This window comes from Cheilinus undulatus, linkage group 22 (assembly GCF_018320785.1).
Source record: "Cheilinus undulatus linkage group 22, ASM1832078v1, whole genome shotgun sequence".
NCBI classification, from domain to species: Eukaryota; Metazoa; Chordata; class Actinopteri; order Labriformes; family Labridae; genus Cheilinus; species Cheilinus undulatus.
In genome coordinates, this window is record NC_054886.1 from 26,410,040 (window position 1) to 26,986,755 (window position 576,716).

Sequence of the window (576,716 nt, forward strand, 5' to 3'; positions counted from 1 at the left end):
GTGCACAGGTGTCAAACTCAGGGCCCAGGGGCCAAATCCGGCCCACAAGATCATATCATATTTTTATTATAACTGGCCCACCAGTATGGGGTCTGCAGATTTCCTCCAGTATAATAATGTAAACTTCAACTTGATTATTTAAAATCCTTGTTAAGCCATAAAAATCTGAAAAAGTAAAGCGTAAGAAAACATTTTTTTTTTCCTGTTTTTAGTATTGTGTTCTGATCTTTTGTACTAATAAATTGGATTTTTTTTTGTCAGATTTGAGCCTTTAAACTTAACATTTTGACTTTGTTGAATTTCTAAATGATTTATCATCAGTGCTGTTTTTTTTAGATACTTTATTACTGGTGAAAATGAGGTTAACAGTTTATGGTTAAATGTTGACCCTGTGAGGCCCCCAGGTAAGACCTGAATCCTGAATCCATCCCCTGCTGTTATTGAGTTTGACACCCCTGGTCTAGTGTCCCGATGTCTCCTCTTAGTGGTAATATTCAGTACTACAGCACACCTCATCACTTACATCAGGGCTTTTTAATGACAAACTCAGCTGGGCCAAATTTTAAAATCAAGAAATGTAGACGGGCCAGACATGTTTGGCACCCAGTAAGCAACTGGTAATGTCAAATTCGTACCAGTACAGATGAATTTGATTAAATATATGCAATTTTTATTCATAGTCTCCTTTTTAAATTTGGCAACATGAAAAAGCACATCAAACAGTGCATAAAAACACAACAGAGCTGTACTTGAACATAACCTGAGGCAGTAGAAATGTTATTTTCACTTGAATGAAAATAAAATAAACAATGAAAAAATAAAATTCTGTTAATAATTTTGGTAACATCTTACCTTGGGGCTACTTTTGACTGTGTCGCTAGCCATGCTTCAAAACAACGCAGTGCATTGTAGGTAGACTGTTACTAGGCAACCTGGATTGTTGTATTCACTGTCTGACATACTGGGGGAATTTATGAAAACTTGAGAAACTGGTTGCCCTCTAAACCTCTGGCATGACCACAGGTTGGGCCACTTGGGGGTTGGTTCTGGGCTGCCGGGCTGCTAATTGAAATGGCCTGACTTGCATGCTTTAAAATGCACACATTAACTAACTTTGCATGGGGTCCATCTGAGCCAGTGACTTAATAAATGCTTGCAGGACAGTCTTTCCTTTACTGAGAAGTATACCGCCATCAGTAAGGTGTTTGTTGATTTAATCATCTGTTAAGCAGTGTAGCCATTATTGAATACTGAGGGTGCAGTTTTGTCCATTGTGACCTCTTTCCTGAGTCCAGCAGTGTTTTGCATTCAGCACATAGAAGCAGCCTGAGTGAAACCAAACTCTGCCAAGGGTCCCGGCAGCAAAAGTCCCAGTAAATCACCCTTTACCTTCCTCTGCCAGCAAGCCCCAGAACCCGATCACTCTGCTCCTCTTCATCATACAAGAGCATTCTTCCACCTGTCCCTGTTTGTTCTTTCCTCTCTGAGTCCTTAGATGACTTTTTCAGTAACCACATCTTTATTTGAGCCAAGTTGAGCCTCAGATCAATAAAAGAGGCTTGTGCAAGGGAGCGAGGAAAAAAAGGGAGAAACTCGACCGAGTGGAATTCCAAGTAGGCTAAAAAGTGCTGCTTTCAGGTTTAGGGATATCATGTGAGTCTGCAGTTTGCATCGGAGGAAACGAATTAGCTTTCTTTACAGTGGAGCCAGAACATTTGCAGTCATTCCCAGAACGCAAGCAGCTGATTGGGTTTCTAGGGAAGAGGAAGCCATCACACAGGCACTTGAATTGTGCTTTATCAGCAGAATCCTTCTGAATTAATCCTGGCAGGGCTTTTCTACTCTTAAACTGGTTTTTATTAAGGTCAGATAAAACATTTTTTTACACTTGTACATTGGAGAAAAATGTTGCTAACCCACCCTAATAAATCTGGATCAAATTAAGCTTTCTTTCAGATTTTTATAATTCGCCTGAGTGTTAAAATTAATAAAATTCAAACATTTCTTCTGTCTACTTTTTTTTTGTGTTTCAAGTGAAATCGATATTTTTGCTTCAGTTGGACAATGACTATTATTGGCATCCAGCCACCTCTGGAAAAAACACCATTTGATAGTTGTGCATGATAGGATAGGAAAGTTTTCGATTTATCCACAACCCCAATTCCAAAAACATTGGGACACCATACCAAATGTAAATACAAACAATGCAATAACTGTCAAATCTTATAAACCCATATTGTAGCCACAATAGAACAGAAACAACATGTCGGATGTTGAAACTGAGACATTTTATCATTTAATGAAAAATATTAGCTCAGTTTGAATTTGATGTCAGCAACAGATCTCAAAAAAGTAGGGACAGGGCTGTGTTTACCATTGTGTAGCATCCCCTCTTTTAACAACAGTCTTTGTCTTTATGAAATATGCAAGGCTTTACCTAAAACAGATATTTTAAACCTCTATCTACTTTTCAGCATTGATGGTGCCTTTCCAGGTGTGTAATCTGCCCACACCATAGATACTAATGCAACCCCATACCATCAGACACGCAGGCTGTTGAACTGCGCTGATAACAAGCTTGGATGGTCCCTTTCCTCTCATGGTCTCCAAAATGTATTTAAACTTTTTAAAAAAGATCTATTCTTGGGCTTTTTTTGCCTTTATCAGAGAGAGATAGGCCAGCGGATAGAGCTGGAAATAGGGATGAGAGAGCAACCTGTGCCCCAGAATTTCAGATTTAGATTAATGTGACCACAGAACAGTTTTCCATTGTTCCTCAATCCATTTTAAATGAGCTTTGGCCCAGAGAAGATGGCAAAGTTTCTGGATCGTGCTCACACGTGGCTTCTTCTTTGCATGATACAGCTTCATCTTGTGGATTGATCAAACTGTGTTGACGGACAAGGATTTCTGAAGCTTTTGATATTATTTTCTGTAGATGGTTGGATATTCAGTCTTAACAATTTAAACTTAGTGGAACATTTTTCTTCAATTGTCCCCTAAGTTTTGGACACATTTTTTTTTAGATTGGTAAACCTCTGTCCATCTTTATTTCTGAGATGCTCTGCCTCTGTAAAATGATCCTTTTATACCCAGTCATGTTACAGACTTGTTGGCTCTTCACCTTATTAGTTGTAAAATGCTCCTCCAGCTGCTTTTAATTAGCACCACTTACTTTGCCAGCCTTTTGCTGCCGTCCCTACTTTTTTGAGTTGCTGCCATCAGATTCAAAATGAGCTTATAGGTTTCATAACATGGTAAGATAACTCAGTTTCAACATTTGATATGTTATGTTCTTTTGTAAATAATATACGGATTGGTGAGGTTTGCAAATCATTGCATTCTGTTTTTATTTACATTTTACACAGCGCCCCAGCTTCTTTGGAATTGAAATTGTATTTTGATTACAGCCACCAGAGTGGTTCTCTGAGCCTCTTGGGTCCCATTTACCAAGCTGAGGCCCAGCACAACCATAAGGGTATTTGGCTCTTACTGTCTTTATGCTAAGCTAACCTGCTTTATCATCAAACCCAGAAACATTAAATTATTATCATTCTGCTTGATAACCTTTCAGTAAAAAGGAAATGAGCATAATTTCTTGAATGTGGTGCTTTTGTATTTCATTAAGACAATATTCCAGAGCAGAAGCAAGATATTACAGAGTAGAGAAAATCATTTTGTACAGCAGAGCAGATCAAACAGCTGGCTGACATCTGGTGAAAGAGTCTTGGCAGCCCAGAAGGTGGAGTTGACTTGAATCCACCCCCACCCACACAGACCTCAACATTTCCTGAGCTTTACACCATGACATCCACTTGGGAACATTTAAAATTTAAAACTCTGTGATGATAAAGCAAACAGAACCAAAAGCAGATAGTTAAAAAACAATATGGAAGTTCAACAACACAAAGGCGTCAGGCTTTCGCTCTTTATTTGTAGAAGGATATTTGCAGATCAGTCTCTCTGTCTGGCAACATATCACTCATTAAGAATAATTCAGTGTGTACAGATATGGTAATGGACCGTCATCTGAATAATTTTCAATCAAGTCCCAAAATATTTACCCAACCTTTGTCAAGTTTTTGTAAGGAAAAGGTTTTGTGGCTTTGACAGGGAATTGTTCTCACTCACACATTGTTATATGACAACCGGGGTGTAAAATCTCACCTTTTTCCCTCCGTACATTCATGTAAAAATGAGACAACACAACTAAAACTCTTTGGAGACATGTCAAAAGAAGGCATACAGTGAAAAAAATGAAGCACTTACAGTTTCCTGATGTATCAACAGAAGATAAACTGCAAAATAAAAAGGCATGGGATAAATAAAAAAATAGAGACAGATGTAGCAGTGATGATACTAGTCAGTTAAATATGAGGGTCAAAAAGTGTGAAATACAGGCCAAATTATGTGGAAAACAAAGATTGATGCATTTAATTGCACACAATCAAATCTGCTCCTAGTCATCGTATATATGTCAAAATGATGAGAAATTCTGATCTATTAACCATCAAGTGTACAGTAGCTTGATGTTACCGACAAATGCTTTATTTAGCCTGCACTAATCCTCTAAGAATATCTAGTTTGTGTTATTTATATAAACCAGTTTCATGATTTTACCATCCCTTTTACCAGTCTTTACCAAGACTTTTTCTTCTTTTGTCATTTGTAGAAACACTGGTATTTGCCCAAAATCTAGGGCAAAATTGTAAAACGGTTAATGTGATTAGAAAACCAGTCCTGTTCAAAGATTTTATTGACATAACCAAACCGGGGTTGTAAGGAGAAGCTCTGCATTTACATGCTGCTTGGATGTTCCCAGTTTCCAAGTTGGTAAGCTCTTATGTTTCAGGTGTTTTCACAAACTTGTGCCCTTAATGTAGAAACAACAGAGTGCTGCAGTAATGAGTCCTGAAATCCGCAAATGTGAGAGGGATCTGGCTACAGACGGTAGATCTCAGACATCCCCTTTTTCAGATCACTACAGTGAGATGCCGTATCGGAAGGGGCGTAATGTCCCAGCACTATATTTATACTTTTTTTTTAGTTCTACTTTATTCATAGGTGAAGTCTGGCTGTTACATTTATGAAATAAACACACTGCAAACATTACAGACTAAGCAACATTTCATAAATGAAACAGAGAAAAGGTCTGATGTCTAATTGAGGGTTAAATTGTATGTGGACCCGTTTTAAAAGTAGTTATGCTAGCTTTAGCTAAAGCTAGCATGGCTTCCATAACTACGTAGTTAAACATTACTATGTAAGCCAATGTAGCTATGTTAGCTTTAGCTAAGCCAACAAAGCTAAAGTGATGACATGACTACTTCTTAAGCAGGTCTACCTTTAACAAAGATGGCATAATCTAACGTAGCTTTGTTTGCTTTAGCTATGCTAGTTATGTAGCTATGTTACGTAGCATACGTAACTAACATAGCTTCGTAAGCTCAGGCTTAGCTACTAGAGCTGCATTAGTGTTTTCAAGAGGGACCACCTTTTTCCTAAAAACAGACTGTTGACTCAGCTTCATTAAGAGTTTTGTAATCCGGTTTTGCAGGTTATTTTACTGATTTTAACTCTTGGCATTCTGACCCTTACCTCAACTCTAACTCTATCCCTAAATGGAAGTTTAATCTGATTTTATTTTGAAAGTTTTAGCATGCATCCATCCTACAGAGGTGGCGTCTCACTGTATAAGTCTGCAAGGGAGGGCTTCAAAGATCTTCAGTCTGCAGCCAAACTGTCTTAGTAATTGTTAGCATTTTAGCAATTCTGGTTCCACTGTCTCGAAGTCTTTGGGATTTTTTAATGAATTTTCGTTCACGTGCCCAAACTAAGTTCTGTGGTAAACTCAAGCTTAAGAGATAAGCAATAGCTCTAGTTTTATGTCTCAAAAGGCAATTGCTAACAAGTGACTAACTAGGACTAGGGGTCCTATAAGTTTGCACGGGACATTGAATGGATTCATGCAAAACGTGTACACTCATCTATTAGAAAAACAATGTCAGACTTACAACTGAGAGGGCCATGACCACTGACTTAATCAGGTTGAACTAAGAAGGTCTTTTCCAGAAGAGTTAAGACTGTGAAATAAAAGTTTGAAGCTTAGAGATGGTTACTCTGAAGTTGGTCGACAATGATGCAGTTTCCTTGAAGCCTAATATTAGCTTTTCACTTCCATCAATAACAGAGATTAAGTAGCGAAGATTATCTTAATGAATGTCAAACTTTTTTTTCCCACAGAGCACGTATACAGCAATATTCCCAAAACGCATGGAAAAACCCCAAAGGCTTTCTGCCATTGGAACCTTTGCGATGCTAACTTCCTGTTTGGCCAACAAAAACATTTCATTCCTGCTGCACTCTATATGATTTCTCAGTACTCCATGTTTCAACCTTATACAATAATAAAGTAACATGTAAGCAAAGAATTAATCAGCTAAAATTCTGTGTAAATGATGCCAGGCTAATTAGCTCTGCAGGTCATCTATGACCTTGCGTGTTGTTTTGACTTGCAGAGGCGTTAATGTAAACTTTCCCAGTTGAGGACTAACTTTATGATAATATTTCAGTACCTCATAAATGCAAGGTAAACCATTTCATGTGAAGGCCAAACCCAAACAGCCAGTACGTTTACATGCACATTTAAATGGTTCTAGCTCAGTTAGGCCACTAGTGTCCTTGTCTCAGTATAAAAACACCAGGGGATAATCAGTTTTACCAAACTATGCCCAACTCTAATAGAATGTGGCTATACCCCCTCTTCAGTGAGTGAATATCAGACGGTCTTCTGATTAACCTTGCTAATGTGTTGGCATGCAGCAAACTGGTTGAATAATGGAATGAGGAAAACGTGGACAACTGTACAGCTCTGAATTGACCATGAGGTGGATTGGTGCAGCACCAACAGTGATGCAGGCGTGTACTAGATTGCTGTGGTGACGAGTAAGCTGAGCCAAAAGGCAAAGCTTTCAATTTCCTCTGATATGTGGACGAAGATGGATGTGTCTTTGCTTTACTTTTGGTAAAAATGTGATTCCTCAAGCATATGGTTTATTCCAAAGACAGCTGGCAATAGCTCAGGCTACTTTGGAGAAAAGTTTGAGTAGTATCACAATAAATCAACCTTTGTAACTGCATGTAAACGCACTTACTGATGCCAAGATTGTTTTGCCTTGCCTTTAGTTGGAGATTAATAGTTGTAAACAATAAATGGAAGGCCATGAGCAAACAAAATTGTGATGAGATATTACACTTGCACACTCATTCAATAAAGGCATGAAAACCACTTCCTCAAAATTAATTGTAACCTTGATCCTCTATCTCTATTGGCTCAATTCAATGCCTGCCAGTTGGACTTTCTATGCATGGTTATATAGTCCATAGGCGTGCATTTTGGGTTGTGTAGATCTCTTAAAGAGTCCATGGTATGGTCCTTCTTCACTTAAGAAATAATCTCCGGCTTGTGTCGTATCCTTCAAATGTCCCAAATTAGGCTCCAGAGACAGGGTGGGCTTGGCTGTTAAGGTGCTTTCTAACTCCAGCATTAGTCCATCTCATACTGTTAAGCTGTACACGTTTTCTCTTTCTTACTGAGACATTTTTTAAATGGTTGGGTGATGATTTTTGTAAAAGTGTAATATTTAGCAGAATGATAGTGGATATACCCATCTGGCCAATGTCATCGAGCTCACTGGAGGCCTAAATCACCCCAACAATATGTTCTCTGGAAACAAAATCACAGTTCTGCAAAGGGAATCGTTCCCTCCCATCAGGACCTCCAGGACTTCTCCATTGAGCTCTGATGGTGCAATGTGGAGCAAAATGACAGCTCATGAGAAACACAACTCTTGTTAAGAAGGAAGGCTGAACCTAAAGGTACTGATGATATGTGCTAGGAAAAGGTTGGACACCAATGTAAAAGTGAACATTTTGTATGTAATTGCATATAAGAGGAGAGGACAAAGTTTAGTAGAGAGAAGAGAGGTGAAGGAAGAGATGGGGGGGGTGAAAGATCAAACAAGTCTGTAGTATTGGTGAAGAACCAAAACTTGGATCCTCTTTCTAAGGCCTTTCTCAGACTTTCAGGGAGGGGTTTTAGTAAGGAGTCCAAACCAAAGCTAAAAGAACTGAATCATGGGATCCCTCACACACGCTGATGAGCATCTGTGATCGTTCCTCTCTGAGAAATCAAAGGAATACAGAAATGGGTGCAATCCTTTAGTGATCCGTCTAGATGTTTAGTCCAATGTCTATCTGCCGTTCACTGAATTCATCAATCACCCTCTCATATATCCAGTCTGAAGAAGGAACAACAGAAGGGTACTGACAGTTCAGTCAGAGGGCTGATGCCCAAGTCCGTCAGCCACTTCACTCTGAATCCTTCTTGGATCCCTCCTCTTTTCACCTTCAGTCCCAAAACTCTTCCCAGATCAACATAGACAACGGCGGTCACTCTTGGTTACTTCCTCTGAAGAGTGAACCACATTGGGGACAAACCCACTTTTCACGCCTTCCCAGCCCTCCTGGATTGTTATATCACCAGACCGCACCAGGGCAAAGATGTCTCTGGTCAGCTCAGTGAAGGCATGCTCAACGTTGATGGCGTCGCGGGCCGACGTCTCCACATAGCGCATCCCGTAGGCCCCTGCCAACTTCTCTGCTTCCTGGCGAGTTACCTGGAAGATCAAATGGAATATAATGACACTGTCAAATATGGGAACCAGGCAGCTGAGATCTAGTAGATGTTCCAAGGCCTTTATCCAGAACAACAGACTACAATAAGGGCCTAACGGGATGATAATTTGCCAGCTCAAGTCTAAATCATTAGTTGTACTACTAAGCCTTTTGTGCTTGGTGTGGTTGCTTGCCACAAAGATGGAAAATATACCGTAGGTTTTTATAGCTCTGAACCTACACAGAAGCCCACACATGTAGCCTGTCTTGTACCCCCTTAAAATGCAACTACATGCAAAGAGAGTCAAACTCGACACACCAGCACACGCAACCTTTTTACCCTTGATATTATCCAGAGACCACTGGTGGTTTTTCAGCCCTTTGGACATTTACAGCACAACCAGGGACTCATGGCTACCCTACTACCCATCCAGACAGTACCCTAGGCCATGCTATGTCCCATATCCACCCCTTACTCCGCCCCAAAGGTGTGGACATTGCTATTTCTTGAATAAGATTAGTTTCCCATGTCCTGGTAATATGCAAGGACATCAAGAGCATGACCTGGATTGTGTCAGTCCTCCTTCCTGCATGATGGTGCCCTCAGGTGGGCTTTTGTGATACATGCATGGCAACTTATGCAGATGACTGTAGCTAGCTAGAAATGTCGTTGCTGATTAGCTTTTCGATGTAGTATTTCAGAGCAACACAGACATGCCAATGTACAAGTATGTAGTGTTCATGATGCTCTTAATTCTATTTGACTGCATTGGTAAGTCTGAGGCTACCAGGTAGTCAAGTCAGAGGCAGTCTTCTGCACATTGCTTTAAATATAAGGCTCAGGAACAAGACCACTTGCCTTTGAAGAGTCTTGATGCCACTGGTTGTGTCTGAATCTTAGTAATGCTGAATTATTTCCTTTCCAAACACATTATAGTTATGCATCCAGTCAAAGTTTGTTGGACTGAAGAAGACAGTGGCCCTGAGTCAGGGACTGGAAATGTCTTTTGTACATTTCTACACAAGTCAGTGGTGCATCCAAGCATCACAAGTGATCTCCATCCAATACTTCCTGGGTAAGCAAAGCATGGAACCTCAAACAGAGACCTTTGTTGTCTAGGATGGGGGCAGAATTAAAGCTAAGAGCCTTTATCTAGAGAATTCGGTAATGACTTAGAAGATGACAGGCATTGACAAATGTGAATGCCTTGATTATAATAACAAAAAGTGCAGTAATTTAATGCCTCTTGCAATTTTAAGATGTGTCTTACTGGGCTTGTAAATTAGCATCCCTGTCCATAATTAGTAGATGATGGTGAATGGATCGAGTTGAGAATGACACTAAGAGAGGAAACCTTAATTCTCTGACATATACATGTGTATGAGTGTTTTGCACTGTCATCCTGCAATGTCTAAATTTCAGTGGAGATATTTTTGCTTACTGCCTGCCAGCAGTGTCAAGAGAATTAAACAAAGAATGAAGACTTGCCTCTGATCCAAGTGTGTGCTGATCTAAATGCGAACAAGAGTTTATTTTTAATACTGCAGTCTTTGCTCAATAGTACATTGCATAACACTGAAAATGCCACTGTCTTAACTCAACAAAGCCTTGAGAATATTCTCGGGTGCACTTCTTCATTCATATTGATATTGTACCCACCTGGCGCTGTGCCTCCAGGTCACACTTGTGGCCCACCAATAGGAAGACAATGCTATGTGGCTGGACATGACTGCGGGCTTCTTCCAGCCAGTCATGGACGTTCTGGAAGGAGCGGCGGTTGGTGATGTCAAACAGAAGGAGACCGCCTACTGAGTTGCGGTAGTATGCCCTGGTGATGGACCTGCAGAGGTTACAAATTAGGACAGTTGTTAAGGCTAAGGTCATCATCCATTGAAGCGGGCAATCAGAAGATTAAATATCTGAGGCCTGCTAGCATTGTCCCAATTCATGGGTAGCATCCTTGGAGGGACACAGTTTTTGCAGCCTGCATAGGCTGATCAGGCCAGTGTGAAATGAAGCTGTCTGGCCTTTTACAGATTCCCCATTTGTGTCACCAGTAGTCCTTACTCTTAACCTTTTGTTTCTAAGCTATCAACCAACAGCTAACCCCATAGTTGTTTGAACAAAACCAATAGCTACTCTAAGACTGTAATCCTCAGCCACTTGAAAGCCTACCAGTTCACTTAAAATAGCATGCAGTAAATGTGTGTCATGAAGTATGCATTAGATGGATCCTTTAATATGTCGAATAAAGAGGACCCATTTGTTGGGGGCATTTGAAGGGGGTTACCGGTGCTTTCCTTGCACTAGTAAGGCCTAACCAGTCTTCAAACGCACCCCAAAGTCTGGCTAAAACTTCACAATCTACACAATCATCAGCCCTACGTATCTATGCATTGGTATATCCACATGGATCTGAAATGCTTCGGCCAAACCCTACTCGCTAGTATTATTTTTATGCCAGTTTCTGGCCCTGTGACCACATTTCCTACAGGAAACCAATGCAACTCAAACAGAGTGCATCATGATGGAGTTGGCGTGGATAAATGTTAAGCAGCAGTTGTTTATACTGTATCTATTGCAAAGAAAACAAGAGATGGAAATGGAAATGGAACTGAATTGGCTGAGGGCTGCAGACCGCCCACCTCAGACGCCTGCTCTGCAGACCATTGCGGTTATGAAACCACCACTGTCAGGATGGAAATACACGCAAAACTTCTAAGATAAAATAGAATTAACTGTCCAGTTAGGATTAGGGGAAGGGCTAGGACAAGCTAAAAGTTAGAAACTTGACCTGCAAAACCTAGTTACAAAAAAATAGCTTATGTAGCTAAAGCTAACTTGCTAGGGCTTACCAAGCTATGTTAGCTTTAGCTATTTTTGCTTAAGCTAATGTTGCTAAAGCTAAATCCAACAGTGCTTCGCTGACTTACCTAGTAAAGTTAGCTATGTGGCTACCATAGCTACGTTAGCTTTGCTACACAGCTTGAGCAAGCAAAGCCACCATTCAGGTAACGACTTATAAAACAGGAAATATGCACTTTAGGCAAATTACACTTCCATCCTGACAGTGGGGGTGCATCTCACAGCAGTGAGATGTCTGAGGGCTGCTCTATGTAGTCAGATCCCTCTCAGATTTTATGCACTGAGACATAAATAAGTAAAGGCATGCCTGACAATTTTGGCAAGTAGATTTGACAAGTTGTATTGGCATCAGTAGCCATCTTTTTGTGCCGGAGTACGCACACTATGCCTGTAGATACTACTCAGATTCTGGCAGTCACTCTGTGCTACCCAGTGGACTAACCACAGGGTGACGGATGCAGTCTGTGATGCTTAGATACATTTTTGAGAAGTTGGCTACATCCATAGGCCTCTACTTGGGTTCAGGGGCTATAGGCACCTGCAGTGTATGCTACATCAGGGTTAAACATGCAGCCCCTTAATGGAGATACAGCTGCTTTGTCCCATCATTTCCACTTATCCTTTCTCTTAGTTATTGTGTCCACCCTAACAGCATTATATCTTCCCACTTCTTGCAACGGCTTCTCTTAGCTTAGCCCGTCAATTATTTTATTCCTCATTAGCTTTGAAAGTAGTACAACTGTATCACAAAGTTAGGTTTTAATTGCCAGTGTTTGCAACTTACAGAAGAGACTTGCACAGATGAATGCATTACTTAAACCTTTGCTCTTGGCTTGTGGTGTCTATAAAAGACATTTATCTCTGCTCTAGTTTAACAATGCCAAAAGATAAGACTTTTTCAGGCAAAAGGGTGATAAGACGTGATAAAACCAGAGGGGAAAGCTTATCAGAGGAAAAAATAGATGACAGGAGGTGCAAAGAAGTAAAGAAACAGACGTGATGAAGGTGTAAGCTGGTGATTAGAGGGGGAAGATGTTCTACATAGTTTAGTAGAAAGAACTATGGATCATTTTGGAGTACATTTTACAATGCAAAATGCAAAATGCACAACAAAACTAGTTTAAAGAACTGATCTTTTTTGTGTAATCTTATCTTAACTTGATTACAAACTCAAGATTAACCTTTAATATTTATTATCAGTTGAGCTGAAGCTAGAACTGTGACGTTTTTCATTTTCCAAATCTCTCCCTGCAGCCCGACTGGGAGGAGAAGCGCTGCTAGATTTTGACAAGCTGTGACAACCTACACGCACACATTCACACACCAACCCCCTTGTGATGCATCTATCTTCCCACAGCATCCTCACAGAGGGAACGTCAGCACAAATATAATGAGGAGGAAAATTACAGACTGGAGGTAGAGACGGAAACTGAGACGTGTCATGAAAGAAGAAGGAGGGAGGATTAGTCGACAGAGAGGGGGATACAGTAAAGAGAGGAGGAGGAGGAGGAGGGAAAACTCAGAACCAGAGAGTGATTCATTTGATTAGACAGAGAGACATGTATTTGTATTCAGGTAGGGATACAAACATGAGACAACAGAGGCTGAGGTGGGTTCGGCATCATCAGCAGAATAGACGAGATACTGAGGATGAAGGGGATTAGCGTTAAATGGGAGGCTGTCCACTCATTTGTGGGAGCAGGGAAAGGATTTAACAAATTAAGTAGATGGACACAAAATCCCAAAATATGTAAAACAGTCTGAGTGTATTTGAAATCCTTTTTAAATGGGCACGAGTCAACATGGCTATCTGTTCTTCCAAAAACATAGTTTAATTACTTGAATTCAGCTTGACAGCTCTTTTCTAGTTGACTCACTACTCTAGCCGTCCCTCACTATCTGACCCCCAAACGGACATCCTGGATCACGTGACTACGTCACCATTTCAACCCAAAGCTCTTTATCAGTGCGAGTCCTTATCAGTTCTTTTCTGCTGATTGGTGGAAAGACAATTGGCTTTCTGTTTTTCACAGAAGTTGATCCACCTTATTCCTGGGACCACTGCTGTAAATCTGAATATGGGTGAAACTTCTGGTGCTAAAGTGGAAGTACATAATCACATGTATTCTAGTGCAGCGGCTAGCGATAGATGCTAACAAAGAAAGACAGTTGTTTCGATAGAAATTAACCTGGAATTAGTAAATATTGATATATTTTTGTAATCAAATGTTCACACTGTTTGTATTGTAACCTATAAATAAGTAAACAAGGAGGATACCACATTATTCCTGGGGAGTCTACTGCTATGAATGTGGGAGGAACTTCCAGTACAGTAGCAATATTAGCAAAACGCTATTCTTCCAAGGGCTTACTAAAGTGATTCAGAGTCAACAGTGGTTGATCTGAAATAAATATTTGCTGCAATAAATACTGCTTGATTTTTGTTAAATCAATAAAGTTATTTTAACTGAAACTTTTTTAATTATATTTTCTGTAATGCTCAGTACCTGTTGCTTCATTCATGGTACTAATTACATGACAAAGTTACATATATGTCTTTAATAACAGCGTTTTAAACATGCTGTTCACTGTTTAAATAGATTTGGGATGCAATTCTTCCAATATCAATATATCATTAATTCAAAACTTAACATTTCCCAAACTGAAGAGCATACAACTTAAGTCATGGATAGTTTTATCAATATAATTCCCACATTTTAAGAGGGATTAGTTGGTGGAACCAGAATTTCAGCAACTCCACTAACTAGAAATGTCATCTGAAGGTGGTGTCCAAACTCCTTTAACAAAACGTGATTGTCTATTACTATACTGATACGAAGCTAATAAAGTTAGCTAAATATGCTTGTCTAAATTATTTAAGGTAATGTCGTACTTTGTACTCTTTAGTAGGGGGCGGAGAAATAATAATATTATCCCGTTATTATGTCCAAATTGCTCAAATAATAAACACGTTTCACATCTTGTTTCTATTCAAAGTCCCATTTAGATGGAAAGGACCGGAAGTTGCGCCCATATTTCACGCAAAGGATCATGGGGGCTAGGAATTAGGTGGATAAGTCGAGTACATTTTGAGTCAAAAATGTCATGATTCCATCTCTTTTATCTGTTTTGTATTTTTTATTGTCCTCTCATTTGTCTGAACTGATGAGAACAGTCAAATATAACTCTGATTTTGCTAAAGCTTTGCACTGCCTGGTGTTCGCCAGTTGAACAATACCTCTCACAATGCATCATGGGATACAATGTGTCCATTATATACAGCATAACAATCATCACTTATTATTCAAACAGAACTACAAATCAAAAAATCTGTCAAATAAGAGTACTGTATACTGGGTCATGGATAATTTTTGAAATAAGGCGCTGATTTCAGATGATTAATTCAAAGTCTGACAGACATAAACACAATGAAGACCTTACTGGTGAACATCTTGTGCTGTTAATAAGAAATTAAACCCAAGGTGAAGTCTCACTCTGCTCTGCCAGCATCAACAGACTCATAAACTCTCAGTGTAAAGAGAATTATTTCTTTTCAAAATGGCCCCTTGACTCTGTGTTTAAAGACGGTTTCAGATTTGTCCTTCGAGCCTTGAAGGGACGTGCCACGGTTGCCATGGAGACACCGATGGTGCTGACAGGTGAGATTAGTCTCCTTCTGTCAAGATGATGTGTGGAGGCGAGTGTGTAAGCATGTGTGAAAGATGCTTCTCTGTCTGTGAGATGTACGTCACGCCGTCATTAATAGCCACATTTACACACTGATAAGGGGATATTTAAATTAAAGATGTTTAACTTTTAAATTACGTCTTCTTCAAGGTCAACGCTCAAGTCAGATGTGAGTTCAGTCCACTTAAATTCACACTGATCAAATGAGGCAGACTTTGATGTCTATGATTTGGGGATTCTGGCTTTTTTTACTGATCTGGATCATTAAAAACTCTCAGAAACTAGAGCTGGCTAATCTCTTTTACATTTAAGAGTCAGCTTATTTGTGACCAGCACATCACTGGAGGCCAGGTGTACTCTGATCCAGTCCTGGGTCACTAATGTGGAACCATCTAAAGACATGTTTTATGCAAGGCTTTAATTTGCATTTTACATCAATATTTATTGTTTTGACTTCACTGAAGGATCTTCAAACATCCTCTAAAGCTACTCAAGGGTTCTTAGTGTTTTATAGACACACTGTATTTTACTGCAGTCAATTTATGGTTGTGTTCTCTTACATAAGGATTGAAAACTGGTGAATAACAATCATTGCTCTGCCAATTTGGCACCAATTTCGGTGAAAGTTGAGTAAAAACAAGGTCATACTGAAGTGGTATCTATGGAACACTGTTAAGACTTGCTATCTTCTAAGATAATAGAGTAACCACTCTTACAGGCCCTGCAGCGACAGTGTACATGTGAATGTCATAGGACGAAAAAGTCACATCATAAAAGAGCAAAGTCCACTTAGACAGAAGGTCGTCATGTTCAGATGGGAAAAAAACAAAAAGGAACGTGTCCATGTCAACTGTGAAAGTGAAAGAAATCATCAACATGAACACTCATAAAGACATTTTCTTATGTAAGAAACAAAACTGACCTTGCATCAGCATTATTTTAACCCTGAACCACAATCTTTTCCCAAACTTGAGTGAGCAGATCTCCTGAGAAGACCCACCAAACCCAAACGTGTCATATTTTCTTATTTGTAATTAGTGTCATTTCTATATAAAAAGTTACAAAATGTGAAGAAACAAGAAGAGATAAAACAGAATGGTGTTCTTGCTGCCCTGCTCGCATTCCTAATATCCTTTCCCTGGTGCTGCCATGTTTGTTGTACTTTCTCCTGCTGTATGACCTCACTGGACAAACAATTGATTTTATTTTTCCATTATCATAGCCTTCAGTTCATATTAGCAATTAATTTTTAAAAATCGATACTTGGTGGAAGAGATGATACGATATATCACCAGACAAAATATTGTGATGCTATACTATATCAATTTTTTATCCCACCCCTAATATTTAATACATTACTACTAGGTAAATACTTCCTTAACATACCATATTTCTGAGTTATTACTTTTAAAATTCCAACTTATCACAAGGTAATTACCACCATGTTCTTGAGAAATTACGAGATAATGACACCTAATTATATAAAAACATAATGTTACCGGGCAGATGTGGTCATGTGTCAAACTCTGATCTGTTTTTTAATGGTTGAACATGAAAATCTTGGGTTTAGTCGGAGTGTTACACCAAAAAAGTGATGGTATTGATCGTCAGCTAGGTTATTTAAAAATCCAAATTTTTTTCACAATTGGAGCATCTATGTTATACCATTATGTTCCATTTGCATCTATGATGAGGGAACAGGTAGATAATGCAACCCTAAAAAGAGAGAAGAGAACTAGTAACAGCCTTGGTGCTTATCTACAAGTGTTAATTCAGAGACACCATCATTTATGTGTTTCTACTACAGAAAGTCACATTTTCCTTTCATAGACATGCCACATTTTCCACCTTCTCCAAGTTTAAAATCCTTTTTGCAACATTTCAAGTTTTTTTTTTTTTAATTTGCAGGGTTTCTAGTAGATTTTTGAAGCAAAAATTGAAAAGCAAGTAAAACTGGTGGATGGAAACCCTCCTACGGTGTTGATAAACTGTCTGTTGATGTCAGGGTGAAGGTCACATTGGTCACATGAAGGTGACCTCTCAGTTTATATCCAAGTCTTAAATTTGCATTAATGTTTCAGACACACAAAAGCTTGAAAGAGCTTGACATAACTAAGAGAAAGTTTTCCTTCCTCTGGCAGAATCATGTGAATTTTAGCTGTTTACTTGTAGAAACAACCCTGCAGTCGTTTACCGTGCTTTTACCCTCCTCATTTGAGTAACTGCTCTTGTTTTCTTTCGTACAGGTAAACAAATCAGTCATCAGGTAGTAGTTCGAGTTTAGGAAGCTGCAGGCGGTCCGAAAGCTCTAAGAATGCCTTAACATGAAGAGAGATTTATGCATCTTAAAGGCTCAAGGAAGGTAAGTATGAAACACTGCAGTGCCACTGGTAATCATGGGAAGGATGTTAACCAGTGTTGACCAGTTCAAGCAAAACACAAGGAGAGAAAATGGAAATGTAGGTATGAGATGTGCATGGATGTCAGATCTGTACCCGTGGAAAGCCCTGTTTTATGTTGTTAAATTATTTATTGTACGTCTCTTAAGTGACATTTTACTGGAGTGTCGGTAAAAGAAGGCAAACTGTGCAGAGTTTAACCCCTATTCGTCTGAGGCTCCCTCTGATCTTTCATTTTCTTCCTGCTTTATTGCTCTATTTGAGAAATCTTGCTCTGCCTCCCTCCATGAGCTCTGAACTGCGTTTCCTAGAAATGATGCATCAGTAAAGCAGTAAACTGTCATAGCCTTAACTCACATCCTCATATTTTCTGCTGAATTCCATTTTCTCAGATTGAATGCAGAACATTATTGTGTGCAATTATAAAACCACACTCCTACTTCCAAACATTCTCTTTCTTTTTGACTCTAGATGAAAACATTAGGGCTCAACATGGTCATTGTAAGTCAAAATAAAAATGTTTCCTTTAATATGTTTGGTATGAAAGGCTGCGGATTTTACCAAAAAAAGCTGAGTTTAACTTGAATTGCAGTTTTTTATTACTGTGTGATACTGCTATCTCATCACAACACTGCTTAAACATAGCTTAATATTACTTTTAATTGCCTCACAATGGTGTAACAAAGCAGAGGTCTCCAAACTTTGCCATACCAGGAACCTCCAAGCAGCATGAGCCGCTAGCAGGAACCCCCCCGCTAAATTACCTACATAACTTTAACATTAAGATGGCAAATACTAACTTTTCTGAGAAAAAAAGTCAGAATTCTGACTTATTTGTTTTGTTGAGAGAATCATTTTCAAAATTATGAGAAAAAAAGAATTATCAGGAAATAAAAAAATATTCTTATATATTAATCTTGTAATTCTTACTCAGAATTCTGAATTTAATGTCAGAATTCTGACTTTAATCTATGAATTCTGACTTTAATTTTCAAAATTATGACTTTTATCTAATGATTCTTTTTTTTGTCTCTAAATTTTCATTTTAATCACAGAATTCTGACTTTGATCTTTGGGATTCCAACTTTAATCTCAGGATTCTGCACTGAATCTTCAGAATTATGACTTGAATCTTCAGATTCTTTCTGTCTTTAAATTTTTGATTTAATCACAGAATTCTGATTTTAGTTTTTAGAATTCTGACTTTAATCTTTGAAATTCTGACTTAAATCTCAAAATTCTTGATTCAATCTCGGGATTTTTACTTTAGTCTCTGAATTCTGACTTGGATCTCTGAATCCGGGCTTAAATCTTTGAAATTCACACTTTAATCTCCGAATTCTGACATTCATTTTAGAGATTCTGATAGTAATCTCAGAATTTTGACTTTAATCTTTAAAATTCTGACTTCAATTTTTAAAATTCTGACTTTAATCTCAGAATTCTGACTTGGATCTTCATAATTATAAATTTAATCCTCAGAGTCGTTCTCCTTGTTTCTAAATTTTCATTGTAATTTCAGAATTCTGATTTTAATTTTTAGAATCCTGACTTTTATCTATGAAATTCTGATTTCAGTCTTAGAATTCTGACATTAATTTTCAGAATTCTGACTTTCATCTTCAAAGTCTTTCTTTTTGTCTCTAGATTTTTATTTTAATCACAGAATTCTGATTTTAGTTTTTAGAATTCTGATTTTGATCTTTACAATTCTGACTTTAATCTCAGATTCTTTCTTTTTGTCCCGAAATTTTCATTTCATTCATGGAATTCCGATTTTAATGTTTAGAAACCTGACTTAAATCTTTGAAATTCACACTTTAATCTCCGAATTCTGACATTCATTTTAGAGATTCTGATTGTAATCTCAGAATTTTGACTTTAATCTTTAAAATTCTGACTTTATTCTCAGAATTCTTACTTGAATCTTCAGATTTATAAATTTAATCTTCAGATTCTTTCTTTTTGTCTCTAAATTTTCATTTTAATTTCAGAATTCTCATTTAAATTTTTACAATCCTGACTTTAATCTTTGAAATTCTGATTTTAATCCCAGGATTCTGACTTTAATTTTCAGAATTATGACTTTAATCTTCAGATTCTTTCTTTTTGTCTATAAATTTTAATTTTAATCACAGAATTCTGACTCTAATCTTTGAGTTTTTTACTTTAATCTCAAAATTCTGATGTCAATCTCGGGAGTCTGACTTTAATCTTTGAAATTCTAACTTCAATCTCAAAATTCTGAATTCAGTTTTAGGATTGATCATTTTTGTCTCTGAAGTCTGACTTTGATCTCTTAATCTCATCTTAAATCTTTGAAATTCACACTTTAATATCCAAATTCTGACTTTAATTTTAGAAATTTTGATTTTAATCTCAGTATTTTGACTTAAGTTTTCAGAATTCTGACTTTAATCTCTGAATCCTGTTTGCCCCCAGAATAAAAAAAGAGGTGCCACACATTTTTTTAATTACTGTTTATTCCCCCTGTAAATTTCTACCTTATTAACAACAAAAGAGATACAGTAAACATCTCTTTAAACTAAAAGCCTTGAGGTCTTTCAGCTTATTCACAACATTCATTTTGTCTTTGGTGTGTGTGTAATTTATTTTTGGTTAAAATATCTGACATAGGAAATGAACCTATCGCCACTCACAGATATATTATCTTGTGTTTTGTGCCCTACTGACATAATTGTAAAGGCTCGATGTTTTCCATAAATGAACTGTGACCTCTCAGACATTCAGGTAAAGTTTAACAGGCTTTATTTTTTTGTCTGCTCAAACACCACACGCTGACGATAGCATACAAACCTACTTACTGCTAACACCTGTCCGTGCTTACCTGAAGCGCTCCTGACCCGCCGTGTCCCAGATCTGCAGCTTGATCCTCTTCCCGGGCTCGATCTCCACCAGCCGGGAGAAGAAGTCCACGCCGACGGTGGGGTCCGACACCTGGGCGAAGCGACCCTCCGTGAACCGCCGGATCAGACACGACTTCCCCACCGTGGAGTCCCCGATGACGATCAGCCGGAACTGATAGAGCCAGATCGCCTCCATGACTGCGGCTGTGCCCGTCTGTCGCTCGCGCTGCTGTGGCCGACTGTCGTCTGTGTGCGCGTGCGCGTCAAACAGAAACAGAAAGTCGATTAAAAAGTACAGTGATCTTTAAAACAGTCTAAATATGTCATCAACCTTTTATGTCGAGTAGAGTCGCCAAATAAAATGATTAAAATTCATAAAACTTAATTGCTTTTTTTTTATTGCGCTCCTTGTCCAAGGATTACGGTAAAATTCTACCGTAAATAATAGGACACGAACAAACACGTGGCTTTAAAGCTTTTAATATGTTGTTTAACAGTGATTTATCGACATGTATATGAATCTTTCCTCCTCAATTACCGGATGAAAGTTTTATTTCACCCTTTACAATAGCTTTATTCAATTGAAATTGTCTATTCTTAGTTTTAATTGTACTTTTACTATGATTTGGTGCTGCTACTACTCATGAATTACACCTTAGAGGATGAATGAAAGATGATCTCTTGTTATATTTCCCTAATTTTCAAAAATATAATATTTAATGAGCTGGTGGTATTTCTGAAAGGACAGATTCTATTCCATATATGATTATCAAACAGTCACAAATCATCGGAACAATGTTCTTGTCAATGACAATTCGTCTTATTTATGGCAGTTTTTACCACTGAAGATTATACGGAGGCCAACAAATGCAAACATACTGTAATGGTTCAAAAAAAAAAAAAATCTAGGAAAAAAATGTGCAAAAAATAAATGCTATTTAAGCAAAATATAATAGCTTTATTATTATTTTTTCTGTGTTGATGCCTTCAATATTTCAAGAATGCAGCTGTTGTTTTTGGTTCACAGAAATGGTCACAACAAATTAAGTAGATGTTGAAGGACACAGGTCAAAGGTCAAGGCCACTGGGCCTTATGTTCATCCCTTGCTTGTAAATGCAGTATCACAAAAACAATACGTGATTTTCTTCAAACTTGGCACAAAAGTCCACTCTGACTCAAGGAAGAAATTGATTGTGGGAGTCTCTGGTCAAAGGTCATTGGGACTAGTTTTCATCCCAAGTTTGTTAATGCAATATCCAGAGAAAGCTGTCAAAGATTTTCTCAAAATTTAGGGACAAATCAACTCTGACTCCAGGATGGATTTAGGAGATTTGGAGGTCACAGGTCAAGCTTACTGTCACCTCCTGTCGTATATTTCAAGCTACACTGAAGGATTGTGGTCAAATTTGGCACTGACCTACAGATTTTGAAGGTAAAGGTGACTATGACCCCTGATGCTGTGAGGCTGTAAAACCTTCTACTTTGGTACTCCTTCTTAACTCTTCTCCGTACTTTTTAATCAGCGTGCTTTAAGTCTAGTTATTTATGCTTCGGATTGCTGGAAGCATCTCTGATTTGTTTCTTCTTTGCTGCAGTACCCCTCTACTTTGAATACAGTAGACAGCTTCTCTAATTTATGGTTATTTCCTCCTTATATCGACACTGAAACCTTGGGCTATACCATTAGATCCCTCCACTCTTGAATTTGAGCACTAAATAATACCTTTAATCTTATATTTTAGCACTCTTCCTTCATGAATCACACTGAGGAGCCATGTTGGACCATATTTATAATATGAACAGGACAAACAGCCAGTGATTCAGTTATTAAAATATAACCTTTATTTGGCTCTCTGCCCACACATCTCCCCCTGAGGCCCCCTGAAACACACATAACTATGCTTCATTGTATTCAGTGCGTGATTTAATTAAAACCACGAGATATATGAGAAAATCCTCTTATGCTTTTCTCGTCACTTGATGGCGTCAATTGATGTTTTAATAAGCCAGCTTTCTGGATTATTGCCTGTCGTCTAATGCCCTTTTTGATACCAGGCTCTGGTATTTGACTGTGTGACCCTGCTGGCTTGTTGATATATTTGGATCACAGTCGCATTTCAAGGCGTTCTTCCAGGACAAGATTCTGGAAAGATGTCAGAGTGACCTAATTTTAGACATCTTTCACTAAGATACAGTTCTGAGTTTAAACGTATGAGTATTTGTGCATTAAATAAACCTAAATCATTTGTAAAACAGATCAAATGTGTGTCTATTGATCTATGAACACTAGTTTAATACTCAAATATAGCATGTTATGTCATAGCCTTATATCATCTGATTAAGTTAACAATCTAAATGGGTCATTCTACATACAACTTCATTTCATAGAACTAAAACTTTATTATAATTAAAGTGGCTACTACCACAATTCCAGAAAAGTTGGAACACTGTGTAAGATGTAAAGAAAAACAAAGCAGTGATTTGGAGTACAACATTAAAAACAACATTTTTAGCTCATTTTGAATTGTATGCTAGCAACATATCTCAAAATAGTAGGGACAGGGCCATGTTTACTATCGTGTAGCAGCCCCTCGTCTTTTAACAACAGTCTGTAAACATCCGGGAAGTGAGGAGATCAGTTTCTGTCATTTTGGGAGAGGAATGTTGTCCCATTCATGTCTAGAGTAGGATTCTAGCTGCTCAACAGTCTTGAGTCTTCTCTGCCAGGTTTGCCATCTTATGATGCTCTAAATGTTTTCTACTGGCGAAAGGTCTGGACTGCAGGCAGGCCACTTCAGGACCAGGACTCTTCTGACTGTGAAGCCATGCTGTTGTGACCAAGGTTATAATAGTTTTGGATCATTAGTTTTTATTTTTATTTAGTTTTTTCCTTTTGCTTTAGATTTCAGTTTATTTTGTATTCGTTTTTCCTGTTGGTTTCTTAGTTTAGTTTAGTTTTGATTTTGAAAAAATGCTTAGTTTTAGTTTAGTTTTTATTAGTTTTCGTGTTAGTTTTAGTTTTTTAAGCAATATAAGACACCTGTCAAGGGCCAGACCCAAAAGGGCTCCTCACTTCTTATTTTTTAAATTCAATTTTAATGTTTGTATTAGGGCTGTCAAAATTAACGCGTTAATGCGAATTAATCCATCATCATGATTAATCTGATTAAAAATTTTAATGCAATTAACCCATCTACAGCGCAGATTGACTCAAAATCCCTGGAACGTCTCTTGCAACGCATTTCGGCCAGTAGGGCTACCGTCGGGCATGCCGCCGCGCATGCACAATTGTGCTGTTGATCCGGTAGTGACCAACCAACTCAATATGGAAGACGCTAAGCAGCACATTGCAGCACACTGGCCCTCTCGATGGGAAATTTGAGGCCAATAAAAACCCAAGACAGAGCAGTCGACCGACATAAAGTATTATACACATTCTGCAGGAAGGAGTTTATTTTTCACCGAAGCACTTCCACCTTAAAATACCACATTAACACAAAGCATATGTTAATCGGGGATTCTGCTAGCACTATGGCTAATGCGTCGCCAAGCTTTCAAAATGAAATGAGATTAATATATGATATTTAATCATGATTAATCGAAATTAATCCACAGCAACCCTGTGATTAATCTGAATTAAATTTTAATCGTTTGACAGCACTAGTTTGTAAACAACTCAAGACCTAAAAATTTACCATTGAGTGAAGTCTTCTGCAATCAAATCAGGCCACTTTACTCTGTCTGGGCCTGGGTGTTCATGTCAGACAGTCTGCTGCTGACAAAGACTAAACTAAGGAGATTTTGTCTCTTATTTTATTTCAATTTAGTTAGTTTTGTCCACACAGAATTTAGTTTTAGTTTTTTTTTGTTTTTCTCATAAAGCTTAGTTTTTATTTAGTTTCAGTGAACTAAAATGATTTTTACCTTTTAGTTTTAGTTTTTTAGTTCGTTTTACTTAACTATAATAACCTTGGTTGTGACAGCTGCAGTATGTAATTTAGGATTGCAAGGCCTTCCTTGAAAGAGACGTTTTCTTCATGGAAGCATATGTTGCTCTAAAACCTCTATTTTTAGCAGTGATAGCACCTTTCCAGCTGCCATAGGTACTAATGCAACCCCATATGAGCAGAGATGCAGGTTTATGAACTGTGCACTTGGGCTGAGTGTTTTGCAGAAATAATCAAGACGCAATTTCTTTTCCAATATTGTCATTGCAATTTCATATGCAATTATTTTTTAGCTCCTCACCTCATGTATCATTCTACAAACACAAGAAAAACATCATTTTCTTTTTATAACCAGCATAATAATAGATAATTACACTAGGGATGAATGATTTTGAAAAAAATATCTATTGAAATTATTTTGGCTCATATTGCAAATTTTATATCAATTGCTACACTGAAGGGGACGGTCATTCTTGTCTTGATTAGGACAACCATACAAAAACAAGACAGAAAAGTAGGATTTTTGTAAACTACTCTCAAAGTCACTTGAATGTTGGCACAATGTGTAGAGCATAACATCTCTGCTGCAAAAAAAAAGTATTTTGACACATTTTGGTTTAAAGAAATATTTTTAAAAATGCTAGATGATCTCTCTCCTCTTTAGTCAGCAGTACACAGCGTCAGTGGTTGCCAAAAAGAAATTTCAAATTTTGACCACAGAACAGTTTTCCATTATGCATCAGCCCATTTTAAACGCACACATATGGCTTCTTCTCTGCATGAAACAACTTAAACTTCGTTTGTGGATGGTGAACTGTGTTGACAGATAATTTCTGGAAGTGTAGTATGGGTGAGTACCGGAAACTGGTACCATGTCAGTACCGGTACCAACATACTCGATACCTACTCGACCAAATTACAACACAGATATCTATACTTCATTTTGATACCCTGCCACCCAATGAGGGGCAAGAAATATGCTATTGACTTTGTGCAATCTATGTTTTAAGTTATACTGGTTTCTTTTTCTGATCCCATGTTTGACTGGCACCTTATAAAAATATGCCTGCAAATTATTTATGATACCCAGACAGCTTTTATTCTACTGCTGAGTTTCAACACACATTTTCCCTCGTAAAACTATTGATTGAGGCACCGTTAGGCACTGGCACCATATAAAAAGTATCAATTTAGCATCGGTGTTGGAAAAACCCCAAAAGATACCCAACTCTTATTTTCACACTGAATAATCCATTTTCTTCTCATCTTGTGCCGGGTCATGGTGGCAGCAGGCTAAACAAGTCAACCCAGACTAGCAACATTTTCCAGCTCCTCCTGGGGGATTACGAGGCATTCCCAGGCTAGATGGGATATATAATCCCTCCACTGAGTCTTATGTGTACCCTGGGGTCTTCTCCGTCGGATGAGCCCAGAAGACCTCCACAGGGAGGTCATGTTACTGACCTGTTGCCACCTAACCCAACTAATGGCAAAATGTTACTCTAGTTTTTCATCAGAATCACTTACTTTTCCAGCCTTTTGTTGCCATAGGAGGTTATGTGATCAGGTGAGTTTGTTAGTTAGTTAGTTTGTTAGCAACATAACTCAAGTTATAGATGGATTTTGATGAAATTTTCAGGAAATGTCAGAAATGGCATAAGGAAGAACTGATTTGATTTTGGGACTGATCCAGATCACCGTCTGGATCCAGGAATTTTTTTCAGGATTCTGTACTATTGGGAGATAGGGCTAATAGCGGAGGTCTGCGCTGTTACCACTTCAACCCAGGAGATGGCAGACATGAGTAACTTCAATCCCAGCAGCATTTTTGGGTGTGTTTCTATTTAAAGTTTTGGAGTTTATAGAGTTTAACAGACGAGTTGGAGCGTAACCGAGAGAAATACAGCAAATTGTAGCGAGAATACTCACAATGCTGGGAGGAATAGAGGAATATTCACCTTCTGCCATGACTTCCAGTCGTCCAGTGAGACCATGGGTGAGACTGTGAGTGCATCTGTTGGCACCGGCAGGCAATGCTTCCACCATGACAGTCCACCTGTAGTGAAGACAACGCTTTGCCTCACTGTGTTTCCGTCCCACCGGGGAGGGAGTGATCGGCGAATGCCGTGGTGGGGGCACATGGGGACGGATCCAGGAATTTTTTAAAGGATTCTTCACTATTGGGAGATTGGGCTAATGGCGGAGGTCAGCACTCTCCGAGTGCTTTTGTAGTTTCAGATGTGTTGCTGCCTTCAAATTCAAAATGAGCTAATACTTTTTATGAAATGGTAAAATTTCTCAGTTTCAACATCTGATATGTTATGCCGTTGTGAATTAAATATGGGGTTATGAGATGAGTAGATAGTTTTATTCTGTTTTTATTTACATTTTCTAAAATTGAGGATCCACACAGAAATAACTGATTGCTTTAGTAGCTCATACACAGGCATCACTATTGATTTAGGACTGTTTTGTAAGTATTTAAAATGCAGGAGCTTTTAACCCATGTATAAAACATTTATTTTCTCATCACTGAGTCGAACCCAAGGTCTCTGCCTCAAAGCTGTTCCCTATACAGCACCTTATATTTCCCTCTACAACAGCTGTTTGTGACCAGGCCTCTAGGCAGACAGAGAGCCTCCCATCAGCCCCTCCGTGTGTCAGTGGAGTCAGGTTGCGTAGCTCTCTCGCTATGCAAACATTAGTGGCTGAATCCCTGGTGAATAGCCGCCTTATGGGCTCTCACACCGGATGTGTTTTAGGGCATTTTAAAAGTCCGACCCGACACTGAACGCATCACACGTCCAGTATTTACATCTGTACTAAGTCACGTCTCTCATTTAAGAAATAAAGCAGCACTTTTTATTAGTTTTAGTTTCTCATCATTGTTGTGTTTGAGTTTAGTTAGCTTCTAATTTGAGCTTTTTATCGCATTAATGTCGAAAAGTAATGAGTTTCCTCAATATCCCTACGTTTAAACGGTTGTTTTTGAGTTTTTATGCTAATTAGATAATCTTAGAGACTAATTAAGATCCTGATAGACGTTTTAAAGCAGGAGTAGTGTTTTCAGCTAGCTATTAATAGACCAGAGCACATCATGACTGTAATATAGGTGGATTCGTCCCTCTGTTAAGCTTATTGACATGCTAAAAAAGCAAAAACACTGTCTGTAGTAATAAAAATAACATCTTACTTGGAGCAGGACTCTAGTTTAGGCCAGAAAGGTTGCTTGTTCCCTTGTACCGTTCAGGACCAGGCTGATGTGGGCTCCATGGCACCGACGAGTCTGTCTGGATCGATCCTCAGGACGCACAGAAAAGAAAAAACACAACTGAAACTGTGACAACGCCTCCGGGACTCGATGTTTGTCTTGAAAACACAGGCTGCTGTGTACAGTGTAGGCCCTGGAGTTCAGGGCTGTTTCCTTGTTAATGTCAGGCCCGATGGAGAGCGCAGAGAAAAACGCATCCAGAGCAGGTGCGCTGTAGAAATAGCGGATCTTACGGTTTCAGTTGGAGCCACGGACAAAGCACACACGAGCCTCTTCTCTCGGTTTCCGTTTCGAGCAGCTTGGGTGCTTATAAAGGCAGAATTAACGCTGTCAGAGGGGAATCCCGCGGTATCATGTCTGTGTTTGCTCTGTGTTTTTGGGCTTTCTCTGCTGATGAAATGGCAGCAGTAGCAGCAGCATCATATAGCCTGACTCATCCCGCATCAGTACCACTACCGTAAAGGACCGAGTAGAGGCGCAGCACACAAGGAAAAACACCGTGGACAAACGTAAACAGACAAAGTAGGAAAAATAATTCAAAAACTGCCTCATAAAAGAAACGTTAACATAACTGCAAAGGTTTGGCTTCTTTTGATACGTATGTCGACGTAAAACTACCTTAAAAGGGTGTAATTTTGTGGACAAAATTAAAGCCTGGATATTTTCCGTGTATTTGCGGAAATACGTGCCGACTTGCATACACAGACGCTTGTTAATTTAAGAATACGGAACAACAGTAACGTTTTTGATACTGGAGAGTTTGTTCGTCTTGTTTTAGCTCGTCATGCTTCACGGTTAACAGTACAACACGGGGAAGCAGCACAATCACTGCGCCAGGGGGCTATGTGCAAGAGCTCTACTGCGCAGGAGCGGAAGTGGACGTACAGCAAGATGGGAGGTGTAGTTTTGTGCTGTTCTAGCGAGTTAGCTAGGTAGCTAGATAGAATCCACAATGGGCAAACAAAAGAGGCCATGCTAAATATAATTATGGACCACATCAGCCTGACAGTATTACGTTGACTAGGAAACTTAATTTGAGGAGTTTATTTCTTGTCCAACCAGTCATTTTAATTTTGAGATATTTCAGCTGTCTTTTAAGTCTCTAGTTTCTGAATATATTCTAAATAGGGCTAAAGGTGTTACATATTAATAAAAATGTCAATAAAGAATAAACCAATTATTTACTTAAAAAAACAATGTAAAATGCTGAAATATCATCAACTTTCAATTACAGTCATGAGAATAGTTAGCCCACTTCTTTCAGTGGTTTTCCTAGGGTATCCCTAAACATCAGGGCTTAGCTCTGTCCACATTTAGATTGGACTCATCCATGTCCATAAGCTGTAAGAGCAGTAATGATATCAACAACACTGAAAGAAACAAAAATGACAAGATAAACAATATCAAAGATGACCCCCCCCAAAACAAACAAACAAACAAACAATTATATCAAAATAAACAGCATTACAATGGCCAAAACAAACAAACAAACAAAAAAACATTAAGAGCATGACCAACAATAGCGACATCTACAACAATCAACAACAGTTACACCAAATCAACAAAAACAGCAAGGATAAGAGGAAAAATAAAATACAGACGTAAAAATTAAAAATACTTTTCCCAAAAGAGTTTTTACAGTTAATTCAAAGTGTTTTGGTATAAATATCCTTATACCCTTCTACAACATTTTGAGGTATTTCGTGTTGAAACACAGTACTATAATGCTGTGGTGCTTTTAAGTATCCTACAAGTTCTGACTTTATCCTACATTGCTGCATATAACACATCTGTCATCACTAAACAGCTCCAGAAGAGGCAAAAAGTCAGTCCAAAAACTCAATTTTTAGAAGCTATCCAATGTGAAACTGACAAGATATGAGACAACTGAAACCCACTCCTAGACAAATGCACAGATCTTATTCAACTTTATAATCTGTGCTTTGCTATTTGAAGTTGTAGCTGAACTGCCACTGACCTAAACAAAACCTGCATGCCCTACTCTTAATGTCTCACTGTCAGATGTATCTCTCTGCTGCCACCTGCTGGGTGGTGGTGAGTAATGCTTCTCAGGCACATATTTCCAGCACCCAGAGAAGCTCCTTTTTGTAAGCAAATGTGCATGTGAAACTTTTCACCAAAGTTATTAGATGCCTTTCAAGGATGACTGGGCCACTTTAAAATAACTCACCTTTTTAGTATTAAAGTTAGTGAGACCAATCCAATGAAGGCTAAGATACGCTTGGTAACTGAACATGCTTAAATGGCTTGTTATTGAGAAACCGCCGATCATTGTAAAGAGGTTTGGGGTGGCTTATCAGATTTCAAGGGGTCCTCTCTCTGGCTCCCACTAGATCTACTGGTCAGGATGAGAATGATACTACATTCAGCAGAGACTGGTGGCCCATCTTCACATAACCCTTTAAAGCCTGATACCTCAAATAATTGCCAGAAAATTATATTTTTTTGGAAATGTGGAAATGTGGAAATGAGATGTTTATTTAACTGAAATCCAGAAAAAAGAAATAAGGCCATACAATTTCACATATACATTTTTTGTTCCACATTTGATACATTAGGAATTGTTTGAAACTGATTATCCACTGGGGGGCATTTTTATCATTTATATAATTGTATACATTTTTTTTTTAGGAAATTGTTAAACATTTTGATTAGATAGAGGTATCAAAAAAATTGCAAATAAAATATGATACAATTGGTTTTAAAGGGATAAAGACATAAAAAAGAGCAAACCATATAAAGCTGCTGAGCTTTGTAAAATTATTGGTGCTTGAAGCTGATTATTGCAAAGTGTTTTGTCCCATTATGCTTTACCAAACAGCACATGTGCAGACACTTAAATACTAAAGGAGACAGCATGTAAGACTCAAAACAGAAAGAAAAAGACACAGGGAGACTGTGATGTGTTCTTCAGAGTCACTGCAGACAGGAACTGCTCTAGATAATGGCTCAAATTCCCAAAAGTGTAATGACTTTTTTTTGGTAAAAATGTGAGTATTTTGGGGAGCAGGTTGCCTAGTGGTTTAAGGCACTTCCCAGGTACGCGGGTGGCCTGGGTTCGAATCTAGCCAGAGGCCCCTTACCGCAAGTCTCTCCCCCACTCTTGACCCTGTCTCTGACTCTATCCACTGTCCTCCTTTATTTAATAAAGGCACAAAAATGCCCAAAAATAAATCTTAAAAAAGTGAACATTTTGAAGAATTTTTGTCACAAAATGTATTTTTTAAATAGTTTTGTACCTAAAGAGATGGAAGAACAAGTCTGTGCAAAAATAATTGGTCATTAATATTAACAATAAATAAAAATCTTTGAGTTTGCATTTCTTTTTTTCTCTTCTTTTTATAGTCCCATAACTTTTATAAAATTCAAGTGGCATTGAAGAAGCAAGCATATTCTTAAACACCAAGTTGTCCTGAAGAAAAGGCTGCATAGAGCTTGACACAGAGTTGATGTTTCACAAGCTTTTTTAGACAGTAAGTCTAGGCAGAAAAAAAATTGTTACAAAAACAGCACAGGGCTCAGAGGGTTAATATGGGCTGTGGTTCATTTTATTTTACAACTTGCTGCAGGCCAATTAAAATAGATATCAAAGACCAGATTTGGTCTGCAGGCCATAGTTTAGATGCTCTTGTATTATTTTAGACTCACTTTGATAACTTATATTCTGATAAGTGTTTCTCCTTGAGGAGGAGGGCTGTTATGTCCCAGTATGCTCACATGTCCTCATTAGCATACATAATTCTAAAAAAAAAGTCCTCAGAAGTCGGTAATGTCTACGCACGCACACACACACACAGCCAGTGGGCGTGGCCATCCTGACAGCACGGACTGCTGACAGCTTCAACACCAACACGCTGCTAGTCCTGTGTGAGAGGTTGCCATCCGACCAGAGAGCTAGAGATGTGCACACAAACCGCAGGCTAAACAGATAACACGGTTTTTCTTCTTCTTTTAATCTTCCGCGACTTTTAAAGAGGCAAGTTCTTGTTTTTACCTCCACTACGACGCATCGACAGGAGTTTTAATTGAATTTGAAGCGACTGTTTCTGCTTTTTAAGGTATGAAACGCAAATATTGACTTTTTAAATGACACTTCGGAGTTATCCTCGGGTCAAGGCGTGTGTTTAATCAGTTTCTTTTGGTCAACGTAGCTTTCAAACGCATTTTTCTGTCTATAAGTTACGTCTTTTTTATGTTTTCGTCAGCTTAAGAGTCAAATTTTAGCTTTCTGCCTCCTTCCATGACTTCAGACCGACTGCCACTAGCCAAACCCTCCGTATGTTGCAGCTCTTCCTCATGTGAACCCATAATTGGAGACCTCACTGTTGTGCTCGCGCTCTCGTCCGGAGCAGTGAATGATGCAGCACGAGCGCCTGCTCAAAGTTTTGGTCATCGGCGACCTCGGAGTCGGTAAAACGTCCATCATAAAGCGCTACGTGCACCAGGTGTTCTCCCAGCATTACCGAGCCACCATCGGGGTCGACTTCGCCCTCAAAGTGCTCAACTGGGATCACAAGACGGTGGTGAGGCTGCAGCTGTGGGACATCGCCGGTGAGTCAGAGAAGGAGTGACTCTGTTTGGAAATGTCTCTGTATCCCTAAATAGAGTATTTAAGAGCCAGAAACCACATGCGTGTAGTCAGTGGCTTGTATTTATACTGTATTTGCATAGTCAAATAAGAGGGTGAGGCACAGTGAAGCTAACCGTCTGTCAAAGGTAATAATTTACTTAAAACTTCCACATAAATGTGTAGTTCACTTTCCCTAGACTGGATTTAAGTTTTTAAAAACCTTATGTCCTGGTTAAGTCTTTTGCAAAATACCAAAAATGACAGCTTAAACCTACAGCCATTCATTTTTCTTAAATATTCCCAACTCCAAACTAAATCCAGGAAAACTCTTGCACAACTCTCTGAATTGCACAAATATATTCACAATATTTAAGGTATCAATGCTGCAGAAGAACTACCAAAGCCATAATTGTGTTGGCAACATTACAGGTACCAATACTGTAACTGATCTGATAGTTTCAAAATCTACAAAAGCTTAAAAAATGCAGTTAAACGAATACACTCTGTCTAAATTGCACAGTTGTGTTGGCAGCATTACAGGTACTAATGATGTCAAAAACTACCACCGTTTAACAAACCCTGATCCATTTCATAAAGGCATGCTGAAGATGGGTGAGAGCATCAAAATGGTGCAGTAAAATGCATACATACAGTCTAAATTGCACAACTATGTTGGCAACATTACAGGTACCAATACTGTAAATGATTTGATAGTTTTAAAATCTACCAAAGCTTAAACAACTCTCATCTTTTTCATAAAGGCACTTTGAAGAGGGATGAAAGCATCAAAATAATGCGATTAAATGCATACATACTGTCTAAATTGCACAATTGTGTTGGTAAAGGTTCAGGAACCTAACTTTTTTCTGACCAACCGTATTTGAAAGTACCAAATACCAAAACATTTAACCTAAATCTTTTTTGTGAGAAAGACATGTTGCAGTGCAGGAAAATACCTTAATGAGTTTAACACAAGTTGCAGGCAAACTCCTACATGTCTTAATTGCACAATTATGTAGCCAGTGATTCAGAACATTTAGTTGATAAATGGTATTCAAAAGTTCCACTAGAAAAAAAATTGATATTTACATAAGAAAGCTGTGCTGTGAAAGGATGACTGTTAAACATGCAGAAATATGTTGACAACACTTTATGGAGATGTTATGGAGAGGAAGAAATTTTTAAGAATGCACAAATACATTGACGATTTCACAAATATGTTGGCTACGTTTTGGATATCAAAATTTTAATTGATCAATAGAAACAGGAAGTAAAAGAGCACCAAAAAAGGTTATCTGCTTCATAATAAAGACGTTCTGGAAAGGAACAAATCCATTGGAAAAAATTGCACAAATTCATTGACAATTGCACAAATATGTTGGCAACATTTTGATACCAAAATTTGCATTGCTCATTTGAATCAGGGTGTACCAAAGTCTTGAAAAACATTGTAAGCTTTATAATAAGGAAGTTCTGGAGAGGAACAAATCCATTAAAAAATTGCACAAATACATTGATTATTGCATAAATGTGTTGGCAATGTTTTGGATATCAGAACTTTTATTAATCAGTAGAATCAGCATGTACCAAAGTCTTAAAAAAACTTAATACCCTTTACAAGAAAGATGTTACCAAGAGGAACAAATCCATTGGAAAAAATTGCACAAAAACATTGTCAACATTTCTAAGTATTTGTGCAGTGTGTAGGACTAAGCCTTCAGTGTGTGATGTTCAGGAAGAAGAAATGACCAAATATTGAGAGCAGAGAATATTTTTCTCTGTATTATTGAAACAGGTATCAAAATCATTTGTGTTTTTTACTAGTATCACCCTAAAGTTTAAAATTCTGGTTTCATGGCGAACATACTTCAAACCTGTGAGAATATACATGGTAGGAAAGTACACATACAGGGTATTTTTATTTACTTTTACTATTTTATTTGACAGTTTACTTCTACACTTCTACATTTTAGAGGTAAATACTGTTTTATTCAAGCAGATTGGTCTGACTACACATTTTCCTACCACCACCTGTCTAGGCAGTTAATACCATAAATGGTGCGTTTTCTGATAAGCTAAAGAATTAAATATTCTTTTATGTGTTGAGAAAATTCTCCTCCTTCTTAGGCCAAATAAACTGTTTAAAACCCAGCTTGGATTAGCTAAAAAATGCAAAGTCACAAAGCTGAACACAGGGCTGTTTCTGTTTCTGATCTCACAGAAAGAGAATTTCTGAGATACTGTGTGGTTCACACAGGACAGGAACAATACAAATGTGTGATTTGACCGGCCACAGTGCACTGTTGAAGGTTAAACTACCCGGTATAAAGTATGTTAAATGTATCTGAAATGTAGATATCTGCTGCAGCTACAGTAGTCAAAATTTAAAAAAAAAAAAAAGTATGAGACCATTTGAACCCTACGAGGCAAAAATGGTCTCCTACACTGCCAATTTTCCTTTTCTCCATCCTTTGTTGTTATTTGATCCACATTTTAAAAGCCTGATTATTAAAAAACAAAGAGCCATTTAAAAGCCAAACTTTCTGGGCTCAAACAAAGTCACATAAACATACAGCCTCCAACATTTTGACTCTTAAATTTAGAATTTAAGTATAGAATTTTTAGTTAAAATGAGTTCTCAGATAGTTTAGACTAAGTCATAAATGTTTGTCTGATGCTAGAATGCTAACTGTTGAGTAAACTGGCTAAAAGGCTCAGAGTTGAACATCTACACTTTTGTCAGTTGTCTCATCTTGCTGACATGTCCAACAATGATGTTGCACATTTTAAGTGTTGAGAAAATGTGGTTAACCTTTGTCTCTTCACAGAAATGCTACCGCTCCAGAACTTCCCATTCATTTCACAAAGAAGAGCTTGTTGTGTTCTGCTTCTATAGCCCATCAAGCCAATCTGATAGCATTTAATTTGATGTTCTTTTGGAGACATGTCCTTCTTTCTTCTCTGCACGCTCTGTAATTTATCATCTGTTGCTGAGCCTTTGTGTGTAATTTAAATATGACAGCTGATATGAGCTGTCATTTACATGAAGACATCTGCTGAGGCTGTCAGCCAGATGGACTGTTAACCAGTATCCAGTGATGATTTCAGTGGAGTCTGAGCCCACGAGTCTGTCTCATGCATACAAACACTAAGCAGATAATCATTATTGCTCTGTCAGATTGGTAATTGCATCACTGTTTAGTGTGAGTGAGTGAACGCTTATCTAGATTGAAGGAGCAGCCTTTCTGCTATTGGTTAAGGCTTTCTTAGCAGAGATAATATAAGAGCCCAGGAGGATGTTCGTGCAGAATTATTCAAAGGAAGTTATTTTATCACGTGCATGTGTCACGATAGAAAAAAAAAAAGGAAATATAATTAGAGCGTTTGCAAAATTTGGTATCGTTCTATAGCAGCACACACTTGCCCGATTTACGCCAAATTCAAATGAAATTGTTGCATCAGAAAATATTAATCTTTCACTTACTTAGAATTAACAAGATAGTAATCCCAACATTACAAGATTCTTTTCGAATATGAAAATAGTGCTGTTTTTCCAAATTTTGATGTTCATTTTGAAACAAGATAGATCGTGGCTCAGTAGGTCAAGTTGGCCGTCTCACAGCCTGAAGGTTGTGGGTTTGAGCCCCAGCTCCTGCAGTCACAAGTTGATGTGTCCCTAGGCAATACACTTAACCTCAGTTTGCTCCCTAGCCTTTTTGAATACTCCCTACAGCTATTAAAGCAACTGCAAAACAACTGAGGCTGAAATAATTTAACCCTTTAAAGCCTGAAAACACAAATTATAAAAACTATTATTTGTAATTTCCCCTTGCAGGACTAATAAAGCAATATCTTATTGTATCTTATCTTATAGCCATAAAATTCTCAGTTTTTGGAACTGAGATTAGCCTAACTTTCTACTGAAATTTAAAAAAATCAAAATTTCCATAAAATGTAACATATTTTTTGTATCTCATTTGATACATTAGGTGTTTCTGGTAACTGATAATCCACTTAAGGGCATTTTTATCATTTATTGGATTGTATTCAGAAGTTTTTTTAGTAAGTTATTGATCATATTGATTAGATACAGGTATCATAAAAGTATGTCTCAAAAATGATACAACAGGCTTTAAGGGGTTAATCAGGAATGACTTTGTGTATCCATTTTTCAGAAATCCACCTGTCAGCCATTATTAGCAAATATAATGCATGCTAAACCGCACGTATTTATCAGTCCATTCTTTCTTGATAAAACTGCTGTCTTCTGTGGAAACAGGCTTTTTGGGTCCAACTGCAAGTTTCCAGCTTGGGTTTTTTCACTTACCACTGCACAGCAAGGTTGTAATAGTTTTGAATTTTTCATTAGCTTTCATTTTTATTTCGTTTTCATTTTCTGTGTTTGATATCAGTTTAGTTTTTATTAGTTTTGACTGCTGGTTTGTTCGTTTAGTTTTTATTTTGCAACAATGCTTCGTTTTAGTGTAGTTTTAATTATTTTCAGTTAGTTTTAGGTTTTTTGGGGGGTACATGATATGGCTGAGTAAACATCATACATTTTTACAAACATATTCTAACAGGCTACTCTTCACTTATCATTTTATTCATTTAAAGAAGGTGTTTGAATACAACTCCAGGCGTAAAACTACCACTTTGTGAAGTCTTAACCAATCAAATCAGCCAATTTTACACTCTCTAGGCTCGGGTGTAGGTGCCACTCAGTATGGTTGTGTCAAAGACTAAAACTGAGGATATTTTGTCTCTATTTTTATTTTAGTTTAGTTTTGTAAACGCACTATACAGTTTTAGTTAATTTTCATTCTTTTGGTAAAGCTTATTTTTTATTTTGTTTCAGTTAACTAAAATTATTTTTGAATTTTAGTTTTAGCTATTTAGTTAGTTTTAGTTAACTATAATAACCTTGCACCGCATATTAGCATCGAACCCAGTCATAAGTAGATAACATGACAGCCACAGAAATATGCAAATGAAATATCCCAGTCGCCCCCTTGTGGCTGGCAGCATTATAGGGACTGGTCTCACTGTTAGAGATCCAAAAAATTCATTTGAAAGAAAATAAAGTATTAAAAAAAAAAGGTTAACTAGACCATTTATAAAATTTCTTTAGTTTATTTGAAAGTTAATTTTTTTTAAAATAAAATCAAAACATCAAAATGCCATTTTTGATTTGAAAAAAGAAAACAATATACAGTTATCTCTTCAACTAAAGTAAATTTAACCCTAAATGGTGTTTTTTGGTTTGGTTTGGAGAGCTGAAAGCTTTTAAGACAGCCAGTCAGGTAAGCACACAAGTTGACTATCTTATTTAAAAATAAATAAAGAAAGTCTGAACATATAAACCCAAGTAGGAACATTATAGCAGGTCTTTCTCCCTGCATGCAGAGATAACTCCAGTGTTGCATTATGCCCAATCATGGCTCTGTTACCTATAACCAGTGAACCTACTTATCTGTAAAATGCTCTCAAGCATTTCACAACTTTACCCATGTTTTTGTAATCCTATCCTACCTTTGTTGGAATATATTTTAGGGATTTAATTCAGAATGTGTTTATATTTTAAAACAATATTTTGAGTTTGAACATTACATTTCTTGTGTTTTTGTTTTATTCTATTCAGTATAGGTTGATTAGTTTTAAATCACTATATTCTGTTTTTATTCAAATTTTAAAGTGTCCCAACCTTGTTTGTAATTAGGGTTTGTAAATAAATTGACATATATTGTATGCATGTAAAGAGTGAGACAATTCCATTTTTTAATGTTAATGCTATTAAGGTCAGTAGTCAAAAAATGTGTTTAACTTTTGCAAGAATAAGGCTGAATGTGCTCAGCATTATAATACCCGTGTTTTAAGTTTAGCCAGAGGATTATTCTAGGCTAATGCAGTGGGTTATGAAAACCACAAACCCAAACTAATGCAAGACTTTCATTGGGAAGTTGGCCATTTGAGTCTTTTTTATTTAATGTTATGAAAATGTATTTTAGCTAAACTACTCTTTACTTCCCTGCCCCAGTTAGATTAGCACAGTGTCCAGGTAAAGAATATACTTCAGTGTTTATTGATAAAAACAGCTGTTCTGTACTTCAAAATTATGTTCTCACTGAATTATGTCTAAGATCTCCTCTCTAAATTTATAGAAGGACAATTAAGCATAGCTAGAAGGAAAGTGTTTTCCACCTAGCAACAGCAGAGAGGAAATTCTGATAGGTTGATTAACTACTCTCTTTCAATTTACCTTTTAAATGCCAAAACTGACCAAATCAGGCATGTATTGGATATATTTATTTGGGCTGTAGTCAACCAAAGAAAAACTTGGCCGGCTAAAATCGCACCAGATCATCAAGTAATCGATTGGTTGTGGGACGGACCAAAAACAAACAAACAAATAAATAAATGAGTGAATAAAACCTTCATGTTATATCTACATCAAACTTATCACTGAAAATATAGTCAGTGCATTTAGGTGGTAATTAAAATTCAAAATGAACCCAAAATTAACTTAAAAATCTTACATTTTTTGCAGTATAACCACCTTATGTTGTAATTAAATAATAATCCTTTTTAACAAAATGTTGCCACACAGCTGACTTTTTCGACATGTTGTCAATTAACGAGAAACGGAGAATAAACGTGCTTCACAGGGTTTGGTGGGAGGGTCCTAGTGACGTTGTTTTGACTTTTTGGGTATTTAACCTGTAATTAATTACCCTTAAAGGCACAAGTAAATTATATTTGAATAGTTACATTCATAGTTTTTTTTTTTATTGTAAATTATATTTTGTAAAACTAGATAACAGAAAAAATAAAAACACATGACATCTCCCTTCTCACCCCTGCCAAAAAAAAAACATGGATTCTTCCAATTAAAGTAGCATGTGCGATTGTTTGACCAATTGGATTTGGCCGAACATGAGGTCCTCGTCCAAATAATCGACCAATCGACTTGAGGCTGTCAGCCCTAATATTTATTTATTTATTAATTATGCATTTTGCATGTAATCATTGTCAATTAATGAATGATTATGGCTGGGCCATTAATCGAAAATGAGATTAAATTATAAAGCAGACAGTGCAATAGTTTTTTTTAACTTTTATGTTTCAAAATTACCAGTTTAATACAGTTTCTTTGCAGCAGAAATGTAATGTTCTACACAATATGCCAACATTTAACTGTCTTTTAAAAAATCATTAAAATCCTACTTTTCTTTTTTTACTGTGTATTTTCTTTAATCACAATGAGAATGACAGAAATAATAGTCCCCTTCAAAATAGCACGAGCCAAGAAAATCACGATTAGATATTTTTCAGAATCGTTAACCCCAAGTTTAATTGATCTGATGCTGTGCTGGTTATAAAATAGAATGGTTTTTGTTGTGTTTGTTTAGTAATATGTAAATCATCGCTATTCCAATATTGGGGAAAAATATTGCAATTTGATTTTTATCCCAAATTGTTCAGCCCTACAAATGATAAAATTACAACAAGTGACTTCTCTTTTTTTAAACACTTAGGACCCGATTGAAAACCGAGAGGGTCCAGACAGGTTCCCTTTGTTATACTATGTGTGTTGTTTAAATGCGTACTGCCATTTTTCAAGCAAAACACCTGTAAAACTTGATTTTTGTGTTTCAGAAGGATGGTATCAGTTCCATTATTCAGAAAACTGTCGTTAAACTTTTGTTTTTAGGACTCAGCCATCAGAGTGTGATGTAGTGACAGCATAAAGTGTTATGACTGTTTCTTTGTCCTAAACAGACAAAGCTGATCCACAGACAGAGTCGACTGTCAGTCTACTCGTATTTGTGTTGTGGGGGATTTCTGTATCAGTGCTTGTCTTGCTGTGAGGGTCATGTGCGCTCTATGTGTATCACATCCACTGATTCACCACTATATTAAGATCATGTGGAGGAAGTTAGCCGTCAGGATAGAGGCGTATTCATGTTTTCAGTTTAACCCAATCGTGTACCTACTTGTTTGAAACAAAATGTTTCTGCACGTACACAAAAGTTGGAACAGACTCTGCTCTTCTTGAGCAAGATGCTGATGGTGGAGTTGCAGAAGTTTGTCAGATAATCAATATGTTTGTTGACAGGTATCTAGAAGCATTTTGCAAACAAAAATGCAGTTTTTTCCTGACCTTCATCTTTAGAGTGTGATGCTTTTTGGGTCAGAATTAGCTGCATCATAAAGGAAACAAACAGCTGATTATTTGGTTTAATTTTTAAAGACAAACAGTGCTACAGAGCTGTTTACGAACCCAAATTCCTAAAAAGTTGGGACATTGTGTAAAATGCGTGCATTTACAGTACTATGATTTGCAAATCCTATTCAAGTGATTTCAGCACAGAAACAAGATACTTAATGTTCAAACTGATAGATGTTAATGTTTGATGGAAATATGCACACATTCTTGATTAGATACAGTACTTTCCAAAAAAGTTGGGACAGGAACAAGAAAAGGACTTGGAAAGTTTTTGAATGCCTGATAAACACCTTGAACAATTCACAGGCAAATTTTTAACCAGTTATAGCACCAAGATTTGGCATAAATGAGCTCATCTGAAAGGCTTCGTCATTCACAAGCAGTGAAATACTTATGAAGTCAGTGTCTTCAGTCCCCAGACACTTAAAATAGTCTTATTTGAAGAGAAGGGGATGTAACAGTGGTAAATATGATCCTGTCCCAGCTTTATTGGAACATGTTTCAGGCATCAGTTTCATAATTCCAACATTGAACCAAAAAGTTGATCTGTTTCAGCATTAGCTAAATATCTTGCCTTTGAACTTCATTCAGTTAAATAAAGATTTGCACATTACATTTTTTGTTTGTTTGTTTAATTCACATTCTACACAATGTCCCAACTTTTTTGGAATTTAAAATCAAGAAATAAAAAAATGATGGATTAATTTATATCTATTTCGGTTTCATATAAAAAGTTAGAAGTTTCTTTGTTTCTAAGTTTGATTGTTATGATATTCAGCTTTGAACTGGAAAAACTCAAGGTTTCTAATTACTGTAGTTACAGTGTCTATAAAAAAGTATTCACCCCCTTTGGTGTTTTACTCTACTTATTTTATAAATCAATCATGGTCAATATAATCTGGCTTTTTTTGGCAAAAACAAAAAACTTTTTTAATGTCAACAGATTTCCACAAAGTAATATCAATTAAATGAAAATATGTAATGTAAAAAAAAGTGACTGCATAAATATTGACCCCCTTTAAAATGACTGACATAATTCAGCAGAGCCGACTGGTGCTCGTAGTCTTACAATTACTGAAATGAGGATCATTCCCAGTGAATGCGTCTCAGGCAATTGTGGTAAAAGACACCTGTGTCAGAAAGGTCCAGTCACTGATTTATCAATATTCCTGGCTACCATTACACCATGAGGACTAAAGAACACTCCAAGCAAATTAGAAAAAAAGCTTAGTCAAGGGAAGAAGTCAAGGGATGGATTAAAAAAAAAAATTACAAGGCACTCAACATCCCCTGAAGTTCAGTTAAAATTATCATCAAGAAATGGAAGGAATACGGCACGGGTAAATCTGTCTAGATCAGGCCGTCCTCTCAAACTGAGTGACCATGCGAGAAGGAGACTAGTGAGAGAGGCCACCAAGACATCATGTGGGGATTATTCTCATCAGCTAGCCCAGGAAGGCTTGTAAAGGTAGAGGGTAAAATGAATGCAGCAAAATATAGTAAAATCTTGGAGGACAATCTTATTCAGTCTGCAAGAGAACTGTGGATTGGGAGAAGATTTATTTCCCAGCAAGACAATGACCAAAAGCATACAGCTAAAGCTACACAGATGTGGTTTCTAGATGACGAGGTGAATGTTCTGGACTAATATTACAGTGTCCAGATGTGACTCAATGATGTGATTGCAGCCAAAGGTGCATCTACTAAATACTGACTAGAAGGGGGTGAATATTTTTGCAGTCACACATTTTACATTGCATATTTCTGACATTAAAGATGTTTTTTTGTATGTCTTTTATTGTAAGAAAAAAAAGCCAAATTGAATTAACACTGTACATCTTTGAGACTGCGCTAATTCTGTTGTCTTCTTTATTTTCTTTTCCACAGGTCAGGAACGTTACGGGAACATGACCCGCGTTTACTACAGAGAGGCGGTGGGGGCTCTGGTCGTCTTCGACATGACACGGCTGTCCACGTTTCAGGCCATCCTCAAGTGGAAAGGAGACCTGGACTCAAAGGTTAATGTGATGAAGCAGCTAAAGTTGCTCTGTGATCATATGTTGAACATTTTTCCTCCCTGTATCTTTTGTACTTCTGCTGTAGTTGTCTGAGTTTCATTGTGAATTTCACCATGACACAGTAAAGTGAACTTGTGTTCGAGCTAGTGTTAATTCCCTTCTCTAGTTGTTTTTAAGAGTTGGTATTTATCATATTGTGAGTAAGCCTGTGGATCTTGTGCATGGTTTCTACAAAGAAAACTTCCCTTCAGCTACCACAGAAGACATGCAATGAAATCAATTTCAGTGTCCCATTTCAGAGAGCAGACTGTGACTAAAATAAATATGTATGTTCTGGTTCTTCTAGGTTGCCCTCAGTAATGGAAGGTCGGTCCCAGCTGTTCTTTTGGCCAACAAGTGTGACCAGCGGCGTCACGGTTTGTGCCCGAAGCTGCCCAAACTGGAAAACTTCTCCAGAGAGTACGGATTTGTCGGCTGGTACGAAACCTCTGCAAAGGTGAGACAAGACTGTCCTCCAGGTCCTCGCCTCATCAGATGCAAATACTTTCAAAATGTTTGCTTTTAGGGTGACAGTTTAGCTCAGCTGGTAGAGCAGAGGTCCAAAGCGGGGGCTAAAGTCCCAGATGCACTGGCTGTAGGCTTGATCCTGGCGCTGTTTGGTGTATGTCTTTCTTGCTCTCTCTGCACAAATTTCCTTCAACTATTCTATAAAAGAAAGACAAAAAGTCCCAAAAATAATCCAAATGAAAGTTTTCTTTCAGTCTATCTGTGCTCATTTCTCCTTTTTTAGTTCTGTTTGGACTGATGGCCAGCATTTATCCTGGCCTTCTGTCTCACTCTCTTCATCTTTAATTCCTACTGATTTTATATCTTTATTGCCCAGATTTCACTCTCTCTCTTTCTTGTTTGTCTCGTTTTCTCTCTAGAATTGGCACCCCCTTTTTTCACAACTTCACTCCTTGTATTTGTCATGAAGAATAAATAAAATCAATTTTTTTGTTTACTTAAATTTACTTGTTTCTGACTGAAGTGTCCTAGCTTAAAACAGCATCATATTGATGACATTTCTAACCTTATTTAGCGGCCAAAACTAGCAACTGTTAACAGCTTATTCGCATGAAGCCTTGTGCCTGAGAGAAGATAAAGCACAGACAAAAGACGCATTGTCTCTCATTTGTTCTATCTGGCTGATTGAATTTTCTTTTACCTCCTTAGTCAATAGATCTTTATCTGAAGGTGCAACGATAGCAGCTAAGTCTGAGTGTAGAAGAACCTTTGTGCTGTATCTGTGACCTCTTGTCCCTGCTTTCGTTCCCCTTTTTAACCTCTGATCACTTTTTGATCCTCCTTCTACAGAAACCACATGAAGAAGTGAAAGAGATGAACCTTTAATTTACACACCACCTTACCCCATAGGCGTGATTTTATTGTTTTAAGTATTAATCATTTATCATAATTCACTGAAATGTAGCTTCATGTGATTGGACAATCTCTTTCACTTCTACTGAGGGTTTTAGCCTCCTTTCAGTTCTTTCTTTGTTTCACTACCGTCATTGTTTTGTTTTATTTCAGAAACACACTTTTTTTGGACCTTTTTACAGTTTGAAATCCATTTAAAGTGAATTTAAAACTTAGTGTCTTAACCTCCTGAGACCTGAGCTTTTTTGGAATACTAGCTATATTTTCTCCCTTTATTTGGAATAAGTAGGACCTGATTAGTTTAAAAGCTCAGCCTTGTCTTTCAACGGGATTTAAGTTTGACCAAAAATAAATTCCAATGTTAACACAGATTCACAGAAATGTCCTAAAATTTCTATGAAAAATTCTTGAACACTTTTTTTGAAGATTCCCACAAAAAATACCCCAAAACTTCTTCAAATACATTGTTTCAGCAAACTTTATCATATTGCCTGAATTTTAATAAAATTTTCCCCCAAAATCCTATTGAAATTCCTAAAAAATGTCAAACAATATCCCAAACTCTCAAAGCAAATTCCCCAAAACATACCAATATATTCCCAAAGTTTTCATAAAAAATGATGGAAAATTCCCCCAAAAATATTCAAAAAATCCATGAAATTCCAATAATCTTTTTTATTTATTTATTTGTTTGTTTGTAAAGGGACCATGTACAATAAAAAACAAAAATGTTTCCATTTGATGCATTGTACCAGAGTTAGCTTCAAGCTAATTTACATCTGCAGTCCCTTGGCAGGTCACAATTAAAACATCAGTTATAAAACATCACAGCTTTAAGAAATTTCAAAGGATACCCCACAACCTGATTCCATATCAAATTCCCCAAATTAAAAAATAAATTTCCCAAGTTTCCATGAGCATACCTAAAAATTCTGATGCATTTTTAAAGAAAAAAGAATCAAATAAAATTCCCTAAAAATCACAAATACATTTCCCAAATTAACACAAAATGACTTCAATTTTTAGAAAAGAATCCCCTAAACATAAAAATCCTTTTTCATGCAAATACTCTAATTTTTTACAGCAAAATAAATGCTAACGAAACTCTCTGAAATACACAAACATTTTCTAAAAAATTCTCGAAAATTTCCAAGATATAATCATAAAAACATCAATGAAAATCCTGAAAAATTGCATAGTAAATTCTCTACTAAATGATTTACTTAAATGTCAAAGGACAGTCTAGACAGCTGCTTTGGAATTTTTTCTCAGATTTAGGATGAGAACAAGAGCTCAAATCAGAGTTGTCTTTATCATGAGTTTATTAAAAAATATCATTCTTGCAAGAAGAGAAGTCTCACAAACAACACGTCAACAGACAGCTGCAGGGAGAGGTCCGCCACATGCGGAGTGATTCCCTTTTTTGTAGCATACTGTACAGGGGTGGATGCTGTTGCATAATTGCAAATCATCATCAGACAAAAATATCTGCATACAAAGTACAAACACAGCATTTCGTAGGCTAAGTGGCACTTGAATGGGTACTGACCTTTGCTGACACCATTTCTGCATACTACACTACTTTCAAAAGTAAGACCATAAGAGTACATGTGTGAAAACAAATCAGCACAAGTTATCTTTATGTCATTCCTTTTCCTGTCATGAACCAGCCTAAAGTGTGAGTGGTTTCTTATCTGATAACTGATCTGTCACACCTTGGAAGTTTCTGTGTCAGCGAAGCATCCCCTAAATGTTCAATGTCAGCAAAGCATCATGTGTACAACAAATGAGCATGAATAAAAAATGACTTTTCCAATACACAGCTTTCTCAAAAATTCTAATTATAGAATTTCTTTCCATGTTGGAGAAGGGCCAGAATGTGATGTCCTCATATGTGCACACAGGGTCTTGGGAGGTTAACACACTAGATATGTTGGAATAAGGTGGCTGTAAACATGTGAAAACACTGAAATTTGTACTTAGACCTTTATAAATTCCTTCACCTTTTTCCTGGCTTGGTTTTATCTGAGCAGGGCAAATATATATATGAGCCCATGACATCACCTGCCCCTTTGGGGAATTACCCCGCCCTGTAACACTACGATATAAAATTACCAAGCAATTAATCTCAGTACAGTCTGTTGTTAGTGAATGTCACTGTCTTCATTGTAAGTTAACAGCCAGCTATATGCTGTGTTTCTGTTCATTGTGAGGTAAATTTCTAAAATCTGTCAGTGAAGTTGGTCTACAGATCATCTAAAGTATTATGCATTTGTTCCAGAAAACAGTAAATTTAATCCGCAAATTACACAGCTGCGCTCTAGCCAGAGCTCACTGTAAGGTTAGGGGGCAGGCTAATTACTGGAGTGCTTAGCTACAGTATTTTTCACTTAAACCAGATGCAGCAGGAACAAACATCTTACCTGCTGAAGGTGTGTTTTAATCCATGTTTCATACGTCTTTGGTCCTGGATGACTAAAGAAGCTGACTGTGGCTTTATCTCTCTCAAAGCAGCCTCAATCCCTCATGTCTGTTAGCATCATGATGCTAAAGTTTAGTAAAGTATCCAGTGATATACATGGTCTATTTCTGCCAAGTATGACACAATAAAAACCTCCAATGCTAATCATCATTGAAGTCTTTTATTTTGAAGAGCAACATCAGTAAATGGAGTGTTTTCAGCAGCAACTTCACAGCAAAAACGTCTCACAAACAGGAGAGAGAGACATTACTTAACATAACTCTTACCCTCTGTCTCTCTAGGACAACACCAACATTGATGCCGCCATCACCTGCCTGGTCAAAAACATCATGTCTGTAGAGGAGGAGAGAGAATCGAAAGATGCCTCCGCCCCTGGCGCCACCAGAACTGAGGCTGAAGGCAATGTTCTGGTTCTGCCGCGGTTCGAGTACAACACGAGGGAGAAAGGACTCAGCGGCTGTTCAGGCTGCTCATCACATAAACACAGAGACGGAGACGTGTGAGATGAGGACAAACGTGTCTGAACTTAGAGAGTGGATGACGATGAAGCAGCAATGTCGGATCAGTCTGTCGTCCTCATTAATATCTTTCTTTAGAGAAATTGCTGGAACGTAGAGAAAGTTTAATCTAAAACAAGATTTGAAGTTGTTTTGTTTTCTTTGCAAGGGTTTTTATGAAGCATTAATTATAAAATCTGTCTTTTTGAAACCACAATCATGTCTGAATCGATTGCCTAGTTAAAAAACTTTTGAAAGAAGTTGGCACAAAAAGTAAAATGTATCTGAAAGCAAGGTGCCTTCTTTTAATTAAGATAGAACATTTTGTCACAGCAGAGCAGACACAACCAGACAGACGAGTGTCCTGTTGTATTATGCATAAAACTGAACCCAGTCTTTGCTTGTGAACAAATTTCAAAAGCTACTTGTTAAATTATTTTCCATTCATAAAACTGTACTTTTAACCCTGGCTTTTTCTTTTCTCTGTTATTTTGAAGGTCATCTGTTGTGGTTTTGATGCTTTAGTGATAAAAAAAAAAAGCTGCACAAAAGAAGTAATCGCTTCAAAAGCAAAAAACAGCAATTTTAAGCCAAACTATGCATCTTTACCCCTCTCGATTAGCTTCTTATGAGATTATGATTTATTATTTGGAGCAAAGTGTTAAATGTGTGGAAGTCGAACCACAGAATGGAACAAACAGAATTGAAAGAATACTCCTGATTTATTTTGTTTAACTGTGATAACGACTTATAGTGTAAAAACAACACTCCTATGCATGCATGTAAACAAGATTCAATTGAAAGAAATGGAAGTGATAAGACACGTGTAACCTGGCACGCCACTCATAGACAGCGTTTGAGAAAGGGTAGAGGCTTAAAAAAAAAAATCTCGGAGGGTGACTGATGAACTTTCTGTCTGTCACATCTTTACAGGCCAATCAGATTCAAGTTTAGAGACCTATCCACACAGACTCAGCACTGTAATTGCAGCATCTACTAAACACTGACTTGAAGGGGGTGAATGTTTATGCAATCATTTATTTTACCTTGTATTTTCTCATTTAAAACATTTAATCTTGTCTTAAACAGGTTTACTTTTCAGCCTCTTTGTTCGTTGAAATGGTGATTAAATGTTGGATTGAATGTCCGTGAAGAAAATCTATCTATTTTCATCCATTGTGCTTTGATTCTTTTCTCTGTTCACAGCATGTCTGCTCTCACTGCTGTTTTTCTGTAGTTAAAAGCTCAAAATCGAACACTAATTATAAGGAAAATTCGTATATGTTCAACCCAGACGTCTTGTTCCCTGTATTTTCCGTTCTGCTTGACGGACAAAGCCCTATAATTTCCCACCCGTGTTAATGTTCCCTTTCACTCTGCTACAGGACACGTAATGATACTGCCTCGCTGTTGGTTATTTCCTTATTTTTTTTCCATCACTTGGCTTCATTTATGAAGCAGTCTGAAAGGAATCCACTTAAGTGAGCTGTGGATGCCCTAATAGAAAAAGATGTGAAAAGAGTTTTTCTTTGAAAGAACTGCAGCAACCAACACCCATACGTTCATGTCGTCTACAATATGGTATCAAAATGTCAAGGCTGGAAAGACGGACCTACACTAAGATGAGAAAAAAAGCACTTCTTTATATGAAAAGGTTCTGTCCTCATGCTGTTTGTGGACAGATAATGCAAAAAAAAAATATTGAAGATTTTCCTGCAATTCCTCCACTCATTTTCTATCAATTTGTACTGCCATCGGACCTTAAGTTTAGCAATGTTAGCGTTACCACTTTAGGTGGTATCTGTCAGCATTGCTCTGCCTTTTACTTGGTTTTCTCAGTGACGGACTGCCATTAACGTTGCTATAGAAGCTAATTTTTACTTTGGTTAAAGAGGGAAAACAGAAGCAGAATGCTATTCAGTTTTGACTAGCATATAAGCTATACGCTAGTTAGCTTAATTCTGCTAAATACAAACCAAAGTGTTCTTTTTGCAAACCAACCTCGATTAGCTTCTACAGTTTTATGAAAATTTGTTGCAGTTTATTATTTGGTGCTTTGGTTGTACATCCTAGTTTGTTGTGTCAATGCTATAACATAATTGAATTTTCCGTTAGCTTTGGGTGGTCAGCACTGATTTAGCCTTTCCAGATGTGTAAGCTGTCCATGCCATAGGCACTAATGCAACCCCATCCCATCAGAGAAGCAGGCTGGATGGTCCATCTCCTCTTTAGTCTGCAGGTCACAACGCCCATGGTTTCCAAAGAGAATTTAAAATTTTGATTCATGTGACCACAGAACAGTTTTCTATTTTGCCTCAGTCCATTTTAAATGGGCTTTGAGCAAGAGAAGATGGAAGCGTTTCTGGATGGCTTCTTATTTGCATTTTTGGATGGCACAGTGGACTGTGTCGACAGAAAAGGATTTCAGTGATTGCAGTGATTTCCAGTAAAGAATCAAGCCTGTTTTAATGCAGTGCAGCCTGAGGGCCTGAAGATCATCAGCGTCCAATACTGACCCTACTAATTGTCTCTTGTGCACAGGTTTCTACAGTCTCTGAATCTTTTGTTGATAGTATGGACTATTGATGGTTGGTTATGTTCTTAGATGTAGTTTTTTGCAGATTATTGAACCTTTGCTCATTCCTTACTTCTGAGAAACTCTGTAAATTGCTCCTTTTATGCTCAGTCATGTAACCAACCATTGCAAAGTAAATGCTCCTAAAGCTGTTTTTCATTATGACCACAAATGTCTTTTGTTGCTCTGTCCCTACTTTTTCGGTATGTGTTGCTGCCATCAAATTCAAAGAGAGGTAATATTTTTTAAGAAATGGTAAAATGTCTCAGTTTCAACATCTGATATGTTGTTATATGGTGAATTCAATATGGTTTATGAGATTTTCAAATCATTGCATCCTAGTTTTATTTACACGTTTATACAGTGTCCCAACTTTTTTGGAATTGCAATTGTGTGTATATATACAGTGTTTAACAAATTTATTAGACCACCCTAACCCTAACCAAAGTAAGTTTTATGCCACAGCTGCCCTAAATTAACAGCATTGGTAATTACCAAAATCATTTTTATGTTTCTGCAATGGTTAATACACCAATATGTAGAAGCTCTTCAACCCATATGATATTTTTAATGCTAAAATATAATAATTATTGTTATCTATGAATTTTCAAATTTACTGATTTACAGAAAAACTGAAAAAATAGTAAAGCACATTAATATTTCTTGATTAATATATCAAATTATAGTTATTTACTTGCATTCCTGAACAGAAAAAAATTAGTTTTAGTGGTTGAATGTTATGCTTGATTAATTTCTGACTTCTCAGAGAAGCCCAGTGAGCCGGCTCAAATTTGGGTGAACTCAGTTTGAAATTCCTCATTCCTGTTCAAAATGGTAAAACGAGGAGAGTTCACTGAAAATGAAAGAGTCCACATTAAAGCACATCATGATGCTGGATGGTCTTTGAGACAAATATGACAGGTGGTCTAATAAATTTGTTAGTCACTGTATATCTGTATATTTACAGTGCCTAACAAATTTATTCGTTAAGCAGCTCTCGACATTTTACCATTTTGAACAGGAATGAGGAATTTCAAACTGAGTTCACCCAAATTTGAGCCGGCTCGCTGGGCTTCTCTGAGAAGTCAGAAATTAATCAAGCATAACATTCAACCACTTGCACCAGGAATGCAAGTAAATAACTATAATTTGACATATCAATCAAGAAATATTAATGTGCTTTACTATTTTTTCAGTTTTTTTGTAAATCAGTAAATTCGAAAATTCACGGATAACAATAATAATTATATTTTAGCATTAAAAATATCATTTGGGTTGAAGAGCTTCTACATATTGGTGTATTAACCATTGCAGAAACATAAATATGATTTTGGTAATTACCAATGCTGTTAATTTAGGGCAGCTGTGGCATAAACCTTACTTTGGTTAGGGTTAGGGTGGTCTAATAAATTTGTTAAGCACTGTATATGTCAAGATGAATTGAGTCAAAGGCAATTAATTAAGGTGTACGATTACTGCACTAATGTTTTCAGCATGATTAATCGCATGCTTTATTCTACTTTTCACCACACCGTGGTTAAGGTGCTCCATCTTTTCTTTCATTTTCAGTCCATTGCAAGTTCCTTTTTCCTTGTTGAAGTTTAAGTTTAAATCTTCTATCTACCTCTAAAGAAGGTCTGTACCCAAACAGGAAGTCAATTACCCTTAGTTTAAGTAAGGAAATATCTGTAATCTGTAAAAAAATGCAAAATCTTGGCATTTTTAAATGCAATAAAAAGGGTGCAATTAATAGTGGTTAACTGATGAAATTCTGAGTTAATTATGATTTAAAAAGTTATATATATATATGTCAATACACAATGAGATGCAAATACTTGTTATATCTCATTTTGCTTTTAGAGACAGAGTGCTGTCTAAACCACTAGAGGGCGTACAAAGCTTTGCTATTATTAAAGAGTGAAGAGTGGTCAACAACACAGAGGTGATATTTTAAAAGTGTAATGTTTGATAAAGTCGCCATCATTTCTCCCTGCTGCATCCTCCTCCTCCTCCTCCTCCTGTTCGCCTCATCTCTCAGTCTCCTCTCTGCTGTGGCTGCAGCTTCTCTCTCTGAGATCTCCTATTTTTGGACAATCACAACTGATGCGAGAATAAACTGAACATCTCCTGATGATGGAGGCGGGCGAGGGGCTGTCATCTGTACAAGCACAAGAGTGTTTGTGAAGTCCTCCAGACCGAAACACTGAAGCCATCTCTGTAACCTGCACACAGCATAGATTGTTTATTCTACAGTGCTCTTGAGGAGGAGGAGAAGATTGATTTTTGTGGTGCTTTTGTCCAGACACCTGTTGCATCAGAGGACCACAACCATTTTGTTCCACTAAAAGGTAAAAGACAAGTTAATATTACTTTTAACTTTAATCTAAATTCCTTCTTGTTTGCATTTCTTCTTTCATTCCCATGATTGAGCTACAATCTATCATGACTTTTCACATTGCTATTATCTCAGCTTCATATATGTTCTTTTTTGTATTAATGACTTAGATTTTATTTTTAGTGCAAAATGTTGAATGCAGATTTTTTTCAATGGTTTGAATAATATTAGTTTCTAATTGGACAGCATACTCTGTCCATGTGTTTTAAGAATCCTCCTAGTGGCATCAATAGATGGATTTTTAATCTTCTTGCTACTCATTTGCATATCAAAAGTACCCCAGGGTGCCTCAATCATTCCCTTTTGTCTGATATATTCTTGAGTGTTTATGAGCATGATAATTTATCTCCCAATAGAATTTGAATGTTATGTTATGCATGTTTCTTTAGTAAAATAAATCTATGTTGTGTGACGAGGTGGGTTTTGCTCTTGAAAACATTTCTAAAGTAATTTCCAAACAATTATTTGTGGATTTCCTGTATCTCTACAGTGAAATCAGTCCTTGAAGAAGATGACTGCTGCTGCTAGGATCCTCATCAGTCTGTTTCTGATGCTGCACTTCAGCAGAGGTGAGTAGAATCAGTCAGTTTGCTCTTCAGATAACTTGTCAGCGGTCTGTATTTCCATCACTGCTTTTATCTATTTATTAAGTTTAGCACCATAAAATGCATTGCAGTGTGCTCCAAAATAGTTGGGACATAGCAAGGAAAAGACAGGGAAAGGAGTAGAATGCTCAAGGAACACCTGGAACATTCCACAAGAACAGTACTATAAGAACCTTTTGACCTAAAAGAATCACAAAAAACTCTTTGATTTAAAAGTGAAAAAAAAGTCTACAAAGTAATGTCAATTGCAGTTTCTTTGCAAAACTGCTCAAGCTCTGTCAGGTTGCACAGGGATCAGGCGTGAACAGCTCTTTTCAAGTCCAGCCACAATTTGTTGGATTGACCTCTAATTTTTGACTCGGCCACTCCAGAACATTCCCCTTGTTGTCTTTAAACCATTTCTGTGTAGCTTTCGCCAAGTTGAAGTTCTCTTGAAAATGAATAAGATTGTCCTCCAAGATTTTAGCTATTTTTGCTGCATTCATTTTACCCTCTACCTTTACAAGCCTTCCAGGACCGGCTGCCGAGAAGCATCCTGACAGCATGATGCTGCCACCACCATGCTTGGGGTTGGCCAAAAAAAGCATCTTGTTTGATGGCCAGAAAGTACCATTTTGGTCTCATCAGACCAAAGAACTTTCTTCCACTTGACAACGATTGCTTTTGGCTAACTCTTGCGGAGATTTAATATGAGTCTTCGTAATGGGACACTTCTCTCTGAAATCACTGGAGACTGGAGCCACTACTATTGCCAAGCACCTCTTTTGGCCCGGAGTTTACTAAAAGGTCTGTGAAGGCACAATTAATACTGGGGGGCACATACAGGTTTAGGAGCAACATAACCTCCCATCCAGACAGCATCCTTTTCAGTTGATGTCACACTGTGAACAACATTGTCCTCATGTCCCAACTTTTTTGGAATGTGTTGCAGGCATCCAATTCAGAATGTGTGTTTGTTTCCAAAAATAAGATAAAACAAAGTTACCAGTTTGAACATTTATATTTGGTGCAGTTAAGAATATATTGCAGTGTGTCTCTGCTGTCTTTAGTAGAGTGTAGGTTCAAACGCAAATCACTGTATTCTGTGTTTATTCTTACAAACATCCCATCTTTTTTTGAACCGGGCCTTTTAGTTACCATGACACAAAGATGCACCATTTCCAAATAAAACAGAAATTGAATAGGATCACAAAAAGATACTTCTCTTATCTATTTCAAAGTTTTCTCATAATGATGTTATACAGTTCATAGCAGGAAAGTGAGCTCAGGTCACAATAGGCTTATTCATTTTTACTGTTATTATGTTTCCCAGAACACAAACCAACAGAAAGAGCTTAGGTCAAGAGAGATGTCGTCTTTAACTGTGATTATAATTATATCACTGTTTGAGGAAGGTCTCTTTCCCTGCCAGCTGCAGGAAAATTACCGCTTCATTGTTACTAATCATCATCATTATCATAATGGACAGCTGCTTTAAACTTCATTAGGGTCTTTATTTGCCCGTTTATTAGAATACACTCGCTGTAGTTCACCATGCAAAAAAAAAAAAGGAAAAAAAGAAAAAAAAAAACCTTTGATGTTCAGTAAAAACCTCTTTAGTCCGTCTTTACATTTATGCTCCTTTTTTAAGTCCAAAAAGAAAGAAAATGGTTGCATGCAGAAATGTTTAACTAGCTTAACTTGCACCTAGCTGAAAATGTTGTAGGCTATACTTGTTACTGTTTGCTTGCTAACATTATTGTCAGCCACACAGTATTATAGTTATTGGCAGGTAAATTTCAAAAATAGCTTGGGCACTGTGTCCAATGTAAATAAAAACTGAAGATAATGATTTGTTAATTTCATAATACCGTATTTTATTCAAAATGGAACATAAACATACCAGATTAGGAATTGGGGTTGTATTTAGGCCTGTCTTATACTAGCACGTATGAGCTTTTACTGGATCACATTATCAATTGCTAGCTAACCTTTGTCTTATGTTGGTTTACATTTATCTTTAGCTAGCTAACATTACAGTTTACTGAATCACATTATCAGTTGTTAGCTAACCTTTGTCATAAGTTGGTTTATGTTTATCTTTAGCTAGCCAACATTACATTTTACTAAATGAGATTAATGATAGCAAGCTAACCTTTGTCGTAAATTGGTTTATGTTATTCTTTGGCTAGCCAACATTGCAGTTTACTGGGTAAAAGAATTGCTAGCTAAGCTTTGTCTTAAGTTGGTATTCATTTATATTTAAGTAGCTTAAGAAGAATTTTTTTTGTTAGCTTTTTTATAATTTTAGTCAGTTAAATGTAATGCTCGATAGCTAAATATAAGCTAGTTTATAATTCTGGCGAGGAAAGTGTAATGACCAGATAAACATAGCCCAAAAATTAGCTAGCAACTGATGACTTAAGACAGTAAACTTTACTGGTATCTAAGTTAAGATAAATGGTAGCTTATGACAATGTTAGCCTGTGGACTGTAATAAAGGCCAGAAAATGATACAACATAATGTAACATGATAGTTGATAGCCATACAGCTTGTATTTGTCACAATAAAGACAAGATAAAGTTTTAACTGGGGTTAAAATTAAAGTAAAACGTATGGGGTATGTTGATCTTGTCTATAGGCCACAACCCAGATTTTTGCAAAGAGATTTAACAATCACAAAGCAATCTTTTAACAAATTAGGTTAAGTAAAAAGTAAACAAAACAACTGCTTAACGTCATTGACTCAAATCAGTATTTGGACTTTAATGTTTTGTTTGGTACATTTGAAATTATTACAGAGATTTCTGTATAAAAATGTGATTTTAGATAAAAGCCTGTCCATACTATAATATCCACCACACCTTTTAAAGCCAGATCCAGACATTTCCATGGCTTTCACAGGGCAGGAAACGATCCTGGACTTTCATGAGCAAATAACAGGTTGAAGCTTAGTGATTTAAAATCAGTAACAGAAGAGACTTTTTCACTGCGTAGGATACTTTGGGAAAAAATATCTAAAAAAATGAAGGTTATGTATGATTTTATTTTGCAGTTTGAATATAAAGCAAACTACAGCACCAGATTAGAACAAGGACCAATTGTCTGAGGACAAATGTAAAAACAAGTATCAAACATCTGTGTCTGCATTTCATCAAAATGTGACTGCCAAAATATTTTTCTAGAATTGGTCTGTCAAGTGGATGGGTTTCTGAACCAAAGCCAGCAGTTCCATTTTATGTGTTGTAGTGTGAAATAGGAAAATGGAGACAAGAGTGCTTAGCATGTCCACATGTGATGGTCATTTCATAACACCAATAAGCCGTGCATGGCCCTGCATGCAATTCCATTAAGAAACCAATCTTCTGTCATCTATGACTGGCCGTAAGAGCTTATTTAGAGTGGCGAATCACGTATGACTGGAGCTGGATGAACTGGTGTGAAGATCATAGAGCAAAAATGAGCCCTCTTGACCAGCTGCTTTCTCATTCTGTCTGTGCAATATTTTTTTGTGTTGGGCTAGTGTCAAGCACTCTTTACATATATGGACTGGGGCTGCCTGTGTTTGGACCCTTTGAATTTAAATTAGTCATAATAAGACCACAGGAATCACGGCCTTTGTTGAATGAAACAACCCAATGCAAATGTCTTGTTCTCTTGTTTCTTTGTGTGCAAAATTAGTCTGTTGGTAACTGTGGTTTGGATTAAAACAATCCCATAATAGAAATTTAACAGCACCGCGTTCCAAATCATGCCAATGACATTTTTCTCTAATTTTTTTGATGCAAATGAAAGAAGAATTTTCAAGTAGTCAACTGCAAGAGCATAATTCAAATTTTATTGAACAAACCTCCCAATGATAACTTTTTTTTTCCAAAAATAAAAAACTCAAAATGCACTGTTCCACATTATTCTGCACGACAGAGTTTCAAAAAAATGTATAGGTTGTAAAGAACTGAAAATAGTCATTCGTTGGATTTGCAGCATTAGATTTGAGTGAGTTTCTGGTCAGGGGAGGATGGGGGCCACACCATGAGTTTCTCTCCTTTTATGCCCATAGCAGCCAATGACACTGAGGTAATCTTTGCAGCATGAGATGGTGCATTGTCATGCATGAAGATTATTTTGCTACAGAAGGCACGGTTCTTCTTTTTGTACCATGGAAGAAAGTGGCCAGTCAGAAACTCTATTTTGCTGAGGTCATTTTCACAGCTTAAGGGACTCTAAAGGGGCCTACCAGCTCTCTCCACATGATTCAGGCCCAGAACATGACTCCGCCACCTCCTTGCTGATGTCACAGCCTTGTTGGGACATGGTGACCATCCACCAACCATCCACTACTCCTCCATCTGGACTATCCAGGGTTGCACGGCACTCATCAGTAAACAAGACTGTTTGAAAATGAGTCTTCATGTATTTCTGGGCCGCCTTCAACCATTTCTAGTTGTGAGCATTGGTTAGGGGTGGCTGAATAGTAGATTAATGCACGAGTGTAAGCCTCCAGAGGATCCTACACCTTGAGGTTCGTGGGACTCCAGAGGCACCAGCAGCTTCAAATACCTGCTTGCTGCTTTGCAATGACATTTTAGCAACTGCTCTCTTTATCTGATGAATTTGTCTGTCAGAAACCTTCCTCACTATGCCTTTATCTGCATTCATCTGTGCTCTGAATCAGCCACAAATTTCTTCACAGTACGATGATCACGCTTAAGTTTTCATAAAACATCTAATGTTTTCATACCTTGTCCAAGACATTGCTCTGTTTGAGGCTTTTTGGCAGCAGAGAGATCCTTTTTCTTTCTCTTATTGCTGAAACCTGTGGCCAACTTAATAATGTGGAATGTCCTTTTTAAGTAGTTTTCCTGTAATTGGACTCACCTGACAAAATAATTATCACAGGTGTCTGAGATTGATTTCAGTGATCCAGAGAGCCCTGAGACACAATACCATCCATAAGTTTAATTGACAAAAAAAAGGTTGAATGTTTATGACACTACAACCCAATTTACATAATAATTGCGGTGTAGATGGATTGGAAAGATGAAGATATTCATAGTCGCCCAGGATGAATTGTATGTTCTACATCTGTTCCGTCTTGCCCAGCCATCAAATCTACGCTTTCCCTTGTCCTTTGTTTTAGAAAAACCAGAGCCCTAGTCTCTAGACTCTATTCTTAATCCCACTCCCACTGGATTTCAGACCATTACTACCCGCTCCAGCAGCGCGTGCCATCCACTCCAGTCTGCACCTGCTACAGGTGTGTAAAAGCTTGCCCACATCCCACATGGATACCAACAATCCATGTTAAATATTCACACTAATAAGGGTGCTGATGGCCTAGTGGTTGGGTGTCGAGCTATATGGAGACTAATCTTCTAACCAGACAGCACAGGTTCGTTCACCACTCTCTCTCCCTTATTTCCTTCACTAAAATTGTCCTGTCCTTTCAGAAAATAAAGACAACTAATTTCTAAATACAGTAACTGGGGATAAAATTGTTCCAATTTTTGTGGTTTCCAGTGAATGAATCTTATTGACTTTTTTTTTGTACACACCACAGTCAGTAATTGTAATATTTTCTGTCTGATTTTTCCCCATTTGTTCCTCTAGCTCAGAAATCCAGCGATGACACCAGCCACACCTTCATCATACTGTTCAGTGTGAGTCCCCAGTCCATCGCCAGCCTCCTACTGCTCGGTCTGACTGTCATCTTTTCAGGAGGCATTTACCTGTGGGTCCTCAGGTACATCTGCATCGGCTGCTGCCAGCCCATCCCGGTTGGCACTGAATCAGAAGCTCTGGCGGCGATAGTGTGAAGCAATCAGCACCCTCCTGAGCTGGTTGAATCATTACTTGCTCTTGTGGTAGGCACGAAGTCACACCTGAAGTTTCTCTGTCTGAAAGGGTAAAATGACTCCCTTTGTGCCTGTGAATTGAATGGGTTATAAAAAGAGACTGGATCTGAGGCAAGAACTTACACGTTAGGGTACAGAGTCTGACAGATGTTCTCTTGTAACTATGAGACTTTTTCACTTTGTTCAATAAAGATGTAGATTCTACATTTTCACAAGTGACTGAAACTTGTACTTATGTGAAACGTATGAAGTCCTGTAAATATGTATTTGATGTGTGATTACAGACATTTGTTCTGCTGTAAATGGCCCCTACAAGTCTTGGTCTTGTGTCAAAGTTGAGAGCCGTAGCAAATTCTAAAAATAAAATAAAATATGGCCAACATTACATGAGGCTATTACTTAACTGTACCTTTAATCTTTAGCAATTATTGGCTATTATCCTTGTCAGCCATTATTTGAAAAGCTGAAGGCTACTCAACTATGGGTCTAGTTCCAAGCTATATCAGAATTATTGAGCCCTTATGAGCCAATCAGGTTCCGGAGACCTGATTCACGCTGCTTGACTTTATATTCCAGTGACGGCGGTCACAAAGAAGGAGACTGTAGGGAGGGACGTCAGGGTTTTCAGCGTTGCCTAGTTCTTCAGTAGCGACCATTGGCATCTGGTTGCAACCCTGAAACTGCAGCCGAGATGCCCCAAGAGACTGACTCTGGTTGAACCAGAATGGATGTCAGTCTCCCTGGAAAGCCAGATGTCACAGAGTCTCTCTGAGCAGACTTTAGGTCTGGTACCCTGGCTGCTGCCTGTGAAAATATCCTGAGGTTTTAGTGGAGGAAGGGGGGCCTCATTTCTGAGGAAACTGTTGATGTCATTGAGGCAAGTTGCAGGACTAGACTGGATGAAAAAAGCAGCTTGGAGTCTCAGAGTGGTTTAACTCCTGGTTACGGCTTAGTAATAGAAATGTCAAAGTAATATGTACCGACCTTTTTACACATCATTGATTTCCAAGTCATACAGCGGTGGAATTGTTTCCTGATCTCTAGAAAGTTTGTGTCATAAAACTGCTACGCACTTCCATCAGCTCTCATAGTCATGAAGCTAATTTTTACTCCATTTATGCTGCACTGTTACCATCTTCATCATTAGATGCTTTATGCCAGTGGTTCTCAACTGGTGGGTCAGGATCCAAAAGTGGGTTGCTAAGCTCTTTCAAGTAGGTCCTGAAATGTGTGCCAGGGAAAAAATTCAGCAAAAAATCTATTAGGGCACATACGTGCATCTATTCTAAAGGTTTTCCTATGACGAGTAAATTTCAGTGTTATTTGAACTTACATGGGTATGTTTTTCCCTGGATATTGATGAAATTCCTTGTGAAATTACCAAATTTCCATGCCGTTTTGGGAAAATGGGGTAAAATTAAATGCATGCACCGCATTTATTTCTGTAATGATGTTCTTTAAAAATATGTTTATTTTGGCCTGGCTCTTTGATTGGTTGTATTTTACTCCATTTAGGGTCCAAACTGCTAATTTCTTTATTAGATATATTTGGGTGGTTGAAAATTGAAAAAAAAAAAAATGGGTTGCAATTTCTCTTAAGGTGGTGGTGGTGGGTCTTGATGTCTGACCAGTTGAGAACCACTGCTTAATGCAAAAAGGCCAATTTGCAAGGAAAAGGGTGTTTTTCCCCAAAATACCTACATAATGGCTCAGCATCTCTGCACGCCAGTGCGTATGTGCAGTAATAGGCAAACAACACAAGCAGGGGAGCATTAAAGCTGTGCCTTCTGACTTATTTACAAAGTTTTAGAGCATTCACTTTTTTTTTGGAGTGAGTTTAACTCAAGTGTAACGTCATTACAAGCTCAGACATCAGACTGCTGAGGTAAATGGAACACAGCAGGTCCTTGAATGATGACTCAGCGCAACATTTTGGGATTTTATAGAAAATCTGTACATATTTATTATAGTTTCATGGCACCAGATTCAAACCAGTACACTCAAAAAGTCTTCTTAGACATATCAAGGACAATTGGAGCAACCTTTTGGCATGCAAATCGAGACAGACAGACACACTGCCAATTTCAGTGGTAAGATAGTGGTGATCAGTTTGAACATCAAGTATCTTTTCTTTAGGCTGTGTTCAGTTCAATATATATATTGAAAAGGTGTTGCAAATCACTGTGTTTTGATTATTAATATTTTACACAATGTTCCTACTTTTTCAGAATGTACATTACTTTTCTTTTACAGCAGGAGAGATCATTAAGGACGATTATATCATGAAGACAGCTCTACATTTGAGTGGGTTTCAACATAAAGGACTGAAGCAACAAGAACATGACAGCCTAGCATTTCTGGGAACTACAAGCACACAAGGTTATCTTTGCTTCTTTGTTTCAGTCTGAAATATGGGAACTCTGCTCCAAGCCTCTCTTTCTATTCCACATAAAGCCTCCATAACCTGCTGAAGGACTCTATGTACTGTCAGATCTGTCTTTGAATAAACCTGAAGACATCGTATCTCATAAGGTGAGTCACATTGAGTCTATGTTCATAATGGACAGAGCGTCTCTGTAAAGCACAGGCATCAATTTGCATCCTAATGGACCTAATCAGAATTTATCAGTCCCATAATTCAACAGCTTGCTATCTTTTAAAAGCCTGATGAATAAATAATTGATCTGAGAGAATCTTGAAGACCTCACAGCAGCATCAGCATTTCACATATTAGCTTGAATTTATGCCCATGTCCGCACAGATACACAAGAGTTTAATGATTGAAGGATACTTCTGAAAGCTGTGGAGCACAACATTAAATCAGGAACTTCTTGGAGCGCCAAATGCTGACAGCTTGTGTTGATTTTCTCTGTTTTACACATTTAAAGCCTGGACGGATCTGGAATCTTAAAGAAGCACTTGACGGTTGCCTTGTTTTTGGAATCATTACTAAACCTCATTTGATAGTGGATGTTAAAGTTGTTAGGCTTTGGTTTTAAAAGGCAAAGATTAATCAGTGAAGCTGCTAAAAATGCTCTCAAAGTCAACATTTAAAACTAAACTAAATTAAAATCAGTGTTACAGTTCAACCAGGAATCGTATTAACTAGTGATTTTAGCTAAGTGATCTGCAGAAGTTTGTCATTTTTCATTGAATACATACACTATAAGGACAAAAGTATGCAGACTCCATTTGTGATACTAAATGGGTCGTTCTGAAGACCTCATTGACTTCAAGCGCTGTGCTGTGATGGATGCCACCTTTGCAAAAAGACGGTTTTTGACATTTCATCCCTGCTGGATATTCCAGAGTCAACTGTAAGTGAAACGATTAAAAAGTGGAAGCGTTTAGGAACAACAGCAACTCAGCCATGCAGCAGAAGACTGTTCAATGACTGCATTAATGTAGCACAAAAACTGTAAGGCAGGAGCTTCATGAATGGTTTTAAGTTTTTATTAGTTTTGACTGCTGATTTGTTAGTTTAGTTTAATTTTGCAAAAATGTTTTGTTTTGGTTTAGTCTTTATTTTAGTTTTTTAAGGATAGATGTCAGGGCTGATTGATCATAACACATTTTTAAAAAACATATTAAAGCAGGCAAATCTTCACTTACCATTTAATTAACCTAATGATGATGTTTAAATACAACTCCAGACATAAAACTACCACTATGGGAAGTCTTAACCAATCAGATCGGGCAATTTTACACTCCCAAGACTTGTGTGTTGGTGCCAGTCAGTTAGTTGTGTCAAAGACTAAAACCAAGCATATTTTGTCTCCATTTTTATTTTAGTTACTTTTGTAAGTGCAATATACAGTTTGAGTTGGTTTTGTTTTTTTAGGTAAAGCTTGGTTTTGATTTAGTTTCAGTTAACTAAAATGATTTTTGAATTTTAGTTAACTATAACAACCTTGGTCGTGACTGGGTATGGGAAAAAAAGAGGCTAAAGTCCTGAGGTTCTTATTGGACATGCATTGATACTTTTTTATTTTACCGTTTTACTGTGAAGTTGGGTAAATTTAAATGTTTGATCAATATTCAACAAATTTATGTCATTTTCTTGCAACCAACGGCTACTTTCCTCATGAAAAGGAAATAATTTTTCAAGATCTCTGGAAAACTGGCAAAAATTGACACATTAAAAATTGAAAATTTGTCATTTTTGTCCCTTCTCTTTTTTATTTCAGGTGTTTTGGTCCAATCATGCTCCAAACTGCAATATATTCAGTTAACTAATCATATGTTGTTGAAAATTTTTGGAAACTTGTGTCGCAATCTGTCAGAAGACAGACTGGTGGGTCCTGAGGCCGGACCAGCTGAGAACCACTGGTGTAAAGTACACTGATACTGGACTGTGTAGCGGTGGAAACGGGTTGCTGTTGTTCCTAAATGCTTCCACTTTCTACTAATATAACTTATAGCTGACTATGGAATATCCAGCAGGAATGTAGTTGATTTTTAGACTGAAACACCTGAATACTGTAATTTGCAGGTGTGGCCAAATACTTTTGTCTATATAGTGTATGTCATGAGAAAACTCTATTTGAATTGTGGTCATCTTCAATCAGTGCATCTTCCACAGTTACCTCCACCAAATCAATACCATATTTTACTATCCAAGTCAATATAAGTGGACATTTTCATTATTACATAGGCCTTTGGTGCCTTATTCTATTTTCTAACTAGTTTATTATAGAAGGATGTATTTAAATCTCCTCCATCCCTCAACAATAATCAGAGTTTAATGCCTCTGGTCTCCAAGAAATCCTGTGAATCCACTCAACGTATATCTTCCAGTTGAATTTTAACCCTCTTGGGCTCAAAGTGCCACAATTAGAAGTCCAGAAAATCAGGAGGGAGACTGCAGCTTTAATCTCCATAAAATGAGAAGGATGGGTCTCATAAAAACCATGAACAGCTGGATTACCACAATGTCAAAGATCCAAAGACCTTAAGAATTCCCATAAATCAGGGATTAACATTTTTGTCCATTATTTGGAACTATATTCAGTCTATTTTTATCCCTTAATTTATGTTAATGCATCTGGTATTTAGTGTAACTGTTCAACAACCCCTGTATGCATAGGCCTGTATGTTTTCAACCACACTACAAACTTACAGGAAGTAAATGTTAAACCTGCACAAAATTACGTCTTTCAATCAGAGGTGGAGCAATCAAGATATTAACACAACACTCACACGTCATCACTTTTAAAGAGTATGGTGCCTTTAAAGTTATCTTTCATTCATATGGAGAACTGATATCAAACACACCTCTCTATAGGAGGCATCACAGATGACAATGTATATCAGAGCAAAAGCCCAGGTTTGGGAGTGCTCACTGTTATTCTCCATGCATCCACCAGAGGCCCTCAGACTTCCCACTGTGTTGGTTCATACTTCACCATGTTCAATGTTTGTGTGCACTAAAGTCAACCTCTTCCTTTTCTTGAATTTTCTTAAAGGACAAAGATATGGACAAAATAAGATGTAGAACTGAATAATTAGGGGCTGTAGATCAGCAGCTTGATTCCTTCAATAAGAAGTATTTGTCTCTATATTTGGCTTTTCATTGGAAAATACTTAATAAAATGCCCCATATTGTGCCCCAACAGTGGACAAAACATGATAGTGTGCCCTCCTCGTGCCCTACCAGAGGACAGAACATGATACAGTGCCCTCCTGATGCCCTACCAGTGGACAAAACATGATACAGTGCCCTCCTAGTGCCCTACAAATGGGCCAAACATGGTACAGTGCCATCCTGGTACCCTACCAGAGGATAAAACATGATACAGTGTCCCCCTGGTCCCTACCAGTGGGAAAAACATAATACAGTGCCCTCCTGGTGCCTTACAATTGGATAAGATATGACAAAGTGCCCTCCTGGTGTCTTCCAAAGGGATAAGATATGATAAAGTGCCGTCCTGGTGCCTAACAAGTGGACAAGATATGATAAAGTGCCCTAGTGGTACCCTACCAGTTGGCAAAACATGATAAAGTGCTCTCCTGGTGCCCTGTGAGTGGGCAAAAAAATGATAAAGTGCCCTCCCTGAACCCTACCAGTGGAAAAAAGGTTATATGGTGCCCTCCTGGTACCTGACAAGTGGAAAAAATGTGATAAAGTGCCCTCCTGGTACCCTATCATTAGATGAAACGTGATAAAGTGCTCTCCTGGTACCCTTCCAGTTCACAAAAGGTGATATAGTGCCCTCCTGGTACCCTATCATTTGATGAAACGTGATAAAGTGCCCTCCTGGTACCCTACCATTAGATGAAGCATGATAAAGTGCCCTCCTGGTACCCTACCATTGGATGAAATGGGGTAATGTGCTCTCCTGGTACCCTATCATTTGATGAAACGTGATAAAGTGCCCTCCTGGTACCCTACCATTAGATGAAATGTGATAATGTGCCCTCCTGCTACCCTTCCAGTGAACAAAAGGTGATAAAGTGCCCTCCTGGTACCCTACCATTAGATGAAACGTGATAAAGTGCTCTCCTGGTACCCTCCTAGTGAACAAACAGTGATAAAGTGCCCTCCTGGTACCCTTCCAGTGAACAAATGGTGATAAAGTGCCCTCCTGGTACCCTACCATTAAATAAAACATGATAAAGTGCCCTCCTGGTACCCTACCAGTGGACAAAAGGTGATATAGTGCCGTCCTGGTGCCCTACCAGTGGACAAAAGGTGATAAAGTGCCCTCCTGGTACCCTACCATTAGATGAAACAACACAACATAAAGTGCTGACAAAATGTGTCTGAGTGCACAATATGTGATACAGATACATTGTACATAGACAATTAATAGCAGCCATCACATGCAAGTATCAGAGTGTTTTTCAGCAAACTTGCAACACTTGTCCTTAGAAGAGCTTTTACAATGGTAAAAAGTTAAAACAGTTGATTTAAAAAAGGGGAAAGTCAAACTGGGTGCAACACAAAACAGAAAACACGTTAAGCAGTGGCAGTGTGTAGAAGATCAGACATGAGTGCAGCTCTGTTGCTGAATTTACCAGGATTTAGTCGCTCTCTGGTGGTGAGGTTTGTAATAAGTTTCAGCTGATCAGGTAGAGTTCCAGGATTTGATTCCTGTTACAGAAAAGCTTTCTGAATGAATGATGCTTTGCACAATAAAATGACGCAGTTTCTATTTGAAGCTGCTCTGGTGGAGCTGCTGCAGCTCTCTTGTCTATTTATGAATGTGCATAAAGACGGAGAAGCAAGTCCATTCAAGCATTCTGTCCATTTAGCCTCATTCAAGAACAAGACCCTGAGATAATTGAAGTCCTTCACCTGAGGCTGAGTCCCTCCCCACCCAGAGGGTAAAATCCATTGTTTTCCAGCAGAGGACCATGGCCTCAGATTTGGAGGTGCTTGTTCTCATACCACTCAGCTGCAAGCCGCCCCAGTGCCTGCTTGAGGTCTCTCCTACCCCCAACTGCACCTTGGGATCCTGTCTGCGAAAATCACTAACAAGATGGGACACAAGGGGCAGCCCTGTCTCCTCCAATCTTGGAGGAGACAGGGCTGCCCCTCCTTCCTGGAGGGAATGTGCCAGCAGTCCAGGGACCCCATATTCCCACCGTGCTCCCCTCATGCCCCCCCAAGGGGCACGATCGTAAGCCCCCCCAAGTCTATAAAACAGATGTAGACTTGATGGGCAAATTCCCATGCTTCCTCAAGGAGCCCTGCAAGATTAAAGAGCTGGTCCATTGTCCCACAACCATAGCCGGATCCTTCTTGTTCCTCCCATATTGGAGGTTCAACAGTTGTCTCAAACTGGAACATTTCCAGCTATTCTACCATTTATTTATGTCAACTTTTTGTTGGCCACCACATACAGCTGGTGCCCTTATCATTTTGTCCTTGGTCCTCAAAAATCCCAACTCCACCACAGGTGGCATGACAGCATCCCTAGCAGTAGGGCCAAAACGTTTAGCGTTTCCCCTGCATGTGGTGCATAGACCTCTGAAGAGCCAAATGGAAAATCTACCCATATTTGGCATTTGGTCCCGTTCATTTTGGATTTGGGGTGGAACATAATAAATACCGCTGCTCCATGAGTCGATCCCTTCTGCCCAGATTGTGGCTCCAAATGCAAAAACAGAGATATTTTGGCTTCAGTTTTGTAGAATGACAGAAATTAAGCTCATTTTAAGGAAACTTTCCAGGCAGAAAACTTTGATTTAATAACAGTGAAATACATCTAGGGACTCCTGAAAGCTCTTATTTTATCTCAGCTCGGCCCATTGATTATACCCGTGGTAATCACGGTGAAAAACCCTCCTCCCTGACATCTTACAGCACATTTACACATTATGTGTGAACTGTGAACACCTTTGGGTCCTCGCTCCTCCGTCTTCGTCTCCCTGTGAGCTGACCCTGTCTGCGCTCGCTGTGCTGTAATGGATTTATTCCTATCTCTCCTAGCACACTGGCCCTGGGTGAAGCAGCAGCTCATCCCTGTGATTGACAGCTGCTGATGGGACCGGGAGGCTGTTGCCAGGGGCTACCGGTAAGGGGGCTCCCCGCATTCTTGCTGTTGCCATGGAAATAGGGAGTTTGCACGGTCAGCCTGCAGATGGCAACACTGCACTCCGAGTCAGACAGTCAGGAGGGAGGGAAAGGTGAAACGAGTACACGGGCAGGAAAATCAGCGTTTGCAGAGTGCTGGTGTGATTTCAGGGTCTGCACGAGATCACGAGTGTCCTTTGGGTGCTACCGTCTGTCTGTTACAAGCCAGTCGGCTTGATGCTCTAGAGTCCCTCAGATTGACTGTCTGCTGTTCTTTGTTCTGCTCTGCATCAATTCTTGCTCATTTTTTCATGATGGGAAAAACCGATTTTTCATTTTTGCTTCCTTTTCATGAGAATTGGAGAGAAAATACACCAAAAATGCACTATAATCACAGTCTTTTCTTCTGAAAAGCAGTTGATTCAGTCCATCGCCACAGCTGTTTCCACACATGAAGGCTGTTTTTTGTCCTCAGCACATCTTGGCGATGACACAATGCATAAAAAAATGTGAACTGATCTCTCTTTGGTGGTCTGCAGCTCTAACCACTTCCATCCACTGTGGCTGCATGTCTTATTTCCCCTCTTTTTCTAGTCTGTGTTTGGTTTGTATCGTTAAATATGGCAGAAATAAGCAAGAAGACTGAGTCAGATAAACACAGCAAAGCTAACAGTTTCCTCTACTCCAGTCACATGCACATGTGAACATTTAATCTCCTCTTGCTGCTTCGGCGTCTTCCTGACAGTCACCTCATGTCATCAGAAATGAACACTTTTTTATGGCCTGTACATGGATGCCCTAGGCTGTGTTTGCTGCATGTTGCAGACTCATACAGGTCAGCTCAGGATGTTAGTGATGTTATTAGAAAGTGGAAGCGTTTAGGAGCAACAGCAGATGCATCATACTCATACATTACAGCCTGGTACACTTCATACAGACACTGATGGGCAACTCTACAATCGTATCCATCACAACATAATGGAGTTTCTTCTCTCCTGTCTGGAAGGAGCAGAGAGGTCACTAAAGGTCAAACGTGGCTGAAAATTCCAGGAAAGCACCTGCATGTGTCTCTGCTGCTTTTCAGGTCAGTGTGTGGTATTTCTCACCCAGGCAGGAAATACTGCACACTTCAGCGAGCTCTCTGAAGCTGAAAGTTACTGTCTGACAGTCTGACCTGCATGCTAGGGCTGGGAAAGATGGAGCCAAAATCACATCTTTACATTTCTTTCTGGAAAGAAATCACACAAGGTTGCAATGATTCTAAATATTCTGGGTTTTTATTTGTTTATTCTTGGTCATTACTTTTTTTCTGGAATTTTACATACCTCGGTATTATGATGTCTTTTCAACTTGACATGTTTTTTGCGTATGTAATGTGTCAACCAGGATAATTATGAAATTGGGGTTATGTTTTCATGGGTTTTTCTGTTGTTGGGGTTTTGTCCTTCCTGTTGTGTTCTTTCCTTGTGTTTTGATGCTTTGCCTTAATTGTAACTTTGTTTAATGTTAAAGCACTTTGTAAACCTCTGTTTTTTAAAGGTGCTATACAAATAAAGTTATTATTAATGATGCTAGAATTATAAACATTGATATGATTCTTGTTTAAATCAAATGATATCAATACATGTTTAATGCCACAGTAGTTAAACAGAAGTTCTAAAAGACCATGATTAATTTGTTGTTGGTAAAATGTTCAGAAATCAAAATTTTCTTAAAAAGATGCCTCAAGAAAACAAAATCTCCACTTTTTCTGCAGAGGAGAGAGGTAAACCCTAAATAACCCAATTATGGGTTAGGCTGCCTATAAGGAGGATAAAGGGGAGAGCTCTCTGGGGCCCTGCCAAGTCAAAACACAATTACCTTTGTTTAGGTAATAAAAATGTGGATGGCACAATGAGCTAAACCAAAGAAATGTCAGGATTCCAGAAAGTGAAGTAGAAGAAACTGAGACAACATAAGTTAAATTTGAAAAACTCTCAAATGATGCAGTGGCCAACAAATGGCAAAAATGGGTTTAATAAAAAAGAAAAATGTGGCAAAATGTGGTTTAAAGTGGCAAAGAAGGCGGAAAATGGTTGATAAGTGGCAGAATGTGGTGGAAAGAGTTGTAAAGAAGGGGTTAAATGGTAGCAAAAATAAGGGCAAACAACGACACAAACTGACTGAATGTGGTAACAAAAGTGGCAAAAATTGGTCAAAACAAATGGCAAAAAAATGGGCAAAAAGTAACACAAACAGATTCAAAGTGGTAAAAATGGGAGAAAAGCTGCTAACACGTGTTAGGATGTGAAATGCAGCCAACAAAGTGGGAAAGAGAGAAGCAAGAGCAGCTAGAAATGGTTAAGAATTGGCAAAAAGTGGCAAAAAGGTGTTGAAAAATTGGCAAAATGCAACAAATAAATTCAAAAAAAGGATGAAAAGCTTCAAAAATGGGTTGGGATGGGACATGAGCAAAAAAAGTGGTTAAAAAAAGCAAAGGAAGACAGTATTAGTTTGACATTGGTGAAAAAAGTTGAAAATTGATTAAAACGTCCAAAAGTGTCAAATGGGTCAATTACAGAAAACATGGGTTAAACGGGGCAAAAAGGAGTGGCAAAAAGCGGCTTAAATGGATAGAAGGTGGCAGAAAGTGGCACAAATGGGTGAAAAAACTGCAAAAATAGTTTAAAGGGGTAGCAAAAAGGGGCAAAAAACATGAAAAATTGATTTCAAGTGGCAAAAATGGGTTGACAGTGGCAAAAGCAAGTGGCATAAAACTGGACAAAAGGCAGCAAAATTTAATTAGAAGTGGCAAAAGTTGGGAAAAAGGTGCAAAATTGGGCTGATATGTGAATTGTGTACAAAAAGTGACAAAGAAATGGGCAAAAGCAGACAGAATTGGTTAAAAATCGGCCAAAGAAAGATTTAAAAAATTGATTAAATCTGTCTCATAACATGTCAAAAGTTTACATAATGGAAAAATGGGTTAAAAATGGAAAAAATAAAGTTGCAAAAAATGTCAAAAGCAGCTAAAATAAATCAAGGGTGGCAGAAAGTGGCAAAAAAAGGAGTTAAAAGAAGCAAAAAGAACTGGCAAGAAATTGGCATTAAGCACCAAAGTTTGATTCAGAAAGCTGCAGTGATTGGTTAAAAAGAGCAGGAGAAAGGGGGGAAAATAGACAAATGGATTTTAAGTGGCAAAAAGATGACAAATATGAGTGACAAAGGCAAATAGTGGCAGTTTGAAATGCCCAAACATACCAGAACTTGGTTAAAAACAACAAGAAATGGGTGAAAAGGGGTTTCAAGTTGCAAAAACATCATAAATTAGCTTAAAGTTGCAAAAATGTGTCTAAAATGGGTTATAGGTTGCAAAAGGTGGTGAAAACGGTTTAAAAGTGGTGAAAATGTGGTGAAAGTTTGTTTTAATGGCAAATGGGTGGGAAAGGTACTGAAAAGGTCTTAATATATATATCGTAATATATCGTAATATTGGACTATCTCAACATCAGACTCAATAATAGCTGGACATGTTGTCCAGCTCCAAAATGAGAGCCAGGATGCTAGCATCAATGCTACTGGTCCAGCACACACACACATAAATACCTCACAACTTTAGGGGGGGCATTCTTTGGGTTTTTCAGCAGCCCAGCCACTTCCATGGGCATGCCTGAGTATGGGTGTCTAGGAAGTAGTATCAACATGGTATCATGTATTTTCATAGCAGTTCATTCAGCAATGTATTCAACAATGACCAGACAAGCTACATCCTTATATCCTTATTACTACAGCTCATCTGAACACATGTAGATCTATCTCTCTCTATAGAGCCACTGTCTTTGTCTCATAGCCACTATCTGTCCTCACGTGCTCCTACTCCCAGGTTATGTCGTGGTAAAATCAGGTTTGTCAGTATGAAGCTCTATTGCATCATGGCAGCACACATCTGTAATCAATGTGAGCCACTTCAGATGTCTGGGAACAGCATCTTTTATGTAATAACATCCCGTCCCGGTGTGAAATACAGTCCTGCCTCTCCATATATATTTGATTTACTCAGCTCTCAGATCCACCGTGATGCCCGCGCGACCGTGCACGGAGCAGCGCGAGCGTTTCCCCGCTGTTTTTTCAGCACACCGTGTTCCACATAGTCTGGAGTCAAACAAGGACACGGCGTCTGAGGAATCATTTCATACCACCTTAAATTTGGATTACAGCGGCGCGGCACGAGCTTGAATAAAAACAGAACGTGGAGATTTACGTCGGTTTGTTGTTTTAGTGAAGAGAAAACGCATTTATGATGTGGAAAGTACGTGAAATGTGACACTTTTGTTCCACAAATTCCGCTACAATTTGAGCCGGTACACCTTAAAAACTACTCTCACTCCTCAGGTCTTATCCAATGGACTAGGAATGCGTTCAAGAGCTGTCGGAGACATTACAGTTGTCTCTATAGAGTACACAATTCTAAAAAAAAAAAAAAAAAAAAAAAAAACAATCACAAAAAGCATCATATTTTAATTTTACTGTCCTATTTATAAAAAAGCTTGTTTCAAGGAAAAAATAAACATGTGATTTTCCACTGCTAACAAGTTAAGAAATAATATAAAATAAGATATATCTTATCTTAGAAAGCCCACAGTTGCTATACTACCTCCACTAATTTGTAGTTGCCAGTGGAAAAAAATCAATTTTAATATTACGAGCATGTACAGCATGTTTTACTTTTTAAAATTTATAACCTGAATATTAACCACTCACATCAAAGCAAGAGAAAATAAATTTGATTTAATTCAGTACAATATATCCCTTTTTAAGAAACGTAAACCTGTTTTCTTAAAACAGAACTACCTGTTTATTGGTAATGTTAACATGGATGGGCACACTGATTAGATTAGAAACCATCAGGAGAGTAATGTCAGACTTTAGCTCTAAGCCATGATGTGCACAAACGTGAGTATGCAAGAAGAAAAAGTAGAGGAAAATGAGACAATTTTAATGGAAAAGAATTAAATAATTGTGAAAAGAGGCAAAAAATGGCTAAGAAGTGGCAAAAAATAGATTGAGTGGCAAAAAGGAGTGGTAAAAAGTGGCAAAAATTAACTCAAATTGGCAAAAGGCAGCAAAATAGATTAAAAGTGGCACAAAAAGTGGAAATAATGGGTTAAAAGTGCCAAAAAGTAATGGCAAAAATTAGGGGGAAAGCAGCAAACATGAGTTATAGTGGCAAAAAGGGCAAAAGGCTGCAAAATGGGTTAAAAGTGGCAACAGTAGGGCAAAAAGTTGTACAAATGAATTTAAAGTGGAAAAAAGGCAGTAAGCACTGGTGAAATAACTTTAAAAATTGGTAAAAGTGACAAAAAGCTAGCAGCACAGATTGATTCAACGTTATAAAAATGAAAGAAAAACTGCAAAAATAACTTAAATGTGGCAAAGACAAGGGCAGAAATGACACGGGTTAAAAGAGGCATATAGGTGGGCAAAAATTGGTAAAATATGTCAAAAGAAGTAGTTGCAAAAATGGGAGAAAAGGTGCAAAAACTGGATAAAAGTGGCCAAAAGATGGGCAAAAAGAGGCACAAATTGATTTGAAGTGGCAAAAAAGAGACAAAATTGGGGGAAAAGTTGCAAAATGGGTCCAACAAGTGGCAACGAAAGGACCTAAAGTGGCATTTATGGTTTAAAGTGGCAAAAAGTTGCTACAAGAAGTGGTAAAAAAGGGTAACACATGGCATAAATGAGTTTAAAGCGGCAACAAGAGGTGGCAAAAATTGGTGGAAAAAATGGTCTTTAATTTTTGTTAAATACAGCAAAATCGTACCAAGAGAATATAGTGTCACTGTTAATGTATTTGTTTAAACCCTTTATATTTTAAGGCATTTCAACCCAAATGTTTAACATAATTTCCATCATTATTGTTAGTTTATAGAACATGGTTTAGTTTAGTTGTGGTCTATATTGAACATACAAAGTAGAAAGAATTAAAGAGCAGGTTTAGAGGATTCAAAATCAGCAACATAACATACATGAAAAACAGAAGCAAAGCGAAACGTCAAACTACATAGAAACAACCCAAAATGATCAAAATTAAATAGAAAACCAAAGAACTGTGCAGCGATGGTAAGGAGGTTTCTAGCATGCGAAATTCCGAGTCTCCCATGGGTCCCTGAAGGCGGCACAGTTGTGAGATCAGCTGATTTTTTACGCTGCCATTTTGTCCGGCAGAGAAGCAACCAGCCAGTCAGTCCGTAAAGAGAAACCACTGGCGAGACTTTTTTTTTAGACAGCAGCACCGGACGGGACTGTCTGTCAATAAAAAAAACACAACAGCGAGCCGGTAATGTGGCTCCCGCAACCGGAGTACAGCACCTAGTGAACCGGAGCACCGTGAAAGGAAACAACAGAGCTTCGGGAGCTGTCATTTTGAACTTAACGGCTCCGCCGGCTCGTGCGCTTCAGTGACAGACTTCACGGCACGCGCCCGCCCGCTCGCTCTCTCTCTCTCTCTCGGTCGGCAGTTGAGCTAACCCCGCTAGCTTTCCGGCTAACACCCAGCAGCTTCTCGCGTCTTTTTCTCACGGGGGGAAACTACACCTGTCCGGGCTGTCATCTTCACAGTGTCATCGTTTTACCTCCAAACAATGTGCTGCTCCATTCTGAATGACTTTTTACACCCTTGGGTGGGTTTAAAATACACTTTTCCAGGCGAATTCCAGTGATAGCTCAAACGAGCTAACAAGTTGACGTGGAGGAGGAAGGAGATTCTGCAAGCTGTGATTTCATACGGATTACTTTTTTGTTATTGCCTGCCTCGAGTTGGAACTAAAATAACAAAAACCGTCCAGGTTACACACAAACCAGCCAGTTAGCTATGTTTATGTGTGGCCAGAAAGTAATTTCCAGTGTTTACAACTTCAACAGCGGGACTCTTTCCTGGTTTGAGTGCTGCAACGGAAACATTAGCTAACACAAACTAGCTCGGATTAGTGTTGTGTTTGTTTACTAGATAGATAGAATTGCCAAACTACAACTACTTATCAGCTGTTGATTCCTGCACCTTTTACCACCAGAATACACTGCACAGGTTTTCTACGCACCTGGGGGACTTACAAAAACCTCTTGTCAGTGCAGTCACGTTGAGTTGATCCATTGATCGGATCGTTATTGTGCTATTTTAGCTGATTAAAGCAGAAAAAGAAGCAGAGATGTCGGGCCAATCTATCACGGATCGGATCGCAGCAGCTCAGCACAGCATGACCGGGTCTGCGATCAGCAAGGCTGTGTGCAAAGCCACCACACATGAAGTGAGCGGACCCAAGAAGAAACACCTTGACTGTGAGTGTTTGCTGTTTTTATTGAAGCTGTGGTGTTGTCAGACAGGCAGCTGCAGGGCTTCAGAGAGCAGACAGACCGGTTTGAGGCACATTCCTTCACCTGACAGGCAGAGAGCCCTTTAAGAAGACATTGTGAGGCTGTGTAAGCATGTACAGCATGTTATCTGGAGGTCTGGTGATGCATAGGGCTGGGCAACAGATCCAGTTCACCAGTTATACTGATGTACTTTCACAGATATTATAGGATAAGATGGTATTATGTTGATAAAAAACAATTTCAGCCCAAAAAGACTGACACTAATATGCTTATTGGTGAAAAAATGGGATAAAAGTGGAATCAAACTGTCAAAAACGAGTTACAAGCAGCATATGGGTAAGAGTGGCAAATAAGGCAAAAAGCTAGCAGCACAGATGGATTCAATGTTATAAAAATGGAAAGAAAAACTGCAAAAAAAATTTAATGTGGCAAAGACAAGGGCAGAAATGACATGGGTTAAAAGAGGCATATAAGTGGGCAAAAATTGGTAAAATATGTCAAAAGAAGTAGTTGCAAAAATGGGAGAAAAGGTGTAAAAACTGGTTCAAAGTGGCCAAAAGATTGGCAGAAAGAGGCACAAATTGATTTGAAGTGGCAAAAAAATAGACAAAATTGGGGAAAAGCTGCAAAATGGGTCAAACAAGTGGCAACGAAAGAGCCTAAAGTGGCATAAATGAGTTTAAAGCGGCAACAAGAGGTGGCAAAATTTGGTCTTTAATTTTTGGTAAACACAGCAAAATTGTACCAAGAGAATACAGTGCCACTTTTCATGTATTTGTTTAAACAAATACATTAAATCAACAAATACATTATTTATGTTGATAAAAAAATCAATACAAGCCAAAAAGACAGACAGTAATATGCTTATTGGCCAAAAAATATTCAATTTGGAATGCTCAGAATGAATAAGGATGTATCATTTTAATTAGTTTAGTAGCATTTATATTTTTATTATAAACCAAATGACACAACAGTTTAATCCTATTAGGATGTTTGCAAAAATAATCTAATTGCATTTTTTTCCCCCCAATTATTGCGATCGTGATTTGATTTGCGATTATTCTTGGGTTAATTTTATGTTTTTTTTTCCTGACAAATACAAGCAATAAATAATTCCATAAATAAGACCATGTGTATTGAAAACAATGAAATCATTTCCGAGACAATTAATCCAAAGTAGCATGAATCTGAATATGGGGGTGCAACAAGCTTTAAGCTATAAAGGAGGCAGCTGGGGTGGAGGAGGTGAGGCTAACTACCAGCTGATCACAGCTGGGGTATGACTTTCATCAGTTTTAGATAGAATCCGCTAACTATTTTCGCTCATATTGCAAATGTGATGTCATTTGGTTATCATCACTCATTTTGATGAAGAAAAAAACATACATAAACACACAAAAGGAAGATTTTTCAAACCATTCTGAAAAATTGACACTTGAATGCTTGCATAATGTGCATAGAATTTCTGCCGCTGCAAAAAAAGATTTATTAAACTGGTATTTTGACACAATTCAAGTTTAAAAAATATTGCAACTTCTACGATCTGAAAATTGCAGCAGGCCATATTGCGACTAATCTAATTTGCGATTATTTGTCCAGCCCTAGATACCATGATAATGAAAAATGTTAAACCAGGACCACTTTGTCATAAACACATAGAATTTGTGGTTATAGATATTTGTCGTTATCAGCAGCTATTAATTTGCACTTATTGCTGTAAAGGAGGAGCTGGGGTGGAGGAGGGTTGCAAAAAGCAGCTTGCAGAGGGAAGTGTGGCCGGACTAGAGTAGCCTTGTCCACGGAACCTATTTATTTTTGTTTGATTTTGACAAAGTTTTCTTTAAACACAGCATCGAAGAATATAGGCTATGCCAGGCATGCAAGTGGGGCTGTAACGCTGCCATGGAAATGCACCAGAAACAGAGAAGAAGATGATGGAGCAAGCACACATTAACTTTTCTTTTACCCAGAACTTTTTTTCTGGCTGCCCTTCTGGTTGCGCTCTGTGGTGGATATAAGAACATGTGGTGTATGCTGTATGCCATGACCATTTGTTGATCACGGTGGTGGTAGAGGAACGGAAGATTTTGCTGTCAGCTCAGTAGCTTTTGCAGCAAGAACACAATCATGTCATCTGCCATTATTAATGTTGGCTGGGCTTGTGCATGGGGGTTAAGTGGGCTATGACATACTCTTTTTAGGAAAGAAGCCTTTGGTTGTACACACAGAGACAAAACAGGTTTTGCATACAGATTTGTTCACTCTGGGACCTGGTTTCAAAAAGTAGGGTTTTGAGGCTTCCAAAATGCTAGTTCAGTGTGGATGGAACACTAATTCAAAGCTTTTGCTGATACTCCTAAGCCGGTTTCAGTGTGGATGGCCCCCTAGGTATGGGAGCATGAGTGCGATTAGCCAATAGCATGCTTGGAGTGAGTCAGGTGGCCGTCAGCTGATCTCAGTTGTATGGCACAGCTTGACTCCATGGTCTGCCTTATTTAACGCTATACGCTCTATATGTCAGTTATTGATATGAGCATATTGCTGTTAATATGTGCTGTTGTTGCTGTTCAGGGTCCTTTGCCCTTCCACGAGCGTACTTGGAAAGCATCAAGCAGGAGCAGCATACATTCCAGCCTTTCCTGTGCCTACAAGGAAAGCCAGAGGCAGGAAGAGAAGCAGCTATAAAAACAGAGCACAGCAGGCATCAGCAATGACCAAATTACACTGACTAAGTCAGAAGCAGGAAAAAGGAGGAGCTGGGGTGGAGGAGGACTGCAAAAAGCAGCTTGCAGCAGAAGCAGCAAAGCGCAGCAGGTTAAATATGGCAGTGCTTGACTGTGGCCTGTCTGTACTAATGCTGTATGCTTGATAGCACCTGGAAACCCAATACTGGGCAATTTATTGTTTTCAAATGATCAAATCGTAGGCAAACTTCTGGATCTGTCTACGTTGCACAAATCTATTGTGCAGTTCTACCCACTTTCCCAAATTCCCAATTTATACAATCTAGACAGTTTCTAGGAATTTGGGTACAGTTTTCGATTATTAAAACATTAAATTGCCCCTTATTGGGTGTCTAGGACTTACGTTTTGGGGGTTTTAGGGTGGTAAAGAAATGTGCCTGAAGATCAAAAAGTTTCTGTTCTTTTTTAATAAAACTTATTGAAATAATGGAATATGAACATTTTGTAATACATGATATTTGAAAGTACAGAGGAAAATCTGGCAACCATTTTATATGGAAATGTTGCCAATGCTTTTACGCCTAGTATATTTCAGACAGTGTGTAAGAGTTTGCCTGTATTTTTTAGATACCATAAAATCCAGTGTAAAAGGTGCACTGTTGAAAAGGTTATTTCAGGGCTTTTTGCCTTTTACGGATAAGACGGCTGAAAAACAGAAAAGACATTTGGAGAGACCATGCATCGAGGACCCTGGTCTCAGCGTACGGGCACCTGCTCTACTAAATAAACCAAACCAGTGCCCACTGGCTGCAGTTGTAATCCATATTTTTTCATCTTAACGATGGCTGCGTTTTATATGGCGGAGCAACTCATATACTAGTATGAAGTGCTGAGACGTGCCGTCATTACAATTAGTGCGTGTGGCGGCCCCTGTCACATGCTGCATGAGACCTAACACTATTTAACAGGAATTGAAGTGGCTGCTAAACTGCCCAGAATGCGCAAATAACAACACAGATCAAACCCCCAGGGTTTTGGTGCCACTTTTTAACTGCTTTTCTTCCTCATTAAGGAAAATGGAAGTCTACTGTTAGTGTTACTGTTTCTATTGAGTACTGTTTTACTGGAAACACTCCTCAGTAAGGACAAAAAGTGACAGGGGGAAAAAAAAACTAAAAAACAAAAACTAAACTAAGACTAACAAAATAGATCTGTGATGACCAAAACTGACAAACACCAAGTTTAGTTTTCATCAAGATGGCTAAAATTAGACTAAAATGTAATGTTGTTCTTGTCGGACATTCAAAATCCGTGATATTTCTCCACTGTGGGTAAATCTGTCAAAAAACAATGTAGCTGTAGCTATTCTGCCTCTCCACTGTAGAAAGGAGGGATACTGGGTTTGGCAGGATGTAATGACTTGGTATCAGATTTGTGCAAGAAAATAAATGCTTGGACTAAAAGTGAAGACTAAAATGTGAGGACTTTTTATGGACTAAAACTAGACTAAGACTTGAAAGGATAGAAATGACTAAAATGTGACTAAAACTAAAATGCATTTCATTTAAATACTAAAACCAAGACTAAAATTAAAAATAGATGCCAAAATTAACACTGTGGGGGTGGCGTATGCAGGGAGCCTATCCCAGCTGTCATTGGGCAAGAGGCGGGGCACACCGTAGACTGGTCGCCAGTCAATCGCAGGGCTGACATATAGAGACAGGCAACCAGGCAAGCTCACAATCACACCTACAGCCAATTTTAGAGTCACCAGTTAACCTAACGAGCATGTTTTTGGTGGTGGGAGGAAGCTGAAGTACCTGGAGAAAACCCACAGGGAGAACGTGCAAACTGCACAGAAAGGCCCTGACCAGGAAGCAAATCGGGAACCTTCTTGCTGAGAGGCAACAGCGCTAACCCCTGTTTTATCAACCATTTAAATATATTCTAAGATTTGACAATAGTTATTGTCAAAATTTTAAATGAAATAGTATGTGGTCTGTTTTTGTCTTTAAACACTGCTGACAAATTAGATGAGTTTTTGGACATTTTTGGACACAAAGACCAAATGACTGTTTTATTTATCATGAGATTAAGTGGCAGATTAATTTCAGCTCTAATCAGCTGAATATGACAGGAACTCTTATTTCTCATGTTCCCTTAAAGCCTCAGACATTTAAACCGTAGTTCCCCAACTTGACTACATATGTCACACATTGATAGAGAATCACAAAACACTATATCACAAGGTGAAACCACAAACTGCATTTCGACAAGTCGTGACTTCCACTAAAAACATCTTGTTTCAGGGCCTGGCAAGCTCCTGTTGTGCAGACTTCACACGCTCACAGATAAAAAAGTGACAGAAAGCCGGTTTTTCATCAGAACTGCATCAGGACCACGACCAGGACATACTGTGCTCACCTTATTTTCAAAGAGACACAAAAACAGAGCTATACACCCAGGAAAAACACAAATCTCATTCCATGGTGGCTTTTATTTTGTTGGGAGAACCTCTCACAACAAATTCACAAAGATAATCACGTCAGCAAAAGAAAATACTCCCAGTATCCGAGTCTTTGATGGTATTTCTTTTGGCAGTTGAGTCCTGCTTGTCATTTAGCATTTTGCTTTAAAGAGATTAAATCCTTTAAATTGCCAGCTCAGCCGGCTGACTTTAAACTGAGTCATGTTGAAGGTGTTGGTGATGCAAGAGGGAAAACACAAAAGACAGAATGAGTAATATGATTCTTTTAAAACATACAAGTCTATTAAGGCTATGTGCGTAACCAGACTGTGTCAGATGGGACAAAACGTGCCGCTCCTCTATTTCTGGGAATCAGCCTTTTGTCAGTGCGGGATGCACTTATGATCGATGCTTTGGGCTCAGCTGCCTTGCATCCGTCAGCTCCCCCTCACTCACAACACTCAGCTGCTGACGTTCAGCTAAAGTCATGTATTGTCTCAGATCCTTTTGTGAACTTGGACAGACCTTTGCAACCAATACACCACGTCGAGCTTAATCATTGTTGGGTATTGATTTCTCAGTGGGAGCGACGACCTCTGTGCCACGGGGGGGAACAGTAGGTGAGTGGCGCATTGCATGACTATCCTGTTATTTGTTCCGTTTGATGATTCCCCCATACAGGTAAGATCCGGTGTCGTCAGGCTGTCAGGCGCATTGTGTGGTGGGTATTGTTATAAAGAAGCCGGCAGAAAGGAATAAAAGCAGGTTATAGGTGAGCTCGTCATTCAGTCAGGCAGGTAGTCAATTTGTGAGTCGGTTAGCGGGCCGGGGAGGCTGGCAGGCAGCGTGTCCGATCATTACTCAGTCAACTAGCCAGCCAGCTCATCCAAACATCCCAGCGGAATAATGAACACAGGCAGCCAGGTGAGGGAGTCTGCCAGTAATTCAGTCCACCTTATTCTTTCTGAACAATCAAATCACACAGTCACACCACATCGAAGACATGTAGATGCACCAAGGAAGCGTGGAGGAAGTCCATGTGGTCATTTCACAGCCAGGTGTGGATGCATTTACAGTGAAGGAAATGAGCCATGCAGAGCTGCAGCAGTGCACATTCCTGATGCAAATTTAGAGAAGATAGTCAAAACTAGTTCCTGACTGATATGGATTCTTTTGGCAGATACCAATTGAGATGGGAAAACATGACACAGCAGCAATATGGGGGCAGATATTTTATGTAGACTGAAATTGGACATTTTATGTTGATCGTGCTCTGATATAACCAGCAGGGATATTATTTGACTGGCCAATATTCCTTCATTGATAAATGTACCTTGTGGTTTATTAGAATTCAAATGGAATAGAAGACTTGGTACAAACTGCTCTGCTAAAAGTTTGAACATGAACATCTCTGGAGTTGCATGGAGTATACGGGCAGTGATTTTCAAATATTTGGACACAAACCGTGAGCATTAATGCATTTATTATGATGTAATTACACTTGATAGTAAGTGCTTTATTTTTTTTATTTGGATGGTTTATTTTCCCTTTTGGCACACTGTAGTAAGCCACTGCAACGTCTCCCTGCAGTCACAGTAATGCATAATAACTCCACCACTATTTCTTAGCGTCTCATTTCACAATAAAAAAACAGTGGACAGCTCAGTCAGTACTCGCATGCACCCTGTGCTATCAAAAATGTACCTTTTTAATGTTCCCTTATGTCTTTTACAATCCATAATAAGTTCCTTTTTCCATGATTAAGTTCTTGCCATAATTTTTGCTATACCCTGTCTTAATTTCTTTCAAAATAAAAGCAGGCCTATATCCAAACAGGAAGCCAGTTACCCTTAGTTTAAACTAGCAACCCTAACCCCCCCACCAAAAATGACACAAGATGTTTAAATGCAGAATAGTAGAGTTTCTAAAGAGCCCTAAAGCTGGGGTTTTTGTTTTGTTTTCATCAGATTATTTTCCCATGTCCTTGGTAATGTACAAAGACATCCAAAGCATGACCTGGGTTGTGACAATCCTCCTTCCCACCTGATGGGGCCCTCAGGTGGGCATACTTGCCTCACTTTAGCCTCAAATTTCTGCCCAAACATGCCTTAAACTTCTGCACAGTACTGTATATATATTTTTGAAGACATATGTAATAAAATTATAATATATATTTAATAAAAATAATGTTTTTAATATACATATGTTATTTTAAAGATATGTTTTGGGGCTCATTATGCCTTTATTTGATAGAGGAGGCTAGCTGACAGAGTCAGAAACAAGAATAAGAGAGTAGAAGAGGGACATGCCTCCACAGGTCATAACCACTACGCCTTCTGTGCCCCCAATACTGAAATCTTTTCCAGTATTTTTACCAGTACCTGGTTGTGATGCTGCACCACTGCTACACAGTGGCTGCAGACCATCACTGTCACACACCACCACTGTCATGAAAGAAATACATGCAAAAACAGACATAAAACTGAAATACACTCCAGTTTGGGTTAGGCCAGGTTAGGTTTAGAGTAAGGGGTATGGTAGGGTGGGTAAGGAACGGCCTGAAAGCTGTAAAACTTGTAATTTTTATTTAAAACTATAAGCCTGTAAAAGTAACATGCCTGACCTGCAAAATCTGATTATAAAACATTTAATACAGCCACGCTAGCTAAAGTCAGTAACTTTTGGTACAATAGCTAACATAGTGAATGCTAACAAAGCTAAAACAAGCTGGTGTTTGCATGATTTCTTTTAATAGGGCAAATATCTTGTACCGGCCTATTACGTCACCTCCGTCCTTACAGGGTTGATGTCTCACATTGGTGGTTCGCAAGAAGGGGGGCGTCTGAGAGCGGCAGTCTGCAGCCAGAACCCTCTACATGTGAAAACTGTCTGTAACTAACATTACATAACTAAAGAACAACCGAGTTAATAAAAACCTAACTGCTTCATGATCTTTTCACTTGATATCTAAATTGTCTATCTTCCTTAGTATTTCCAGGGGAAATTGACTACATCATGAGGTAGAAGTAGTGGGAAACAATGCTAACTGATAGCCCACAAATGGATTTTCTGTTATGCGTTAGCATAAAGCTAACAAAGTCAGATGAGTATCCTGATCCATATCTTCGCATCTTCTAAGTTTCTTTCAAGAGAGTGTTTGTCCTTGAAATGTACATCCCTCACATTCATCCTCCACTGCAGGAATCATATCAGACGACCTGGCTTTAGAAAAGTTTAACCCTGTCCCCAAGTCGAGTGCAGATAAAACTTGTAGGCCTTTTAATATCTCTGCCTATTGTTTTCTGTTATGCCAAGATTTTTTTAACCCAGATTTCGCTTCTTTTTATTAGACAGAAGTGACATAAGACGATCTTTGAGATCAGTGACTTCTGTCTAGTGTGTACCTCGAGGAATTTTTCCTAAGGTTGTTTGAGGCCTGGAGGGATAGTTCTGGAAGAGAGAAGCTTCACAATGTGGAACTTAGATTTTATTTTCAGAGCTGTAAAAAGTAATCAGCATCCCAGAGAGTCTTATCATCTTAAAGACGTGTTAAGATATTTATATGGGCTTGAACCAATGTTGAAATTCACATTTTTTCCTCGCACCGCTCTGCCAAGTTCACCAAGAGTCTCATGTTTTTGATACAGTTGGTCTGTCAACAGATGACTTCTTGCCCTGTTTTCATGAACCTTGTTTGAAGCGAGTAGCATGAGCCAGCGGGAGCTATTCAAGCCACGGTGTGGATCCTGATTTGACCCATGAACAAAGAGTAGCATTGATATGATTGCAACATCAGTGTTTATGGTAAAGATGAACCTAACCTACCTAACACTGCTGAAGCAGATGCCCTGATGTAGAAGAAATGCACCTTTTCCTGAGTTTGTAAGAGTGCATTGGAGAATATCTGTACTCAAAAACTTCCCTCTTAATTGTAACAAGGTTTTGAAATCTGCAAAGTTTCCTAATAACTGCCACGGTTAACAGCTGTTTGAGCCTAAATGTGTGTATTTAGACAAATATGATAAAAAGGAAGTGAAAGTTGCCTACCAAGAAACTTTTTCAAATGCAAGCAGAAGCCAGAGCCAAACTACGGTTCATACTGGCACAAAGTGGATAATACATCTGGAAACAAGATGCTACAGGTTTGAATAGGATCTAGGATGGCAAGAGGGCATTTGGCAGCAGCTGAGAGCCAGATAGCTAATGTGTGAGTCAGTTAACAAGTCCACTGTGGAGCGAATTCAACGCCTGCAGAGCCGTTTAACAATATTAACAGAGAAAACCTAAAGATGCTAGATATTAAACGGTTGGATTGTGTTGCTGTTTTGACATAAATACACACATTTTCTCTCACTTTCCTCTTGGCACAGTTTCACCACAAGCAGCTGTGACTGTCTGACAGCAAGCTGTAAATGATCTCACCGGCATATTTGCATCCAGACCCAATAACCGAATAACCCTGGGAGAGGCCTTTCAGCGATGCCGGCCAGCAGTGAGTGTGCGAGGGTTCGGAGGTCCGCTGTTAGCTCGAGCAGCCGTGACATTCACGCACCGCTGGCGAAAAATAAGTGCCGTTTTAAAGCCATTTAGTGTCACGATTGGGACTGTCCACCTCAATTAACCCTGGCTTTCAGAGTCGGCGGCAAATATGACGAGTCCTTCCCATCAGCTCTGAAAAGCTCCTCTATTTATGGAAATTAGCACCATAAAAATCAATGAGGGATGGTTCGAATGTGTTGAAAATGCCTCTATGTGCTCGCTGTCTTCAGGTTGTCAAGGTGAGAGTTATCATGTGTTTAATCCAGCCTTTCATAAGCAGCTAAATGATTGCCATGGCAAACACACTGCACGCTCTGGAGGCCACTTCTTTCCACTTTGGCATCATTGAAACACTCATTGTTTCACAATCTCACAGCTGTTAGAGAAGTTGTGACATTTTAACTGAAGTCTTGTTCCCCTGATTCACTAGCACTCTGTTGTCATGGCAGCAAACCAGCCAATTGGCTTGTGTTAAATGGTCTTTTTTGATGGAGGAAGGTTAATGGTGAATTGGGCAGTAATGTTTATGCAGTTGAACTTGGTGTCTGTGGAGTATTTCTTATAAATAGAGAATGAATCCCTAACGAAGCTCTTCAAGGATCCAGGTTATGAAATCTAATGTGAGTCATCTTGAAATATTGACTTTTTAAACAAACAGTTACAGTCCAAGAGATTCTGAATAATGCTTTCATCAGGTTGTTAAAGCAGAGGATCTCTCTAATGCAGGGGTGTCAAACTCAAGGCCCAGGGGCCAAATCCTGCCCCTGGTGCAGTCATACCCATCCCACTTGATCATATCATATTTTTATTATAACTGGCCCACCAGTATGAGGTCTCATATTTGATGGTTAATGATAATGATTTTAAATTTTGTCTCAGTTTTACTATTTCAACTCTAACTTTGACTTTTATCTATTCTGACTCTTAAAACTAATGGGTTTGACTTTTATCTCATGTTTTGACCTTTATTAACTCCTAACTTTGACTTTTATCTTGTTTTTTAACCTTTAAAACTCATAATTTTAAATTTAATTTTTATATTTTGACTCTTAAAACTAATGAATTTGAAAATTTAATCTCATATTTTGACATTTTAAACTCAGGATTATGACATTTATCTCATATTTTGAGTGTTAAATATCATGATTTTGATTTTGATTTTTATCTCAGTTTTGCTGACCATTTAAACTCCTAAATTTAATAATTTCATCTTTTAACCTTTAAAACTCATAATTTTTATTTTTATTTCATATTTTGACTTTTAAAACTAATGAATTTGAAAATTTAATCTCATATTTTGACATTTTAAACTCACGATTTGATATGTATTGCATATTTTGACTGTTAAGTATGATTTTCATATCTCATTTTTTAACTTTTAAAATTCATAATTTTTAATTTTATATCATATTTTGTCAATACTTTGACTTTTATCTCATATTCTGACCTTTAAAACTCATGAATTTGACTTTAATCTTGTGTTTTGACCTTTTTTAACTCCTAACTAAATTTTAATTTATATTTTGACTTTTAAAACTCATAAATTTGAAAATTGAATCTCATATTTTGACGTTTTAAACTCATGATTTTGGTATTTATCTCATATTTTGACTGTTAAATATTATGATTTTGATTTTTATCTCAGTTTTGCTGACCATTTCAGCTCCTAAATTTCATTTTCATCTCATTTTTAACCTTTAAAATTCATGATTTTTAATTTTATTTCATATTTTGACTGTTAAAAATCATGGTTTCAGTTTTCTATCTCATGTTTTGCCTTTTAAAAACATAATTTTGACTTTGAATTTAATTTTTTCACCTTTTAAACTTATAAGTTTGACTTTTTATCTCAGATTTTGAGTTTTTAACTTATCATGCTGACCTTTTAATCTCAAATTCATTTAGGTTGACACTCAGTGGTTAGATATTGACCCTGTTAGGCCCTCAGGTTAGACCCCTGAGTTTGACACCCCTGCTCTAATGTCATAGTCCTCCTATTCCTCTTTAACAGCCTGCCCACTCTTTACAATCCCGTACTCATAGACCCCTGGAAGACTTTGTTCTCTTGCCAGTACTCAGATTTACCACAAAGGATGTCAGAATTTCTCCAGTACTTAACCTCGTTGAAGCAATTAACACCTTGGCGTCACATGAGGAGCAGGTGACAGTCATTGCAGCCACATAACCGGAGGTGTGAATAACTGACACAAGTAGCAGACGGTGGTCTAATTTTAGCGTCGTTCAAGGATGGTTAAGCCAACCTGTTGCACTGTCAATGGCCTTCTTCACGCCTCCACTGAAGCATCCTTCAGACAATCTGTCTCCTTCTCAAAATTGGTCCTTTATTGTCTTCAGAAGAGTGAGTAAGAGGATTAGACTGGAAGAGAAATCACATTGGTTTGGTGATTCAGGGAGCAAAAAACCCGAACAAGAAAATCTATTTTTGCTTTAACTTATCTCAACTGATGTAGAGATAGATGAGTGAGAAATATGTCCTTTCAAGAAAAATGAACCAAAGTAAGAATGTTGAAAAAGCTGTGATGGCAAACTTTATGGTAAAAAAGCCAATAGACATTCATGGAGGTGTTTGAATGCTTTAGAAGAATATTTTCTTGGTGTTTGAAAGCATCCAAACTACCTCCCTCAAGATGTTTTAGGCGTCTGAATAAAAGAGGCTATGTCTGATTACCTTGAGACTTTCTTTAACCAAATACCAACACTCTAATCCAATCTGTGTTTTGGGATAAACCAGGGGAAGTTTGGAGGGTGGCAAAATATGAATATTATCTTATATATTTTTGATACTTGATCAAGGAGAGATTACCCAGAAACGTGTGTGGGTGTAGCTCCTTTTGAGTGAATATTTCATTCTATTGCTATAATTTAAAAACAACCTTTTAGTCTCATAAAACAGTGTGATAGTTTAGGAAAGCCAGGGCTAACATAGAGGAACACTCACATTCACACCTACGGCCAATTTAGAGTCACAGATCAACCTAACGAGCATATTTTTGGTGGTGGGAGGAAGCCGGAGTACCCGGAGAGAACCCACGTATGCATGGGGAGAACATGCAAACTCGGCAAAGAAAGGCCCTGGCCGGGAAGCAGACCAGGGGCTTTCTTGCTGTGGGCCAACAGCGCTAACCCCTGCACCACTGTGCAGCCCCAAACCAAGACCACGTAAGTCTTAAAGGCTGCTCTGCTGTAAACATTAGTCTGTTGCAGACAAATAGTCATGTGTGTATGTTTTCCGGATTGTAGGGTGCTAAGGATTCATCAGGAGCCTGGGGCTGGAGATAGTGGGAGGGTGGGTAGTGTCAGGCTCAACAGTTTTACTTATGTCTAGGTCTTCTCGATCCTGATGTTATGTCAGCAGACCGCCGGTGGTTTTCAGGCCCTTGGGACATTCAGAGCATGACTAGGGGCTTGTGGCAACCCTACGACCTACCCAGACAGTACCCTAGGCCAGTGGTTCTCAAATGGTGTGGCAAGGCACACTAGAGTGCCTTAAGGCAAGTCTGGGTGTGCCATGGGAATTTTTTACATTACTACAACAACTTTATGGCAAGTACTGTAACCAGGCCTGCCCACAGATCTGGCTGGACCCCTGAAAACCCCCAGAGAATGGGACCTCCCCAGCTGGGATTTATTGATGATAGTGGTGCTAGCATCCTGGCTAACAGTTACCTCAATAAGAGCTAAAAAGCATGGCAAACTATTATTGGGTTGAAATTGGTGATGAAATTATTTACCATCCTAGTTTTAACCAAGTTAACCATTTTCGCCACTTCTTTTGACAACGTAAACCATTTTGCATTTTTTTGGACCCATTTTTGCCACTTTTTTGGAACTTTTAGCCACATTTAACCCATATTGGCTACCTTTTTTGTCCCTTTTTGCCCACTTTTGCTATTGTGTGGCCATTTTTGGAATTATTTCCATCACCTTTAACCCCTTTTTACCACTTTTTAGCAACTTTAACCCTTTTTTTTGGCCACTTTTCTGCCACTTGTGATCCATTTTGCCACCTTTTTGACACTTTCAACCCATTTTTGCCACACTTGAGCCAATTTTTGCCCACTTTTGCCTTTGTTTGACCACCTTTTTGCCCAATTTTGCCATGTTATTATCACTTTTATTCTGTTTTTTCCACCTTTTTACAACATTTGACCTTATGAGGCCACTTATAACCTATTTTTGTCACTCTTTTGACACTTGCAACAAGTTTTTGCCAATTTTAAGTCATTGTTTGGCTTTTTTTTTTTTTTTTTTAACTAATTTTCGCCCATTTTGGACTTTGTTTTGCCACTTTTTGCCCAATTTTGCCATGTTCTTTTAATCACTTTTAACCCATTTTGCCACCTTTTGCCCACTATTTCCATTTCCATGATCCCACAGTTGGCTGGGCTCCAGAAAGCTCTCCCTTTATCCCCCCTTATTGGCCACCTTGACTGTAACATTATTTAAAAAGTCTATTTTGTATCGATTTAAATATGGTGTGCCTTGAGATTTTGGCTTAACCTTAGGTGTGCCTTGGGCAGAAAAAGTTTGAAAACCCCTGCCCTTGGCCTTGCTTACTTGCCACATCCACCCCTGACTCCTTTTCCCATGCCTCTTGTAATATGCAAGGACATCCAGAGCACAACCTGGGTTGCGTCAATCCACCTCTCAGCCTGATGTTGCCCTCAGGCAGGGTTATTCGCCGTAACATGCCCTACTGTAACCTCAATTTTTGGCCAAAACATGCCTAAAACTTGCAGCAGCTCTTGCGGAATCAACGGAAACAATGAGAAATGGCAAAGTCTGATGGGAAATGAATCACGAGTTTCCTAGAAGAATTTCTGCATATGAGAAACATTGAACTTATCTTCCTGATTCTGTATAATTTAAAGGTTTTCATCAGAAAGTCTTGGCTCTGACTTCTCAGAGAACAGGAACAAGTAGAAAGAGAATTTCCCAGTAGGAAACACCAAAGATTACCAAAAATATGTCTTTAGTGTCTCTAATGGGCTTTTGTAGAGTTGCATCTGTGTTGAGTCATTGCATTGAAGCGTCTTGTTGCCAGGGACCATTTGGCACGTATTTCAAGCTGTTGCTTAGACACATTGTCAATGGGATAAACTTCTGAACCACTTAGATTTCACTAGAGTCAAAATCACATCTGAGTTGAGGCGATTTCAGTATGAATTTACTTTCTAACTCTTTTAGTGTTTTTATTCTTGGCTGCAGATTCCTTGTTAAAAGGCTGTCTGATCTCAAAGGAAGATGTGTATCTGAATAATGGTTGAAACAAAGTCGTGCACGTACTAAGGTTGTAAAAGTTCTGATATATTTCCGGCACACACAGCATATTTTAATATGATATTTGAGGTTGCTACAATCATAAAAATCTGGCAAGTATGACAACCCAAGCAGGAAGTATTGCTAAAATACAGCTGAATGTGTTTTCACAATCAAAACCCTCACTCTCCACCCCACATCATCACATTAAAATATCCTAGATTCCCTTAGGTCCCTGTTATATCAATGACCTTCACAAACAGCATACAGACATGGCAGCTTGGTTGGTGTCTAGACCAGGGTTTGTCAACCTTTTCAGCCCGTGACCCCCAAAATAAGGTGCCAAGAGCCGGGGACCCCCACTGTACCTGAAGGTGGCTAAACACAGCCATGAACATGTGCGGTGCAGACAGGGTCGCCCATGGGGTGGGGTGGGGGGGTGGGGGGGGGGGGGGTGGGGGGGGGGTGTTAAAGGGGAGAACTTTCTGGGGCCCAACCAAACTAGGGGTCAGCGAAATCCATATTTTATATTTACCCTGAATAATAACCACTCTTATCAAAGAAACAAATATCTTTTTATTCATTTGTGTAGTAAGTAGTCATCTTAAAAATATAAACCCATTTCCTTAAAACAGAATTAAAATTGGATAATAATGGAAAAAAAATGGTGGACAATGTGGTGAAATTGGATTTTAAAAGTAGCAGAAATGGTTTATAAGTGTAAAAAAATATGCAAAAGTGGCAAAAAAAATGACCAAAAATGGGTTAAAGTGGCTAAAATGGGCATATAAAGTGGTGAAAGAGGATTAAAAAGTGGCTGAAATGGCATTTAAGTGGCAAAAAATGGTGTAAATTTGGTAAAATAGGATGAAAAACTGCTCTGAACTGGCTTAGAAGTGTTTACTGAGGCAGAAATTGGCTGAGATGGGTTAAACTGGCAGAAACAGTCATATTAAACAGTGAAATGTGCTTAAAAAGGGCATAAAACTGGTAAAGTGGGGTCAATAATGGGTCAACAGAGCTAACAACAGAGAGAAAGTGGCAAGAATTGGTTTAGAAGTGGCAAAAACAGGCAGAAAAAAGTGGTGGAAAGGGTTTAAAATTGACCAAAATTTGGCAAAATTGCTGTAAGTGGCAACAGTGTAATTTAAAAAATATTCTTAAGCTACTTTCACACTGCCTGTCTTTTTTCCGTGTCTGTTACAACTTCATTCCGCAACGCCGTTCTGCATGAAAGCGACCGTTCCACAATGGGGGGTCGATCTCGCCCCACCTCTGATCCGGATAGAGAGGTAGTATCAGAGCCGTAACAGACTTTCTTAAAGTTAAGTTAAGTTTAAGACTTTCGAGTCTTAAAGGACATTGCGGCATTCCACAACAGCAAGTGTGCGCTGCTGTCTCCGTAAACGGGAGATTTAAAAACCAGCGCGGTTTAATTGAGCGGCATTTAATTGGAGAAAACAACAGGGGATAAAACAAAGAATAATGTGGATTAACTGGAGAGACTGCGAGGTCAGAGAGCTGATCACACTCTGTACAGGAGAGGAGAGAGCAGACACATCTCTGCTCACAGCAGCATCTGAAAAGTTCCATGATGTGTTCAAGCGAGCTCGGTACTCTGAAGTTTCTGACCTCCAACGTAAATATGTGCGCTGTGACACAGCTTAAAGACGGACCTCCAACTCAGAAACATGGAGGAAAAAAGTCTATTGGATCTAATCGATCAAAACGAATGTTCATGTTATTTTCTCCGTATTTCATTTAGAAATGCAGGCAGTGGCTGCCATCTGATTACGGGACGCCAGGGTGTGTGTAAGCTCCAGTGTGCACGACTCTGTTACACCTTTGTGTGAATTGCTTGTTGCGGAACAGAGACAGGCATTCATTTTCGCCTTTATTGCAGAATCTCTGTGTAAAAACGGCTTTAGTTTCTTTAAGACCCCCAATGGGGTCCCGACCCCAAGGTTGAGAGCAACTGGTCTAGACGGTAAAGCTGCTGCAAGCAAGAGGAGAGAGCAGCAGTGCTGTAACTAAAGTGATGGGGGTTCACCATTTTGGCTACTCATGACTTACAGTTTTGTTGCGCTGGAAGAAGTGCCTTCATGTCTGGGAACCAGTCATTGTCGCTGGTTGTCAATTAAAATGCATTATGGGAGTCTGGTTACAGATCACCAAAAATGAAAAGTGGTCAGATGACTAGAAAATTGTATAGCAGTGCAAACTCAACAGCTCTTCTGCTGTTGCCACAGAACAGTTATCCTCCTCATCCATAACAGCAACCATGGTAAGAACATGCTTTGTTCTGAGTCTGTAATTGTGCTAATCCAGGATAAAAGCTAGCCAGCTAACTTAACAAGCACACAGTGTCCCATTATGGCAATTCTTTTTGTTTTTTTTTATTCTATATCTGGACCTTTTAAGTGTTGCTCTCAGGTGGACAAACTCTCTAACCTTTTGTGTTGTTTCCCCTCCCTGGTCGAACACATTCATACCTCGGTGATGCCTTCTTAACAGGCGTCTGAGCTCTTGGCAGACTCTCCTGTTATTGAGGTCACTTTCAGGCTTTTCTTCCCAGTAGCAGCTGAGCGTCTGTTCGTTTAACACAACACGCCACATCGTTTTTACCAGCTGGCTGAGCTGCAGGCCCACACGTCCCTTTAACACCAGGTCGTGTCGAGCCATTTTTAGCCAAACCTTAAAAGTAGGTTACACTTCCATGACAAATTGATGTGGCGCTGGAGTCGTCCTCTACGCTAACACTCAGGACGGTCCCTGTCTGGGCTGCTGTGTTTGTGTGTCTGTGGGTTAGTTTTGTGGACTCTGTGTACAGTAGGTTATTGAGCTCAGCTTTATGTGGTCTCTCTCAGAGCCCGTTTAAACTTTGCAGCTTTGTGTCAGCTTGTGGGTCACCTTGACAGATCTGCTCATTGTGCAGCTCTGCTGGTGTGTTAGACTGCTATGAACACATGCAGACATAATGACTAAGCTTTTAACAGTAATGCATTCCTTCTAACTGCTAAAATGAATGACCTTAATATGAAAAGTATCTAAATAAAGTGTAAGCTTAAGTTTAAATGACAGTTTTTTTGTCGTTCTGTTTTCAGCCATAACCACTGAACTGCTAAACTTCCTCATTACCATGATGTCTCTGTGAATATATCTGCCGTTACTAAACAGGTGTTGAAATAACATAAAAGAACATTGACGTCCCGTGGGATTTGGCACTATCGAGGGCTGGAAATTCAATTCTTTCATCATCAGCCGCTGCGGAAGCTCTTTTAGCCCGACACCTCTTAAATCTATGTAGAACACCTTCCTACAGTAAACACTGAGTCACAATACCTGACTGTGGAAATGTGTCTTATTATGTAACGGTGATACTTGGCTGTTCTTAAAGCCTCTAAAATTTTGGTGTTAGAAATTTCTATATTATAGTCTTAATAGAAGGAACCCTGCATGTTAAGATGTCCACATTATTGGGTTAACATCTGTATCTCTTCTGCTACATGTACTTAAACAAATGCTGCATATCTTCATTATGAGAAAAACCTGCTGGGTGTCAGGAAGTTGGGGACAGCCAGGAGGAAGAATTGGGAACAGAGGAAAGTTGGCACTTCAACCTCCTGAGACCCTGCATACAAATAACAGGACAGTACATGTCGGCTTTTCTACAACACAGTCATAAATTCTGCAAATAAATAAATAATAAAATACATTTTTTGTGATTCTGAAGAGAAATTTTGGTGGGATTTGCCTTTAAATTTTTGGGGAACATGCTTGACAATTCAAGGAATTTTCATGAGAATTTATTTTTAACTTTGCAGGAAATGTTTCTGAATTTTCATTGAGATTTGAGGAAGTGAGTTTGTTTTTTGGGGGGAATTTGTTTGGAACATTTATTCATAATTTTCTATGAATTTTGGGTCTTAATTGTACAGTTTTGTGACCCTGAGAAGATATTTTGGTTGGAATTTGCTTTTAAATTTAGAGGAACATGCTTGAAAGTTCTTAGAAGTTTTCATGGGAATTTTTTTGGATTTCAAAAGGAATTTTAGGGGGATTTTCCTTCGGAAGTCTTCTTAAATGTTCATAGAAATTTTATGGAATTTGTTTGGGGGAATTTGTTTCGAATTTTTTTACATGATTTGTGAATTCTTGGGATCTGATCAGAAATTTGGGAGTGGAATTTTCTTTGAAATTTTGAAAAACGTACTTGAAAATTCTTAGGAATATTTGTATGAATTTATTTGCAATTTGGGATGATTTAATTAGTGCTTTTTCATGATTATCCATGAATTCTTGGGTCTTTAGTGTAGATATTTATGAATCTGATCGTAAATTTGGGGGTGAAATTTTCTTTAAAATTTTGGGGAAAATACTTGAAAATTCTTAGGAATTTATTTTTTTCTTATGGGGACTTGATGGGAATTTTCGGGGGGGAATTTCCTCCAAAATTCTTCAAGAATTTTTTATGAAAATTGTAGGAAATCAGTTTGAAAATTTGGAGGAGTTTGTCCAGAACTTTTTCACATTTTTCCATGAATTTTGGGAGACTTTATTTGCGTGTTTTTGTGAATCTGATGATAAATTGGGGGTGGAATTTGTTTTTAAATTTTAAGGAACATGCTTGAAAATTCTTAGGAATTTTTGTGTGAATTTTTTTGTAATTTGGGGGAATTTGAGTGGGAGCATTTGAGGGAATGTCATTTAACATTTTCATGAATTTTCATGAAAATTCTGGGAAATTGGTTTGAATGTTTGGAGGAATTTGTTCAGAACTTTTTAATATATTCCATGAATTTCTAGACTTTTTTGTACACTTTTGTGAATCTTAACAGAGTTTGGATGGAATATACTTTTAATTTTTGGGGAACATGTTTGAAAAAGTTAATTTTTAAGGGATCTTATTTTATTTGTGGGGGTAATTAGATAGGTCTGTTATCCTCAAATGCAGACATAATTTTTTGTTGAAAACTTCTTCCTGCTCAAAGACTGGGCCGAGGTTTTATACTTATCAGGTCACACCCTAGTGAGGCCCTACGCCTCACTAGGAATGAATGGAAATGGAGGAAAGTTAGTCAAGCTAGTTGCAGAGACGTATACTAAGCCTAGAGGCTAACTGTTACCTTGTTTTGTCTTAAACGTGCTTTTCATGAAAATGCTGATTTACTTTGAACCACATAAACCTTGTGGGTTTGGCGACTGAGGTCAGGAATGAGCTGGTTCTTTGAAACTCATATACAACAGTAGCTGGCTCCTGTTCGAAAGCCAGTTACTTTCTTTGATTTTTTTTTTATTTAATCCACATTTAAAAAGCCAAACTAGCACCACAGAAGAGCCGTTTAAGAGCCAAACCTCTGGCTCTTATTACTGAGCTGAGCCAAATGATCTAGATCTCTAAAATGAAAAAAATCTCCAACAAGTGAGGCTGGATAGACATCAGCTGTGGAAACACAAGCAAGACCAGGGTTGAACAGTGCTGAACCAGACTGGATTGTTGGTGGAAATGGACCGTATCATGTGAACACTGCTGGTAAAACCTTCTCCCCCTTCCTTGTAGTTTTCATTTTTCTGCCCTTATGTCACTCAGCCCCTGTGTAATCATTGCACATGTTGAGTGATTTATGGCTAAATACCACTAAAGATGGAATTCAGGGTATTGAAAAGGTTGAAAGATCCACACGGTGCAGCTAACTTCCTGTTATTTGTGCTCCATTGATGCCAGCTCTGATAGCGCGTCTGCAGGGTGTAGCCGTTTTAGCAGCATGGAGGGACGCCTGTGTCTTAAGTGATTGTAGGTGAGCTTAATGCTATCTAAACAGAGCGGGACAGCCCCTCCCTGGCTGCAGAGCCCAGATAGGCCCGGTTTAGACTAGCAGGCAGGAAAACGGCTGACTGCTGACTGTCTGGGTACGTCTGTTTTAAGTGAAGCCCCAGGGAATGTGAGCACTGAGTGTGTGAGACTGTGTGTGTGTGGGAAGAGGGGAGACTGCAGTGGTTTCTCTGCCTCTTTTAATAGTGCTTCAATCTCAAACATGCTATACGGTACATAGGCGGTGAATATTTAATACCCACGGCTCTCTCAAGGAGTGATTGATTGAACAAATATCACAGCACAGCTCATATAGAGACACATTCAGACACATCTAGTATGAACACATCAGGCTGTAGAACACAAAGACTAGCTGCTTTTATTAAAACTCTTCTTACATAATTGATCTAGATGATATTTGTCACATTAGTCATCATGTAACTGCCAGAAATTGCTTATGCAGTTAGCTCACTGTTGCATTATTTTACACATTGCTCACCTAATGGAAACCATTTACTCTCTGTGCTAAAAGAGTAGCCATTCTTCTGTGATCTCTCTGATTAGGAGGCTAGAATGCAGTTTTTTTTTCTTAAATTACTCTTATTCAACTATTTCTATGCTAACAGTGCATTAGCTTTGGAAAATCATTATCTAAAATCACACTAGATTTTCTGCTTTAACTGTAATTAACTATACAACAACTAAAGCTGCTGTCATACTTGTTAAAGAGGCTATTTTGCATGGACATGACTATGATCTTCCTTGAGATTTGCTTGATTTTCAGTGTGCCTTGGGTTAAATACATGTAAGGCTAACTTATTAGGCATGTAGGGCACTAAGGATTCTTCAAGGGGCCCAGTGTGCCACAACTCATGGCTGGAGAGGTGTCAGCCTGAGTCATACTTGATGGCATCTATTTTGTCTACCCCTTGGTAATACACCCAGGGGCTTCCGGGAGTTTTCGGGCCCTTTGGGCATCCATAGCATGACCAGGGGCTCATTACAACCCTTCATCCCACCTAGACGGTACCCTAAACCAGTGGTTTTCAAACTTTTCAGCCTGCGACCCCCAAAATGAAGGTGCCAGAGACCAGGGACCCACACTGTACCTGAGGGTGGCGGAACACAGCCATTCACATTCAAGAACAGTCACGTGCAGACAAGGCCGGTCTATTAGGGGGAAATATGGGAGAGGTTTCTGAGGCCCAGCCAAACTGAGGGCCAGCAAAATCATGGTCCATTGTTAAGTTAAGCTGTGGTATTTTATATTTAACCTGAATTATAACCACTCTGATGAAATAAACCAATTTTAACCCTTTGGGCGCCAGAATTTTTTCAAGAAAATATTCAATTTTGATATCAAGATTTCGAAAGGCAGTAGCTTGAAAGTGGTTAGAGTGGGGGAGACAAGATATACTGTAAATGAGAAAAATCTTCAGTATGACCCAAAGTTTGTGATGGGAGTAAATTCACTCATCTTATTTGCATATTCTGGCGTCACCAGGCGGCCTCCACTGCCATTGGCTGAATGTTTTCTCCCAAGGCTTCTACCCTGCATTTGCCACATCTCTGGGAGTAAATTCACTCATCTTATTTGCATATTCTGACGTCACCAGGCTGGCTCTACCACCACTGGCTGTGTGTTTTCTACCATGGCTACTACCCTATGCTTCTACCATGACTTTTCCTCCACGGTGTTTCTGATTCACAATCTCCGTCAATATTTGCAGTGTTTCGATCGTGTTTTGACACCCCCCAAGATACCCCCACCACATCCCCACGTTACCCCACCACGGCATTCGCCGATTACTCTGACCCCAGTGGGTGGAAGGCACAGTGAGGCAAAGTGTCTGAACTGTTATAACGCATGGAGTGCCTGTTGGTGCCAACAGATGCACCGTCAGTCTCACTCATGGTCTCACAGGAGCACAGAAAGTCATGTCAGAGGGTGAATATTTCTCTATTCCTCCCAGCATTGTGAGTATTCTCGCTAGAATTTTCTCTCTTTCTCTCTGTTTTGCTCCGACTCGTCTAATCAAGCAGGTGCACATCTATCAAACTCTATAAACTCCAAAACTTTTAATACAAAACAGACCCAAAAATGCTGCTGGGAATGAAGGTACTCATGTCTGCCATCTCCTGGTGTAAAGTAGTAACAACATTAAGCACCACATTTGCTGATAGAGCCTGTTTAATTTAGCAGTGTTGCTTGTCGCAATTTCGCGACTTTGGCCCTTGGCCTTAAAGGGTTAATTCATTTGTGTGGTAAATAGCCCTCTTAAAAATATAAATCCTTTTGTTAAAACAGAATTAAAATATGTTAAAAATTGCTAAAATTGGTTAATAATGGCAAAAAATGGTGGTAAAGATGGTGAAATTGGATTCCAAAAGTAGCAGAAATGGGTTAGAAATGCTAAAATTGGATAAAAGTGGCAAAAAATTACCAAAAGAAATGCAAAAATTGGTTGAAGTGGTGAAATGGGCACTTACCACTTAATAGTGGTTAAAGGGATTTAAAAACTGGCTGTAATGGCAAAAATAGATGAAAATTGGTGAAATGGGATGAAAATGAATATAAACTGGCAAAAAATGGGCTAGCATAGGCAGAAATTGTCTAAAACTGGAAAAATGGGCTTTTCAAATCATGAAATGTGGCTTAAAAAGTGGTTAAAGGGGTTAATAGTGGCAATAATATGTCAGCAGAACCAACAATAAGCAGAGAGTGGCAAGATTTTTTTAGAAGTGGCAAAAACAGGCAGAAAAAGTGGTGGAAAGGGTTTAAAATTGACAAAAAATGGTTTTTAACTTGCAAAAATATGTTAAAATTGGCAGAATTGGTGGAAAAAAAGAGATGAAAACTGGTGAAAAGTGGCAACAGTGTAATTTAAAAAAATGTAAGGCATCTGGAGACCCCCTCTCAGTGACTTGGGACCCGAACCCCAACGTTGAGAACCCCTGCCCTAAGCCATACTTACCTGTGACATCCACTTCTTATTCCACCCTAAAAGTGTAGTCTTTGTCATGTTATATACACATAATTTTCCCATGCTTCTGGTACAATGCAAGGACATCCAGAGCACAACCAGGATTGTGTCAATCCTCCCCGCCTAATAGTTCCCTCAGTCAGCTTATCGCCTCATCAACGCCCTACTCCAGTCTTATTTTTTGGCCTAATCATGCCCTCAAGTTCTTCACTGTACCACATATATTTTATAATAAAGTGACACTAAGACGTGCTCTGTTTTAGCTAAAACCTGATTTATACTTGTGCTTTCTATAGATTCATGTAGCCTTGAATCTTGCATGTAACCTCCACAAAAATGTGAGTACGCACTTAAACGTCAGAGACTGAAGATTCCTGTGATTGGTCCATTGGGTAGTGTCATGTGACTGCCAGTCTTTCCATAATGTCTGCTGGCATATTATGTGTCCACTGGTGTAAAAGCAAAAAGTGGCTGCAGACAGCTACCAATTTTTTCAAATCTACTCCCCGACATCCAAAATAGGTGTGTTTCCTCATCCATGTCTCTCAGTGGCTGAACGAGCAAAATGGTCCCCTGTCCTCTGCCTTAGCTGTTCCAGCAGTCCATCTCCCCCAACGTCTCCTCTCTTTTATTCTTTGCAAAAATTAACTGCTGCTCAGTATCCATCAGCTCCAACATAACTCACCCAGTTTCAGTTCAGCCATTGTTTCCTGAATACAAACAAGCAGAGAGCCTGTCAAACTTACAATATGACAAGCAAAGCAATCAGACTGCAGACTAGTGTTTTGGCGGAGTAATACAGAACATTCCAGGCACTCCAAATGTACCATTTGCCAGCCTTTGTTCTTTGAAAGCCCCCTTTTCTGTCTCTAACAAAACAGGAGCCCCCTCCCAGGCCCTTCAAGTAAAAAAGTGATACTTTACTTAATCAAAAGTTAACATGAATTTTAATTACTTTCTTTGATAAAATCCCAACAGACTAGGCCTATAGGTACTCTCTCTTGCTAAAAGGTCTTTGCATAACCTACCGTGTGTTAACATACACTATATGGACAAAAGTATTTTGCCGCCTGATCATCAAACTAACAGGAAATGAAATGAAAATGCATTTTCATACATGCACTTTAATATGGAGTTGCAGCTTCTACTCTTCTTGGAAGGCGTTCCATAAGATTTTGGAGTGTGTCTGTGGGAATTTGTGCTGTTTCATTCTGTGGGATCAGGCACTTGTTGAACAAGAAAGCCTGCCTCTCTGTTCCACTTTATTGCAAAGGTGCTCAATGGGATTGAGGCCCAGGCAAGTCAAATTCCTCCACACCAGACCCATCAAATCATGTTTTTATAGTCTTTGCTTTGTGCACTGGGGCACAGTCATGCTGAAATAGAGAAGGGCCTTCCCAAAACTGTTGCCACAAAGTTGGAAGTGTAGCATTGTCCAAAATGTTGTGGTTCTGCTGAGGCATTAAGAGATAAGAAGCTCAGCCCAAATCCTGAAAAACAGTCCCATACCATTATCCCTCCTCCACCAAGCCTCACAGCTGATGTCCAGTGCAGTCAGGAAAGTAAAGTTCAAACCCAGACGCTCACATCTGACTGCCAAAAACAGAAGCGTGATTTGTCGCTCTGCAAAACATGTTGGACTTGGTGATGTGGTGCTTGCACGATGCTGCTCAGCCATGGAAACCCATCCCTTGAAGTTCCCGCTGCACAGGTTTTATGCTTGCATAATGCAAGTGGATGTTCAGAACACTGGAATCAGCAGTGCATTGGCAACCTTTACACACACCATAAGCAGTTGTTGACCCCACTCTGTGATTTTATGTGGTCTTCTGCTTCATGGCTGAGTTGCTGTTATTCCTGAACGCTTCCACTTTCTAATAATATCACTTAAAGTGACCTTTGCCTCCCTCAGGGGTCCCGGACCATAATGGTGTAGCTTTGACATAGGTTCAAGAATAAACCAGGCCTAACAAGAGAAGCTTATGGAGATAACACCATCGCCTCGTATAAATAGTTTTGTTACATTGATACAAATAGCCATATTTTTTTCCCTGTGTTCCCTTTTCAGTTGCTGATGAGCTAAGATCCTGTGAAATGATTCTACATAATAATAGCAGCAGAGCTTCCCATGTTAAGCATGGGATCTGAGCAAAATGGCCTCTATATGAATAATCGTTGTTGGGCACATCTTCAGCATACCACACCCTACTCGTTTCATCAGTTCTGGCACTTAATGCACAGAAAAAGATGAGTGTGCACTTTTACAGAGGTCCCTGCTTCATGTATAACTGAATTATGAATGTTTCCAACAAGTCAATATTGATGAGCAAGTGGCACGATACCTGCTGCTGTAGAGTCACCAAGAAACCTAAGATTCCAGCTGCAAAAATGAGTACTTTTATATTTAATAACCTTCTATAGTATAAACTTGAAGGCTTTGCAGTTGAGACAGCAAGTGACACAGTTTGACTGTACTGTTAAGTTGTGTGGAATCGTTACATCTGTGGACCATATTAGGCCCTAACTGTGGGGGATGATCCAAACAGATCAGGGATCAAGCACTATCCGTTTTACCACTAATGCATCCTATTTATTTATCCAAGGAATCTCGTGGAGTCGTTTCAGTTAGATTCCCTCTGAAGGAAACCCTCGCTGTCCTCTCTCCTACATCAAAGGTTCTCAACCTTTTCAGCTCGCGACCCCCAAAATAAAGGTGCCAGAGACCGGGGAAGATAGTTGAACACAGCCATGCACGATCAAGAATAGTCATGTGCAGACAAGGCCACTCATAAGGAGGGAGCTTTCTGGGATCCATTCAAACTTGGGGCTAGGGCTGGGCAATTATGGCAAAAATCAAAATCACGATTAATTGAACTTTTTACCTCGATTATGATTAATGAACGATTATTCCACCCCCAAACTCTGACTCTGTTTGTATAATTTTAAAACAGACAACTGAAATGAACAGGCACAGATTAACAATTTATGTGTATTTATTGAAAAATTTGAAATGAAAACACACATCAGCTAAAATGAAAATGTTTTTCGTAAAAAGTCAAAGTTCTCCAAGAAAAGGGGAAAAAAATTGAAATAATTGACATGGCAGGGTTTTTTTTGTCAGTTAGAGGCTCTAAATGTCGGTTTCAATTATTTTTCGAGTAATTGCCCAGCTCTACTTGGGGCCCATGTTTAAGTTAAGTTGTGATATCCATACATTGAACCAGAATCATAATCACTCTTACCAAAGCAACAAATATCCCAAATGTCTTTACTTATTCATCTGTGCCTTAGTATCTTGTTCTTAAAAATGTTAACCCATTTTCTTAAAAACAGAATTAAAGTGGGTACAAAAAATAGCTAAAATGGGTAAAAAAAATGGAAAAAAAATGGTGGAAAAAGTGGGGAAATGGCAAAAATGGTTTAACTGAGGGAGAAGAATATGCGCAATTTGGCAGAAATGGGTTAAACTGGCAAAAATCGGCCTCACACATAGTGAAATGTGGTTAAAAAGGGGCAAAATGGGCGTCAAAAGTAGTAAAAAGAGGTTAACGGTGCTAAAATTAGATCAACAGAAGCAACAATAGGCAACAATTGACAAAAAACATGTAAACAGTGTGTTAAAATGAGTTAAAATTGGTGGGAAAAAGGTGATAAAACTGCTTAAGATCAGGTAAAATTGGTGTAAAGTGGCTAAAAGGGGTCCAAATTATGCAACAATTGATGAAAAGTTGTCAATGATAGTGGACAAATTGGGTAGGGAAAGTGGCTAAAAAGTGGCAAAAATAGATATTTTCAAAATAAAACCCCATAACAGTTTGACACGCTTATCAGCTCCCAAACGAGGGAACAGTTATTAATGATGCTAGCACCAAAGCTCTGATAAAACATTTTTATTTAACTAATTTCATGCTTATATTTCCATTAAATGGCTAAAATATACAGTTTGATATTATTCTAAAAATGTTCTCTATTTTATCAAGGCATCTGGCGACCCCCTCTCAGTGTCTTGGGACCCCCAGCATTGAGAACCACTGTCCTACATGAGATGCTGTGAAATACAGAGTGGTTTCTACACTCATTTAGCGCATTAAGAATTGTTAGTACATGGTTTTAAAAAGTCTTTGTTGGTGTTAGTGTGTTTGGGAACATTCAGTGCTTCTGTTCCCGTCCCGTTTCTGATGTCTGGTTATTTTTAGCTGTGTGATCTCTGCGGAGCCTTTGGCTGAGTTCAACCGCTTGTTTTTCTCTCCTACCTGTGTGAGTGTACGTCTGCCTGCTTCTGTCTGTTGGTGTCACTCTCTTTTTCTGACAGAAACGCGTAGACAGCCCCCCCCACCACCACCACCATCACCACCACCCTGAAGGCGTTTGCACAGACTCACACTCTCAGAGAGGAACATGCAGAGACTTCAATCCTATTCAGTTGACAAGATTTGCCGAATCCCCCCATGAAAACATCCCGGTTGGAGTCTGTGTGTCCCTTATTCTGTCTATCCCTCTTTCTGTGTGTGACTAAGAGAAATAGAGACTGTAAGAAGAAGGGGAATTTGCTCTTATTTAAGAGCTCAAGGGGAGAATTAAAGCTATGGAACCAGAGCTGCTCTATTAATAGACAAACTTCTGGTGACACTTTGTCTTAGAGTCTCTGCCTTCCTTTCATTCTCTACCCCCTCTCCTCTTTTCCACATCATCTCTTCACTTCTTTTTTCTTGGTTTGATACCAGTGCTCTCTTCTTTTTCTTTTTCAATTTAAAATCTATCCATCTCACCGTTCAGAATCATCCTTTTCTACCGTGAAAGGTCGCATAAGGTTGCTACCGAAACAGCACTTCTGAGCTCCATGTGGAGGAAAGAATAGGCTTTTTCAAGCCGTTTTCACATATTCCTGAAATCTTTTTATGTTGCTTGTTCACGCATGCACCTCACAGCAGGAGACCATCATTTTTTGGAAGAGAGGAGGGGTCTCGGGAGGCAGGAAATGATGTAAAGAATGATGCAGAGGTGGCGCATGAAGCAGAAGAGTGTACTATAATAAGAACGTTTCCCTTAATGTCACTGCTTCCTGTCTGATGCGTTCACCAACTCAAGTTTCAATCCATGCACAGTTATCACGCTGGTTGCCATATATAAGCATCACCCCCATTCAAAGTAGCTACATTTGAAATTCCCTCTCGTCTGTCTCTACTGTTTGGATGTAAACCAACATAGTCACAATTTTCACTGTTTTCTGGCTGTTTCCTTCAGTTTCAACTTGTTTGCATCCATGAGTCTACAGACTTCGAAGGACGTTGCAGGGGACCTCTCTATTTTTATTTATACAAGCTGACAACAATGGCTCATTGTTGCGTCTAAGCTATAATACTCCCTCTGGCCACAAGATGGGGCTGTATCTCTGGATAAAGGCAAGGCAAATTAATTTGTATAGCACATTTCAGCAACAAGGTAAAGTGCTTCACACAGGACATTAAAAATCAATGACAAAGGGAAAAAGAAACACAATGGAAACATTTTCAATGAAACATGTAAAAAGTGATAAAAACAGTGACCAAAACCCACAAAAGATAAAGACCCGGGTTCCTCTCTGTTTTTTTTTTTTTTCTATATGTCAGAAACAACCTTGGTCCGTAGACTGGATTCTGTCCCAGATAGTTTCACATTTCTGGCCAATCCCTCTATATAAACGCCAGAAACAACCTCCATCTTTAAAAAAGACATTTGTTTCATTGATAAGAGTGGCGATTTTTTTCAAGTTGAATATAAAATATGGATATCACAGCTTAACTTTACAATAGACTGTGATTTTGTTGAACTCCATGGGCCCCCAGTTTGTCTGGGCCCCAAAAAGCTATTCCCTTATAGATGCCCTTGTCTCCACATGACTATTCTTGTGCATAGCTGTGTTCAACCACCTCCAGGTACAGCGGGGGTCTCTGGCACCTTATTTTGGGGGTTACGAGCTGAAAAGGTTGAGAACCCCTGGCGTAGAGGAAGCTGAACCGGGAAGGAAAAGCGTTCAGTTTGCGGGTTGATCTACGCTCCAACCTTTACCTAAAGCAATGAGATTTGGGTAGTGACTGAAAGAATGGGATTGTGGTTAGAAGCAGTTGAAAGATTTCTCCGGAGGGTGGCTGGGCTCAGTCTTAGAGACAGGGTTAGGAGCTCGGACATCAAGAGGGAGCTTGCAGTAGAACAGCAGTGCCTTTGCATTGAAAGGAGTTAGCTGAGGTGGTCCAGGCATCTGATCAGATGCCCACTGGCAAACTCCGCTTTGGTCTTCCAGGCATGCCCAACTGGGAGGAGAGCTCAGGGCAGATTCAGAACCTGCTGGAGGGATTCCATATACCCTCAGGGTAGGGAATGCTGTGGGATCCCCCAGGAGGAGTTAGAAAATGTTGCCCAAAGGAACATCCCCATATCTCCACATAAAATGCCAAAACTTGACTCAAAAACAGCTGTGTATTTACCTCTTCTGTTTCTGACAAACAAAACCTTTTAGCTTTTCATAGCTCTTCTTTTTTAAGTATTTAACTTTTGACACATTTTTCTGTTTCTGTTGTCAGCCAAGCGACAGTTAAACAGCATAAAACAGTAATTTGGCACAGCTCATAAATGCTGCCTGTGGACCATGAAACGGTGCATTTGCTGGTCAATCAAAACCTTTTTAAAGCTTAAAAAGTCATCTCAAAAACGATGCATCATCATCCTAAGGTATGAGAATAAAATGATTTGTTTTGGCTCTTAAATGCTACCTGTTGGAGTTAGTGCTGTGCTGCGGCACCGAGACAGTCCATCAAATCACTGCTATCTCTCTGAAGTTACCCGACGGCATAAACATAAATACAGATGAATTGTAAACCTCCTTTGTGTCTTGGATATATTGGCAGCAAAGTGAGCGATCATAGAGAGAAAAGGATGTGACAGAGAGGGAGGGAAACGCGTACTAAAAGCTTTCTTTGCTCTGTCAACACTACAAAACATGACATGTGGTTTCACATTCACTTTTAGGGTATTTACAATGAGAAGTGCTAAAATAAAGCTGACTTAGTGTGATTATAAAGTGAGAAAAGAAAAGAAAAGATGTTTTTCATTTGGCAGGCTTATAATTCTTCACACCTCTTCGTCAAGGATTTTGGAGGAGAAGAAAAGGAGGAGGGAGGGGTGGATGGGGAATCCTCTTTTCAGGCAAGCCCTGTCTGCAGTCCCTAACACGGCGACAGACAGAAGAGAGACGGAGATTACGAGTAACACGCCAGACAAGGTGCTGATACTGCCGAGTGTTAATCTTCAACAGATTGGGACTCCTGTAGCCTTCTGTGCTACTCTATTAGCGTTTACGTCACCCAGTTATTCTGCACCTGGGCAGATTATGAATGAAGGTCGTTTGTCCCTGCAGCAGTACCTGCTCAATCATTAGCCTTATTACTTCTTTATAATCCCAGCGGAGTTAGTGGCGCTTTTGAGCAGTTGCTGTATGTGACAGTTGCAGCTGTGTGAATTGAGCTGTTGCGGCTTGAATCAGGCTGGCATACGGCGTTGCCAAGTAAAGTCTCCAACAGCTGGTTTCAGAACGCAGGGCATGTCATGTGTTTCAACAGCCAATCAGAGAGGAAGGAAGCTGGTCATGCCAACTGCAAATAAACAAACTGCCCTGATTTTCCGTGCAAAGCAATCAGTAATGTAGAGAAAATAAACAAAACATGACAAATCTTCTCAAGCCAGTGACATGCACTAGTCGAGCTGGACCATCCAAATTTTAAGTGGACTGACGAGGCATTTCAAGCCAGTTCACCTTTACAAAGTACCTAGAAAAGCCAGTCGTTTGATAAGAAACATTTAATGGAAATTTATATGGGAATGTTTGGGAATTTGATTTTGGGTTTTGTTAATTTTCAGTGTATATGACTGAAATGTCTGGGGGAATTCACTAAGAAATTAGAAGGTATTTTTATGGAAATTTGGGGTATTTGTTAATGTGTGGAAATTTTGGGAGAGAATTTTTTGTTGGATGGCCTTTGAAATTTTCAAGAATATCATGGAAATTTCAGGGAGTATGGCTGGAATATTTTTGGGGGTTTGCTAAGAAATTTGAAGGTATTTTTATGGAAATTTGAGGAATTTAGTTCAATGGGTTGGAATTTTGGGTGGCAATATTTTCAAGGTTTTTCTTTGAAATTTTCAACAATTTCATGAAAACTGTTTGGTTGTTTGAGGGAATATCTCCTTTTTCATGAAAATCTTTTAAATCTTTTAGGGGAAAGTTATTACATGGAAATTCAATAAAATGTAAATATTTGGGTTATGTGAAAGTTTCAAGAATTTCTTCAAAATTATTTGGGAATATGACTGGGATGTTTGGGGGGAAATCCCAAAGAAGTATCAATGGTGTTTTTATGGAAATTTGGAGAATTCATTTGTTAATATTTGGGAATTTGGGGTGGGATTTTTTGTGGGGTGTCCTTTACATTAAAAAAAAAAAAAAAACGTAATTTGTTTTTGGATTTTCCCATCATTTTCATGATTTTTTTGGGAATGTGTTGATAATTTTGAAAGCACTGGATTTAAAAAAAAAAAAAAAAAAGAATATCGCGCTTAACATTTGAGTGAATTCACTTGAAATTTTTAAGGAATTTAAATGGAATTTTAAAAAAATATTTAATTGGAATATTAAGGCTTTATGAAAAACTTGCCCCACTCAGGTCTCAGGAGATTAAATCACCCATGAATGGCTCCAAATTCAGAATCATCCTGTTTCATGTTTTTTTTTTTCTTTTTTTTTTTCATTTACAAAAGCAGAGTTGCAACTGTAGCAGGTAACTCACAAGCTACAAGACAGGCATGTAAAGCAGCAGAGAAAACTGAAGCATGAAGATTTTTTGCTCTGGAAACAATACATCACCTCCTCCAGTTGCAGCGGTGTGAACTGACAGGCAAGTTGCAGAGCGGCCCGTTGCAACAATTGCAAGTTTCAACATTACAGATCTTTGGTCTAACGTGGGCTTTAGTGCCGTCATTCTTCAACTTGACATACTACAGTCCCTGTTTTTGAGCTGAGAAATGAATGACTGAATCTTAGTCATAAGCAGAAGTGTTGCTCTGTAGTGTGTGTAGCTTGATTCTGCTTGATTCATAAGACAAGTGCAGGAGAGGAATAATTCCATCAAATATTGCAAGCAGACTCCTCTAAACTTTCTAAATTGCACAAAAATCTTGGCAGCAGTTTGGTAGAAAAAATTTGGAACATTTTTGTGGAATGTAGACAGTGCGGTGGAGCTTTCCTGTAACTTCTACTAATAAGTCACATGAAAATGCCTGGTGTTGAACTGGTGCTGAAGACTTTTATTTTGGCATCCATGGTCTGAAAACGGATCTCATTATCTTTGGGTTTATCCTAGTTTAATACCAAAGTTTGGAATTATTCTGAATTGACAACTGTACATTGGATTAAACAAAAAAATCCCAGAACAATCATGGAAGATTTATTTTTATGTTATCTTATGTTTACATTTTTTTTGTTAATTTTGAGCATCAGGTTTTTAGGTGTCTAGAGCTTTTTGATAGTGTTTTAGTATCAATATGATACTTGTTTTTTTTTTGGGATCAACCAATGCCCAGTTCCAATGCTGTACCTGTTTTTGTTTTTTTTAAGATATGTCTCCCTTAGTTGAAGATTTTGGGATCAATTTTTTTATTGAAAAGGTTAAAACCAGCTTGACTATAATGTAGCAAATGAAGTCTATAACTCTTCTAAAGAAGTGATCAACCATTGAAGGTGCTTTCTTCTCTGTTTCTTCTCTGAACAGCAACATTCAATGATAACATGGCAGCATTGTTTGTCCCTTTAACATCTTTTAACACTAAACTCTGTCTACATCCTGTCTCCACATTCTAAGATATGGAGATGTAAAGCCTTTGAGATTATTCCAGATAGATAATCTACTAAGGCGTCTCTCCAGGAATTTAAACTATGCGAGCTTGACCTTCCTTTGGTGGTCTCTGAAGGGCCTGAACTGAGGAGAGACTGAACAGTGTGGAGCTGACAGACACGATCTGATACCAGACTTGGGTTTTAAAACACGTCAAGAGGGGATTGAGGAGCTGATCATAGGACTTTACTCAAGGGTTAATCCACCTCTCTGCAGGGGGCTGATTGAGTCAACTGGATCAAATTTTGGTGAGACTTGATCTTAAGTCCTCTTACAAGAACTAAGTGGATTATATCTTTTTAAATCAGCTGTAAATGTGTTAATGCAGTTGGACACAAGTTTTTGGAACTAAAACCCTTATTTCTATCAATATGTCACCAATTCAAAGTGACAAACTTAGAGAGAATTCATCATTTAGGATTCCCCTGCTCATAAACACTCTTAGAATTGGTGTCCTAGAATTTCAGATAAAGATGCAGCATGTTGGTTGGTATATCTTTTGTTTCTTATTATTTGGAACAAATTGATGGAGCCTCGCAAATGCCACATACTTGTTTGGCCTGCCTTAAGTTGACATTTTGGACATGGCCTGTTGGTATTTTGGAACCAAAAGTGACCAAATTGGTGGATTAAGTTGCTCTTGGAACCAAACCCAATTGGCCTTACGAGAAATTTCAGCTTTTTCAAGTTGACCTTTAATTTTGATGCTCTTGGATAATCCGATTATTTCTAATACACTTTATCTGAGAGTCGATAAGATCAGCTCAAGAATAAAATAGGCATTACTTTTCTGAACAAGCACCTGAAATATTATTTTGCCACTGCACCAGTGATTGCCAGGCCTGAAGACATCATGTTTTGGGCTATTTATCTGTATGCACACATGCATGTCTGAGCCATTCTTAAATGAAATACCTGAAGAATGCCTCAAGAGATTTTCTTACATCTCTGAGCAAATGTCCACTCAAACTCCATGTTTAACTAGTTATATTTTGGATGACAAAGTTTAAAGGTCAAGGACACTGTGCCTCATGTTCATTCCATTCTTTTGACGTGATACCTCAATAATTCTTCAAGGGATTGTCTTTTCAACCTGAACAAATGTCCACTCTGACTCTAGGATTAACTCATTGTAATTTGGAGGACATGGTTCAAAACATAAAATCATTGGGCCTCATGTTCATCCCTTGCTTGTGACACGACATCTCTAGAACGCTTTGTGGGATTTTGTCAAACGTTGCACAAATGTCTACCGGGAATGCTAGATTATTAAATTATGTTTTGGGGGCTAGAGCACAAAGGTCAGGCAATTGGGCCTCATGCTCATCCCTTGCTTGTGACACAACATCTCGAGAATGCTTTGAAGGATTTCTGTCAAGATTTGCACAAATATCCATCTGACAAAAGGATATAGATAAGATCTAGGGGTCATTGATCAAGATCATTGGGCCTCATGCTCATCCCTTGTTTTTGAAGCGATATCTGAAGAACACTTAGTTTAGGTAAAGGTTGCTTTATGTGTGGATTTTTTGTCAAACTTTGCAGCAAGTTCGCTCTGACTAAAGGATGAACTGACTAGATTTTGCGGTCAAAGGCCAAAGATATTAGGCCTAATGTTCAGCCCTTGCTTGTGACATGATAACTGTCAAATTCATCAAGGTAATTTCTTCCAAACCTGCACAAATGTCCAGCTCAACTCAGTGATGAACAGATAAGATTTTGGAGAGAAAAAGTCTAGGATAAAAGGCCTGATGTTCATCCCTTTCTTGCGATTTTGTATGAATGTTTTGTGGGCAATTTGTCAAACTTTGCACTAATTTTCACTCTGACTCAAGGTTGAACTGACTAGATTTTGGAGGTCAAAAGCCAAGGATATTAGGCCTCATGTTCATACCTGGCTTCTGGTGCAATAGCTCCGAAATTTTTCAAGGGAATTTCCACTAAATCTGCGAAAATGTTGAGTCATACTCAAGGATGAAGAGATCAGATTTTGGAGATTAAAGGCCTAGTATATAAGGCCTTAGGTTCATCCCTTGTTTGTGACAAAATGTCTTGAAAAAAGGCCCATCCTACTCAAAGATGAACTGTTAAGATTTAGATGAAGATCACTGGGCCTCATGTTCATCCCTTGCTTTTGAAGCAATATCTCAAGGAAACTTTGTGAGCCCTTTGTCAAACTTTGCACAAATGTACTCTCTTATACCTGGATTTTTCTTATTATGTTGTGGAGGATATAGTACAAAGGTCAGGCCAGACTCAAGGGTGAACTGCACAATGATAGCACAATGTCAAGGGGACCTCCCGCCTAGTGAGCAGAGTATTTCAAGATTGCATTGAGGGTTTTCCAAGGTTTATTGGAGAGTATAAAGCTACACAATTAATGGAATAGTATTAGGGTTTGATACCTCACAGAGGCACAGAACCACCAATTTTGGTTCACTTTTTTATCCTCAAATTTGATTTTGCCAGTATGTTATGAAACTTTGTCTACAGGGACTTAAGTGGCAGAAAACAAATAACACTAAAAGACTATGATATTCTTCATCAGTTGTACCAACAAGAGCACTGTAACTACAGTTCAATTCGTAACGTGCCCCATAGTATCAGCCTTTTTGAACTGGATTCTTGAGCCATTTTTAGCACTTTTGTGTCATGTTATAGCGTAGCGGTGGATCCCTTGTGGCTAAAATGGATTAACTAAAGTAGAGGGAGAGCAGAGGGAGAGAGGGAGAAGCTTTACTGTGTTAATCAGAAGAGAAAAGGGGACAGGGACATGAAATCAGCGAGTTAATGTTTTATTAGAAACACTTGAAACTGGATAAAAATGGAAAATTTAATGTTTAAAGGTTGTTGATGTGAGATAGACAACAAAACAGATTCGGGAATAGAAGATGAAGAAAGAGTTGAGATGGAAAGAAAAGCAGAAGGTCGTGGGTAATGTGTTCGATGCCTGGAAGTGCATGGATATGGACGACTTCAAGGATGCAGAGACGGGAGGAAAGTGCAGATAGACGGTAACCAGCTGGGCCAGATGTGATCTGTCTCCTCCTTCTGCCCTTCTTGAGCTTGATCTGACCACCTGCTTACCTTCACAAAGATACCGTTCAGAAGTTCTGAATAAATACCTTCAATAACATATCAACCATTACAGAGAATATTGGACAATTTCTCTTGAATTGTTTCAGGAAAGTCCCTCTGTACCAGGAGCCCACTGGACTATTGTGGTCAAACCAAAAGCCAAAGAGGTCAACAGATGACTGCTAACAATGGACCTCAGATCACAGAGGAACAGAGATGCTCCCTGTTAAGAATGAGATCACATCTACTCGGCATTCAGACGATATACAGACACGGAAAACTAGAAGTTAGAGAAGAGAAGGCTAGTAGAAAAATAGAGACACAAATGAATACAGACAGTGCAGACACATTTCAATTCAGAATACTTTATTCGTCCTTCAAGGGGCATTTCAAGGCAAGCAAGTCTGCAAACGGAATTGTAAGCAGACAATTCGGTGAAACATGTCTGAAAAATACAACATGACAATGTCAGAAAGGGTGTAAACACACAAAGATTAGCTTGCAAATAATATTCAACACCAAAAATGCATATTTCAAACGGAGAGTCCAAAGTGCCAATGCATATCATTCTAAACACAAGAAAAGCTCTGCATTTTTGCATTTTATACTGACATCTGAAACAAAACAGACCACTAAGAAAAGGCACAATCACAAGATAATCTGAATCCAACATGGCCAAGTGCAATATCCCAGAAGCTGTAACTTTTAATAAAGACGAAATGTGTCATTACAATGAAATGAAATGAAATGTTCTGACTATGCATTTTTCTCTCCAATTGTAATAAAACATTTTTGCCTGGTATTAACCCCAACAATGTCACAATATCATGGTTGTTATTAGTTTGTTCAGTGACGATGGAAATTGGGATGCAAAATGTAGTTATACTTGCTTATCATGAAGCATATTGCAATTACAGAAAATAATTTGAGTTTTTGACATTGTTGTTTGACCTACTCAGAAACATTACGCTCATTTGTTACATTTCTCAGCTTTTTTGGCTCAGTGGCTGGATATAGTCTTGAGTGGGATAAAATTAAAAACCACAAAATCTCTGCAAGAAATACCAATCAAAGTTAAGTTTGGAATGATAGGATAAGATGTTACAATACCACATAATACAACATGATACAATTTAGTGGGATATATGATATAACATGATATCACAACAAAATACAATATGATAGATTAAAAAAATAAAACAACAAGATATATGGTACAACATAACGTTACATTAAGATACAAAATGATATAAAAAAGAGCAGATACTATACAGTGTAATGATAACAATATGATAGAATACAATACAATATGGTACCATACAACATGATGCAACACAATACGATACATTATACAGTTCAACAGGATACAACGCTTAACACAATACAACACAATGTGATATTATACAATACGATATGATATGACATGATACAATACTGTACAACCCAAAACAATACGGCACAATACAAAACAAAAGGAACTGATATAATATAACACTACTTAACATGATACAACACAATACATAATACGATATAGTACATCAAGATGTGATACTATAGGATACATCATACAATACAGCACAATTCAACACAATATATCGCTTTATACTGCACAGTACAATATAACATATGAGACAACTGGATAGCTCGATAGCTGGATAGCTCAGTGGTTTACATTGTTAACCGTCGCATGGGAGGTTGGGGGTTCAAATTCCAGTCAGCACAGGTGTCCACTGTGAGCCCTTGGGCAAGGCTCTTGATGCCAGGAGCACCTGTCCCAGATGTAAGTTGCTTTGGATAAAAGCATCTTCTAAATGACATTGTAACATTGTAACAATACAATACAGTACAACATTATATGTTAAGTACAATTTAATAAGATACAATATGATTACGAGATGAAATACTACATGATACGATACGAAATGATGTGATACTTTACAATACAGTATCATACAATACTGCACAGTACAATACAATATGATTCTATACAATGTCACGATACAACACAAATACACAATATGATACGGTACGACATGATACGATAAAGTACAATTTAGCAACAGTGTTAATTTTGTTGACTTAAACTAACAAATGTATGTCGACAGCCTTTTTCTCCATGATAAAAACTAGACTGACTAGCCAAAGATAGATTTTTGAAGAATAAAACTGATTAGTTTTCCTCAAGATGACTTAAACTAGACTAAAATGTAATGTAGTTTTCATCTGACATTAAAAATCCATGATTTTTTCTCCACTGTGGGTAAATCTGTCAAAATAACAATGCATCTGTAGCTATTCTGCCTCTCAGCTGTAGAAAGCAGGGACCCCAGGTTTGGCAGGATGTGTAGAACGCTACCATGATTTGGTACCGGATTAAGGCAGGGGAATAAATGCTTGAACTAAATGTTAAGACTAAAATGTGAGGACTTTTTAAGGACTAAAACTAGACTAAAATGTTTTGGAATTTTTTCGTCGACTAAAAATACAACAAAGCTAAGAAAAGTAGAAATGACTAAAATGTGACTTAAACTTAAAACCATGTAATCAAAAGACTACGACAAAAAATAAAAATAGCTGTCAAAATTAACATTGTTTAGCACAAAACGATATGATGCAGTTCTACACACTAGGGGTGGGTAAAAATATCGATTAATCGATGCATCGCAATATTTCCCCCCCTCAATTCAAAATATCGATTCAGCAAATCCTCTGAATCGATTCACCTCCTGGCCAGTGGGGGTCACTGTGCGTGTGATTCGCATTGTATGGACGGATGCCGCACTCGACCAAACAACAACCAACCATAACCATGTTATGTGAGGTTTATCACAATTTCCAAGAGGAAAGAAATATTATTAAAGTTTACATGCACTTTACTTTTTCACTGTTTATACAGAACTGGCATGTTTTTTACTTTTGTACTCCTTATGCACAAATAAGTTATTATTGTGCACATTTTTATTTTTAGATGTTTTATTGCTAAAAAAATTTGAGGTGACCTACCACATATGTTCACATGGGCATGAAAATTATTATTCAGAATTGTCAACAGGTCATTTGTGTATTTCTACTTCTTACTGAATCAACATCAAAGCATTTAAATCAATATTGAATCAATATCGAATTGAATCGCAACCTAAAGAATTGAAATCGAATTGAACCGTGAGGTTCTTAGCAATACCCAGCCCTACTACACACATAACATATACGATACTATACATTCAACAATATAAAATTTAGCATGATACAATACTATACAATACAACATGATACAATAAGATACAATTTAACACCATATGATATGATGGTGTATGATACAATACAACAGGAAAAAATACAACATGATATGGTATTGCACAATAAGATACAACGCAACATGGTAAGATACCACAAGATACAACACAATACGATACGATACGGCACAAAGAGATACAATCTCTTGTCCCCACGGGTAAATCTGTGTTTGCCTCAAATCCTTCACACATTTAGACAAATTGGTAGTAACATAAAATTACATTGAATAATTTACATGATGGCAGAGACTAACCAATGAAAACTAATACAACTGCAACTGAATCTAGTGGAAATAAGTTTAGCATAAAGTCTCAAACAAAAACAGGGGGAAACACCACTTTGACGGATGTGTTTGTATACAGAGAAGCTTTCATGTATTGCCTTCGGAAAGAGCCATTCTCATAATTTTTTTAATGCTAGGCTAACCTGCTACTAGCCATAGCTTCATATTTATTAAACAGGGCTGTGTATGGTGTCAACGTACGCTCATACTCTGAGCAAATTAGCGTGTTTACGCAAAACCTGATGATGTCTTTAGAGTTCTAACCACACTTCAAAATGTTAGGACAGCACAGCTGCCAATACTCAACATTTCGTATGTAAAGTTTCAGAGTTAGAAATGGGCTCTGACTTAAAAAAGGGGGTAAATGACCTTCAAAATGATGGTGTATCAGGTACAATTTGTCATGCTGTTACAGTAATAGGGGTTCTGAGTGGTAGTAGTGGTGTGCCTTGAGGCAGGTGTACCGTGGGAATTTGTACCTCCATTTGTTTTAGCCCAATTCTGCTGTGTCATATGTTAAAAGAGGCTATTTGCATAGATATGAATATGGTGTGCCTTGAGATTTTGGCTCGGTCTCCGGAGTGCTTTGGGTAGAATAAAACACCAAAGAAAGGTTTGATACATAACGTCAACCTTCATCTGAGCTCTTCCAAAGTTGTGTCTATCTGTCTTTAATGCTGAGGTACTTTTTGATATTATTAATCATCAGCAAAAGAGATTGTGTTGTTTGAAAAAAACAAAACAAAAAAAAACATGGTTTAGAAAAGTATTACTGAGGAATTGACAGTTTTGAAGATTACAGAATTGCCATTAACCTCACTGTAAAGCAGTCTTCTTGATCTGCTTCATCTATGGCTACAAAAGCCGTGCATAAGGGGACTTGTCATTTGTCTTTGCCAAGCTGTACTGCCTTCAGCCTTCAGTGAAAAAGATAATTATATCCCTCTAGTCAGCACCTTTATACTGAGCTTTAAGAACATATTTGTAGTTGAGGTAGACTTTGACATTGAGGTGCATTTTCTCTGCAGTCTGTTGTTTAACTATAATGTATGTGTCGGCGTCAATTAGCTGGATTCTTTGCACAGCTGTTGTGCAGGTAATTGCCTGCAGGACGTCAGCTTGTCAGTCAGAGCCTTGTAGATTCAACGATGCAATTTCTTTGCCATATCTGGACAGAATAATGGCTCAAGGTTAGCCTTAAGAAAGGAAATAAACAACTCTCAGACCCGTCTCTGCAGCAGACCACGCCAGTAACAGGAAGGCGGATGAAAACAAGGCGAGGGAGCTTATCGAGCCATGTGTGGATCCTTGCAAATTGTCTGTATGAAGAGCCTCTCATGTCTCTCACGTCACATTATCATTTGATAAGTTTTTATCTGGGTTCGCTCCTGCTCCATTCCACCTATCTCGCTTTTTTTCTTTCACCCTCTTTACCTCTCCGTTCTCTTCCTGTATCCCTCTCTTTACCCTCCTTTTTTATCTGTGCCATATGTTTGACTTGCCTGCCTTGCCTTCCCCCCTTTTTCTCTTCTTGCTCTGGGATCAGTGGCATCTAATGCTTTCCACTCTGCTTGATTAAGTCAGTGCATGTACCCTCTTTACATTATCACCCTCACACACAAGCGTCCCAGCAGACCTAATCAGTCCTTCTCTTAGTTCTCTCTCTCTCACACCACTCCAGACCTAATGAAAAAACATGAGCTCTGTGGAAAAGAAGCAGAGATGGACAGACGGAGGAGAGATAGAGAGATACATAGAGAGAAAAGGTAGCCTCGGAAATAAAGAAGAATATGTGGACTGATTGAAAACACAGTAGAAGCAATTAATTCAATAACAAAGCCACCAGTGGCTTCAATCTCTGCCTCCATTTTACATATAGTTAGGACTACAGTATATACCTTATTAGGTAGTAACCTTGCCAGTACTGGGTTGGACCCCCTTGCCTTAATTCTTTGTGGCGTAGTTTCAACAAGGCGTTTGGTTCATACTGACATGATAGCATCACACAGTTATTGCAGATTTGTCGGCAGCATATCCATGATGGGATCTGGTCCTGTGGAGGCCACTATGGACATAAAGGGATGGACATGGTCTCAGGTAGGCTGTGGTGTTTAAACGATGCTCAATTGGTACAAAAGGTCCCAAAGTGTGCCAAGAAAATATCCCCTACACCATTAAACCACCACCAGCCTGAACTGTTGATACAAGGCATCATGCTTTCTTGCTGCCAAATTTTCACCCTACCATCTAAAAGTTGCAGCTGAAATCCACTCATCAGACCTGGCAACATTTTTCCAGTCTTCTATTGTCAAATTCGGTAAGCCCGTGTGAATTGTGGCCTCTGTTTCCTGTTCTTAGCTGACAGGAGTGTCTTCTCGCTGTAGTCTGCTTCAAGGTTTGACCTGCTGATCGTTTGAAAACAATCGAAACTCTGTGACTGTTGGGTGGTCATTAGGAAAACTTTGTGACTGTTGGGTGGTCATTCAAAAAATTCTGACTGTTGGTTGGTCATTAGAAAAACTCTGTGGCTGTTGGTTGGTTTTTGGAAAAACTCTGTGACTGTTGGTTGGTCATTGGGAAAACTCTGTGACTGTCGGTCATTAGAGAAACTCTGTGACTGTTGGTTTGTCATTAGAGTAACTGTGACTGTTGGATGATCATCAGAGAAACTCTGTGACTGTTGGATGATCATCAGAGAAACTCTGTGACTGTTTGGTGGTCATTAGTGAAACTCTGTGACTATTAGGTGATCATTAGAGAAACTCTGTGACTGTTGGGTGATCATTAGAGAAACTCTGTGACTGTGGGCAATCAATGGAGAAACTCTGACTGTTTGGTGATCATTAAAGAAATGGTGATCGTTGGGTGGTGTTTAGAGAAACTCTATGACTGTTGGGTGGTCTTTAGATAAACTCTATGCCTGTTGGGTGGGGCTTAGAGACACTTTGTGACTGTTATATGAGCATTAGAGATACGGTGACTGTTGGGTGGTCTTTTGAGAAACTCTGTGACTGTTCAGTGATCTTTAGTGAAACTCTGTGACTGTTGGATGGTCTTTTGATAAACTCTATGCCTGTTGGAGGGGGCTTAGAGACACTTTGTGATTGTTGGGTGATCATTAGAATAACTTTGTGACTGTTCGGTGGTCATTAGAGAAACACTGAGACTGTTGGTTGGCCCCTAGTGAAACTCTGACTGTTGGGTGGTCATTAGAGAAACTCTGTGACTGTTGGGTGGACTTACAGAAACTCTGTGACTGTTGGGTGGTCTTTAGAGAAACTTTGTAACTGTTGGGTGGTCATTAGAAAAATGGTGTCTTTTGGGTGGTCTTTAGAGAAAATCTGACTGTTCGGTCGTCATTAAGAAATGGGGACCGTTGAGTGGTCTTTAGAGAAACTCTGTGACTGCTGGGTGGACTTAGAGAAACTCTGTGACTGTTGGGTGGTCTTTAAAGAAACTTTGTTACTGTTGGGTGGTCATTAGAAAAATGGTGTCTGTTGAGTGGTCTTTAGAGAAACTCTGTGATTGCTGGGTGGTCTTTAGAGAAACTTTGTAACTGTTGGGTGGTCATTAGAAAAATGGTGTCTGTTGAGTGGTCTTTAGAGAAACTCTGTGACTGCTGGGTGGTCTTTAGAGAAACTCTGTGATTGTTGGAAGTTCATTAGAGAAACTCTGTGACTGTTGGGTGGTCTTTAGAGAAACTGTTACTGTTCGGTGGGTACTGATACTTTTTCAGAATACTTTTTGTTTAATAAAGGTATTTGATTTTTAAAAAATGAGCTAATGTTATGTCATGAGTCGCAGCTCTGTTGACAAATGTTGGAGTATTCTCAACTGAGTTGGTAAAGCAGAAGAGGAAAGGTGGGAGAAAAAGTTTAGATTTGGAATAGTATCTTGCTTTTTAGTGTCTGCTTCAAATGGACTCCAGAATGGATTCTGATGTGGACTGTACCATTCTTACGGATCTTAGATGGTTTATAAATGCAGGAAATGTGCACAGAAAAAGCATGCCGTGACTTCTTTTACTAGCCTGCACTGGACTTGCTTTAAAGATCACCAGCAGAATATGACAGTGTTTATCATAGAATATTTTGACTTCAGTTCTATACATGGGAAGGAAACAGAGATATGCTGTCCATATGAATATACAGTCAAAGAATGATAATCTTTACCGTCCCTTTTAGGATTTTTTCTTGGGCTTTGATGCCGCTTACATTTAGCTGCCTTCATAGTAAATCAGCAGCATTTGAGGCTTTATCAAAGGATTTCCAACCCTGCTGTTTAGATTTGATGAACTCAATTTGAGATATTTACTTTTTCTTATCAGTTCTAGCATGCAGAGATGTAATAAGGATGGGGAGAAAGAAGAGTTGTAAGGAGACAAATGAGGTGAGGCTAACACTTTGCTATTAAAAAGCCTCAGTCAACATGCTGATGCATTCATAAAAGCTGGAACATTTCCCAACAGGCGAGAAATGCTGTGATTTATCTTGGTGCCACTCAGCGTGCTGAAAACTGCGATTCAGAAGCACTCAGTTAGCAGCTAAACGTGCCTCCGCTCAGCTGTCGTTCACACCACTAAATGGATGTGCTGTGCTGTAATGCACCTTGTGTATTACATTACTCTACACTCATTTGTATCGACTGAACAGCCTTGTATGTTTGTGTGCTGTGTTGTTAGAGGAATAAAGGGGAGAGGTGCCATGTTGGGGGGGCTGTTTGTGTGTCTAAGAGATAAAATGTGTAAAAGAAAGAGCCAACACCAGCTTTATTGAATGTGCGTGAGCTCGTACGAGCACACAGGCCTGATTATGATGATGAAGTCTCCCCACGGGACTCTCCCTGCTACACTTCTCCTGTAAGTCTAATGAGAAGCTGTTTCCGTAGTTACCAGGTGTGAGAGCCGGCAGCCCATAATGTCCTGTGGTGAGGAACAAAGGATGAAGAGAGGAGGTGGATGAAGGTTGGAAGTGAAGGAGGGGAAAGGGGGAGAAATGAAACAAACAGAAAAATAAAATGTGCTTTGAATGATCGATGCTGCTCTGTGTGCATCTGTATTGATGTTTGAGCTACCTGTTGTGAAGAAGACGCTGCATCTTTTTAATAAGCTTTGGGACCTGAACCACTTCAGATCAATCTCAGCCCAAGTGGAGGGAACAGAGGACGAGCTGTTTGGATCTTCTCACAGCATATCAGGAACTTTGTAATGAATTGGACGAGAAACAGATGAGAGAAGATTTTTATGCATTTGATGTATTGTTTGCTGACTTCTTTGAAAGATCTGTGTTCCCCAACTGCAGGGGAATTTGTTCTCATTCATTCTGTAATGCATTTGTGAGGTCAGGCCCTGATGTTGGACAAGAACTCCTGGCTCACAATCTCTGTTCAAGTTCATCCTAAAGGTGCTCGATGGGGTTAAGGTCAGGCCTCTCTGCAGGCCAGTCAAGTTATTCCACACTGAACTCATCAAACCATGTCTTTATAGTTCTTGATTTGTGCACTAGAACACAGTCATGTTGGAATAGAAAAGGGCCTTCCTAAAAATGTTGCCACACAGTTGGAGGCAAAGTATTTTTTAAAGTATTAAGATTGTCCTTCTCTGGAGATAAGAGGTCTAGCCCAACCCTGAAAAGCAGCCCCATACCATTATCCCTCAATGCACAACATATGACTGTTAGGTGGCCATTATAGTGACTCTGTGACTGTTGAGTGGCCTTTAGAGTGGCTCTGAGACTGTTGTGTGGTCATTAGAGTGACTATGACTGTTGAGTGGTCATCAGAGTGACTCTGTGACTCTTGAGTGGTCGTTAGAGTGACTCTGCGACTGTTGAGTGGTTTTAAGAGTGACTCTGTGACTGTTGATAGGTTTTTAGAGTGACTCTGTAACTGATGAGTGGTTGTTAGAGTGACTCTGTGACTGTTGAGTGGTTGTTAGAGTAACTGTGACTGTTGAGTGGTCGTTAGAGTGAGTCTGTGACTGTTGAGTGGTCGTTAGAGTTAGTCTGTGACTGTTGAGTGGTCGTTAGAGTGACTCTGTGATTGTTGAGTGGTTGCTACAGTCACTCTGACTGTTGAGTGGTTGTTAGAGTCATAGCCTGTGGAAAGAAATTGAAGGGCAGAGTGTAAACAGTTGTGTCCGGGATGTGTTGTGTCTGCAACAATGTTACTCTCCCATCTCCTCACCTTGGACTGGTAAAAGTCATGGATGTCTGGTAGGTCAGTGTAGAAAGACAGGTTGAACTCCCTGTCTCAGGAAGTCCAACCTTTGCTGATCCTTTTTCTGGACTGGCCACATTTGTGTGCTGGCTGGTTTTATGTATTTACACCTCATCCCTCTGTAGAAATAAGTTTATGTTTGTATTTTTTCATTACAAAGTCACAATGCCAACTACTGGCCTGGAGTGCAAACTACAGCAATTTTAGACATTTTCTAAAAAAGAAAACTAAAGGTACAAATTTAAGGGTCACTTTAGTAACAATAAAAACTCCTAATTTATTTTCCTCTTGAAACAAAGCTCTGCACAGTTCAGCCACTTGAGGGCAAACAATCCATCCTGTTACAGTGGACATAGCTAAAGATTTATGCTTCTTTACTCCTGCACATCACAACATAACAACATCTTTGTAAGCTCTCCTTATCTGGAGTTTCTCAGGCTTCTGTTTTTTATGCCTGAAGGTCCGATATTTTCTGCAGGTTCAGTGAGTGAATGACACCTGAACTTCTGCTGGAAAAAAAAAAACAGAGCAGAGCAGCAGTGGAGGAGGTTATAAAAAAGTTCCTGCAGCTTAGAGGCTGTCCTTCACACTTTATTTCAATTCAGCTGAAGAGCGTGTTTGTCTGTCCTTGGTGTGTCTGTGCTTCTGCATTTCTCGCCTCTGTGTGAGGAAAGTAATTTGGCGTTGTTGTCGATCAGGGTTATCAAACCTTTTAAGAGCTTCTCTCCTCACTGCTGGCTCTTTTCTGCTTTTGTGTAACTCTTTGTGTCTTTTTTTTCCATCCAGATCTGATTCACTGCACCAATGAGATGAACGTGAACATTCCCCAGCTGGCTGACACGCTGTTCGAGCGCACGGCCAACTCCAGCTGGGTGGTGGTCTTCAAAGCCCTGATCACCACCCACCACCTCATGATGTATGGCAACGAGGTAGGGAGGCTAAACACACGCCAGAAAAACACACATTTACACTCAGAAACAGCCTCCAGGGCAGTCAATGAGGCTGCATCAATAAGTCTGTGTCGCCCACATGTTCATAAATACAAACATACAAGCACATTTGGATCATTTATTCATGCTCCTATCAGCGTTAGGATCAACAGCGCAGGGAGGAAAATGTACACATTGGACACACGGAGTGAATAATGGAAAAAGCTGCAGAGTGCAGAGAAATTAATTAGCTCAAGATGGGGGACAAGGATAGAAGCAAATGAATAATCAAATAAATTAACTTCATGAAGAAAAAGACAAGCTTGAAAGAGTATCATGCTCCCTCCTCTGTGGATTCAAAGACTTTCAAACAAAATAATTATGGATTAAAATTCAAACGATCGCCGCCATGTTTTAGAAAACTTTCTGGATTTTATTAATTGTGATTTCAACCAGACGTTGCTCTGGTTTTCGCACGAAGACGACAGATCAAACCTCACATCAGCAAAATGTTTCCATTTATATTCAGCAGTGTGCTGCAGCTTTGAAATGGAGAGGAGAGATTAAGTCAGATGGAGTCAGAGTTTCATTTATTCCAGCTTTATTAATTTATAATTAGAAAGAAAGAGTGTGCTCTGCTCTTCAAGGAAAGTGTTGAAGAACTCCTTCTCTTTGAGAAAGAACTGATAAAACAGAGAGTTTAACACATGGAATATACCACCGCTGGGGGGAAATTACCCCCCTTGGTGTCTTTGTGTTTGAAAGATATGAAGATGCCTTTTTGGATGCCTTCTGACCATTTGTGCTGTGAAAGTGGACAAGATTTGACAAATTGCCTTTTTTTGGTGCCATGCAAGCAGGGTCCAAAACTATCACTCGCCACTCGCCAATTATGGGTAGACTTTGTCTCTGGCTGGTAAATTTTTAAGACCACTCGCCACTCTGGCGAGTTATGTTTTTTACCAGTGAAAAATTCATTTTTTTGTTACTGGAGAACGATGCTGGTATCGGCTGGTTTCCTGGCAGAGTAATGTGTATTTCAGGCCGAGACGATCTTTGGTCACGTAAGTGCATCAGTCATGACATCATTCACAGCGCGCCGAGGTGGATAGCTGGTTGTTACTGTACCCATACCTCCTTGTATGTAGAAGAAGAAGTAGTAAGAAAAAAGAGGAATAAGAAGAAGTAGGAAAAAAGGATCATGTGGCGATGCTGGCCAGGTATTGCAGAGCCTCCTGCAAGAAAACAAAAAACTAAACCAAAAGAACCTGCTGAAGCTCAGATTTTAACGATGGGTGACCAAAAGAGGGAGGTTGACGTTGCTGCTGCTGCTCCCGCCGTCACCGCCACCGCTGCCACCCAGTCTCATCCACCGGCAGCCAGTGGTCAGACATTCATGATTATATAGGGCTGTTCAGTCTGGTCGAGCTAAAATCTTATGTCTCAACTGCCCAAAGGAGACTGAAGTCAGTGATTTAGGTAAAATTCCTTACTGAAAGATTCTTTTTGCACTGTAGTAAGAATACTACAGAATTTATTAACCCAAATATTACAATTAACTTTTGAAACAGTTATTCATTTTTTTAGCATGCATTATTGCTAGTATTAGTGCATACTATTAAAATATTGATTGAGACTACAAGACCCAAATGACATGTAGAATAATACTGATAGCAAATTACAACACTTAAAAGCAATTTTTATTTGGTTGGCTGGTAAAATATTTGCCTGGCTGGTAAAAAACTTCACTTACCAGCCAGCCTGGCTGGTAAGCTAAAAAGTTAGTTTTGGACCCTGCATGCAAGTGGACAAAAATTGAAAAAAAAAGCTCTTTTAAGTGCCATGTACTTGTTCAAACTTTGACAAAATGCCCTCTAAGGTGCCTGTAAGTGGACAAAATTTGATATGACCTCTGAGACCCTCTCAGACTGTGGGCCACTAACTACAAGACTAGAATACGATTCCTTTTGAGATTATTTCCCATCATGCATCTGGTGGAAATTCAAGTCAACAAATTTTGGGCAGAGAACAAGATGTAGGAGGATATAGAGATTACATGTAAATTAATACATCTTATAATCTGATGTTTTAAAATCATTTACTTCAAGTAGAAATGAAATAAAGTACAACGCCAAAGCAACTTTGAATTTTACTGCAGCAACCGAGGAACTATTCCAGAAAAACTTACGACTAAAAGTACTGTATGAAAACTTGAGTGGTCTCACCATAGAAACAAACTGATCAGGCTTTTACTTTGAAAATCCCAGTTGAGGTTTACTGTACCTGTCATGTCAGCCTGGAATGAACTGACAGACAAGACACACAGGTGCAGAGATCTGACTGCAACTCTGAACAGAAAAGTTCAACCTCTTGAGTTCTGATTGAACATTCAGCAGCTCTAGATTGATCTTCGTTCATGTTTTAAAAAATGAAGTGATTTAATGTGCTCACGCACAACCCTGGCTCCTGTTGGTTGTGGATGATGGTCACGTCACTAAATGACACAATTTGCATCTGACCAGACTTAAAGACTTATGACAATATCAAACATGTTTGATATTGTCGTAACACCACTGAAGAAAGACTGGCTTAAAACAGCTAAAAACGAATCTTATGAATTTGTTAGTGACTTTGAATCAGAGGAAAAGTCGAAATTAGCCGTATCTGACAAACACCCTCTGTCAAATGTGGACAGAATGCTAATTCACAAAATGCCCTCTTTGAAGCTCAATAAATAGTCAAATATGACACGGTGCCTTTTTTGGTGCCCTGTAAGCAGACACAACTTGACAAAATGCCCATTTTAATGCCATTATTATGGACAGAATTTGACAAAATGCCCTCTTTTAAGTGCCATGTACTTGTGCAAAATTTGACGAAATGCCTTCTATGGTGGCTGTAAGTGGACAAATTTGACAAAATGCAGTACAAGTCAAACTTAGACAAAAACTTCTTTGGTGCCATGAAAGTAGACAAAATTTCAACAAGCACTTTCTAAGTGGTACAAATTGGACAAGATGCCAATTTTGATGCCATGAATTGGAAAAAATTTGACAAATTGCCTTCTTTGGTGCCATGAAAGTGGACAGAATTTGACAAATACCCTTTTTGGTGCCCTGTTAGTGGACAAAATTGGATATAACCTCTTAGGTGCCCTGAAAGTGGGCAAATCTGTCAAAAAAAAACATCTTTGGAGCTCTGTAAGTGGTCAAATTTTGACGAAATGCTATACAAGTTAAACTTAGACAAGAGCCTTCTTTGGTACCGTGCAAGTGGACAGAATTTGACAAGATGTCTTCTTTGTAGCTTGGTAAATTGACAAGATTTAACAAGGTGCCTTTTTGGTGCCATGTAAGCAGACAAAACTTGACAAAATGCCCTCTTTGGTGCCATGCAAGTGGACAAAATTTGACAAAACACCATCTATGTGGACAAAAATCTGACACAAGGCCCTCTTTGAAGCTCTGCAAGTTTTCTCCATTTGTGGATAATGGCTCTAACTGTAGTTCGCTGAATCCAGAAGCCTTAGAAATTTCGCTGTAACCCTGTCTAGACTGACAGATGTCAGTGACTGTTAAATTCCTTGCCTGCTACACTTGGTCAGACAGGTTCTTTTTAAGGGATTTGTGATTTATTTCATGATCTGAGACATTTAAGTGTGACAAATACGCAGAAACACTTTTTCACTGCAGTGAGTTGTGTTGCTCATGTGTATATATATTATACATATGTTGTTGCTAACAGGATTCTTGGATGCAAAGACTGATAAAGTATACCTTGTCCACAAACCCACTCACAGCAATCAAACAACATCCGCCACACCCTTCGTCACATTCCTGTCTGACTCCTGTAAAAAGCGAAGCGTTGCTTCCTTGTTTAGTTGAGATCAGCTCTATGGACATTATGTAACACTTCCTCCTGCTGGTTCCTTGTTTATTACGTTAATCTAAACTTCCTCAGAAAAGAGGAAGACTTGGGTGTGAGATCTTTGTGTTACAGCGCACGAGAAAAACTTCCAAAATCCACTGACACCCAAAAAAAGCAGCGTGGCTGATTTCACTGCAGCAGAGATCGTATTTTTAGGTGAGGAGAATTAGTCAAAATTAGACGTTATGTTGGCGGTGTAGGTGCATACCAAGAGATGAGCTGGCTCTTTTAGTAATAAGGCTCTTACATAAGCTCAGACCTCACATGCAGTTCAAAGGGACATCAGGTCATCAGATGATAGATCGCTAAATGTTTTCTGAAGCTGTGGAAAATCCCGCAACACTTTTTGATGAAGCCAAACATGCTAAGTAGGTCAGTACAGAGAGCAAGAAGTGGTTCAGAGGTATTCCCAGGATGTGTGCTGATTTATCTCTGAGTTTTTGATGTTTCAAGTGACTAAATAATGACTGCAGCGTTACGTTCATATACTATTTCTGCCTGGATGCTGTGCCAGCTCTACTTCTGGTAATAGATAATGAAAATCTCCATGAAAGTTGTAATTTCAAGACTACATTTGTATGGAAAAATGAAAGGGAGTATGGAAATACACAACCCCTGTTCCCCCAAATGTGGGTGCTTTGTAAAATGTGAATAAATGACGGGACCATGATAACCACTGTGAAGCATCCCTGGGAAGCGAGGAGACCAGTTGCCAGAGTTCTGGGGGAGAAATGTTGTCCCATTCTTTTCTTATGTAGGATTCTAGCTGCTCAACAGTCAAACGGTCTTCTGAGTTTTTGTTTTATGATGTACCAAGTGCTTTTCTACTGGTGAAAGGTTTGGCAGGCCAGTTCCCCATCTGGACCCTTTTACTGTGAAGCCAAGCTGTTGTGATAGATGAAGGATGTGGTTTAGCATTGGATTGCTGAAATACACAAGGCCTTCATTGAAAGAGACGTCGTCTGGATGGGAACATATGTTGCTCTAAAGCCTCTCTCTTTTTTTCAGTATGACTGCCTGTGTGTCTATACCATCAGAGATGTGGGCTTTTGGACTGGACATCAGTGGTTTCTAACCTGACACACCAGATGGATGTGCTTCACACATCCATCTGGGAAACCTTCCATAGCCAGTATTTCGGAAAGGGCAGAGCCTTTGAAAAAAACTCGGAGGGTGATTGGATGAACGTTCTGTCTGTCAAATCTTTATGGGCCAATCAGAGCAACAAAACACGTGACGTCGTCGCCAATACCGAGGTGCACCGCTACCAAGGAGTAAACTCCATAGGGAACGGCATAACGCGACCCATGGCGACTGCTGACATGTCAGTTAAAGACCTTTTTCGTCTTTGAAAAGAAAACGCCTCAATGCTGTTCTCAATGCTGTCGTCAAGTTCTGATAAAACTTATGCTATGGCAGCATCCACGCTAATCTCTTCCGCCATAATTGCACCGGCCTCTTGTCGCTGCTTGCTTACGTCACGACTCTGCTGCACCTGAAACTACTGCCCCTCGTCGCTGATTGGTCCTGTCACTTTCTAACCGGGCCCAAACTGTTCAGATGGGAGCTCTGCAAGATGGATTCACCAGTTGGAACACGGAAACTGGCGTATTGATCTGCTTTGCAAAGTTAAGGGGTTTCCAAGAATTATTTCAAATTTTGATTCATCTGACCACAGAACAGTTTTCAGCATTGATAATGCCTTTCCAGACGTGGGAGTGGCCCATGACAAAGGCAATAATACAACCCCATACCCTCAGAGATGTAGGCTTATGAATTGTGGCCCGATAAGCTGGATGGTCACCCTCCTCTTAAGTCCGCAGGAAACCGCGTCCATGATCTCCATGAAAAATTTCAATCTTTGATTCATGTGACCACAGAACAGTTCTCCATTTTCAAGGAGCTTTGGCCCAGAGAAGATGGCAGCGTTTCTCAATTGTCTTCACATATGGCATCTTCTTTGCATTATTCAGCTTTAACTTGCATTTGTGCATGGCAAAGCAAACTGTGTTGACAGATAATGATATCTGAATGTGTTCCTGAGGCCATGTAGTGATTTTCATTACAGACTCATTCCTGTTTTTTAATGCAGTGCTGCCTGAGGGCCAAGGATCACCAGCAGCCGTTATCGGCCTTCAGTCTTGTCCCTTGCTCAGAGATTTCTCCAGATTCTCTGAATCTATTAATAAAATGTTGTACTGTAGATAGTGGGATATTCAATGTCTTCACTATCTGAAATTGAGGAACATTTTTCTGAAACTGTTCCAGAATTATTTGGCACAGTTTCTTGCAGATTTGTAAATCTCTGCACATCTTTACCCTCTAAAGTGCTCCTTTTGTGTCCATTCATGTTACCAACCTGTTGCCAGTTAACCTAATAAGGTACAAAAAGCTCCTCCAGCTGTTTCCCATTAGTATCACTTGCTTTTCCAGCTTTTTGTTGCCCTGTCCTGACATTTTTGAAATATTTACATACATTTTATGAGATTTGCAAATCATTGCATTGTTTTTAATTACATTATACACAGCGACCCAGCTTTTTTGTTTTGTTTTGGCTTTCTTAAAGAAATGCATTTTTCCATTATTTGAGTGACTTTTATAATTTGAACGCCTTTAATCCGTTTTGAAATATTTTTATTAATGTGCTAAGCAGCATCTTTTGTGTTATGCAATTGAAAACAGAAGCAATTAAAGCCTGTTGTTGTATTGTTTTTCCCACAATGCCCGTAGCAAGCAATAAGTCAGGGATGTAAAATGTGAGCGGTGCTACACGCTGTAATCTTGTTCCCTTAAATTAATAACAAAGCGTCCTAAGCTGGTTATATTAAAGCTGCTGATAACACAAGTACAACAGACATTTATGCAGTGATTTATTGTCAATATGCTTCCGTTTGCAGGTTGTTAATTGCCGAAGCTACCCTTTTGATTTACAGTAATTTAAAAGCCTACAGTACATTACCGCACTGTGCTCTGCTTTAGCCTCACTGTGAGAGTCTCCAGGCGCTGCTAGTGTGCACTCATCAGCCCACATTCATCAGGCCTGTCAGGGCGGCGGTGCTGACTGAGGCTCGGCGGCCAGGTGTCCCCGCTCCCTTGCGGCCGTCCCATCCATTACAGTCAGGGGCTGAGAGAAAGCTGGCCGTAAAATTAGGAAGCACAGACCCGCAGAATTGGGGTCAATAGACTGTACATTCCTGTTCAGATCAACACGCTGACCGCTGCCAGCTCGGCCTGAACGCCGACAATGGCCATGTAGAAAGACAGCGCTGATAAATCTGTGCATTTACTGTTAAAAGAAGGCTCCGCTCGACATTAATTTAATTCGCAGAATTCCTGATAATGCTATGATGGATATAAGCATTAACAGAGGTGATGCAGACACCTTATTTATGTCACTCTCTGTTTAAGATACCAGCAAACGACTGATATACTGAAGGCTTTCTGCTGAAATGTTGTTTTCTCAGGTCACCCTGCCTTAAAGAGCCACTAAGCCTGATATAATTTCATTTGTTTACGTTTCAGTGACTGTTTCAGTCTGCCAAGGACTCTGAGCTGAGCTTTCAGAGGCTTTTCTACGCTGATAAGAAGAAGCTCATCTGGGAAAGCTGGGTGCTTATTTCTAAATAAACTGACATATTCATGTCCCATTAAAATCCTGAAGTTAACTCTGTTTGAAATAGGCTTTAATGACTTATACAGGATGTTTAAAAGAAAGAAGAGAAAGGGGGGTAATGAGAAACAAGAAGGAAACAGAAGAAAAGAGTGGATAGGAGGGCTAAGGAAAGAAAGATGGTAGGAAAACAAGAGGAGGACAAGGAGACACTAGGATTAAAACATTATTAATAAAATAAGGAAAAGTGAGGGAAAACATAGAAGAACATGAAAAGGACAACGTAAAAGAGGAGGGAAGCAATTTTTACCCCCGCCAAGGAGGTTATGTGATTGACAGGGTTTGTTTGTTTGTTTGTTAGCAACATAACTCAAAAAGTTGTGGTCGGATTTTTAAGAAATTTTCAGGAAATATCAGAAATGGCATAAGGAAGAACTGATTAGATTTTGGGAGGGGTCTGGATCACTGTCTGGATCCAGGAATTTTTTAAAAGATTCTCTACTATTGGGAGATAGGGCTAATGGCGGAGGTCTACACTGTTACCACTTTACACCAGGACATGGTGGACATGAGTAACTTCAATCCCAGCAGCATTTTTGGGTGTGTTTCTATTGAAAGTTTTGGAGTTTATAGAGTTTGAAAGACGCACGCCCGGTCGAGGAGACGAGTCAGAGCGTAACAGAGAGAAAGACAGCGAACTGTAGGGAGAATACTCACAATGCTGAGAGGAATAGAGGGATATTCACCCTCTGCCATGACTTCCAGTCGTCCAGTGAGACCATGGGTGAACTTTGCAATAGGGATGCTACTGATGACAGAATCTGGACATTCCATCGGCTTTGCGAGGTTAATGTAACCGAGCCTTAAAACACTCATTCTACGTCGATATACTACATGTATATACGTCGAGACACTACATGTCCAGTCTGTTAATTCACATTGCAATTTGGCATTGCAGGACATTGGAAAGGCAGGCTCAGCCAATCAGAGAAGTCGCTGTGACATTCTTGCATCGTGGGTGATGTGGTGCAATATCATACAAGCTTTTGTCTTTACATAACTATCCATATTAATGGGCAAATATATGAAAGCAACATTGCCCCCTCCTGATGGGGTAGTGAGTCTTTGCCCCAAGTGAAGGAGTTCAAGTATCTTGAGGTCCTGTTCATGAATGATGGTAGAAAGGAGCGTGTGATCTCTATTTACCGGTCGATCTACCTCCCAACCCTCACCTATGGTTATGGACTCTGGGTATACCCAAAAGAATGAGATCGCAGATACAAGTGGTGGAAATGAGTTTTCTCTGGATGGTGGCTGGGCTCAGCCTCAGAGACAGGGTATTGACAGGAGTAGGGCTGCTGCTCCTTCGCATCGAAAGGAGCCAGTTGAGGTGGTTCGGGTATCTGATCAGGATTCCTCCTGGTCACCTCACTGTGGAAGTATCCTGGGCAAGTCCGTCTGGGAGGAGAGCTCGGGGAAGACCCAGAACGCGCTGGAGGGATTGCATATCCTGTCTGGTCTGGGAATGCCTCAGGATCCCCCAAGAAGGAATTGGAAAGTATTACTTGGGAAAGGGACGTCTCAATGGACTTGCTTAGCCTGCTACCCGCTCGATGGATGGATGGATGGATGATGGATGGATAGCATGGATAGCACCTAGCTCTTTCCATGATGCTCTAAAGGTATTTTTTGAAAATTCCAGGGTTGATGCTCCTCATTTGAAACTCTTGTGTTCAGTTAACCTTTATATTTGGTCCTTTTTGATAGTAAAGTTATCCCATGCTTTAAATTGGAATACAGGAGAAGGTATATTGAGTTTTTATTTCTCCTTGTCCCTTAGTTGCCATATTTTTTGAACAGACTGTGATCACGATTGGAGTTATGCCTCATGAACAGTCGAAAGGCCAGTATTGATACTCATTCACTTCTTCACCTCTGCTTTTTTCCTCCTTGGCAAGAAACAACCCTGGCTCCCTCCCTGATGATGCACTGAATCTTACAGACGATCAAGACTCTGTCAATAACTTTGATCAGGATTTTACATGTCAAAGAAACCCCACTGCAGTGTCGGTGAATACTTCCTTCTTCTGGCTGTTTGTTCGAGACAGTGATCAAAGAGCGGATCTGACTGTAACGGATTAAAACACGTCAGATTTGGCTATCTACAAGGAAGGATATTATTAGTCCTCTCTTTGTCTTATCATTCATCAGCTTCTCCTTCCAAGTGCCTGAATGACAGGCTGATACGGACCACAAACAATCCATCAGTAAACACCAAACAATGGCTGAGGAGAGCCATTTTCCACCCCCAGCCTCCTGCTCCCACAGGAGAGCTCGCAGCGCTCGGCCTCTCCTGGGAGTCTGGATGCTTTGACCACCTCAGACATGAACAAGGTTAAAGGGAGATAAAGAAGAAGTGATGAATAGGAAGAAACAAAGGTCAGTTCGTTCATAAAACTGAGAGAATATGGGGGAAGATGTCACAAATGACCATGAAAGAAATGCATTTTCCTGTAATTGAGGGCACATGAAAGTCAAAGTTATTTTAAAATCAATGTCTGAATGTAGAGAAGCACTTCTTAAACACATAATCCACCTCAGTTAGTTTTCTTTAAGGGCTTTTTTGAATCTCAAAGACTGATTTATCTTTTTTGTAATGTGATATTTGATTGTAATGCCTTATTTGGTTTCCAGTGAAACTACTATAAAACATAACTCTAAAATAAAACAAGATGTTAAATGATATTTTCCCAGCTGGCACTAAGAACTGAGTATTCTTAATCCATCATATCGAGTAACTTTTTTAATTTCACATAAAACCCCATTACTCAGTACTAAAGGCATGTTTTTCCGCGCATCCAGAGAGGATTTAATTATAATGTTAAACATTACACAGATGCTAAGTTGCTAAATTGTTTGAAAAAACTCAACAAGCCCAAAATTCTCAAATACCAAGCAGACAATTTCCAGAAAAATGCCTCCAGTAAAAAGAACCAGCTGTCAAAAGTCGACTCACTCACACCAGAGAGGAACTAGACAACTCTTTGTACCACCACAATTTACAGCGCTAGATGCTTTTTTGTGGTTGTTCTTATAATCAGTGCTTTGAGCTGAATGCTAAAGGCTAAACATCTGTATGACAGCATGCTAACATTGAGATGTTTAGCAGGTGTTTTGCTGACATACGCATGAGGACAAAATTATAAAATATGAGCCCCCCCGATGAAAATTTCAGTTTTTCTCAAGTATATCCCAAGTGCTTAAGACAGCTTTTTCAAACATTCTAGTTTTATTTTGGATGCTTACATTATTTTACTTTGCACACAGAAATAACAATACTCCATAAAAACCAAAAACTACCAGGATCAAAATTATTAGCCCCCTTTAGAAGTGAACTTTTAGTCGAGCCATAGCAAAAATCAGTGTTGGTCAATGATGTGCTTTGACTTTGCAATTCTCAAAGCTTGTAAAATCAAGTTAAAACCAAGTGTTAGTCCCCAGTTTACACACAGAATAAAAGCCTCAGAAAGCATTTGAGCTTCCACTTGAGAAGGCACCTCAGCAAAACCAAAAGAAATCAGTTTAGACTTGAGAAAAAGAATTGCTGATGCTCACAAAGCAGGATCATTTCCAAGAGTCAAGGACTGGAGTGAGAAGTATAATCAAGAAATTCAACATGAGCCACACAGTCCAGACCAAGTCTGGCAGAGGTAGGAGGAGAAAGATTTCAAAGACCGTGGAAAGAAAACTAGTGAGAAATGTGTCGAAAGACCTCAGATGCTAGAGAATGACTTAGCCAAGTCAGGAACTGTAGTCTCAAAGAAGACCATCACTAGAGCCCTGCACAGGAATGGACTGCTAGGTACAGACCAAGGCCCCGTCCATATGGAGACAAAAACATTTTGTTTTGAAAAAGTTTTCTGTAAAGACGGGATAGTTTCAGGAAATATCCGTGTAAGCACAGAACCACTGAAAACAACAGAAAACACTGTAGTGCATATGCCAAGCCTGTATGTGGCGCTGTAACGCTGCCACAGAAATGCACCAAACGAGATCAGAAGATCACAGAAAACTCACGCAAACTTTCTTCTAGTTGCCCTTTGGTTGTTCTCTGCGTTGGATGTAAGAACATATGGTGTATGCCAATCTCGGTGGCGGTAAAGTAGCATCAGATTTTGCTGTAAAAGCCAAAACAAGCTCAGTAGCTCCTGCAGGGCGAACGCAACCCTGTAACCACCATTGTTGTTTTGACCAGACCCACGCAGGCGTCTCAAGAGAGCTACGCTATGTGTGACATAATCGTTTCAAGAAAGATGTGGTTGGCCGTCCACGCGGAGACGAAACGATAGTTGTTTATGGATTTATGCACTCTGGGATCCAGTTTCAAAAAGCATCATTTACAGTCACCCAAAATGCCGTATCGTTGTGGATGAAAATGCCAATACGACAAAAACTTTTGCGTATACTCCTGAATTCGTCTCTGTGTGGACGGGGCCCAAGAAAACCTCTTGCAGAAGAGACACAGTCAAGCCAGACTGAAGTCGTCAAGGACAACCTGGAGAAGGATTATGAAAACTGGAAGTGTGTCCTTCAGTCAAATAAAACTAAACTAGAGCTCTTTGGCACAGATATTTTGCTTTTGTTTGGAGAAAGAAGGGAGAGGCAGGTCAACCAAAGAAACATGTGAAACAGTGAAACATGGTGGTGGGAGGATTATGATGAGGCGATGCTTCAGAACTTTGTCAAGGTTGAAGGACCATGAAGAAAGAAGGATATGTGGAGAGTTTGAAAGAAAACCTGGAGCAGTCAGCAACAAGACTGGGTCTAAGTCGTCGCTGTGTCTACCAACGTGACAAACGACCCGAAACATACGTCACTCCTGGTGAAGAACTACCTTCAGAGGACCAAAGTGAGCGTTATTGAGTGGCCTGCACAAAGCCTGACTTAAATCACATTGAAAATCTGTGAGGTGTCCTGAAGACAAAGGTCCATGCCAGAAGGCCATCAGATCTGGAGGGGCTTGAGAGATTTGCCGAGACTTGTTGAAAACTACAACAAACGACTGCAGGCTGTTATCCAGCAAAAAAGAGACACTAATGAATATCAGCACCAGGGGGGCTAATAATTTAGACCCTGTAGTTTTTGGTTATTGTGGAATATTTTCATTTCTGTGTGTGAAGTAAACAAAATGTCAGCATCCAAAATAAAACTAGGACGTTTGAAAAAACTGCGTTAAAAATTGTTTGCTTTGTTTAACAGCACTTGAGAAATACGTTTCAAACAATGAAATTTTCATAGGGGTCTCATAATTTTGTCCTAATGTGTGTCAGTGTGAAGTTGTATTTGTTCATCTGACTTCTCAAAAGATTTAAATGCCAACCATAATAATAAAGTGGAAGGTTTTGACTATTTTTTTCAGTTTTTCAAATGACTAATATTGTATAACCCTTCTTCTTATAAAATATTCACTTACAACTGGATCATAGCAGAAAATCAAACCCTGGCAATGCTTTTGTATTGACGTTTATTTTACGCTTAAAAGACTTTGTTGAGAGCCTGCAGTTTTCCTAGTGTACTGTGGCTTCTAAAAATGTCATAGCCAAGATTTGCCAGACTACCAGGAACAGTAAAACACGTCACTTTCAAACCCTTTTTAGGGTTTGTTTTCAAGGACGTCAAGTCCTTGTGAAATACCACACATCATGCTTTCTACTTCAAAACAGGATCGTTGTAAGTGTCAGCAGGGGGAAATTACTGTCTGATTGATCGCGCCAAAGTACATGAGGAGTAGAGAGAGGCGGCAAAGTGAGAACTGGGTTCAAACGGAGCATGGAGTTCTTTAGAGGAATGGGAGAAATGAGGAACGGGGAGAGAAAGGAGACGGTGCAGAAGTCATTAAGGACACAAGAGGAGACTGGGACGGTCTGGCCAGGACACCGTTGAAAGTGCTGATGATGGCTTTCCTTGTTCTCTGTGTGCATGTGTGTGAGATACAGGGCAATTTGCACGCCAGTGTTAGTTTCCCCCCCCCCCCCCCCCGACATCGTCCCAGATAGTGAACGAACGGCCCATTTGTTTCAAATGACGTCACCAAAGCACTCTCATCACTTCACTCCCTCGCCTTCTCCCCGGACAGCAAGGACACAGACAGAGGCAGAGCAGCGAAGATGCGTTAATGTTCGAAATATGTCACAAAATGACGAAATTTAGCTGTAGAAAGACGGTATAAAAACAAAACTGAAGGAAAAAGAAGAAAGGAGCGTTAGGAGAAAAAGACAAAAGAGGGGCGTAAATGTGCTGACTCAAGCAGCGCTGTGTCAGAGGGAGCAGGGACAGGGTGGATGTTATTTGTGTGGATGTGTATGTGAGGTCACCCTGACTTTAATAGGGGTCACTTGTGATAATCTGTAGCGCCTGGATGCACACAAAGTCACCACATGTGCTTCCTATCAGCTGCTACTGAGGCGAACATTAAGATGATTAGTGTAGAAGTAGATTGTAAGGCTTGAACTGTTTGTGAGCTAGTATCTGTGTTTTTTAATGGGATTTTAGCATATAACTCGTACAGTTAAAGCAGTAATATATAACCTCTTATCATAAATCCCCAACTTTTCACTGCTGTATAACAGTATTAAACTTTTGTCATCCTCTTCTTATGTTCTGCTGTCTTCAGTGGTAAATAAACTCATGCTTAAGTAACTTACCCTCATTTATGTCATGAGCGCCACAGTGAGGAGACAGGAAGTGGTGACACGGTTAGTTTAGTTTGTGTGGAGGTTGAAAGTCTTTTTTTAACCTCCTGAGACCACAGCTTTTGTTTGGAAAGCATTTTCAGTTTTTCTCATTTATTCGGGATTGGTAGGAGCAGATAAGTAAAGGCATCAGCCTTGTCTCTGAGAAGGAATGTCCTGGGAAATTCCCTTTCCAAAAACCCAAACAAGCTTCCTAAAATTTCAGAGAAATTACCTAAAAATTCTCTGAAAATGTTAACAAATATTTGAAAAATATCCCACAATTAGTACCCAAAATGTATTTAAATTGTCCTGAAATCTTTTGGTAAAACTAAATCATAAAGCCTTGACATTTAAAAAAAAAAAAAAAAAAAAACATTCCCTCCAAAATGTATGTTTATTACTAAAAATTTCCAAGCCAGCCCCCCCTTGAATATCTTAGCAAATTCCAAAAAACACCCAGAAAAATACAAAACAAAATGAAACAACATGCAAATGCCTGAAAATTCCTGAAAATTTCAAAGGACATCCCTGCCCCACCACTACCACCAGATTCTAAATAAAAAAAATGTAAAAAAAAAATGTACAAATATATTTACCAAATTCCATGGAAATGACGGAAGATCCCCCCAAACATCCAAACAAATTTTCTTGAAATTGGTGAAAATTTCAACGAATTTTTTTCAAAACTAATTCCCATCAAAATGCCCCCCAAAAATTAAAGTAAATAAATTTCCCCAAATATTCCAATGAAACTCTCCAAAATATACAAACATATCCCTGAAATTTCCATCAAAATACATGATAAATTCCCAGCAAATTCCCCAGAATATCCAAACAGCAAATTATCCCAGCATTTCAGGTAAATTACTCAAACTTCAATCGCCATTCTGAACAATTCTTTTTTATGTTGTAACAGTGCCAAAATGTGATATCCTCATACGAGCATACAGGGTTAAGCGAATATACTGACATTTAGCAACAAATATATGTTGCATATACAGTATATTGTTTCATGAATTTATCACACAAATCAGAATGAAGATATGAGGTTTTAATGTTTTTCACATCCCTACTTTGCAGTGATAAACACAGTATCATGTAGAAAGCTGGGCAGTGTTTAGAAACCCCACTGGAAAATAAGAATCCCTCAAAATGTTCCCCTTTGGCAATTTTTTTTTGAAAATCAATATGAAATGCATGAATTTAGCACATTTGCTGTAATTTTACTCCATAGACCTCAACAGTAAGCGCCTACTGTATATTTGTAATTTAGAAGTGACCGTTAACAGAGGTCCCTGTTTGGCTGGTTCAGCTTTCAAGTCCCCACTTTGTATTGTTGTCAAGTACTGCATGTGTGACTGTGATACAGAAGATTATCGCTGAAATCCAAACCTCCTATAAGCAAAATTAAAACTCCAGTGTGACCCTCGACGAGCGGACACACTCTCTGCACACTTCCCCTCCGCCACCTCAGGCAGATAAACAAGTTTTTTCAACTCAAGTAAATTGGCTGCATCTGTGTGATCGATAGATGAAAGCAGTGAGTATCTGGCAGTCCTACCTACAGGGCCCAGCAGACTCAACCAGCCAGAAACTCACAGGGACCAACCAGCTCAATATTCCCCAAGTAAGAGATGCTGGCATCTGTTTCAATTACTTTGTTTTGTCTTTAGTAATGATTTAAAGTATCTGCTGATCTTAGTTGTACACAACCCCCCACCCAGTTGTAGCCTTGCAACTGTAATATAAAAACAATTTTCTGGCGTCTTTGCCTGTTGCATCATTGGCACAGTGCTTCAGCAAAAGCATTATTAAATTAATGAGTATTTATTTTTATTTTGAGCCGTTTTCAAACCAAAACTGTAAGGAGTGGATCAAAAATCCAAGCGGCTAACCATGCATTTAAACATTGTCTAACTGACTAGTCTAAAGAGTAAAAAATGCGCAGAAAACAGTCAAATTCATCACAAGGTTTCTTTGTCAGTGGCCTGCTATGCTGAGTAGTGTGGGTAAAGTTAGCAGTTCGCTCCACCAGTTTTTGTCCTCTTTGCAGATTAAATTTCTGGCTACTCATCACTTCAGCTGAGTGGTCATGATCGATTTAAACCTCAACAACTTACATACAACGTTATTTCCATTTTTTAGAACAAAATACTGCTGTACTGCGCTGTTCCAACTGCTACAGCGAAATGGTGGGGAAAGCTTAGACAGGAAGTCAGCTGCAATTAAATGAAGCTGCAGCAGCTACTATTGGCGGAGGATTCATTCAGATTTAAAAGAGTATCTGACCAGAAATTCATGCTTTTTTTTTTTTAAAGAAATGATCGGTTATTTGTTCAACCAACCATAAATTTTGTGCCGGCTAATTTGATATCCAAATTAGCAGCTTAAGGTTTTGCTTTAAAATTTGGTTAGCATTGCTGAAATTTAGGGTGGGCCATGTTGTGTATGGGCAGCCTTGCTGGCAGCTGGATGTCCACAGCTATTTCCTGCCAAAATTCCTCATGATTGCAGGCCTGCCTAAAGAAATGACTGAGTCTCCTGAAAAGCCCAGTGAGTCGACCCTCCACAGAATGTCAGACAATGATGTTGGATCAGTAGCATTGGAGCTAGCCTCCTGGCTAACAGTTTCCTTTTGGAGCTGAATAGCATAGTAAAAACTTGCTATAGAGTCTTCCTCATTCTTTTCAGGTCTCTATGATAGCTTTGAAGTCTGGCATTACTAACCAAAGGATTTAGTTCAATAGTTGCTCACATCATACAAAATAAAGTCCCATTCTAGTGAAATTGACGCATTGCACTTTGGCACTCCACTCCATTGTTCTATTCCCTGTGTGGCAGGGAGCGGCTAGCTGAGTGTTTTCCTGAAGAAAACAGCTGTTTTGTCAATCTCAGCTGCCCTAGTAGCAGCTCTATTTGAAGGCGCAGGAAAAAGAAATGGCGCCATCTTTTGTTCAAGGTGTAGAGAGGACAAGAGCCTCAGCTGTCGGTTAAATACCACTGCACCTATTCCTTTTTGCGACAACCCGGTGAGGTGGAGAGATCCCCAAGCAGGCTTTTGGCTCTGGTGTCAACCACCCGGCCATGCAGCGGCAGGTGGGGAGTTCGACCGTTGACGCACTGCTGTCGATGTGTTAATTAAAGTGTGTGAAATGACGTGACACTCTGGTCCGACATCGGCGTGTTTTGGACTTTAGAGTTTGTACAGTTGCATTCAGGAAAAAAAGCCCTGAAGCAGGAACCGGCTTGGAGAATGGCAGTAGTATGACCTAAAACAAAAATGCCGATCATAACAATTGGCCTTCCACCCACACTGTATACTGCACTACAAACACTACTCAAGTTAGCTGAAATGGCACCCAACTAAGTCGGTTGTTCAACCCAAGAATTGGGTCAAAATGGGCCTGGAATCACACGCTGAATGGCTGGCTTAAAGAGTAGCAAGGTTTCCCTACAGAGCTAATCCATCTTATATTCTATTTTTATCTGCACGTGATTTTTATTCCTCCTGTATGCTCCTCTATTTTGTATTCCGGATGGAGTTTTGTGCAGACTGTGTTTTGTGTAGCTAATTCAGTCCATTTTCATCATCACATTTATTATGCGTCTTCATATCTAGCTCATCTGTGGGAGGACGGTGTCTGACAGTGTTTAAAGGGCAAACTTTACTGTAGCTTCAAATGTTGCATGAAATTGACGGAGCCCACGTTTCCCTTCCCTCTTAAATCATCCAGCCATGCCTGGCACACACTGAATATTTCTCGTCTTCTATTGTTTTGGCTGTTATGAAGTGATCTGTTCTTACTGCGTCTCCTCTAATGTTTGCTCCCTGGTTGCTCACTTTCTCCTGAAAGCCTGTGAGAAGTCGTTTTACTCCTTTCACAACTTTCTCCTCAAGTGCCAGGTTTAATTAGTCGTACTGTAATTAGCTGGCAGCTCCAACCCCTTTATACAATGACTTTTTAACAGTTACAATTAGCTGTTTCACTGCATCTTTTCTCATGCGTAAAGTGATGGAGAAAAACAAATGTCATACAGCTCCTGACTGCAGGGACAAATCCTCCTCAGTTTGGTTAAATAAGATAATGGAAGTTATGTTGTGTTGTCTTGCTCCTATTTTTACAACCGTGGTAAAAATGGCCTTTGACAAACAGCTTCTCTTCTTTAAGAAATCAATGTGCTGCTTAAGGGAAAAGACTCGGTGGTGTATCACAATAGTGATCGGACTAATTCAATTGGAGAATCAGACAGAAAGAGGCAGAAACACTACCCAGCTTCAGTAGAACAAATTCAGCACTCTTCCTCTTGAACTAGGACAGATCAGTGCATCATAGTAGAGCAGCATTTGAAAGTGAACTGATTTCAGATGCTGAATGTTTTATCATGTTTCTACAAAGTACAAGCTTCAGTTTTAGCAGCGCACAGCAGATGATTTAACGTTCAGTGAAGAGATGCTTATTCCCTAAATGCTCTTTGAGTGTCAGAGTGAACTGCTCGGATAAAGTTTTTATGGATACAGACTTTCCTCTTTTTATTTTGATCAAGAACCAGATATTTAAAATGTTTTCTTTTGCACTGTCCATTTAAGGAAGCATTCTTTACTTTTAGTCACTAGACATTGTCTTAACATTATTTCTAACAAAATTCCCTTTTTCCAAAGAACATTTTTGATTTATTTTTTGTCTTCATATTCAACCCATCATTTCAGTTTTACAGCCAAACTCTCCAAAATTAGTTTGTGTTTCAGAAAATACAGATTTCATTTTGTCTTTGTCATTTATTTTTCCCCAGCATTTGTGGCCATATCAGTTCTGAGACATCAGTGTCAACCCACCTATCAGGAATGAGTATGTGAGGATATACTGCCAGATTAATTTTTTTGAGCACAGACCTAATAGCTGCAGTTGAATAGATAATTTCAAGCCTATTGTTATTATATGGACCCATTTAAATGGTGGTTTAATGTTTTATTCATTAATTAAAAGACTTTAGGACTGTGTTTGATCATGAAAATGACCAGCAAATCAGCCAACTGGACCCTGTTGTATTTATGTGTTATTTTTCCATAAGAAGAGTCACTAATTTGGGAGCTTTAACATGCTCCAAACACACCAAACTTAGAAAATTGTTAAGTTTAATGAGTTTTGCAAATGAGAGACAGGGGACTCAGTAAGAGGTATATGAATGAAAATTTTTACACTTATGAATCATGATTAGAAGAAAAAAAAAGTCTCTTGGGACCGTCCTCTAAAATGTACAGGAAGCACACTACAAACAGTTGAATGACAAATTTTGACATTTTTTTGCCAATTCACAACTTTTATATTTTACCAAACTAGTCTGAGGGATTTCATCCAATGGACTCCAGAATTTTTTTGCCCATACAAGACAACCTGGAGATCTAAATTTATGAAAACTGTGAGTTTTCGCTTTAGGGTGGGGCCAGGACTGGAGCCCAAACTTAAACTACTTTTTTCTACATTTTTTGCAGTGAAGATACACCAATAATGCCTTATAACTTGTTAGTGCTTATGTCAGTCATCACGAAACTTAACAGGTATGATCACCCATTTATCCTGAATACAATAATACATCAATATCATTACTTTGTCACAGCACCCCCTTCTGGTATCTGAACATTCCTGCCTCTGAATTTTTAAATTTTCCATTTAAATATTCAGCCCCTTCACACCATTCAACCTAGGCTTATGATTTTTGGTCTGCATTTGGGTCATCATAAGACCTACAAAAAAGCCTCTTGGACCCATGCCCAAATCCCAACAGGAAGTCCATAAGCTTCATCTGTATTTCAAAATACGGCACTTTTGATGCCAAATGACATTAACTTGTTACAACTTAAGTATACAATATTCTGTGACCTTCTGCTCTTTCTTTGAAGACAACGGTATCACACTGAACATGCTCACATGCAAATAACTCATAATAGCGCCCCTTACTGGCGATGGGAAGTGGCACAGTTGGGCCATTTCTTCATTCATCTTATTGTGCTTAACCTATGGAGCTCTGAATTTGAAAGAAAGGCCTCAGTAGTGCTGCGTGTTACCCCAGTTCATCTTTTAATGTATTGTATTCCGTTCTATTTTACTCTTGTAGTCATAAGGCCAAAAGTGCTATGTTACTGATAACAATGCTGGATGATGATGTGCGACACTATGTGACTCTTTGCACTTGTCAAATTTGTACCAGCCAGAGGATCATTATGTTGAAGGGAGGAAACCATACCAATACCCACACCACATTCGTGTGTCTGTGTGTTTTGTGATGACTCATGTTGCTCAGCATCATTGACCTCGCAGAAACACTCATCCACCAGCAAGACACAAGTGCTCCCCTGGGAACAGGAGCCTACACACTATTAGCCTTGTCACCTTGTAGCCTCGTACACTGGGGCATTGCTGGAGCAGGATATGCACACGCCAAACCCTTCAAAAGTCCACATATTTCTTTAATCCTATCGCTCTGAGCTCACACCTTGCATCTGTCGGTGACTCTTTCACACTCAGATTCAGGAGCTAAATAGTCGATTATGTAAGAGGAGGAGAAAGACTCCAGCGGAGGAGGCGAGGAGGAGAAGGAGAAGAATCCCAGTCTGCCGAAGGAGAGCAGTGCTAACGTCTCCGTATGCCATGATACCCCGTGCGTGTTTCATGTGTGTTTCTGTGCTTGCATAAGAGCTGCTTTCATTCACCACCGCCCGATCACGACTCATTCTTCTCGTGTGAGTCATCACCTTTCAGTGGAACTCGATTTGCAGTCAGTTCTGACGATTTTGTGCATGTGTGTTTGAAGGGGAAAAGTAAAGCGGAGTGCTGCAGCCAAAAATAAATTCCCATGTGGATTTCCTGGCCCCTGTTTGGAGATGAAACAGCCTAACTGAAACGCTTTGATTCCCTGTAAACATTACGTTCAATATGTTGAGACTGTAAGAAACAGTTGTTTTTTTCACCGGAGGACTGAGGTGAAGTGTCCTTGAGAAGTAAAGTGAATTTCTAACAGCTCTGTCAATAATTCCTGCGCTGCTGAGTCTTGGTTGCTCATTGGCTCGGCGTACACGTTGGCAGATCCAAAGAGGGCCGAGCGGGAACTGATTCAGATACCATGTAATGTGACGTCAGTAAGCTGCACATAGCACACTCATGTTTACCAACCAGGCTGGGCTGTGAGTTTTTTAATACCAAAGGGAGGAGAGATGAAAAAGATCTAAAGTCAGAGAGTTCAGCTTCCCCCGAGCAGATTACGCACTTCTCTTTAAAAGGCAGTTATGTTTTCAGCCTCGTGTTCCCATCTATTACTTCCCTTTTATAACACCTTACATTTACATACACTTATTCGCCATTAAATATTGATCTTTTGCATGCATATCATAGCATATTGGCTCTGCTTAAGTCATTAGAGGTGTAGAATATATAAGGCTGTAAATGAGGGAGAAATTAAAGTTTTTCCTCCTTTTTGATATAAAAACTGCTTGTTTATACTAAAATATGAAGTTTTTATATGAATTAGGTTGTAAATTTGCTCTGATCTGCTTTGAAGTGTTTCCATTTTTTCCTTCTCTCTCTTGCTCGCCCCCCCTCCCCTCTCTCTCTCTCCCTCCCTTGCGGTGAACCATCACTTTAAACTCTGTGATTTGGCCGTGTGGAGTTCAACCATAGAATACAGCAGATAGAGGCAGAAGTTTGTAAATCACAGCCACGTAAGCATGGCTGCTCATAAGGAAGGACAAAGGGGAGAGCTTTCTGCAAAATTACAGTCCATCCTAAAGTTTAGCTGTGATGATTTTTTATTTTTAACCTGAATAATAACTACTTATCAAAGCAACAACGAACATAAATTTAATTCATTTATGCTCTAGTACAATAAAGCTTTTTTTTTTTTAATATAAACCCATTTCCTTAAAACATAACTGCCTATTTATTGGTGATGTTAACACTTTGCACACTGAACTAAATGATTAGGAAAGTAATGTCGGACTTCATTGAAAGGCCATAATATGCACAGATGCCAAACCACCTGAAAACTTAGTAGAAGAAACTGAGACATCTCTTTTTTGGGAAAGAACAAAATAACAAAAGATTGGGTCAAAAGTGGCAAATATGAGAAAAAAGTGGCAAAAACAATAAAAAGATGTCTGTAACATGGAAAAATTGGTTTACAGTGGCACAAATGGGCAAAAGGGCATGGAAAAGTGGACAAAATGAGCAAAATGAAGTTGCAGAAATGGACATAAAGTGGCAAAAAATGGATAGTAAACAGCAAAAATAGGCAAAAATGGCAAAACTGACAAAAATTTGCAAGAAAGTTGCAAAAGTGGGTAAAAATGTAATAATGGGTCAATAGTGGCAAACATGGGCAAATAGTGGCATAAAACGTTTCATTAATGTGCAAAAAGTGCCCAAAAAAGGGTGAAAAATGGCAGAAATTGGCTTAATTTGCAAAAAGTGGCAAAAAAGAATATCGTAGCAATTGGCGAAAGACTGGCAAAAAATGGCAAAACTGACAAAAATGTGCAAGAAGTTGCAAAATTTGGTAAAAAAATGTAATAATGGGTCAAAAGTGGCAAACAATGGCAAAAAATGGCAAAAAGGCAGAAATTGACTTAATGTGCAAAAAGTGTCAGAAAAAAGAATATTGTAACAATTGGCAAAAATGGCAAAAAATTGCAAAACTAACAAAAATGAGCAAGAAGTTGCTAGAGTGGGTAAAAAAATGTAATAATGGGTCAATAGTGGCAAACATGGGCAAATGGTGGCGTAAAAAGTTTCGTAAATGGGCTTGAAGTGCCCAAAAAAGGGTCAAAAAAGGGCAGATATGGCTTAATTTGCAAAAAGTGGCAAAAAAGAATATCGTAGCAATTGGCAAAAATGGCAAAACTGACAAAAATGTGAGAGAAAGTTGGAAAAATGGGTAAGAAAATGGGTAAAAAAAAAGGTGTAATGGGGTCAAAACTGGCACAAACATAACAAACATCTGAAATGCAGGTAAATGGGTAAAAAGTGGCACAAATGGGCAAAAAAGTAGAAAAATAGGCCAAAATGAGCAAAATGGGCCAAAAATGGCAGAGTGGAAAAACAGAATGATAAAGTGCAAAACTGGACAGAAAATGCAGAAATGGACAAAAGGGGCAAAAACATTACAATGTGGCAAAAAAAATTGCGTAAAGTTGCAAAAAATGGGCAATAAAGGGCAAAATTGGGCAAAAATGTTGATAAAGGGCAAAAAGTGGCAAAAAGAAGTTTCCCATTGTTGGCCCTAAGATACAGGGGAAGTCTCAGAATGATGGCATTTTAGGACTTTACTGAAAATCTGCCATGTAGATACAATACAATACAATACAATACAATACAATACAAGAACTTTATTTATTCCTGAAGGTAAATTTGCTAATAATAATAATAGATGAATAACACAATAATGAACATATTAATGAACATAATAGATGAAAATTGGAGCAACAGTCTGGTGTGCAAATCAACACAGACAGATATTCTGCCAATTACAAAATTAAGATTTCTCTCATCCTCATTTATGTTCAAGTATCACCAATTTACAGATAAGGTTCAGTCTTTGCCTAGCCAATGAAAGGTTGACATCATGCTGTCAAAGCATGTAGAGTAGCGTCATTTTGAAATAAGAGCTACCGTGTGAAGACCTTTGGAGACAGAAAGCACCCATTGTTATCTCGATATTTAAACAAATATTGTGTCTTGTCTAACTTTAGTCGCTTTCACACATGAGCTGTAACCCTGAGCTTATCTAGACGTTACCCAAAGGAATGCAAATGTCCTTATCAGCTGGACCAGACATTAAAAAAACACTTAAACCTGCCTGCTTCCTCGTACAAAGTCAATAATGTCTAGTTAAGCTGAAGTGTGAACACACAGAAGGCCAGGTCTTAATAAATTTAAAAACGTGTTGCTCCCAAAGGTGTTGTTTAGCGTTGAGGTCAGAGCTCGCTACAGACGAGTCAAGCTCTGTCACATTAAAGTGGAAAAGCATTTCCCCGAACGGCTGCACCAAAGTTGGAAGTGTGCGACTATTTGGGAAAAAAAAAACCTCAGGATATAGAGAGTTAGTGGGTGTAAAAGTTGAATTTGTCATGACAGTGACAGTCATCCAGAGCAGAAATATCCGCCTTTATGATATCATACACCGCTGTGCAGAGCTGCAGCGTCAGATAAGCTTTAAAAACGCAGGGATCTGTTAGAGGGGATTTTCTGGATTGTGAGTTTTAAGCTCACCTGGGCCTGTAATGTTTCCAGTTTAGGGATCCAAATAACAAGTTTGACTGTGATACAATACAGCTTTGTGCTTTAAATAGCTTAAAGATTTCACCAAGTCTACCAGAATAGCTTACTTTAGACATAATACAGTTAATTGAGTGAATTTTTTATGTGAAAACTAAGAGCAGCAGGTTGCTGCAGTGTCAGGTGCTGTTTCATTTACATCTAATGGCAGGTTCATTCAATTTCCTGCACAGTTAGTAGTCATCTTTATGTTTTTTTCAAATCAACTGATCCACTTTGAGTTACCAAATTTTCAAAAAAGTAAAACAAAATTGTCCATCTCATTTCCTAAAGCTTCAAGTGTTGTCTCAAACATCTTTGTCTTCGAAGACAGGATTCAAATCCCAGGCTCTTAATTAGGCATGTTTACTGACAAAAAAGCAGATAATCCTTGTATTTTTGAAGCTTTAGGGCCTGTGCCCACAACTAACAAGTGTAAAAACCTGAGTTTCAGAGCGCTTCTCTCATGCTTTTTATTGCTAGGTTACAAAAGCTGACTCCCACTTTCTTCTGAAGTATCTGTAACATTTTTAAATTGCTCCATGTTCTTAATATTTCAATGAAATATCACCAAGAAAACAATGTACAAAAGCTGAAAAAAGCTGGAATGTTACCCTTAAAGGGCACATATTACCCCAAAATCACTTTTTCTGGTTTTTCTAACAACAATTTGTGCCCCTGTCCTGTCCACAATCCCCTCAAGTACCAAAAAAATCCATTCCCTCCTCCCCTCATGATGTCATGTGGGGAGTAAACACCCCCCCCCCCCCCCAGGTTTGGTTGGCCCCCTCACTTTGGAAGAAAGTTCCACCTTCATGTTTTTAACTTTGGATAAAAGCATCGGTAACATTATAACATCAGTAGTGCCACATCCGTTTTCTGAGAGGGGTGTGGTCAGGGGCGGGGTCAGACAGATCAGTAACATTTAAAGCCACAGAAACAGCTCGTTCTGAGCAGGGCTGAAACAGAGGGGTTTTTAGACATGCAAAACACCACAGAACACCTACGAGAACTGCTGTCACAAGAATCCATGAACTGTATGACAGCTAAAAAGGCAACTGAAGTGGAGCAGCTGGCCCGAGCTTCATTTATTACACTGACGAGAGACCACTGGACGTCAGTCAGCAACTTCAGCTACCTCGGGGTAACAGCACATCATTCATTTTACAGCAGAAGTTATTTTGTACCTGATGTGTTTGTCTGCTGGGCTCGTTTGCAGTTTATAAATATTGTTGATCAGTGAATTAAGACACTCTGATTTACAAACCACAAATAAGTTTAAAAACTAGTTTGTTTAATATTTCTTCATTTTAACCAAAAATACAACTAAATGGTAGTGTTTTAAACATTAATTTATAAATAATAATAATAAAAATACATTTTTTAGTAAAAAGCACTTTCAAAGTGCTGTACATAAAGTTAAAATAATGAAAATAAACACCTGATAATCAGAATGTTTAAAAATCTAAAAAGTACTAAAACTAAAGAAATGCTTCGTGAAGTGATTAACTTAATTCATTTTTTTAATCAACTGACAGCACTAGTTTTTACCCTTTTCCAATCTTTCCCTTGTTTATCTAGCTGACATATGAGATGTAGCTGGTTTTGGGGGTCCCCTAGAGTGAGAAAGGTTTCCTGTGTAATGTTTTCTATTGCATTCAGTCAAGTCTAGAGTTAGAAATCCTGCTAGACTGGCTACGTATACATGAGAGCTTTAATTTCCCTTTAATTCAGAATTAAAATTAAATCCTCTTTAAAAAGATTAAAAGTGACGTTGTCAACACCTAATTCCGAATGAAAATGACCTTTCCAAATTAAACTTCTATCCGAAGTAAGTGGCTGGTTTATTCTGATTTTAAATCCGAATTGAATAATTCCTCGGTCATGTATGCGTTCATTCCGCTTTAAATTAATTCCGGTCATTCTGGGCAAGCTCGTTCCCTTGTCCTGTCGCAATGACGCACATATTCCGTGCTAGTGGGCACATATTCCAGGGTGGCCGCCTGAAGCGAGCGTTGGACTCGAGACGAGACTATTTATTTAATAAGAGCCTTAGCAGATATGGATATAATGAAAAGAGTGGATGGACGGAAGCAGACGGAGTTTTTTTTTTCCGGTAGACGTAAATACGTCACGTCTGCCCCCTGTCCAATCAGAACCCTTTCCAACCCCCAGACTTAAGCGGAATTGAATAAAGGCGATTAAATGTGTTTTCCATGTAAACTTCTATTCGGAATTACTATTTCCATGTAAACACAAAGGAGAATACTTTAAATCCGAATTATTTAATTCTGAATAATTAATTCCGAATTAAAAAACATCATTTAACTGTGGCCATCGGAACGACTGATTGGCTCTCAGCCTAAAGGTGATAGTTGTGAAGTACAGACCCACAGCCCTGGAGTTGTGCCTTGCTAGTTTTACTTAATGGTATACCACCCATCTCTTTAAATGTAGCAGTATAACCTAATGAGGGAGAAAAGCGGTAAAAAAGTAGATACAGCATCCTCGTCTGCATCACTGTCTATGAATGCACACTTTCAGCAGTGAAGCTGCCACTTAAAATAAAAAAAAGGAAATTTATGGAGTCTTCTTTGTCACTAATGGCGGTGCATGTGTCAGCATTCCTGGTGTATTGATTCCAGCCCATTTTTTAAAGTGCACTGAACACACCCAGTTTTAAGCAATTTCTTGTAAATAAGCCTATGTCATGGTACTTTGCAGCTCCCCCTCTGAGCTTTTTCATATTTATGCTCTTACACTGTGGTTTAAAAGTTTAATTTTCTTCCTTTAAGGTTTTAAATGAGCATAAACGTGGTCGATAAGGCTCTGTCTGGAGCTGAAGTGGTAGCTTGAACCATTTAAATAGAGCCTCCAAAAAATTGATGGACATTAATGGAACATTCTGGGTCATGTGAAGGGTCTTAACCTTATTTTAGCATTCCTGAGAGATTCTAGTTTTTCTTCATGTTTCTTCTTTCTCAGTCTGGCTCTCATGTACGGTTCAAATAAGGGTCTTCACGTTCTGCTCATCATCGTCAGAGCTCTGGCTTTGACCTCCCTTCTACATAACCTGACTTCATAAGAGTCCTGATGCTCGGTTACTACAGAAACCACCAACTTGTGCACTTTGAGCGAAAGACGTGGAAGGAAGGAGGAGGAGGAACTGAGGATAAGAAGGAGGAAGAGCCCAGAAGAAAGCTGGCAGCTCCTATGTATAGCCGTGTTTCTCTGTGAGGCAGGGAGTAGCCAAGATCTAAACGTATCAATAATACATGAGGTTGTTCTCCGATATGCTAACATGAATTATTTGACGAGCCGAGCCGACCTGCTTCTCTCTCCATCTCTGAACATCTTCTCCTCCACATTTTGTTCAAAATCTGAATCTCCTCTCAGAACAGGGTCTCTTTCTTGGAGTTGCTTCGGCGAATAATGTGGCGCTCAGCGGGTTTCTGAGCCTCCTTCTCTGCGCTGAGTGCGTCTGCCCCTTTGGAGATTTTCTCTTTTTAACTATATCCATGCATTTTGTGTGGGTTCCCTCTGCCTTTGCCTTTTATTTTTAAGGCGGAGAGAGAAAAAGTGAGCTCGTCAGAAGGACTTTTGATGAGGAAGAGAGCAGTCGGCACACAAGGAGAGGCACACAACGGGCTCATGAATAGTGTGAGCTCTCTCTGTTGCCATGTCTCCCTCATTGTCTCCTTTTATCTGTAGCCATCATGACTTAAGTCTTAACCTGGGTTCGTTTTAACTCGGGGGGGAGGGATGCTTAAGCCTTCACGTTATTCTCAGTCTGCAAAACTGAAGGGCTTTGCCCTAAAATCTCAAACTCTCTGTCAAAATATGTCAATTCTGCTTTACATATTACCACTTTGTCTGCCATTTCTTGGGAATTTTCACTGATTTTCAACCTTACATGTCGCTATGAGAAATATCTTCTAGTAAGTATCACCTGGACTGAGAGAAGTATGTTATTTTCCTTTGATAAGCAGTCTCTGCTGTACCCACAAAACCACACCACCAACAGTAGAAATGACATCCCAAATCTAAGTTAGGAGCATTTGTTATCCAGGGATGTTCTTCAAAGTGTTTGGGTTGATACAGACATAGAGTCATGCTTTTAAAGCCAGAATAATATTTTGAAATAAAAAAGGTATAAAGAAGATGAGTGGCTATAACTCCTGGCTGGAGAGCTTGGACCAAAAAAGCATACATGGAAGCTTCAGTTGCAATGCTTTTGGATGCAGTATGAGGTTGAACATTGTCTTCTGCTGAAATATGCAAGAGATGCAGTCTGGATGGGAGCATATGTCCCTCTGAAACCTCTGTCTACTTTTCAGCATTGATCGTGTCTTTCCACCAGCTGCCCACGCCATAGGCACTAATGCAACCCCACACCATCAGTAGTGTTGGGGATTATTTGGGGTTTTCTGATATTGGTGCTGAATCGATACTTTTTAAATGGCACCGGTGCCAAAATCACCAAAATCTAATCAATTCTTCCCTGTCCCATCCCGATATTTCCTGAAAGTTTGGTGAAGATTCAACTTTCTGTTCTCGAGTTATCTTGTACACTTACAAACAAAGAAACAAACAAAGATACGGAACCCTCTACGTACCCCCCTACCGATTTCATCGGCGTGGGTAATTATGCTGATAAATATCTTATAAAGATGCCAATACAACATAAAAGTAAAGCGACTGGTGTTAGGCTACTTCTTTATGTAAGAGGCTTGTACGAAATTCATACGTTACTGCATCAGAGAAAAGCAATAAAGTAAATATCTTTGCCTCACAGCATAATTGCCTAAGTCATATTTTAAGGTTTTCAGAAAACAAATAGAAACAAATATTTTGGCAAACACAGGAATTAACAATGGTAAGTTCTACTACATGTGTGAAAATGTTTCTTCGAAAGAAATAACACAACACAGACTATGTAGCAAATAAAAGTGACTTAATCATTAATAGATGGCTTAGGCATAGTGATGGTGGACTGTAAGAAGCACTGATTGGCTGAGGATATATGCAATAAGACAATGGAGCACTGCAGAGGTTAGCATTTTAGCATTTCTGGTTCCCTCGTCTGAAAGTCTATGGTATTTTTGACTGAGTTTCAGTTAAATGAAATCAGGTCTGTGGTGAACACAAGCTCAAAAGAATTTAACGTTCTACCCTACAACATTAAATACATCTGAAAAACGCCCCACCTTTGAGTTGTGTATCTTTTCACGTCTTAATAAAAGCAGTTGCTAAAGGACAGCTAACAAGGACTACAGTGTTTATCAGGACCATATAAGTTATCACCCCTAGCCTGGTAACTGAGCCTGCTGCTCACTCTGTTGTAGTCCAATATGCATGACATTACATTACATTTTTACTCTCATCAGTTATATTTACGAACCAGATATGATGCTCACATTGTTGATTATGAAGATTATCTTCATGAACAAAACGTGTAAGTTTCATAAACTTTTTTTAACACAGATCCTGTTTTCCAAAAACCCACGGAAAAATCCCATTGACTCGCCGCTGAGGGAACTCATGTAACACTAACCTCTGGCTACAAGATAACTGCTCCACTCTGTAATATGTCAGCTAGTGTGGCTATATCCACATGAAATGTTTTGTGCCTTTCTTGCAGAAGGTTGTGTTGGGTTGACAGGGTTCTGAAACAATAGGTACTAAATGTTGCAATACGGTTAGATGCATAGATTTTGTTTCTGGCCATCAACTGTGTGCTCATAACAAGCTGGATGGCCCACCTCCTCTTCAGTCTGCAGGACACAGCATCTGCAATTTACTAAAAGAATTTCAACTTTTGGCTCATTTGACCACAGAACAGTTTTCCATGTTGCCTCAGTCCATTTTAAATGAGCTTTGGCCCAGAGAATAAGGTGGTGGTGTTTCCTGGCTTCTGCTTTGCATGATACAGCTTTGACTTGGATTTGTGGATGGCACAGCCGACTGTGTTGACAGACAATGATTTCCTGAGCATTTGCAGTGATTTCCAGTACAGAATCTTGCCTGTTTTTAATTCAGTGCCACCTTAAGGCTCAAGGATCCAATATTGACCTTTGGCCTTGTACCTCACAGAGATTTCCCCAGATTCTCTGAATCTTTTGATGATATTTTGTACCGTGGAGGGTGGGATGTTCAAAGTCTTTGCAATTTTATGTTGAGGAACATTTCTTTGAAATTGGTCAGCCGTTTGTAGATGCAGCTTTTCACAGATTGGTGAACCTCTGCCCATCTTTACTTCTTAGAGACTCTGCCACTCTAAAATGCTCCTTTTATACCCAGTCATGTTGCTAACCTGTTGCCAATTAACCTTAATTAGCTGCAAAATGCTCTTCCGGCAGCCTTTAGTTCCCTCATCCCTACTTTTGCTTTTTTTTTTTTTTTTTTACAGTTTACACAGCGACCCAACTTTTTTGGAATTGAGCTTGTAGATCAGTGAATGATGAAGTCAGTGCAATGTTTTGAATTGTGCTTGGTCAACTGTAAACTTAAGATTTTGACAGGGATTAAACTGTGAACTCTAAACATCATGTTTCTAAGATTCTGGCTAGCTAAATGCAACCTCCACTACATCCCTCCCTGACCTTCTTTGACCTGTTCTTAGACGAAACCTTCACCCTGAACTCTAGATGTGTAATGGTCTAAAAACTCCTGACTCTTGGATCAGTTATTAATCTTTTCAGGACTAATTTTGTGTCCACAGATGGGAGCTGAATCCCCTCCTGAGACGGGTGAACAAAGTTTAGTCCCCACAGTGTGAGCATGCACACACAAAAAAGGAAGAGAACAAAATCAAATTCTTCATGCCTTTTTAAACAGTCCCAGAGCCTTTGGAAACGAGTCATTGCAGCTGAATCCAACACACATGCCCGCAAGCATATTTGTGATCCCAAACACACACATTCTTCGATGCTCCAACCAGCCAGGAAGAGCTGGTTCTGTGCCAGATTGAGAAATTGGCAAGCTTGCAAATCTCAGATCATTTTAAGTCAGTTGGACAAGGACCGCCTTAACTTTAAGATGCTTTTGGGAAGCCCGAGGCCTGAGTTTCCAAAACTATGGACAGTGGCCAGGAGTTGTTCCTCTGCAGACTGTTCTTCAGCGATGTGGAGAAGAAGAGATAGCAAAGATGTTCCCCAGGGAGCAAAAGCAAGTTCAGGAGCAGCGTCAAGAGAAGTAGTCTAGATTAAGTCTCAAGGTTTTACAGTCCAAAGTTCAAGTAAGGTCTGGTCTCCCTAATGGTTTCTCCTGGCAACAGTATTTGTTGATCTTTTTTCTGTGCGCATGAATATTATCCAAGTCAGTAACAGGAAGCATACCGAGGAAACCCAATCCTGACTGATGTGCAGTTATTTTAAAATCAGCAACAAACCAAAACAAATAAATTTCCTTCAGTTCTTTTTGATGCATTTTAGATCCTTTTAGAAATACTTCAACACAAAGTGTCCCAATCCAACCTTTGCAATAGATGAGGAGGATGAGGAGCATTCATCTACAAACACCTGGAATAGACATTGATAAAGGTTTCTGACAGTGATAACTACGAACCTATTTTACTTACTGACACTAAACCAGAACATTTAATATAATGTTCAGTATTTATCATTTTTAGAAGACTGCTTCAGCACATGTTTGTTTAAAACTCTCCTGAGTCTCTCAGGTGTTTTTCCTTCTTCACAGATGGTATTTGCAAAGCAGGTAGGCACATTACATAACAGTTTAGTTTGCACTGTTAGTCATAAACACACCCACTGTATTTCACTTTTGTTGCATCTGTGGTGCTCATTAGTCAATCACAGTTGTGCATAGGATCACACAAAAATATTTTTATCCCTCCAAGTCTCATTGTTCACTTCAATGTCACTGCCTCTGTAGTTTTAAGTTTCATTCCTCTCCTGCTGAGGTACAATATACTGCCAAAAGTATTCGCTCACCTGCCTTGACTCGCATATGAACTCAAGTGACATCCCATTCTTAATCCATAGGGTTTAATATGATGTCGGCCGACCCTTTGCAGTTATAACAGCTTCAACTCTTCTGGGAAGGCTTTCCACAAGGTTTAGGAGTGTGCTCTAATTCATCCCAAAGGTGTTCTGTCGGGTTGAGGTCAGGACTATGTGCAGGCCAGTCATGTTCAGCCACACCAGACTCTCTCATCCATGTCTTTATGGACCTTGCTTTGTGCACTGGTGCACAGTCATGTTGGAACAGGAAGGGGCCATCCCCAAACTGTTCCCACAAAGTTGGGAGCATGGAATTGGGCCAAGCCCAGCTCCTGAAAAACAACCCCACACCATAATCCCCCCTCAATCAAACTTTACACTTGGCACAATGCAGTCAGACAAGTACCGTTCTCCTGGCAATCGCCAAACCCAGACTCGTCCATCAGATTGCCAGATGGAGAAGTGTGATTCGTCACTTACACCACTGCATCCGATGCTTTGCATTGCACTTGGTGATGTATGGTTTGGATGCAGCTGCCTGGCTATGGAAACCCATTCCATGAAGCTCTCTACACACTGTTCTTGAGCTAATCTGAAGGCCACATGAAGTTTGGAGGTCTGTAGCAATTGACTCTGCATAAAGTTGGTGACCTCTGCGCACTATGCGCCTCAGCATCTGCTAACCCTGCTCAATCATTTTACGTGGCCTACCACTTGGTGGCTGAGTTGCTGTCGTTCCCAATCACTTCCACTTTGTTATAATACCACTGACAGTTGACCGTGGAATATCTAGAGCGAGGAAAATTCACCACTGGACTTGTTGCACAGGTGGCATCCTATCACAGTACCACGCTGGAATTCACTGAGCTCCTGAGAGCGACCCATTCTTTCACAAATGTTTGTAGAAACAGTCCGCATGCCTAGGTACTTAATTTTATATGCCTGTGGCCATGGAAGTGATTGGAAAACCAGATTTCAATTATTGGGTGAGTGAATACTTTTGGCAATATAGTGTATGTCAACCAGTGTTAATTTTGACAGCACTTTTTAATTTAGTTTTAGTTATAGTCTTTTGCCCAAAAATCTTTTTTTTTTTCATGTGCACTTGTTTATTTTAGTTACTGTCTTGTTTTCGTCAGGGGAAAAATGGCTATTAATGAAAACAATAACGAAAATAATTAGTCAACAAAATCAACACTGATGTCCACCTAGTAATGACCACACCCTTTTTCTAATGTAAAATAAATGCAGTCAAGCAAAATAATAACAACAGATTTTTATTGTGAAGATTTTTTCAATGGCCAAAAGCAGCGATGTTCCCAGGCTTTTGTTTTCTTATCCAGCTGAACGCGCATTTGAACTGTGTTTGACTGGCTCCTCTAAAGTGGAGTAAATGCTCATAAAACAGTCAAATTCATGACTGTGTCATTGTGTCAGTGAGTTTATGATATGAGGCTGGTTTGCCAAGTAGAGTGTGGCTAAAGTTAGCAGCTAGCTCCATCAGCCCTGGTTCCTCTTTATAGATTAATTCCACTCTTAATGTGGTTACTCATCACTTTGGTTGACTATACATGAGTATAACCCTACATACAACTTTATTTTCATTTTCTTGTTCAAAATACTCCCATCCTGGGTTGTTACTACGACATGCTAAGTATTGACTTCTTCTGCTGAGGCGACAGTGGCTACTAGTAATGGAGGGCGTTTGACAGAGAGCATCAGGCCCATTTTTAAAACAAAATGGCTGTCTGACTTTGAAATGATAATAAGAGACAGATTTAGGATCTGTTAGGTCATACTGCTATAGAAACATGTTCATATAACAAAGAAAGGAGTCAGAGAGTCAGTAAATAACAAGGATGCCATGAGTCATCACATTTTGGCCACTTTATATTTGATCCAATTAGCATTTTCCAGAGTCATAATTTCTTATATTGTCCTGCCAATCCTCTGCTTCATCCCAGAGGTTAATTAATTCTTTTCTTAATGCTTCCTCTTGCCAATTGTTTTCCCTCACCGGTTCTGTGCAGGCTGCTCATAAAGAGTCTTAATAAATGACTGGAAACAGACCAGCAGGAGGGTAAGTTAATTTTGAAACACGGACGGCTCCAGCCTGAAGTGAGGAAAGTCGTCAGAGTTAAACTACCTAAAGCAGCAGGTGTAGCAGTAGGGATACATCCACTCATTCCTCCATCCTGCTGCTGTTTTAGAGCAATGATCTGAATCCCAACAGCACTGAAGTTGCTGTGTTTTATTGTAACCTCTCTGCAAGATGTTAAACACAACCAAATGACAAAGAGACATTTTTTAAGAATGCAAGATTATGGTTTAGTCGCCAAAGTGTCAGAACGTCTTGGTAGATTTGTTTAAGTGTTTGAGTCATAGCAGAGAAAACCGTGGGCTGTGTTTTAATAGACTTAAAATCATGTCAGTGATGAATCAGATAATTCCATGTTATTAGCTGTTGGCTAATGAGAACAAGCTATTAACATCAGTCAGACAGGATTCATATGTTTTATTAGATCAGTTTAATCTTTCATTAGTTTTTTAAATAAAGGCGGGTGGCCTTTCTAAAGGTTCAAGGCATTTTTATGGAACTTACTGGAGTGGATTTAGACATGGCTATCTCTGTCAGTTATGGCTTTTTCACTCAGGCACACAACTCCTGAAAATGGTTGCAAACATCCGACAGTTGAATTTTATACCCTGACTGCATTTCTTTTGAAGTGGGGAAATTTCTCCCTGCGAGTGACATGTAAAGAGCAACTCAGGAAAATTACAGGGGCAGATTGTCCTGAAAGAAGGGTTCAGTTAGATTCTAGACATGTCCATCCACCATGGTTATGCTTAACTATAATATATCTCTGTACTGACTGGATGAATCGGCATACAATGTTCAGATAATTCACGTTTCCCACAGGATACATCTCTAAGACCTTGGCCATTTTCTGACTTGTTCTTTTGGCCCCAACCAAGCCGATCAATGCTTTTTCCTAATTAATTATACATCTAAATATATCCTGGAAATTACACAAAATATTGTTCAAATGATCCCCAGAGGATAAATCTTAAAGACCCTGGTGGTCCTCTAGATTTTCTTCCTTGGCCCCCCAGGAGCTCAATGCTTCAACTTAACGTTTTTCATATCAACATCTGCTTAATGAATGACCACAATGTGTTGTTCATCAACTGGATTGGTTGGCATACGAAGTTGTTGATACAATTCAGGCCCCCCAGAGGATACATCTGAAAGAAGTGACTTGTCTTATTGGCTCAAACCTAGCAGGATAGTTTTTTTTTTTTTTTTTACTAACTTCTGTACTTAGAAATATGAAGACATGGCACAAAGTATTGTCCAATTATTCCTTTTCCTCAGAGGATAAACCATAAATACCTTAGTGGTTCACTAACTTTTCATTGGGCTTCTATCAGCTCATTGCTTTTCATTAATTGCTTTGACATATCTTAACACTTCCTGGATACATCGGCACACTAGGTTCCTTCAAATGATTCATGTTCCCCAGAGCAGTGGTTCCCAACCTTTTCACCCCGCGACCCCCAAAATAAAGGTGCCAGAGACCGGGGACCCCCACTGTACCTGAAGGTGGTTGAACACAGCCTTGCACATTCTAGAATAGTCATGTGGAGACAAGGCAGTCCACTGGGGGGAAAATGGGGGCGCTTTCTTGGGCCCAGCCAACCTGGGGGCCAGTAAAATCATGGTCAATTGTAAAATTAAGCTGTGGTATTTTTTATTTAACCTGAATAATAACCACTCTTATCAAAGACACATTTAATCTCATTTTTGTAGTAAGTAGCCCTTTCAAAAGTGATCCTTTTGTTAAAAACTGAATTAAAAAGGTTAAAAATGGCAAAAAATGGTGGGAAAGGTGGTAAAATTGGATTGTAAAAGTAGCAGCAATGGGTTAGAAATGCCAAAAGTTGGATAAAAGTGGCAAAAAAAACCAAAAATGCTATAAATGGGTTAAAGCAGCAAAAAGGGCACATTAAGTGGTTAAAAGGGATTCAAAAGTGACTGAAATGGTGTTAAAGTGGCAAAAATAGGTGGAAAATTTAGTGAAATGGGATAAAAATTGATATAAACCGGAAAAAAAGGGTTAGCTGACGCAGAAAAAGTCATATGGTACATCAGGTTATGAAATGTGGCTTGAAAAGTGGTACAAAGGGGTTAATAGTGGCAATAATGTGTCAACAGAACCAACAATAGGCAGAGAGTTGCAGGATCTGCTTTAGAAGTGGGAAAAAACAGGCAGAAAAAAGTGGCTGAAATGGTTTAAAAATGACAAAAAATGGGTTTAAAGTTGCAAAAATGTGTTAAAATTTGTCAAATTTGTGGGAAAAAGTGATGAAAATGGGTTATAATTGGTAAAATTAGTGTAAAGTGGCAACGGTGTAATTCAGCAATGTTCTTAGTTTTTTTTAAGGCATCTGGAGACCCCCAATGAGGTCCTGACCCCAGCTTTGAGAACCCCTGCCCCAGAGGATAAATCCCTTAAGACTCTCCTTGGCCCAAACACGCTGCTCCAATCAAGCTTGGAAATACATTTGTTTATAACTTTATTTCTCAATAACTGACAAACCAAATGGCAAAAAAATCTGCAGAAATTTGTGTTCCCCAGAGGATGACCCTTGAGACTTTGGTGGTCCCCTCACATATCCTCTTAGCACCAACCTAGCAAGCCAAAGTCTTTTAATAGTCTGGGATCTTACAAAGAAACTGCAACCATTCATGGTTCCCTGAGGTTAATGCTTAAGAATTACTCTAGCATGATTAGCAAAAATTATATTAAATCCCCAAAAGATTCCAATTTGTTTGTCCTTTTCATGATGGGATTATTTTTGTGTTATGAAGTTGTCGAGTCAATGCCATCTAATTACTTGGTTAGAGACCAAAACTTGAAGGAATATGAGAAATCACAGAGCTTATTCATGACCTGTCATCCAGTTTTCTATAATGCAAATACAGAAGCACATAAATCATCTCTACCACGGCTCATGAAAGGTGGGCCTATGAAGTTACCTTAGGCAAATGAATAATGACATGACATGTATATGAATGATAAAACTCTTGACTCATGGCCACATTGTGTTGTCAAATGCTGTACTTTGGAAACATTTTAATTGTGACAATCAGAGTTGAAAAGCCACTAAATTCATCCAGGAAATATATCTTACCATTAATCCCTATGAATGTACTGATAACCTTTGGTGAGGGGATTTTTGGGCTGAAATGGTTTAGCTAAGTAAGATTTTTTTTTTGTTACATCTGAGCAGCCAGAATTTTCAACTAGAATGAAAATCAAACTGGCAAACCTCAGGGTGAAAACTAACCTGAAGGCTTATCTCATAAGAATCTAAAATCTAAAGAGAATTGTGGACTTTCATTTGAAACTTTATCTGCAAAGTTTTGCCGGTGAAAATCTGATATTCAGATATGAAAATAAGTAAAGATATGTTTATATATTTATTTTTGACCTAACTGCTATAAAAGTTTCATCTGATTGAAGTTCTAATTTTATTTTCTTGTCTTTTTTATCTCAGCGTTTCATCCAGTACCTGGCCTCCAGAAACACTCTGTTCAACCTGAACAACTTCCTGGATAAAGGAGCTCTGCAAGGTAAAAAAAATAAAACACGTATTCCCACAAAGGTCTTGAAAACAATTCAAAAGCTTCATTGATTTCTTGATTATACAGAAACAAGAAAAAAATCTAACAGAACATCACTGAGCACTTCAAACATTCTGCTGCGTTTTATAGCACAGAGAGAGTACATTCATAACAGTGTCAGATGACATAAAACCCAGTGTACTTCCCTCCGTGCGACTCTGTCCCGTCCTCTCCCCCTCAGGTTATGACATGTCAACCTTCATCAGACGATACAGCCGTTACCTGAATGAGAAGGCCATGTCCTACAGACTGGTGGCTGTGGATTTCACCAAGATGAAGAGGGGGTAAGGGAGAGCACACACACTATATGACAACTCCAATCATCATTTCACACTCATCTTCTCACGCAACACTAGGTGGGTGTTTGACTTTTTGAACTAGAGACAGAAATGGATGTATCTCTTATGCTGATGATGCCTTACTGTATCTATCGAAGCGTGTATTAAAGGCGATCTTGTGTGTGGAAAATGAAAGAGTCTTTCAGATTTGAAAAACAGACTGATGGGGATTTCTGTGATCTTAGGTCCTAGTCTTTATCATGGACTAGTTAGCTGCTGCCTTCTGCTACACCACAAATGCTATTTTTATTATATTTTTTGTTTTTATTTCCCAAAGCCTAAAAAATCATCAATTCTTTGCATTTGCTTATGTCTGTGGTATCAAATGGCAATTTCCATTATTGGGAAATACATGATTGCACAGTACAAACAGGCATTCTATCTGTGTTATAGTGGTATCACAGCAAGAATTGATTGCTACAACATCTGAAAAACTGATGTTATTTTAAAAAAATGTTATTTGAAGTAATTTTATTTAAATCAATTTTATCTGACTTTGAGACATGATCTATCTATATTTATATACAGTATTATGCAGAACTTTTGGCCATGTCTGGGCCAAAAATTGAGGCTGAAGTAAGGCATGTAAAGGCGAGTAAGCCCACCTGAAGGCACCATTGGGTGGGACGGAGGATTAACACAACCCCCGTCATGCTCTGGATGTCCTTGCATATTGACATCAGCATGTGAAGGTAATCTGTTGAAAAAATAACAAAGTCCACACCTTTAGGACACAGTAAGGAGTCGATGTGGCGAGTAAGCATGACCTAGAGTACCGCCCGGGTGAATGGGAGGGTTACCACAAGCCCACAGTCGCGCTCTGCTTTTCCCCCATGCAAGGGCCCTAAGAACATCGGTGGTGCCCTTCTTAGGTCGTTTCCACCAAGCGGTCCGGCTCAGTTCAGTGCGGAATGGCACGCATTTTTTTGCGTTTGCATAGAGCAAAAGTTGGAAAGGGTCCCAAAAACCGACCCGTACCATCCCACTTTTCGGCACTCTTCCATAGGGGTGCCAGTCTTACCTATCCGTACCAAAAAGGTGGAGCTACACACACAACAATAGGGGCTGCATTGACGTCACTTCAGCGCACGACTCAGCTGCTTGCCTCCAGGCTTCAAAACACGGAAGTTTGCGCTGTGAGGAGCGGGCAAAACAACGGGAAAAAAAAACGGAGTAATATCTGCCTAAATGGGAAATATTTGGACTAGATGGAGATCCAAACTGTTTCCTAGTCTATGGATATTGGTATCTGGCCACAAATTAAGTTTCCTGAGGTTTATCTGGACCTGATTTTAAGAAGACAAAGCAGAGCCCAAAGGCTCACATCAGCCTGATCCATCCACGATGGATGTGAAACTAAATTAATGCTTAAGTTTTGTGAATACAAAGCCTTTAAACTGTTTATTCTCTTCTATATCTAGTTATTAATCTACTTCTTACTTAAGGTAACCTGTGAAAACATCGCTCTGTGGTTGTTGAACGTGCTTGTAAAACTTAAGGCTGCAGACTATTTTACAACAAGATCAGTGCACCCTGAATTTCTGACTTAATCTAGCTTGATTTTAACACCAGCTGAACTTTTCCTTTATTTTCAATGCATCAAATTCTCACAGTACAGCTCTAAACTTTAATTTTTTGTCCTATAAAGTGTTCTAGACTAGATATATTCACATATAAACGTACCGTTATAACTCAAACGTCTCTGTACACGTATTCCATAAGCTGAGGATCTGTACTGACAGCGGTTAACATCATTAAAATGTAGTTAGTTTTTTTAAAAAAAGCACTTTCAGCTGAAATAAAGCTGTTTACTGCTTATTCCCTACTGATTTCTGTCACTCACCCTTTCTATAACTCTGTGGCTGGAACAGCTGACTCACGCTGACTGTGACTTCAAATGCACAGCCTTTACAGCCCACCCACCAAGCGAGGGTAGGGGTGTCTGTGGAAATGCAAACTATTTTGGGGTTTATCGTACCAAACCATACCAAACCGAACTGAATCAAATTGGTATTACCGGAGGTGAAAAGGCCTAGACAAAAGAGATGCCGCTGAGCTTGACCTTGGCTGCTGAGGCACATGTGTTTCCACATGTGTTGAGTTTGACTCAACACATGTAAAACAAAATCAAGAAAACATGATTTTATTATTCTGGTTTCTGCGGGACAATCAAAGTTGGACCACAGGCCACATTTGGCCCCCTTGACGTCGTTTGGACACCCCTGACATATACCGTCTAAGAACATACATAATGCTTGTCAGAAAAACAATTTGTTAGCACAGTATCTAAGTAAAGACTGCAGCTGTATTCAAACTCTACAAGCCCTACATCCCCTAAACAAAAATATGCTGATGACTGTATTATTTTCCATAATGACACATGCTTTGGTAAAGTTTTATTGCAGTAAACTAACATTTTTGGTAGACTTATGCATGCAGCTATTCCTTATAGTGTTAAGGTATGATTTAATCCTAAAAGAAGAATGTTTTATAGAAAGGACAGAAGCTGCATTAATTCTGAAGGTTATGTTGGATGTATTCTTCATATCTTATAAGTCTGACAGTGGTGCAGCATCAATAACTCCTCTGTTATACGTCTCCTGCTGAGGGGACTCATTATTCTTTTCAAAAGTTTCTCTTTCAGTCGCCGTATGTTGCTCAATGTTTACCTCCACTAACTGGGGAATTTTGCATGACTGAGGAAACTTTAGTATGCAAAACATAAGTTTTTCTTTTTATTGTATTGTATTTTTCTCTGTTTTTGTGTAAATTATCCTGAAAATTTGCATAACAAGACGTCTGTTGCAAATGTGTCTGCGTCTCTGTGTTGTCACAGGATTGACGGTGTGATGCGCACCATGAACACAGAGAAGCTGATCAAGACGCTGCCCATCATTCAGAACCAGCTGGATGCTCTGCTGGATTTCCAGGTACTGTGTGTGTTCTGTTTATGCATGCCTGTCGAAGCTGTCGATTCACTTTCCAATCAAAATGTAAATAGAAACAACAGTTTAGAAGGCTTTGAAAACTCCACTGATGGAGTTTAAGACGCACATAATGACGACAGATTTCAGGTTTTAGTATTTGAGAGTTTGTGTGTACGTGGAGGGGAAAAGGAATTGGGTGGGGATTTGCAGAAGTCGGAGGGCGAATTGTGGTTTGTGCCAGCGAGCTTCAAAGAGCGATAAAAATGGACGGTGAAGTTTCTCATTGGAATGCATACGCAGATGTGTGTGTTTGTGTGAGTCCATCCTTATTTCCACTTAAACTAGACCGAAACTTTCTCTTTGTGTGTGAGAGGGTTCAATTCAAAGGAAAGGGCTGAAGAAAGATATTTTCATTTTTTTACAAAAAGGTTTTGAAAGCTGTGAAAAGAGATGTCTCCTTACCTTCTCCCTCTCTCCCTCTCTCTCTGGTAGAAAAACGTTTGTGGACCACCAAGGTCTTTAAGAGCTAAGGAGGCTGTCTGAGCTATGCTTTGTTAAAATTGTAGTTGCTGAGATGCATTAAAGGATAAGTAGGAGACTGGAGCTGTATTATGAGGCTAAATTGAAAAGTTTAGGCACCACCAAAGTCACCAAGATTCAACATCAGGGGACAATGAATGCCTGAACTGTTTGTATGGATTCATCAATGAATGCTCACATAATGCTGAGAAGAAATGTTTACGGACCATCAAAGTCTCAGGATTCACCCTCTGGGGAGCAAGACTGTCCCCTCAGAATTTGTGCTAATTCCTATATAGCAGTGGTTCTCAACCTTGGGGTCGTGACCCCCATGGGGGTCGCGAGACACTGAGAGGAGGTCTCCAGTTGCCCTAAAAAACTATGAATATTTTTAAAATTACACCGTTGCCACTTTACACCAATTTTGTCAAAATTTGTACCCCATTCCATCAATTTTTCCCAACAGTATTAACACATTTTTACCATTTAACACCTGTTTTTGTCAGTTTTAAACCTTTTCCACCACTTTTTACCTGTTTTGCTACTTCTAAATCAATTCTTGCCACTTAAGCTTAATGTTGCCTCTGTTGACCCATTATTGATACTATTAACCCCTTTAAACCACTTTTTGCACCCAGTTTTTCCCATTTTAACCACATTTCCCCATTTGATATGCCCATTTTTGCTTGTTTAACCAATTTCTCCCAATCTGCCTATTTTTTCTTTCTCAGTTAACCCTCGTTTGCCAGTTTATATTCACTTTACATCCCATTTCACCAAATTTTCATCCTTTTTTGCAAATTTAAAGCCATTTCAGCCGCATTTTAACTCATTTTTACCACTATTTCCGCCCACTTTTGCCACTTCAACCCATTTAAACCTTTTTGCCATTTCTATCTAATATTTGCCACTTATTTACTTTTGAAATCCAACTTCACCACTTTTTCCACCTTTTTTTCCATTATTAACCCATTTTAATCCTTTTTTTTTTGACAAAAGGGATTCACATTTTTAAGAAGGCTTCTTCCTACACAAATGATTAAAAAAAGAGATTTGTTTCTTTGAGAAGAGTGTTTTTTCAGGTTAAATACGAAATATCACAGCTTAACTTTACAATGGATCATAATTTTGTTGACCTCCATGGGCCCCCAGTTTGGCTGAGTGCCAGAAACCTCTCCCATTTATCCCCCTTCATGGACGGCCTTGTCTGCACATGACTATTCTTAAACGTGCATGGTTGTATTCAACCACCTTCAGGTACAGTGGGGGTCCCTGGTTTCTGGCACCTTTATTTTGGGGGTCGCAGGCTGAGAAGTCTGAGAACCACTGCTCTACAGGATGTTAAAAAATGTAATAGCATTAGCAAAAACATTTCCTGCTTGCTTGGCACCAAAAAGTGAGGGAGCAACCAGTCTTAAGGATGTATCGTCTTGAGAACATGAACTACCAGAACAACATTTCGTTGCCATTCATCAGGAACGTGTTAAGATATATTAAATGGAAAGTGAAAAATATTGAGATGCTATGGCCCTAGGTGGTCATGATAAGGGACCAATAAAGGCTTTAGGATTCAGCCTCTGGGGAACATGATTTGTGCCAATTGATATTGATTATCCTCTGGGGAGAATGATCAAGGTCTGGAAGATTTATCCTCTGAGGAAAATGAATAATCTGGCATTTCAAGTCAATTCATCACATACATGCTGAGATGATATTTTTTAGGTTAAACAAAGACACCATCCTGATTTGTTGATGCTAAGGTTAGTAAGTCTGAAAACCACCAAGGTCTTACACATTCATCCTCTGGGGAACTTGAATAACCCTGACATTTGAGTTATTCTAGGGTGAAGGAGGACTCAAGGACTTTTGTCAGTTGATTCTCGCTGTTAAAAGTAAAGTTTCTCTCTGTTTTTCTCTCTCTCCATGACTCTACCTCGTTTGACCCACTCTCCTCCCCTGTTCCCTGCTCTAACCTGCGCTTCCTCATTCCACCTTGCTTTACCCCACGCTATCACACTCTGCCTTACTCTTCCCTGCTTTTCCTCAATCTACCTCGCTCTACCCCTATCTACCTCACTCTACTCTGTCTTACCTCACTCTGCCCCACTTAATCCCGCTGTACCTTGCTCTGCCTCATCTACTTTGTTCAACCCTACTCTCAATCTCCCAAACTCTTCCCTGCTTTTCCTTGATCTAATTCACTCTACCTTGTTTTATTTGACTCTACCTCCCTCTACTCAACTGTACCCTGCTCCACCACTCCCTAACTCACTTAACATCCCTCTACCCCAATCTGCCCTGCTCTACTTAACACTACCTCTCTTTACCTTCCGCTACCTCTCTCTACCCTGCTCTTCCCTTCACTATCTTACTCTACCTCATTCAACATTCCTCTACTACTCTCTACCTCCCTTAACCTCCTTCTCCCCACCCTATTCTGATCTACTAAACACTACCTCCCCTTACCTGCCTCTTACTCCCTCTACCCCACTGTCCCCTGCTCTACCACACTCTGCCTTGGTCTACTAAACACCTCCTCCCTTTACCTGTCTCTCCCTTACTCTATCCCACTTTACCCTGCTCAACCAAACTATACCTTGCTTTTACTTCCTCTACCCCACTCTACCTTCCTCTACTCCGCTTTAACCTGCTCTAACACTCTTTACCCCCTTTATCATTCTGTACCACTCTTTACCTTGCCTAACCTTACCTTACCTCACTCTGCCTTTGCTCTACCAAATACTACATCCCTTGACTTACCTCTACCTCCCTCTGCCCCACTTTGTCTCACGTTAACTCACTCTACTTTCCCAATCTACTCTGCTCTACTGCTCTACTTTGCTTAACCTCTATCTACCTCGCATTAACTTGTTCTATCCCACTCTACATTCCTCTACCCCACACTACCCTGTTCTGTGACACTCTACCTCCCTTTACCTGCCTCTACCTCACTCTGCCTTGCTCTACTAAACACTACCTCCTGTTACCGGCCTTAACCTCCTTCTACCCTACTCTACCCTGCTCTACAACACTCTACCTTGCTTAACTTCCCTCCACCTCTACCCTGCTCTATCTAATCTTATCTTACCCCACTCATTCAATCCTTTTATACCTTGCTCTTTCCTAATCTACCTTGTTCTGTTTCATCTACCTCACTTTACCTCCCTCTACCCCATTGTTTCATCAACCCTACTCTGCTCTTATTTACTTTACCTCCCTATACCCCCCTCTTTCATCTTCCCTACTCTACTCTATCTTACTTTACCTCACTCTACTTTGCTCTGCCACACTCTACCTCACTTTACCTCCCTCTACTCCACTGTTTCATCTTCCCTACTCTGCTCTGTCTTACTTTACCTCACTCTACCTTGCTCTACCACACTCTACCTCACCTTACCTCTCTCTACCCCACTGTTTCATCTTCTCTACTCTACTCTATCTTGCTCTACCTCACTCTACCTTGCTCTGCCACACTCTACCTTACTTAACCTCCCTCTACCCCGCTCAACCCTACTGTACCTTGGCCAACCCCACTCTTCCCACCCTGTTCTGCCCTACTCTGCCTTGCTCTACCTCTCTCTCCAGGCCAACCCTAACGAGCTGACCAACGGAGTGATCAACTCTGCCTTCATGCTGCTCTTCAAAGACTCCATCAGGCTGTTTGCTGCTTACAATGAGGGGGTCATCAACCTTCTGGGTAACACACATACAGCACACAGACCAACAAATGCAGACATGCACAGATGCACACTCTCTTTCCTCTCCTGCTCTCTCTCCTGCATGTGTCAAAAACGATGAGGTGTAAGTATAGCTACAGCTTGTTCTGTGTGCACAAACACACACACAGTCAGGTCTGAGAGAGAGATGTAAACAGGAACACACACAACACTCCCAGCATATGTGCTCACAGTCTGGTTGTCACGGCAGCAGAGAGGGTTTCGACAGGCTGTCATGTAGCTGCTAAGTGCTTCTGTTTGTCTCCACTCAATCATGCACTGATGGCTCCTGCCTCCCTTCTCTCCCTTATCCTTCTTTCCTTTCCCTTTCAAATCAGTTTTTCTTTTCTTATTTCTACCTGCCTTCTGTCTCTCCACAGAGAAATACTTCGACATGAAGAAGAACCAGTGCAAAGACGCTCTGGATATCTACAAGAAATTTCTTTACAGGATGACCAAGCTGTCTGAGTTCCTCAAAGTGGCTGAGGTATATACACCCGCAGATAACACAAACCAACTGAAAGCATAGAACTGTGCCCTATATTAGGAATTATAGCCCTAATTCCAAAAAAGTTGGGGCACCGTGTAAAATGTGAATAAAAACAAAAAGTTTAAAAATCTCATACACACACATTTTATTCACAATAGAACACACACATCAGATTTTAACATTTCATGAAAAATGTTAGCTCATGCTGAATGTGATGGCAGCAGCACATCTCAAAAAAGTAGGGTCGAGGCAACAAAAGGCTCGAAAAGTAAGCAGTATTAATGAGCATATTGCAACTAATCTGGTTAACTGACAACAGGTCAGAACAAATCACAGCATGAGCTCACGAACACTTACAGAAATCACTGTCTGTCAACACAGTTCATCCACAAAGGCAAGTTAAAGCTGTATAATGGAAAGAAGAAGCCGTATGTGAACACAATCTAGAAATGCTGCCACCTTTGGGCCAAAGCTCTTTTACAATGGGCTGAGGCAAAATGGAAAACCTTTCCATGGTCAGAAGAATCAAAATTTGAAATTCTTTTCAGAAACCAAGGACGCTGTATCCTGTAAACTACAGAGGACCATCCAGCTTGTTATCCTAGCTCAGTTCTAGAGTCTGCATCTCTTATGGTATGGGGTTGCATTCATGCTTATGGCGTGGGCAGCTTACACATCTGCAAAGGCACTGTCAATGCTGACAAGTATATGAAGGTTTTAGAGCAACATATGCTCCCATCCACACAACATTTTCTCAGGGAAGGCCTTGGATATTTCAGCAAGACAATCCTAAATCACATACCACATCCATCACAACAGCTTGGCTTCACAGTAGGAGAATCAGGGTGTTGGACTGGCCTTCCTGCAGCCCAGTTGTTCACCAACAGAAAATATCACAAAACAAAAACGCAAGCAAACCCAGGACTGTTGAGCAGCTGGAATCCTACATTAGACAAGAATGGGACAACATTCCTCTCCCAAAACTTCAGCAACTGGTCTCTTCACTTCCCAGATGTTACAGACTGTTGTTGAAAGAAGAGGGGATGCTACACAAGGGCCCTGTTCTTACTTTTTTGATATGTGTGGCAGCCATCAAATTCAAAATGATTTATGAAATGGTGAAATGTCTCTGTTTCAGCATCTGCTATCTCTTTTGTCTTATTGTAAATGAAATATGGGTGTATGAGATTTGAAATCCTGCATTCTGTTTTCATTTACATTTTACACAGTGCCCCAACTTTTTTGGAATCAGTGTCATAGCTAATTTAAAGGTCTAATTTGAATTTTCCCCAAGGTTTTTAATTTTTAGGAAGAGAAAGTTACCCTTTTTTTTTCTCTCAAACTTTCCCGTCTTGACCACATCCCCTTAACGGCCACATTTAACCGGGACTTCCCTTTAAAGTCAGATTGAACTGCACAGATTTAGACACAGTTTTACCTGATTACATTGTGGCAGCCATTGTCAAACATCAGACCAGAATATGAATATCTGGAATGATCAACGCTCTTGCAGTTGGACACAATCACCAATGCATCCAGGATGTCCCACAGTGCTTGTTATCACAAGACTTAGGCTGTTATGTGGGTTTATATTGTGGTGAAGCTTCACCTCTAATACCCAAATCTGCTTACACCAGCAAAAACACTACTTGTACTGCTTTATTTCCCATGTTAAGACTGAATCCTTCCACACATAGCAACTCTATCGCACACATGTGACTTCCCCATTTGCTCCACATTTGCTCTGCACACATTTACATGCGCATACGTACAGACACACACGCCCAGAATAACCCTTAAGATGGAGGATGTGGTTAGGCGCTCCGTTAAGTCCCTCTCCCTCCACTCCCTGCACTCCACCATCTAATCCTTCGTCCTCCTCGCTCTCCTCCTGACAAAGATGGATACTAGTGAGGCTCTCTTACCCAGTGCCCACACATCATCCCTCTTTTCTCTCTCCTCTTGTGCCCTCTTCTTTCCCTTTGCGTTTTTTTTTTCAGTAGGTTTGAAGCAGTCAGAATCAGCTACTGTAGTTTTTCATTTTCTTTGCTTTAATGTACATGGAAATAAAACCGTCTTTTATCTTTTATAATTAGGTTTAAGAAGCTCCCTTGACCATGAAGTGTGTTTTTTTTCAGACATGATTAAAAACAAAAGTGCTTAATTAAAAAAGAGACCCATTCAATGAAGAAACTGCTAATGAGCTGCTCATCTTGATCATGTCAAGGTTTGCTGATCTGGAATCAGTTTCCCAGTGTTGTATCTTTCCGCTTTAGAGGATCAGGCTGTCTGATACAGTTTTAAGAACATCAATATTTAAAAATCCTCCCTGAAAGCACTCAAAGCATTTGTAGGTGGTGGTTAGGGCATTTTGGGTAAAAGACATAAAGAGGAAAGGAGTCTGTTTCCTTCTATAGGACCATGATGGGACTTTGTCTTGGAAAAATGCGTGAAAACAAATGGCAACATTTTTATCACTATGTTTTATTATATTATTATAAAATTTGGCAATTAAAAACATAATTAAGAAATTACATTATGTTTGGACATGACTGCAATAATGTATTTGGAAATGCAACCCTAATTCCAAAAAAGCTGGGACATTGTAAGTAAAAAAGCAGAAAGCAATGATGTGATTTTATTCACAATAGAACATACACAACATAATCCATGTTGAAACTGAGACATTTTACCATTACATGAAAAATATCAGCTCATTTTGAATTTGATGACAGCAACTGGAGACCATTTGCTGGGGAGGAATGTTGTCCCATTCTCGTCTGATGTTGGGATTCTAGCAACTCAACTGTCCTGGGTCTTCTTTGCTGGATTTTTCTTTGTTATGATGCTACATATGTTTTCTATCGGTGAAAGATCTGGACTTCAGACAGGACAGTTCAACACCCAGACTCTTCTACTGTGAAGCCATGATGTTGTGATGGATATGATATGTGGTTTGATATTGTCTATATATAATATTGCTGAAATATGCAAGGTCTACCCTGTTTGGGGGCACACAGGACACATCGTCCTTGATTTCCAAAAAGAATTTCAAAATCTGATTCTTCTGACCACAGAACAGTTTTCCATTTTGCCTCTTTCCATTGTAAAAGAGCTTTGGCCCACTCAGAGAAGATGGCAGCATTTCTGTATCATGTTCATATCAAGCTTCTTCTTTTCATGATACAGCTTCAACATGCATGTGTGCATGGCACAGTGAACTGTGTTGACAGTGATTTCTGGAAGTCTTCCTGAGCCCATGCAGGGATGTCCTGCACAGACTTATGCCTGTTTTAATGCAGTGCTATCTGAGGGCCAAAGCTCTTGTCAAGCCTTTCCCCTGCACACAGAGATTTCTCCAGATTCTTTTAACCCTTTAAAGCCTATTGTATCATATTTGATACACACTTTAATGAAACCTCTATCTAATCAATCTGACCTACATTCACCTTTTGTATGCAATCTAATAAATGATAAAAATGACCACCAGTGGACTATCAATTACCAGAAACCCCGACTGAGGTGTGTCAAACTCAGTCCCAGCAGGGGCCAGTATCTGGATTTACAGTAGGTCTAACCTGAGGGCCGAACAGGGTCAACATTTAACCAAAAACTGTCAACCTTATTTTCACCAGTGATGAATTATGGCAAAGTAAAAAACAACTTGATGATAAAGAATATTTGGATTTAAAAAATTCAAAATGATAAGTTTAAAGGCTCAAAATCTGAGGTAAAAAGGCAAACCTATTAGTTCAAAAGGTCAAAACAAAAAAATTAAGAAAAATAGAATAGAAAAAATAATATACAAGGCAGAAACAGAGACTGAAAGTCAAATCATGAATGTAAAAGGTCAAAATATGAGACAAAATTCACAGCTGTAAATTTAAAAGGTGAAATATGAGGATATGAAATTAAAATTTGTGATTTTAAAAGGCCAAAATATGAGATAAAATTCAAAATCATGAGTTTTAAAGCTCAAAATATGAGGTAAAACTAATATTTGTGAATTTAAAATGTAAAATATGAGATGAAATTAAAAACTGTGAGTTTAAAAGGCCAACGTTTGAGGGGAAAAAATCAAAATCATGACTTAGAAGGTCACAGTATGACACAAAAGGCCAAAATTATGCTTTGAAAAGGTCAAAATATGAAATAAAAATTCAAAATCCTGAATTTAAGTTGTAATTGTAAGATGCAAAAATGAAAATCGGAAATGAAAACACGAATTAATTTTATCTAATTGTTACTCTTGATTCTAAATTTGATGACATAAGGATATTTTGAATCTCAAGGTTTAGTTCACATTTTTATACTGGAGTAAATCTGCAGACCTCATACTGGGAGGCCAGTTATAGTTAAAATATGATCTGATCTTGCGGGCCAGGTATAATTGTACCACTGGCCAGATTTGGCCCCTGGGCCTTGAGTTTGACACCCCTGCCGTAATGCATCAAATAATAAAAAAAAAAAATGTTTATGTGAAATGTAATGGCAATCTTTCTTCTTTAGATTTTTATAGAAGGTTAAATAAACATCTCAGTTCCAAAAGATAGAATTTTCTGGCTTATAATTTTATACTGAGTAACTTTTTCTGAAATTATTCCACATTTTATAGATGCAGTTTTTGCAGATTGTTGAACCTCTGCCCATCTCTACTTCTGAGAGACTCTGCCTCTGTAAAATGCTCCTTTCATACCCAGTCATGTTACTGACCTGTTGCCAGTTAACCTTATCAGTTGCAAAATGCTCCTCCAGCTGTTTTTTTATGTAGCACCACTTACTTTTCCAGCATTCTGGTGCCCTGTCCTAAACTTTTTTTGGTGCAACTATCAAATTCAAAATGAGCTTATGTTATAAATGAAATGGTAAAAAGTCTCCGTTTCAACATCTAAAATGTTATGGGATTTACAGATGAGTTTTATTTGCTTTGCAAACCATTGCATTCTGTTTTTATTTACATTTCACACAGCGGTCCAACTTTTTTGGATTTGGGGTTGTATGGGGTTGTTTTCTTAGATATAAAGTCCCATGTCGTCCTCTTGAAGGATTCAGTACTCTATAATTTTACTGTATAAGCTGTGTATGCTGAGTTTGTGTTACATGGTACTAAAGGTAAGAAGCTCTGATACATATGACTTTTCACCACCCACTGATCTGCCCACAGATTGATGGCTAGAATTTGAACTCCTACAGACTTAACATGTGATACATTTTTGAATGATTTTCATATTCAGCTCTTTTTTTATGTCCACTTTGGTCAGATATTTCAAATAAGACAAATTCAGCTCAAAACTGGAGCTGGAAATTTTTAAGAGCAGTGGTAAACTCTGAACAAATCTTATTTATCTTGTCTGCAGATAAATCTTAAAGCTGTTAAACCTCTTGATTATGGAAATGTCCAGGACTTTCTGTTCTGTATCTGTGTCCCGAGAGTCAACGAGTGTCTGAGTTGGATAAATCTGGACGTAGCCGTCCTCTTATAAATGTGTTCATGTGTTCATTATTCATCAGTCGTCCATGCCTGCTCTCTCATTGGTCAGACATATTTTTCACTGTCCAATCACTGTCAGGATTGGCGGCTTCATGAGCCAATCCACATGTCAAAAACTTTTCTTTGTTTATTTCTGTTGTCGTTTATGTTGACACTGCCACTGCATGAAGTAATGATCCCCTGTTTTGTTTTCTTTTTCTCATCTTTGACCTTCCCTCTTCCTCTTATTTTTTTATTTCCCTCCTCTCCATTATATCCCACCTTTTCCTCCCTCTATTTCTTTTGTTGATTTGTTCGTTTTTGACGACAGCAAGTTGGAATAGATCAGGGTGACATCCCAGATCTCTCACAGGTCAGTGTACATCTCACCTTCCACTTCTCTCTTTTTCAGTTTCCTTTTCTCACCTCCTTTTCTACCGTCTCAGCGTCTTCTCTGGCTTCCTTTCAACTCTACATGTGGTTTCTTTCACTCACACCTTATTTCACCTCTACATATACCTGTTCTCCCTCTCTTTAACTCGTTCTCTCTTACTCTCGCTGCATTTCTTTCAAACATCCATCTTGTCTCACCTGATTTGAGTCAAAGCAGCGCTCCTCTGGTTTGATTGATTTCCTGCTTTCTCTTTCACTTCTAAATGCTCCTTAAAGATCCGACCACAGGCTCAGGTGTTTATTTGGCCTGCTTAAGCATCACATGGATTTAAAACCTTCAAAAGCGAAACAGTCAGACCTTGTTTCTTTCCAAAAAATAATGGTAATTGCTTCAACAAAGGGCTTAAAAACAAGACAGCATGGCTTTGAGGGAACAGACTCCAAGATTTCTGTTTTTAATCATCAAGGATAAAGCTGCTTTTGTCTCTTATTTTAAATTGAGAAGAATCCCTTCCAGCATGGTTTCATCCTCCCTCTTAATGGTTTTGGGGAGGAACTAAGACAGGTTGTAGATATCTGTGGTTTCAGAGCCACATATGAAGTTACAGAGATTTTAAACAAACAGTATTTCAACCATAACCTTAAACTGATATCTGTTTGTTTTACCCTCTTTTCATCCTTCATTTGAAGGAGGATGGGCAGGAGTGACTGATGTCCTTCTGTAGTCAGGCTAATGGCAGTGATTTAAAAAAATATATACTGTAAAACAACGGTGAACATACAGTCATGGACGAAAATATTGGCACCTCTGGAATTTTTCCAGAAAATACACCATTTCTCCCAGAAATTGTTTCAATTACAAATGTTAATGGTATACATGTGTTTATTGCCTTTATGTGCATTGGAACAACACAAAAAATCAGAAGAAAAAAGACAAAATTGACATAATTTTACACAAAACTCAAGTAACGCCAAGTAAATAAAAAATGAAAAATCACTCTCTCCCTCTTAAAGCCCTTTTAGGACATTGGATATATTTAGATATATTAAACATTAAAGAAAAATAACTTTTTTATTTTTTTTGGGGGGGGGGGGGTCCTTAACTCCAGTCCTCGTCGAAATAGTTGAAATAAGTTATTCTACTGGCCTACAGTCACTGATATATCCTATCAGTTGAAACAAGGTCATTATCTCCCACAATGCCTCTCCGCAAACTTTGAAAAATGGCAAAATTTGGTGGCATTTTTTTGGTGTGCAAATATTTTTACCTCTGAATGACAGAATTGCAGAGGAAATGGTAGGATTTCTTATTTCTGAATTGCAGTGGCAGTAGAATGAAAATAAGTAGTTTTAATTGTAGTCAATGAGGCCTAAAAGGGCTTTAGGAGGGAGAGTGTGAGTTTTTTGTCAACACAGTGTGGATAATGAAATTTCAAAAATGCAATAAAAATGAACATCTTTGTCAAATATCATCATCTTAGCATGATTACTGCCAAAGTAAGAGCAAAAAAGTACAATCAAAAAGTCCTAAAAGGGCTCTAGGAGGGCCTGAGGGTCAAATGAACACAGGCTATTATTGTAAACTTTTAGAAGAAGACAAAGAAATCCTGACAAAACTATAGAATTTTAATCCAGGCGTGCACTGATTATGTAGCTTTAAAAGATAAAACATGAGATACATTTCCATTGCTATTTGGTTCATGCCCTTTCTGATACAAGCTAGACGCTCCGTTTTTGATTACTCCATAATTAGCACATGATCTCAAGAGAGTGATAAATAATGTGAAGAAATCTGTCTTTTGTTTTCTCATGATACGAACATTATTAAACCCTTTATCAGGAGAAAACAAGCGTTGCTGCTGAGAGATAAAAAATAATTACCTCATGATCTCGGGGTTATGGAGTTAAAAAATAATTGCCTGCACTGCCCTTCTTCACTCATGCTCAAGTTGACAAAAAATAAAAAGATAAACAGATGATGAAAAAACAGGAGACACAAAAAAGCATGGGTATAAATCGTGAGGGTTGCTGTGGTTGAAAATGTTCTGTTTTCTGTTACTTTTACCAACTTTTTACCAGATGTTGACCTTAATCAAGGGGAATCAAGCTTCACTTATTGAGAACTGAATTTTAATAGCCCCTGCTTTTCCTTAGCATCCAGAAAATCAGTCTATTCATATGAGCTCTGTTTGAAGGAGAATGGGGACAAGTTACCACTCGAAAGTCACATTACTACAAGACTAGCAAGGAAATAGTCAAATATGAAGAAAACTTAGAAACAAATGGAAAGCAAACATTTCAACAACCAGATTACGTGAGCTTTAATTTCTCCAGGAAGTTGGCTGAAACACCTTTGAGTAAAATGGAATTCAGGTAATTGTACATACAAAGCAGACAGTGACAAAACCAGCCAACAAAATGATGCATTTCCATTTATGCTACCAGCTCGACTCGCTAAAACACACTGTTCGCATGTAAAGATGAAGACGGGATTCAAGTGATGCTGAGACAACCACTCCAGCAAATAGCCTGCGCCCATGATCTCAAAGCATGGCTGCTTGTCACTGTGTCAGAGCTGGAGAGTCAGAAGTCTGAGAATAAATTTACATTGTTTCTCTGTGATAACGCTTTCAATAACCTGTAGGCCACTGTGCCTGGTAGGTTAGGCAGAGGCACCCCACACTGAACAAAAACAGCATTTCCTCTTGTCCTGCAGTTACCGTGACATCCTCTCACGGAAGAAAAAGAAATGGAAATAATAAATGCATAGTATTGAAAACTTGATTTGAATTTTTTACTCTGTAAGGTACTGAAGGCAGCCTCAGAAGTACGAGCCCTGTGTTTTTATGGAACTCCAGGTGAGAAGTGTTGTTGAAGGGTGGGACAGTGACTGAGCCCCACATTTATAACCTTGCAAAGCAGATGGATCAGCCAGTCTCCATATCTGTCATCAGGCAAATCTGGAAAAGTTCCAGTCTACAACACTTGAGCCAAACCGAAAACAGTTTGACCAATCAGTGTCCTTTGAGGAGCGCAAAGCAGTATCTATGGGCTAGTTATAAGCTGATAGCAATGGCTGCTGCTACTGAAGCAATTATCTTGGATGTAGCTATAGTACATCGGCAGTTTCTGTATGAAATAAAGAGCAAAAAATAATCTTAAACTTTCTACAACAGAAAAGATGTTTTTGCTTTTCACCTGGTCTGCTTCGGCATGAGTTGGTGAGAGTTTTAGGGGGGAAGTTTGCTATCATGCTATTAGCTCAGATGTAGCCAAAGCAGCAGTTTTGTCAGAATGGGCCAACAGTTCTGTATTTCAACAACAGCAAAGAGCTACACTGAAAGCCTTTCACGACGGAAAAGATGTTTTACTTCTTTTCCTGGCCTGCTATGGCATGAGTTTTCCATCATTACCGGTGGGGGTTTGCCGTTCTATCCAGTGGCTGCTGCTAGCTATTAGCTTGGATGTAGTTACAGTAGAGCGGCAGATAAACCAGACCTCAACCACATTTCTTTATTAAAATTAGATCATAGAGCCACACCCAAAGCTTGTCTTGGAAGGTGAGATGTGTTTGCACGTCTCCCGACTGGTTTCGACATGACTTTTACTCACTAAGAAGCTCTGCTGTTCACACACTACAGCAGCATTAGCCTGTAGAGCCCAGGTTACTTCCTCATTTTGTCTTGTTGTTCTGATTGGCCCATTATGAATGTGACAGAACATTCATCCTATCACCTTTGGAGAATTATTGAAAAGTCCTGCCCTTCCCAAACACTTTCTATGGGAGCTTTCCCAGATGAATGTCAAACCATGCGGTTATGGAAAAGTCTATGTGGTGTGTTAGGTAACAATATTAAGCCCCACCCCCCAAAAAACCTAGCTCTGAAACTGGTGAAAGTCCATAAATGAGTCACAAGTTGTTCTGAGTCTTCACCTTTACAGCAACTTTTCCACCATATTTTGTGTGTTTAGGGAGTCATTTCCAATTTTGCTTTACAGGGAATATAAAACTAATTGTGAGATAAAATAGGACATGGGTTAATCAGCATGACAAGAACTCACTTTTAAGCCAGAAACCATGTTTGAGAAAAATGTATGTGCTTTGTATCTTGAATTTAAACCTCTACCCGAGTCCCATCTGTTAACATGGAGTAGGTGGAGCTTATGATTAAACCTGCAGCCAGTAGGTAGGGGGATTCTTGAAATGTTTTGGCTTAACTTTTCAGAGCAGTCATGTCACAGTCTACGTGCTGGAAAAGTTTCTGGTTGCTACAACTAAACTTGATGTACTCCTTCTCACTCTCATATTAAAACTTACCACTTTGGGGATTTTCTGCCTCAAGAAATGTACAAAGATCTCCCACACATGGACACAACTGCAGTGTTTTCCAGCCTGGATGGCTGGTGCTCATGCATTTCTAGAAATCATTACAGAAAGTGAGGCTAGAAGTTAACGGCGTGTGGATCGACTGTGTGGGTGTTGAACTCGTAGTAAAACTGAATGTGGTCGTTAAACAGACCTTTTCTCTTTTCCCTCGTCTGTCGCAGAAAACAAAAGGATCTTACATTGTAGGTGGTGGGTTGCATACTGTACTGATACCCCCCTTCCCTCCAGCCCCCCCCCCCCGCATGAACATCACATACACTGAATGTATGATGTGAGTGTTCAGCCTCACACACTAACACCTCATACACTCAGAGGCATGCTCTTGTTTTCTCCTTCCCTGTGTGGAGCGACAGGGTGTTGACTGAGTACAATATGAGTGTGCTGGCCTCAGGTGGCTTGCTTGTAGCTCTCACACACACAAATCTGCACACACACACAGAACTCTGGCACGACAAGCAAAAGGCCATGAAACCTCATGAATAGAAAATGAGCCTCACCCCTCTGTTTCCATTTGCATGAAGAAATCCCTGCACCAGGTTTCCAATGGCTCGTTTAGATTTCTCCCTCCTCCTTAGATGTTGTTTATTTCATGTTTGTCATGCCCAACATCATTGCTTCAACATGCATGGAGGTGCTTTGATGATAAATAACCCCAGCGTTATTAGCAGGAAAGGAAACATGAGAGGGGAGAAAGGGGAATCTCTCAGGAAGGGCGATGCCTCAAAAAATTAACCAATGATGTGAAAGTGAAGCGTGTGATGTCAGAGAGATGCTGTGATTGGAAATTTCATACAAGATGTGACAGTGCAAATACATAACTACCACTCTCTTTACAAAGAGAGCAAGTCTAGACTACACTCTTTGTTAAACAGACCCAGTTCCCAAAAAAGTTGGTTCTGTCTGAACCATTTGGGCCTGGTTAGCAAGTGACAGGACCAATCAGCGTTGATGGGCAGTACTTTCGGGTGTAGCGGAGTCGTGACGTAAGCAAGCAGCAACAAGAGGCCAGTTTAATTATGGCGGAAGACATTACGTGGATGCTGCTAAAGCACCAGTTTTATCAGAACTTGACGACATTTCATGGTTAAAAGAAAAACAAAGAACAGCATTGAGTTGTTTTCTTTTCAAAAAAGACAAAAGTCGTGTACTGACCTGTCTACAGCCGCCATGGTTCACGTTATGCAGTTCTCTATGGAGTTTACCCCTTAGGTAGGGACGCACCTTGATAGCGGCTACGTCACGTGTTTTGTTGCTTTGATTGGCCCGTAAAGATCTGACAGACAGAACGTTCATCCAATCATCCTCTGATTTTTTTTTTTTTTTTTTTAATCTCTGCACTTTCAAAAACACTGTGTATGACAGATTTACAAGATGGATGTGTGAAACAAATCCATGTGGCGTGTCAGGCTATATTTTATTCACAATAGAACAGAAACAACATATCAGATATTGAAATGGAAATTTTTTACCATTTTATGGAAAATAATAACCCATTTTCTCATTTTATGGTTTCTGTCCAAAAACAAAAACGAGTAGGGCTGGCTGCTTTCTTGATTTCCATTCTCTCAAAAAAATGTTTACTCTGGTACCCCGACCTTTCTCCCGGTTTTTGAATCTGGTTTTGACCAGGAAATGGATTTGCCAGAAAACGACCGAGATGCAGCCTCTGGTAAGATGGAAATGCATGCTAAAACTTTCAAAATAAAATTGGATTAAACTTTCTGGTAAGGTTAGAGTGTTAACCACTGATCTAGTTTGGTGATAGGGCATAGGAGCATTAGTCCCAATCTACCAATGATGTGTCTTTGGTGGAAATTAGCTGATAATGAATGGTTTACACTATACACTATATTGCCAAAAGTATTCGCTCATCTGCCTTGACTCGCATATGAAGTGTCATCCCATTCTTAATCCATAAGGTTTAATATGACATCGGTCCACCCTTTGCAGCTTTAACAGCTTCAACTCTTCTAGTAAGGCTTTCCACAAGGTTTAGGAGTGTGTTTATGGGAATTTTTGACCATTCTTCCAGAAGCTCATTTGTGAGGTCACACACTGATGTTGGACGAGAAGGCCTGGCTCTCAGTCTCCACTCTAATTCATCCCAAAGATGTTTTCTATCGGGATGAGGTCAGGACTCTGTGCAGGCCAGCCAAGTTGATCCACACCAAACTCTCTTATCCATGTTTTTATGGATCTTGCTTTGTGCACTGGTGCACAGTCATGTTGGAACAGGAAGGGGCCATCCCCAAACTGTTCCCGCAGAGTTGGGAGCATGGAATTGTCCAAAATCTCTTGGTATGCTGAAGCATTCAGAGTTCCTTTCACTGGAACTAAGGGGCCAAGCCCAGCTCCTGAAAAACAACCCCACACCATAATCCCCCCCTCCACCAAACTTTACACTTGGCACAATGCAGTCAGACAAGTACCGTTCTCCTGGCAACCGCCAAACCCAGACTGGTCCATCAGATTTCCAGATGGAGAAGCGTGATTTGTCACTCCAGAGAACGCGTCTCCACTGCTCTAGAGTCCAGTGGCTGCGTGCTCTACACCACTGCATCCGACTCTTTGCATTGCACTTGGAGATGTATGGCTTGAATGCAGCTGCTCGGCCATGGAAACCCATTCCATGAAGCTCTCTACGCACTGTTCTTGAGCTAATCTGAAGGCCACATGAAGTTTGGAGGTCTGTAGCGATTGACTCTGCAGAAAGTTGGTGACCTCTGCACACTATGCGCCTCAGCATCTGCTGACCCCGCTCTGTCATTTTGCGTGGCCTACTACTTGGTGGCTGAGTTGCTGTCGCTCCAATCGCTTCCACTTTGTTATAATACCACTGACAGTTGACTATAGCGAGGAAATTTCACCACTGGACTTGTTGCACAGGTGGCATCCTATCACAGTACCACGCTGGAATTCACTGAGCTCCTGAGAGCGACCCATTCTTTCACAAATAATTGTAGAAACAGTCTGCATGCCTAGGTACTTGTTTTTATACACCTGTTACCATGGAAGTGATTGGAACACCTGATTTCAATTATTTGGATGGGTGAGTGAATACTTGTGGCAATATAGTGTATATCTTTAGTTGAAACCTGGTCTAAAAATTGAAATGAAACATGAGTCAAAGATAAAACATAAGACTTGCACAGGATGATATAGCAGTTCAGTGTGGTTATGAGCTAGATAAAATGATAAAAATGTTGGTTACAGTTTGTAGATGGCCTAGCATTAGCCACTAGCTAGCTAACTGTCCCGCTAGTAGTCAACAGGAGGGGGTGTCTGAGAACTGTGGTCCACAGTCAGACCGTCTTGAAGTTTGCTGTTGCCTAAAGGGGCTTTAACTTTGTTAGTTTCTTGTCATTGGGTTCAAATATTGGACAAAAATTTCAGGCTTTTTGGTTACCGTGGTCAGCCAGTAGCAAAGCTATTGGCAGGGTTAAATTGGCAAAACTCATGTTTCAGTTTTCTTCATTTCTGCCTTGGCAAAGAGAAGCCTATCTCCAAACCTCCTCGGATGCAGCATGGTACACTAAGTTTGAGAAAATACAGTGAAGAGACGACAGAAAGTGCTGTTGAATTTGTGTGTCAGAGCAAATATCGACTCTGCATACACAAAGACTTCTTTTCACCCGCCGAGACCCGCCAACAGCTCTAGCTGGACTCTTTCTCTGTTTCTTTAACAACCAGGCAACAGTTTGGCGAGAAGCCGCCGTCTAGCCGAGTGCTAATGACTCCGAAGCCAAAAAAATTCCTCAGTGTGCATGTGCGAGTCTGTGTTTGTGTGCATGTCTGCAGCCTTCCTGACAGCACACTTTGCATTCTTGTGGACGGAGAGGCAGACATGACGTTGTCATATTTTCTCAGTGGAAGAATTTCTCCTCCTCAGCCAGAAGAACTATTCTTTTCTGTGCACATTAAACTGAAAGAGCTCTATTGCTTGTCTGCTTAATAATGCAGCCGTCTTGTGTTGTTTTATCTCCTTGTCTGTGGTTTTTTGGAGCATTAATGAGGCACTTAAAGAGCACTTGATGACACTGAGTTGTGTATTGTGAGCTGAACTTGAATCTGCAGCTGTTTTCTGCAGTAGCGTAGCAACAATCCCCGGTTAACCTGCTCGCTTACGTGTTCTCCAGAAGCGGTTCAGCTCGAGTTTAATGCAGCTGTCGTCTTACAACAAAGAGCATTTTAGAGACTCCAACGTTTATCTGGACAAGTCATTAAGAAAATGTAAAAAGATTAAAGTATAATCTCAATCCCCTTGTGGAGAGATTTGGTTAAAAACTGAAGCGGTGACATCTTTTTGTGCGGGTGTGACAGGCCGAGCTCCACTGCCAGATAAGAAAGACAAAAAGCTTAAATGCGGGGAAGGATTTAAAGAGAAATGGAGAAATTATCGCCCTCTGCTCATGCAAAGTTAGGGGAAGAAGTGTCATAACCTCTCCTGCGTTCTCCACCTTTTCCCCCTGCTCTTTGTCTCTCAGCCTCCTCCTTTGTTCTCTCTCTCTCCTTTGAGTCTCCTGCTAACCGTGCGAGTGTTTGCTGCATGTTGCCATGGCTATTCTTGGAGCCTGATGCACTCTGTTACCTTCCTGTGAGACCGACTAACTCTGGGTGCTGCTGTATGAGTGTAACTTTCTGCGTGGGCGGGTCTTTTTGTGCATATGAGAGACAGAAAGTGAGCTGATGGCTGAATTTCTTTGAATTTCAGGCCCCCAGCAGCCTCCTGGAGGCTTTGGAGCAGCATTTGGCCTCACTGGAGGGCAAAAAGACCAAGGAATTAAACGCAGACACCAGGTTAGACATCCTTACTCCCCGCGTGTCCTCTCTTAACCTTTCACACCATCAGATTCCTCAGAGAATAATGAAAAGAGTTTCCCATGTTTTGCAGGGCATCCACCCTGTCCAGCGCCGTCTCGTCCCTCTCTTCTACCGGCATGTCGTTCACCCGCGTGGACGAGAAGGAGAAGCAGCAGGCCCTGGAGGAGGAGCAGGCCAGACTGCAGGCTCTTAAGGTAACAGATTTTTTGTGCTTTTGTACCAAATCACCTCTGACTCAGGGGGGTCAGACTCAGTGCTGTGGCAGCAGAAACGCCAGCTGCAGCAGCAGCAGGTCGAGCAGCTACAGCTTTCACCCTTTTCACTCACCGCAGCTGCTTCAAAAGTCCCAAAATCTCACAGCATTTTCCTTCATGTGCAGCAGGTATGAGCTATATTTAGATGCAACCCTTTTAACGTTCCGATTATTCAATTTAATCAGGCATTAAATTACCCCAATTGCTTTTTATACCTGATTTCTTAATCGATGTTCAGCTCATCATGTAGATCTGATTGTGTGATCATTCACAGAGCAAAGAAGAGGAATATTCAGCCAGCTGGATGCTCTTCCTTTCTCACTGTAGGGGTAACATTTAGCAATGCCACCTTGTACTGTTGCTGGCTTAAGCTGGATGTTAAATGAAAGGAAAAACATCCCCTACCATGTCAAAGGGTCCTCCTTCAGAACATCGTAGTAAATGTTTTGCACAATTGCAATGCCTTTTTAAAGTCAACATCACTTACCTTAGTTGGACAGCATTCTGCTCTATTTCCAGGAAACGTTTGGTCTGACCTGAGACCAGAGCCAAATGGAACATACCAGTATCAGATTGAATGGGTGCCAAGTAAACTCTCTTTTTTGTAACCACAAATGAAAATATTTGCCTGGTTCAGAAGTTTCAGTAATAATTTATACAGCCCCCCCTTTAAAAACAAGGATTACAAAGAGCTTTGACATTCTTACAAGAGCTAAAGAAAACCCAGCAGATTGAAGAAGCCAAACAGCAAAAGAACCAAAACAACATGAGAACCCTTTGGCATAACCCAACTAGAAAAGGAACCCAATGCACATGAGGACCAAACTCTAAAAAGAAAGCAACCAGACTAAGAACCCTGCCAACATAAAACCTAAACAACACAAGCAGCGCTGGACTGGGAGGAAATTTGGCCCTGGTATCTTTTGGTGCAAACTAACCCTCTACCTTGGGCGAACACGACATAACTACACTCTTTTCTTATGCCCTTTATCAGATCAAGCAGATCAGCAACTCAGCTACTAGAGAACTGAGAAGTAAATGTCACAGACTAATAAAATGATGTGTATTGTCTTTTTCACTGACTCCCTAGATGTCAGATGTGAACATGGTGGATATAAACACATAGAAATAAACTAAGATCAAATCATGCCAGCCCCAAAGTGCATCGCCCTACTGGGAAAACACCCAGTATGCCAGATTACCAGTCCAACCCTGGACACAAGACCCTATCAACAGGCACACCCAGCAAACACGAGTACCCAACTAACAGAAGAACCCTAAAAACCATAAACCACACACATCAACTCAACAAGCAATAGAACAAAACTAACCAATAAAATAACCTAAACAAAAAAGAACCAAATCAACAAAAAGCACCCAAAACAACAGAAATACCACTAAAGTTGATTATCCAACAAACAAAATAACTTGACCCAAAAGTGAACCTTAAAAAAACAGAGCCAAAAATAAAATAATACGCCATCCAATGAGAGAACCAAACCTATGAAAGAACCCCCAAAAAACCCAGAGATACCACTTAACTTGATTATCCAACAGACAAAATAACTTGATACCAAAAAAGGGGGAGAGGGTTACTCTAGCCAAATACAATGAATAAACCTGTTTAATTTACCCATTAAATGTTATTCCATGCAATCTTGTCTCTCGCAATATGGTGTTGATGTAAAGCCCACTGGCCAATGTGGCGTTTACGTGTCTATGAAAGGCGCCATAATAAAGACAGAGCCCAAACAACATAGTAACCCAACCAGTGAAAAAAACCAAACAATTGGAGTCATAGCAACAAAATAACCCAAAACAATAAAATCCAACTAAAATTAGAATCTGAACGATAAAAGAGCCCGACTAACAGAAGAACCTAAACAAATATCAACCTACCAAAATAAGAACCTAGAGAACGCAAATAACGACCGGTACAAGCTACTGAGTAGCAAAAGAACCAAACAAGTGAAAAAGCCATCCAAAATCACACGACCACAAAGAACCCAACCAACAAAAGAACCTAAACATGTAAAAACCCTTAAAACCCATCCAAGTTAGGAACCTAAACAGCATAAAAGTCCAAACATAAGAACCAATACAACAAAAGAGCATGGTCTACATAAGGACCAAAACTGCATGGCTCAAAGTAGCAGGTTAACGTGACAGCACAGTGATATGAATCAAAACTGTGGGGACAAAAATATTTATGAATTTTTTTTACAGATCAGATCTTGTGAGGCTTGTAAACAAGCTAAAAAGCGTAAAATCAGTGAAATCCCTCTTTATGTGTTCTTTCTCCAGACTGAATCTCCACATACTCGGTGTAGTAGAGACAAAAATATACAGAATTAAAGAAGATTTTCCCCCAGTAACACAGTGTTTATCCCTGTCTGACTTCTATCTTTGTGTAACTTCATGACCGTGTAAATATTGTCTCTCTGTGTGTTTTTGTTAGCTCTGTGAGAGAACAGAGAGCTTCTGAGATCCGGAGTCTAAACTTCTTGTTTGTGTTGGAAACAAAGCAAATAAACCAGATTCCAATTTTAACTTTGAACATTTTTATGATGATTGGTCTCTGAATCATCGTGAGCTTTTTATAAACAGACCCATAACTTTATTTTATTGTATGAAGAAGCCCTGTTGTACAGAAAACACAGGATTTCCTATGAATACATTTGATTTGGATAAAGATGAAGGATTTGATGTTACCAAAAGGTCTCTTGTAATTCCTGCGTCTATTTTGCATTATTAGTGATTTTCTCCCGCCCTTATTTAAATGTTTTGTTTGTGTGTCCTTTAATATTTTTGATTTTGTTATGGTGCAGCCTGATGCTACATTTGCTTAAATTCATTTCTATTCTCAGTAATCTACACTCAGTACCCCATGCTGCAAGATTCTGTTAGATTCAAGCCCATAACATGACTGTGTTTGCAGAGCATCATGATTCAAATCTTCTTAACTATGTACCACTTGAGCCCTAATAAAAGGCAGAAATAATCCATATAAAGCAGACAAAAACGTATATTCTGCTCCCCGTTTGTGCTGTAAAATTCCAACTTCCTCAGCTGGTGGATTTCAGTACAACTTTTCCTGTTTATGAGTCTTGAGCCGCGCCTGGCGATAAAGGCCGGGAGTCTCGCAGCGATAGAAAAGTCAAGTGTAAAATGTGTTGACATTTCTTGCTCGACCCCCTGGAGTCGTGCCTTACAGCGAGCTGTAATTGAGTCTGTCCTGAATCTGTGTGTGAGTGCGTGTTTAACAGAAAAGACCCAGTCTGTCGTTTTGTGTTGCCTCTATTTTTGTTGTGTATTTAGAAGTACTATGTGTATTTCCTGACAGATTAAGTGCTGACTGGGTGTGTTTGTGCGTGCGCGGTTGATTGGATTTTAGCGCCCTGTTTACTCTGTGCCCTTGGTTGCTCTGTTCCTGCCGGGGTCCACTGATTACCTCGGGCTTTTATTTTGAAGATAGAGCGAGTGAGATCATAACACAGAGAGAGAGAGACGGGGTGAGCAGGGGTCACTCTGATACTCGGCTACAGCTGTCTGAGACCTCTGCGGTCCATATGGACTCTCGTATGAAGGAAACACACTCAGCTACTGTCCAGCTGGAGCAGCAACCCAAACAACAACAGCAGCTCCCGTTTGTTCCCCTCTACGCCGATAGAATACGAATGAAGAGGATCCACTACTGCAGGAGATTCTGTTTATTTATCTGCTCAAAGGGAAAATAGCCCTAAAGGTTGAAGATGGTGTGTCAGCATAAAAGAACAGGGTTATTTCCATGACTCCTGAGCTGGGTTAAATTGTGCTGTTCCAATACGATGCAAAAAACTCAAATGTTATCGTACATACTAATTCAGATATAGACATCTCAATCCAAGACATTTTTCTTGCCTGCATTTTTACTCAGTACAAGCAATGCAGGCTTATTTTTTGCTTGCAATATCTTTGATAAAACATCTCTACATAACTTGTCCAATTGATGTAGCTTACCATAAGTGTACTGAGATATTCATGACAAAAAGGTAGACAAAAACAGTTGTCAAGATTTGAGTTTTTGTGCTAATGCCAATCTCAACATGTCTCCAAATTGCCTCAAAGTAAAGAAATACCAAACTCTTTTTAAAAGAATGGATAAATTTAGCTATTGTGCTCAATCCAGCATGTTTACATTGACATGTATCACAGATATTGTGATTAATACCTCATATATTGGCAGTGCTAGCCGTGTCCCAATTCAGGGTTGCATCGTTTGGGTTGTGCATGTCCTAATCAAATAAATGAATGAATGAATTGAAAAAACAATGTAAAGAGAAGAAATAAGACCACCGTAAGTTGCAAGCAAATACAACTAACTGACTTGGCCAGCAATGCTTGCAATGTTAGTTGTGTCCAAATTCAGGTTTTGCATCCTTCAAATTATGCTTGTGCTAATCAAATAAATGAATTAATAAAATATAAAGAGAGAGTGAATAAGAATGCCATAGGTTGCAATCAAATCCAGCTAACTGACTTGCAACAGTACATATGTTGAAAATGCTTGCAATGTTAGTTGTGTCCCAATTCTGTATTTGCATCCTTCAGATTATGCTTGTTCTGATCAAATAAATGAACAAATAAACAAAAATGTAGAGAAAATAAATAGGACCACCATAAGTGGCAAGCAAATCCAACTAACTGACCTGCCCAACAATGTTTGCAATGTTAGTTGTGTCCCAATTCAGGGTTTGCATCCTTCAGATTATGCTTGTCCTAATCAAATAAATGAATGAATAAATTGAAATGTAGTGGGAGTAAATATGACCACAATAAGTTGCAAGTAAATCCAGTTAACTGACTTGCAACAGTATATTTATTGGCAATGCTTGCAGTGCTAGTTGTGTCCCAATTCAGGATTTGCATCCTTCAGATTATGCTTGTCCTAATCAAATAAATTAATGAATAAAAAATAAAGAGAGAATGAATAAGACCACTATAAGTTGCAATCAAATCCAGCTAACTGACTTGCAACAGTACATATGTGGGAAATGCTTGCAAAGCTAGTTGTGTCCCAGTTCAGGGTTTGCGTCCTTCAGATTATGCTTTTCCTGATCAAATAAATGAACAAATAAACAAAAATGTAGAGAGAATAAATAAGATCACCATAAGTTGCAAGCAAATCCAGCTAACTGACTTGCAAAAGTACATTTATCAACAACGCTCGCAGTGTTGGTTGTGTCCCAATTCAGGATTTGCATCCTTTGGATTTAGCATGTCCTAATCAAATAAATAAATGAATACTTTTTAAAAAATGGAAAGATAATAAATAAGACCATCATAAGTTGCAAGCCAATCCTGCTAACTGACTTGCAAGTACATTTATTGGTGATGCTTACAATGCTAGGTGTGTCCCAATTCAGGGTTTGCATCTTTCAGCTTGCTTCAAATTGTGGTTTCTGTGAGATCTCGTCTCTGTGGAATCCTCAATTTGAAAGTGTTACTAAAGGATGGTGTGTGGCCTTGTGGTCTGGCTGAGCCTTCTACTGTCTCAAAATTATTTAAGATATGGCCAGGCTTTATTAGGTAGTTGCTGCAAGCCTGCAACCCATGGACATCATCATGCCAGATCTTAATATATGAACTGATAAATAAATTAAAACGTCAGCCTCTCCTATACAGCCTTAAATGCAGGATCAGGTATTCACTTGTGTTTATGTATTCAGACAACATAATTTCCCCCTTGTATTAATTAACTTGTGTCGCTGGAGATAAATCTTTCTAATCCATCACCTGGGATAAAAATAGAAAGAGCAGAAGGCCATGTAATTTCTAAGATCTCTAATTAATACAGCATAATTGTAGCATGTTTTTTTAACCTGTGCTCTGTTTGTCGAGGTTCCTTCTTGTCATGTCATTGAGGAAGTAATGTTGAAGCGTTCAGAATTAAACTGAGCTAAATCAAAGCTCCGTACAGCCAGATTAAAATAAACCAGTACTCATTCATAGAGCACAATTTTACACCACGCTACTGTAAACAGATATTTATAACAACACTGGTGTAGTGTCATTGAGTTCAGGTGTTACAAACAGAAAAGGGAATAAAACCACAATATTAGAGCATGTTTAGAATGAAGATGTCCTTGGGACTGTATAAATAAATCCACAAAGGCTCTGAGAGAAGCAGCATCTCCATTCCCACTGCGACTATCCATACAGCACATCTACATCTTCTGTTGTGCTGTAAATTGCTTTCCTTGTCTGCCAAACACCAACATTCAGCTGTAATTTCCCTCAACATGCTCCCGCATGATAAAACGCACACACATTGATCCCAGAGGAGATATCAGGTCAATGCAGCGGCAACAATAAGGAGAACCAGTGGGAAATAATAGATAAAAGCAACAGCAATAAGCAATAATAACAGCAATGATGGAGAAAAAATCAATCTATGAATCAAGTGGCATTTTAGAGGAATGAGGCTGAACATGTTACATAAACCACACATGTTCTTTCTACTACAGTCAGTCATTGGAATTTTACGATTTACACTTCATATTAAAATATGTTGTCACAAGGTATCATCTGAAGCTACGGAGTGATTGGAAGCTGTTGACAGATTTCCCAGCATGCATCACACTGACCCTGCAGCAAAATGTTCAAATTCATGCAAGAAATGAGAGTCTGGAGGAGGATGGAGATTTTTACTGCTGTAAATGTGTAGGAGCAGCTTCAAAGTAAAGGAGTGTTGATCTTCTATCAGCAGGTGAAATAACTTATGGAGGTTGCACAGGTGGGCTTCTCACCTGGGAATAGGTCTGTGAATGATGATTTATGGAACATTCTTTTAATCTACCAAATCTGTTGGATGAATAGTTGTTTGTTGGTCTTTGAAGTGGAGGAAACGGTAGTCATCGACCCAATGTGATTTTTACCAGTCATGAATGGCAAAGAAAGAGTCGAGAGTTTCAGAAGAAACAAGCACAAAAAACACAAAAGCAAAGGGTTAATCTTTTTTAAACTGCTTGAGCATTTAAAGGAGAGCAGGTAATTTTAAATTTAAGAATAAATCACATTAGAATCCACCACTATCAAGTTAGATTGGATATTTATGCAAAAGCAAAGTATGAACATGAGGCCCAATTTCTTTGACTTTTGCCCTCCAAAATCTTGTCAGTTAATCTTTCAGTCTGAATGGACAGTTCTGCAAAGTTTAAAGTCAATGCCTCAAGTGTTTTTGAGATGCCCCTTTCACAAGCAAAGGATGAACATAAGGCCCATTGACTTTGAGATATGCCCTGCAACCTTTGAGTTGAGGCAGAGTGGACATTTGTGCAAAGTTTAAAAAAATATGTCAAAGTGCTCTTGGATTTACAAGTAAACCAGCCAGGTATGAACACAAGGCCCATTCAAATTGACCAAGTACCTTTAAGATAAAAACAGCGTATTATTGAGTTTGGAAATAATCCTTAAAAGTGCTTTTGAAATATTGCTTTCACAAGCAAGTACTGAATATGAGGCCCTCTGACCTTGACATTTATTTTACAAACTTTAAAATCTCATCAGCTCATTCTTGAATCAAATGGACATTTTTGGAAAATTGGACAAAAATACCTTCCTGGGACACGGCCTTCACGAGCAGTGAATGAGCATTAGGCCCAATGCTCTCAACAACTGGTCTCCAAAATCTAATCAGCGTATCCTTGTGTAGGAGAGGACATTTTTAGAAAAGCTTGAAGAAAGCATTCTTGAGATGACATCTAAAGCCCTGACTGTCACTGGAATGGAGGCATAAAATCAAAGCTCTTATGTAAATGTGGTTGAAACCTCTGAATGGCCTGTTTAAAAACCAAACAAAAGTATGAGCATTATACGAGGCATTAAAACATGTTTAACTGTTGCAGCTAAAGCAGCATCAGGACTCTACCACTGATAGCAGCAAAGATTTGCTGGTTTCTCTAAAGGACAGCACAAATCCACAGAGTCTTTTATTGTCATTAAAACCATTATCATTAGTTTTTAAACACTTTCACTTAATGGTCTGTCATTAAATCGTGATTCCCGAGTCCCATACCAGCAGGCCACCCTGGCAGAAAAAAACAAGCAATTAACTGTTTTTAGAAGTTCACTTGGATGAAGGCCTGATTTTAATTCTCTATTCTAAAGCCAATAGCCCTTTAGATATCAGCAACAGAACAGATATTAAACTTTTCTATTCATGTTTTTACTGTAATGACTCAACTCTTGGCATGTGTGCTGTTAGATTGTTGGCAGGCACGAAAACAGAAGGACTCCAAGTACACAAAGTTAGAGGAGGACAGCTGTATGAATATTCTGGGTGTTTCCTCTGAATCACTGTGCACACCTTAAAGTTAAATTTACTGTATGTGCGTGAGAATGTCTTTGTTTACCTTCAGGATTTGAGTTCACTGGAAACTAAACTCTTACTCATTTCCAAAGGGAAGTGACTGTTTAACAGTATCTTCCTGGTCACATGATGTTTACTTTCTGTTTTGCATGTGTTGTAGGACCAGCGGCTTAAGGAGATCAGCATGCAGACTCCGCCCTCTGCCTCCCCCAGCAGCCAGTCGATAGGCAGCGCCAACAACAACCACATCACACCAACACCAGAGCTGTTCACCGCCGCGCTGTCCACCAACAGGTATGCACGGAAAACATACACACCTCAGTGTAAAGTTCGACTCCGTGTACATTTTAACAAGTCATCATCTCATAACCCAGAATTCTTCAGCCATCACCAACTAGTTAGCTATTTTGTCAGGAGCCCAATAAATCCAATAAATTGTATATTAGGATGGACAGAGCAACAGCTATCCAGGAGTAAAGCCAAAATATTTAGAGCTTTGGCTGTTTTTCTCTTTGTTTTTATTAATCATTATTTATTCTTCATCAATATAATTTGGCTTTTTGCCCCTGTGCAACCTGACAGAGCTTGAGTAGTTTTGTCAAGAAGAATGGAGTAAAATTCCAGAGTCCAGATGTGTAAGCCTGACTGAGACCCATCCACACAAACTCAGTGCTGTGATTGCAGCGTCTATGAAATACTTTCTTGAAGGGGTTGAATATTAATGCAGTCACTTATTTTACCTCACATATTTTTATTTAATTGGCATTACAATGCAGAAATCTGTTTCCACTTTGACATTACAGAGGTGTTTTTGTAATTTTAGGGGGGGAAAAGCCAAATTATATTGATTTAAAGATCCAAGATGGTGAAGGCACTGTAAACAAGCACAGTGAACAAGTACAGCATTTTAAATGAGCTGTCAAGTTTTTAGGTACAGCAATGCATACTCACACACAGTTTCTAAATGTGCCTTTGTTCTATCTTTCCATAGCATCACACTTTAGCTTAGAAGTTTACTTTTTTATCCATTTGGATTAATTGATCATCAGTGTATTTAATATTAGCATTTTCTTACAAGATGCAGGTAAATGCAAAGTACATTTAAAAAAAAATGTAGAAAATTATGTTGATTTTTCATAGAGAATTTGTAAATGTCCAACATTAATTCTGAGCCATTTACAATATAAACCCCTCACAAAAAGAACAATTTACTAGTGTTACATAGAGCTGAATTATGCAGGAAAATGGAGGAATAAAAAAAGGCTAAAATCAATACGATAAATTGCATAGTTGAGCTTGGTTGCATATACTTTCTCTCCAGTGAGTCTCTCATGCATGCCAGGACTATCTGGAGTTTCCCCAGGAGTGGCTGGCTTTGCCAAGAACTCTTTACAGGGAGTTTTCAGAATGTGAAAACATGAAATGGCCATTTTTAGGTACATGAAGGGGAAAAATTAAAGATATTGAAAGGTTATGACTTGAGGTAAAAGTTAAAATGCTCATATTTATTCCACAAACCTTTACTTTTAAATGTGCTGTAAGTACAGTTTATATGTACTGATTTGCCGTTAATAAAAGACGTCATAGCATCACATCCTCCGCTGATCGTAACTGGAAAAGTGAGACAATTCATCCTCCTAATCAGCCCTGAATCTCTCCTCAACATGCATACCGTGTAACACGCTCTGAATTTACTGCTCCTAACTGTTTTATTACTCAGTGGAAGTTTTTACGGCTCTTCAGAGAGCGAGGATTCATCTTTATCTGCCACAATCGAACAGTTTTAACGGCGACTTTCACTATTTGGATGAGATTGATTAAATATTAAAGCTCCATCTCTGTCTGTCAATTCCATCCTTCTCTTTTGTTTCCCTTCACCGCTCTCTGATTTTCCACTTTATTCATCCTCTATCTTTGTCTTTCCTCTTGCGTACTTTTAATATCTTATTTCTCCTTCTTGTATCTCTCTCTCTCTCTTTGGCTTCTCAGTGTGCCCAATCTGAACAGTGACCTGTTTGATCTTCAGCCGGCCTTCATCCCCGCTGTGCAGAGCACTCCTTCAATCTCCACCGCCAACAGTGCCTGGGGAGGTATGCTACCTACACTCACATTTACACAGTCACACCTACATTAAACCCATATGACAGTAGCAGAATGGACAGAGAAGTGCAGATAAGGCTCCTACCTCCAAGCACAGGCAGATAAAACACACAGAAATTAATCAAACTCTGAGCAGTATCTCCTTTAGCCAGTCATTCATGCAGCTGTTTGTCCATTCGTCGACCCATCATCCTATTTTTATGTGTAACCATCCATCCTTCCACAATCATTTCATCCCTTTTCTATTAAAAAATGGTGTTGCATGATCCTGCAGTGTGTCTTATGTGTAGAGACGTTAAACAGAAAATGGAAGCAGGTGTTTTATTGTAAATACACTGTGTTATGTAATAACAACAAATCTAGTCTGTTCACACTCCAGTCCCCAGAAATGTCAGCAGAGATTCACCCAGCGTTTTTTTGTTTTCTTGTTTGTCAGGGTGGATGAAAATCTCCTTGCAGCAGAAATGCTGAGCAACAACTCCACTGAAACTTTGAAAAATATGATATTTCAGCCCAGACTGAGCCAGCTGAATCCAAAATGTGGAAAAAAGGATGCATCTAAAAGTAGTGTTAGCTTAAAGTATTACAGCCTTTGTGACAGAGGATTAAGAGAAAAGAGTCACAGCTACTTCTTAGCTTAAATTTCTGCGTCTTAAGCTATCAGTGGCTCTGACGCCGGAGCGCCGATAACTATCCTCTTTTCTTTTCTTCCACTGCAGCAGACAGCCAAGGCTCAAAAGTATTAAATGTCCATTCACGTGAAAGAAGCAACAGAGTAGTATGACATTTCAGGGGAAAATAACGTCATTCACAATCTGGCTGGGAGTTAATGAAGGTAAAACTCTCAGGTCTGCCTGTTCAATGTGCAGCTAAAGCTAGCAGCTGATTAGTTAGCAAAGCAGAAAGACTGGAGAAAGAGAAAAGTTAACCTGCGTCTACTAAATACCAACAGAATTCACCTACCAGCACTTCAAATCACCAGTCAAAAGGCATCAAGTGCTATCATCGTGATATTGTAAAAATACTCTTGTTCTAAATGAAATCATTGTGAGAACAACTTAAAATTTCGCCAAAAAATCATGACCACGATTCACGGTCAAACTTTTAAGGAAAATTCAACTTTCATGGCCAGTTAGTCGCAGGGCTGACATATCGAATCAGTCAACCTAACGAGCATGTCTTTGGTGGTGGGAGGAACCCATACCTGCATGAGAATACACTTGATCTCTGCACAGAAACACCCTGAGAAGGAAGCAAACCAGGAACCTTCTTGCTGGAGGACAACAGCACTAATCCCCCGTCGCCATGCAGACCCTAGGAGAATTCAGCCATCACTAAAATGACTCAGAATTTAACCAAATAGTCATGACTACAGATCTGTCGACAAATTTAAGTAAAATCAGCCATTGCAGATGACAAAGACCAAAAAACAGGACCACAGACCTGTCACCAAATATGAGCGAAATCTACCATCATGGAAACGACTCCAAATTTTGCCAAATACTCATGACTGCTGACCTGTCACCAAGTTTGAGTAAAGTCAAGCATTATGAGAACAACTTAAATTTTCGCCAGAAAATCATGATCACGATTTGTTGTCAAATTTTGAGGGAGAATCCCACCATCGTAGAATTGAGTGGAAAAAATTATCCAAAAAGTTATGGTCGCAGACCTGTTGCCAAATATGAGCAAAATCTGTTTTTATGAAATGACCTAAAATTTTGCTAAAAAAAAATCATTACAGCTGACCTGTCACCAAACATGAGCAAAGATCAACCATTATGGATATGACTCATAAAATTTCCCAGAAAGTCATGACCTTGCATGTGTCACCAAATTTGAGCAAAAGCAACCATTGCTCTGTCGACTCAAATTTTGCCAAATAATCATGACTGCATACCTGTCGCCAAATTTCAGCAAAGTTAACCATTGCGAGACCAACTCAAAATTTTGCCAAAAAATCATGACCACAATTCACTGTCAAATTTTGAGGGAGAATTCAACCTTTATGGAATTGACAAAAAAAAAAAAACGGCCAAAAAGTTATGACCGTGGACCTGCCACCAAATTGGAGCGAAAAATTGACCATCTTAGAAACGATTCAAAATCATGACTGTGGACATGTAGTCAAATTTAAGTGAAATCTACCATCATGGATATGACTCAAAATGTCGCCAAAAACCATGGCAGTGGACCTGTCGCCAAATTTGAGTAAAGTCAGCCATTGCTTGAACAACTTCAAATTTTGCCAAAAAATCATGACCCCGATTTGTTGTCAAATTTTGTGATAGATCAACCACTGCACTAGCATCTCAAATTTGGCCAAATAGTCATGACTGCCGACCTCTCGCCAAATTTTGAGCAAAGTCACCCATTGCGAGACCAACTCAAAATTTTGCCAGAAAATCATGACCACTATTCACTTTCAAATTTTGAGGGAGAATTCAACCTTCATGGAATTGACCCAAAACAAAACGGCCAAAAAGTTATAACTGTGGACCTGTCACCAAATTTGAGCAAAGTCAGCCATTGCTTGAACAACTTAACATTTCGCCAAAAAATCATGACCCCGATGTGTTGTCAAATTTTGTGATAGATCAACCACTGTGCTAGTGACTCAAAATTTGGCTGAATTGTCATGATTGCTGACCAGTTGCCAAATTTGGGCAAAATCGAGCGTTGCAGGAACATTTGAAAATTTTGCCAGAAAATCATGACTGCGGATCGGTAACCAGATTTTCAGGATGAAATCAACCATCACAGAAACGGCTCATAATTTCCTTGAGTTTGTCACAAATAATGAATTTAGAGCTTTTGGAAAATGTTGACTTTGGTATGACTTTGACTTCATGTAAAGGGCCCAAAAGAGGAATTATCATATAACAGATTATAACGTAAGCCCTGTTTGTTATTTTTGACCAGTTGCCAAGCAATCAGCAAACTTAGACAAATGACTGTATCTTTCTAATAATTTGTTAGACACATAAGCTTGGCAGTACTGCTAACCATTGGTTTTTATGCTTTGATTTTACTACTATCAAACAAATGAGACAAAACAGCTACATTAATTGACTCAACAAGAGTCTGTACCTTTTGGACATTGCCAAACTAGCATTTTTCTGTCTTTGTGCTAAGCTAAGCTAACCAGTTGCTATGTAAGGCTTTATATTTGGCAAATTGGTGTCAAATATCCCATAACAATCAGAATAAAAATATGTTCAAGCAGTTATTTACTCATTAAAAATAAATAAAGGGCAAATTACCCCCAGAAAGTTGAAGAATTAAGATGAAAACTGTACTCTTAACAGTGCACCATATTTGTATTAAATCTGTCATATCTCTAGTTCGTTCTAATAAATCTGTTATGTTTCCTGGAAGGTTAGCTGTACCAGATACATATTTATTCATAGGCGTTGTGGTGTGCCGGCTCTCTTGTGTTTCTTGTCGAGCAGTCTTGTTCTGTGGACTCCACAAAGACAGCCGCTCTCTGAGGCTTCAAACTCTAATCCCCAGCAGGGATGTGGATGAAGAAGGAAAAACAAAAGGTGTATCGGTGGATTTCCTGGTGCGCGGGCTTAACACTCCTCTGAAAGCTTCGACATTCCCCACAGCCTGAACACAATCCCACGTTACTCAGCAACAACAATGGCAGCATGCCGGAGACTGTAATGTCCGTGTTCTTAATCTAATGGGATTAGTTCAGTTGGAGGTGTTGGAATCCTAACTGGAGCAGCCTTAATCACAATCTGATGTTTAAATCTTGAGATATTGTAAAGCTTCAGCAGTCCTACATACAGTCTAAAAAGCATTGTTAATGGGTTATATATCTAACTGCATCCCTCAGGATTGGAGAGCCAGCCTCTGCAGCAGACCACCCCTGCCATGACTGTAGATTTCGATGCTGTGTTTGGGAATAAGACAACGCCAAGTAACAACGGCACACAGCCCTCAGCCGGTAAAGCCCGCCTCTGTCTGACTGTCCTGACAGAGACTGAAACTAAAAACCTTTTGGCTTTGCTGGCAGCTCAAGCGTAGCATTTTACTAACCTTCTGACTTGATCTAAAAACTTGTGGTTTTTCCTGCCAATCAGGGATGCTTCTAGCTTTTTTCACAGAGCCAATTGTTTGAAATGTTGTGAATAATGCACTGTAAGGAGCTGAATGTGTTCGGGGATGTTTCTCTAACTTAATCCTGTCGATGTGTTCTGCTTTGCCTTGAGATAAGACTCGAAGGGTTTGGCTCTAGTGTGCTACCTGGCTCTGGTTTTGGACACATAAAACTTCCTTTTATTTACAGTCTCAAGTCCTGCAACAGCAGCAAGTTCACAACCCTGAGAAGTTTGGAGAAGTTCATGTAAATAACTTTTCAATGAAAAAAAAACATTTTATCCAAGAATATAAAGCCCCTCAAAAGTTGCTCTAGAATTTTTGATATTTAACGTTTATTTTTCTCGCATAAGCCGTGGTTTTGACCAGCAGTCATCAGTCTGAGCTGCTCTGATGTCACAGTGTAATAGTGATTTTTATATTAAGTTAGGTCTGATCTCAGAATTACATCAAAATAACCTCGAGTCTAACCATGTTTTAGGTTTACATCATGCACATATGGTAGGAGTATACAGCCTAAACTCTCTAGTGTGCCCTCTAGTGGTGTCCTCCATGTGTCGCACTAGTCATAGAACACTTGGCTGCAAAAGAGGCACAAAAAAAAGGGATGGAAAGGTTTTAAAAGTGGCTTGAAAGTTGCATAAATGGCCATAAAGGTGGTGAAATGGGGTTTAAAAGTTGCAAAAATTGGTTATCAGAAGCAAAAACCTGGCAGGAAGGTGCCAAAATGGGCTAAGAGCGACAAATCCCCACTCAAACCATGGTGAAAAGGGTTTCAAGTGGCAAAAAATGATTAAAAGTGGTAGACATGGGTTTAAAGTGGCAACAATAGGGGTAAAAAGTGGTCAACAGATGCCACATTAGACAGAAGGCTGTAAATCAGTTTAAAAAGTTTTAGAACTGGCTAGATAAGGTGGTAGAAAGGGTTTAAAAGTGGTAAAATTGCTTAAAAGATGCAGAATTGGCCAGGAAGGTTGTGATGTAGGGTTTAAAAAGTGGCAAAAATGAGTGAAAAATGGCAAAATGGTTGAACAGAGGCAATAAATTGGCAGACAGTGGCCAAAATAAATTGAAAGTGGCAAAAATGGGCAGAAAACACATTGTGGAAAGGGGCTACAAGTGGCAAAAATGGACTAAAAGTGGCAGAAAAAGCAGAAAAACATGCTGAAAAGGTGTTAAAAGTGACAACTGGGTTAAAAAGTGGTGATAGGGGTTAAAAGTGGCATTAATTTGTCAACAGAGGCAAAAGAAAGATGGCAAAATGGGTTAAAAGCTGTAGAACTGGGTGTAGAAGGGGTTAAATGGGATTAAAAAATAGCAAAAATGAACACTCCTGAAACAGCTAATAAAGATACATCTCAAACAAGAGGAATAACATGAACATTTTTATTTTTTGCTGTGATTTAATTCAAAAAGCGAAACTTACCTATTTTCTGGGAACATCTCATTCAAAGTGAAATACTTGAAGATTTATTTGTGTTAATGTTGATGATTACAGCTTACAGCTCACAAAAATATACATCTCAAAATATCCCCAAACATAAGTCCAAGCAAAAAAAATTTAAAATCCAGAAATGTTGACCTTCTGGACAATAATGCTTATGTATGCACTCAGGACTTGGTCGATGCTCCTTTTACAAGAATTACTGGATCAGTGTGACGTAGCATGGAGGCGATCAGTCCATGGCACCGCTGGGGTGTTGTGAAGCCCGGGTTGTTGAGTCTGGTGTCTCTCAGAGTCTGGGACAAATGAAATCCATCATCTCCAAACAAAACTGAGCAATGGTCCAGTTCTTTTCCTCCTTAGCCCAGGTGAGACACTGATGACATCTGTGGTTCAGGATTGGTTTGACACTAAGTGTACAAAACTTGTAGCCCATTTCCTGGACCCGTCTGTGTGTGGTGGCTCTTGATCCACTGACTCCAGTCAGTCCACTCCTCATGAAGCTCCACTAAGTTCTTGAATCTGCTTAGTTTGGCAAACTTCTGAAGGCCAAGCTCATCCCTGTTGCTTGTGCTCCTTTTCTTATGACATTTTTACCGTCTAGTTGACTCTCCATGATTATTCTTGATACAGCCTCTGAGAACAGCCGGCCTATCAGCAGTGACCTTCTGTGGCTTACCCTGCTTGTGGACTGTGTCAGTTATTGTCTCCTAGAGAAGTGTGAAGTCAGCAGTCTTCCCCATGATTGCGGTTGTGTGTACTTGAACCAGAGTGAGAGAAATAACTGACAAGATCTGTGACTTCTCTTCAATATTCTCATATTTTGAGACAGTGGATTTTTGAGTTTTTTGAGCTGTAAACATCAAGATTCAAACTGAATAATTTGGTGAATAATTCAGAATGAACACATGCTTTTTTCTGAAAATGAGAAGTCCCTGAAATGTTGCTTTAAAATTGTAAGTATTCAGCAGAAGCTGTTTTCGTGTTTTGAAGGAGTTCAGTTAAAAAACAAACTCTACAAATGTCCTTCAGGAGCAATCCTGGCCCTTCTGAAAGCCTAACTGGATCCATTTCTTCCTATTTAAAGTGAAATCTTCATTCTTTTTAAATCAGTGTGCTTTAAGCTGTTTTGGAAGGACAGCTTACATTTTGTTAAATTAATTTTTACCCATCTAACCCATGACAAGAGTATTATGGAGTAAACAAACAGCCATTAATAAACAATGTGAAAATAATACTATTATTAATCAGAGTAAAGCTCTAATAAGCTTTAATTTTTCAAAAATGGTAAATAACCCACAGACTTCCGACATCTTCACATTGTTAGTCCAGCAACTTTTAACAAGTAATATTATCTATTTAAAGGTGTCCATTAGATAGGAATAGGAATTCAGGGCTTTCTTAGTTTCATTTTTCCTTAATTAAGACAAAAGTTAATAAGTTTAAGGCCACATTTTCCTTCATTTCCATCCTTTTTTCCATTTTTCACATCAATTTGCTCCATATATTCTTTAATCTTCAGCCAAAATCTCCAAATCCAGTGGAAAAAATAAGTCTTAGACATCTGAAATGTAATAGAGAGTGTCTAGGAAGCAGCTCTTTTGTGCACTTCTGCCTCTCTTGTTGTGGTTTTGCTGCCTGTTCTGCTAACAGCTTTAGACTGATGGCTTAAGTGTTGCAGGTCTGGGACTTTTGGCTCCGAGCCCTCTTATTAGCTTACTTTTCTTTTAACCTCTCAGCAGCTGACACAATCAATCTCGGCGCTTCTCAACCCTTTCGGGTCCCGAGACACTCCTGCAAAGCATATAATTTTAAGGCACGGCGAGTTATCGACAGCTCCAGAGGCGCAGCAGATAAGAGCGTCTACCTGCGAAGGTCATCTGAAGACTATTTTTATCATAAAGGGAGGAGACGGTTCAGAGAGGAGAGCAGGTTTAAACTGCAGGAGCTCACAGGAAGTTAGACTTTTGGAACTTTGGCGTTTTGAAATTTAACTTTTAAATCCTCTAAAGGAAGAGTCAAACCAACTGTCAGTTCATCCTAGTAATACACATCTCCCTTGTAGCCATTTATAACTCTCTTAGTGCTCCACTGGTACCAAGAAACAATTAAAAAACCATCTCGGAGCTGGGCTGTTGATTTGAGTAACATGTATCTCCTTAATGATAAACATGGGCACTATTTTATTTTTAGATATAACTCCCAACACACTCTAGCAGGGAAACTCTCATCTGCCAGCTCTTGTTTTATCTGCTCTGACAGCCCATCACTCCTAATACTCACTGAGATGGATCCAATGAATGGACTAAGCAGCTCCTCTGAGGCTTTTTTAACAACCAAGATAAACTGGTTGATCTGGATCCATTGTAACATCATTAAAAAGCTACCTGGACCACATTTCATTTGAATGCAAATAGGCAGCACTGACTTCCAAATATTATCAGGCCAAGTTTCTGTATTGTATTGAAGTGGACGTGATAGAAATTCAATGTTATAACCAGCCACTTATCCTAGATGCTACGCCTTATTAGATCTAGTTCAAACCAGGAGCATCTACAGCAGTGTTACTCAACCCCGCTCAGCCAAAGAGCCAAACTGTTGAAAAATACCTTTGCAAGAGCCACAATCGAAGTGGTCAAAAGTGGCAAAAAAAATGGCTTAAGTAGCATTAAAAATAAATTAAAGGTGGCAAAAATGGTCAAAAAAAGCAAAACTGTGAAAAGGGAAGAAAATGGGGAGAAAAAGTTGAAGAAGTGTCAAAAAATAGCAAAAATGAGTGAGAAGTGACCAAAAAAAATGAGTTACATGTGGCAAAAATGGTCCAAAAGTGGCAAAAATGTGGCAAAAAAATGGGTGGAAATTGACTAAAACAGACAACGAGCAGTCAAGAGTGGCAAAAATGGGCAAAAAAAATAGGAAACAAGTCGTATCTAATGGCAAAAGGTAGCTTAAATGGGTGAAAAGTGATGAAAAAGGGCAAAAATTTGATAAAAGTGGTAAAAGAAGTGGAAAAATGAGCAAAAAAAATAGGAAACAAGTGGTATTTAATAGCAAAACGTAGTTTAAATGGGCGAAAAGTGGTGAAAAGGGCAAAAATGGAAAAAAGTGGAAAAAATAAGTTGAAAAATGAGCAAAAAAATAGGAAACAAGTGGTATTTAATAGCAAAACGTAGCTTAAATGGGTAAAAGTGACAAAAATGGGGGAAAAAATGGATAAAAGTGGCAAAAATTGGAAAAAAAAGTTTCACAAAGAAGTGGCAAAAATGGGCAAAAAAATAGGAAACAGGTAATATTTAATGGCAAAATGTAGCTCTAATGGGTGAAAAGTGGCAAAAATTGTGAAAAAGGGCAACAAAGTTTTCCTCTAAGGTTATGTGGGAGAATTATATTTAAAATTAAGACATAAAAGAGCCACAAATAATCACAAAAGAGCCACATTGGCTCCAGAGCCACATGTTGAGTATCACTGATCAGTAAAGTGCCTTTAGAAATTATTCACTCCCTTCGGTGCCCTTCTATTAATCTTAAATATCAGTCATGGTCAATATGATTTGGCTTTTTTGACCAAAAAGAAAAATACACCTATGTCTGGAAGGTCCAGTCACTGGTTAATCTGTATTCCTTGCTACCATTACACCCTGAGGACAAAAGAACACTCCAAGCAACACAGAGAAAAGCTTGTTGAAAAGTATAAGTCAGGGGATTTATATACAAAAAAATCCAAGGCACTGAACTTCCCCCAGAGTTCAGTTGAATCCATCATCAAGAAATGGAAGGAATACGGCACACATGTAAATCTGGCTAGATCAGGCCGTCCTCACAGACTGAGTGAGAGAGTCCACCAAGACACCTAAGACTACTCTGAAGGAGTTCCAAGCTTCAGTAGCTCAGATGGTAGAGGCTCTGCATACGACGACTGTTGTCCTGGTTCTTCACCAGTCTAAGCTTTATGGGAGAGTGGCAAAGAGAAAGCTACTGTTGAAGAAAACTCAGATTAAACCTGGACTAGAGCTGCCAAAAGGCATGTGGGAGACTCCATGGTCAAAGTTCTTAGGCCTAATGAGACCAAAACAGTGCTTTTTAGCCATCAAATAAGATGCTATGTACACCATCCCCACTATGAAGCACAGTGGTGGCAGCATCATACTGTGGGGAGGCTTCTCAGCAGAGAACTACGGTTTGGGAGAAAATGTATGTTCCAGTGAGACAATGAGCTGAAGCATACAGCGAAAGCTACACAGAAATGGTTTAAAGACGACAAGGCGAAGTTCTGTAGTGGGCGAGTCAAGCCAATTTGCCAACTTGCTTGAGCAGTTTTGCAAAGAAAAATGGAGCAAAATTGCAGCATCCAGATGTGCAAGCCTGATTGAGACCTATCCACACAGACTCAGTGCTGTGATTGCAGCCAAAGGTGACTCTACTAAATACTGACTTGAAGGGGGTGAATATTTTGGCAGTCACTTTACTTTTCAAAATAAGCCTTATTATATTGACCATGATTGATTTTTGAAAGCAATAAACAGGAAAAATATCCAAGGATTTTGGAGCTGTGGGGAACATTTTCTATTTACAAGTCTTAACAGCTGTAGCCCATTTAAATGCTAAATTATTTTTGCAGTTACTGGTAGAAATTGGCCTGAAAGCGATTGCTCTGGAAAGTTATCCCTGGATCTAGCACTACTATCAATATGATGGCTCTTTTTTCCATAGTGCAGTCATTCTTTTGCCACTTTTCAGGGTCGATAGTTATTGTTACTTCCACATCATAAGTACCTATCAATCAGGATGATCAGCCAGGTGTTTCCACACTAACAGCTCCTTTAAGCTCTTTGGTATGGCAGCTATCACTCTGCTTTGAAATGCTCTAGTATTCAGTGATGTATTTCTGTCACTCTATCATCCTCACATAGATTATTAGTCCTATTTGTTCAGCTGTATCATTTCTTCCTCAAACATTTGTCAGATAGTGTAAATGTTGAAGGAGTTAGGGCACAGATTATGTTCAGGGCTCGCTGGTTTCCCGCCTTAATCTCATTTAACCCTGACGATGTCTTCTGCTCCGCTCTGAGATAACAGTTGGAGGCTCTGGTGTGCCGCCTGGCTCCGGCTTCGGACGCACAAACTTCCATCTATTAATAGTTCCTCTGTGTGGAAGCTGCCACTACAACTACCAGCACACCATCTGGGCTACTGGCAGCCTCTCACTGAAATCTCTGTGTATGCGTCCACATGTGCCTTCATATCTGTTAGTGTTTGTGTCTGTGCTAGTCTGTTCTCACCTCGTCTGTCATTGTACCTCCGTCCCATCTGTCTGCTTCTGTTCGTCTGTTTTTGTTTGTTGTTGTTCACACCGTTCCCACCTCCTCCTCCTCCTCCTCCCTGCGTTTCTTCCATCCCTCTCTGTGTATCTGCCTCATCGTCTCCCCATCACACTTCACAAGGCAAGAATCACCCAGGCAACTCCTTTCCATCTGCTCTCCTCCTCCTCTCTCTCCTCCTTCATCTTTCTCCTCGACAGTTTTTAATCTTTATCTGATTTTTTACTTGTCTTTTAAGCCATATCTCGCTCTGTTTGTTCTTTGATGAACAGGGAGTTTAAAGGCAGTTTCTCCTTTTTAAATCAAGATTTGTTTCTTTAGGCAGAGCACAATTAATATTCATAGTGACACAGCTTCTGCTTCTGTGGTTTTTTTTATTTCCCATCATGGATTTTTGCTTTTCTTTTTAAAAGTCATTGCAATTACAGTACTTTTGCCGCTTTTTTCTCCACTGGTACATGATTTTATTTTCCTGTTTTATACAGATAGAAAGTCTCAGCCGTCATTTTAGCCTAGTTTTGAGAATATTTTCATCCCATGTGCTAACATGTGATCATTATCTCCTATGAAGATTCATTTATGGATGCAAGCCGCACATTTTTAATGATTTTTAAAGAGTAACTTCACCCTCAGGCCATTTTTTCAAATTAAAACCTACACTATAAGGACAAAGGCATTGGGCCACCGGTGAATAAAGTCAGGCACCATCCATGCAGCTTCCATTTGCAAACATTTGTGGAGGAGGGATAATGCTATGAGGCTGTTTTTCAGGGTTTGGTTTAGGCCCCTTATCTCCAGTGAAGACCAGTCTTAATGCTTCAGCATGCAAAGACATTTTGGACAACTTCAAACTTTGTGGCAACAGTATGGCGATGGCCATTTTTATTCCAACAGGACTGCGAGCAAAAGCAAGGACTGTAAAGACATGGTTTGATGAGTTTGGTATGGAAGAACTTGACTGTCCTGCACAGAGCCCTGACCTCAACCCGATCGAGCACCTTCAGGATGAACTGCAACAGGGATTGCACGACAGGCCTTCTCATCCAACATCAGTATCCGACTTCATAAATGCTCTACAGAATGAATGAGCCAACATAAAAATGCAAGGCTGTGGTGTACTTTTTTGTTTTATTTTTACACCAGTGTTGGGAAAGGCTAATTAGTGAGTATGTGCCGCTGTGAACAACATCAGGAGTGTCAATGGTGATGCCCGAATCACTGATCTGGACTTTCCTGGTGATGTCCTCGCGTGGGCTCCTAACTTGCTGAGTGAGGAGGCTGAATGCACGTCTCCTGGGCCAAAACAAAGATTTAGGCTTTTGGGTATGCCTTAGATAGTGTGTTTGTGGACGGTGAGAGCATTGAAGTTGTAGAGCAGTTCACCTACCTTGGCAGCTCAACCGTAGACTTTGACTCGCACATAGGGCAATGGGTTCACTAAGCAAGACAGTGTGGCGTTCCCGGTATCTAGTCAGTCTTTCAGTCCTTCCGATGCCCAGTCAGACAGTGACTGATGGTCAGAGGCACTTTCTGGACTCCTTTGTGACAACTTCTTCGATACATTTTAAGGCATCATTGGCAAGATTATATGTCTAATGCTGACGTGCTCAGGACAGCAGAGATTGGAAGGGTTAGCTGCTTGATATGGGAATTGCAGCTACATTATCACGGGCACCTGGCACACTTTTGAAGGCCTGATCCAGCTCACTGCATAGTGGGTGCCCAGGACCCAGTGGGCTGGACAAGGCACCGAAGGGTACTGCATTCAGCACTGAAGGATACCTGTAGAGATGGGGCATGGGCTTTGGCCATAAGGAGGCCAGAGAAGGACCAAGGCAGTATATGCTCCCATTCCTGACCCAACCTGAAAAACAATAAATCCTTCTACCACCTCAAAGGTTAGTGGGGGTCCCCAGTATCTGGCACTATTATTTTTGGCTAAAAAGCTTGTGAACACCTTTTCTTAGGAACCATCCACCATGTATTACACATTTAAATAATCTGTAGTTAAAAAAAAATACCATTATCTTAAGTGTTACAGCCAGTTATGGAAGTTTAGTGGGCTACAGCAGGCTCCACCAATGAGAGACCTCGATGGGATTTCTTGGATTGTAGGTAGTGTAGTTCAATTCCCAATGATCACAACTAAATATGCCATCTTGTTCCTTCTACAGGATCATCTACCAATGTTTGACTCATCTAGCTTGGTGAAAGTCTACCTTAGATGGTTTTGGCATTATCGCTAATACGCAAATTGGCAAAAGCTTGCAAAAGGGCATGTCTTATCCCTGTCACCTCTCAGCCCTGTCCTTTCTGAAATTCGATGGTAGATGCACCTCAGCTGAGACGCTGGGGTTTTATATCATCTTTAATGTCAGTTTTCAGTGTTTTATTTCTCTGCTAGCAATTAACCTTCTTCTCTGTCAACACATGAAAGGAAAACTTCACCCATGAGCTCCTTTCTGACATGTAAATTGGTTAGTCATCTGTCTAAATCAGCATCTAAATGGCGTAATTGCTTTTTTGGCCATTATCGAGGCTGGTACTGTGTGGTTAAACCCAGCATAAGCGTCCCAAATGCTGCATTAAAGGGGACATATTATGCAAAAATCACTTTTTCAGGCTTTTCTAAAAAAGTCACCTTAAAGCTCCTGCAAGGAACTTTTGGGTTTGGATTCTTGGAGCCCTCCTGTGGACAGAGTGATATTGCTTTGTGCATGTGTAAGCATTATTTTTAACAAGAAAAACATTTTTTGTTAGTCTTTCATTGAGATTTTTGCTGAGGAAATTGTAAGCTAAAGCCTTTTTCATATTCAGCCTGGAACCTACCCCGCGGCATGAGTTTGAGGCGTTAAAATACCACGATAGAAATACCCAACCTTCATGCTAACTGTCTTGTTTGCTTTTGTAGGTCATATAGAGTCGTCAGTGTTGATTTCAGTGTTTTTCATAACCAGCTGAAAATGCCTCGCAGGAGCTTTAAGCATTACATGAAGCCAGCATATTTCTCTGTCTGAAAAAGGCTTTAGGTAATCCAACCTTTTTCAACCTGTGTCTCATTTAGCAGAAACTAACAGATTTCTCCCTTTCAGTCTGTTTTGGAGTTGAACCGTCGACATGGATTTCCTCTCTTCCTTCCCTTTGATCTTAAATTTTATTGACTGTCAAATCCTCTCCTGAAACACCTAAGCTAACACTGATAGCGTTATCCTCCCTGCTCAATACAACTCTCAGCGCTCGCTCCGTCTCCTCCTCCAACTCCCTATTCCCTCCTTCCCTGTTTTCTTCTCCCCTTCCTCTGTGTGTGTGATCTACTGAGGGAGCTTGTTCCACTGTTTTCCCCTCCCCCTTCCCTCGTTTTATCTTCTCCTTTCTTCTATCGCTCTCTTGATTCTGTTTAATTCACTGGGATTTACTGACACGCCGGGTTAAGAAACAAAAAATCACCCACATCGTTAGCTTGTTTTATCGCAGCAACACCAGTAAAGAAAAACAGACAATAGAGGAGGAATTAGAGTCAGGAGAATTACAAAGATAGTGGACAAAATTTGCCTCTCTTGTTAGCTTTCTTTTTCCTCCTCTTTCTGTCTGCTTCTTCTTCTCCTCTGGCTCGTTTTTTTTCCCCTCTCATCTGCTTTGCTAGCAGGAAAAGTGTTTTCTGAATCTCTTGTGTCAGCACCGCTGTCAGACCTACACACCGCTTCCTAACTAAATATTATTCCTCCCTCTTTTTTCCCACCATCAGCTGCTTCTTTCTTTTTTCTTTTTGCCTTTTCTCCTCCTCCTCCTCCTCCTCCTCCTCCTTTTTTTTCAGAAACGCTGCATGCTGAAAGCACTTGTCTTACATTCACATTTTCTGCTCCATCTTCTGGTTTTCAGTCTTTGTTCTACATTTTATTTTTACTGCTTGTCTCCATGTTTTGATATTTTTTCTAACAATTACTGGATGAAATAATAAAACAATAATCCAAGATGTCTAACATGTAGAGATCTTAACCTTCTGATGCCCTTATTTATCTTTTTTTTTTGTTTGTTTTGTTTTAATCTTGATGATTACAGCTCACAAAAACCCACTATCTCAAAATGTTAAAATATTGGGCAGAAAAAAGTCAAATTTGCAAAAGTTTCCTGAGCTTCATTCGCTCACTCTAGTTCAGTACACACAACCACAATCATGGGGAAGACTGCTGACTTGACAAATATCTAGAGGATAATCATTGAGCATTCACAAGGAGGGTAAGCCACAGAGGGTCACTGCTGATGGGCCGGCTGTTCTCAGAGGCTGTATCAGGAATATTCATGGAAAGTTGATGAGAAGGGAAAAGTGTGGTAAGAAAAGGAGCACAGAAGCCTTCAGAGGATTGTCAAACAAGGCAGTTTCAAGAACACGCGGGTGTGTCCAGGAAATGGGCTACAAGTGTCATGTTCCTAGTGTGGAGTCAATCCTGAACCATGAATGTTATAAGCTTCTCACCTGGGCGAAGGAGAAAAAGAACTGGACCATTGCTCAAAGTCCTGTTTTCAGATTAAGATAAAGGGAAATCAAGGTCCCAGAGTCTGGAGGAAGACTGGAGACGTACAGAATCCAAGGTGTCCCAAGCCCAGTGTTTTCAGTTTCCACAGTCAGTGATGGTTTGGGGTGTCATGTCATCTGCTGCTGTTGGCCCACTGTGCTTTATCAAGTCCAGAGTCAACACTGTTAGTTGGAGAGGTTTTTGACTACTTCATGCTTCCATCTGCTGAGAAGCTTTGTGGAGATACTGATTTCCTTTTCCAGCAGGACTTGCCACCTGTCCACAGTGAAACCAGAACTACCAGAAACTGGTTTACTGACTATGGTGGTATTGTGTTTGACTGGCCAGTCAAATGGTCTGACCGGAACCCCATAGAGAATCTCTGGGAAAATGTCAAGAGGAAGATGAGAGTCACCAGACTTAGCTGTCCCAGCTGTGCCATGGACTGGTCTCCTCCATGCCACGTTGCATGGATGCAGTAATTTGTGCAAAAGGAGCTTCAGCTAAGTCCTGAGTGCATAAATGAGCATAAGGTCAACATTTCTGTATTATATATCCTTTTTTGGACTACTCCTTATTATATTCCTACATTTTTAGCAATTGGTGGAATATTTCCTACATTTTTTTCTCGATGACCAATCAAGCTAAAGTCCCTGTTAGTAAGGCTTTCTCCTTCCACTCAGGCAAGATAACACAGGACTAGGTTTGTGCTGTTCAAAGTAAAAGCCTGGATTACCTGATGGGCGTAAGAATTAGAAATATCTGGCTTTCAAAACAGTTTTAAATATTTGAGGTAGACAGCCAAACTGTGCTGTATTGTGGGTTAGACATTTCACTGCAAGCATACCTCTTAAAGTTGTTGAGAAAAAAAAATTCCTTGGAACCTTTTCAAGTATTTGTTGTGTTTCTTCCCATCTTTGCCAGATATACAGAGTTATTAACACAGAACAGGCTCACCTCCAGGTCTCCAGCAGCAGTGTAGCGCTGAGCCATTAGCAGAATGAACGCTGACACAGGAAGTTGTCAACACAAGCACTTTCATATAAAAAAAACCATGGGAAATGACTATCACTGGCACCTACAGCGACCACGGACGAACACTGTCAGCTTTCACACACACACGTTTAAAACCAATCACTGCTGGGAGTTTGAGAGTGTATACATGGGAGCGCCCAGCCAATAAATCAATCATCTGTAGAACAAGTGCTGCGAGCTACTGAGTCAGGGATTATAGTCTGCTGCTGATAGAATGGGGCTGCTGTATGACAGTAATAAAAAAAAACTACATGGAGTGTATCCGCTTTAAGCAGGAGGAGGTAAATGCCAAAAATAGAGCTGGAATAATTTAATTAGCAATAAGGCCAGCAGAGAAATTAAGGTTCACATTAAGAATGCATGACTCAGCAATATTCCCAGATCAAAAAGTTCAGGGCTGTTTGATGGAAATGGTCAAATTGAGAGAAGTTTGGAAAATTATGGAGAAAGTTTAGTCAGCTTTCATTAAAATTAGATTAAATACCTTTTCACGCTTAATTTAAATTTACTTATTTAACTTTAATCACTTTAGTTTCAAAAGATGGTCACCAGCAAGCGGCTAACAAGGACTCCAAATTTGACGGGAACAGTGAACGTCATTACATCACTGACTTCAAGTTTGAATTCTTCTACTTTCTTCCTTTTCTCTGCCTGCATACTAACCATTCTGTGTTCATTTCTGTCCATGGTATGTTACCGGCTCTCTTACCACAAACAGTTCTGCAGTCTTCTTTTTCAGCTCATGTTTAAGTTTGTTTCTCCATCAGGTTTCGATGCTCTTGGCGACCTGTTGAAGCCTACGATTCCCACACACTCTGCGCCTCCTCCTCCTCAAATGGCCATCCATCCTGGAGGAAAGCTGCTAGCCAATGACCTCGACTCCTCTCTGGCCAACCTCGTGGGCAGTGAGTATCAAGATACACACAAGTACATACAGCCAAAAGTGTGAAGAAAACATTAGTTGAAGTATCTGTAAAGCTGGATGAAAATATGTGCCATTTATCATGTTTATTGCCTGGGTTTGAATGTATTGATATTCCCATTTTGACATGTTTCTTTTTTTATGAATTTGTTTGACAAATACAAACAAAGACTGTTGCATAAATCCACATTCAAATGATGTTTTCCCTAACAGTTGAAGCTCTTGCATGGCACTTCACGCTTATTAGGGCTTGAGCACCAACCTCGCCCCGCCACAAAGTTTGGGCTACATGCATGAAAATCAGTACACATGTGCATCATGTCCAGACAAACCAAAAACTCATTTACTGTCTGTTAACAATACATACAGAAAGTGAGATAATACAGAGTAAAGGTCAAAATTTGTCATTTTTGGATATTTTACAGGTCTTACATTTTAAAGAGCTCCACCTAGTTATTTTATCTGATCAACTCCAGAATTGTTTGGATGATTAAAGACTAGATGGAGATCTAAAGCTGTACAAACTGTAAGTTTTCGCCATAAGGCAGAGCCGCAGTTGGGCCCTAAACTTTGAATTATTATATTTTTCTTGAAAATGTATTTAAAAAATCAGCCCACCCTGAACATTTAGCCTAGCTGTATGATTTTTGGTCAGCATATGGATCCTCAAGAGACCTGCAAAAAAGCCTCTTGGAACCATACCAAAATCCCAACAGGAAGTCCACCAGCTCAATCTCAGTTTCAAAATAAGACATTTTTAATGGTACCTAATGACTTTAACCTGTTGTAACTTTTGTATACATTATTCTTCTTAACTTATTAAGCTTAGATTTTGTCCTCAATGATGGTCTGCAAAACTGACATGTTTCATTTATGGACACCTCACGGGCAATGGCGAGCATTCAAGTATCTCGCCAGTTTCACAGGAAGTTGGCCTAACTCTCATATGGAACATCTGATTTCATTCAAAATTCACATGTTTGCTAAAGGTCTGCCCATCTTTATTTTCAAAGGTTAATTATATGGTTTTGCTGCAGCGCCACCTACTGTAAGAAACCAATAACAGCTCTAACATAGAGTCCAATCTTCTTTGAATTTGACATGATAAATTTCAATCCTGCCCGATCATATCTACTTATTAGAATCTGGCTTTATCATAGTATTGACAGCCATTACTACCTCATATCCAAAGTGTAACATCCTCATTCCTTTGGGTTAAATTGCATTCTTGGGAGGATTACTTCTGTCTCTGCTGTGCTGGAGCACAGTGCATGGTTTACTAACACCCAGCAGTGGCGTCACACCCACGGTTGCAACACACAGGGACATGCACAGGGGTCCAAGAGCCCTCCAGGGCTGCCTGCAGCCCTAGTTTTTCTCTTTTTTCACTTTTTTCTAATGTAGATGTCAGTAAAAATACAACCAGCCTGTTTGTGATCTGCTTCTGTTGCAATAGCTTTCAAAAGTTTGATTAAAACAGTTAAAAATATGCACAAATATTATGTAAGAAAACAAAGAATAATCAAAATGAGAAGGCTACAACGCCTGCTTTTCTGCCTTCTATGCAGCCTCATTTTCTCTTTCTGTCCCTCCTCAGATCTGCAGTTTGGTGGGACTCCAGCCAAGAAGTAAGTGTCTTGAGTTGTGATGATACCTTGTTGTGTTAGCAGTCTGGGCTGGGCAATTTATCCTACAGCAAAACAAATATGCCTCCCTGCCAGCAGCCATACCTACAGCCAGCCAACGCACTTTTAACTGTTAGGAGTCAAAACCCAATTAATTATCAAGTACTGAATATTTCTTTACTGCTCAGGTTTGTGAGAAAGGCCCCCCTCTGAGTGTTATGGGCAAGAGGAACATTTTTCTACAGTACTTTGAGTTTGTTGGTCTTTAAAATTCATGATGCTCCTCACAGAGAATATAAAAAATACAAGAAGGTTGAAAAGAAAGAAGAGTCTTCAAGTGAAAAAGCAAATCTTCTGTGTCCATTTCTTCCAAGACATGATTTTGTTATTGTCTGAGAAATATATTCTAGGTTTGGAAACCAAAAAATGCAGGAAAAAGCCTGACACAGTGCTTGTTTTGTTGCTCTGCTCATCCACATCCAGGCCAGAGATGCAGTGGAACCAGCCTGGGGAGAAGAAGCTGACAGGGGGCCAGAATTGGCAGAATAAGACCATGTCGACCACACAGTGGGGCCCCGCGCCCATGGCCCCGCAGCCCATGCCTGTACCACATGTGGTAAGGACTTAGCCAGACAGGAGCAGCAGCATGAGGATATTTCCAAAAACCATCCTCAGGGTGTCTTAAAATCATAGAGGACAGTCCTGTTGAGTCAAGGTTTTAGGGCTTACTCCATCCATTCTTTCAGTAATAAAAATGTTAAGTGACAATATTAATAGCTGTCTAAAACAAAGCATGGGAGATCAAGAAACACAAGTGGTCATTCATCAGAGCTCTACATTACTTCCCAATATAGTAAAATAATCCTGGTAAACATTCAGTTTTCAGTGTTTGCTGTCGGATTTTGTTGTTTTCTTTCTCATATGCAATTCTGTCGTGTAAAAAAACCTAATTACTTATCCAAAAAATTAAAAAAAAAAAAAAAAACAATCCTGAAATAATTTAAATGTTGTTAAATAGTAGAATTATTTTTAATTAGAATCCATTAAGGTGTCTGCAAGCCTTGGAAATATCTTCAAAATTGTGCAATGAGCAAAAGTATGCCATGTAGATTTTTAAAACTCAAATTCAAAGGCAGTCTAAGCAGAAACATGATTTCTAAATGAAGAGAGACCTATACCACTCCTATGTTTATCTATTTAATTAAGTCCAGATTGTTGGCTTACATTATAGAATAAAAACAGAAATGAGGACAGCTTATGGCTATGAATTAAATTTACAAAACCCGCAGACCAGCACCTCTACAGCTAAATAATTCATATTTCACATCTCATCTTCTTAATTATTAATCAGATAGAAAGTTCTGTATTTAAGCAAGAAATAAAGATTGGACTGTTCCTGAGTACACCTGGGTTTAACTGAGTTAATGTAGCATAAGATTGTCAACTGGCAGGGCTAGGACAATTTTCATGAGAGTGTTTATGGGTCTAAAGTTGACTTAATGGGATTTATGTTGTGGTTTAACAAACTCAGGTGCTACAACACTGACAAGGCTATCTTTTAAAGTCATGGCAGATAGAAAGTTTCAAGTGCACAATAGAAACAGGATTGTATTTCAGAATCACAAGCAAGTTTTGCATGTGCACCATGCAGTATATAAAACAACAACAATAATAATACATACATCTTTTTATTTATTGTTTTTTTTTTAATTTAAAGATCATTGTTTTGATTATATCTTTTATTGGAAGTTATTTATTAATGTATTAATTTAATTTAAAAATATATTATTGATTGATTTGTTATTTTTATTTGTTATTCTATTAGGTATTTTATTTTATTAAAATAAAATAAAAATTATTATTTTTTTATCATGTATCAATTATTTTAATGTTCATGTTATTATGTGTCAATTAAATATATAATTATATCAATTTTTTCTATCATAGCTAATTCTGTTGAATGGTACCAATAACTATTTGATCCCTAGTTTTATTTTTTTTATGTATTTATTCTTATAATCTTCATATGTTAGTATGTTATTGATATAATCTCATTTTTATAGATATTTTATTGTAACTAGTATGACTATCTTATTTATACCAGGAACTATTTTGTTACTTTATTTGTTTGTTTGTTTTTTTTGTTTTGTAAATGCACGTCAAGTTTAAGTTAGTTATCATTTCTTAAAGCTTTGATTTTTTTATCTTTTTATTTCAGTTTTCTAACATTATTTTTCATTTGAACATAAATTAGTATTAGGTAACTATATTAACCTTGCGAAGGACCCCTTGAAATAAGATGCAGCATCTCAACGGGTGATTTTTTGATCAATTTCAGATTCTGCTCTGTTTCATAGAACAGACTTTTTGTTTCGTTTTCTTTTTAGTTTGATGGTTTTTCATCTCTGTGAGATGGGGACATCAAGAAACTCATCTAATTTCTCATGCACACGCAGTACTTTCTCATGTGCACAGAAAACTTTTTCAAAAGATCTTTAGAAATTACCTTCGCATGGGAAAAGCAGCTATGCTACTGCAAGGAAAGGGGTTCAGAAAACATTTGCATTTACCCATTATCACGGAAAAACAGTGAAATAAAATGTATGGATGCTTGTCCACAACCCGCTGAATATGGCTCTGCAGCATCTTTTGGGTCTAGACCCACCAGTTGAGAACTACTGGCCTAAGGTGCTGTTCAGACAGGAAGTAGGGCTGCCCTAAGACGCTGGCTGTGCAAGGGCCTGAAAACCACCAGGCGTATTACCAGGGGTGAAAGGCCGAGTTTGACTTTATTTCCCCCCTCCAGCCTGCGGTTGCGGCACATGAGTCCCAACATGCTGCGCATAACTGCATCATGTTAGCAAAATCAACAGGAAGTAGGTCTTTAGCATTGAGCTGAATGGGGACTAATCTTCATCTACCATGCTTCTGTCAAAGAAGCATTTCTCCTGCTGTGCATGTACACTGGGACGAGGGCAGTGGTCCAGTTTATTTGGCTAATTGAGCTATAACTTAAAAGTGGATATCAACGTACTGACTGATGACTTTTTGGTGCACAACAGAACCTTTTTTTAACAGTCCATGTCCCCTTAAGATCTCCATTTTCCTCCTAAACTTAATATTCTCTCAGGGAGAGAATACCATAAAAGTTTGGAAACCAGCAGCTTAGCATAAAACTAAAAATGCTACTAAACCTACATGAGAGTGGTATCAATCCTCACATCTAAAGTTTCCATTAGAAACTGGACATGTGCATGCAGGTGTTTGGTTTGTATCAAATATATCCTGATGAAAAAAAGACATTTATCCAAATAAAACTTGCAGACATCTTGCTCAAACTAAATCTGGGTAGTCAGATCACGACTGATGCCGTCTGTGCATGTGGATGTTTTTTTGTTTCGCCGTGTTTATAACAGAAGAATAAAGCGGGACGTGAGCGTATTGACTGGCGGAGGATTTCTGCTGCCTGTGCATGCTGTTTGTGAGTGTTTTTGTGTGCATTTGTTGTGTATGTGCTGATCTTGGCAGCTCCTGATTGTCCTCCTGATCTCTGGACAGCGTTTTCTGGCTGACGAGGACAAACTGTCACTAACCCTCCGCTTCCTCTCTTCCTCCCCCTATCCCCCAAATCTCTCTCTTTTCCTTTTTTTTTTCTCTTTCGCTCTCCTGTTGCTCCTCTTCTCCTCTTTCCTCCTGTTTCGCCTGGCTGTCATCCCTTTTTTCTTTCCTTTCCTGTCTCTCCCTCCTCGTTGCATCTGTTTTTGCACTGTCATGCACTCATTTTCCTCCACTTCTTCCTTTTTATCTGTATTTTTTGTGTCTTTTTTTGCGTTGTCATCTGCTCATCCTGTTTTTGCTCCACTGCCTTGACATCTGACCATCCGTTTTTTGACCCTTCATTCCTTTTCTTCTCTTGTATTATTTCCTCGGTCGTCTATATTTGCTTGTTTTGGATTTCTTACTTTTCTTTTTCTCATACTTCTACCTCACCTTTCCATTTTATCTATTCCTCCTTGTCTTTCTTTACCTAACTTTCTTCTCCTGCATCCCTTTACCTTCTCCTCGTCTTCACCTCGTCTTACTTTCTTTTGCTTCCTTCTTTCATCATCTCCTCATTTTCTCGAATTCCCTCTTCTTCCCTCACTTTGTCACTTTCTCTCTCTCTCTTCTCTCTCCTGTCTTTCTCCATCTTTTTCTGTCTTTTGTCTTTTTTCCTCGTTGCATCCTGATGCAGAATGGAATGTTCTATACTAGTTATGTAAGTACTTTATCCCTGTTTAGTAAAACTAACAAGCTTCTCCTCTGTCTTTCTCTGTCGTCTCTTTCTCACTCCTTTTCCTGCTTTCTTTCTTTCTTTCTTGACTTTTTTTCTTACCCAAATTTTCTGAAATAACCCCTCAACTCTGTCCTCTGGCTGATGATCTGTGCGGGTGATGTAAGCACAAACTAAACTGTGAGATAGCAGGAAGTCACAGCTGGATTTGACTTTTCTACTCTTGACACTCCTTCAGGTTTAGTGTTAGTTTTTTCTACATCTTCCCCCAGGAGTCTGCGAATATTTTGGACTTTCCTTACAATCAGTTTTTTCTTTTTTAATTGGTTGAAAAAGTAGCTTTCCTAATAACAAGAAAGATCAGCTATGATCTGATCCAATCTGGGACAATCTCATTCCATAAAAGTTGGGACAATGTTTAAAATATGAATAAAATGGAATACAGTGATTTACAAATCCTTAGAGCCTAGATTCAGTGGGATGCAGCACAAGGGATAGATTTTTAATATTCAAAACTATTATTTTCTGTTTTGAAAATACAAAAACATTTTGATTATGATGCCTGCAACACATTCCACAATAGTTGGAACAGTGGCTTGTTTACCACTGTGTTACATCAGCTTTTCCTCTGACAACACTGTAAGTGTCTGGGGACCGAAGACACAAATTGTTTGAGTATTGAAAGTAAGAATTGTTTCCCGGTTGCTTGTACTTCTAAAGTTGCTTAGCAGTGCTAGGATTTCGTTGTTGTATTTTGCACTTGCCAATGCACCACACATTTTCAGTAGGAAGCAAGTCTGGACTGCATTCAGAGTCTGAAATAAGCAGCGATGTCAATGAAAAACAACAAATCTAAATATTTATAGTACCTTCATAGATGTGCTAGTGACCCATGCCACAGGCACTAGTACACCCCAACACTATCACAGATGTGCTAGCGACCCATGTTATAGGCACTATTACACCCCAACACTATCACAGATGTGCTAGTGACCCATGTTATAGGCACTATTAGATCCCAACACTATCACAGATGTTTTAGTGACCCATGTTATAGGCACTATTACACCCCAACACTATCACAGATGTGCTAGTGATCCATGTTATAGGCACTATTACACCCCAACACTATCACAGATGTGCTAGTGATCCATGTTATAGGCACTATTACACCCCAACACTATTACAGATGTGCTAGTGATCCATGTTATAGGCACTATTACACCCCAACACTATCACAGATGTGCTAGTGACCCATGTTATAGGCACTATTAGATCCCAACACTATCACAGATGTTTTAGTGACCCATGTTATAGGCACTATTACACCCCAACACTATCACAGATGTGCTAGTGATCCATGTTATAGGCACTATTACACCCCAACACTATTACAGATGTGCTAGTGATCCATGTTATAGGCACTATTACACCCCAACACTATCACAGATGTGCTAGTGACCCATGTTATAGGCACTATTAGATCCCAACACTATCACAGATGTTTTAGTGACCCATGTTATAGGCACTATTACACCCCAACACATCACAGATGTGCTAGTGACAAATGTTATGGGCACTATTAGAACCCAACACTATCACAGATGTTTTAGTGACCCATGTTATAGGCACTATTACACCCCAACACTATCACAGATGTGCTAGTGATCCATGTTATAGGCACTATTAGATCCCAACACTATCACAGATGTTTTAGTGACCCATGTTATAGGCACTATTACACCCCAACACATCACAGATGTGCTAGTGACCCATGCCAAAGACTATTATACACCCCAACACCATCACAGATGTGCTAGTGACCCATGCCACAGGCACTAATACACCATCACGGATGTGCTAGTGACCCATGCCACAGGCACTAATACACCCCAACACTATCACAGATGTGCTAGTGACCCATGCCACAGGCACTAATACACCCCAACACTATCACAGATGTGCTATTGACTCATGCCACAGGCACTAATACACCCCAACACTATCACAGATGTGCTAGCGACCCATGTTATAGGCACTTAAACACCCCACACCATTACAGATTTTGGCATTTGTAGTTTTTGATAACAACCTGTTTTGTCCTTTTGCTTTTTATCACAGAGGACTGTAATGCCATTAGTCCCTCAAACAACCTGAATTATGGACTCTTCAGACCACAACACACTTTTCTACTATAGGTCATTCTCTATCAGATGAGCTCAGGCCCAAAGAAGTTGGTGGCACTTCTAGGTGCTGTTGATAAATGGCTTTGACTTTGCATGGAAGAGTCCTAAGGAACATTTATAGATACAGTAACTGGCAGTGGGTTTCTGAAGTGTTCCTGAGCCAAGGTTGTAATGTCCATCACAGAATGAACAAATACAAGCGTAACATCCATCTGGGCAGGCTTCAGTTTCAACCTTTGAAAACTGACTTTGCTTAGTTGTAGAAAATGCAAAAACCAAATACAAAGTTCTAGTTTGAGGAACAAAGTAATGTGATTGAGACAGAGCCAATGGAGCTGAGATTTCTTATTTATTTTTCTGTGAGTCTGCATCAAAGTTTTCTTCTGTTTCACCTTTTTAAAAGTTGTACCGGCTCATTAAAACTAAGCATCTCCTGTGGATTCTTCTGTGCCGTTGACCTCCATGTGTGTCCAAAAAATCATGAAACGTGCTCATTAAGAGCGACCCTAGGTTTTTCTCTGGGTGACAAGTTTCTCGCCTCTCATACGGCTCTCTCTCTTCTGGTTCAAAATTTTATACAAGAGCTGCAATATATTTATTTTTAGCTTTCATTAATTTACACTACAGATTTTGTTGTTTTAAAACAGGTGGTATCAGAAAATATCCAAAATTTTGACAGCATTTGCATGAAAATAACAGGTTTCAGATTAGTAGTGTTTGGTCAAAAGACAAGAAGATGCACAGAAATAGAACATAATCACTGGTTGAGTGTTTTTATAAGATTTGTTGCAGTGAAAATAAGTTTTCAGCATCTAATGTTCTGAGTCAAGTATTAAAGACTTCAGCTTAAACATCACACTCAGAGACATTTATTTGTCTTCATTTTTTCACCCTTGTCCCTGACATAGAAATTGCTTTTGGGATTTAATTTTTCAGCACAATAACAAAATATAAAGTCATTGTTCAGTCAACAAAACAAACCAAATATGCCTTTAGTACGAGTCAAAAGTCAAATACTGTTTGGTCAGCAATGAAGTGAACTCTGCTTTTAGCAAGACAAGCAAACACAAAAAGCCACAGCTTAGAGAGGGAAATATTATAGCAACTGTTTCTTTTTGTCCCTGAGAAGAAACACATTAACTCTCACAGACATATCTCTTTGGGTCTGCTGTGTTCTTCATGTCTTGGGAAGCATAACTGCATAAATAAAAAAAAAAAAGGAATTCAGTTAAAGAATTTCAATCTGAAAGTTCAAGCAGCAGATGTCCCTCATAAAAGCAAATCAAGGTACACAGTAGGATAGAAGGCCTTTATTTTACATGGCGAAATACAACCCTAATTCCAAAAAAGTTGGGACAGAGCTATGTTTACCATGGAGCATCCCCTCTTCTTTTGACAACAATATGAAGATGAGGAGTCCAGTTGTTGGAGTTTTGGGAGAGGAATGTTGCCCCATTCTTATCTGATGAAGGATTCTAGCTGCTCAACAGTCCTGGGTCTTATGTGGCGCCAAATGTTTTCTATTGTTGAAAGGTCTGGACTGCAGGCAGGTTCGGACTCTTCATTCAGACCTTTATTAGGACGTTGAGGTTTCCAATGCCGTCTAGATTGCAAGCACATTAAAACCAAAGCACAACTTGGGACATCAAATGAAAACAATGTTTTATCAAGTTCAAACTTTTATTGCCCAAGGCACACCTTAGGTTAAAGCCAAAATCTCATGTACTGTCCTCACTATGAGTAGCCAATGTTCAAAGCTAGACAGTCAGCTAACAACTTGAAATCCTCCAAGAATTGCAAGGCATAACTTTTCTTGTCATTTATTGAAGAATTTGTATCCTTTTATGCTTTCTTTTTGTAAAACTGCAATAAAGAAATTACAAATTGCATTAAGAAAAATAAACAGAAAATTAGGCACAGCCAAAACCATAATTAGCAAACTCAAAATGTTATGTCATGCTGCTAGCTTACAGCTAAAACTCCACCAACTAGAAATATACCGTCGAAAATACAAAGCACAAACTGAAATATTACCCTCTGCCTCTATCCCTAACACAAAACATAAACAACACCATACTTACGGACAAATAGTGTCCAAGGCAACAATGCAAAGACAGTCCTGCAGGAGAGAGATCAACTGCCGTCTGCTCTCCAAGGCTCACACATGGCATTTTTTATTAACATATGGTAACTATTTTAGCCAGGAGGGGGCAGTGTAAAAACAAAACTTAACTGGCTTTACAAAGGGCAGGACATCTCAAGACACACCATATTCATATCAATACAAAATAGACTTTTTAAATACAACAGTCTAGGTGGCCCATTAGGGGGGATAAAGGGGGTTGGTGTCTGGGGCCCAGCCAACTGAGGGTGGCAGAAGTTGGCAAAAGGTACCTGAAAGGTGGCAAAAACTGTTTAAAGTGATGATAAAACATGGCAAAATTGGGCAACAAGTAGCAAGACAAAGTCAAAAATGGTTAACAATTTGCATAAGGGGCCAAAAAATGGGTTTAAAGTGGCAAAAGTAAGTAAGTAAGTAAAGTTTATTTATATAGCACTTTTCACAGACAGCAGTCACAAAGTGCTTTACACAGACAAAACATACAGCGAATAGAAGTGATGATTTTGAGATCACCACATGACCTAATAGTCATCGCAACAATAGAACAACACAGTAAAACAGTTCACATTACATTAAAGAAAAATCAGTTTAAAAGTGAATTTAAAAATGGGCAGAATTGGGCAAAAAAGTGTCCAAACAAAGGCAAAGTGAGTGAAAATTAGCAAGAAGGCGGCAAAAATGGGTTGATAGTGTCAAAAAGGTGGCAAAATAGGTCGCAAGTGGCAGGAAAGTGGCAAAAAAGGGTTTTTTTGTGGGTTAAAGTTGCTAAAAGGTTTTAAAAAGTGATGAAAAAATTGACAAGAAATGTCCAAATAATAGCAAAAGTAGGCAAAAACTGGCAAAAAGTAGCAAAAATGGGTTAAATGTGGCAAAAAGTTCCAAAAAAGTAACAAAATGGGTCAAAAATATTTAGAATAAATTTGCAAAATGGCCAAAAAGCAGCAAAAATTGTTTAAGATGTCAAAATAAGTGGCAAAATGGGTAGAAAATTGGTTAACTTGGTTAAAAGTAGCATGAATGATAATAATTTCAACACCAGTTTCAGCTCAATAATAGCTTGCTTAATGAGGTAACTGTTAGCCAGGATGCTACTGATCCAACACACATACACTGATATTATCAATAAATCACAGCTGGGGAGGGTCCATTCACTGGGGGTTTTTTCAGGGCACAGCCAGATCCCCAAGGCACACCTAGACTTGCCTCAACCTTGCCACACCATTTGAGAACCACTGCTGTAGTGTACTGAGACTTCCTACAGGTGGCAGTGTAACCCCAATAAAAGGAGCATAAAATTCATCCTTTCACAGCAGGCGTTTACTTCCTTTGTTTAAGTTGATAAGCTTTTGGGCTGATAATTGAAGATGCTGCATTTCAGTTCAATTTCATCTACAATGCACTCTCTGTCTGACAGTTCAGTGATCCATGACACAGACTGCCTCTCTCAGCCACTGACACCAGATTGGATCTGTAGCTGGAAGCATTAGATTCGTTTTACCAGCCCAGTATTTATAATGAAAATCTGCAGATTCAGATCATTTTCCTATGAATCCGAGCACCTGTGCTCCATACACAATGTCACACTGAAAATAAGCCGTAGCAGCATGCAGCAGTGATGTATTAGACATCACAGGTAGCAGAGCTGTCGTGCATCAGGAATGATAAGTACAACATCTGATATTCTCGCCAGAAGGGCAAGGCTGCAACGCTCTGCACACGAGTGATACTTAAAATGCCAGCCAGAAACCCTGCAAAGATGTTTCACTTATTTAACCTTTACCGCAGCATGCAGGTCGCAGACGGATCAGACTTTACAGCAGAGAGAGGAGCGTCAACGGCGAGGGGGATAGCAAAAGTTCAGGCCAGATTACAGATGTAAGGGTAAGGCAGAAACATGAATACACAGACAGGGAGGGGAGGAGGCACCTGAGAGACAGAAAGAGAAGAAATATTGAGCAAAAGAGGCAGACGGATGAGTGTAAAACATGATGTATCGATGGCAGACAGCTGTGCTGAAAGACAGATGGACAAAAATGACGACAACGAAGAAGAAGCAGTGCGTTAAAACCCTCACCTGCTCAGACTGTCATCCTTTAAACATAAAATAAAGCAACACCCAGCTGTCATTTCTGCACAAACAAACTCAGGGACAGATGTTTGTTAAATTAAGTGAGGTTCAGGTGCAGATAAGAGTCAAATCGATATATCTTTAATCAGGATTTTAAAAAAACCTTTAAGTCAACAAATCCTGCTCTAAGCCGAGTCTTTTGGCTCTGATTGGATTTTTTTCTCCCCTTTCTGGCAGCAGATCAGACCTGGTACAAAAACAAATCAGGCTGATCAATGATTATGATCACTTTGCACAGCCTGATCCCTGGAGGCAGGCATTAAAAGATGATGTCCGATCAATCACATCAACCACCTCCAGAGATAAGTTTACCTGATTTAACCATGAGCTTTAAGAATGCTGGCTGTCAGTCGCTTCCTTTCTGCTTTTTAAAAAAAACATCCTTAAAGCTGAACTTTTCCACTTCTTACAGTGGACTTGTTTGGGCATTAAAATCTCACCTAGCAACAGAACCTTTACATTAAATGAGATTGGGCTGCACACGTCGAGGACAAAGGCCTCTGCACATGGTGGGTGTAGAATAGCCACTAGTCTACTGGAAGACTACGAAGTTTATAATGCATTAAAAACCAAGTTTATTCTTCAGCAACAGTGTCACATGTAAAGAAAAGCTGTAAAACCATTTATTGATCACTTGTCTCAACCAAACTTTTTTTATTTTATCAAGTTTATGAGTTGAATGTAAGAAAAAAATACAACGGTGTTAGGAAAGCTAGGGAGTAAGGATTTTTTATAAAAACTTCTGTTTTATAAGTTGGAAGTGTTGTATTGCAGTAAATGTAGATAAGAGTCTTGATGTTGAGGTTTTATAACTGTTAAGACTTAGGGTGGAGGCAGAGGCATGATGCAAATCCTCAGTCAGGACTGAAAAACTCTGCAGCTCATTCCAATCTGATAACAAAGACTAGATTTTCTTTTGTGACGCTAACTCATCCAGATTACTTCATTTTCTTGTATTTAGTGCAGTCAAAGGTGAAAAAATCTGCAGTGAAATTCTGTGTGAATTGAACTTTGTTTAAACTTGGCAGCACATGCTGAAGATTTAACATTTGACCCTGGTTTTAACCATCCAGGGTCCTCCCAGGAAAACTCACACTTAGGACCCTTGGGACCCAAACAGGTCCTTGTAGAAAAAAAATATGCCATAAAAATCACACAAATTAATATTTTTTTTTTTCCAAAATCAAAGCTTAGATCTTTAAAACAGCTTAATAAAACCCATCAGGTTTTTATTTATTTTGGATTTTTTTTAAATATATTTTCATGCCATTTTTGTCAGAATGGCAGCCCCTGGTTTAACAAGAAAAACACAAAATATAAATTATGAATTGTAGAGTTGAATGTTTGAGGGGTGCGGGTTATTAGAGCCTTGTATATGTCAATTAATTACATCAACATTGATTTTGTTGCATTATTAATTTTTGATTAAGACAGATTTTTATCAAAGACTCACATTTAGGACCCTTGGGCCCCAAATGGGCCCCTGCAGAAATGCTATAAAATCATATATATATATATATATATATATATATATACGTTTTTCCACTGTCAAATCTTAAATCTTTAATCAGCTTTAGCCCTAATCAGAACTATGAAGTTTACCTAGAACAAGAACATTAACATAAACCTTTTTGAATGAACATATGAATAAATTAGGGTTGTTAACCTTGTGATTAATCTGCCATTCTGCGATCTGCAAAAATATTTACTATTAAAAAATAAAAAGTGGCTAAAAGGGCCCATTTGGGTCCCAGGGTCCCTGAAGGTGATAGCTGTCGGGACCGTGGATTGACACAACCCTGGTCATGCTCTGGATGTCCTTGCATATTATCAGGGGCATGTTGTGAAAATAACTAAGTCCACACCTATAGTGCTGATTAAAGTATTGTCTAGTGCAGTGGTTCTCAACTGGTCTAGCCTCAGGACCCTCCAGTGTCTTTAAAGAAAAATCTCGACCCAAATGATCAAGAATTCTCAACAACTCCTATTTATTTAATGGAAAAAGTTGCAGGTTGAATTCAGATTAAAGAAAAAGCATAGCTGAAAAAGAGATGGGACAAAACTGACATTTTCACACAATTTTTGCAAACTTTCCAGAGATCTTGTGGAGTTACCACGTTATCACAGGGAAGTTAGCTCTGTTTTCACAGGAAAAGGAGATAAATGAGTTCAAATATTAAGAAAACGTTTATTATATCCATAATCACAACAAAAGAGTAAAATGTCCACTATGAACTTCAGTACTTCATAGACCTTTGCCAGGATTTTTCTCCAGGCCTAATGTTCTGTCCATGTGGGGAGTAGGTTTGCCAGACGCCCCTGGTCTTTCTGCGGACGTCCCAAGGGTCCACATATGTTCTCAGGGTGTATCACCAGAGGTGAAAAGGCCCAGACAAAAGAAATGTCATTGAGCTTGACCTTGGCTGCCAAGCGACACACGTCTACACGTGTTGACCTTGACTCGGGCCGCCTCCTGTCCCCTCTCCAGCCCTAGGTAGTGGCACAACATGATCAACAGCAAGAGATAACCATGAGGCCTTGTGAACTTGACCTTTGACCCACTAATCTAATCAGTACATTCTTGGGTCGAGTGGACATTTCTGTAAAATTTGAAGAAAAACCGCCAAAGCAATTTGGAGACATTGCTTTCACAAATGAGTGATGACTATGAGGCCAGATGACGTGGACGTTTATGTTCTCTTTGATCTGATAGTTTTTCCGTGAGTCAGAGTTGACATTTCTGCAAAATTTGAAGAAAATCCCTGAAAGGGTTTTTGGCATATCATATTCACAAGCATTAGAAGAACATGAAGCTTTTGACCTTGACCCTTTAAGCTATGATGTGTTCCATCAAACTTGTGCTTTCATGAGGTGTTGTTTTACTCTCTACATCTTAGAACCATGTGTTGTATTCATCAAAAAAAGGATCTACACACTAATGGGGCTTAAACCTTTGTATAATACTGCACCTTTAGACTCTTAAATCACCAGTTTAACCTGTTATGTATTTAAAGAATTGATTAATGCGTCATTAAATGGAGAGCAATTAAAGAATAATTCTAGTGTTTTATTTTTCACCCTTGGAAGGTTAAACTTCGTTTTGTACTGCCTGATTAGTGTAATTAATCTTTTTACATAAGACCGCTGAGGTAATTCATGGTTTCACACAGTTAATTACCACCTTTAATGGAAATATTGAACCTTTTTATTTTACGGCACTGTTACTGTAGCTGTAAAACAGCTGGAGAAACTCAGGCCGAGCAGAAGTACGTTTAATACTTCTGCAGTGACTGAGGCATTAAGATGCCTTGGTTGTCTCATTTACGATGAAGGATTAGGTCTGTGAAGGCAGCAGTATGTTTCTGAAAGCTGTTTTTAATGGCTTTTTGAACACAGTGTTTAAAACACACTGTTGACACTGCTGCTGAAGTTGTTCAGCCATGGAAACCTTTTTCAAGAGCTCCTGATGTTCGTTTAGTGAGATGACGTGGCTTTAAAAGAAAGTTTTTCATACTACGGTATGATGCAATTAAGTGGCAACATGGTGTTGAAACATGGAGCCAGTGTATAGACGCTGCAGTTCCTCTGGTGTCCACTTGGGGCTGGCTGCAAAAGTGAGTCAACCCCTTTAAGGTCCAATATTAAAATGCCATTTTCACAGCAGAAATACAGACACTTACAGCCTGCTAAAAAAGATAATTTTGGTACAACCTGCTCATTTATTTATTGGTCCTCAATGTAGTGTTTTTTGTAATTCATCCAGTTTGTTTTTATGAAGGAAAAGGTAGGGATGTAGGCGACCAGTTCTATAGTCATTTAAACAACAACAACAAAAAAATCTGATTAACAAATTGGTCAAAGGCAGGATTTTTTTTCGAAATAGTGAGACATGGGCTCATTTTCAAAATGATAAATGCTGGTAGAAAGTGTAATCTGGTTTGCTAAGTGTGGCTAATGTTAGCAATGCTAGCATTATCAGTATTTTGTCCTCCTTGTGGGTTAGCATTCTTATGCTAAATATGCTAAATCTTTTGCTTCAGATCATATGCCAGATTAGCCTGGCACAGCCTTCATACATGCTCAGTTTTATAGACCAAAATAGCGCCAGATACACTGCTCCTATGCTCTTCATTCACTGTGCTTGTTTACATCCCAGTTAAGCCAGAAGATAAGGCCACAACCCTGGCTAGTGGTCGGTCGCTGCATTTTAGCTAGGACGTAATAAATTATATGCATTAAGGGCCAAAATAGAGATGTTAGTAATGCTTTTAAATAAATAGTAATTCTTGTTTTGGTGGGCTGTAGGTATTTGTACAAACATACATAATTATATAATTATATTCAGTCAGGACCACTTTGTCAGGAAACATACAGTGCTTAACAAATTTGTTAGACCACCACCCAAAGTAAGGTTTATGCTACAGCTGCCCAATTACCAAAATCATTTTTTTTATATTTCTGCAATGGTTAATACACCAATGTTTAGACACTCTTTAACCCAAATGATATTTTTAATACTAAAAAATAATTATTATTGTTATCCATGAATTTTCAAATTTACTGATTTACAAAAAAACTGAAAAAATAGTAAAGCACTTTATTATGTATTGATTAATATGTCAAATTATAGTTATTTTCCTGCATTCCTGAACAGAAAAATTAGTTTTAGTGGTTGAATGTTATGCTTGATTAATTTCTGACTTCTCAGAGAAGCCCAGTGAGCCAGCTCAAATTTGGGTATAAAAAGGTGAATTCACTTTGAAATTCCTCATTCCTGTTCAAAATGGTAAAACGTGGAGAGCTCACTGAAAATGAAAGAGTCCACATTAAAGCATGATGCTGGATGGTCTCTGAGACGAATAGGTGGTCTAATAAATTTGTTAAGCACTGTACATGATTTTCAGTTATAGTTTTTTCTTTATAAGCAGTTATAAGTTTGCACTTGATGCTGTTATTCATATGTGGCCGTTCTGGGATTCCCCCTGTCCTTCCATGAGTCCACTCTGACACTATTCAGCCTTTCCTGTGCTTACAAGGAAAACCTGAGGCAGGAAGAGAAGCAGCTAAAAAACGAGAGCAGATCAGGCCTTAATGACAAAAGAATGACACTAATACAGTCGGAAGCTGAATAAAGGAGGAGCTGGGGTGGAGGACGGTTACAAAAAGTGTCCTACAGAGGGAGCAATATAATGTAGCTGAGCAAGAGCAGTTTAAATATGGCAGCATGAGTGCAATTCACCTATAGCGTGCTTTGAAGCAAATCTACCTGCTGTCAGCCAATGAGGGCTTGCGTGAGATCAGTTGATCTCAAATATATGGCAGTGTTTAATTCTGCGGCCTGCCTGAATTAACTTTATACTAGTATACTTGATTTACCGTAAAGTATGCCTTGAAATTTTGACTTGACTTAAGGTGTGCCTTGGGCAAACAAAGGTTGAAAACCTCTGTTTTAGTTGACTAAACATGGGCATCCCTTGCAGAGAGTTATGCCGTTATCTGTGTAATTAGTGGCTTGGCTGGTGGCAGGTGGAATAGTTGTAAATGTTTATCTGTTGGTACATCATCAGCTCTTACATGCTTGTTTTCAGATTGATTGAAAGTGAGGTGAGGACAGCGTTGGGCTTTATATCTTCAGATACCAATGCTTGATGTCACTGAAACTACATCCATGATTTAAAGTACTTTGTGCTTCTTAATGTATTTAGTATGGCTCTGGGAGGCTGAACTTTCTACAACATGGTCTGTAATTATTTGGGTGGCAACATTTTTCTTAGTATTTTGCTTCTATTCAGCAGAATAATGGAACAATTACAGAACTGCAGACCTTTGGCTCTGAAGAAATAATGCTTTTACCATCTTTGAATTTAAACCATTTTATTCAGAGTACATCCTCTACCAAGGGCTCAAGAATATTTGAGTAAACAAACATAATTACAATTATTTCAGTAATTATTGGTACATGGAAGAAAGTCAATGAAAGCCTAGACTCACTAGAATCAGAGTTTCCTCCCTGGAGATGCTTTGGCAGGCTTTTACTGCAGCAACTACTAGATCTTTTTTTTTTTAATATCCATTAGCTGTGGTAGATAGAAGCAAAATGCATAAAGTTGTGCTGCTCACAGACCTGACTGCCTGATGTAGCTCAGCATTTTGTTTTGCTTCCTCTATTTCAAATAAAAGAGTAAAAGTTGAGTGGAACAGATCTACTGCCACAGGTGTTAAAAATCAAGCTCCTAGCCATGCAGTCTCCATTTGCTAACATTTGTGATACTAAATGGGTCATCATGAAAAGCTCAGGGACTCCAAACAGGGTACTGTGATGGATGCTACCTTTGCAATAAGAGGATGCTTGAATTTCATTCCTGCTGGATATTCCTCAGTCAACTGTAAGTGATATTACTGGAAAGTGGAAGCATTTAGGAACAACAGCAACAAAAGGAAGATCATGTAAAATCTCACAGCTGGGTCAACAACAGCTAAGGCGCATGCCTGACTGCACTGTACCAACTGTAAAGTTTGGTGGAGGAGGGATAATGTATGGGGCTGATTTTCAGGGTTTGATTTAGGCCCCTTATCTCCAGTGAAGGCCAAGACAAAGACATTTTGGGCAATGCTTTGCTTCCAACTTTGTGGCAACAGTTCTGGGAAGGCTCTTTTCTATTCCAACATAACTGTGCCCCAGTGCACAAAGCAAGAACTATAAAAACCTGGTTTGATGAGTTCAGTGTGGAAGAACTTGAGCCCTGACCTTAACCTCATGGAGCACCTTTGGGATGAATGAGCCAGGCGTTCTCATCCAACGTCAGAGCCTGACCTCATCAATGCTCTACAGAATAAATGGGCACAAATTCCCACAGAAACTCTCAAAAATCTTGTGGAAAGACTTCCAAGACTGTGGTTCATCCCACAGCGCCAGTTCTGCTTACCAAAAGTGGCCCACTAGGCAGCTCGCATTCCACGCTATTATACGTAGCTGCAGACAGGGGCCAACTCTAAATCAAAGTACATGTATTTGAATACAATGTCATACAGCGCCTGTAGGTGTCCTGGTCAGGTGGCTAAATACTTTTGGTCATATGATGTATCTTAAGCTATGTGTTGCATGGGAATGGGGATTTACTCTGTTTTACAGTTTTAAAAACCTGAGAAAGGGTATGATTTAAGCTTTTTAGGGCTGCTACTGAATCTGGCGGATCCTTTAACTTAACGTCATATCCGTAGCTCAAGAAGGTCTCTTAAGTCAATTGAGAGTAAAGCCGGGCGGTAACTACCCTGAAAACTGCCTTCCTGCCAGAGGAGTCCCCCGAAATACCGAGCGTTTTTTAAAGCGGCTGCTGCCGCCGCAGTACAAGGCAGCAATGACGTAGAGGTGCTTCGGTGAACATCACAGCAGAGCCCGCCCACAAGTCCATCACAACCCCCTCCCCAAAAACACGTAGAGTACCTCACAATCCCTGTATATTAACATGTATAATGTACTATAAAACAAAGGGAAAAATACGGTTCCGTCATCAGAATAATTACCCCTAGAAAATACGTTTCAGTGGTTGGTTCCACAATTTTTCTTCTGGTTGTCTTTGTATGACAGTAGAGCCGTATTGTAGAGCTCAGGATATTCCGACACCAATGCTATGAGCTCCTCCATTGTTTGCTTTTACCCTCAAAGCCTCTCCCTCCTTCGATGTGATTGGCTGTTGCCAGGTGGCTGCCGCCAGAAAGTTCAACATGCTGAACTCCGAGCGGCAAGGCAAAAGCTGTGTGCGTTCACATGGGCAGCAACCGCTTCTGGGCCCTACCAACACAGTTAAAACCGCCCTTCCCTCATTAAAATGACTGGAGGCGGTGAGTTGCCACGCGGCAGTCTGTAACCGACTTAAGACCCCCAAACTTTGTTGCAAGTCTGGTTAGTTAAAGATAGTAATCAAGTGTTGAAATTGACATTTAAACCAACAGGACAAAAGCGTGGGGTTGACTTTATGGCTACAGTATGATGTGCTTGTTAGAATGACTGTTACATGACAGTTAACAAACATAATTCATGTGTAATTTCAAGAAAACTGAGGCTTTAGTGAATGGCCTGAATAAAACATTTGTTTGAAGGAGAAACTGATGTGTTTTCAAATGTAGTTGTTTGTCAAATAGAGAAGTAGTGATCATTTTGTTGAAAAGGACTCAGATGATTGAGGATATTCAGTCAACATCAGTGTGGAAATGAAAAATCCATCCCCATCCCTTCATCAGGATAAAGTCTAGTGATACTGGTCCATGCTTCTGTTTGACTAAAAACCTGGATCTGTTACAGATGCTCGCTGTTGTGGAAGAATGTCCCTTGCGCCGTCCCCTTTTCTAATCTTGTAAACTGATTTTCCTGTGGGACGTTCACTGACACCACACTGTGATCCAGCACTAACGCCTCTCTCTCATAAATTACCGACATGTCGAGGAGAAGTGCGCTGTTTTCCTTTGAGGAGGATGTGCGTGGGCTGTAAACGACGGCAACAAATTGCCCGTCACATTGAATTTGAAGCCCATCAGGCGGAGTGGATTTGATTTGTGGAGTGAGCAGGGCAGGTCTGAACACCGTCCTACTGAGCCTCCTCTTTTTTTTTTTAAAGGCGCTGTAATGATCGCTCCCAGCGGGACTCCGCTAAGTACCTCTGCTGCATGCTGGGCTGCTGAGCTACTAATGTGCACACACTTTATCAGCATTAAATGTATTCTCTTTGCACGTACATTACACCCTGTGTGTGCTTTATTTATCATGGTCTGAGTCAGACATGACTAATGGAGACAGATGAGTTGTTTGTCAGAAGAAAGAGAGGAAAATTGTCTGATTTTCTGGTACTTACTGAAGTGTTTTACACAGAGGGGTCCACTGTAGCTTTTTACATTTACATGCTGATATAAAATGTTGAACACAGATGTGTTTTCTTTCTGTTTTAAGGTTGTGTTTTCATTTTTATTTCAGGCTCCAGCTCCCATGGCTTTCCCCATGACCACACCGCAAGTGCCTGTGTATGGAATGGTAAGTGCAAAAATAACATGTGCATACAGTCATTCACATTACTCATGCATCAGAATAAGAATTGAGTTTATAATCGAGGTTCTAGTGCAAGGGCAATTTCCTGAATGAGTACATGCTGTGTGCAGCTGTCAACAGAAGCTATAAAGCCTGGTGAGGGCAGGAGTACTGCTCATGAGGCTGACAGCAGAGGGGAAGAAGCTGTTCTTGTGGCAAAGGTTTTGGTCCTGATGGACCTCGGCCTCCTGCCCTATTCTGTACATGCAGTAGATTTTCTTCTCAGCAACTTTGAAGTATCATACGAATGATGCAAGTAAAATTAAGTCAATCAACAGTTCCTTCCAAAAGTCAGCGTTGTGCAGTCTGGAGCTAATCATGCCCTCTCTTGTTAATGCTAGTGTTTCCTCAGCAAGAGCTGTTTTCCAGAATCCATAAATTCCACATACTCAGTGTCCACAGAGTTGCATACGCACCGTGGTTTTGCTCTGACAGGTGGCGCTTGCCCTCAACCATTTCTGAGCAGCTGGAGATGGGAGATTACAAGATTGTGGAAGAATGTAGCATAGCATTACACCATGCATCATCATACGCCCAGCCGTGATCATCTGACAGACAGCTGATCCTAATTAGCGTTTCCCAGCTCCCACTCCCAATCACAGCTCTTTCTCTCAACACAGTAGTGTGTTTAAATATGTCTTCCTTGTCATTAATCCCTGCTTGCATTCATGCTGATGCACCATTAACCTCCTCCACCCCAGCCTCCTCCTTTATAGCATAAAGCTTGATGCACCCTCAATTTCAAAGTCAAAGCAAGCGGCTTGACTAACCCAGGGAGCATCTTCTGAGCAAAGCATTCTCCACCAAGTAAATTTGTATATCAGTTTTGCAATGAAATGGTTAAATATATGACTAGAGTGTTCCTGACTAAAGTACAATTTCATGTTGAACTTGCAAGGTCTCACGGAAACAAGTCAGTCCAACTTGAAAGTTGCATGCAGACAACAGATTACTTTGCCTTTCCAAGGTTGGTTTTGCTGTTCACTGTGATGTTATTCTGATTTTTTTACTTTTACCATAGGTGCATACATTACAAAATTAAAAAGTCTGCATTTTCTAGAAAGGCTGGGTCAAATCAAACCACCTCAAAAATTAACTTATCTCATCCATGATGTCGTATTACCTCCATGAACCTCCATGGCCAGTGACCTGCAGCTTGTGCCCCCTGTTGGGATGTAATGTTGATATAGTGTTGCATTTACAATCAGGAGTCAGTGCATTGTTTCGTATCTTGAAATTGACTGGATCTATTGTAAGGTTTGGTTCCTGTTTAGGATGTGCTCTACATGACATGTTTCAGTAGCGGGCCTTGCTGATCTCCAGCAGAGTTAAGTGGTGCATCTGGCACATGCTGTGGGATTGCAAAGATTGGTTTGAAAGGGAACGATTTGCTCAAAAGTGGGTGGAATTTGAGAGGAACGGTAACTCTTCTCTGCTCAGCTCAAGATATATGCCAGATTTATTTTCAGTGGAGCATCCCAGGCTACCAATAAGGGGGGAGAAGGAGAGCTTTTCAATGCCCAGCCAAACTAGGGGCCCATGGAGGTCCACAAAACTATGGTCAGTTGTAAAGTCAAGCAGTAATAACCACATTTTCTGGGTTAAAAATTGCAAAAATGGTCAAAAAGTGGCATAAATAGGAAAAATAGGCTCAAATGTGCAAAAAGTGGCAAAAAGCTAAAGTAGGCAATAAGATGTTGCAGAAGGGGGGGGGGGCAAAAATGGTAAACAAAAAAGTGACAGAACTGGTGAAAAAGGGCTGAAACGGAGTAAAAGTTCTAAAAAAAATAACAAATAGTGGCTGAAAAGCAGCTACAACGGGTAAAAAATTGACAACAACTGGCAAAAACAGGCAAAAATGCTACAAGGCAGCTAAAGCGGGTAAAAAGCCGCAAAAAAGATGTTGCACAAACAGGATAACAGTGGCAGAAAAGCAGCAAAAAGTGGCAAGAAAGGCAGTTAAGGTAGGCAAAATGTGCAAAAATGGGCAAAAACTGGTTAAGAAAGGGGCTGGGTTAAGTAGCATTTGTCAAGCTGAGCAGACCGAATGGACCCAGACAGGAAGTCAGAAACCTCCAGGGCATGTGGCCAGTTCCAAATAAAATACCATATACATGCTTCTGGTTCCATTTCCCATTATTTTATCAGTTTTATGCCATAACAGCTATCAAATGAGACTAAAATCAGCCTAGGAAGGCAAAGTAATCTGTTGCTTGTATGTTAATCTCTTTATTGCCATCTGATCCAGGCTCTCTGAGATGTGCTGCGCTTTACTGAGTTCCACTTTGCACCACTGTCACTCTAGAAAGAACATGCACTGTCAGACAGAGCAAAACCGGAGCACAGACTGAGCCTGGCACACACAGATCCTGTGGGTTTTATGGGTTGGACTCTACCTCAGTCTTTGTATCTCATGCTGAGTCTGACAGTCACTGTCATTGCTGAATCAAAATGAAAGAGGCAAATTTTCTTTGTCTTTCAGCTCTGTCTGATGTTGCAGCATTAATTATTATGAAATGGTATACACTAGTTCCAACTTACTTCCAGCATCCTCTTTCTGCAGTTTATTCTGTTTTAATCTTTTCTTTATTTGTGAAAAGAGAAAATGTGACAAATGAGACTAGAAGCTTTTTATGGTTCTTTAGTGATTCATGCCCCTTTGTCTTTCGCTGTGTTGTGAGTTATGTTTGAGTGACAAAACACTATCAGAAGTTAATTCTTATATTTAAGAAAACTAAAACTCTTTCAGTTTAGCTTGTTCTAACACAAATTGTACTGAATCTGTGACTTTTTTTAATTGATCTACCCCTTTGTTTTTCTCTACCTACCAATTAACTCCCAAAGTTTTCTGTCTCTTACCTCCTTTGTTGTCTCGTTTCTGCACCGCTGATTTCTCTCCCTTTTTTGTCCCATTGTCCTCTGTTTTAATCTTGTTTTGTTTTTTGGTCCAGTTTCCTCAGTCTCATCTTTTCTCTGTTCCAGGTCCCTCCCCAGATGGGTCAGATGGGTGGGGTACCAGTGATGGCTCCTCAGCCAATGATGTACAACCAGCCTGTTCTCAGACCCACCAACCCCTTCGCACCCATGCCCGGAGCCCAGGTCAGTGATGGTTGGATTTGTGACTCTGTACACTAGGGGTGTAACGGTTCTCAGAGTTTTAGTGTACATCTCCTGATTGGAAAAACCAGACAACAAAAAGCCAAAAAAATGTCTTCACCCCAGAGCATTTCTCGTATTCATGATTTAGCCCATGTGTGGTCACGTAGTTGATGAAGACCAGTGGTGTGTAGGAGTTATTCATGCTAAATCACCGCTCCTGTGAGCCAGTAACAGAAGCTGGGCTCCTCTATTACCATATGTCTGCAGGTAGCCTTGAATATACATTAGCATTGGTAATGTCTTCAACCTCTTTTACATCCAGAGGCTTTTGAAAAACGGCACTGAGAAGTTCAGCAGAGGAAAGGGAAGCCAGCTGGTCTGGTGGCTCCACCGTTGCCTTTATTGTTGTTTACTAGCAGTTATGAGCATTACAGCCACCAGGATTGGGTTGTGAGCCAAGCCTGTTGGCTTCCTCAGCTTGGGACCTCCAGCAGACGCTGGGACAGTTTGCAGCTAAACTCGAAGTGGTGAGGCTCAATATGTCTAAGTTTGAGGCCGCAGTTCTCTGCCGGAAAATGGTGAATACCTGCCTCTGGGTGGAGAGTGAGTCTCTGCCTCAGGTGAAGGAGTTCAAGTATCCCAGGGCCTCTCAGGGAGACCGATGGATTGGTCAGCATCAGTGGTACTGCTGGCGTTGGAACAGTCTACTGTGGTGGCAAAGGAGCTAAGCCAGATTAAACGGTTGATCTACCTCTCAACCGTAACCTATGGTTGAGATCTCTGTGTAATGACCGAAAGAATGGGATAGCATATACAAGCGGGCAAAAATGCGAAATGGGAAAGATCCAGAATGCACTGGAGGGATTGAATAACCCGTCTGGTCTGGGAACGCCTCGATATTCCCCAAAAAGAGTTGGAAAGTGTTGCTGGGGAGAAGGAAGGCTTGGTCGACTTGTGTTGTGGTGACAACGGGGCTGAGCCGGAAGGCAAAGCTTTCAATTTACTGGTTGATCTACTTCCCAACCCTCACCTATGGTGGTGATCGCTGGGTAATGATCAAAAGAATGAGACTGCAGATACAAGCTGCCAAAAGTGAGTTTCCTCCCGACGGTAGCTAGGCTCAACCTTAGACTAGAGCCGCTGCTCCTTTGCATCGAAAGGAGGCAGTTGAGGTGGTTTGGGCATCTGATCAGGATGACTCCTGGGCGCCTCTCTTTGGAGGTCTTCTGGGCTCATCCAACTGGGAGGAGACCTCAGGAGATCGAGAATGTTTTGCCAGAGAGAAGGAAGTCTGGGTTGACTCGCTCAGCCTGCTGCCACTGCGACCGGGCCTAGGTTAAGCAGAAGAAAATAAATGGATTGGAGCTGGATATCATCATTTGCCCTTTCTTTGCTCAAACCATAGACTGTAGAGAATAGTCACACTTGTTTGACTGCCTGCACTGAATAGCAAAATCCAAACCATGACTGCTCTGGACAAATAAAAACCGTTGTGTCCCTATCATAAGCACAAAACAGCACTTTTACAACGGACAAGTTAATGAAGTAGTAATTATACCCTTAATTTGTGGGGTTTGTGTTGGTTACATGGTTGAGCAAGAAGTTCCTGGTGTGAATCCAGGAAGGACTCTTTGGTTCTCTCCAGGGATTCATGCTTCCCTTAACAGACCAAAGACATGCTCGTTTGGTTAATGTGGCTCTAAATTGCCCGCAGATGTGAGTGAGAGCATGAGTGCTCTCTGTATGTCAGCCCTGTTATTGACTGGCAACCAATGCAGCGTTTTCTGCCTCTTGCCCAGTGACAGCTGGGATCTGCTACAGCCCCTACAACCCTTGAAGGGATAAGCGTTAGATAGATAATGGATGAATGGACCCTTAATTTGGACACTTTCTGATGTATTGCTCTACAATTTTGTTTTGTGATCCATTTAAACAGTTTATCCCACACTGAGCATCATCACTAGTTGCATGTTTTTAACACCCATTTTGCAGAGTGAAATTAGTCACTGGTTATGGCTGCTTCCTATGAACTTATTTTTTAAAAAGTACTTGTCAAACCCAAATGGGTTGCTTCATATTCCAAAGCTTGAAAAATTGGATAGTACACTTTTAAATTGACTTTATATTTTGGAAATTGAAGCAGAGCCCCTTTAAAATCACCCAAAAGATCAACAACATGTCAAGAAATAAAGTTCAAAAAGCCATTTATAAACATACACTTCCTAAAAGACAACTAGAGTATGGATATCCAATAGATCTAAATGTGTGTGGGGCTCCTGGGGATGTTAAAATATTCAGTTATGGATGAAAAAGACAAGAGAAATGTTTGAAATCGTGCTTTTTATATTACATCGTTTAGCTCACAGCAGTTCTACTACCCTGTTTAAGTGTATCTAAATTCATGTTGGTACCCAAACATGGTGCCAAACTCATTTAAATGCATTGGTAACATGATGAAAATAACAATTTCTCAACTTCTTCTTTCCCTGTCTTCTGTTTATTCAGATGCAGTTTATGTAATCCAGTCAGGGGGGGAAGCAGAGTGCCAAAAGCGACAAACAAACAGAAGAAGAAGAAAACACACAAGAGGAACGATTGGATGGATGGCGGAATGATTTGATCAAACTAAAACGACTAAAGAGACAGACAAGATAACCAACCAACACCAAAAACAGTGGAAAGAAGAGGAGAAGAAGACCGAAAAGAGGGGTAGAGGGTGGCGAAGATGTCATTCGAACTGGTCATTGTCTGAAACAACTTCTTGCATACAGTGGCGTGGTGTGAGTGTTGCTTTTTTCTGTTTACTAAGTGTTTTAAAAACCTATCGATGGAGTAACGATTCAGAAGAGTGAATACAGATGAGAGAGAAAGATAGAAGGAAAGAAAGAGAAGGAAAGAGGGGATTGATAATCCTACCTCTGGTTTAGCTTGTAAGAGTTTTGCTGCAGAATTAGCTTTATTTCAAACTGGTGCTATTTTGTCCCTTTTGGCTTACCGTATGCCTACAACAGGAAATCGGGAGCACAAACGAGGGGGCAAGTGTTTGTTAAATGTGTGAAAGTGTGAGTGTAATGTATGAAAATGCGAAGCAGTTGTTTCAGACAACCAGCCTCCCCTTCGTTTGCCACCTGCGTCCAGGATTGTCCAATCAACGAGAGATTGATTCTTCTGAGTGTGTTTCCCGTGATTTTCCGCTCTTTTGGGATATCTTTGTATTTTTAAATCTGTTTTTCTTCTGCGGCCTCTCCTGAATGTTATTGGGGCTTGTACAGCAATTTGTTAAACCATTTGTTGACAGTAGTTGAGCGTTTCTTGTTAAGGGTTTAAGTCTTTGTTACTCATATTGTGTTGATCTCTTCTCCAGAAGCTACAAATACACACAGGGGGAAACAGGGAAATGCTAACAATGCGCTAGCATATGTTTAAAACAGCTTCAGACAAAGATTTGGGATGTTTTTTGTAAAAATCTGGTCATAAAAGAAAGCAGTAAAAATCATCTATGTATGTTGGATTTGTAATGCAGTGACTGCTACTATGGCTAGCTGGTCAATAGTCGCTGTTAAACTAGCCAGCTAAGGACATGCTTGTGCTAGTCAGTCACATTTCCTATCTTTATACTTTGCTTTTATTGTGAGGCATTTTCTTCCCAAGATTGTACATTTAAAGTGTTATTTAAAGGCGGGAAGAAAACAGCTTTATCTAGCTAGTGTTCTAACTAGCATGCTAAGGAAGATGTTCATTAGCTTGATTGCTAACTGGACTCATTCAAAAACATACTTTTTCCTACAAACTATTTCTCTTTTATTACACATTTTATACCCCCAAAGAGTAAAGTTAAATAAAACTGGAGGGTGAAACAAAGCTATTAAGATAGCTTTGTCCAGTTTAATCTTCTCTGTCCAACCAAGAGTTTAGCATGATCAGGACAGCTCTGCTTTGGGTCAAAGCCCATCACAACACCAACAAAAGTTGCATTAACAAAAACAATTTGCTTACATTTACTTTTCCCCAGCACAAATATCAAGTCTTACAATGAAACTAGCTTACTGAACATGGTAAACACAACCCCATTCAAAGGGACCAGTAGAACTTGGATTGGACATTGTACAAGTTACTACAGAGTTATTAAAATGAAAGAAGAAACCTGCTTAAGCTAGCTGAGGTTCTAACACATAAGCTTAATGAGATATTTGCTAGTTTGGTCATCAAGAGGACTAAAGCTTCACACAGTTTATTCAAAAAGACTTTAAATAGGTTTTCATTCTGAAGATGAGACTTAAATAAAACTTGATAGTGCATCAAAGTTAGAAGGTTAGCTTCCATTATTTTGTTGATGGCAATAACCCATCATAATGATAACTACAGCTGGGCTTAAATTAAAAAAAAAACTACCTTGCTTCATTTTGCCCCAGTAGGCATATCATCTGTTACAATGAAATAAGCTTGTTTAACCCTCTTCAACACTGGTGTGTAAAGGGTTTAAGAGGATCCTGGACAAGCCCCCAATTGTGGAGCCAGTTCATGACACCATATGGTCAGACATTCCTCAAAGTAGAGGTTAAATGGGAGATTCTTTGTCCTACTATTGAGCCTGATATTTGTTGGATTGTAAATTTAAGTTACTTACAATTTATGACAAGGTGGGGAGATAACTCCTTAGGCTAGCTACTATTCTAACTAGCAAGCTACATAGGATGCCTGTTAGCTTGGTCTCTGACAGGTTCATGCAGTTCATGAAAAAATTGTAGTTTACTTCAAATTTTGAGTAGTTTACACTCGTATAGTAAGAGCTAAATAAAGCTGATGGTGTATCAAAGCTAGTAAGCCAGCTTTCACCATTCTAAGCTTAGGTTCAGATCCCGGACGAGCCCCCAATTATCAGTTGCCTCAGGCCAGTTTGGGACTGAAGTCACTTTTCCAAACTTTATTTTATACTTATTTATCTTGACATTTTTGGCTCCAATTCCTCAAAGCAGAGGGTGAATGGAAGAATTTTTTGTCATGCTATGGACCTTGGCATTTTCTTCAATTGTAAATTTAAATAAGCAAGGAAGCTAAGGTAGCTACTATTCTAACAAGTAAGCTACATAGGATGTTTGTCTGCTTGGTTGCTCATAGGAGAATAGGTTAAAACAGTTCCTTCAGAAGTACTTAATTTTAGCAGTTTATGCTCTAAATACAAAAGCTGGCTAAGCCTCCATTGGGATTTCTCTGTCCCAAATCATAAACAGTTGTTGGCTTTCTTTTTGTCGAATGATCAGGTCATTATAAAGAAAACAAAAGTTAACTTCCCGAGAAAAGTACGGACTAGATCCACTTAACCCATGCAGGCAAATCAACTACCAGTCTACCTTTCAACACTGGTATGGGGGAAAATTTAGTCAAACATAATTTGACATTTAGTTTCATTGGCATTTTTGGCTCTGAAGAGGGTTAGTAGAGGATTTCCTGTTAAGCTACAAGCCAGCAGGGTTTTTTATAAGTGTAATTAGCCCGTTGGCAGCCTGTTAGCCCCTGGTTGACCCTGTGTGTATCTGTTCTTCATGTCCTCATCAGCTCACCAATCAGATTCAGACGTCTTTGGTTTCTAAATTAAGAGCTTTTTCATCAGGTCTATCCTTTTAGCAGGTCCACATTATGTGCCAATGATTGATGACAACAGCACTGAGTGAGTGATTAAAAAGTTACTGAATCAAGTTGAATTCACTTTAAATTGCACTGAATCAAAGAGAGTGGCTTTAAGTGCTATCTGTCTGCACGGAGAGCCAAATGACTCTGAACTTTTGGCATCACCCTCGCTCCGTTGGTTACAGGTTAATTTAGGGATCATATTTGACTCATTTAAGAGGTCAGGGCCATTCCTCAGCCAAAGCATCCGTCGCCATGAGTTGACTGTTGGGAATATGTGTGCATATGCATTTTTATTGTGTGTTCACATGTGCTAACACATTCATGTGTTTGTTTTCCATTGAGGGCTATTTTCTTAGGGTCAAATTGTGTCACATCTCGAGCCAAATATGAGCCAACGAGTTTGACACAAAAAAAAACGTGCTTGTTTGTTTTTGTAAAAAATCAAATTTTGTTGCAAAATGCACATGCAAAAATTTTGCACTGAAGTGACTATCCTGCCGTAATCGAGCTCTGTTGCCAGTTTTTCTGGCGTGGAAAAAGTTTAGAAAGAGATTTGAAGTTTGTAGAAATTATCTGAGTTTTTACAATAAGACGTTTGTCTAATCTACCAGCCACTGTGGCAGGTAACTAAAACTTATTTTCCTGCCATTCTCTAACAACTTGAAACTTTTTGTAGTCCCAACCCTGATCCCCGTCCAGTGTCTCTAACCCAGTCATTGATAGCCCCACTGAAATCTTTAGAATCTCGCCTCTCAGCTCTGTCTAGTTGGTCTATCTCTAGGATGCTTTTTAGCCTGCTTCGTCACTGTTTGATATGTGTAGATATGTAAAAAAATAGTACTACTAACCAGTTTCTGTCTAGATTGTCTGCACTCACCCATCACCGTCACAGTTGGATAGATATTGCTCGTAGACGCTTCTTGTTGCAGTCTTGTGTTAGCCTAGCCTTTTGTCATAGTATCCTCCTGCAGTAGGTCCCCCGCCTCGTCCTCACCTCTGCCAGCGTCTCGTAACTAAAGCTCTAGTATCTCTTGGTGTCTCTGTCTTTTAGCTTTAGATGAAATCTTTCAGAGGCTTTTGGGCTCAGGCTTCGTGGTTCGCTTTCTTCTCGCTGTTCGCATCCCTCCAGTGTCTGGTAGATGAGCTCCTCCACCCCCCCCCCCCAACGTCATCGGCCATTTTCATGTCTCGTTATGATGTCAGCAGCCGATGAACTGTCTCTGATTGGACTGTTGAGCCTAGACGGCAAATTAGATAGCTTGGAAATTCAGGTTTTTTGTTGCGTAAGGTAGACTGTTCGCAACATAAAAATGGATCCAAGGAGAATTAGCAACATGCTAACTTCAGTGAAGACTTTTTGTATATGAATACAACATTTTAAGGGTTTTCAGAGTCCAGAGTAGTGTGCAAATGGGCAAAGTTTTTATGCCAATAAATGCCCATGAGGAGCACAAATTGCAAAATCCTGGGTCCAACTCTTGGTTATCAACTGATGTCAGTCAAACTTTTTAAATCTCTTTAAATAATCGTCTGCATACAAGTGCATCTAACAGTGTGGACACAAGTTATCGTCGAGCTCTAGTTGGACTGTAAATGGCAACCATTGCACGAAACAGGAAGAACTGGCCTGGGAATCTGGAAACCTTGGTATCCAGAGACCTAATAGAGGTTCAGAGATTGGCTAAATGCTAATGCATTTAGATTTAAGTAGCTACCTGATTGTTTGCTTACTCAACCGGCAACTTTGACTCAACCAGCCCTTGTTCAATGATATTTTTGTACAATTTATCAGGCTGTAACAGCATTGAAAATAGCAAGAGAACCAGTTATTGTGGTTAAGCTCTGGAAACTGATGGTGAGGAATCAAATGGGTTAGCATTGTTACTCAAGTCAAGTCAATCTACTAAAAACCTTGACCTGGTCTGTGATTGTAATAGTTATGAATTCTCAAGGCTGTTTACACCTCTCATTTCCATTTCTGGGTGGTCTGATTACAAGTGGTAAGCCTGAAGTATTTTGCTGATATATCAGCAAATATATGGATCTGCCAATGTCTAGAAGCATGGAATCTGAGAGCTCATTCAGAAATCAGTCATTAAACTGATACCTGACCCTCATCTGGTATCTCCAACCATGGCCACGGAAGCAAAGTTGTCTTAAAGACACATAGAGATCCAGCAGCTCAGACCACATGTGGAGGTGGTCTGGTATCCATTCATCCACAGTGGTTTGTCAGTGTAAACATCCATACGTCCTGGGCAGTATTAAGGTTTCGACTTCCTCCTCAATTTAGAGACAATGCTGTCTCCCACTGGGTGTCAACGATCGTCCAGATCACCCTGGATGGACGCTAACGAAAGGTGTAACCAGCCTCAGAAAGTTGTGATGTCCTATCAAGGGTTTTATTGGACCCCCTTCGCCCTTGAAGTCCACCTCTGCAAGGCCTCAAACTTAAGTTTAATTTTGGATCCTTTCAACCTGGAGACTTGGTAGCCATTTAAGAGGCCGGCAGTCATTCCCTGAACAAGTCAGGTTCAGGATTGGGTGGAACCTGGTTTGGGAATGAGATTTGTGGTGCTTTTCCATTTGTGGTACCAGCTGGACTGTACTCAGTTTTGGTATCAGTATATACTATTAGTACCTTCTCAGTGTAGGCGGAGTGGTCACAGCATGGCTGCTTGAACCTGCCATGATGTTCGTACAACAATGGAGGGGGTAGAGTACCTGGTTCTTGGTCTGCTGCTTCTTGTCACAGTAAGGAGACAAGTTTCAGTCCAGAGACGGTTACAAGCAGTGAGACAAAATATTTTCTGAAAGTTCAGGTGCATTTGGGAAGTCAAACAGCCATATAAAGCTAACGACAAGGGGTTTGATTCCCCTATCAGACATCCCAATGGTGTTTTAGTCTGACCTTACAGTGGTCGACAGTGTCTTGGTGTTACATTTTAGTACCAGCTCAGCTCAGAACCTTGCCAGAGGTGACACCAAAAAGTATGAAGTATTCTCGCCAATGGAAAATTAACAAAAAAGTTGATTGGAGACAAGTCGAGCCACAACCACAGAGTGGAGAAGCACCATATGTTAAAAAATCAGAGATTTACTTTGACCAACATTTGTTCCATATTAGAAAGACTCAAGTACCAAGACACTATGAATCAAAGGTTCAGCTTTGAACCCTGGAGTCAGGGGGACACGTTGGTTGAAAGTTTTTTGAGTCCAGTAAAAAATTTGTCGAAAAAGACCTTTTCTGTTTGATCAACTCCCTTTAACAGCGTTGATGTCAACAAGAGCTCTATCTTGATACCCATTCCTCAGAATCATCCTCTCTAGGTCTTGAAACTCATCTACCTTTTTGCTTTTGGATCCTCAAACTATTCCTCTAATGGGCGCGCTGCGATTTGGCACAAAAATGAGCCCTAATTATGGCTCTTTATTTTCGGGGACAGCTGTCTCACCATGTCTAATCTTGTGTGATGAATCGGCACTTCAGAAAGAGACGCCATCATCACGGGCACTGATCCAGAATCAGATCATGGTCATCCTTGTTCTCTGAAACAATGAATCATATCAGGTCGTCGCTGCAGATCTGATCATTCCTGATGTTTGTAATTACCTCCTCAGAATACAAAAACGTGTCGGCTTTGGTGTGAAGGGCGGTGAAGGTGGCGCCAGGATGCTTTTTCTTACCTGAAATCAAACGCTGCTTTTTCTTCCTTCGGTTTCTTTTTAAAGTTTCTCTGCATGGAATCCCGTCCCGCCTGTTACGAGTTTTTCTTTGTCTTTATATCCAAAGTGATTTCAAAATGGTCAAATTTTGGATAGAGAGAGGCTGCTGTGGTTTCTGTGGCGTCCCATAACCGTTACTGGCTGGTGTCCTCGTGTCTTTAGCATTGATGTAACAGCCGGTGACTATTACAGCTTTATTTTGTTACACTTTGTCTCCAGGGAGGGTTTATTCGCCGAGCATGCAGGCCTTTTTTTTTTTTTTGGCGACTCCCTTTCCCTCAAATTCTCTTTCTCTTATTTACATCTGGGAATTTCCCACTACAACCACTGTTTTTCTCCTTCTTTGGGACAAAACCTTTAAAAGCTGCTACCACTTCTCTCTGCATTGTTGTAGCATGGATCTCGGTGGAGACGGATACACGGATTAACCTTGATGTCATATTAAAATGTTCTCTGCTAAGGCCAAGTGTATCAAACATTAAGAGAGAGCTCCTCTCTCTCTTTCTGGGGTCGGTGAGTGCATGGTTGTAACGTTGTCGATGTTCCTCGTCCTGTTTTTTCGCATGACAGTGATGGTGATGATGAAGTTAAATTCTCTCCTCTTGTTGTTTTGAAACGTCTGGACGAGGCGAAGGCCAAACTTTTCTCCACCACCGTCCACGACAGCCGGTTCATCCGTCTTTGGGCTGAATCTGACAGATGTTTGTACCGCCGATTAATGAGCCACTGTAGCAAAAACAGAGCGCCAAACTTTTTTTGTGTGTGTAACCTCTCCCAAAGATGTCACATTTGTTACATGCAGCACAGATTTGTCCTTCACTGTTCTGGCGCCATCTGCTGGTGGTTTTGTGCGATTGCAGTGAAACTCAAAGATGAATTTAGAGTCTAACAAACTAAAAGAGAGGCTGTTTAACGGATAAATCCTGTTTTGTCGGTGTGTTGAATCAAAGATTCTCTCGTGCACGTTCTGTTTTTTCTACATCTTTGTGTTTTTTGGTAAGAACCCTCGGATTGCTGCCTCACTATTCTGTATATAAAGAAACTCACACCTCACACAGAGCTTAAAGACATACTCTCATTACCTGCAACCGCTTTATTTTGCATTTATTTTTCTGAACATGAAAGACATAGCGTTCTTACAGCAGTATATAGGTATGATTACTCTCAGTGGGGACGGCCCAATCAGACAGGATGCCGATATCGAGGGCTGCACACCTCCCTGTACATCAGGATCAGCCATCAATGATGCCAAATGTACACCTTTGAATCCGTCTCTCTTCTCTTCTCTGTCTCCTCCCCCCAATTTCTCTTTGTACATTTTATTTTCTATTTATTTAAAGCAGAATTATATGGATTGTATCGAGCATGGAAAGGCAAACAAATGTTACAGTCGTCAAACAAATCACAGGCTTTTATTTTACAGCAGTATATTTGTTTATTCTAGGGATCTGTTTTCTCTCTCTCTCTTTTTTTGGAAGAAATAAAAAGTCATTTTCCATTCCTAAACAAGTGTTTGGTTTTCATTCCTCACTCAGAGCTGTGAAGAAAGTTTTGAGATCCTTCGAAATGGACTTTAAAGTCTGACATGATAAAATCTCAAGGCCTTTAAATGTCAAACAGTTCATCCTCTGGTTTTTAATTGCAGCGCTGGAGGCATCCAGGACATGTTTTTCACATTTTGAAACATCAAATATTTTTTATTTCACTAAATCAAAAAAAAATGCCTGATGATTGGCAGTCTTCTTTAAATCATGAATTAATTTACATCAGTCATTTAACTGTGGTCTCATTTAAATATTTACCCATGAGGAAAACAAATGGGCCTTTATTTACTCCTCAAATGGCATTAAAAGGCCATAAATTTAAAATCTGACCGCATAAGAACTAAAAATGCATCAAAACTGATCTTGTTGCTACTCTTTGGCCGAACAAAGACTGCGTTTTAAAGGAAATCCCCCTGCTCCTGAATATTTATCAGAGATATTCCAGTACCATTTTTTCCTTCCCAATACCGAGTACTGATCTGATACCGGTGTGAGCTTCCTGGACTGACTGTGCAGACTAGCAAATCATTTTAGACCTATTTTTGACTCAGAGCATGGCTCAACAAATAGAATCATAATGTACTGCATCTCTGTGACCCTAAAGCTGTTTTTCTGCTGATTATTGAGTGTTATTGCTAAATATTATAATAAGAACTAGATCAAAATTGCAATTTCAGCTGAAATTGCGTGGGGATGCTGAGAGCTTAATTGTGGAAGAACTGCTGAAAAAAGCCAAAAGCACAAAAATAGCTGAAAATAGTATAACAAGCATAAAATAGCATAAAAGTAGCTAAAAATTGCATTCAGTAGCTCAAAAAAGGATAAAATAGCTGAAAGTAGCCTATAAAAAACTGAAAATAGCCTAAAAATAGCTGAAAGTAGCCTAAAAATAGCTGAAAATAGCTATATTTTAAAAAATTTTAAAAGTTAGAGTTAAGAAAAGTCATAGCAGTCGAATGACGAAGAAACTGAATTTTTTAAAGTTGAAATGGTGACGATACGACAAAGTATGAAAGAGGAGATAGCCAGCGCTGAAGAATAATAGTAAACAAAATGGCCGACGCAAATATCAATAGTCTGATATTTGCTGTGTGTTACTGGTGTGGATTTAATCATTACAGTCCGCAAAAGTCACAGGAGCTCCAGGCGCACGGAAAATTAGCATGGGATTTAGAGGCATCGATAGCATCAACGGGAGGGAAGAACGGCTAGCTTCAAGTGGAAAAACAAGTAAGGGGCAACAATTTGTGATTTAAAAGTGATTAAACTTTTGATAAAGTGTGTCACTTCTTGTCGTGTTTGACAGCGCCGGTTTGGAAAGCATTTTAACAACCACATTCAGAGAAAACGTCACGTAGCCGCCGTTCTCTGCTGCTGCACTGGCTGCTTTGGTTCTTCTTCGCTGCTCTGAAAACGGTAGCTTGTTACGTGCCTGCAGTGTTTTCTGGCAGCAAAGAAGAATTGATTTATGGTTTGTAGCACTAACATTTAGCATGGCTAAATGAAGCAAAATATAAAGCTAAACCAAACATTATTGGATCAGTTCATGAACTCGTGTACTCACCAATATCAGTACCTGCATTTTGAGAGGTACCGGACGTATTTTAGATACTGGTGTCAGAACATGAACAACTCTAATATTTATGATTTTGAAAACTTTGTTATTCTTTTATAAAACAGTCACACCATGTAATCAGACTTGTGTTTAACCAGTGAAATACTGAAAGCTAGTTGAATTTTGGTAGTTTTTTTTTTTTTTTTTTTTAATTCAGGACTGAAGTAAGCGAATTATGTAACGTCCTTTTTAAAATAAATTAACCGAGCTTAAAGAAGGATAACAGCGATGCATCATTCGGTACATGGCTGATGAGTGAAGCTGTCAGGATGCATAGGGACACCTCAGCTCCATATGAACTCAGCACACAAAGTAAAGAATTTAATATTTATGAATATATTTATACATATTCATTTCTGTTTTGTAACAATTATCTTTGCCAATACCATTGGTACGCCTGTTTGTTCCCCTTTTAAATGATGCCACATTTGCACCATAAAAAAAAAAATGCAAATGTGGCACCATTTAAACAGGAAATAAACAGGCTTACCAACAGTCTACAATGCCGTGAAAAAGTATTTGCCCCCTCTCTGATTCCTGATGCTTTTGCATATTTATCACACTTAAATGTTTTGGATCATCAAAACAATTTTTATATTTCACAAAGACAACCCAAGTAAATACAAAATGCAGTGTCTGAATTATAATTAAATTTTTTTAAGGGGTTAAAAAATCTAAACCTATCTGACCTTATGTGAAAAAGTAATTGCCCTCTTGTTAAATCATGAGTTAACTGTGATTAACCACAGCTCTTGGAAAGCTGAGTTCAGTTTCACTGGCCACACCCAGGTCTGATTTATTGAATTAAGCAATCACTTAAATAGAAGCTGTCAGACAAAGTGAAGTAGGCTACAAGATCTCAAAAAAACACATCATGCCACGATCCAGTCTGGTATGTACGTAAAGGGAGTATAAATGGGCCTTAAGAAAGACGCTGGGCAAAAATGGCATCATGGGAGAGTTACAAGGCCAAAACTACTGCTGACAAAAAAGAGCACAAAGGCTCGTCTCACATTTGCCAAGAAACATCTTTATGATCCCCAAGACTTTTGGAAAAATATTCTGTGGACTGATGAGACAAAAGTTGAACTTTTAGGAAGGTGTGTGGCTCGTTACATCTGTCGTAAAAAATAACACATTGTTTTGATGATCCGAAACATTTAGGTGTGATAAAAGGGGTAAATACTTTTTCAAGGCACTGTATATGTTTATGTTAGACTGCTGTGTCTTGTGGAGCTAGCTAAAACTCCCTCTTAAAACCTTACTTTACATATTTTCCCAAACTTTGAACAAACCAATAAAAAGGTGGATAAAAAGTTTAGTTAAATTAGTGAGTGGTCAAATAAGCGTTAGATTTAATCAGCATGAAATGATGCACTAATTTCTCTCAGTATCGATACCTAAACAGCATTTATGTGGCTCTGCTTCTCTCCCCTTTAGCCATCAGTTGTTAAACAAGCTTTAAAAGCACAGAGGTGAATTATTCAGCATGTAGAAAAAGGTGTTTTTAACAAATTGGGTTTTTGCTCTCAAATATTTTTCATCCTGGACACAAAGACAAATTACTGCTCAACGCCTGCAGGTGGTTCAACAATGAATTATTCACTGAAGACAAAACGCTGCTGTTTGTCAGACAAGGTGCAATTTGAGTGATATATTTTATACCAAGAGCTTTTTAGTCAAGAAAAAGCCCTGAAATACAATCAAATCCATCAGCTCCTGGTGACTTTGAGAGATTTTTGATGTGATTGTGGAACGAATGAACACAAACAGTTTCATTATTCAGAGCTCAGCAGGAGTCTGGAGGTAGGAGCCGGCTCTAAAGTCCCTCGTTGGAAGAACCCTCAGGGTTTGTAGGTAGAAAACATACAAAGAGCGAGGCTTGAGGTCAACAAGTTACAACAAGGAGGAATATTTAGATACACCGCAGTATGTAGAGACAATAAAACAATGGAAAGACATGTAAACAGAAATTAAGAGCTTGAAATGATTGTATGCTTTACTTTGATAAAGCTTTCTCACCATTATAGGGAATATAGGACGGTTAGATCATCACTGTGTTCAGTAAACATGTGAGAGATATCTGTCTGAATCACTCTTTACAAAAACCTGAGTAGGATTAGGATTGGTTTCACATCAGGAGGCCAGATCCCAGTACACCTGAGCGTAGGGTTTGCTTTATTTGCTGATGTGAACGCAGCCGTGCTCGAGTACGGAGTATTTATTAGAGAGAAGAGTTTTAAGGGCAAATCTAAACATCTCCAGTCTCTTTCAATAAAACCCCATCATAATTATTTAGCATGAGGACCACTTCATCCTTAAGCTCACAGTAGATGTGGAAGTAGAAACTGTGTTGTCATCGGCGTCTAAAATTAATTTGATGAAAGTTAAATTAGAATTATAAAAACCTGCCGTTTCACTGAATCCTCTGAAATGTATTCAAATACATGTGCTTACTGTAAGTATTTTGATTTTTACAACCAAAAAAAAAAAAAAAAACCCTACTGGCTGTATAAAAGCTGCCCTCCTGTTGACTATGTCAATGAATGCAGCACCGCTTTTGGCTGTAAAAAAAAAAAAAAAAAAAAAAAAAAAAAAAAAGTTAAAAGTGGCAAAAGTGTGGTGAAAATAGGTTGAAAATGGTATAAGAGGCTTAAAGTGGTGAAAAAAATGACAAAAAAAATGCTAATGGGAATATAAAAGTGGTAAAGATGGGTTTAAAACCAGCATAACATGGCAAAAATGTGTTCTAAGTGGCAACAAGTGTCAAAAATTAATCAAAAGAGGCAGAAAAAGACAAAAAAAATTTGGTGAGAATGGGAAAATGGTAGAAAAAATTTGAAAGTAGCAGTGAAGATAGCGAAAATGGGTTAAAAGTGGCAAAAACTGGCACAAATGTGTTCAACTGGGTTACATGTGGCAAATATGGTTGAAGATTCTTTAAAAATTGGTTAAAAGTGGCAAAATGGGTCAAAAGTGCTAGAAAAAAATGTTAAACTAGGTTTAAAAAAGTTGAAAGAAATGATAAAAACTGTTTTAAAGTGATGAAAAATGAGTTAAAATGGCAAAAAGTTTCAAGAATGGGTTAAAAGTGGCAAAAGGGAAAATGGTTTAAACGTCGTGGAAAGTGGCATGAAGTGGCAAAATGGTAAAGTAGCAATGAATTGTAAAACTTGGTCAAAAGTGACAACAGTGGGTTAAAAGTTGTGAAAATCAGTTAAAACTGGTAAAAATGTTGAATAGATAGGTTGAAAGTAAAAGTGAAAATGGATTTAAAGTTGCAAAAAAGTAGCACAAATGTGCTGAAAGTGGGGAAATTAAAAGTTAAAAAAGGTCAGTTAGTGGCAACAATGGGTTAAAAGCGTCAAAAAGGTAGTGAAACTGAGTTAAATGGAGCAAAAAGGTTTGTAAAGGTGATGAAAAATGTTTTAAAGTGGCATGGATAAATATTTCTAACATCAGAACCCAACAATGGCTTCACACACTTTTCAGGTCCACAATGAGGGAACCGTTAGCCGGGATGCTAGCACCAAAGCTACTGATCACAGCTGGGGCGGGCCCACTCTCTGGGTCTGCTGATTCTGTGGGCTGACCTGGCTGGCTAAATAAATGAAAACATGTCAAGCCTCCCTTTATTGGGCCAAAATGTTTTTTTTTATTCTGCACCCAAAGTAAACATTTTGGAACCCATCTGGCGCCATAAAATCTGGATTCCAAGTGTTTTTAAGAGCATCTTGGCTAAATATCTGACAGGTTTTAAACAAAAATTAAAACACCTCAGGGTTTAGCCAAACTTCTGCCTTCTTCCCTCCAGGAAAATCAACATTTTATCAACAATTTGGCAGCATAAAAATTTTCATTCAAAGGTCCTTTTTAAGCATCCTGGATAAAAATTAAACAGCTGTAACAAAGACTAAAGGGCTGGACAAATAAACCCATGTGACTGAAGTGGATCCAAGGATATAAATATCAGAAATCCAGAGGATGTTGATCTCTGCCTTATAAAAGCATCTTTATTACGCTGTAAAACCATACAGACGTTATGATTCAAAGAGATTTTTTCCACTGAAATATCAACATTTTAGTGCCAATTCTGAATTTGAAGGTTCCTTTTATTTTGTAGCTTCTTTGCTAAATATGTGAAAAAGATGAAAACTGCTTATCCTGGGCACATTTATCCCAAATAAAAATTGATATAAATTATAAAATGTGTAATAAAAGTCGATCTGATGTGAGAAACTGACAGATTTCAGAAGTTTCCGGTGCTCTGCGGTCACTGCAGGCCGGCCGGCGTGACAGCCGACGCTCAGCAGGGGGAATGTCGACCCCCCACCTCCAGATAAGTCCTGACAGCTGTAAACTGAGCGGAGGAGGACGAGGAGAGGAGGGAGGTGAGGGGCTATTTTTATCTTTCATTCAGCCAGGCCCAAAGCGCAGAAAGAAACCCTCTCTCTGTTTCTGGATCTCTCCTTCCTGCACGGCTGAAGAAACTTCTGGAGGTCTGAGCTGAGCTTAAAGGCCGGGAGGGACCACCAGACCTTTAGAGGAACAATTCAAACCAAAAAGTCAAGAAGAAATCAGAGAAATCCAGGAGGCCGACATGGCTCTGCTCTGCTACAACAGAGGCTGTGGACTCAAGTATGATGCTGACAAGAACAAGGACGGTAGGACCTGAGTTTAAAACTTTAAATGAAAGTCATCAAGACAGTTTGGCTCAAATGGTGCAATCATGATGTTCTCAGCCTCAGTGGAAGTCAGTTTTTCTCAGATTTGACACAGTTTGATTTGCTTTAATTCACTTAGGGTTTAGTTTATCCAGCTTTCCTTAATCATGTTTTTTTTAAAAAAGCACTTTAAAGCCTATAAAGTAAAAAAAACATCATTTTAAGCTTAAACCAGGCATATTTTCTCCAGAAGATTGCAGCCTTTCTCTTAGATGAGGTTCAGTTTATCAATTTTTGATATGAAGCACTATTTTTCTCTGAAAATGCATCACTTACAAGCTAGATTATACGGCATTGTCCTTTTATTTCAAAAGTAAAGTGCACTTTTGTGCAAGCTTCACAATAAAAAAGATGCTTTCAGCCACCATATACAGATATAGTGTGAGATCATGCTTTTATTTTGAAGGATTACTCCTGTCATCAGGATTTTCTGCTCCTATCTTGTGGAAATTGTGAATTTTTGCTTTAAACCCGCTGAATTATCCCTGAAAGAAGCTGTAGATTTGCTATAAGTAAGTCTGGGTGTCTCTAACAAACATCTGATGTTGAAGAGGATGTTTTTGTGGCGAGAATGCTTGCTATCTGAGTTAGCTTAGCTTAGCTTAGCATGCATAGTGGGCCATGTGTTCACAGCTACCTTCCTGGAAGTCGGCTTCCTTTTATGGGACTCTGTGACGACTGAACAGCTGGTCTCCCCCCCTCTGACTCTGACTGTGTCTCCGTTAATGTCTGTCTTTATCCTCCAAAGATTCCTGCGTCTTCCATCCAGGTGTCCCCATCTTCCATGACGCTCTGAAGGTAATGGTTAGAAAAGAAGTAAATAAAGAAGCAAAAAAACACTTTTATTGAGCTTATAGAGGGAAATCATTTGTCTGTGTGCGTTTGTTTCAGGGATGGTCCTGCTGTAAGAAAAGGACGACAGACTTCTCTGAGTTTCTCTCCATCAAGGTAACAAGAGCTCCTCTGAATCTCTGATTTCTTATTAGTCTTAAAACTCTGATTTCATGCTTATAGAGTCTGGAGCGTTGTAGCTACTGCGCCTGTATTGCAAAAACCCTCTTTAATGTCAAAGTAAAAACAGATATCACCCCCTTCTAGTCAGTATTTAGTAGATGCTGCAATCACAGCACTGAGTCTGAGTGGATAGGGCTCAATCAGGCTTGCGTATTCTTCTTTGCAAACCTGCTCAAGCTCTGTCAGATCAGGCGTGATCAGCCCTTTTCAAGCCCGGCCACAAACCATTTCCGTGGAGCTTTGGCTGTATGCTTCGGGTCATTGTCTTGTTGGAAAATAAATCTTCTCTCAAGCCATAGTTCTCTTGCTGACTGAATAAGATAGTCCATATTTTGCCCCATTTATTTTACCTTCTACCCTGCAGAGAAGCATCCCCACAGCATGATGCTGCCACCACCGTGCTCCACAATGGGGGATGGTGTGTTTGCCAAATATAGCGTCTTGTCTGATGGCCAAAAAGCTCCATTTTGGTCCCATCAGCCCAAAGAACTCTCCCACATGCTTTTGGGTGAACTCTCGTCCAGATTTAATCTGAGTTTCCTCTTTGTCAATCTACCATAAAGCTTTGACTGGTAAGAGTCCCTCCCATCACCGCAGCTGAAGCTTGTAACTCCTTCAGAGTAGTCACAGGTGTCTTGCTGGTCTCTCTCAGGACGTCCTGATCAGGCAGATTTACACATGTGCCATATTCCTTCCATTTCTTGAGGATGAATTAAGCTAAACTTTGGGGGATGTTCAGTTTCTTGGATTTTTTTGTATCCATCCCCCGACTTACTTTTCAAGAACATTTTCTCTGAGTTGCTTGGAGTGTTCTTTTGCCTTCATGGTGTAATGGTAGCCATGAATACTGATTAACCAGTGACTGGACCTTCCAGACACAGGTGTCTGAGACACATTCACCACTCAGGTGATCTTATTTCACTTATTATTAGACTACTAGCACTGATTGGCTGAACACTTTGAGATTAAAGAAATAGTTACCTTCCATTGTTGGTAGATTCCATCTTTACATCCGGTAAAAAGAGTTGCAAAATCAAACTGAATCAGACTGAATTGTCTCTGATCTCAGGGATGCACCCGCGGGCATCACAGCAATGAAAAACCTCAGGAGCCTCTGAGGCCGGAGGTGTCGTCAGATAAAACCGACACAAAACACGCCAACGGCCCTGAGATCATCTACCAGGGACCCAAATCTGCTGAGACGCTGCAGAAGGAGAGGCCCAGGTGTGTTTGATTTTTACCACTCTGCTTCTGTTTGCCTTGTTTCAGTCTACAGGTTGGAGCTGTTGTTAGTTGTGTTTATTCGTTTATTTCCTTTCAACATTGTAATGTTATTGTGTGTTTTTATCGATCAGTTCAGACGAGCCAAAGACGAAGCTGCCCCACAAAGTGTCAGCCACTCTGACTCAGGCTCTGGAGAAACTGGACATCAGCAAGAAAGTCGAGAGAGAGAAGAAAGGTACGCTTTAGATTCACATTTCCTCTGTGATGGTCTTTGTTTGAAAACCTTACAATAAATCAACAAAAAAGTGGCACTATTTTGTCCACAAAAAAATCAGACAGATTCACTAAAAATACACAAGGGGGTTCCACAAGGTCTGATACTGGGTCCACTGTTATTTATTATTAGCCTTGGACAAAATACTTTAAAGTCTTCTCTTCATTTTTATTCTGATGACACTTTTGTTTGCCGATGTGTGCCTACACCTGCACATGCCTTTGCACATCTTCAGCATGTATTTGACTTCGTACAATGTCAGCTTTGTTGTACCTTATACTCTAAAGCAGTGTTACTCAACCCTGCTCAACCAAAGAGCCAAATTGTTGAAAAACACCTTGCAAGAGGCACAATCTATGTGGTGAAAAGTGGCAATAACAGCATGAAGTATCAATAAAAATTAAAGCTGCAAGCAGCGATAGTGGGTCCTCGCAGCCCGTTGCATGTTGAGGTGTTACGCGAAAGTGGATATGTAGCAACCGTTTCATGCCAGCAACAAGGGTGCTGCACCCATGGGTTATGTGAGCTTTGCAACACTCACACTGTCACGGAAACAGAGGGTGATACCCGTCATTATTTTCCAGAGCTTGCCATTATTTTGGCAGTAAAACTAATTGGAAGGAGGCATGCACCCAGAAAATTTTGAATGCAGCTCCAAATTATGTCATTTTAACAGCTCCTCTTTCTGCTCTGCTTGGCTCAGCCTCTGTTTCTCTGTCTCTCTCTCCTGCATGCTTGCAGCCTCACTCAATCTCCCTCTCCCTCATATGCATGCTCACTCCACAGGTGAAAAATGACCAGGTGGCTAAAAGCATTAACTGAATGTTCCAATCATTGGTGATGAAGATTGACCAGAGGAGCAAATAGAGAGCTCAAGATGTGTACAAGTTTGTTTCATCATTTTTGTCAGTGCTTTTATATCATTTTATATCTCCTCTCAAGTATGAAAACGGTCTTTGGCAGCAAAGATTGTCGATTGTAAAGATGTTCTACTCTAGAATGATTATGGCCTTCAGCAGCAAAGATTATCACTCATGGAGATGTGCAACTCAAGTATGAAAACGGTCTCCAGCAGCAAAGATTGTGGATCGTAGAGATGTTCTACTCCAGATGTGAAGTCTCAGAGAAAGTGCAGCTAGCTTTAGCCTGTGTGTTAGCTAAGTTGGACAGGTAATTGCCCTGGAGTCATGAGGTTGTTGCTTTGAATCTGTGTAAATCACTGACTCAAGAGTAAAGAGGACTGCCATAGAGTTGGAAGGTGGGGGGTGTTTGATTCTTTGTGCATTTTTAAGTCCAGTCTCCAAAAGCAGAGATCAGACCCTCTGAGAAACATGAACAGGTGTGTGTCTCAGTGGATTAGTGGAAAAGCCAACTGACTGTGAATCAGGAGGTCACAGGTTCAAATCTTACCATGGGTTCATCTATTTTAAAAGTCTGAGTCCAAATCTAGACTTCAGGAGACCTGGACAGGAGTTGGCCTTTCAAATCTAACCAATGTCTTTAAGTTTTAAAGATTGAGATGTGCAACACAAGATGTGAAAATGGTCTTCAGCAGCAAAGATTGTGGATCGTAAAGATGTTCTACTCCAGCTGTGAAGTCTCAGAGAAAGTGCAGCTATCTTTAGCCTGTGTGTTAGCTAAGTTGGACAGGTAACTGCCCTGGAGTCATGAGGTTGTTGCTTTGAATCTGTGGATTTTTGAAGCTGCTGGTGTAAATTGCTGACTCAGGAGTAAAGAGGACTGCCATAGAGTTGGAAGGTGGGGGGTGTTTGATTCTTTGTGCATTTTTAAGTCCAGTCCCCAAAAGCAGAGATCAGACCCTCTGAGAAACATGAACAGGTGTGTGTCTCAGTGGATTAGTGGAAAAGCCGACTGACTGTGAATCAGGAGTTCACTGGTTCAAATCTTACCATGGGTTCATCTATTTTAAAAGTCTGAGTCCAAATCTAGACTTCAGGAGACCTGGACAGGAGTTGGTCTTTCAAAGCTAACCAATGTCTTTAAGTTTTAAAGATTTGAGTCCAAATAAAGAAGGAAAAGCCCCTCTGAGGCTCTGCTGCATGTCTGGCTCTGTAGCCTAATGAGATAGTGGACTGACTCAGAGTCTGGAGGTACCAGGTTCGACTCCCATCTTGGTCTCAGTGAATTTTAAAGCCACATCCTGAACAAAGAGGATAAATACGCCAGGAGAAGAGGTGGTAGCGTGAAAGGTATGGCGGCGGTGGCACAGAGGACTGGACTAGACCAGTTCTGCACAGGGATGCTGGGGTTCAAACCCCACTGTGGCCGGTACCTGGATCAAGGCATGCCTGATGGGGAAGGGGGGACGCAGCGTGGCGCCCCCCTGGGGAGCCGGCAGAGATGTAAGTAGGGGGTTATGCAACAAAAACGCACACACAGCAGGAGTTTTACAGGATGGAGTCTTTATTTGCTTGCATGCATGCATGCATCATCACTGAGCCCCTCATGGTGACGTCATCTCCTCCGCTGTAGAAACAGGAAATACTTACCCCGGAGTCAGGGTACCAAAGTATCATTTATTTTGAAAGGGCATTTGAACGTACGGAAATCAAGAAAACGGACAACTTCACTCGTTTTTTGATTCTGGACGCAAAACAAAAAACGAGTGAAGTTGTCCGTTTTCTTGATTTCCGTACGTTCAAATGCCCTTTCAAAATAAATGATACTTTGGTACCCTGACCCTCCAGGCCCTTCAGGTCCTCTCTGGCCTGCTCCCTCTGCTCAGCAGCCTGCAAACAAAAACCACATGAACTCAAATTCCACATAAATAAACATACATTTGTGTTAGTTTTAAATAAACAAACATTTCTGAAATGATAGACCTTTACATCAGTGGGTAAAGCCCCCCAGGACAATCTCTGAGAAATTAAACATCATTTTTAATTGTTTTATTGACTAAATCCCAGCATAACAGGCTTGCATAAACCAGTTCTTCATAAATATCTGCATATAAACTATCCATCATTACAACGCCATTTAGAGCCACCATAAGAATACCAATTTTTAAGTAAAATCTCAAACATTTCTAATTTAACAAGTCATAAATTTACCAGAAGAATAAAACTGGAAATTTATGTCAACTAAAAGGTAGGATTTTTTGTCATTATAAAATCCTGCTTCATTCGTCTCTGTGGACTTGAAGTCAAAAATTTAGGCCCAGTTTAGACAGTTTTAGACTAAATTCCTGATCCAGTTCAAGTCTAGTCACAAACAGTTTTTAGTCTGAATGAGTAAAACTCAACGTGTGGCTTCATTGGGATGGTTTGTGGCTCTTTTATGTCTTCATTTCAAATATTTTTCCCCAGAAAACCTTAAAAAACTTTCACCTCAGGAATGATCCATATAAAGTCACATTAATCAGTTTGTTTCCACTCTCACACAGGAGGCTTTGGTTTTCAACCTTTATTTATTCTCTTGGTTTTTTTCATTACCCTTATTTCTAATTCTTCTCCCTTTTTTCCTTTTCTTGACACTTCTAATCCATTTTTGCCTCTTTTAGCCCATTTGTGCCAGTTTTGTATTTTTTGCCACTTTCATTCTGCTTTTTGCTATTTGCAATTCTTTCCCCTTTTTAGCATTTTTTGGCCACTTTTCACCCAATTTAAGCTGCTCTTCGACATTAAATGACACTTTTTACATTTTTGTCACTCTTTGCAGCACTTTGCCCATTTAGTCACTTTTCACCAATAATTTACCACATTTTTGCCACTTTTTGACTATTTAACTCAATTGTCACCATTTTTATAGCACATTGTTGTCACTTTTTACAATTTAAGTCACTTTTCACATAATTTATAATTTTTTTAGCCCATTTGCTACTTTTTGCCCCTTTCAGTCACTTTTCACCATTATTTTACCACATTTTTTGCCACTTTCTGACCATTTTTATCATCTGTAACTCCTTTTTTATGTCACTTCTCACCCATTGTTGCTACTGTTCACATAGTTTTTGCCATTTAATGCCTATTTTTCACCTATTCACCAATTTTTTTGGTGCTTTTAGCCGTATAAGTAACTTTTTATTCATTTTGCATGTTTTTGCCTATTTTTTAGTCACTTTTCCCTATTTTACCACATTTTTTGCAGCGTTTTGACCAATTTACTTACTTTTATCCATTTTTTACCACATTTTTGCTGCTTTCTGACCATTTTTATCATCTTTTTATGTTGCTTCTCATCCATTTTTTGCCATTTAATTCCAATTTTGCACCTTTTCACCATTTTTTTGCTGCTTGTTGACCATTTTAGTCACTTCTCACAATTTTTTTTACCACATTTTTGCTGCTTTTTGATCATTTCGGTCACTTTTCATTCATTTTCACTACATTTTTGCCACCTTCTGACCATTTTTGTCATCTGTAACTCCTTTTTTAATGTCACTTCTCACCCATTTTTGCCATTTTACACCCGTTTTTTGCCATTTTATTCCAATTTTGCACTTTTTCAATATTTTTGCATCTTTTTGCCCATTTTAGTCACCACCCACTATTTTTTAACCACTTTTTTTTCAGCTTTTTGCCATTGTAGTTACTTTTCACTATTTTATACCACATTTTTTCAGCTTTTTGACCATTTTAGTCACTTTTCATTCATTTTTACCATATTTTTGCCACTTTCTGACCATTTTTATCATCTGTAACTCCTGTTTTATGTCACTTCTCACCCATTGTTGCTACTGTTCACATAGTTTTTGCCATTTAATGCCTATTTTTCACCTATTCACCAATTTTTTTGGTGCTTTTAGCCGTATAAGTAACTTTTTATTCATTTTGCATGTTTTTGCCTATTTTTTAGTCACTTTTCCCTATTTTACCACATTTTTTGCAGCGTTTTGACCAATTTACTTACTTTTATCCATTTTTTACCACATTTTTGCTGCTTTCTGACCATTTTTATCATCTTTTTATGTCCCTTCTCACCCATTTATTGCCATTTAATTCAAATTTTGCATCTTCTCTCCAATTTTTTTGCTGCTTTTTGACCTTTTCAGTTACTTCTCACTATTTTTACCACATTTTTGCTGCTTTTTGACCATTTTAGTCACTTTTCATTTATTTTTACTACATTTTTGCCACTTTCTGACCATTTTTATCATCTGTAACTCCTTTTATAATGTCACTTCTCACCCATTTTTTCCACTTTACACCCGTTTTTTGCCAATTTATTCCAATTTTGCACTTTTTCAATATTTTTGCATCTTTTTGCCCATTTTAGTCACCACCCACTATTTTTTAACCACTTTTTTTTCAGCTTTTTGCCATTGTAGTTACTTTTCACTATTTTATACCACATTTTTTCAGCTTTTTGACCATTTTAGTCACTTTTCATTCATTTTTACCATATTTTTGCCACTTTCTGACCATTTTTTATCATCTGTAACTCCTTTTGTAATGTCATTTCTAACCCATTTTTTACACCTGTTTTTTTGCCAATTTTTTCCAATTTTGCACCTTTTCATCATTTTTTGTAGCTTTTGGTATTTATAATCACTATTCATTCATTTTTACCATGTTTCTGCATCCACTATTTTTTAACCACATTTTTTCACTATTTTATACAACATTTTAGCTGCTTTTTGCCTGTTTTAGTCACTTGTTGCTAGTTTTGAACCATTATGCAGCTTCTGACTAATTTTATCATCCATAATTCCTTTTTTATATCACTTTTCCCCCATTTTTGTCACCTAGTTTTTGCCATTTAATGCCTTTTTTTCACCTTTTCACTAATTCTGTTTCCACTTTTTGGCCATTTTAGTCACTTTTCACTATTATTATTTGACACCTTTCACCCAGTTTTTGCCCTTTTATTCCAATTTTGAACCATTTTACCATTTTTTCTGCTTTTTAACCGTTTATGTCTCTTTTAATCCATTTTTGCCACTTTTCACCACTTTAAATGTGGCTATTGCAAAGGTATTTTTCAACAATTTATTCAAATAGCTCATACCATGTGTTTCTTCTTATGTCTGTGCTCTCTCACATCTTTAAAAATGTAGTTGGATTTAAAACAGTCAGACTTACTCTGTGAGCTCGTCCAGCATCCTCTGCTCGTCTTCAATCTGGTCTCTCAGTCGGCTCAGCTGTTTGTGGTGAGCCTCTCTGTGGTTCTCCAGCTGCTCCTCCAGAGTTTTCTGTGCCACACAGACACAAAAACATTCAGCTATTTCACATTTCTGTAACAGAGATTCTCAGTGACCTGTTTCCTCCTCACCTTTATGTCCCTGTCCCCATCACGTCTGCCGATGTCCTCCTTCTCCTCTCCTGACATCTCGTGTGTTTTCTCTGATGAAAAACAAAGAGGAAAATTCCATCAGGTTAAACTGTTTTTACTTGAACTAAGATGTTTTAATGGTTAATATAAATGTGCAAACCGTGAGTCTGCAGCTTAGCGAGCTCCTCGGTCAGAGCGTCCTGTGCCGTCTCTTCTTCTGCTCCATGTTCTGCATGTAGTCCGTCAGAGACTTGATCTTGGCCTGGTGCTGCACAGACCACACAAAAATGTGCTGTTTGTTTGTGCTGCTCACTTCCTACCCATATTCATATGTTCCCATTTTTAAAATATCTATTTATTTTGTGGTTGACTGTCACTAGGAAACAATCTGACTTCATCTGTCCACACAAACATTTGTGTGTCAGCCATGTTGGTCTGATGACACCACCAGGAGGAAGGAAAGGTCTGCATGCATGTGTTTCATTGTTAGTCACACTGCCAACTACTGGCCTGGCATGCATACTACAGCAGTTTCAGGCACATTAGTGGATCTGATTGACATTTAAACACCAAACCTTAAAAAATAAAAAAAAATAAAACGGAAAAGAAAAAGGATTCTGTTCTGTAAAAATGGCTGTAGTGATAATTATGCTAAATTTTGACCATAAAAATAATAATGCTACTGGGTGTTTTTCTGCCAAGTTTCATGGCTTTACAAGTTTTGTAACTGCCACACCATTTTAGGTGAGGACTCTTGACCTTCAAATTTGAGTAATACCAACCTTCTTTTATGAGCACCAGCCACTTTTATTACATGATGAAGCATTTTAATATAAGGGGCCGCCATGGCCACGCATTTTCACTAATAAGAAAATCCTGAATAACTTTGGACCTAAGACATTTCTTCTTGCTCTACACCAAAGATCAAGTAGTTTGCGAGGGCTAGTTCATTCAAATATGACCCCTAAAATATGGCTTGTTTTACCAAAAAATTCAAAATGGCCGACTTCCTGTTTGACTTACGATATGGGTCCAAAAATATATATATTTTTTTTGCGCCCTGACATGACACATCTGCCCACACATGTTCAAAATCCTAGGTTAAACCTGCTGGGGGGGCTGAATTTTTGAAATGTTCAAGGGGGTGCCATTGAGCCAACAGGCCACACCCACCTACAAAATGAACATCAATCATCTAAGAATGCCAATGAGTTTCTTTTTCTTTTTTTTTTTTCTTTTTTTTTTTTTTTTTGGCAAGTTTCATTGCTCTAGATTTCTTCTAACCATTTGAAAAATCTACTTCCTGTTTCATGGCAAACAAAAAATTGCCATGGCCACGCCTTTTAACGTAGACATTTGACCATTGTATATGTGTAAGACCAACTCCTTGGGAACTGCCTGAGAGAGTTTCAGAATGATTTGTCCAAACATGTAGGTACTGCGATGTGAAACTCAGGAGTAGTGACTTTCTGTTGCCAGAGGGTGGCGCTACATAATTTTTCAAAGTTTCAAGTATGGATGTGTTCTGGCCTGGACTGTTATCAAGCACATGAAATCTGTCTCAGATATGACCATGTATACTAAAGTTATGACTGTTTAAAAATTTTTGGTGAGATAAAATGGCGACTCTTGACTTTGTCGCCCCGCAGGGGCCATGCCCTCTGACGAAAAGTCAATTTTATTTTTCACAAAGCTAAATCCACTTCTTTAGTCCTTCCTGACACAAATTTGAAGTGGATATCTTGGATAGTTTTTTAACTGTAGCTTGCACCATAAACCTTGACATTTCCTGTCACCACTAGGTGGCGCTTTGATCTGTAAAAAATCTGACCATATGAATGGGTGCAGGCCATGACCGTCAATATTCCTGAGCAATATTAGTCCAATTGGACAATGCACAGCTGAGTTATAAACTACTTCCTGTTTACCAGAGACATATGCAAATTTGAGGGCTCGCCATGGCCACACCTTTCGACTAATGAGAAAACCCTGAATAACTTTTCATCAGCCATGTCTCATGTAGCTCTGTGCTGAAGTACAAGTCGATCGGATGAAATCCCTCAGAGGAGTTAATCCAGATATGACCCCTGGAAAAGGCCAAAAACAGCCCCTTTTTTTTGCATATTTATTTAAAATGGTGGATTTCCTGTTGGAGATAGAGTGTAGGCCCAAGAGGCTTTTTTGTAGATCTCCCCAAGCTGCACCTGCACACAAAATTTCATGAATCTGTGTCAAAGTCAAAGGAGGGGGCTTTAACTTTGAAAACTGTTAGGGGGCGCTAATTTTGCAATTCTAAAGACCCAAAAAATATCAAAATTTTCTCAAAAGTCCATGCAATGACTGCAAATATGTAACACACAATTAGGTCCTCGCACCACTCGGTGCTCGGGTCCTAATAAGTTGAAGGTGGCGAAAATGGTCAAAAAGCAGCAAAATGTGAGAAAAGGGGCAACAATGGGGAGAAAGAGTGGTAAAATGATCAGAAAATAGCAAAAAAATGGTCCAATGTGGCAAAAAATGGGCAAAAGGCAGTCAAGAGTGGCAAAAATGTGCAAAAAAAAAAAAAAAAATTGGGGAGAAAAAACGAAACAAGTGGTATTGTATGGCAAAAGGTAGCTTATTTGGACGAAAAGTAGCAAAAAATGGTAAAAAAAAAAAAAAAGGGCTGAAAATGGCAAAAATTGGGAAAAAAAATAAGTTGCAAAAATGGACAAAAAACAGGAAAAAAGGGGTATTTAATGGCAAAAGGCAGCTTAAGTGGGCAAAAGAAAAGAAAGAAAGGCAAAAATGTTGTGGAAAAAGGAAACAAGTGGTATTTTATAGCAGAAGGTAGCTTATTTTGACAGAAAGGGACAAAAAATTGTAAAAATTTGACAAAATAGGCTAAAAGTGGCAAAAAATTATAGAAAAAGAAGGAAAAAAGGGGTATTTAATTGTGAAAGATAGTTCAAATGGGTGAAAAGTGGTTTTTTTAAGGTTTTCTAGGGGAATAATATTTAAGATTAAGACATCAAAGAGCCATAGATAATCACAAAAGAGCCACAGGTTGAGTATCACAGCTCTACAGTCATGCTGGCTTGCACACTGGTGAACCTACCTCTAAAAAATCCACTCAGGGCAGAGTCCTATCGTTCCTCTCTGCTAATCTGGACGAACAGAGTGCACTACTTTTTTGCATACTCCCTACAGCAACTCGGCTTCCTCCCACAGCCTCAAAACACACTCGTTATATTACTTGGTGACTAAATTGACCGTAGGTGTGAGTGTGAGGATGCTTATATCTAAATGTCATCCCTGTAGTTGACTGGCGACCCATCTAAGGTGTACTCCACCTTCTCCCAGTGACGGCTGGGACTAACCCCAGCTCTCTACACCCTAAGGGGACAAGTGTTGATAATGGTTGGGTTTGACCATTTTTGTTGTTAAAACTGGGCTTGATGTCGTTCTTTGTCAGGTCTCCCTTAAAAAGGTAATCTCTGATCTAAGTGGGAGTAACCTGGTTTAATAAATAAAATAAAACCAAATAAATAAACCGCATGAAAAGTCCAAAAATGTTACCAAGCTTTAATGACTTCTCTTGAGACTTCCCAAAGTAGCTGTGGCTACAGTTATTCAAAATTCAACATTTTTTTCCTCCTGGATGACTCTGGTTAAACTTTCCATAATCAGAAATGGGCTGAATTCTGCAAAATGCACCCAGGTTTGAGAAAACTAAAGTCTCAGTAATTAGTTACAGAGAAAATTGTGTTTTTATAGGCACATTTCTGTTTTGGTCCATGCCATGGTGCAGCCTGCAGCTCCCTTCTCTCATGTCTCTCCTCCTCTCTCTCTCATCCCTGTTTCTGACTCTATCCACTTCCTCCTCTATCAATATAAGGCATAAAAATCATAAAAATGCATCTTTGAAAAAGAAAACATCACATTTCTTACCAAAAAATGAAACCATCTGCTACCTTTACCCTGTTTTGATGTGAAATGTACAATTCTAACTGGGAAATATGTTCAAGTATTCCAACAAGACTAAATCTAACATATTTCAGCATCACTTGAGTCTTGATTTCTTTAACCATTTCTTCCTCTTTTGTCTTTTTCCCTCCTCAGAGAGTCAGATTGTCCAAGGGACACGGTGCAAGAATGCAGGATGTAAAACAGTGAGTGCTGACTTTTGTTTGCCTTTGTGAAAATCTGTGGTATTTCATCATCCACACATTAAAGCGACGCTTCAGTCTGAGGTTAGACTTCCATTCCTGCTGTGCTGTAAAGCTTTTTGATGGCTCCATCTAGTGGACAAAACATGCAACAACATAATAAACAGCTTTGTAATCTTTGTTCAATGTTTTATATTCCTTTACCCTCCTACTGATGTGACTTTAATGACTTAACATTTATTTTTATTAGTTTACTAAAGTTTAGGCTTTCAATCTTTGGCTCATACTGTGACCTTTAGTATTTTCTAGAAAAAGAGTGATGAAGAAATCAAGTCTGAGGCAAAATAGCTGAGGTACAAAGACATGGTAGATTTAAAGGACCACCACCACCCATATTCCTGATCCCAAATATTTCCAAATTGAATTTACTAAAAATGGAGGTTAAAGGGAAAATTTCCTCCTAAAATTTCCCTGAAACTCCTTGAACATTTTAACTAGAACACCCACTAACACCACAGCAATCCCAAAAGTTTCCAAATTGAAGTTTCCCAAAACAGCCTAACAAATGTCCTGAAATTTCTCTGATATTTCATTTGCAACTGTCTTCCCCTCCTCAAAATTCCAAAATTGAAATCTCTCCCCAAAAAATCCATCAAAATGAGGGAAAATTTCCCCCAACAGCATAAATTTCGTGTGATTTCTGAAAATTTCTATTTGAACCTTCCTCCCCTCCCCAAAATTCCCAATCCCAAAATTCCCAAATTGAACTCCCCCAAAAAATCCATGAAAATTAGGGAAAATTCCTCCTAAAATCCAGACAAATTCCCTCAAAGTTCCATGAACTTTCATCTGGAACCCTCATCCCCACCCCCTCACCAAGGTTCCTAATCACCAAAGTTCCCAAATCAAAATTTACAAAAAAAAAAAAAGAAAAAGAAAAAGAAAAGAAAAAAGAAAAAAAAAACACTTCTTAAACACTTCAATCGGAAGCTTTGTCCCCTCACCAAAATCCCCAATCCCAAAAATTCCCAAATTGAAATTTACCCCCAAAAATCCATCAAAATGAGTGAAAATTTCCCTTAACAGTCTAACAAGTTTTCTGAAACCTTCCTCCCCTTACCAAAACTCCCAATCCAAAAATTCCCAAATTGAATTTTCCCCAAAAAATCCATGAAAATGGGGGGGGGAATTTTCTGCTAACATCCAGAAAATTCCCTGAAATTTTAATTAAATTTCTTCAAAATTTCTATTGAAACCATACTCCCCTCCCCAAAATTCCCAAATTGAATTCCCCAAAACATCCACGAAAATGAGGAAAAATTTCCCCTAACATCCAGACAAATCCCCTGAAATTTCCATTAAATTTCTTGAAAATTTCAATTAAAACCTTCCTTCCCTCCCTAAAATTCCTAATCCCAAAAATTCCCTAATCGTAAGTTCCCCAAAATTCATGAAAATCAGGAAAAACTTCCCCTACAATCCAAGCAAATTCCCTGAAATTTCCTGAAAATTTTAATTTGAACCCCCTCCCCCAAAATTTCCTTTCCCAAAAATTTCCAAGTTGGAATTCCAAAACATTCTTGGGTATGAGGGAAAATTCCCCCAACATTCAAATAAGAATGTAACACTTCTTGAGCTTTTCCCCCTTTATTTATAGTTTTGTGACATTTATTATTCTAACCAACAATGAGAACAATAATGTCCATTTTGTGCAGATTTTAAACAAACAAAAATTACTCTGACCTCTTACCTCCACAGCAGACGACTCGTGATTTGAACGACAATCCAAAACAACGACTGTAATGATTTTACTGCTGTTTTTTATCAGCCTGGTGTTGGTGGGTGTGCATCAGAAAGAACAGAACAAACAAAAGAAAACTTGAACAAATAAAACACAAAAACACTCAAACCTGATCATTTCACTCATCAGAGTGGACATTTGTATAAAGTTTTATAAACATTCCTCAAAGGTTTTTTTTTAGATATGGAGACCATGATGATGGTCTGTGTGGACAGACGAACCTAAACCATAACACCTCCAGCCTCGGCTATCACTGACATTAAAACATTATCTGTTGATTTTTTTTTTTTCCGTCTCTTTCTGAGACTCAAACGGTCCGCTTTGACTCCAGACCCCGTCACAAAGAAAAACATCCAAACAAACCGCACGCTTGACTGCTGACCTCTATTTGCTTCACATTACTGATGATCTGATGGTCACGCTGTGAACATTTGTACTGTCTTTGTTCAGGTCTATGAGGGCCAAGAGACAGACAAGGAGGTCTGCACCCACCATCCCGGAGCGCCCGTCTTCCACGAGGGGTGAGCCACGCACCCACACCACTGCATAGTTCTGCTTCTGTACTCCGGATATTACAAAAGGATCATGCATAATCCAGCACAACACGATCATAATTACAATCTCTGTTTGAACGACTCTTTTCTGTTTCTCTCCGTCTGTAATTAAAGCGAGGAAAGCAAACAAAACAAAGCGAAGGCCGCGCACGAAAAACAAGAGACATAAAAGCTGAAAGCTAAGAAAGAAAGATGAAACGATCAGGGAGTTTAAACAAATCAGAGACTTTAGAAGTTCATTAAACGGCGGCCTTTTGATGCATGAAGAACAAAACTAAACATCAGTCCAAGATTTGTTCATTGAACTACTGCTTCTTACATTTATTTTCAAAAATTAGACATTTAAGTTTCCGGTTTTATAACAATGTGCCCATGACAAATCCCAACACAACAGGACTGTGACTCCACATGTACATCTGACCACGTCTCTGACTATATTTCAGACTGTTAGTCTAACCTCTGCCCATTTGTCTGTTCAGGTACAAATACTGGAGCTGCTGCTGCATTAAGACGATAGATTTCAACGCTTTCCTCGACCAGAAAGGCTGCAGCACCGGGAAGCACCGCTGGATCCCAAGGCAGGTAGATCAAGCACCTCGGTAACTCACACAAAGTCAGCCAGAAATGTATTCCTAATACAAAAACGTACTATAACGCTCTGAAAAACACAAAAGAAACTCTACAGGCCCTCTCTCTATGCTCATCAGTGATCTTGTTCTCTCTGGTGTCATCTTTGATCAAATATTAAACAAAGAAGAAAAACTAAAGAGCCTTACAACGAACCAAAGATACACTCCAACTTTTACATGAAAATAAATGTAGAAATAATCTAAATAATCAGCAGATCTTTATTCTCTGTGCCTGACCTCTGCGTTTGTCTCTACAGGACAAGAAGAAGGTGGCGTGTCGACATGACTGGCACCAGACAGGAAGTAATGTTGTTCTGACTATTTACGCCAAGAACGCACACCCAGATCTCAGCAGCATAGAGGCCAACAGGACTGTGGTGAGTTCACAAACACACCATCCATATATTTACACTTTCTTCAGGGTGCATGTCTAAAGAGTTTCTTAAAGGGAACATATTATGCAATAATCACCTTTTCAGGCTTTTCTAACAAAAATATGTGCCCCTGGCCTGTCCACAATCCCCCCAAGAATCAGAAAAATCCATTCCCTCCCCCCTCTTTTTTCTCCACCTTTCAGAAAATGGGTGCTAAAACAAACTGTTCTCTGATTTTCCCCTTATGATGTCATGTAGGGAGTTATTTCCTTGACACCACAAATAAACTACAAGAGACATTTACATATTTAACAAAACATTTATCTTTTTCTTTCGCTTTTAGCTCACATGTCAGATTCAGTTTGAGGACAACAAAATCTTCAAGAGAGAATTCCACTTCTGGGGGGTGAGTACCTGCTTTTTTTTAAACTTCATACTGACGTTCGTCTTTAATGTTGGAGTGAAAAACTAACCCACTAGAGGTCACTGCCTCTTACTGAGCTACTTTGATGCTGCTCCATATGTCCATAGAGTAGAGAAAGAACGGTCCATCCTCTGTGCTCTTCTGTCCGTCTTTGTGCCCAGCCTATCATTGTTGGACGCACAGCTCAACACTGCCCCCCATGTTTGGCGGCGGTATTGCAACGTTTGCTTCAAGAGAACAGACAAAAAGACGAAATGAACGCAGATTACAGACTGAAAGGTCTATCTGTATCCGTATGAGGTTCAAACGTGGAACATAAATGAGCCTTTAAGCCAAACAATAGTTGAAGTTCACGCCTGTAATTTCCCTGGTAATTTAATAAATGAAATGTGAGTAGACACTTTGGGAAACAGTGTTGAAGAAAAAATATAGCACTCTATGGACTTCCTGTCACATGATGTTGAATTCCTGACCCATTTTATCAAGAGCAGTTCTACATCAACTCAATCCTGAATGCATCTAAAATAACCCAAATAAAATAAATATTACACCAGATGTTTAGTATTTTATATAAAATTGTGAAAACCCAGGCTGCAAAATTACTTATATCTCCCTCATTTTCAGTGCAAGAGTGATGTACCATGGCTAAAATTGATCAAAAGAGTTTAACCATTTATGAGGTACTAAATAATTCACTCAGGCTTGTCTTTCTCCTGGGCGATGACACAGAGCGTCGCAGTAGTAAGTAGCAGTTTCAGTTAGCTTATAGCTGCTAGCAAACACATCAAGAATGTGGACATGTAGCAGTAAAAATGTTGCAGTAATAACCTTAGATAACTAAGGGCTAATATATAGCCTTAGATTAGGTGATAATGTGGTACAAAGCCATCTGGTAGGTGGACATAACTACTAGCTAGCTAGCGCTGAAGATGCTAATGTTAATAAAAACCAGGAGGGCTGAAGTGCTTTAAAGAAATAATTCTAGAAGTGAAATAAAGTTCGAACAAAAAAGATGTTGTAATGCTAGCTATTAAACAGATCAGACTAATGTGAGCTGTTGAAATGTACCTGCATTATAAGAAATAAAATATGCTTCACTCAGCTATTCCTTCACTCAGGTATGTGGTAGGTAGACAGAGCTACTAGCTAGCTGACTACTAGCGCTGACGATGCTAATGTTACCACAGACTGGAAACCAGAAGGGCTTTCAAGAAAGAAGTCTAGAATTTAAATTAAGTTCAGGAAAAAAGATGTTGTGATGTTAGCTAGCAAACATGTATGCTAGCTAGAAATTAGAGTATACTTATGTGAGCTGTTGTGAAGCGATATAAGAAATAAAATATCTTGTCTGAACTTCAAATACGGTTTGCTGATGCTGTTTTTGCTTTTTTTTTTTTTTTTTTACTCTTGATTCACTTACTCAAATAGTAGGCTTAAATTATGACAATTGTTTTAGCTAGGTTATATTTGAATACAGCATGAAAACATGGCTGAGGGTTGGACTTAGCACCTGAGCTTGTCTCATGAGGATAAATGGCTGCCTTGTGAATAATCAGTGAGGAATTAAAATGCTATTTTAGTCCTTCTGGATACATAAAAAATTACATCGCACACTGTAAAAAAGTTTACTTTTAAGTACCAATTACATCCCCAGCATTAAAACCCATTCTGTGATTTCTCTCATCTCTAGGTGGTCAATGTGAAGCAGAGCTCTGTCAACATGGTCCCATCAAAAGTGGAGATCACTCTCCGCAAAGCCGACCAGGTTGCCTGGGGCAAACTGGAGGACCCGAACTACAAACCTGAACCCGAGCCCGAAGACGACCCCGACACCACAGAATCCTTCCAGCCCGGGTGGGACATCGAGGACGACGACATCAGCGACTCGGACGAGGAGTGGGCCTACGACTTAACGAAGAAGAAGAAAACACAGGAGGAGAAGGACAAAGAGGGGCAGAAGAAGAAGGATGATGAGCAGCAGAATTTAAAGAGGAAGGAAGTGGAGGAGGAGATGAAGAGGGCGGCGGAGGAGAGGAGGAAGGCGGAGGAGGAGAGGAAGAAGCTGGAGGAGCAGAGGCTGCTGGAGGAGGGAGGAGAATACGATGACATGCCAGACTTAGAGTAAATCACAGAGAAAATTAGAAATATTTGGTCTGAATTGGTAGATATTAAATGTTTTTCTTATCAGGAAAATTGAATGTTTAGTAGCAAATCCAAATTAACTTTGGGAGTCTTTCTGGGTTTGATTACCTTGTAGGAGAAGTTGATTGACATACACTGGATGCTTTATTTTTTATCTAAGGCTTGAAATTGACAACTGCACAACAAATAAAGACTTTCTGTTTCTAAATGTGTCTATTTTTCTGACACAAACAGCTCACATCAGGGTGCATAAATGGCTCATTGGTTGCATAAAGATTTGTTATGCAAAGCACGTCCTCTACGTTAATGCAGAGCGATTAAGATAAATGATTCATTTAAAAACCTAATGAATCATTTGAGTATCCACCGGAGTAACAGGCCGCAGCTGTAAACAAAACGTTTAGCCTTTAGCTCATGAGTCATACTCAAATTGTATTTCCACACATTGTTTTGCTGAATATTAGCCTCAAACACACCTACACTGTGTTACTCACTGACCGGCTTTACTACAGGCAGAGGGATTGATCCGTGCTGTGTGTGGGTGTAATTGTTTAGAACAAGCAGATTTAGTTCTGACATCCAAAGAAGATTGTCGCCTTAAAAACCTCAGTAAAAAGTGATTCTGGATCAACTGAATGCTTATTCACATCCTCAAATGCCTTGTGATGCCCTCTGGATGGATACTTTAATATATTCCCCACACTTTTTAGTGTTAAAGTCTTACAAAACCAGGATTACGTCAATAAAACTTCTACTTTAGTGTGACTCAGACCTGTATAGAAAACTGATGGCCTTGTAGACCGGCTGCGAAAGTCAGTGAAAAGAATTCGCGATGATGGTGGCCTTGCTGTTTCTCTAAAAGTAGAGAATGTGAGAGCATCAAGAAACACTGCATTTAAGTGCATTAAATATCTTTGAATGGGGTTCAAGAGGTAATAGGATGACAAAATATTGACTGAGTGGGATCTCATTAAAAAAAAAAAAAAAAACGGTGTAGAGTCTGTAGGCCCACTCGCTTTTATGCAATGACAAAGTATTTAACAGTTACTTGGAGCCTACATCTATTGGCCAATGGTTTTAACATAAAAAGGAGGACTATTCTGAATTAGGATTAGCATCATACATTACAGAATAAAGTTATAGCTGAATATGAATCAACTCGTTCTACAGCATGTTCGAAGTCACTTTTGCAGTTCGATGCAACAAACAAAGGAAGACCTAGCAAACACTGTAGAAGCATATTTATGTAGTCAGGAGGGAAAGTTTCAGAAAATGAGCTGTGAAAACTGAGGGACTCATCCCAGGATCCCTTACAGCACTTCACACCAAGGTGTGAGAAAGACACAGTCTCCTCTCTAATTGGAGGTAAACCCCAGGGGTCCCTCAGGTAATGAAAGCCCCTGTGACCATCTCTCCTTGAGCCTTTCCAGCATCAGACCAGTTGCCTTCTGCTGTGTTTGCCACAGTCATCTATCGGCCTGTATTCTTCTGTCTTTCCCTGTTATCCAGATAGTAGTGCTGCAAAAAGCCCACCAGTATCTGAAGAAGGAAACGCAGCTCTTCTCCTGCCACTAGAAGGAGGATACAGGCCCTGCTCTTATCTTCAAGCTGATCCCTGACGCAACAAGACTTAACTTGCTGGAGACACGGAGCTGCTGAAGGAACATCAATGGAATGACCTTCTGGACCAAGTTGGACGTCAGACTCTAATCACAAGTGATCACAAGTAAAAGGCTTTGTTTGGGCAGAATTAGAAGTAGGAAGCTTTTAATGCACATTTGTTTAAAGCTGCATTTGTTGTCTTGTCACTGCTCAGGTGTTGCTGTTTTACTTTGCTGTGTCCATTTATGTCCAGTACAAACTAATGTTTGTGCCTACACAAACACTTGTGTTGATGCGGTAGAATCAATACAGAGAGAAGAAAGACCTTTTAACTTGAGATTACAAAGCTTGTTTCCCCATTTTAGCAGGTTTATTTTAGTTGTTTTCGTAGATATCTTGCCTGTTTCTTGTGTATTTAGATAACTGAAATTAAAACAACATTTTTGCTTTTGTGTGGAGATTTTCTGGAAAATAATTCATACTTTTGACCATGCCATAAGTGATGGAAATATTAAAACCAAAACAGCAGGAAAAAAAAATTACTTTGTATTATAAGTATTAATTAATCCCAATTCATCTCACACTTTTTGAAATTGGGTCAGGGTTATGGGGTTTTAAACAGTATTTAAGAATAGAATAATACTGTTTGGATAAAGACCTGCTTTTATTTTTGGAAAATAAGGAATTTTGAATAGATTGAACTTACTACAGAAAAAGAAACTTGAAAAGGGAATAAGGGAGCATTCATAAGGTAAAGGTTTGATAACACTAGGCGCGGATAACTTTTGGCTTGTCCACTGAACTTCCTGTGAGTTTTTTAAAGTAAAATGAGACATTAAGGAGCATCACTGTGGCTGCAGACTGACGCTGATGTTGCTTAACAAAATGTGTTGACAGACAATAAAAGTATGCAATTAATGCACTAGTTATGGACTAACATGCATCCAAATCAGATTTGTTGTTAATCTCTGTCATATCCAAGACTGATTAAAATAATTTAGCATTTTTCGTTGCTGTTTTGGATATGAAACAACAGTGACATCATGTGGTGAAATAGGCACTTGAAATAGTTAAAATCCTGAAAATGTTAATTTGGAAATTCTGACCAGGAAAGAAGTTGATTTAAAAATGTAACCCTGAAAAAGTTATTATTCAAATTATTTATATAGTATCTGTAATGACTCTCCGGAAGTCCTACCAGAGGGTTTAATATAAACTCTTACATGATAAAAATAACCAGCAATGACGCCATCATCACACTTCAATAATTCATTTAATTTTCCAAGAGTTTGCGCTGACTTTGTCTTTGTTACACACTGCACACGATAACACAATAAAACACCTCGCAACGTACAAGGTCGTGCAACATCTAGTCTGGCTTCCAGCATTGCGCACACAGTCTCAATATAATAGGCTGATCTGATCAAGAGGTGCGTTCACAAATGTCGTAAAATGGAATACTGTTGCACAATCGTGGTGGAGTGTCGCTTCAATTCACTTTTTTTTTTCTTCCCTTTTCAGCTCCACGTAACTCCTTGGAAGAGTTTCAGTCAAATGTGACATTTTTGCTGTATGAAAACAGAACACATTCACAAAAAGAATAAAAACTGACAAATTAAGATGTGTTACTAAAACAAACTGAAATCCTTGGTTAAAAAACTGTTTAAACATAGGCAACAAATTCTGTTGTATTCCTAAATGGCTTCCACCAACGTGTGTGGAAACTTGACACAACTTGAGTTCACTTTCAGCACAACAAATGGCAAGTAAAGCATAAGTTTGAACAGATGTTTCAATTTCAAAATGATACACAAATGTTCACCCAAATATTGGCTAAACATAGGCTGAATATGACATCTTTTTTCTGTGTAAACATTTCATCAGTAGTCTGCTATAATAACACTGGAGAATCCCATTTACTTTGGCTTAAAGTTGGAGTGGTTAAATATCTTTTGTTACTATTTAAATACCAATTGGTGTGACTGTGAAAAGACACTTTGATGACATTTTTGTGGCAGTGGAAAAACATGTAATCACATTGGTGTTGAATGGGAAATCTCAAGCTGCTGTGGGAGTAATTGTACAACCACTGATGTAATAAACATTTGTGTATACATATTTATCATTCATGAATGTTTGGTTAGATATATTACATTTTATCAACACACTTTTGTCCGTATACATTTATCATAAATAAAAGATTTTTTATCATCAAATTAAGTTAAAAAACACTCAAAATCTTAAACACGCGCACACATGCACACTAATGTCTTTTTTCCCCATTAAGTTGCGTTTTCGTAAAGTGCAAGGCAAGATACAGTAAACTTTGAAATGTACGACATACAACAACATTCGAAGCTAACTCACTCTCGCACTCGTTCCTTGTATGTCTCACTGAACTCAGTACAAACTTGGCACAACACCACTAAAGCCGCTAAGGTGTAGAGCGTATAGCTGGCACACTATGGATACAAGAGCACAATCCTACCAGAGCTGAACATCTACAGCGCCTCACAGTGAGAGAACCAGAATAAAAGTTAGTTTGAGGAACACAGACTATTGAATATGGATTATAAGATGAGCTGATATACAAACAAACACTCGCAAGATTTTAGCTAACAGCATTATTTTCTTTATCAACCATAAAGTATAACATGGGGTCTCCTTTAATGGACTTTCATCCTGAACGAGCCACCATGTTACATGGACTTTCATCCTGGATGAGCCACCATGTTACAGGGACTTTCATCCTGGACGAGCCCCCATAGTACATGGACTTTCATCCTGGATAAGCCACCATGTTACAGGGACTTTCATCCTGGACGAGCCCCCATAGTACATGGATTTTCATCCTGGACGAACCAACATGTTACATGGACTTTCATCCTTGATGGGCCCCCATAGTACATGGACTTTCATCCTGGATAAGCCACTATGTTACATGGACTTTCATCCTGTACAAGCCCCCATAGTACATGTACTTTTATCTTGGACAAGCCACCATGTTACATGGACTTTCATCTTGTAAAACCCCCATAGTACACAGACTTTCATCCTGGATGAGCCACCATGTTATATGGACTTTCATCCTGGACAAGGTTACCTGTTATAGCTTTGTTGGAAATCATGACAACCCAATGAGGCTAAATTTAGTTTTGAGAATGTTTAGGTTATTTACAGCTAATAGTCCTATTGTCATGATGAAAAAGGCTAATTTCTGAAAATATGAAATGAGAGTATTTTGGTTTACGACATTTGTGTCTGAAGGGCACACATAATGACTCAAACTGAGGGACTTTTATTTTTTAGTGTTTATCATGAGTTTTGTTGTGTATTTTGTTTTTTGTTTCATTTTCTTCAGCTGTTTCCACACATGCATTCCAGGAAATTTCTAGAGAATTTCAGGAGCTCTGCCTCTGAAATAACAGTTTTTTTTCTGGTTAAAGTTTGGATGGAAGAAAAAGCTGTGTTTAACACATGCAGCATGTCCAGAAAATTCTGGAATTTTTCAGGAGTTTTGTGCATTTTTGATATATTTTGTTTGGACGTCTCTTGACTAACTTTAAATCTGTATTGCTGTAATGTGGCTTTCCCAATTTCTCAGTTTACCTTTTATGGTAATGATAAAGATATCTTGCAGTATCGTAGTAAATTTGGACAACTAAAGAAGTCCACTTGACGAGCAATTTTCAGGTTACCATGGTTGGGGAATTAAGCCTCATTTATGTTTGGTTTAAAACAGACACAGCTTCAGACAGAACTTTCTGTTGGTACAATGCATTCATTTTGCATGTATTTCTGCAAATTCTCTTTAAGCTTGTGGATATGGACCAAATGTTGCAATATCACCGCTTATAATGGGGCAGTGTTGAACAATGAAGCCAAATGTTCAAACTAAGCACAATGAAACGTTTTTAAAATACAGCAGAAATTTCCTCTAATTTCTGAGAAAATAAAGAGAACATAAATGCACTTTTACTGTCCCTGCTCCAACTTATGAAATTTTAAGAACATTCTTGGGAAGCTGGAGGGCATATTTCACTTTAAATTGAAAGTGATTCCTCCTTTTTCCTCTTAAAAGAAAAATACATATTTATGTCATGTGAAGTCACTGGAAGTCTTTTCTTTTCAGCTCTTTCTGGATGCTTAGATTTTAAAAATGTATTCATATTGATGTCTATCTTATAGTATAACAGCAAATTAGCTCAATTCCCTAAATATCCCATCATTTCTTTCAAGAAAATTTCTGCAAAACCAGAGTGGAAGAATTCGTAAACTTGTAAAATGATGCTGGTTCCACAAAGCAGCACATTTAATACCAGCGTTGAAAATATAATCCTGTCATGAGCTGTACGATAGTCAGGCTTTGAATCAATACATTCCCTTAATGTGCGGATGAAACAGTCAAGTATTAAACAGACATTTAAGAGTCAAAATCCTGACCATCTAATGTAGAGTAGTTTAAAAGAAGCGAGCTTAGGTTCACTTTTTGAGGCAACGATCACCGTCACTGTGAGGCGCAGTAGATCTAAGTTTGCATGCAGAGACACACAGAACAGCATTAATTGGCTTTGATTATATGCACAGTGGCCAAGGAGTTTGTCAAAGGGGGAAGCAGCAAAGCAGATCAGCATTTGGAAAATAAGATATACAAAAAAATAGATAAGATTTTTGCAGTAATATTAATATAATAATAGCTTTTAACCACGGACAAGGCAAAATTAAATATCCACTGACTCTTATTCCTATGTTAAATATACAATCAGCAGTATGGCAAAGTAGGAGTAATATACTGAGTAGCTGTAATGTTTTATCAAAGTGTCCTTGATGCTTCCTCCTTCTGTAAACACCTTCACCTTACACTGCCAAAAATATCCAACTTATCGAGTCATTTTGTCTGGTTCTGTACTACAAAATGGTTCTTAAAACACTCCAGTCTACGACTGATGAAGCAGACCTGTACCGTACATCAAATCCATCACTCTTGGATTTATATAAGGCTCATTTCCAGACAAAATGACTCTATTTTTGCAGTGTGACTGCATAGCCTCAGACAGCACAAGTCAGACGACAGCCTATTTAAGAACCACTTTAGAACCACAACAATAGAACCTTTGTGAAATCTTATATGTTGTTTCATTTAACATTATCATTATTCACAGGTTAATAATACAAGTCCACACGAGTACATTCCTCAGGGTATTTTTTGCAACATTTAAGATATTTCCCAGTTCAGTAGACGATAAGATGTTTCAGTTTGTTCATTTTCCTTGATTTGTTGCCGTTTGAGTTCTCATGGCAGTAGCAACAACAAATAATAAATAATCTTCAAAAGTCTGGAGAAAAATCAAAGTCTAAAGGCTGTAAGTTAAGAATAAAGGATTCAAAGTAGAGAAGAGAATCTGTAACAACTTATGATAGAAAATAAGACGGCTGCACTCGACATGCAAAGAGAGCACCACGTAAACACATTTCTTCGTCGATTTAAACCAAAAAAAAAAAATTGCAAGGACTTCTTCCGTTCCTTCCTTGGTTTGATTTGCTGCTGGCCACGAAAACATCCGAACTCAAGCAGGTAAATGAAGCAGAACGCCCAACGGTGAAGCGATGCAAAGCCAGGCCCCTTCAAAATAAGTCAAACACAATGAACAAAAACACCTGAAGGAACACCTTCATCCTCCATCCGAGAAGAACGGGGAGAAAGACTTCAAAAACGGTGGGAAATGGTGTAAAAGTTGGGAAGATGGTTTTCTCATTTCTTCCTCACACCTCTGACAGGCCACCAGGTATCACGATCGGAGGGGAGGAGCTTCTCACCCCCCGACTGTCAAGGTAACAAGGAGCAGAAATAAAAGCACCTCATTAGGACTTCAGTTTCCCGGAGAATCCGTCTCACCAGCCCCACCTTTGATGTCCCAAGTTCCTACGAGAGAAGAAGAAAAACAACCCAGTGAAGAATCGGAGCTGTAAAGTCTCTGGAGAGAGGAAATACTGCCTCCTAAAGATGAATGCAGGTACACTTAACATTTTTCAAGCATTTCTCCTTCAAGGCAAGACCTTCAAATATCCTTGGCTCTGATTTACTGAAACAGCTGGCTGCTGTTTATGTTTTTGAACTTCAAGGTTCGTTTGCTCACAATGGCTGAGATCCAGTTTTAGGTTACAGTGTCAAACATAAAGGTAAGGTTTGGCAGCACATTTACTGAGATTATACTGAAATGGATAAAGCAATTGGCTCCCACTGAACAGCTTAAAAAAAAAACTCCTCAAAGCTGTGTGCAACTGGCTGACAATCACCAACATGTTGTCAACCTGGCTGGCTGCACCGAAAATACTAGTCATTTTTCAGTCATACTGGCCCACAAGGTTGGTTAAATGTTGTGTCTTAGCTGTAACACAGCCACCCACCACTAGATGGGGCTTTAGTTCTGGATACTGGACCTTCCATTTAGAAATTGGAGGTTAAGTTGTATAAAATCAAACTGGTATATGATAACTGTAGTAAATACAAAATGCAATTTTTAAATTATAATTTAATTTATGAAGGGAGAAAGCCATCCAAACCTATGAGGCCTTATGTGAGAAAGTAACTGCCCTCTAAACTTATTGACTGGTTGTGCCATTCTTGGCAATGACAACTGCAAGGAAACATCTGCAATAACTGCCAATGAGTCTTTCTCATCGCTGTGGAGTAATTTTGACCCACTGTTCTTAGCAGAATTGTTTTAATTCAGCCACATCAGAGGGTTTTCCTGGCCTGTTTAAGGTCATACCACAGAATCTCAATCAGATATAAGTCCGGACTTTGACTAGGCCACTCCAAACCTTCATTCTGTTTTTTGAGCCATTCAGATGAGGACTTACTGGTGTGTTAAGGACCATTAAGCTTAAGGTCACTGATTGATGGCCAGACATTCTCCTTCAGAAGTCATCCAGGTCCTGATGCTGCACAGCAGCCCCAGACAATCTCACTACCACCAACATGTTTCCACCATGTCACCTTTCAAGAAGTTCAACTTTTGTCTTGTCGATCTACAGAATATTTTCCCAAAAGTCTTGGGGTTCATCAAGATGTTTTCAAGCCTTTGTGTTCTTTTTGGTAAGCAGTGGTTTCTGCCTTTTTTGCCCAGTCTCTTTTTATTATCGAAATCATGAACTCTGACCTTAACTGAGTCAAGTAGGGCCTGCAGGTCTTTGGATGTTGTCCTGGGTTCTTTTGTGACCTTCTGGATGAGTCGTTGATGCACTCTAAGTAATTTTGGTAGGCTGGTCTCTCCTGCAAAGGTTCTCTACTGTTCAAAGTTTTCTCCATTAGTGGGTAATGGCTCTCAATGTGGGAGGAGAACCCACTGGAGTCTCAAAGCCTTAGAAATGGCTTTAACCCTTTTTTGATAGATGCCAGTGACACATAATCATAGAGCAAAATATTGTCCCAGCAAGTGGAAATAAAATCCATCCATTTTCTATACCGCTTATCCCGTTAGGGTTTGCAGGGGGTGCTGGAGCCTATCCCAGCTGTCATTGGGTGAGAGGCGGGGTACACCCTGGACTGGTCGGCAATCAATCGCAGGGCGACATAAAGAAACAGACAACCAGGCATTCTCACACCTATGGCCAATTTAGAGTGATCAATTAACCTGATAGATAAGATAAGAATTCCTGGAGAGAACCAACGTGTGCACGTGGAGAACATGCAAACTCTGCACAGAAAGGCCCTGACCGGGAAGTGAACCGGGGACCTTCTTTCTGTGAGGCAACAGCGCTAACCCCTGCGCTGCCATGCAGCCCTTGGAAATAAAATATCAAGGAAATATCTACAATCTTAACGCAAGGGGACACCAGAAACTAACAAATTTTGCACACTGCAGCTCTGAGCTGTGATTGCTGGTCAGGTTGTGGGGTCTTTTTGACAGCTGGAACAGAAAACAGCAACAGTGGGTCTCTGTGGAGCTGTTAGACATCCATAAATAAGCGTCTGAATCAGACCTGAATAAAGAAGAGTTATGGTTTGCATACTGTGGCTCTGAGGCATGATTACACAACACATGGGGGAGTTTTAGCAGCAGGATTACACAGGGGAAACGGAAGAATCAGCAATATATCGTGCTCCACATACAGCTGCTTCTTAAGCAGAGACTGTGGTGTCTGTAAAAAGACAGACTAAAGCTTTGAATCATGGCTCTTCTGAACTCTTACCTGAGAGAGAGCTGTTTGACTTCTGCTTGTGGAGCTTCTCTCTCTCCTTCTTTACTTTGGGAATGATCTTCAGCTTCATACTGCTGCTGCTCTTGCTGCTGCCCCTCACTGAGTCCTGAGATAGAAGCACAGGTCAGTGGAGACACGGAAATATTCAGAGATATTCAACATTTAGACACCAGTAGTCTAAAAACTGGCAAACATCATGGATTGAGAGAGTTTGCATGGTTATCAACCTTGCTAAAGAAAACATGGTTTATTCACAATCTCAGGTAATAGGAACTTCACTACCCACAATCCTAGAGTGTCCCCCTACCTCTTCAGAGCACTGCATCAGCGGACAGATCCAGTGGATGTCGTCCAGTTTGTGAAGTTCAGCGCTGAGGCTGTTCAGAGTCGACCGTAGCTCCTCTTCCTCCGCACACTCAGACTGTGGAGGATGACCACATGGAGTCTTAGTGCGACACATTCAGAGACGAAGCTTCAGAATTTCTTATCGATTCAAGATATGCTGTAAAAGTGCTCTATGCATTCGGCAAATGACATCATGAAACTGTAATTAACCTTTCAGACATGATTTCTACATTAGTTTTTCAGGAAAGCATCAAACAATTTCATGTGTAAATAAATATGCCGATATCAATGTATCAGTAACAGTATACGCCAATATTAGGTCTATGATATCTGTTGGCTAGTGTCTCTGTCCAGGGCAGCATGGACGTACAAACCTACTAACACCGACATGATTGTTGCAGCATGGAGGCATAAAAAGTCGACTAGAGGTCCAGATGGAGTTATTATTAGTGACATCCTCCATATGTACCTCAAAATGCTAAATTCTAGCATCTGCTCTGCTGCTCCATCATCTGAAGCTGATGTATATTTGATTCCCTGTTTAAATCATGCAGACTCACTGATTTGCAACCACTCAACATCTGTTAACCTGTAATGCAAACAAACTGAAGATAATTAGCATTTTATGCTAATACTCTCCATTTGCTGCTTCATTTGTCTCTGTCTAATTTGTGTAATCTTCTCTGCCTCATTGTGAGGAAGTTTAGGGAGGAGAAATCACCACCTGAACTTCATCAAACACTGTCTCTGAAAACACTTTAGATAAAATCAGTCAAGAGTTTAGGCTAATTGGTCTGAACAGGGATGCAAACATGGAAAGAGTGAGGAGGACAAAAACAAAGAGGAGAGATTGGATGAGCCTCAGTATCGTTGCCAATGCAGTCATGCAGTTGATATTTACTTTTCTGCATGGAGATAAACTGCACAAGGTAAATGAAGCTACAACGCAAACAAACACTGAATAAAAAAAGACGAGACAAACTGAAATGTGAGACGTCTAAGCCTGAATGGCATCCGAGAGAATAAACGAGGAGGAAACAATGAAAGAGCAGAGAGGGCGAGGATGAAACTGTAGAGTCGTACCAGTAGTTTTCCATCCAGGAGCATCTTGGTCTCAGCCTGCAGGACTTTACTGCTGTTGACGATTTCCACGGCCGTGCTGCGACTCAGACACTGAAAACAAAATAACAATTTCATGATGCTGATGAAAGATGTCACATGAGTCAGGATCTAATTTTTTTGGCACATTTTTCAGTTTTTGGTATAAAGGCTGCAGCCAATTTTGAGATAAAAAATAAGTATCAAAAGTGAATCTTACACAGCAGCTTTAACAGGATCAATAAACCTTAAACCAAATAAAGTCTCAAACTCAGCTCTTTATTGTGATTTAGCGAGGCCATTTTTTTCAAGAAGTCTCCCTTTTCAAATTTCCTTTTTTACACAGTCATTTTAAAATGTTAGTCTTTTATTGCTGGTTTAAAAGTCTTAATTTTTATGATGGAGCAAAGCAGCTGATCACATTAACTGCCTCTGCCCTCATTGCAGGAACATAAATATTTAACAAACATGATGTTCTTTCTCCTTAAAACAGGATACTTTGGTCGCCATACTATCACATTAAAAACCTGCTGTGTCTGTTAAATAGAAGATCAGAGTGTTTTCCTTGAAATATACACGCTCTGCTCCTTGTTTTTCTTAAATCAAATGAGCCATATGCGCGCCCGTCTGTCCCCCTCTCCTCCCCCTCAGAGTCTCACCTCGGGGCTGGACAGTTTGGCCTCGGTGAGCACCAGGGCGGTGGCGTTGACGGCGTGCGCCAGCTCCTGCTCCACCAGCTTGTGGGTCTTGGCTGCCTCTCTGATCCTGGAGAGGACGAAGGGAGGAAACAGAGAATTAAGGAGCTTTAAATATTATTTTAATGAGCTGAAAGGGACAGAATAAAAGAACAGGTTGTGTCAACCTGCTGACGGGACAAAAGCACGGTCTGTTTGTCTGATTCCACTTTTAGAGGAGCAGTTTGACCGTGTTTTAATTTAAAAGTTGCAGTTTTTTCAACCAGTGATAAAAGCGTCTGGCAGAAACAGTTAAATATATTTTTGTTTTTCACCTCCTGTCTCAGTCTCCATCTGTCCTTCAAGGAGCTTCACGCTCAGTTTTTAGAATTAATCACCACCCTGACTGAAGATTTTCTCAAAATATCAAAGAACTACAAGATTTTAGTAGCGCTCTCCAATTCTCCAAAACAAATCTCTTCCATCTATTTCCACACAACTACAGAAAATCCCCTTCATGAGGCTTTTTTTCATGTTCAGGGATGCATTTAGAAACATAATTAAAACATTCATTATCCTGGAGTATAAGTTTTTGCAAACATGATTGAAAAGCTCATCAAATAAAAACAAACCAAGACGGACAATCTAAGAAGTTTACAGATGGACTTAAATGACATTTAAGTGCTGAATGAGGATAATGTTTGAGAAAAAGCTCAACAAACATGGAAACTAACTGAAAAAGGATCATTAAATCCCTAAATTTTGAGTTTATGATCCCTCAGATTTAACTTTCCAATATGAAAAAACACCATTGAGGAAGTTAATAAAACTACAGAAGCCCTAAGAGGACATATTTTCTTTTTCACAACAATTTCCTGGTTGTTTCCTTGAGATCTTGGCTGACTTATGTTGTTGTCTTAATGTAGCAGGACTGGTTTTACTACTATATGAAGAAATGACTATAATTTAATCATTATCAAAGAGAAAAATCATTCAAATAAATTAGACAAATGCATGTTTTCATGGTTAACTTCTTTTTAAAACTAATCTTTACTGTAAATGTTTTCATGCTCCTTTTAAAGTAGAAAATTCACCAGAATAAGTCACATCTAAAATACAGTCCGAACCGTTAAATTTGTCAGTTCTCATTTCTAAGTCAGATTTCTTCCCTTTGTTTTCATTTTCATTTGAATTTGTTGGAGAAAAACTTGTAAATCCATGTTGATGTTATATTCAACAGTGATGTTATGAAACAAGTGACTCATGTTCTACTCATCACTCTGGCAAACTGACTTTTTATTTTCCCAAACACAAATGCTGTTGGTTTCACTGATCTGTTTATGTCACTGATTGCCTATCACTTTCTATTGTTTTAAGTGAAACCGCTGTGAACATAAATCCTCACGTACCACTTAAAGTCTGGCTTGATTTTATAAATCAATCAAGGTTCATACAATCTGGCTTTTGACACAACAATTTTATAAAAAAAAAACCTTTTCAATGTCAAAGTGAAAACAGATTTCTACCAAGTAAAGTCAATTAAACAAAAATATGGAAAGTAAAATAAGTGAATGCATAAGTATTCACCCCTTTAAAAGTGACGGATCTAATTAAACAGAGGTCCAGCTAATAAGGGGAATGGGATCACCTGAGTGCAATAAATGTGTGTCAGACACCTGTGTCCGGAGGGTGCAGTCACTGGTTTATCAGTATCCATGGCTACCATTACACTATGAGGACAAAAGAAACACTTCAAGCAACTCAGAGAAAATGTAATTGAAAAGTACAAGTCAGGGGATGGAGACAAAAACATTTCGAAGGAACTGAACATCCTCCAGAGTTCACCTAAATCCATCATCAAGAAACATGATATGTCACATGTGTGACATGTGTGCCGTCCTCACAAACTGAGTGAGCATGACAGAAAGAGACAAGTGAGAGAGGCCACCAAGACACCTATGCCTACTCTGAAGAAGTTACAAGCTTCAGCATCTGAGATCAGAGACTCTGCAGACAACAACTGTTGCCCTGGTTCTTCACCAGTCAAAGCTTTACAGGAGAGAGGCAAAGAGAAAGCCACTGTTGAAGAAAACTCAGATTCAATCTGGACTTAAGTTCTCCAAAAGGCATGTGGGAGACTAAATGGCCAAGTGGAAGAAAGTTCTTCAGTCTGATGAGACCAAAATGGAGCTTTTTGGCTATTAGACAAGATGTTAGTACACCATCCCCACTGTTAAACATGGTGGTGGCAGCATCATACTGTGGGGATGCTTCTCAGCAGCTGGCCCTGGATGGCTTGTACAGGTGGAGGGTAAAATGAATGCAGCAAAATAGGAAAACTCTGGAGGACAGTCTTATTCGGTCTGCAAAAGAAATTCGGCTTGGGAGAAAGTGTATTTTCCAAAGGACAATGACCTGAAGCACACGGCCAAAGCCACATAGAAATGGTTTAAAGAGAACAAAGTGAATGTTCTGGAGTGGCCGAGTCAAAGCCCAGACCTCAATCCAATAGAGAACCTGTGGCTGGACATGCCTGATCCCTGTGCAACCTGACAGAACTTGAGCAGTTTTGTAATGTCCAGATGTGCTATGATTGCTGCCAAAAGTGCATCTACTTTAAGGGGGGTGAATATCTATGCAGTCACTTCTGTGTGTTTTTATTGGACATTACTTTGTAGAAATCTGTTTTCACCTTGATATCAAGGAGAATTTATTTGGTCAAAAAAGCCAAATTATATTGACCATGATTAATTTACAAAATCAACAAAAGGGTAAATCATCCACGGGGGTGTATGCTTTTTATAATTCTAGTACTAGTAATAGAACTTTTAATTTTTACTGGGCAAAGTTTGAGGTCTGACGCACTGGCCATTGGCCAAGATGCAAAAACCTGCCACACAACAAACCCCTTTTTTTTCTGTTTTACTACAAACATACTCCAAACCAAAACCAGAGCATCTTCCATGCTGCAACAAGTAGAATCGCCTCCTGTTGGTTGTTAGAAGAATTACAGTATAAATACATTTTAAAGCATTTGTTTCACTTTCAGACTGACAAACAGCAGGAATGTATTTGAAATAGCCTCTAGCCTCAGCTCAGAAAACATGGAGTGCTTCTTACTTGTTGATAAGAGTGTCGGCCACGAGTCCCAGCTGCTGCACCTGAGCGCACTCCTCCTCTGTCAGATACTCCATGGACTGCTGGGAGTTGAGGCGGGGCCTGGAGGCGCGGTAGCTGTCGATCTTCCTCTTGTCCTCCCATGACTTCAGAGTGCTCTCGAACGCCTGTGTGCCCAAAAACAGCAAGAAACCAACAGCATGTATCCCATTTATCACTTTCATTTACTTGTTTTCATCTGGAAAAAGAGAGAGAGGAAAAAGAGCAGGGTTTTCCCATACCTTAGTTTAAATAGAAGACCAAAATTCACTCATAATTCTGTGTTAACCTGGCATCCAGCAGAGATTACACTTCACTTCAATACTGTAGCAAATAAAAGCCACGTTTAGGAGGATAAATGCAGTCGGCCAACACTCTCCTCTCTCTGTGGTACTTAAGGAGAGAAACCATGGAAACTAACTGCCTGAAAGTGCTCGGCTCAAGAGAGCTCTCAAAGGTTTGAGCAGCATGAAGAGAGGACAAACACAGTGGGTCTGAATTTGATTTAAGAAATCCCGAAATAGAAATAGTCAACAAAAAGGGCCAAGAGCTGAAGAGGGAGAGCTGAGAGTGGATTTTCAGCTGCAGCACATATGACACGAAGACTTTTTCATGCTTAAAATGCCGTTTTAACAAGCATATAATGTTAATTTCAAGAGGTGAGGTCATCTTGTAAGCATTACGTGGTTAAAATCTTGAGTACAACTCGTTTTTCTGCCTTGAGGGTGACATTACCCTGTCTCTGGTGAGCATCTGTGCTCGGTTCTTGTGGACGATCTTTACGATGCCAGGCGGCTGGATCCAGGCTTCTCCATCCACCTGCACAGGGACGCCCTCCTCCCCCAGGATGGTGATCTTCACCTGTCGACACTGAGACGCAGCAGAGCAGAAAACGGCAGCTGTCAGAGCAGACCTCTTGTTCTCTTTTTCTGTGCGTGCATGAACTGCTTTTTATCTGTCCTCTGCTGTCTGACATTTTCTGTAAAATCTGCTCCTTTTAAAGTGACATAAATACCACTGACTTAGAGTGTTAAATGGCACAAAGATTTCTTCTCTCTGTTTGAGTTTCTTTAATGCCAAAAGGCAGTTTCCTCCATTTCTGGATAAGCTAAATCTTATTTATGTAAATAGGAAAATAGCAGCAAGTCTTTGGTACTGGTTAATCACTGCCAAAGGTGGAACACTGAGTGTTTCTAAAAGCAAATAAGAAGTTTTTACAACCCCACTTCCAAAAAAGCTGGGGTGCTGTGTAAAATGGTAATAAAAACACAATGTTCTCAAGATCAGGCTTCTAAACGGTCAAACAACCGTGCAATGACTTACAGTGCAGTGTTAGACTAATGCAACTGTGTTTCTGGTGACTTGTTAACCCACTGAGGTTAGGTAATTTCCATGCAGGGCACATTAATGTGCAATAACATTCAATATAATACTTTTATAGTATGTGGTAAATGAATAGGACCATAACCAGGATTATAAAGGCAGTTACATCAAATGCAGCATTTCCATTTACCTGTGCAATGCGGTGGTGCTGCAGGTTGATGACTCTTGACATTGCCATCTGCATGCTGCCAAACACCGCCACCACCTCCAACTTCTTATCATCAAAGGAGGGAGCTCCAAAGTTCTGAAAGTCAGAGACAGGAGCAAAGATAATCTTCCACTTCCAGATCTGTCGGCTCAAAATAAGTGGAACCAAATGAAGCTTTCACATCCAAGAAAATATTACCAGACTCAACAGAGCAAACAACACTCACATTATCCTCCTTAGTTCCTCCCCAGAAGTTGATACCGCCTGCATAACTGGGGATGTTGAGTACAGCCAAGCCCTGCAGACTCGGCAGAGACATGGGAACACCATCACACTGAAAAGAGAGAAAGAGAGGGAGGATTTTTAAAAAGGCAGAAAACTCAGGCTGTAGGAGGAAAACAGCTCATAGCATTTTGGCTCTTATAAATATTTCTCATTCTGAAAGACAAGAATCTGCGTCTGACCTCCAGCTGAACCCGCTGCTCGAGGTTCTTGTATGTCTTCTGGACCAGCTCTTTAGTTCCCAGAACTCCATACCACATCATGTTTTTGGTGCGACTACTGCAGAAGGGAACAGGAAGAAGGAAAAAACAGTTTTTAGAGATTAAAATCAAAGGTTAATGAATCAAGTGAGGAGCAAAAAACATGAGCTGCTCAGTGACCAGAAAGAGATGCATCTTACAAGGATCTAACAGTTTTATTATGCGATTTAAAAAAGGTAAATTTGGACATTTAGTGCCTGAATAGACTCATTTATAACATCCCTAACTGTAACTCTTGGGAAGAACCAGAAAGGATTATCTGACTTCATATGCAGGTGATACACTTCTCTTTATGTCCAACATTATTCTAAGTATGAAAAGAATAACTAAAATTCCTTGATGTGCAGATAATACATTTCTCTATATGACTGAACTTGTTTTAGGTATTACAATATTATTAAAGCCAAAATAAACACTTAAACTATATGATTATGATCTTATACTTGCAGTGTATTAACAGAATGTATAAAACAGAATAATTAAGAATTTAACAAAAAAAATGCAGATAATTTCTTAGTAGTTCAGGCATTTTCTGCATAAACAATACATCAAAGAATGTCAGAGATTTTATTTTGAGATATATGAAACACTTATGTATGTGACCATGTTTTTGTTATAGGATGTAGCTGACAATGTAAAAGGGAAATTACTGTATACAGTATATAGTAAACTTAAGATATGTGTGGACCTTATTTTATGTGTAAACAGCAGAGGAATGCAGTGGAATACTCTTCAATATGCAGATGACATCTTTCTTTATGTGATTGAACTTGTCTCCAGTATAAACAGTGATATTTAGATTAAATGTACAGTTGATTTGTATGCAGATGATGTAAACCTCTAGAAGCCTGAACTAGAAAACATTAATAGAAACAAATGTAAGAATATGATGGACGAAATATTACATGGAGATATTAAAATTCTCTGTAGTTCAGGCCTTTTTATGTCCAAACTGTTTATCAAATAATCTAAAGGGTTTTATTTTTAGAGAGATTATACACTTATTTTTGTGTCTGACTGTGTTTTAGTTATAGAAGACAACAATAATGGGAAATTACTTACAGCAGTGTCGTATACTACAGGTATGTGTGGACCTTATTACACCAGAAAACAGTAGAATAATGTCAAAGAACAATCTTAAATATGCAGACGACATTGCTCTTTATATACTAAACTTGTTTACATAAAAATACTATTAGAGTCAACAATGAAACGATGATTTATATGCAGACAATATAAACATTTCTAAGTCTGACCTTCTTTAAGTATAAAGTGAATAATTACGAATTTAATGGACATAATTTTTTTATATGCAGATAATCAACTTCTCTGTAGTTTAGACCTTTTTATGTATAAAAGACACAACAAAGACTGTAATGGATTTTATTCTGAAGTAGATTATATACTTATGTAAGCAACTGACCTTATCTTATAAATACAATATGAATAAAAATGGAATTGAAAATTACTATTTTACACAGATGATATAACTCACTACATGACATTTATGAATTAACATTTTAAGAGTGGTGGAATATTCCTCAATATACAGATGATAAACTTGTTTATAAGAGTGAACTTTTTTGATATAAAAACAGTATAAATAAGAAAATCATGGAATAATTCTTTATACGCAGATGATATATTTATCTATATGCTTCACATTATGTTATGTACAAACAGTTTGATGTAGAATTTTATGAACCTTATTTTATGTATAGGCAGTTTAACTAAGAATCTACTGGCAGGTTTCTTTATACTTTGACAAAATAACTATTTATCTGCCTGACCTTGTTTATAACAAAGTATAACTAAGAAGGAAATAGAAATATCTTTATACCCTGATGACATACAGCTTTATGTGCCTGTCAGTGTTTTATAGTATAGTATTAACTGTATAATTTAATAAGGAACGGAAAACTGGGAGACATTTTTAATAAACATATCTATTTGTCTTACCATGTTTATTTATGCCTAAAAGCTAACACATTTGTAATCTTTGAATACTTGTTTGAAGTTGTTTTTGGGAGGGAAACACTTGAGAAAGTATGACAGTTTAACAGTTGCAACACTGAAATCAGTTGTTGGCTGCAAGACTTGTTAAGTTACATAATTATACAAAAATGCTCTGTTAACAGTTTATAATTAGTCTGGTGTGGGTGAGTGTGTTCATACCTGCATTTTTTCGGGTGCTCATCTCTCTTGTTGTTGAATTCGAGGGAAATTTTGGCATCCAGGCCGATTCCAAAATAGTTGTTCATCACGCACTTCTCTGAACATTGCCTACAAATACAGAAATTACATAACTGTTTATTAGAATTGTTACCCATTTGGAGGAGCAACTTATCACCCAGAAGACAGGGAAGTACTTACACGGAGTCTTCATTGAAGGTGACAGTGTTGAGGCTCTCTGGCTTCTCAAGGACGATTGGGGAGGTAGGACTTAGGCTTCCCTGACCTGAACAGAAGCAGCATTGGTACAAAATGTCTTAAAAAAATACAGTTTCAGTCAGTTCCAGTTGTTCTTTGAGAATAGAGCCTGTCTAAAACCTATATAGAACAGGTAAGTTTTCAAACACTGATGTTGCTTTCGCAAATGTACAAGCATCATTTTTGGAGAACGTCTCCTCACATTGTGTTCCTACTGAGTTCAAATGAAAAGAGACCCTTACGCAGCTCAGTGTCCTTCAGCTCCTCGCTGTTTTCTCTTTTGATGGAGGACGAGGACGACATCCTTTGGACCTGCGTGTGACGATTCTGCTCGTCTACCACTGAAATGATGACAAACAAGATGCTCATGTAAACAAAACAAAGCAAATATGACATCTGCAAAAAAAGGAATAATAGAATGACAAGGAACACAAGAAAAAAAACTGTAGCTGTGATTTCTGTTCACCTTTTTCTGCCTGTTCAATGATCTGCCTCAGGGCTTTCTTCAGGCTGTTAGCTCTGAGCATCAGCTGCTCCTTGGACCGGTATGTTTTACCCTCTGAACCTGACTCCCCGCCACTTTCCCCTGGGCTGGAGCCGCCACTCTCCTGGCTGGGCACTGACCCTGCTGGCACCACCTGAATGTAGAAGGAAGAGAAATCAATCAGCATCCTCTCTCTGTTACAATGGATCTGTAAAATAAAAGCTTGTATACACCTGTTGGTGCTCTTTTTATTTGCCTTCCCTCTGAGATTTATCTTAATCCAAGCAGCGAAAACCCTGCAGCACTAAAGATGTTACAATAAACGAGAAAATGTCTCCTCATTCAAAAATGTTTACTGTTACTGCCCCGTGGAGCCTTAAAGTAAGGAGACATTTCTTTTGCTGGTGACAGGAGAAGGTGATTCTTTTTCATTAAAGAGGAAAGAGGATTTCCATTTTCATGCATAAAATATAAATAGATATTTGATATGAAGCTAAATTCACTGCCTCCTGCCTTAGTTGGAGCATTTTGTGGATTCATACCGATGTTTTGAGGCAGTGTTATTTCTTTCAGAGTGCTGAGATCAATCTGCGAACAAAGACTCCAAAGGGAACAAAATGCTATGAGCTGTTTTGTGTTTCTGCTCCTGTGGGGAAAGTTAAGATGTTTGAAAAAACTTTGTTTTCACTGTTAGTTCTGTAGCGGATCAGGTTCAGTTGGAGGGATTTAAGAACTCTGGTGTTGCAACTGAAGAGCATGACTTTTATCCTCTTGGAGCAAATAACACCTCAGAAATATAAGCCTTTACTTTTACTTCTGACTTCATCATTATCAGACTTAAAAGAAGATATTTGAAGATTGGTGTTGCAAAAGAACATTATGTGACGGGTAAAAAGTAAAAAGTTGCTTTAAATTTGCTCATTACTTAACTCCCAATGCAGATGTGCATGTTTTATGCAGAATGTAAGATAAAACTGTGACAACATGGTCAAGAAAATGCAGATAGTGTTTCTTATTGCAGTATGCAAATAAAGCTTTCTTTGAGATGCAAGCTGTGCTAGCATCAACAGACTCTGTGCAGGTATTACACCAGGCAAAAGCTGCTTTTTATTTGCAAAATCCCGTAAAATGTTAAGTATCAGCCCCTGCCTCAGCTCAAACACCTTCTCCTCCAACCACTGATCAGAAAACTTGCATTTCCCTATCATTCTGATCATTTCAATAACTTATTTAGCTTAGCATAAATTCTTGATACCAAAGACATCAGTCTGTTTCTTCCAAACAGTAACAGACATGAGAGTAGTATCAATCTTCGCATTGCAAGTCTCAACCAAAAAGCTAATTAAAAATGGCAAAAAACGAATGTTTAGTTCAGGCTACCGAGTCAAACTCTGACATATATCAGATCATTTGAGATTTTGCAACCCTCCTCCACCCCAGCTCCTCCTTTATGCTGCGTCTGACTTAAACAACGTTGTTATTTTGTCACTGATTCCTGCTCTGCGCTGGGTGTGTTACTGATCCTCTCCCTGCCTCAGAATTTCCTTGTAGTTGCAGGAAGAGCAGGAACGTGTTAGCAGAACAGCCACACTGCCGAATACAAACAACAGCAATGAGACCAAAAAAAATAACTGCTAATAAAGAGAGAAATTTATAACTGCAGTCATGTGTGTTTCTTGACAGAGTGGTCCTGACTGAAATGCACACATCACTCGATCACATCACCTAATAATTAGGGACATAGCTTAAAGAATGCATTGATTGTTGAATGGGCAAGAACACAAACATGCGTTGGGACCGATGTCAGCTCTGGTGGAGTTCCATCAGAATCTCACAGGTGCTTAGACAGCCTCTTCTGGTAAATATAAGAACTGAAAACAGCAACAAAATTTAAGATCTTGGTCTGGAATTTTAGACTTTTTGAAAGCATTAAGGTTTGCTGAATTGATTTACCAACTTTTAATACTTTTTAATACCCTATAGGCACCCTGAACTCAACAGAAACAGAATTTTCTGAAACAGAAATGAAAGTTTAGAGAAGTTGACACCAGAAAAATTCTTAAAAAGGTAAATTAGCATGGAATAAAAGGAAAATTTAAATGCAGATATGCTTGTCCAACATTATCAACCTTTGAAAATGACACCATATCAACCATTTAAACACTTTTATAAACTTTCATAAGCTGTAAGCATTGAAAGTCAAGTTACCTGGGCCTCGGCTTCTTCACTTAAGGCCTTGACGAGAGAATCGAGCTTCTCATTCAGCAAAGCGCACTGGGAGACACAAAGAGAAAGACAGGTGAAAAGCTAGTCGGGCTATATTAAAGAAATGCAAGAGGGGGATACAGTATACATCGATGCGACTTCAGTTACCAGCATGAAATCAATACGAACACAGAGAAGAGATATCTTTTATTTGATAAAGCCATAGAGGCATTCCCCTCAGGCATCAGTGTAATATAATACGATATGTAGTAATACGGATGAGCAGACAGTAGTGAAAGCTCAGGATGATTCTGCTGGGTGAAAGTACTCTCTCCTGTTGGGTGCACCTCAAAAACTCCTTTATGACATACATTAGGCAAACTGTACTTTCATGGTCTGAGTTTGTCTGAGAGTAGCCTGTTGTAAAGACTTGGAAAATAGGGAAATAAATGCTGTAATTTTCACCCTCAAAAGCTGTAAACTTCCTTAGTTCTTGAAAATGTTTCTTAAAGTATGCAATCTAAATCCAAAGTCAAAAACAGTCTCAATAGCAAGTAAGTGAAATACTGATACCACCACTGATCTGATTATTGTGTCTACTTTGTACTACTCTGTAAATCTCAACTGTTCAATATATATATATTTATTTTTTAACCTAGTTCTATTTCATTAAGACCCCCTTAAAATTCCTTTAATCACACCCTGTGAACTGCTTTGACGTCAGCACGGCTTGGTTTGGTTTGGCGCAGCCAAAAGTCGTCGTGGAAAAGCCCCACCTCTATGTCACTGGAGACAGGAACTGCTTTGATTAACTGCACAACTAGAGCCAATGCAAAGAAGAGCAAGGACTTTCTTGTAAATATGTGAATATTTTTACCTTTTTTGGTAACAGAATGATATTTTGTCACTTATTGGTCTGAGTAGAAAAAAAGTTTCAGTCATGATTGTTTACTGTGTGTCATGCATAAAAATCTTTGAGTTTTAATTATTTTCTCTTGCCTTAATTGTCCCAAAACTCTTAAAATTCAAGTGACATTACTGCAGCACTAATAAGCCCAGGTTGTCAAAAAGAAAAGGATGTTTCTAGCTTGACTGTGCACCACAGGGTTGATGTTGTATACACTTTTGAAGACAGTAAGTCCAGGTGAGACAAAATGGCAAGAAAAATAGCTTAGGGCTTGAAGGGTTCAATCAATCAATCAAACTTTATTTATATAGCACCTTTCAAACAAATTCAATTGCAGTTCAAAGTGCTTTCCAGGACTGTACAAAAGTGATTGACAAAAAGGTAAAAAGGTTTAGAGACTAATGCACACAAAAGTAGTTTACTATAATAGTTAAAAAGATGAATAATAACAAAAGAGACATAGATGAAAGACAAAGCAGAAAAGGGAAGAATTTATAACCTCACAAGCATGTTTTTGGACTGTGGGACCCACAAATGCATGGGGAGAACATTCAAACTCCACACAAAAGGACCCTTTTAAAGGGATTTAACCTCTCAGAATTGAACCAGTGCACCACTTCTGCAGCAGTGACACCTGAAGACGTCAGTTTGTGCACAGTTTTTAAAGTCCTTTCTTGCTGGTATCAATGCAATTATTAGTCATGTATCAAAATCAACAGGATGCACTTTATTGTCTTCTTGAATTGTCTTCTGCACGCCTTTATCTCCCTGCATACTCGTATTAATAAGTATTAAAGCAAAGTACTTTAAATTGCGCCACAGTGGAGAGTACTCAGTCCTCACCTCTTCAGTTTGATATCCACCTTTGAAAGTGTTTAAAGTGAAAATCTGAAGTACCAGAGGGAGTGATGACTCTAAACACACATATCACACACAGACACACCTACACAGCCCACTACTTCCTGTTATACAACCTGTTATATAATAAATTCACATCACACACATAGAAAAGTAAAAGTGTTTACCTTCTTCGCCATGGCGTCGGCCTCCTCCTTGTTCTCTGTGGCTCTCTCATAAGCCTTCCCCACCTCCGCCACAAAATCATTCACCGTCCCACACAGGAACCTGAACCGGGGCCAGGGGGGAGAGGGGGGTGAGGGTTAAGGTGATAAATGTTATTGTGGGGTGAATTAGCAGGTGAACATGTGTAGTGAGTCATGATGCAGTCACATCAGAGCGCTCTGGTTTCAAGGCCGCCTACCTGCCCGTCAGCTCCTCCACACTCTCTCTGTTTACTCGCAGCTGTTACTCTGCTGCTGTGTGACTCAGCAGGGACGATTCTGCAAACTCACACAGTCCCGCTGATTTTTGCAAATGCTGAATCTCGTAACATGACTGCAGTAAAACGTGCTCTTGTTTTATAAAGAACATGTACAGATCTGCAGATTTACCTTCATCATGGATATTCTAAGGGAACAGACGCATGAAAGCAGAATGTTCACGTTGTCTATGGTTGATTTTGAAAGGCCAAGTCTGTAGTTTATGTTTGTAAAGTGAGAGTGAATAATGTGCAGTTTTCTACTTTTGGATATGAATCAACTACTCTAAAATCTAGTAAACCAGAAAGACTTTAACTAGTGTTTTGCTTCAAAGTGTAACTTTGCTGTAGTGATATTTCTAGGCGAAGTTTACCGTCTGATTCAACACAAAATATCGTGCCAAACCAAGCTGGTTCTACAAGATGCTATCGCTGTCAAAGCTCTTAGGGGTTGTTTACGTTGGACTGAGGATCAGGTAGTAGTCTTAAAGAAAAACTAGGGTGACTACTAGTGGTGGGCTGCTGCACCACAGTTTTGATGGTCAGGATTGTGGGCCTGAACTGAACCAAAAAAATGTCCAAAATTAGTTTAACAGACTCATAATTCTGGTGCTGACTACAAAGGGATCCATATCTAAAGGTTTAGCTGGCTAGCTAACAGCATGCCTCCCTAGTTTGTGGGTTTGAAAATTCTTTGAATGATAGAAAGTAATGTATTGCAACTTATATTAAGTGAATATCGTCACTTACTGCTGAGGTGATACACAAGTATAAACTGACTCTGGACAACTTTCTTCTTGTGTTTACAATTAAAACAGTGCTAGCCTACAGGATGATATTGGTGCTAAAGCAGTTGGAGGTTGTTTATATTGGATTACAGAACACTGTAGAAAGCAGGCAATAGTCATTAAGATAAACTAGAGTGGCTACTAGTGGCAGAAAGCTGCATTACTGTTCAGACAGAACATCCGACGGGTATTGTGGGCCTGAACTGATTAATAGTTAGTTACTTAATTCTGGTGCTGACCAGTGATAACATTGACAACTATTTTTAATCTTAGTCTCAGTCTTTAGATTAAATGCATTTAAGTTTTAGTCACATTTTAGTCATTTCTACCTTTTATAATTTTAGTCTAGTTTTAGTTGTCAAAAACTTAAAAACATTTTAGTCTAATTCAGGGGTGGAAAATGACTAATTACATTTACTCAAATTACTGTAATCGAGTAGCATTTTTGTGTACTTTTCTGTGTAGTTTTTAAAATCCCTACTTTTACTTTTACTAAAGTAAATTTAGAGAGAAGTATCATACTTAATTACATTTTAAAAAGCATCAAGTACTGAGTAAAAAAGTAAACACCACAAGTCCCAACAAGGAGGTCCAAGCTTTCTGCCAACAACATGAAAATGATCAGTCATTTGGCTTTCACAACACATGACGGTCAGTACATGCACATAGCAAGAGAATGATTCCATATTTCCTACCAAAACAACTGCTGCCTTGTTTTTTAGGTCCAGATTTTCCTGTTGTTATTGCACATTAAGGACCAGTTAAATTTCACTGTGAAAGCCCCTTGGGTATCAAAAGTAGCTACTTAGTGCTCAATACTTTGGGTAAATATTAAAGGACATATTTTTTACTTTTACTTGGGTAGATTTATAGACCGGTACTTTTACTTCTACTTATGTAAATTTTAATCAGAGTAACTGTACTTTCACTTGAGTATGATAGTCTGGTACTTTTTCAACTCTGGTCTAATTTTAGTCCATAAAAAGTCCTCACATTTTAGTCTTAACTTTTAGTCCTAGCATTTATTCTCTTGCCTAAATCTGGAACCAAATCATTGTAGTGTGTTCTCTGCACTCTGCCAAACCTGGGGTCCTTGCTCACTACAGCTGAGAGGCCGAATAGCTACAAATGCATTGTCTTTTAACAGATTTTCCCACAGTAGAGAAATATGAAATTTGAATGTTTGACAAAACCTAAGTTACATTTTAGTCTAGTTTTAGTCACCTTGACGAAAACTAAACTTATTTTAGTCAGTTTTATTCATCAAATGTCTATTTTTGGCTTGTCTTTCTCATGGAAAAAAGTGTGTTGACAAACATTTTTAGTCACAGTTTTAGTTGACGAAATTAAACCTAGTGCTGACTACAAATAAATAGCAACTTAAATGTCTGGTTAGCTAATGGCATGCATCCCTAGTTGGGTGGTTTGACTATTACCTGAATAGCAGAAAGCAATGTGTTGATTGTCTGCTTTTCGACATGTTTAAAATGGTGTCCCACAGGGGTCCACAATGGGCCCGACTTTATTTTCAATTTGATGTCAGTGTTAAAGTGGTTAAGGGTTGTTATACTGGATTAAAGGGCATTGTGGCAAGCACGCAGTAATGTTTCATAAGAACTAGAGTGGTGACTGGTGGGAGGGCTGCTACATTACAGTTGAGATGGAGTGTTTGAATGGGATTGTGGCCCCGAAGTGATGAAAACTTTTGTAAAACAGTCTTGTAATTGTGATGCAGACTATAAAGGGATTGGAATTGAACTGTCTGGCTAGCTAATCGAATGCATTTCTAGTTGGGTGGTTTGACAATTACTTGAATACTAGCAGGCGATGTACTGAAATTGATGATCGTTCATCTGCTTTTTTAAATGTTCGATATTGTATCCCACAAGGGTCCGTATTTGGCCTTGTATTGTCTGTTATTTATTAATTTATTTGTTTTAAGTTTATGTTGTTTAATTAACCAAACAACAATTTAAATCCAACCTAAACTCTTCAACTATGAGTGAAAAGGAGCAGAACTATGAATGATCATGTAATATCTGCCCTATCTTCCTAAAGCATTTATCAGTAACCATAAACACACATAATAAAAGATTTGAAGTAAAATAAATGGGCTATATCAGGCCAAAACAGCTAATCATATCCTGATATACGCTTACTAGCTAAAATTTATGTTATATTTATAAATCAAGGTCATGCCACCACAACACAAAACATAACAAAACTTAGCATATTTCATTGTACTTCCTAAACAAACTAGCTTTGATAATTCTTTTAAACACCATGTTTGACTCTGAGGTTTCTTTGTCAAGATTTTTCCATAAACTGATTCTTGAAGAGGAATTTTACTGATATTTTGGACTTAAACTTTGCTCATGAAAACCTGTTGAAATTCAGCCTGGGACTTTAAACAACACATTTAAAAAGAAAGAAAACGCACACTCTTTGGTGTAATGTTTCCATGAGAATGTGCTTTAAACATGTCCCCAAAGTCCCTGCGGGGGTTTAAAAATGTGCCATCGGGTCTCCACTACAATCAGCAGCAGTTAAACACACACATAAAAACAAGAACTACCGCTCACAGGCGGAGAAGAAAAGCGCTCTGTAACGGCTGCCTCGCTCTCCCCAAAGGGAGACGACTAATGTACTAATGCAGTGAGGACGAGCTCTAAATACTGATTCATCTGTCTGCTTCACTTAATGTCCCTACAAGCGTGTGTATGTGAGAGAGTGCATCCTCAGGGATGAGACTGAAGGAGAAAGATCGATACCCGTTGACCAGACACTCACTCGCCCCCTCTTTTTGGTCCATTTCCCTCTCTCTCATCAGCTTTCTCCTCCCTTCATTCCATCTTTATTCTGTCTTTGCATCCTTCCCCTTCTTTCGCCTGACTTCATCTGATTGCTCTTTTTTCATGAAAGTGTTAATGAGACGTACTTGGCAGAGGAAATGACATCACTGTGTTTGTCCGAGTCGAGAATCTTGGCGAGGTGGGAGGCCACGGAGTCTGCATACTGAGTGATGTGGACCTGAAAGGGAGAGAGAAAGGTCAGAATTACAATGAAAAAGTCTGTAGTTTTGCAGGAATGTTTACATTCTGACATAGTAAAAACTTTCAAGTTGGTAAACCTTTTATGAAGCTGTTTTTAGAGGTATAATAGCTAAATCTCCTGATCTTTAATTGTGATTTAAATACAGAACATTGTACGTTTCTAGAATGAGATTATGCACATCTGTTATGGAGAATATAAGCATGAAGAAATAAGGTGATAAATATTGTTGCATGTTTGGGTAATAATATGGAATCACGATTTACTGGACAATACTGCATTTACAATCTAATACATTAATGGAATCATGAGTCCACTGCTTGGTTATCTAGCAAAATGCAATGAAAAATGATTGTTATGAAGTGTGTGTTTTTCAACTGAATACATGCAAATACTAACCAGCAAAACAAAACAAAATCTGAAGTTATTACTGTACTCCTTTCAAAATAACTTTATATATATATATATATATATGTATTTATTTCAAAATAAAGGTACTTCCTGATATACTTCATTATGTATCAGGCCATAAATACAGTCTGAATAAGAATGCTAAAGAAAATTCCCCCATGCGCAGATGATATTCTTCTTCATGTGTCTGACTTTTTTCATGCATACAGTAAAATGAAGACCGTAATTGACGCATTCTCAATACACAGATGATATATTTCTTTATGTGTCTGAAAATGTTTTATATATAGAAAGTACAAGTAGGACAGTAATCGACGCAGATGATATTCTTCTCATTGTGTGTGAGACCTTATTTATGTATAAAGAGTATAACTAATCCAAATTATCTGTCTCAGTTCAAATAAAAGCTGGTCTTTTAGTTCTCAAACAGCTCTTCTGTTGGTACCATTTTGCTTTTATGTATATTTTAAACAGCAAAAATGTAAAAAAGAAATCCATCTCTCAAATGGGAGCTGGCTCCAGACACTCATAAAGGGGCCAACTCTTGGGACCAGCTTGCCCAAGAACGACACAACACGACTCTCTTGTAACTTCTTGTCTTCAACTTATGTGTTATTTCGGTCTAACTAGTACCCCATAAGATTTATAATCTGAATAGCATGTCTCCCTGTCCTTTCAAAATATTTTTATGACAGAGGGGAGAGGGAGAAATGCAGTTAAAAAGGAACTGTGTGTTTCTTAGCTTGTGGCTAATTTACCCTAACTCAGCGGTTTTCAAAGTGTGAGGTGGGCCTGTGGCCCTTTACCACATGTCTCTCACAACTCTCTTCCCTGTTTCTGAGTCTATCCACTGTCCTTCCTCTATTCAATAAAGGCATGAAAAGGCCAAAAAATTAAATCTAACAGAAATAAAATAAAATAAAATAAACCAGAAAAAAGGAGATTTGCTTTGCTAATGTTGGCTGTGAATGGAGCTAAATGTATAGACTTATAGTTAGGGACTAGAGTCTACTATTCAAGTTAGGATTTTCCTGCAAGGATCCTGCCGATGCTCAAGTCACAGTGTTAAATTTGCAAAGATATACAAGCTAATGACAGCATGAGGCTGTGTTAACCTTGGGGTCATCTTAAGACTGAGCAACAAGTCTAGTGACCAAACTAGGGGAATTTTTAACAGGAAGTGAAAGGTATTTGCACTGATCAAAAGTGAGTACCAAGAAAGGCTGAAGGTGGAGGATGGTCTACTGTTATGCAATCCTGCATCAACTGTACAGATTAAAACTTTTAGCTCCCACTAAATAAGAGCGTAGAGCATTATAATAATCAGGTAGTATTGGCAATAAATTCCTTACTGAAACCAAATAATGAATTGCCTGGGAAAGAGAGATGTTTAAGAACATTTGCAGACCGAAATATAAAAAATATAGTTTTGTTAAAAATATTTAAAGATAAGATGTAAATGTTTGAAAATATGGTTGTTTTTTTCAATCTGAAACTTTATGTGGCTGGGGGTCCACCAGAGGAATAATTTTCTCTTAGGGGATGCACTCTTGCACACTTTGAAAACCCCTGCCCTAACTCATTCATATTGCAAGTGGCTTCACTGTACATCACATGAAGGGATACTAGAGCAAGATAAGAGCAACTGAAATAATGTTTAGGCTGTTGTTTGCATTTGAGAGAGGCAAGTGAGAACTGAAATCGGGTCATTACTGAAGGCATGTTGCTCATGCATTGTATGGATGCAGGTACTAAAGTGCAGGAACTTAGTGTCAAAATGCTGCTTGATAATGCAAACCATAAACATGGCCTTTGGCATCTAAAGAAGTCACAAGGAATATCACAAGGTTTCTATACACAACTCTGTGTCAACAGCACACCTTCAGTGCACTTATTTACCGAGATCTTTGCAAACAAATGCCTCAAAAAGACGCTGAGCTCTTCCTAACTTGAAATGCATGAATGACATGAAATGTAGACGTAGTTGAAACTGGTTTTAGTGTCAGAATTACCAGAGAAATGTACAGACTTCCAATTTATTAAATGGATTAATTTCCTGCAGGGCAGGCAAGCAAAAGTGGCTAACAAAGTTAAAGTCACTAGAAGATCCAAAGTTTAGGGTACAGTGAGATGTTTTTGGATTTTCTATAAATATTATCATTAAATTTTTGGGCCAGAAGCATAAAACTAGAAAAAAAACTTGCCTTTAGGTAAATCAACAGTTTTATGTCATTATTGGTGAATCTGCTTGTTTTTATCTCTATCTCAATGTGCTTTATAAGGATTAGAATAAAATAAATAAGGAGGATTATGATTATCCTCACTATAATTTGCCGTCTGTTTCATTACCAGCTAAAAACTCCTCAGCTTGTAAATATAACTAGCTTACAAGAGACGGATAAGAGGCTTAAAGTCTTAAAACTGGCAAAATATGACCGCTCCGTTGGTAAATATTAAACAGCAAGAAGCCTAGATATGTGTTGACAATGCAGGAGCAGTCATGCAGTTATTTAATGTCTTTTAACTACTATCCAGGATTGAAGAGGTATCTGAAATTTCAAGCACCATTCCCCATGGTATTCCTCTGATTGTTTTGGCTTCCAGCTGCCAGGTTTAATCATTTTCAGAGGATGTTTTCCAAAATTATCTCTGGCATGTGAAGTCTGCCTTTGCGGGACTAATTTATGGAAACCATCTGTCAACACGCAGGTGTTTTCCTCAAAGTTCCCGCAGAGTCATTTACCTGCAGAGGAGAATCGAGGCTGTCGTCTTCTTTCACGATCGGTGTGCGTTTAGCACTGGTGGGCACCTCGTAAGTCATCACACTCCACCTAGGCACACAGAGAGACACCTACATTCAGATAATAAACTTCATTATCAGTTAATCAGATCAAGATAGGAAGACAGGAGTCAGGAAATAGACAGTCACCGTGTCCTTCCTCTATCTGTGATTGTTCTGCTGATAAAAATGAGAGGTCAACAAAATCAGGAAGAATTCATGCTGAGGACAAAAATGCCTCAAATATGAGCAAGATGTTTGGAAAACTGGTTTGGTAAAGTGGTTCCCAGAGTCTTTTCGTTGGACCATGGATGTTTGCTTAGGATAAGGAAGAGTTACATGAAGCCATCTATGTTGAGCAGTTATTTTCATGAAGTAAAAGGGAGGTGGTGATATGTTTAATGCTGGCTGCCACCTGCCATTAAATACAATAGAAGTGGGTATGCAAAGTTAGATTTTTATGCTGGCAGTTCAGCAAAGTATGCCGTATATATGAAACAAATATGCATAAATATGGGTTCTCTTTTCTAACAAATGGGACTACAGTGAGTTTTGCAGCAGAGAGGAAACAATGTGACATTTTGTATTATCTCAGGTCCAAACTGCTTATTTTTTTTCACTTGGGAAGCCATTTGTCATCATAGAAGTAAGGATGGGTCCTGAGGCTTGACCAATCGGGAAACACTGCTTTAAAAAAACCCATGAACAGCCATTTCAGATTTTATGGGAGGTAAGATGATAGGTTATATCAAATGTCTTTGCAAAAGCTAGCTGTTAGTTAGCTGAGCTTAGCATAAATATTCGAAACTAGAGAAAGCCTTTTTCTTTCAAACAGCAACAGACATGAGAGTAGTATCAATCTTAGCATCTCACCCCAAAATCTAATTCAAAACACCAACAATCAAGCATATAGTGTTAGTCCAGGCCACGGAGTCAAGTGTTACCATATATTTGAGATCAGCTGATCTCACGTAAGCCCTCATCAGCTAACCAGTTGAAATCACTCTAGGCATGCTAAAGGCTAATTGCACTCATGCTGCCATATTTAAACTGCCCTAGCCTGGGTAAGCTTTGCTGCTCCCTCTGCAGGCTGCCTTTTTAAACCTTCCTCCACCCCAGCTCCTCCTTTGTTCTGATTCGGACTTAATCAGTGTCATTCTGTTATTGATGTCTGCTCTCCTCTGGGTTTGTTGCTGCTTCTATCCCTTTCTTTGAGGCACAGGAAAGGCGGGAGCATGTGCTGTTCCCACTTAATGTTTTCCATGTTGTTCAAGGACAGAAGGATGCTAGAATAGCCACATCGCCTAATATAAATAACAGCAATAAGTGCAAATTAATGACAGCAACAAAGTGGTCCTGACTGAATAACCAAAATGTTAATATATTCCACTGTCAAAACAAAATCTGTGTATAAATGACCAGTTTGCCTTTAAGAACACCTGACTTTTAATAGTTAATATATTCTAACTGGTATTATTATTCCATCAAAATAAAGAAAAGTTGGGGCTATAGGGGCAATTATTTGCAGGATTTTCTAGACAAGAAGCAGTGACTATCTTGACAAAAACTATGCTAACCTTGCTGGACGCAGCCGTGAAAGTGGTGAGACTTAGCAGTAAAAGAAAAATGTACTGAATAAGCCAAATTGTCGGTATGACATGTTTAATCCTCAATACAAAAAATATATAGAAACATTGAGTTGGGATTTTCTAGAAGGCTATTATTTTTTGGGGTTAGCTAGAGACAAGTTAGCTTAGCATTACCATTTGAAAGCAAGATGCACAAAAAGTAGAAATATGTATTAATTTGCAAATTGACACATGCTACGGTCAAAAATAAACATGTTTAATTTATCATGGCATTTTCTAAAGTCTAGGGAAGGTGAAAAAACTCTTTCTAGACTTTCTCAGCAGGAGGCAGTGACTTCCTTATACTAAGCTAGGCTAAACAGCTACTAAATACCAATGTGATATCAATCTCCTTCTTCACCCTGCTGCAACATTATGTTACATTATTCTTTTTTTACCATGATTACACTGTGGGCATGGTTAAATACAAATTCACCTTATATTCTCTTTTGCTCTAGTCTTACCGGTCGAGCATTTTGGTGGTGGCTCTCTCCAGTTTCTCCAAGATTTGCAGCAGCTGAGCATCGTCATCACAGAGACCTCCCCAACCGAGGACACGAGCCAGATCATTACCTGTGCCAAGAGGGAGGACACCCAGCTGGCACTGTAGAGAGAAGCAAGGATTTGTTTACAACAAAACAAGACGTTACAACTGAAGGATAAATCAATATATCATCTGCATACAAGCTGATAAAAGCCTATTCTCGATCCAAAGCAACACAAGACATCTTATTTTTCTAGAGAAATACAATTCTGGTGTGAAACTATCAACAACCTACCACTAATGAAGCAGGCTAGTGTGCCAGATAAACTAAAAAATCTTAATAGTATTGTAAATGTTGGACATATCATGCTGAAACTGTCTTATCTGCATATTCCAACATGCCATCTGTTCATCCTGACACAACCTGGAACTATTAAAATTATATTTGATATGGCTTTTAATTTCCTAATCAACACAAATTAACATAAAAACCATGTTAATCAACCTACTTTGAATTAATTTGAATAAATCCCATGACATTTATCAGTTAATTGAGATAAGTGGTGTATGATTGGGGAAGGAGTCGTTGCCTCAAGTGAAGGAGTTGAAGTATCTTGGGGTCTTCTTGTGGTACCTGACCGTTATGGTGAAGAGGGAGCTGAGCTGGAAGGCAAAGCTCTCTTTTTGGTCTATCTTCATTCCAACCCTCACCTATGGTCATGAACTCTGAGTAATGACCAAAAGAAAGATAGCGAGTTCAAGTGGTTGAAATGTGATTCCTCAGGATGGGGGTTGGGCTCAGCCTTAGGGATAAAGGGAGGAGCTCGGACATCTGGATGGAGTCTGAAGTAGAGCAGGTGCTCCAATTGAGGTCTGGGCATCTGAGCAGGATGCTTCCTGGATGTCTCCAGGCATGCCAAACTGGGAGGAGACCCTTGGCGCACTGGAGGGATTATAGATCTCATCTGGCCTGGGAACACTCCAAGTCCCCAGGAAGAGCTGGAAAATGTTGCTGGGAAGAGAGACTTCTGGGTTGACTTGCTTAGTAGCCTGCTGCTATCACAACCTGGCCCCGAGCAGAGCAGAAGAAGATGGATGATTGATGACATCTGTTGAATATCTTGCCTCATAGTAACTGTTCACCCATGTCAACCATTTCCTGTAGTTTTAGTCTTGAAGCCAGACTACCTTGTAGTTCTGCTTCCCCATTTTTGCCTCCTTCATTCTCCTTTTTATGGTTTGTGTGCTTGTTTATGTAATATGTCATAAATGCCGTGAAATCCCGTGTGAATGAGCAACTCCAAGTTTACAGACTTTCAAGACATTTTATGGTCTTTTATATGTGTAATTTAAGACTTTTTAAATAGTTTAAAGGAACTCTTTTCTTCTGTATCTCAGCATTTGTTTCCTTAGGATATGTACGCAGTAAAGACAGAACAAAAACAATCACAGCAACTACTTCACTGCATCAGCACAAAAGAGCAATCTTTCTGCTTTCTCCTACCCATCAGCATTCTGTAAAGTCACCTTCACTATTATATCATCATCAGCCCATCCTCTTCCTCCTCCAGCTCACCTGTTTATGGAGGTTGAGTTTATCAAGCTCTGAGAGCACCCAGCCCACGCTGCCGTCTCCTCCGCACACCAGGATACGAAACGTCACAAACTTCTGGAAGAGGCGCAGGCTGAGAGGGAGAGGAGAAGGAGGAGAGAAAGAGGGGGAAGAGTAGCACCAAATTTTTAGAGGTAGATGACATTAAAAAGACAGCAGGAAAACTGCAGCATCAGTGTTTCCATGAAAGAAGTCATGCCCAAGCAGAAACTCCTACTAATGAAGACACAAAGGTAAAAGAACAGTCTGTACACAATTAAACATTATATCAGGTAAAAAGGAGAAGAAAAAGAGAAATACCCGAGCTCTGGTCCTCCATTCATCAGGTCAAAGACCTGGGCTGGGTTTAGGAGCTGTTTGAACTTGCGGAGGAACTTCACCCCCTGGTTGTCTCCACTTTTGGAGTTGCAGAGGACCAGGAGAGGACTAGAGCATGACGCTGAGGTGGCTTTCCAGAAGCCTGAAGGGAAAGGTTGAAAACAAACATGATTGAAAGTGATAATTCCTGAAATGTATCTGGCTTTGGGATTGAGGCCCAAACAACTCCTTTCTGTACAATTAGAAAAAATGTTTGAAATGGATGAGAATTCTACAAGAACTGGTCATACATCGCTTTTTCTTTCAACTAGAAAAATTTGTCCCAGCAACACAAACATAAATGTTTACATAAAGGGAGCTTTTAACTCATGAAATTGCCTCATTTCGAAACAAACTCCTTCATTCAACCTTCACAACGTAATGTTGTATTTGGCAAGATAAACAGAATCAGAGGCTTTTGATAACATGATCACCATATTCCTCTTTTCTCTTCAAACCACTTGTAAAGATGTTTGTGTAAATATGCTAAAGTGCACAATGTTAATTAAAAGGTACTGGAAGGAAATTAACTACTCCAAATAAACCACAATGGTTAGATTGCACTGTTTAAGCGGAGGTTACAGTTGAGATCATCAGTATATGAGGACTAACATGGGACACTTGATGGAAAGACTCAATTTTCATTTGTAATGCAACGTTTTAAGGTGGTTTCTAGTAAACGGAACAATGGTTAGTTATGTGCTTGTTTTCAGTGGAGGATAGTATTTGGCTGTTGTAAGCTGCTAAGTTATGGTAGCAGCTAATGTGCTAACGGGCTAACTCAAAGCGAAAGGTGCTAATGTGAAGCTGACTGGGGGTTATTTTTCTGCAGAAAGCAATGGTTTATGATTTAGGCACTCTTTCGTTGATCTCAAAATCAGATATTTGTAGAAATAGAGGAGGCTGATATGGAGGTTTGAAAAGGAAATTAATATTTTACCACATTATCCATTGTTGAGCAAATGTCCCTGGTTTCTCTTCTGTCTTTCCAGTCGACTAAAACTACGACTAAAAAAGTCGATTCTTTATTTTACAAGGACGACTAGACTAAGACTAGCTAAAAGTAGGTCTTTGATTATAAAAATTGACAAAAAGTACGTTTAGTTTTCATCACAGACACAAAAACATGACTAAAATGTAAGTGCTGGACATTCAAAACCCACATTATTTCTCCAGCGTGCATATAAGGTAGGTTGTTTTGTAGATTTTGGATTGTTTTCTGAAAACCCTAAGAACTGAACTTGCTACTACAGAAAAACCTTAAGTGTAACCTTCATATATGAACACCGAAAATTGAAAATCCACTGATTACAAGTGGGAATTTTCTTGACTTCACAGGAAACCAAATGAAAATGAACAGATGCATGTCAGCTTCCTTAGATTTAAACAGTTACTTTTATAATATACCTCTTTTATCTGAATTAAACTCGAGAGCTCTATCCAAGCTCGCCAAATTGTTTTGTTTTTCAACTGTAAGACCCTTTAAGGATTTTTTCCACTTGAATTCAGTTTGTCTCATTAAAACATGAATAATATTAATGCTTATTAGTAGCAATACAGAAATTGTGGCAAAAGTTCTGAAGATTGGGTATGAGTTTGCCAGTTAAAAGGGATGAAAGGGATTTCTTTTTGTAGAATTACATATATCAGCATGACTATCTTCAAATACATTATCTTCAAAGTACATTGGGAAACATGGCTGCATACACGGTGGACTTAGCTGTAAACAACAGGCTTATAATGTAAAATTTTAGGTTTGCTCTTGCTCCGAGCTCTATTTTCCTGTTGGCTCACAATACAAAGACAAAGCATTAATTAATAAGTTTCAGCGGCTGCTTTTAGTTGCCTTTTCAAACATTAAGAATGTAAGCTCTTGAAACAGTTTCAAGAGAATGTTCAGTTTCTCGGGTGCATCAAAAGAAAGACAGCACTGAAGATGAAAAGTGATGTTCTTGAACTTTGAACCATCTGTAAGACGTAATGCTCTGAACAAAAGAGCACGTGTAAGTCTCTGTGTAGGCGTAGAAGGTGTCTCACCGTCCGAGTCGATGCTGTTAAGTGCAGTTGGAGGGATGATGGACACTCGACACTGACCCAGGGGACAGACTTTTCCCATTTGTTCTTTACAGCTGTTGTGGACCTGAAACACACACACACGCACAGGGTCAGTGGTCTCCATAGCAATTCTATATTTCACTAGAAGCAGAAAGGTCATTACATTCCTCTGAAACCACAAATGTCACTTCTATAACCTTTACAAATACCGCTGTGATTCCTGCCTTGCTCTGTGTTTGTGTGCAGAAAAGTAATTGCAGTAAAAACTCGAAGCGGTTCAGCCTTGCTAAGTGGAGCTATGAGTCAGAACTATTTCATCTATATTACAGTGTTGGAGTTGTTTTCAAGGACAGATGACTGATTTTTTTCTGTTTCATCAGGAGATCTTATTTCTGCAAAACTAAGATATCCAAACTGCACTGCCATTGCATTCAGTCTTAAAGGTACTTTATACTACATACTGTACATGCAATGTTGCATCCAGTCTATATATATTCAGTCTAACTCATGCTCCTATTTTGTAGTTAACTGTAGTTTTTATAATGTTTGACAACCCTTGGAAAGCACTTTGGATTGCCTCAGTGAAATAACTGTCTTTAGGCATAACTGCCTTTCGTTGCCTTTAATCTGTAGACAACATGAGTGTTACTGTAGACTTCTTATACTGAGCTGTGTGGAGCTTTCTTAGCGCTTTACCTTTGACTCTAACTCGACAGTTAATTTTAGCACTTTAATGTCCTCACACAAAGAAATTAATATTAGTCACCTACCTTGAGGCGGTCAAAAATTAGGCCACAGCCAACAGAAATTCATCAACCCTGTGAGATTTCTCATTTAGACCTGCTCTCCTCTTCCCCTCGGGATCTCTGCTCCCACCTTTAGTGCCGCACTATTACTCTGATGACTCAGATGAACTTTTAGAAACTCAGAGTCCTCAAAGGTTCAAGGGAGCGAGTCGAGAACAAAAAAGCTAAGGGGCTTTTCACATTCTGATTGAGCATGGAGTCATAATTTCATGCTATTATAAAAAAACAAATTTAAACAGTTTTCATTTAAGGAGACATTTTGAACATATTGAAAATTGTACCTGCCCCCATTTTCTAGGTCAAATGTGGCACTTTTTTTCCAAAAAGACTCACATTAAAACACATGCAGGAGTGCATGTACAAAATGACTCACTTAAGATTAGTGATAGACACGTTTTTCTTCTCTTTTTCACATTTCCTGAGGTAAAAGTTTCACAGACAGAATCACAATGTATCCTGTAATATCTTGAAAGTGTTTATGGAGTTGTTTTGTCTCTCCTCAGCTCCTGAAAGTCCCTCCAGGTGTGTTTTCATCCTCACACCAGAAACATAATTAACTTGGACAGCTTCGCCGAGTTGACTGGCACTGACTCTTTTAGCCCAGATGTCATTGCTTTTGTATCTACCATGATGGTGTGATGATGTTTGACTCTAAATGTCTTTCTAGGGCAAAACATGAAAATAACTTGGAGGTATCAGGGATGTTCTGAATGAAAACGATGATTTGATAAGACAGACTGTTTGACAACAGTCGATCTCACTTACAATGGCTTTGCACCAGAGGCAGCGCCAGTCCTGCAGCCGCCGCACGCTGCCACAGTTCTTGTCACACACCACACATTTGGCACTGACCGGCAGGTTGCCCTCCAGCCACTGGTGAGGCATGAACACCTGGAGGAAAACATGGAAAAATACCAAGAACATGAGGCATCAGCTTGCCCTGTGGCCACACTCATTTGTCTTGAAGCCATTTAAACAAATTTAGGCATGCTGGGTTGGGCTGATTTGCATGTAGTGCTCTACACAGATTCAAAACCAAAATGTCATTTAGAGTGTGCTTTTCTATTCTTATCATTTTGTTCAGTCATTCAGTTGATTGTTAAAAGTTTGAGCTACAGTCGTAACAGCAGCTGTGAAGGATGCTTGTCATTATTTTCTTCATGCAGTCGTGTTTCCCTCAAAAAGCTTCTGTATCTTACCACAACAAAAGAAAATAATGGAGGTTTTTAAAAATAGCTGCAAACACGTGCAGTTAAACATATTTCCACATAGTCACTGACCCCTTCGTCGTCCTCGATGATGTCATTTCCTATGGAGGCCAGCGTGGTCCATTTGCAGTTGTTGGTGGAGCGGACAGCACAGCGCTTATGAGCCTTGAACTTACACACTGTGGAAGACAATTAACATTTCAAACAAGCTCATTAACCGTTCATATAATAAGGACATTTATTAAGAAGTTTTGTGTTTATTTTTGATAACTGCAATCGTAATGTTAAATAATTCAAGGCATTAAAAAGCGTTGGGTCCCTGCCAGTGGCTACTGCTGTATTCTTGGAGTTCCTCACATAGCAAAGATTGGGAACACATGAACTAGATGATGGGGAAAAAATAAAACAAAGTACTATTGATAAATGTTTGATCAATTGGATTTTTTCCTTTATTACAATAATTTAAAGGACCTGCAGAATTTAAAGTACATAATAAATTCAGAACAAATGATGCTTTAATTCAGGGGTGTCACACTCAATCACAGCTGGGGCCAGATTCTGAATTTAGGTCTAACCTGAGAGCCTAACAGGGTGAACATGTACCATAAGCTGTCAACCTCATTTTCATGAGTAATAAATTATGCGAAAAACTGATGATGAATAACTTTGAGATAAAAAAGTCAAAATTAAAAGTTTAAAGGCTCAAAACCTGAGGAAAAAGTCAAACTTATCAGTTCAAAAGGTCAAAACATGAAATTAAATGACAAATTAATGTTTCTAGAAGGCAAATATACGAGATATAAAGTCGCAATCATAATGTGAGATTAAATTTAAAATCATGAGTTTAAAAGGTCAAATTATGAGTTAAAATTTTGAATTGTGAGTCTAAGAGGTCAAAATATGAGATGAAAGTCAAAGATAGGAGTTGAAAAGGTCAAAATGTAAGATAAAATTTAAAATAATGCATTAAAAAGGTCAAAATATGAGGTAAAAAGTTACAATTGTATATCAGAAAGGGCAAAATTAGATATAAGATTAAGTCAAAAGCCTAACTTTAAGACATAGTTGTGAGATGTCAGTGAAAATATGAAAAAACATCCTGACGTTTATCCAATTATTATTAGTCTTTAATTTTTCAGATTTGTATGACTTAACAAGGATATTTTAAATCATCAAGGTTACATTTATATTTTTATACTGGGGAAAATATGTAGACCTCACTGGTGGGCCAGTTATGATAAGAATATGATACGATCTTGTGGGCCGGGTGTAACTATACCACAGGCCGGATTTGGCCCCCAGGCCTTGAGTTTGACAAGCCTGCTATAAATTGAAAATGTTGCTGATTTTATTTGTCCCTGCACGGCTTTCAACAGACATATGGAGAAGTTAGCCTGTGGGGAAAAAGCAGCCAGCAAGGGAGATTCAATTTTGGTGAAAATTTAGGCAACAATTAATCATGGGGATCTGATTCAGCATGGGGTTGTTGCAGGCTGAATCAAATCCCTGTGATTTGATTCCCATGATCCCCAGTTTAATGTAAGAGACAAGCTATTTGGGAGATTATGTTGACCACTTTAAATGCTTAAATTTGGTGGCATCTTCCAGAGCTTAAAAGCTTTCACACAAACTTCAAGCAGGCCTAAATAAAAGCCAAACAAGAAATACATAATGAATGATTTCACCACAATAAGAGCAGTTTTACATTTATGTTGCAGAAACACTTTCGTTTAAAATAAAGCTGAAATTATTTGCAAATGTATCGGAAAACAAGACATAACTTGTTGGCTAACTATTTCATTAATTGATAAAAAGAAGCCGGCTGTAGGTGAGTAGTCGGCTGGCAGTTGTTTGTCTAAAGCCATAAACAAGTGACCTAAAAAGGAGTTGCATATGTGTGTTTTCAGGTTACTGACTTCAAAAGCAAGGGAAACTAGTTTAGTTATTGGTTCCTTAGAAGTCTGAGCTCTGAAGAAATCTGCCTCACCCTGCAGGAAAGGGCAATAAATCTGCTTTATGACACTCAGTAGCGTGCTCTAAATTCTTTCCTATGATTCCAAGACTGTTAGTTAAAAGGGACGAAAACCCCCTGAGTCTGCTATAGAACCTCTCTATACACATGAACGTAACTGTAAGAACAACTTTAACTAGAACCACAGAAAAGCCGTTTCAAAAAATGGAGGAATGGCCTAGTTTTTGGTTAATGATATCTGATAAGAGTGCAAAAAATGGTAGGACCCGCAGTTTATCCTCAAAATATGCTTCTTGTTGTGTGATTCCATTTTCTTAACTTATATATGTCTGTTGGTCCAGCATAAAACTCCACTAAACTGTTAATACATATGGCCAAATGTTACAGTTGATATATACTGATATCCAAAATATTAGATGGAAATCGGACAAAAATCTGATGTCTGCTGGTACCGATAACTGATAATATTGTGCATCCTTAGTAAAAAGTAGGGCTGAACGATTTGGGAAAATAATCGAATTGCATTCTTTTTTTTACCCAATATCAAAATAGCGATTTAATACGCGGTTATTTCTTAAGTTCCTCATCTCATGTATTTTCCAACAAAAAAAAACAATAATTAATTCTAAACTATAACCAAGATGATATTAGATTAAACTAGGGCTGAACAATTTTGAAAAAATATCTAATTTTGATGATTTTGACTCATTTTGCAAATTGGATATGAACCGTTGTATTAACGGAAATGGCAATTTATATAATTCACATATTTAACAAGAAAAACAAAGTAAAATGAAGAAAATAGAATTTTTTTAGTACACTTTTCTAAAAATATGCCACTAAAATGATTCCATGATATGTAATGTAAAATGTCTCTGCTGCAAAAAAGAAAAAAAAAGTTTTAAACGTATTTTGACACAAATCTCAGATAAAAGAAATATTGCACCCTCTGGGATTTAAAAATTGCAGCAGGCCATATTGCGATTGAATCTAATTTGCAACTAATTGCCCAGCCCTAGTAAAAAGGTACAGAAAGTGGCTGTTATTTGGGTGCAATAACTCTAGTTATTAAGCTGAATTAAATACTTATTTAAATAAAATAAAATCAAACACTAAAGGACTGGATGCTTACTTCAGGGAAAATATAATTCAAAACAAAGGAAGCGACAGAAAACCGATACCATCCACACAAAAGGAATCAGCAAGCAGCACATTTGTAAAAGTAGGTAGGAGGAAAGTTCATGCTTAGAGATTTTGGCTCATTCTATCCAGTGGTTTGGGATTAAATACTGTTGTAGGCCCTTTACGCATCTTCAGACGTGCTTATTTGTGTCTTCTCTTGTGTTTCTGTGTCTGCCTACCTTCACACGAGAGGCCGTGGGACGTGACCCCCGGCAGAGCCTCCCTGCAGACGTTGCAGAAGGTCGGCCTGGCATGCGAGCAGGCGTACCAGTTGTGCATTCCAGAGAAATGCTCCACGTTGAACTGGCTGGCCTGGAGGGGAAATGGAGAACATGAGCGACATCAGTGCTACATGCTAAACAGGTTCGGCGTGGGATGGTGAAAACACAAAGGTCAAAACAAAAATCATTGAGGTTGTGCATGAAAATAGCTAGCCTGAGGGACAGGGATAATGCATTGCATAAGAAGATGTTGTAGGATGGGAGGAAAAATTCTAAGTTAGTCGTTTAATTCCAGTTTAGTACCAGTAAAATAAATGTAGACCTAAGTCCACTCAAGTCCAAAGATGGGTCCTGGATACAAGGATCTGAATAGACCCCCCCCCCCCCAAAGAAAAGATTTTTTGGGGAAAAGATGCTATCTTGAGTTTAATCTGTACTATAATAAACTGGGAAAAACAAGAAACAACATGATATAAAACTAACCAGGTATAGAAGATGACAAAATTAAAATCCAAATGCAACGTTTTCAAAAGTAAGGCACATTAAAACCAAGAAGAATTAATCTAAGAAAACAGCTTACAGTCCTCAGCTTCCTTTATAGCCTGTTAAAGCCAAGACTGATTTTATGAGAGACATCAATCTGCTGGCAGAGCGCTCAAATGAAAAGCAGATAAGGAAGAAGCAAGAGGATGAAGGAGGGTGAAAGAGAGGGTTTCTCTTGTAAGGTGGGCACACAGAGAAAAGGACAGATGGAGGAAGGAGAGGGGATTGAGGTGAAAAGCCTTTTCTCATTAAAACAGATTACACATCCATGACAGTCATAAAAAGCTCATCGATTTGGCACAGCGGCGCTCTTTTAATGTCAGCCAGCGGGATAAATAATGTCCGAATATGAAGAGACAAACCTCATAGGTTTCCCATTTTTGGACGGATTTGAGAGCGCTGATCCAGTCCTCCATCTCCTTCCTGCTCTCAGCACACAGCATTAGTTTACGGAAAGGAGTGATCACCTGAGGGAAGAAAACCAGAGGAAACATATGTTAAAAGCTTAATGGTGGATTATGTATTTAAACGTGAGACTCTCTTCTACAGCCATTGTCTTTAGACTTAAAGCTTTCTAGGTGGGATAAAACCAAGCAATATTAAATTCAATGCAAAAGTGAAAAAAACTGCAGTTCCCTTAGTGTCCACTTGAGGCTGGTACCAAAAAACAAGATCCCCCTTTAGCGACTATATCAAATTACCCATTTCTATAGCAGAAATACATGTTTACAGCCAGGTTAAAAAAAACACACATTTGGTATCAGTGGCTCATTTGTTCACTGGTTCAAATTATACTGGGTGTTTTAAAAAATAAATCAGTTTTGATTAAAGCGTGGCTAAAAAATCAGTAAATTAGCATATTTGGAGAAGTGGGTAAGATGAGTGGCAAGCATGTGCATGGAAGCTGACAGCCAGAGAGCTTTAGGCCCACTTCAGCTTCCATTGTGCCTTAAATGATCAAAGGTTTGGTGGATAGAGCATTTCCAATATTGGGACACCCCTGTTAGGCTTTGAAACACCTCCTTAGAGACCACTGGATGATGTCACTGAGACTGCATCCATGTTGAAGACAATCGTACCACTACAACGTTACTAAAAGCTCAATAAAACTTGTGGTTCCTTTAAGGCTTTAGTTCCTAACCTGGGGTCTGGGCACCCCTACGTGGGTGTGGAGGCAAGTTTGGGTCTTTATGTTGGGCTTTTATCTATGAAAAGCAGTTGAATTTGTGTTTATTTTGACAGAAATGCATTGCATGTTTTCCTTGTGGGTACTGTAGGAGGGGCTTTGCTGATCTATTATATAGAAGGGGGACTCTAAGGTAATGATGTTAGGAAATACTCATTTAAACTAAATGCTTATGTCTGGAAGCTAAGCTTCCCAGACAGGTATATGGGCATGACTTTCGGTCAGATTTTCCACCAGGGTCAATTTGTCAGTTAAATTTGGCGACAGGTAAGCGGTTATGACTTGTTGGTAAAATTTTGAGTAATTTCGCCATCTTTTTTTTTTCTGTTTAAGTTTTGGGAGATTTTATCAATAAAAACAAGAAAAAAGGTGTTTATTCTGACTAGGATGTATTACATATCTTCTTGCGGGTCGTGTTGGACGGGGCTTCATTTATCTACAATATAGAAGGAGGACTCCAAGGCAGTGATGTTGAGATATACTACTGTAAGCTAAATGTTAATATCTGGATGCTAAGATTCCCAAAATAACCATGATAGCACTCTGTTCTTTGGCAGCTATGTTGACCATGTCTTTACTAAGCCATCTTAACTTAGTATCTGTAAATCCTACGGTTATTTCATTAGTTTCTACGATATTTGGTCATGAACCAGTTTTATCTATAATTTTAAATTATGAATTCATGTTAGTGCTAGATGAAACAACAGCAATCAACAAAGTTTGGTACAGTTTGTCATGAAAGAAACATTCTCATCTCAATATTTAATCCTTTTAAACGGGACATATTATGCAAAAATCAGTTTTTCAGGCTTTTCTAACACAAATATGTAACCCTGGCCTGTCCACAACAACCTCAAGTACCAGACAAATCCATTCCCTCTCTCCCTCTCTTTCTCCACCTTTCAGAAAATGTGTGCTGAAACAAGCCGTTCTCAGATTTTACATCTAGTGACCTCACCAGAGGCCTAAGCACCCGCCCCAAGGTTTGGTTGGCCTTCCCCCACTTGGAGGAAAGGTCCACCCTCTTGTACTGATCCTCTTAACCGCCAGCTGAGATGCTGGATAGCTCAGTGGGTTACCCTGCTGACTATGGTCTGGGAGATAGCTGGTTCAAATCCCAGTCTAAACTTTGGGAAAAAAAAAAAAAAAAGTGTCTGTAATATCACGAGTGCTAAATCTGTTTCCTGAGAGGAGTGTGGTCAGGGGCGGAGTCAGACAGCTAATTACTGTTTAAAGCCACAGACATAGAAATGGCTCGTTCTGAGCAGGGCTGAAACAGAGGGGTTTATAGACATGCAAAAATCTTATACTGGAGAGTTTTTTTCAGCAATAAACTTCACAGGCATGTTTTGGGGACCTCTGAGAATGATATAAACTTGCCTTAAAAGGGTAAAATATGTCACCTTTAATGATGATCATTCGACACCATTTTACAACCAAATAGTAGCACTTTATAAAAAGTGATTTTACCACAAAAATCAATAAGGAATCCATTGAAATTCCATAAATGTCTGTGCTAAATTTCATGGTAGTCCACTTTATTGTTGCTAGATACTTAAAAGAGGAGGATTGGCCAAAAGATTACTGAAAGTTCTTTAAGACCGAGGTACCAGGAGCTTTTAGTACCAGAGACTTCTCCTCTTAGAATCATATGCTTCCTGTGGCGCATTGTTGTCTGTGTTTCCATCAGGGTCTAAAGCCCTGGGAAGATGATGCAAATCAGAGATCTTGATCAGGCCAGGTTGAAGGAAGACAAATAAAAGCAATAGTATCATGTGCTATCAGATATTTTATAAATAAAGACCTAGATGTCAATGATGTCAGTTTTTTTTCTAGAGGAAACTGTATTTGTAGTTTCACTTTTAATCTGCTTTTTGTAATTCACACCTTTTCTTATTTATATATTTAGATGCATTCCAACTAATAGCCTGGGACTGACTCAGTCTCTTTAATTTCTAATATGTAATTCTAATCTTATCAAATGTCCTTAAAGGATTTCAGACATCCAGGTTATGCAAAGCTTGATCTAAACAGGGCAGCCAGACTTGGTTAAGGTTGCTCTTTTCTGACAGGCTTTAGCTATAAAACTGACTGGAGTCAGATAGAAACATCTGCCAACTATCTGAGTGCAAATGACTTGGGTGTAAGAGTTGTTAGGATTGTCGTTGACCTAGTTATCATAAGGAAACGTGCAGCCCCGCCCCAACTAGTTTCTTCCCTTGATTTAGACCCTGGTTCCTGCAATTGAAAAATTCCTTCTTTGTCTGTCATACAACCAAGGTGCTTGCACAAAAACCATGATAATACTCCCTTTGAGCTTACCCTGTCACTCTTTATTAGCTACTCGGTCAAGCTGTATCATAATTTCCATATAAAGTAAGTAAAGATATACAGTAGCTTTACAAATCTTTCATACAAATGTTTGACAGTCTTGATACTCACTGTAAAGCTGTTGTTGATGTTCTTGGTGCTGGTTTCAGCCACACTGGCATCCGATAGGTCTACTTCATCAAAAATCAGAGACTACGGGAAAGAAAGGCAAAAAGGACGGACATTTGTTATCTTCTCCGGGCAAACAGTAACCCAATTTTGCATTTTAAAAAGAGCTGAAAACATTGGCCATTCAAGAGAAATGAACTGCTAACGCTCCGTTTCTGACATGTCAAAGATTTGCTTCTTCCACCTTTGCAACTGAAACGATTTGGCACTTTTCTTTGGTAAGATCCACGGTCAATGAAGAATCTTTGGGTTTTAACCACTGGTAGGTCAAAAATGCACCAGTAAGAAGAGTTGTGACGGCTATTTCACCACCCTTTTAAGGACTAGACTATTTTGAAATATACCACAATTAAAACTAATCATTTTAACACACCTTTTAAAGTATGTAACATAGAACATCTTGGTACACAAACTCACTTAACAGCATTTTTTTTGCAAGAGAAATACATATTCAAGGTCAATTCCCCAAAGATTTTGATGTATTAAAGCCGTTTTGGGCAATCTGACACATTTTTGTACCTTGCAGTCTTTGGCATAGTAGAGGGTCCTCCCTCTGAGTTTGAAGTACCTCCTCTTCCATCTCTGAAAGGAGCTGGTCTGCTTTAACAGGATTCCCTCCTTCACACTTTTCTGTAGAGGGACAAAAAAGGAGGAGAAGGAGCCAACGTTAGTGTATTGCCATCACCATAAAAACTGCAATGCTTCCTCCTGGAGGTCACACATAAAAAGAAGGACGTTAGTTTGTGTAGTGTGCCAGAGATGTATTTTCTAATAGTGAGACGAAAACAAAGTCACAGAAAAGGCTGCTTAAATGAGCTGGAAAGTTTTGACTTTTACTTTAAGGATGCGCCAGTTTTCTAGCAGTGATTTCAGAATTTATGATGCTGATTTACAATCAAATGTGGGAATGTCAAGGTGGCCTCTAGAAATATTTCCCCGCATGTTTCCTAAAATAGCACCCTCACTTATCTGTTGAATACAATAATGAGGAAGCTACGTTTGCCGAAGTATCAGTATGCGGCGTTGATAGGAAAGTTAATGCAGCAAAGGCACTGGGGGTAATGTCCTGTACTGCTGCGATTATAGGAGCAGGTAGGAGGTGCAGCCATCTGTGTCTGCATGAAAATTATTACCAAACGTGGCATGAATGCATGATTTGATTTGAATGGATCTACAGAAGAGAGTCCATTGTGTTGCCTTTGTGTTTCACTTCACTGTGTGTCTCCTTATCATGCAATTGTTTTTCTATTTATGAGAACATGCCCTGAGAGGGACAGAATGCACCATGGGTAATCAATTTGAGATAGGACATCAAGGGTCGCCATGGAGATCCTCCTTCATTGCAACAGGAGGATACCCCGCATATACATGAACACTGAATGAAGGCAATCTTAAAAATCTGATCACGTTCGCTTCATACCTGCACGTTTATCACGAGACATGGTGACATTCCTGCACGAGGCGCCAGAGCAGGTTTTAAAAGACATTAATCCATCGACAGGCCTGTCACTTTCCCATAGAGATACCATGCCTGCATCAGTTAAGCTGCATACTTTCATGACAGAAACATCAACTGTCTCTGGGCATCTTATGCCAAGCTTGATTTTCTTAAAATGTTCAATAGAGGCATCTGATAGTTCCCTGAAACCAAAAGTGGTTTATAAAACCTTTGTTCAACAAAGACAAAACATCACTTTTTATATTCTAATGACTAAAAGATGCAGGATATTGAAGCAACATCACTGTAAGAACAACGGACAACAACACTGCTTGTAACCTAAACCTTTACATTTCAGTGATAGATAACAAACATTACCATATGAATGTATGCAGGCATGGGCCCTTCATATACACAGAAGGTTGGAATTGCACGATGCACAGCTGAATTATAAGCAACTTCCTATTTCTTAAAAGATATACAAATTTAAAGGTGCATCACAGACATGCCTTTTAACTAGTCAACAAGTTATGAATATATTTTCATCATCAATACTTCTTTTAGGGGTACACCAAAGTACAAGTTGATTGGATGAAATCCTGAAAAGTAGTTTGTCCAGGTATAATTCCTGGAAATAAGCCTATCAACTATTAAGTTATACTTCCTGTTTCCCAAAAAAATGTGCAAATTTAAGTGTTTGTCACAGCTACACCCTTTGACTAATAAAAAAGTTGTGAATAGATTTCTAATCATCAATGTATGTTTTAGCTATAAACCAAAGAACAAGTTGGTCAGAAAAAAATCCTTCAGGCTAGTTTGTCTGAGTATGACCCCTGGAAATGGGGCGAAACACCCTAATTTTGGCTTATCTATTCAAAATGGCAGACCTGTTTGAGTTGGAGTCTCACCCCAATACACTATTTGTAGATCTCTCCTAGCAGCATCTGCCCGCCAAATTTCATCACTCCAGGTCAAAGTCACTTTTCGGGCTGTTCAGTAGAAGCATTAAAGGTGGCGCTATTGAAGCAATCCCTCATGGCCATTTCTGAAACCCATATCAACCTTGCATTTTTCACACCCTCTATGTGTGGGCCAACTTTTGTACATTTTTTAGCATGCTCATTCCCAGAGGAAATATGAAAATAATAGGAGAACCTGAATGATTATAAGAAGGCTCTTTGCACTGATTATGGTGCTATGGCCCTATTTAAGAGCTTTTTGTATATATAGACTAATATAGGCTGATGAAGGAATTTGGTGTGGAGTTAAGCTCAAAAAATGAACACATAGTAAAAACTTTGGCTTGAACAGCTAATCTGATAGACTGGCAATGTTTTGAAGCAAGTTTGTCCCCAGGAAATATCTGAAAATGTGTCCTACATTATTAGATAACACAGCAAATGACTAATCGTGAGGCTTTGTCATAAAGAGCCCCAAGGACAAATGCCAAGGTACTTCAATCAGCAAAGATGGTAAACCAGGTCATAAAATCATCACCCCGTCTTCAGATGTTCTCAGCGTCATCTGTGACTGAGCAGCTTGCGCAACCTGTCTGTTACTACAAACTGTGGGCAAAGGTAAACTGTGACTCTAAGGTATGTGAGCGGAGATGATGACACAGCTTTAACATGTAAAAAATGAACTCAAAATATAATACTATGAGTGACTTCCACATCAAGCAACAAAAATGCTGGGCTGTCAAATTTACACGCAAAACATTTGGTTTACTGATTGTTGTTCATTTGTTTTATGCACAACCCTGTTTATCAGGTCATAATGCCCTTTATTTTTAACATTTAAGGGTTCTTATTATTAAGTGACACAACAGAGGGTAAAGTGATATAGCAATGAGTATTAAAGAGAAAAAGAAGGAAAGAATATTGCTTTGATATTACCTCCAAATCAGGCACAGACTGGTTAATAATAGAATAATAAAAACACTACATAAGCAATGATAAAATAAACTTTTTATAATGTAAAAAGATGGTCAATACCTTTCACTGATGATGCTAGTGCTGAAACAAAACAACAACAACAACAAAAAACAAGAAATATTTTAAGTAACACCTTTGCTAGCATTCTAAGCATTTCAATACAGACCTGTATCTTATAAAGACATAAATCCTACTGCTAACTGTTAGCATTTTGGGCTAGGGTAACTACCATGAAGACAACATACGCCCCAGTGAATTCTGCAGTTGCCAGACAGTGAAAGCACAGGGTGGGTGAAGAAAAGGGCTGACCATGAGGCCTAATGACCTTTACTTTTGACTTCTGTCTTCCAAAATCTAACCAGTTTATCCTTGAGTGAGAGTAAGGATATATGCAAAGTTAGAAGAAAATACTTTGAAGCATTCTTGTGATTTTATGTTCTCAAGCAAGGGATGCACGCACAAGATCCAAGACGTTGACATATAACCTCAAAATATAGACATTCTTATCCTTTAATGAAGGTAAACATTTGTTCTAATTTTCAAGAAAATCCCTGACAGTGTTCTAAAGATACTACGACCATTAGGATGGACAGGACATACGGACATAAGGACAAACCGAAAGCACAACACTTCCAGCCTTGAAGCAAAAAAATGTTTCTCCAGAAACCTCTGGAATCATGAAGTAGTATTGAGGTGGTGCCATTAATATTGCTTTCGCAAGTGAGGAGGGTTTCTGGTTCAGAGACATCAGAATCCCATCTCCGCTTTTAGCAGATGATGTGGTGCTGTTGGCTTCCTCAGCTGGGGACCGAGAGCAGACACTGGAATGGTTTGCTATGGAGTGTGGAGTGGTTGGGATGAGGGTCAGCACCTCCAAGTCCGAGGCTATGGTTCTCCACCTGAAAACAGGGACTGCTCCCTCGGAGTGGAGAGTGAGTCTCTGCCTCAGATGAAGGACTTCAAGTAGGGAGTGTGAGATTGGCAGGCAGATTGGTGCAGTGTCAGCAGTACTGCCTGCGTTGTTCCAGTCTATTGTGATGAAAAGGGGGCTGAGTCGAAAGGCAAAGAATTTGATTTACCAGTTGATCTCCCTCCCAACACTCATCTATGGACATGAACCCTGGGTAGTGACCACGGGAATAAGATCGCAGACACAAGCGGCTGAAATGAGTTGTCTCTGGAGAAATAAGCTAGGGAGTTCAGACATCTGGAGAAAACTAGGATAGAGCTACTGCATCCAAAGAGCCAGTTGAGGTAGTTCAGGCACCCACTAGGTTCTTCCCTTTGGAGGTCTTCCAGGCACATTCAGCTGGGGGGACACCTCGGGGAAGACTAGAATTTGAACCTGGCCCTGGGGTCTTTTCTTGTTGCACTGAAAGGCTTAATGGGCAACATTCTGATTATCAATAGAGTGAAAAACTTAAATATATGTTTGTTGCTCTCAGCTCTTTGTTTACACTGATTGAACGCTGCTTTCTTTGGCTTGCTTATGTTCATCATAAGCTCAAACATATTTCAAACATCTTCTTTCCCTTTTTTTGAGAGCTGCTCCCCTCTAACTGTTAGTGCTGCCACCATATGGGGAGACAGACTGAACTGCCCACGAAAGGGCACTTTTTCTAGGAGTATAATGACAGTAAGTCACGATGGGAGATGGGAACTAAGACTGTATTTGCATTTGTCAGAAAGTCTCATTGTCCCGTATTAAGGGGTTGCAAGCAACTTGCTTATTATTTGTTTGTATGACTTCTTCCTCCTTTCTCTCTGTCTTTCTCAGTGCTACTCATCCACAGTTCTGCTTCCCTCTCATGTTTCTGTCTTCCGTTGTCTGCTCTTTGTAATAATGTCCTTGGCTGTCGGTAACAGAGGGAGTAATACCCGGCAGAAGCATCTCCATCGCAGTGATAAATCTAATTCATTGCTCCACGGCCATCTCATTTCTCAACTGCGTCTGTATTCGTTTGTGTACATGTGTTTCCATGAGATATCACTCCTTATAACGGCGCATACAGTTTCTTGTGCTCTCACGCTGCATGTTTCATCAGAATAAATGTGTTTTCCTACCCTGGGGGAGAGCAAATCTTATATTGTCACACTATTAGAGAGAAAAAGGGAGAGAAGAAGAGGGGAAGAAGAAGGGAAGGATTGATGGTAGAAACTGTGATAGATTGTCCAATGTATGGATCATTAGCCAGAGATGGAAAAAGGAAAAAGAGCTGTGACAGCGGTAAGCAGTGAGAAAGAGGAGGTAAAAATAATGCAGGGAACATAACAAACAAGGACTCTGGAAAGTCAACATAAAAGAGAAGAATGCATTGAAGAAGAAGAAAGAAGGAAGCACAGCTACAAGACAGAGTAAAGGTCTCTTTAGACTAAACCACCCAACACGTCAGAGATAACGGGCGAAGCCTAACAACTTATCCTGCCAATCAGGCTTATCTGGGGTTTCTACGGCAACAACAACATGAGCTGTCAGTCATGACGCTAATCAGAGTTCCTGTTTGACAAAAGTAGCTAATGACTTAGCAGCTGCTGATACAGGTGAGCTATGTACTGAAGTTCAACTAAAAGTCTAGAAACGATGCTAAGGATTAGCATTATTAGCCGACTGAACTGTTTGTAGTTAGCACAATCCTGGTCAAATGCTTCACCTCAACTTTAACACAGCTGTCTTCCACTGGTAGCCCCTGTAGCTGCTCTTAATTGCTGCCACCATGCTCTTTAATTTGATATAAATAGCTGCTGAAAGCACCAGTTTAATCTTGTGGGAATGGTTTAATTAAGTACTATTTTGATCTAGAAAATGGGGCTAAAGTTGTCTATAGGCTGTGTCAGGTGATACACTCATAAATGACACACTCAGAGATGATATTCAGCTCAGGAATGTGGACGTTAACGTGTAAAGAGGATTGAAAGTTGGTGGTGCTAGCATGGCTAATGTTAGCCACATTCTGCTAACTTTGCATTGATACAGTGAGAAGCTGCACTAGCACATGTGTGATGGTGCGTTTGCATTGATCTGGTCATGCTGCAATAGTCTGCCCAAACCAATTCAGCTGTGTGATTTTTATGCCAGTTCCTGATGCTGGTGCATTATATGGACAAAAGTATTCGGCCACCTGAATTCAAATACATGTTCTTTAATATAGAGCTGCCATCTTTTGCAGCTTTAACAGCCCACGCTCTTCTTGGAAGGCTTTCCACCAGATTTTAGAGTGCTTCTGTGGTAATCTGTGCCCATTCATTCTGTAGAGCATTTGTACAAGGGCCAGTTTTTACTTGGAAGACACTGGAGGGCTGGACTTCCCAAAAACTAAACATAACTAAATATTTTGGCCAAATTGACATATAATTTAATCTTTTCTTTTTATTCTGGCCTGCGGCGCCTTCCACAGCGGTTTCAAACCTGGGTGGACTGCGTACATGGGGGCACCTTAAACCAGAGGTTCTAAAACTGGGGTCCAGGGACACCTGGGGGTCTGTGAGTCACAGCTTGGGGGTCCGCAAAAGAATTTAAATAATTTATAAAAGTAATGCCATGTCATTCAAAATCAAATAAATAGATAAAGGGAACACAGTGCCAAAAAACTACCATACTAAACCAAGGACTCCCACATAAGTCAGCTTTGGGCCAATAAACACTCAGATATGATTGTGACATATCAAGTAAAGCTTTCACTCATCTCGCACCACTCACACTGAAAAAATATGATGACAGCTATCTCAGTTTGGTGTTACTGAGAACAGCGATGAACCAAAATGTGTCTTCATGTGAAGCCCGCAAAGCTAAAGCGTCATCTCATAACAAAGCATGCAGAGCTGAAGGACAAAAGAAAAGATTTTTTCCGACCAAAAGTCAGAAACACGAATGGTGAACCTGACCACAACCTCAGAAAAAGCACACAGGGCTTCTTAATTGGCTGCTCAAAGAACTGCAAAAAGTAAGAAGCCACAACCAACTGGACAAGAGAATGTATTTAGATTGAAGAGTTTGAAATACAGCATATAGGAGCACAAATGGCAGACAACATACTGTATGCTTCATCAGCATGAGGGTTATGTGGGGATCCCTGGAAATTTTTCTGCCCTGTAAGGGATCCTTAGCCCCCAAAAGTTCGAGAACCCCTTCCTTAAACCACAAGGCCACCCGCACCGCTGGTTTTGTATTTTCTAAATAGTTTTCTCTGATTATTTTTTAAGTTGCTCATTCTGTATTTCTCAGCATACAAGAAATAAATCATTGTGTTTTATAATAGACACAATATTTGGTAGATTAAACAAAGACTAGACAGTTTAATTGTGATCATTTTGAGTCACTGAATAACTATTCTATGTTTTCCCACTGTGAATCAGAAAAACGTACAAAAGAGGGAAACGGGATTTTTTGCAAAGTGATACATGATGTGACGTGTAGCATCTCTGCTGCAAAACATTTATCAAACTGGTACTTTGACATACATTTCAGGTCAAAGAAGATTGCAACTTCTGGGATGTGAAAATTGCAGTGTGTAATATTGTGATTTAATCTAAAATTCAACTGATTGCCAAGGCCTAATTCAAGTACAACTCAAGACTGGAAATTATCCACTGAGTGAAGTCTTCTTTAATCAAATCAGAAACCTTATGGAACAGAAAAATATAATTAGAAAAACAAGCATGATTGCACCTAGAAGTCAACTACTGTAGGACTAAGTAACTCCAGGAGTTTAGAAAAGCAATGTTTACATTAAGCATTGGAAGCTTATTGATGGGTGTAATCATTGCCTGCTTAAGAATCTCATGGTGACATACCTGGATGGGTCATTAAAGAAGGAAAAAAGGCAGGATTAAAGAGAACAACCACAAGTTTGCATCAACGCTAATACTTCAGATGGAATATTATCATGAAACACAGGATTTTGAGCTTAGGATTGAAATTCACAGCCACTAAAACCTTTTTTTCTTACAATCAGAGAGCAAAGTTTAACCACATATCTGAGGTTTTATAGGAAATGGTGATAAAGAATAAACTAGACTGCCTTTAGTAAAAATATGACGCAAATATAAGCATGGTTATAGTATGTTTGACCTTCTCAGAATGACTCCTCAAGGTATTTTCTGTTCTTAGTTGAGCTATAATGGAATAAGCCTTCATTTCAAGGTTTTATTTGATTGGCTCTGCACACGTTTTCTATATGTCTGTTTAAACAAGACGTATGTATAGAGAAAGCAAAGGTCAGGGTTTGCAGCAGCTTGCGGTCAAACTGCAGCCACACCCCTGGATTGTTGTCTTCTCCGCTCGTTTCTGCTCTGCTCTCCTGCTGAGGGATGTTGTCAGACAGATCAGTGTATTCATTAGAGCAGGACTAATTGCATCACAACAATCAGCCCCAGTAGGCCTAATTTGCACACAAATACACACAAATTGAAGGGCTGCGGAGTGCATCTGCACACAAGAGCAAATTACCACACATTACTTACTCATCTGCAAAATGCACACACGGTGAAAGGGAGCTTTAGAGCGCACCCACTCAGATCTGACTGATTCAACCCTTTTTCTCTTCCCTTTCTCCTAGAGTCAGCTTTGGAGTGTTTAACGACCCAACCGGGTGCACACAAAACCAATTTCTGTCTCTGCAATCCTGCATGACTTATCAATCTTCAACATTCACACTCTAAACAGTCATCAGCTCTTTAATTTCCATTTTTTTTCCTATGAAAGAAGAAAATGTGCTATGTTTGATTACTATGTCCAATACTGTGATAACGATACAATGCAGTAAATAGCGCATACATCTGCTGTTATTCAAGCTTTACACAAACTTTTACAATACTAAATGCATCAAGAATAACTCAGAATGCAGTTTTCTCCAGTTAATCCAAGGTTGGCTTAGAGCCAGCTTAATCTGACTGCATAAAAATGGTGTGAAGGTACGGCAGTTTTCCAAATCCAACGTTGCAAAGCAGAACTTTCAGTCGCATGACTAGAGAGGTCCCTCCATCCTATTAGGTAGACTGTTTTCTCTTGGATTTGATATCAGCCGACGGAATACAACTGGCTCCATAATTTATTATCATACAGAAAGCAAGCATTAGTTGTGGGTAATGTTAAGTTTATCTTTCCAGAGGTCAACGTAGGAGTACCCCAGGATTCCATCCTTGGGTTATTTCTATTTACTCTCAATAACAAGGCAGGGCAAGTAAAAGAAAATGTAAGATCCATCTATATGCAGACGACGCAATTTTATACTTTGTTCTTTGACCATTTTTTTGTTGCTGTGGTATCTAAACAGGTAGCAATACAGTTTGTTTTAAGTAGCATTGTGTATTGTGACAACTACAAAGCAGCAAAGCATCCAACAGCATTAATCCACTATTTGTGCCTCTATGGGTTTTCTATAAAAATGACCAAAAGCAATATAAATACTTGTATACCCTTTGCTTTTTTGTATTTGAATGAACCCAAACATTTAGGAAAAGCTAAGTAGATGTCTAAGGAAAAATGTGTTTGCATGTGCATAGTGGTGGTACATTTGAGGACCCAAAAAAGATCAATATCTTGAGCTTAAAGTCTATTCAGACTGGTTATTGAGATTTATTTTAGTCCAGTTAGGAACTCTCATCATACATTTTACCATTTTATTGCAGAATGAATTCAGTTTTACTTGGTGGAGAAAGCTCTGTTCAAAAGATGCTCCCTGCTTTAGTTGAGCAGCATGCGTTGACTTTCTAGGGAGTATATGGCTAGAAATCCCCATATGGATAGATACATTGTTATTTATCTGGTTTGCTTTTACCCTATGAGACCAGTAAAGACTCCAGGTCTTCAGGAAGTTCTCTGTTAATAGCACCCAAAGTTAGAACTAAAACATTCGGTGGGGGTCTTTAAAATACTACGTCCCCTGTCTATAGAACAGCTTACCTGAAGACCTGTGGGCCATACCTAATGTTAATGTTGTTAAAAGCAAACTCAAGACCTACCCTGTTAGCCTGGCCTTAACTAAATTTTAGATCATACTTTAAGTGTTTTAGCTTCAATCTCCCTATGTTTTGACTGTCATGATCGTCTTTTATCCTCTTACCATAATTTGTCGAGCTATCTTTTAATGTTTTTATTCTTATTTTAGTATCTTTTTGTTCTGTTTTCATTTCATTTTAATTTCATTTTATGTTTCTTTGATTTCACCTTTCAGCCTAACCTCCAGTGTTTCCACTTTTACATTTTAAGGTGGCGTTTCCTCAGTAGACAAGTTCCTGTTCTCTCAGAATTCATTACTCATGGTATAAAATGGACTTGGTAAATGGACTTGGGCTCATGTAGTCCTTTTAAGTCTAGCTTTTCTAGTTGTCTGACTACTCAAAACGTCATTATTTTGTATGAAAAATGCTATAAAAATTAAGATTGGCTGATTTATGCATATTGAAGAAAATAAAATTAGTTCAAAAGCAGTTAATTCACAGTAGCATGAATCTGAATGAGGTTGCAATGAGCTTTATGCTATAAAGGAGGAGGCTGGGGTGGAGGAGGTTAAGCTAAGCAGCATGGTGCATCAGGGTTAATGCAAGCAGGGATAATTTAAATACACTGCTGTGTTGACAGAAAGAGCTCTGTTTGGCTCTGGAAGCTGGGAGGCGATAATTAGGATCAGCTGGCCGTCAGCTGATCACAGTTCGACGTACTGTATGTCCTGCATGTACTAACGCTAGGCTTCATTCCTTCAATTCCATGTCCAAAGATATGGCTAGATATGCCTGTAAAAAGGTACAAAATTCACAATGAGTGGCTCTTGCAGATAGATGCTGCTTCTCCAGTGTAATGTGTTTCAATGCTGGAAGCAATATTAAAGCCATAACTACAGGCCTAAGGAGAAAAAGGTCCCCATTAAATCAGTCTTAACTTCATAATGTTTGAGTTATATTTGCTTATAAGAAGGCCAATTTACACTGGAGGTGATAAATGATGAGGAAATAAATTAAAGTTGAAATAAAAAGTCAATTTAAAGATATATACCACTTAATTTAACAATAAATATATGGCTTCATTTAGTTTTAAAGAGAAACTTTCTGTTATTTGTTGATTACAGTCTCTAAGTTGTAGCATTTTACTGGTTTATGATGACATAAGGTGAGTCTTTTGGTTTTAAACTGTTAAAAGTGTGATACATTGTGGCATTTTTCCTTTTTTGACAATTTAAATCTTTGTGAAGTGGATTAAAGTAGCAAAATGAAAAACACTTAATGGATGCAAACCAAAATGATTTCACTTTCACTGACAGGCAAACAAAATGCAAAAATATAAACATGAGACCTCGCAGACAAGTGTGATCTCAGGATTTGCCATTTAAAACAAACTCAAACCACACAAAACCACAGCACATCTGTTACTGGACCTGCCTGTGTGCTTTCCAAATTTGTCTGATTAAAACCAGAAATCAATCAGCAGTGTGAAAGCAACAAACAACCTTCAAACAAGGGTCATTTTCTACAAAAGCTATCCTTTCTAGAAGTCTGTCACACTGACCTCCTCCACATGGCAACTCTGCGGTAGCTTCTCATAGTGATTGGTGGATTCCAGTTGGTCCTCGTGGCTGAGCTGGTCGTCGTCGCCTAGCTCCCCTCCCTCACAGCGGAACAGCAGGGGTACCATGCAGCACCCGCTGGGCCGACACAACCCCGGCATGGCCAGCTGTTAGTCTCAGATATGTGAGGATAGTCAAAGTTACTCCTGTGGCTCAGTGACGCTCACAGGTGTTAAGTGGAGAGCTATGGAGCTATGAAGCTATGGAGAGCATTCTCCAATCATCTTTTTCTCCTTCTTTATCTTCTTAAAAATGATTAAATCTCCTTTTTTAAGAGTTTCCAGACAAAATTCCTTAAATTCTTCTTGTGTTTTGCTCTCTTCCACACCCAGGCTGAGTTGTAGCTCCACTTTCAAACCTCCAACAATGCAACTCCACTTCCTCCCTCTCAATCTCACCTTGTCAGGTGGACCCGCCCCCTTTCAGGTGTTTGTAAAGAAACACCTCCTCTCTCTTTATGTGTGTGTCATTTTACTTGTGTTGCCAGATTTTGTTAAAACAAGCAATGTTTATGAAAAGAGGTCTTAAAGAAGCAGACTGAGTCCAGTATTTGTCTTTTTATCTTTGGCCTCAGTGTCAGGATCTTGTTTGGCTGCTCTGTCAGACAGGATGATCAGGTACCTTTGGTTATTTTGATGACTACTTAGCAGACAACTCAATACTGTAGTCGAGCTGTTTTTATTTCTCAATTTCTCAACTGATTTACCCCTGCAAAGAAGAATTCTGGTGTTTATATATCACACAGTGCCATTGCATTTTCAAACAGGCAGTGGTGCTGCTGCTGGAAATAGACACCCACGTCTTTGAGGCATTTATCCTAAACATGCACATTATACTACAGATTTTTTCATGACAGTAATATCAGGATGCAGTGGCTACATTTAAACCCCCAGGTTAAGGAATTACTGTTTTAACCCTGAACCTTGATGCTTAACATTTAGGCTGTTCAATTCCAAAGCTAACATAGCTATGCTAGCAATCTAATTAATGTTACTACACAAGCCAGTGTAGTTAAGTTAGCTTTAGCAACATGAGCTTCACAGCTAACGCTAATGTAGCTATGTAGAGAGAATACCTAAGTAGATTACATAGCTGTTTTGTGAGCCTAGCTTAACAACATAGCTACGTTAGCTATGTAGCTTATACTGCTAACAGAGCGATGTGAGCTACACTTGCTGGGTTAGCATGTTTTTCATGTAGGACAGCTTTTTTTCCTGTAAGCAGACTGTTTATCGAATGTTTTGTAGTTACATTTTTTAGGTCTAGTTTTTAACTTTTGGTGTCCTAATCCTCACCTTAACCCGTCACCTTACCCCAAACTTAAGTTTGATCCAATTTAATTTTGGCAGTTTTAGCGTATATTTCCTTTACAGACGCCAAAGAGCTTGGAAGAGTTGGGGCCAAGGTTACAATAGTTTTGGAGGGTTTTTTCATTTCATTTTTACTTTCTGTGTTCGATTTCAGTTTTTCAGTTTTTGAGAGCTGGTTTGTTGGTTTAGTTTAGTTTTTATTTTGCAAAAATGCTTCGTTTTAGTTTAGTTTTTATTAGTTTTCGTTTTTTACGGAGAAATGTCGGGCTGAGTAAGCGTCATACATTTTTAAAAACTAATTAAAACAGGCTTCTCTTCACTTATCATTTTATTTATTTAATGATGATGTTTGATTACAACTCCAGACATAAAACTACCTCTGTGTGAAGTCTTAACCAATCAGATCAGGCAATTTCACACTCTCCAGACTTGTGTGTTGGTGCCAGTCAGTATGGTTGTGTCAAAGACTAAAACTAAGGATATTTCGTCTCCATTTTTATTTCATTTTAGTTAGTTTTGTAAGCACAGTATACAGTTTTATTTTTCGTTTATTTGATCAAGCTTGCTTTTTATTTAGTTTAGGTTAACTAAAATGATTTTTGAATTTTAGTTTTACTTATTTTGTTAGTTTTAGCTGACTATAACAACCTTGGTTGGGGTCTTATCTGCTATGAAGTTGTCAAAATTAGATGTGCATGTATTTTTCAAAAATCATAATTAGAAACATAATGTACAACTGCCGTTTTCTATGGGATGCCCCATAGATTAAAAAGTATTTGAGAAAAAAGTTGGCTTATTTGTGATAAAATCAGCTTTTGTAGGATTATAAAGTTGCTAATTTACAAGAAACAAACTCAGAATTTTAAGTTTAAGAAGTCATATATTTACAAGAAAAAAACACAACATATCTAATTTTAAAAATGCTTAAATTTTGACCTTATAAACTAAAAAAATTCAGGTTTTAAAGTGAAGAATTTACAACACTGTTAAGTCAAAAAGTTACGAGAAACCAAACGGAAAACAATGGTTGGATAACCCAAGTTTAAAGAAATGTTGAAGTCCAGATGATAATGATAATGTGATGATTCTTGGCTAAAATTACAAGGACTTCCTTATTTATTATTCACAGTAAAAGTATCTTTTTTAGGCTTTTAACTGCAGGAATTGTGAAGGAAAACAGCTCCATAGGGAATAACTTTTTTCCCCATGCAACTGTCTATTCAAAACTTACTAATCTCAAAATATCTTAGTTTTGGTTCAAGTTAAATGACATCTTTCTTTCCAGAAAAGTGGCCCTGAATAATAATGTATAGTGTTGGATCTTTTGCAAAAACAAGTGAATGTAGGTCTATTATGCCAATTAAAACAATTGGAATCGATATTCAGTTATTTTAAGTGGGTCCTGGAGGGGTTGGGAACCCCTTATTTAACATGGTATATGGAAAGTCTAAAATACTAAAAAAAAAAAAACAAACAAACAAACAAAAAAACAGCATTATCTAAGTGCTTTGGTCCGCCTCTGAGAAATCTTATTTAGCACCATTTCAGTCAAATTATCATGTTTACATGCTTTATTAGACCAGTTCTGTTCAGACTTACACAACTTTTTCTAACTGCATGTAAACAAACTGAGCGACTTTGCAGAAAAACATGACAAAACTGACTTATAGTAAGCAAACCTGGCAACCCTGACAAGCACACAACCTGGAGATAAGACAGCACTTGAAAGTAAGCTCATCCCCCCAGGTCACATGACTCAAACCTGAGAGGCGCAGTGTGTCTGTGTTTGAGTATGCATGTGTGTCAAGGTAAGAACACGCCTACTTCCTTGAGGCTATAAATAGAACTGGAAAAACCGGTTTGATTGGAAATAAGAGCACACAGACTTGGATCTATGTAGCCACAGTGTTTTCTGCAACTGTGTTAGCGCTGAATCAGGGCTTGAAATTAAAATAAAAACACTCAGACACTGACGGGGAGGTTAATGATATCATACTTTCCTGAAAAGAGGAGGAGACGTCAGTGATCAACAAACTCATGTCTTACTAACCTGGATGAGCTGTCCTGGCTCTGTACGTTCATGTTTGCTGCCTACATGCTGTCAGAGGCAGATCAGCGTCTCACCTGCCGAGGCGAATTACAGTGATGTGAGCGTGTGTGCATGCTGTCTGCCAGTCGGTGTATCGTTCTGTCGTTAATGAGCAGAAACATGCTGTTCCCTGCAGACTCATGAAGCTCTCTATCTCTATTCTAATTCCCTTTGGTGTTTTTAATCTTGTTTTTCATTTCCGAAATTACTTCTTTCTCCCCAAACTGGCATATTTTTCTTCCATCCAAAATCACCTGTGGTAAAATCATCTCCAGAATCAGGTCAAAGAGCTTCTTTAGTGCTGCTAATGACTCATTTATCAGAGTTATTCAAGTGAAACGACTCTGATAATCATGTTAACTCTGTCTAGACATATTGTAAGGGAACGGTGGCCCTTATGGGACAAATAGGAAGATGAAAACATGCACTGTGGAAAAAGACAGAGCTGAACATGATGGGAGCTGGGTTTTTAAAGCATAATTAAGTGCCAGCTGGATTTTTAAGTGTTCCTCTGGAGGCGAAAATTGAATTTTTGGTCAAAAGCAAATGGGATTTCTTGTTAATTTGATTAACTTTACTGAAATAAATACAAGAAAAAGAGGAGCAAATGAGCAAGGAAGAAAAATAAGAAGAAATGCCATCATCATTTAAGGATTTTAACATGTCATTTATATTACAATGTTCCCATCACTAACTTGCAGAAACAACATTTTCCCTAACTCTAACCCTACAATCAACACTGGTCTGTAACTCATTCAGCTGCACTAAAATAAACCTGATTCCCCTGACATGCATTTGTTAGTCAACTACAAGGGATATCATTAGAAAGTGGAAGCGTTTAGGAACAACAGCAACTCAGCCATGAATAGGAAGATGCTTTCGGGCCACAGCCAAATTGGGAGAATTTGCACCTCAGCAAACTTATGGTCAATTATAACGCTGAACTGTGATAACCATTTCTTTATCAGAATAATTACAACTCTTATCAAAGCAACACTTTTTAGTATATAGCCTTCTTATAAATATGAACCCATTTTCTCAAACATAATAGAATTGGGATAAAAGTGTCCAAAATGGTTGGAAAAGGTGGCAAAATGGAATTTTAAGAGTAGCAGAAATGGGCTAAAAGACTGGCAGAAAAACATGAAAAAGGCAAAATGGCAAAAACAGGTAAAAAAATGTGCATGACAATAGTAAATGGTGTCAAAATTGGTTAAAAAGTGTTAAAATTCTGTAGAAGAGGAAAAAGTGGCAAAAATGGGGTCAACTGGGGAAACAATAGATGTAAAATGGCAAAAACAGGTCAGAAAGTGGTGGAAAGGGTTTTAAAGTGGCAAAAATGGCTAAAAAGTAGCAGAAATTGGTGGAAAATGTGGTGAAAGGGGATTTAAAAGTGGCAAAAAATAGACGGAAAGGGTTAAAATATGGCAAAAATGGTTTAAAGTGGAGGTGGGAGAAAAAATCAATACTTAGATGCATCCTGATGTGGAGGTGGAAGATTCTGAATCGATTTGTAAATACCCAATAATCGATAATAGTTAGTAATTTGAATATTTAATACTGTAGAACAGCAGGAACAAAACGTTTGTTTATCTGTGAAAAAGGAAATTTTTAATGTCCGTAATTTCAGAAATGTTACAAGAAATGAACACTGCTACCTTTGGTTCAGTGCAATTTTAGAATTTTCAATTTACTCACATCTTTCATTAGAGGATAGTGGACATTTCATTTATCTCTATTTTTCTAAATACAGATGTCTTGTTTTTTTATTGTGTTTGACACAGTGACAACAATAGAAATGTAAAAAAAAAAACCCAAGTGCATCAACATGCATCAATAATTGATTAAGAATCAAATTGTAGCCCTATGAATTGTAATCAAATCATGAGATGCCTAAAGATTCCCACCTCTAGTTTAAAGTGGCAAAAATGAGTAACTAGAGCTGAAAAATTGCACAAAATGTATGAAAAAAAATTCGACAATAACAGTGGGGATAAAGTGATTAAAAGGGCTTTAAAAGAGGCACAAGGAAAATAATTTCAACATAGGAACCCAACAACAGTCCGCCACACTTTTCAGCTCCAAAATGAAGCTACTGTTAGCCAGGAGGCTTGCTAGCAGCGACGCTACTGATCGACCACACATGAATTGATACCATCAACAAATCACACTTAAGGATGAGTAAATCTAAATCTGGTACCGATACGGTACAAGTACCAACACATCTGATATCTACCAGATGAAATTTCCCCACAGATATCAAAACGCCACCCCAATGCGACCCGCTGCCGCCCCAAATGATAGGCAAGAAATGGCACTTGTGTGATTTCTGTGCTAGGTTGCACCGGTTAACTTTTCTTATTTCATTTTTATTGGCATTTTAAATATAGAAAGACATTTCACAATTCATTTCAGATACCCAGACAGCTTTTATTCTAGTGCTGACTTTCAACAAACTTTTTCCTCTCAAAAGTATCAATACAGGCGCCGTTAAATTTGGCACCATATATAAAGTATTGATTTAGCACCGATATTAAATAAAAATAAATGACAGCCAACCCTAATCACAGCTGGGGAAGGCCCATTCTCTGGGTTTCTCAAGGGCCCAGCCAAATCTGTGGCCCTGCCTGATGGTATGGGGCTGTTTTTCAGGGTCTGGGCTGGTCCCATTATCTCCAGTGAAGGCCAATCTTAATGCTTCTGCACACCAAGATGTACTGGATAATCCTGTGCTTCCAACTTTGTGGGAAGAGACTACTAATTGCAATTAATATAAACAGATTTATGGAGAACATATCATCAATGAAGGTATATGTGAGTGTCATTTTTTTCTTCAAAACTTGGGGTAAGAAGTTAAAATTAAAGATAAGGATTTGCAGCACCGAAACAAGTCTAAATGTGGATTGCAGTAGTATGCACTGTGGACCGCTTCTATGATCTGGGCTAATCTAACATGACTATAAATGTGCACAGCATAAACAAGACTTTTCACAAGAAGATAAAATATATCAGTCATTTTAAGTCATTTTTTGTCTTTTGTGTTATTGTTTCTGAAGATGGGTCATCTTAAAATTCAATCAAACTCTTTGATATGAAGCACGAGTTCCTAAACAGCAGCTGGTTATTCATGAGTTACTAGAAACAGCAGCGACACGCCGACACCTTCGGGTGCGTCTTTGCCAGAACTAATTAGAACAAACAGACGCTTGTCGTTGCAGATGATGAACCCACTGACCCCTCAAACATGGCCGTGGTTTTGTAATCAGGAGGCTGCACCATCCCTACACACACCTTCAGAATGCCAAATGAAGCTCCCTCAATGTCATCAGCCGAGGTGTCTTTAAAAAAGCTGCAGTTATTAGTTTTCTCCAGCAGATGGCAGGCTGAGAAAGAGATGTGGGTGGGAGAACAGAGAGGAGGAAAGGTGACAGGGTGCAAGGAAAGTGAAACAGCAAGGCAGAAATGAAATGGGGGGGTTTTGGATAGAAACTAAAAGTGGTGATTTAAGTGTAGGAGAAGAGGAAAAAGAGCAGTGCAGTCAGTTGTATCTGACAGATTTGGCACTGTTTTAACACTTCACAGCCTCCAAGATGTCTGCAGGTTTAAAAATAGAAGCTGGCTCTAGGTTCCCCTGGTGGAAATCCATCCCTATCCTTAAAACTCCCATGTTCCTGTGGGTTTTATGTGATTTTCCATGGCCTGAAACACGACTAGGGTGGAGTTTAAAACACAAGACGGTGCTAGTTTCTAAAGCTATTTTCAGTTCAATTCTTGGTCTTAATGATGAATTGTTCATTAGCTTAAGTCACATTTTAGTCAGTTCTACTCTTAGTAATTTTAGTTGATGAAAACTAAAACCTGGGACCCCTGTGTTCTACAGCTGAGAGGTAGAAGAGGTTTTTTGTTTTGTTTTTGCATATATGTCACACATTAACATCTATCAGTCTGAAAAGGGTTGCAAAGACATTTCTAAAGCTTTGAGACTCCAGAAAACCACGGTGAGAGCCATTACCACAAATAGAAAAAACTTTAACAGTGGTGAACCATCCCAGCAGTGGCCGGCCTACCAAAATGACTCCAAGAGCGCATCAACAACTCACCCAGGAGGTCAGAAAAGAACCCAGAACAACATCTAAAGGCCTGCAGGCCTCACCTGACTCAGTTAAGGTCAGAGTTCATGATTCAACAATAAGAAAGAGACTGGGCAACAACAGCATCCATGGGAGAGCTCCAGGGCCAAAACCACTGCTGACCAAAAACACACAAAGGAAATATTCTATGGACCCCGAAACCCTGAATGGTGACAAACTGCTGTGACATCACCATGGCACTTGGGGGTGAGGCAGGCGCACTTAGGACCTGCTCCAGAGCAGGACTATTCTGAGCTCAGCTCAGCCAACCCTGGAGTGGTCAAACTGGTGATGGAAAAGTAAATCAGCACAGCGTGGTTTGGATCTGCACTGCCAAAAGTCACACAGTGGAAAAGTCCTACATGAATTCGGCTCTCTACTGGAAAATCCTGGAGAGGAATGTCTGGCCATCACTTTTTGGCCTCAAGCTCAACAGGACTTGGGTTATGCAGCAGGACAATAATCAAGAACAACCAGCTAGTCCACCTTTGAACGGCTTGAAAACTTAATGAAGGTTTTGGATCGGCCTAGACAAAGTCTGGGCTTCAATCTGTTTGAGGTGCTGTGACATGATCTTAAACAGGTCGTTTATGCTCGAAAACCCTCCAGTGTGTCTGAATTAAAACAATTCAGCAAAGAAGAGTGGGTCAGAATTCCTCCACATCCTACTTCACTTTGTCAGACAGGTTCTACAGAGGGTCCTAAAACCCTTCAATGTAGCTGAACAAAATTCCTCCACAGTGTTGTGAACAACTTATTCTGGGTTCTTCTGTGACCTCCTGGATGAGTTGATGATACACTCTTGGAGTAATTTTGGTAGGCCAGCCACTCCTGGGAAGGTACGATACTGTTCCTAATTTTCCTTCTTTGTGGGCAGTGGCTCTCACTGTGGTTTGCTGGAGTCCAAAAGATCTTTTAGCCTACTTCACTTTTTCAGACAGGCTTTAAAAATGGTCCTAAAACCCCCCAATGTGGCTGAATAAGAACAATTCTGCAAAGAAGAGTGGGACAAAATTCCTCCACAGTGATGTGAAAGACTCATTGTCAGTTATCAAAAATGCTTGCTTTTTGTTTTGGGTTGTTTGTGACTTCCTGGATGAGACATCAATGCGTTTTTGGAGTAATTTTAGTAGGCCTGGAACTCCTGGGAAGGTTCACTATTGTGGTTAGTTTTCCTTCTTTGTGGGCAATGGCTCTCATTGTGGTTTACTGGAGTCCCAAAGATCTGTTGGCCTACTTTGCTTTGTCAGACAGGTTCTAAAGAGGGTCCCAGAGCCCTGAAATGTCTTAAATTAAAATTTAGTTGGATGACCCGAAACATTAAAGTGCAACAAATTTGCAGAAAAAGAGAAATCAGCAGGGGGCAAATACTTTTTCACAGCTCTGTAGAGCATTGTAAATAAAAGCTGACTCAGAGTCAGGAGATGTCTTTAATCCCACAGATTTGATTCGTTTCTTTTTGCTTTCTGACATTCAAACTTGCTGATGCAAAGGCACGTTGGGTTGCCTTGGTAACAGCCTGACTTTCGAAACAACCTTGAGCTTGGGAAATGTAAGGATACAAACACGAACACAAAGACACACACAGATAATAAAAAGTAGAACTTATCACTCCTTTCACCTGGCCATTTTATCCTCTGTTAAATCGAACAGAAGTCGAGTCAGGTGTGTGTTTGTGTATGTTGTGTATATGTGTGTATACGTGGGTTTGTGTCACCTCTCTGTCCTTGACAACTTCACTTAAAAAGAATTTCTATCAAATCTTGCAAGAAAAGGCAACAGCAGTGTGGCTCGTTTGAAAAAAAGGAGCGGCTTGCTTCATCTGTCATGCACAAACATGCCGACTCTGACCACATAGACACTCGCTCGTGCACACAGACAGTTTCAGAACAAGGCGTGGGAGGACCTTGCACCATGGCGACCACATCCTGTCTCATGTACCTCTGTGCATTTATTAATAGACACTCACACAGAGCAGTGATATGCACAAAAACACAGGCAGAGAGAATTTAATGTAACTGTCGTACTTTAAACAGACAGATGGGGAGAGAGGCACACTTACTGCACACAGCGACACACAGACACACATTCCAGCGCTCTAACACACATTTTTTTCTTCAAGTTTAGACTCATTTGATGTTTGTGTGTTAATGCGTTTTTGGAATATCATCCCGTTTTTGGCGTCTGCCTGTGAGGTCTGCGCAGTGAAGGACACATAATCTGCTGCTGCTGGTGGAGGGGGGGGAGTGGGGGACGGGTAGACGAGGAGGGGGGGGTGATTGCCTCGGAGCATACGGACCAAATCTGGCTCTGATGCTGCATAATCCTCACATACACAGGCTGACAGTGAAGGGATAAGTCTCACGGTCAGAGAGGGATGGATGCTGGAATGAGAGGTGGAAAGTTCAGATGTGATTAGCAGGACGTCCCTTTTGTCGCGGGTTTAACACTGACAGTGACAAATCAAAAGGTTTTATTTTTGACACTGAAGAAAAGCAAAGCATTGATATAAAGAAGTGCTTGGAGTACGGAAAGAAGAGATGAAAGAGGAGAGGAAAAAAGAAACGATTAATGCAGGCATGAAAGAGGAGGCAAGGGAAGAGGAAAGGAGACGAGGATAGATGACAGGAGAGAAAAGAAGGGACAGGTGACCTCCATAAGCGCTGGAGGCGTCCATCAGCTGTTGATCGGTAAATAACGAGGACTCACTGGTTCAGGAGATGTTTTTTGATTTACTGTTGTTACTCGAGACAGAAATTGATTTTAGGGCTGTCAAAACATTAAAATTTTGAATCGCAATTAATCTCATGATTTCTGTAATTAATCGTGATTAATCGCACTCTTTTTACAGCATCTTCAAATTCCACTATTTTGCATTTAAAACAGTTTTCATGTCATTTTGGATTTTTCTAGCTTGAGCCATGTGTGCTCGACTTCCTGTTTGCGTTCTGACCTACTTTCAGAGGTAGACTGAAGATAAAAACACAGACAACCACAGGAAAATGAACTTGCTATAGATTAAATATAAAAATAAGAGATAATTCCAACGGTACTCAATTTCTGACTTTTTCAGTGAGCTGTGAAATGAGACAAAACCAAAGTGTGTTGAGAATGACAATAAAGCATGCGATTAATCGCGATAATCTCAGTAGTTGATTGTGAATAATTGCACCCTTTTAACTGCATTTCAAACTTCCACTATTTTGCATTTAAAACTGTTTTCATGTCATTTTGGAGTTATCCACTGTTTTGAACTAGGGGTAACTGACTTCCTGTTTAGGTTCAGACCTGCTTTGATACTTAACCACAGAAAAATGAACTTGTTATGGACTGAAAATGAAATAAGAGATCATTAAACAGGTACACAACGATGTCCGACTTGTCCACTGAGTTGTCTGAGAGGTTTTAAAAGTGAAATGAGACGTAACTAAAGTGTTTTGAGAATGACAATAAATCATGCGATTAATCGCGATGTAAAAATATTAGTGCACTAATTATGGACTTTAAGTAATCGCGGTTAACTCGACTAATCTTCACATCCCTAACTTATTTTTATTGATAGTAAATTCATCCATAGAAATCCACAAAAAAAACTTTTTTGACCCATTTATGCCTCTTTTAACCATTTTTTGCCACTTGTAGGCCAATTTTGGCCTGTTTTTGCTCTGTTTAACTCCTTTACATAAATTTAGCTGCCCGTTTTTGCCCCTTTTTGCCCATTTTAACACTTTTCTGCCTGGATTAACCTTTTTTTTGCCACTTTCACTATTTTCTGCCAATATTAATCCATCTTTGCCTATTTCAACCCATTTTTGCCACTTTTATTTTTTGCCAATTTTCAGCTTTTTTGCCTCTTTAACACAATGATTTAAATATTTGTAACCTTAAAGTCGTTACGAGTCCTACTTTATTCTCTAGCCTCCTGATGTTTGTGCACACCACAGCTTCATTATAGTCTGATATTTCTTTAGCCATGGTTTTGCCAATGTGCCCATCCTCACTGTTACCAAAAGAAGGTAATTATGCTTTAAGAAAATGGGTTAACTTTTTAGAAAAGGCTATATAGTGCTACAGCATAAATAAATAAAGTTAGCTTTCTGTAGCTTTGATAGGAGTGGTTATTATTCAGGTTAAAAAATAGAATATGGTTATCACAGATAAACTTTAAATGGACCATGACTTTGCTGTCTTCCATGGGCCCCCTATTTGGCTGGGCTCCCCCTTTTCCCCCCTTATGGGCAGCCTTGCATAGGGCTAAAAAAAAAAAAAGTACATAGCATAGCTAGCTGGTGTGGCTCAACGCCCTAACTCCATCTATATGTAATTCATCACTAAAAAAGGACTGGGAGAGGAAAAAGGAAAGGGGAGATTGAAGGAATTCAAGATAAGGAAGGAAAGGAGAAAGGGAAAGGATGAGAAGGGAAGGGAGGAAGGAGGAGACAAAGAAACTAAAGAGGCGAGGATGTGGTGAAACGCTGGTAGGGGAGTAAAGGCGGGAGGAGAGATAAGAGAAGATGAAATATGTGTGTTGTGTTTGTGTGTTGTGGCTGGTGATTATCCCCGATGATCACACCGAGCTCCTTAATCTGGTCTTCCCGCTCTCATACACAAACTGGTGGATCCCCCTGAGCGTCTGCATCATCGCTGGTTTATAGTCTATCTGGAGATGATGTTTTTGTGACGTCTCCAAGGACTTCGAATTAAAAACAATACACTAGGCTGCTCAAAGGTTAAAATGATTTAAATACATTTTTAAGTTAAGACAAACAGGTCCATGTTGAGGTAAGTGTATGTGTGTATCGGTTTGTGTGTATTTATGAGGACCGCATGTCTGTGACAGACTGTATGAGGACTATATTTACGAGTACATACATGTAGCTTATCTAATATGTTTTAATGAAATGCAGACATGAGTCTCAGTGTCATAAGAGTAGATGAGTTACTCCTGGAGGCTTTTCCTTCCTTCACAAATTCCCCCACAGTCTCATTCAGCACATAATAACTGCAGTAAACTGAACCCTGCTGCGCTCCAACAAACACTGCTGACAGTTACATTTATTAAAAATTCCTTCAATTTCACGACTGTATCCAAACCAAAAATGATTCTGATTCACGTGGAAGTTTTATAACGTACTACTGTGCTAAAAAAATAAAAGGTGCTCTGTAGAAATGGGAGAACCACAATTCTAGCTGATGAAAGTTATCACACTAATTACATTTGGAGCAATTATTTTAACCTCCTGAGACCCCAGCTTTTATATGGAATTCATTTTTCAGTTAATCCCACTTATTTGGGAAAGTAGGACCTGATAACCCGTCGTTGAACAGTCATTTTAGAAATAACCATGAAAAGTTCTAAGAATTTCAAACATTCCCAATCAAATTCCCCCAAAATATAAACAAGGCCTGTCCATTGCAATATAAATGTCTCCCAAAAATCCCATTTAAATTCCTGAAAATTTTCAAGAAAATTCCCCTGTAATATCTTTGCAAAAAATTCCCCCAAAAATAAAATAAAATGGCCAAAATTCCATGAAAATGATGGAAACATCCAAATACATTCCCTTACATTTCCATGAAAATTCCCAACAATGTCGAAGCCCCCATCCCGCCCAAAAAATACCAATCAAATTCCCAAAAATGTACAAATACATTTCCCAAATTTCCATGAAAATGCAAAAACAAAAGCACCAAACAAACAAAAAATCTCAGCAAGTTTTCCCCAAAACCTTCAATGAAAGTTTTATCATAAGTCCTGAACATCCCAATATTTTCCCCTCAAATTTCCTCGTAAATTCTTGGAAATTTTCAACCAATTTCACTGAAATATCTTTTGAAAAAAGATTCCCAAAAAATGTTAAAAATGCCCTTTAAAATTTTCAAAAAATATTTAAAAATACATTTCCCAAGTTTCCATGAAAATGTAAATAAAAGGGGAAAAAAAAGAAAAAAAAACATGTTTTCCCTTAGAAACTGTCTTTAAGTATTTCTCAGATCTTTCAGTGAAGTTTTACCCTAAGGCCTTAACATCCCAATAAAAATTCATGCCAAAAAAATGTATGTAAATTCCTAAAAAATCTCAGGGAATTTTTCCAAAAATATCTCTGCAAAAAAATTCCCCAAAATTTACAAATGTATTCTCTAAAATTCCAAGAAAATTATGGAAACATCCAAACACATTTCCTAATTTACATGAAAATTCTTTACAAAATTTCAAAGGAAACCCCCCAGAATTCACAATCAAATTCCCAAAAGATTTACAAAAACAATTCCAGAATTTCCATGAAAATAACAGAAAAGAAAGAAAGAAAAAGGTCAGAGCAAGTTTCCATCTAAAACTCTCCAAAGTAAACAAACATACCAACAAAATTTCAAAGGACAATACTTGAAAATTTCCTAGCAAATTCCCTAAAATACCCAAAGAGCAAAATTTCCAAATGTTTGAAGCAAATGACTTCATCTTCATGGAGATTTAGGACTATTATCTCAGAAATTATACTAGCAGAAATTATTGCTATGTTTTAGGAAAACCAAAAGGTAATGTCCTCACGTGTCCATGCAGGGTCTGGTGAGGCTTTGGTAAAAAAGTTCCATCCTGTTGCTTTAACACACTGTCGGCCATCATTGCATTGTCTTAATATAAAGAGCCACAAGCTGTGGGCTGTTAGATGGGTCAAATGCATTAAAGCGAACTGTGAGAACAGGCAACTCAAAGCACAAGGAGTAAAGCTTCAGGCACGAGTGCCCGTGCAGCTCCAGTTCCTCAGCACAACTAAATGTGATAAAAGAGCTCAGGGCCTTTGGACTCATTCAGTGACTGCAGACCAGGGTCGAGTCACTCTGAATCAAGCCAAGTTAAAAGAGCAGTTTCTCTTGATGGTGCAACATGTTTTCTGTGCCCCTGCCGCTCGGTTTCTAAAAACGGACACCGCTTTCACAGAGCCAGCCCCAACTGTCAATGGAAATTAATTCTGGAGTCAAATCGTGGGCTGATAAGGAACTCGCTTCTGTGACAACAAAACCTCTTTTTATATTTGCAAACCAGAGAAAAAGAAAACGCTTGCCGGATAATGAAAGCAGTTTAAAGAAATGCTTTTTCTTTACAAACATCTGAGACACTTTTATGACACCATCAGTGAATGTACAGCAGTGAATTTAAAGTAATCTTAGCTCCCCTTACATTAGCATAGTGATGATAGATGATATATGCCAAGATAACACAATAATGAGGGGTGTATTATTACATGCATGAATGCACACACCTATAAATTACCAAGCTAAATGCACACAGAAGAATCAGATCATTGATGTCATAGAGCATCGTTTAGTAGATAAGCTAACTACTGTTTAATTACTTGCACATGGAACAGTTTGCAGATACAGAGGCAGATTTCCATAGCCAATTAAAATAGATAACTTCTAATGTTTTATCATTTCTTTCATCATCCCTGTAATGCAAATTAAAAGCTCAAGAAGAGCTTTTGTTTGAGAAAAGCTTTATGGGCTTGTTCCCCCAAAGACCAATTATTCTTTTTAGAAAAAGATCCAGACAGGGGCGTCAGTGGCCTACAAACATGGGCCGCCTGGGTTCAAATTCAGCCAGTGGCTGCTTTTCTGCATGTCACCCCCTCTTTCTATCACATTAAAAGGCATAAAATTTAAAATAAATCTTGAAGACAAAAGTTGAATCGAGGTGAAAACCAGACAAAATCTAAGCAAAGATCAGTAAAATTAACAGCCAGCCTGTTAAAACTCCCCTGAAAATTTCCATGAATCATAACGGATGGAAACATACTGAAACAGTCATGTTGATACTCCATGTCAGCTCCTTGTGACAATAGATGGTTTCAGTTTAGCACAGTGTCAGTTTACAGGTCAGCAGACTGTAGCCTTCAGCTGAGCCACTCTTCCAGAGAGGCTCAGTTTACACATTTACAGTATGATATGACTTCCCAATTCTTGATGCTCAAGTTTCATAATAATGTATGTTTCAACATCCTGAAAGTCACATAGATTGCACAAACATCTGTGCCAATATGTGGCCTCAAAATCTATTTATGGCCACACATCGGTGTCTAAGTCTTTATTAAATGTTTCTTTTTTGCCAATATGCTGATATTTACAAATTCATTCTAGCCAATACAGACATATAAATGTAGTCCTGGCCTTAAAAACGTCAGTCCTTAAAACACACATTAAAGTATAAATATTTAGCATGAATGAGTCCCTTCTTCTGTTGTCAAACTGAAATTTCAGCCAAAATATCCCATTAAAGTTAATGGAGGAGTTAGTGGTGTTGCTGTGACAGTTGTTCATCTCATGCTGAAAGAGAACACTCCATTGCTCTGATTACTGGTTTGACACAAGCAGGACAACATTATCTCCGTTTTGATGTATTTTTTATGTACGCAGTGCCAGATTTGTGGTTTCAGTCACAGTTTGAGAGGTCACACACAGCAGCCTCCTCACTCTGAGGATCGTCACTCTAGCGTCCGGACATTCAAGCCACTGAAATGAATGGAGATTGAGTTGAAGGGCTGAAAAAGGTGAATCATCTCTGAAAGTTCACTGAAAAGAAACGCTGAATGGTATGAAAATGCTGAGTCAAACTGAAAAAGCCTATTGTCTTTGGGATATTTTTAAGGTTGAATGGAGTTTCTAGGTTGAGGTATGAATGAGTTTTAAGGGTTTGAATGAGGGTTAAAAGATGTTAGAATGTACCCGTTTTTAACTTTCAATCCATTCCTTCCAGTAGTCCCAACTTTTTTGAAAAACTCTGAATATCTATTAAAGTTTAAATGATATGGTTTAGAAAAGTCTTGAACTGAATGTCTTACTTTGGCTGAATATTTTGGCATTTGAATGATTTGAATATGTTGAATTTTATAGAAGCAGCAGCGAGCCAAATAATGAGGTGGGAGATTTAAAAAGTACAATTTACACTTTTATAAAAGGCTTGAAAATGTCAAAAATTGTAACATCCATATCATTCAGCCCATATTTAGATATCCAAAGGTATGTAAATTACATGAAAACCCAAAGCAACTCTTTAATAATTTCATTTGGAAATCTGTGGCATAAAAACAAACCATAAATGTTTTACCAACAAACTGATTATATTAAGGGGACTTTATTTAATCAAACTCAAACAGCCTGTCTTGGGAATACTTTTAAGGTTAGATGGAGTTTCTAGGTTGAAGTATGAATGAGTTTTAAGGGTTTGATTGAGGGTGCAAAAAGTGTTAGAATGTGCCAATTATGAACATTCAATCTATTTGTTTCAATAGTCCCAACTTTTTTGAAAACTCTGAAAATCTCTCAAAATTTGAATGACATAGGTTAGAAAAGTCTTAACAGGAATGGCATAATTTGTCTGAATATTTTGGCATTCGAATAGTTCGAATATGTTGAATTTTACAGAAACAGTGGCGAGCCAAAACGAGCCAAAAGAAAAAATAAACGCAAATTACAATTTTAGAAACAAACTGTCACATCCATAAAGCCTAGGTTTAAGATATCTAAAGGTATGTAAATCGCAAGAAAACACAAAGCAACTGCTTTATAGTTTAATTTTGAAATTTAAAACATCAAAAACAATCTTAGGCTAGTTTTAAGATATTATTATAGGGACTTTGTGTTGTGTGTTTTGAAAGGAAGTCACACTAGTGCTAACTGATCGTGTTTAAAGAGTCTGACACCGTCTCTCTAGTTATTCCTTCTTACGATGATAACCACCTTTGGGATATTGTCTCACAAACTGAGTCTGATGTTGATAACCATGAAATGAATACTTAGACTGGTTATTCCAGTCCAAGGCTGTTTAGTGATTATTTCCTAGCATGGAAATGAGCATGATAAAATAGATTTTTTACTCCATGTCTCACTTGGTTTCTTTCTGTGTCTGTTTTTTTTCCCAAGCAATCTGCCTTTCATCTATCTTTTTTCCCCCTTTGTCATTAACTCCCTTTCTTTGCCTCCGATCAATAACACTCTCCCATCTCATCCCTTCGCCCATTCCTCCTCTATCCAGGCTGTCTGTTTACGACTCAGATCGTTACCTCCTCCTCCTTTTTCCACTGTTTCTTTTCTTCATCCTCCACCTCCCCTTCCCAGCTCTTTTAACCCTCTTTCCTCTTACTTACACCAACAGTTCTCCTGTCGTTTCTGATTTATTTTTTGCATATGTATCGCCCAACCCGCCCTGGCATCACTCCTTCAACGCTTGGTCAATATTTTCCTCTTTTGTGTCACCACTGTCTATAACAAGTCGGTTTACATTCGCTCTATGTTCCATTGCTCAGCCTCCTCTCATTTTCCTGTATTATGAAGCAGTCTGTTGCTTTGTTTGCACATCTGTCAAACACAAAATCTCCAACAAATCTGATCAAAACTGGATCAGACTTGAGAAGGTTTGCATTTCATTGTAAATACGTACTCTAAGAGTGGCTCAAGAGACAATACTGTCAGTTATCCTGACAGAAATTTCATGAATAGGTGGCAGCTGTAGTCCAACTCCCTTTATGACTACAGTGTACCATTTTCTGCAGGCGACTTTCAGCAGGATTATCAAACACTCAAATCATCTTAAACAGGTTTCTTGAACATGACGAGTTCACTCAAGTAACCAGGTCTCTGGGATGTGGTGGAGTGGGAGACGCTCATCATGGACAGTCCTGTAAAGCAGGGGTGTCAAACTCAAACTTAATTGTCTGTATATTTCTAGTGCCCCTATTTATAATGTTTGCCTATTTTTTCCCTTTTTTGCCACTTTTAATCCATATTTGCTGCTTTCAGCCCATTTTGGCACTTCTTTTTGCCACTTTTGTCTTATTTTTACCCAGTTTCCCCCATTTCTCCCACCTTTGCTGCTTTTTCCCCAATTTTCTATTATCTAACCATTTTTACCGAATGTAACTATTTTTTTGTCATTTCTCACACATTTTGTCCCTTTTCTGCCACTTTTTCTCCCCGTTTTTGTCACTTTCCACCCAATTTTTGCCATCTTGTGCCTATTTTGCCCCTTTTCACCCATTTTCTGAAACTTTTTTGCCACTTTTCACCACTGAGATTGTGGTTCTTGCGTAGGTATTTTTCAACTCTATGGCTCTTTGGTTGAGCAGGGTTGAGTAACACTGGTTTAGGCGTTTAAAGCATTATAGTAAGGATTCTGCAAAATGTCTGTGAGGGATCTAAACGGGGATTTTCACTCTCATGAAGCACTGAAAAATTTTGGTAAGCAGTGTTGAGCTCTATAGTGGCAGCTCTATCAGAACTGGATCATTTCTCTTTATTATTCAAGAGTGAAAAACAGCACTGTAAGCCTTTAATGACAGGGGAGATGTTTTTTGCTCTCCTCTTGACCCTCTTTGGCACGAGTTTGTGATAGTTACAGGCTGGCTTTAGTTCTACTGTGTGCTGTCATGTACAACAGATGCTGCCAGGGTAGAGTTTAGCTTGGATGTAGCTTTAGTAAACTGTCAGTTTTATCAGAACTGGACCACATTTCTGTATTAGAACAAGAGCAAAGAGCTGCACTGAAAGCTTCTCTTGATGGAGAAGACGTTTTTAAGTACATCGACAGGCCTCAGCATGAGTTTTATCCACCAACGTGGTCCACCGTTTGTAAACGCCTGTCTACATCATTCTGTCTTGTCACTCTGATTGGCCTGTAATGGCTGTAACAGACAGAATGTTCTTCCAATCACCTTCTGAGAATGTTTTTTGCCCTTCCCAAATGCTTTGTATGGGAGGTTTCCCAGATGAATATAAGGTAAATCTCATGTATTATGAAACAGTCTATCTAGCATGTCAGTTTACATCTTGGATGTGCAACCAACAAAATCAACGTCTGTGTGAGACTATCATGCCAATATGGACCAAAATCTTAGCCGCATGGTGCAGATAACTTAGCTTTTAGGTAATGCTTCATGTATGGATGCTAGTCTTCCAAGGCGGCAGCACAGGTTTGGATCCGACTTGTAGTTCCTTTGCCGCACGCCATTGCCTGTTCTTTCACTATCCACTGTTCTGCCCTTTTCCAATAAAGCCCCCAAAATAATTCTTAAATAATAATAGCAATATCATCTGAGGTATGTTTTCAGCAGCTGCTGAGTCTATGGAATGAATGAAGCATAGACTCAGGTACGATAATAAAACTTCAATATTAGGTACCATTTAATAAGTGCGTTCTTAGATGAGGTTGATTACCCAGACTTTTCTGTTTGAGCACTACCTCCCTACATATACAAAAAGTCCTTAAAGCTGAGAGATTATTGTGATTGAAAATTGTGATGTAAATATTGATCAAAATAATCATTTTTACCAAAATAATACAGCCCTACTGTTGAGTATATAGAGTCATTTATTTACAGAGCAGTAAATGCTTAATTTTGTTTTAGTGTCTCCATTAAATCATAATTTAAAACATAAGCTAGAAAGATTATATTATAGATTATTTCCTTTTAACTTTAGGCCATACATTAACTAAATAAAACATGCCTACAGTAACGTTCAATCAATCTTTAAAAAGCTGTGTAGAAGTGAAGTCCATGACTACGATGACTCCACATCTGACTTTAAGGATGGCGGTCTATTTGTCAAATAAAAAAAGGCAGATAACATGAGTGGAGGTGACCCTGCTCTCCACCCCTCTCTTCTGTCTCCATTATCTGCAGGTTTTTTAATGTGATGGATGGTGCAGACCTCTGGGTGTCTAGACCATAATAATTTGCTTTTTTACTGCAGTAATTTGTCTGCTGGTCTAAATGGCTTGACCTAGAAGATTAAAGGTGCAATCAGAGATCTGAGCTTTATACTCCAGGTGTGATGCAGCTTTTGTGTTTTAACTTAGAAAAACTTTATAAGGTTGTTGAGATAGACTTTTATTTGAGAATCATTAATTAACCCTTAAAAGTTCCTTTAATATTCGAACACATTTTTCCAAAAGAACAAAAAATGTCCGCTTACCAGAAACTGCTGTAAAAATAATATATACATTTCTTTTTCCTTCTTTAAACAGGTCAGTCTTTTAAAAATACTTCAACCTAAAATATATCTGTCAAATATTAATTATATTTTGGGGGGCTTTAACCCTGCAAAGGCCAGAATGTTAACAGAGCTCCACTTTTTTTTTTTTCTGAAAATAATAATATAATAATAATAATGATAATAATAATAATAATAATAATAATAATAATAATACTTTCATAAAATACATTTCAAAGAGTAGTTGGTTATTATCATTATCAGGCCCTGAGATGGATCACTGACTCGCCGCAACATTGATTTTGATGCATCCTTATTTTTTTATTTTTTTATTTATTTATTTTTTGCAGCATTAGATTAAAAAAAAGTAACAAACACACTCAAAGTCTGAACGACAAAAACTGTTATAAAAATATTATTTACTTTTTTTTTTTCACACTCAATCTTTAAAAACTACTTCAGCCTAAAATTTACAAATCAAATATTGATAATATTTTTTAACCCTTTAAAGGCCTGTATCTTTACACAACTCTTCAGTTTTTAATAGAACAAAATCATAAAAACTCAAAAACATAAAACCGTAAAAATTTCGAAATTTTGCGCCAGTTTGGTGTCAAATATAATAATCAAAAATTGAAAGCTAGTAGTGCTAAATGAAATCTTAACATAAAGCAATTCATTAGCCTATTTTATGTTGAGATCAATGTGGGATCAAAAATGGCATTTTCAGTGGTTTTCGACAGGACATTTTTGGTCGTTAACAACAAATGTGTCAGTTTTTGTGTAGCTTAGCCATTTTAGGCTAATTTGAGGAACAATTCTAAACATTTTAAAAACAAAAATTCTCTGGCAAATTTGAGCTATATTTATTCAACACAGCCAAAACGGCTTGAAAATAAAAACACTTAATGGCACAAAATGTCCCTTGGAACTCTTAAGGGTTAATCAGAATGTGTGTTCTGGTGTCTGAAAAGTGAAGTCGATGTGTCTTCTTTGTGCACTGAATAACTGTTGATGTTTTACAAATTTCTTCTGTTATTATTAAGATGATTACTAATGAGCATGTTCCAACCATGAAAAGCTGATATAATAATTGAAAATAATCCCAGTTAGTGTACAACAGCTGCCCACCCACATAAGACAGGATAACAACCTACATATAAAAACATACAAATGCAGCAGGATAATCCTGAGCTTACAGACAAGGCAGATTTTCATGTGACCCACCTTCATTTTCAATTTGAAGATTAGAGTGAGGAGGAGTAGAGAGAAAAGAAGACTGAAATGAAATATTAATGTTAACATAGGTGCACCACTCAGTGGATGTGAAAGCATACAGGCTTGTTCATGGTCATACGCAAAAACATTCAGAGCCTTTTGTCCCACCGATGACCACAGACACTGATTCAATCCTTTGTGAAAATACTCCAAACCAGAAGACATTCTGTTGTAGCCACAGGAATTCAGGCGCGTACAGTACAGACGTGCACTCATACACATGTAATAAAATCAGGCATGCACGCACACAAGGACATGTCTCTATTTATAGAGCCTCCTCTAGGATATGGAGTCTATATTTAGAAGGTCATTTTGTTAAACAAATACAGCGTGAGCGTGTTGGACGACTGTCAAAACACTGACCATGTGTTTCTGCGTGCGTTTGTGTTTGCAGATTTATCTTCTACATGTTCACATGCAGGGAGGTTGTTTTCACTTTTCATTTTCATTTGAAACCCAACAGAAAAGTAATGGCAGCAGAGAAAGGAAGCTTCAAGGTAACTGAGAGAGGGAGCGTGACAGTGAAAATGAAAAATAGGAGTGGACAGAGAGAGATGGAGAAGTGTAGGAGGAGAGGAGTTCAAATACATTAGCATGAGAGATAGGAGTGAAAACCTCTTAAAACCACCCAGAGGGTCCAACTCCATGCTTCTGCATAAACACACTTGTATTTAGTAATAGTGGCTACTCTTCTTGTGTAAATCCCCCTCAGTGAAACTGGTCCCCACAGTGCTGTATTTCAACACAGGAACAGTAATTGCATCACTTCCACTCCTGTGTAGCAACTCAGTTAAAGCTTATTGGTTGGTAAATGTGTTTATTAATATTGATAGCATTATAGGGACTGTATACACAGTGTGCAATTTCTGCCATGAGGGGGCTTGAATCAAAACAATAGCAAAGGATGATGACTTAAGACCAGTGTTAATTTTGTTATAGTCTTTAGATTGAAATGTATTTTAGTTTTAGTCACATTTTAGTCATTTCTTAACCTTCATAGTTTAATTCCAATGTTAGTTGATACAAGTTCCGTACATTTTTGTCTTTACTTAATCAATGCATCCAATTAAATCAGCCAAATTGTAAAACTTATTTAAAGTAAAACACTAATATATATGCACTAACACTACTTTGATTGATTTAAAATACAATATATTTGTAGTCAACCAAAAAAACTTACCAGTCTTGTCCAAGGAGACATTGACTTGTGACTGTAGCAGCTGAGAACTGGACCAGCAACCTACCAATCGCAACTCTACCGACCGAGTAATGGCACTGTTTTCGATGTCTCATTTGGCTGAAAGTCACCTGTTAACTTTTGTGAATTCTCCTGTCAATAAATTCCCCCTTGGTTATTTGTGTAGTGCACATTTAGTACGCAGAAAGTTATGCTAGCAAACGTCAGTATGATGGTTAAAACAGGACCTGATAACAGGTGACCTTTGTCAATTCAGGGTCCTGTTTAAAAACATAATACTGATGTTTTTTTAACTTAACTTTCTGTGTACAAATTGTGCACTACACAGACAACCGTGGGGGAATTTGTTGACAGAATTGACATGTTTAAACCCACAATAATAATGCTTACTGACTAAACTTTCCCTTTTCAAAGTGTGCACTACAAAGATTTGGCAAAGAATTGGCAACAATCCCCTGTTAACAGTGTCCTGTTTTAAACCATAATATTGATGTTTACTAACTTAACTTTCAGTGTACAAAATGTGCACTACACGGACTATCATGGGGGAGTCTGTTAACAAAATTGGCAAAAGTCACCTGTTAAAAGGGTCTTGTTGTAAAGCATAATACTGATACTTCCTAACTTAACATTCCAAGTAACAAATGTGCATTGCAAAGATTAACATGGAGAAATTTGTTGACAAGAAAACTGACACAGTTCACCTGTTATCAAAATCCTGTTTAAACCATAATACTGATGTTAACTAACTTTACGTTCTGTGTTCAAAATGTGCACACTACACAGATTACCATGGGCAAATTGTGAGAACTGACAAAAGTCACCTGTTATCAGGTCCTGTTTTAACCATCATCGTTTGCTAGCATAACTTTCCATCTACAAAATGTGCACTACACAAATTAACGTTTCAACCATTATACTGATGTTTGCTATCTTGATTTTCCATGTACATTACAAAGATTACCATAGGAAAATTTGTTGACAGAGTCCTGTTTCAAACCATAAAACTAATGTTTGCTAACTAAACTTTCCATCAACAAAATTTGCACTACAAAGGTTACCATGGAGAGATTTGTTAACAGGAAAATTGAAAAAGTCCCGTTTACAGATTCCTGTTTAAACCATAATACTAATGCTTGCTAACTTAACTTTCCATGTACAAAATGTGCACTACACAGATTACTATGGGGGAATAGGCAATCCAGTGAGTAACACACATCTTTGCCATTTAGGTGGAGGCAGAGTCTGAACAGATTGCATGACATCAGATGTGAAAGTCTCTAGTCTTTTCTTAGAATAACAAAAAGCCTCTAACCAGCCATACCAGATAGCCTGTTCTACATATCCATTGCGTGATATATATTTCACATCTATCTGGGTAACAGCACATGCATGGTATTTTGGAAGAGTAGAAACTTTCAAAAAAGTTCTGATAAGACAACCACAATAGCTGCATCGATGCTAATCTCTTTCCATGCAGTACAGTTAAATCACAACCATAACTCCCACCTCTTTTTCCTCAAATGATGCTGATTGGTCCAGTCATTTCTGACCTGCAATGGAGGCCAGTTTGCTGCTCTAAAAAATGGCATAGTAATAGTTTGTCTAAGCTAAAGACAAAGCAAAAAGATTGGATATTCCATTATGTAGCCACTTATAAAATCCATGTAAACAACTTTTCACTCGCCAACAAGCAAAACCCTGCCATTGCCATCTTTACTTTTTAGGCAAAGTTTAATTTCACAATGATGACTTAAAATATAGAGACTGAAGGAAGAAGAGCTGGAGGAGACATGTTTAACCTTGAAGAGAGAAAAAGAAGACTAGCAGGCAGATGGAAAGAGAGGTGTGGAGGTTTGCCTTAGTTTTAGTAACAACATGACCTCTTCCTCTCTGTCGCTTGCATAACAGGTGGGTGTATGCATGCATGTTTGTTTGTGCCAATGTGTTACTTGAAGTCTCTGTTAAAGTATTCATGAGAAAGCAAATGTGTGTGAGTTAATCTGACGGGCAACAGATTGCTCCACAGCAGGCCTGCACTCTCGCACTGACAGACTTCTGCAGAGGCCGATAGAGATGGACGAAGACAGGGAAAAGAAAAAAATGGAGAACAGAATAAAGATTTGCAAAGAGAAGAGAATGCAAATAGTATTAATGGAGAACAGGAAGAGCAAAAAAAAATCAAAGAGAAGTAGAAAAAAGGGAACTTGATGCATAAACAAAGAGAGGACGGTTGGGGAATTACCATATACAGTAAGAGCCTGTTTCTAGAATAAGCTGGGTTTCTCAAACATAGACATGCTGAGACAAAAATAGACTTTCTACAAAGGAGTTCACTGAGTGGTTAGTGGTGGTGCAGAAACATGTGTGTGTGTCTTTTTTACAGCAGCAGCAGCAGTAGACTCACAGCGCTCCATCTGTGAGTCTTTGATTCCTCTGTCACAGAGGAGGGAATCCTGCAGCAGAGTAAAAATACCACACTGCTGCACACATGCAAACAAACGTGGGAAATTTAGCTATGATCTTATCAAAGGCATGCACTCATCTGCAGCAGATGCAAACACAGGAATCTACAGGCATAAAACAAACATTTGAAGCTCTACTGTAATCCATATTTAGACACAAATGATCTTTAATGGTTAAATGGAATATTCATCATCGTTTGTTTTGTTTTAAAGTCCCTGTAAAGTGATAAAAAAAATCTTTTAGGTTTGCTGTAAGACAGTCCACTGTGTTATGAACCACCACGCTGAATTTCAGTCATGGAAAAAATCCCAAAATGTATCAAATTAAGCTTCAAGATCATGAAATATGAGGCAGCCTGAGGATGGTGTGGGCATGCCGGTTGAATGAGCTGAAGCCACGCCCACTGACGAGATATACGATCCTCTCAAATTAAAAAAAATGCTTGTGGATGCCTGGCTCTGTGCCAGAGCAGAGAGATAGAAATTGGGGTTAAATTTACTGTTTTCTGGCACAATTCTCTATGTTATGGTACTTTAAAAGATCCGTAGACCACTGTTACTGATAGATTTGGGACATTTACCTCAAAATAAACAAAAACAAAGTATTTAGCTGGATATTACCTGTCAATGAAGGCAGTGGCATTAACTAAGAACAGTCTGTACTGAGATGAACTGCTTATATCATATCATTGTAGCATTAGGGGGCGGGGTAATTCCCCATCAAGATTAGACCACTTGCTCAAGAAACATACATGTTTTGAGGCTATAAATATTTCTTCTTTAGCAGTTATTTATTAGCACCTAATTCTTTTATTTATGTTTGGCAGTGTGGCTGTTCTGCCATTCCTCTGCCCTTCCATAAGACTATGAGCCTAGCACATGTTCCTGCACTTCATGTGCCGATAAGTGAAGCCTGAGACAGAATGACATTAAGTCACAGGCAGAATTAAGGAGTAGCTGGGGTGGAGGACGGTTGCAAGAGCAGCTTGCATAGAGAGCAGCAAAGCATAGCCAGGCAAGAGCAGTTTAAATAAGGCAGAATGACAGCAATTAGCTTTGATCAAATCAGCTAGCCGTCAGCTGATGACAGCTTGCGTGATATCAGCGCCATCTTGGTTATATAGCAGCACCTGACTCCATGGCCTGCCTGAACTAACACTTCAAGCTATATAGAAAATAAAATATTTCAAAATGAAATAATATGATTTAAATTAAGACTAATAGTGCACCCTTTATTGAAGAATAAAAGTATTGACATAAACTATGAAAAATACTAGGAATAGGGTTATTTATTTTTATTGTCTTCACCACAGCTGCAGACATTAAAAAGCCCCCTCCTCTCCTACTCAAAGGCCGACATTCAAAGGTTTAAAATGTGTATGTTTTACACATTGATCTTAACTCGTCTTAATCACATCCCTGTTGTTCTGGCATTGATAATACCAATTATTTTCATGATAATGAAAGCAAATGCAGCCCAACACTGCTTGTGTTATGCTGCTATTTACATACTGTGTAGTACATGTGCCCTAGATATATAATTTTGTCATTTACATGATTGTGTACAACTGCATCCACATAGACATCCACTAACAAACTACAGCAATCAGGAGGTCACAAAGGACTGGATTTCTGGGCTACAATGTTCTGCTTCTTTGTAAGATTTATAATAGTCCCTTTGAATCAGGTGTATGTGTATTAGAGAAGAGTTGTAGACCTACTTTAAGTACAAAGGAGCTGGGCTATACCTAGCTTACTCCTTGTAACAGAAAGACACCTCTTATTTTACAGATTCAATCGACATCTACTCCTCTATTACCCTCCTCTTCTTCTTTCTTTCTACTTCTGCTTCTTTTTCCTCCCTTCTTATTTTGTCCAGTGATATTCAATCACATCTTTGTTTAGAAAACAGTAAGCTCCCTCCTCAGCTGTGCTTTGTGTTTCAAAGGATGTGGCTTTCTTTTCTTGCAAACAGTTTCTTTCCTGGCAAACCCCCTTTTTGGTAAGAGTGTATACATGTGAAGGGTCTTAGAGTACATTTGGGCACAGGTTTGTGTGCGTTGGAGGGGTATGGAGTCTATTGCTTGAGTGTTTTTTGCAAGAATTTGAGTCTAATTTGTGTGCGGCTTCATTACCAAAATTGAAAAGCTAAATAAAAGAAAGAGGGGTATTTGTTGTCTTCTGATAACTTGCCAATACCTCTAATATGATTCAGTGTCTGGCTCAGCTTTAAGCCTGATGACTAAGCAAAGAGCCAGCAGCAGACGCAGAGGCAGCGAGAGACAAAAGGCCGAGTCAGGGAGCGAGAAAGGGATGGAAATGGAGTTGGCATTCGTGCGACTTTGGGCATGGTGAGCGCTCCGTTCCTAATATGATTATAAATTGTCTTGTCCTCTTTCTTTATGAGCCGGTTGTGTCCTTGGCCCTGGTTGAGGGGGAAGGAGCCTCGATCCAAGCTTGGGAAGCCTCTGCAGGACACCAAAGCCAAGAAAAAAAATTAAAAAGCTCTGCTGTCTGGGGTTGAAAAGACATTTCAATGGTAGGATAAGGAGTCTTAAGCATATAGAGTAAGTGCAACAAGGTGTATCAACAAAATAGAGCACTTAGAAGCTGCACTTAGCAAGATTTGTATGACTTCATCACTTCAAGGTACAATGAAGGTGTAGATTAACAAAAGAGTATCACAGCTTTTCTAAACAAGGTGCTGATAGGTTAGCTATGCCTCCATCAAATAAAGAAGTATGGAGGACTAATGGCAACATTAAGCATTTGAAATCAGGCCTTATTTAAAGAGTAAATTAACCCTCATTCTACATTAAGAGGTAAAATGTACATTGTACTTTCTTCTGTTTCCCATTAAAAGATATAAATGTAGCTCTTTTCTGGATGTTTAGGGAAAACAAAACATTAGAATAGGAAAACCTGCTTCATTTTCCCTCAGAAAAAGAGTGAAACAGTTTAGATCTCCTGAATGCAACCAAAATGTACTCGTTATCACTGAAAAAACAATTTAAAAAAGTACAGATATGTGTCCACTTGGACCTTCCATACACCATGGACTTTTTGCCACAGTGTTTTTCAGGCAAACATTCATGACCAACCAAAAAAAACAGCTCTGCAACCTACTTTTGCATCCCAACCCATTCTGACTCAGTGGATAACTTCAACCATGGTGCAAATGTGTCGCACATCAAAAACAACAATCCTGCAGAAACATGAACAAAAGAACCCTAGCAGGGATCACAGTACAACAATCAACATCTTAGCACAACTAAACACATTTAAAACACACAGTTGGGAACTCCAACTCAGTGGACAGCTTCACTCATAGTGCAAATTTGTCTCACATGAGAAACAACAATCTACCAGATACATAACCAAAAGAACCCCAGCAGGGATCACTGTACAACAGTCAACATCCAAGCACAACTAAACACATCTAAAACACACAGTCGGGACCTCTAACTCATGGGATAACTTCACTCATGGTGCTAATTTGTCTCACATCAAAAACAACAATCCACCAGAAACATGAGCAATAGAACCCCAGCAGGGATCACAGTACAACATTTAACATATAGCACAACTAAACACATTTAAAACACAGTTAAGACTCTAACTCAGTGGACAACTTCACCCATGGTGCAAATGTGCTCCCCATCAAAAACTACAACAATCCACCAGACAAATCAGCAAAAATAAAAAATAAATAAAGAAAAAGAAAAGTAACCACTCTGCCCAAGGATGTGATTGGAATTTTACCCACAAACCCTCCCCAGATTTGAAATTGTAGTGGGCCTGGCTTAGATCAGTCGACTCTTTACAGAGCTGAACTAATACTGGCGGATCAACACAGTCAAATAACTCCAACACTGACAAACATTCCACTCAGAACTGAGTTAAAACTAAACTTGGAAGTTAAATAAACTCTGAAACATTTAACCCTGAGACATCAACACTCCAGTTTTGCTGTACGTATACAACTGCTGTTTTTAGATGTGATCTGTAATAATTCTATCGATGTGCTACTGTGTAGTCAACAGAGGTGGACAAAGTAAATGAGTATTGTACTTGAGTGAAAGCACAGTTACTCTGGTTAAAACTTACTTTAGTAGAGGTAACAGTACTGATTTTAAAATGTACTCAAAAAAGCACAAGTACAAAAAGAAGACTTAATGACAGTAATCGCAGTAAATTCAATTTGTCTTAAAACATTTAAAACAAGGAAGTTTGTTCAGTGGTCCTTTGCTTGCTAAGTTCTACAGCAACACCAATTTAGAAAACCAAGAAGGCAAAATCATTAATTTTCAATTAAAAATAAAAAGATATCTCAGGAAAAATGGGCTTGATAACTTGAAATAAACAAAATGAAGACCATAGGTCTTAAAAAGAGGTGGCCTTTGATCCACACTCAAAATACTGGATAAAAACATGACACACATTTCAAATGCAGGTTATCTCCCATTCAGAGAATACTGCAGCTATTTTGACCTTTTTCACCTTCCTCCCCCACAGGTTGAACTGTACCTCTACTCACTCATACCGTCTACTTTCTGAAAAAGTGTAAACACAAGTGAGGAACACGCCAACGCAGCTTCTTTACAAACACAAGGTCTCTGCACAGAGACTGCAGGCACAATGGACACTTCTCTTCAGCTCAGACCGAGCTATAAACCAGAAAAACTCCAACAGGGAGAGCTGTGGGTGGCCACTATTGAGAGGGAAAACTAGAGTAGATGATGGGTTTTTTGTATCACTAAATGACCGTTACCCTGATATGCAAAGAGATATATATTTTTATCACTTACATTCAAGCCTCAGCTGACAGTGATAACACATTTGGCAACATAGCTAGAGTATGAAAATAAAATCTTATTTGTGTACAGTCTGACCACCAAAGATAAACACTTGTGAAACCTACTGAGTAGTGAACTGTGAATACTGAAATTCTCCATCTTTGTCCTTATTTGGCTGTGTTAACATGAGAACAATTTGCATAGAGGGCACAGAGCATGTGCACTTAAATAGCACCATAAAGCTAATGTCAGTAAATATTAATGTATATTATTCTGAATGACTACAAAGGTCCAAAATTGGCTACTTTCAGACATACTTCATTAAATCTTCAGTGCATTTTTATTAGCAGTTTGAGGTCAGCAAACTTTGCTGCTAGTATTTTCTTCAGTGCACCGTCTCCACCTTACCTTACTACCCGCTCTCAATATCAAATTTGTAGTACGAGGCAAAATATTTCAGACTTTAGGATCTATTGCTTGTGTTTGTTAAAAAATACCCAAGAGGGGGAACCTAAAATAACTACATTTTAAATCACAATACTGAGAAAAAATACATATTTAGATCAATTTCCCAAATCTTTCAGCACTAGTTCTAACTCCCACCTTAGGTTGGGTAGAGACTAAAAGACTGAGATTGTGGGTTCAAGCAGTCTAAATAAGAATCTTTAGGAGGGTGCCTGGGCTCAGCCTTAAGTTGTATTCACACCAGACACGAGTAAAATCATTCAAGCAAGTTTATTACATGTAAAGTCAATGTAATAGGGAGAAGACGTGAGCTCACCTCGGGCAATGCAAACGTCGCAAAATGTTACTGAAAATGTACTTCACTGGGGGATCCCCGAAGGACAAGCCCGGGAGGGAGGTTTCATTCAACCAGGAAATGGAGGTGTAACTTGTGGAGTCTGTCTGTGGCTACCCTGAGCTATACGACACAACGCGCCTGTTCTACTCGCAAAGGGAAAAAATAAGGAACTCGCTTGGTGGAAAAGGGAGTAAGGAGGTCAGATTGCCTGGTACAAACTTCTGTCTGTCACTTTGTCATAGCAGTTAGAAAGCAGCAATCTTCTCAGTGCGTTCAAGCTCAGCCATGTTTGTTGAAAGCTGACTGAAATGCCAGTTGTGGTAGAAGGTAGCCCCTCCCCTCTCTTTTCCTCTTGGCATACATGGGATATGACGCGCAAGTATTTATGCCAACTAAAAAAAACAAGTGAGTGGCGCGCTGGTAGTTGAGTGGCTAAGGCGCGCCATATATGCAGGCGACCCGGGTTCGAATCCGGCCCGTGGCACTATTTCCTGCATGTCTCTCCCCGCTATTCCTCCATGTTTCCAACTCTATCCACTGTCCTATCTAATAAAGGCGAAAAATAAATCTTTAAAAAAACAAAAAACAAGTGAGTAAACACCCTTTCTTTGCGTGTTCAGATTCATGCGAATCGGCACATGATCAGAGATAAGGTGAGGAGCTCAGATGTACAGAGTAAGCTCAAAGTAGAGCCGCTGCTCTTCCACCTGAAGAAGAGTCAGTTGAGGTGGTAAGGGTATCTTATTCTAGAGAGCCCAGAACTTGGCTAACTTCCTGGGGTCTCTGAAGACAGAGTTGTCGTATACAGCAAGAAGTGACACAGTTTAGAAAAACGTTATTAACTTTTGAACCATACGTTGTAGAGACTTACTCTTTTTTTCTTCTGAAAGCTGACTTTCTTGCCGTTTGCTTGCTGCCCCCGATGTCTCCGTAGTCCTTAAGGATGCTGTTCTAGTGAACCTGAAACTTCGGTGAATTTTTGGGGTCTTTAAAGATTAAATCCACTGTGTTAGATCCGGTAATAAGAGTCTTTTTGTCCATTTTTAATCGATTTTCGATATTATATCTTGGCTTTATTCGGTGGATTCTGCCATATTTGTTGAGGGCAACGCTTGAGATGCTTGAGGGTAAAGCATTGTGGGAGCTGTAGTCGACTAGTTGCTTCTCTACTGCTTAAAGGAACAGCACAAATGTATCTAACTGCAAAAATAGCGCATGGACTTTTGTTGTATATATGTAGATATTTTCAAAACCGTTTGTCACAGAATGTTTATTGTTTCACTGTTTTGTCCCCAAGAAATGGGAGAACAAGTCTGTGCAAAGAAAATGCTTTGTCACTATTGTTTACTGTGTGTTATCAATGAAAATCTTTGAGTTTCAAATTCCAATTTGTTTTTTATTTTGTCTTTAGAGACCTATAACTTTTTCAAAATTCAAGTGACATTACTGTAGTAGATATATTCTTAAAGCCCAGGTTGTCCTGAAAAAAAAGATGTATAGAGCCTGACTGTGCACCACAGGGTTGATGTTTTACTTTTACTTACTAGCTTTTTAAGACAAAAGTCCAGACGAGACATGATATTGAAAAAAATAGCTGTGAGCTCTAAGGGTTAAATCAGTTATTTATTACCTGAAGGATGAATTCTAGAGGTCATAAATCTAGTTATGCTTCATTCATGCGTATGCTCAACTCGTAATTGTTTCCTTTCAAGGTACGTGCATCTTCAAAGTCATAGCAAGAAGAGTCTTAAAGTGATCTAATTCGATTAGGGTGTCTTCACATGGCTGAGCTATTCAGTGACAAGACACTGCGTCAAACAACAACGTCAATACACAATAAATGTAATAAAACACAATGTACGGCACTAAGAGAGGGGGACCAGAGAGAGGAGAGATTTGATGGAGGGTCAGAACAAGAATGAGTTGGTAGTCTTCCGCTATCCATCTATTAATCTACTGCATGTTTACCACTCTATTCTGTCCTTTATTTCATTAAAACAAACCTCACAAGGTCAAACACAAAGGATTTTATTAACTGACCCTTCAAAGCCCTGAACACGTAGTTTTCCTTAGTTTCTTTTTGATCCGACACCTGCGTTGTTTTTCTCTCTCCTTGACTTTTTAACCTCGTAAACATCAAACACACTCAAAAGAACAACAAGCTCTCTTATTTTCATGTCATATTTGATTGCACACCGGGTGTTAAAAGGTCAGGAGAGGGTGAAGTTGGCGTTGCAGCGTGTGGTCACGGTGCAAGTTAGATAGTCAGATTATTTGCATGCTGCAGCACGCCACCCGTCCACCAAATGATCTCAGCTGGCAACGGCGTTGAAATCATAGCAGGGGCTCTGACACAAGTCATAATCATGACCTATTTGGACTAAAAATCTTCAAATCCTCTTAACTTGGATGTCAAGTTAGTGGAATGATACGTAGTAAGCAGCGCTTCACACACATAGATGAAACTAGGATGGGCCAGTCAGGTATATTTACAGCTGCCTTTTTGTCTTTTTTAAAAATCCTTATCATCCCTAATCTAAGTCCGAGAGAAATGGAGAAATAAAGAGAAGTCTGCTGGTACACATCCTATAAATGCATCTATGGAGAAGTGACGCCTCGTGTCAAAACTAAAGTTTCCCATGCAATTATTTGGATATTCTTCTGCAGCTTCTTAGTGCAGGTATTATTTCTAAACTCACATTTAAATGCTGTTGGACACTACATGGGCAATTATAAGCCTAATATTCTGTACAGCATAGCTAACATTAGCAGCTACCATTGCCAGCCTTCGTTCCTCTTTGCCGATGAATATCACGCTTTGATATGTGGCCTCCTTTCACTTCTTTTGAGTAGTTATACATGAGTTCAACCTCCGACAGCCTACATACTACTTTTTTTTCCATTTACTACCTAAAAACTGTCATACCGCACTGCTTCTACATGCTAACTGCAAAGTTTCTCATGTTTACGGCCGTTTAAGTGCCGGGGGAAAGCTCAGACAGGAAGGCAGCGATCATTAACTGAAGCTACAGCAGCCTTTAGTGGCAGGAGGTTCATTACAGTTTAAAAGAGCATTATAGACTGGGATTTCAAGCCTGTGTTTATAAAAAGTGCTAGGTGATTAGTTTAACTGACTCAGAAATCTAACGCCAGCTAATTTGATGAATGAATTTAACTGTTTACCTGCGTTTTCAAACTTGTTCTCCCATCTCTCGGGGACCATAAAGGGAAAAAATAGTCCTTCTGTAACCAAACATCGTAAAGTATTCACATATTGACCAAAAAAGTTCCTGTATTTCATTGTATTGGCTTTTTTCGTGCCATTATTCAAAGTAGTTCCTGTCTGCAGAGACACAGAGGGCCACATCACAGGCTCTCTGTCTCTCTTTCTCTCCATTATGAGCTATACAGGCTGTCTCCCTTTGTTAACAAATCCAGCTGAAATTTTCAAGTCCAAAACCTGCCCAAAAAACCACCAACCAACCATCATGGCATTCCAGTTTCAGGTACCCACCTCCATCACCACATCCCTACTTCTCGAAAAACGGCAAATCTGACAGCTTCACAAAGGGTAAACAACATGATGGTTCACATTGAAGTTAGCGGTAAAAAATGATCGTAATTGGATTAAAATGGATAAGAAGATTATAAATATCGGTGGGGATATATCTGGTGTAGATTAAGCCTAATCACTGAAGTCCCGAAAAGTCACACAAGTTCCAGTCTTGCTTGAAATGCTGCCACAAGGGATTAAAAGGCATCAATAGTGTCAATGGGAAGGCACAACGGCTAGCTTCAAAAGGAAAAATGAGTAAAAGGCAGCGACGTATGGTTTAAAAGTTATTGAACTTTTGATAAACTGTGTCACTTCTTGTCTGGAAGGCATTTTGACAATCACATTCAAAGAAAAAATGTCCCGCAGCCACGATTCTTTACTGCAGTGGGTCTTTTGGTTTTTTTTCGCTGCTATGAAAATGGTAGCTCATGCATGCAGTGTTTTCCGGCAGCAAGGAAGAATTGATTTCTGGTTTATAGTGCTAACATTTAGCATGGCTAAGCAAAGATAAATATAAAGCTAAACCAAACGATATCGGATTGGTGCATAAACTCATGTATTCGTTGATACCAATACCTGCATTTTATACAGTATGGGACATATTTCTGATACTGGTATCAAAATCGGAACGACTCTATTTAAAAACCCACAAAACTCATGGAAAACCAGCCCAAATTACGTCGACCTGCACTAATCCGCCCAATCTGACAACACTGTAACCTGACACACCAGATGGATTGGTTTCACACATCCATCTGGAAAACCTTCAATACAGTGTTTGGGAAAGGTCAGAGGCTTTGAAAAAAACTTGGAGGGTGATTGGATGAACTTTCTGTCACATCTTTACAGGCCAGTCAGAGCCCTAAACTGTAGTTGTACCCATACAAATGAGAGGGCTAAACTCTGTAGAGAGCTGCGTAATGCAAACCATGGCGACTGTAGACATGTCAGTACACGACTTTTATTGTTTCTGAAAAGAAAACGACATACATAGTTTGTAGAAAGTTTAATGGGACGACTGCTTCCCAATGGTTGTCACAGCTGTGCTATACTGTGCTCATAAAGCCAGAAATGTTCTGCTACACTAAATCAGTTGAACTACTGTAGCTGTGTAACAGTGCACATTACTAACCATCTGGGAACACAGCAGGGAACCCTCCTCCATTACAAACTGAACAGGAAGTGAAACCCACAACAAAAAAGGTTTACACATACTTAAGGTGCTCTCTCCTAAAAGTACTAACACTCATCTAAAACTTCAATACTGTCATTTATAGCTAGATGGGAAATTCTTTCTTTCCTGTTCTTTCTAGAAAAGAAAAGAAAATACACAAAATTCATGGTTGAAGAGAGAGTTGTACAATCTCAGTCATACCTTTGTTCTGTTTTGAGTGGGTGGTTCAGGAGGTATTTTTTTGTTCCCATGGCATCAAAACCAGTACTGATAGTTCATTTTTGCCAGTATCAAATCAAAATTTAAATTTCTGGACAACTGAAAGACTGGTTAAAACTCTCCTTATGTCTGTAGTTTCCTATGTTTTTAAAAACAGTCTCTGTTCCTGCTTATGTACAAGACCTTCATTGTTTTTTTTTTCAAACATGATGAAGGTAAAACACTCCAGCTACTTATCTGAGCAGTTTACACCTGTCACACCTGTTGGCCTCTTTGTTCGGTGATGACAGATCTACATGGACAGCAGGTAGGCAGAGCTGTCAATAAACATAATTACTGTAATAGTAGGAGATGTATTAGTGGAAGTGAAGAGAGCTGCTGTGAAAAAAAAGGTGAAAACACTAACAGGCTGTGTCTTTTGTTTAGGACTGACACTCACAGAGCGTTTGTACATCTAGTGTCATTAACAGATGTGTTTTTCATGCTGCTGACTCGGACTGTTACTCTTCATGTCGCACTTCAAGTCAGGAGGCGTGACAGCCTCACAAACACACAAACACTTCTACGTATGCTCGCACTTCTACACAAAGTACAAGCAGGACAAAAATATCACCTGGTTTTGCATGCTGCAGTCAGAAAGAATAACCAGGATGATAAAATTGATCTAATTTTTCAGGACAGCAGTAATGCAAAAGAGCGTGCTTATGAAAGTTTGAGTGCGTGCGTGTTGCGGTGACTGTGTCTTGTTTCCTGTTAAAGAGGTTTCGAGAGAGAGAGAAGCTGACGAGAACCAAGAGTGAGTCTATTTTTGGCCACAGAGAGAGAAAGAAGATGAACAGATAGGAGGTTAAAAAAAGAAAAAGAGCGGTGCACAGAGGCGTAAAAACAAAACAAGGAAATTAAAAGGGGAAATGGAGAGAAATGAAAAACAAAGCAGAGAGGAGTAAGTGAGAAAACGGGTGAAAACTGACAGGACGAACGGCGGCAGAGTTTTACAGAACTGCTGTTTCCCCTTTCTTTTCAAATTTTCACTCTTACTCCTGCTCTGAGTTTTTCTTCACCCCTTTTTTCTCAGAGACATACACTGAGACATCAGACGTCATGTTTTTGTCAGTTACAGGTGCAAGTACTGAGCATATTTGGATATGAAGTGTCTGTCAGCTATGCTACGATGTTGGTAACAGCTGAGGGCCGGATTTTGGAATTGAGTGGCTTTTACGCCTGCTAAAGCTGTGCAAATGAGTTATAAAACACCGTCTTATAAGCAAAACACTGGCACTAAAAGCCACACAGAGACATTGTGCACAAACTTTCCAGTGATCAGGAAAACAATTCAACCCCTGTTTGACTTGACTAAAATAACCAGGGTCTGTGAAGTCCACTTTATCCACATGTGTGGAGACTGTATGGAGATATTTTATTATGGTTATAATAAGAAGAAAAAGAAAACTACCTTTGATTTAACGGGTAAAAAATATTCTTTGTCAGTTGTGGTTCTTGCCCTAAATGAACACATTGATACTATCATTCCTGCAGGACTTGATGGGAAACTAAAGAAGTGCTTCCCAAAGTGTGGGATGCCATACCCAGCTGGCCCTGGCGGTGCCGCAAGAGGTCATTTTAAAATCAAAATACTTGATTACGTGTTTTTAATGTCCAATAACTGCCATAACTCAGCCAGCACTACAGCACCGGTGTCAGGGTTCAACTGGTGTCGGATTAACTGATGGCATTCCATTAAAAGTCTACTCTACTGCTTTCTTCTCGGTAATAACAATTTAAGAAAAGCCATCTGAGACACAAACCAGGAAAGAGTTTGCAGAGTCATAAAGTACGCTTAAAGAGACGAATACTAGAAAAGAAAAAATAGGTGACCTTCGAGATGAATGTGGTGACTCAACTGTACTTTAAGGTCAGGTCAGGTATGAGCGCATATGCTGGTTTGGCACTTTAACACCTCAACTTTAGTCCTGTACTTCTCTGGCCTCCTGATGGCCATCATCTAGGCCTGCCCTAGGCCCATGCTCCATCTTTCCAGGTATCCCCCTCCACAATGCATGTGGCATCAGGGGTTGAATTGTGGACCAGCCCACTTGTTCCTCAGAATCCATATATGCAGTGAGCTGGATTAGCCTGGGAAAGCGTGCCAGGTGCTGATAAAAGCACAGCTGCCACTTGCTTATCAAGCAGCTGACCCTTCCCATCCCTGCTCTCACACATGGTCTTGCCACCAACACCCAAATGTGCTGAAGAGAAGTCGTCACAAAGGAGTCCAGTCGGCTCCATTGTCCAGGCCTCACAAGTGTACAGTAAGACTGGGAGGACCAAAGACCGAAAGACTTTTGTCCAAGAACGCCACATTGTCTTGCTCAACGAATCCATCGCGAGTCCAAGTGGCAGCAGACTGATGTACTCTGTGACTCCACAAATGCTTTCCTAGTGATGTCAGTCTCTCTGAACTCTTAGCAGTGGCACTCTTTTGTTAGGAAAGTGTGGAAGTGAGTCCTTGTTTTTTGGATTGTACGAGGCTGAAGGTTGGCGCTAGAGAAATTTAAGGTTTAAAGTTTAACTAGAGATAGAAGATTATTTGCCAGATATCCATGTCTGCAGATATCAAAATTTCTGTTGATATTTAAAACTAATATTTTGGCTGTGAATATCAGCATATATCAACAGTTAATTTTTTGCCATTTGTACTATTAAGTAGGGCTGTTGCGGTATACCGGTATTGACGATAACCGTGGTATTAAAAAACAAAATTTCATTATCATGTTAAAAATGTGCATATGATAACATCATGTAAATGATCCAGTGCCACTCCAGCGCCATCACGAGCCCTGAACATTTTTAATAAGCCCATCAATGTAACAGATCATCAACTCCTGCTCTCCTCTAACCTCTGCGCCCCTCGTTCTGAAACCGTCCAGCCTCACTTCGGCGCTCTCTCTCTCTCTCCCTCTCTCGCTCTCTCTCTCTCTCCATGCGCACCCCCGGCATACGCACATTGTGAGCCCAGCAAGAAGTTTAGAGAACACAAGTTTTCTTTTTCCTCGTTCATAAAGCTCTTAACGGACAGGATGTAGAGATAGAGCCCTGCGTCGGACAGCTAACACCTAGCTGCCCATTCCCCCTGATCTCCTGATCATTAACACCTGCTGGTGCGGTGTGTGTCCTCCCTCTCTCTCACCTTAACGCACATGTGTGTCCAATTCCTCCTAAAGTCTGACCATCCATGTAATGCACAGAATGACAGAAGCAGGTTAAGAAATTATAATATTGCATTCACTTAAGCACTGCCCTTGACAAATAAGGTTTTTCACTGTTCTAAACCAAGTTTTCTCACTGAATGAAGCACGAAAAAAAAAGTCTCACATCCTCGTCAGCTATAACGCTCTAAAAACATCAGCAGCTGACAGCCTGGACTAATTTAACTGGACAATATTGATAAGAGTAACATCAGGGTGATATTTACAGACTACATCCTTTGGATGATGGATAGAAGGAATTTCCCCTCAAATAACAGAATGTTGGCTCAGTATCTCTGTGCCAGTCTCCCTTCCTGTGCATCATGATGCGCATCAGAGCAGTGGAGACGCTGATACTGTCTGCAGCGCTATGAGGAGCGTTAAAGCTTCTGTGCGCATTTAAAGAAATTAGACTGTGCCTTGTTTACTAACTTAAACAGTTTTAGTGCAAAAATTAAATTCAGACCTGATCCCAACGCAGCCATCTAACTCAGTTCTTTTAGTAGAGCTAACAGGATAATTCTGGTTAAAAACTGCTGCAGGTGCTCTTGAAATATGTCTGTAATTAATTATTTCCTAAAGTGTTTATAACCCTATGTTTCTGACATTGTTTTTGGCATTATGATAATGTAAATCCTGTGTGGTGGATAAGTTTATCAGTCAGAGGTGGAGCCATGGGGGGGCTTGTGGGGTCTATGCCTCTAATGTTAACTCAAAAGCCCTGAATCTTTACCTCTGGTGACAGTGTGTTATCTCTGATAACTGATAAATGTAAAAAGAACTATCTTGGATTTTGATAACAGATTGACCCTGCTGATCACAACATGGAAATTTCATTCTTGTTGCCAAACTTTCTTTTTTACTTTGAAAAGCTTAAAAGCACATGCTACAGAATAAATAAAAACCTTACATTAATATTTCTGCATTTTTTAAGAAATATGACCCTCCGCAATGACAAAACAGCTGCAGTACCTCCTTAGACAGGTATTTTGAGTGTAATTCTTCTGCCAAGAGAGAACACAACATAAATAAAGTTAAAGACAAATTTGATTAATTGTCCTATTATTATTTATATTTTTATCGATATCGTGATAGTATCGTTATCGTGACATTTTTTGCCCACGATAATCAGAGGCTAATACCATATCGGGGTCCTTTGAATGATAAAGTTAAGGAAACATCTGACAAATGGTCAGAAATTTTAAGTACACTAGGCAGGGCTCTTATTTGATCTCACATAGAGATGTGGGTGCATTTTAATAGTAGTTAAGGTGGAGGGTGTGTGCTTTTAAACTATAAATTACAACAGGAAACACAGTTTGTATGTACGTTGTTTTGGTGGTTTGAACCTGAAATAAGTCTTCTTGTCTTGGTTATAAAATAAATCATTCACATCTCTCTATAAAACACCTGCTCTTGGGTTATTTCATGCATGCTATATCATGAATACTCCTGTGGGGGGAAAAATAAATATTGCACTTAAACTTTTTAACTGTTTAAGAACTTCTTGCTTTTCATATCAGATGTTTCTTACATTTGATGTCTTTTTGATGTATTTTTAGCATTTTGCAATCAAACAGTGTTGAAATCCCTTAAGTAAGAAAATAAAGGAGCAGAGCAAGGCAGCTATTATCCAGCTAAATGTAAGTTTAAATAGCATTTGATTGACTAGTCTGAAGGGGAGAAAATGCTCAGAAAACAGGAAGATTCATCATGGGCTTAATGTGTCATTCAGTCTATGATGTCAGGCTGGTGTGCTGAGTAGAGTGCGGCTAAAGTTAGCAGCTAGCTTCGCCAGCTTTTCTCCTTCTTTGCAGATTCAAATTGTGCTTAATTTGGTTGTGCATCACTTCTCTTGACTAGTTTTTACATGAGTGTAGCCCTAAACAGACTACATACAACTTTATTTCCATTTTCTAGTTAAAAATACTGTTGTACCAAGATGCTACTACAAGATGCGAACCACAACTTCTCATGTTAAAGTCCAGGAAGGAGCTGTGGAAAGCTTCGGTATGAAGACAGTGGCCATTAATTGAAGCTACAGCAACTGCTAGTGGTGGAGGGCTTCATTAAAGTTGCTCTTTTCAATAATGGGTAACAGTGGTTAGTTTAAAGCCACTTTAAGCCAGGGCAGATTTGATCATCTGTATCAAAAGTAGTCGAATTTTCATATAAAAAAGGCGGGTATTTTGAACTTAGAGAACTGCACAATCGAAATGTGTAAAACTTATGGATGGAAAACTTTCCTTGGATCCACAAACGTAAGGATTTCCAGCTCTTTGAAAGTGAAACAGACTTGACCTGAGAAGTAGCAAGAAGTTTGATGATCCTAAAAAACACAAGAAGCAACTTTACTTGTTAAAGTTGGAGTAAAAATACCTCTCTACAGACATTTTATAAAAAACAGAGGTAAGCTTACACCACTCTGTGCACAATCTAAAACTTTGGCTAACTGAATCAGCAGAGCGGAGAAAATCCTCGGTCTGACACTTTAAAAGATCTCAGCTCAGGCAGACGAGACAAACATGACACAACTCATGTTTTCTGTTGTCAGTCTCCATTAACCAGCCGACGACACACACTCACACTAACACAACATCCAATGAATGCTAACACGCGTTAGCAGCTCCTTACACGAAAACAAACGCACACCTGTCAAGAATGTAACGTGTTCACTCATTGATGGAAGCACACAAACGCTCACATCTGCTGCAGATTGAGAGCACAAATGAGTTCATTAGCGACTACACACACACACACACACACACACACAAACACACAACTATTCAGTCACACAAACGCACACAGTGGAGATATTGTTGTCTCCTCATCATTAGCACATTTCCAGAGTGAGTGTCACTATGTCAGACACAGCCGCTGTGGATAACTCATCAACTTTGTCTCACACAGACACAAACAAATATGCTCAAACACGTTCCTTAATAGCCCGTCTCAGGCTGAAGCCTAATGATGCTTTTGACTTTAGCTGCCATAGGAACAAGGACAAATGGGATTGGGAGGTAAAGGTAAGCGGGTATGGAGGAAAGAAAGTGAGTAAGCAACCTCAATTCCAAAAAAGTGCGCTGGGTAAAATGTAAATAGAAACAGTATGTGATAGTTTGCAAATCTCATAAAACCATGTTTAATTCACATTTCAGATGTTGAAACGGAGACATTTCATGAAAATATTAGCTCATTTTGAATTTGATGGCAGCAACACATCTTAAAAAAGTAAGGACAGGCTCATGTCTACCACTGTATAAAAGACTGGAAAAGTAAGTGGTAGTCATGAGGCGAATTTAGCAATTAATTAGGTTAACTGGCAACAGCTTGGTAACATGACAGTTTGGTTATAAAAGGAGCATTTGAGAGAGGCAGAGTCTTTCAGAAGTAAAGATGGGCACCAATCTGTGAAAATCTAAAGATTATGGGACAGTCTCAGGAAAATGTCTCTCAGTGTACGTTTAACAAAGACTTTGAGTATTCCACTATCTAGAGTCCATAAGAAAAAGAAATCTCTGTGAGAAAAGGACAAGGCACTGCATTGGTTTTAGAGCAACATATGCTCCCATCTAGATGTTTCTTTCAGAGAAGGCCTTGACTATTTCAATAAGACAATGCTAAACCACACACCACACCCATCACAACATCAAGGCTTCACAGTAGGAGAGTCTTGGTGATGAACCGACCCACCTGTTGTCCAGACCCAGGACTGTTGAGCTGATAGAATCCTACATCAGAAAAGAATAGGACAACATTCCCCTCCCAAAACACCATCAACTGGCCTCCTCACTTCTCAGACGTTTACAGATGTTGTTTATGTTCTATATAAAATATGGGTTTCTGAGATTTGACAGTCATTGTATTGTTTTTATTTACATTTTACACAGTGTCCCAACTTTTCTGGAATTGGGGCTGAATGTAGTTTTGGTAACCCTTAAAGTTATAAAGAGTCAGAAAGTATGTTTAAAAACTTCACATAAACATATATCATGTACTGTCCTAACTTTATCATCTTTTATTTTTCATCCAGATTGGCTCTAAAACTGATTATTTGACAGTAAAAACCCATAAAAGCTTGTTTCATGCTGTTTTGTCTGACTGAAATTGATCAATCTTTTTAAAGACGGAAGTATGCTCAATCATGAGGCTGTACAGAAGCTGAATGAAACAAAGAAGGACACAAAGAATCAGAGTACTAAAAAATGGACTTTTATAAGAGAGAACCGGAGCTAGATGGAGCAAATAGATGAAGGGGGAAGAGGATGAAAGGAAACAGGGAGGATGATGATCAACAGAGGTCAAAGAGGACGGAGGAAGCAGGTAGAGATCAAGGCAGGAGGGATAAAGCAGAACCAGGTGGCGGCAGTAAAAGAAAAAATCTGAATAGGAATGGGTACAAAAGATAAAGACAAAGAGAAGATGAAAAAATACAAAAATTGGAAGTGAAAGGAGATGTTAAACATCACAAAAATGGATTCCTCTTTAATGCCTCCATCAAAAGTGATATAACAGCTCTACTCATCTTGGAAAGGCTGGGAAGGATGCTCAAATGCATTGGTTCAAAATTGGTCCTGTATCTGCTTAACTGCTTAACAAAGGAGTTTGTATACTGGGTGGAAGAAGTCACAAATTTACCTCACAGTGAATAACAGCATTGAATTAACTGTAAATCTTAAATGAAGGCAGTGGAGTCAACTAACAACAGACTGGACTGATATGCTCTGTGATTTATATCATTGCAGCTATTATTATTCCCTGGCACAGAGCCAGACAGCTGCACTCTAGCCAGAGTTCACCATAAGGTAAGGGGGCGGGCTAAGTGCTGGAGTGCTTGTCTATTTTTCACTTGAACCAGATGAAGCAGGAACAAAATTCTTACCTGCTGAAGGTGTGTTTAAATCCATATTTAACTTATCTTTAGTCCTGGACAATTAAAAGAAGCAGACTGTGGCTTTGTCTCTCTCAAAGCAACCACAGTTCAATCTCTCCTGTCTGTTAGCATTGCCTTACTAAAGTTCAGTATCCAGGGTATCCGGGGTTTCTTCCTGCCAAATCTCACAATTAAAGTCTTTTTTAAGAGAAACAAGGAAACTGAGTTTTTCAGCACCAACGTAACAAGAGACATAACTTTACATAACTCAGAAAATTAAGTATAAGGAATGCCTGAAGAGTTAAATACAGGATAAAAATATGAAACAGAAATTTTAGTGCAAAACCGCCTGCAAATGTGATTGTTTCTCTGGTGTTTTTTGTTTTTAAAAGAGAGTTAGCATATAGCAGCATATCAGACAGATGATACCTCCAGTCAGGTCATAGCATTTTTTGTGAGTGGGCGTGGCTTCATTCAATGGGCATGCCCACACCATCCTAAAGCAGATTTTGAAGCTTAATTTTAAACTTAGAGATGTTTTTTAAGACTGAAATTTGGCCTGGTGGTTCATAACACTGTGGCCTGTCATACAACAAACCAAAAATGAAGATTTTTTTATCCCTTCACAGGGACTTTAAACTATTTTTGAGTGATAGTGCTTCAATGAAGTTCACTTTTTATTTTTATTTAAGCAATATTTTTGACAAGGTTGCAGTCAAATTTATCATTTGAACATTTAAATGTTTATTTATTCTAATAAAAGAGAAAGTAATTTAATTTGAGAATGTTTGTGGTCTACATTTTTACCCAGCAAACTTAAAAAAGAAATCACATATCCATCCTATCATATATTATTTCTTTAAAATGTGTAGGAAATATTTCACGTCTGCCACTAAGTGAAAGCAGGATGGTTTTTTAAAGGAGCTGGTCATTTACTGGCCATCATAAGGAGCCAGTTTTATCAAAAGTACCATTTTAAATGACTGATTCGGTTTCATCTATATTTGTCATTTCTCTGTCAAGAAACTGGAATGACTTGGGGGAACACGAGGTCAAATCAATAGAAAATCAGTTTGGCGGCTCCAGTTAACAAACAGAGTCAGCCAGAGAGACAGACGGACTCTGTTCATAATCTCTGTGTGTGGCTGAACGCACTGGTGTGTGTATGATTAACAGCCATGTACAGTAATTTCATTATAGCAAATCAATAGTATACACTGTGTCCAGTGTGGATCATGTTACATTAGCTGCTTTACTATGGATTATCTATAACATACAGGCAGTCATGTTGGAGGTGCTTACATTATATATTACACATGTTTAAATTCAGACAGCATACAGGAGTCAGCCTACATTTAAACAAGAATTATGTCATTGCATAACTAGGACTGCTACTTTTGCTGCTGTGGTATTAAAACATGTATCCTTTGATGGTTATTTGCTTCAGCAAGGTATAGAACTGTAAATGGTACAGTATGAGGAGGGGTACGGTGTGGGCGGGGTGGTTTTTGTGGTAGTGTAACTGGTATTAAATATGAGAAGAAGAAAGCAAACAAGGCTGAGTAGAATTGTTTCTTCAGCTAAAATGAGCACAAAGTGATGCTAAACATGTCAGCTAGCATTTTGCAACAAGTTAAACCACAATATTGCTAAATTAAATTCATGTTTAGGTGCTAAAACCCCCTCCTAAAACAAGCTTGTGAAGTGAAACCCAGCTCATGTCATGCATGTGATCCAAGACAGATGTGTTTAAAGGCCTGTATGTTAAGTTCTCGGTACTTGTAGTTTGTAACGTTTCTTTTCTGTGGAGTGTCTAAAGCTGATCCACAGTTCCTGATGTGGCTAATCCCAATAAAAGTCTTAAGAGTGGGGATATTTACTGTGAAGAACTTGTTGTAAATAATGTGTCTGTCCTTAAATAAACTGAGCTATAGCAGAGACAGCAGCAACTGTGCCGAGCTACAGTGTTTACAGCTGCTTTTTTGACCACGATCAGAGCCGCAGCCCATTTCCTTGAATTATCTTTGACATAAAACAAGCTAGTCATGAGTTAAAACAAACCTCTAGTATTCCAACCACTGTTTAAATGGTTGTACTGGAGATTTTAAAAAATCCCTTTTGCACTTGGTTCAAGACAACCGAGGAGATTATTTCCAGCATATAGCCTGTGTTAAAGCCCAAGAAAAACTGATAAACACTGTGCAAAACAAGTACACTTTCTTTATCTGCCACTTTTTTCAGTTTTGTTGTCTTTTTGTCCTTTAAACTGTTGTAAATTTGCAACTTTAAAAACCTGGAAATTTTGGAGTTTCTAGTGTAAAAGTTTAAGACTTTCTAAACTTGAAAATTTCAATTTTTTTCTTGTAAATTTATACTTTTTTAAACACTGAAATTCTAAGTTGGATTTTTCTGTGAAAATACAAATTTGTAATCTCAAACTGTGGGTATTTTCCTTAAAAGTCGTGACTTTTTTCAACAAAAATGTATTAATTCTCCTTTCTTTTCCGTTTAAGTTAATTTAGGGTCCAAGCCATGTTATAACAATTTTAGGTTTTTCATCAGTTTTTATTTTATTTCATTTTCATCTTTTGTTTTACATTTCAGTTTATTTTCATTTAGTTTTTCCTGCTAGGTTGCTAGTTTAGTTTACTTTATATTTTCGATTTAGTTTAGTATTTTTTAGTTTTAGTGTTAGTTTTTTCAGCAATATCGGAAACCAAAAATTACCACTGTGTGAAGTCTTCTCCAATCAAATCTAGTGATTTGCTCTCTCCAGGCTTGGGCGTACATGTCAGTCATTTTGCTGCTGTCAAATACTAAAACTAAGGAGTTTTTTTCTTTAATATTAGTTTAGTTTAGTTTTCTAAGCACAGAATTTAGTTTTAGTTAGCTTTCATTTTTTAAAATCTTAGTATTTATTTAGTTTTAGTTAACTAAAATGATTTTTACATTTTAGTTTTAGTTATTCAGTTAGTTTTAGTTAACTATAATAACCCTGGTCCATGCCCCACTGAGATATTTGGTGCCTGCCCAAGGGTGCCTGGACCCCAGGTTGGGAACCACTGTTTTACCAACATGTCAAAAAGGTTGGGCATTTCACTCATAAGTGCACGACAACACAACAGATGTTTAAACGATGAAAGTTGTGCTGAAAAACTCCAGGAAATAAAAGTACCAGTGACCACATTAATACCAGTCTACTGCTCACCACTAAAGCCTATTATTGGATATTTCCATTATACGTTAGCATCAAGCTAACAAACGCAGATGTTTATCTTGGTCCCTCTCTTTGAATAGTTTTCTATAACTTTGAAGGGGTAACTTTCTTTGAAATGAACATCAGTTTACTTCTTTTGGTTTAAGTAAAAGCTAAATTAAAAGAGTAAAGCTGTTTTTGGAATGCTTTATAGTGTAGAAAGTGTGTTAGGGTGCTTTCAGCTCTAATGTGTTTGATGCAAGTGCCTCAACAAAACTTCTTAAATAGTTATGACGCCTCCTCTGCAGTCGTGCCAACCTGTGGTGAGGGTAAATGTGAGGGTAAAGCTTGGTATCAGAACCGGCTGTGTGCTGTATGGATGTCTTATATAACTCTGTCTCTCTTTGCTACTTTCCACTCTGACTCCATCTACTCACTAATTCTCTCCTCTTTGTCTCTCTCCTCATCTCTCTCCATCTCTCCCTCTCAGTATTGACCCACACACTGTTGCAGCTGTATCACATCAAGCCCAGGGCATAAATCAAAGCGCACACACATACACAAAACAAAATCCCACACGCTCATGCACTCTCCTCAAGCCATTTCTGTTTACCGTCCCACTCACACGCACACATCCATAACTCGTCCTCATCTCCATTGCAGTGAACACCCACACAGACTTCTGCTCTGGGAGCGAGATGGAGATAAAAAAGAACAAATATAGTGGGGGTTCGATTCCAAAGCACAGCGCAGGAAGTCCACGGGAATGAAAAAATAAGAGTAAAAAAAGGTAGTGTTACCTGTCGGTCACCACTCGAAACTCCAGAAATATGACTGGTTATATAATTTGAGGTGGTGCTGCTATTTCAGAAGGAAGGTGTTCATCCAGAAGCAGCAAAAGTGGAGATTTATCAATACTCCACTTCCAATCCAGTCCAAAATTAGTCATGCAGCTAAATTAAAAACAACAACCAAAGTGCTCTAAAGTTTGGCATAAAACATTAAAAAAAAAAACCACAATAAAAGACTTGAGGCAAAGTAAAAACAGAAGAAAATAAAATAGCAAGAAGAAATGATAAGATATGAAAATTCCAGAAGTAGTAAACATTCAGAAAAAATATACATACTGTTGTTGTTTTTATGTTAAACACTTCTGCACCATGCGTGAAGTCGTCCACTACGTCGCTCACTTCCTGTATGTGGTAATGCGTGGTCTACCATTAAGGGGGGAGTGCAGATTTTCAACTCAGGAGGTACTCTAGAGCTCTGAAAATAGCGCGCTCTGTTGTCTTAAGAGGGTGCGGTGCAATACACATTTTTGTAAAAATGATCATCCAATCATCAATCATCCAAATATGTTTGGAGTTTCTATTCTGTTTCCAGGTATTGTTGCATTTGTTCAACCCTCAGGCATCACTAGGGACATTTTTTTTCCATTTGGGCAAATTTTTCCTCTTTCTCTGCTCACCATTTTGGCTGCGTTAGCGCATATGGTCTAATTTTTTGCAACAAAGTTTCTTTCTAGGAAAATTTTCAATTGCTCTTATATGCCAGGGAAACACTGTGAAACAAATTTACTAACCTTTGAAGTCTTTAAGGACAAAAATGTCCACTTCCAAAAAATTGCTATAAAAACTTAACAGATTAATATTTATTTCTGCTTTTTTGCATAAATCTCTAAAACAACTTCAGCTGTGCTCAAAACTACTACCAAACTAATACCAAAAATGCCAGTTTGATTACTTAAAGTTAATGTTGTTTTTTAATTTAAAAAAAAAAAAGCAAAAAAATGTGATATCTTCCTCAAACCAACTGTTGGATGGCTGGGGCATTATTTCTAAATCCAGCTTGGATATGTCAATGATTAGCCAAAATATTGACTTTGATGCATTATTAGTTTTTGTGTAGCATCTGATTTAAATTTTACTACCCTTTCGAGTCATTAAGGACCAAAACGTCCACTTCCAAAAATGGCAATAAAATAAGTATACCTAATATATTTTATCTGCTTTTGTTGGTCAAATCTTTTGATCAACTTCAGTTCTGATCAAAACAATTGATTATTGAATAATTATAAGGATTTTAACCCTTTAAATGCCAGTTTGATTACAGAATGGTCATATTATTTCTAAAAACAACCCACACAAAACAGTCATTATTTATAAGTAATGTTGGGGGGGGGGGCATTAAATCAGTCCTGAATATGTCAAAGATTAGCCAAAATATTGACTTCGATGAATTATTGGTTTTTGTGTAGCAACCCGATTAAAAAACAACATTGACTTTAAGTAATCAAACTGGCACTGAAAGGGTTAAAATCCTCAAAATGATTGGATGTTTGGTAGTTTTGAGCACAGCTGAAGTTGTTTAAGAGATTTATGCAAAAAAAAAAAAAAGCAGAAATAAATATTAATCTGTCAAGTTTTTATGGCAGTTTTTTGGAAGTGGACATTTTTGTCCTTAATGGCTTTAAAGGGTAGTAAATTAAAGTGATGCCTGAGAATTAAAACCATCTGAAAAATACCTATAAATTCAAAAATGTAATATAAAGTAATTAATTAACCAGTGCAGAGCAGATGTATGTAAAGAAAACAAGGAAATACAATAAAGCAAATGAATAAGTGCGTTAGAAACAATAAGTCAGTTGGAGAGACAGAGATAAAAAGGCAGAATAAGGGGAGGGGATGTGTTGTGTACCCTCACGTCTCCCATGGAAAAACCATAATGAAGGGACTGCCCTGCTCTCTGTGTGTCCGTTAGCGTGTATTTTAACGTGCACCTTCATTACAGCCGCCGTGATCGGCCTACTCAAAGCCACAGCAGTAGGGCCACACACAAATCACAAACACACAATTCACCGAAGCCGTTTGCTCTTCCGCCTCATTCTATTCCTGTGTCTCTTTATTTTTTCCGAACAGTAAATGAGAGCAGCGCAAACAGGAGGAGGTGGAGGAGGAGGAAAAGAGGATGATGGGAAAAATGAAGGAAGAAGAAAGAGTGTGAAACCTTATGTAACTGAGCCTGGAGGTAGAAAAGAGGGAGAAGGACGAAAAGAAGAAAGAGAAACAGAAGTCAAAGGTCGAGAGCACAATCTGTTTGAGGAAGACGGTTAAACTGACACCTAAAGACCTTCATCAACAGTTTCTGGAGAAAGAACAGAACTTTAAAGTATGAATTAAGCATTATTTGTTCCTTAAAACGTCTGAGTCACATGTACATTCACTACAATATGTTTCAATGGAAAAAACAACGTGACAAAAACGTACAGATGCAACAGATGCAACACCTGAATTACGCTCTGAAACCATAAAGCATCATATATCCAGGTATAATGTAACGTATTGATTGGAGTTTATATGTAGAGTTGCAGCATGTTCTCTGGATTTATGGAAATGGCACTTGTTGGCTTCTATCCTTATGAGAACCTCCCTTTAACTAAATTTAGACCCTTAACTTAAGTGGACAGTCAAGTGGGATGAGTGCAGGCTGTTATAAAAGCAGGCCAAACCATTAAGGTTAACTATTAATGTGGTGTAAAATTAGATTAGAGCTGAGTTGTTCTCTCCTTTTTAAAGAGAAGTCACGTATTTGATTATGCTGAATAAATGTTGCTGGGGTTTGTAAACATGGCATGATCGCTGTTTTTCTGATGATATTTGGTTTGTTGCTAAGACAAAATATCAGAGGAACAAGGAGCATGATATATTTCCTTTTATTCAAATTTAGCTTAACCTTTGCTCCACATTTACTGACCATTCGAAAGGCTTGCAGATGCAATTTATTCCCAGCAATTCTTTACTTTTAGATTACTGTTTTTAACCTTTTGATCCCTTGTTGACTGATGATACTGCTACAGATAAACGGTCAAGCTTCTGCACACTATTTAAAATGCACATGATAGCTATGGAAAGGAAATATGCACAATAAGTATAGATTTTTTTACTCAAGGAAAGAAAGTATTCACCCCCCTTGGATGTTTAACCCTTTTATTAATTATATAAATCAATCATGGCCAATAGAATTTGGATTTCGAGCAAAAAAGATTACAAAAAACTCTTCAATGTCAAAGTTAAAACACATCTTAGAAGTAATATAAATGGGTATTCCTGGCTACCATTACACCATGAAGACAAAAGAACACCCTTAGCAACTCCAAGAAAAGGTTATTAAAAAGTATAAGTAGGGGATGGATACAAAAAAACTTCCAAGGCACTGAAAACCCCTCAGAGTTCAGATAAATCCATCATCAAGAAATGGTGACATGCTGACATGACTGAGACTCTGCAACTGTTGCCCAGGTTCTTCACCAGTCAAAGCTTAATGAGAAAGGGGCAAAGAGAAAGACATTGTTGAAGAAAACTTATTAAATCTGGACTAGAGCTCGCCAAAAGGCATGTGGGAGACTCCATGGTCAAGTGGGAGAAAGTTATTGTCTGATGAGACCAAAATGGAGCTTTGTGGCCACCAGATAAGGTGCTATGTTTGACAGACATCAAAAACCGCACATCCCTACTGCGAAGGACAGTGGTGGCAGCATCATGCTGTGGGGATGCTTCTCAGCAGCCGGCCCTGGAAGGCTTGTAAAGATGGACGGTAATGTGAATGTGACAAAATACAGGAAAATAATGGAGGACAACGTTATTCAGTCTGCAAGAGAACTATGTATTTTCAAGCAGGACAATGACCCGAACCCAATGACCCAGGGACTGTTCACAGCCGACTCTGTGCAACCTGACAGAGCTTGAGCAGTTTTACAAAGACGAATGGAGTAAAATTGCAGCATCCACACAGATTCAGCGCTGTGATTACAGCCAAAGATAATCTACTAAATACTGGCTTAAAGGGGAGGATATTTATACAGTCACTTGTTTTACATGACATATTTTTGATATTAAATAATTAGCTTTTCTGTCATAAAACTAATTATATCAACCATGATTCATTTCTGAAACCAATAAAATACTTATCATAGGCAGTGTATGACTGCAGGTGTGAAGTTTTTCATAAGGTAGCTGACTTTTCAAAACCATCTAGTGTTAATATAATGAATACTGTATCGTTGTAAAGCATCAAAATATCTTTATAGTATCAAAAAGTATTGAAATTTATCAAACATGTTGCCAACCTTAGGCTACATGCTCCATATTTTTCCTGTATGGAAGGGTTTCTAACCAGTTTTTCAAAGAGATCGGTGCCAAACTAAAAAATAAAGCAGAATTTCACCTCAAGCCTGATCTCCAAATACATCTTACAAAAATACAAAGACAGGAATCCACTCTTAGAGCAGAAAAATGCTAAATCAGTCCAGTGAATGGCATTACACGAAGCAGCCAATAAACAAATCTCCAATATCATTTCCCTTTGGTTACAGTGAGGTTGTAAAGCACAGTGTGAGTATTTGCATACCCAATTTAAGCTTGATAGGGCAGGGTTGTAAATTTCTACTGAGTTTCAGTGTCATTTCTTAAACATGATACTGCATAAAAAATAGATCAAGTTTCAATAAGAACTCCATTTTAATTAAAACCAATAAACATTCAGTTTTAAATATGAGAGCCCCCAAGTATCAAAAAGCTCTTCTCCAAACCCAAAGATATTTAATTACAGAAACATGAACTCCCGTCTTCAGAGAGCTATCACCACATCTGTATAATTATTTAGGGACTTGTGGGTGAGAAACTGAATTAATCTAATAGTGTCGAGGTGTCATGTCACAGCTGATAAGAATTAGCGCCGTCTTAACAAGTGCGCTAAAAGGCTGCTGCTCTAACAAGTACGGGAACAGACAGGGGACAAAATAAGCAGAGGCAGGGGGAGCATGGAGGGGGTTTTAATGTGAATGTAGAAACATTTCACTGCTGATTACACGCTAAAAACATGTACACAAGAAAACAAAGGGGCACAGACCCCCTAATCTGCTCAGGCCATTGTTGATACTAAAGAATAATCCTGAAGAGCTTGATCTAAGTCACATGACTGTAGGTAAACCTAATCCTATCAACACACAAACACTGTCTGGATTATACACTCACAGAAACGTAAACGTACCAATCAGAGAACGGCCAGACTTGATTTACAGCTACTAATTTCAACAACCTTCACGGTCAATAAAAAAAATCGACACAAAATTAGCTGATTTATTTTGTTATCTCAAAGATATAACAATATCATCGGCGTATAATGATATCTACGTGGATTTAGCAGTTGAACCCATATATTTTGAGCTTTTCTTGCCTGAGTTGTGTCTACTTTTATTAATGAAGACATTCCGGTATGAGAAAATATTTTATAATTGTCTTATGTAAGGTAGCAGGTTGACCATGCTCTGCATTTTTCAATGTATAAAAATCAATAATGTTCTAACTCAGGGGGTCAGTACCCAAAAGTGGGTGCTAGAGCTGTTCTCAGATGTCTTTTTTTGTTATTTTTACTGCAGTGCCTATAAAGTATTCACTCCCTCGGATTTTTTACCTTTTATTAATTTTATAAATCAATCATGGTCAATATAATTTGGGGTTTTTGACAAAAAAAGATTCTAAAAACACTTGAAAACTGATTTCTACAAAGTTAAGCCAATGAATAAAAAATATGTAATGGTCCAGCCAACTGGTGCAAGTAGTCTCATAGTAAGTGAAATGGGGATCGCCTGAGCGCGTCTTAAGTGGTTGTAGCATAAAGGCACCTGATTCTGGAAGTTCCAGTCATTGGTTCATCAGTATTCCTGGCTACTATTACACCATGACATTAAAAGAACACTCCAAGCAACTCAGGAAAAATGATATGAAAAGTATAAGTCAGGGGGTGGATACAAAAAATTCTTGAAAAGAGCTGTTGAGCTGTTGAGACCTATCTTAACGGAAATAGTGCTGTTACTAATGTTTATGTTTTTTTGTTTTTTTTGTTTTTTTCAAAACAGCCACATTATATTGATTTAGATTGATTTTAGATTGGTTGAGTTCAGGGTGGTAAAGGCTTTGTCTACTGATTACTTTAGAAAAAAGGTATTTTCTCTAGAAAAATGTCCAGACTAATATTAATGTTAAATATTTATGTCTTCCGCTTTGGTTCATATAAACACAGAAATAAAACAAACATAAAAGATAAAAAGGTTACCCTCTCATAACACCTGCCTTCTAGAATCCTCTTCTACTGTTTCTTGCTTTAAACCATGGCAGCCCTCCATGGCGTCCTCATACTCTTATACGGCTGTGCACAACAACCTCAACACTACATTACGGCAGTGTCCGATGAGATTAGCCAATCAATACCAGACTGATATCCAATCCCATTATGTGCTCCAGGAACAAACGTGCCATTATTGGATGGCTTGACGGGTATCCTGTTCTCACCATCGATCGGTGCATGATTTATAGTTGACGGTCAATGCAGGGAATGGCCGACGATTTCAACACGTCCATGAGAATAACCTGAGCAGTTGTCATGTGCATGTATTGTTAAAAAAAATGCTTTTCTCTGTGAGGAAATAAGCTCATCAATACATAATGAGGCAGACTGGTGTTTGGGAGTGGATTTGCCAGTAAGAGGCTGATATCACACCGTCAATATCTTTACTGTAAAAGAGACCACACAGCTTTAAGAGACTTAGAACTCATCTCTAGCACGATGGTAAGAGAAGAAAACGCTCAGACGGGAAGTGGGCAGGAAGTAATGTGACCAGAAAGAAACAGGTCTGATTTAAGTGTTAGTAGAGTTAAAACAGAAAGAGCTGGTCTCATTGGGTTTACTATTGTGGATGAAAAAGATCAGAACTTTCTTTTTGCACTTAAATATTTGATCCCTCCCTGGTCTGCTAATCTGGCTTTTTACCTTAAAGAAATCCTGTTTTGATACATAGAGTAAAAAATTTCTCAAAGCAGCACAAGTTTAAAAGAAGACAACTATAAAAAAGAGGGTGACACAAACAGTTGTCAAATAAAATTCTGTGATTCTGTTTTCTGGCACTCTTGTGTTAAATATGCATACTTTTGAAAGCAGGTTGTCAGGTTTTAGGCAAATCCACACAAACATGCCTACACTTTAGTTAGTGCTGTCCTACCTTGGCTCGGATCTGTCCCGAGGTCGAAACTTTACGAATCAACTTGTGTGACGTCTCTTCTTGTTCCCCGTCGCTGTCTGATGACTCTTCTCCCGCCTCTCCAGCCTGAAAATTGTACATTTATTTCAGATTTTTGTCATAAAATTACTGATAATATGCATTTGCAGATATTTAAGGCACACTAGCATTGACTTTTCAGCTATTCACCAACCAGATTTAAACATTTAAATGGTACTAAATGTAGAGGAAAGGCAACCTGACATGCCAGATGGACGTGTTTCACACATCCATCCGGAAAACCTGCAATACTAAGCGTTTGGGAAAGGGCCTTTGAAAAAACTCAAGTATGTGATTGGATGAACATTTTTTCTGTCACGTTTACGGGCCAATCAGAGCAACAAAACATGTGACGTAGCCGCAACCGAGGTGTGCGTGCGCAGCTACCGGGGAATCACGCGAACCATGGCGACTGTAGACATGTCAGTACTAGACTTCTGTTTTGAAAAGAAAACAACTCACTGCTGTTCTTTGTTCTTCTTTTAATGAAGAAATGTTGTCAAGTTCTGATGAAACTGGCACTTTAGCCTGGAAACAGGCGTATCCATCTGCTTTGCAAGGTTAGAGGAAAGATCTATCAACATGATTTGGGTGACCTTTTCTTGTTGTATGCATGTTAAGAAAGGCTTGCGTCTAATCTTGCAGCTGTTCTATTGACTAGAAAATGATCTGCAGAGACCATGATTACAAGAGAGGCACCACAAAACAATCAATGATGTTAAAATAAGCAGTTTAGCTGATGCCAATGCTGATGTTTTTATTACTTCTTTTGATGAAACACAACAATTCAACCATTTTCTCTCATTTTAACCATGAAAACCCATCCGATTTTATCCAACAGGCCACATCTCCTTCTCAATAATCCACTTCATCTCTGAATCAGCGGTCAGGTATGCCAAATACCAGCTTCAAATTGATACACGACAGATGGTCAAAATGTGGGCCAATACTGATGTTAAACTAATGCATCTGTGCATCTCTAATGCTTACTATATTATTAGAGCTAAAAAGCATAGCACAACAAAGTAAGAACGTTTGTGTTTGGTAGGTTATTTCTTTGTTGTAACAATGCTTCTTGGCAATAAATCTTAAACCGTTGAAAAGCCTGTTTATTCCCCTTTTAAATGGAGCCACATTTATAAGGAAAATGCATTCGTGGGATGAGTAGCAGAGCTGAGTATGTAGGTTGCCCTATGAAAAATAAGCCAGATCTTCTCTGCCAAAGCCAAAAAGCTTATTTGGCTGTTGCTATTGACTCTTGTTTAGAGCTGCTGGTACCCCCAGGTGCTGCCAACCAGGCATCTGATTGCAGCCAAGGTTTGCAGGACAATATGGCTGACGGCTCTCTGCCAAGACAATCCGGGACAGACTGCATTCAGCGGGTATCCGGTCTCAGGGCTGCCATGACTGCCCTCCACTGTCAGGCCCGTTTGCACTGGTGTCAGCAACATGGGCACTAGAACTGGAATATGTGGAGGAACATTTCCTTTAGCGATGAGTCCGACAACAGTTGGATCGTCGGGTCAAAGTGTTGAGAAGACAAAGAGAACACTAAGCTGATTGCTGACCAATAGAGTAACATCTTTTGGTGGAGGCAGTGCAATGGTGTCGGGCGGCATCACCCTTACAGGAGGCTTGTCATCATTGGAGGCAATCTCAATGCTGAGAGGTGTCAAGGTTAGACTCTGCATCTCCACAGTCTGGGACAGGAATCTCTCCTCCGAGATGACAACGCTCACCCCTATAGAGGTGGTGTTATCAGAGACTAAATCCAGACTTTGGGAGTGGGAAGGATGGAATGACCTACCAGGAGTCCTGATCTCAACGCCATTGAACACTAATGGGATTGGCTTGGGTAGCCGTTTGTGTCAGAGTGACCAACACAACCACATTGGCTGACTTGCGACAAATGCTGACAGAAGAATGGGATCCCACAGGCATGCTAAGACATGAAACATTTTTTAGCCTGCTCAAACACTGATTAGAGCCATGTCTCATAGGGAGGATGATAGGAAGGCCCCATTCACTGAGCTTTTCAGAGGCAATTCCTTTAGTGTGCCTGATTGGAGCAGTGTACTGTCATTTTTTTAAATGAACATGAACCAGGTTCATCCACACTCTTTGTTTACCCAAAAGAGAAGGATCAGAATAGTGCCTCTATATGATCAAATGGATCACTAACAACCTGAGCTAGAGCTTACAGTCTACAAAGTACAGTGGTCAGGTCAGGTATGCCAGTTCGGCACCTTGCCAGGTAAACCTTGGTCCTGTACTGCTCTGGCCTCCTGATGGCCACCCTCCAGGCTTATGCCAAGCCCAAGCCTCATCGCTCCAGGTTTTCTCCCAGCTGGCCCCTCCATGACACACCTGGTTGCCCCTTGCGTCTAAACCAGACCACCAGGTCATCGGCACCCAGTATGCAGTGTACTGGATCAAGCCTGGGAAGGCGTGCCGGGTGCCCATAAAAGCATAGTTGCCATTTCCATATCAGACAGCTGACCCTTCCAACCCCCACTCTCCCAAGCACATTAGCATTAAACACAGAGAAACGGCAGTAGGCAAGGCTCAAAAAAACCTGGATGAGTGTATGGTCCGGTTTGGTTGAGTACAGATTTGCCATTGTTTAGCACCTTAAACTCTGATTTTACCCGTATTTCCTCAGCTGAAAAACGCCCAACATCACTCGTTGTGGTTGGAAATCTGTCTCTTTATAGAGATCAAGATCATTTGGCTCAGCTCAGTAGAGCTGGTTGGCTCCCAAACGGATCTTTATTTGGTACCAGTTTGGCTGTTCAAAAGTGGATTAAATTCCCTGGCCTCAACGCAAGCTATGGAAAAGTCGCTGTTTTGTAAAGTGTCATGATCATACTCAATGTATGTAAAAATTTTCAGACGATAAATGTAGTGTACAGGTCCATTTAGGGCGGTAAAGTACTAACTTTCCTCTGTTTCCATTTATTCAAATGGCAGTCCTCCACTTCCTGAACCCCAACGGGCATTTAAGATCACTCACGTGCAAACAACCTATGAGGAGAGGGGCTGATGCTGCTCAAGATGAATATAAGTCTACGATGATGGGAGACCTATCCACGCTTTGAACAATATTAAACTCAATGACATAAGAATCTATTTTTCAAGCAAACATCAGACATGTACTTTTCACCAACCAACAAGCTTTATCTAATGTCAATGATGACCAAATAATAAGATTTTTCTTTAACTGAAGGTGCACAGGGCTGCACGCCAAATCAGGGGTTGCCTCAAAGCAAGAAGGTTCCTGGTTCAAATCCTAGCAAGGACCTCTTCAGATGTTCTTGCCGTGCATGCTTAGGTACCTCGGCCTGCCGAGCTGGTGACTCTAAATTGGCCAGAGGCGGAAGTGCAAGCGTGCCTGGTTGTTTGTCTCAATATGACTGGCAACCAGTTTAGCCCAACAACAGCCGGGTTGGCTCTGCCCCCCCACAACCCTCAATGAGCGGTGCACAAATGGATGGATAAATGTAAACACGTTGAGTTGAAGTGTTGCTGTACTCAGTAAAAATCTAAGTCTTGAAGTCGGTCAGAGCTTCATTATGTTGGACGTAGGAAGGAAAGGCCGACTTTATTTACGCCCAGCTGGTGCACTTCGGCTCAAGATGCCTGGAAATATACTATGACCTATGACTTCCCGAACAGTATTTATGTGTAGCTCTCAAGTCTCCCTGGTTGCCCTTTTTGGAGCTTTTATGTGCTGACATTCATTGCTACTGTAAAACATCAGTAGTATCTCCTTCAAAATGAGTAAAATTAAGTTCACATGTGAAACAACTGGCAGATGTAGGACTTAAAAGGTTGTTTCTTCTGCTGGAATTATACTGTTTGGACAATTTTAGTTTTAACTTTGTGAAATCATTCCACATTCACAGTTTAAGGTGTAAAGGTCAGAAATAACACAATCTAAAGAGGCTTGATATTACTTTTCTACATTTCTTCTAAGGCCCACAGACAAGTGAGACAAGTGGTTGGATCTAAAAAAGGGCACTTCTTTCAGAATAATGTTGTTTTCTGATTCTGTGTAATTAACAGGCTATTTCTTGAAATTATGGGGGAAATCCGGCACCATTTCATCATCTGTATTTCACAGGAACTTATTCTCTGTCAAGGGACAAATGCGGTTATCAAAGTGTGTTTTTCCTATTTCTGTATTACTGTTTAACATAAACCGAACTGTACTTACAATATGAGTCCTTTCCGATTCAGCCTGGGGCGACCCCAGCGACTCTCCGTGCTCCGACACATACAGGACGTTTGGATTCAGCTTGGACGCCATGACGAGCTCGAAGAAGAGGACAGGGAGAGCGATGAGGCGCAGGTGGGGAAGAGAGGAGCACTTCTGGATTAAAAAAAAAGAGAGTGGGAGGAGGACAGAGTGGAGTTTCGGGAGGTGAAAGCTCGGCTAAGTGGAGGAAAGAGAGGATGACGGATGGGACAGCCGGCTCCGGGACGCCACACTCTCGCCGATCTCTCTCTATCCAGGAGTCTGGAAAAGATGGAGGGATGAATTATTGATTAGTAGAAAGCTTGCAGGAGTTTTATTTTTTGGCTGCTGAGGTGCAAAGCCCTCTTCTTCTTCTACTGTTATTAATTTTCCTCCCTCTTTGCACTCTTTCAGTTAGAGACAATGACTTCTGTTTTTCAGTTCCTCTTTTCTCCTTCCTGTGTTTGTGAGAAACAGAGCTTTTACACTTTTATTGTGATAGAGCAGAGACGATGATGATGATGATGATGATGAATGGGGAAAATGAAGGGCAAACACACTAGGAGGATAATGATGACAACAACAGAGGTGATCATATGGCTCATTACAGAAGGACTAATACATGCAATAACAGCCGGTTATTGGCTCGTGAGCATGCATCCCATTGACGCACGCGCTCTTGCACACTGTAATATCATACTTCATGTGTGTTTTAGCATACAGAGGTATTAGACATCAAAAGTGTCTGTAAGAGTGAAGTGTGCAGGCTGGTGGGCGCGAACGTGTGTGTGCGCGTGCGTTTCCTTGATTACGATGTGGACACGTTATTCAAAAACCTGTCTGCATCTCCTAGTACCAAACTTTTGCAGTAAATTTAACAAAAATGGGCATATTTTGCATGTATTTTAGGTTTTAAATGTGTTAGTTTGCGCTTTTGGATGCTTTAGGTTTAAAATAATAAATAAAAGCGGTGCACAACAGGCTGTCGTCCGTATCTAACGTGGGAGCTCGCCGGTTGACAAAAATACAAATCAATATTCAATTTAAGCTGTCACAAATGCGGTAATATTCATCAAAATACCGCCTACTCTTCCTCCTCTGCACAAATAAACCTCCTCTGTTCTCTCGTGTGTCGGTAAATATGATTATTATTTACCTTCGCCCGGTAATGTCTTCCTCCTTCTCCCCCCGCGGAGGTTAAATCAGCGGCGGTGTCTCCCTCTCCTGTTGCCCGGCGTCGGTCGCTCGTCAGCCGGCGTGTTGGTGCTCGCGGGGCCGGCGGTCAGCGGCAGCGGCGGCGGCAGCAGCAGCAGCAGCGCGCGGGTCTCTCCGGTGGTGCTCGCCTTGCAGAGAGAGACGCGGTCATACGCATAGCGTCGGAGCGGATCTGAATCAGGTAGGAGGAAGAGGAGGGAGGGAGGTGGAGGAGGAAGATGAGGGAGCAGGGGGCGAGGAGAGAAAGAGAGAGAGAGAGAACCAGAGAGAGAGAAAGAGGTTTGAAAGCGGCCGTGTTGAGTCGCCTCCAGCCGCTTGTTCGGAGGTTAAACGGAGAGCAAGCTATGCGCGTACACACGCATGCGCGTACAGGAGAGAGCGCGAAAACAGTTAAGGAAGGTAGGATGCTAATAAATATCAACTGTTGAGTGCTAAGTGGAAAGTTTGGCTAGGTTTGCAGTCCAATTTTTTGACATTGAGCACCTGATACAGCTCAGTAAAGATTTACAGCATGGCCTAACACTGACCAGAAAGTAATTAGTTAATGTCAAATTGATATTGCACATTGAAATGCTGCATCTATTGTCTAAAGCTCATATTTTGTACATGCTGGTGTAAAAACCTTTAATTTGGGTAGAGTCAAGGCTGTTTATGTGGAGGAGAACTTTCTGGGAGGTCAGCAAAATCATGGTCCATTTAAAAGTGAAGCTGGGACAACCATGTTTTATTTATAACCTGAATAATAATCACTCTTATCAAAGCAACAAAAATAAATTGTATTTATTTTTGCCTTCGTACATTAAATGTTTTTTTTTTTTTTTAAATGTGAACCCCTTCTCTTAAAACATAATAACCTTTTTATTGGTAATGTTTACAATGTGGAGGGGACACAAAAATGATTACAAAAGTAATGTTAGACGCCCGAGCTAAGCCATGATGTGCATAGATGTCTGAAAATAAAGTAGAAGAATCTGAGATGAATGCAATGAAAACTAGAAAAGCACTCGGAGAGCGCAGACCTCCGCCATCAGCCCTATCTCCCAATAGTGAAGAATCCTTTAAAAACGTTCCTGGATTCACCAGATTCTCCCTGGTGGAGTGGAGACACGGTGAGGCAAGGCACTGGCTTCGCTTTGTGTGGACTGTCATGGTGGAAGCACCCATGGTCGCACCGGACGACTAAAAGTCATGGCAGAGGGTGAATATTCCTCTATTCTATCCTCTATTCCTCCCAGCATTGTGAGTATTCTCACCACAATTCGCTGTCTTTCTCTCTGTTACGCTCGGACTCGTCTCCTCAACCAGCGTGTGTCTTTCAAACTCTATAAACTCCAAAACTTTGAATAAGTTACTCATGTCCGCCATCTCCTGGTGTAAAGTGGTAACAGCGCAGACCTCTGCCATTAGCCCTATCTCCCAATAGTACAGAATCCTTTAAAAGATTCCTGGATCCAGACGGTGATCCGGATCAGTCCCAAAATCTAATCAGTTCTTCCTTATGCCATTTCTGACATTTCCTGAAAATTTCATGAAAATCCATCCATGACTTTTTGAGTTATGTTGCTAACAAACAAATCACATAACCTCACACAACCTCCTTGGCGGAAGTAATTATTCAAATAAATTGCCTAAAATAGGCAATAAATGGTAAGAACAGGCTAAGAGTGGCAAAACAATTGCATAAAAGTTCATTAAAAAGGGGAAAAGTGTCAAAGAGCAGCACAAATGGTTTAAGATTGGCAGAAAAGGTGGCAAAATAGGCAAAAAGCTGTAAAATTTTGATCTTAATGGTCAAAAGTTCGAAAGAAATGGCAAATATGGGCTTAAATTAGCAGTGGAAGTTGCAAAATGAGATACAAGTGGCAAAAATTGGTACAAGTGGCATTAATGAGCATGAAAATAGAAAAAAAAAGTTGCAAAATGGGCATGAAAATGGCAAGACCAAGGTAACAGTGGCAAAACGGGCAAAAAGTGGTAAAATGTGTTCAAAGGGGCCATAACAAGCTTGCTAAAAAAATGAACAGAAAGCAGAAAAAAATAAATTAAAAGTGGGTAAAATCGTTGTAGCTTTTGCTGTATGCTTGACTGTCTTGCTGGAAAACAGAGTAGTTCCCTTGCGGACTGAATAATAATTTCCTCAAAGAGCTTCCTAAATTTTGCATTCATTTTACCCTCTACCTTCCCAACTTTTCCAGGGCCAGCTTCCAAGAAGCATCCCCACATTATGATGCTGCCACCACTGTGTTTCAAAGTGGGGATGGTGTGTTTGGTGTCTGCCATATATAGCGCCTTTTGTGATGACCAAAAAGAATCACTGTGGTCTTGTCAAACCAATGAACTTCCTTTCACTTGACCACAGAGTCTCCGACGTGCCTTTCAGCGAACTTTAGCTGAGATTTAATGTGATTTTTCTTCATCATGCCAGCCTGCCTTAAAGCGTTGACTGGTGAAGGACCTGGGAAACAGTTGTTGTACGCAGAGTCTCTCTCATCTCAGCTGCTGAAGCTTGTAACTCCTTCAGAGTAGTCATAGGTGTCTTGGTGGTCTCTCACTAGTCTCCTTCACTCAGTTTGTGAGGACAGCCTGATCTAGACCGATTTACTTATGTACAGCATTTGTTGTGTTCCTTTGTCTTCAGGGGGAAATGGTAGCCATGAATACTGATTAACCAGTGACTGGACCTTCTAGACACAGGTGTCTTTACACAACAATCACTTGAGACACACTCACTGCATTCAGGTGATCCTCATTCCACTAATTATGAGAGGTCCGTTACTTTAAAGGGGGCAAATTTTAATGCAATCACTTGTTTACATCACATATTTTCATTTTAATGACATTATGCTGTAGAAATCTGTTTTCACTTTGACATTAAAGAGGTTTTACTGTCATTTGTTTTCTTAAAAAAAAGCCAAATTAAATTGACCGTAATTGATTTAGAAAATCAATAAAATGGAAAAAACATCCAGGACAGGGGTACTTTTTACAGGCATTGTATCTTTGTAAACAGAAGGCTGATGAATTTTGATCTCTACTGGTTCTAAAATAGGCCGCAAGGTTTTAAACAAATTTGCATGAGTTGGTGTGGAGATGCAAGACTACATTGGTTCTGTGACAAAAGGTGAAAATACATTTGTTTAACAGGCTAAAAAAAACATTGGCAATGTTACAAAGTAGCTTAAGTAGAGCAGGAGTAGGTGGATTCAAATCTGATGGCTTTTAACGGCTCATAGTTTGCATATGAAGGATGCACTCCTTTTGCAGACACTGACACATTCTGTTCAAATCTTGCTTCACATTTCTGAATCTCCACAGTCAGATGTGGACCTGCAGACTGACCTGAGCTCAAATTTCATCTCATTTTCATGTCAAACAGAGAGATAAAGCTACACAGGAAGAGGGAGAGAGAGAGCATGCAACACGTGCCCACTAACACGGATACAAGGGCGGACACGCATACACCGACACGGCACACGCACGCACTGGCATGGCTCGGTGAAGTAGTAATCTGTTTACAGTTGATTAAATATTCATGCTGAATTAAGTGTGAGCCTGCCAACAGTCACTTCATTTACACCGAGGCTGCGCGTGTGTGTCCTTCACACAGCAACAGGGCATGCACACACACCTGCTGGATTCCCCTGCCTATCAGGTGATACTGATACTGTATTCGGCTCTTTTCTCCGGTTGCCCTTGACAACGGTGAGGAGGAAGGGCTAAAGGATGGAGATGGAGAAGAGGGAGGGAGGGAGATGACCAAGGACAGAAATACATCTGAGCAGAATAAGCTTTGTAGGAATCGCATGTACAACTGCAGATTAAGCTTTAATGGATCACAAGTGGAAGAGTTTGTTCTTATTAAGCATCTATAAAACGACAAATGGGTGTAAAAATGTCAATACAAGCTACCCAGGATGCAAGCTAATGTCTTTATAGATCTGTTTTTAGTCCAAAAAGACAAATCTATTGAACTTACACCAACATTTAAAGGGATGGAGCAGCAAATTCTCACAACAGAGACTTTGGAGTAGTGCAACATCTAAAGAATTAAAGGTTAAATCAGCACCAATTACATGCAGAAGGTGCTCATTTGAGAGTAGTTTTCATATACTTTGTACAAATTTCATCACATTTCGCAAGTCAAAGTTGATAGTTTTACAATCCCAAAAAAGTTGGGACACTGTGTAAATAAAAACAGAACACATTGATTTTTAAATCTCACCAACCTAAAAGAACATAAACAAAATATCAGATGTTAAAACTGAGACATTTTACAATTTCATGAAAATATGAGCTTATTTTGAATTTGATGGCAGCGACACATCTCGAAAATGTTGGGACGGAGCCATGTTTACCATCAGTGATGTGGGACATAGCTTACAGGCTAGTCCTATAGCATCCAAATTTTGATCTTTGCATGTTCTAAAATGGGCTGCAAGGTTTGGCTTTGCTTAAGTTTTGGGAGAGGAATGTTGTCCCATTCGGATTAGGATTCTAGCTGTTCACCTGGCCTGGTCTACTTTGCGGAATTTTTCCATTTATCCTCCTGATAAGTAATGTCAGGGGAATTCACATTGAGCTTTCAGGAATTTTCTTGATTTTTTTTTTTTTTTACAGAGATTTTATTTATTTTGAGGGTGGAGCAGGGTGAAACTTTCAGGTACTTTAATGGGAATTTGAGGGATTTGTTTTGTATATTTGGGGAAATTTGACTGAAAATTAGGTGAGAATTTCCTTCAAGTTTTCCTAAATTTTCATTGGAAATTGTTTGAATTACTGGGGGAATTCATTTGCAAATTTTCCAAGATATTCTATGGATTTTAAATAAATTTGTTTGTAAATTTTTGGGAATTTGATAAGACATTTTTGGTGGAATTTGTTATGAAATTGTTTGGGAATTTACTCGAATATTTTCAGGAATTTTGGGTGAGAATTGTACGTAAATCTTTGAAAAAGTTTACTGATATGTTTGGGGGATATTTGGGGACATTTTGGGGTTATTTTAAAATACTGGAAATTTGGGGAATTTAAATTGTTATTATATAGTTCATACTTGGTCTTAACAAGTTCTTGTGGTCCATCATCAAAAAAAAAAAAAAAAAATTGCTACAGGGACCCAGCCAGCATGTCCTTGTGGGTCCCACATGGGTTATATGTGGGCTAAAGAATGGGTTTGTCCGTGGGTTCCATGGTGGCCCACCTGTGATTGCCCATGTGAACTGCAAGTCTGGATCAGCCCATAAGAGACCCATATAGGCCCCATCTACAGATCCTTGCAATTGCCCATGTTTACTCCAAGCAAACAGTGTCCATCTTTACTTCTGAGAGACTCTGCCCCAAAAGAAAAAGACATGATTTTGAGATGATTTTGAGATTTTAAAAAGTCAAAACGACTACTTCAAGACACAAATTCAGAGATAAAAGACAAAATTATTTGTTTGAAAGGTCAAAAAATGACATTTAAAGTCAAAATATATTTTTTAAAAGGTTAATATATGAGATAGAAACTGAAAATCCTTATTTTCTAAAAGTCATAATCTAAAATAAAAATCCAAATCACAAGTTTTAATGGTAAAAAATAAGATAGAATTCAAAATCATGTGTTTTAAAAGTCAGATTATAACATAAACGTTAAAATCATGAGTCTAAAAGGTAAAGAAATAAATCAGTTTAAAAATCATGAGGTTTACAGGTCAAAGTATGAAATAAATTCGAAATTGTGAGTTTTAAAAGTCAAAAAAGAATTATACAATTCAAAATAATCTGATTTAAAGGTCAAAATATGAGACAAAGTATTTAAATTCGAGTCTAAAAGGTCAAAATTTTGGATTAAAAGTCAAATTAGGAGTTGAAAAGGTAAAAACGTGAGATAAAATTCAAAAGCATGAGTTGAAAAGGTCAAGATATGACTTGAAATTTTAAATTGTGAATCTAAAAGGTTGAAATATGAGATGAAAAAGTCAAAATTATGAATTGAAAATATGAAATAAAAACACAAATGTATTTTCCCATTATTTCTGCTCTTAACTTTTTCTAATTTTATGAATTAAAGATATTCTAAACCATCATGGTTAAGTTTACATTTTTATTCTGCAGTAAATCTGAAGACCTCATACCAGTGGGCCAGTTCTAATAAAAATATGGTATGATCTTGCAGGCCGGGTGTAACTGTACCACGGGCCGGATTTGGCCTGCGGGCCTTGAGTTTGACACCCCTGCTTTAGACAGTTCACAGCGCCCCAGCTTTTTTTGGAATTGGAGTTGTATTTCAGTAAGAGGCTGAATGAGTGTCTATGGTGTTTTACCTCATTTCTTTTGCCCATGAAAGCAAAAGCATCGCTGTATATGTCAAATCAGATCAGGAAGAGAAGAGCCATAAAAGAAGAGAAATGAGAGGTAAGGCTGTTTCTCTTCATCTCTCTCTTTGTCACAAACACACAAACCTCCTCCAAGCACTCCCAGGGAGCTTCTCAGGTTGTCAGATTTCCTCTCTTCCCCATCCAAGCCGTGCGCAGCGGGAGCGGCAATCAGAGCTGCAGCAATACAAGAAACAGATGACAAAGAGATAATTAACAACTCGATGTTATGTACCAAACCCAGGGTGAATTAACACACCGTCATTTTCATCACACAAATCTGAGCATTCCGTCGCACGTCCTGTACTAACCTTTCACAAACAGATTTTCCTCATAACCTTGTTTTAATCTCTTAATGTGCAGCCACAGCATGGCAGAAATTACCCCTGCCTGTTACTGCAGTGGTTAGGAGAGAAAGTAAACATCAGTTCTCTGCTCTAACATCTTCTTGTACATAAAGAACAAAAAAGAACTACAACATATGCAGTACATGGCTGATGGTCAGGCTAGCTTGTTGCTAGTTTATAAACAAAACACACATGAACTAAAAAGTAACATGATGTGGAGATGATGGGCTTTGACGTTTGGCTGAATGGCTAACTGTGTGCTAAGTACATGTACAGCAGGTAGGGCGCTAAGGACTCATGAGAGGCCAAATGTGCCACAACCCAGGGCTGAAGACGGGGGGGGGGGTACTAGCATTTTTAGGCCCCTGGGACATCCACAGCACAACCAGGGACTTGTGGCAACCCCACTACGAGGTGACAGTACCCTAAACCAGTTGTTCTAAACCTTTTCAGCCTGGGACCCCCAAAATAAAGGTGCCAGAGACCGGGGACCCCCACTGTACCTGAAGGTGGTTGAACACAGCCATGCACATTCAAGAATAGTCATGTGGAGACAAGGCTGTCCACAAGGAGGGATAAAGTGGGAGGTCTCTGGGACCCAGCCAAATTGGGGGCCCATGGAGGTCAGCAAAATCATAGTCCATTTGGAAGTTAAGCTGTGAAAACCAGATTTTATATTTGACCTAAATAATAATCACTCTTATCGAAGAGAACAATATCTCTTTCTTTTCATTGGTGTAGTAAATAACCTTCTTAAAATTAAATAACTTGTTAAAAACATATTTAAGATGGGTGAAAAATTGCTTAAATTAGTGAATAATTGCAATAAATGGTGGAAAAGGTGTTGAAATGGGATGTGTAAAGAACATAAATGGGTTAAAAGTGGCAAAAATTAGATAAAAGTGGCCAAAAATAACCAAAAATGGGTTAAATTGGCTAGAATGGGTATAAAAAGTGGTAAAAGTGGATTAAAAAGTGGTTGAAATGGCTTTAAAGTGCAAAAAATTGAGGGAAATTAGGTGGACTGGTATGAAAAATTTATATAAATTGGCAAAAATGGGATAACTGTGGTTAAAATGGGCAAAAAGGGGTGTAAAAAGTGGTTAATAGTGGCAATGAGGCAACAACAGGCAGAAAGTGGCAAGAATTGTTTTAGAAATGAAAAAAAAACAGGCAGAAAAAAGTGATGGAAAGGGTATAAAATTGACACAAATGGGTTTTAAATGGCAAACGTGCTAAAATTGGCAAATTTGGTGGTAAAAAAAATGACGAAAAGCCGTTAAAATGTGGTAAAATTGGTATAAAGTGGCAACAGTGTAATTTAGAAAATTTTCTTTTTTTTTAAGGCATCTGGAGACCCGCTCTCAGTGTCTCGCGACCCTAATGGGGTCCTGACCCCAAGGTTGAGAACCACTGCCCTAAACCATACCTACTGGGCACAACAACCTCTCACTTCACCCTAAAGGTGTAGACTCTGTTTTGTTTTTCAGCAGAGTATTTTCGCATGCAAGGACATCCAGAGCACTACCTGGGTTGTGTCAATCCTCCTTCATGCCCTAGGGAGCCCTCAGGCAGCTGACCCCAAACTTCCACTGGGTCTATCTCCACAATTGCGCTGTCTTACCAACTGCGTTCTCAGTTCACTGATAAATCAGTATCCCTGGCTACCATTACACCATGAAGACAAAAGAACACTCCAAGCAACTCAGAAAAAGTTTGTTGAAAAGTGTAAGTCAGGGGATGGATACATTACATTTCTAAGGCTCTGAACATTTCCCACGGTGCAGTTAAACCATCATCAAGAAATGAAAGGAATCTGGCACATGTGTAGATCAGGCCGTCCTCACAAACTCAGTGACGGTGCAAGAAGGAGACTAGTGAGAACCACCAAGACACCTATGACTACTCTGAAGGAGTCACAAGCTTCAGCAGCTGAGATGGGAGTGACTCTGCATACAACTGTCACCCGTCAAGGCTTTATGGGAGAGTGGCAGAGAGAAAGCTACTGTTGAAGAAGACTCAGATGAAATCTTCACTAGCATTTGGCAAAAGCCATGTAGCAGACTCCATGGTCAAATGGAAGACAGTTATTTGGTCTGATGAGACCAAAATGGTGCTATTTCAACATCAGACAAGAAGCCAAACACTGCACATCATCACTAACCCAAACCCCACTATGAAGCATGGTGGTGGCAGCATCATGCTATGGGGATGCTTCTTAGCAGATGGCCTTGGAAGCCTTGTAAAGGTAGAGGGTAAAATAAATGTGGCAAAATGTAAGAAAATCCTGGTGGACAATCGTATTCAGTCTAGAATAGAACTACAGTGATGAAGAAAATGTATTTTCCAGCAAGACAATGACCCAAAGTATACAGTGGAAGCTACACAGAAATGGTTTGAAGATAATAAGGCGAGTGTTCTGGTGTGGCCCAGTCAAAGCCCAGACCCCAATCAATAGAGGATTTGACATTGGATTTAAAAGAAGCAGAAGCAAAGAGACTGTAAAAAAATTGAAGCAGCTAGTCTGGCATTTCAGCAATGTTTGAACAATGTTTTTCTGAAGTCTGCAGGTTGTTTGTTTTATTTGTACAGAAACTGAACTGAAAAAAATGCCAATCCTAGCTAGACGTGCTAACAGCTAGTGGTACTTTCAGTCAAATCATGCAGACAAAAGTGAGTGATCGTTCTTATCTAACTCTTCATGACAAAAAAGCTAAAAAATCATCTTCCTGTCTGCCCAAATCTTCACCCTCATAATTATCATCCTCAGGGACGTCTGCGTCTGCTCTTAATGAGAGACTCGATGGCACACATCTCAGACGGGAATGCCTGAATCCCAGTTTTAATCCCGCTGTCATTCATCTTCTCCCCACCTACAGCTGAACCCGGCTCCTACACAGACACCTCCACACACTCTGAGGCCTGAAACCACACAAGAGATGTTACATCAGATCTTAAAATAAGCCTACACAGCGATATTATAAAATGAGTCATTTGAAGAGTATTCACAGATCTGTCTGTTTGCAGCTATTTCTGTGGAGGAAAAATAACCTAACACAGAAATTACATAAATCCATCTCTCTTTGTGCATTTGTGACATTCAGGGCATATTTTGTTTGATGACAAAAAAATGAAGATATTAAAGGTTTGAAAACAGTTTCTGCTTCTATGTTCCAACAGAAGTAAATTAAAGCTGTGCGTTTAAAATCAAAAGGTTTATTTTGCCATCTTTAATACTGTTTGTTTGAAAATAACTTCAAAATATCGTGACATATTTTAGGCTCGATGTTTACAGACCTGATTACAATCTGCTAGGGGTATGGTCTAAGGCATTGGTTCCCATCCTGGGGTCCTGGACCCCCTAGGGTGTGCATCAAAGATCTCAAGGCTTTGTCTGTTTTGAGGCTATGAGAATTACCATGATCAAACAGTTTATATAAAAGCGTTGGTAAGAAAAACACACATAAGTCATTTTTTAGGGTTTTATCAGTGAAACAGTTGCAATGAATGGATGTATGGGTAGGGGGATGAGCCACACATGAAACATGTTTTAAATGAAGTTAATACATAAACACAATATTTTCAATTCAAGTAACAGTTTAAATTACCTGGGTTAGAGTAAGTGGGTTAGGGCTTAAGTGAAATACCATCTAATTTCCAGATGACTGCCACAATGTAACAAGGGTTAGGGCAAGGGTCAGAGGAAAAGGGTTAGGGTGAAATACAAGCCAACTGCCACAACATCACTAGGGTTAGGGTGAGAGAGGAGTTAGGGGGTTGAGGTTAGGGTGAAATACCACCTAATCACAAGGGAACTTTCACAACATTAAGAGAATTTGGGTTGGGGGGTAAGAGTAAAGGTTAGGGTTAGGGTGAAATACCGCCTAACTGCCAAAAAACTGCCAAAACATTACAAGGGTTAAGGTTAGGGTAAAGATTTGGGGGCTTAGGGTTAGAGTGAAAGAACACGTGATTACTAGAGTACTGCCACAACATTATCAGGGTAAGGGTAGGGTTAGGGCTTGGGGGTTGCGGTTTCAGAGAAATATCACCTTATTATCAGAGCACTGCCACATTATGGGGGTTCGGGTTAGAGGGTAAGAGTCAGGGTGAGGGTCAGGGCTAAAAAAACACCAAATTATCAGAGAACTGCCACATTATGATGGTTAGGGTAAGACGGCAAGGGTTAGGGCTGGAGGGCAAGGGTAAGGGAGTTAGGGTAAATACCCCCCAATTACCAGGGAACTGCCACAACATTATGAGGGTTAAAGTTAGAGGGAAAGAGTCAGGGTTAGGGTCAGGACTAAAAAAAACACCAAATTATCAGAGAACTGCCACATTATGAGGGTTACGGTTGGAGGGCAAGGGTAAGGGAGTTAGGGTAAATACCCCCTAATCACCAGGGAACTGCCACAACTTTAGAAGGGTTAGGGTTAGAGGGTAAGAGTCAGGGGGGTTAGGGTAAAATACCTCCTTATTACCAGAGAACTGACATATTATGAGGGTTAGGGTTACAGGGCAAGGGTGAGGGAGTTAGGGTAAATACCCCCAATTACCAGGGAACTGCCACAACATTAGAAGGGTTAGGGTTAGAGGGTAAGAGTCAAGGTTAGGGTCAGGGCTAAAAAAACCACCAAATTATCAGAGAACTGTCATATTATGACAATTAGGGTAAGAGGGCAAGAGTAAGGGGAATTAGGGTAAAATACCCCCTAATTACCAAGGAACTTCCACAACAGTATGAAGGTTAGGGGGTAGGGCTGAAAAACACCTACACTACATTGCCAAAAGTATTAGCTCACCTGCCTTGACTGGCATATGAACATCCCATTCTTAATCCATAGGGTTTAATATGACGTCGGTCCACCCTTTGTAGCTATAACAGCTTCAACTCTTCTGGGAAGGCTTTCCACAAGGTTTAGGAGTGTGTTTATGGGAATTTTTGACCATTCTTCCAGAACTGATTTGTAAGCTCAAGCACTATTGAACGAGATGGCCTAGCTCTTAGTCTCTGCCCTAATTCCTCCCAAAGATGTTCTATCGAGTTGATAGAACATTGCATTGCACTTGGTGATGTATGGCTTGGATGCAGCTGCTCGGTCATGGAAACCCATTCCATGAAGCTCTCTACACACTGTTCTTGAGCTGATCTGAAGGCCATGTGAAGTTTGAAGGAAATTTCACAACTAGACTTGTTGCACAGGCGGTATCCTATCACAGTACCACACTGGAATTCACTGAGCTCCTGAGAGCAACCCATTCTTTCACAAATGTTTGTAGAAACAGTCTCCATGCTTAGGTGCTTGATTTTATACACCTGTGGCCATGGAAGTGATTGGAACACCTGATTTCAATTATTTGGATGGGTGAGTGAATACTTTTGGCAATATTGTGTATTTACAAGAGAACAGCCATAACATTACTAGGGTTAGGGTAATGGTCGGGGGTTCAGGGTTAGGGTAAAATACCACCTGTTTGCCTGAGAACTGCCACAAAATGACTAGGGTTAGGGTTAGAGAGTTAGGGTAAAAGAAATGACTAGGGTTAGGGTTAGAGAGTTAGGGTAAAAGACCACCCAAATTCCAGAGAACTGCCCCAGTATTACAAGGAATCACCTTATTATTTAACCATTATCATTAGGACAATATTTCCTTTAATAATACCATTTATCTGAGTTACAACTTAAAAAATGCCAACTTATTACTTTTACCAGCTTATTCTTAAGGAAATAACTAGATCATTACTAATTATTACTATAAAATTACAAGGTAGTTTGGGCCCACTACAATAAAATGCTACATTTTTTTAATCATGCTCACTTTGTAAGCTTTAAATGTCTTTCACTACATAATTGCTAGGATTTATGGAATTAAATTCATCAGCAGTGAATCATTTATCTGCATACCGTCCCATTGAAAGCCAAAAAGCCTGTTTATCCATGCAGCAGTTGGCTAAAATCAAAGCCTATTTGAATTGACAATCTAATCGAAAACTGAGGAATGGAAGAAAAACTATCCTACTTTTGAATGTGTGTTCGAAAGGATGACTAAATGAGCTTTTAATGGTGCTTTAATTGTTTAGGAATTGACGTCCTCATTGACCAGGAGACGCTGAGGGTTAACAGAGCCGACAGAGAACTGATGTGCTTTTTAAAGGTCATTAATGGGTCAAGGGAACATTATTTCAATTGATCCTGAGTCCACAGGGGGCTTATTGATCTGATAATTGGGGGAATTGGAGAGATAAATGCAAGGATGGATGGTGCTGCAGTCATTCCACCTACACTAATCTGGGATTGAGCTTGTTGCACTCAATCCTGCAGTTTTTCATGCTCTCTGCAGGCTGTATGATTCAATCTGTGCAGTTCATTTGTACACCAGTCCACTGCTGTCAGTGTATGCAGCGTGTGTAACTATGCTGCCACCTAGTGATTTATGTCTCCATTAAAAAATGTTGTAGAAAATCAAACCTGGAGTGGGCAGAAGGAGACTCAGCATGCAGTGGAAAATTATAGAAATAAAGGAATAAATTGGATAGGCCAGATAAGCGCTGGTGGAGTCAAATGATAAGCTGTTTAAAGAGCATCAATTATTCAGTGAAGTCTGCGATCGCCCCCTTTGATCAGAGGGACCGGGGTAATCGCTGCTAACGCTAATGAGGCACGCAGTGGGAGGAGGGGTGAGAAAGAGAGCAAATGAGAGAGAGAGGGGAGGGAGAGGCTAGGATGGGGGTTAGACAGGCAAGGGATAAAGACAGGTGGGAAAGAGTCAAACGACAGTGAGGGAATGCTTATTTGTGAAATTAATTTACTGGAAAAGCAACCTCAATATGCATTTTATCTCCAAAGAATCAGAAATCAGTTTCTATTTTTCTACTTTAGTGAGAATAAAATGGTTAGAAACAAGGGATGTAATGAAAAGGTCAGCTCAAGATACAATATGTATTACTAAAGTGGGCTCACAGCATGATTTTATCACATCTGTTTGACAATTTTGTTGTTTTTCCCAAAGAAAAAAGATACAATAAAATGAAAAATGTCCTTTCTCTTTAGTTTTCTTTAAAATATACAGTACAGTGCAGAACGGCTTCAAACATCAACCCCACTCTGGATGTCTTTGCATATTACCAGGGACATGGGAAAAAAAATTTGTTGAAAATATAAGACAGTCCACACCTTTAGGATGGAGTAAGGGGTGGATGGTGATGAATCATAGTGCCTGGGGCGTTGGTTCCCAATCCCAATCTGGGGTCCGAGATTCCCTGTAGGGGCGCTACAGATCTCAGAGTGGCACAAGGCTTTGTCTGCTTTGAGGTTGTAAAAATTCTGAAAACAAATATTAACGAAAATCATGACAAAACACATTTTATATATTGGTTATAGAAAGGTCTAGAAGTGAGAAAAAATGTAAATCTATGTTTTTGGGGTTTTAGCAATGAAACACTAAAAACAGATGTTGATTTTTGAAGCAGTGTATCACTATCTTTCCTATTTTGAGTCTTGAGGGGGCTTAACTTTGTAAAAGTTACATATAGTGGGACGTTTGGGAAAAAGGGTTGGGAACCAGTGGCCTAGGGTACAGGCTGGGTAGTTAGTAGGGTTGCCATGAACCACTGGTCGTGCAGTGAAAGTCACAAGGTCCCACGAAACCGCTGATACTCTCCATATTACAAGGGGCAGAAAAGGTCAGAACAGAAGAGATGCTGTCAAACTTAACCTTTGCTGTTGAGCAACACAAGTGTGTCCACATCTATTAGGCCTGACTATTGAAGTGCTGCAATTATCTGATACAACCTACTTCTAGTTTTAGATTAAAAATAAAAACTTTATTCATAAACAAAGTTGGGCAGATTCATGAAATAACCACAATGCAAACATGACTGACTAGGCAACATATCATAAATAAAACACAGACAAAGATTAGAGGACCTGTTTTAGACTGGTTTTAGAAGTGGTTAAATGAATGGTGGCTAGCTTTAGCTTCATTAGCTTCAGCTAAAGCTAACATAGCTACACTGGCTACAAAATTAGAGTTTCTACCAAAGCCAGTGTAGCTAATTTAGCTTTAACAAATATAGCTAAAGTTGAAGTAGATATGTAGCTTACAGAGCCATTTTGTGAGCTTATCTTTAGCTACGTTAACTATGTAAGCTATGTCTAGTGTGTTAGAATGCTGTCATGGAGGACGAGCTTTTTCCGAGCTTTAACCTTATTTAACTAATTGAAAAGCTTTTCTATTTATTTATTTTTTCCAACAATTTTTATTAATTTTCATGCTTCCCATCACAGGGTACATAGCCTTTTTCTGAACAGCACAATAGCATAGCATAGCTACACTCTTCTATAGTAGTGTCGGAATGACATGAAACATTTATACATTTATACCCCAACACAAAAAACACACAGTTAACAATTACAGCATTTAAATCCATATACCACTGAATGTTCTGTCACATCTTTACGGGACAAACAGAGCAACGAAACACGTGATGTAGCCGCGACCGAGGAGTAAATCCATAGAGAACTGCATAATGTGAACCGTGGTGACTGTAGACATGTCAGTACATGAGTTTTGTCGTTTTTTAAAAAGAAAGCAACTCACTGCTGTTCTTTCTTCTTCTTTTAACGAAGAAATGTCGTCAAGTTTTGATAAAACTGTTGCTTTAGCAGCATCCATGCTAATCTCTTCGGCCATAATTGCACCAGCCTCTTGTTGCTACTTGTTTACGTCACGACTCTGCCGCGCCTGAAAGTACTGTCCCTTGTTGCTGATTGGTCCTGTCACTTTCTAACTGGGCCCAAACGGTTCAGACGGGAGCTTTGCAAGCTGGATTCGCCAGTGAGAAACACGAAAACGGATGAATCCATTTGCTTTGCAAGTTTAATATGTATCCATTTCATAATATTTCTAGCTGCACTCTTCAATTCAAGACTCCTTTGATAGGATCAAAATTAAATATTATTTTAACTACTTACTTTTTATTTATTTTAATTCATACACGAACAGTCCTTGGGTCATTTCTTCAGAGACTCCAGGTGACTAAAATGAATTTCCCATTGCCTTTCCTGTTCTAGTTCAATCCCTATATTTAACCAAATTTTAACCAAAGTTTTTGTGGGGCTTTTACCAAAACTCCTGTTATTTCAAGGAGAGATTTTAGTATTTTTTAATAATCACAGTTTCTGTGAGCCCATGCACATCCCTGTGCTTTAACCCTAACCTTACCCTTACCCTTAAAGCTTTATTATTCAAAGAAGAAGCCATATGTGAACAGGATTTAGAAATGCTGCCATCATCTGTGGGTCTTAGCTCATTTAAAATGAACTAAGGCAAAATGGAAAACTGTTCTGTGGTCACATTAATCAGAATTTTAAATTATTTTTAGAAACCATGGCTGCTGTGTCCTGTGGACTACAGAGGAAAGGGATCATCCAGCTTGTCATCAGAGCACAGTTGAAAAGCCTACATCTCTGGTGGTATGGGGTTTTATTAGTTCCTTGCTTACACATCTTGAAAGGCTCTATCAATGCTGAAAAGTACATTGAGGTTTTAGGAGAACATATGCTTCATCCAGACTATGTCTTGTGAATTTATTATGTCTTGCTATACAATCTTAACATTTAAAGCAGATGTATGAAGCCCTGTGAGTATTAAATATGAAGAATTTAAAGTCGAGATGAAAACGCTTAAGTCACGTGCCTTAATTTTCACACTTGTGTAAGCCACTCCTAACTTCAGTGTTTTTGTTCTAGACTGGCTGAAAAATGCCCTATTTAGAGAAGTTTGTTGAAATTCAAAGTTGTCTTTAGTTGTAGTTTTTAACCAGGCTACTTCACCCTTCTTTCTACCTGCCACCTCTACTTTAACAAGTCCTCTGATTAAATCCAGAGTGAATTCGCTCCCAGCAGCAGTGACAGACACATACTGATGGTGGGTGTGTTTTCATACACTATGCTCACACTGTGTGTCTTCATTAGCGGCTCTGTGTTTGCGCTGCGTGTGTACAGCCTGGTTGTAAAAGCTAACAGGATGTGTCGCTGTGCTCTTTGAGGTTACCACCTGTTCGCTCGTGTTCTCATGGAAACCAATATGGTTGAGAGCCGGGCCAATCACACATGCTCAGGGGCCTCTTTGTTTTTCCACTTGTTTGTGTGCTGAATGTCCATCTCTCTCTCTCTCTCTGGCCTCTTTGTCTTGATTTCATCGTCCCTCTACTCCACCTGTAATTTTCAGGCAAAGCTCTGAAAGTCTGACGTACAGTCTGAGACGTTCAAAGTGAGGCTGATGCATTAGTGTAAACCTCAAAGAGCAGATGACTCAAACATTCCTGATCTGTGTATTGCAGAGTATTTATAGCTTCAGTAGATCACACACGGGCACATGCACTCACCTTTCTCCTTACTTTGTCTTTCTCCTGATAAAAGGTCCATTGTGTTCTCCATTGTCGACTTTAACCTGATTTAATCCTTCATCTTTCATTTGTCCTAACCTTTTCAAACCTACGTCAACCCTAACTTCTCAAGTGTTGGATCACTTTATTTCTTCTGTTGTCGATATTTGATGCTGTTCTTCCATTTAGTGTTATTCTATTTCCCTATCATTTGAAGTGCTTTTAAAAGACCTGTTGCATGTGACATCATTATCTATGTCCCAAACCAGCCTGGACAGCAAGAGGGAAATGCTACTTACTGGAACCCAATGCTAAAACAAAAAATCTTAACCATGAACTATTCCGTGTAGTGCACATTTTGTTCAAGGGAAGTCAAGAAAGCTTTATTGGCCAGTATTGGGTAATTTTGTGAAGCATAAAAAAGCATATTCTTTAGACATCATCATTCACCAGTAGTAGTCCAGCTCTGTAAAGAGTCAACTGATCTAAGTTCCGCCCACAGCCATTTCAAATCTGGGCAGAGTATTTTTGATGTGAGACACATTTGCACCATGAGTGAAGTTATTCACAGAGTTAGAAGTTGACGAAAACTCAAAAACCTTCTAGTCTAGTTGTAGTTGACGAAAACTCAAAAACCTTCTAATCTAGTCGTAGTCGACAAAAACTCAAAAACACTCTAGTCTAGTTTTAGTCGACGAAAAATCAAAAACCATTCTAGTCTAGTTGTAGTCGACGAAAACTCAAAACCATTCTAGTCTAGTTGTAGTCGACGAAAACTCAAAAACATTCTAGTCTAGTTGTAGTTGATGAAAACTCAAAACCATTCTAGTCTAGTTGTAGTCGACGAAAACTCAAAAACCATTCTAGTCTAGTTGTAGTCGACGAAAACTCAAAAACATTCTAGTCTAGTTGTAGTCGACGAAAACTCAAAACCATTCTAGTCTAGCTGTAGTCGACGAAAACTCAAAACCACTCTAGTCTAGTTGTAGTCGAAGAAAACTCAAAAACATTCTAGTCTAGTTTTAGTCGATGAAAACTCAAAACCATTCCAGTTTAGTTGTAGTTGATGAAAACTCAAAAACCATTCTGGTCTAGTTGTCGTTGATGAAAACTCAAAAACCATTCTAGTCTAGTTGTCGTTGACGAAAATTCAAAAACCATTCCAGTCTAGTTGTAGTCGATGAAAACTTAAAAACCATTCTAGTCTAGCTGTAGTTGATGAAAACTCAAAAACATTCTAGTCTTGATTTAGTTGACGAAAACTCAAAAACATTCTAGTCTTGTTTTAGTCGACGAAAACTCAAAAACCATTCTAGTCTAGTTTTAGTCGACGAAAACTCAAAACAATTCCATTCTAGTTTTAGTTGACGAAAAATGCAAAAACATTTTCATCTAATTTTAGTCGATGAAAAAACAGTTCAGTCTAGTTTTAGTCCATTAATACTTTTAGTCTTGTTTTAGTCGACAAAATCGCAAAAATATTTTAGTCTAGGTTAAGATGACAGGATCTCAAAAACATTTTAGTCCAGTTTTAGTAGAAAAAAAAAATTCATAAAACTAAATTAAATGGAATGATCCTTTTATTGTGGTAGGCATTCATGAAAAGTTTTAAAAATGTCCCTCAAAGAGCTTTTGAAATATTGTTTTCACAAGAGTGGCGTACGTACCTGTAGACAGACGCACCTGAATTCGTACTGCCTTCAGCTTCGGATATTGCAAGCCTGGAGGCACAGTAAAGATCATTTGTGGTAAATTCTGTCTGAGAACAGAGGTAGTTCCCACAGAGGAGGCGAGATAAGCACCAAGTGTGAACCTCAAAGAGTTGTTGTGGTTTATTGAACCCCCTGTGGGAGCTTACTTCATTGGTTGATACAATTAATGGTATTAGATAAAGTCTGAGTAATCGTGTGCCATGTTTACCACAGGAAAATACTAGCAGTGCTTCAACACAGAGAGCAGAGCTGCACCAGCAGCATGCAGAGTGCTGAAAAGAGCTGATTTACAGCCCATTCTGCAGACCTTCACTATGAAGCATCATTATGCACTGTCAGAAAATGGCCTCCTTACTCACTCTCAATGTTTTGGTCAGAGCTATCTCTTCAACACCTACTGTTAACTCCCACATGGTTCAAATGCACAGGCTTAGTTTACAGTCAGCACTGGTAGGGTTTCCATCCAGATGTTTTTATGCTAAAGCTTGACTGGAAATGCTTCAAGTTAAAAACCTCAAACATAGCGGAACAACGGAAAAACTACGGTTCTCTGCAGATGTCTGAAAACAATGTTGTACATAAAATGAAACTCCCCAGATCTTAGAACAATACTGACTCACAACAGGAGGATTTTTATTCAGTAAATGATGATTTGTATTCAGTAAATGCTGTCAGGGTTAATAATAATGTGACATTCTTCTCTCTGTTCTCACTCCGGGGGAACGCAGGCGGCTAATGAAGACTGATCAGCCTCCCTGAAGCTGCTGGGATTGAAGCTTCATGTGCAAGGTCACTTGAGTGAATCTTTTGTAATGCATAGATTGAAATTAAGGATCATGTCATCCATCACTGGACCACTTTAGAGCTCCAGAGGGATATATCTGCTGTGAAACTAAAGAAAGTGGCTCTAATGTGATTTTCAGTAAGAGGAGATGGAGAATACTCTCGGTATTGCTTCCACTATAGTTGTAATAGGTTTCCCTTCTGATCAGAATAGAGAAATTATGTCAATCATGACCATGACTGCTGTTCTTCACTGAGACAAAGTGCTTTCTATTTTACCTTATACCTTTGGACCCTTTAGCTCAGTATAATTGTATTCAGAGTACATTACAAGACAGCTCTTATGCCTCTCTATGGCTGTAGTTACTATGCTTTGGGGTTTATTCCTCTTTTAACACCTCTCAATGATGCTTTGAGGGATTTTCTCAAAGCCTGTCACAAATGTTCATTCTGACTCAAGTATGAACTAGCTAGCATTTGGAGGTCAAAGGTCAAGGTCCTTATGTTCATGCCCTGCTTAGAACTCAATCGGAAAAAAATTAGGAATTTTCTCCAAACCTGACTAAATTTTGGAGGTTGTAGTTCAAAGTCAAGAACATCAGGCTTCATATTTATCTCTTGCTTGTGAACATGATATCTAAATAACACTTTGAGGTACTTTCTACAAATGTTACGTAAATGTCCACTCTGACTTAACTCATTGAGTGCCAGCCCTTTTTTAAAATGGAAAGTGGCTTGTGCCAGTGTTTTTGGCCATTTTGAGTCATCTTTCAAGACCCACAGAATATTTTGTACTCTGACTCTGAAAACACTGAATAGCTCAAATGAAAGAACAAACTCTCTATTTCATCATGGAGAAAAACATTTGCAGCTTGTTCCGTTCTTGATTTATCTGAAGTTGAATAGAGGCTAGTTTCACTAAAAAGACCACTTTTCTAGAAAGCTGAGAAAAATGCATTTTTGTGAAAGAGAGTCTGTCAAGCAAAATAGTGATTTGAATGTTATAATTTTGCCTTCAATGACTTAAAGACATCTGAAAATTGTGTTAAAAAGGTTATTTTATTGTAAAATAAATACAAAGGACAACACAACAGCCTACAAGTGGACAGCCTCCACGGGACCCCTGATACGCACTCGTCCTCTCCTGCTTGTTTGTCCCCTGGCACTGCCTGTACATTACAGAAGTAATATAATATAAAATATGTTATATAGATTATATATGTAATAAATAACGTTAACTTACCTCCATCGCACTGGGACGGAGATCAAGATCCGCTCTGCTCACTCAGCAGCTATTCCTCAGAGTCTGGGTCGGAAAAGTCCATCTCTGAAGTGTTGTTGCTGTATGTATCAGGCTGGCTTTTTTCTCCAACGCATGGGGGAGACCTCGCGCCATTCTTTAGCCTTTTGGCCGGACGAGGCAGATGAATGGCCGCACTGCTTTCTGTTGGTTTCAGTGAATGACTCTTCCGTGTTCCGACTACGTATCCCAAAAGCCCCAAAATTACCCACAGGGAGTGTGAGAGTGCCCCCTTGTGCCAGCTGCTGAAAAAACACTTTGACGTAAATATACGTCAATGACACTCAATGAGTTATTAATAGTTCTCTCTATTTCATTAGCATGCTGGCTGCTAATGCTAAGATTGCAGTGTTCTATTTTATATCATTCATGGTTTTCATTGTTAAATTTTTACATATTGCTATCATCATTATTGATGTTATAGCCATATATATATATATATATATATATTTTTTTTTAAAGGAAGATACGCTTGTCTTCCATCTGTTGTTTTATCTAATGCTACAATGATATAAGCTATAGTGTAGCTACTAGCTATAGTGGACTATCATTAAAAGCAACATAACAGAGAGATTTGTGCCAGAAAACAGTAAATTCAATACCCAACTTCTGTCTCTCTGCTCTGGCACGGACAGAAGTATTTTATAAATTTGAGGGTTGTATTTCTCGTGAGTGGGCGTGGCTTTAGCTCACTCAACCACACCATATACAGCAGGTTATACTGCCTAATTTTTCACAGTTTTGAAGCTTGATTCTATAAACATAGAGAGGTTATTCATAACTGAAATCTGGCCTGATGGTTTGTAAGACAGTGGCCTGACACACAACAGACCTAAAATAAAGATTTTTTTATGACTTCACAGAGACTTTGAGGCTAAGGTCAAAGACATTAAGCTTCATGTCAATCACTTGCTTATTAGTGCGATATCTCAAGAAAGTTTTAAGGGATTTTATGAAAGTATTTCTTAAATGCTCTCTTTGATTCAAGGATTAACTGATTACATTTTTTAGGTCAACAGCCAGATGGCCTAGATGTTGCACAAAAAGACTCAGTATGAGGATTTTTTTTTTTTTTTTTTTAAATTTTGCACAACTGTCCAACTGGGAAAAGACCATTAGGCCTTATGTTTATCCCTTTCTGTGTAAGACTTCTATGAATGACAAGACCCCGAAACCAACCTTTGCTTGCTTTTTGACCCATGACTGCATCTAAAGTATGGTTTATAGGCTGTATTGTTCAGAGGACTGATTAGAAAACATGCATGTTGAAATGGCAGTTAGAAAATACACATTGTGCCATTTAATTTCAACGATTGATTTAATGACTTCATGTTTTCATTAAGAAAACCTCCCTGAGGGATCCTTCATGTTTCCACTCCATGTCTGAATCTATACTCTCAGTGACATTTTTCATGTTATGAAAATGTACAGCTAATCATTAAACCCATTTGTTAAGCAGAGTTGAGTTGAGTTTAAATTGATTTAATTTTAAATGAATTAGCTTCCATACACTGAACATATAACCTGGAATAAAGAGGAAGCCTCATTCAACAATTATACTGTTTACTAACAATTTGAATATGTCTTAAAAAACATATTTCCCATTTTTATGATCAAAAGTGTTTGGTCTCAAACCTTGGCTTCACAGCATTGTGTGTTTTGGGTCCATTGCTCATTTTGGTTTCACTTTCATCTACTGTAAGTAAGGCCGCCCATAAGGGGGGATGCTGTAGTACAGTAGAGTCTTTTCAAAATGTTGACCCCTCTCTTAAAACAGAATTACCTTTTTATTTGTGGTGTTAACAATGTGAATGGGCAGATTAAAATTTAATCATATGGAATGTAATGTCAGACTTCATAGCAAGGCCATAATGTGCACAAATGTCCAGACACCACAAAATAACCTTTATTTGAGGAAAAGAATAAAATAATTATGAGAAGAGAAAAAAATGGGTTAAAAGTGGCAAAAATAGGTTGAATAAGCAAAAAGGGGCATAAATGTGTTGTAAATGTCAGAAATGTGGCAAACATGGGTTAGATTGGTGAAAAAAAAAAAATGGCAATAACAAGCCAAAAGTGGCAAAAAAGGGCAGAAGGTGTTAAAAAAATGTGGCAAAAATTGGCAAAAATGGTGCAAAAGTGAGCAAAAGGTGGTGAAAAATGGGCAAAAGGTGGCAAAATGTAGCATATAATTGGCAAAAATGAGCAAAAAGGGATGAGAAATTTCAAAAATTAGCAAAAGTGGCCTAAAGGGGCAAAAAGTGGAATTAATGGACAAAAAGTTGCAAAAAAAAAGCCAAAAGATGGCAAAAAGGCTAAAAGCAACTATAAAGAGGCATAGATGTGCAAAAGGGCCCAAAAATTGCAAGTGTGGGCAAAAAGGGGCAAAAGATGGCAAAATGAACCAAAAGGGGCAAACAGTGGCAAAAAGCATTAAGAAAAGTGTCTAAAAAAGCCATAAAAGTGTGCAAAAGGTGGTGAAAAATGGTCAAAAAGCAACAAGGAATGTGCGAAACATGGCAAGAAATGGGCAAAAGGTGGCAAAAATGGGCAAAAAGCAGCAATAAAGTGGCAGAAAGGGGCAAAAGGGGTAAGAAATTTGAAATATGTGCAAAAGTGGCCAAAAAGGGGCAAAAGGTGGCAAATGAACAAAAATGGGCAAAAAAAAGTAACTGAAAGAAGCCTTAAAAGTGAACAAAATGTGGTAGAAACTGGGCAACAAGCACCATGAATGTGTGAACCGTGGCAAGAATTGGGCAAAAGGTGGCAAAAATTGTCAAAATTGTGCAAGAATGGGCTAAAGGTGGTAGAAAATGCATGTGTGGGCAAGAAGTGGCAAAAACAAAAATGAAATAAAAGTGGCACAATAAGCGGAAAGTGGGAAAAATTATTGTCAATAATGAATGGAAAAGTGATGAAATGGGTCAAAAAGAAGCATGAATAATTAACTACATCAGAACCCGATAAAAGCTTTTCAGCCACAAAATGAGGTAACTGTTAGCTGGGATGCTAGCATCAATGCTACTGATAAAACACACATGTACTAATATACCCAGTAAATCCCAACCTTGCCAAGGCCTGTTGTCTGGGTTTATCAGGGGCTTGGTCACCTCTGTGGGAGTGTCTGACTGTCAGGTTCCATTCAGCTCAGTTTGTAGGTCTAAGTTTATCATATGTAGACAATTAAAGAGCCTCAATGCTGTTATTAAAAGTTGAAATGATTACAGCGATGCTGCTTCACACTCAAAATGTTGAGAACGATTAAATACTTTTATTAAATGATATAACTGACATGATCCGAGCTATGAAGATGGCTGTTTCCACGCTTCAGTGTTTGAATTAAACTCTCCTGTGTGAAATCCTCTAGCCATCAAAGCACAGCAGTAGCTGTACAGTACGCTTGTTATGTAATGATACACAGCGGGGTGTGTTTTCAGGTTGTGTGCATGTGTTAGTGTCGCATGTGCGTCCACACTTCACACGCCAATTAGCGGAGCGGGAAAGTTGCTAATTAAAGCAAAACAACAAACGCTTGTACACAGAGTTCACGGCAGGAACAGCTGGCCATGTTACGTAAAAACAACTGCTTTGTTTTTGTGTTGGTGTGACATAAACCAGCTGAAGTGAGTAAAAATCACACCTTCCTACACACAAACGTTAATACACAGTGACAAGTAAACAGTGCTACATGAAGAGAAACAGAACCAGATAAATGTCTGATAATATGAGCTGGATCTGAGCCTTCGTTAGCAGGTTTCCATTCACATTTCAACATAAAGTCTTCTGTGCCATCTGACCCTCAGATACTGATACAGTATGGATCAATGTTTTATAAATAGCTGTGTACATGCCAGACAGATTGATTAGCAGCATAGACACAGATCAATTGATGTAAAAGAATTTGCTCTGATCAATACTAATTCAGACTGGGGTGAGGAGTCAAATGGACAGATTGTCATGTAACAGAACTAATGGTGTGGAAGGAAATTGATTCAGTCAGACAAATGGATGCAACATACATGGCTGAACAACTTATAGTCGTTGAGATTTATGTATTTTCATTTATTGCATTCAAGTATAAAATAAAATAAAACTATAATAAACTTCTTACATACATATAAATACTAACAAAAGCATGTGGATATAGTTGCACAGTAAAGGTGAGCTACAGTAAAAGCTTGATCGAGCCATTAAACTGGACTAGTGTCCTTATCCCAGTCTAAAGCCAGTGGGGGAGAATAGATTTATTGATAGAAGTCTGTTGGTCTCAGCCATGGTTGGTGGTTGTTTGCCCCCTCTTGCAAAGCCAGATCATGTCTGTCATCCAAGGCTGTCCATAAGGGGGAAAAGGGAGAGCTTCTGGGGCCTGGGCAGACTGAGGGACCCATGGAGGTCAGAAAAATCCTTTAACTGTAGAGTTAAACTGTGGAGGCTATATTTTATTTTTATCTGAATAATAACCACTCTAATCAAAGAAACAAGAAATAATTGTTATTTATCTAAGCTGCATTACAGTTTAGACTTTATCAAAATGTAAACTCCTTTTCTTAAAACAGATTTATGTTTTTATTGGTAATATTAACAATGTGCATGGACGCACTGAACAAAACCATTAGGAAAATAATGTCAGACTACAAAGCTAAGCCATGATGTGCACAAATGTCAGGATGTCAGAAAGTACAGCAGAAGAAACTGAGACAACTTTTTTGGGAAAAGAATAGAATATATGTGAGAAGACATTAATAATGGGTGAAAAGTAGGAAAAAATACTAAAAGTAGCAACAAGAAGTTGCAGAAATGGGCCAAAAGTGGAAAAAAAAAAAAAAAGACAAAAAAGTATGAAAAAGAGGTAAAATGGGCATACAGTAGCAAAAACATAGGTGAAAAGTGGCATCAAGGGGGGAAAGGGGCAAAGAGAAGTGGCAAAATTTGGCAGAAATGTTGCAGAAAGTAGAAAAATGTTGGAAAAAACAGCAAAATATTGCTAAAATAGCAAACATATTGCAAAAAAAATGGTAGATTAATGAAATAAGTGGCTAAAATAGACAAGAAGGTGAGAAGTGTGAAAAAGGGGCAAAAGTGAAATACAGTGGCAAAAATTAGCTGAGATAATGTAGAAATAGGCAAAAAGTGACAAAAAAAGTGGCAAAAATGACAAATATTGGGGAAAAAGTGGGAAAAAAAAATGGGAAAACTGGGTCAAATAGGCAAACAATTGCAGATGCTGGCAAAAAAAGTCACATAAATTTGGTAAAAACAGACAAAAAGTAGCAAAACAATGACAAAATTGGCAGAAATTGGAACAAGAAATTGGTTCAAAGGGGCAAAAATGGACACAAAAAAAAGCGTGAGAAGGGTTGAGAAAGGACAAAATTAGGTGGCACAATTCGCTAAATAATAGGCAAAATATGGCAAAAATTTGGCAGAAAATTAAAAAGGTTACAAAAAATGGCTACAATAGAAAAAAAAGCATGAAAAGGAGCAAATTGGCATACAGTGGCAATAAATGGCTTAAGTGTGTCAAGGATGTTTGAATAAAGCAAAAACAAGGGGCAAAAAGGGGTGAAAATTGGCAAAAACATGGCAGACATTGAAAAAGTAGAGAAAACAGCCAAAAGTGGCAAACAGATATTGCTGAAATGGACCAGAAGTGACATAAAAGTGTGAAAATAATCATAAATATAGGAAGAGAGTGGCAAAAATGAAAAAAAAACTGGGTCAAAAGGGGCAAACAATTGCAAAAAATGACAAAAAGGGGCTAAAAAAATAATTTGAAGAGGCAAAAATGGACCAAAAAAAAAAAAAAAACAAAACAAAAAAAACCCACACACAAAAAGGGCAAAAATTGGCATGAAGTTGAATTACAAAAACAGCTGAAAATTGGCAAAAAGTGGCAAAATGGGCCAAAATATGGCAGACAGTGAAAAAAGTGAGGAAAACAGCAAAAAAATATCTAAAATTGGCAAAAAGTGGCACGCAGATATTGCAGAAATGGATGAGAAATGACAAAAAAGTAGCAAAAATGACAAATATTGGCAGGAAAGTGGCGAAATAGGTTTAAAAAAAATACAAAACTGAGATAGAAGGCAAAAAGTTCAAAAAGATGTGTGTAAAGTGGAATAAAGACGTGACAAAAATGGGCAAAAAGCTGCAAAAATGGGTTAAAGGTAGCAAAAAGTTTGCAATAATGGATTGGAAAAGTGGTGAAACAGGTTTAAGAGTAGCAGGAATAAGTCCAACGTCAGTACCCAGTAATAGCTTAACACACCTTTCACAGCTGGGGAGGGCCCATTCTCAGGGTATTTTAGGGGCTCAGCCAGTTCTGTAGGCAGCCCTGCTGTCATCACAGGCTGGGTGCTAGACTCAGTTGTCCTAAACTCACTTTAACTACTGTTCAAGTGTTGAGGGTTTGTTTTTACTCATGGCCCATTTGTTTTAAGTCATAGATGATCCAAGGAAACAGGCTGTGGCTCTGATCGTGGTCAAAGAAGCAGCTGTAAACACTGTAGCTCAGAACACTTGCTGCTATCTCTGTTAAAACTTAGTTATCTTATTAAGTCACATTTTATTTATTAACCTTGCAAAGCCAATGGATTTGCAAGATTCAGTGTCAGTCATCATGTACAGAGCATTCATGAAGTATTCAGACCTCTTCACTTTTTTTCATTTTTTCTATGTAAAAATATGAAAATTTAACCCTTTACTTCATCATAACTTACCACTGCTACATCAAAAGCATGCGTCCATATTATGTCTTTTTTAGACTTTTCTGTATGTTGTTCTTAAAGTTTCTATCAGTACATTCATGGTTTTCTCCATCCAGGCTAAAACCAGGAGTGACACACATTCATGTCGACTAACACGTAGCTTTGATGAAGAGGAAACACACTGATGCGCCCACACATGCTGCCGTCTCCAATCAGCATCAACGTTGTTCATTCTGTGAATAAGACAGTGGGCTATTTTTACCCGACGTCTCGGTGTGGCTACCAAGACGACGGCGCTAACAGTGATGAGGACTGACAGGTGTGTGTGTTTGTGTGTGACAGGCAGCGGTGGTGTGGCTCAGCAGGGTCCTAACCTCCAGCTGCTCACAGGGACAACAGTCGATCTGGTTTCATCACTGTTTCTGTCACTAACACAAACATGCAGCACACTCCTAAAATGTCTGTGCGAAAGCTTCTTTGATCTCTGACATCCTGTCACTTTCACATAAATTCATGCTAAAAAGATGAATAGGACAGTGTATCATCATCTACCATCCAGGAGAGTGGCTAGATTTACAGCTAGATTGTCTGTTTAGTTAATTATAGGAGCTCATTAAAAGCTTCATTTATTGATGCCTCTGGCTGCATTTACACAGAAACAACCCACTGAAAATAGACAAACCAATCAGTGTCATCTCAGGAGAACCCGGCAGTAACTACAGGCGTGGTTTAGTTGCACTGCAAGCCGGTAAACAATGGCGGCGGCCTGTGAGGGGATTAGTAAGGAGCTATAGCAGTTTCTTTTTTTAAAAAAAGAGCAGAGGATGAAAAGAAGAACACACGCTCCACTGAACACCAGTCAAGTTGTCGGTGTGCTTTCCAACACTCCACCCAACGACTGACACAGGACTTGGTGCTAATAATAGTGGAAGTTCAGGACTCTTCAGCTATGGAAACACACCATGCGCCTTAGCAAGGCTGCCCATAAGGGTGAAAAATGAGGGCAAAAGCATGGTCCAATGTAAAGTTAAGCTGTGATACACATATTTTATTTTTGACCTGAATAATAACCACTCTTATCAAAGAAAAAAAATGATAATTTATTTATGCTGTAGTTGAAAATGAAGCCTTTTTCAAAATGTAAACCCTTTATTCTTGAAACAAAATTACATTTGTATTGATAATGTTAACAATGCTGATGGGTATAGTGAATTTGGAAAGTAATGTCAGACTCCGAAGCTAAGCCATGATGAACAAACACCAGGATGCCAGAAAATAACAGAAACTGATACAACTTTAATGGAGAATATTTACACAGTTGTGAAAAGAGGCAAAAGTTAAGAGAAAAGTAGCAAAAAATGGCCAAAAGGTTGTAAAATGGCTTCAAACTTGCAAAACAAAGTTGCAACCAGGGATGAAGAGTGGTAAAACTTGGGGAAAAGCAGCAACAATGGATCAAAAGTGGCAAAAATTGACAATATGCAGCAAAAGTGGATTAAAAATGGTTAAAAAAAATGACAAAAAGTATCAAAAATAAGATAAATGTGGCAGAAAAATGTCACAAATTGGCAAAATGGGATAAAAGTGACAGAAGTGGAAATAAGGGGGGAAAAAGTAGCAAAAATACATCAAGAATGAGCAAAAAGTAGCAAAAACAGGATTAAAAGTGGCAAAAAAAAGTAGCAAAAAAGAAGGTAAAGTGGCAAAATAGTTGCAAAGTGGCCTATGGGGTGGAAAATGGCAGAAATGGGTTTAAAGCAGCAAAACTGGCAAAAATGGGCAAAAAATGGGAATAAGCAGCAAAAGTGGATGAAAAATGCCAAAAAAAGGGCAAAAAGTATAAAAATTATGTTAAATATGGCAGAAAAATGTCACAAATGGTTAAAATGGAACAAAGGTAACAAAAGGAAGTGGCAATAAGGGGGATAAAAGCAGCAAAGAATATGTCAAGAATGGGCATTAAGTGGTGGAAAGCAGCAAAAAAGTGAGACAAAAATGGTGAGAAAAAAACTGGCAAAAGAATGGGGAAAGTGGCAACAGTGGGTCAAAAGTGGCAAAAACTGGACATCATGCAGAAAAAGTTTATCAAAAATGGACAAAAAGTATCAAAAATAGGTTAAATGTGACCAAAAGAAGTTTATCAAATGGTGAAAATGGGATAAAAGTGACAACAAGAAGTGGCAAGAATGTACATACAGTGGCAAAACAGTAGCGAAGTAGAAAAAGGGGTGGAAAAGAGCAGAAAGAGGTTTAAAGTGGCAACACATTTGCAAAAATTGGATATGAGCGACAAAATTGGGAAAAGCAGCAACAATGGTTCATATGTGGCAAAAACAGCAAAAAAGTGGGTTAGAAAGGGTAGAAATTGATCAAAAGCATCAAAGGTAGGTTAAATGTGGTGAAAAGGTGTCATAAACGGGCAAAATGGGATAAAAGTGGCAAAAAGAAGTGGCAAAAATTGAAAAAAGCAGTAAAAGAAATGGTTTAAAGTGGCAAAAGAGTGGAAAAACGGTCAAAAATGGACGATAAGTGGGGAAAAAAGATTCAAAGAGTCTATGGTGGCATACAAGGGCAGCAAACAGCAGAGATGATTTAAAAGAAGTGGCAAATTGGTAGAAACTGTGTTGAAAAATGGTTGAAAAGTTGCACCCAAAAACATAATTCCAGCGTCAGATCCCAGAAATAGTTTAACACACTTTCAGGTACAGAATGAGGAAACTGTTAGCCAGGATGCTAGCACCAATGCTACTGATCCACATGCACTGGTGTGATCAACAGGGAGGGCCCATTCTCTGTGTTTTCTGGGCCCTGACAGTTCTGTGGGCAGCCCTGTGCCTTGTCATCTCCTCTTTCTGCAGTAAAGAAATGTCCAGTTCTGATAAACACTGCTGCTTTCGCTGCTACATCTGAGCTCACTGATAGGCAACGTTTACTGGCTTTGGGAAAAAAGATTGATAGATTTTAGATCTGAGTGTCAAATTAGACAGAAGATGGAAGAGAAATCCTGCTCCTTGTGCTGCCCCCTGGTGGTCACTACACTGCCTCTAGGAGCGTCCCCTCTGTAACGGGGTCTTTCCTGGTATAGCTGTAAACTGGTTTCCTGCAGCGATATCCTCACAGTTATGATGCTACAGAGGTGAGCAGGTCTCCATCTATTATTTATGGCTGTTATATCCACTTTATTGTATTTTCTGAGGGCATTACTGCACAACACCTCCTTTATTTATCCCCCTCTTTATGTCTCTCGGTCACATTTTATCCCCTCTCTCTCCGCCCTGAGAGCAATACGGTTCAAAATAACTCCCTGTAACATCTTCTTCACACTCACATAGACACACACACTCTCTGTAGGGTTTCCTCGCCGCGTCTCGACTGGCGACAAAACATCAGCGCAGCTCTCAGCAGGAAACTCCTTCAGACACATCACTCTCAACAGGAGACGCATACACAATCTCAACACTCGTCTCAACAGGAGCTAACAGGAATAGCTGCAGCTACAGGCAACAGGACGCCTGTGTTTCCAGTCTTCTATCTGACCTCTTCCTGACATCCTAACGTCAAATCCCAAGACTAAATGAAGCTATGCAGACAACGGTGCATGTTTAGTGTAGAGGGCTGTGATTGGTCGTCTCCCCGTAGAGCTTTATTAGGAAGTCCATCAGTCTGATGCCTCACATGTTTGCAAATGTGCATTCATTTCTGCCCTGCAGACAACACTACATTTACATCTTCTTGTTGTAGTTTGATATGTTTTTAAGTCGCCGTCCCATGATGCTCCTGTCCTCTTTGTCCTTCCCTTCAGCTGTGCTCTGACATTAAACATTCATGAATCACAGCTTTGCATTAACGTGACTCTTTCCTCAAGGCTGCATGAAATCTATGGCCATATTGTGTCTGTTCTACGTGTGCTTTAAAGCCTGTGATATTTCACAGTTAAAGGTGCAAGATGGAGAATTTTTGCACTGAAATGCCTACATTAAATTCAAAGACTACTCCTCAGTTGTTCTATATTTTTAAATTGACCATTTACAAAATTTAAAACCAGGACTGCCAGGATAAATCCTAATAATCGTGATGAACTCAGGATAAATTGAATGTTTTTTGTTTGTTTTTTAAAATCACATCTCAACTTTTTGTTATCAGCAAGGCACCTATAAAGGGAAGAAAGGGAAGAGCTTATCTGGACCAAAGAGGTCAGAAAAATCCTGTTCCATTGTAAAGTTAAGCTGTGATGACCATATTTTATTTATTTATTTTTTCATTTATTTATGCTTTAGTATATAGCTTTCTAAAAATGTTAACCCCTTTGCCTGAAACAGAAGTAAAAAGGGTTAAAAATGCAAAACAAAGTGTGGAAAAGCTGTTGAAATGGGATTTTAATGATAGTAGATATGGCTTAAAGAGGGCAAAAATGGGTAAGCACAGCAGAAGTTTCAGAAAAAAATAGTGGAAAGAGGTTTCAAGTAGCTAAAATGGATTAATAAAAAGTGAAGAAAAAGGGCTAAAATGTGCCATAAGTTGTATTAAAGTAGCAAAAATTGGAGGGAAAAAGGCAAAGATAGATCAACAGAGGAAAAATAATCAGAAAGAGGCAAAAAAAAAGGTCAAATGTGGAAGAAACGGGCAGAAAATAAGGTATGATGGGATTTAAAAATGAGCAAAAAGAGGTTAAAATTGGCAAAAATTTGTGTAACATGGCAAATATGTGTGGCAAAAATGCCATAAAAAGGGGTTTAAATGAGGCAAAATTTGACTTAAAGTGGAAAAAATTGTTAAAAAAAGAGGCAAAAATTGGCGTAACAAACTGATACGCAATTAAACATGATCAATATGAGCTTAAAAAGTGATAAAAAGGGGTTATACAGGAAAGATGTGTTAACGGACGCAACAATAAATTGGAAAAAATGGGTCAAAAGTGGAAGAAATAGAAGAAATTTTGATAAAATGGGATTTAAGAATCAGTTAAAAGAGGTTAAAAGAGGCAAGAATATGTTTTGAATGGCAAAAAGTGATTAAAGGGGTAAAAATGTGAAAAAAGTGTGTAAAGGGGTAAAAATGTGAAAAAAGTGTGTAAAGGGGCACAAATGGGTTAAATGAGGCAAAAACATGTAATCAACCAGTGAAATGTGGTTAAAATGTGCCAAAATGGGCTTTTAAAGTGATGAAAAGCGGTAAAAAGAGGCAAAGATTGGTCGACAAAGGCAACAACAGGTGGAAAGGCAAAAATTGGTCAAACATGGAAGAAATGTTGAGAAGAAAAATGAGGTTAGATAGGATGTAGACATTCAGAAAAAAGAGGTTGAAAGTGGCAAAAGTGTGTGGCAAAGAGCAGTGCTTATTTTACTGCTATTTTTAGTTCTAGTCTCAGTCTTTAGATTTAAATGCTTTTAAGTTTTAATCACATTTTAGTTATTTCTGCACTTTATAGTTTTAGTCCGCAAAAAAACCCAAAACATTTTAGTCTAGTTTTAGTCCATCAAAGTCCTCACATTTTAGTCCAAACTTTTAGTCTCTTGCATGAATCTGTTGCCAAGTCTCCACCTTCCTAACCCGGGGTCCCTGCTTTCTACAGCTGAGAAGCAGAAGAGATACACATTCACTGTATTTGACAGAATTACCCACAGTGGAGAAGCATCACAGATTTTGAATGTCTGACAAAAAACTTAATTTCATTTTAGTCTAGTTTTAGTCATCCTGATAAGAACTAAACGTACTTTTTTGTCAGTTTTAGTCATCAAAAATATATTTTTGTCAGTATTAGTCTCATCTTTCTCACAGACAAAATAAAAAAATGCGTCGACAAACATTTTTAGTCATAGCTTTAGTTGACGAAATTAACATCGGTGAAAAGTGATGAAACAGGGTTCAAATGTGGAGAAAATTGTCTTAAAGTGGCAAAAATATGTCAAAAGAGTCAAACTGGGCCAATGGGATTGAAATGAGATTTTAATGGTAGCAGATCTGGTTTAAAGGGGCAAAGATTTGTGTAACTAGGCAAAAATGTGTTAAAAGATGCAAAAACTTACTGAAATAACGGTGAAATGAGCTTTCAAGTGGCAGAAATTGAGGCAAAAATGGGTCAACAAAGGGCAGAAGGTGGCAAAAATGGGCCAAATATTAAAGAAATGGGCAGAAAATGAATTAAAAAATGGGATTTAAACATTGACAAAAGTGGCAAAAAAAAAATAGTGATATTGTGTGGGAAAAGCTGGTGAAATGGGATTTTAATAGAGGCAGATATATGTTAAAAGGGGCAAAACATGTACCTTAAGTTTAAAAAAAGGGCATAACAAACAGTAAAATGTGGTTAAAATGGCCAAACTGGGTCAAAAGTTGAAGAAATTGGTAGAAAATGAGATAAAATGGGATTTAAAAATGAGCAAAGGGGTTAGAAGTGGCAAAAATGAGGCATTTTAAGCACTACTACTGCTATGAAGGCAGAAGAGTCTACTATTAGTTCTGGAAGATGCTTTGACTCTTAATAGTCAAACTAGTAGACCTTTAAGGCAAACTAGTACCACATAAGGCAACAGTCTAGTAGTATCAGTGGACGGGTTAACGTCTTCTAAAACTACTTTTTGGCCTTACTGGTACTGCTGGTGACACTTTTAGCCTAGCTTTTAGTACTTTTAGCCTAACTTTTAGTACAGCCTAGACACGTACTAGTGTGCCAAAACTGAGTACTGGGTTGGATGACCAGTCTACATGGCTCTGCTGGGTCACACGGCCTACTATTACAGTACGGATTGTTCCTTCCCTGGTCCTTATCTCCGTCTGTCCACACAGAGCAGCACGCCCTCGAGTCACAGCTTCCACTCATTTTCATGCCACCGACTGTAGCCGTCTGTACATCTCTGTCACACCATTTGGACAGGGTCATTTCATTCACTGATTGCCCTCCAGCTCCTCTGGACTGAGCCCTACAGGCCTCTGTGACCAGATGCTGGCCAGCTGTCCCAGCTCTTGTCTGGGCCAGTCGGTTAACAGATGGCCTCTCACCTCTGGACCCCTCTGGACTGTCCTCAGCTTTACCTCTGTCTGCCCTCAAAACCCAGCAGTCCATCCCTCCAGGGCTGTTTTTTCCCTCCTCTTTGCTCAAATCAGATCAGACACTCTTCCCACCGCGACAATCCAAACGGTGAAACTGGATCAGGATCAACGCAGCTAGAACTGGTTGTGACTTTTTCACCAGTAAAACCATCTTATCGTGCTGTGATGGGCTGGTTCCAGTTAACTTTATGCTGCCCTTAAGACTTTCTTTCAGGGTGGTCTTTGACCCCATAGGACAGGGGTGTTCAAACTATGGCCCGGGGGCCAAATGCGGCCCGCAGACCAGTTTTGATGGGCCCGCAGCAAATTCTAGAAATAAAATAAAATATGGCCCACATTTGAACATGGAGCTTGTGCTAAAATGCAAATTCTGTAAAAAAATCTCAACAAAAATAATCAATTGATTCATTTTTATTGACTTAATTGAGACAATACTGTACATGATAAAAAAATATTGGCAATCAAAATAATAATGATATACATAATATAATGTATGATATGAATAATGAGTCTCATCAGCAAAAAGCAGTACTGATAACATCCCAGGGGCTGAGCCAGTGGCAGCTAGGTCCAAACATGACCCCCTGAAATCTGATCAGAATCCCCAGAAACCTGGAAATGATTGTCTATTTGCCTTGTCAGCCATTAAAGCCAGCATTTAGCGTTTGTTCAGGCAGACTATGGAGTCAGGCTCTGCCCCAATCAGCTGATCAAATGCCAGCCCTTATCAGCTGATGGCCTGCTAATTTGCTCTAAGCACGCTATTGGACGATTGATCTAATGTTGTCTAATGCTGTGCTTGCAGCCCTCCTCCACCCCAGCTCCTCCTTTATTATGATTCTAACTTAATGTCATATACCTTGCCTTGTGGATATTAAAGTGGCCCCAACATCCTCAGTGGAAAAAGTTTGGACATCCCTGATCTAGAGAGAACCTAAGGGGCAGTTTGTCAAATTTTCTCTTTAAAGGGGGCACCGTAGATGGCACTTGTGCAAATTTTAGTGGAGAGCCTAAGAGGGCATATGCCAAGGTTTTCCTAGTCAGAGGTCACTTAAGAGGGCACTGTCAAATTGTGTTTATTTAGAGAGAACCTAAGGGGGCACTTTGTCATATTTCACCCATTTAGAGGGCATCCTGTCAAATCTAGTCGATTAAAAGGGCACATATGGGGGCATATGCCAAGTTTTTCATGGTCAGAGGGCATCTGAGAGGGCATTTTGTCAAATTTTGTCAATCTAGAGAGAATCTAAGGGGGGACTTTGAAAATTTTTGTCCATTAAGAGGGATCCTAAGATGGCATATGCCTTGGTTTTCCTAGTCAGAAGGCCCTTAAGAGGGCACGTGGCAAGTTTGTCCATCTAGAGCAGGGGCGTCAAACTCATTCACAGCAGGAGCCGGATTCTGAACTTGGGCCTAACAGGGTCGATATTTACCATAAAAGGTCAACCTTGTTTTCACCAGAAACAAATTATGGGGGTAAAAAACTTGGCACTGATGATAAATGATTTGGAGATTAAAAGGTGACATGATGAGTTAAAAACTCAAAAGTTGCGATAAAAAGTCAAACTTATAAGTTCAAAAGGTAAAAACATGACATTTAAAGTCAAAATAATTTTTTAAAAGGCAAAAAATGAGATAGAATATGGAAACCATGAATTTTAAAAGTCAAAATTGAGATAAAATTCAAAATCATAATTTTTAACAGTCAAAATATGAGGTAAACATCGAAATCATGAGTTTCAAATGTCAACATATGAAATAAATTTAAAATCCTGCATTTTTAAGATCAAAAAATGGGATAAAATATAAAGTAAGATGTTGAAAAAGGTCAAAACCTGAGAAGAAAGTCAAAATCATGATTTTACAAGGCAAAAAACTGAGTTAAAATTTAAAAAAATCATGCGTTTTTAAAGTAAAAAATGAGAAAATTTAGAGTAATCTGTTGAAAAAGGTCAAAACATGAGATAAAAGTCAAACTCATGATTTTAAAATGTCAAGAAACTGAGATGAAAATTAAAATCATGTGTTTTTTAGGGAAAGAATGAGATAAAAATTAAAGTTAAGAATTGAAAAGTGTCAAAATGAGCTAAAAGTCAAAATCATGACTTTAAAAAAAAGTCTAAATAGGGTTTAAAATTTAAAATTATGAATTTCAAAGGTAAAAATACATGATAGAAAGTCAAAGTTATGAGATGAAAAGGTTAAAATATGAAATAAAAAGTGAAAACCATAACTTTTAGTAATAACTGTGAGATTCAAAATTAAAAATACAGAGAAAACACTAATTCAACATTATCAAATTATTTTTACTGTTTACTTTTTCTAATTTTTATGCCTCAATAAGGATATCATAAGTCATCGAGGTTAAGTTTACACTTTTATACTAGAGGAAATCTGCAGACCTCAAACTGGTGGGCCAGTTATAATAAGTATATCATATGATCTGGTGGGCCGGGTATAACTGCATCATGGGCCGGATTTAGACCCCGGGCCTTGAGTTTGACACCCGTGATCTAGAGGGAACTTACAGAGGTATTTTGTTAAATTTTGTCTATAAAGAGGACACTTTTCTAATTTTGTCCACTGAGAGGATCCATAGGTGCTCTTCACTGTGTTATTCTACCATAGGGGTAGATGAGATTACACTTTAACATTGATTTTTCAAACATTAGTGTGTCAAGAATGGCTCTCTGAGTCCACCAGTGATTGGAGGACATCATTTAAGATGTACTCTTTTCAAAACCAAGGATGAGTTCCACCAGAATTAATTTTTAGATTTGTAAGAGAAAAAAGCTCTTTTTTTTTTATCACACTAAACAATAAGAAGAAAACCTTGTCATCTTTTCCTGTTACTGTTCTGCAAAGCTTTTCTCCAACAGGTCAGTGCCACCATCTTTCTCTTTTTCTGTCTGACTCATTTCTCAGCAGTGTCACACTGACGTGAATGCCGTCATCTCTGCTACAAAGCCTCATTAAAGACCAATTTCCTGTCATTACATGTCACATTGAGTTAATATGCACTTAAAAATGCTCACTGTTACTCAGGCAAGTGAAATCTTGGTCATGTATGAATCAACACAGCGAGGAAAGAACAACCTTCCAGGCATTTGTTTAAAACAAAGAGTTGGGATATTTCTCAAATTTGATTTATTTTTGTATTTATTTTCTATCTGGTAGGAGTTTATGTCCAACATTGGCTTCTCATTATGTCTAAACTGATCTACAAGTGGTCTTAAAATAAAAGACTAGGAGCACGATGAGTCTGGCTCATTATTATTCCAGCACTCTGCACTCGTTTGCAGCTTCACTTTGACAATAAAGAAGGACGATTTTACATTTCTATCAACCAAAGGCTCTGTGTCCATCAATTAGCTCTCTCTCTGCCTCGCTCTCCCTCTTGACCTTTGACGGAGACCTCTAATCAAAGCAGAGTTATAGCTCCCCTGAGCCATCACTAACTACCGAATCACACGTCCTGACATCGCTGCAGGGATTTGGACAGTCTGGAAATTCGGTGTCCTCTTAATCCTACAGCTTCCTACTGAATAATGCATGCTTTCCTCGCCTTGTGAGAGAGACTACAACTCCAGTGGTGATCCGGTTTGTGATTCAACCTCGAACAGCTCTTAAAGAAGTGGCGAATAACGAGGGGAATACGTCAATACTGACAAAGGGTGCAGAAATCCTAGAACGCCTGACAAGTTCAGCGTCAGAACACGTCACTTCTCTGGTTCAATAAATCTGGATGATGATGCAGCACTTTCACACAGGACTCAGTAAGTTTTCTAAAACTCCACGGAGCATTTACGCATCTTTTAGGACATAGTTTAAATCTTATGACCCTTGTCTTTAAGCTTTTATACATCTGCCGTGGTGGAGGCTGAGGCCAGAGATATTATGTTTAAAGGTTGTTCATCCATCCACAAGTACATCCATCTGTCCATATCGGCCATTCTTAAGAACACATTTACTCAAGAACCCTTTAGAGGAATTTCTGTAACAGTGACACAGAGTTTTGTGATTAATTAGGTTTATTGGCAACAAGCCTGTTAGTGAAGCAGAGTCTCTCAGAGAAACACTCTTCGCTGGGGTCGCCTGCCGCCCGGTCACCATTGCAGCAAACCCTCATGACTGTCCCTGCTGGTGGGGGGTTAGGGTGAGCCCGACTGCCCCAGTGGAGTGAAGCCTGGCCACCAGACACTCGCCGTTGGGCAAACCCCGGGGTCCGGCTCCAGGCGGGCACCTTGGTAACTCCATTCCATAGGTTCCGACTCATGAGGGCTGTTTTGAATTGCTCTTTGACTGGCCCCGCCCCCACCTCAGAAGCAGGCTAAGATGCTGGGACATCCAGAAGAATCTTGAAGTAGAGCTGCTGCTCCTTCACTCCGAGATGAGCCAGTTGAGGTGGTTCGGGAATCTGATCAGGATGCCTCCTTTGCAACTTCCTGTGGAAGTTTTCCAGGCACGTCAAACTGGGAGGAGACCCCGGGGCGGACTTAGAACTCGCTGGAGGGATTATATATCTTACCCGGCCTGGTAGTGCCTCGAAATCCCTCCGGAGGAACTGAAAAACATTGCTAGGGAGAGGGAGTTCCAGGTTGACTTACTTCGCCTGCATCCACCGTGACCCGACCCCTAATGAGGACTGAATATTCCTCAATCTAGAGTCCATAATAGCTTGAGGAATATCAGACAAGACTAATGTTCAGTATTGGATGTTTCAGGGCCTCACGCGGCACTGCTAAGGATGAGCGATGCCAAATTGTCTTAGTCCGAAAACTCACATATTCTTCGTCTACTTCCTTATGTGGCGGCCCTTCCTCCATTAATAAGGTGGCAATGCACGAATAAAACAACTAAAAAGACAACCTTCCACTGATTAGTTCAAGTGGCTTCCAGTATGAGAAGATGAGGTATGGCAGCACCCGTCTGACTTCTAGTATGACGCTGAGGTTTGTCGTCTGCATCTACAGTATGTACTCTTGTAAAACATGGCCTTTTGGTAGGATTTCTCTATGCAGAAATCTCTACTTGCCCCCTGAGGGAAGTTCTCTTGTGTTGTGTGACATAATTGGCAAAAAAAAATAAAAATAAAAAATAAAAATATATAAATAAACAGGGGTCAGGGGTAAGTTTGAAATGAGAAATCCAAACATTAGTAATAAGCTGTTTTCCCAAAAACCTGTCCTAATCAGCACATTTTTTACAACACCTGCAGCGGGTCACACATAAAGGTAAAAAAGAATGTTACATCAGCAGTGTTCTGTTATTTATTTTCCTTTATTTCATCAGAACACAAAGATATAATAGGTTGGAAAACAAATGTTTCTTTTGGAAAATGAAAAAAAGGAAAACAATGGAAGTGGAAAATGAAAAACAGGAAAAGAAAAACAAACAACAACAACAACAAAAAAGGTTGTTTTGTGTTTTCCAATTTTTGATTCTCAATTTAGCATGAACTTGAATATGAACTTCTTGAAAGAGTCAAGGGTCAGTGTATGTTCTGGTAGTTCCATTTCCTGTTGAAAATGGAAAAACATGGAAAACAAGAAAAAAGAAAAATCAAGCCATTTTCTTGTTTTCTTTCCAGTCACAGAAATTGAAAACAGGAGAACAAATTTCCAATAATTGGCCAATTTTTTTTTTCCAAATCTGTTATTTTGTTTTCTTCTTTTAAGGAAATACTTGTGGAAGAAGGAAGTCAAGTGACCTAGCTAGAAATGTGAACATTGCAAAATAAAAGCCCTTCTGTCAAAATTTTAGCCTACGTAGCCATCTAAAATAATTTCAGTGTTTTATTTCTGTCATCACTTATTTCTGTTGTACACACAATAATAAATAAACCATTCCACCAAATAATAAAGCCATGAATTGAAAATTTGACTTCTGCTGTGTACAACAATAATCTCTCAAGCAGTCTAGGCTTATTTATCTTTATTAATTCATTTTCCTCCTATTAATAAAAATAAAATATCTAATTATTTTTAATACACTGTGTAGAGCAAAAATGCCTATTATTATACTGTAAAACACAGTGGATGTCTATTTAGGCTAAAATTTTGACATGAGCGCTTTTAATTTGAAATGTTCACCTTTCCCACTGGGTCACATGATTTTCTTTTCATCTAGTGTTTCATTAAAACAACAAACAAAATCACAGAATAGAACAAAAACAAAACAAACAAAACAAAACAAAGCCGTTTTTGGTTTTTGTTACCAAATTGTAACACTGAGAAAACTGTTTCTTTTTCCGTTTCTTTACCGATTTTTTTTTTCCGGAAAAAGAAAAATTGAGTAAATGGCTCTTTTATTTTTTTGTTAAAGGGGCTCTATGCAAATTTTAGAAAAATATCAGTGTAGCGACACCGCTGGCCATTAGGCGAACTACAACAACATTGTGCTGCTTGTCCACTATGGTGTGCTCCTTGCTCATGAACGAGCCTCTGGTTTATCAGCTGATACACACGCAGACCAAGGTGATTTACCAGCATCATCTATACAGCGAAGGTAAGTGACGTTAACACTTAAAAGTTCCACTCACAACTTTGCTACTTAGTGCAGCATTGACCATTTTTATTGTCTTTTTACGTGTGTAATGTGTATTGAATGGGACGTGTTTTAGAGCAGAAGCTACAGGGCACACATTGCTCTGATAATGGTGCCTCAACCGTGGATATCAGATAGCTGACATTATGCGTTGAAGATATTTTATGAACTAAGTATCAAAATATAAACTCAATAAGTTGAAAAAAAAAAAAAAGATGCAATATTATCCAGAAAACACTAAATGAGCAATGTGACATTCTCGTTGTTTGGATAGCATCTTCGTAAGCAAGCTAACGTGATGTAGCATATGGTTTATACAGCATACAACACTACATTGTATTTATGGTCCAGAGCGACCTTTTCAACAGAAAGACAGCCATCTCTGGATCGGTATTTATCCCCAACGCTGAGCGAAGCCCCCTCCATTTCACATATGCTCCACCAATATTTATCCCCGATTTCCCCCTGCGTCAGTCATACTCTCTTTTAGCTTGACGGGCTTCAGCAGATAAAACTATCTTAGCTTTTTATGTTTTCGCAGAATTTGTATGGGTGTTTGGGCTTAGCTAGCCGGTCGTTTACTCATGGAAGCAGCCTTTTCCATTGCCGTTTCTCTCTCTCTCTTCTCCATTCAACACGCTGTTGTCAGGTATAAACAGAGCAAGAGGGTACGCACGTTACGTAGTACCTGACGTCACTTCCGTTGAGATTTTGCGGGAAATTCGTCCCGAACTCTTCACAGAGACACGACTCCACAGGCTTATACAGGCAAACAAAGAAGACATAAAGAGCCTCATTCTTCACATCAGGATAAAGTGTGCACCATTATATACTCAAAAGTGGGAAGCTTTAAAGCAAAAATCTTACATAGAGCCCCTTTAAAAATAAAAAAGGAATAACAATAGTTTCTCCCAATTTCTCAAGGCTGGTTTCAAACAGGAAATAGAACTGCTGGAAAATACCCTGACCGTCAAGGCGGGTTTTGCTTTTCCATCTTTAATCAGCTATTGCGACCAAGGTTATAATAGTTTTGGATTTTTCAGTAGTTTTAATTTTTATTTCGTTTTCACCATTTCACTATTTTCGTTTTTTTTTTTAGTTTTAGTGTTTGTTTTTTCGGATAGATGTCAGGGCTGAGGGAATATCATACCTTTTTAGAAAACATCTTCAAGCAGGCTACTCTTCACTTTTAATTTTATTTATTTAAAGATGATGTTTGAATACAACTCCAGACATAAAACTACCACTGTATGAAGTCTTGACCAGTCATTTCAGGCAATTTTACACTCCCCAGACTGGTGTCGATGCCAGTCAATATAGTTATGTCAAAGACTAAAACTAAGGATATTTTGTCTCCATTTTTATTTTATTTTAGTTAGTTTTGTAAGCGCACTATACAGTTTTAGTTAGTTTTCGTTTTTTCGGTAAAGCTTAGTTTTGATTTAGTTTCAGTTTACTAAAATGATTTTTGAATTTTAGTTTTAGTGATTTAGTTAGTTTTAGTTAACTATAATAACCTGGACTGGGACACAGCTTGTTTCTTGATTTTGGATTTCTCAATTCAAATTAAAGGTCCACTGGCCGTAAAAAACGAACCTGTCCTCTCCAACAGAAGCCCAAAGTGGGCCGATGACAAATCTGCTGACTTGAGAGCGAGAGAAGGCTCTCTTCTCTCTCAGTGATCAATCTCTAAGAAATCTCACTTAAATAACGCCTTAACTCCCACACTTCAAATAAAGATAAACACCAAGTGTCAATACAAGGCCTGTCCTTATTAGGTGGATTTTCTTCTAAACATCACGCTCCAGGGAAGCCCAGTTGTTGCCTCTTGAAGTCGTGTGTAGGTGTGAGAGTGAAGGGGAGACGGGGGAGGAGGGGGGAGGAGTATTAGTCATCCACTCTCACTGCTGAGATGTTCCAGCCGATGTGTATACGGGGATTTAAACCAGCTCAAGCCTCTTTATCCTATGTGCATGTTTCTGCTCTCATTTTCTTTGACTTGCACCGGTTCTTATTTCCTGAGTAATTTTCACATGAGACTGTAAGTCATGATCATAAATGAAGGCGTAACTCTGCACCACTGCCCTAAATATGAGGCGGTTATGCAACTCCATCTCAGTGAGAAGCGTCTGTCCTCTTGTGACTTTCATCCCAGAGGAGGGAAAGATCAGAGCTTGGTGCTGCATCAGTGATGTAATACAGTTTGACTTTAGCGTGCTTTGTCATCACTGTATTAAAGAGAGCAAAGAGCGTGCATGTGTAGTAGAAACAGAGCGAGAAGAAGAAGAAGGAAAGAGACATGGAGCGAGGGAGAGAGACGTGAGAAGAGCCAGCTTTCTGCTACAACGCATACCACAGCAGCAAGATGATGTAACACCTCTCACTTACCCATGGTGCTTTGCTGGAAAGATGAATGAAGTCGGACATGGAGAGGGCGTCAATGAAGGAGCACGCACGCCTGCATGCACACTCCTGCATTTCATCTGTATTCTGATCATGTGTGGTGATTCATACACGGCATCGTCCACAATAGAAAGATGCTTTAGCTGAAGGGAGTGGGTGTGTTGGTCTGTATCAAAGAAACTAAAATATCTTCCTTTTTTGTTTCTGTTTTGGTGTGTGGGCTTAAAGATGGATAAAGAAAGGAAGAAGGAAATAAATAAGAACAAGCGGGAGAAGGGTTGGCGGACTGTAGTTCATGTGGGTCAGCTCAGAGTTCTGGAATGATGCAGCAGAGTTGGTATTATACAAATGTTTTCTGTTGACAAAAGTCTGAGCTTTATGAACCAATACAATCATTAACATAATTATTCACAGGAGTAAGGATGCTCCCATGCCCAAGAAAAAAAAATAAAAAAATAAAAATTAAAAGCAGGACCGGTCCTAGAGTGTTCGGACACACAAAGAGAATTTGGCCCGAACCAACTTCAGTAAAAAGACTGTAAAAGACTGAAGGAATGAGTCCTACTTAGTCTCAAGACAGAAGACCTCCAATGTTTGTTTCAGATTCCTGGAAAGAAGACTATTTTACTAAAATGGAATTGCGTCAAAATGCCCAAATCAAGTCCAGCCAGCCTAAAATACCTCCAGATATATAAAGCATACTGTTCTGTTGCATTATGTTGCATTATTTCCCCTACATTATGCCCAGGTAAATAAAATCACACTATATAATGTCTAATAAGTCAGGCTAGGAAAATTTGAGCCATGAAATGCCAAACTGAAATAAGTCCCACAGGGAAAAAAAGTCATGCTATAAGTCACACTAAAGAAGCCACTCTTGGAAAAGTCATGATAGGAAATATCATTTGGGAAGTTCTGCTATGATAAGTCTCAATAGTCCTGCTATGATAATTTGACTAGGATAAGTCAACTTGGGAAAAACACTGTTGGAAAAGTCATGCTATAATATGTCAACTAGGATAAATCATGTTATGATAAGTCAAGTAGGATAAGTCATGCTATGATAAGTCAACTAGGACAAGTCAACTAGGAAAAAAACACTGTTGGAAAAGTCATTCTATAATAAGTCAACTAGGATAAATCATGTTATAAAAAGTCTCACTAGGTCAAGACATGCTATGATAAGTCAACTAGGATAAGTCACACTAGGATACGTCAACTAGAATAAGTCAATTAGGATAAGTCATGTTTTAAAAAGTCTCACTAGGTCAAGTCATGCTATGATAAGTCAACTAGGACAAGTCAACTAGGACAAGTCATGCTGTGATAAGTCAACTAGGACAAGTCAGCTAGGATAACTCATGTCATGATAAGTCAAGTAGGATAAGTCAAGTAGGATAAGTCAACTAGGATATGTCATGCCATGAAAAGTCAACTAGGATAAGTCAACTAGTACAAGTCAACTAGGATATGTCATGCCATGATATGTCAACAAGGATAAGTCAACTACGATAGGTCAGCTAGTACAAGTCATGTTATTATTAATCAGCTGGGACAAGTCAACTAAGATAAGTCAACAAGGATAAGTCAACTAGGATAGTTCAACTAGGATACGTCATGCCGTGGTAAGCCGACTAGGATATGTCATGCTGAAATAAGTCACACAAGGAAAGTCCTACTAGGAAAACCACACAAGGAAGCAGAATTCTTTGAAAAGTCACACAAGGAAATGTCCCAGTAGGAAAGGTTACACCAGGAAAAGTCATGCAATGATATTCAGGGTATCATTTGTCATGTTATGATAGATCCCAGTAAGTTCAGGTACAGTACATAAGAAATGCATAACATAGTCTCACTTCAGACGTTGGATTCGGCAGTGTAGTGCACAGTTTTACGCAAGTATATCCACTTTATTTTAGTCGCCATACAGTATACCCATTTCTTGATCCCCTCTGATGCACATCATTTAGTAATCTGTTGAATTTTCCTTAGGATTGGGAAGACACGACATGTTGGTACTACTTTCCATCAGTGTGTTTCCCTCATCATCATTTCCTATTATTGAGTATCAATATACAAATACCAAAGGCCTATTTATAGGTTTAATTACAGAAGAGAGTAGTCTATAACACAGGCTGTTTCTCCTTTGCTGGATCAGTCGCTAAAAATATGTGGGGAATAATTCGAGAATGCACTCACTTAGGCAGAAACGTCTTCATCACTCTGTACACTACATTAGGTTACATTATTTATTTATGTTTTGTTTAGCTGAAGGCAGAAAGATTTGAGCTGATTATTCTTTATAAATTTAGTTGACCAAATCTGAATAGTGTTTGAATAGCAGATAAATGCGAAGTGTTCTAACCAACCCCAGTCTTCCCTACCACATTAAAACTCACTTAGACATGACTAAATGTACCTCAGAATATTGATGGGTTATTAAAATATCATTAAAACATCACTTGTGGTTTCCTTTTCGCAGGCTCATGCATTTAATTCTGCATTTGATGTCAATAAATTAATGTAAAGTTATGATAATAAGCTTCCTGTCACATTCTTCTTTTTTTAAAAGATCATTACCTCATCATATGGTCGGTACATTGTGTGATATTTCAGCCTCAGATGATGTAAAGCAGCCTACAGAAACACACTCTGAACAAAGCTGGTGGTCGGCTCCACATACAGCAGCTCTGCCTTCACGCATGGCGACACATATGGGCCTCGCCCGCGTGCATATGTGTGCGTGCACGTGTGAGTAATGCAGTGGGATACCCAGCAGTGCTCTGAGATTGCATAACCGCCACCAGCACTAGCAGCAGCATCCTGCTACAGAGCTGGTTGGACTGGGACGACGAGGGATCTCAGACGCATGGGCGAGATGCAGAAACACAGCGGTGAAGAGAAGAGAGAAATGTGAGGTGTTGTTTTGTAAGCATCGTAAAAGGGGGGTTAGTAATTTAGAGACCTGAAGCTGATATAAGGCACTTCTCCATTTAGTTCAAAGCAATCACAACAAGGAGTTAAGTATTCTGAAGCACCTTTTACCTCATTATCTCTTAGCGGTCATTCATAGCAAGTAAACTACACCCAGTACAACTGTCCACACTATTCATTAACAATATGTCTTCAGTAATGACCTGAAATATGAGGCAAATTAGCCACAAGCTAAGAGGCTAGCTGCACCTCTTTAACTGTTTTCCTCCTTTTTTTCATAACTCTGTTTTAAAAGGATGTGGTGATACTAGGAAACAAACTTTGTGGATTATGGGTTAGACAGAAATGACATATTATTCACGAATGTTCTGGTACGAAGAGCTGCCTCTTATGTTAACGAAAAGAGCTGACTCAAGTTTGAGAGATGGTTTCCTTTGTCCTGGATGGATGCAAATGCGCCATGGCTTCTCTACTGTCAGACTACTGCAGAGAAGTACACATCATCACAGAGTTAATAGCATCCAGTTTCTCCATACAACTGGAGTGAGCAGTATCATCAAGAAATTCAAAAAGAGTCACACAGTACACAACAAGCCTGGCAGAGATAGGACGAGGAAGACTTCAATGACTCCGGAAAGAAAACTAGTGAGAGACGTGTCTAAAGAGCCCAGAACAGTCCAACCAGATTGGATGGTGAGTTCACAGACTAACAGAAACTCCACCTCTGCAGAAGTGACACCTTCAAGCCAGGCTGAAGTCTGCTAAGGACAACCTGGAGAGACATTATTAAACTGGAAGAGTGCCCTCTGATCAGATCAAACTAGAGCTCTTTGGCCATAGAGATGTTGCTCATGTTTAGAGAAGAAGAAGGAGAGATGTATAACCCAAAGATCCATGCCTCTCCGATCTTCCTCCAGACTCTGGCACCTTGATTTCCAAATGGAATTTAGTTTTGTCTGAAAACATGACTTATGATCACTGTGCAATGGTCCAGCCCTGGTGAGACGCTGACGTCACTGTCTATGGTTCAGGAGTGGCTGGACACATCTGTGCTGGATCTTAATCCACTCATGAAGCTCTCCTAAGTTCTTGAATCTGTTTTGTTTGACAATCCTCTGAAGGCTGAGCTCATCCCTGTTGCTTGTGCTCCTTTTCTTGTCACATTTTTCCTTCCAGTCATTTTTCGATGAATATTCTTTGATACAGCCTCTAAGAACAGACTGTCCTTACAGCGCTAACTTTCTGTGGCCTACCCTCCTAATGGAGGGATCCAATGATTGTCCTCTGGACATTTGTCAAGTCAGCAGTCTTCCCCATGATTGTGGTTGTGTGTATCCAACCACAGTGAGCAGGGGCGTAGCTGGGGATTCTGGGCCCCCAGAAAGAATATCACACAGGGCCCCCCTTAACCAGCTAGCTGAGCAACAAATGTGTCATTTTGACAAATACCTATGCAATTTAATGTATTTTTAACCATAATTTCTCCATTTATGAGTAATATTTTAACTATGGTTTGATTAAAGTTACGTGCATTATTTTGCAGTGCTGGACTACACCATTTAAACAGTTTTAGGGGGGAACAGCCCCCCCCCCCAGTATTGTATTTTACACGATTTGTTAAGAATTTGTCTGTGGTCTGATTCATTTAGTCACTTTTGATTCAATAATGACACCTGTTACCAGGGCTTGAAATTAACTTTTTTGTGCACTGGCCACAATGGCTACTTGTATTTGAACCATCATTAGCCACTAAGCATTTCCACTAGCCGCAGTTTTGTTGTTGGGAGACTATGTGCTGTATGCCATATTGGGAACATCTGGTATGAGACAAAACACATGCTCCATTTCCCTCTTTAATGGAAATTTAGTTCATACCAATATCAAAACACTTACTGTTAATACAGCTGGTTTAATAAACAAATCTAATTCTCCGTCAGACAAATATCCACCAGAGAATGCTGAGGTTGTGACACTGATAAATTTCACTGGCCAAAGTGGCTAGTTGGAGTCAGTCTGGTACCTGCCACAGCTGAAATCCACTTGCATTTGGCTAGTTGGCTGGTGTAAATGTCAAGCCCTGCCTATTACTAGGAAAAAATTAATAGAAACACACTTCTCAGGGGCCGCTTTGAACAAAACTCGGAGTGTGATTGGATGAACAGTCTGTCCGTCACATCTCTACAGGCCAATGAGAGCAACAAAACACAGGACGTAGCAGCTATCGAGCTGCGTGTGCGCAGCTACCGAGGAATAACGTGAAACATGGCGACTATAGACTACTTTTGTCGTTTTTGAAAAAAAAAAAAACAACTCACTGCTGTTCTTTGTTCTCCTTTTAACAAAGAAATGTTGTCAAGTTCTGATTAAACTTACGCTTTAGCAGCATCCATAAGCTCTTCCGCCATAATTGCACCGGCCTCTTGCTGCTGCCTGTTTGCGTCACGACTCTGCTGCGCCTGAAAGTACTGCCCCTCATAGCTGATTGGTCCTGACTCTTTCTAACCGGGCCCAAACAGTTCAGATGGGAGCTTTGCAAGATGGATTCGCCAGTGAAAAACAAGGAAATGGGCGTATCCATCTGCTTTGCAAGGTTAGTGGGCTCGGATAATTGGTGCCCCATGCCATGCCCATGATAGTGAGAGAAAAAAGGCTCAGGAAACCTTTGGAAATGTTTCACAATATTCCAATATTTTAAGATGGTGGATTTTTGATTTTCATGAGCTGGAAGCTGTTTATCAACATTAAAACAAAAAATGTCTTGAAATGTTTCAATTTGTATGAATAATGTTTAATATTTTTAAAAAATGTAAGTTTATTATGTAAATCAGTGGAAAAAATGAACATTTACTTCATATTTAATGTTTTTGAGATGCATTTGAATTTATACATACATATGAAATATATATAATACAAGAAAATAGTGAAGTATTTGCTAGCTGTTTTAGACATAGTTTATAGTTATTCATTTTACTTTATCTTAGCCAGTATCTATATTTATTTGTATGTAACCGTTGATAAATTGTCATAATTTACAGACAGTATATTCTGACTTTGTGTCACATTATTGTTTTTTCCATAATTCATTTGCTTTGGTGGTTTTTGCATTGTTACCATTCACACCAATGAATCATCATGAACTTGAAATATGTCTTTAGGATCCACCAACTAATCTTCTTGATGTGAGGACATTATGGGGTCTATTAAGGGGCTTGTACTTTGCTATTTGGGCCAGGGGTCCTCCTTAGGGACTCTCTGAACAATCAGAATTTATCTATTCACTCACAGTTTCTCAGTTAACCTCGTTATTAGCTGCTCACTTATCTTACAGCCCCTCTTTGCCTAATAGTAAACAGTCTGTGTAGTCATGCAGTGTTTGGAGTGGGAGGAAAGAGGGGATTCAGACTCACCTAAGAGTCACGAGCTGTACTTTTGAGTCAGTGAGCGTGCGAGGTGGGCTGAAAATATCACCACGTATCATTTTTCACATTAAACCAGGCTGATAAAACAATTAAAATGATAAATATATGAAAAAAGGTGAAAAATAAAACCGAATTAGATAAATAAAAGTTGTAAAATAATTTTGGTTTCTTTACAGGAGGAGTATTTTTAATTCATTCTCTCCGTGATTCACACACAGAGCATGATGACGGGGACTGGAGGAGAGCGGATTCTTCTGACGTCAGGCGAGCAGAATGACACGAGCCTCCAATGAGGGGCCGAGGATGTGCAGCGCGAGGACGGAGCTTCCGACAGAAGGCTAATAACCATGACAACCGAGGAATATAGCGCGCGCCTCTGACTGGGGAGGAAAAAAAAAAGGGGAGAAGAAGAGGGGGGGAAACCCTGAAAGAAGAAGAAAATACTCAAAAATATAAACACATCGTGGAGGATAAAAGAGAAGAGAGATATCCCGCTTTCCTGCACGGGAGAAGAAGAAGAAGAAGAAGTCCAGCTGGTAATTTTCTCCTTTTTGTCTCCGTGGCGTGGTCTCCCTCCCTCTCTCTCTCGCTCGCGCTGGCTCAGGGACTGCACTGCTGCAGCTGAATGAAACTGATCCAGGTATTTATCCCTCTCTTTATTACTAAAAAAAAACACAAACAAACACGCTTAGCGGCGGTTACTTTTCTGGTATTTTACCGCACTTTTCGCCGCTTGGTGGCTTTTTCAGTCTGCTGCACGAGCTGCTCTTACCGCAGGGATGAGAGCCAATCAGCTGCGGGGCTTTTTGGAGCTCGCGGTGGTGTCGGTGCTGGTGGTGTTGTTGTTGGTGGTGGTGGTGGTGACCTTCCCCGACCGTTTGCAGTCATTGACGGTGCTTGCGCGTGCGTAGACGAGCGCGTGCGCACGAGAATAAGAGAGGAGGAGAGAGATGAAAAATAAGGGGGCGGGGGGTTGAAGGATGGGTGTGTGGAGGTTGAGGTGGGAGGAATTTTTTTTGTGAATGGAGCTCCACATCCACATTTTTGGCGCGCGCGGTAGGCAGGCTGTGCTAAAATTAGCCTCGTGCTTGGATTTCTTTTTCTTTCTCCTGTCTGCACCGGGCTGGCATATGTGGACCAGAATCCGAATTAAACCGTTTTTTGGATGCTGCGCACACTCACGCACACATGGGCACGCGCACCGGTGAATAGGACAGCAGCGACCACGGAGCCGTGCCCCAGGACGTCATGCACCATTTTTAGAGATGCTCTAAAAATAGAAATTGTTGATGATGGTTTTGACTGTGAGGAAATTGAACATCTGCTTCAATTTCTGGCACCTTTTAGGTAGGAATGCTCCTGAATTCCTCTCTTTTCTGCTCTTTATTGTTGAAGCTTTGACCTCTCACCTTCGTTTTATACCAAAACTGAAGGAATATATCTGTCCATCACGTGTACTTTTAAATCCACACCTGTCACTGTGCTCCTGCTAATTACCTGTCAGCATGGTGCGTGGGAGCTGCTGGTGACGTGTGCCTGGGTTCAAGAGCACAGTTGTTTTCATGAATGAATGAATGAAAAAGTGATTGAATGGGCGGATGGAGGAAATATGACTGCTTTCCTCTTCATCGTAGGGGATTTATGCTGACATCCTTCTTTCACTTGCCCTCATCTTCGTCCTTTGTTTTGTCCTGGACTCCAGTCTTTTCCTCTACATCTTTTACTCGCAACTATTTCCCCCCATAACAACCCTCTCTTCTCACCGTTTTCCTCTTCATCCTCTCCATTTTCCTCCCTCGTGTCTTCAGCTTGCGCTCCTCTTCTCGTAGGTACATAATGTCTTCTTTCTTTTCTGTTGCTGTTGTCTTGTTTGAACTTGTTTGGTTTTCTTCTTCGTTAGTACGTTCTGCTTTTACAACCTCTCAAACAAACTTTGCATCAACAAATGTTCCTCTGATCCGTCTGTCCGTCTTTTCTTTCCTGACGTATCTCCGTCCTCCTCTCCTCTCTCTTTCTCTCCTTCCTCCAGCTATGATTCTCTCCCTGGCTGCAGCAGCAGCCATGAGTAGCGGCGGCAGGAGCAGCCTCAACTCCTCCTCCCCCCTCGACCCCTTCGACTCCTCCACCTCCTGGAGCCTGGGCGAGGACCCCTCCAACTCCTCCTCCGAACCGGTGGTGAGAACTCTGACCCCAGAACTGCAGCCGGCGACAACCGCCGTAGCCGTGCAGGAAGTCAGCCCCTGGGATATCGCACTTTGCGTGACAGGGACGCTAATCTCCTGTGAGAACGCTCTGGTGATCGCTGTGCTGTTCTACACGCCGACGCTACGTGCGCCGATGTTCATCCTGATCGGATCCTTGGCGGTGGCGGACCTCTTGGCCGGTTTAGGCCTTATCTTGAACTTTGTCTTCACATATCTGGTTGACAGCTCGTTGGAGTTTGTGACTCTGTTGTCAGTCGGACTGCTTATCTCCGCCTTCTCAGCGTCCGTCCTCAACATCCTGGCTATCACAGTGGACCGTTACCTGTCCTTGTACAACGCCCTCACCTACCACACAGAACGGACAGTCACCTTCACCTACGTGATGGTGATCTTCATCTGGGTGTCGTGTCTAACGCTAGGATTGCTGCCGGCTCTTGGCTGGAACTGTCTCAAGGACGATTCGACGTGCAGCATCTGCCGGCCTGTCACCAAAAACAACGCTGTGGCGCTCGCCGTCACCTTCCTTCTCGTCTTTGCCCTGATGATGCAGCTTTACCTGCAAATCTGCAAGATCGCCTTCCGCCACGCGCAGCAGATCGCCGTGCAGCACCAGTTCGTGGCCATCTCTACCACCAAAGGAGTCTCCACGCTGTCGGCCATCCTGTGTGCCTTTGGGGCGTGCTGGCTTCCGTTCGCTATGTACTCTATAGTCGCGGACTCGACCTACCCTGTAATATACACCTACGCCACGGTTCTACCAGCCACCTGCTGCTCTGTGATCAACCCCATCATCTATGCGTTCCGAAACCCAGACATCCAGAAGTCACTGTGGATGGCGTGTTGTGGGTGCGTCCCGTCGAACCTCTCCCTCAGACCCAGGACCTCCAGTGACGTGTAGCAGGGAAGGTTCGTTTCTGTTTGGTTTGAGTCTTGACGAAGAGTCTGGGTGTTACGAGGGAAGGTACGGGGAACAAAAGATCGAGCGAAGGAAGGTCGATGGCTTCCTCTGGCGCTGGTGGGCTGGTAGCGAAGGCACGTCTAGCCAGGGTAGAAGAGGTACAGGCACAGGAAGGAACTTGCATGGTCAAAAAAATAGAGCTAATACTGACAATGTGATAGAGGTGGTGTGAAACAAACTGCAAAAACCTGATTACGGTATCCTCATGGTGGTTATGGAAGTTAGTCAGGGTGACTTTCCCAACCGACCTCGTTTAGGACGCGAGTAGTGAGGCCTACTTCTCAAGGGTAGCATTTATGTGAAGGTTGGATTAGGAAGGAGCGTCCTACATCTCCGTAGAACCTTAGCTTGGGCAACACTGCATGATTATGCAATCAAAAAGAGAGAAACAGTCTTTAAATACTGTACGTGTTTGAACTTGAGTGGATAAAAATACAATGAGCTAAATATACCCAATGAACGACCTTGAGTCGTCACAATGAGCTATCTTTGCAGTCTTCTCCTGAAAGGGAGAATCAAGACGATTACCTCCCTTGAAACCCTTTGAACAACCATGTTCTCTTGATCTGGCGCAGATAAGTTAATGAGTTTGTTGAGAGATGTGAAAATATGTGCAGAGATATAAATTAGTTGCTCACAAGCCGGTCTGAGCCCGTTCTCCCAAAGCCAAACGCCTAGAAACACAAGAAGATGGCAAGGAATAGTCACAATCCAGACAAATCTCTAATTATCTCTATTCAAAAAGATTCACAATAAAATCAAATGAAACCAGAGCCCTACAGCAGATATGATTGCATCAATTGGCAAAACCTAGAGAGGCATTTCCTGTCGACTGGTGTGGTTTGTTTAGTGTCATGAAATCAATCTGCTTTCTGTCAGAGAGGGAAAAGCGGGTTTCTCAGCCAGCTGCTACAGCGTGACTGTGAAGCAGAGAGCGAGCGAGATGGAGAGAGAGAGAGAGAGCTGAATTCAGCACCAAGGACAGCGCCACTGCAGAGCGCTGCTACCCTGGGAATGCTCTCTGCTGCGGGGGGGAGAGCGCTGTAAAGTAGGCTACGCTGTTCCCCACACCAGCTTGACGGGGAATATGAGTCGATTCCAGCTTGAGAGGAGTGGATCATATGCAGTCCTTTCTGTGGATCTACTGGTTTCAATGGAAAGATATTTGCTAAAAGTAATTTTTGCCATCACAGTCAGAGTCATTTGCTTGATTGAGCCCTGAAAAGACCATTTATACTAGGGCTGGGCAATTAATTGAAATTAAGTTTAAATTGTTTACATGCCCTCCTACAAGTTTCAAATCATAGAAAGTGCAACATTTTTCTGACCTGAAATGTGTGTTAGCATACTAGTCTGACATATTTTTTGCAGCAGAGATTTATTCAAGTGTCAATTTTTCAAATAATACTTTGAAAAAAAATCATACTTTTCTTGTTTTATGTATTTATCGTACTAAGAATAAGAATGACATAAAATCAGCATTCACCTCAATACAACAATTCATATCTAATTTGAAGTTAGTCAAAAATATATTGTTTTTGAAAATTTTTCAGCCTTAATTTAACCTACAAAATATTGTTTGTTATAATATAGAATGACTTATTACGGTGGCCCCAAGAACAATGGGAAAAACGCTTAGCTGGCAGCAAAAACGCTAACTAAAAACACAGACATTTGAAAAAAAAACAATTTATGAAACAAAAAAAGAACATTTAACTTAAATAGAACAAAGTACAAAAAAATGAAAGCAAAAAAAAACCCTGAAAAAAAAATAATGAAGTACAAAAGCCTTTTGTGAAGAATGAAAACATTTAATGAAACAACAATTCATGAAAACACACAAAAATATAAAATAAAAAAAAAAGATTATTTGCAAAACAAACTTTTCTAAAATATAAAAAAAAATCTATTTCAAACTTGAGGAAAACATTTTGAGTGATTCAAACACAGTTCATGAAACAATCACAAAAAGAAATGACTAAAAATACTTTTAAATAAAGCATTAAAAACTAACAACAAAGAAAATCTAAAATGCAAAAGAAATTCATAAATGAACTGTGATTCGGAGTTTTATTAAATGTTTTTATTTTTCATTTTTTTTGTGTGTTTTCAGAAATATTTTTGCGTCTACGAAATGTTTTGGGTTTTCCGAAAATATCTTTGTATTTTGCATAATTATTTTTTTCTCATTAATTGTTTTTGCATTTAATTTTTTTTTTTTCGCAGTTGCCCTTTGGGCCACCGTAATTTATTGCTTGTTTGTTGGGCAATACACAAAATGAGGAACGTAAAAAAATAAGCAGATAATAAATTGAAATTGCAATACGTGGGAAAAAAATGAAATACGATTATTTTCCCAAGTTGTTCAGCCCTACTCTGGATTTTTAAAATTGAAGTGTACAAGAGCACCTTTCTTTGAAACCACTTTCAGTATCTGGTTTAGAACTCTGTCTCTCGCCTGGTGGGTCTCGAAGCCAATTTTTATTGGTCACACATGTGCCTGGAACGATTGACAGCATGCTAGTTTAGTGAACAAGCTGCTAACGAGCTAACAGGCTATGAAAAGTCATGTTTATCAGCTTGATATAAAAAACAGGTTAATTGCTTTGTTATGAAATATGTCATGACTTATGAGTTGATATGAAAAGTTGTCAGATCATCTTGGTAGTTTAAAATATTTTCATATATTTGAGTAAAAGGTTGAAGACAAAATAACAAGAAAAAAGGTTAGGCTGTTCATGTCTTCTTAATAAAATTTTTCCCAATTTCTTCACTCATTTCTTGGCATACAATATTGATTTTGTAACTGTAGTGGTAAGAAGAGGAAATTTGGTCCTTAGCTTGGTTTTCTTGGCATAATTTAGTAAAACTAATTTGGGAGTTCTGGTCCTGACCTTCCTTCTTCAAAACAAAGCGAGTGTTCCTGCCATACCACACCAAAAAAATTCAAAGGTGTCATTTGACATAAAAATTGCTGCAAGTTCCTGAATTCCTCTTGGAAAATTTGAAAAAATTCAAGCCTTTTTCAAAGGCATTTAGGTCAAAAAAGGGACGTCAATGGCAAAATGACACTCAAAGTCACTCTACAATGAGGTCAATAGGCAGTAGCTGCAGAAAACGACTCCAATCAAGCTGAAATTGACCTTAAACATCCACTTGGGATCTTATGTTGTGACTATGACCCCGTCCTTTTATGTCCTCTATTGTCTCCTCATCTGTCTTGTATCTCAGCTACAGAAATTATGCATGAGATAACCAATGTATGGCCCCATGAGCGCCGCTTAAAGAAGGCGCCTGACACAGGCAAGGTGAAAGCAGCTGATGTTTTTCAGATGTTTATCTGCATCCGCAGATCGTCGTTTAGGCCCGCGCAGCTCTAAATTTAGAGGCAGCGCTTTAGCTCCATTGCCCGATTGATTATCCATTAGCCAGAGCCGAGCATGATCCATATCAAATAGGTCATTTTTCATGTTGACAGCTTTGGTTGGCCACAGGACTTTCAGTGATCGCCGCCATGGCTTCCATGCTTATTCCAAAAATCTTGTGGACTTTGTTCCTTTGGATTTTGCTCAGTATGCTTTTCATTTCTTCTCGCAGCCTGTCAGCGGTAGCAGCATATTCACTGCGCACACACAGCAGCGAGCTCTGCCCCAGGGCCCCTCTGAAGGCTTGGCGGGTTAATGAGAAGCGAGAGAGGCGAGGTGACGTGGCGTGAAATAGAAACGCCAAGTGAGACGCGCTTTAACGTAACCTTGGGTCGCGTCCACCACACACCCCAATCAGGATGAATTTATTTCCCTCTGAAAGGGCATCATGTAAGCTTAATCCTGCTAATGTTAATAACATCAGAGTAATAATGGCATAGGGAATTGGCCTAATGTACAGAGGATGTAGTGAGTGGAGAGATTCATTGCCAACCTCTTTCTGCATTAAAACGATCCATGTCGATAGTTATCTCTCTGAAAGGTGTCATGACTAAACTACTGGCATGCTGCTAATATACTTGTGTGGGAGGTTAACTGGCTTTGGGAGTATTACTTCATGGAAACTGAATGGGCTGCGAAAATGTAAACTCAACAAACTTAATACAGGTTGTTTCTGTCACAACACTTCCAAATTAACGCTCTCTACCAAATATACAACGATAAACGACAGCAAACAAATACACAAACTTTGAAAATGGCGCTCAGGAGATGCAGGTATTTGTTTTTCTACAGTGTAAATTAAAGTAAGAGTAAAAGAGGTTTTTATATTTTTCCTTGGCAGCAGCAAACAATCAGTTGTTAGCAGACACCACAATGGTTTTGCCTGAAAATGGCAGGATCTCTAGTGTCGTTTTTTGTTTTTTTCGTTCTTTTATTTTGGCCTTATTGGAACAAAAAGTCCTTCGCAATAATGTCCAACTATACTTCGCTGTGTACAAAAAGCCACAATGGAGAACAAGAGAAAGACATATGGAGGTGGTAACCTTTGAGTGATCTGTAAACCTAAAATGTCAAAGCAACAAATAGCACATTTTACTGTATTTGGAAGAGATGTGGCCTGGTTGGCTGGGGCAGTTATGAAAGTAGGACAAACCCAAATATAAAGCAAATGCTCCATTTCCACTAATAGATGCACTGCAGAAGCAGGTCTTGCCATATTATCATATTTACGCTCTAAAATTGGCTTTATTTTTCACGTGAGCGGTTAAAAATACCGGCTAAAGGGTCACACGTGCTTGGAAATTCAACCCACCTCCTTCTGTCTCTCTCTTTTTGCTCAATCACTGCATTGATGGAACTGCCTATTGCTTTAAAGACCCGCATCAATTACGAAGTGAAATTCTTTCAATTACCTCCAAGTTGGAGATTGATGGAGTTTTGGCACGCTTGGTGAACTGCAGCATCGTGCGTGGGAGAACCACCAGTGGTGCCAAGGCAAAACTAATCGATCCCAGAGAGTTAATTGAATCTATTTCGAGTAGGAATCTGATGCAGGTCCTGTTGGCACACAGATATCCTGTATGCACAATGATGTGTGAGACTTGGTTAGTCACCTGTGTTTGGAGATGCCAGATGGGACAACAGCTTCGTTTTAGTTGGCCCTTTTCTACGTGATACTGATCGACATCAGTGCTGGCTTGGCTAATGCTAACATAGAAGCTTTGTTGCTGTTGTGCTGTTTATGCTCTTATTCCATCAATAAATCCAACTAGGTCTAACTTAAGAACTTCCTCCGGACTTGGATTAAACAGGAATTACTAGGGATGCAAGACAAAAGATTTTTGCCGATATCTTATATGTAGATATGTAAAAATTGATTTAGGCCAATACTGACATCAATACTGACCAAACATAGTTTGGAACAAAAACTTTAGTCCTTGAAACACATGTAAAAGAAGAAGGATGAAAAACAAAAATACTGATCTTGATATAGGTCCGTTGATCTTACCCAAAACTCAATGAACTATATACGCCCCATATTTACAGCCAATGTTTATGGACAATATAAGCCAATAATGGCAACCAATATAGGCCAATATTTACAGCCAGTATGAGCTGATATTCACAACCGATAAAGGCTTATATTTACAGCTGATATAGGCTGATATTTAAAGATGAGATAGACAGATATTCACAGCCAATATAAGCTGATATTTAAAACCAATATAAGCTGATATTTACAGCCAATATAGGTTGGTATGTACAGCCAATATAAGCCTATATTTACAACTGATAAAGGCTGATATTTAAAGATGAGATAAGCAGATATTCACAACCAATATATCTGATATTTACAGCCAATATAGGCCAATATTTACAGCCAATATAGGCTGATATTTACAGCTGATAAAAGCCTGTATTCACAACTGACAGGCTGGTATTTACAGCAGATATAAGCTGATTAAAGCTGATATTTACAACAGATACAGGCAGAAATTTAGAGCTGATATAGGCCTATATTTACAACCAATGAACGCTGATATTTACAGCCAACATAGGCCGACATAGACCAATGTTTACTTCATATATAGGTCGATATTTACACTTGATAGACCAATATTTTCAACTGTCCATGTCAATTACAGTGACATGGACGATATTTACAGCCGATATAGGGCAGATTTACAGCCAGTATCTGCCTTTATTTACAGCTGATACTGGTGGTTATTTACAGCCTATATAGGCAGTTTTTTTTACAGCTGATATAAGCTGATACTTAATCAGATACTGGCTGGTATTTACAACTGATGTAGGCCAATATTTTCAGCCAGATATTTGCACTTCTGTTGTAAATATTCGCAGTAATTCTTGTATCTGCCGATACCATACTAAACTTTTTTAAAGCTTTTATTTGCTAATACCGATATCATGCCAAGAATAATGTGAATACCTACAAAAAAATTGGAATCAATCTGTCGTGCAATTTCTACATAAAGTAGAAACTACAGAAAGAAGCTTAAATGTTTCTTTTTGCTTTTCAGGCTAGTATGTTTGAGTTTGGCTAGCATGTGAAAATATAGCTGTTTCAGACTAGCAAATTTATTTGCAGCTAACTCACGAAGCGTCACGAAACATATTGTTGATATTTTGATGTGGCAGGAAATGTCTTGCTAGTGACAGTCAAGGTCTGTAACTTGAAAATTTTAACTTGTTTCAGTTTGAAAACAGTACAGTGAAATATTGGATGCTGGTCTAGCTGGCTAGCATAAAAATGCTGATGCCTTGCTAGCATGTTGAGAATTAACTTTCAAAGCTTCCAGAAACATAAAGTAAAGATCTTAATTTTGACAACATTTAAAACATATCTAAATGCCGCCTGTTGGCTCTGCTATTCAACAGTCTGAGAGGGCTTGGTTTGGTTCAGTATGACCAGTGTGTTTTGTGTCATACTACAACATCTGGCCAGTCTAGTTCAGGGACCTGTCCCATACACAGAAATGCATACTATACCCCACTATACACTAAATATGGCGCCACATTTAGAGCAATGGGTTTAAAAGTATGTGGTTTCGGAATCAGCTCACATACTTGACTGTGAATATCAGCAGTTAGACGTCAACTTCATGGCAATTTCCCTTGACGACTATTTGATCCAAGTCTGGAGGGAATCTGGAACCTCAAAGTAAAAAATATCAAATCCAGCACCGCTCAGCTAAATGTAGAGTGACAGTAAGAGCTGAAGTTAGCATTGTTAGCGGCACTACGCAGCTGTATTTTAAACTGTCTGACTGTCCCATCTGGCCTGTCCTTCTAGCGATGTTTGAACAAATAATAACACTCATCTGTGAATATGCCACAACTCAGTCAACCATTCCTGGGGCAGGAGTGGAGCGACCACTCACTGTGTGCATGAGCGTAAAAGGATGTGTCTCCATGCGTGCGTATGTGTGGTTTCCCCTGGGATCATAGCCAATTGTAATGAACCATAACTCAACCAACTCTCACTGTAAACACAAAAACACAAATTGGTTTAGTCAGCCGCTATACAGGACTATAACTCCATTTAAAAAAAAAGAGAAAAATACTGTACAAGTGAGTGTGGGTGTTATTTTTATTATGCAATGCTGTACAGAAATGTATATTTTTGTAATGTTCATCAGGGCATGAGTTACAAAACATGGTCGCTGCTGTGAGCATGTAGTGAGTGTGAGTGTGTTTATTCCTCTTCTGTGATCTTCCTACAAAACAGATGTTTCTTTGGGGGGAAAAAAAGAGGTTGTGTGTTGGATATGCTGAAGAAGTGCCATATATTTTGACTTTCTAGTGTCTTATCTTTATGTTTGTGTACATACACGTTTGTCTGAGGTTTTATTCTCATGGTCAAGCCTGAAAATGTTTAAAGAACAACAAGAAAACTGCTCAACAATGTCAAAAACAGCAGCCAGGAGTAGGGCTGGGCTATAGATCCAATTTTGACATGTATAAATATATTTTTAAAAGGCATTTGGGATAAAACAATCTAGTTTAAATATTGTTAGCAAAAGCCAAATGATATAAAATCTGTTTGATAAATGGCAACAAAAGTAGAAGACTAGACTCCAACTATTTGGTAATGGATTGTTCTGGTTATCAAAAATTGCAGACTGTCTAAAAAGGGTGCCGGATTAGCTCAGTTGGTAGAGCAGGAACCCAACAGTCCATGACGCACTGGTCAGGGATTTGATACCTAAACATGGCGCTGCGTTCCTTATGAGGTCTGTACATCTCTGACAGCCACTCAAACGGATGGTTCACCTGAAACGTCACCTATTTCAGAAAGGAAGTGCTGAAATTTGCCAGTGAACATCATACAAGTTTTAGATTCTTGGACATGTCATTAACAATCTAATCCGTCTAATCCGAGATTAAACTATGTACAGACCCTTTAAGAAGTGGTTACATGAATGGTGGCTTGCTTTAGCTAACATATCTACGCTAACTACGCAATTAACATTACTAAGTAAGCCCATGTAGCTAAGTAAGCTTTAGCAAAAAGCACTTAAGCACACTTCGCTAAAGCCAACGTAGCTACTTAGAGTAGATGCGTAGCTGCTTTGGTAGCCTAGCTTTAGCTTCATTAGCTATGTAGCTACACTATTTACATAGCTCCGTTATCTATTGCTAAGTTTGCTTTAGCAATGTAAGCTTTAGCAATCATAGCTAAAGCCAACTTAGCTAAATAATTATGTAGCTGACGTAGCTGCTTTGAGAGCTTAGCTTTAGCTATATTAGCTATGTAGCTACACTAGCCACATGGCTCCGTTATCTATAGCTAAGTTAGCTTAAGTAATGTAAGCTTTAGCAATCATAGCTAAAGCCAACTTAACTACATACTTATGTAGCTTACGTAGATGCTTTAGCTGCATTAGCTATGTAGCTACGCTAGCCACATAGCTGTTATCTATAGCTAAGTTAGCTTTAGCAATTATAGCTAAGGCTTGCATAGCTAAATAGTTATGCAGCTGCCGTAGCTGCTTTGAGAGCTTAGCTTTAGCTACATTAGCTATGTAGCTACGCTAGCCACATAGCTCCATTATCTATAGCTAAGGTAGCTTGAGCAATTTAAGCTTTAGCAAACATAGCTAAAACTGACCTTATTAACTGAAGATCATAAACTTTCTGTGTTGGTTGATATCACAAATCATAAAATAATGGAGATTTTATTATTTTGAAACGTGGTATTGAAAGAAAACCACAAGGCATGGAAATGTTGCCAATATTAATGCACAATCAAAATAGTATGTAGTTGCTTGTCTGTGATTTTTTTATACCCAGAAACAATCTAGGACTACAGCCTGGCAGCTAAATGCCTCATTGAGGTAGATAATAGCCAGACAGAGAAAGAACAGTAGTGGGTCAAGAAGTAAGGAAGGTCAAATATACGTATGACCAACTCGAAAACAAAATGCCTCTATCTTCAGCTATCCCCGACGTGGCAGAACGCTAGGACTTCTTTTTTAATTGGCGTGTTATCAAGCAGGTTGTCATTTGATTTCATTAGTTATTTCTTGACTATATAAGATACAGTACTGTGCAGAACTTTAAAACCTATTCAGACCAAAAATTGAGCACCTGTGGATGTCCCAATGTCCTGAAGACACCAGCAGTCTCCAGAAGTGAAAATGCCTGGATAAAAAAGATGCCATTGAGCTTGACCTTGGCTGCTGAGGCGCCATGATAAATCCTTAGCACCCTATATACTTAAAACTTTTGCACATGACTGTATCAATCTTGTAGCTAAAAAAAAATGTGATATTATTTGTGTTCCACATTGCCCAGCCCTAGCCAGGAGCAGCTAATAATAATAGTAAAAGACAACAGGTTAAGAAAATGGACTTGACCTTGACATTGTTGATCTCTTCACTGAGCAAGCAGCAGAAAATTCTTTATTTCCTGTCATGCCAGACTCTTATTCTGTAGGCAGCAACAAGATGATATCAGTGTCTCTGTGATGTGTCTTCTTGACTCAAATTGCAGTAATCTGAGGTTTTTTTTTTTTTTCTACTTAAAGACGTGCACTAAATGACAGAGAACAGACAGGGGGGTGAGAGATTGCGTGCGTGACAGCGTTGTACGTCACAGAGTCAGGTTTCCAGTGACGTCATTTTAGTCTGAGTCGTGTCTAAGAGAGCAGGTCATTTCAAAGACACCCCCCTCATTTCTCCCTCCTCCTCGTTCGCCTTTTTACAACAGCCTTTTCTCTTTGCCATTGTTTCCAGCTAATCCTTCCCTTTTACCTTCATTTTCTCTGCCTTCACTGATAGTTATTCCTTCTGCTTGTCTTCTACCCACATCCCATCTTCTGCATCTCTTTTTCTGATTCTACCTTTTCTCTCAGTCCTCCGTCTCGTTCTCCAATCTAGCATTTTCTGTCCTCGGCCTGCAGGAAGCGAGTCTGCTTCTAAAAATAGTCGCAGATAAAAGAGTGCAGGAAAAAGAACAGCAGGAAAATAGAAAGAAAAATGAGAGGTAACTTTGCATCACCAGACGAAAACATCCGCTGCAACTTTTTTTTCTTTTCGTCTCATCTCCTTTGCACAAGCACGCATTCTTCCCTGTCTATTTTTATTCCTCTCCTTATGCATGATTTTTTTCTGAGCACAAACATCGACACAAATTCAAAGCAGGGTTCAGGGGTGAGAGCTTGCAGCAAAGGAGCAGCACCCAGGCTAGGCTAGGCTAGACTAAGCTAGGTTAACGACCTACGAGTTGGCAAGCAGAGATTGTCAATCAAAAAAAAACCACTACAGAGCTAATTTTCTACCGGACCGAGTATGGCCTTCATGGAAAATGAACATTGTTTTATGCATTAATGTGGTATGGATGAGGAAGCAGCGTGTGCACGAGCATCAAAACGAGCAAGGCGTTATGGGTAATGAAACTGTGATGTCAGAGACCTAAAGCAGTGTTCTTGAATCATGTTATTATTTCTTATTCTGTGTCCTCTTTAGTTTGTGTCGTGATAAAAGTACAAATGCACTTTATAAAGATGGACATGTTACACATTGCACTTGTAAATGTCGAATGTAAAACCTTAAAGAGAGAGATTTATTTTTACTATTGTAAATAAACAAGAAGAGAAAAAAGAGACCTCAAAAAAGTGGAGAATATTTGCCAAATAAAGTGAGAACAAAAAAAGAAAAAAGTTGTAATGTGGTGATTTTTATCTAATCTTGTGTTCGTGGGCGTTTGCGTGACATTATCGGCCCGTGGGTGTTCGTACAAGGAGTGGGGATCGTGAGAGTGTGTGAGTCAATACTGCAGGTCAGTGTGGTGTTAAAGGAAAGCCTGGGCATTAAAAAAGAAGCTGATGAATTATTAAACCACTCCCTGCTTGTGTAACAGGAGAGAGAGGGAGAGAGTGAGACGACTGAAAGTAAGAGGGGGAATCCAATCACAGCTGCACGGTAGAAAAAGACGGATTGAAACGCTGGAAAGCAGAGGAAGTTAACAGCAAAGAAATGTCAGAGAGAGGAAGGATAGTGATGGCTGACGCTTGTATGCTTCTAGGTAACTTCACATGCAGGACAGACTGTTTCATATATCCACAGAATGAGATAGACAGTCCTAATTCCAAAAAAGTTGGGACACTGCAAAATGTAAAAACAGAATGCAATGATTTTCAAATCTCACAAACCCATATTTTATTCACAGTACAACATGAACAACATACCTGATAAACTGAGACACTTCATGTTTACATGTGTGAGCACCCACGCCAGAGGCACTCATGCAACCCTAGTCCATCAGCGATGCAGGCTTTTGAACCGTGCTCTGATATAAGCTGGACAGTCCCTCTCTTCTTTAGTCCGCAGGATTTCCAAAAGGAATTTCAAATTTTGATTCACGTGACCACAGAACAGTTTTCCATTTTGCCTCAGTCTATTTTAAAAGAGCTTTGGCCCAGAGAGGACAGCGGATTCTGGATTGTGTTCACATGTGGCTTCTTCTTTAACATAAATTTGTGGACGGCACAGCTAACAAAGATTTCTGGAATTGTTCCTGAGCCCATGCAGTGATTTCCTGTGCAGACTTATGTCTGTTTTTAACGCAGTGCTGCCCCGTATGCCTGAAGATCAAGCACATCCAGGATTGACTTCCAGATTGTCCCGAAAAATGATCTCATATTTCTGTTCTAATTGGCCCATCAGTATGAGGTCTGCAGATTTCCTCTAGTATAAAAATGCAAACTTATCCTTGATGATTTCAGATATCCTTGTTGAGTCACAAAATTTGAAAAAATAAGGAGTAAAAATATTTAGATAAGAAGTCAGAAATGTGGGAAAAGAAATTAGTTTGTGTTTTAATTTCACATTTCTAATTTTACATCTCACAATTAGGACTTAAACTGAGCTTTTGACTTTTTATTTCGTACTTTGAGCATTTCAACTAATAATTTTGACTTCTCATATAACATTTTGAGCTTTAAGTTCATAATTCTAATTTTTAATTCATATTTTGACCTTTTTAACCAATTATTTTGTATTTTATCTCATTTTTTCAACTCCAAACTTTGACTTCATAATCCCATAGTTTGAGCTTTTACACTCACAACTGAAAATTTTGAATCATATTTTGACTTTTATTTTCATGATTTTGACTTTCTTTCTAATATTTTTGCCTTAAAAAAACATTATTTTTCAATTTCATGTTTTGACCTTTTTGAACTGGTGAATTTACTTTTGTCAGATTGTGAGCCTTTAAACTTATCTTTTTTACTTTTTAAATGCTATGTTTTTTTTTTTTTCATATTTTATTACTGGTGAAATGAGGTTGACAGTTTCTGGTTAAAAAGGTGACCCTGTTAGGCCCTCAGATTTGACCTGAACCCAGAATCCAGCCCCTGCTATGATTGAGTTTGACACCCCTGTTATAGACTGTAGATGGTGGGATATTTAAAGTCTTTGCAATTCTATAGTGAGGGACATTTTTTTTAATTGTTTGACAATTTTTAGACATAGTTTGTTGCAGGTTATTGAACCTCTATCAATCCTTACTTCTGAGGGATTCTGCCTCTCTAAAATGCTCCTTTTATACCCACTCATGCTGCTGTTTGCAATCATGTGATCCTGAATGTTCGTTGGGGGTCAGGAAGTGGGAGACAGCCATCAGGTACGAATGTGAATGGAGAAAAGTTAGTACTTTACAGCTCTAAACGAACCTCCCTGCAGCAGTTATCATCAGATTATTCCATACACACTGAATATGTTGCAAACATGCTTTTAATTGAAACCGTGATGTACTAACAACCAAATAAATCTTGGGTTAACACCAGAGTGATGATGAGCCTGTGCTATGAAGCGGCTCTTTTATGTTAGCCATGGTAGCAAGCTCATGTTTGAGTGCCAGTTTCCTTTCCTCAAACCTTTAATCCACTTTTAGAAAGCCAAACTGATAACAAATGAAGAGCGGTATGGGAGCCAAACAACCAGGTCTGCTGAGCTGAGCCAAATGATCTGAATCTCTAAAAAGAGACAGATTTCCTATCGCAACAAACGAGATAAGGACACATGGGTGAGATCAGAGTTTAATGTCTTAAGTTGGGACAAGACTGGACTGAACCAAACCAGCCCACTTTGTGGAAACGGACCATACATGAGCCAGGCTTTAGAGGGCTTTTTAATACTTGCTCTTTCTCTGTGAGTTTTTTTTTTTTTTTTTTTAACCTTTTTTTCATGAATATTTCACTACTTTCAGGACACAAAGGCAGCTTAAGAATTGAGAATGTTCATATTTTCCCTCTTTGATTGCCTCGTATATTTGTAAACAGCTCACAGCAAGGCCTTTTTGGTTGCGTTTCTACATGCAGAAATCACTACTTGCCCCCCAGCGGGAGTCCTCTGCTGCGGCATGATGCCATCGGCAAAGAATCTATAAAGAATCATGATATTCTTATACAAGATTAAAGGATGTTGGCGTTTTTATTCAGTAAAGTATAGTGGATCCTAAATATGACTGTCTGGCATTTGATACAGAGTAAATGGTTTAAAAATTCACATTTGAATCATGATCATAATATCTAAGTCTAAGTGTCTCCGGCATCTGTTGGTGCAGGGAAATAAAACCTGACATCAGAACATTTCTAGGACATACTAATGGGACAAACTACCACTTAAGCTTCTTGATGGCTAAAACAGCTGGAGATCTCAGCCATCACAACCTCTGACGCAAGTGAGAATTTCACCTTTAATCACTCAAATATGTGCGTCTGTGAAAGTGTCTAATGCACAAGCATGAGTCTGTATGTCTGTGAATGTGTGGGACTCCTTGACTCACCTCCATGCAGCTCCTACAAGGAGGATAAGAGCTCCACCATGTGGCCAGACCTCAGAACTGCGAGGACAGAGGAGGAGGGAAAAGACGCAGAATCCGCCCACGCACTCACCTCACTTCTTTTACGTCATTCCAGCAGCTCTGTGAGAAAGCACAAAGCCAAACCTCTCTCTCCTTTCTTTCTATCCTTACTGTCTCTATCTTCTCTCCCGCCCTCTGTCTGCCCCCCCACTCTCTCTCTCTCTCTCCCTCTATGACTCAGAAAGCTCTCTCCACCATCTGCTGCAGGATGCTGCAAATCACCTCTGTGTACGTGCGTGTGTTTGACAGCCAAAAAAGAGCACAGAAGGTGGTGATATTCCTACATCTGTTGTGTCTGACTCACACACCTCTTCTTCACCCTCATCTGAAATTTAAATGAGCCTTTGAGTGAAAAGATTATTTCCTCCATGTGGCCAGAAAATGACCCAAGGGTGCACTTAATGTGAACCACACTTCATCAGCAAATTATCCCTCGGCATGTTCAAGCTTTCCAGGAGTTATTTTAAAATACTGTCAAGTGACTTTAATGTGATGCCCTAGATTTCCCCCAAGCCTCGACAACCCGATGGTTTTACTGTTTTAATTAGTGAAAGAGCCTTCGTTTGGAGCAAAATCAGACGTGTAGCTGGAGTTTATTCTTATTTAATGAATGAAGACAAGGTCTGTGCTTTTAAAATAAAGATTTAAAGTATACTGCAGACTGGGGAGACACTGAATAGTCGAATCTTTGAGCTTCATTTAGCTGCCGTTCTCATTGCCTGTCTTGGTTTTAATACAAGATCATTCCATTGCAAAATAACTCATGCACTTTTAATCAATCTCCTCGGCAGATCCCCGGCAGAATCAAACTAAATTTTTTATCCATTAATCCCCCGACAGCACTGATCATCAACTGGCAGCCCGGGGGCCATATCAGGCCCCCCAAAGCTTCCTGTCTGGCCCCCAAAAGATCATAAATTCAGAAAAGACGGAAAAGAAGATGTTGTGGTTTTAAGAAAATCCCTTGGTGTTTAATGTCTGCAGCTGTTAAATCCATCCCACAAACAAATAAAGTTGAATAGTTTTAAAATGATTTAACGTTTAATCAGTTTTTACAGAAATGTACTTTTCAGTCATACTTATTGTATATTTAAAAATGATAAAATGGGTTGTTGATTGGCACAAAGAGACAAAAATTGGTGAAAAAGTGGTGAAAACAGGAAAGAAAGTGGTAAAAGTATCAACAAAGGGTTAAAAGTGTCAAAATAAGTGCAAAAAAAGTGATGAAAAGGGGTTAAAAAAGTGTCAAAATAAAATAAAAGTGGAACCAAGAGGATAAAACGAGAAGGAAAAGTGGTTTAAAAGGGGTTAAGAATGAGAAAAAAATGTGTTAAAGAGGCAAAAAATATCTAAAATTGGTTAAAAGTGGAAAACAGCACAAATAGCCTGGCAAAGTTGTAAAAAGGGGCTAAGGAGTGGCAGAATGAGTAAAAAGTGGCAAACATTGATGTAAATGTTGAAAAAATGTAATGAAAAGGGGCTAAAAAGTGGCAAAAATGCTGAAAGTGGGTAAAACATGCAGGAAAGGGGGTTAAGAGTGGTTAAAATCTTGCAAAAATTGGTAAAAGAGGAAAAATGTGGAAAAAAGTGTTAAAAATTGGTTAAAGGTGGCAAAAATAGTGCAAAGAATTAATGACAAAGGGTTAGAAAGTGAAAAATAGAAGAAAAGTAGCAAAAATGGATAAGAGTGGCTCAAAGAAGACAAAACATGCAGGAAAAAGTGGTTTAAATGGGCTAAAGAATTTAAAAAAAAAAAGTTAAAGAGGCAAAAAGTATTACTAATTGGTTAAAAGTGGCAAAAACAGCACAAGTTGCCTGGCAAAATGGGTTAAAGAGTGGCAAAATGGTGAAAAGTGGCAAACATTGATTTAAATGTTGCAACAATAATTGAAAAGAAATGTAATGCTAGAAAGTGGCAAAAATGGATAAAAGTGGGTAAAACATGCAGGAAAAGGGGTTAAGAGTGGTTAAAATCTTGCAAAAATTGGTAAAAGAGGAAAAAAGTGGCAAAAAGTATGAAGAAGGGGTTAAAAGTGTCAAAAACGGGGGATAGATAGGGATAGATCTCACTGCTAATGACTAAAAATGTCCTGCGTTTTGAAAGAAAATACAAATACTACTACAATAATATCTCAATCAGACCAAAATTTTTCTTTAATTTTTGTGGATTTGAAAGTCCGCCTCCCAGGGTCTCTGTCAAGAGTAAATCTGGCCCTTGTGCAGATGTAATTGATGACCCCTGACCTACAGTTATGTTTTTCCTTTTTATATAACTCAAAGTGACGCTATGCTTTTCATTCTACTCTGCTTTGCCTTTGATCTACACTTCACAGCCAAAAACAAAAGTTCAATCACGTTTTCTTGAATTTATACCATCAATGGATTCCAACTGACTAAAATAGATTGAAATCTGACACATTTGCAGTACTGTATGCAAGTTTTAGGCATTTTTGGGCTAAAAAATTGAGGCTGCAGTAAGACCTTTATGTAGCGAGTAAGCTACCCATGGGAACTAACAGCAGGGAAAGGATTGACACAACCCAGGTCGTGCTCTGGATGTCTTTGCATATTACCAATGACATGCAGTAGCCTCCCTGCATCACTCAGGAAGTGAAAAAAAAAACAGTAGGAGCAGTGGGGAATTTGTTTTGTTGTGCCCCAAAAAAGGAGCTGCCACTATGGCAGCTGAGACAGACAAAACAGCCGTTCTCTAGCTGAAATATAAGCGTGTGTAGTTGTGTTTTAATCTATAATATCCTAGAGTGCCATAGTACAGCATGCCCATGGGCGTCTGGCTGCTGGGGCCATTGAAGAGTCATGTGACTTTTTACTCTCCAGTCTGGTCTGCTCTGGTTTCCTTTTTACTTTAAGCTTTCTGTTTTGAGAATTAATGTGCAATAATATTATAAGGTCAGTGTAATGCAGGCATGATTAGAGAGAAACAGGATGAATTAAGTCTCATCATAGAATCAATTGTTGCCTAAAAGGCTAGAGGACAGATAAATGATTACTTGGCTATCTCTTATCAATGAGTGAAAATAAAGGACGTTTAACGATAACCTGACCAAAGGTAAAATCGACCAATCAGATTTGACCGTGTAAATCCTTAGAGCCGACACTGATACAGACCTCTGAAAGAAACGAATCAGCATCCATAGCCATCCAGCTGCTGCCTTGGTGCTCTGCCAACAAGCTTCTCTTAAAGTGTGTTTGGCAACAGACTTGCAGCAATTAGTAAACCATGTCTACTGTCATTATGTAATTTCCCTGATGTTGTTAGAGGCCTGACAAGGCTGAACATCTGTGATAAGTAACTGCAGACTGTTCTGTATTATACCTTTACAGTAGCTGAGAATTGGAAAATGTTGCTGCAGTGTTCGAATTGTGGGCCAGAATTTGGCCTCAGTCTACATGACTTAATACAGTGGTTGCTGCCATGTGATTGGCTGACTTGATAATTGATTAACAAGCCATTTAACAGGTGTACTTAATGAAGTGGTAGCTGATTAATGAGCCTGTGCAAACTCTCCACAGATTAAAGTTCACATTGTGGCTGTTATTAATTATTATTAATGGAGTAAATCCATTTGATTGTTAGTGCGTGTCCTGAAGGGTAGGCAGTGATTGAAATAAATTCAATAAACTAAAAATGCCAAACAACTGAGATTACACTGAATTACTATCGCCTACAGGCACTTGTGTCCCTGCTACTGATGTCGTGATGTTTGTGCCATTTTATAAATAAATAAAGTCAGTTATATTTTAGTCAATGACGAAAATTGCCTTTATCTCTCCACAGGAAAAGGACAATAAAAAAACATCTGGATGAGTCATCAGATACGTCAGATAAATCAAGAGAGCATCTTGTGTTTAAATAGGCTTATCTTAAGTCTTTATTCCAAGATTAGATCGGGATTAAATTTAGGCACAAGCAGGAAGGAAGAATGCAGGAACTATTTTGGTCCCTGTGACCTGAAAATCCATATTTCTGCTGCGTCTCTCAGACAAATGCACTCAGAGAAACGTTTTCTGATCATTAAGTGAGGTCTGCAGTGCTTTCTGTACTTTCCACTGACCTCTCTGTCGCTCCGTCTCACTGCTGTGTCACCATCTGTGTACCAAAATGAAGCCTCTCTCTCCAACAGCACCCACTGGTTCCTCCTCCACCCTGCCAAGACCCGGAGCAGCACGGCGCTGGAACCATCCGCGTTTGACACCGGTGGGCGTGTCGCAAAGCTGAGGAACAGAGTGACGATGGACGGATTTACGTCATCATTAAAAGATGACTGACAGTGGTGAATGAATGCTAATTTTTCAGTCACAAGGACTGGCTATTTTCTGCCAAGAAAACCTATTTTTAGACATAATCTAATTAGCTATAAGTTACAATGACAGGAGAAGAATGGATGCCTTTTACAGGGAAATGTTACAAACTGTGCTGGTAACTGACAACATAGAGACAAAGAATGATGTTTTATACATTAAAACGTCAGTTCAGCTGCTGATTCTTCATCATGAGTCTGTTTTATAAATGCTAAAGCCTGTGACAATGACGCACTCCACAACTTCAGAAGGAAGAGTGCAAGAAAAGAACAAGATCTGATCTCTAAAGAGAGCAGATAGAATATCTGCAAGAATATGTGTACATAAAGCTTGTTAAAGGAAAACCTCCTTTGACCATTATCATGTTTTAGCTCAGTGTTCAATTTAAACATCTTTTTGAAAATCAAAAAAAAAAAAAAAAAAAAAAAAAAAAGCCAAAAAAACAAAACAAAAAACCCTTAAACATTTCCCAAACTTTTCAGTAAAACTGGGAAAAAAGCCTCAATATAAAACACTCTTTCCAAAAAAATCCATGTAAATTCCTAAAAAATTTACTAATAAATTATCCCAAAACTCATGGGAAATTAAGGAAATTTTCAAAACAAATTTTCCTTGAAAATTCAGGATGCCTTTAATAGGAAATTCCTTTTATAATTTCCAATCAAATAAAAACAAAAATATTTCAAATAATAAAAACTCAATGAAAAATATCACCAAAATCCACAAATGAATTTCCCCCTAAATTAATGGAAAATTCTGGAAATTTTCCACACATAGTTTCCTTGAAAAATCAGGCAAGATTTCAGGAAAGGAAATTTCCTTTAAAATTCCCATTGAAAAAAAAAGAACTAATCAAAACTGTATGAAAAATGTGAAGGCAAATCCCATGAAATTTCCAATCAAATTCCCAAAAACTGACAAATATAAATTCCCACAAATCCGTGACATATCATGGAAATTTTCTGAACAAATTTTCCTTGGAAAATCAGGAGAGATTTCATAGGAAATTCCCTCCAAAATTATTATTTTAAAAAGTCATCAAATCTGTACAAAACATTTAAAGGCAAATTTTATGAAATTTCCAATGAAATTTCCCAAAATTGATTAAAAAAAATAAAAATTCCCGCAAATCCATGGGATATTACGGAAATTTTCCAAACAAATTTTCCTTGAAAACCAGGAAAGATTTCATGGTAAATCCCCCTCAAAACTTTCAATCAAATTCAAAATAGAATAAAAATAAAGTCATGCCAAATTTAAAGGCAAAGTTCACCCAAATCTCCAATCACATTTCCTTAAACACGCCCCAAACATTTTAGTGAAACTCTGAAAAAGCTTAAAGATTTCCCCAGATTCCAGAAAAAATCCTAAAAAATTTACAAGCAAATTCCCCTCCAAATTCGAGCGAAATTATGGAACTTTTTCAAACATATTTTCCATGACAAAACAGGAAAAACATATTAGGAATTTCCCTCAAAATTTCCAATCAAATAAACAAATGCAAAAAACCAAACAAACGAACAAACAAAACAACAACAACAACAACAATAGAAACAAATTAATTATCAAAACTCTATGAAAGAACATTAAATTTTCAAAGGACCACCACTCCCTACCCTCAAAAAACACGCCAACATATACAAACACATCCCCAAAACTTCATAAAAATTCCTGATAATTCTAAAGCAAATTCTCTCAACATTCCAAGCAAATAACATGAACCTCTGTGGAAATCCAAGACACTTATCTTAAAAAAATTCAAATATCAGAATAAATCAGTATGTTGAAGGAAAGCAAAAATGTAAAGCCCTAATATGAAAATAAATGGTCTCAGGAAGCTAAAAATGTAAAACGCTACAATAATATGAACTCAAACAGCTCACATATTCCATACTGTGATTATAGATCAATACAGAAATGATGATGTTACAGATATTCAGAGAAAATCAAACATGTCCACTCTTGTTCAGTCTTTTCCTTATGAGTTGGACGTTTAATAAATTAAAAGGTGTACGGCTGATGTACATCACTAAAGTTTGGCTAAACATTGCATGCAGATGTGAAAAAGCACAGGACCACACGTTTTGTTCACCATTTATTGTCTATAGTAACATGCATACTTGCTTACAGTTGGTTTTTAGTGTGCATTACACAGTTTTATTTTGTTCCATTGTCTATGTTATATTACCCCAAATGTACTTTACAGGCTTCCTTACCAAAAGTTTATACAACATGATTCATTTCTCACATTTTCAACACACAATGAAGTATTTTCACAAGCCAGTTGCCAAAGATTCACAGGATATGGTTGATATTAGTTGCCAAAATAAACAAGTATTGTGCCTTTTTTGTCTTAGGTTTGGTAATCATGGGAAAGAATTTCCAAGGTGGAAATGTTGCCAGAGCCAGCACAACAGATAAAATGCTCAGTTTACAGTCACAGCTTTACATTCTTTAAACGTCTAAAGGTTTTGGATTGTTGGATTAAATAAGCTGGACTCCTATACAGAATGAATAAACTGTTATTGATAAGTGTATTGTAATTTTTTCTTGTAACATTCTTGTAACAAGCCGTTCATTGTGCTTTACCACTGAATCTTTTTGTATAAGGTCTTTGACTTTTTTCTCAGCCATCACATTCAATGTGAAAATTTTGTTTAAAAAGTTTGTTAGGAGTTTACCTGGTGACTTAACGTTGAAATTCTTGTTTTTTTTACACTATTAAATAGTGATTTTTATTCTGATTCTAATTGTTTTTGCACATTTTAAAACCTGAACGATGAAGGTGCAACTCCGTAAGACCATTTGAGCGTCCCTGCTTGAAGGTTTTGTCTGAGGAAAACGGCCACAAATTGAGTTAGTAATTTCCAAAACAATCATGCAAATATCGTCCACTCTTTAATCCAGTTAAGTCTCCACCAAGTGCAGCTTTTAACTCACCTATTGTGCAGTATTTACGTACAAACCTGACTGTTCCTTGGCAATATCTCTTTAAAATCTTAGGAATAATTAAATTAGTATAACTAATATAAAATTAAAACTCCCATCTGTTTCACAATATATATTAAAACCATCTTGGACATACTATATGATTACACAATTTGCTAAGAGCATTGGACCTCATTCACCAACCACTGTTAAGAGGAAATTTGATTTTTAAATTCTCTCAAGCCATTTTAAGAAGTTTCCCGATTTCTAATTTCTTTGTAATAAAGAAGAAAGTCTAAGAACACTTCAGAGCACTCTTACAAGCTGATATGACAGGATACAACAATACATTTTGCACGTATTAGCCCTCAGATACCAAATTAAAAATGCCTAAAATAACATGACATTTTGAATTACATTTAATGTTTTTTTTAACAAACAAATGCATGACTTAAATGTGGTCAGCTTTTAATGTAATTATGTCGGTATACATATTGTTTAATGTAAGATAATGATTATAAATACAGATTTTTTTCAATTAAAAACTCATTTAAAATATTAAATTCCTACCTTCATACAAGGGTATTAAATTAGTATAGAATAAATGGGGGTTTCCATCATATTCATTTAAAAAAAGCCCACTTCCAACAGTTTTAAATTCTGTGAAAAGACCCTGCCCCCTTAATAATCTAATTTTTTTTTAACCTATCTGGATTGCAACCTTTTCTTATTATAGTGCAACACACTGTATCTCTATCTCTTATCTAATGTCCTTTACTAGTGCTAAGTATTATATAGCATAGGAGACTTCTGCGCCATGACTGAAGTTGCTGACTGAGTTAGACTGGTTGTTCCTGTAGGGAGCAACTTAAACATATTAAGGAAAATGTGATGAACTTGCTGACTTTAAATCCAAAATAGCTCTTTAAACTGCATTTTTCCATTACAAACATCTTGCTATGTTTGTTCTCACTCCTGCTGTGTTTGCACACAGCCCTGCAGTTCCCTACGTGGCGAAAACCAAGATGAATTAGGAAAAATGTGCACGAGCTTCAAACTTATGAGCCCATGATGCTGATCTTTTAAAGACCTACGTCATAAATCTGACTGGGTCTCAAATTTAAAACCAGTGTAAGAAAAATCTAAGGAAGGTGTTGGTGAATGAGGCCCATAATTATCTTGTGTTTTCAGGACAAAAAGATCTGGATTGAAAGGTTTAAATTTAGCCATTTCATACATTTTAAAAATTTGATGTAGATACAACTTACTCCTTTATTTGTCAAAGTTTTATTTGCTGTAACCACACATAATTACAGTAATTAAGCATTATAACTCACACCATAATGGAAGAAACAATTGCCTACACTCACATTTTCTTATGAGCAGGAAAGATAAAATCAGAGAGTTGATGATCTTAATTTGGTTTTTGTGACATGCTTGAGATAAGGAATCTTTAAAATTGATAAACGGACTTAAAACCAAACAATATATGTTAATATTATTGGATTAGATGGAGGCACAAACTTCTTTTACCAACAAAAATGGTTTGTTTTAATGGGAAACTGAAACAGTGCTTTGGCTCAAGATGAAATTCAGAATTGGCATATCTCTGAAGAAAAGGGTCATTTTTTTAAAAAACTGGCTTTTCTGACAACTTCATCATCGTGAACCTCAATCCTGGCCTAGCGTAGAAAACCCCCAAAATAAACCAAACTGAACAAGTCACTGCAGCACATTTCAAAAGTAAAACCACGTTATAAAAACACTACAGTCCAATCAGCTCATACCGAGGATTAGCCAAACCTATACTGAAAAACGAGATAGATAATATACTGTATATTACTGTTGCAAGTCTCTTACATGTATGTATTTATAGTCCAGGGGCTGCGTTCACAAAGCCTCCACAGACAGCGGTGCAGATCCAGGGTCGCATATGACGGCGTGGACGTGATCTTTGACCCCGGGTCTGGATGATGAGCTCTGTGAGTGCATGTCCAGTGTTGTTAAGTGTGGAAGCGTTTATATAAGACCAATACCACGGCACACAGTCACTGGCTGAAATGTTAGGCTTTAAATTCATTATGAAAGACTAAAAAAGACCAAAAAATAAAATATAAAACGTACCAAAGTAATGGCAGAAGCTGGCTCACTTGCTTTACTGTCTGATGCTGTGATATGGAGGCTGAATGATGGGTGGGTTGAGTTTCTGTCACAGATTGAACAGTGACGTTCTCTGAACGGGAGAGCTGCTGTTCATCACAATTAAAGGTAAGAGTTCAAGGTCTCTGCACTGACTTCATGAGAGTTTGGCTCTGACAGTTTCCTACTAATAACACGAGAACCAGCACCGTTATTATCTCTGTAAAGACCTGTTGCTCGCCTAGCTGTCTACTTCAACACTTGATTGTTGACTTTAAAGTTCTTTAAAGCTAGGGAAAGCTATGTCTAAGATGAAAACATCATTAACATACACAGTTCCTGACAAATAAAAGAAAAAATACATAAAGTTAAAAAGAAAATCGAGTTCAAAGCATTTTAATAGATGAAACCAAAGACGTTTGAATGCTGTTAGAGATAGATTTAACAAACACTTTGGGAATGTAATCTGTAATGTGTTTCTATAGATAATAGTATTTTGATCTCTAATGGAGTTGCAAAAGGATTTAATAGAAATAAAATTAAATATGATTTGGTAAACATTTAAGAGAATAAATATAATAAAAATAATCTCCCTACAGCTATTGAAGCAACTCCAAAAAAACAAAAAAAACAAAAAAAAAAACAATACTGAGATGGAAAAAAAAAATCATCAGGAATGACTGTATGTTTCCACCTGTCAGCCATTACTAGCAAATATGATGCATGTTCAAACGTGTATTCATCAGTCCATTCTTGAGAAAAATGGCTGTTTTCAGGGGCATTTTTTGGTTTTAGGTGTTTTGGGAGTGTTTGGGTTTTACATAGCATATAAGCGTCAAACCCAGTGACAGCCAACATGACAATCACAGAATTATTCAGCTAAAATATCTCAATCGCCCCCTTGTGGCCAGCTGTGATATACAAACTGATCTTACTGTGAGAGCCTGAAATTATGTACATTTGAAAGGAAAAAAATTAAACAAAAATATGTTAATTAGACCATTTCAAAAATGTAGTTTATTTGAAAGTTTGCCCCCCAAAGTGCCTGTATGTCAAATAAAATTTTCAACCTTTTTTTTTTTTCTTTATATTTTCATCAGATGTTTGCAAGAAAGAATTTGCAAAACAAATATCTGATTCTGGAGAAAAAGAACAAAACATGCTCCAAACGTAACTTTGTACTTTTGATTTATTTCTTTATTTTTTTGATTTATTTCTTTATTTATTTTGATTTATTTTCCATTATTTAATAATTTGAAATGGAGATTTGTGTAGGCTGAGGTCTAAAGTAGCAGTTGTGAGTAGGAACTAATTTTTAATTCTACATTTTCTTTCCCAAAAACTTTTTTGGCCATTATATTTGGATTTTTGTCAACTTCTTTGGAAACACAAAAATGTATGTATTTATTTTTTTATCTCAATGATTTAAGATGAGTTTTAGATTTTCAGTTATCTGATACTGGTATTCAGTAATGATATTTAAAAATAAATGCATTTTTTTCATGCATTCTTTCACTCATCTAAGTATCTTATCCCTGAATTTTATGATTTTATATATTTTCTTAAATATTAACAAAACTAAACTAATCATTTTAAATAAATGTGTTAGTACTTCTTTAGATTAGCTGGTATATTAACAAATAAGAAATAAAATGAACTGAGGACAAAGCATTTTTCATGAAATTAAAAAAAACATCATCTGACTGGGCTCATCATGGGGATAAAAAGAGATGGAGATTATAACTTTTATTACATTTTAAATTCTCAAATTTTTTTTGTGCCATTTTGGATTTTCATTTTACTGACTTTTTGTTTGTATATAGACTTTCATTAACAGGTAGACTGAAGATTATGATATGGACTCAACTACAGAAAAAGGAGCTTGTTGAGGATTGGAAAAGAAATACGAATAAAAAAAAGTAAACAAAAAAGATTTATATGGAATATATTTTCTTCAGGATTTTATTCTGTATTCCTCTTTATTCTTTGAACAGAATCCAAATCAAATTTGACCTTTTCATGTATCATTTAAAGAGTGTAGGAGTACACACAGGTGGGATTTTTTTTGTTAAAATTCAAAAGCTCTCGATGTTTTCTTTTCCTGAACTTTTAAGTTATCAAACAATTAAGATTCTAACTGTGTGTTCATCTGCGACCATTTGAATAACGGTTCACAGTACAGAGATAGTACTGGTGCTGATTCTGTTGTCTCATGTCTATTAAAGTAACTAATAAAGCAAACTCTCATGACGTCAGTGCAGCCTGTAAAGACGAGTGCACGTGTTTCTCAAACAGGCACGGCCTGGCGTGGCAGAGCGATCCTCCACAGAGCTATTTTTCCCTGATTTCCCTGACTTGTTTTCATAAATTCTTTCTCAACATTTGGCAGATAAGTTAAGATTGCACTATAATTATTTCTTCTTGTGCTATATCAAGTGTTTTGTAAACACATTAAGCCCCCTTACTCACCGGGGGTCCACCCACCTACAGTTTGAGATCATGTAATATTGCTAATAATTATCACTCAAGTATGTAGGGAGGGAGACGATGGTGCGTTTGTTTTCACAGCTGAGTGTTAGTGGTTAAAAATGAGCAGACGGGGGCGGGAGGGTGTTAAAATTGTGTGAGTGTGTGTTTATTGCGCCATACACACAGGGTGGTTAGACACACAAATCTCTAGGGCGTCATTCGTAGAATAGGCGTCATCAGGGGAAACAAAGCAGGCTAAAATTACCAGCTTGTTGCCGTTTTAATGTTCAAAAGGCAGCAGAATGGAGATGTACCTATGTGTGAATGCATGTATGACTGCGTTTATGGATTTTTTAGTTTAAATATCAATCATGTAAAGTGAAACTAACAAAAACCCTTCATTTCAACCCCTGCACGTCAAAGTTTCTCTCCCTCTGATTCCCTGTCATCACCACCTGCCAGGCCCCCGTCTCTTCAGATGTCTTTTAGTCAGACCACTCGTTCTCGTCGAGCTCGGAGTCGTCGTCAGACTCGCTGTACTCCACGGCGATACGGCGGGACAGGATTGTGGCCACGTCGTTGCCGACGGGCTCCCTCTTGGCCTCCTGCTCCCTCTGCTCCTGCACCTTCCTCAGCTGGATACCTGGAGGAGACGAAGGGAGGGTGGAGGGGGAGGGATGGAGGGGGTGAGCAGGGCCGTGACTTAAAATTCTGGGGTCCTGGGGCAAAAGGTCAGCAATGGCAGTAGAGCTCTCAGTCTTCAGTTACACTGATAGTTGTGAAGTACAGACGCACAGCCTGAGAGTCACATGGCAAACTTCCTCTGGTCACCTGTTACCTCTACGTAAGGAATCTTTTCAATAAAACCAAAACTCCACAACTTTTATATACTTAACAGTGTACCACTCTGTACTTTATATGCAGGATTATGACCCAATGGAGGAGAAAAGCGGTTAAAGAGCGGCACTGCCAAGTGTCTGCTTCACACAAGATTTTATAATTTTTTTCAAATTTTCTGTTTTTGTTCAGAGTTGTAATCCCTACTGATGTTTAAGTTGCATGCAATTGTCCATTTTCTTATTTAAAACAAATGTAAAATAATCTGAAACTGGACGAAGATTTAGGCTCAAACTTACCTCTACGTATGGCAGCCAGCAGGTCGGAGCGGGCGTCGCTCATCGGGATCATCCCCAGCATGATTGACTTCCTCGTCGTGGGCGCTGCGTCCACAGCCTGGCTGACAGCGGCGTGGGGTGGCGAGGGGTGTGCCTGGAGTCCAGCTGGGGCTCCTGGTGGCGGGGGTGGAGGAGCGGCGGGAGGGGCACCAGAGGGAGGGTGAGCAGGGGAGGGCACGTAGTTGGCTGGGGGAGGAGGAGGGGAAGGAGAGTAGGGACGGGAGAGGGCGGAGGAGGTTGGTGGGACAGCGGAGGCGGCGCCGGGGGGAGGGACCGCGGCGGTGTCGAAGGCGGTCTGGGCGGAGGGGATGGTTGGGGGAGGGGGAGGAGGAGCAGGTGGGATATGATACTCGGGGATGGTGGAAGGTTGCCCGCTGAGGAGAGATTAAATGAATTTATTTTACCTTAAACACGAATCAGGTTAAAAACAATGGAGGATACGTACTACAGCCACACACTAAGAACTTCAGCATTTAGCATAGCACGCTTACGTGAAAGTCATTTAACAGACATCATTGAGACAGGGTCTAAAAAGACCTTCCTGTTTTAAAGAAACATTTCAGCTAGAAATAAACTATCTTCAACTGGGCGTAGAGCTGTTTTAGAGTATGAAAAGTTTATATAGTTTATAAAGCAATAAATATCAAGCTTTCTGAGTTTTTATAATGTCATCTGTCAAGTTGCAGCTTTATTTTTAACCATCAATTTTCAGAGGAAATCTTCAAAAAAATTATTTTTAAGGTAAAAGGAATTCTGCATGTATAAAAACATGCCATTTTAACAATAATGCAATAAAATAACACCAGCAATTCAACCGGTCTCATGTTTTTAAAGGCTCTTTGCAGATGATATTTCAAGAACTCCAAGATGGGGGCAGGAAGTGAGTTCTGCATTGACAAACTCCATCAAACTGCCAAATCCTTGTGATGTTTGTAGATGTGCTAACTGTTCAAACTGGGAAGAGAAAACTTAAGCTACTTAAAAGTCTTGAAAACAGTGGCCTATTCAGGCAAAAAGTGTAAAAACTAGTGAAGAAACAGGGGCAGACATGAATGAACAGACTCATGAATCTATTTCTATCAAATGGCCCGGTTTGGGCCAGTAGGTAGTCACTATTTGTCACAATAAACCCTGATGTTGCTTGTTTCCACAGCTGATGTCCATCCAGCCTTGCTTGTTGCAATGGGAAATGTGTCTCTTTTTAGAGATCTGGAGCATTTGGCAAGTATGACTGCAAACAAGCAATGTAGTACTAGTTTTCATTAAAGGTCTTTAACAGTGATACTCAACGTGTGCCTCTGGAGCCACATGTGGCTCTTTTGTGATTATTTGTGGCTCTTTTCTGTCTTAATTTTAAATAATATTCCCCCAGAAAACCTTAAAATGGGAAACTTTTTTGCTCTTTTTCATAATTTTTGCCACTTTCTGCCCATTTAAGCTACCTTTTACCATTAAATGCCACTTTTTGCACATTTAAGATATCTTTTGCCACTAGATACTACTTTTTTCCCTGTTTTTGCCCATTTCAGCCACTCTTGACTGCTTTTTGTCCATTTTAGTCACTTTTCACTCAATTTTTTGCCAGGTTTTTGCCACTTTTAAACCATTTCTTGCCACCTGTCACTCATTTTTTTTTGTCACTTCTCACCCATTTTTGCTACTTGCTGACCCTTTCTTCTTCCAATTTTCATCCCTTTTCACCCATTTTTGTTGCTTTTTGACCATTTTTGCCTCCCTTAACTTCATGTTATAGCTACTTCAAGATTTTTGTCACTTTACATCACTTAGATTGTAGCTCTTGAAAAGGTATTTTTCAACAATTTGGTTCTTTGGTTGAGTAGGGTTGCATAACAATGGTCTATAACCTTTTTAAACATTACTTAGCACTTATTCTTTAGTCATAAACATGGTCTGTCTAAACTTCAAACAACCGCCAATCATGCAATTACTGGTGTATTTCTTTTTTTAAGCAGTTGTGTCTAAATTTTACCCTTATTTATCTTTTCGTTTTTTGTACAACCCATATCTTTGCTCTCAGGTGTCAGTCTTTGCTGTACTCCAATATTTAAGAGCAACCTTGGACCTTGATTTGCTTGGTGGCTTGGCTTGTCGTATCGTATCGCATTGTGCTGTGTCTTTGGTTTTCTTCCTATCATTTATCTATGTCTATGATTGTTTTCAATCCTCTTGCTGTTTTTGCAGAAAAAAATTCAAATACAGAACAAGAGACTGGGCTATGAAGTGACGAGCACAGGGTAAATTCCTATTTTTGGAAGTCAAAAATCGCTTCTTTTCAAAGGTTTTGGGTCTACAAGGAGTCATGGACAGACATTTCAAAAGGTGAGACAAATCCATTTTAACATTCAAAGCGGCAGCCTGCTGACATTCACCTAGTCTTTCTAGTTTCTACATCTACACTTTCATTTTGTCATTGGAAGAAACGGCAAAAGCGCCATCTGTACATCTTTTGAGACTCAGATAAAAGGTATCAGACTTTGATATGTTAAATGAAACCAGCATGAAACTAAGGAAAAATTAGTGAGACAAAACAGGAAGTCTTACATTCAGTCTTTCAGAGGAACAGTAGAGCAGTACAAAATTACTTCTAATGAAAAAACATAAACTTAACCACCAAAGAGAATAAAAAAATAGAAAGGCAAAATCTTAGTAAGTAAACATACCCATGCCCGGCTCGGTAATCCTTAATCGACTGCTGCCTCGGCCCATTAACCATCTGATCTCCACCAGCCGGGACCCCGTGTCCTGATGGGGTCCTGCCCAAAGAAGCCACATGCCTCCCTCCTGCCGCTGGTCCTGCTGGAGGCTGGTTGGCTGGCCTGAGTCCACGGTCCAGTGACTGAGTCTGGGCTGCAGCGCTGAGGTGATCCCTGGCATGGTGGTCGGTGGGGTGGACGGCGCCGGGGGCCTGGCTTGCTGGGTGGTTGGGGCTGGCTGGGTAGGAATCGGACGCCATTGACCTGAAACATAAGAAAGTAGGAAGTCAGAAGGCAAAATAGTGTAAATCCAGCGTGTAAAGATGCACTTTTACAACCAATTTACCACCTAAAACTTGGCTGCAGTCTACTTCTTATATCTGCTTTTATTCCCTGCTAAATCAATATTTTACTGTTGCTATTTTCTCTAAAATACTTTATTTTACTTTCTTATAAAGATTTGGATGCACAGATGTAAAATCCAAATGCATTACACATGAATGTGTTGTACATTACTTTGGCCACAAGAGGGCAGCAGAGAGCTTCGAAGTCAACAGCAGGTAGCTTGGTCCTGTGTGCTTAAATGTGGTGATTTGAGACAGTTTGAGTGGTTGTGTAACAGTACCTGCACACTTTAAGCTCTTAAGCTGTTTATACTATGCCTACACTATTTATAGCTTTTTAAAGCCAAGGCTGAAGTGAAAGGCAGTTTCTTGAGTTCATTTCTTTAAATCATCCAAAAGTATGAACCCCAAAATCATTAAAAGTGCACAGCTTGTGTGTCCTTGTATACTAAGTGATGTTAAGTGTTGCCTCTGGAGAGACTTGTCAGGTTAGATTCTGTCAAGGTAACAGGACTCTGGTGGAAGACCTCTTAGTTTATTTACTTGTTGTCAGGAGACAGAGAGCCCTCCGAGGACATGCCATGGTAAGGGGAGGGGGTGAGCCTGGCATCTGGTCTGAACTCCTTGTCGTAGGCCAGGACGTTCCACTCCTGACGTCTGTTACGAGCCTTACGCACCTTTAAAGTGAAAACAGAGGAAAAGGGATATTTTACACTTCTACAAACTACGTCTGTGTCTGACTGAATGATGGTATGAAGGACTTATGAGCGGTAAAGCAATGGTAGACTGTTTCAAACTACAGTATTAAGATGACAGTCCACTTGTTGAAGCAACTGCTGAAAACAACATTATAATCTTGCATCCTTTGAAAAATATTTCTAGAGATATTTGGGACATATTTACTGCTCTAATAAATTGCTGCTGTAAACCTATAACTCTCCATTTAAATATCAGTTAGTTAAACTGTTCATTTATCCATCCATAGGTTAATCAGCCCAACCATGAGTCTATCTTCATGTAAACCCATCCATCTTTCCAACTTTGCATCAATCCAGCAAGAAACCCATCTCCCTCATTTATGCAATCATCCAGCTATTTATAGGTTGGTCCGTCCGTCCATCCATCCATCCATCCATCCATCCATCCATCCATCTATCCCAGTATCGACAATTTCACCCATCTATCCCAGTATTGACCACTCCACTCATGTATCCATGTCCATCCATCCGTCTGAGTAAACTTTAAATTAAAACTTCAAATCGATATATCGATCATGCCATCTATCATCTATCCATCAGTCTCCACAATTACCTTCGATCTATTAGTTTTTTGTCCATCTCTGCATCTAGTACCCATATATTCAATCGTACATCCATTCTTTAATGATTCCATCCTCCATCAATCTGCATCCATATATCTACCTATCATCAACAATCCATCCATCTATGCATCTGTCAATTAATCCAGTCATCCATCCCTCCACTGATTCATATACAAGTCTTCATATCAATCTCTTAGTCTATTTACTCATCTACCTGCCTGTCAGTCAGTCCATCAATCAATCCATCCATAGACTATGTTAATGTGTTGGAGGCTGCTTGATTGTCTTTACTTTATTAAATGTCTTCCATAAATATTATCTGAACAGAGTTTTAGAGTGATAAAGTGTTCTGCATGCTGGCTCCAGCCTCTGCTCTTTAACTGTACTCATAAAAACCGAGTTCACTGAGTTTTCTGCTGGCTCGATAAGCACCTGCGTCACAGTCATTTCTTTTTCACGACCTTTGCCATTAATCAGCGCTGAAATCCATACCACTGCAATGGTGATTAGTTCATTTGTAGCTGTAATGTGTATTGGAGAAGTAAATGACACAGATGTAAGATCAGATGTGGCACATGTCCAAATGAATGCTATTAAACCTGGAAACTGGTCGGGCACAGACTGGACCATAATGATAGAATTAGAGACATACTCCCAGTAGATAGAGGCTGCAGTCTTCAAAGCAGGAGCCTTGGGAATGACCATCTACCTTGAACCTGCCATTACCTTCTTTCTTCTCATAGCTTAATGCGTTTTTATACTGCTGTCCAATAAAATTAAGGCAGAAAATAACTTATGAACTACTGTAGTGTATCTTGCATTTTACCTGCCTGTTAGTAGCTTTGCTTCTTTTATCATTTTTAATTTTCCTGGTTTATACTAATATAGTTAGCCTAGCTATCTGTCTCTTATCATCCCTACAGTGGTGTAGCTAATTGACGGATGGCTAAACAGCAATGAATCGTGGGAATTTTCTGTTTTTGATTCTTCATGTTTTGATTTATAATACTAATTCCAAAAAAATTGAGGCACTGTGTAAAATTTAAATAAAACCAGAACATAATTACAAATTCTGATTTGTCTGACCACAGAACAGTTTTCCATTTTGCCTCAGCCCATTTAAAAGAGCGTTGACTCAGAGGAGATGGCGGTGTTTCTAGATGGTGTTCACATATGGCTTCTTCTTTGCATGATAAAGCTCTAATTTACGTGTGGATGGCATGTCCAACTTTGTTGACAGACAATGATTTTTTGAAGTAGTCCTGAGCCGATGCAGTGATTTCCAGTGCAGAATCATGCCTGTTTTTATTGCACCAATCCAATCCAATGTTTACCATTGAAAAGGGCAATAAACAGGCTTTCCACCAGTGTAAGATTGATTGCAAAGAAGTATTGTTAAGACATTGAAATAATCTACCAAACACAAATGTCCTTACTTGTTCTTGTTTTATTTACATTTACACAGCAAACCAACCTTTTTAAACTAGGTTGTAGTAAATAAATATATACTGACCTTCTTCACCTCTCTGCCCGGGTCCTCAACCTGCCTCTGCTGCTCCTGAAACAGACACAGAAGCAGACAGAGAGATGGATAAAAGAGAGAAGAGAAAGCTGGTCAGTGATTAGTGATTTCTCCATGTCGGAGGACGGAAACAGGACCCCATCACCAGCTCTTTCACCATGGTGTAAATCCACACTGATCAAACCACACGCTCACACAGACTAGTCTAAACATTAACACCTTGGACACGACCGACACCAGACTTATGATGGACAAAAAAACGTCTGGGAAGACGGGACAGGAAGCAAACCAAACACGGGGGGTTAGAGAGCGAGTGAGGTGGCAGGCTAACGGGACAGACAGACACAAACAGAGGGAGGGGGTGTGTCTGTGTAGTTTAGTATTTCTGGCATAGCCTGTGTTACATTTGGTGCCTCTGCGTGTCTTACCTGACGTTGCATATAAGCTTAAATACTTCATTGTGTGTCGTGTGTTAGTGGGGTCAGTGGCGCCGCCAGGATTACATGTCAGAGTATGAACTAGAACCCTTAAAGTGCATGTTGGACACCTTTATGTTCTAGGTTCCCACTCACACATACATGGTCAAAGTGACCAAGAAAGCAAGAGAGGGAGGAAGACAGCTGGCCTTTAATAAATCGCCAGTCACCAGGAACGTATTGGCAGCAATGTACTGCTAAAATCAATTGTACAACATTAAGTTCAGGCAGCCCTCGGTGTCGAGTGCTGCCAGTATTTAGATCAGCTGATCTCATGCAAGTCTGCATCAGCTGACAGCCAACTTATTTGCTCTAACCAAGCTACTGGCTAATCACTCTCATGCTGCCTTATTTAAACTGCTCCAGCCTGGCTATGCTCTGCTGCTCTCTCTGCAAGCTGCTTTTGCAACCCTCCTCCACCTCAGCTCCTCCTTCATCCTGATTCTGACTTAATCCATTTCATTCTGTTGTCATTGATGCCTGCTCTGCTCTGGGTTTTTGCTGCTTCTCTCCCTGCCTTTTGCTTTCCTTATTGGCATAGGAAGAGCAGGAATGTGCTGTTCCTGCTTGATGCTTTCCATGTAGGCTCGTGGAAGGGTAGGGGGATCTCAGAACAGCCACCTCTAAACATAAATAACAGCAGAAAAAGCTTATTAACATCTGCTAATAAAGAAATGAAATGTTAAAGCTACTTCAGAAGAATCGGGTTTTGAGCTTGAATTCAACTAGTGTAACAGTTCGAAATGTTACCGTGTTTACTGGTGACTTTCAGACAAATCTGCCTGTGGTTACCACCATCACAATGAAGGTCTAAGATGGAAAATTTCCAAACAAATGCCTTTGTGCCTTCTCTGTTTTTAAAATCATAAAGTCAGACATATGAATTACATGACATTTTTGAAAATCTTTACCAAGAACTAGTCTACATCTTTAAAATCTGTTGTATGTATGACTACCACAGACATATTGCATTTAAAGTTGCCCGTTAACATGCTTACTTGTCAAAGCGTATTTCAGAGCAAAACATTTCAAACAGAGGTGGGAGAAAAAATCGATTCTTAGATGCATCGTGAAGTGGAGGTGGAAAATTCTGAATCAATTTATAAATGTTCGATAATAGATAATGATTTAAATATTTAATGCTGTGGAATAGCGAGGCAAAAAGGTGAAACTCCAGTTGTTCATCTGAAAAAAAGGACAATTTTATGTTTGCAATTTCAGATATGTTACAAGGAAAGGATGCTGCTGCCTTTGCTGCAGTGCAATTGTACATTTCTAGTTTACACACATTTTCCATTAGAGGAAATTTAATTTATCTCTTTTTTCCAAACACAACTGTAATTTATTTATTATGTCTGACACAGTGAGAACAACAGAAATGGGAAAAAAAAAAAAAAGTCCATCTCTAATTTCAAACACTGATATGAATATCATTAATGCACAACCCTCTTTTAGTGTTTCAGGTTAGTTTTGGAGTACAAACTTTTTGAAACCCCACTGTTTTTCTGTTATTCTCATTTTTATTAAGAAAAACAAAAATGAGGAAAGTAGAATTTTTTGTGAACTAATCTAAAAAAATGACGCTTGAATGATGTGTACGGCATAACATCTCTGCCGCATTTTTAAAAAAAACTTTTTTATTTTGACACATATTTGGGGTTAAAGAAATATTACAGGCCATTCTGCAAGTTTATCTAAATTTTAAATAACTGCCCAGCCCTAGTCAGTAGCCATACACACGTAGGTTTGCCGATACCTAGTATACCTGATGACTGAGTCAAAAAAGAGTTTTTTTGTTTTTTTGTTTCTTTTTAACTGGGAAGAAGACGTGACTCGTTAGGCAAACTCTGATCTGTTTTCATGGCTAAACAGAGAAAATGTTGGCAGAGTGGGAGTGTTAGACCACAGTAAGTGATGAAAAACATCTGTATCACCTAGGGGTCGACCAATATTGTTTTATCAGGGCCATACCAAAACTGATTATTGAAAGACACACCTTGCAATGTAGCCAAAGAAGTGCACTTTTAGATTAATTTTTAAGTTTTCATTAAAATAAAATGTTGATACAGATGATCAGCCATATGCCAACTATCATCCTCAATAATTAGCCAGGCCAATAATCCACTGACCCTTGTATTGGTCATTGACTATCCACTAAAGTGGCATTTCAAACATAGGTATTGGAGTAGGCCCTTATTTTCCCACCTAGTGCATCTCTAGTATATTTATACTTACAGCTATGAAGAAGGAAACGTAAGTGGGCTGATGAGTTTAGTTCAATTGGAAAGTTACACAAACAGCCAGAATGCAACTAAAAATTGCAGTTTTTGGGTGAAATCACCTTAGATTGCTCCCAGATTTTGTCCAGAAATGTTCCAGTAGGATAACCTTTGATTGGTTCTATCTTCGAATGTGTTTGACGTTGATGTGTGGATGTAGCCAAAGATTGCTACTCAATAACAGAAAAGAGGAAAGAAATGAAAAGGAATCAAACAGGATCTGCTGTTGTCAATTCAGCTTCTATAGAAAAATTTAAACCACTAATAAAATGTAAGCACACGATGTAGATGAAGAGTGCTGGCGGCGCCACTGAGTGGGATATGTTCAGGGTAAAGTGGAAGGGCAGGTTAGGGGTAGGGGGTTATCTTACAGAGATGGACAGGGGGCTCCTGGGTGGGGCCTGTCTGGAGTGGGGCCTGTCAGGGTGGGCCGGACAGCCCTATGGAAACATGGGAAAAAGACAAGCTGGTGCGTTAGACTGAGCAGAGGAGGAGGAGGAGGAAGGGTTGTGGTGTTTGTCTTGGAAGGAGATCAGATTCAAAGAGGAAGAAAAGTTTGAGCAATCCTCCTGCAGATGGTACTCAAACCTTTGATTTTTTTAGTTTGTTTTGAGAGGGAATTTTATTCTGCCCAGTTTCCAGATTGAAGGGAGGGAACAGAAAAAATGTGAACAGCATTTAATTGAACAGAAATATTGACAAATTGCAGCAAACACATACAGCAGCAGTTGCTCACGGGCTTGAAAACTCACTGATGACTTTGAATCAAAGGGGAATACCACTGAAATATTTAAAACTCTGCCAGTGGAACAGAAAACGCGTGACTTGCACCAAAAAAAAAAAGCTCTACTGAGAACTTACTGACAAAGACAAAAATGTCAAAATAATCACAACTACAGTTATCTTTTCCCCTTTGGATGAAACGAAAAAACACAGCTGGTCGAGCCCACAAGGGTGCCAGCTGAGGCTCGGCTGATGATGCTACGCTACCTGAGCGTGACAGATACCTCGCTGCTCTGCTGTGGCTCACACGACTCTGATGTCCACTCAGCTACAGCTCTGCTCTTCTGCAGTGTTTTCCTTTGATAAATACTAGAGTACTTAACACATTTTATCACAAATTTAATCTCTTATAAAGTTAGAATGTTTAAAAAAAAAAAAACATTTATATGGGCCGTAATGATACTGTCATTCTAGCAAACTAGCTTTAAGTTAAGAAAGCATCAAAAATCAGTCAAAATCAAGCACTTCTATCAACCCTATGAGCCCAATGTTATTTTTTTTAACCATTTTGTCTCACATGGACTTACAGTCTTACAATGCTTGTGAAGCATCAACCCTGTGGTGCACAGCAAAGATCTAAACATCCTTTTGTTCAGGATAACATGAGCTTTAAGAAAATGCATGCTGCTGTGATGTCACTAGAATTCTGAATAAAGTTAGGGGACTATATAGACAAAGGAAAATACTAAGAAATTCAATTTCTTTTTGCACAAACTTGTTCTTGCATCTCTTGGGGACAAAAATGTGAAAAAAAAAAATCATTTATGACCAAAATATTGAAATATTTGTATTGATTTTTTTGGTGCCATTATAAAAAGCAGTTCCTGTCTCCTTCATGTTTTAGTGTAAGGACAGTTTAACAAAACAATAGTGTGTCGATCAAACAACCCGCTATTAGCTGTCAAAGCCTGTCACAATGCAATAATGTGACTAATGCTAAGCTAGCATCAGAAACAATTGAAAAATGGATAAAAAGAAATTCAATGTCAGAGTTACGAGAGTGGATTTGGGGTCAATCTCATTTCTACCCCTTGGTTTTGTATTTTCATGTCAGGTGAAGGGGTGACCCAATTCTTTTTTGAATCGAGGGTTAGGGCTAAGGGCCAAGGGCTACACAGTCCTTGAAATAGGGGTATGATGAATTTCCCATCATACCCCTTTGTATTTTCGGCATTTATAAATGATTATTGAAAAAACAGTTGAGGTTTTCTCATATATTCAGTCTTTAGCAACTGGGGAATGGAGTTTATTGTGTTTTCAGTATGTACACATGTAAACCAGGGCTATTAACTGTGTAAATACATGAACAAGGTCAACATGAAGATCCATAGTACGAAAGAGATGGTCAAAACTTTATTGTCACCTCAGATGACGCACCTGTTTATCGGCAATGTGTGATGATGAAGTTTGTTTCTTAAGGGAAGATTTTCACCCCTTGCCCTTACCACGCTGTTTCAAGGGGCAAGGGGGTAGAACAAGGGATCATGGCAGCAATGGGGCAGATGTCAATAGATGTGTATTTATTTACAGTTTAAAAGTTGGGACTCCTGCTTCTGCTTTACATGCGAATAAATCCCAGTGTAATCAGCACAGTGCCAGAGAAATATCGGATCTTAATTCAACAGTGGTATCTGATCGGTGTCAGGTCTTAGTATTTCTGGTTGCCCAGGCCCAGGGAAAGGTGTTTGAAATAGGAGAGATCTGAAACTGAAGCAGCTAAATGAAATTCAGTCATCCTTAACTTTCACACCTATTTTCTTCCGTCTTTGAAATTTAAAATTTATGTAAAATGATTGCTGTAAAATAATTACTGCACAGCATCTTTGAATAAACAAGTCAACAGGATAATTCCTGAGTCATTTCATCAGTAGTTTTAAGTAGTTTCCCCCTTGGTTATATATTTGTCTCTGGATAATGAGCCTGTCCAACTGCTGCTGTATCAATAACCAATTAAACAACAAAGCAAAGCTCAATGAATACAGTCAGATCAAATGAAATTACAGCATAAATAAATGATAATAAGAAACAGATTAGCAGCAAATTAAAGCAGCTGATGAATTTCTTTTACTGCCTCTCTCATCCAGCACATGCCACATGTATAGTCGCCACACAAACATGCCAAGCCCTCCACTTTGCACTCCATACTCGCTGAAATAAACAAGAGCTGCAGCAGCAAGCAACAACACAAAGCCGTACCTTCTGTCGTCTCTTCTCCTTGCGTTTGTCCTCAGTGGCCTGCAGCATTTTCTCCTTCCACAGGTTGAAGAAGTAGGACGGGTCAGTGTAGAACTTCAGTGCGTCCTTCTTGTCATCCCTGCACGGATGAATGGAGATATTCAGTGAGAAAAGCTAACAAATTAACACAAAGGGGGGGTTGTAGAGACGGAGGTGTAAGGTGGATGGGGTTAAAAGTTTTGATATTAAGAATTGAGCAGGATGTTGACGAGTTTCAAGAGCAGACAAAAAATGTCTGCACTGTTTGTTCAGTAGCTAATGGACTAATACTCATAGGGCTAATTTGTGCTGAATGAAAACCAGAGTCAATGGATTATTATAATTAAATTCCCACAGCAATAATGTGGGAACCAGACAATAATTCAGAATACAATAAGTGACTGGTTATGTCATTATTTATACACACAGAGCATTTGGGCCGATAAAAATAACCCAAATGAAGGGAGGCACACGCAGACACAGCCAGACTCCAGATATTTTTGAACTTATCTGGATGCATTTGGGCTTTGAAAATAAACTTTTCTTATTGTTTCATTGTTTTGCCACTAACTTCATTTTAGTGGCTTTAAGCTGCTTTCTGAAATCTGTCGTCTGGTTGCCTTCGTAGCAGTGGTTTTCAATCTTTGTTTTGCCAAAGGCACATCTAAGATCAAGACCAAAACCATATCTATACGAAAATAGCGTCTTACATGCTAGTCAGGCTAAAGAGTCAAGTGCTGCCATATAACTCAGCTGATCTCACACAAACCCTCATCAGCTGACAGCAAGCTGATTAATTTGATCGGCTAATCGGACTCGTGCTGCCATATTCAAATTGCTCTTGCCTGACTATGCTTTGCTGCTCCTTCTGCAAGCCACTTTTTACAACCCTCCTACACCCCAGCTCCTCCTTTATACTGCCTCTGACTTTATCAGTATCATTCTTTTGTCACTGATGCCTGCTCAGCTCTGGGACTTTTTGCTGCTTCTCTCCCTGCCCCAGGCTTTCCTTGTGGGCAGAAGAAAGGCAGGAATGTGTGCTTTTCCTGTTTGATGCTTTCCATGTAGGCACATGGAAGGGCAGGGGGATTCTAGAGGTCATATGAATAACAGTAAAGAATGCAAATGTAGTTGAAAAAGTTGTAAATTTATAAGAAAAAAACTTTTGAGCTGAAAAAAATTTTGAACTTTAACATTAGAAACTCAAAAAAATTTCAAGTTTCTAATGTAAAAAATGCATGAGTGTAAAGTCAAAAATTCACAAAGAACTAAACTAAAAACAGTGGTTCTGTTTTTGGCTTTATAATATTAAAAACTGCATGTCTTGGTTCATCTATATTTATGACTTTTAAAGTCAAAAATGTTTTTTTTAAATTTAAGATTTTTTAAACTAAAGAATTTTAGTTTACAGTCATGAATAACAGATCTTTTTCACTAATTCATTTTGTTTACAGTTGCACTAATATGCTGTCATAATACTTGATAGCTTACACATAGATCTTTTAGCAAGAACATGTGTATGAAGGCCTGTTATGTTGGGATTTTGTTAATTAAAACTATGTTTCCCAAATGGGATTAAGCTTCATTTTGATAGGAGTAGGGGGGGAACCAGTGGAGTACAGTATGTGCAACGTTTAATGAGTACTAGTACGAGTACTTTGGCTTGGTATCAGCATGATACCTGATACTGGTACAGGTGGATCTTTTATTCTGGCAAACTTAACTCCAATTCTCTCATGATTTGATTTGACTTGCCTCTGCTGACAAGGGAAAAGATGTTGGGAACTACTGCTGTAAGAGAGCAGCTGTTATGGTTTGACATGTGGCTGTGCTAACTGGTGACATTCAACCTGGTGCTTAAAATGCTTATCATTACAAATGTGATAAAACGAAACAAAGAGGCTCTTTAAGTTTTGTTATTCCAACAGATGCATATGACGCATAGTCACCAGTTGACACGGTCACTTGTTAAACCCTTACACCGGTCCGGTTAAAAGATCCTGTTATTTTTACTTGATCAGTCGTTGCTCACTGTCTTAACTCTTCCTTAAGTAGGCTATGTTACTTTAGCACACTTAGCATACATGTTGGGCCTTCTTGCAAAGGGGCTGTGGAATCTTAACAAGCCGTGACATGTTTCTCTTGGGACGGGCTGAATGTTGTAAACATATTGCAAATGCTGCTGACACTGAGAGCTAGCGCTGCTAATGCTAACGGTGTAGCTTATGAACCAAACACCCTTGCTGCAGCAGGGAAGGTGGAGATGGTGCACAGAGAAAACTACCAGGAGTGGGTCTGCTGTCCTCAAACAACCTGCTGTCGAAAATTCACTAAAAACCTGGATTTTTGAACATTTTCAGTCGATTCATAATTGTAAGATTATTTTTGGATATTCTGAATTTTTTTTTTCCAGCAGCTCTGGCAGCACGATTCCATTAATCATGAGAAACTTTCTAAAGTGAGCCACACTGACCTATATGGACTGAGGATGTTGAGAGGTGGAGGCTTATCGCAACGATGGTACATCTCCACCACAGGGTTGGGGACGGAGGTCCTCGACACCACCTGCTGGTCCTGGATGGTGCTACTCTTAAAGGCCTTCCTCATGTTGATGTCCTGCAGGGAAACTGTGAGAAAGAGAGAGAGAGAGAGAGAGGAAATAAGGATTTAATAAACAGTGTGGAGAATTAGGCCAAAATAAATGGGTGGAATTATTTGCAAGGACTCCTTAACACTGTTTGACAACATAATCCCTCAAAACAGCTGTTTTAACTCTTGCAGTGTCGGATTAACGGCTAAATCCTTCATGAGCAGCAGTGTCCTCTGCTCTATGGTCTCAGTTCTTTTGAATTACGTTGATAAATTGAGCCAGTATTTATGGGATTGTAAAAGGAGAACATGATGTCTTGATTAAGTATTTAATGGGCCTCAAATTATTAATATACTGGGACTTTACTTTGACTTTTATGATACAAAAGTCAGCTTCAGTCCTCTTAAATTTATATCTAAGGATGGTTTGTCATAGTTTCACCTTTTATTGCTAAGTTATGACACCTGAAAAATAAGTCAAGCAATTTCTTTATATTTCATTATTTTCTTTTGAAAGTTTTTTTTTTCTGCTGAGGGTATCTGATAGCAAGCTTGGATTTTATTTCACAAATGGGTTCAAAATGTATTCATGCCACATATAAAACATATGAAAAAGATAACAAAAATATTCATTCCCATTACCAAAAGATGGACCCTGATTTGTATGCTTCCTGAACTTCACTAAAAGATTAAATTCATTCCAGAGGCAACTAAACTGACGGTTTAATATAAGCAGGAAATGCTGAAAACCAAGACAAAAACACTAAAATGGAGCCCCTCAAACAAATCCTAGAGCATGTTTAACATCAAAGGATGTTTTCTTTAATATAATTATTTAACTGAAGTGTTTACTGTAATAATTATGTAAAGAACAGCTTGGTTTTAACTTCTGCCACTTCAAGCCTTAAAGCCTTATGAGTAAACATGCATACAGACAAATACATAGACAAACAACTTGCATGCTATGATAAAACACAGATATGCATAGACACACACAGGAGGTGATAATAGGACAGCAGGGACAGATTAGTCTAAGAGTGGCTGCACCAGCTTAATGAGCATCATTTACACTCACACGTCTCCTTGTCTATGCATGTGTGGTCTCTCATTAACATAACACATTCCTGAGCATCTAATGCTAACCTTAAAGCGACAGTTGAATCCCTGCTATAACCTGAAAATAGGGCTTGAGAATAAGGATATTTCGTTATCTTTGGGATGATGTGAAATGGGCTTGTAATGAACCAAATTCTTTCTAAAACAATGCTGGAATGAAAGGGATTTTTGAATGCATGTTTAAAGCTATGTTCTGCGAGTTAAACAACTATAGCATAGAAAATAACAAAGAGAACCCAGTGCCGATTACCTCTTGACATATTAACCCATCTTACCCCCAGTAAAAACACCTAAAATTAATTATAAAGACTAGGGATGTGCATGGTTATACGGTTGAATTTATTTATCAAATTATTTTATTTTTAATTTTTAATTTATTTATTTCGGACAAACAAACAACAAAAATAAAGCAACGATATAACAATTCATAGTCCATCCCACAAAGTATTTCATGAGTCCAAAAAAGGACAGCACAAGATTTACAAGTTGGTTAAACTTAATACCTTATGTTAATTAGGAACAGCATGGTTTGGCAGTTTTTTAAGTAATAAATGGAAAGTAAAGTGGTATGTAGGTGGTCAAGGGTTGAACTCTTGTTTAAATACTCAACCAAAGTGAAAAGAGGCCACATATCAAAGCACGATATTAATCTGCTAAGGGGAACAAAGACTGGTGGAGCTAGCCGCTAACGTTAGCCATGCTGTACAGATATCAGGCTCACGTCATACCCACTGACACAATGACCCTGTGATGAACTTGACTGTTTTCTAAGGACTTTCTCTTTTTTAGACCAGTCTGTTAAATGCAATATAAATGAGCATTTAGCTGAAAAAGGATAAAGATGCCCGGAACCATCCTTAAAATAGACAAGATAAAATGAAAAAATATTGGTTGTCTTAGCTGTTATCTGCCATCACAAGCTGGTAATTATCAGTTATCTGTATCAGTGACAAAATAAATACATATTGTACATGGATACTTTGCATGTTTTGTGAATTACCTGCCTTTAGGAATGAATGATTTGACCTGACTACCAAATGTCCTCATAAGTCCTGATGGTACCCTAAGAAAGATTAAAAAATGCAAAAAAGTCCACACAACACTGCTAAATATGCACAAAACATAGAGTACTTGTGTTTTTTGGTTTCTATGAAATTTCAGAATGTTTTGCATTCTGTTTTGCAGCCTGTAGGATTTGTGATAATATGATTTGTCAATCGGAATCCTTACAAAGTCTGATGGTCCCTGTAACAACACTACAAAAGCAGTAGAGGTCCTCAAAAAGCAACTAAACAAGTTTGACATTTGTGATAGTTTTATCTGTGTTTCAGTGACTCATAAGATCCCTGAATGCTCGTGTTGTACTACCAGCTGTGCTGAATGATGATACAGTATATTTTACACATACAAGCTACTATGTGTGCCTTTGTGTGTTCTAGTGTGTGACTGTAAGAAAGAGAGAGTATAAGACAGAGAAAAAAAAAATGCGTGCATGTGTGTCAATCCCCCTGACCCCAGGGGAGATTTAACACCACTGTGCTGCAATGCTATCCAGGATCAAGCAGATGGTTTAACCCACACAGGTTCAGTGAACATTAGACATGTATATAATAAGGTTAAACCGTGTCAGTTTGACATATGCTCCTACCAGTGATTTACTTTACTGGCCTTACTGTATACTGGTGCAAACGTCAGAAGGAGGCATGTGTTAACCTCTAAATGCAGACTTGAACCTAGAAACTACAAAGAGATGGGCTGTTTGATGCATGTGTGAAAGTGAGCACAGATTCTGCAGTCAAAGCACACTCCTGTCTGCTCGCTGTTTGATCATTCCTTCCTAAGCTTCTGTCCCTGAGGCCAAATGAATAATCCACAAAACTAGCAGCTAATGCAACTTTCATTCAGACACATCTTCAAAGAGACCTCGAGCTCTTCCTCTCTTTTTTAACACACACATGAACTGTACTGGCATGTTCATGGTTTTTCTCCTCTTCCCTCGCTAACCACACACCCCTCTCTCTCACTTGTTGTCTTTCCTTTAAGTAATGCTCTCTGATTCTTTTCTGCACAGATAAATGCCTGCAAAGATTCGCCTGACTTACATTTTTAAATTTACCTGAACTGATCTGGATGATTAATGAAATATCTTTAAATAATTTAGAGCATTAAAGTTTCAAAATAGAGTTGAAGATAATATATACTAACTTCAGTTTTCAAAGATAGGAACTCATATTTTTTTATAATGGTAGCAGGACATGTGTTGTCATGGTGGCTGAGGAAGCGAAAAAGGAGCACCCTCCAAACAGTAAACTCCTCAAGGTGCATGACTAAAAAAAAACTTACTAGAAAAGCGTTCAACGCTGAAGAAGACCATGAGTCGAAACGCTTGTGCCTTGCCTAAATAAAACTAACTAAAAGGACATTTTTTGAGCGCTGACACCTGGTGGTGGCTGCCATAGCCCCCCCCATTGTATTACAGCAAGCACTGCTCAGCACTGCCCACCTCTTCGCCTCCTTTTCAATACTACATCTTGTTTTGAATTAAGGACTGTTCAATAAAAAAGCATCTTACAAGGTGTATCTACTAAATACAAAACCAACATTTTGTATTAATTAATTAATATTAATTAATATAATAGACCAAAAAGGCCACTTCCAGATTGTGCTGGAGGCGGGATGTGCAAACTGGGACTGCTTCCAATGCAAACCTATAAGAGTCCTACATTTTTGGGCATTTTTTTGGCTCCACTTGGAGTGGAAGACAGTGGATAGAGTTGGGAACAGGGATGAGAGATTAGGGGAGAGACATGTGGGGAAGGAGCCTGGAAGGAAACTTCCAGGGGTGCAGATGGCCCACAGTACTAGTGCACTACTCAAAAGGCAGATTACTAATAAGTTTTTTAGTTCAATATAAATATGAGGGATACAAATATCTATCCAATGAGTGTCTGATCATGTAGGGTTCCTTTCCTTTTAAAAACTTGTGCCAAACACTGCAGTTCCTACAACGGCCACTTGAGACTAGCACCAAATGTGAGCCAAACCCCATTTGAATCATGTTAAATTTCCCAAGTTTACAGCTTGATTAAACATGAGATTTTCTTGTTTCTATAGTTTTATTTCTTTTTATGACAATTCTAAGTTTTTCAATTTGAAAAAAAAAAAGAAAACCTCAACCACTTATGATAAAGTAAGCCATAAAGTCATGTATATTTTAGGTTTATAATAAACATCCTCAATTACACATTAATAGCATTTTAAATAACAGCTTAGCTGACGTCATGAACCAACTCTGTTATCCAATAACCAGTTCACCACTTACAAAATATGGCCAAGAACATCCTTGCTAATATTACAAGAAAAATTAAGTTTAAAGAAAATTTTGAAGTATATGCCAGTCCTTCTTAAAAAATAAAAATATGTCTAATGGTTATGACGGCATCATTACAGTATTTCCTTTTCTTACAACTAAAAAAAAAATAATCAAAAGAACCAAAAACAAAAAAATTATATATGAAGCACAATGAACAAAAACAGTAATTTACTGAGACCATTTGGAGAAAAGAAACCAACCAAGAGGACAGAAAGATTTATTTCTTAACTAGTCATGCAACAAAAAACTCAATAATCCCATGACTTTGGCTCCAGATCAATAACTACTTTTAAAAGTTAGTCTTTGCCAACCCCTTGCTCCTCTTTTAGACCTCTGTCCAACAAGTACAAGGAAAAACACTGGATGAATTAATGCTTTTAAAAGGTCCTTAAAACCAGTCATGTTACCAAGGCTTGACTAATGGATTTGTATACTTCTACTTATCTTTCTTTTCCCATGAACAAAGTGTGAAACTGTGATTCTCTACAGTGAAATTCAGACTATAATATCTCTTTGTTCTACCGCAAATTCACACGAATTCACATTTTGTAGTTCAAATCAATTTGCTATTTTGATGTCTGGAAATGTTAAATTCTTGGATGTTAACCATGTCCCCATTATATTTTTGCACACGTTTTAGAGAGCTTTCTAAAAGTCACACTATAATGACTAAAATCTGAGTGATAACATGTGCCTTGTTTCCATTGTATGACCTTCTACTAACTCAGCTTTTCATTTTTAGATGGTCCAGTTTTTTGTCTTCAATTGTCTCTTTTTTTCTTTTGGTTCTATTGCTTTTATTCCTTTTCACCCTCTTCCTCCAGCTCCTTCCTTCCATTGTTTGATAGTCAATCCTTTTCTTTGTTTAAATGTTTCCTTTTTTCTTTTTTCTCTCTTTCGTTCTTCCTTTTTTTATAAAAAATGTCAGTGTCAGCTGCTGTCAGTTTGGAGATATTGAAAAAAAGAAAGAAAATAAAGGAAAAAGCAAAGGGATGAAGCAGGAGTGAGGGATGACAAAAAAAGCATGAAAACAGATGAGTGAGAAGATGTGAGTGAGATGCAAAGAAGGCAGAATAACAGATGACTGGTATGAAATGAAGAAAATTTGCTTGTGCGTAGGAGCAGGACGCCCAGAGATGGACAGAAGAGGAGAGGGGAGATGAAAGAGTGCAAGCGGGGGGGGAGGGGGGGGCGGATAAGACAGAGGACTGCTGAGCTTTTTCTTTTCATCCTCGTCTGTGCTGCTGGATCTGACGCTCTCTGTCTGAGGCTGCCGTGCTGCAGAATGACGAGGCAGTATCAGCAAGAGAGAAAGAAAGAAAGAAAAAGAGAGAAAGAAAGAAAGGAGAGAGAAGGAATCGTGGGTAAAAAGAAACAGGCTGAAGGAAGAGAATAGAAGAGACAAAGGGAAAAAAAGGGAGAGCTGAGAGATATAAAGAAAAGTCCATGAAAGAAGGAAAAAAGATGAGACGTATGAAAGAAAAGGAACAGAGAGAACCAAAAATAAAGAATATAGTAAAGGGAGGGACAAAAGTTAATATCATAAGACAAAGATGGAGAGAGAAAACAGGGGAAGGGAGACCAGAAGGTGGTGGAAATGTAAATAAAACAAGTAGAAGATTGGTTAAAAATTAAGGTTAGAGAGAGGAGAGAAAAAGAAGAAAAGATGCTGAAAAGAAGATGCAAATTGGACCGAATGACGGAGAGACAAAAGAAAGAGAAAGGGATACACCTGGAGGAAGTAACCTGCCTATATTCAAGGTTTCTCACATTAAAGGTTAGTGTGAGCCTCTGGGGCCACCGTAGTCGGCTCTGAACTCCCGAAACGGTAGCTGAGAGTGGACTGCCAGAGCCTGGGCTGGTTGTTTACGTGCCCATCAATTACTGCATTTACCGAATTGACCTTCAGAGGGAGCGAAAGGCTTAATGGTGTAGACAATGACTCTGAATCACGCTGTGTACACAAACCTTAAACAACCACACACACTCTCATGCAGCTACAGGCAACTGTGTAGAAACAAGAGGAAGAAAAGAATCATGCCTTATAATATACTGAGGACACAACAGTTTGTTTTTGATTCTCATTTTTTACCTGGGCTTAAAAGTCACACGTCAGTCACTATGGCTATCACTGCAGTTAAAAGAAAGCCAAATCTGATTTTCTTGCTCATATGCAACACATTAAGACATTTTGTATGTGACTACAGTGCATTCAGAAAGTAATGGCCTCCATAACTCTCAAAGTTTCGAGAGCTGGTCATCCAACCAAAGTGAGCAATCAGGGCAGAAGGGCCGTGGTAAGAGTGGTGACCAAGAACCTGATGGTCACTCTGACTGAGCTCCAGACTGCAGCCCTTCACTGATCTGGTACGGTAAGGTTTAGGCATGGGTAGGTCATGCTGAGGTTTAAAAATGGCTATATTTGGGTAAGGGATGCAGTTCAAGAAGGACAACCATCACTGCAGCGCTCCACTGATTTATGGCAGAGTGACCAGACAGAAGCCTCTCAGTGCTAAACACATGAAACTATGTTTGGAGTTTGCAAAAACACCCCTACAGAACTCTCAGACTGTGAGAAACAGATTCTCTGGTCTGACATAGCTATGATAGAACTGATTCAAAAGGTTATGTCTCCAGGAAACCCGGCACCACTCATCACCTGCCAAATACCATCCCAACAGTGAAACATGGTGGTGGCGTTTACTCTGTGTTAGAGACGAAGCTCTGAAAAACTTGTGTCCCGGTGATTGAAACGCTTTGGCACAATAAATCCAGGACAAACTGACACACTGAAGCATTAATTAAAGAAGAATTATAAGGTCAAACTGTCAGCGTCCCTACCTTCCTCCACGGTGGAGTCAAGCTGAGTGACTTTCACAGCCAGCTGGTCCACTCTCTCCTGCAGGCTGCTCATCCTCAGGTAGAAGCTGTTGGCTTCATTAAACAGCTCACCGAAAATGTCCTCAGCATGACGACCTGCACAAAAAATACACAGACACAAGGTTTGACATTCTTTCATCCCATTACATCTGTGATTTTTAATATTCCCTGAAGGTTTAAACGGCAGGAGTAGGAAAAAATTTCTAAAATGAGCAGGGGTTATGAGTCTGATTTATGCCTAAAACACTGATCTTTGGTGCCACTGGTTGAGAACTGCTTTATAGCTGTTGTAAAGAGGAGGGAATTAGTGGTTTGTACAGCTATTACGATTTAGATTCTGCATGTTTGTTAGAAAATTACAATAAAGGTGTATGGACAATTGGGTCGAAAGGTTTTTAATGTACTTAGTTACATTATAAAAAGCATTAAGTATTGAGTAACAAATAAACACGAGCCAAATGAGGAGGTCTAAGCTTTCTGCCAACAGCAACTTACAAGTTTAATTTCCACAACACAAGACAGTCAATTGCAAATAGCAGAAGAATGAGCCCACATTTAATCCTGTTGTGTCACACCTCAAAATAAACAACCTTGTCGGAGACCCGTATTGTCTTGTTAATATTGCACATAAGGAAAGATCATGTTTCCCCCTTAAAATCCCTTGGGAATCACAAGTAGCTCCTCTGTACTCTGAGTAAACTTTAAATGAATTACTTTTAACGCCCCCACAGTATGATGCTGCCACCACCATGCTTCACTGACCCAGTTACTTAAGCATATCTATAGAGCTGTACTCTTAGTACTAATTAAGTACATTTTAACCAAAGTAACTGTCAGGGATGCACGCAGTTAAATTTGTTTATTAAATTATCTGACATGAGATATACGAGTCGGTTAAGCTAATTACATATCGTTTAGTATAAACACTGGCTTGAAATCCCAGCCTTTAATGCTCTTTCAAACTGTTATGAACCTGCCACCACTAGAGGTCGCTGTAGCGTCAGTAAATAGCCGCTGCCTTCCTGTCTGATCTTTCCCATGGCACTTCACTGGATGTAAATATGAGAAGCTCAGTGGTAGCTTAGTGGTTAGCGTGTAGTAGGAACAGCGTGGTACGACAGCTTTTAAAGTAGTAAATGGAAATAAAGTGGTATGTAGACTATTGATGTTGAGCTCAGGTGTAACTACTCAACCGAGTGAAAGAGGGAACATGTCAAAGTACGATATTTGACTGTTTTCTAAGGATTTTATTCTCCTTAGACTTAGTCAGTTAAACGAAATTTAAAGGAGCATTTAGCAGAAAGCTGAAATAGATGCTTAGGAACATCCTTAGTGACTGTACTTTTACTAAGGGTTAGAAGGAGGATAGAGACTAATAAATGAGTAAATTAATGAGTTTTGGGTGTTAATTTTTGGTGCTGCGGTATCAAAACAGTAATATTTTTTAACTAGAATTTTATGGAAATTCAAAATTATGATACAGAGAAAACTATTCATAGAGTACACATGCATCATGCATGAGGCCGCCTCTACAACTGGCCCAATTAACCTGACTTTCGGATCAACTGACCCAGATCTGGACTTGCGTCTCTATAGTGAAACCCCCATAAGGCTTTTCATAAATGTTATTGTGAGCGCTTGATCCCAAGGGTTTATGTTGCTCGTATGATTTATCAATAAGGAGATGAGTACAGAAACAGAGATGGAGGTCAGTCGATCTCCTCGCCCTCCTCCCTTTGTCCGTCTCAGCAGGGCACTCAGCCTCCTGCTGTGCACCTGTCAGACCTAATATTTGAAAACAACCATTATGTCTGTGAGAGGAAGCACTGTGTTCATGTGAAACAGAGAGGAGTCAAAATACTTACATGTACTTAGACGCACAGTCTTTTTCGCCCACAGACAATTCATTTAAATGCATTCACATTTGCATTCCCACTGCAACGATTTAATATCTGCCTCTCTCTTTTCCCTTTATTTTTCTCCCACTCAGTCTATAACATGACAGATGGAGCAGACACAGAGTACTCACTCGTTGTCAGAGCGCTGTCACTGAATATAATCTAAACTCTGACTGATAATCACATTTTAACAACCTTTTTTCAAACACCTTCACTCAGTGATCTCTTCTGGCTCTGGTTGTTTATGCTGTGTAACACCAAAAAGCAGCAACAGCAGCTGTGAATACCTGCATGGATTTCAAAAGCATAATAATAAAAATTTATAAAATGTAAATCTAATGGAATATATATTGATAACTGCAGAACACTGACTCATCAGATGGTGTAGGTCACCATTTACAGCTCGGTTATGGAGGCCATTTTGGCAACGTGTTTTCTTTTTATTGAAGTCCATAAAATTCCACCTTGGATTCACCTTTTTCCTATCACTATTTTAAATTAACTCCATCAAACACCACGACAGCAGCTGCCCTTGATGCTGACTCGCTCCTCTCAGCAGCAACAGCTTCAACATTTGAGACAGAAACGTGTTCACAGTTTAACACGTTTTCAGTGAGATGTCTTCAGAAACACGGCTCTGCATTGATTAGTTTTTGGTGTAAAAGTGGTATCAGAAAACTCTGGGATTCTGGTGCTCATGAAAAACTTTAAAGGTGACTGACACTGTGGTGTAGTGTGAATATAAAGACTTTCATAAACAGGAAAGGCAGCATGGTAACTATTTTCTCCTTTCTTTGTTTCTGTGAAACCAAAATAAAGATGTAGGAAGTAATGATGCAACCATGAACCCCATGTTCCCCATGTAGGCCCATGTCAAAGGAGAATAATTAAGTACAACAATGAAATAGCTATACGGAGCTTGATAAATTGTGCACAAATTTTTCTGATAGGGTTGTCACAATACTTGATAGGATTGTAAACTAGTAAGAGAGAGCCACAGACTGGAATTAAACCTGGGCCTACCAAGCACAAAAACTTCCATTTTCAACACCAATTTTTTTGTATTCTTGCCCATATATTTGAGTAACTGGACTATCTACCGACCAAAAAAATATGAAATAAACCAACCCAGTCCTTTGTGGTCAGCATAGCTTCAATATAGGGGTTGAAGGGAATTAACCTGGCTGATTATTGGGTTTATATTATGCATTTGGCCGAATACTGTTTCAACATTTAACTTCACCGATTGTATTACTAATAGATTAAAAACCTGCCATAATTTGGCGCTACTGAAATCTTTGTCCTCCCTTACTTCCCTGTTTTAGATCTCCACAGTCTAACCAAACAGCCCTCTTAATGTCAGGGCAAAAAGGAATTAACATCACTGTGACTTCTGGACTTCATCCTCTGCTGCTAGCCCTGTGTCATTTCTAGTTTTGATAAAGCTAGTGCCAAATTATTATTTTTGGAAAATAAAATCAAAGGAAAATAATATCTTGTATTTATTTGCAACAGATCTGATCATTAGGTAGTTGCTTAAACCAGAACATCAAGAAAACAAGACTTACTCAGACTGCCCAGCTGTTTGATGATGGCTGCTAGTGTGCTGTTAGTGACACACTCCAGTTCGCTGGTCACTCCATCCGGCAATGCTCCACGGCAAAGATGCCGGGGCTCGATGTTCCTCTTCACCAATGGCATGCTGGTCTACTCCTGCAGAAACAACACAGCGGAAAAAGGATCATTAGCTAGAGTTACAACTAACCGCTGAGAGCTGAGTGTATCCTTTTACATTAGAATGCCAAAACTGTGTCTGACAGAGCTTTAAAGACTCTGTTGTGTATTTTCTGACATTTCTTTGACATGCTGTGGCTCATTATTAAAATTCCCTGTAGGAAACAGAAGAACAAAAAGCTCCAAACCGAAAGAAAAAGAAGAAAGAAAACGCTAAGGGAAAATGTGTCAGTGCTCAGCTGTGTGTCCTGATGGACATGGAGGTGTCATGTCTGCTGTGGGGCAAAGTCGCTCATCACGCTGCTTAATGTCAGCGCGGCCGGGATGAGCCAAGAGCCAAATGAGCCGGAAAGAAGTTTCTAAATGGTGCTAACGAGCCGAAACTGTAGCCAGAGAAACCACGAGGGACGGAGAGCGAGAGAGAGAGAGGGACAAAGAGAGAGGAAGTGAAGGGTGAGGATCACAGCAGAAAGATTGAGAGGGTGAAATAGAGAGAGGGAGCTGCTGACAGACAGCAAGAGAAGAAAGATTGTTAAAAAAAGAGAGAGTGTGTCAGTGTGTGAGTGGCTGGGTCACGAGGCATGAGCTACATATAGATGCAGGATGTCAAATGATGTGAGCTTGGTGTCCTAATGTAGAGAGAAAGAAGAGACACGAATATGGAGGAAAAAAAATAATTTTACATCCATTTCCACCAATAAAGGCAGTGATTCATGGCCTTGTTTCCTCCGAGCACCCCCTAAAAGCCCTCTTCCCTCCCTCTTACGGGCAAGGTGACTCAGTCTGGTTAAGGACCTCAAAATTTCATCTCTGCTTTTTGCAGATGATGTGGTTCTGTTGGCTACTTTTGCCGGGGACCTTCAGCAGGTATTTGAGCAGTTTGTTACTGAGTGCCAAGCAGTCGTGATGAGGATCAGCACTTCCAAGTCTGAGGCGGTGGTTCTCTGCTGGAAAACAGGTGGGGATTGAGTCTTTGCCCTGAAGTGAAGGAGTTCAAGCATCTCTGGGTCTTGTTCACGAGTGAGGGTAGAATGGATTGTCAGATTGACAGACAGATTGGTGAAGCATTGCAGACGTTGTACTGAACTGACTTGATGGTCATGAACTCTGGGTAATGACTGAAAGAATAAGACCGCAGGTTCAAACGGTCAAAATGCAATTCCTCAGGAATAGATAGATACTATAGATAGGGAGAGGAGTCTGGACTTCCAGATGGAGCTTGAAGTAGAGCTGCTGCTTCTTTGCATCAAAAGGAACCAGTTGAGGTAGTTTGGACATTATATTAGGATGCCTCCCAGTAGAGGTCTTCCGGGCACGCCCAACTGGTAGGAGACCCCAGGGTTGACCCAGGACTCGCTGGAGGGATTATATATCCCACCTGGCCTGTGAACGCCTTAGAGTCCCCCAGGGAGAGCTGGGAAATGTCCCTGGGGAGAGAGATGTCTAGGTTGACTTATTTGGTCAACTGCCACCACGACCTGGCCCCAGATGAGCGAAAGAAAATGGAAACCCTCTACTGGGCTATTCTAGTGACGCTATCCATGCCTTTGTATGCCTTACGGGGGATTTTCTAGCGAGCCTGGAACTTGGGGGACTTTCTTTGGCATTGAAAGATATAATTAACTACAACTAACGCTGCTAGCTTAGCATTAGCCACCATTTTGATTTGTCACATGGGCTGTGACAACCAATGGCCGGCTGTTTCATTGTCAAATCATGTTTTGCAGGGAGAGCAGACAAATCCTTGCACCCCTCCTGAGATCTTTGTCGAGTTTCCTAGGGGAATCCAGACCCTTGGCTGGGAACCAATGAATTAAGGGAATAGAAATGAGATCATGTAACCTTCAAAGGCCCATTCAGTTACCAACACCATGAAGAAAAGACTGAATCTGTTGTTTTGGTACTAAAGCTGGTAAGCAGTAGTTTGAAGCTACTTAATCCTGTGAGACCAACACTGATATACACAACAAGAAGAGACAAGGGTTTTTAAAGTTAAAGAACTTTTAAACCGTGACTTGTAGTCATTTACTTTTTTCCCTTTAGAAGTCCTTTGTTGTACTGTTCTAATGGCATTATTCATGCCTAACCCAAGCCTTTTCTAGCAACCCTGGAACTCGCTGACTCTGTGAGGCATTTAAAGATCAAATCCACACCATTAAGTCCAATGTTGAACATCTTTTATTAAAATCCATTTTAATATATTTTTTGATTGTTTCTGCTGTTGATTCAGCAATAGGCATGATATTGTTTTTCACATGGGCTGTGACAACCAATGGCAGGCTGTTCCATCGATGTGTCATGTTTTCTCAAACAGTGCATGCCATACTGGGACGCTCATGCAGGGAGATAGAGAGCCTGTGATGTTGCCCTCTGTGTTTCTACAGACAGGTATTGCAGAGGTGAATATTTTGATTACTTTTTGTCACAGAGTGATTTTTTTTTTTCACTTTTTGGTCCCCAAGAGATTGGGGAAAACAATTTGTGCATAGAAAAGTCTTTGTCATTATTACCTCCGCCAAGGAGGTTATGTGATCGGGTGGGTTTGTTCGTTTAAGTTCATTAGTTTGTTTGTTAGCAACATTACTCAAAAAGTTGTGGATGGATTTTGATGAAATTTTCAGGAAATGTCAGAAATGGCATAAGGAAGAACTGGTTTGATTTTGGGACTGATCTGGATTCAGGATTTTTTTAAAGGATTTTGTACTATTGGGAGATAGGGCTAATGGTGGAGATGGCGGACATGAGTAACTTCAATCCCAGCAGCATTTGTGGGTGTGTTTCTATTCAAAGTTTTGGAGTTTATAGACTTTAAAGACACACGCGTGGTCGAGGAGACGAGTCGGAGCGTAACAGAGAGAAAGACAGCAAATAGTAGCGAGAATACTCCCAATGCTGGGAGGAATAGAGGAATATTCACCCTCTGCCATGACTTCCAGTCGTCCAGTGAGACCATGGGTGAGACTGTCCGTGCATCTGTTGGCACCAGCAGGCAATGCTTCCACCATGACAGTCCACCCGTAGCGAAGCCAATGCTTTACCTCACCGCATGTCCACCCCACCGGGGAGGGAGTAATCACCGAATGCCATGGTGGGGGGCACATGGGGACGGATCCAGAAATCTTCTAAAGGATTCGTCACTATTGGGAGGTAGGGCTAATGGGTCTGCGCTCTCTGAGTGCTTTTCTAGTTGTTAACTGTGTAAATATTGGTATCGATATCAGCTAGGATTAATCTTTAATTATCAGTATATCGGATATCTGCAAAAATCTAATAGAGTGCATCCCTAACTGAGACTAAAATTAAAATAGCTGCCAAAATTAACACTGTTAAACATGACACAAGCTTCTTAACATAAATGTGATGAGTCGAACATGACTATCACATTTTTGAGCAGAAAGTTGGTTTTTACTTTGACCTAAGCTGTACTTTGGCTTTCTCTCTGAAGCAAATGAACGTGAGCGACTCAGAGGGAGAGAAAGCGAGGACAAGAAGTTGTTAAAAAGTGAGTGTAAGCCTCCGACACGTGAGGAGACCGCTGGGCTCCTCTCGGTTTGGACTGAACTCTCTATGTGGGACACGCTTGTTATTTTTGGGCCCTGATGTTGTGTGAGACCGACTGTGTGCACGTGACGTTTGTGTCTATGTGGCTCAGAATCAAAGTAGGCACCGCTCCTCATTATGTGAATGTGGGAGGTGTGTGTGTTATCAGGTCAGTGCTCTGGAAACGTGCCATCCTTACACTCTCTCACGCTTCTAACATATTCGCTGGCACCATTAAGATTTCTGTTATGAAAGGGATGAACAGAGGTAAACAAAAGCACATGAATGTATCTCTAAAATGTGTGCTAGCATGCTAATACAAATCTGCTGCATCGATGATTTACACCCCAAAAATGCATAAAATGTGTCTGTGTCCCATAATTTGTTTATCCACACACATCGCCAAATTTAATAAAAAGTGACTCGATCGTCCTCCTTACGTCTCCCTCCCTCGCTCCTGCTCCTTCTCCCTCTAACAGCTTCTGACGTCCAATTACACAAACCACCTCAGATTTTGTCTTCTGAGTGTGATGGAGCTTTGTTTGCTGAGTTAGAGCCAATAACCCCCCCCTCCTGCAGCTGTTGTAAATAATCTAACACCACGGCTCTTTAATAAAACATACGTGCTCGTCCTCAGACGCCATCGCCGCCTCAATAACTGCTCTTCATCTCTTATTGGTTTCATCTGTCAGAACCCCCCCCCACACACACATTCATCTTTTTTTCAACGTTTCCCTCCACTTTGGATCTTCCCTCCCTCTCTGCTTGCTTTCATTAATAAATAAGCGAGCTCAGTGTCCAACACTGAGTGGGTATTCCCCTTCCATGTGTTTATCTGAAGGTGTTTGAGTGGGGATGGCATGTAGAGGCCACTTAGTCTGGGGTCAGTGATGTAGGTTTATGCATTATATGTATGACATACATAGATTTCATGTTGGCCTAACGGCACTCAAGTCTCCCCTCACAGGCTCTTTTAGGTCAGCTGCAGGGCAAAGGGACGTCAACCTGAAGAGAGAGAAATCCACTAGAGCCAGGATTGGGGGGAACCAAGACTTTTAAACCCTTCACTTCAGTCAAGGACACTCTCATCATACATTTTAACATTTTATTGCAAAATGAATATTCAGTTTTACTTGGTGGAGAAGGCTCTGCTCATAAGATGCTCCCTGCGTTAGTCGAGCAGCATGCTTTGACTCTCGGGGAGTCCATGGCTGCTAAGCCTCATATGGATGAGCGAAAACAAAAAAATTAGTTCAAAAGTAAGTAATCCATGGTACCATGAATCTGAATACAAGGGTGTAACAAGCTTTATGCTATAAAGGAGGAGGCTGGGGTGGAGGAGGTTAAGCTTTGCCAGCTGTATGGTTCATCAGCATTAATGCAAGATGGTATTAGTGGGAAGTACATCATATTTGAACACACCGCTGTGTTGAGAGGGTGAACTGAGATTGGCTGAGGAAGCTGGGAGGCGATAACTAGGATCAGCTGGCTGTCAGCTGATCTGACTGGGAGTGTCTTACATGAACTAATGCTGAGCATCATTTACAGAAACTGCATCTTAAGTAGACATTCAGTCATGTCTAAGTCTCCTTTTATGACTCTGTATCATGCTGGAGCACAGAGGAGAGCACCGGAGTGCCAACATCTGGTCCTCCAATCTGCTGATAAGAGAAAAGTTTCTTTTTTCAGGCAGAAAAAGTCATCTGTAGGACACATTCTGATCTGCTTTGTGGTCAAACATCAGGGAAAATGTTGGCCTTTTCAGAGTCTAACACCAAAAGAAGCAATGTAAATGTCTTCAGCAATTGGCTGAAATTTTATTTTAAACATTAATTGTAGTCCTAATTTTCACAATTGTTAAATATCTAACTTGAAGTGACTGGCAAGAAACCCCACTGTCACCATGCTGCTACTAGGTTAAGGCCGTTGCTAATGCAGTTGAAAAGGGGCTGGTGTACCTTGTCGTCAGAGCCTCCAGGTGCATGGTTTGCAGCCTGACGCCTTTAAACTACAACACCTACGAATGAAAGAGCCATATAGGGGTTGTACTCCTGATGAACTACAGGTCTCATGAGGGCAGCGGGCAAAAGTCCTCCAGACCCTTACTGCCAGATTAGTAGGAAATCCCTGCACAGCAAATGTCAGTCAAGTAGGTTGAACTGTGCAGGTGGTGCTGAGGTGTGGGAATCCACTTACAGTGAGGCTGAGATCAACCATGGTCTACACTCGCGCACAGAGCAATCGGTGTGCTGGGCAAAGCATTGTAGCGTCCCAGTATCTAAGCATGCAGGCACAAGTCAGAGTCTTTCAGTCCTTTGTCCTCCTTACCTTACCAAACTCTTGTGAGGCCTGGATGCTGACTGATGGCCAGAGGCACTGGCTGGGCTCCTTTCTGATGACTTCCCTTCGGCACATTTTTGGGAATTGTTGGCAAGACCATGTGTCTAATGCTAATGCGCTCAGAAGAGCAGGGAAAGGAAGAGTGAGCCACTGGGCACTGTGCTTCTGTCGGCAGAAGGTGCTTTCCTGGGCCTGATCCAGCTCACCTAACACTGGGTGCACAGGACCCAGTGGGCTGGACCAGGCCTTGGGGATGGCCATATTGGTCGTGGAGCGGTCAGCTGGGAAGATACCTGGAAGGATGGGGCATGGGTCTGGCGAAGGCCTGGAAGATGGCCATCAGGAGGCTAGTGCAAAATGCTAATGCTTCCATACCAACCTGACCCGTGGTGATGCATGAGAAATTTACAGATGCATTTGCCCCCCCCCCCCCAAAAAAAAACACAGATTTAGTAAGTATCTTAGTTAGGATTGAGCTAGCAAAACATTTGAGTGTTTTTATGTGCAACTTACTACTCTAGTCAGTTGGCCAATTAGTCAGTTGCTAGTCTTGTTTAAGTAAAAGCTCTTTTTTTACAAAGTGAGAGCAAGAGAACGAGGGAGGGCACAGCTTGATCCAGGTAGAGGGAGGTAGCACTGGTAGTTACAAACAAACAGTAATGCAGAGAAAAAGCCTTATTTTATGTTGTCACAGTGGCGCCACTCTACAGAACTTAAAACTGCATCGACAACTCGACACATATGTGCAGGAAGGTGCAGGATTTTTTTTTTTTTACTGAAGTGGAGTTGCTCTGCCCTCTGCCACAGCCTCTACCCCTGGACCCCCTGAAAGTCCCTTTGAGGGGTTGACCAACTATCGACCTGGCTGATTACTGAGGCCAATATTTGGCAGTTCGCCAGTTATTGGAATCCGAATTTCATTTTACAGATAATCGAAAAAATTAAGCGATAAAAAAGTGTGCTACTTTGGTTCCACTGCAAAATATTTCTTTCCCTCTTGCTTTATTTTCACTCTCCATAGTCTCACCAAATGTCCTGTATAAGAAACAAAACTGGTTGGCTAGATGTCACATGAGTACTAGCCAATCAACACTGAAGCTTGGTGCCACTGGCACAGTAAGCGTATGGCATCACTTCCTTTTTTCCAGCTGCTAAAGTGTTGTGCCGTTTCTCATACTGACAGATCTAGGGCTAAATTGTTTAATTTCCTTATAAACATGCAATTTTACTTCTGCATGATTAAGTACACTTTGTACATTATAACAAATGCATGAGCTCTAAATGCCTCAGCTGCCTTCCACTGAAGCCAGCATCAAAAAAGGTCACCTATTAGTTGTAATGTACTTTGTTTTGACAAAGTTCGGTCACCGACTAAAATGAAAGACAAATAACTGCTACATTAAATGAGATGTAAACCACCTTAGAAAGGCAAAAATTCAAGAGGACAAGTTCTTCTACTAAGAGGCCTAACTTGATCGTCTTAAAATTTCTTGATACAGCAGACTACTGGGCCTAAACAGAAAAAATTAACCCAATGAAAAGGAAGAGGAAAAGAAGCCAAAAAGTGTGTCGGGGAGCTGTGGGAACGTTGTCATAGCAACACGCATAGGAATCTGCTCCGCCGCTCAAAAGTGGAACTCGTCGCTACGGCCGAAAATAGTCTGAAAAGAGAAGATGGAGAGAAGGGGACAGACAGAGGGAGAGATGGATGAGGAGGGAGGAAGAAGCAGAAGGGGGGGAGTAGGCGGACGGACATCCCTGTGAAATCCAGAAAGTTTAAATTTTAAGTAGGTCTCCACAGGATTTATCGCTGTCTGGTGCCTCCTCTTATACAACACGGGAGAGTTTAGAGAGCAGGAATGAAAACAGAGGATCTCTTCTAACAGTTTCAGAAAGTCAGTCAGTGAAAGGACATTTCAGATCAAAGATTCATGACAGGATGAAAAGTTTAAGAAGACTGCAGAGAAAAACCTGCAGCTGCATGAGCTGCACTGTCAGAGGAGGTTAGAACAGAGAGGTGAGAGGATCTACAATATAGCCAGCATCAATTCAAGGTCATATTTCTGCAACAGATAAATCTGAGGAGCTTTAGCTTCATGCCTGTCGAATATAAGAGTTTAAAATTCACAAGGGTTTTCTGAGTAAATGCAACTGGGACACAAGGTGCTCAGTGATCAGAGACTTGACCAAGGAAAGGAAACCTGAAATACAATACCCACAAGTTAAAATGCCAAGACTGGGCCAAAAAATACCTGAGACGGATTTTTCAAAGGTTTTATGAACAGATGAAATAAGAGTGACTCTTGACAGGCCAGATGGATGGGCCTGTGGCTGGATCACTAATGGGTGCATAACTCTACTTCAAGTCAGATGACAGGAAGGTGGAGGTGGGGTACTGGTGTGGGCAGCCGTTATTAAAGATGAATTAGTTGGACCTTTTTGTGTTGAGGATGGACTTAAAATCAACTCAGAAAACTACTGCCAGTTCTTGGAAGATATTTTCTTCAAGCAGCAGTACAAGCATCATTCAAGAAGGCCATGATTTTTATGCAGGACAATGTTCAGTCACAGGTATCAAAGTACTAATAATTCTGCACACCTTGATATAGGGTGGTGATCACTGTAGGCCACTCCCTCCCTCAGTAAACGAATAAACATCACCTGATAACATTTAATTCCAATAAGCATTCCAGTTTATAGAGCTTGGACTACCAAAATATGAATAAAAATGAAGATAATATCAAAATACTTGCCAAATAATTCTGCACGTTGTGAATATATTAAGAAGAATTCATCCAAAAGAATCAGAGAAAATTAATTTTGTACAGTTTTGAATGATTTTATTTCACAGTGGACATTTTTGTGCTGAATAGTCTAGTAGGGTTTAAAATTTGTACACATTAAACTGAAGGCCCATTCAAAAATTATAAGTGGAATTTCAAAATTTATCAAGGAAAAAATCTTTCTACAAAATCATGCCATATGCAGCAAAACAGCCAAATAAAAGTGAAAAAAAAAAAATCACCCTGGTGGACGAAAATGTCCAGAGTGATACCAGAGGGTTTATCAGGGTTGCAGCTCATGATGAGCTATCTAACCTAAAAGAATCTTTAACACCCACTGCAGGTAAGAAACACACTGATTTGACCAACATGGTGTCTGGGAAACCATCCAAAGCTCCTCACACTCTTCACACATTTTTCCCTCTGTGCTCCTCTTCATGTTTTGACGGCTGCGTGTGTAATTACAGTTGTAATCAGATACCACTTTATACCCTCTGATCTTAAGCTGGCTGCAGCCTGTTCATAATGAGGTGCTGGGATGTTTGGGGAAATATCTCCCCCCTCACACTGAACCAAAATATCTCCACGGGGGGGTCGCATGCTGATAGTCTCTGTCTGCTCTGCAACAGATGGATCAAACAGAGAGAGACGGTATTAATTACTGTCCTTAACCAAACTTATGATTCCTGCATGCGGTGGAGCGAGCATGAGCTAATGCTATTACCTCTCCGTCTGCTTGGACACGCAGCCTTAAGCACAGACACACGACCACAGACGTGTCTCCTACTGGGCTACACAGAGCAGAGGGTGTCCGTCTGTTCAGAGAAAGGTTAGCATCTAGCCCTCAGTTTTTATACTCACCCCTCCCCCACAGCTCCATAGGACGGCCCTGTATAATCACAGTTAATCAGCCATGGACAGTAACTAATGGAAACGACATGCACTGGTTCTTTGTGATAATATATTTGGATCACATGCAGCATGAGAGACTGAGTTATGTCCTCTAATTTGACAGCTAGCTGTTGCCTTGTTCTGCATACATGAGCTAATGTGACATGATGCATTCAAATGTGTAAATTTCAAAGGTTTTCTTCATGTTGAGGAACGAAAGGATCAGTCACACGGTGACTTTCCCTAAAGGTATTCTGCAGATTGAAAGGAAGATGTTTGAATAAGACCTTAACACAGAGATGATTCTGAATCAATGTCAGCTTTTCACAAGGAGAATGAAAATCAATCTTCTCTAAACATTCAAAACAGTGCCACCACTTGCTTGTGTCTGAGTTTTAAACTGTACTTGGATACACCAAAGACGATAGCTAACTTGCATGTCAATCAGCATCTGTCAATTTCCACAGGGTCAGTGTCCACAGCTGTCTGTCTACACTCTGGTTTGGATCCAGCTGACAATGCACAACCTCGCCCACTAGGTCCATTTCTCAATTACAAATTGACGTAAAACAACGGAAAAACAAAATAAAGACATGTTGCTTTGCCTGACCAAGGTTAAGCTGCTCTTCATTCATTTCCTATTTTGACATAATGTTGACGTAGTGTTTCTTTAGTGATGCTGATGCAGGAATGTGAAATTGACAAGATGATTAGTGCGTTCCCATGTCTGAAGTAACTTGAACCAACCAACCAACCAGAAAGCCAGCTAATGAGCTTACCAACCACGTAGCAAACTAATTCTGATCAACCAACCAGCCAGCCAGCTTTCTGATCAACCAACTAACTGACTAACTACCCAACCAGCCATCCAGCTAGCCTGGTAACTAGTGAACAAAACAACCAACCAACCAACCAGCCACCAAGCAAGCCAGCCAACAAAACAGCTGACCAGCTCTCCAACCAACAAATGAGCCAGCTAACTTACTAACTGACTAGTAAACTAACATCTGAAAAAAACAAAAAAAAAACAAAACAAAACAAAAAACAACCAACCAACCAACCAACACACAAAAAAAACAACCAACACACAACCAGTCAGCCAACACACAACCAGCCAGTCAGCTTTATAATCAACCAGCCAGCCAGCCAGCTAGAAAGCTAAAAAACTAAATAGTGAACTAACTACTCAACCAGCCAATCCACCAACCCACCAACCAGCCAGCCAGTTTTCTAACCAACAAACCAACTAACCAGCCAGACGGCCAGCTTTCTAACCAACCAACCAGCCAACCAGCCAGTCAACCAGTCAGCTTTCTAAACAACCAACAACCAACCAACCAGCTAGCTGGCCAGCGTTCTAACCAACCAACCAACCAAGCAACCAACCAAGCAACCAAGCAATCAACCAGCCAGTCGGCCAGCTTATTAACCAACCAACCAACCAACCAACCAACCAACCAACCAACCAACAACAAACCAACCAACAGATTGACCAACCAGCCACCAACCAACCAACTAACCAGCCAGTCGGCAAGCTTATTAACCGACCAACCAGCCAACTAACCAGCCAGCTTTCTAACCAACCAACCAACCAACCAACCAAACAACAGATCGACCAACCAACAGATCGACCAACCAGCCAACCAACCAGCCAGCTTTCCAACCAACCAACCAATTCTCAGATGTTTGATAGAAATATTACTATTACAACAACCTTGGAAGGCAATGCATTAAAACCATTTTGTTAAAATTCATTTTCATTATTGTGGAACTATTTACACCATTCTTTACTGTTGAAGAAAGAAAGTTAATTGGGCATTGTTATAGTGATGAAACAGCATTAAAAAAACAATGCAAGTTAGCAAATTGCTTTAAAATATTAAAGTAATTCAAAATAGTAATATTAGAAAAATAAGATTCTAAAAATTGACACTGGTACTTCAGAAAAAAAAACATTTATCACATATGTGAATTAGTAGTATTTAACATAAACATTGTTCACATTTTGATAGAATTGACACAAAATTACTTGTTTTTCAGCATCAACTATTTTGTTGGCTGTGTATTTTTTAAAAAACAGGAAACATTTCACAATATTTTTAAGATTTGAATTACTACTGCCTCCAGAGCACCAAAAACGGTTCACAAGGGCAGTTTAAAATCTATGTAAAATAAGACTATGTGCTATGAATTCAGGGTGAGTGTTGGTCAGAGCACACACAGCTATGAAAACAGCAGCCTGAGCCAACACAGTGAAACAAAGATAATGTTTTATTCTGAGTCAGGATTACTCTGGTTTCACTGTGCCGGCCTGGGAAGCTCTGTGCTTGGTTGTACGCCAAACGTCAGCAAATGAAGAGAACAAAGGATGTTTAAAAAATAAAAAAAATGGCTCTCAGATGTTTGAAAAAAAATCAGGTTTTAAAAAATAAAGCTGCTGTGAAAGGATGGTTTTGTTTGAAATTTTTTTAACTCCATAGAGGGAGAGCATTTCAATTTAAACCACTTTGACATCACTTACAGCTTCATTTTCGCCCCAACCCCCACACCCTTGCTTCCTTCTGGCCTCTTTTTCTTCTCCATCCTAAACTTTGTATCTTCCTCGTTCCCCGCCCCGTCGCCTTGCTCCAGCTCCTCTCCCTCTTTGAAGTCTGTGTTTGTTGATGCTCTTGGGTGAGCCGCCATTGTACAAAATGATCACAATTACGATGGCACTTCCCCCCTCTTTTGCGCTAATCCTCCCTTAAAACAAATTATGCAAAACGAAGTGAAAGAGGAGGAGAGGAGACGAGATTTTACACTTGCTTCCTCTCTTTTTTGGAGAAGCAGCGGGCTCTGCGGAGATGTTGTCATGGTTTCTTTGGAAGTATTTTTATTTTTCAGGCCGGATAATGAAGCTATCAGAGCAGCAGAGAAAGAAAAAATAGAGTTTACATTTGGGCAATGAAGTTCTGCAAGAGATCTCAGTTACTTCATTGTCTCCAGCGTGTCTTTGTGTACCTCTTGGTTTATGAAGTGTTATGAAATAGGCACTTCAGTGATTGCTGAATAAAACATGGGCGGCAAACAAGCCAAAACCAGACTGTCACTTTCCTGATACTCAAATGGTATTTGCAATTCATTAGTAGTATTTATTTAATCTCCTTGATGTGTCACATGGTGTGGATTTACCATAAAACACAGAGAGCTTGGGCCTTATTAAGTGATATAAAACACAATGAGATCTGCGTTTTGTATTGGCTGTGTGTTAGGTAACAGTCACTGACATAAAAGGGACGATCTCTCGTTACTCAACAGCATGAGAAGTATTGATTCAAGGTGTAAAACCCAGATTTACACTATTCATTCACATTGTATGCTTGTATCTAAATTAGAAAACTAACCATTTTTCAGGCATCTTTTGTTAAAATTTGGTGTAGACTCTAGCCTAAACAGGCTTCTCACCCTGGTTCTTCCTTCTCAGATCTCGTGACTTATCTTCTCTCACCCCTTATTCATCCAAAAGGGAGTAGTGGGAGGTAGTGCATAGAGAATGACCGGACAGGAGGTTAGCCGTTGCCCAAACAGGCTTCTCTTCCTCGCTCAGCTTGGCTTTCAAATATTTCTTCTCTTCCCTTGTGTAATTGTGGGTTATTCAAAGATAGTGCAGAAAGTTCAACAAGGTAGGAGGTAAGCTGTTGCCCAAACAGGCCTCTCTACCTTGCTCAGCCTAGGTTTCACATCTTTTCCTTTCTTCCTTCGGGTAAATGAAAGAGTGGGAGGTAGTGTATAGAGTTTAACCAGACAGGAGGTAGGCTGTTGCCCAAACAGGCCTCTCTACCTTGCTCAGCCTAGGTTTCACATCTTTTCCTTTCTTCCTTCGGGTAAATGAAAGAGTGGGAGGTAGTGTATAGAGTTTAACCAGACAGGAGGTAGGCTGTTGCCCAAACAGGCTTCTCTACCTTGCTCAGCCTAGCTTTCACATTTTTTCCTCTCTTCCCTTGGGTAAATGAAAGAGTGGGAGGTAGTGTATAGAGTTTAACCAGACAGGAGGTAGGCTGTTGCCCAAACAGGCTTCTCTTCCTAGCTCAGCTTGGCTTTTGTAGAATTTCTACTCTTCCCTTGAGTAATTAAGGAAGAAGTGGGAGGTAGTGCATAGAGTTTAACGAGACAAGCAGCCCAAGCAGGCTTCTCTATCTTATTCAGCCTAGCTTTTTTTTTTTTTTTTTTTTATCTTTTCCCCCTTCCCTTGGGTAATTAAGGAAGTAAGGGGAGGTAGTGCACACACTTTAAAAGGAGATGAGCTGTTACCAAAACAGGCTGATTTCCTTAACCCCCCCCCCCACACACACACACATCCATGACAGCAGGGCACTAGTGAAGAAGTAGTGCCTACTACATAACACAGGGGAGGAACAGCTCTGTCCCAAACAGGCTTCTCAACCTGAGCCTTACCTTCTATGATCACTTAAAACGAACCTTTGTTTGCTCATCTCTTGCCAAATGATAAAGGGATATTAGTGGGGAGTGTATGTAGCATGCTGAACTTTTGAATACAACTTTTCTGATCTATCCCTAGATGAAAAAGGGATATTAGTAGGGAGGTAGAGCATAAAGCACACCACACACACTGAAGCCTTTATGAGGTGTTATGGGCCTAACTTAGTAAAACAATGGTGAAGAGATTCATTGATAACCCAGTTAATGGAATAGCTGTTGTACACTGTTTATATCAGGTTAGATAAAGTTTAGGTTTTGTGTTCTCCTATTTACTGACACATCTTCACTTCTCCTGTCCTAACACACAAAGAGGTGCTGGATTATTTAAAATAGGAATTTTATATTTCAGGGAGACGCTGAGTCGTTTTTACATGGATAAACCATGCAAAAAAAACCGTTTAAGTCTTGTACTTTTAAGATCAAGATCTAAAGTTATCCTGTACCTGAACAAACTAGCTTTTCAATCCCTCTCTGTGCTAATGTGGTGAGTAAACAGGTCAGCCACAGAATGAATGCAATGTTTCTGAACACCATTCAGCCTTTCACTGTGTGTGCGTGTGTGTTGTGAGAACCCTCCTCGTGCCCCTCTGCAACCCCGTCTCTCACAATTAAATGTGTCGGCCTCAGCACGATTGCAACAAGTCATCCGGCAGAACCATGCAACCATTCACGCACACACTGGTAAATGTTAAAGTGGGTCTACTGGTGCGGGTTGGTGGACAGGGGGGTCTGATCTGGGGAATGAAGGCAGGGACAGACAGGTCACATTAAAGCTGAGACGTGATGTGTCCCAGTTTAAACTAAGGAGGACAGAGACTGACAGACCCATTGATCATTGGCTGGTTAACATAATCTAACAAAATCAATTACTTCTGAAACTTAAGGGCTTAGTGCAAACAATCCACAAATGCAGTTATAAAGAAACACTGGATAACTCAACAAAGCTTAAGCTGTCAAGACACATGCTACTGACTTCAAAGTCCTACAACTCCAATTCAGCTCTCCCTACAGACTTCAGTTTTGCTTTAAAAAGTGGACAAATTATTCAGCTATTTATGCATCATTTTTTATTTATTTAATTTAAAATGCTCTAGTTTGGACCATGGAGAGAACAAAACATGTGACTGAACAAAGAGAAAGGACAAATCAAACACATTTTACTCCCAGTTTCCTGTGATAACATTCATTTTTGGCAATCTTCCAGAGATGTTGAGGGATTACTGTAGTGTGTAAAGTAGAGGTACTGTGTCTTTGATGCAAAACATAACACCTGAGTTCAGCTCTTCACTGCAGGGCTTCATTTAGAGCTTTAAAAAGAGTATGACAGGAAACTCATATTGAAATAGAAAGCCACTTTGTTATTCATGTTACATCATTACCGTGTTCTCCAGTTGGAGAGAAGGCCATTATCACTAAGGATGGGTATGTGTGTGCTTTGCCCCTGAGGCAGCCCGTCATGTTTCCCCTCATGTAATTCACTCTGACAGTCCCACAGACAAAATAGAACTTGGGATTTCCCTCTAACATGCCGTGTGAGACCAGAGAGATTTCTTTATTTAAAACACGCCACTTTCAGCATCCTAAATCAAACATCTCCCCTGTAACAAAAGACACCGTTCGACCACTAAATAAAACAAACCACATGAATTCAGCTCTTTCAGTCCTCAATGAAACCCTGCTGCAGAGGAGAAACGCGTCTGTGCTCAGAGGAAGTGAGGAATTGAGAGTTGAGTGAAATCCAAGCTGTCTGCTGAGCAGCAGTGAAAGGACGCTCCACTCGCCAACATTTCATCCTCCATTTGGTTTTCTGGTGTGTGGCAGCATGAGGGACAGCTTTGTACAGTTTACGGACATGATGCTTCAATGTTTCTTAATAAGTACGCTTAATTGGATTGGATTAATGGGTACAATCAGGGTTAAGCTATCTTTTCACTTTAAACAGAACAGTAAAAAAAATCATTAAACTCTTGATGACTCTCGGAGCACAACTCTAGTAAAATCTATTTAAGGAGCACTTTTCAAAATCACAAAGTTCTTGAATGAGACAAGCAGGTCTTAACAGAAGCACAACAAGGATCGAGAAATAAATACAGAGATGAAATTAAAACGTAAGGTTTTTTTATGTAATTAAAAAAACTAAATTGTACAACTCAGGATCATTTTATCAGTGAAAGTGTCTTAAGAAGAGATTTTGAAGAAACCAACGCCTAGATGCTTATTATGTAACAACATGTTTAAAACTCAGTAGTTAAAAGGGCAACACACGCTAGCTATCCAGCTACTAGACCGCCAATCAAATCAATGAAAACTGGTTAACTTTTAACGGAGAAACAAGTAGTAAACAAACCAGTACTGACCATGCAAGGATTATTTCCCTTCAGCATTTAAACAAATCATATTATATCTATGTTTATCTTTATAATAATCTTTTGATAAATAAATGTCCAAATAAGCTAAGTGGATGGATGGGTGATGTAATGGATGAGTGTTTGGCTTAATTGTTAAATTGATGGATGGAAGGATGAGGAAATGGATGAGGAGGGTGAATGGATGGCTGGACTGTTGGATGGATGACAGACAGATGGATGATAGACAAATAGATGGATGATGGATGGATTGATCACCCTGTGATTGACTGGCGACCAGTCCATCATGTACCCCGCCTCTCGCCCAGTGCCAGCTGGGATAGGCTCCAGCCCCCAACAGGATAAGCGGTATAGAAAATTGATGGATGGATGGTATGGATGAAAAGATGGATGGATGGACGACTATGTGGTGGGCCTTTTTTGCTGCAGTTTTGCTGAATGGTTGATGGATGGATGACTGAATGGATGGATAGATGGTCTGGCTGATAGATGTGTGTGTGGATGTATGGATGTATGGATGACTGAATTGATGGATGGATGAACGTAACTTATCCCATATGGTGATATTTATCAGGCTTTTTAATCATGCACTCACAAAAAGCAAACAGGAGTTTGGACAAAGTACTAAATTAGAAATATTCTTAAAACCTTTTTCTAAAATATCCTTAAATTATTCCAATACCTCTTAGAAACTTTAATATTGATGCGCACACAGTAAGATACCCTCTTAACCTTCTGAGAGACTCCACAAGAGTTAAAAGTTTTCTTAAGTGTTAGATCCTTCACATCTGTTGGCAAACACCACTGAAGAGTCTCTGATCTAGGCCCTGAGCTCTTTACGTCTATCCCTTACATCTGACCTCCCAGCAGATGAAGGAACGAGAGCCTTAAGTTTAACCACAGGGATCGATAAAAGCATCACTTTGAAGATGTGGTCTCACCGTGTCCCATTCAAATTTCCCTCATTTTAATCACATCAGTAAACACAGCACACACGCACACTTAAACACATTCACCCAGACTGATGCTGGTGGTCGGCACTGGATCGATAGTTTCACTGATGAAACACCTGCAACAGATGCTTGTAAACACCCAAACACGGCTCCTTGCATTAGCCTGGCAGCCTGATTGATGAAAATGGGCACGATTATGCTGAGTAATGCTGACGTCTTTAGGTAAGGCATGTTAGCATGAAGGTAGAATTATGGATAAAGAAAGCAAAAATGGAACAGCTTTTTCAGTTTGATACGTTTCGGCTTACAATTTTATCTTATGTCCTGTAAATAGATAGTGGCTATAAAAAGCATTTAACCCCTAGGATTTTTTACCCTTTTATTGATTTTATAAATCAACTGTGGTCAATATAACTTGGCCTTTTTAGCAGCAGTCCAGCCAATTGGTGTGAATGTGCCAAAATAAAGGAAAATCCCAGAGGACAGTCTTATTCAGTCTGCAACAGAACTACAGTATACTGCAGAATATATGGTGCAGGTTTTTTTTAACAGGTGCATATTTAGTTTGAAGAAAAATATGATGATACTAGTGGGAATTTGCAACATCTCTGAGCTGCTTTTACCCCATTAATCTCACAATCCTCCAACATCTTTCAGGTTCTATTCTTAGTTGCTTTCTCTTCGGCCGTTCTTCTATGACTCCACTATCTTTCAAAGGGGAACGGAGTGAAACATATTGTAAGGAAGACTCATGACAGATCCTATTCAGTGTGTCAGATGGTTATTCATCCTATGAATAGCCCTGGAGTGGATCTCTAAGTGGCCACATCACTCAGTCTGAGTGCACCCTGAAGAGGCTGGGCTGTTTCTTCAGACTTAATTTAAACCATTAACCACGACGAGACGCAGAGAACATGTTTGAGGTAAAAACTGACAAGCTGCTTGAATTATACAATCAAATCCCACTTCCTTTCACCTGGAAATGTTTAAATCAGGGAAAGTCTGGGGAGGCCAAGAGTAGAGTGGAGGCTCGGTAACAGAACAAACTCCTCCAGGAGGAAGAGGAGAAAATGACTGCGCATCTGGAAAAGGTATAATGTGCTGTCTACCGAGGGATGGAGACGCACTTCAGTACGGGCGACTCCTGAAATACAGATTAGTGTGAAAACACAGTGCTCACCTCTGGAATCCTAATCAGTCTTCAAGGAGAAAGCTCAGAATAACCCTGCAGGTTAAAAATCAAACATACAGTACTATTAAACATACAGAAATTAAAACATGGAAGGCTGTTTTTCAGGATGAAGCCTTTCTCTTCAGTAGACTTTCTCTGATTTTTGGACTTCTCCGATCAAAGTGAAAGCACTTTAATAAAACCACAACAATCAACCTTTATATGAAGTAAACAACATTCAGAATCCTCTGATATTGTTTATGCAAGCTTCAAACCAAGCTTTCATCATGAAGACGAAGACAAAAGAGATGTAAAAGAGAAAGATCAAAGTTATCAGGGTTCTTTGATACTTAAAAAAATGATTCACTCTGCTGGTATATCACACAAAAGAATGGTACCTGAAGATTTTGACTGATTAAACCGACTTGGACAAATGACCTTCTATTCTTCTGTGAGTTTTTAAAAACCTGACAAATTCCCACACTTAGCTACTACAGTATCTTTAAAATTCCCAAGCCACAGGGAGGAAAACTGTTTACAAAAGAAAGAAAGAAAGAAAGAAAAAAGAAAAAGAAAGAAAAAAGAAAGAAAGAAAGAAAAAGAAAAAGAAAGAAAAAAGAAAGAAAGAAAGAAAAAGAAAGAAAGAAAGAAAGAAAGAAAGAAGAAAAAAGAAAGAAAGAAAGAAAGAAAAAGAAAGAAAAAGAAAGAAAGAAAGAAAGAAAGAAAAAGAAAGAAAAAGAAATAAGAAAGAAAAAGAAAGAAAGAAAGAAAGAAAAAGAAAAAAGAAAGAAAGAAAAAGAAAGAAAAAGAAATAAGAAAGAAAGGAAGAAAGAAAAAGAAAAAAGAAAGAAAAAGAAAAAAGAAAGAAAGAAAAAGAAAGAAAAAGAAAGAAAGAAAGAAAGAAAGAACTGCAGGTAATTCCTGCAAGCTGAGTCATCCTTGAAAATTCTCTGCTCAAAGGTCTCTGTCTTCGAAAATGTTGAGGACCCTTGACTTAGGAACGCTGCAGCCTAACCTGTGAATGTTGAGTGACACGTTTCAAAAAGTAAACTGTGTTAAGCATGAAATGTACGGCTAAATACAACTGATATAAAATCAGGAATTGCAAAGACAAACTAAAGAGGAGCAGAGCAGAAGTGCTGTGTGTATTCAGAGAGCAGGGGTGTGTGCACGCACATCTTGACAGCAGAGTTTGAATGAACAACATAGGTAGAAAAAAAGTCCTTTGACACATAGCTGAAATTAACTGGGAGGGAAGCACTAATTATAACCTCTACGTGTCAAAACTTTGTTAAAAGTCTCCTAGGCTGACTTTGTCATTTTTTAGATTAGAAAAAAAGTGCATGAAAAGCTGATTGGAGTGCAAAAAAACCCTAATTGCTACCCTAAATTACAAAAATGTCAAACAGTTGTTTAAGCCGTTGTAATACGAATCACTGCAATGCTTCGCTCAAGATAAACTGGGTTGATCCATTGGAGCCCAGTCCTTGTGTTAAAAGCTCTAGACCAGCTAGCAGAGATGCCTTGCAGAGTGAGTACACTTGCTGTATATTGCTTTTACTACAGATACTATACTTGAGGAAAAAAAGAACACTTTGCCTCATTGCTGTGCTTCATGATAATTACTCTAAGTAAGTGAGTAAGTAAAATGTATTTATAGAGCATTTTTCACAGACAGAGGTCACAAAGTGCTTTACATCAAACGAAGCACACACACAAAACAGAAACAAACAATATTAAAAACACTCTAGCACTGAAAGATCATGTTTGGCTAGTTACCTGGCTGCTCTTTAGTGCTGGGAGTGAAACATGCTGATAACGGGACTCAGACTGAGCTGTTGTCCACTCTGATAAGAAAGTAAATAAGACCTTTACTATGATGTAATGGTAAAAATGTTCTTTCAGGATGGATTTTTTCCTAAATTAGCTACACAGAGGTCATTTTGGAGCTAATTTCTCTAAAAAAAAGTCAACATTCCAGTGAATTCAACCACTTATCACACAGAATATTAACTTTACGAAGGGTTACAGACAGGGCAGAACTAAATAATAGTATTTAAACATCACTGAACTACAGTTCCTTTGGGAAAAATGAGAAGAGTGCATCTTTAAAGAGCTTTAAACCAGAGGAGTGCCCTCTGTGCCCTCACAGAGAGCAACCAGCAGCACAGCATCACCCTCCTTTGTCTTTGCTTCACTCCCTCAAGTCAACTTCAGTGTGTGTTTCCCTGTGTGTTTTTCTGTATTTATGCATCTGTGAGCGTTTATACTTCTTTAGCACACAGCCGTCTTTGCCCTTCTTCTTCTTCTTCAGTGATTTGCTTATGTAAGGAATCAGCTCAAGCTTGTCTGAGCACCACTCTCTCCTATGAATACAAGTCTGTACTGTAGAGAAGCTACACAAACAAAGGAAACATATTATCTAATCAGCGCTGGCCCCGGCTGGAGTATAGACTTGAAAGGACTTGGTTGCTGATCACAGAGCTGGACTGTGGGTTTGTTAGTCGATGATGATGTGGTTATTTTCAGTCAGTAAATGTAGAAGTCGGTTTCCGTCACCAGAGATTTGAATTGGCCCCAGATTCACATTTAATATCCAGTTATAATATTAAAGCTGTGCCAGATTCACTGTGGAGATTTTAGGTCCAAGTTCAGTGGTAACATGAGAGAAATAAAACATGCTGTCACAAAGGAATAAACCCAAACTGGCCTTGTAAGCTGATCGTATGTTTGAAATACAAAAAGGAGGGGATTAGAGGTCATAGAGAAGTGGTTGAAGACTCAGTGCTCTGCTTGAAACCATTTCTGTGGGGTCGCTATTTGCCACATAAGGGGGTTTAAACCAAAAACCCAAACCTCTATTTCCAACTTGCCACAGTCAGTGAAGTTCCCGGGCAAATAATTTCCAGTCCAATAAAGGCGAATAATAACTGTGTTCAGTCGACTGGTAAAGAGTCATAAAAATACCCAGAAACAGTCAAACTTATGCCCTATTAACAGTCAAGATTGAAGACTTGCAGTGGTAAACAGTGGGAGGGTGGCTGTTAAGTACCTTTCTCTATAATGAAGCTCATTGTTAGTTCATGCAGAATAAGGAAGTCATACTCCCAGCCGTGATCAGCTGGCAGTCAGCTGTTCCCAATTATCACCTCCCAGCTCCCACAGCCAATCAGCTCTTTCTCTCAGCACAGTGGTGTATTTAAATACAACATACTTCTCACTAATCCCTGCTTGCATTAATGCTGATGCACCACACTGCTGCTGCTAGCAAAGCTTACCCTCTTCCACCCCAGCCTCCTCCTTCATAGCATAAAGCTTGTTTAATCTTCATATTCAGATTCATGCAACTATGGATTCACTGCTTTTGAACTAATTCTATTGTATTCAATACGCATTATCATAAATATATACATCCATATAGGGGTTTTTAGCTATACACTCAATGGAAAGTGAAAGCACGCTGCTTGACTAACCCAGAGAGCATCTTTACAGCAAAGACTCCTCCACCAAGTAAAACTGCGTATCCATTTCGCAATAAAATGGTTACATGTATGGCAAGATTGTTACTGAATTAACTAATAAGACTAAAATGTAGAAATACTTCACCATCCTTCTTTGACTCCTCTGTTTGAGCTAAAACCCACAATTACTTGTTGTCAATGTGCTGATAATTTTGGGTACTTGCTTTATAGTTTGGTCAACAACTAGAGATGCACCATGTCAGGTTTTTGTCAAAGTCAGATAAATTCATTTTCTCTGATAGCAATATCAATACTATACATGAAAACAGTTCAGCCCTCAAACTTCAGTCTGGAAAACACAATTTAAGGTTTTAATCAGGATAAACAAAGAAATTACAGGAGTTTTCATATCTGCTGCTACCAACAGCATCCAGATAATACATTTTCTGACTACTGGTCTGCAGCCCAAAGATACTGGATGTTAGGGCTGAACTATTTGGGAAAATGATCTAATTGCGATTGCAATTTAACGTGATTATTCTTCAGGTTCCTCAACTTATAAACCATTCTATATTGTAACACACAAAGCTATTTCCCTCTGAAATGTATATCCAATCTCCCAAAACCTACAAATAAATGTTCAAAAATTCTAAAACAATAACTAAACATTAAAAACCTGCCCCACCACCCCAAAAAAATCAAATCCAATTCCCAAAAATTTACAAATATATTCCTCAAATTTTCATAAAAATTCTTAGAAAAAAAAATCAAAGCAACTTCTTAAAAATTTACAAATAAATTTCTCAAGTTTCATGAAATTACCTAAAAGTTTCAAAGGTAATTCTCCCAGAAATTTGAATCAAGTCTCCCAACATTTACAAATAAATGTTAAAAATTTCCATTAAAATCCCTAAAAAGTTCTAAACAAATTTCCAAAGTAATTAAAATCAAATTCCCAAAAATTTACAAATAAATCTATCAAATTTTCAAGAAGATACTTTCAATTTCAAAGCAAATGTCCCCCTCAAAAAATTCAAATCAAATTCCTAAAAATGTAAAAATAAATTTCTCAAATTTCCGCAAAAATATCTACAAATTTCTAAGCAAAAATCCCCCCAAAATTCAATTCAATCTAATAAAAATGTCTTATTGCAATTATTTTGTCTTATATTGGAAATTTGATATGAAGTGTAATGAAGGGATTGATGATTTTATTGATTTCTTGTTTTGAAGAAGACAAAAATATACAAAAAACATGGAAAGTAGGAACTTTTGTCAGTTATTCTAGAAAATATTGGCCCTTGAATGCTTGCATAATGCGTAGAGCAAAACACCTCTGCTTAAAAAATGTATTAAAACACATTTCAGGTCAAAGAACTATTGCACCCTCTGCGATTCGAAAATTGCAGTAGGTCACACTGTGATTTAATCTATATTTCGATTAATTGCCCAGCCCTACTGGAAAAACATCTCTATTAAAACTGTGAAAAAGCTGTGAATCATCAAGGTTACGGACCAGCTCCACCATGAATACAGAAATCAAAAGAAATGATCTTGCTGTGAACATCGATGCATTACCGTTTATCACATTTAAGGTCTCAGGGACTGGAGGGGATCTCTGCTACCACTGGGCAAGAGCAAGCAAATCCACCCTGGAATGCTTGCCAGACAACATTCACGCTCGATCAATTTCTGAGTCACCAACCAGCCTAACAAGCATCTTTGGACTGTATGAGTACCTGAAGAGAACCCATGCATGCACTGGGAAAACATGCAAACTCCACACTGAAATGCCCTGAAACATTCTTGCTATGGGGTAATACAGACATCCACTGCACCACCATGCAGCCCGGTAAACTTTCATTCCATAATCAACGATGTCTTCAATTATTCTAGGCCATTTCCAATGTTTGATTCTGGTAACAAATTATCCACATACCCTGCCAGAGAAGAATGTTTTGTTTGTCTTTTTCTTCTGTAATTAAGGGCGGGGACTGTTACAGTTTTCACTTTTTTCAATTAAATATTAAAGATATTCCAAACAGGTGACTAAGGTTAACTGGATTCCAGCAGATCTTTAACAAGCTGAAGGAAAAGGTAATCATAAAAAGAAGCTAAATCAGAAGCTTAGCATGTACCTTTCAAATGTGAAAAAAGCAAAATGAGCACATATACAACCCATGGGCCTACTTCTCTAAATGCAAGACCCAAAATATTAATATTTCCCCACTAGCCTCTTAATATTTTAACTGGGGCTGCACACAATTCAGTGCTGATTCATTGTGATTTCATTTTGGCAGAAACATCTTGACTGTCTTATTTCTTTTAACAATCAAACATGGTTTCTAGCACCTTAAGGGCGGTATTTGTTAGCCCAGTGGTCCTCAACATTTTCAGCCTGAGACCCCCAAAATAAAGGTGCCAGCGACCGGGGCACCCCCACCGAACCTGAAGGTGGTTGAACAGAGTAGTCATGTGCAGACAAGGCCGTCCATAAAGGGAGATACATGGGAGAGCCAGACTGGGGGGTAGCAAAATCATGGTGCATTGTAAAGTTAAGCAGTGGTATTTTATATCTAACCTGAATAATAACCGCTCTTATTGAAGAAAAAAAAAATTGTATTTATTTTTGTAGTAAGTTTCCCTCTTAAAAATGTAAATCCTTTTGTTAAAAACAGAATTAAAATACATTAAAGATAGCTAAAATGGGTTAATAATGGCAAAAAATGGTAGGAAAGGTGGTGGAATTAAATTTTAAAAGTAGCAGAAATGGGTTAGAAATAGGGCTGGGCAATTAATCACAAATTAGATTAAATCGCAATATCACCTGCTGCAATTTTCAAATCGCAGAAGGTCCAACATGTCTTTATCCTGAAATTTATGACAAAATAACACTTTAAAACTTTTTTTGCAGCAGAGACGTTATGTATTACATATCATGCAATCATTTAAGAGGCATATTTTTAGAATAGTGTACCAAAAAAAAGAACATTTTCTTCATTTGTGTATGCTTTCTTGTTAAATATGATTTTTATATTAAAATTACCATTCCCTGTAATACAAAAGTTCATATTCAATTTGCAAAATGAGTTGAAATCATCACAATTTGACATTTTTTTTCAAAATTGTCCAGCCCCAGCTTAATCTAATATTGTTGGTTATAGTATAGAATTAACTATTACTTGTTTTTGTTGGAAAATACATGAGATGTGGAACTTAAGAAATAATCACATAATAAAATGCAGTCGCAAAATTGAGTAAAAAAATCACAATTACATAATTTTCTCTAAATCGTTCAGCCTTGGTTAGATATGCCAAAAATTACATAAAAGTGTCAAAAAATAACAAGAAAATGGCAAAAATGGGTTAAAGTGGAAAAAATGGGCATATTAAGTGGTATAAGGGGATTCAAAAGGGGCTAAAATTGCATTAAAGTGGCAAAACCAGGTGGAAATTTGGTGAAATGGGATCAAAAATGTGTCAAAAAAAGTGGTAAAAGGGGTTAATAGTGGCAAAAAATGGTGGGAAAGGTGGTGGAATTAGATTTTAAAAGTAGCAGAAATGGGTTAGAAATGCCAAAAATTATAAAAAAGTGGCAAAAAAAAAAAAAATGGCAAAAATGGGTTAAAGTGGAAAAAATGTGCATATTAAGTGGTAGAAGGGGATTCAAAAGTGGCTAAAATTGCGTTAAAGTGGCAAAAACAGGTAGAAATTTGGTGAAATGGGATGAAAAATTGTGGCCGAAAAAGTGGTTAATAATAGCAATTACGTGTCAACAGAGCCAACAATAGGCAGAGATTTGTAAGATTTGGTTTAGAAGTGAGAAAAACAGGCAGAAAAAAATGGGTGGAAAGGGATGGAATGGGTTTTAAGTTGCAAAAAATGGTTAAAAGTAGGCAAAATTGGTATAAAGTGGCAACAGTGTAATTCAAAAATGTTACTTGTGTTTTTAAGGCATCTGGAGACCCCCTTTAAGTGTCTCACGACCCCCAATGGGGTCTCGACCCCAACATTGAGAACCCCTGTGTTAGCCAATATGAGTTGATTTATAATTTCATGATTTTATGCTGATACTGCCTCTATTCTAATGCGTTTTCAAATCCCAAAACTATGCAAATCGACTAGAATTTGCAGCATAAAATAGGGTTTGAATGCATGCACAGGTAAGGCCATGTAGGGCTACTGATTATGCATGTGAAGCTCTATCTCTAGACCAACCCCCATGTTAGAAAACATGCTTTTTAAGCAGCATACTGACAGACAGAATGGGTCTCCAGCACAGACTAATCCTCTGCACACCTACTGTATTATAAGCCCCGCTGCTCTCTTTCTAGTCGCCATCCAGCCAAATCTTATGACACATCGACCAACTGGTGACATTTTGTTACGTGCAGAAGAGAAAGACACCTGACCAGGGCGTCAAAACACGACGAGGAGGGGGAAAAGGGTGTAAAGACATACAGCCTTTCTGCCGATACATGAGCTCTAATTAATAAGCATGCAGCCTAACGCTATGCTGCCCCTCTTTCATTGGGGGTGCATTGTGTGGTTGCATTTTTAAGCGTGTGCACCATGCATCAACAATAACAAACGCACCCTCCCTCCCTCTACGTGCACCCATAGGAGGCATGTGTCCGCACCGTAGCTGTCACATGCAAAAGCCGATTTAAAATCTGCTCACATCTACCTGTCCGCAGCGGCCTCTCCTTCTTCTTCTTCTCTCGCTTATTTAAACGTGTCTCTCTTCTTCCCTCCTGCTCTGCATTTCATTGCTGATCGTCCATGTTCGCAGCTCCGATGTGCAGCGTTTTCTGCCTGGATGGAGGGATGGAGAGAGGAGGTGGAGGAGGCGTTGGAGGAGGAGGAGGAGGAGGAAGAGGAGGCGGTGAGGAGCGGAAGCCTTTGAAGTGAGGAAATCTGGGTCCCTGCTCGCAACCCAGCTGCGTGGACTGGATTTATGTCGTTTCCAAGGCAGCGTCCGTCGAGCCCACGAGCGTCAAGCTAAGGCGTGTCGTAAAAATGGACGTCCGGTTCATGTTTCAAAATAAAAGTCACGAAAGGCTTTCTTTCTAATCGTAAAAATCAGTTAAATGACATTTATTCTCACCGTACGTCACTAAGAATATCAAATATAAACTTAATGTTTCGTTTCAGAGCCTCCTCTCTTTAGAATGAGTGTCTGTGTTTGTTATCGAGCCACTTCCGCCACTTAAAAAAATAAGAAAGTAATTAAACATTAAAAAACGAAACAAATCATAAATTTAGTTTTATGACTTTTATGTTATAACTTTGACTTGATATCTCATAATTATAAGATCCTATCTCATAGTTATGTCTCTTTATCAAATGTATCTGTTTCTCTTATAATTTCCACTTGTCTCATAGTTTCAATTTTTCATCTCATAATTTTTACTTTGCATCTGTTAACTATGACTTTTAACTCTTCTTTTTTACTTTTCATCTCAGAATTTTTACTTTACATCTAAACATTTCGCCTTTGTATTTTACAACTGTGACTTTCTTTCTCCTTATTTCGACTCAAGATTTTATTTTTAAATAGTTACACAACTTTCAAATTATTTACTTTTAAACGAGCAGAAATGGGCCTCTATTTTTACCCCCCCCCCCCCCACCACCACCTTTTTTAAAGAAAGCAAATAAATAAAAATGAGTCTGAATCAAACCACCAGTCACAACTAGCATGCATGTAACCAGCCAATCACAGCAAGCCTCACTGAATTCACGTTAGTTCATTGTCATTTATATTTTAACTTTAGACCCTGTAAACTTTATATTTCCCTAATATTTATCTTTATTGTGTGTGTATATTATGTTAAATGTATTTATTAACTCCTTATCCAATTAAAATTTCTAATTAATTTATTTAAATCCTTAATAAAAACAAGAATTTACCAAAAACTGGGCACTTGTGACTTTTATTTTTCTTACTTTGGTGTCAAATCAGGACCAACCAATTTAAATTTTTACTACTTAAGTTCTAAATTTCTGGTAGTGTGACATTCTTAACAAGGTGGGTTTTTATTGAGGTTATACATTTATTATTTTATTGCAATAAAACAGCCATGTGAAACCTCCTACCTCTATGAAAGTTTCAATATTACATTTTAAACAGTGTTAGGAAGTTGTTGATTTCACTCTTTGGATATTTTGGTCGTCATAGAATTCATTTGATGATATATTTTCGATATTCGTTCGACAATAGAACGTATTCGGGCTATTGAATGTGATTTAATCTATAATGAAGAAAGTTTTACGTAGCATTTCACCGCACCACCACAATGCTAACAACAGCCGTTAAGTTGACAAGTTAACTGTTACACAAAGAAACTCCTCATTTCCGGGTCTTTTTAACCCAGTAACACTCATGTCCTTTTGGTTTTAAGGTAAAGTAGCTATTTCACTTTATGTGAATTTATGTTGAACACCGAATATCTCAACTGTTCTTCTTTCCCGTCGTACTTGACGCTAGCTTGACAAAACCGTTGGCACGGAGGGACCCAGAGAGCTGCAGCAAATCAGTGCAACGGCGCATGCGCTGCCGAAGTTTCCCGACGACAGCCGAGACCACCACCCACTCGTATGAGGAGCATCCATTGGATAAGCGGGCAAACCCTCTGCGGGCTCGCTGGAGTACGAGACTTACATGTTAACGCTCTAAATAAGCGCTTTTATTTTATATTCTCCAAGGGAAATAGTAATCTCCATTATTTTCTTAAATATATTTACAGTTAGGATCCACTCATAAATGACTAAATATTTTAAAAAATTGCATGTTTAATGGACGCGTATTTTTAGCCCCATTTAGAATTGCATCTTTTACGTATTATACTTAAGATGTTTCGAAATGTAATATTAGTGTTTCTTCCATTTGAAGTGTCAAATATTGTAAATATATCGGTCTGCATGTGGTTAGAATTTGTGGACACGTGTTTGGCTGTGAAAAATAAACTTTAACCTCACCAGTGTGAAACACCTAACAAAATTACTTTATACTTTTTTTTCTAGATATTCTAATGAGATAAGCTAAGATGGCTAAAGTTGATATTTACAGTCATAAATCATATTGTACCTTCATATTTATCATTATTTTAAATGGCATATGAATATTTTACACTTTAAACACACTTTTATGAGATATGTGAACATATCATGAGTTCTGTTATGCTGCAGTTCCACCTCTGGGTGGCGTTGTTGCTTTGTTTTTCACTCATAAATCTCAGGGCAGGTTTCTGCCTCCTCAGAGACTGTCGCTGTCCATGGTGCTAAGTTGCAATAGACCCTTATGGGACCTGGCCATGGTGCTGACTGAGGAAGCCATGAATGTCAACTGCTGTAAGGAACACATACAGAATTTCTATAACTCTGCAACTAGAATTTAACCGTGCATCTTCCAAATGTTTCTTTTTCTTTCTTTTTTTTTTTTTTTACCTCACAGGAAGTAGTGGCATGGTGGTGCAGTAGTTGGAACTGTTGCCTTTCAGCAAGGAAGTTCCTGGGTTGAATCTCCCGTCAGACATGGTCTCTCTGTGTGTAGTTTGCATTATCTCCCCATTCATGCATGCAAGGATTTTGGTCACTTCATCTTATCTCCCCGAGCCAAAAAACATGCTTTTAGGGTATATAATGATTAAATGTGATACATAATACAGCAAAAGTATGGAGTCATGGACCTCTCAGGAGGCTGATCAGGTCAGAATAAATGTTAAATAGAATAATTTCTGCCTTGAAAGTAAAAGGTTCTTAAACCATACAGTAGTATCATGTAGGATTTGATTGTGAAACTGTGCTATGGACTTCCGTGGTGTCATCTTGTGGCCGTTTGTTGTCATTACATGTGGTTATCAAGTTGTGTAGAACTGCAAAGCACTGGTTCTCTGCCTTTTGAGGTTTCAGTAAGAGGTCTGTAACCTTTATTCAGCACTATGTTGAAAAATATCTATCTGTCTATCTATCTATCTATCTATCTATCTATCTATCTATCTATCTATCTATCTATCTATCTATCTAAAAGCACCATTTTACCCTGTACAAGCTGCCGGCCGGCTGCCAAGAAGCATCCCCACAGCATGATGCTGCCACCCCTGTGCTTCACAGTGGGGTTGGTTTGTGGTGATGGTGTCCACCAAACATAGCATCTTTTCTGATGGCCAAAAAGCCTTAAATTGATCTCATCAGACTAAAGAGCTTTCTTCCACCTGACCATGGAGTCTCCCACATGCCTCTTGGTGTGCTCAGTGCCTTTGAATTTTTTTGTATCCATCTCTTGATGTATATTTTTCAGGACCCTTTCCTCTGAGTTGCTTGGGATCTTCTTTTGTCTTCATGGTGTAATGGTAGCCAGGAATACTGATGAACCAGTGGCTGGACTTTCCAGACACAGGTATCTTTATACTACAGTCCCTTGAGACTCATTCACTGCACTGTAACACAAGTTATGTCTTCATATTTACTTTCTTTGATTACTTTTATCTAATGAAAAATGTTGGATATGAAAAAAAGGTACATTTTATTTCTTTGTTACGCAATTTAGCTTTTAACAATTACAAAAGCTCTTCATAATGACTAACAAAGAGGGCTGAGTTTAAATTTTAACGTTTCTTTTCCTTCAGAGAATGAGCTTCCATATTTCAGGCCTCAAATCATGTCTGTTTTACGCACGGCTCATTGAAACTGAAACTCAGCCAAGGCTAAAGGTTTAATGAGCTCTGGGTTCAGCTCTTTTCACAGCACTTTGGATAAAAGCTCCCCCTGATTGGCACATGCTTTGAGTAGAAAAGAATATAACAGCAGAGCAGACTGGGCAGGCGGTGCAGGGTGCATGGATGATTTCTGTTATTGTTAAATAGAACAAATTACTCGGTGTAGCGTCTGATCGTGAGAGGGGAGGGATAATAAGCAATTCAGGAACTTTCCCATGAATATGGTTGCTCTTCTGCTCTGGGAGTTGGTACTTTGGTAAGCGTCTAATCAAATTTGAATAGAGCAAATGTTTCACTAACTCCTGCTCCCTTTTTGTTTGGAATAATCATCTGATTTAGGGCCTTGACTCTGCGTCATCACTTGTTTATTTCAGGAAAATCAGAAATGAATGAAGTCCATTCATCTAACCTTTTCTTCTGAGGACAGGACATTGTGGCAGGACATTCCTCACTCAAGCCACTTGTTCCAACTCCTCCTGGAGATTCCTAAAGTTCCCAGGCCAGTGAGTTGTAGGCCTATCCTGGGGTTTTCTCTCAGTTGAACATGCCCAAAAAGTGACAAAAGCAGGCAACCAGGAGGCATCCTGATGCCAGAACCACCTCTGACTTCAATGCCATGGAGCGGCAGCTACGCTCTGAGGCCCCTCTGAGTGCCTGAGCTCTTTATCCCATCTCTTAGGCTGGGCCTAGCCAACCTTCAAAAGAAACACATTTCAACTGCTTGTACCTGAGATCTCATTCTTTTTTTGGATTCTTTTTCAGTTTGATAGGGCATCTGAAGAGAAATCCAGTCCTGTTGATGCTGTACCAATCGTTCTGCCCATCTCATGCTTCATTTATGCTCGGTTGTGAACAAGACCTCAAGATACTCAAACAGTCTCTACTTTCAGGGAGTGTAGTGCTGCATTATGTAATAACGTCGCATTATGTAATAATGAAATACATTTTCCATCCATCATGTAATAACGCCGCATTTTCTAAGCCACTAAGCGGCTAGGGTGTTTAGTCTAGAGCCCTGAAGGGGGGTTAGGTTTAGGCATAAGTCACTAAGCGGTTAGAGTTAAGGCAAGGTAGTTGGGTAGGGCATACCTTGGAGCCCACACTAAGTCCTGTGGTCAGGGTTATTACATAATGCAGCGTTATTACATAATGTGGCTTTACAGGGAGCATTCACTATTTCCTGGTACATGTGGGTCAACCCAATGGTCTCCTCCTAGTTGGACTTGCCTGGGAGACCTCCAAAGGAAGGCAACAAGCAGGCCTCCCCAAAGCCTTCTAGAGGTCTCAGGCAGAAGAAGGCAACAGCATAACGTCATCTGCACAAAGCAGACACCAAATTCCTCCCCCTGGTTGTACCTTAAATAAATTCTGTCCATGAAATCCTGAACCGAATCAGTAATAAGGGACAGTCCTGGTAGAGACAAACATGCACGGGGAGCATGTTTGTGGACGCTACCACTTTGGCCATACAGGGACTGGATTATAAAAGTAATGTACAAATAAGACACTTGTCCACACATTAGAATAATATTTTAATAAATAAATAGCAGCATCACACAGAAATAAAAGAAAATATACATTGTGTGGATAATGGCATAATTATTGTATAAACGCAAGAAGATATGCCATTGACAAACATTCACAATTAAAATGGTATTAAAAAAAACAGCCACTGCATAACAGAAGGACACAAAAAAGAAAAAAAAGATAGCTAACCCACGAGCGCCGGATCATACAAGAGCGAGACAAACCAGACAACCCATCTGTGTCAATGCAGAGGAGCATCGGAGGGTTCAAGAGTCAACGTTCAACGTTAGTTCAAGGTTTGCCAAACTCTTGAACAACCTGCAGCTCTGGCAGTTATCCTCAGAGACGTTCAGTGACAGAGTTTCAGGTCTGAATGAAAGGGAGACAGCTGCAGGGTTAAAAGATCGTTTGGACAATAGCGTCTTTAGGTCCCCTTTGTCAAAAATATAGACATGCTGAGGTACGTTTACATTTAGGTTTTTAACCCTCTAAGTTCTGTCAAGGTCTGTCATTGATCATTCTAACTTATCACTTAAAAACTGTGTTTTAATTTTGAGGTTGAACTGTATCCTATATGCTCTCCTTTGAAAATGGAAGCAAAAATCCACTGTTGGGTTCTCTTACATTCTTTGACAGTTTTTTTTAATAATAACTGCATTGTTTGTCTCATTCAAAAACTGCATTTTCATCTGTACTCCTGATGAAGCTTAGAACCTCAGGCAGAGGAAAAGTAGTTAGACTATTTGGTTGCAAATTTCTCACTGAAAGTTGTTAAGAATTGATGTTCAATTTTGACAGTGTGATATCTTTTTCTTGTTTTTATGAGGTTCCTGGAGGTGCTAGATAAATGTAGGAGAGCTCTACAGGAAAAAAAAAAAAAAAACTGGGAACCACTAGGTTATAAAAATTTTTTTTTAGGGCAGCGATTCATGGCCTGCCAGCAACTTCTAGCTTTGCAAGAGCAGATCTAATTTCTGAAAATTTTCAAGGTATGATTAAACACAGAGGCATATGGAAGAGGCTTAGGGCTGCTAAACGTATTTTTTGAGACACAGCCGTTATCTCAAATTGTAAGAAAAAGTAAGAATTCTGACTGGAAAAAAACCTTAAGAATTCCAACTTGAATTTCAGCATTCTGCCTTTAATCCCAGTGTTCTAAAATTTTATTCAGAATTCTGCCTTTAATCTCAGAATTCTGTCTTTTAATCTCAGAATTTTGTATTTCAACTCAGAATTCTGCCCTTAATTTTAGAATTTGGCCTTTAATCTCAGAATTTCACCTTTAATCTCAAGTAAATAAGTTAAGATCTCTAGAAATCAGTCAAAATGTACTTGTTATCACGGCAGTGGGTTAATTAATATATGGATGCATATCTGCTTATGGGGCTCATGTGAAAACAAAAACTGTAACAAAACTGCCCACAACACACTTTTCAGTCCCTAACCACCAGTTGAGAATCCCTGACTTAGACTCCTATTCAAAACGTGCTCAATACAGGATATAAAGTAGTTTTATTGCAAAAACAGCCCATAGAACCACATTTTGTCTATCTTTTTGAGGTCCGAACAAATTCTAAACATAGCTAGGTGAGCTTTTCCTCATCTCTAGTAGCTCGTAACCCTGGTTTAATAATTTTTGAAAAAAAAAAAGAAAGTTGGAATCATTAAATCAGAAGCAATTTCCTGTACATGACATTAATCACCAGAGCAATTTTGACCCCATGATGTCTTCCTGGTAAAAAAAAAAATGGTCCTGGAGGGGTCTGACTGTCCAGATGAGCCCTCCTCGATCTATTAAGATAAAACTCTGTCAATAAACGGCTCAAACTATTTCTATACACACCAGACCTGGATCGAATTATTGGTTGAAATCCTTCCAGCCACTTTCTCTGAGTGATTGCTTTCATCTGTCTGGACCCTGAGCAGGCCAAGATTGGCATCTGCAGGGACAACCCAATTCAATTCATCGTGCCAGACACGATCGATACAATCCAAGAAAGTCACTGAATCAATCTCAGATGGCAATTTGAGCCAGGTCTGGTACACACACAGCAACACGAGGAACATATAGTTATTACATTGCGACATACTGAGTTGGCTGGCCTGGCTGTAGCTCTTTGCTCGCCCACTCCTGGACACACGGATCAAACGCGACCCATTTGAATACGTTCAGAGAGTCCTCCCGTCTCCATTTTTTTCTCTGTTGTTGGCATTTTTACATCCTGACTAAGATGAAATGCCTGCAGGAATTGCAAGCTGTTCCCAATATGCATTCTGTTGATCGCTCTTTTTTTGTTTGTTCTTTCCATCCTGCTCTTCTGAGTGTTACAAAGAGAACAAAAAGTGAGGCAGAGAGGACCTTTTGAACATCACTTCAAACATGCATGATATTTGTAGGCTGAGCCGTGGTGCCGGCTTGCCAACATTAGCTCATGTAGACCTCTCTTTGTGGAGAGAGAAGTGGTGCAAAGGACCACTGTGTAAGTCTGTAGCATACAAATAGTGGATAAATTATACAGAGGAGCACAGAATTAGAATGAGGCGACTCTCGGTTGTGTCGTTTCATTCTAACTGAATGCAGAGGCGGCTGCAGACCTCAGGCTCTGGTTTTGATTGGTCCACTTCAGGCTTGGACATTTGCTTTTTGACCATAAATGGGGGATTATGAGTTCAAAAAAAAGAGTTGTACATTCAGGTGCTGGTAGTTCTGGAAGTTCTTTATGGGTTATACATCATCGTATCATCAAGAAAGGTGACATCTAATGTTTAGCAAATGACTTGAAAATGTCATTCATGGTTTTTTGGAAATTAAAGGGCACTCCATAAAATTACAATTGTTTTGCACAAAGTTAGGGGACCATGGACAAAACAAATTAAACTAAATTACGTCAAAATTGGTTCAGCAGAAAAAGAGATATGAAGAGTCTTAGGTGAAACCCTTTTAGGGTTGAACACTACATTTCCCATGATGCACCTCCAAAGCAGCATTCATTAAATGCCAATTAACCCTCTAAACTTTTCCACAAAATTTGAAATTTTCAAACATCATACTTTATGTTGATTTTGCCTAACTTCCTTGTTGAGACAACCTTGATGACATCACCACTCCAGGTGAGATAACCCTGATGACATCATCACCAAAGACAAGCTAGTCCCCTATAGAGTAGAGAATCTTAAAAAAACTGAACTGTTTCATTGACATAATTATTCTGAACCTTTGCAAAAACCCTTGAAATTTAGCTCAGGTTCCTCTCATTTCTCTGGATCTTTGCTGAGATGTTGCTACACCTTGATTAGAGTCCACCTGCAACAGGACACTGCCAAGAGCTGGTTGCCCAGCCTTAGTAAGAAAGGTGACCAAGGACCCAACTCTGACTGAGCTCCAGAAATCCCCTGTGGAGATGGGACAAAGTTTCAGAACCATCACGGCAGCCCTCCACCGATCTGAGCTTTATGGCAGAGTGGCTACATGGAATCCTCTCCTCAGTGCAAATCACAAGGAAGTATGCTTAGAGTTTGCAAAAAAGCACATGAAGGACTCTCAGACTGTGAGAAACAAGATTTTCTGGTCTGATGAAACCAAGATTGAAGAGTTTGGCCTCAGTTCTAAACATTATATCAGGAGGGAACCAGGCATTGCAACAGTGAAGCATGGTGGTGGCAGCATCATGCTGTTGGGGTGTGAAACAAGGTCATAATTGTTTTGGATTTTTCATCAGTTTTTACTTTCATTTTGTTTTCACTCACTGTGTTTGATTTCAGTTTAGTTTTTATTAGTTTTGACTGCTGGTTGGTTAGTTAGTTTAGCTTTTATTTTGCAAAAACGCTTCGATTTAGTTTAGTTTTTATGATTTCTAGTGTTAGTTTTAGTTTAGATCAGATCAGGCGATTTTATACTCCCCAGACTTGTGTGTAGGTGCCAGTCAGCATAGTTGTGTCAAATACTAAAACTAAGGATATTTGTCTCCATTTTTCTTTTAAATAAATCTGCCTAGATCAGACTGTCCTCACAAACTGAGTGACTGTGCAAGAAGGAAACTAGTGAGAGAGGACACCAAGACACCTATGACTACTCTGAAGGAGCTTCAGCAGCTGAGATGGCAAAGAGAAAGCCACTGTTGAAGAAAACTCATTAAACCTGAACTACAGTCTGCTAGAAAGCATATTGGAGACTCTATGGTCAAGTGGGAGAAAGTTTTGGTCTGATGAGACCACAATGGTGCCTTCTGGCCATCAGACAAGATGCCAAACACTGCACATCACCACAAACACACCATCCCCACTGTGATGTTCAGTGGTGGCAGCATCATGCTGCTGGGATGCTTCTTGGCAGCCAGCCCTGGAAGGCTTGTAAAGGTAGAGGGTAAAATGATTGCAGCAAACTTAAAAAAAATCCTGGAGGACAGTCTAATTCAGTCTGAAAGAGGACTACGGCTTGGGAGATTTATTTTCCAGTAAGACAATGACTCAAAGCATACAGCGATATGCAGTCACTTATTTTACATGACATATTTTCATTTGATATTACTTTATAAAAATCTTTTTGACATTAAAGAGTTTTTCTGGTTACATTTTTGATCAGAAAGTCCAATTTTATTGACTCTGGTTGATTTATAAAATCAACATAAGAATAAAAAATCCAAGGGGGTTTAAACTTTCTATAGGAACTGTATTTTTTATCTCATCAGATAATGTATTGTTAATTATATTATACATTGTGTGGTATATTGTAATCCCAGCATGGCCAAATGTGTCACCCAATGCACCTCGCAGCTAAAGCTTCCACCAAGACCTAGAACATTAAGATCCACACTGTGAAGGATTTTCTAAAGCAGTATATTACAGATATTTCATCTGATTTAGACCCACTGTAGAGGCATCGAACAGCCTGTCTGACATAGATAAATCTGAGAGGAGGAGGGAAGAAAAAATAAGCGTGAGGGCTTCTGACCTGTCTTGATAGTGTCAGGGGGTTGTCTCTTAGCTGATCGATTTTCTGTCCGTTTCACACCACTGATGGAATCTTAAGTTATGAAGCTGAACCAATTTTGAAGCAGTCACACCTCAAACCGTCTGATTTAGAGGTCAGGAGTCGAAACGAGATTCTTTAGGACATGTTGGACAGCTTTTCATCCTTTAAACCATCATTAGACCCTTCAAAGAGTGCATATTTGAACCTGAAGCTCACTGCATGAATTTCAACAAATTTTATTTTTAGCAAACTTTGCACAGCTTATCTTGCCAGGGAAAGAACGTAACTAATGGCTGACAAAGCATACAGTGCATTTAGAAAGTAATCAGAGTCCCTTCCCTTTTTTAACATTTGTTATGTTGCAACCTGATGATACAGTTGAAAATAAAATTTGTTTTCATTAATCCACAGTCAGTACCCCATCATAACCAAGTGAAAACAGATCAGGGGAAGGCCTCCAAAAAGTTCCATTACACTGACAGTTCCCAAGAGCACAGTGGCCTCCATAATTCCCATACCGAAGAAGTTTGGCACAACCAGGCGTTTCCAAGAGCTGGCTGCCTGGCCAAACTGAGCAATCGGGGGAGAAGGGCCTTAGTAGGAGAGACACTCTGACTGAGTGAGCTCCAGAGATCCTGTGTGGAGATGGGACAAAGTTCCAGTTTAGCCATGGTAAGGTTTAGGTGTGGTTAGGTTTAGGCATGGTTAGGTTACAGACCGGTTTAGGCATGGATATGTTTAGAGTTAGGGACAAAGTTCCAGAAGGACAACGGTCACTATAGCCCTCCACGGGTCTGGGCTCTATGTCAGAGGAGCTTGACAGAAGCTTCCCTAAGTGCTAAACACATGAAACTACTCTTAGAGTTTGCAAAAAAGAACATGAGGTACTCTCAGACTGTGAGAAACAAGATTTTCTTGTCTGATGAAACTAAGATTGAATAGTTTGGCTTTAGTTCTAAGCGTTATGTCAGATCGAAACCAGGTACGGATCATCACCTGTCAATATCATCCCTTTGGTAAGGCGTGGTGGCAGCATCATGCTGTGGGGGTGCAGTGATGTTAGCCCTCCTGGAACTTTGTCCCATCTCTACACAGGATCTCTAGAGCTCAGTCCGATCAACCGTTGGGTTCTCGGTCACCTCTCTTACTGAGGCGCTTCTCTCTCGATTGCTCAATTTGGACGACCAGCTCTTAGAAGAGTCCTGGTCATGCCAAACTTCCATTTTTCAAGTGCTGTGTTAAGGGTTTTAAAATTCTGTTCTCACTCTGGCATGATGGAGTACTGAGTGTAGATTAATGAGGATAAAAATGATTTTTTCAACTGTAGTTGGTCTGAATACTTTCTGGGTGACCTGTATAAACTCACTATTCCAGTCATCAGGAATCTACCCTTCAGAGATGATGCCCTTGATCTCCAGCAGCACTCTTTATACCCTTCAGATGATGCAAATATTCCAACATGCAACCTCATAATATGACAAGTATATTAAGAAGGTTGATAAATGTTGCATGGATGATTCACAAGCCTTAGTAAGGAGTTGAAAAAGTCATGTGTGATGTTTTAATTCGACCTCTTTTCTTTGCCTTATCAGTGAGATGGATTCTCTGCATGTGGTGGAATAAAAATGAATGCTTTAAAAGTCTAATCATGGTGAGATAATAGGGCTTTTATTATTTCTTTCATTCCGTTAAGAGTGAGTTTAAAACATTTGAGGAAAAACCTTGGACATTCATTTTTATATTGTTTCATGGGGATAAATCAGCAACATTGCTAAAGGCTAACAATAAGCTAAAGCTAATGCCAAAAAGTCTATATTGTTCCCTTTAAAGAATGACATCTTTGTGCACCATCACTAAACTTTCTATCTAATTTCTAACAGTTTTTCCCTTTTATTGTTTTCAGTAGAAATGTTTAGAATTTGGGACTTCCAAATTGGTTGTTTTGGTCAACAAAAGCAAAAGCCTGACAGTTATATTGGACCACAAAAGGCCTGCGCCATGTTTTATCTTTTAGCTCTTTAAACCCCTTGTTCAAAACAAGGGATGCAACCTCTCTGCGTGTCATGCCACCACCGCCGCCACCAGATGGCACTGTGAGTCCACCAGACACCCGGTGGGCGTACATTCCTTCATGTTGGTCCTCTGCAGACAAACTTCTGACTGCAGCCATGAGAAAGTTTTCTTTAGAGAAAAAAAAAAAATCCCATTTCTGTGGGTTGAGTAGTTTGATTATACATGCTGGAAAGGTTCATTCAGATATTTTTCAGTGGTTGTGTCGAGCACAAAAATAGATTTGGTTTGGTTTGCTTGGTGCGTTTGGAGAGTTCGGGCTCGGACTGCATTGTGACTTAGTGCTGAGGCTTGAAGTCATAGTTTGACCCCATGACTCCATCGTAACCTGCTGTTTTAGGACGCCATTTAGGGTCTTTGGCGTGCTTTCAGGTTGACAGTGAGACTCTGGATCTTTGCTGGTACCTCTTTCCCATGGAGTATGTCACCTTATTTGCCTTTGTTCTCCTTTTTACCAACATTATACCATATTTTGATTCCATCCTATTGGTCAATGGTGTAAGCACAGCACTCCAGTAAGGGGATATTGCCGTACATATCCTCTCACAACACCAGTTACCTCATCAACTCTGCAGATTCCCTCTTGGCCCAGCATCTGCAGGTTTAAAAAGAAGACACCTAGAAGAAAAAAGCATGCAGTCACACGCTGCTTGTGTGTTCTCTGGAGGCGGAGCTGTAGCTGATGAGTGACAGCTCCTGCTCCGCCTCTGTTTCAGGCTCTGTTTCTGACAGCATGCCGACGTTGTGGCATTCGGTGAGGTTCTGAGTCACTATTCCAATTTGCGTCCCGTCGTCTGTCACATCATCCGGGTCCACTGTAAGCCTCCCGTTATTCCCCCTCCCGCCGTTTCGACAGTTACTGTTGCGGTCCATGCCTGCTTTCCCGTGACTCCCCATCAGGAGTGGGGTCACGGATTGCGACGGGCATGGCGGCGGTACCAAGAGGGTTTTGCAACCCTGTCCGGCCGCGTTGGCCCCGGCTTTGTACTGACACCTGATGTAGCTGGAGAACGCTCTCCTGTAGGTTTTGTTGAAGAGGGTGTAGACCAGGGGGTTGACTCCCGAAGAGATGTAGCCCACCCAGACGAAGACGTTGAGGAGGTCGCTGAGCAGCGCCTCGTTGCAGGAGTCTCGGCACAGCACGAAGGTGACGTTGGTGATGAAGAAGGGACACCACATGATGAGGAAGAGGAAGAAGACGATTCCCAGGACCTGAAAGGAGAAAAAAGTGAACAAGAAAAGAGGAGAACGAAGAAGGAAAGAGGTGGATAACATCACTAAGATTGATGTTTTTTAATTTCCTTTAAAGTGCAACCCTCCTACTGAGATTTACATTTTTGAAATAGATGAGAGAGCTTTGGTCTTCATCTTGCATTAATGTGAGAGCCAACGCTGTGCACCCGCTGTGCCCTCTTCGACTCACGCTATGCTTCAAATCATCTGATGTTAGTCAAAGTGCCTAACTGAATCTGAAAAGTTCTTTTAACTGATTCAGCATTTCAAAGTTGCCTTTTTTTGGGTCAGGGTTAGGCTCAAAAACAGACACACGACAGACATTAGCGGGTTCCTTTGCAGCTAAGAAATAAACCAATGTTGGTGCACGCCTTAAAGCTCCAGTGAGGACTTTTTATCTTTGTACCAAACAGACAAAAATAATTATTAGTGCTTCTTTAAGACCTACAAGAACAAGCAAGACCATCAGCGCCATGACTGTTTATTTCAAATGAGTTAATTATGACAGCCTAATATCAGTGGTGGGGGGTAGGTGTCAAATTGTTGCTTGTTTTGGGCAAACAGTACAATAAGTGAGATATTTCAGTGTTAAAAGAACACAATGTGAGATTTTTATCTTTGAATGGAGGGCTTAAACATGTGCAGGACAAAATAAGCTGAGATATGATGCCAGCTTTCTCCACAAGGGGTGCCAAAATCAAAGTACACTTAAAGTTCCTCACAGGAACCTTAAATATCAGCATTAATTATGATTTTAGTCACATTACATTCATTTTTAATCTCTATTGTTTGATTAAAAAAAACTCAAAAACGTTTTAATCCAGTTTTAGTCAATAAAAAAACCTTTACCTTTAGTCAAGGAATTTATTTTCTTTGAACAAATTTAACGAGCAAAATTGTAATATTAACATAAATGGAAAAACAGCCATATTAATACAATGAAAGTAAAACATCAACTTTGTGGTGGACTGTCAAGCTCTGAACATCTTTTTTCTCAGGACAACCAGAGCTTTAAGAATATGTGTGCTGCAATGATGTCATATGACTTTTTTTTTTTTTTTTTTTTTAAAGTTATGGGACTATAAAGACAAAAGCAAAAACCTAATGGAAATTAAAACGTTAAAGATTTTATGTGTGAAACACAATAAACAATAATGAGAAAGACTTGAAAACTGAAAAGTCCTTGCGCTTTTTGTGTTAGCTCTACTTATGACATTATTTAAATAAGTTCCTGTCTGCAGTGAAGCAGATGAATAGAAAGTGGTGGTCAGCATTAGCTGCTAGCATCAGAAAGGATCGATTATGGATTATAAAAATGGAAAAAAACAACGTTCTATACCAGATTTACTAGTGTGAATTTAATCTTTACAGTCCCCGAATAGTCACCCAATTTTAAGGCTTGCTTGAAAAGCTTTCTTAAGGAATTCGAAGGTGAGGATAGCGTCATTAGAATGGCACAAGGGCCAGCTTCAAGAGGGGAAAAAAGTAAGATGCTATGACTCATGGTTCAAAAAGTTATTTAACTTTTTATAGCCAGTGACAGTTTTTGTTGTATATGACAATGCCAGTTTCAGAGGGTTAATACAAGATTCTGACCTAATGTAGGAGAAAAGCTGTTAAAAAGTGGTGTGGCCAGGCTGATGTCGGGGGTGAAGTAGGAAGTTTTAATATTGCAGGTTGTGTGTATTGTGTGATGCAGTGATTTTTCTTTTTAAACATTTTAAACAGGTGTATGCTTAGCATCAGATTATAGGAAATGGGTTAAGTCGTGTCATACACCAGATATTACACTACCTTTAAGGTTTTATTATCAGTCTTATGCAAACAGTTGCTTGAAAGACTATTGTACAAGTGTTGATATGTTCACAAAAGCCCCCTGCGGATTCTGCAGTATAGATGAACCCTAGAGAGAAGCAACACTACATTTTGTAGAGACCTGAAACGAGCTGACCTGACATCCCCCCGACAAGCACTCATCTCTAATCCACAGCTCTTAATTCTCACCTTGGATGCCCGTCTCTCATTCTTTATGGCCTGCATCATCCCCCGGCGCCCGCTGCAACCTGAGGCGTCGCTCCGTGAAGGACCCGCGGCTGGCGAGCTGAGCTGAGACGCCACCTCAGAGCTGGGGATGATGCTGAGACTGTCTGGTGTCGAGACACTGAGCAGCATGCTGGGCTCTGCTGCTTTTAGGCAGCTGAGGGTGTTTCTTCTGCTCTGGTGAGGCGGGGGCTTTAGCTCTGTGGGACGGGCAAAGATATAACAAACTTGTTTGAAACTGTTCGAATAAGGACACAAATATCAGGCCTTTTCTGTTATTACCATCACTCCTTCCGAAGACCACCAAGAAAAGAGGAGTTTTGTGTTTTGTAGGTCTATTTACCTTCAGGGAGAGCATGTTTTTTGCACCTTCTCTTGTGTGGATGCAAGTGTAACTGGGTACAAGCTGGTACAAATTGATCCACTACTGAAGAAACTCAAGCTTTAGCTTTCTATATAATATCCAAGTAGTCAATGATTGGACATAAAGCTGCTGTCTGCTCTGTACTGTTTCAGTAATGCTAGAAAAAGCTTAGGTATAATCAGCTGGTGATTTTTGCTTCATCAAAATTCCAACCTTTAATGCCAATATTTTTTAGTTTAAAATGTTAACCAATTTACAGAGATTTATGCAAGATAAAAAAAATTGAGCTATATGTTCAGACAAGGATGCTATATGCAAAGCCAATGGACGGGAATTTTGCAAATTATACATTCAAAAGCTCCTGCTAGCTAGCTAACAGCACCTAAAACAGTACTGCCAGTTAGTTTGAAATGCCTTTTTATGAAAAGCCTCAAACAGTGTAATGCCTTGGACAAGGTATGAAAACATTAGATATTTCACAAAAACTTAAGCGTACTGTAAAGAAGTTTGTGGCTGATTCAGATTACAGACGGGTTCTTGCAGATAAAGGCATAATGAGGAAGGTTTCTGCCAGACAAATTCATCAGATAAAGACAGCAGATGCTAAAATGCCATTACAAAGCAGCAAACAGGCATTTGAAGCTGCTGGTGCCTCTGGAGTCCCACCAACCTCAAGGTGTAGGATCCTCCAGAGGCTTGCAGTCGTGCATAAACCTATTCAGCCACTCCTAACCAATGCTCACAAGCAGAAACTGTTGCAGTGGGCCCAAAAATACATGAAGACTCATTATAAACAGTCTTGTTGACTGATGTGTGCCGTGCAACCCTGGATGGTCCAGATGGAGGAGTAGTGGATGGTTGGTGGATGGCCACCATGTCCCAACAAGGCTGTGACATCAGCAAGAATGAGTCGGAGTCATGTTCTGGGCTGGATTCATGAGGAGAGAGTTGGTAGGTGTAAAAATGCCCTCTGCAAAGTAAATAGAGTTTCTGACTGACCACTTTCTCCCATGGTACAAAAAGAAGAACCATGCCTTCCATAGCAGAACTATCTTCGTGCATGACAATGCACCATCTCATGATGCAAAGAATCCCTCTGTGTCATTGGCTGCTATGGGCATAAAAGGAGAGAAACTCATGGTGTGGCCTCCATCCTCCCCTGACCTCAACCCTGCTTAGAACCTTTGGAGCATCCTCAAGCTAAAGATCTATGAAGGTGGAAGGCAGTTCACATCAAAACAGAAGCTCTGGGAGGCTATTCTGACATCTAGCAAAGAAATTCATGCAGAAACTCTCCAAAAACTCACAAGTTCAATGGATGCAAGAATTGTGAAGGTGATATCAAAGAAGGGCTCCTATGTTAACATAAGGGTTAAACCACTTCTGACATTGATTTCAGGCTGGGTGCTCTAGCTTGTGCCATCATGGCTCTCATACCAGGTGTGTTCGGCTGTGCTTCCCTGCTGTCACAGCACTGTCTCAACTCTAACCTCAATCAATCTCTCAACAGGTGACTAAATTCATTGTATAGCTAAGCCTGACAATGTTCAGTATAATCTCCATACATGTATTGGGTTTTTCCATGAAAATTTTGAACCTGTTTTTTACTTTAAAATGCAAAAACCTTAAGCTTAATTTCGCTCGCTGTTTATTATCTTATGTCTGTTTTAGCAGAAAGTTTGGCTAAAAGCCTTGACTTGTTAACATACATGCTGAAATGAAAGTCAAGCCATGATGCAACCGTCATGCAGCCTTCATGCACCCAGTCATCAGCCTTAATGCCTCTGTTTTTATGTTATTATCCTACAGGCTCTTTGTTGGGATTATCCACTAATTTTTTCGTATTTACAGATGAACTGTTGAGCCGAAGCTGGAGCGTACTGAAAATAAAATAAAAAGAATGAGGCATAGGTACTGGGCTGCTGTGAAACCATCTACATTATTAAAAAGAAAACTCCAGCAACAGTTGGACCACAATTTGTGTTTACTCAAGCATCTCAAGAGTGGAAAACACAAACAGCAAAGCAATCAAGCTGTTTCTTGCTTCTATTTGGTTTAATTTGGGAATTTTGAGGCTTGAGGAGAGATTAAAACCTCCTGAATGAGAAAACAAGATAAGACACCAACATATGGAGCTTCAGCAGAGATATAAAAACCACACCTATAATTGTTTTCACCATCCATTTGGCAGTAAAAAAACATATGGGTATTGCTGATGGTTTATTTTTCCAATAAATTTGATTAAAAATGTTTGTATGAGCTATTTTTAAAGATTTCAGCAGCTTACAGCTTTATTACCTTGTGAATCTGAAGGGGCGAGTGTATTGATCTGAGGAATGCTGAAGGTGCTGGTTGGAGGCTGTAAAGTATTTGACATTGCTGGTGTGTGCAAAGGCTGCTGGGAGGAGGTTTTTGCCTCGCACAGGAAGACAGTTGCCTGCCTTTGAAGCACCTGGAGGGCAAAGAGAGAGCAGAAAAAGTTAAGCTATGTGTATTACTCTGAGAAGAAAAGGAAAGTTAGAGGGAGGATAAAAAGGTGTTTGGAGGGCACAGACAGACGTGACTACCTGAATGGTGAGGCAGTACGTCACCACCATTATGACCAGTGGGATGAAGAAGGCCACGAAGGAGCCAATCAGCATGAAGCGCTCCTCGTTGAGGACGCAGCTGCCGTTGACGAAGACCTTGTCCTCGTTGTGGAGGCCGATCACCGGGATAGGCATCGACACACCTTGAAATACAGAGACGGGGAGCTGTTAGAAGGATTCAATCATTTTTCATGTTTCATTGAAAATTTTCTCTTCCTGTGTAAAAAGCAGCTTGATTTCTGAATCAAATAAAGTCAAGTATACTTTATGATCTTGATTATTAGATCTATTATTTAAAAGAGGGCTCCATATTATTTAAAAGAGGGCTCAAAATTAACAGTTCTTTTGTTAATTTGTAAATTTTTTTTATATTTAAATTTTCATTTTCCACAACACAAACAAGACAATACAGACATCATCAGTGACAAAAAAAAAAAAAAAAAAAAAAATATATATATATATATATATATATATATATATATATATATATATATATATATATATATATATATATTTCTATATGAATAACCAGGTAAAGTTAACAGGTAAAAAGTAAAAAAAAAAAGTAAAAAAGAGATTGTACTGATTTTCAAATCTCATAAACTCATATTTCATTCAAAATAGAATGTAAACAAAACATCCGAGGTTGGACACTGAGAAATTTTACCATTTAAAACATTAGCCCATTTCGAATTTGATGAAAGCAACACATTTCAAAAAAGTTGGGACGGGGCAATGTTTACCACTGTGTAGCATCCCCTCTTCTTTTAACAACAATTTGTGAATTTCTGGGAAGTTAGAAGACCAGCTACTGGGGTTTTTGGAGAGGAATGTTGTCCCATTCTTGTCTTTTGTTGGCCTCTAGCTGCTCAACAGTCCTGGGTTCTCTTTGCTTTCTTTTTAATGATGCTCCAAATAAGTCTGGACTGAATACAAGCCTGTTCAGCACCCAGACTCCTCTATTGTGATGCCATGCTGTTGTGAAGGATACAGAATGTTGTTTAGCATTGTCTTGCCAAAAAATGCAAGGCCTCCCCTGAAAGAGATGTTGTCTGGATGGGAGCATATGTTGATCTAAAAGCTTTAAATATTTTTTTGCATTGACAGTGCCCTTCCAGATGTGTAATCTGCTGACGCTGTAGGCACTATTGCAACCCCATGGCATCAGAGATGCAGGCTTTTGAACAGTGTACTAATAACAAGCTGGACGGTTCCACTAGACACAGCATCTACAGTTTCCAAAAATAATTTAAAATTTTGATTCATCTGACCACAGAACAGTTTTCCATTTGGCCCAGGGAAGATGTCGCTGTTTCTAGATCTTGTTCTTCTTCTTCTTTGCATGATATAGTGTTAACATGCATTTGTGGACAGCAGATTTATCTGAATCTTCTGATGATATTTTGAGATGTAGATAGTGGGATATTAAACTTCTCTGCCATTTTACTCTGAGTTATTGTTCAATGATTTTAGATGCAGATTTGTGACAGATTTCCTGTTGCCATTAAACCTAATTAGCAAAATGCCCCAACCCTTTTTTTCAATAGTACCACTTACTTTTCCAGCCTTTTGTTGCCCTGTCCCTACTTTTTTGAGATGTGTTGCGGCCATCAAATTCAAAATATCTTGTGTTCTATTACTAATAAAATATGGGTTTATGAGATTTTCAAATCAGTGCATTCTGTTTTTATTTACATTTTATAAATGGTCCCAACTTTTTTGGTATTAAGCTTGTACCTATAATGCAGTGGTTCTCAACCTTTTCAGCCCACAACCCCCCAAAATAAAGGTACCGGAGACTGGGACCCTTGCTGTACCTGAAGGTTGTTGAACACAGTCACAATCAAGAATAGTCATGTGCAGACAAGGCCGCACATAAGGGCGGAAAAATAGGAGAGCTTTCTGGGACCCAGTCAAACTATATGACCAGGGAGGTCAGCAAAATCATGGTCCACTTTACAGTTAAGTTGAAATAACCATATTTTATATTGAACCTGAATAAAGATGATTCTTAACAAAGCAACAAATATCTTTTTAACCATTTGTGCCTTAGTAGATAGTCTTAAATCTGCATCCTTTTTCTTAAAAACAGAATGAAAATGGATTGAAAATAGCTAAAATTGGTTAAAATGGCAAAAAATGATGGAAAAGGTGGTAAGATATGATTTTAAAAGTAGAAGAACAGGGTTAGGATGCCAACAAATAGATAAGAGAGGCAGCAATAAATGGCAAAAATCAGCATAAGAAGTGGTGAAAGGGGATTTAAGTGGCTGAAATGAGTAGAAACTTTGGGGGGAAAAGTGGTTTAAATTGGCAAAATGGGTTAACTAAGGCAGAAAATTTGGCAGAAGTGGGTAAAACTTGCAAAAATGGGTATAACAAATAGTCGAATGTACTTTAAATGGGTGCAAAAAGGGGTGAAAACAGGTTAATATCAATAATTATGAGTCAACAGAGACAACAATAGGTAGTATCAAGAATTGGGTTGGAAGTGGGAAAAACAGTCAAAAAAAGTCTTGGAAAAGGTTTAAAAATGACCAAAAAAATGCAAAAAAATATCAAAAATTGGTGAGGAAAAGTGATAAAAATGGGTGGCACATAATAGTGACAAAATTGGGTGGGAAAAATATTTTTTAAATATTGTTATTTTTAAGGTATTTGGCAACCCTCTATAAGTGTTTCGCGACCCCAAATGGGGTCCCAACCCCCATGTTGGGAACCACTGCTATAATGTAATATGGCAATGATTTGAATATCCCCTCTTAATAATGCCATAATCCCTCCACTCTTTCATTGAAACCCACCATACAACCACATGAGAACAATATCCCTCTCTTTCCATCACTATTTAAACCATCCCGTCTTTTGTCTGAAGGTCATCCTGTGAAGAATGTTTTACAAATGGAGGGATTATTTCTCTGGAGATCGGCTTAACCGCCAACCATGAAATCAATAGCAGCAAATCAGAGGTGGAAAACCCACTGATTCCTGCTTAATTTCATGCTTAAATTACCTTAAACTCAGCACAAAGGGGCCATTTTGCTGATGTAGTTCGAAAAGCCTGGCTCATTTTTTCCACATGATGATCCAAGGACAACAGGGCTTTGTTTTCCACTAATTTTGGGGTAATTACATGTTGTTTGGACTACATTTTTATTATCATGCAGAAAGGTATTCTTGAGAGAGAGTGAAAGCTCCACCTGTTGTGAATCAACATGTAAGCGAGTCTTTCAGCGTGTAATGGGTGTTATGGGGCTTCAGCAGCAGCTTTGGCTGTTAGAGGACACAGGCTGACAAAAGACTGAGCCTGTGGAGGCCGAGCTGGTTTTCTGACCTATGATAATAACACCGACTAATGTGCTGCTTCTGATTTCAGAGAGCTATTCCCTCTAAAGCCTTCCTTGACCTGGACTTGTTTCAGAACACCACGCAGCGAGAACAGAGTAAGTCGGGGATCTTTAGCTCCTGCCAGCGGGAGAGTTTCACAGACGAGTCAGGACATCTCGGTGCCCCCGGTGTGGGCTGGCATAATTCATTTAGGAGCATGCTACATCATTTTCTCTCTCACAGCTGGTGACCAGGCCAAAATCAAAACACAATTTGGAGCAGAGGACTTCCTGTAATGCAATCGCTGCAATCGAATGCACTCACGCCGCCCTGAAGGATGAATCTGTTTGCATTAATTGGGAATGTTTTCCTCTGTGGAGCTCTACAAGCCGAGATATGAAAACACTTTTGACTAAAGAGTTCAGTCTACTAATGGTAGAGTCGTGATTCATTCATACAGACTCAAACCGAGACTGGAGAAGAGTCGGTTTACTCTGACTGGGAGAGAATCATTTCTAGCCATCAGGAATTTCTCTGTTTTTAGTTTAGTCTTTCCTTCAGGCTGGTTTCACTTAAACCCCAAAGTCTGGTTTCATTTGGTCAGTGTGAATGCTTTTACTCAGGCATTGTATGTCTCTGCTATATCACATTGTTTTCCTACTATACTACTACTAAGACTACAACCCCAATTCCAAAAAAGTTAATGAATATGCAGGAGTGCATGTACAAAATGACTCTCTGAAGTCCAACCATCTCCAGCTCATGTAGCAGCATTCACATGTTCAGGATTTCACATTTAGTAGATTTTTCTGTGCGAGAATTAACAGTGAAAAGGTACAACCCCAGTTCCAAAAAAGTTGAGACGCTGCATAAAATGTAATTAAAACAGAATGCACTGATTTGAATTTTTTTTCACAACATCAGATGTTGAAGCTGAGAATTTTATTATAACATGATATAGTTATAAAATATAAGCTCATTCTGAGTTTGGTGGCAGCAACACTTACAAAAAAGTAGGGACGGGACAACAAAAGGCTGGAAAAGTAAGTGGCACTAATGAGAAACAGCTGGAGGAGCATTTTGCAACTCTTAAGCTGTTATACTTGTTTTAGTTTTACTTACTTTTTGTACTTAATGTTCAATTCCCGTACAAAAGGGGTGTCCAAACTATGGCGCGGGGGCCAAATGTGGCCCACGGCGCATTTTTGATCGGCCCGCAGCAAATTCTAGAGCAAATTTAAGATGAAATATGGCCCACATTAAAACATGAAGCTTGTGCGTAACTGTATTGTACTTGTAGTTTTCAACACAAGGTGGTTTTACCATGTTAAATCTGTAAACAAACATTTTGACAAGAAGATATCTTGATTATTTACATCCTGATCGATTATCACAGCAAATAGTAGCACCAGTAACTTTTCTGGGGCAGAGCCAGTGGTAGCCAGGGCTAAACGCTGCCCCCTGAAATCTCATTGGCACCCCAAAAATCCTGAAAATGACTGTCTGTTTGCCCTGTCAGCCATTAATCAGCCATTTAGGCATACTCAGTTGCTATAACTTATATGTCTTAAATTAAAATGGATTAGTCTTACTTACTTTAAACTCCTCATGGCAAGGAATATGAAAGTAGCCCTACCATCCCAATATATTTCTGTATGTGGCCCACTGTGGAAAAAGTTTGGACACCCTTGGACACATAATATCATCAAAAGAATCAGAGAATCTGGAGGAGGGCCAAAGGTCATGCTGCATTTAAAACAGGCATGATTTTGTACTTAAATTCATGGCATGGATTCAGGAACATGTCCAGAAATCATTGCCTGTCCACACAGTTTGCTGTGCCGTCCACAGTGCAAGTTAAAGCTTAAGCCATATGTGAACACAATCCAGTAACACCGCTGCCTTCTCTAGGTCAGAGCTCGTTTAATATGGACTGAGGCAAAATGAAAAACTTTTCTGTGGTCAGATGAATTGAAATTTGAAAAATCCTCTACAGTTTTAGACTAAATTTTGTTGATGGAAAGCACTGACATTTTAGCGTTGTTTTGGTCTCCTTGAAAACTACACTAAGATTTTGTTGGAGTTTACATCACCATTTCTATTTTGGGCTACTTTTAGTCATGTCTTTCTTTGGGGAAAAAATTTTTCTTTTAGTCACAATTTTAGGCAACAAAATTACCACCGGTTCTTAAAAGCTGTCAGCATATCATTAAACAGCATTCAGAGTGCCTCTACCTTGTTTAAGGACACTCTAGATAGAGGGTTCCAAAACTTTTCAGCCTGTGAGCCCCCCAAAAACCCACATCTTCCTTTGAGGAGGATGAAGCGCACGATATTGCACAAAGCATCATGTTGGAAACTTGCATTTTGGGTAGTTTTGCTAACTTTTTAATCACTTAATAACTATGTCTCGATTTTAATTTGAGCTCATTTCATCTGTAAAAGTAATACATGCAATCAAGTATTTCAGATCATATGAAATATCTTTTTGTTTTATGGAAAGCATCCTGGGACCCCTCCTTCACTGTCTCATGACCACTATGGGGGCCCTGACCCCCACTTTGGGAATCACTGCTCTCCACCACAAAATACATTGGTTGGAAAACATTAACATTACCTGACTGAGAAAAAAGGAAACGCATCCTTAAATCGTACATCTAAGTCAATTAAACATAACTGCATTGATTTAGGTCATTTAGAATATTTTATATTTAACTGAATTATCTTTAATTTGTTGAATGTCAGACTTGCACATCTGGACAATGCAATTTTACTCCATTCGTCTTTACAACACTGGTCAAACTCTGTCAGGTTGCACAGGGATCGAGGCGCCACATTCATTTTACCCTCTACCTTTACAAGCCTTCAGGGGCTGGCTGCTGAGAAGCATCCCTACAGCATGATGCTGCCACCACCCTGCTTCACAGTGGGGACTGGGTGTTTTTAGGACAAACGTAGTCTTGTCTGATGGCAAAAAAAGCCATGACATGCCTGGAGTGTTCTTTTGTCTTCATGGTGCAATGGTAGCCAGGATTACTAATTAACCATTGACTAGACCAGTGATTCTCAACGTGTGGCTCTGGAGCCACATGTAGCTCTTTTGTGAATATTTGTGGCTCTTTTATGTCTTAATTCTAAATATTGTTCCCCCACAAAACCTTAAAAAGGAAAACTTTTGTTGCCATTTTATGCCACTTTTCATCCATTTAAGCTAACTTTTGCCATTAAATACCACTTTTTTACAATTTTTTTGCACATTTTTGCCACTCTTTTTCAACTTTTTGACACTTTTATCCAATTTTTGCCCATTTAAGCTGCCCTTTGCAATTAAATACCACTTTTTTTTGCCATTTTGAAAATTTTTTGCAACTTTTACCCAGTTTTTTTTTGCCACTTTAATCCCATATTTGCCTTTTTTCACCATTTCCCCCCCATTTTTACCCATTTAAGCTACCTTTTTTCATTACATACCACTCTTTTCCTATTTTTTGCCTGTTTTTTCCTCTTCTTTTTACCACTTTTATCCCATTTTGCCCCTTTTCACCATTTTTTTATGCAGATTGTTGCCCATTTAAGCTACCTTTTGCCATTAAGTACCACTTGTTTTCTCATTTTTTGCCCGATTTTGCAACTTCTTTTTGCCACTTTTATTCCACTTTTGCCCTTTTTCATCACTGTTCACCCATTTAAGCTATGTTTTGCCACTAAATACCACTATTTTTCTTTTTTTTGCCCAATTTTGCCACTCTTGACTGCTTTATACCCATTTTAGTCACTTTTCACTCAATTTTTCGCCACTTTTTGCCACTTTTGGACCATTTTTTGCCACCTGTAACAATTTTTTTTCACTTCTCATCCATCTTTGCTACTTTCTGACCCTTTTTCTACCTTTTTTCTCCCCATTTTCACCCCTTTTCACCCATTTTTGTTGCTTTTTTACTATTTTTGCCTCCCTTAACTTATTGTTATTGCTATTTCAAGCTTTTTATCACTTTTCACCACTTAGATTGTGACTCTTGAAAAAGTATTTTTCAACAATTTTGCTTTTTGGTTGGGTAAGGTTGAGTAACACTGGACTAGACCTTCCAGGCACAGGGGTCTTTATACTAAAGACACATTTTCACTGCACTCAGGTGATTCCCACTTTACTAATTGTCAAACTACTAGCACCAATTTACTGGATCAAAAGTAGAAATGTCGTTATTCTTTGAAATAAAGGCAGACCAACCCTTTAAAACCGTCCAGTGCCTGAAGGGTAGCGTCAAACTACTTTGTGCCATAAATAACAATGTAACCGGGATTATACTTAATGCTGTGTCATTTAGACTGGAAATGCAGCAGATTTCATTCCCTCAGTGGGTAATATTTATCTCCCGAAGCCAAAGCTGATCTCCCACTTTGTTAATCCACAGAGCTCACAACGGAAGAAAATAATGTTGTATGCAAACACGCCCGCTCTGTGGCAGATCCCAGCTGGAGGGCCATGCTGCCGGAGGAAGATTACTGTACCAGCAGAGGAAGATCTGCAAAATCATCAGGGTATCAGCCTCTCTCCAATGTTGTCCTTGTGATTATAATTGCTGTTTTCATAATACTGATGCCTATTCAGCATCAGAAATCGCCTTTCCATAGCACATTATGATGCACTGTTTAAATTAAACATCTCTAATGTGCCGTGTAAAATAACAACGCACAGCTGATTTCAGATATTTGCACATCATGTGACCAAGATAAGTAACTATAACGTGTCGCCGGCTGTGCATGTCAGCACAACACATTCCTGAGTCACCGGAGAGATGGGCCTCAGGATTCCTCTGTTGGATGTTTCGCTGCTAATCCTTCACTATTGATTGCTGTAAGCCCCGTCAGACCTCAATCACAGCGGCGTGCTGCAAAACCTTTACAGGGTCAAGGAAATGCCAACAGGAAAACGGGCAGATCACTTATAATTCAATGCAGCCAATCGTGCAGGGCTATGGAGGAAGAGTGAAACTCTCGATCAAGCTGATCAGCTGATGCTGCTTGTAAAAGGTTATCTCCTACATCAAAACAACTTTTAAGTGCTTCATAATGTTGCTCCTGTAGTGATAACACCAGGATAAATGTTTATGCAGCTGCATTGACTTAATGTGATTCTGAGGAGAGATAGCTGAAGTAAACATTTATTTAAAGCAGCAAGGATATAACTCAGGCAAGGGACTGACAATAAAGTGTTACAGTTAGAGACTGTACACAGATAATTCAAGATGAGGACTGTGAAAGAATTATCCAGGTTAGGAGTGTACACAAATAATTCAGTATTAAAAAGAAAAGTTACTGTACACAAATGTTATGGATAGGGACTCTACACAAGTTATTTTGGAAAGGGAACGTACAAAACTTATTTCAGATACAGAATGTACACAAATTATCTAAGGTAAGGGACAGTAAACAAATTATGCAGGACAGGAACTACACAAATTATCCAGGTAAGGAAATGTACACAGATTATTCTAGGTTAGGGACTGTAAAGAAATTATACAGGAAAGGGACTGTATACAAATTATTCTAGGTTAGGGACTGTAAACAAATTATTTAGAAAAAAGGATAGGGACAGTATGCAAGTTATGCAGGGCAGGAACAACACATTATCTAGGATAGGGAGTGTACACAAATTATTAAGGAAAGTTACTGTGCACACATGATTTAGTACGGAAGAGTATTGGGGCCACTGAAAAAAAGAAAAAATTGAGACGAAAATTTTTTTTTCACTTGTGAGAAAAAAGTCAGAATTCTGAGATTTGAGTCAGAATTCTGAGAAAAAAGTCAGAATTCTGAGATTAAAGTCAGAATTCTGAGAAAAAAGCCAGAATTCTGAGAAAAAAGTCAGAATTCTGAGATTAAAGTCAGAATTCTGAGATTAAAGTCAGAATTCTGAGAAAAAAAGTCAGAATTCTGACTTTATTTTTCAAATGAAAAAAAAGTCTCAATTTTTTTTCAGAATTCTGACTTTAATCTCAGAATTCTGACTTTAATCTCAGAATTCTGACTTTTTTCTTAGAATTCTGACTTTTTTCTCAGAATTCTGACTTTAATCTCAGAATTCTGACTTTTTTCTCACAAGTGAAAAAAAATTTTCGTCTCAAATTTTTTTTTCAGTGGCCCTAATACTCTTCTGTAATTTAGCAGAGGGACTGTAAACACATTTTTCTGGATAGGGAACATACAAAAAAAAAAAAAAAAAAAAAAAAAAAAGATATGGACAGTACACAAATTGTTCTAGGTAAGGGGCTGTAAACAAATTATCCAGAGAGAGTAGTTATTGTACTCCAATCACTCTAGATAAGGACTGCAGCAAAGATAGGGACTGTATGCTAATTATGCAGCACAGGAATTACACAAATTATCCAGGACAGGGACTGTACACAGATTATTCTTGGGAAGGGACAGTAAAAAACTATCCCAGAAAGGGACTGTATGCAAATTATTCTAAGTTAGGGACTATAAACAAATTATCGAGGACAGAGACTGTACACAAATTATAACAAATTATCCAGGAAAGGGACTGTACACAAACTATTCAGAATAGGGACTTATTAAAGCTAGGAACTAATTAATGGTAGGAACTGTACATCACACCCACACCACTGGTGAAGTCTCCAGTGGGGGATATGTAGAGTCTATATAACCCTGATATAAGCAAATATAAGTCTGTTTCCTACTGAGCAAACAGCAGAGTTTCAGAATGTTTTGCCACTCAGCCTGGCTGAACAGTCGTGTTCTGAGCTGAACGTGAGGTCAGTTTATTCTCTAGGGAGGCAGACAGGCTACTGCTGATAACTCATTCAGGAGTTAAGAAGAGAAAGAAGCAGTTACTTTTATGCTTATACAATATGTTTGCAGTATTGTTTTTGTCCACATTTGAGGGGTTTTCGAGTATGAACGGCCTGTTTGAGGTCATGCCACTGCAGCTCAATCAGATTTCTTCTTCTTTTTTTTTCTTTTTTTTTTTTGGCCATTCAGAGGTGGACTTTCTGGAGTGTTTTGGATCACTGTCCTGCTGCAGTTTCTTCTTATTGTTGAATCATGAAAACTGACCTTAACTGAATCAAGTGAGGCCGGCTGGTCTTTAGATGTTGTTCTGGGTTCTTTTCTGACCTCCTGGATGAAGGCTTGATGCACTCTTGGAGTCATTTTGGTAGGTTCACCACTTTTGAGAAGGCACACCACCATTCTGAGTTTTCCCCTTTTGTGGGTAATGGCTCTCACCATGGCAGTTACTTTCTTACATAGTGCCATGTGGGTCTGGATGGCTTTGTAACCCTTGATAAAATGTAATCAACTTTCAAAACATATATTTAGTATGTACTTTGGGTTACATTTGGCTGAAATTAAACATTTTTTGTTTATCTGAAACATTAAATGTGACAAATATGCAAATAAAGAAGGGGACAGATACATTTTCACAGCAAATGTTGACATGTATGTTGCATATGGAAACTAAAATTTGACAGTATCAACTTGTAATCAAGGCTTCTACGTATATTGCTTATTAATTCAACTGTTAGTTTGTGAGAGGGGTTCTGCCTTTCAAAAGTTCCTGAACCTCCCATTAAGGCAGATTCACAAAGGTTTGCTAAACAGATGTTACCAGAGTAATAAACATGTCTGCCAGGCTTGATGATTTGCTACTGAATGGAGAGAGTAATTATGGCTTTTAACATGCATAACACAAAGAGAATAAATAATCACATCCATCTGCTGTTTTCCTCATTTAGAGCAGCCAGGTGAATCTAAAGGAAGGCTGTGATTCACCTCATTGATTTCATCCCCCTTAAACCATCAGGGTCACAAGGGGGAGGTGTGAATAAATTAGTGAAAATGGGGAATAATGAAGGTTATTTTCAGCACCGACTCCATTGAGACATGGCCGGGGTAGCTTTCTATTGATCAGTGTCTGCTTTGCAGTCCAGATAGACCTGTCAGGTGTCACATTGGTTAATTTCATCTCCTAATATGCAAAGGGCTTAATGAAAAGTTGGATGAGTCAGAAGTAAGTCATCCAAGTGAAGAACTCAGTCTTGACCTGGGTGCTTGCCTTACATTAGATTTGACTCTATAAAGGCGTCAGACTTGAAAGGAAATACTTTAAAGTCTTGAGTTAAACCTTGTCAAATGTTGGCAGTGATTAAGAAATATTAATGACTCAACTCTGCAAAGCTATTTTGCCCTTGAGCTGAGAAAAACCTGATTTAACTGCAAATTTCTGAAACTCAAAAAGCAAGAGACCCCGTCGACCTGGCTTATAACCTGACTTGGATATGTCCCAAAAGAGGCAGCTCTTCTGGCAAATTCAATGTATGGTAATTTCTGCAGGACCACTTCTTGGCAGCTCAAATTTTCTTGCAGAAGAGGGAACTGTTTTGTCGAGATTGGTGTGTTGTATTTTCAGAGCAGACATGTCCATATTGGTCTATAAAGCATAAAAGCAAGGGTAAAAAAGGCAGAGCTTCTCTTCTGTTTGAGTTTCCTTTCTAATCCTCAACACTTAATCAAAGAAGACCCCGGAGGACCTCAGTCATGGATAAATGTTGGGGTTCAGTACCTTCCCAGGGGTCGGGGGAAAGCCTAAAGGAAAACTGAGCCAGATCAGTGATGAGTAGTGGAAGAAGAGACGTCTGGAGGTGTCATTCAACTCTGTCAGTTAATGCTGCTTCAACAAGATAATCTCTAACTGCAGAATACACCCAAAAGTGGTGCACACATTGTGAAAGAATGGCTACGAATTAAAATATAAGAATGGCATAAATTAAATGTGATTAACTGCATTATTTTGGAAAGCTGAGTTCAAGTCTACAAGTTACACCAAGGGATCTTTACTACTGACCAACTGATTCAAAAAAACCCCTTCAATAGAAGTGAAGTAGACTAAGTGATCTCAAAAAGAATCCCCATCTAAAGAAATTCAAGAACATATGATTTTAAAAAGTCACTGATATCTATAGGTCTGGAAACAGTTACAAAGCCATTTTGAAGGCTTTGGGACACCAGCGAACCATAGTGAGAGCCATTATCCACGAATGGGGAAAACTTGGAAGAGTGGTGAACCTTCCCAGGAGTGGTCGGCCCGCCAAAAATACTCCAAGAATGCATCGACGATTTATCCAGGAGGACAGAAAAGAACCCAGAACATCTAAAGACCTGCATGCCTCACTGGAGGTGACCTTAACATCAGTTAAGGTCAGTGTCCATGATTCGACAATAAGAAAGAGAATGGGCAAAAATGGCACACATACATACAAAATATATGTTTTGAATGTTGATTACATTTTATCAAGGGTTACAAAGCCATCCAGACCCACATGGCACTATGTAAAAAAGTAACTGCCATGGTGAGAGCCATTACCCACAAAAGGGGAAAACTCAGAATGGTGGTGTGCCTTCTCAAAAGTGGCCAGCCTACCAAAGTGACTCCAAGAGTGCATCAAGGCTTCATCACAAAAGGTCAGAAAAGAACCCATGATTTCATGATTCAACAATAAAGAAGAGACTGGGCAACAATGGCATCATGGGAGAGTTCCAATGCAAAAGACACCCCTGACCAAAAGGACTCAAAGGCTCATCTCACATTTGCTGAAAACATCTTGATGATCCCCAAGATCAGAAAAATGTGTCAACACTCTAAACACTCAGCTAATATAGCTAAGGCTAAAGCTAACAAAGCTATTTTAACTATGTAGATCATGTAGCATAATCTAAGCTATGTTTGCTTGAGCTAGACATTTTTAAGAAGTATCTATGTGAACAGTGGCTGGCGTTAGCATTGTTAGCTTTAGCTAAAGTTATCATTGCTACCTTGGCTTATGTGTCACTAATACTAATGTTAACTTCACTGGTAGCAAAGCTATATTAGCTTCAGCTAAAGATAACAAAGCTATAGCATACCACTGTTCAAGTACCTACTTCTAAAATGGGTTTAGTCATAATTTAATCCTGGGTTAGACATCAGACCTTTGTATTGGAACTTAGTCTGCAATATTGTTTATGAATAATGATATGTGATGGGTACTTTCAGCAAAAGTATTAAACTACTGTCTTATCTTAAGCAAGTATTTTTCCTACTACTCAGATCAATATTCTTTATCATGTTTAACTATTCAGGTATTTATCAAAGGTTTCCATTTTTTTGAACATACAACTTACCTGAAACCTACTTTACTAAACATTTTGGCAGATTGACAGTTCAGGCAATTCATCTTTTGGCAACAATTACCATAGCGTTATCTCAGTCCACAGAGACAAGTGCTGCCAACTGAGATTAGCTGATCTCATGCAAACCCTTATCAGCTGACAGCCAGCTGATTCACTCGAAGTATGCTACTGCACTCATGCTGCCATTTCAAACTGGCTACTTTGCTGCTCCCTCTGCAAGCCGTTTTTTTGCAACCCTCCTCCACCCCAGCTCCTCCTTTATCCTGCTTCTGACTTAATCAGTGACATTCTGTTGTCGCTGATGCCTGCTTTGCTCTGAGGTTTTTGCTGCCTCAGGTTTTCTTTGTAGTCACAGGAAAGGCAGTGATTAATTGTAAAGAGTAAAAATTAATAACTGCTAATAAAGACAATATTTATAACTGCATATCATGTGTTTTATGACAAAGCGGTCTTGATACGCCTTTAATTAAAGGTCTTAAAACATAATGAGTGGATATTATGGATTGAATGCTCATAAAATCAACCATAAATATATCATAACAGGTCTGTTTTGCTTATATATTTCTACTGGAAGATCATTTGAAGGGGGCCATTACATACTGGAAGAATCCAGTGTATCCTGTGGGGGTTTATGAGCTAGTTTAATGGCTCAGCACAGCGCCACACTTACGGTAAGGTCAGAGGGTGTTAGGCTAATGATACACTCAGGCAATCTGTTTGCTTGTGTGAAAGTGTGTTGATGTGTGAACTTGTTAAGATACAAGAGCTCTCCTGGGTCTCAAAGGGCGCGAAGCAACATCAGCAGAAGCCGGAGGTCAGACAGACCGACGCAGGGAGGGCTGCGAGAAAAGTTTTAAAAGTCAGCCCATTCCCCTTAAACACTTCTCTCAGAGGGGGGGAAAGCTTTCCCCTTCAGGAAGCACACATCAACAACACACTCACTCAAACTGATTACACCGGGATATAAAAGAGCTGAGGAGAGAGTTCTAACAAGAAGAGACAAGGGGAATTTGGAGACCAATTTATTTTGGAGATTGAAACAGAAAAAAGCAGAACTACCACCTGGCTGTTAGAGGCCTCCATGAGGTGTGCAACTGTCTGACGGTTAAAGTACAGAGGTGGCTGAACATTAGGCCAAATAACCTGGAGATTCCAACAACAAAATCATATCTCTCTAAGCAGTTTTAAGATACACCTGAACCTCATGAGACCCAGGCTTTTGTTACCCACGCCGATGAAATTGGCAGGGGGTTATGTACAGGGTTCTGTATCTTTGTTTGTTCGTTTGTTTGTATGTGTACAAGATAACTTGAGAACGGAAAGTCGTATCTTCACCAAACTTTCAGGGAATATTGGGATAGTGACAGGGAAGAATCGATTAGATTTTGGTGATGATCCACGCTCCCATTCGGTTTTCTCAGACTTCCAAATTTTGAACACCATAGTAATCAATGGGAGCGTGAGTTCCTCAGTGGCGCTGCTTAGGCGTGGGTCTGCCACCTCAGACGGCCATTCTAGTTTGAAATGCATTTTTGGTTTCATCCAATTAGTTGGGATGATAAGGACCTGATAAGTTTGAAAAGCTCAGCCTTGCCTTTTAACAGGAATTGATTAGGACAAAAGTTGATCTCCTATACCAATTCTCTAAAATTCCAAAGAAACTACCAACATTTCAGTGAAAAATTCTAAATCATGTTTTTACAATTTCTATAAGAAGTATCTAAAATTTCTTCACATATTCCTCAAAAATGTTTCAACTAAACTTTATTATAAAGCCTACATTTTAATTAAAATTCCATTTAAATTCTTGAAAATTTTGAAAAAATCCCAAAGCAAATTATATTCCCAAAGTTCTATGAAAAATGTCAGAAAATCCCTCCAAACATGGCAACAAATTCTTCTGAAAATTCTGTTACATTCTAGCAACATCAAAGGATAACCTCCCTCCCAATTCCATATTAGATTCCCAAAATCAAAAAATAAAATTCCCAAATTTCTGTGAGCATACCTTAAAATTTTGAAGCAAATCATTCCCAAAAACATTCAAATAAAATTCCCCCCTAAATACAAACACATTTCCCAAATCAACACAAAAATGACAAACCCTTCAAATCTCCTGAACATAAAAAAATTAGGCCTGTTAATATAAACGCGTTAACGCTTGTGATTAATCTGGGAGCTTAACACATTAAAAAAATAATAACGCAATTTAATCATATGACTAAGTTTGACCACAACTTCCTCCCGTAGTCCGCCTGCGCGGATGTTTACGTCCCTGGGGTGAAAAGGTTAAATGTGGGTCAAACGCAGCCAGCAGTGAGGAGTGAGGAGACAGACCCAGGTCTGTTTCATGGCAAATTTTGATTTAAAAAGCTGCCTATCTGAAGTCTGGATGAAACAAAAATTGTGTGTTCATACTGCGGTGATGAACTGTCTTTACTCTAGAGTACAACGAGTGTGAATTACCACCTCCGGGCAAAACGCATCTTTGCTAATGCTAGCGAAGACGCTAACAACAACACAACATCAAGCCATGAAAGCTAATGTTGCTAATGTTAGCAAAGACGCTAACAACAACACAGGACTAGTTACGCCGGCGCAGTCCAGCAGACCTGGATTTGTCCCCAAAATGACAACATCTAAGCTAACTAATGCGATCGCTAATGGGTCACCAGAGAGTGCAGACCATTAAATTTAAAGACAAAAGTCTTGAAATAATTAACCCAAGAGGTAACACTGCTGGACCTACAAGCCTGTACAGATCTATCATATAGATTTTGGTGAACTGACCCTTTAGATCTCCATCATGTCTTACACTGACTTTTAACCTGCTGTGTGTCTTTTTAAATCAGCTGTCCTTAATATTCAGGAGGAGAAGCACTTCAGGAAAAAAAGGTCAAGAGATTCTCCACAATCAATCTGTTTTTCCTCCTGATAGAACGACTCTGAAGGGCACACTCAGGCCAATCACAACTTTATTGATTAGGTGTAATCTACTCGATTATTTTAAGAAGATGGTCAACAAACAGGCTCTCTAAAAGTTGAAAATTCTTGTATATGCTTGTGAAGCGTGTCTGACCTATAGATATTGTCCAGACGGCGGCGATCTTCATCATGGCTTTGGTTCGGGAGTTGAAGCGGCTGTGCTCGATGGGGTTGCGGATGGCGACGTATCGGTCCAGAGAGATGGCGCACAGGTGCATGATGGAGGCAGTGGAGAACAACACGTCCAGGTAGATCCAGATGGGACACAGAGCGCTGGGAAGGGGCCAGGCGTAGTCTGGAGAATAAGAGGGAACAGGAGAAGAAATACTAAGGTGATAAAGTATTACTGAAACCATTTGAAAAGCCAGGAAATTAAAGATTCCCTTTAATTTGGGATAAAATTTAAAGAAGTCTTAACAGTGTATGAGCACAGTGAGAAGAATGATGCATGGTGTTAAAAGGTTGTACAATGTGCTTTAAATACTAAACAGTGAATTCTGGGCTTAAATAGGATCAAAGAGACCACTGAGTGGTCACCAGAGTGACTCTGTGATGGTTGATAAGTCATCAGAGTGACTCTGTGACAGTTGATCAGTCATCAGAGTGACTCTGTGACTGTTGAGTGGTCATCAGAGTGACTCTGTGACTGTTGAGTGGTCATCAGAGTGACTCTGTGACTGTTGAGTGGTCATCAGAGTGACTCTGTGACTGTTGAATGTCCATTTGAGTGACTCTGTGACGGTTGATTGGTCATCAGAGTGACTCTGTGACTGTTGAATGTCCATTTGAGTGACTCTGTGACGGTTGATCGGTCATCAGAGTGACTCTGTGACGGTTGATCGGTCATCAGAGTGACTCTGTGACTGTTGAGTGGTCATCAGAGTGACTCTGTGACGGTTGAGTGGTCATTAGAATGACTCTGTGACTGTTGAGTGGTCATCAGTGACTTTGTGACTGTTGAGTGGTCATCAGAGTGACTCTGTCACCGTTGATCAGTCATTAGAGTGACTCTGTGACTGTTGAATGTCCATCAGAAAGACCCTGTGACTGTTGAGTGGTCATCAGAGTGACTCTGTGACTGTTGAGTGGTCATCAGAGTGACTCTGTGACGGTTGAGTGGTCATCAGAGTGACTCTGTCACCGTTGATCAGTCATTAGAGTGACTCTGTGACTGTTGAATGTCCATCAGAAAGACCCTGTGACTGTTGAGTGGTCATCAGAGTGACTCTGTGACTGTTGAGTGGTCATCAGAGTGACTCTGTGACGGTTGAGTGGTCGTCAGAGTGACTCTGTGACTGTTGAGTGGTTATCAGATAGACTCTGTGACGGTTTATCAGTCATCGGAGTGACTCTGTAATTGTTGAGTGGTCATCAGAGTGACCTTGTGACTGTTGAGTTGCTCAGTGTTTCTATGACAGTAAAATATGTCACAGGCAAAAAAAAGAATAGACTTGGCTGTGATAACGAGGAGACATTACTACAGCTGAGAGAATCTAGTCTAAATGGCTACTTTTCCTGCTGTCCAGTACTTTTAGCTTTTTTTTCCCCCTTTGCACCACATTTTGTTACTTCATGCTGCTTTTAACCACTTTCTACTGGGCCATGTGTAATATAATGCCCATCATGTTTTCATTTCACTTCAGTGATTACTTTTGGAGTTTACAATTTACGCATAGTTCAAACACGGTGATGTAAATGAGTCCAATCTGTTTTGAAAGTCTGAGTAAATGTCACCAGGCCCAGCAGAGTCTGAAGGCTTTAGATGCTGCATGCAGAGGTCGACGTTACTTTAATTGATTAGAGAACATCACAGCACAGGGCACAGCATACTTAACATGCACTACATTGCCCAGATCCCATGAGGACTCAGGTTAATACAACAGTTTGATTACAGCGTTAACAAGGTTTAAAGGTTTTGCCCTCATTGATATAATTAAAATAATCACATGTGTGGACATTTCTTTAGTCTGAGATTAAAGGTTAAGATTACATAATGACTTTGTATGGGCGGAGAGTGTTTAAACTGTATGATTATGAGCGCCAAAGAAACACAGTGCACATTTATATATAGAAAACAACAGAGTAAAGCTCTGCCATATCTCAGTCTCTGTGTGATGTGTTTGCATATTGTTTTGTCACAGTCTCAAGGTCTGAGGCCTCCTGCTGATTTGTAGATTAAAAGCTGACAAGATAATGAAAAGGATCCAACAAAAGGGGAATAATGAATAACAGCGTTGATTAAAGCAGCGTATGAAGATCAAGATTGACTTGGCAGATTGTTTGCTACAACTTCACACCCACATAGCTTAATCATCCACAAAAACGTAAAGTATGAGACAGATTGTGTAGAACTTTTTTAGCCTACTCTGATATGTTTGCATTCATGGAGTTCTCAGTTTAAAACTGCTTTAAAACAGATGAGAAATAAAGTCATCGACATCTATCAGTTTGAAAAGGGTTGCAAAGACATTTCTGAGGTTTTGGGACTCAAGTCAACCACAGTGAGAGCCATCATCCACAAATGGAGAAAACTTGGAACATAGGAAATCTTTTCCAGGAGTGGCTGGCCTACCAAAAATACTCCAACAGCATATCGACAACTTATCCAGGAAGTAACAAAAGAACCCAGAACAATGTCTAAAGACCTGCAGGCCTTACTTGACTCAGTTAAGATCATGATTCATGATTCAACAATGAGTAAGAGACTGGGAGAAAATGGCATCCATGGGAGAGTTCTGAAGCCAAGCAAGGCTCATCTCACATTTGCCAAATAACATGTTAATGATCCAGAGGACTTTTGGGAAAGGTTTTTGACTGGCTGGGTTTAAGTCTAGACTTAGATCTGATTGATTCAATCTTAAAAAACTTCATATATGGCTGACTTAACAAGTATATCTGCAAAGACGAGTGGGCTTAAATTCCACCTCTGAATGGCTTATAAACAAAATGAAGATTGTGGACTGGCTTGGTCCAAGTCTAGACTTAAATCTGACTGATTCAATCTTAAAAACCCTCATATTTGGCTGACTTTATGAACAATTCTGCACAGAAGAGTGGGCCAAAATTCCACATCTGAATGGCTTAAAAAATGAAGGTTTTGACTTGCTCAGTTTAAGTCTGGGCTTAAAACTGATTGATTCATGCTCGAAATCTCTCCTATGTGGCTGACTTAATCAACAAGTCTGTACAGAAGAGTGGGCCACTTTTCCACCTCTACATGACTTGAAAACAAAATGAACGTTTTGGACTGGATTGTTTGAGGTCTGGACTTATACCTGATTGATTCAATCTCGAAAACCCTCATATGTGGCTAACTTAATTTTCAATTCTGCACAGGAGAGTGGGCCAAAATTCCACATCTGCATGGCTTTAAAAAACAAAATAAAGGTTTTAGACTTGCTTGTTTCAAGTCTGGACTTAAACCTGATTGATTCATCCTCAAAAACCTTTATGTGGCTGAGGAAGCAAACAATTCTGCACAGAAGAGTGGGCCAAAATTCAACATCGGAATGGCTTAAAAACAAAGTGAAGTTTTTGGACTTGCTTGGTTTAAGTCTGGACTTAAAACTGATTGATTCATGCTGGAAAACACTCATATGTGGCTGACTTGATTAAAAATTCTGCACAGAGGAGTGGCCAAAATTCCACATCCGAATGGCTTAAAAAACAATGGCATTTTTAGACTTGCTGGGTTTAAGTCTGGACTTAAATCTGATTGATTTATACTTGAAAACCCTCATATGTGGCTGACTTAATTAACCATTCTCCTCAGAAGAGTGGGCCAAAATCCCTCCACAGTCACTCAACACTTGATACGGTTGTTGCTGGGAATAGTGGATAACCAGTCATTAGGTTTAGGAGGACTTTTTCACACAAGGCTAGGTAGGTTTGGTTGGCTTGGTGATTAATCAAACAATGATTGGTATTACAAGTAGAAATAGAAGAGGCTGGGACTGGTAATTCTTTAATGTTGAAGGCAGTGATTTACTATGTTATATTTTGCCCAAGGCAAATTTAAGATCAAGCCAAAACCTCAAGTTACACCATGCTAAATAGTCTCTTTATTACAGTCTCTTTCCGCTTGTGTATAATAAATGGTTGTACAAATGCCCATGGCATGCCAAAACTTGCCTTGAGGCACATCACTGTGATTTAAGGAAAAAAAAAACACTCTGTTGTAATGTGGTGGTGCTCATATTCACCAAGTCAGTGTGGTAGAACCACAGCCCTCTAGTTAATGTTTCATTTACCTACTCTGTTGTCATTACATAATTCTGTTTTCACTAAAGCATAAAAAAGCTGAAAATTTAAAGGTTAAAAACCTCTCACCAACTGGAGTGAGTATTCTACTTGACAGTAAAGTCCATCAAACACAAGTGAAACAATCATTTATCTCTCAGCAGGAAACAGAAGCAGACATTTTTCCCTCCAGTAAAATCTGTCTTCACTCCGTCCCGCTCCACAGGGAGGTCAACGGTCAGAGCCGGTGACAGTGTGATACCCCGTAGAGATGGATTTGACTCAGTGTCTTAGCTCATTTCTCTGCGGGGGGGGGAACAAGTTTGGGTCATGGGGAATAAAATCTGTCTCAGCACTGGGCCAGTGGGATGCCATCGCGGCAGCAATGGAGTAACCCAGCAGGGAGCATTTATGCTAAGAGACTAATCGAATCAGTGGGTTAACCTTTGCTTAAACTGGGGTAAATTAATTAGCTTAATTGGCTGCTTAGCAAGCTTAAATGATAGCTTGGTGCTGTTTTACACCCATGCAAAAGAATCTGATGAAACAAGTGACAATTTTAAGAAAACACCTGCCTAAATACAAATAAATACTTTCTTCAGAGGACAGCATCTGCAGGAAAAAAAACCACACCAAAACGTACACTTCCTGATTTTATGTATCAGCACGAGCAGCATGGAGGTGATGCATGACAAGTGAATCACACGCTCATTTGTGCATGTGTGCAAAGTAGGAGGCAGCTTGCATAAGATTTCAGAGGTCAAACATCCATCGGGGGCACTGGATGATGACACACTAACTCCATCTCGCAAACATGGTGTTACTCAGCTGGCTCAGGGCTGTGTTGGAATCTCTAGTCAACACACTGAAACACTGATGCAAACACTGTTCATGAAATGAATCGAAATGAAAAGCAGGGCCTACTTGGTAGATTTTTAGGAAGGTTGACGTAAAAACACTGAGGAACACAACGGTTGCAATACTTCAGGAATAAAGCCAAATAGAAGTGTAAAAATTGCAGTTCCTTAAGTGTCCACTAGAGGCTTGCTCCATCAGTGAGTAAAGCCCCATTAACAGCCATATTAAAATACCCATTTTAACAGCAGAATTAATCATGTTTACAGCCTGTTTCAAATAACAGTTTTGGTCTCCATGTATTAGTTCTTTAAGGGCCAAACTATACATGGATTAAATTTTATTAATACATACCTACTCTGATTATCCCAGGGCTAGAAGCTAAGCTATTGCATAAATAATAATAATAAAAAAAAAAATTAAGAACATGACCGACTTGATGGGATTGATTGTATCCATGTTAGGTTTAGTCAGCTTTTCTATTATGGAAATCATTATTCATCTTGAATTCATCTCTTAATTAGCCAGTTCACAATGTCTTTTCAGCTACGTTTATGCTAAATGCTGTCTATAGCATGTACCATCAAAGTAAATCTGACTGCAGATCCCAGCAACCCACTTGCAGATCACTGTGGTGAAACTGAATAGGGTTAGGGTAAGGGTTAAGGTATGGGTGAGACTACTACATTAGCTCCATTAGATTAGGGTATGTTTGCTAAAGCTAGACCCAGTGTAGAAGTAGTAATGCAAACAGTGGCTTGCTTTAGTTTTGTTAGCTAAAGCTATCATAGCTATATTAGCTTAAATCTTACTTAGTTACAATGAATATTTAGCTAGCAAGTCATACTTGCTTTGGCTAATGCTAACAACACTTAAACGAGCCACAGTTCATAGAACTACTTCTAAGATGGATGTATACATAATTTAATCACAGATTAGACAGCTGGCCTTTTCTGTTTACTTCAATGGTCTGTAATGTTTGCATTGTGGTTATTTCATAAATGTAACTGATAGACTTTATCTATGAATACAGGTGAATTAAAAAAAAACCCTTCTAAACCTTTGCACCAGTAAATTACATGCCTTCTTTTTGACAGATGCCACGTAAACTGTCTGTTTACAGGAAGAAGCTTGTCCTCCATGAAAACACTCTTATCCACAAAGCTAAGTTAGCTATGTAGAAGACATAGCTACTTAAATAACATCGCTAACAATGCTAAGGTAACTAAAGATAAATAGATAGATACGTTACTAATCCTGGGGGAAATTCAAGAACAATTTTCTAACCGCTAGACCCTAAAGGAAATCTAAAGCTACACTGTAAAAAATGTCCGTAGAAAATACGGCAAAAGACTGTCAAATAGCAACAGTAAAAGACCGTAAAATAAATAAACATATATTACTGTATAAAATACACAGAATTGCTGTAAATCAAGCAACGGTATGAAACATAAATTTTTACAATTAAAGTACGTAATAATTACAAAATTGTGCCGTTTAAACGAAAGAAGATTGTGAAAATAAAGGAAAAATACTGTAATCTTCAAGACGGGCAATTACTCTAAAAATTACAGTAGTATTTTGTTAAAATTACAGACTTTTCTCTCATGTACATTTAAATTCACAGTAAAAATCTGTGAAAAAAATTGCAATCACATACCGTAATTTTAGCAGGGACAAGAGGTTAAAAAAACTGTATGATCAGGAAAGTTTTGTAGAAAATACAGTAAAAACCTGTCAACCTGCAAAACCTGTGAACAAGCACCAATTTGTTGTTATGTTCACATTTGTTTCTCAGTGCTACACCACATGATGCTGCCTTGTGAAATAAACGGACAGTTACAGTTAATATGAAAACCTTATTGAAACAAGAATGGTACCAAAAATCATTTTGTTTGTTCTTAATTTGATGGATGAAAGTGGTCAATTATTTTAGTTTAACTGATTTATTGGAAAAGAATGATGTTAATTGCTCTCACAAAGAATGCCATTGCATTTGTAAAGCCATTCCACTTCCTTTAATGCATCTAACACAAAATACATTGATGTACTTTAATGTTTCAGTCAATCTTTCAGAACTGAAATTGGATGACACATATTACCGATAGGAAATATAACAAGGTAATTGGAAAGAACTATTTTATATATACATAAAGAGAGAGAGAGAGAGAGATACATACTGTATATATAATATGTATATAGTACAGTTGAATATATAGTATATACATTATATAAATACAATAGTTATTTTTACTGGTTAAATAACTTAAACATGAATGCAAATAGAATGACAAGAAACCCTCCATAATCAGTTTTAAAAATGAATGTGAACTGTACATATAGTCTATCAAATTGATTTCTAAGGGAAAAAAAAATTCTTAAAAAAAAAACAATATGAAACCATGGTTTAGTTTCTGAAATTTTAATTTACTTCTCATACCTTATGTAATTTAATCTAAACTTCTCTTTACCTGTATGTGGGGTTATTTATGTCTAGTAAATACGTGTTGTTTCATGTGCCTATGCTGTATTAACTCTTGGAATCTGTTCAATAAAGTTGTATCAATATAAAAAATAAATATATAAAAATAATTTTGAAAAACTGTTTCCCGTCGCCATTCAACCCTGTCTACACAGGAACGTCTTCTATTCTGTCTGTACTAGAACAGCGATTTGGGTGTTTAAAAATGGAACAATTTGGAAACGAGCTCCAGAGTGAACAGTTTTCATTCACCTCCTTCCATGCACACAAACAGTGCTGTTTTCTCGAAATGCGTTTGCGCATTGTGGTTGCAGTCAATTGCCATGCGCGCGACACGGTTTCGCGCAGGCGCGGGGAAAGAAGGACCTAATACGCATGCGTGTGTGGTTCGTTGGAAAATCAAACCGCCAACGGCTGCCTGGTAAACTACAGCTTTTTCGTGTCTTCTGTGGTCTCGTGTGCGGGGAAATATTTCATAAAGTTGCTGTCTGCTCGTAGAACGAGCTGCAAACGAAGATGGAATACAAAGCAGGACATTGGCGTGTATTAATTCGACGTCACCCGGAGCATCAGCCTACGAGCTATTGGTAAGGTATGTAGAACCTCTTTTGTCGTAGTGTCAAATTTTTCTTGAGTTCTTTTCATTCAGTAACACCACGTGTTTATAGGTAGAAGTTAAATGGGTCAGGAGGCTTTTTGTTTCAATTCTAGACCAGCCAACATTGCTGTCTGATTTGTATTTTTTGCTGTCATTTTAGCGTGGAGAACGTTGAACACTTGCTGTGTTGGGGTCCATAAGTGAACCCCAAGCTCAGAGCTAACTCCGCCCACTTCAGACTTTTGAAAAATGTACAAAAAATGGGCGGTTGGGTGCTGGGAACACTTGGAAGAGGGAGAGAAAAAGGACGGAGTTTTCCAGATGAGGTGGGAGTGACCGTGAGGACCGTGATGCCCCCTAGCCAAAAAGTGAGAGTCCCGCCGCAGCACTGATGCTTCAGAGCGACCTAAGGTGAAGGATTTTTCCCCTTCAGAGTCACATTCATATCTGTGTTCAGAGTCCCCTGAGGCAGGCTTTCCAGCTTATTCCTACCCTTCCATGAATATGGGCGCAACTTCCGCTCCGTTCTATCTAAATGGGACTTTGTATAGAAACGAGAGGCTAAACGTGACTATTAAAGCAATTTTGATACCAAACTACATAAACTTAGACTGCTTAACCTCAAACGGGATAATATTATTATTATTTCTCTAGCCTCTACTGGAGAGTTCAAATTGATGACATTACTTTAGATAACCTACACGGGCATATTTAGCTAACTTTATTAGCTTTATATCAGTATAAAAAGATACATTTCTAGTTTGTGGAGTTGCTGAAATTCTCATTTTACACACTAATCCCTCTTAAATATGGGAATTATATTTATAAAATTATCCATGACTCAAGTTGCCAGCTCTTCAGTTTGGTAAATGTCAAGTTTTGTATTAAGAATTAATGATAAATTAATATTAAAAGAATCACATCCCCGATGCACTTAGACAGTGGACAGCATGTTGTGAGAGACATATTTAACTTTGTCATAATATTAGTACCATGAACATAGCAACAGGTACTGAGCATTGCAGAAAATATGATTAAAAAATTTCAGCTCATTGATTTAACAAAAATGAAGCAGTATTTATTACAGCAAATATTTATTTATTTCAGAACAACCACTGTGGACACTAAATCACTTTAGTAAGCCTTTGGAAAAATCATGTTTTTGCTATTATTGTTACTGTACTGGAAGTTCCACTTCCATTCATAGCTACAGTAGACCCCCAGGAATAATGTGGTATCCACCTTATTTACTTATCTACAGCTTATAATACAAACAATGTGAACATGTGATAACAAAAATATAAATATTTACAAATTCCAGAAGAATTCCTATTGAAACAACTGTCGTTCTTTGTTAGCGTCCATAGTTAGGTGCTGTACTAGAATACATGTATTTAATGTAGCCTACTTCCGTTTTGGCACCGGAAGTTTCGCCCATATTCACATTTACCGTAGCGGCCCCAGGAATAAGGTGGATAGTGTGGTGGTGGACTGTGGTGGTCCTGGGCACTACCTGTTGGCTCCAGCACCTCCTAAATGCACAATGGGGATATGTGCACGTCAGTGTCATGGCACTAAAGATTTAATAGCTCACTTGATTTTTGCAGGATGCCACAAAGCTCAAGATTCAGAGAGGACAGTTGGAGGGCTGCTCAGAGGACATAAAGGGCTTCTCTCCTGTTTCGACAAAAAAGAAGACAACCTCTTTTGCCTTGTTGAAACATTCTTGCCAGATGGGGTACCAGTGGAAAGCCTGCCCCATGTATTGTTTTTTGTAGTAAGTGGATCTCAGAAACACTTTAAAGACTCATTTGGATGGTAATGGATGATTTGCTTGTAATTCTTTTCTACTTTTATCATCCTCCCAGGAGCCTCTTGCTAGGCTTCAAGGCAGCTCATGCTATGCATTGACCAGCATTGGGATCCACTCAGGAGTTCCTACAGAGGTAATAATTTTTCCTCTTTAGAGGTAGTTATATGGTATAGTGTAATGCTGGCAAAATGTTTTATTTCCTTCCAGCCGTGTGCATCATATGATACAATATCAGTTATTTTTATAACTGTGTTATCACCTGTAACAACTGCTATCCTGAGGAAGACGGTTCAGGACAATAAGAGCCAAAACTAACAGACTGAAAAACAGCACATATCCCAGAGCAGTTGCAATAATAAACTAGAAAAACACTCAGAGAGTGCAGACCTCCGCCATTAGCCCTATCTCCCAATAGTGAAGAGTCCTTTAAAAATTCCTAGATCCAGACGATGATCTGAATCAGTCCCAAAATCAAATCAGTTCTTCCTTTTGCCATTTCTGACATTTCCTGGAAATTTCATCAGAATCTATCCATAACTTTTGGGCTATGTTGCCAACAAACAAACTAACAAACCCTGCCAATCACATAACCTCCTTGGCAGAGGTAATAATAATTGCACTGAATGGAACTGTGCAAAATTTCGTTGTACTTGTGTACAATGACAATAAAGATTCTGGTTCAGATTTTTAGGTTTGATAGTGTCCAAATTTTCAAATTTAAAAACAAAAAAATAGATGTGCAGCATTTTTCTAAACCAAAACTGTTGTGAGCAGAAAAAGCGCAAGGGCAAGCAAGATGACATACAGAGCTGTGGGATCAACACACACTCTAAGTGGAGGGGTAGCACCAGTCACAGCTTAGTGTTGATTTTAGAAGAACATATAAACACAGCAACACCCGTCTGATAACTGCTTGACAGCTGGATCACTCTACATGTATGTCTGCATTTTTGTGTCTGCTGTAGCTTCTGCCACAAAACACAAGGGATGTGACAAGACATTCAGCTCACGGGACAAGAAGAGATTGGGTCCACTCCTTTTTTGAGTGAATTCAAAAATTGGATAGTACTTTGCAATCAGTGCATACATAAGTGTTCAAAACTTCTAAGTTGACATGATTTGGTGCTTTACCTTGTCTTTCTATTTTTCCTTACTCTTTTTTAAGGTCCTGTTTCTTCTGCTAGTAGTGACTAGGACTCCATTACTTTATACTGTCTCCGGTATTCCACTCTTCTAAAAGACGCCAGTTATCAAGGATTAATAATGGTAAGCCTTGCACAGCATTTGTACATACCTCAATAGATTCTTTAGATTAATCTGGTCATGTAGAAATACCCAGAATACTGCCATGCCACTGCTTTGTCCAGCTTGTTCTCAGTGTTCTGATGATCACACCATATGGGGGCCAATACAGTTTTCTGTGTGAGTCATATGTTTTCATTATGATTGATTTAAAATTCAGTGCCCATCATCTTTGTTACAGCAAAATCCTTTTGCACCCCAAAGCATTTAGGGTAAGTGTACCCATTAGGCCCACCAAAATCTAAGTTCACGTATTTTTCATAGATACTAAGATGGTTTATAAACATGATCATTTGTTAGAATGAAGGATTAATCCCTCATTTGAAGGTATATTTATTTACTTATGCATATTTTAAAGAACAAATTAAAGAAATGTTATGAATAAAGTCAAAGTCTGGCATGGCCTTAATTGGTACCTAAGTACCATTTAAGCCCACGTGTGTTCCAAATAAGCCCACAACCACGTTTATTGACAGAAATTTAAAAAATTATTACATTTTTCAAGTAGTAAACATACATTAATTCAGTAACATGTTATACATGTTAAACACAATTTATTTTGAACTTGGCTTTAATGTTTGGCTTGTAACAATGGACCACCACAAACATGACTAAGTAGGCCTAAAACTAATTTTCATTGGCTTCAGTATTTAACATTTCATTGAACATTTTATTTAATATTGACAAACTTTGATTCAATATTGACAAAATAAAAAATGTGTTTGTTTTTAAAAGTATTAAATGACATTACAGTGCATCAAAAATATCTTATTGAACTTAGATTTAATGTTTGGCTGTCACAATGATGATTTTAGGACAGTTGCTGTAATTCCTCTTTTTTGTTGGCATTTTTCTCACTATAAACAAATAATTATGCAAAATTAACTGACATAACAATTCTTCTGGGCAGTGTGTGATCTGTGATGTACTCGTGTTAATGAAGTTAGTATAACAACATCCAACACAGGATTACAGCGAAAAGCTATCAAACCTCAAAATTTCATTTTTATATTGAAACACATAAGATGGGCTTAAATGGAACACACTGGGCTTAAATGGTACTACAGTGACTACCAGGAAATGAAGATAATATGTTCTCACCAAAATTAAACAAATGTTTAAAGAAATGCCTGTAGCCTAAATATGCTGTAAAACTTGCCATCAATGTTATTCCTCTTCTGCCAAACTTTCCGAATTATCAAGGAATTCTTGTTCAAAGTTTTATGTAAGATTTATGTAAAATGAATCAGAAAACACTTAGTTTGTGTACTTATCATTTTTAATCATTAAGCAGTGTATCTGTCAGTAGGGCTCCAGGTATTGGCTAGTGATTAGCTTCGCTAGCTAGCATGACTCATCTTTTCACATAAAACTAAATAGTAAGAAATTACAAAAACTACCTGTTTGATACACAAAAAACAAATCAATAATCTCTCAAATTACATAATATGAATGTACTTAACAAGTCAGTGGCTGAAAATGGTTGAAAAGAGGTTCCTTCTGAGGGGTCCCAAAACACCAAAGTTTTTAGGCGACTTTATCTGAGCCTCTTTGAGACTGCACAAATGTAGGCGGGCCTTTTTCAATATCTACAAATGTGATTGGTGTCAAACAAAAACTGACATATAATTAAGAAATTGTGTGATTGGACCAAATAATGTATAGCATAAGACAGGCCCCTCTTTTTTTTTTTTTTTAAATTGACTTCAAAGTCGCCAGTGGGCTTAAATGGTGCCTGGGCTTATTGGGTAGGCTTACCTAATACAATACAATAATAACTTTATTCATCCCGAAGAAATTATATAGAAATTATATATAAAATTATATATTATATTTACATGTAAAAGCAAATTCTATATTTATTTGGGTGGTCTTACAAGTAAATATATATATAAAGAGCATAGTTTGCAAATATTTATCTTGTGGTTCAACTACCTAAAATCACAATATAACCCTTATGAATGGTTCATACCAAGGTCTTTTGCTAACACTTGTGGTTTGGGCTATTGTGTGTAGCTTTAAATCAGTGTTAATTTCACGACTAAAACTATGACTAAAAATGTTCATCGACAGCCTTGTTTTCCATGACAAAAACTAGACTAAGACTAACAAAAATAGATCTGTGATGACTAAAACTGACAAAAACTAAGTTTAGTTTTTGAATAGAATGTAATGTAGTTTTAAGTCGGACATTCAAAATCCATGATATCTCTCCACTGTGGGTAATTCTGTCAAAAAACAATGCAGCTGTAGCTCTTCTGTCTCTCAGCTGTAGAAAGCAGGGACCCCAGGTTTGGCAGGGTGCAGAGAACATCCCACTATGACTTGGTACCAGATTAAGCAAGACAATAAATGCTTGGACTAAAAGTAAAACCTAAAATGTGAGGACTTTTATGGGCTAAAACTAAATGGACAGAAATGACTAAAATGTGACTGAAACTAAAATTCATTTCACTTAAAGACTAAAACTAAGACTAAAATTAAAAATATCTGCCAAAATTAAAACTGCTTTAAATAATGACATCAATTCAAATTTATGTTTAGTTTTTACAGCAATAGCTATGTCACTTTTTTGTGTGGGTCCATATCTTCTTGGATATGTGAAGGAGGGGGGAGCTCAGTGGATACAAGCCTGGGCACCACAGCTTTAAACTATAGACGAAAAGCAAATTGCAATTAATATGTCATAACTGTCTCATTATAATCAATAACGGAAAAAGTAATTGGCTGTTGTTAGGTGATTGCTGACTTAATAGCTGGCACTTGTGGGTACATTTGCGTTTCTTCACCATATTCTATTATAGAAATGATCTATATGTACTGTACACACTGTTTATTTTATTCTGTTGTGCTGATTGTAAGCATGGCTTATTAGAGCCTAGTTTTCTCAAATTTACATCTGTGTAGGCATTAAACTGAAGCACTGAATCACTCTAACTTTGCTTTGTATATGTACTTCCTGCAGAGAGGATGGAGCCAGTCCAAAGTAGAACACCTGATGAACTGTGCTCGAGTCTTCAAGAAGATAAAGTTTCTTGGCCACGTGAAGCTTCCCAAGTGGAAGGCCTTCTTCAGTCAAGACTGGACTCATTACTCTTGAATCATTTAGGGGCAAGTGACTTTGTTTCATCTTCATGCATTACACCAAGGACTACCTGTCATACATATGGACACAAGCTTTTCTTCCAAGATCTAAACTGCTTTGTGAGTATACAGACAAGTTATCAGATGTGTTGAAAGGTTTTTTATTTCAAACATATAACTGCAGAGTTTCTTGTTGTTTATTCAGCTTGAATCTTTTGTTAAAAGTAGGAGTATTAGGGCACTACTGCAAAAATCTAGCAAATTAACTGAAATTTCACATGTTTTGTACTGTATTTTTTTACAGTAAATTTCTGGCAACCACAGCTGCTGGTAATTTACCGTAAAAATTTAAAGTAAGGCAGTATTAAGCTACTACTGTAAATTCTGCAAACATCTAGCAAAATTTCTCATGTTTTGTCCTGTATTTTTTACGGTAAATTTCTGGTAACCACAGCTGCCAGTAATTTACTGTAAAATTTAAAGTTGGGCAGTATTTTGCTACTACCGTAAAATCTGCAAACATCAGCTGTAATTTCTCATGTTTTGTCCTGTATTTTTTACGGTAAATTTCTGGTAACCGCAGCTGCCAGTAATTTACTGTAAAATTTAAAGTTGGGCAGTATTTTGCTACTACCGTAAAATCTGCAAATATCAGCTGTAATTTCTCATGTTTTGTACTGTATTTTTACGGTAAATTTCTGGTAACCACAGCTGCCAGTAATTTACTGTAAAATTTAAGTAGTTATAATAAAATACCGTTAAACATTATACGGGTCTACTGTTTTTATTACTGAGATAGACTGTATTTAGGTTTACAGGATTTCTGGTGTTTTTAAAGTAATTTACCGTAAACAGGTTTGTTTCATTATCGTTATTTTTACAGCCAATCCCTGTAGAAAATGTTGTAATAGAGCTGTAATTTCTACATCAAATTACAGTAAGTTGTACAGCAAATTACCGTAAATATGGTTACAGTATAACTGTTATTTTTACAGCAAATCCTTGTATAAACGGTTACAATATTGTATTTTTTTAACAGAAATTTACAGTTAAAAAAAAAACAGGTTTGAACTGTAATATTTACAGTTGTAGAATGAAAACACCGTTTTTTCTCATACATTCTCACCGTAATTTTTACAGTAAATCTCTGGTAACCACAGCTGCCAGCGTTTTACCGTAAATTTAACGGAATTTTTTTTACAGTGTAGCAAAGCTACATTTAATACATAAACTACATTGAACTTAAACAAAGCTACATTACATACTTTCAATTAGGCTATGTTTGCTAAAGCTAGTCTCATATTAGAAGTAGTAACAAGAACCATGGCTTACTTAAGCTTTTCTGGCTTTAGCCAAAACTATCAAAGCTATATGGCTTACGTCGTTACATTCACTAAGTAGCTAGCAAAACTATGTTAGCTTTATCCAAAGCTAATGAAGCTAAACAAACCACATTACACATAACTACTTCTAAGACAGGTTGATACATAATTTTCTCTTAGATTAGACATCAGACCTTTTCTCTGTTTTTATTTATGAAATATTACTCAGTCTGTAATATTTGCAATGTCGTTCTCCGATGATTGTTACTCCCAGACTTTGTTTAGGAATGAAGTTTAATCATAACAAAAAACTTAAACATTGTACCTGCGAAATACTTCCCTTCAGTTCTAAAAGATGTGGTTTCTCACAGTACTGGTCTGGTAGATTGGGCATATGTGAGGCATTGTTCAACTGTCAGCTCATGATGGTAAAAGCTAATGATAAAGCTAACCAAGCACAGTTAGCTTATGTTACATTTGCAAAAGCTAACGTAAGTATATTAGCTTTCAAATCTTAAGCTTACAAAGCAACATTAATTTTAGGTAAATAATTTGCTGAAGCTTAGATTGCAAAATAAAAACCTAATGTTACCTTACCTAGCAGTTTAACTATGATGTTGATGAGCTATGTTAGCTTTAGCTACACAGCAACTCACAGCAGTGGTCAGCAAGAGGGGCTGAAGCTACAACCCGGGGCTGAAGGGGGGTACTGAGTCAAGCTCGATGGCATCTCTTTTGCCCGGGACTTTCACTCCTGGTAATAAGCCTGGAAACTGCTGGTGGTTTTTCGACACATCCACAGCAGGACCAAGGGCCCATGGCAACCCTTCTACATACCTGGATAGTATCTAGGTTGTCTACCCTAAGGGTGTGGACCTTGTTAAGATTCTTTTTCTCATGCCCCTGGTAATATGCAAGGACATCCAGAACAAGACTGGGGTTGTGTTAATCCGTTATCCTGCCTGATGGTGCCCCTTAGACAGGCTTACTTGTCACATCTACGCCTTACTTCATCATTAATCTTTCAGCACAAACATGTCTAAAAGTTCTGCACAGTACTCTTTGTCCTGAAACTTTTCTAACCCTAAGACTTTTGGGGATTGATCAGATAAGGAACAGTTAATATTCAAATACTTTTACCATTCCTAGAACCTTGATCTAAGTTAACTGAGTGCACATGAAGAGGATCTATCCTTATGCTCATTTTGAGTGACTGGCAAGCCACAAAGGACTCAACAATGTTCAATTTACCGCATAGTTTCAACTAAATGATCCCTTTTCTCCCTCTTGTTTCTTATATTACAGTCTCTTTCTGTTAGCAACAAGCTTCCCAATTCATTAAAGCAGAGATGACACATCTCAAATTAATCCCCCGGCAGAGCTCTCTGTGTCTGTGTGTCTCTTTGAGTGTGTTTTGTCAGGGACTGTCTGTTTCCAATTTGGGCCCCATGCAGGGAGATAGCCTTCAGCGATAACTTTGATTGAGTTGGCCTTGAAGGTCCTATACTCCAAGGCTGTGTGTTCCTCTGTGAGTACTAGTTATCAAACATAGTCTGTAAGATCTCATCTCCTTCTCCGCTGCCTCTCTCCCATCTCAATTTCTTCATCCTCCTCTTCTG

At 39.0% G+C, this 576,716-nt stretch overlaps 8 protein-coding genes across 17 annotated transcripts in view; 4 read left to right on the forward strand and 4 right to left on the reverse strand.

Moving 5' to 3' along the window:
* Positions 1 to 3,618: 3,618 nt before the first annotated feature.
* Positions 3,619 to 28,543, reverse strand: rab39bb (RAB39B, member RAS oncogene family b). The gene is made up of 4 exons (XM_041779913.1): positions 27,637 to 28,543; positions 20,477 to 20,741; positions 10,337 to 10,517; positions 3,619 to 8,678 (listed from the first exon to the last, which is right to left on the reverse strand). Exons 2-4 carry the CDS (start codon positions 20,689 to 20,691, stop codon positions 8,433 to 8,435), a joined length of 642 nt encoding a protein of 213 aa, XP_041635847.1. The 5' UTR covers positions 20,692 to 20,741; positions 27,637 to 28,543; the 3' UTR covers positions 3,619 to 8,432.
* Positions 28,544 to 31,585: 3,042 nt separating this feature from the next.
* zgc:162171 (uncharacterized protein LOC565931 homolog) lies at positions 31,586 to 47,409 on the forward strand. Of its 2 annotated transcripts, none has more exons than XM_041778810.1 (5): positions 31,586 to 31,793; positions 31,986 to 32,286; positions 42,417 to 42,547; positions 42,894 to 43,043; positions 46,730 to 47,409. In XM_041778810.1, exons 2-5 carry the CDS (start codon positions 32,091 to 32,093, stop codon positions 46,949 to 46,951), a joined length of 699 nt encoding a protein of 232 aa, XP_041634744.1. In that variant the 5' UTR covers positions 31,586 to 31,793; positions 31,986 to 32,090; the 3' UTR covers positions 46,952 to 47,409. The 2 variants fall into 2 exon arrangements, with proteins under 2 accessions (XP_041634744.1, XP_041634743.1); XM_041778809.1 differs by having other exon boundaries at positions 32,023 to 32,286.
* A 25,671-nt stretch (positions 47,410 to 73,080) lies between these two features.
* Positions 73,081 to 246,403, forward strand: si:ch211-200p22.4 (phosphatidylinositol-binding clathrin assembly protein). 2 transcript variants are annotated; one of them, XM_041779660.1, is made up of 19 exons: positions 73,081 to 74,187; positions 121,570 to 121,712; positions 159,811 to 159,886; positions 160,119 to 160,221; positions 163,112 to 163,205; positions 167,307 to 167,418; positions 167,818 to 167,924; positions 173,729 to 173,770; positions 182,889 to 182,974; positions 183,069 to 183,192; positions 191,763 to 191,896; positions 193,592 to 193,692; positions 197,547 to 197,657; positions 210,888 to 211,025; positions 212,640 to 212,670; positions 213,151 to 213,283; positions 232,345 to 232,401; positions 235,438 to 235,554; positions 238,060 to 246,403. In XM_041779660.1, exons 1-19 carry the CDS (start codon positions 74,058 to 74,060, stop codon positions 238,072 to 238,074), a joined length of 1,854 nt encoding a protein of 617 aa, XP_041635594.1. In that variant the 5' UTR covers positions 73,081 to 74,057; the 3' UTR covers positions 238,075 to 246,403. The 2 variants fall into 2 exon arrangements, with proteins under 2 accessions (XP_041635594.1, XP_041635595.1); XM_041779661.1 differs by lacking the exon at positions 197,547 to 197,657.
* Positions 246,404 to 252,544: 6,141 nt separating this feature from the next.
* Positions 252,545 to 271,785, forward strand: zgc:92429 (uncharacterized protein LOC445063 homolog). The gene is made up of 11 exons (XM_041779921.1): positions 252,545 to 252,734; positions 253,543 to 253,592; positions 253,686 to 253,742; positions 254,878 to 255,032; positions 255,164 to 255,267; positions 265,639 to 265,688; positions 267,937 to 268,007; positions 268,520 to 268,622; positions 268,927 to 269,046; positions 269,387 to 269,449; positions 271,158 to 271,785. Exons 1-11 carry the CDS (start codon positions 252,671 to 252,673, stop codon positions 271,590 to 271,592), a joined length of 1,272 nt encoding a protein of 423 aa, XP_041635855.1. The 5' UTR covers positions 252,545 to 252,670; the 3' UTR covers positions 271,593 to 271,785.
* Positions 271,786 to 274,472: 2,687 nt separating this feature from the next.
* si:dkey-172j4.3 (diacylglycerol kinase eta) lies at positions 274,473 to 392,007 on the reverse strand. 3 transcript variants are annotated; one of them, XM_041779314.1, is made up of 31 exons: positions 391,640 to 392,007; positions 390,463 to 390,765; positions 386,190 to 386,294; positions 319,408 to 319,518; positions 318,832 to 318,912; positions 315,566 to 315,670; positions 314,619 to 314,751; positions 311,358 to 311,464; positions 310,843 to 310,968; positions 309,254 to 309,356; positions 307,160 to 307,319; positions 306,824 to 306,932; positions 305,228 to 305,367; positions 303,100 to 303,187; positions 299,833 to 299,924; positions 295,814 to 295,913; positions 293,885 to 293,950; positions 291,659 to 291,830; positions 291,435 to 291,533; positions 291,136 to 291,220; positions 290,938 to 291,045; positions 288,685 to 288,781; positions 288,447 to 288,554; positions 288,203 to 288,316; positions 287,425 to 287,559; positions 286,654 to 286,817; positions 283,519 to 283,624; positions 282,845 to 282,934; positions 281,724 to 281,837; positions 281,408 to 281,522; positions 274,473 to 279,134 (listed from the first exon to the last, which is right to left on the reverse strand). In XM_041779314.1, exons 2-31 carry the CDS (start codon positions 390,553 to 390,555, stop codon positions 279,082 to 279,084), a joined length of 3,279 nt encoding a protein of 1,092 aa, XP_041635248.1. In that variant the 5' UTR covers positions 390,556 to 390,765; positions 391,640 to 392,007; the 3' UTR covers positions 274,473 to 279,081. The 3 variants fall into 3 exon arrangements, with proteins under 3 accessions (XP_041635248.1, XP_041635247.1, XP_041635249.1); XM_041779313.1 differs by having other exon boundaries at positions 281,724 to 281,861; XM_041779315.1 differs by lacking the exons at positions 386,190 to 386,294; positions 390,463 to 390,765; positions 391,640 to 392,007 and adding an exon at positions 330,761 to 331,085 and having other exon boundaries at positions 281,724 to 281,861.
* Positions 392,008 to 442,423: 50,416 nt separating this feature from the next.
* Positions 442,424 to 444,746, forward strand: gpr185b (G protein-coupled receptor 185 b). The gene is made up of 2 exons (XM_041779025.1): positions 442,424 to 442,547; positions 443,674 to 444,746. Exons 1-2 carry the CDS (start codon positions 442,424 to 442,426, stop codon positions 444,744 to 444,746), a joined length of 1,197 nt encoding a protein of 398 aa, XP_041634959.1.
* A 20,800-nt stretch (positions 444,747 to 465,546) lies between these two features.
* On the reverse strand, positions 465,547 to 524,352 carry zgc:109889 (uncharacterized protein LOC553542 homolog). Of its 3 annotated transcripts, none has more exons than XM_041778705.1 (11): positions 524,073 to 524,352; positions 497,236 to 497,380; positions 493,731 to 493,865; positions 486,285 to 486,438; positions 483,794 to 483,911; positions 481,186 to 481,254; positions 478,051 to 478,095; positions 475,760 to 475,893; positions 474,840 to 475,136; positions 472,120 to 472,532; positions 465,547 to 471,626 (listed from the first exon to the last, which is right to left on the reverse strand). In XM_041778705.1, exons 2-11 carry the CDS (start codon positions 497,366 to 497,368, stop codon positions 471,469 to 471,471), a joined length of 1,656 nt encoding a protein of 551 aa, XP_041634639.1. In that variant the 5' UTR covers positions 497,369 to 497,380; positions 524,073 to 524,352; the 3' UTR covers positions 465,547 to 471,468. The 3 variants fall into 3 exon arrangements, with proteins under 3 accessions (XP_041634639.1, XP_041634640.1, XP_041634641.1); XM_041778706.1 differs by having other exon boundaries at positions 524,067 to 524,352; XM_041778707.1 differs by lacking the exon at positions 481,186 to 481,254.
* Positions 524,353 to 534,117: 9,765 nt separating this feature from the next.
* htr2cl1 (5-hydroxytryptamine (serotonin) receptor 2C, G protein-coupled-like 1) overlaps positions 534,118 to 576,716 on the reverse strand; it is a 247,858-nt gene continuing 205,259 nt past the window's right edge. For all 4 annotated transcript variants that reach the window (XM_041778688.1, XM_041778690.1, XM_041778689.1 and 1 more), the window contains 5 exons: positions 559,497 to 559,697; positions 542,879 to 543,042; positions 542,610 to 542,763; positions 539,912 to 540,147; positions 534,118 to 537,886 (listed from right to left, as the gene is read on the reverse strand). In XM_041778688.1, coding sequence (XP_041634622.1) covers positions 537,314 to 537,886; positions 539,912 to 540,147; positions 542,610 to 542,763; positions 542,879 to 543,042; positions 559,497 to 559,697 — 1,328 coding nt within the window. In that variant the 3' untranslated portion in view covers positions 534,118 to 537,313. The remainder of the gene's footprint in view (positions 537,887 to 539,911; positions 540,148 to 542,609; positions 542,764 to 542,878; positions 543,043 to 559,496; positions 559,698 to 576,716) is intronic.

Bases quoted from the DNA above. Each gene is read 5' to 3' on its own strand.
- rab39bb (XM_041779913.1), bottom strand. From the start codon at position 20,691: ATGGAGGCGATCTGGCTCTATCAGTTCCGGCTGATCGTCATCGGGGAC. The intron at 10,518-20,476 runs GTAAGCACGGAC...TAACCTCTGCAG, and splicing joins GCGGGTCAGGAGCGCTTCAG to GTCCATCACCAGGGCATACT. The intron at 8,679-10,336 runs GTGGGTACAATA...TTGATCTTCCAG, and splicing joins ACCTGGAGGCACAGCGCCAG to GTAACTCGCCAGGAAGCAGA.
- zgc:162171 (XM_041778810.1), top strand. From the start codon at position 32,091: ATGATGCAGCACGAGCGCCTGCTCAAAGTTTTGGTCATCGGCGACCTC. The intron at 32,287-42,416 runs GTGAGTCAGAGA...TCTTTTCCACAG, and splicing joins GCAGCTGTGGGACATCGCCG to GTCAGGAACGTTACGGGAAC. The intron at 43,044-46,729 runs GTGAGACAAGAC...CTGTCTCTCTAG, and splicing joins GGTACGAAACCTCTGCAAAG to GACAACACCAACATTGATGC.
- si:ch211-200p22.4 (XM_041779660.1), top strand. From the start codon at position 74,058: ATGTCGGGCCAATCTATCACGGATCGGATCGCAGCAGCTCAGCACAGC. The intron at 173,771-182,888 runs GTCAGTGTACAT...TTTGAATTTCAG, and splicing joins ACATCCCAGATCTCTCACAG to GCCCCCAGCAGCCTCCTGGA. The intron at 183,193-191,762 runs GTAACAGATTTT...CATGTGTTGTAG, and splicing joins CCAGACTGCAGGCTCTTAAG to GACCAGCGGCTTAAGGAGAT.
- zgc:92429 (XM_041779921.1), top strand. From the start codon at position 252,671: ATGGCTCTGCTCTGCTACAACAGAGGCTGTGGACTCAAGTATGATGCT. The intron at 252,735-253,542 runs GTAGGACCTGAG...TATCCTCCAAAG, and splicing joins TGCTGACAAGAACAAGGACG to ATTCCTGCGTCTTCCATCCA. The intron at 253,743-254,877 runs GTAACAAGAGCT...CTCTGATCTCAG, and splicing joins CTGAGTTTCTCTCCATCAAG to GGATGCACCCGCGGGCATCA.
- si:dkey-172j4.3 (XM_041779313.1), bottom strand. From the start codon at position 390,555: ATGGCGTCCAAGCTGAATCCAAACGTCCTGTATGTGTCGGAGCACGGA. The intron at 311,465-314,618 runs GTAGGCAGACAC...TGTCTTCCACAG, and splicing joins CCACGGCCTCTCGTGTGAAG to TGTGTAAGTTCAAGGCTCAT. The intron at 283,625-286,653 runs GTAAGAAGCACT...CGTCCTCTCCAG, and splicing joins GCCGACACTCTTATCAACAA to GATCAGAGAGGCAGCCAAGA.
- gpr185b (XM_041779025.1), top strand. From the start codon at position 442,424: ATGAGAGCCAATCAGCTGCGGGGCTTTTTGGAGCTCGCGGTGGTGTCG. The intron at 442,548-443,673 runs GTGCGTAGACGA...TCCTTCCTCCAG, and splicing joins GTCATTGACGGTGCTTGCGC to CTATGATTCTCTCCCTGGCT.
- zgc:109889 (XM_041778705.1), bottom strand. From the start codon at position 497,368: ATGCCATTGGTGAAGAGGAACATCGAGCCCCGGCATCTTTGCCGTGGA. The intron at 483,912-486,284 runs GTCAGTGTGGCT...TCATCCGTGCAG, and splicing joins AACATCCTCAGTCCATATAG to GGATGACAAGAAGGACGCAC. The intron at 471,627-472,119 runs GTAAGTTTGAGC...CGTCTCCTCCAG, and splicing joins GCTGGCTGCCATACGTAGAG to GTATCCAGCTGAGGAAGGTG.